Here is a 525,461-nt window from a genome sequence, read left to right as displayed (position 1 = left end):
AAGTGTTTGGTATACAGTAGGTGCTCAATATATGCCAACTGCTTTTGAATGTCTGCTATGTCGGTGCTTCCCAAACCTTTTGCGTTGAAGCATATATTGAAAATGATGATATTTCACTGGTACAGGGAATAAAGATGGAAGGAATCAATATCTCATAGCACACTAGTCTGCCTTGAGCACTGGTCAAGAGCAAAAGACTGAGTCAGTCCTTTCGTGGGTATCTCTGTATTGGCTTAAACCAGCCCTAACGTCTCAGAAACTCACATTTTATGGAGATGGTTGAAGTCCTGGGCTAAAAGAATAGATCAATATTGGAGAAAGATTTTTCAAAACAGGAAGAGCCTCCTTCCCTTCCCGGGCTGGAATTCCATGACTTTGCAGACACCTCTTTAGGGTATTGGCCCTGAAATGACCACTTTTTGGTTAAGGATTTGTCAGGAGAAAACTCTGTCAAAATGCAACAATAAGTGGAAAAAGTGACATAGCCATCAAGAACTCTCCATGTATGCCTTAGGATCATTTGGGATTTCACATATGTCAAAAGCAGAGGAAGTGTACAGTGAGAGCAACATGAGGATAATGAGGTTAGTCGAGAGTAGGTGAACAAAACTAGAAAAAAAATGCTACACAACAAAGGTAATATATGCCAAAGACAAATTTTGCCTGCTTGTATTTTCATATAGTTGGCTGTGACCAAGATAGCCATTTACTTCCTTGCCTGTGCCCAATGTGCTTCTGAAACTCTGTGTCAGCCTTGGAACTATCTGCATGTCCCGTCCCAGCCCAATGATTCTAGCATCCATGATAATGACTCACTTAGAACCCTGACCTCCCAGTTTCTCATCGTTCTCTTTTCCAATCATCTCTTTTTCATCTATATCAAAATCCACAGATGTAGTCACTCCTTGAATCCAGTCATCAGATGAAATTACAACACCTGCAAATTTTTCTATTGTAAGTTTCTCTCTACCCACTGCCACCTACTCTTGTATCCTCTTACTGGCTCACTGCTATTGAGTCTACAGTTTGTCCTCAGCATGACCTCCAGTCTTTGTTCTCAAAGTTTATCAGTTATTTCCTACCTTTGCTTATCTCCCTAAACTGTGGGAACCCTTTTATTGACTTTTTAAACCACACTCTCACTAGTATCCTCAGTTCCCTTGACTTTCAGCCACGTTTACCTTATCAATGCTATTTCCCATTTCCCTTGTCCTTGAACTACTAGCCCTAACCCAACATTATATTCTAGTACAGAATCTTGTTTCATTATTCCCTGGAAAAAAATCAGTACCATCCTCATTTGTGTGCAATCTTAACTTTTCTCCAATTTAGGAGGAAACTGTATACCCTTCTTTTCCCATTGCCTTACTCTTTTAAAGGTTTCCTCCTTCTGCATTCTTGGTCCTACTCTTACCAATTTCAGTCCCCTAGTTTTATATTTTTCTTTTTCTTTTTATTTTCTTTTATTTTTTTATATTTTTCATTATTAGCCTAAAATACCTTAAGAAAATTTTAAAAATTAAATATTTAATCAATGGTGAGTTGGGGACGGCTTTTCTGTATGTGTTAAAATCTTTGTAACCTAATAGCATCTAATTCACCAAGCAGAATGAAAAGTAATTCAAAATAAATTTCAAAATGAGGCAGTTTCAGCCACATTATAACCTGCTTAATAAGTTTGGGATGAAGTATGAACTTAAATCAAGTTGTACCTAATTTAAAAACTCAAAAACATGACAAATTCATTTCATAGCAACAAAACTAGGCAACAATGTGACTCTATTTCAAAAATTTTACATTATATCTGGGCATACTGTAAGAGCACAGCTTGAAAGTTTTTCACAAACTGAACAAAGCCATATAATCAGCATCTAGATCAAGAAAAAGAGCAACACCCCCCAAAGGCCCCTCTTGCTTCCTTCTAGTTATTGGAAAGCCACTGGTGACCCCTATTGTGACTTCTAATATCATAGTTTTATGGCTATCATTTTAAAAATGAGAATTTAGCAGAAACTTTTTCATGTTATTAGTATTTGCTTATTTTATTGCATTGTAATGGATAACTATAGTAGAGTGTTCTGCTCTATATAAAATGAATACTGCTCTATATAAAAATTAAACACAGATGCAAATTGACTTTGTTGAAGCAGAGGGCATCTAGCTTCTCGTTACTCTAGACCTCTGGGAAACCCTGTCAAATGGCCCTGGGCTTGTCAATGATCTTGAATTCCCTCATTCACAGGGAGCAGGAAAGGCCAGTGTAGAAGTGTGAGCAGCAATGAGGTGGCATCTTATTCCCAGACACATGCATAGGATAAGGAAGTCAGGTATTGGGACACTAACTTTGCAACAGCCTAGACTAGCTTCAGAATATCATCTTGATGATTTTTACCATAATTTGCTTTTGTTAACTCTGACACAACTCTTGAGAGAAGCAAAAGTTTTTCTTTTGTTGACCTTCATATGCAAGAATACTGTTTAGTTACAAAATAGATTCCTTGGCTCCAAGTCTGATACTTACCAGATAAATAAGAAAGTACCAACATGAATGTTTTAAAAAATATATTTTATATCTTGGCTTGTATGGCCAAGAATTCCCAGCCTTTTGCCTAGAATTTGGATAAAGATTTGGTACTAATTGTATTAAATACTGGCTTAGGCAAATGTGAGTCTATCTCCTCAAGGGAAGCTGGCGGTACCTACTGAAAAGGCAAACGTTAAGTGAAGATACTTCTTCAGACAGCTGAAATTTCTTGAAAATGGTCCTTTCTGATTTTTCTGTAGAATTTTAGGGTTTGATCATTTTCCAGGATCAACAAATAATAAAGGGAATTTAGTGTCAGAGTCAAATGAAACTCGGAATGAAGCTAATCTAGCTCATATTTCAAATTATGAGAATCATTATTTTGCTCTAAGTGGGCATGATAGACTTTTAGTGTAAATTCTTTGACCTCTTGCTTCTCCGTGTTCTTTGTGTGGTTTTCTCTTCATGATAGAAGAGATGCAGAGGACAATGTGATGAAAGATTACGGTGCCCATCTTGCTAGTGTCTGTTGTGGCTTTGAAAAATCAAATTGCCATGTTGTAGCCTCTAAGTTATATGCAATTGTAATGCTTGTCTGTTGAGGAGACTCTCTTCCTTGCTGGCTTTGATGCAGCAACCTGCCATACTGAGAGCTGGCATATGGAGAGATCTCTGGCTAACAGCTGGTTAGAAACTGAAGCCTTCAGTCTTACAACTCAAGGCACTGAATTCTGCCAACAAAAGCAGATCCTGCCCAAGTCAAGCCTCGGATTAGACAACATCCTCAGCCAACAAACTGACTGTAGTCCTGTGAGACCACAAAGCGGAGAACCCAGTCAACCTGTGCTCAGACTCTTGACCCACAGAAACTATGAGATAATAAATGTGTGTCATTTTAAGATGCTAAGTTTGTAGTAACTTGTTCTGCAGCAATAGAGAACTAACACAGCGGGCAAAAGTCAAAAGCTATTTACATATATGTTCATGCAGACTGTTATTTGTACACATTCAAATCCAGCATTTCTTAAGTCAATAAGAAGATCTAGATCTGGGAAAGGGAATTATATCAAATAGGAACCTGCTCTGGTGTTCCAAAGAACCAGGAATTAAGGGGACCCCAATTGTTCCAATTTATTCAGTTCATTTATTCCATAAACAATTACTGAACATCCACTATGTGTCAGGCCCTTAGATATGGATCTGAATTAGACATGTGTTGATCTTGAGAATCTCAGGGATGCCTGGGTGGCTCAGCGGTTGAGTGTCTGCCTTGGGATCAGGGTGTGATCCTGGGGTCCTGAGATCGAGTCCCACATCGGGCTCCCTGAAGGGAGCCTGCTTTTCCCTCTGCCTATGTCTCTGCTTCTCTCTCTCTGTCTCTTATGAATAAATAGAAAAAAATTTTTAAAAATCTTGAAAATCTCAAAGTGTAATGAGATAGCCAGACAAGTATGGCCATGTCATAGTGCCATGAGAAAGGTGTTAAGAGAACATTTGCAAGTGCTTGTGCAAGAATACTTAAGGAACTAGGGGTTATAAGAGTTCTGAACTTCTCTCTACCTCCAATCTCACATCCTCTCACTCTGTGGTGGGTTAAAGATGGCCACAAATTCTTTGATACTTCTCTGTGGAGGGGTGAGGTTTATTTCCCTTCCTGGTGAATTTAGCTAAGCTTGAGTATGGCACTGATCCATATGGTACAGAAAGTGACTCTATGTCTCACATTTAAGAGAAGTTTTCACCTTGGTCTCTGGAAGTCCTGAGCCACCATGAATAAGTCCAACACTCTTCTTAGACCATATGGAAAGGGTTGAGATGACACAGAGAGGAACAGTGACTCGGCTGCCCAGTTACCAGGCATGAGTGTAAAACCATCTTATAACATCCATACCAGATCAACTGGCAGATGAATACTACTGGGGTGCCAACCAGTGCACATAGAGCAGAAGAATCGCCTAGCTGAGCCCTGCGCAAATTCCTGACCTCAAAAACTGTAACATGTAAAAAAATGTTATTTGAAATCACTAAGTTTTGTTAGGAATAAACAACCAGAATTAAACCCTCAGATCCATCATGCACAATGTTGAAAATCCAACCCTTTCAATGCCTTTATGTCATGTAAGCCACTTTTGTGTGTCATGAAAGTCCTCCAAAAGTCCTGACCTCTACTTACCATATCTTCTCCAACCATATCTTCATCATAACCTCCAACTCCAGGCTGTCATATTACCAATTTGCTAATGGTTCCTGGGCTAGCTTCCAATATACTGTTTCCTACTTCCATGCCAAGAAAAGACGGCTTTACACTGTTCCCTTGGCCTATCATTGCCTCCTTCACTTTTTTCGCCTATCTTGATTACTGTCTTTCAATATTCATCTTAGGAGTCATTTCCTTCTCCCAGAAATATATCTGATTTCTCCCTGCTCTAGGCCATGAGAAACACACAACAAAAGAATGCAAATGATTCCAGATGACCACCTCTATTTTCTTTTCTCCAGAGAGCTAACTTCCGAGCGCAGTAAGAAAGGGCTTCATGTCCTCTTGACATGGCCTGGCATCTGCTGAGATGACCAACAGCCCACTGTGGTTCCTGGGTGTCACGGCTGTCACATTAGGTTACCTGTGGAGATGTTCCTGACCCACCTGGACTCGTGATGTGCACATTCCATGCCACTTCTCACTTTTATGACTCACTGTTATGACGATAAGACCACGTGGGATCTTTGTCAGCTAAATTCTGTGCCCTTCTTGGGGTCTAGGGGCCATTCAGCACTTCACCTGTGCCTCTCTGGGGCTGCTAGAGATTCAGAGGGGCTGTGTTAAGCTTTTCCTACTCACGGCACTCCATGTGGCCATCTTTAACTTACTACTTGTATGCCACATTACAGTTGTGTGCTAGGAAACACTGAGAGGCTATTGCTTCCCAAGATTTCACATGGTAACAGATCCCCAACATCATCATGAGCCTCCATCATCCTTCCCCACCGTAGAGCTAACCTCAAGGTAAAGGGCATGGTAGAGGATCCTTTCTTTTTTTTTTTTTTCTTCACTACTTCTACTTCTTTTGCTTACACTCATTTATCTACTTTTGCTCTCCCCAGCTTGGGAAGGCTTTCTCTGGCTTGGAGGTGGGTGTGGGTGGGAGGCTGATGTTTGCAGGAGGGGCAACAAAAACTGGCCAGCAAACACTCTTCCCAAGTCCTTCTTACACCTGACCCAGTCTTTTGAATTTGAAGGCCAAGAGTTTTATACCTTTATTCCTGACTCATGCTGTGATAATTTTTCTAAAGAAATGGGGGAAAGTTAGTAAAGGGGAAGTGCAAAGAGAAAAAACTTAATTTGGAATGAACTTCACTAAAATACTTGTCATACCAGAAGAAACTTTTTAGCTCTTCCAAACCTGTGCTCTCTCCTCTCACATCTGCCAAGACAGTCAGAGGTAAGAAGCCCCAAGTTAGAATAAAGAGTATCTTCTGTCCTAAATGTGATTTTTGCTACGGAGGGAATGAGAAGAGGGGAGAGGTCAACCCGATGAAAACTCACTTTCAAGTACCCGGGGCCAGAGTTTAAAACAAGGCTTTTTCCCAAGGGCTGACTGGCTTGGGAACTGAGCCTCAGAGGTCATGTAGAAAATTTCCAGGGACATTCAGGGCAGCTCACACTCTTGACTGTGGTAAATAAAGGGAACAACTAAAAAAGCTGTGTGGCACTGCACTTTTTGTGTCCAGCTCTGGTTCTGCTTGTGGATCTGTGCGAGAGAGGGTGGCCAATGTCCCAATGTGCCACCACACATCATACACTACCTTTTTCTGCATGCATGAAAGCAGAACAGGAAATGAAAGAATGGACAATTCCTCTCATGTGTTTACCTGTAACGGTAGGAGGTAGGGAGAAAGGAAACCCAGGATATCTTTACATCTCTAGCATCTAGCTACCAATGGACTAAATGATCCAACCTTATATACAGAAAACTGTTCTAAATAATGTAGGCTGTGTTTTTTATTTTAAAAAGAAGATAAAGTGATTTTTCTTGCAAGTAGGATTAAGTCATGCTGTTTTCTCTAACTGATCAGAGACAAACATCCAATGCCTAAATAACTAGTCATTAGGCCACCCTTCCTTGAGTGCCAGCTGTGTGACAAGATTGGGCACTCACTATATTAATCTTTGCAATGAACCAGTGTGGGAAGTGTTGTCATTCCCATTTTATATATGGGGAAGCCAAAGCTCTGAAAGTTTAAACAACCACTCAAGGTCACACAGCTGGAAATTTGTTTATGAGGACTGGGGCCTAAGTCTTTATCGTTCTCAAAAATCATGCTCTTTCACGATGCCACATTATCACTTCACCATGTTTCACAAATACCTTCTAATGATTTTCATTATTTTGAGCTTTGTCAAAAATGTAATGGGACAGAGAGAATTGGAAGAAAAATCTTTTCTATCCACAATGCTCTGTCACACTGCTGCCTCTGGGGATTACTGTGTGTAAATCAGGGTGATAACAAACACTAGTGTTTACCACAGGCTGGACACTTTTCTAAGTGTTTTATATCTTAATTATCAATTCTCACAACAATTCTGTACAATGAGTATTATTATCCTCCTTTTAAATGGGGGGAACGGAATCTCAGAGTGGTAAAGCTACTATCCCAAGGTCTCATTGCTACTAAATAGGGACTCTGGGATTTGAATCCTGAGACTGCTCTTAAATACTATGGGAAAAGCTACTCATAAATTACAGAGTAAAAAGTTACTTTCATAATTTAAAATACAGTCAGTATCAATTTCTGTATCAACCAGGGCTTCTTATACTGCAAGCAACAAAATAACCCAATACCACTTCTGAGAAGTCCAGAGGCTCCAGGCAAGCTTTGGTCCAAGGGCTCAACTGATGCCACCAAGAACCTGGCTTCTCTCTATCTCTTTACTCAGAGTTGACAATATGGCTGGAGCTTTGGGCTCTACTCAGTGGTCACCGGAGTCATTACCATGCTTTCACTCTGACAAAATGACTGCTGCAGTTTGAAACTTAGCATTACATGCCATTTCAATAGGAGAAGAGTGAAATCTGCCTTTCCTTCAAATTCTAGCAAACATTTCCTCATGTCTCATCGGCTCAAATTTGGCTAAATGTCCATGCACAGACCATGGTGGGAGGGATGAGATGACTAGCTTTAATCCACTGGGTCCCACCCCTGCAACTTACCCAAGACACTTGTCTGAGAAAAAGGGGAAGGTGGTTCAACAAGGCAAACATAGGGGATAATTTCCTGGAGGGAGAATGTATACTGGGCAGGATACAGCAGTAGTCCACAGTATTTCAAGCCTAGTAGTGTTAATATTTTGTGTATTTTCTTCAAATTTTATTGTCTAAGAATATTTTTTACTTACATATTCCTTTTGTTTTGTTTCTTCATTTACCATTATGGCTTAAGCAATTTCCCACATTGTTAAAACTCATTTTACTGAATACACTTATAAAGCTTTTATTAGCTCAATGAAATCTTCCAATAGATTCCACATATGTAGATCTTGGCAGTAGACATGGCCGGAGGGTGTGATTACTTCAAGTGAGCCTGGGTCTGGTCTTGGAAGGGGCAGATACCAGACTGCTCCTTGGTACTCTTGCCTCTCCTACAGCCATGCCTCAAGCCCCTCTTTGCAAGGCTTTTGGGGCTTGGCTTGTGAGGGAGAGGATGAGGGGAAGGAAGGCTCACATGTGCCAGAAGCATCTGGCCCAGTTTGCTCGAGCCCCACATTCTCCAACATAAAAACATTAGATACCAACACACACCCCCTCATGACCTGAGAAACTTGCTACCCTGGGTAAAAAGATCAAAGAATGGGAAAAAATTAATTAGAAGTATGGCAGATCATGGGTAGAAAGAGCTGCCATTGCATGACTCTGAAAACCCTCATCATGGCTCTGGCATCATCTCTAAAAACATATGGTATTACCTCTGTGCAAGGTGTTTTTCATTTTGGTTAGACTTTTCACTTTTAAGAGGGCCGATTTCTTTAGGATTTGGCCAGAAGACTTTAGATCCTGAATTTTTAAAAGATATTATTTATTTATTCATGAGAGACACACAGGAAGAAGTAGAGACATAGGTAGAGGGAGAAGCAGGCTCCCTGCGAGGAGTTCCATGCAGAACTTGATCCCAGGACCCCGGGATCGTGACTTGAGCCAAAGGCAGATGCTAAACCACTGAGCCACACAGCGGCCCGATCCTGAATTTGTGCATCTAAACTCATCTGTGCTTATTCTAAGTAGAACAGTCAGGTTGAACTTGTAGATCAACAATCAACATTGTGCCAAACAAAATATTTTCTTCTTTGAGGCAAGTAGTGAGTTCCAATATTTTTGAGCCTTTCTCACACAAGGAAATGGGTCACATCATTGAAGCTGCCCTAAAGGAAAATCTACAGTAGCATTTGTAAAGCTGTAACATTGTAGAAGAAAGGGGAAAACATCAATATAGAGAATTATTAATTGCTGTTTTGTGCCTTCCGATGACTTCACGTTTTGTGTTGGTCTCTCAGTAGAGATCCCGATCATCACATTACACGCAAGGGTGCAAGGCCCTGATCGTGGGGTGGGGTGGCTGCTGGTCTGCTTTCTGTTCTGTCAGGCTTTGGTGGAAGCAACCAGTCAGGCAGCTAGAGGCGGGCACAACCCCATGTACGTGCTGAACAGTTGGAAATGATTTGCTATTTAAGATGATGGGGTGGAGAGGAAGCACAGGGTGAGGAGACCGAAGGCCACATGGTTCTAGCATGTATTTGTTCTATAACTTTAGGGGAGTTAAATGTCTCATCTAAGCCTCCAGTTCTTATCTTAATATGGGAATACAATTTAGTTCAGCAAGTTATTATGAAATCAAAACATGTAAAGTTGCTTTTTGTGGAAAAATAATATAAATGGGAAGGTGTGTTATTATTGCTTTATGATTATTTTTAACTATTAAGCTCAATCATGAAAAGACCTATATACTGACTAGTGAACTGTGATGGCTTCGTAGGAGTCTGTAGTTTAAGGTCTCAAAATAAAACGAAAACATAAATGTCAGATCTTTACACACACACACAGAGCAATTTGTTTAGTTGGTGAGCTTGGTAAAGATGAGATAGGTTTTTAAAATTTTTTTTTTATTTTTCTAGTTCCTGCTACCTATTCACCAAGCAGTGAAGGCAGGATTCTTTCTAGATTCCAGAATCACAGCTTTAAGGAATTAATGGGTAGAGACTGTAGAAAATATACTCTATGTCCAAACTTCTTTGCCGATGAAGAAATTGGGACTTGTCAATTAGTTCCAATTAGTACTTGCATGAAACAAATAGTTAACGGCAGAAGTGGGATGACATCAGACTGATGACATCAAATAAATGTGCTACAGGAATGAATGACTTAGAACAGCCTAGATCTGATGTTAAACCCTAAAGTGATCTCGTCACATGGAGACACAGGATCTTACGTCTGCAAATAATTGAGGCTCCTGAGTAACTGGCTGCACCTGATGGAGGCCAGAGAGGGATTGAGGACAACCAATGGATTTTTGCCATTTTTCTGATTATCACTAAATTGTATTATCTGTAAAGATACTGTTTAGAAAACACTGCCATGGTATAATTCCTGTGAATTGCTTAAAATAAGAAGTCATACCTACCATTTATCAATCACCCAGTATGTGCCAGGTACTTCACTTAACTTGGATAACTTAATCCTCCCCGCCCCCCGCCCCCAGTCTGGAAGGTTGGTACCACTCTCCCATTTTACAGATGAAACTAAAGTTCAGAGAGGCTAGGGAAGTTACTTAAGGTCACAGAACTAGTAAACTTCAAGAGTAGGATTCTACATCAGGTCTGTAAGATCCTGAAGTCCAGGCTCTTTATGTCACTTACCGTGGTGGGTATGGATGGCTCAGAGACTAAGGCTGGTCGATCCATTCTTGGCCATGTTTTCAGTTCCTTGCCACTCTTACAACAAGACTTCTGCACCAGAATCAGCTGTCCCACACCGGAGTTTCTTGCTTAATGTGATTTACACTAAGATTCTCTGTTTCAGACAAGTGCTTAGAATCTTTCCCTTTGGGCAGTGATTTCACACTGTTTTGACCCTAGATCTCTAAATCTTTTCAACTGATTTTGTCCTCTTCTTGCAATTTCCATAAGCACTTCAGGTTCCTTCCTTGAATAAGAAGGGAAAGCAAAGAATCACAATAGATAGGCAAATATGGGAAACTTTTTTGCATTAACAAAAGTAGAGCTTTGGGTAAACACTCAAGTGAAATAGGATTTGGTTCCTGCTTGCTTAGGGTTCAGGCATGACAGTATATACTTTTTTTTTTTGAAGGTTTTATTTATTCATGAGAGACACAGAGAGGCAGAGACATAGACAGAGGGAGAAGCAGGCACCCTGTGGGGAGGCCATTGCAGGGCTCCATCCCAGGACCCTGGGATCATGCCCTGAGCCAAAGGGAGATGCTCAACCACTGAGCCACCCAGGCGTCCCTTATAGTAAATACTTTCTGCATAACAAATTGAAAGCAGACCTGTGGTCTCTTTTTCTTGGGAATCATATACATACTTGAACATTAAGCAAAGGATCCTGGAGAGAGAGGTGAAAAGTTTTTCACTATTTGATATTTGGCCGAATAATCTTACATGTAGAACATATGAATTATGCTTTTCTTTGGAAAACCTTATTCCATGTACAGAGCATATGGGTCATGAAGGGGGCGGGCAGATGACTAAGAGTCAGAATATCTCTGAGTCCTGGCTCTCTAACTTCCTGACTCTGCAGTCTTTGGCAAGTCACACAATTGCTCTGATTCCTAATGGGTAAAATGGGGCCAACAGGGGTGATCCCTGGCTATGGCACAAGGATGGTACGAGGGCCAAATGAGAGAAACGACGGGAAAGGGCTTTCTAAACTGTAAAGTGCTGGGTAAATGCAAAGAGTTAATATCAACCACAGAACATCCCTGCTTTGCCTGTGACTCCCTGTGAGGGTGGTGGCTCTTGAAGGTGGTGCGAGAAAGTGTTGTGCTGAGGAGGATATGGGTCAGTTTTATATTCAGATGCTAAACCACAGCTGCTGGGCAGGCAGAAAGCCAGGGCAAAGACTGCTCTCTCTAGCTGCATTGAGATTCCAGTTTCCTCCCTTTACTATTCACTCACTGCCCCGCCTACGAACAGGGAAGTGCCGTCCACCCCCCTCCTCCCACATCCACAGGGAGGAGGGAGGCCAGCACAGAGCCACAGAGAGGTTGGGTCACTAACAAGAACTAATATTTATTGAGTGCTTACTGTATACCAGGCATGATGCTAAGTGTCTTACATACATGATCTTATTTATTTCTCATGTCAGAAAATGAGGTATGATTAGTACCCCCATTTTACAGATGAGGAAACTGAGAGTCAGAAAAGTCAAATAACTTGCCTAAGATTATAGGTAGACAGCAGACTCTATGAAGAGTCAAATCCAGGTGGTCTGATTCTATTTTTAGTATATGTGCTGCTGAAGCGAGCACCAGGTGGTCTGATTCTGAAGCTCACATCCTCAAACAGCCTTCTTAGGAGCCAGAGTAATCTCTTCACTCTCAGCTTCCTGCCACCAGCACAACTCTGTTGGTGTATCCAGTTTCTGAAGAGAGCAAATGTCGAGAAGGGTGCTAATGATGGTCTGGCAACTCCATTTCCTACTCACTGCATAGACCTGCTTCAGTGCCATCAAGTCCTGTTCTGTACAGGTGGCCGAGCATTAACCTGGTAACCTATCTCTTTTTGCTCTTGGAGTTTCTGTCTCATAGATGTCATAAAGGTGTCTAATTTTAGGCCAAGGCAGAATTAGAGTTGTAATTAAGGCACGGTTTGATGTGGTGGTCATAGCCAAGGAACACCTGTGACCTGGGAATGGCAGTTGCTAACAGTGGCAGCAACTGGTGCCACACCGAATCCTTCATCTCCATGGACCAGTGGAATCACCATCTATATCAAATAGTTCCTGATATCCTGGTACATGGAACCCTGTGCCAGGTGCCATGTACTCGCACATGACAAGGCACTTAGGAGACAAAGCAGTAGGAGGTAGGATATGATGAAAACAGACCAGTGCTTCAGAAAGCAAGTGAAACTGAATTCTGAAGAAGAGACAAATTGGGGCAGAGCCTTTATGAGGGAGGCAGTGAACTAGACTTTGAAGGAGGGGTAGGATCTGACTAGGAGACAAGGAGTGGGGATAGAAGGGAGAAAAGAGAGGACAGCATTGTGGGAGAAGATAATGGTGTGAAGGCAGGTTCAAGACAAGTGGGAATGGGTGCTGGTATAGAAGGATGCCTTCAGTTGGTTGAAATAGAAATGGCTTCAACAAATAAATTCTTTCACATAGTCCAGAGGTTGGACAGATGTCTGGATTGCTTGATCCAATAGCCAAACAGTGCCAGTGTCTTTTCAAGTGTCTGCTCTAGAGTTCAGAGTCATTTGTCTTCAATCAGTAAGGCAATATATCTCCTTGTTCAACAAGAGGGAGATTGACTGATCTTTCCCAGAAATCCCCAGCTAGCCTCTTTTTATATTTCATTGGCTCAAACTGGCTTTAGGCTTTCCTGTTTTTAAACCCATCAGTGATGAAGGAAATGAATATTATGATTGGCTTACACCAGTAGATCTCAAACTTTAGCCTTCCTTGGAATCAACAGGAGGGCTTCTAAAACCCACATACTGCTGCCCTGCCTACCTCAGAGTTTCTGATTCCATTGGTCTGGGGGTCAGAAGTTACATTTCTAATAAGTTGCCATGTGATGCTGGTACTGCTGGTCTGGGACCAGACTTTGAGGACTACCATCCTCGAATATCATTTGGGGTGAAATGGAGGTTGGAGCATCAACTGTAATGTGACTGATGATATGGCCACCAAATATCCTGGTTTGCCTGGGACAGTTTCTGTTTATTCCTATTAAGCTAATATAATTATGTTCCCTTTCACTTTCAAAAGTGCCTTGGTCATCTTCACACATAAATTACATGATTACCTTACTATAGTAAACTATGAGTTCAAGTCAAAGACTCCTCTTTATAAGTCAGCACAGGCTTATAAATCCTAGTTCATACTAAGATTCATCAATAAAATATGTGGACCAACTTGAAGATCTCTTCTTTGTCCTGTGTTCAAGGACCTAAAAGAAAGGAAGAAAGAAAGAGAGAGAGAGAGAGAGAGAGAGAGAGAGAGAGCAAGCATCACTATGAACCATATTTTATGCTGTTGGATCTTGACTGTTGTCTTTTGGAAGCACTGCTCTTAATTTGTATGGAAACTATTCTCTACTAATCATAAATACAGCTTTTGATATTCTTTTTGCTAAGCATTTGTAAGAGTATAACTCATTTTACTAAATAGTAAGGCATCAACTGCAACTAACTCCTTTTGTCTTAGGCTCATTGACATAATTTTTAGGAAAATTCAAAGCATATTTTGTTTTTGCTAAACTATCATATTTTTAAAACTTTGACCATAATGCAACTCACAGTAAGAGAGAGTTCATAATTAATAAACAGTGTTGGTTGCCAAGCAGTTTTCGTTCATCCAGAACTAAAAGTTTTTATTGAATATTTACTACATCTGGCAGTCATGCTAGGAGGCCATGTAACTTCTAGAAGAAAAGTAGTGAAAAAATATTCCTATTTTTCTTTCTTAATCTAGTTTCTTTTTCTTGGCTTTTTCTACCTAAAGGTTACCAAACACTAGGTATGAAATGATCTTACATATTAGACACTTCCAATCTTGTTCATGGAATCCAGTCTGACCTCTCTGAATTTCTTAAGAAAGCAACTGAAAACTAGCAGTGTTTGGGATGCAGTTTAAGAATTTTCTTAAACCACTTCCTCCCAACCCCACACAATCATAACCCCGAGCAAATCCAGATGAGAATCATAGATATATCGTTGCTCTCTGCAAAACCAAGAATTGTGAAATTTTACTTAATCCAAAATTGTTTGAATTTTGTTGTTTTAAGCCTTTTACTGAACTTCTCTTCTTATGCCAAAATAACCACATATGGTTTCAATCCTTTGAGAGAAGGACAACTAGGGGTGTATCCAGTAAAATAGCATTTTAAAAGTTTAAATATGGTAGAATTTTTGAGCTGGAGAGACCCTAGTAATCTTCTGTTCTGAACTTCCATTCACAGTAGGAATCTCCTCTCCAACATCACTGAGAGATGGTTCTTTGAGCTGAATTATGACTTTCAGTGATAGGAAGACCGCAGTTTCAGAGGGTGGGCAATTGGCTTCATGGTTGAACAGCTTCAGATAGAAAGTTTTTTTACACTGGTTACAACATGCCTCCCAATATATTTATTTATTTATTTTTTAAAGATTTATTTTTATTTATTCATGATAGACACAGAGAGAGAGGGAGAGGCAGAGACACAGGCAGAGGGAGAAGCAGGCCCCATGCCGGGAGCCCGACGCAGGACTCGATCCCGGGACTCCAGGATCGCACCCTGGGCCAAAGGCAGGCGCGAAACCGCTGAGCCACCCAGGGATCCCCCTCCCAATATATTTACTTTAGAGGGCTACAGACTACTGTGGATTAAATTGTGTCCTCCCAAAATTTGTATGTTTGAGCCCTAACCCCCAATGTGACCGAATTTGGAGAGAGGGATTTTGGGAGGTTAATTAAGGTTAAATGAGGTTATACAGGTGGGGTCCTAATCTGATAGGGTTGATGTCCTTATAAGAAAAGGAAGAGAGGGAGCAAGGCCTGCAAGCACTGAGAAAAGGCCATGTGAGCACACAGTGAGCACTCTGCAAGCCAGGGAGAGAATGCTGCAGAAAGTGAATAGGTTGGCACCTTGATGTTGGACTTCTGGCCTCTGGAACTGTGAGAAATAAATTTCTGTTAATTAAGCCATCTAATCTATGGTATTTTGTTATAGAAACCTGAGCTAAGAATATGTGTACTGCCTTTTCTATACCAGAACTGTCAACTCGTATGAGCACTCTAACACTTAGTCTTTAAAATGAAAATTCACAGTGAGTTCCATTTTTCTTTATCTGATAAAATTTCCAGGTCACTGTCTAGCCCCCCCCCACCCATTTTTTAAAAAAGATTTTATTTACTCATGAGAGACAAAGAGAAAGAGGCAGAGACACAGGCAGATGGAGAAGCAGGTTCTTTGCAGGGAGCCCAAGACAGGACTCAATCCCAGGACCCCAGGATCATGACCTGAGCCGAAGACAGACACTCAACCACTGAGCCACCCATGTGCCCCTAGCCTGCCCATTTTGAGATCACTCCAGCGTGTGCCTGTCTCATCAAAATAACGTTGTCTAGAACAGAGCATAGAATATCCTAAGTTCATTCAGACCAATGCAGAATACATTGAGACATTATTTTCTGTGAGCTGGATTCTATATGTCCTTGTGCACCATATGGAATATAATATTGGCTTTGGTTTTTCAGAAACACATTGTATGCCAGTTAAACTTGAGGTCCTCTAAAATCTGCATTTTTTTCTTTTTAGATGAGCTTCTTTCCGGGTCCTGTAATCCAGAAGACTTTTAAGTTACCAAATATGAAATCATACGGAAAAATGTAAAATAATAAAGAAATAATGATATTTCACTATACAAATGTGAACTTGAAGCATTGGTTGGCTTACATAATATAAAGTCAGCTATATATATACTATATTGGCAGGTGCTAAACGCTATGAAAAACAAGAAAAAGTAAAGCAGGATAGGGGGTGCTGGGACTACATTCTTCTGGCCACAACATGGCAGGACTCACTGATCTCATTAACATGGTTGTTCCTTCTTTGATTTCTGCTGTCTCAACTCTAAGTACCTCATCCTGTTTTAGCCTAGCCATGAGTAAACTGATTAACTTGGAAATTTACTACATATTTTACATATTTAATATCTCTAATGTAGAATCATTGTAGACCATGGTGATTAATTCAGCTTAGGAAGTATTCATTGAGTTATTCATTTAGAATAACAGCTTGTGATTTTGTTAGTGGTACATCTGATTTTGAAAATGCCTTCATTTAATCAATTGATTCATCACCTGTCATTTAGTCAACAAATATTTATGAACTGCTCTCTGTGCAGAAGTCTGAATCATGTGTACATGTATTAAAGTATTGCTACAGAATTATGAACTCTAGAATTCCTCGGTGTTTATAAAGGTGGAATTAGATATCCAGAAATACCATGAAGTGAAAATGGCAGTATTTTCTAATCCAAAGAATACAGCATGAGCATTTTTCTTTTCTCTTCTTTCTTTTCTTTTTTGCTTTATGATTATATAAGAACATGTAGTTGGTGTGACAAGACTTCTCTATTAGATAACTTAGCATGTTTTCTAACTGTATACGTGGGGGAATTGAGATTCTGGGAAGATCAATGGCTTATCCTTAGTCACTGATGGAGTGTTAATACTAGAATGGAAACTTTTGGCTCCAGGTCTTCTTGTGAGCCAGGAGGCTTTCACTGTAACACCCACTCAGATCTCACCTGTTTCTGGGGTCCACATCCTTGATATCAAAAGGCCTCAGCTGTGAGTTCTCAGGGTGCTATCGGCTTGTCTTTGCTAGTGGGGTTCAGCCCTCCCTCTGGTTCAGGTATCAGCAGGTACAAAGGAGGGTATATGGGTAAAAGTGGGGGCAGGAGAAGAGGCCAAAGAAGGAATCAAACATGTTTATTTCAGCTTCTTTACCTTACTGTGGCTCTCAACTTGCTATGTGGCCATCTCCTATGTGATTATACGGAGGGGTGGGGGAAGGAAAATGATAATCACAAAAGAATTCTAGATATGTGACCCTGACCATTTCACTTTTAGGAATGCCATGTGGACATTTTGTCTGGAGATTTTCAACCTGGTTACAAAACAGGCAGAAGGAGTCTTACCCTATAGAAATGTATCAAAACTATGTGTGAGGAGGGTGTTAAACCATGAATCTCTGCCTAGACCATCACCCCACTGCCCCCGCCCCCACCAAAGGATCTCACCTGAGCAAAGGTTCTTAACCCTGACTACACATTAAAATTATCTGTGGAGGGGCACCTGGGTGGCTCAGTGGGCTAAGCATCTGCATTTGTCATGACACCAGCATCCTGGGACTAGCCCAGTGTTAGACCCTTTGCTCACTGGGAAGTCTACTTCTCCCTCTCCCTCTGCCCCTCCCCACTGTTAGTGCTCTTTCTCTCAAACAAACAAACAAACTAATAAATAAATCTTTTAAAAAATAATAAAATAAAATTACTTGTGGAATTTTTAGAAATTACCCAGGCCCGGGTCCCACCTCTAGGCATTCTTAATTTTTTGGTCTGAGTACAATCCTGATTGATATATATTTTTAAAAACCCCATGTGCTTTTATTTTTTTTTAATTTTCAATTTTTATTTTTTTAAAGATTTATTAATATATATATATATATATATATATATATATAGAGAGAGAGAGAGAGAGAGAGAGAGAGAGAGGCAGAGACACAGGCAGAGGGAGAAGCAGGCTCCATGCCAGGAGCCCGACGTGGGACTTGATCCTGGGACTCCAGGATCGCGCCCTGGGCCAAAGGCAGGTGCCAAACCGCTGAGCCACCCAGGGATCCCCCCGTGTGCTTTTAATATGCAGCTTGGATCACTGCCCTGGTGATCCCCTATTACTGACAGGACAGCATCCCACCATCCCCAGTGTCCTACCACCAGTAGTGTTAATGTGGCGAAGAAAGCATGAGAACCATCAGTCCAGTCATTCTCAAGGTGTTTCACACACCAGCAGCATCAGTATCACCTGGGAACTTATTAGAAATTCAAATTCTCTAATATTGTGAAAATGTCAATATTACCCAGGGCAATTTACACGTTTAATGCAATCCCTATCAAAATACCATGGACTTTCTTCAGAGAGAACAAATTATTTTAAGATTTGTGTGGAATCAGAAAAGACCCCGACTAGCCAGAGGAATTTTAAAAAAGAAAACCATATCTGGGGGCATCACAATGCCAGATTTCAGGTTGTACTACAAAGCTGTGGTCATCAAGACAGTGTGGTCCTGGCACAAAAACAGACACATAGATCAATGGAACAGAATAGAGAACCCAGAAGTGGGCCCTGAACTTTATGGTCAACTAATATTCGATAAAGGAGGAAAGACTATCCACTGGAAGAAAGACAGTCTCTTCAATAAATGGTGCTGGGAAAATTGGACATCCACATGCAGAAGAATGAAACTAGACCACTCTCTTGCACCATACACAAAGCTAAACTCAAAATGGATGAAAGATCTAAATGTGAGACAAGATTCCATCAAAATCCTAGAGGAGAACACAGGCAACCCCCTTTTTGAACTCAGCCACAGTAACTTCTTGCAAGATACATCCACGAAGGCAAAAGAAACAAAAGCAAAAATGAACTATTGGGACTTCATCAAGATAAGAAGCTTTTGCACAGCAAAGGATACAGTCAACAAAACTAAAAGACAACCTACAGAATGGGAGAAGATATTTGCAAATAACATATCAAATAAAGGGCTAGTTTCCAAAATCTATAAAGAACTTCTTAAACTCAACACCAAAGAAACAAACAATCCAATCATGAAATGGGCAAAAGACATGAAGAGAAATCTCACAGACGAAGACATAGACATGGCCAACATGCACATGAGAAAATGCTCTGCATCACTTGCCATCAGGGAAATATAGATCAAAACCACAATGAGATACCACCTCACACCAGTGAGAATGGGGAAAATTAACAAGGCAGGAAACCACAAATGTTGGAGAGGATGCAGAGAAAAGGGAACCCTCTTACACTGTTGGGAATGTGAACTGGTGCAGCCACTCTGGAAAACTGTGTGGAGGTTCCTCAAAGAGTTAAAAATAGACCTGCCCTACGACCCAGCAAGTGCACTGTTGGGGATTTACCCCAAAGATACAGATGCAATGAAACGCTGGGACACCTGCACCCCAATGTTTATAGCAGCAATGTCCACAATGGCCAAACTGTGGAAGGAGCCTCGGTGTCCATCGAAAGATGAATGGATAAAGAAGATGTGGTCTATGTATACAATGGAATATTCCTCAGCATTAGAAACGACAAATACCCACCATTTGCTTCGACGTTGGATGGAACTGGAGGGTATTATGCTGAGTGAAGTAAGTCAATCAGAGAAGGACAAACATTATATGTTCTCATTCATTTGGGGAATATAAATAATAGTGAAAGGGAATATAAGGGAAGGGAGAAGAAATGTGTGGGAAATATCAGAAAGGGAGACAGAACATAAAGACTCCTAACTCTGGGAAATGAACTAGGGGTGGTGGAAGGGGAGGAGGGTGGGGGGTGGGGGTGAATGGGTGATGGGCACTGAGGGGGGCACTTGACGGGATGAGCACTGGGAGTTATTCTGTATGTTGGTAAATTGAACACCAATAAAAAATAAATTTATTTTAAAAAAAAGAAATTCAAATTCTCAAAAAAAAAAAAAAATTCAAATTCTCAGGCCTAACTCTAGACATACTCTCAAGGGTATAGTCCACAAATCTGTTTTAAAAAGCCCTCCAGGGACAGCCTGGGTGGCTCAGCAGTTTAGCACCTGCCTTTGGCCCAAGGTGTGTTCCTGGAGTCTCGGGATTGAGTCCCAAGTCAGGTTCCCTGCAGGGAGCCTGCCTCTCCTTCTGCCTGTGTCTCTGCCTCTCTCTCCCTCTCTCTCTGTGTGTGTGTGTGCGTGTGTCTCATGAATAAATAAATAAAATATTTTTTAAAGCCCTCCAGGTGATTCTGATGCATAGTAAAATATGCAATCCTAACTTAATGTATAGCATTCTAAACTTGTAACTTGAATATAACTGAGTTAGATACTTGTCCTTTCTGATGAAGAGAACATTCTAGTTATAAACATGAGCATAGGGAGGGCTCCATTTAGCTTAAAATGTTAAGTGTGGCAACAGAAATGTCAGACATTAACTAGGGGGGACTCTAGGTGTGAGAGCAGAAGTTGTATTTTTTTTTTTTGAGATATAGGCTCCTTCTCAGGAAATCATATCTTATGGGCAGCCATATTTTCCCATTGAGCTAAAGCTCTTTTTGTATTGCCTAGGAGTTTATATTTTAACCTACTATAGGCAGGCTCTTCCCCATAATCAAATAATGTTCTCAAAGACAAAGAAGATTAATAAGGCCCTACACTAGACAAAGGGGCTGGAAAACATCCAAAGCCACCTGACCCAAGATGCCTGCTGGGAATCTGTTGGGTTCTCAATTACAACAATAACAGATGATGTCATGCCAGACCACTGTGGTCATGAGAGTTGGGGCAGAAGAGTAAGGTGTTGCTATCCATTTTGTTCCTCAATGACCCCTGTGGCTTTGAGAGAACCTTTAGATATGAGTCTACGAAGGAGGGATGACAATGTGGTTTTGGACATTCTTCATATCATCTTATTTCCAGCTTTCAAGCACATCAATGAGGATGTGAACAATGTCCCAAAGTAGAGCTGAGATGTCATAAGAAAAGCCTTGTAGTTTACAAACTCAAACATAGATTCAAAATTCTTCCTTGTGGAGAAAGCCAGTTTACTATCAGAAACCCAAAGGTGAGATTGCTTCAGAGCCCACCTCTTTCAAGTTGCTCATAAATTCCTAAGGAATAAATCACTGTTACTGGGACTAAAGACATGCTTAAAGTCAGAATGTGATGGTAATGATTCACTCTGAGATTTCATATCAAAGCCACAGGAACTAAAAATGCAAGTATATTTCCCAATGTGAAACATGACCTGCAATCTGAATCCATTTAACTTCTTCAAATGTCCTAATACTCAAAACACCCTATTTCTTTGTTGAGTAGAGATGGATTTCCTCTGTGGTAACTGTCACCATTTGACCCAGTGATGTGTCCAGGCTCACCACCTGTGTGTTCTCCTTCAAGGAAAGGTCATCAAGCAAGCAGAATGGGTCTAGTTAAGGGCATGTGCTTGGGACCAGAATACCCATGTTCAAGTCAACCAACATATCTTGTTAGAAGTATATATCTGGATGCATTTTTTTTTACCTTCCTAAAGTACAGTTTCTTTACCTATAAAATGGGGAAATAATAGTACCAACCTCAGAGTACTAGTAATAGTACAGGGTCTGGTCTACAGGGAGTGCTCACTAAATATTAGCTTTTATTTGAGGAGGCTATAGCATAATGGTTAGGAGCAGGATTTTAAGGCCAAACTGTCGGTTCAAATCTTTAGAGGCAAGTTTCCTAATCTTTCTGTGTTTCTATGTCTTTGTGTGTAAAATGAAGATAATAACATTGTTTTATAAGTTGTCAGATCAAGTGAGTTACTATATGTAAAGGGCTTAGAACAATAACTGGCACATGGCAAGTCTGGATTAAGTAAGTATTAGTTAATATTATGATGTAAGAATCCTAACAGAATTTCTGTCAGGAATAGTAGTGAGTCAAGAACCTGATCTCAGGTAGAATTAGACTAATATTACTCTCCTTAACTTCATTACCTGATTAACACTGGCTAATTCATCAGAGTTGGAGTTGAAAAGAGAGTCCAAAGAAACTGGGACAACCTGCCACCAGGTCTGCACTCACATTTGGAGGGTACTGGGAGAGAATGTAATAAATGTAGCCCACCTACCATATTTTAAATATTTAGAAGTTATATATCAAGTTAAAACCTGTTAAACGTTTTCTATCCTCCTATCTTGACAAATACACCTTCTCAACAACCTGGAAATTCAGGTTGGGATGCAGAATTCTCAGAGTTGCATGCCAGAAGAAGCTGGAGGGACAGAGAGAGCCAGTGTCTAGCCCCTGGTCTTCAGACCCTGGCCTCTACCCTCTTCCCTTCTTGCCTTCTTCTTCTTCCTGCCTCAGTGTCCAAGGTCAAGCCCAGAACTCCCACCCCATATACATCCCAGTGATGGCAATGTGCCATCTCGCTCAGGGAAGTCTCAGGCAGACATTGTGCAATGTGGCCTGAGCTCTTTGGGCAGAAAATTCCATTGTCTTGGGTACCATGAACTCATTCAGGAAGGGGAATGTTATACACTGAATATCCGTGTCCTCTGCCTCCAACTCCCAAATTCATTTATTGAAGTTCTAACTCCCAATATGGCTTATTTAGAAATGGGACCTCTAAGAAAATAAGTAAGGTTGAATAAGGTTAGTGGGCTGGGTCCCTGATCCGATGGGATTGGTGTCCTTATGAAAAGAGACAACAGAGAGCTTGCTCTCTCCCTGTCTTTGCACAGAGGAAAGGCCATGTGAAGACAGCAGGTGCCCATCTGCAAGCAAGAAATAGAGTTCTCACCAGAAATTGTCCATATTGGCACACTACTGATTGCAGAATTCTAGTCTCTAGAGCTGTGAAAAAATAAATTTCTGTTGTTTAAGCACCCCTGAGTCTGTAGCATTCTGTTACGATAGTCCAAGCTGATAGTCCAAGTCCCTTGGATAGTCCAAGTCCCTAATACAGGGAGTGTAGAGTGGGCTCCTGGTGGGCATCCCTTGGCCTGCTGACTCCTTGATCTGTGTGGAGCAAGGCATCCAGAGAAAAGCTAGAGTCCCTCTAAAGAGACATCCTTGGGGTGAGCTCCAAGGATGGTCACCTTTCCCCAAAGGAACTCAGGAAAAAGTGGAGAAATTGAAATTTTTTGTAGTACTGGTCCAGATAGAGAGATTTGGTGTGGGAATTTAGGTCCCTAAGGGTTACCTAACCCTCATTTTACAGTTGGAGAAACTGAGGTCTACAGACTTTCCACAGGTTGCATAAAACTTTGCTGAAACCTTGGCTGTCTAAAATCTTGGGCATATACCCTTTTATTAGTCAGGTTAATATGTCTCCCAATTTGTGGATTAATTGCTGGAGGCCTCCTGAATGTGCCAGGACAACTCTGGAGAATGCTTTAGGAATTCTTGCCTCAGTGCAATCTCGATCTTGCTCTGCCTGGCTTATAAGGCACAAACCTTTGGTTAAAAAACACACATAGCCACCTTGTAGGTATGTTTCTCTTCACACTTAGTAACTAAAGAAGAAGTGCACAATAACACTTGTAGGGTGAAGCTTTAGATATTTACAGGCTGTTATTCACCCCAATGAGACAAACATATTACTAACAGCAAATACAGTCCTCTGAGGCTCAAACACAATGTTTATTTGCCTTAAAAGTCTATTCAGGTCACATGAAGGAAGCACTTTGAAACTGGGCAAAAGTGACCAAACTGTGGCTCAGGAATGGAGCTCATATACTCTCATATCCCTGAGGGCCTACGGCTCCGGGAGAAGGGCTGGTGGGCTTCACAAGATCAGCCCACGGACGCGGTGTTGCTCTCTAGCACACCTGTACTTCCCTGCGGCTTCTGTGCGTCCTGGGACAATGGGCTAGCAGTTCCACAGTGATAGTCCTTCCAGGCACAGACCACGGTCTAATTATATCAGAATTTCCCTCTCTCTGGCTATTTTCAATTTCAAATGACTCCTACACATTGGAGCACATTTGAGTCGACTTGCCATGCACTTTTATTAATCCTATTTGAAAAGCGACCATATTAAGATTCAGAGAGCCTAATTAAACGCTTGGCCCAAAGTCATAAAGCTGATAAAAGAAGAGTTGAATTCATGTCTTCTGGCTCCAATTCCTCTGTAGAATGTGTTAAAAATAAAACAGCCAGAATATAAATCTATCTTACTTGGGCCTTGGCTGCACTAAGGAAGTAAAACTACTTTGTTTTCTCTCAAAAGGGCTCTAAGTGTGGACATCCCTTGCTCACGGTTTGGGCAGTTTAGGTGGTCCTCGGCTGTCTTTCTTTAATTTCCAGAAGGACAGAGGTGTGGTCCCTTTCTTAGGAATTCCAGAAGGTGTTTGGTTTCTGGTTGAGTCAACTGGGTACCTAATCAGATCCACTGGAAGTAATGTTAATCTTCTCCAAATAAATTTATCTCTTATTTCTATTTCATGGATACTGTCAGTTGCTGAAAATATGTGGAAGATGCCAAAGTCTAAAGCAATCTGTCCTTCCTTGTTCCCTCCGCTCTGACAACAACCAGAGCAGAGGCCAAGTGGAGGTAGGGAGTGGAGAGTGGAGAGAGATGATGCTTATCTAAGAACAGGTGAAGGAGGCCTCTGGGTAATGGTTTCTGTAGCTCTGAGTGCTGGCTCTGGCTGGGCTGTGGTCAATCGTCTGCAACGTTCCTTCTTTCCTTTTCCTCTGCCCGAGTCCTGCTCCTTTCCCTTCCTCCTCCCTCCTTGAGGACATGGCAGTGGCCAAAGCCTCTACACTGAGGAGAGAAGTTGCTAACATGCTTCTTGTTCCAGTAGGAACGTGTTGGTCTTTGGTCAAAAGATGGGACCTCGGATCACATGCAGAGGCCCTTAGTACATCTTGCCTGATGAATCTCCTCCCCCTTCTTCATCTTCTCTGCTCCCACCTTCCTCAGTGCTGCCAGCAATGCCCACTTTGATTCCTACCATAACTTTCAAAATGCCGCCCCCCCCCCCCGCCCCGCCAATCCGTTCTCACAGGCTACTTAATCTTCAGAAAATCCCTCTATGGTATTATAGTCTGAGTGTGAAACATTTGGGATGACTTAGTTCAAGTGGTATCAATATTTTACAGTGAGGTTGGTCATGTGGTAGTGACTAGCTCTCAAACCCCAAACACCTACTCAGCCTCAAAAACCTTATGATGACTCCTTCTTTTTATCGCTTGCAAGAGAATAAGAGTTAATCTTTTGATTTTCATCTTCTGAGCTTTATTCCCCAGCAAGTGAAACCAGCCATAGTGTTGTCAACCACTGAGACTTCTTTAAATATTCAGTGGCTAGCTGAGGGACAGTTTAATTCATTATTCTTCAAGGACTAAAAAGTGTGCACACTAAACAAAGCAAAAAAGTGTACACACTAATTGAACAAATTTGTAAAACTCTGGTACTGTGGGCTACATATAAGTGTATGTCCTTTAAGCATTAGCACCTTTTTCTAACTATTCCTAGAGAGCATCTCCGTCCAACAGAACTTTCTGAAATGATGAGAATGTCCTAGGTCTGCACTATCCAATAGAGTAGCCAACAGTACATGGGACTACCAAGCACTTAAAATGCAAGAAATTGCATTTTTTATTTCGTTTAGTTTTTTAAAAAGCTTATTTATTTATTCTTAGTAAGTTCTACATCCAATGTGGGGCTCAAACTCATGACCCTAAGATCAAGAGTCTCACGCTCTTATGACTGAGCCAGCCAAGCACCCCAATTTTCATTTAGTTTTAATGAATTCAAATTGCCATATCTTGCTAGTGGCTCCTGGTTTGCGGCAGTAAATGACATCTGGATACTGTACCAATGTTTAGAGTCATCAAAAGTTCACTTCTGTGCAGCGTCTCTGTGAACTTCACTAATTCAGTAAGTTATTCTGAGCTTGTTTATTGTACCCAAGGTGACAGGGATAATAGATCATTGCATTTTCTTCCCCTCTAAGCTTAGAAGTGGCTTTATAATCTTTCTCACTACTAGGCTCTAGAAAGTCACTGAGAGAAGTAAGCAGTATGCTAATATTTACTGTGGACTAACTATGTGCTGAACATCCAATCAAGTGTCACCTCAGAATTAAATGCTAGTCATTCTAACAACAGATCTGCATTTTCTTCTTTGTCTCAGGAACCAAGATATTCTTCTTCATTTTTTTCCTACCATTCTGAGAAAGAATAATTATCTCAGGTACATATTGTCAGAATGAAGGAATAAAGAAAATCAGTAGGTATTTGCCAAATCTGCCCCAATAAGCTTATAAGCAAATGATGAAAAAGAGGTAAGTATATATTCGACATAAATATGCACAAAATAATTAAAACCTCCTAAAAGGGTGTGAAGGTTGAAGTTTCGACTTTGCATTCCAGTGGCTGGGAGAGGGTGGGAAATGGTGAGGAAAAGCATAACTATGAGTTTAAGCTGTACTGTGTGAGGAAGAACTGCCAGAGGCATACAAAGTCATCAGGGGGGGAAAAAAGGATACCACTATGCTCTTTCAATATCTTGTTCTTAAAAAACAAAAGTAATCATTCCTGGAACTCTGATAAGAAAGGTTCCAGTAGGCAGGTCAGCTGAGGTTCAGCCAGGAAGGCTATTTACTTAACAGTGTGCTGCCGGGATTGAAGGGAAAGAGACACTCTTATTTTGAAACTCAACCGAAACTATAACCCATGCGAAAAGGATTCACACATTTTCTAGGGAGAAGCAGGTGTCATCAATAATAATAACAACCCTACATAGCTATTGCAGTTATAAGATTCACGGATGAGAACTCCTACCATATTCATATATGATAAATGCCATCTTTCTCTTTACATAAAGGTAATAATGCATTTTCAAATCATCAGATAGCTAAGAAATATATGATCTTTCAAACCTAAGTTAGGAGATGAATTCTCTGAGGCTAAAAGGTGCTCATGTGAGGCTCTCACAGGTACAGATTTCATTTTGTTGCAACAAATATGCATGAAGTGGGTGCCAGGCACTATGCCAGATGCCGGGTGTAAATTGGGGGATGAAAAAGACACAGTCCTTGTCCTCATTGAGCTTAGATTCTAGCAGGGGGGACACATCTAAAAAATAAATGCCATAATAAATATCTAATTAATGCCTTAAAGGGAAACCACAGCATGCTATGGGAGACAAAAAATGGGGAGAATGTAATTTAGGCTGGACAGCCAGGGGAAGTATAGATCTCCTAGTTTCTCTCTCACTGCCAGTTAAACAGATTCCATTCAGCTGTCTATCAGGGATTTCTCCAAGCAAAATAATTCTGTAAGCATCCAAGTCATTTAAGTATTATTTCAGGATTTTGTGGTCAGAAGCATTATTCAATTTCCATCCTTGACATGTGAGTCAAAAACTTTTTTCACTCCTAGCACCCTGTACCACAAAAAAATAACAATGCAATCCATGTCATTCCCTTCAGATCTTGATAAGGTTCCTGAAACCTCCCTTATTCCGTGCTCTGCAGAAGCCAAAGCCCATTCCAACACTTTGCAAATTCCCAAGGAGTTTATGGCCTCGTGGTCACCTCTGGCCTCAAACTCCTGCTTTTGCAGTCGGTTTAGATTATTGAATATATTACTCCCTGTAAATGTGGTTTCTGTTCCACGCCATGCGAACCCAGCTGTGGAATTCAGCCTCCTTTATGATTGCTACAGGACTCCACTCTTACAGGACATTTGTGTGTATTTTGAAGATCTGAGGGGGTAGGGGTGAAAAAGTTTGCATTTGTCAGCATAAGTCAACTGCTATAACAAGCCTCAACGGCAATAACTTAGCAATAGCAAAAGGATATTCTCTTACTCATATCATTGTCCCATGGAGGTGGCAAGGGGACAGACAGAGCCTTCGTGCATCTGGTGGCTCTAAGTTCAGCTGGGGTCATGGCGCCCTCCACTTGGTCTTCTTCGGCCAGCCTGCAGGAGAGGGAAGAGAGTGGAGGTTACAGGGGTAGCTGTGTAAGCCAGGCCTGGAGGGGGCGGCCCCACTCCTGCCGGATCCCATTGGCTAGAACTAGCCACGTGACTGTACCTAACTGCAAGGGACGCTGGGAAACGTAGTCCAGTTTCCAGCCCATGAAGAAAACGGGTTTGGCAGAGCACCTGATCTGTCCCTGTCACAGGACCTGCGCCGCGGAAACACAACTTCAAGTTTAATGCTACATCGCCTAAGTTTAGGAATTCCTTGGCCTTTTCACTACTGGGGAGTTTTTAATGTAACGTCGAGGCTCAGGCCGACATTCTTCTCTCTCCCTTCCTTCTACCCTTTTCTCTCATCCCCTAACCCAACACTAATTAATTAATTTTTTTTTTCTAAAAAAGTTTTATAACTCTTTCTCATCGCCTCGATCTGCCACAGATTCCTGAAGCTCTCACCAACCATTAAATGTCCTATCAGAGAACGAAGTGTTTCACTGGGGAACTCTCCATGGGCCATCGAATTCGAAGCATCTGAGATACCACATGTGTGTCTGCTTTTCAAACGGACTTAAATGTATTCTGGAGAATATGAAGCCTCAAGATAAAAATAATCTACTTCTGGCTCAGGACAATTCCCACAGGAGCCACCTCTGTGCTCTCCTTCTTCTTTTGGGGGAAGAGTTCCTTTGTACCCCATTTCTCCAATATGCTGCCTAAATCCTACAAATATGATTGGTGTGTGTGTGTGTGTACAAGCATGTTACATTCTTTCTTTTCTCTTTGCTGGTGAAACTGAACTGTGGGTCCCTAAATCCTGCCATGTCCTCCACTTGCAGACAGAAGCAGAAGCAAGAGGCAGAGAGGAAAAGTGAACTAGGGGTTTGGGGCCCCTCAGTCACTCTTTTCCTGGTCCTTCCTGGTTATATGAGCCAATAGGTGCCCTTCCCTCTCTGACCTAGTGCACATATATCTGTCACTTACAGACCATATGTGGCAATTTTCCTGAAGGTCATTGTTTGCTATCAAATTTGTACAACCAGGCAGCCCAGGTGGCTCAGTGGTTTAGCCCCTGCCTTCAGCCCAGGGCCTCATCCTGGAGACCTGGGATCAAGTCCCACATCAGGCTCCCTGCATGGAGCCTGCTTCTCCCTCTGCCTGTATCTCTGCCTCTCTCTCTCTCTCTCTGTATCTCTCATGAATAAATAAATAAAATCAAAAAAAAAAAAAGACAAATTTGTACAACCCCCCCAAACATTATTATTTTAAATCATATATATATATATAGATATATAGATATGTAACATATATAATATATATGTGTGTAAAATTGGATAGAACCCTGCCTAGGGATGCCTGGGTAGCTCAGTGGTTGAGTGTCGCCTTTGGCTCAGGGCATGATCCTGGGGTCCTGGGACTGAGTCCGCCATCGGGCTCCCAGCATGGAGCCTGCTTCTCCCTCTGCCTGTGTCTCTGCCTCTCTTTCTGTGTCACTGATGAATAAATAAATAAAATCTTGAAAAAAAAAAAAAGAACACCTGCCTATAGCTAGATGCCCAGTTCTGTACATACTCCTCCTCACTTAGAGGTGCTTAGATAGCAAAGATGAAGAACACACCCTATTCTCAGTTTGAGGAAGGGTCTAACTCCTTCATGGAAGAAGTCTTGCCTGGGGACCCATGACATAATGAGCCTTTAATGCGCTTTCTAGCTGGATGGACTTTTGGGGAGTGGGGCAATAGAAGCTGGGATATACAATGGAGTATACATCTGAAAAGTCTGCTGAGCCATGTGGCGTCAGGAAAACTGGTCCTGTTTGCTTCCTGGAGATTGTGATAAAATTAATAAATAATTTACAACACAAGGACTTCAAGAGAGGCTTATAGGAAAGAAAACTCAGTGCTATCTCAAACTGCTGGGAGCAAGCTGCTAGTCCTCAGCTACCTACCTCCCCCACTACAAGTGCCAGTCTTGAATGGAAAGGAAACACTTGTAGCTCCATTTCCTCCCTCTTGGGCACAAGCAGCTCTAAAAAAAGAAGCAATGTGAACAGAATGCCTGAGAGAGAGCTGTAGCTAGGGTTTGCAAACTGATGAGGATGCAATAGTGTTAGAAATAGTTTGAGATTAGGGCAAGCAAAGAGATTGGCAAATTAGAAAATATATTCTACAGGGACAGAAACATCAGATAGGATCTACCTCACTACATGTTTTGTTTTGTGATGTTTTTCCTTCCTTTGTCTCACAGTTGAAATTAGCATTATCTTTGCATCTAACCATTGCCTGCTTCTTGCTTTTTTTCTTCTTATACCTGGGAGTTTCTATTTGTATTTTAGCCACCTTGTTTAAGTAGATAGATGATCAGCCACAGCAGGATATGGGTGGTTTTTTTTTTTCAAGTGAGACTGAGCACAAGTCTAGCCCCATAACCAAGGGGGGCTGGTGTCCCACATAAACATCTGCCTATGATTTTCATTTGTTTTCCACAGATTTTCACAAATAAAGGGATCCAGGGCTCTGTGAGGAGGCTACTGTCAAATATGCCATTGTCTTATTTTCCTCTATGTGAAATTTGAAAATCAAATTTTAGGAAAATAACCAAAATGACTTACATTGGCGTTGGTTAGGATCATTGGGTTTATCATATAAAAACTTGTTTTAGGTTTCTGATTTGGGATTGATTTTAAAAATAAATTGTTAAACATGATGTTTCAGTTGTTACATGTGATGTTTTTGGAAATTCATAGGTTGTATTCTAATCTCCATCACTGTAAATGATTTCCATATTACTCTGATTGTAATTAATCTAAGAGAGAAAGTAGAACTCATATTTTTAAAGAAAGCTCTAAAGTCACCACATTTGCTGTGGTGGTTTTAGTTTGGCAAACACTGTTATAAAATCACTGCATAGCCCGTGTCCTGTGATCTGCTAATACTCAGATATATACCATACTCCTGGGCATGGCGACTTACTCCTGTACTTTTAGTCTGTGCAAAATCCAAATACTGTGATAATAACCAGAGAAATAGTAATGGTAAGTTGGCTGGTCCCAGGTGTCCAAAGTGCAACTCAACTGGGTTATAGAATAACTAGGTTGTCCAGCATTATCTATGTACTCATTTCCCAAACAGGCTACACATCATAAACACCTAGAGAGGTTTAAAATGTTTCCCAGAAAAAAAATAAAATAAAGTGTTTCCCAGTTTATTTTTAAATTTAAATGGAGTAAGGGGCACCTGGGTGGTTCTGTCGGTTAAGTGTACAACTTGTGATTTCAGCTCAGGTCATGATCTCAGAGTCATGGGATCCAGCTTCACATGGGATTCTGAGCTCTGCGGTGGAGACTGCTTGGGATTTTCTCTCTCCGACTGCCCTGTCCCTCCCCCTGCTCATGTGTATGCTTCTGCACAGAGTTCTCTCTCTCTCTCTCAAAAATAAATAAATAAATAAAAATCTTTAAGTAGAGTAAAAGTCACTTTTCAGTGTCAAGTTCTATGCATTGGGACAAAGGCTCGTTACTGTCATCACAGTCAAGATCCAAAACTGTTTCATCATGCCTCCCCAAATTCCCTTGTTCTATCCCCCCCTCTTTTTTTTAAAAGAAGATTTTATTTTTTAATTCATGAGAGACACAGAGACATAGGCAGAGGGAGAAGCAGGCTCCCTATGGGGAACCTGAATCGAGACTTGATCCCAAGACTCAGGGCTCATGCCCTGAGCCAACGGCAGACGCTCAATAACTAAGCCACTCCAGCACCCTATGCTATCTCTTTTTACCCAAAACTACCTACCCTCCGTCCTTACACTCCAAAAAACAATGAATCTGCATATTCCAGAATGTCATATAAGTGGGATACAGTATGGAAAGTGGATTCCTCCACTAAAGGTTCATCCTTGTTTTTTTTGTTTTTGTTTTTGAGAAAACATGTGTGAGCAGGGGGAAGGGCAGAGGGAGAGAGAGAAGCTTGAGCAAACCCCATGCTCAGCATGCAGCCCAACATGGGACTTGATCTCATGACTATGAGGTTCTGACATGAGCCGAAATCCAGAATTGGGCACTTAATGCCCTGAGCCACCCAGGAGCCCCTCATTCTCATTTTTGTTCAAAAACTTATACCATTTTAATTGCTGAGTACCATTCCATTATAGGGATTTATCACAGTTTGTTTTATATCTCCAACTGAGAGATACTTCAGTTATTCCCAAGTTTGGATGATTATGAGTAAAGCTGCTATAATCATTCATATATAGATCTCTGGTGGACACACATTATCATTTCTTCTGGGAACAGAATATCTAGGAATGGGATACCTGGAAACTTGTAGAAAACATTTCTATACTCACTGAATTACAATCACTTGGGTGTGAGGCCTTGGAATATGTACTTTTAAAATGCTCCGCAGGTATGAATTCTTAATGGGTGCAGAGTGTCCTTTCAGGGTGATGAAAAGGTCTTAGAAAAAGATATAGGTTATGGATACACAGCACTGTGAATGTATGAAATGCCACTGAACTGTACGCTTTAAAATGATTAATAGTTAATATTATAGTATATAATTTTTACCTCAACTAAAAACGATGCTTCCCAGGTGATTCTGATGTTGGGAAGTCCTGATCTTAGGAGGCTTTCATATTCAAGGTGTCTGTATTTGTTAGACGCTGGCCTCAGGATAACAGCCTCGGAAGTGGGCCCTATCTTCAAGTCATGGATCTGTAACAAACGGAATTTTCTTTAGAAAGTTTGGGGAGTCTTAATAACTTTTGGTGGTTAGAAGGTAAGCCTGTAGTTTAAGTGCTCTTGGAGGGTGCTCCTGGTTGGAACGGATCTAGAATTCTAGGTCACCACAATTCTGCTTTGGTGTAAGCAGAGCTCTAAGGAATTGGCATTAAGCCCGGGTCCAGCTTCTCCTAGAGCAGAGCTGTGTGGCTGGCATTCTTCTCACAGAAGGTTACCAGGGACATGCCAGCTCTAGAGTCTGTTGAGACATTTTACAGAATAACTGTGGATGCTTGCGATTGGCTGCCTATCAATGCCCATCCCTCTGGGGTTTTTACTTTTCATCAGCAGAGATAGAGCTGCTTACTGCAACAGTTGAATAGATCACACCTCATTACACTGGCACAAGATAACCTTACATTCATAGCCCTGACTGTGCCCGAGTATGTCTAGCACTGCAGATATGAGCCAAACCAGTCAGACAGGGTGTGAGATTAAAAAAAAAAAAAAAAAGCATAGGACAATGAAATGAGTGACCTTAGTCTTAGTTCTGAATTTTTCTTTTGCTGGAAAGACTGAAGTGGAGGGACAAAGAATAGATTCTCTGGGTCTCTTGGGTCCTCCATTTCCTATTCAAATCCAGAGTCTACAGACTCTGTTTCCCTCAAAATCCCTATATCCTTATGCTTTCTGTTTTTGTTTTTCTGTATCACTTGTGTTTCTAGCCACCTTTGAAACCAGAGGATCATCCTACATGAACACCTTCTTCTGGGATTTGTGTGTTCCCAGCTGCTTTGTCAATGAGGGGACAAGCAGAGAGAGAAGATAGTTGGGAACTGGATGGAGCTCAGAGTCGAACTCAGTCCCTCAGGGTTTCCCTAAGCCACTGCCCCCGTGAACTGTGGAAAGTCCTTCCGAAAGGCAGGCGTCATCCCAAGCTCCATGCATCTCTGGGAGGACTGAGTCTTAGAATCTGAAAAAGACACACTTTGGCCTTTTTCTTACTAGCTCCAAAGAACCCTGCCTAGTATGCCAGGGGAGTCTTTTCTCCACCTTTTCCTTTCTCCCTGGAATAGAAAGATAGATTGGATAGAATGGATAGATAGATTGGTCTCAATACTGCAGAATTTTTGACACTTGTCTTTTACTCGTCTGGCCATCATTGCCTTTTCCGTATTAGGTTTCATGAGCTGAAACATGAAGGGGAGAAAGGCAGATAAGACTGTACTTGAGATAAAGCAGAGGTGGAAGGATGGCCTGGAGAAAGGGTGCTTTGTATGATGTGGGGGAGGGAAAAAGAGAGATTGGGAGGGGGGTAGTATCACAAGGAGGTCACAGTTCAGTCTGGAACCAGTGAGGAAGAGATCACTGACTCAGCTTCCTGTCTACCTAGACTGCATCTGACCATGAGAAAAAAGGAATTTACAGCCCTCCCCACACACACACCTTGACTTTCCTGCCTGGGAGCGGTTACTACAGATTGGTCATGGGGATGAGGGACAATCAGGCAAACTTGTAGGCAAGACCATTTGTTTGGCTGACTTTTTATCTTCCTTCCTGGACTTCTTCCCCCAGAACTCAGTGTCTTTAGAGACTCCTAGGGTCGAGAGCTCTGGGGCTGTCTACCTCAGCAAGACTTTAGGTACTTGACCATTTCTGACCACTCTTCTTTCCTCAATCTTATTTTTCTTGTATCATCTCTTCCCTTTAAAACTGGTATGAAATTGGGCTGAAGGTGTGGCAAATGGCACAATCTTAAGATGTTCACTCTCTGTTTCCACGTGATATTTTTTTCTACCCTCACTATTACCTGAAGAAACGAGCAGGGCAGAAGTGTGAGGAAACATGGTAGTGATTTTGGTGGAGATATATTTTTGGATGCGGGAACATAATGTGTATTACATAGGAAACTGACTTGACTCTATCGACTTGTGTACATGAAAGGTCAAAATTCTGGAGTATTTATATGAAAGCATAAAGTTAACATGCTTATACATCCGTCTATGCATTCAATAAATATTTATGGAGCCTTCCTATGCACACACTATTGTTCTATATGATTACTATACCATATGCTGGAAAGGAGAGGAGGAAGAGACAAAAAGAAGGGAGATAAATAACTGCCTTAAGGTAGTTAACATCTGGGATTCATGTGAGAGAGATTGAACATCTTGTCTGGTGCACACAATGATGATCCCTAAGGAAAACAATACATGTGCTTCACTGCCTATAAGGGAGACCAAGAGAGTACATAATGACATCTTGGCAAATCATACCTCAAGGAACATTTCCCACAAGGTTGTGGTTATCTGGGTCCACCCCCCTCCCTTGGTTGTAACGGTGGTGAGCAGACCATGTTCTGTCATTAGTAAAAGCTCTTTTTGTGGGAACAGTGGTGTACTTGTGGACAGAAGTTCACGCTGAGTTCTATTTATAGCTTCTGATGACTCATTAATATGTTACCTTAGCAAAGGCTAGCTCCAGAGCCAGGCTTCTATTACCTCTGAGTCAAAAACATTCTCACTGGAATATTCTGATGACATAAAAAGCAAATTGTCTGTAAAAAGCCCCAAGCAATTTGCGCGTCAGCCTTTTTAAGTTGGTGTAATATTAGCCACACTTAACACTCAGTATTGTAAACTACAGTTGTCAAAGGCACCTGCGTCTCCCAGCGTTTACCAACATTTAGATTTTGTGTTAAAGAAAAAAGAAAAAAAGAATTCACTGGTAATCTTCTGAGGAGTTAAACCAGAAATAGATCTGGAAAATATGTTAACCAGTCTTCAAAAGTATTTCCGTTCCCGGAAGTCTTCACACCCTTTGTGACTATGCCTTTTGTGACATTTCCACACATGTGACCTTCACACTCACCACGTTGATTCCAACAGACAAGTCGTGGTCAGGGTTTTATAGAGATGGTAAGGTAAGACTTTGAAGCTGCTGTACATCATCAATTCAGTCTGAAAAACAATCTCTGTGGTTAAGCATGTTAAATCCCCTTGTGCTTTCACAGCAGCTTGGCTAAAGGTTATTACTCTGAAGGCTCAGAGGGGGAGACCGAGTGCTCTCGCTGAAGCGAATTCAAAGGAGTTACTCATCTTGTATGCATTTCCACAGAACCTAATCATCAGGTATCATTCTATGCTTTATTAAAAATATAGCATATAACAAAGGCTACCAATGCCAAGTGCTAGCAAGGACTTGAAGCAACTGGAACCTTCATACGTTGCTCTACATTCCTGGTACAGCTACTTTGGAAAACAACTGGGTGGTTTCTTACAAAGTTAAACACACACTTAGCATAGAAAATAACAATCTCACTCTTAGGTATTTACCTAAGGGAAATGAAAACACATACCCTTGGTGGGGAGTGGTACCTGTGGTGGAAACAGAGCATTCAGGCAGATGAAATGGCACCTTCAAGAGCATGATAGGTTGGAAGACTGAGGATGTGGAGCAGCGAGGGCAGGAGAAGGCAATGAGACGAGGCTAGAGGCATATTCAGTGCTGGGCTTTGTGGGCCATGGTAGGCATTTTACTCTTCTGAGACTGATGAGAGACTATTAAAATGTTTTATGCAGGAGAGGACCTTTAAAGAGAAGTCTGGCTGCAGGGTGGAGAAGGCACCAGAGGGAGGCATGTATGACTGTGGGAAGCCTGATGGATTGCCATGGGCTGGTCTGTAGGCTTGAAGATATTCTCTTTTCTTTTCTTTTTTTTTTTTTTTAAGATTTTATTTATTTATTCATGAGAGACACAAAAAGAGAGAGGCAGAGAGACATAGACAGAGGGAGAAACAGGCTCCCTGCAGGGGGCCTGATGCATGATTCTATCCCAGACCCAGGATCACGCCTGAGCCAAAGGCAGACACTCAACCACTGAGCCACCCAGGTGTCCTGAAGATATTCTCTTTTATCCCGAGATAGTTTGCACTGATGCCTTTTATATAACAATATTTCTAATAGAAACAAGAATGATGAATGGTTCCTCTTAAAATTTGTTGTTATAAAAATACTCAGTAGATAAAAAAGAATTCATGTAACATTAAGATAAATTATAGCACATAAGGAAAAATCCACAGGCATCTCCTTATTTCAGGACTAGAACATTATCATTATGAAAACCCTCTTTAAACAAGGACCACAACTCTAGTTAATTTAACAAAATAACTGTGTGCTCAATTTTAAAAGGGGATTCAAACTTTCCTTGGAATGCAGTGATATCAGAGCTTTTACACAATAGGAGAGGCTGCCTTGGGAGGCCATGGGAGGCCCGGGGAGGCCAAGGGGCAGCCTGTGTCAGGATGTGGGGGAAAGTGTCCAGGGAGGGGAGGAAAGCTGGTAGTGACTTGGCAACGGTGCCAATCCTAAAATATTCAAATTCTAAAAATCCTAAAAATGTCAATGCCAATGAATAGAATAAATATATTAGGAGCAAAGCTTTCAAGGGAGCATTTTAAAACCTTGGATGTGGCTTCTTAGAGTAAATGCAGAAGTACAGCTGCTTTTTGGATAATTCCTTGATATTTGAAATAAGATGGAATCATGTGCATACATAAATTCAAATACATAACAATTTATGTGGCTGAGGTATTTTGAGTTCTTGAGCCCTTGAAGTAGTGAGTTAGGAGCAGAATGAGGGGTTAGTGTTTTTGAATTCAAAGAAACAGTGGCAATAACTCCAATTCCTATTCTGTAGCATGGATTGGCACATGACTGCTTTTGGGCCAAATGATGATTGTTTTTGTTCCATGAGCTAAGGATGGCTTGTACATTTTGTGTTTTGTTTTGTTTTTTAAAAGATTTAATTTATTTATTCATGAGAGACACAGAGAGAGAGAGGCAGAGACACAGGCAGAGGGAGAAGCAAGCTCCAGGCAGGGAGCCCCATGCGGGACTCAATCCCAGGACTCCAAGATCATGCCCTGGGCCAAAGGCAGGCACCAAAATACTGAGCCACCCAGGGATCCCCTGGTGTGTACCTTTTGTCTGACTGACTCAACTTTTAAATTTGAGACAGTTGTAGATTTGCACACAGTTATAAGAATACAGAAAAAAGTTGATAAACTGGATTTATTTAAATTTAAAAATTTTGGGCATGAAAGGACTATCAAAAGTGTGAAAAGGCAACTCACAGAAATGGGGAAAATACTTGCAAATCATATACTTGATAAGTGATTAATATCTAAAATATACATTCTTACTCAACAACAAAAATCCCCAGACAATCCTATTAAAAACATGGGCAAAAGATGGGGCATCTGGGTGGCTTGGTCAGTTGAGTATTCAACTCTTGATTTCAGCTTAGGTTATGATTTCAGGGTAGGAAGATTGAACACCTCCCCCCATCCAGCTCCGTGCAGGGGGTTGAGCCTGCTTGGGATTCTACCCCTCTCCCACTCCTTCTCTCTAAAAAAGGCGGGGGGGGGGGCAAGGACTTCAATAAACATTTCTCCAAAGAGGATATAAAATGGCTAATAAGCACTTGAAAAGATGGCCAACATCAATAATCATTAGGGAAATGCAAATCAAAACCACACCAAGAAAAAAAAAAACAGCAAGAGACCACCTACAATCATTAGGATGGCTATGAGAAATCAGGGAAAAAAAACCTCAGAAGATAGCAAATGCTGGCAAGAATGTGGAGAAACTGAAACTCTTACACACTGCCGGTAACAATGTAGGATAGTGTAGCTGCCATGGAAAACATTATGGTGGCTGTTCTAAAAATTAAAAACAGGGACTCCTGGGTGGTTCAGCAATTAAGTGTCTGCCTTTGGCTAAGGGCATGATCCCAGGGTCTGGGATGGAGTCCCACAACAGGCTCCTGCAGAGAGCCTGCTTTTCTCCCTGCCTATGTCTCTGCCTCTCTCTCTCTCTCCGTCTCTCATGAATAAATAAAATCTTAAAAACAAACAAACAAAAAACCAGAGCTACCATATGATCCAGCAATTGCACTTTTAGTTATATATACAAAAGGATGAGAAGCAAGGACTTAACCATATATAAGTACACTTAGGATCACAGCAGTATTATTCACAATAGCCAAGAGAGCTCAAATGTCCATTAAATGGATAAAAAGATAAGCAAAATGGGATCCCTGGGTGGCGCAGTGGTTTGGCGCTTGCCTTTGGCCCAGGGCGCGATCCTGGAGACCCTGGATCGAATCCCACGTCGGGCTCCCTGTGCATGGAGCCTGCTTCTCCCTCTGCCTGTGTCTCTGCCTCTCTCTATCTCTCTGTGACTATCATAAATAAATAAAAATTAAAAAAAAAAGATAAGCAAAATGTGGTATATACATACCATGGACCATTATTCAGCTTTAAAAAGGAATGAAATTCTGGGAGTACCTGGGTAGCTCAATCGGTTAGGGATCGGACTCTTAGTTTCAGCTCAGGTCATGATCTCAGGGTCATGGGATCAAGCTCTGTGTTAGCTCTGTGTACAACACAGAGTATGCTTGGGTTTCTCTGCTTCTTCCTCTGCTCTGCTCCTTTCCCCACTTATGCACTCTCTCTTTCTCTCATAAATAAATAAATAAATAAATAAATAAATAAATAAATAAATAAATAAATAAAATCTTTTAAAGGGAATGAAATTCTCATACATGCTAAAACACAGATGAACCTAAAAAAAATATGCTAAGCAAAATTAACCAGACACTAAAGGACAAATACTGTGTGATACCACTTATTCTAAGGTATCTAGAATAGTCACATTCATAAAGACTGAAAGGGAGTTGCAGGAAAAGAAGAATGAGGAATTGTTTTTAAGTGGCTACTGTTTCATTTTGGAATGATAACGTTCTGGAGATGGGTAGTGGTGATAGCTATATAACTCTATAATGCCACTAAACGCCATTACATAATAAACTTAAAAATGGTTAAAATGATACATTTTATGATATGTGTATTTTACCAAGATTTGAAAAAAAGGAATACAAAGAGATCCCATGTATACTCCAGTTTCTTCTGGAGGTAACTGTGCTATTATCTTAAAAACTATACATAAAAAAAAAACTATACATCATATAACCAGGAAGTTGACATTGGTGTAATCCACTGATTTTGTTCAGATTTGCCCTGTTTTCCATGTACTCATTTGTGCAGTTTTTACGTTTTTTAAATGTTTGAAAACTATCAAAAGAATAATAATGTGTGACAAGTGAAAAGTATACATAATTCAAATTTCAGCATCCATAAATACAGTTTGATTGGAACACAGCCACACTCATGGATTTGCATAATGTCTATATCTACTTTTATAGCTATGGTGGCAGAGTTAAGGAGTTGGGACAGAGACATATGGCCCACAAAGCATAAAATATTTACTACCTGGCCCTTCACAGAAAAACTTACTGACTCCTGTTCTAGAGTGTAATTAGCTGCCCCCACCTCCAAAAAAGAAAAGCAGTGAGTATAAAATAACTTGGGAGAAAGCCACTGAATAATATGCATAACTTTAGGCAAATGAATCATAATGAAAATGATAAATTGTCAAGGTTGTATTTATAAAATGTAAGTTGGTGTTATTTGGCCTTGCTGGGAATCTTAATTGTTCCCAACATACATACTCTTAGCTCTTCTCACCAGGGTGAGTGTTGAGTACTGGTATTTTTTTTTTTATTGGTTTTTATATTTTTTGTCATTATACCAATGAATATGCTTTTGATTTAAGTAACAGAAAACAGAACTGAATGTAGTTTAAATAATAGGAAAATTGTATTACTTTTCATTAAAATGTGAGAAACACGGGGACTCCAGAGTTGACTAGTTCAAAGGCTTTAAGATGTAATCAAGGAGCCAGGTTCTTTCCACTTTTCTGTTCTGCCATCCTCAGTTTATTCTCAGGCACACCCCCTCATGTTCTCGACATGGCTGCAATAGCTCACTGTGTCCTAAGGTTGGAAGAGGGGAAGAGGCATGTCCCTTCCATGTGCCATTGTAAGGATGATGTAAACTCTTGCAGAAGTCCCCTGACAGACTCCCTTCCTCAGTTGCTTCATAATCCTACACTAGCTTTGGTAAGAAGAGAATACCATGACTAGCCTAGACTAATCAGAATTCATCCCTGGGATGGGGAAGAGTCCTGTGTTTCTGAAATGTGTGGTCATCTAATATGTGGACCAAAGGGGACTTCATCAGCAAAGGGAGTGTTGGAGTGTGGGAGTGTGAATACTGGGAGGTAACAGATATGTCTGTCATTTAGTTTGGGTGTCTACAACCTTCGTTGTGGAGTGGATGAACCAGGAAGTGGGATTTCACCAGACACCAAATCTGCCAACACCTTGATCTTGGACTTCCCAGTCTCCAGAACTATGAGAAATGAATTCCTGTTGTTTATAAGCCACTGCATCTATGGGACTTTGTTATAGCAGCCCAAAGTGACCAAGACATCATTCAACATTGCTCACCATCTCAGTCTTAGAGTACTTTTGAATGGTGACTTCCTTTCTTAGGTGACATAACTCAGTACTAGTCATCTCAATTTGTGGGTGGAAATAAAACACTTACATCATCCTGATTCATAAAGACTTTCAAATTTACCCACAGTCACAACCCACCCCCTTTTTAGGAATAGGAGGAAAAGTCTGAGAAAGGTATGTCTGATTGAAACAGAGGAAAGAGGTCAGCGTTATCAATGAGATGGGTGGGGGATGCTGCAGAAGGGGAATCTGAAAGCTGAATGTACAGTGGGTACATTTGGGGCAAAGGCCATCAGAACAGGAAATCTGGAGTAATGGTTATGCCTCTCCTTTAGATTCGGTGGACACTCTCAGCTGAATCTGAAATCCTGAGTGATTAGAAGTTTAAGATGGAAGCTATTGGGGGTGCCTGGGTGGCTCAGCTGGTTAAGCTTCCGACTCGTGATTTCGGTTCAGGTCATGATCTCAGGGTCATGAGCTCAAGATCCATGTTGGGCTCTGGGCTGGGTATGGAGCCTGCTGATACTCCTTCTGCCCCTCCCCACCTGCTCTCTCTTTCTCTCAAAAAAAAAAAATTAAAAAGAAAAAAAAGAAAAAGAAAAAGAAATAGAAAAGAAAAAGATGGAGACTACTAAATTCTTCAGACTGATCCAGAGGAAGACTGTCGTGGCCTGGGTTAACCCTAGCAGACTTAACTCCCATCCTTGTCGAGCAGCAGCTCTCTCCACCTTCAGGCCACCAGGGTGTATCAGTCTTTGCCTGCATCTTCCAGGAGGGCCAGCGTGTCTACAACAGTAGCTAAAGTCTTGCAGGGGGTTGCAGGAGGTTGGGCCTACCAGTCCCTCAGTCAGATCTCTTTCCTGTCTGGTTTATTTGTGATGTTCTTCCTAGAGCCAGAATGCCCTCACACACTTTTTCAGACTTTGGAGAACTTTCCCTGAAACTTCTTTTTTATCCATCTGCTCTGAGTGCATTTGATTGATATCGTGGGTACAATTTGGATCTTGGTAACTACTCTCAAAGCATCAAGGAGCTTCCAGGAATGGGATGGTGGGGGGGGGGCAGGAATAAATTCTGAGTGTGGCAAGGAGGAATCAGAAAAAGTGCCACCATTAGTGCCCCTGGATGTTCAATAACAGAACACTGGGATGATGCAAAAAGCACACCTGCCACTCTTGGTGAGCAAGCAGAAGTATGAATGAGCAGAGGTGGAAGTGGGAACAAACGAGAAGAATGCTTCATATCTCAACTACTTTCCCTTCGAAATCCTTGTATTTTCTGGTGTGGTTAGTAAAGAATTTTTGCTTCAAATTCATATACCTATACCAAAACTGTAACCAGAATGCTTTGGAGAGAATCTTTTATTAATTCATATCCCTATTCTCTAGAGAAAGGAGATAGAAAATCCAATTGTATAGCATGAATAATTATTGGAAATAAAGGGGGGAAAGACAACATGAAACAGAGACAAGAACATGATTATAAAAGCATGTCATAAGCACTAGGCATGATTCAGCTGCAAAGTGAACTCCAGGCTTCCCAGCAACCAACTCAAAGTGGAGAGTACTGCTGGTTATACATACAGTTCCTGTAGCTGATAAGATAAACAGGTCAGTGGCCCCAAACAAGTAAATCATTCTTGGTACTAAGACTAGATAAATGCTTTAGAGAGTCCCCTGTAACAGGACAGTGAAATGCTGAACACTGTGGTCAACCATATCTTTACAGGAGATCCAGTGATAAGTTCTTTCTAATAGCATCTTTCTTTATAGCAAATTCTACTGAGGGGAAGGGTGGGTGGTAGTGGTTGTTTCTTTGAAACGTCAGTGTGTGTTCATAACTTTAGAAAGCCAGAAACATATTGGTAAGTTAAGAAATTTCGATGTTTCAGTGAGAACAAACCCTAAGAGTCTACCTTCTAGAAGAAAAAGAAAGTCCTGTCTTCAGAAGCCCTCCTCTCACTGTTCCCCTCCTCCATCAACACACACACAAACACATACACACACACAGACTTCTCTAAATTCTCATTCCATGGCTTGGCTGGATGAAGGAAAGATAATACTATAATAACTCTTTTTAAAATTAAAAAGAAGCCACCAATTAAGGAAACCAGGCAATAAATTATAGTGAAAAGTGATTCACTCTTATATAATAGTAAATCAGATTTTGTGGGTCCTGGAGCTTATACAATGTCGGGGAGCTCTCTTTAAGGAAAATAATACAAAATTATGAATATAAAATTGTGTGAAAATAAATATACGTAAAATGAAAATAAATCACAACAAATTACTGGCGCCATGGAGATTTGAGCCCTTTTCTTCTGAGATTAGGTAATTTACCAGAAATGCTTACAAAGAAAAGCTTCCTGATTGCAAACTGCCCTCCCCTTCCCACCAGCAATGAACTCCCAGCACTTGCAGGGGTCTGGGCAAGTGAGGGGCCCTGCAGCTTAACCTTCATTAATTCATGGCTTTATAGAAAAGTCTTCTGAGTTCCCGTCACTATGTCTACCAGCTTTTCCTAGAAGAGGAAACTTCTCTCTTCCTCTGATAATGCAAACTGTGAACTGTTATTGACAAGACCCCAAAGAAATCAATGCCTTTATTTCTTTAAAAATGACTCCCTATCCGTCTGAAAGAAATAATAGCTCTAGTCTTGCTCTTTTTAAACTGATCATTTGCCCTTAATCACATGTCAGGCTCTAAATATGGGGTATCCTTGGCTCTCATGCAGCAGAATTTCCAGAGAAGTGTTTGGGGCCAAAGAGGAGGAATGTGAGATCTGTTCTCCTCTGTGAGGCACACAGCAGGAAGTTGGGAAAGTCTGATATTTCCAAGCTTATTTTCTGTACGTCTTGTCCTCTGTTCAAATCAATTTTACTTTTTTTCTTGGATGAAGAGCTATAATCAAGCTGCCACCGCAGAGCTGTGAGAATTTTGACTTTAGCTTTGTTCCTGATGAATTTTCTAAGTGGAAAAGCCAGATGGAAAAACAATCTCCAATCTAAAATGTAAAATCTACTTCAAGACAAATATTGCCTATGACTCAGAAAAATTAGAATTCAAAAATGAAACCTCAAGGACACAGGTTTTGCTGAGATTGTTTCCTCTTTGCTTCTTGTACTTTTAATCTGGAATTTAAGCACTGTTAGCATATTTGCTACACAATAGATTTCCGGTAGTAAGAGGAAAGAGTCATAGGTTGAGTTTAACTGAAGGAAGACACAGGCCCTCTAATGATTAACACAAAATGTAAAGTGGTCGGATTTTTAGAAAGTCAACAAATGGTTTAACACAGGAAGGTTCTCTTACATGCATGTGTGGCGCCTTTGAGTAACTGGGCTCCTGGCTGTTGCTGAATGTCAGTGATTCCCTACAGGTCCTCTGCAGGTGTGTGTGATGGGAAACCGGGTGAGTGTGAGTGCCCAGGGGGAGGCCGGGCTCTGAGCCAAGCCTGGAAAGCAAAGCCTGGGGTTCTCAGAGCTCATTAGTCAACCTCCTGGCCCAGGGGGCTTTGGAGAAATTAGGGAAGCCTTTTAGAATTGACGTCTTTGCTTAAAAGGCTGTAGAGCTGCCAAGGAGAACCTACCAAGCTGATCCACAGGATCACTGTGCACGGGGAAAAGAATGGGAAATGAGGCATAAGAAGGAAAAAGAGGCAGGAAAAGGAAGCAAATAGAAGTTCAAGCCAAAGCTGGAGAAGAAATACTGATGGACAGCTCTGGAGCATACAGTGAGCTCTCAGTAACTCAGAATAGTGCCGAAGAAGTCTGATGTGGATAAAAACATAAATTTTGTGCTAATTTTTAAAATAAACATAAAGTTATTATTTTAAGGCATATTCTTTAGGAGTTAAAGAGCTGAGGAAGCAAGTAGAAATCCTCCAGGGAGTGTTTATCTGCTGGGGGGGGGGGCGGGGAGTGCAATTGGGTCAATTAAGTGTTATAAAATAGATGTTAAAATCACTTTAAGTACTTGAGCACAGTTTGTTTCCTTCAGGAGGCTAAACATGATTTTAGCATTTGTTTTGCAAATCTTGCTTTTCAAAATATTGCTTTGATGGAGTCTATCTCTTGAGCTTTTTCTGCACTTTTTCTTTTTCGCAGGTGAGGAAGAATGTGGTTTTATCCCATGTGGAGTATGTTAGTATTGCAGCAGTAATCGCATAATGCTGGTTCCCGTTTTGTACTTACTATAGACCAGGCTCCTTATTGATGATCTCTTTTTGCATCTGCTTTTTGAGGTTTTCTTAAGAATTGGCAGTCTCCATCCACTAAAACACTGAACACTGAAAAGAAACTGGAGTGCACAGAGTGAGATGTCCATAAGGTAAGTCTTCCATTTGTGTTCCCGAAACATTCTGCCCAGAGTCATCGCAGCTCACCAGTCCCCAGTGTTTGTTTGCCTTCCAAGGTGGTGTGCTGAGCATTTAAAGAGCATCACCACAGTTAATCCTCACTACAACCTTACACGGCGACTACGATTACTCTCTTCGTTAATCGATGAGGAAGCTGTGGCACAGAGCGTACTTGCCCCAGATCACAAGAAAATAGGAGAACCGGGATGAGAACTCACATCCGTTTTATCACGGCTGTACTTCCTTCCCACTATCCTCACTGCAGATGGCCTCAAAGCCTGGACTTTCCACTCTCCCCCATCTGCTTGTCCAAATCCTAGCCATCCTTCAGGGCCCTGCTCAGGATAACCCTATAAGCATTTATTTAGTGCTTACTGTGTGCCAGGCTCTCACATACTCCATCTTCTCTAATCCTCATGAAAGTTCTACGAGGTATGCACTATCGTTGTCCTCGTTAACAGAAGTGAAACTGAGACTTCGAAAGTCACACAGCTAGTAAGTGGCAGAGGCAGCGCTCAGCCAGGACACCCTCATCTGAGGCCCTTGCCTCCCTGCTGGTACACACGCACACCGCAAAGCTCTCCTATATCCCCAGCTTGTAGTGATTTCATTCCTCTGGGGACGGCCTTAACACTTCTCATCATGAACCAAGAGGTATCTGCTTGCAAGTATTCTAGAATCTTCTCTTCCAATGTTGCTGTCACTGGCAGAGAGCAAAGCCGCTATTTTTAATGCTTGGTCATAATGCTTGGCAAACATTAAGTGTGCAATAAACAATTGGTTTATTATTTTTTTTAAAGATTTTATTTATTTATTCATGAGAGACACAGAGAGAGAGGCAGAGACACAGGCAGAGGGAGAAGCAGGCTCCATGCAGGGAGCCCGACGTGGGACTCGATCCCAGGTCTCCAGGATCACGCCCTGGGCTGAAGGCGGCGCTAAACCACTGAGCCACCAGAGCTGCCCACAATTGGTTTATTATTAAAAAAAAAAAAGTTTTAGCTCCATGCGAGTGGTTGTAGGGATCCTACAATCCTACAATTTCTTGTAGTAGAACAAGAAATTGGACTAATGCAAATCAAACTCTTTAAACCTCTGCCTGGAATTATGTCATCAGCATTTTTAACTTCTCAAAAATCAAATATTTGATTTGTGCACTAGAAAAAAGTGAGAGAGGAGAAGGGGTGACTGAACAGTGGGGTGATTCGGCCCACCACTGCTCTCCTGGCACCCTGGCCTCCATGTGGGCATGGAGGGTGTGCACCTTCCAATCAGGCAGGGAACCTGCATAGCTCCCTCTATAGCTGCCAGCACAGCCACATGAAGACCCAGAGTCCATAAAACATGCTGAGGACAGAGTCCTTGACCTTGGGGCTCTGAGTCTTCATTATGGGTAGCAGCACTCAGGGGCCACCATTTTTAAATGAAATTAAATTCTCTCCTCCTAACTTCCATGAACTCAATGTCCTCTCAAATCCATCCCTCGTTTCCTTTTTTTTTTTTTAAAGATTGTATTTATTTATTCACAAGAGACACAGAGAGAGAGGCAGAGACATAGACAGAGGGAGAAGTAGGCTCCATCAGGAACCTGATGTGGGACTCAATCCCAGTACCCCAGGATCACACCCTGAGCCAAAGGCAGACGCTCAACCACTGAGCCATCCAGGCACCCCCATCCCTGTTTCCTAAGTGATGTAAGGTCCAGCAGCACCCCCCCACACACACCCTCTTGCCTCAGACAGATGGTCTGTCTCCAGGCAGTAAATCATTCACACTGGCTGCTCCTGGCGGAAAAGAAAAACTAGAAGAAAAAAGACATTTCCATTGATTCAACTGAGAAATAGGAGGGGTTTTGTCCATAGTCTCCGCCATAATGTTTGCAGGGAATTGTCTTGGCTGAGACACTCCAGCAAATCATCCAGGAAGAACAGGATCTACTCCTCATTTCAGAGGAAGAAGAAGAGGTGGGCTGCTTGGGAGCAGGGAGAGAATTGAATTGGTGGGAAGTTTTGAGACGGCTGGGTGTTTAAGAGTCCCTGGGCCAAAGGCAGCCAGAGAACGTGAACATTTCAGGCTTTCAACAGAGAGGAATCCTAAGACTGTTGACCCCTCTTTAGGCAAAGAGGGAATTGGACAAGGAGTCATGAAAGCAGGGCGTGTGAGCTGGAAATCCTGAGGGGACAGTCTTCTCCACTCTGATATGAACATCTGTTGGCTTTGGCTCCATTTGTATTTTAGGGTTTTGGGCTTTGTTTTGTTTTTTTAACAAGGAAAAGTCTCTCCAACAGCTACATTTCTAGTGCTGCAGTAGGTCCCATTTCATTCTTCCCGAACATGGTTGATAGGCAACAAAGGGGAGAAAAGAGACGACTTTATACTTCCATCCAAAATTCTTAATGTAGGGGTCGGTTAAACCGTTTTATTATTTGGTTCTTCCTCTAAAGAATTCTGTTTCCTGTTTTCCCTGTTGGCAGTGGTGCTCTTCCTTTTGCCCTTCTGCTTCCCACTCCCCTCCACTCCCTTTCTCTACTTTCATTTCAGTGGCTGGCAAAATCAGAACGTTATTTGGTTTTGAAATCGTCACTGCGGAAATTTATGAAATCTCTTTATCCACAGATTTTAACCAAAGCGGGTGGGAGTCTCTCTTTTTTTTGGCAACAGTTTGTGGAGCCTATGTGTGTTGGGGGAGGGGTTGGTGCTGGAGACAGACCAGGGGACCTCTCAAGGACTCCCCTCCTTGTGGTAGAGAAAAAAACCTGATCCCCAGAGTAGGAGCAGAGCATGGACATGGGAAAAGCTCCTCTGCTTCCTCCTCAGGAGCCAGCAGGAGGCCTGGTCATTTTGGCAAATAATGGTGGCTCATCGCCACCACTTTATTATGTGGCTGATCTGGAAAGCAGATTGCAGAGAGTGTCAAAGGCAGGCAGAGCCTTGAAAACAGCTTTTAGCTGTCCTGACGACACTCTCGGATGGGGTCTCAGGCATCTGTGCCTGCAGGGGTACCTGGTCTTCTGGGATCAGCTGTGTGGTGTGGACAGTCCCCTTCCTGTGGAAAGCTGCACTGGTGGGGGGAGGGTGGGGGGGTGGATCTCAGGTGGCTCCGGCTTTCTGAGGCCATATTATGAAAGCAACTAAATGACATGAAATAATCACTTGAGCTGTACAGCAGATTGGCGCTTGATTGAAGCCACTAAGTGCAAAAAATGGTCTCAAGGATCCTAAAACGAACAGAAAGCTGAGGGAGGAGGAGGGAGAGAGAAAAGCAAGCGTGCATCTTCAAAATCTGGACGCACCGCACCGCTTGACTGTGCTGGTCTGAGAGTGGACTGCACCCCTGCTGGACTTCTACCACTAGGTTCTTTCTTCCTTCCCTTTAGCCTCTGCTTCCCGAGCTCCAGGACCTGAGGCGGCGCCAGGACTGGTCCCCGGGGCCCCAGGCGGGAGGCTGGCCCGGTCCTCCAGTGGGTGGCTGGGAGTTAAGACCCACCTTTTAAAGGAAGGAAAGAGGATGACTGGATGACAACGTCTGTTTTGTCATGTTTTCTACTTATAAGTGAAACCATGTTCGGAGAAAATTTGTGATCGTAAAGTTGGCATCTATCTATCTGGGTTTTTTTAGTCAGTGGCCTGTTGGGGGATTTTCTCTCTACTTTTTAAGAGAAAATAACAGCCATTGGAGAGAAACTCCCTCAGGTTCTTGCCACACACCTTTCTTCCGCCCATCCCTTCGTCTGCTCCCTCCACCGCAGCTGAAGAGATTGCTCATTGCCACGGTCAGTTTCCCTGGTAGCCTGATGGACTTGGCTCCATTCTAGTCCCTTCCCCTTCCTGCTGCCTCTTGCTACTGCTTCATTTCATCAGCATTTAAACCAGCTTAAGTTTCTCCCAGCCCCCAAACAATGCCCTCCTTTGTGGCCACATTCCTTTCCAGTGTATTAACTATATTTTTGTAATTCTGCATTTGTGATGCTCTAGGATCTGAGGCCTTGTTGACCAGGGGGCGGGGCCTTGCCTCTCTTCAGCTTAGCTAACTCCTAGAGACATAAAACAACTCACCTGAGAGTGTGTCTGTCCTGTGCAAACTAGCCAGTTAGGAACCCATACCCTAACCACCTCTTTTATGTAGCTCTCACAGAACCGTTGTACTTGGCCCACCTCTTCCTACCCTAACCATCCCAGGGCCAGGTATCAGACAACTACAGACAGCACCTCTGCCCAGAGCCTGCTGGAATCATTCCCACTAGCCAATCCTAAGCCTGTTCACCCCACCTTGCCTTTGGCCCACCTTGCCTTTGGTCCCTGTAAAATCCACAATAAAGTCTCTGTCCAGAGTTTTCCCCCCCCCCGCCCCCGCCCTGCCTCCTGGTGCTCCCCCCAAGTGGCCCTGTGTGGCCCGGTGTGCCCCTCCTCTTGGGAACTGTAACAAACTATGTTTTCCATGTTTCCATCTCCTGATCTGCTAACTCCCCATTACTGGAATAATAATGAAACCTCATTTTCGGGATCTCTGGGTGGCGCAGTGGTTTGGCGCCTGCCTTTGGCCCAGGGCGCGATCCTGGAGACCCAGGATCGAATCCCACGTCGGGCTCCCGGTGCATGGAGCCTGCTTCTCCCTCTGCCTATGTCTCTGCCTCTCTCTCTCTCTCTGTGACTATCAGAAATAAATAAAAAATTAAAAAAAAATTAAAAAAAAAAAGAAACCTCATTTTCTAATTTTAAAATATCAGCCTGCTTCCTTATCTGTTTATTTTTGGTTTCTGTCAAGTATATCGAAACAGGTGTCTATACTCACCTTCACCACCTCCTTACCCTCTGCTCTGAAAGTCTCCTGAAGTTTAGCTTCTCTTCCAGCATTCCTCTAATACTGCTCCTGTCAAGATCACGAATAATCGTGTTGCTAAAATGTAAGGTAACTTTTCTGGCATTGTTTGATTTAAGCTCTAAGCAGCATCTGATATGGGTAATCACTGTGCTCTTGAAACTGCTTTCCTTTGGCTTTAGCGATATTTATCTTTTTTACCACAGTTTCTTAGAATCTTTTGTGGGTTCCATTTCTGTTTATCTGTTTATTGCAGAATCCATAGAGAATTCAATAGTATACTTGTCATCTCCACATGGATATCTACTGCATTTTAGAATGGGGACATCCTAAACTGAGATCACAGCTCCACCCCACGCCCCCTCCCCACTGTACTCCCTTTCTCAGTGAAGGGCACTGTCCTCCCTGTTGTTGTTCCAGACAGAGTCTCGATGGTGTCCCTGGCTCCTCCCTCTGCCATATTCCCCACATCTAGTTAGTCACTGAGGCCTATCAGTTTTACTTCTTCAATTTTTCCAATCTATTTATTTCTGTCTATCTCCATGGTCTCTAATAGTTTCTCTGACTCCAGTTTTGTCCCTTTCTTCCATTTTTCACATTGCAGCCAGCGCTCTCTCTACACATGTGCATCAGAATACACAACCACTTTGTGGAGACTTTGTACCCCTTTGATTGTGCCTCATTACCCTTGGGATAAAGACCACATTTCTCCACATGACCGCCAAGGACTTTCTTCTTGAGTTCTTCTCAAGAGGAGTGCTTCTCTTGTCTCATTTCCTATCATCCCTGCTGTTACCCCATCATATGGAACTGTTGGCAGTGTCTTAAATGCCCTTTCTCATCTCTTAGCCTTTGTCTGTGCAGTTCCATGGATTCTCTTTCCTTCTCCTGTTCCTGGCCCACTCTAGCTCACTATCAGATCCCAGGTTAGAGATATGAATCCCACCTCTTAAAGTCTTTTCTGATTTTTAGGTGGCTCCAGAGCCAACAGAGTACCTCAAAGATCAAAAGTCTTACCACATTCCTGTCAGTGTCTGATAGTGGTAAGCACCTTGAGGGCAAGCCCATCTCTGGCTGACTGTACCATTTCTAACACCTTGCACAGTGCTGACAAAAATGCTTGCTTAATAAATGACTGTGATTCCAACCAATGCTTGTGGGCAAGAGTGGTTCAGTGAGATGGCCTGTCCTGAGAACACTAACATTATTGTCCTCATGCTCCTTTCGTCATCAAAAATAATATTCACTGAACACTAAATACGGGTCATGCTATTTTCCAAGGGCAGGGAAAAAAGCCAGACCACTTCCTTATTTATTCCATTGAAATGGTATTTAAATAAGGTCACTTTCATTTTTTATTTCAGTGGTGATTACAACTGAGATCATCCTTGTAGGGGCCAGTGTATGGAAGCCCAAAGAACTAATCACTGACCTTAAGCAACACTAACCTCAGGAGGATAGATTTCCCAGCTATCCATGATATTTTGACCATGTACATCTAACTATTTAGGAGAAGCTGAGAAATGCTAAGGCCAAATCATCACCTCTTAAAAATATACTTGTTTAGGGCTTGTTTTTCAACTGTTTGACCTGGACCACATGTTTCCCATCTCTCATTCTCATAAATAATTAATAAACGAAAGCCATCTTTTGGTTTGCTTGTAGAAATGCAGTTGCTAACATGATATGCTATTATTAATGGCTAATATGGGAAAAAGGAGGTCATTGTGAAGCACAATGAGGTCACTATTTATGAGTTAGTGGAATTTCTGATGATCTCCTAGAGCAAAGAGACATTCCTACATCTGAAGCTTTGAGCATATCTGGCAGAAACCATAAATAGTATTGTAACTTACACATCTGCTCCTGGCTGGCGATTGCCATCTCCAGAGTCTTCACCCACATTTGTTATAAAACAGTTGCAAAGCCCTAACAGGGAAAGCCAGGCCATTCCTGGATGAAATTATTCCATTTCATCTTCAGAGAGGAGAAATTGTTGTATATCATGCTTCCTTACACTACTATTCAGACTGGGAGGAGAGGTGTTGTCTTCACCAAATTGGGCTCCTATACCAAGTCCCAGAGACTGTTAGAAGAACAGAAATCTATTTCTTACACCTTTCTTGGTCTGAACAGACTAAGACAAATGGATCTTGCCCAAGGGAACTTCTTAGAGAGGGGACCCCAAAAGAAAGGTGGGCAGTTAGGATCTTTGCTCCCTCCTCTCTCCATAAGGTGACCCTGAGTGGTCCAATACATGGGCCAGGAGGTTGGAGAAGAGATAGATAAAGGAGGAGGGAAGAAGCTAATGGCATCTACTTCTCCACAGCAGGCCTCCAAACCTAAAGCCAACTTGCACTAGAACTTCAGATGAGGATTAGGTTGGAGTTAAGATGTTAAACTGCTCTGATCTTTGAACATGACAGACTGTTCTTAGGCCTGAAAACCTATGGGACCTGCCAGAGATTTTATCTAGAGCCTAGAAAAATGGTCTCTGTCTACTAGGGAGTGATGGGCAACATTAAAATTGATTTCATATTCACTGTTGGTTGAGACTTACTTTTTTTTTAAATTTTATTTCTTTGACAGAGAGAGAGAAAGTGAGAGAGCACAAGCAAGGGGCATGGCAGAGGGAGAGGGAGAAGCATCTGGACTTGATCCCAGGACCCTGGGAATCATGACCTGAGTTGAAGGCAGATGCTTAACTGACTGAGCCCACCCAGGCACCCTGAGACTTCTTAAAAGAAATGGGTCTCAAAGGCATTTGGGAATCTTTGCTAAAAAAAAAAAAATCAATTTGATACTTAATGGCTTCTTTTTATGTGGATGTGGGTATGTATGTATATACATATCATACATACATAATCATAGACTTCTACAGTTGGAAGCATATTTAAGGATGTTCTAGTCTAACATGCTCATTTCGTAAATCAGGAAAATTAAATTTCATTAAGATCTCTTTCAGTTCCAAGGTTCTGTGATTTTACAATATTGACAGCCACTTACAGAAGATATTGAAATAAACCAAACTTTTTTCTTATGGATATGGATAGACTATCTTAAAACAGAGTGAAGTAATCTCTGGTGTCGGAGAGGCACTCCAGACACCAGCTGCTTCACTGCTTCTGCAGGAGATGCAAGGATGCTTGCTTTTTCTTTTTCTTTTAATAGACTAGGGATCTGTCAGCCTATTAATAACTGCAATATCTGACCAACAGCCAAGCTTGGGCATCCAAAACAGAGTCCAAAATTGCCCTTGTTTTAGATAAGATCAGTTGACCCAAATATTCAGAGAGCATTTGGGTCCTGCCTGCTTAGAGATTTAGGCTTGCTGGCTTATAAGATGGCAGTCTTTCCACAGAATGTTGGTTCTGCATCCCTGAGGTTTTCTCCCCACTCCAATTGCAGAGGCAAAGGTGGAAAGATATTTCAAAGATCTTTAGGAAAACAGAAGAGCAGACAATGACCATAGTTTATTAACCTCACTCCTTCTGAGTTGTCCATTTAATATCACCAAATTCTCTCCTTTACCACTCATGAACCACCACTTACCATGTGTACTATGGTGATTGGCAGGATTGGGAAGATACGAGTACCTTCTTTTGTAGCTTGGCAAGCATTCTGTGGTTGACAAAGCACCAAAAATCCCAATCCCACTTTCCTTCTTAGGTCTGGAAGGTCTAGAAGTAGATGCAGTGATTGAGTGGTTAAAATATCAGAGGGAAGAGGCAATTGTTGGTAGCTGTATGTCAGGGCCTTGGATATTCAGAAAAATACTGAGGGCAATGAGGAATGTGTGATACTTTCTCTGAGAAACCCCTTGGGCAATGCACAGATAGAACCCAATGGTGTCTCAATGACCTGGCAGACTGAAAGAGGAGGAGGCCTGAACCGCAAGACTTCTCTTTTGGTCTTGGGGATCCTCTGGCAGCAGTTCAGGTAGACTCTCTTAAAAGATGCAGCTACCAGCTCTGGCTAACAAGCCTCCTTGGCCTCCCAGAGTGTACAGGTTTCCAGAGTATATTTGCCCGGGTTGTTGGTCACCAAGAATTCTGAAGTGTTAGCCCTACAAGCAAAGCCAACAGCCAGTCCGCTAGTTTGTTGAGATTCCCTATTCAAGATGACAAAGAGCTTTTCCGTGAAATAAAAGGAGTCTTCACAGCAAAAAGCCACTATTGTAGCAACTCCCAAATCTCAGTGATTTAAGACTAGACAAGTTATTTCTTGAAAACACTGAAGTCCCTCTGGGTCTTTGGCATTTGGACTCAGACCACTTCCAGGGAGTGGTTTCACCATCTTCTATGGCCTCAGAGTTCTCCACTGGGTCCTCCACATCTTAGTCTCAGCGAGAACATGAATGGACCCATGAGAGGTTTTAGGGAGTTTGAACACATCACAGCCACTCACTTTCAGAACTACCCCATGCCTCACCCTGCTGCAAGGGCACAGGACAGGTAGTTCTGCAGTTGACAACTGTAGGGCAGAGTAATGGTCCTTGTTTACTGGGATTGTTGGGAGGGTTACCCAAGAGGCTTCCCATGAGTTCTGGACTTAGGACAGTGGCTATACCATAGTAGGGACTGATGGGTAGTAGCTATTTATGAATGGGAAGCACTTAAACCAAGCCTAACAGAAGAACATGAGCTGTCATTGTTTCTCCTCTCTTATTGACAGCCTCAACTAAAAATGTTTTCTTTTTTTTCTTTCTGTTTTTAAAGTAGGTTCCATGCCCAGTATGGAGCCCACATGGGGCTTGAACTCACGACCCTGAGCAGAGATCAAGAATGAGGTGCTTAGCCCACTGAGCTACCTGGGCTCCCTTAAAAATATTCTTTTCTAATCTTTGAGATCCTTCACTGACCTCCATCTACTTCTCCTTTTCTTTCCTCTTTTCTTCTTTGCTGCTGCTTTGGATGGCTCTTTCTGTTCGGGATTCTTATCTCCTCCATCAGGCACCCTCCGGCTGCAAAAGCCCCCTTTGCTTCAACTCCATCCTCTGGCCTCCAGTTCCCTCCCCACTATCAAATACCTCCTGAAAACCTCCTCTTAATGGAACTTTGTCTTTATTGCCTGTTTAAAGAAATGTAACGTTTTAGAGAAAGAGAAGCTTTCTAAATTAAGTGGCGTAGTCCCCTCTGGTTTTCTACTTTTCTCCCTGTATATTTTGTCAATTTGCACAGGCAATATACCCCAGGAGGAACAGGGCTATTGGCAGCAGCTATGCCAGTATTTGGCAATCAGATTTGGTGGATTTCCTTGGACACTGATGGGACAAAGTCAGAAAACAGAACCTGAGATAATTAACAGTCTTTGTCACCGTCTTGCCCATATAAATGCAATCTGGGGAATTTTGTTTGGCATCCTTATTGACAATGAGCTTTACAAAAAGCAGCCATTTTGTTTTATTCACAACTGTAGCTTCCTCACCCTAGAATGATGTGCATAATGAGTGTGCACAACGTTTTTTGCTGAAATAATCAATCTTTGTCTGGAGAAGGGAGAGTTAGCAGCAGAAGGTAACTGGTAAATGAAAACAAGGAGGCATTTATAAAAGACTGCATAGTTTCTTCTGATATTCTCTGCCACAACTTTTTATGGAATTCTTAATTACAAGACCAAAGTCATTACTAAGAAGTATTCTTCTTTGTATCAAAAAATATATTAGTAGTGTTAGAAGGGCTAGCACATTTTATAAAAATGTATGTCTTAGGATCTAAATGGCCATTCTTCTTCATCACATTATTCATTTTCTCTTAAAAGCTGTCAAAAAGACACCTACTCCAGATTCACTTTAATTGAAAAAAGGCAATTACCCATATGTTCTTACCAGGAAGATTGTAAAGCAAAAAAAAAAAAAAACAAAAAAAAAACCCTCAGAGCAAAGCATTATGTTCTATTAAGTTAATCCTGATTTTAAAATGGTTTGTACAGTTAGCTTTCAAATGTTGATGATAAAACACACTTGAGAAGCTTCCTGACATTTTGTTCTAAGTTTCTTTTCTCAAAAGAACCAGCATCACATTGAAAACACAGAAGAGGCAGATGATTTTTAACTTTATGCTTGATGTCTATATGTGCACATACTTGGGTCTATGCTACTCAGAGCCAGTTCTCTATCATCGGGGGACTGCTTTGGACGTTGACAGGTCTTGCAGGCCTCTTTCCTTCCTTCTCTTTCCCATAGTTTATGAACGCACCCACAGAATGGCTAAGAGGTTAAGAGAAATGGGATCACAGAAATCAGTTGTTTGCCTCTTGCGAGAGCAGCTGTGTTAAAACAGTTTGCTTCAAGAGAGAGAAGATAATGGATAAACCATTAAATAAGTGGGCCTCAGGAGTATCAGAAACACCTCCCTACTGTTTGCTGGGGTAACTACCATTGCTTCTCCTATCCCTCACCTGGAGAATCTCTCATCTTGGCCCTTGGGTTAGGCTGGGCATGGCAGAGACTTGGGATGGTGAAAGCATTAGCTTCAAAGTCCACCCCCACCCCCTCCACCATCCTTTTCTCACTTCTACAGAGTCTCAGCAGTTGGCTATCCTTTCCTGAATAGATCTACTGATGAGGAAATGAGGTCAAATTAGCACGAAGTATCATTTTGAGAAAGAAATACTTGGCAATGCCAACACTTTTCAGAGTAGCACAGCTTTATCAAGTATGTCAAGTTTTTTTTCTTTCTTTTTTTTTTTTCCTAGCCAGTAAGGTTACCATTTTATAAGAACCGGTTCAGATTTCCTATACTCTGACCTTGTACCAACTTTACAAAAAGACTCTGGCTTTCATCTTTGGGATCTTGAAGAGGTACAGCATTAATACTCTGGATTATCATTTCATTAAATTGTTACTTTCCCACTGTGGGAATCTTTAACATGAAAATGTATTCTATGAACAGAAACATTTTCTTAAAAAAACTAAAATGCTATAGAGGAACCCAGCTGGCTCTGACAGTGGAGCATGCGACTCTTGATCTGGGAGCTGTGAGTTCGAGCCCCATGTTGGGTGTAGAGCTTACTTAATAATAAAATCTTTAAAATAAATGAATAGGGGATGCCTGGGTGGCTCAGCGGTTAAGCGTCTGCCTTCGGTTCAGGGCAGGATCGGGGGACTCCAGGATCAAGTCCTGCATCGGGCTGCCCACATGGAGCCTGCTTCTGTGTCTCTGCCTCTCTATCTCTGTGTCTCTCATGAATAAATAAATAAAATCTTTAAAAAAATAATAAATAGGTAGATAAATAAATAACATGCTATATATTAATTAAAAAATAAAAGTAGAAAAGCAATTTAAGAGATAACATTTGGTTTTACTTGTGAAAATGAATAAAGGACACCTCATTTAAACTGGAGTTGGGAAACCCTGAAGGGGGAGCTGTCACACACTACCACTTGCCCCTGTTTGCAGACCCCACTAGAAGCAAGCATGGCTGAAGCTTACTTTACCACCCTGTAGGAAGAAGGAAGTTTTCTCCTGGCCCAGAACAGTCCAGTCAGTGACAACTATAGCAATTTAGCCAATGAGAGGCTGCCCCAACTGGGAACTCTTGCTCTCTTCCAATGGACTTTTATTCCTGACAGGTCTTCCCAACACCCTACCCATTCCTACAAAAGAACACTCCTCTCCTTAGTTCCCTGGACTTGCCTATGGTTGCCATAGTTTTTATGTTCAGAACTGCAATTCTTCTATTCCCAAATAAACTCTTTTTACTGCTAAACTGGATAGTTTTTTTTTAAGGTTCACATATTAAGAGATAATGTATTGGCTCCAAAGTTTTAAAATGAGCAAAACAGAGAGTGCACAGTTTAAATGGCTTTTTTCTTCTAAGAAATGCAGGAAAATCCTCATAACTTAACCTCATATGAATCTGCTTTAGCCTTTATACTTTATACATTTTTTTTTCCTACAGCCTCTACCACAGGGCAAACAGTCCATAAATGCTCGCTGAGAGAATGAATGACAGCATAAACGCGTTACAAGCATCTGCTTCTGATCCAAAACAAGCTAAGGCAAGAACAGAGAATAAATAGGTGCTGGAAATGGAGATAATTTCCAGATCTTGATATTATAACTGAATACAGCCTCTGAGTGATGTCTGAGTTCTCAGGTCACATGGTTCAAACTAACCTTTCTCTTTACCAACAAAAGTGACGGGTTATGCAACCAGTATATCCATTTCTTCACAAAAGATGGATAATTTGCCTGGCGCACAAATATAAGGAGAACCTTGTTTATTCCCTTGATTCTAGGAGACGTGGCCTAAGGAAAGGCGCTGTCACATTCATTTCCTACCTGCCTTTCACCCCTTACCTCGGCTAGTATTGATCTCTGAGCTAGGAGGGCAGTTAAGGGGGAAAATATGCATTTCTTGAGGATTATAGGGTGTGGGGGTAACTATAAGAACAGACATGAAGTTATAGAGAGTTGCTGCCTACATTACCACAGGCTATGCACCTTGAACAGAAAAATGGACTAAATTGAGCTGTGAGCTTGTTAATAGGCTCACAAGGGAGGGCGGAGAAACAGCATTTGCCCATGAATACTCATAAAGGTGCGCTCGGGCTCAGGAGGAGCTCTCAGGGGAAATCCCATTTTGAGTGCAGTGTTGAGTCATGCATACACGTATTACACGGGTTTCATTAGCCCCTGGATTATATCCTATCCCATAAAATATTACAATTTAATACAGTAAACCTAGGCATGATTCCCGTGCCTCAGCATCAGTGTTTGCAAAGGGATATATTTTAAAAATATCGCAGTCTGCTGCACAGGTCCAGGTATGTCTCTCGCTTCAACAGTGTTTGGAAGGAACAGGCCCGAGGACGCCCCTTCCTCCGGCTTCCCACACCCTGCAACCTCCTTTCCCGTGGCAACCTTCTCGGGGTGCCCCGCCTCCCGGAGCACCACCCTGTGTCCCCAGCACTAACCCCGGGCGGGCGGCCCGCAGAGCCGGGCTCTCGTGGCCCGCGGTTACTCCCCCGGGGGCAGGCCGCGCCCCCCTCTCGCCCTGGGCCCCGGCCGCAGCCCCCGCCCTGCTGGCCCCTCTCCAGGCCCACCTGGCCCCGCGCCTCCCCCCCCAACAGCCGCCCAGCACCCCCCCCCACGCCCGGCCCACCTGGCCCTGGGGACCCATGCTCTGCCACCGGCCCCTCACCCCCCTCTGCCCCACCTGGCCCATCCCCTCTCCCCCCACTGCCACCTGCCCCCCCCCCCCCCCGCTCTCCACCTGGCCTCCCCCCCTGCCCTCCCCAGTCTCGCGGAGAAGCCCTGGGTCCCCGGCGCCCTTGAAGGTGCCCACCGAGCGGGCGGCCGTGCCAGGGGGAGCCCGAGGCAGGTCCCCCCTCCCCCACCCCCGGGGTGCAGGCCCGGCCCCCGCCCACACCGACCCCCCCGGGCGCCCGGAGCTCCCCTCGGCGCAGGTGCCGCGCGGAGGAGCCGGTGGCCTGGCGACCCCGCGGGCGGCCCGGGCTGGGCGGGACGGCGTCTCCTCGGCCCCCTCAGGCCCCTCGGGGCTCCGGCCTGAGCCCCTTCCCTGGCCTCCCCGGAGCCCCCTCCCAGGCCACAGGCCAAATGGAAACAGTGAAGCTTTTAGAGAAAGCAAAATTGAAGTGCTCTTAAATCTGGAAGATTACCCCCCAGAATGTTACACCCAGTGGTATGCTTGTAAACCAGATCTCAAATAAAAGCCCTGATTTGCAGTGTTTTCCAGTTTCCATGGTGGAAATGTTCCTACCAGGGCCAATATCAAGCCATCAACGGTTGAACAACCAGTTCACAGAATTCTTGAATTCTGGATTTAACAATCAACTCTTACAGGCTGGTAAGAGCTGGCTCCAGCATATCCAAGGAAGCAAAATCTTATTTATTACATAAGCCTTTGTTAGAACAGTACAAAGGGCTTTATGGAAATTTGACTCTTCATCCTTCACTGGTGCAGTGTGGCAGCTCCACTAATGGAGACTGAATGGCCTGCCTCTCAGAAACTCAGGAACTCAACATTCAGTGGAAGGGAGATTCTTTAAATCTTTTCCATTTTCTTTGCATTTCTATTTTTTCCTCCTCAAAGTCACTTATTCAGAGAACATGGGGGTAGATATCTTAGAGCGAGTTATTTTGACACAGGAGAACATTAACTTCTCTGGAATTCAAAGGCTTGCTTGGCTTTGTCATAGATACTTGAGAAAACTCCTCTGGTAGCCTCTGTTTCACTGTAAACCACAATGCTGATTATCTTCACCATCTGTTATTCTCTTACATACTTTCAAGAAACTTTTTCTTGTCTAGCTCTGCAGCTTGAATAAGTTATACTTTCAAACATGGTTAGTGTTTGGCTCAATAGTGATGCTCCTGAGCTTTTGATATTATTTCTTCATTGATTTTTCATATTTGGACTTTGGGGATTTCTTGGAGCTCAGCTGCCTAAAAGACCAAGATTGGATGGATTAAAATCGAGGTTGGAATGGGAAAGCATTTTCTTTGAAAAGAATAGTTTTGATGGAAACATTTGTTGACAGTCTTCACCTATCAGTATTAATATTTCTATGCCAATATCTAGGAAACATGTGAATCTGATAGAATTTCCTGATTTTATTTTATTTTTTTTAAAAAAGATTTTATTGATTTGAGAGAGAGCGCAGGCAAGTGTGCACTAAGGGAAGAGTAGAGGGAGAGAGACAAGCAGACTCCATGCTGAGTGTGGAGCCCAATGCGGGACTCAGTCCCAGGACCCTGAGATCATAACCTGAGCAGAAATCAAGTTGGTTGCTTATCCCAGCTGAGCCACCCAGGTGCCCCTAAGGAGAAAGATCATTTTCCCTGAAGGCAGTAAGAGAGGCTAACTACTACATGTGATAGCTGCTTTCATGTTTTTTATTTATTATTAATTTGATTTTTAACTTGAGTGTTGTATTTTATGGTAAGGTCAAATATGTTCCTTCTTAATTACCCCCATTTGAGCCCTGTGGTAGATTCCAAGGGGTTGTTTTCAAAAGACTACCTTTAAAATGCCAGGATGCCCTTGCTTAGAGACATGCGTTGGTAAACTTCAAAGAGTAGGGGCAAAAGCAAAATCACTAGTTATGTTTGTCTTTCTGGGAGGCACTGTTTCTAATCGGTCACTTGGTGAGGCTTTCTAAAATTTTGTATCAAGCTGTGATTTAATAGAGTTGGAAAAGATAATAAGCTAGAGCCACGGAAAGCTATTTATGTTGGCTGAATCTATGAAATAAGAACATTAGCGTTTAGTGTTTATGGAGAGAAAGAACACCTGTGTTACACCAGGTGATCACCAAAAGGAAGTAAGAAAAATGGGGGGGAAAACCCTACCTTCCAACAACTCTAATTGGTTAGCACAAATTACTGAACTGGTGGACTCTTGCCACAAATATTAATATTAGCTCCATTATGCCTCTACAGCTTTTAGGCTGAATGAATAAATTCAGAAAGTGACACTTAGCCAAAGGTGTATCACACCATTGAAACTTGTGGAACAGGAAAACAAGATATGGGAATTATGTATGTGGACTATGCAACTTGAAAGACTGCCATTAGCTGTGTGACTTCAGGCAAATTAGTTAACTTCTTTCTTTGCCTTGGATTCCTTGTCTGTACTTGGAGAATATAAGTTGATGTAATGGTCCCGATGAAATAATGAATGAAAAGTTATGATTCGTGTGTAAATAAATGATATGTCCTTAGCAGGGAAGGGGAATATAAGAGGTCAAATAAGAGAACTGTCATTTTAGAAGAAAAACTCGCTTGACATTTTTTTAAGTTGGGCACAAATCAGTGATTACCTAATATCTGATTTCATCAGTAAAATATTGGCTTGAAGATAAATCCACCCCAAACAAGCAACTTTTCTTGGTGGCAAAAGGGTAACTGCTCTAATTTTAAAAGGTGGTGATGGGTAGAAATTACTTCTTCATATCTAGCAAAAGATCCTTAAATCCACTTCAGGGGGAAGGCCTAACACTAGAAAACGCTATGTGTGGGGGCACCTGGGTGGCTTAGTTGGTTGAGTGTCCAACTCGGTTTCAGCTCAGGTCATGATCTTAGGGTCATGGGATTGAGCCCCACATCAGGCTCCCTGCTCAGCAGAGTCTGCTCATGATTTTTTTTTCTCTGTCTCTCTCCCCTCGTCCTCCTCCCTGTGCTCTCTCTCCCACTCTCTAAAATAAAATAAATAAATCTTAAAAAAAAAAAAAAAGGAAAGAAGTACAAGTGCTGGGGGATGGTGGTTTTTTTCCCTAGCTATATACAGATATGGTTTGCTTATTTGTCTTTTTAATTTCTTTGGCCTCTTAGCTATCTACTTGGTAAAGGGATCTTAAATGATCACTTAGGGACTGGACTTTGGTTAGTGTGGTAATCTTTTGGATAATTCATAAATATTCCAATTCTCCTCTTTCCTGCCCGTGGAAGGATTGCATTTGCTTACCTCATTTGGAGTTAGGCATGTCCATACGACTTGATTTGGCAAATGAAATGTGAAAGGTAGTGTGAGACTCACCTTGCACTTCCTCTGTTCTCGTCACCAAGGAGGTGGATGCTGAAGTAGAATCTACATCAGCCAACTCTGCCAACTGGTGTGGGACATGTATTGTGAATGAGAACTGTCAGCCGGTGAGATTTTTGGGGTTGTTTATTATTGAAGTAGAGGCTGTCCTATCCTGGTTAAGCCAAAGAGTAGATGGCCAGGTATCTCCTGCAGGTGAACAGAGATTCAGAAGTAACCAGGTGACATAGTAGAACCACCTAATTAATATGATTATGAATGATTCACCTAAATCATTCTCACAGGGAATGATTTTTCAAAGATGCAGTGCACAAACAAAAGAAAAGAGAACAAAACAAAACATAACAGAAAACCCCTCAGAATCTATGTCCTGAGAGCTCTCCCATTTGCACCAGGATTTGTCCTTCCTATCAGCTACTGTCTAGCTTGGATGACTGGCCATGGGCTTTCTCTTCTATAATCTCTAATTCAGACTACTATCATTGTCAAAATGAGACTGTGGACCTCTTTACTATCACTTCCTATGTCTCTCTACCTTGCCACCTTCCTCTCTACATCCCTACTTTCTTCCCTTCCTTCTTTCCTGGAAAAAAAAAAAAAGACTGAGTGCCTGTTATGTGCCAGGCACTGTACACATTTCTGGAAGTGCAAAGCCAAAGAACTATGATTTGACCTCAGAGGAGCTTCCATTTAGTTAATGGCACAGTCTGATCTCTCTCAACAAATAATGCTAATACAAAATGCTAAGTGTTGTACTTGAGATAATTACAGAATGACATATAGGCTTAGAAATAACACAGAATGACTATGATCTTATACATCTAGGCCTTGAAATTTAAATCAGTCCAAATAACACATAAACATCTTAGTAGATCTACAGTTAGTAGTAGTCTTTTGAACTTTACTACATCATAAGTTTGGGAATGTCTTGAGTAGGCAGAGACCATTATTTCAAACAGAAAAAAGAATGATTAAACACACAGAGTATTTGAGGAATGTATGAGAAATGCCTATCTCATTCTGTTAGGCCAGGATGTAGATGCTTCCAACTTACATGATCTTCTCACTATTAGAACAACCACATCTGGAAATGACAATAAGTGGAAATAATCAAATAACAAAGAAGATACATAAACATTGGCAAATAATTTGGGCTGTAGCCAGACTCAGAAGATGTTGGAAAATACTTTACAGAAGCTTATACATTTAAAAGCTATTAACTGTGACTGATTAAAGGAATTTGCTACTTTAATTTTAATTAAGTTTCATCAATCTAAGGTAGAATTATAATAAATGTGAAGAAAAAGTATGGAATATGCTTTTCTGTTGTTTTTTTATTCAGCAAAGCATACATTTTTAAGACAAAATCATTCAGGAAAAACAAAACAAAACAAAGACAAAAACCTCTGTTGATGTCACAACGCAAACCAAACATAGCAGAGTTTCCCTGCTGATAACAAATCCTGACTTTTTATTTTGGCATGGAGACGTTACAGAAACTCACAGACTTAAAATATATATACAATCAAAGATTCCAAGTGCTTATTTCAGAAATATCATTGGAATAAGGAGTTATAAAACCGTGAATGGCTTCTATAATGCAATTTACTAAATCAGTCTTGGTTCTCACAAACTAGAGTACTCTCATCCTTTGACAGTTGAAAATATATATAATCTATACTTTTACAGTCAGCGACCCACAGTTAATTTTCTTCATTGGTAAGATTGGCAAAGTTTTCACTGTCTTCAGCTGGCACGCTCTGCCCCCGTTGGCTTGGAATAGCAGGAAGCACTCGGTTTGTCCGCAGAGGTCCTCCAGATAGAACTGGGGAGAAAGAACAGAATGAAAGCCTTTCAAGGTTTGCTTCTCTCAGAGTCTCAGGAGGAATGGTGTTGTGAGAATGATGTTATCTCTAAAGGAGTGGAGGCATTTCTACGGAGCTTGTCTTGGTGAGAGCTCAGCTGCAGGAAAAAGTTGTGTCTGTATCTACTCAGGCTTATCACATGTCATCAGGATGTCAAATACGCACAAATACAAGACGGGGCCAAGTTTGATCAAAACATGATTGGACTATGCTTGCTGGCACAGCTCTCTTTTCCTGGGGTGGAGTAGCTGTTGATGGCCAAGTCAGCACAGTGCTCTAAATGAGCCCCAAGACATCTGTACTGCCCTTTTATGCAATCCTCAAAAGGCTCTTGAGTTTCTTTTAGGAAAAGCCCTGTGTACCTTCGCATTTCTTTTTCATAGAGCTAAAGTTGATCAAAGATCTTTATCTTCCCTTCTCTCCTTAAATTTAATTGTGAAGAGCAAAGCTCCTGGGCTCTGCCTATGAAAATCCCCTCTCTGGCTTCTCCAAACCCCACCAGGATTCAAGGCTGAGCAACTACTTAATTAGATAACTTTGTGAGTCATTTCTGCTTAAAGACGGGGTTGAGCTTGAATTTCATCCAGTGATTGAATTCACACCATCCCAAACTGTCACTTTATACAAATCAGTAAAAGCAAAGGAATGGATCTGTTAAGGAAGAGGTTTTGTTTTTTGCTACTAATTCCTTGTGTGAGTTTGGAAATAAATCTCCATCTCTCCCTTTCCTTATTTGCAAAATGACAGGGTTATACTAAGACCCTGTGATTCACTGTTTTTACCTAAGAAATCCTAGAACTCTTGATTGGTCCCTTCCACACTACAGCCTGGGGCTGAAAAGACATACTGGGTATTTATTCTGTGCAAACAGTTGCCAGTGTTTTCCATATATTACCTATATTGGATGTATAAATATATTTCCACATATTACCATGTAATCCTTCAAACAACCTTTTTAGGCTGGCACTTTTCTTATAGGCTAAGGGAGGAAACTGAAGGTTAAGAAACTTGTCTGAAACCAGGCAGCTCCTAAATCATTCAACCTCTGCAATTAAGAGGGTATGGAGAGAGAGAGAGAGAGAGAGAGAGAGAGAGAGAGAATGAGAGAGTATGTGCATGCTTGCATACATGTTATAAATGACAGGGCTGGGATAGAAAGAGAAGGAAGGAAGGAAATTAGAATCCAGTAAGAATTGCTTGTTTCCATGAGGCAGCTGACTCAGTGTCTTATAGTTTTGCTCCTGGCTCTGCTACTTACTACCCAAGTAATGCTGGGCAAATCATGCAACCTCTGTGAGATTAGTTTTCTCATCTGTACAATGGGAATAATAATAGAATCTGCCTCCTAGCACAGATATGAGGATATGCAAACTTGGAATTTCTGGGTGTGGAGCCCAGAAATCTACTTTATAACAATCACCCCAGGTAATACTTGAAGTACACTCAAACTTAAAGATCACTGACTAATAGAATATGTTTAATATTTTATGTTGTGAGAAATTTTTGTACAAAATATTATTTAATAAATCAATAATGTCAAAAGTAACATGGGTGAACAGCATCTACATGATTATTCCTTTCTGTTTAGGGATGCATAGCCTCTGAGTAGAGGGATGACACATATTTGTACCTGTTCATCATAGTCAGGAAACCAATGTCAAAAGACCAATCTTAAGAGAAAAAAAAATTTTTTTTTTGAGAAAAATTTTTAAAGCACTTTCTTACACACATTAAATAGAGCATAACAAAATAAACATTGGTTATTGTTTTTATAATCCAAACACAAAAATTCCTCAAGGGAGGGAGTATTTTTTTTTTTACCCTAAACAAGCATTACCAAGTTGGACAAAACTTTAAAGACTGTCTCTATTCTATTTTCCTGTAATTTACAAGTTTTGGCGCCTGATGTTCCCTTGAAAAATGAAAGTAAACTGAAATAACAGTTGTGTCTAGACATGTTAACACTTGCAAAGGAAGCTGAAGAAGATTCATAATACTTACATTTTTGGTCTGGTAGGGGAGCTAGGTTGTTCCGGGTGAAAGGAAGATCCCTGATCTGGGGTCTATTTGGGGAGACATGCTGAAAATTTTGTCCTAGGGACAAACAAAATTGTGTCAATTATCTGAGCATAACCAAGTGCAGATTATAAAATCCAGTGGATAAGAGAATCATAAAGTTGTTAGAGATTGCTCAGTTTAAGATGCTAACAACAACAAAAATCATAATAGCTACACTTCGTTGAGTTTCTATTATATACCAGTCACTGTTTTAATGAAATAAAAAGACATCGGAAGTCATTTCTTGAATAAATGAGTTGAAATAAAATTTTATAAACAAGCACAGTTGGCCACTCACTCTATAAAACTTAAAAGTTTGAGGGATGCCTGGGTGGCTCAGGGGTTGAGCATCTGCCTTCGGCTCAGGGCATGATCCCGGAGTTCGGAATCGAGTCCCACATCGGGCTCCCTGCAAGGAGCCTGCTTCTCCCTCTGCCTGTGTCTCTATCTTCTGTGTCTCTCATGAATAAATAAAATCTTTAAAAAAACTAACTTAAAAGTTTGAAAAAGTAAAATAGGGTATACAATACAATATATCAGTCAAATCTGTGGTGAATGACACATAAGTAGGATATATTCTTCTCGATCAGTGTTTTTCAATGCTGGTTGCACATAGGAATTGAATTATCTCAGGAGTTAAAAAAAAAACACTGTAGCCCAGTCAAACCCCAGATCAATTAAAAGAGAATCTCTGGGACTGGAATAGGGCATCAGATTTTTATCACTTCCCAAGGTATTCTAATGTGCTGTAGGATTGAGTATCATTGACCTAGAAGATGGGATCTGGGAGAAGTCACCTGGCATGTAGCTATTCTCTAATTTAGGCTATAAGCAGTGCTATGCTAGAGCCCTGTGTACTGGCTCTTGGGAACTGATGGTTAAAATTTCAGGAATTTAGTGAGCTGTTGACATCACAGTGGTGGCTTGGCGTCGGTCATAGAAGTATTTACACCATGGAAATCAGCAAGCACTGAGTCAGCTGTTAAATATTTATCAATATACCACCGATTACAAGAGATAGACCTAAATGTCTGAAAATAGAAAGGAATACCCAAGTTATTTAGGTCCTTTTAAATAGTTGACCATTTGGTCAACTCCTGGGACAGGAGTAGACTTGTCTGCCGGCTTGGGTAAGAGATGCTCCCTCTCTAAACCTCAATTTCCTGAAATACAAAGTGGTGAAAGTAATTGTATCTGTCCTTTTCACTTGTCATAAAGATTAAATAAGAGAACAAATGTAAAGCATTTAGCTTACAAGGTTAACACCTAATAAACATTAGTTATTATGACAGTTTTATTCTGTGGAGTGTTTAACACAATCTCCTGGAGAGTGGGGAAAGTATTCATTTGATCTTTTGCCTCATAATTTTGTAAGAATCAGAACAACTATAGGAACTGCGGATAGGCTTAATTCTTCTGCTTGGGCCAGACAGTCCTTAGAATAACGGAGAAAAAAAGATTAGCCAAGATCCACTGTCTATCTGCATAGGGGCATTATAAGGGCAGCCCTCTGAGCACTGCCATTTGATGAAAATTGAGCAAAATTTACAGTCTCTCTGGTGGATATTATGTTTTTATTCCTTTGTATTATAAAGGTCAAATAATCTCATAAGCTACTATTTAAAAAGAAAACATCCCTGAGTAGAATAATAGTAAGTAATTACAGTAAGTACCCATATCAACTCATATCTTATTTATCCATGAATATTTGAGCAGAAATTTGCAAAACCAAGAAATGAGATAATGATAATTATGGCTAAAGTTAACTGAGAACTTACTATTGTAGGGACTGGGCTGGATGCTATGGGCATAATTTCATTTAATCTTAACAATCACTTTTCCTTGTGACATAGACGCCATTATCATCCACATTATACAAATGAAGACACTGGCTTGGAAGAGTTCTCAAATGTGCTCAAGGTTACATAATGGAAAGTGACAGAGCTTGGGCTCCAACTTTGGCCTGTCTGACATAAAACTCATCCTGCCTCCGTAGCAGTCAAAGCAATTTTGACAAGATGAGAGATGGGCAGAAAGGGGGTGGGCGGTGATTTGGGACATGGGAGGAGAGCCCAACTTCATTCTGCACTGGCATTGGGCTCAGTTTTGAAGGACAAGGTGGATCTGAGCGCAGCCCAAAGCTCTGTTATGTGTGCTGCAGGCATCTCAGGGAGCGTCAGCCAATCAGGATAGGATAAAGGACCACTGTCCTAGATTCAAAGGTGGAAGGGTTTTCACAGTTGAACAATGGAATTCAGTCAAGCAATTAAATAAATTCAGCATTCATCTATTGTGTATCGCCGTATTCCTGAGCCTAGAGTGCAAAGAGGACAAGGCAAGGTGCTCAGGAAGGATAACAGTGTATGTTGGAGGAAATACAGGTTAACTTCTACTTTTGAAGCCTAAGAGCAGTGATGTGAGGGTATCACATAGGAAAGGGATGTGGAGAGGTGTGTCTTGAATCCCACAGCACTCACTTGAACTTCTGCTTCATCACTTCCTGCCTAGCTCTGTGACCTTAAGCAGGTGGTATAATCTCTCTATGCCTCAATTTCCTCATTTCCAGAATAGGGATTAAAAACTCCTCTCCAGGGATCCCCGGGTGGCACAGCGGTTTGGTGCCTGCCTTTGGCCCAGGGCGCGATCCTGGAGACCCGGGATCGAATCCCACGTCGGGCTCCTGGTGCATGGAGCCTGCTTCTCCCTGCCTATGTCTCTGCCTCTCTCTCTCTCTCTGTGTGACTATCATTAAAAAAAAAAAAAAAAACAAAAAACTCCTCTCCAGCAGTGCTGGCAAAGGGGAAGTACACACTTTGCTATCTGCCTCACAGGAGGCTCAGCAAGGTGGAGCCATTCTATGGTTCACAGTAAGAAAGAGCCTCAGCTCCTAGAGAAGTCAGGGGGACTTCCAGACAAGGTGGCCTTTGAGCTGGTTCTTAAAAAATTGTACAAATCTGCCAAGCACACAGTGGACAGAAGGTAAAAATAACATGGGCACTGACGCCATAGAGCGAAAGGTATGAGGTGTTGGGGCCCTGAGACATATTCAAGGAAGTGTTCAAGGGGATGGGGGAAAGGATTGGAGATGTAAGGCCCAGATGCTGAGAATGGAGCCCACCCATGCTGGGAGCATTTTGAGGCCCAGCCATGTGGGAGCATTTTGTTTATCAGCTCAGGAGTCTGGTCTTTGTCCTGGAAAAGATGTAGCACCTCTGATGAGTTTAATCAGAGGGGTCACAGGATCAGACCTACACAGGAAGGAGAGCACATTGCTGCTGGGATAGTCTAGTAAATTGGGGAGAAGGGAGTTCTCTCTTGAGGAAGAGGGGAAGCGAGCCCTTTCATACTTTTGTGATGGCTTGAAAATAACCAGGCTGGTTGCAAACACCACAGAGCTTTCTGTTCCATTTTCTCTGAAAGCTGCTCGCAATGAATTAAGCTGATGTGCTCCAAATTTCCTCATTAGGTTAAGTGCCTCATCCCGCATCTCTCTCCATCTAGCCCACTGACAGGTCTCAATGAATGTTAAGCAATAATCATTACGGCTAAATGTTCGGGGTTGCTGATGTAAGCACAGGATATTGGCTGCCAGGAATTCAAACAGTAGTACTGCTAGCCCTATTATTTCTACTAAACCCAGGGCAGGAAAAGAGAAAATCCACTGCTAAAGGGACTATCCAAGTTCAGACCAGCAGTGCTGTGGTATGATTTGCAGTATCTAATTGCTTTACCGTATTAGACTTCCATATCAAGCATGGGCGCTCAATCTAGAAATCTGCTAGACTAACAACTTAAACCACTTAAGTGAACCCTCCTAATTGTAGTCCAGAAGCCTCAGTAGTTCTAAAAACATTTCAAATTGGGTTAAAAATGTCCACAAAAATAAAATCTATAAGGCAGGGAAATCTTTTTGTTTTGGGAAGGACAATGTCATTTCTAAGAAAATTGCAGTGTGGGTAATTGGTAAGTATACTAACAAACTTGACTTTGAGATTTAAGGAGAGAAACACATTGCCACAGTGATACCTTGCTATTTAGGGGATGTGGGTTGGAGTGCTGAGAATGTCACTAATTAGTTGTAAGACTCTGAGTAAACCATTTTAACTATCCTAGGCCATGTGAATTATAACTGAAAAGGGCCTCATGAGACATAATGGCCCCAGCCTCTGCATGAGTAAGAAACTGGCTCAGAGAGACGACATGTCTTGCTTTATCAATCAGGGCTCATCCAAGAAAAAAAGAGACCTCTCTTGGTCTTTCAAACAGAGGGAATTCCCTACATATATTTGTGATAGAAAAGCTAAGAAGCCAAACTAAGAGAGAGTAGGACAATCCAGAGATTAGCTGTTGCAAAAAAAAAAAAAAAAAAAAAAGGCAACCACCCCTAGGCTGGAGAGATGAGAGGAAGAGATGGTGTTATGAAGGCCTACAAGCTAGTGGAAGCCAGAGCCACAGTGAGCAGCTGTGTGGAGAAGTGGGAGGAGGTAGAACCACTGTTGGGGCTTCCAGAAGAAGCAGAGGGACACAGTGTACAACTACACTGCTTTCCTTTGTTCTCCTACTCTCCCTCTTCTGCCAAGTGCCTCCTGGTACTTGGCCTAAAGTACCTGGAAGCAGCTGCAAGGGAGCCTAAGAAGTGTCATTTCCTTAGAGACAGAACGGAACTGGGGGGAAAAGACAAGATGTGAGAGCAAGCAAGCAGCTGACTAGCAACAGGTACTTAAATTTCGTCTTTAAAGCAAGGTCACTTCTAGTTTCTGTCTAAAGCATACAGCCTGGCACATGGTTCTTTAAAAAAACAAAACAAAACTTTTGTATGTGTATAACATTGTGTTCGAACCACTGTTCTAAGTACTCTGCATGTATCACCTCTTTAAATCTTAACGGCAACTCACGATCCTAAGAGTTAGATATTTCCTCTCAGTTTTTTTTTTTTTCAGGTGAAGAAACAAAAACCCAGAGAGATTAAGCAACAGCAAATAAGTGGGAGAGCCAAAATCTGAATTCTGGTGTCTTAACCGCTGGATGATTCTGTGTCTTGACAGATTCCAAACCCTCTAACCATTTAATGAATGACTGGATTGCTAAAATTCTCTCCATTTAAAGACCCTATAATCTTGTATCTAAACATGAGAAGAAAGTTGCTTTAAAGTCAGTTGCAGAATCATTCGAGCAAATCTATATCTTTAAAAAGTTCATTTATAGGCTGAAGATTCTTGGGAGATTTATCTTATCACAACTCAGTTGCCTAGGATGGCTCCTAGTTATTATCAGCGCTTAAAAACATTGGTTGGAAAAAGAAATGCTTTGATGTGCCACAGCTAATTGTTCAAGGTTTTCTTGGAGAATTTTGCTTCTTCTTTTCTGCTACCCCAGGACTGACTATTCAAATTATTTCACTGGCAAATGAAGCAAAATTTCAGATGAAGCAAGTTTATTGAGTTTCCTTTTATTGCCAGTAATATAGCAAGTTTAGATGGTTCCAGTGACAGAACGTACTAGTTCTTCATCCAATATCTACTCTCTTAGAAACAAAAATTCTTCTCTCTTAGAAACAAAAATTCAATTTTTGAGGGACAGCTATGTGCTGAGATTTAAAATACTACAATTCACAGTCTCCCTTGTAGTGAGGCATGACCATGTGACTAGAGTTCTGGCCAATGAGATGTAAGAGAGACATGGGTACTTAGTGGAGATGACATCTTAATGGGAGCTGACCCAGCTGGGGCATATCCATTTTTTTGGCCTCTCTGTGCTCCTTTCCTCCTTGTCTGTTAGCCATAATGCACTGTGAACTAAGCTGAACAATGTTATCATATGGTGAGCTGTGGAGCACACAAATGGAAGGAACCTAAGTCTTTGGTGATGCTGGAGCTACCAAGCACCTGGGAACTACCTACTTCAGACTTCTTTCATACAGCAGCACTGAATTTCAATGTTGTTTGAGTCATTGTTGCTTTGCTTTCTGTCATAGGCAGCTGAACCCAATCGTAACTGATGGAGAAGAGACAGACTAAGACTGTCTTGGGAAAAGAAAAAGAAGGAGATTTTCACAAACTTCAAAAGATTTCAGAAGAGAAGGTATTAGCCAGGACAGGACCAAATCCAAAAAGAAGACTGCTTTGAGGCCCTGGAGGCCACTGAAATGTAAAAAAAAAAAAAAAAAAAAAAAAGATTAATATCTTTCCTTCCTTTATCCTTCTGTTGAATAAAAGCAAAAACACTACCTATGCCACTGACCACACACTTTAGTGCTTTGCGGGGGAAGTAAATGTTGGGTGGAGTTATTCTCAGACACCGGGAAATAGCCTTCCTGTGCTTATCCATATTTATCCTGTGCTTAAATACACATAAATTTATACACGGGGAGCCATACTCACATGTTTCAGACACCAGGCGAACAGAAATGGGGGAAGAGAGCCAGATTCATGCTGCTTTAAACAGGAAGGAATACTCTACCTTTTCAAATACATATATTCCTCCTCCACTTCTTACCATACACATAGCTCTCTTGGTCTTTCATTCTTCTGTGTTTGACAGAAATAGGGGTTCAAGATACATCATTCCCCCCCCCTCTTAACCCTACCATAAGAAAAACAACAGAAACACATTGATCCCAAACAACTGACATGACACAGAGAGACACTGGAAAGTGTTGTGGATGGCGTTGACCTGGGGACCGTGATGTCCAACTGGCGTCAAGGGGGCTGTGGTTATTCCTAACCAGCCCATTATCAAGTAGAATTTCGGTTCAGTGCTGCCAGGCTTTTTAATTTCTCAAGAGAAGCTGAATCTTCCATTTTTATGTAAAACTTCATGATTTTTAAATATTAGCAATTAACTCGCTTGAAGACAAAACAAGATACTATGGTAATGAACTGATTCTGGAAGCTGTTTTATAACCTCTGCTTTAGAACAATAGTTCCCATTTTCTGGGGTGCATCAGAACTACCTGTGGGACATTTAAAAAATTAAAAAACAAGTTTTAGTGTGATACATTTATTTAAAAAGGGGGAATCAGATACATATATATTGCTTGTATGTGTATAAAAACAAATTTTTTTAGTGAGATACATTTATTTTAAATGGGGGATATTTGTTGGTGTATATATATTTCATGTGAGTATGTGTGTATATGTGTACATACATGTGTATAAAACATCACTGGAAGAATAAATAAAAAATAACATCAGTAGATTTTGATGAGCGGCGGCGCTGTGTATCTGGGAGAAGAGACAGGAGGGAGAAATGTAGTGTAAGCCTTTGGAATGTGTGGAAACTCGAACCATTAATGTGTGAATATATTTCCTTCCTACGCATATACATAGAAAGCATTGCCATTCTCCTGTCTCCCTCACTAAGATTTTGTTTCGGTACGTTTGGAGTAGGGATTGAACACCTGATTTTAAAAACAAGCCATCACATAAACAATTTGACCCTTTCTCATATTGCCACTTACCCCGGTTAAGAATCTTTGCTACTGGAAATACCAATGTTTCTGCTCTAATCTGCCAGTCACCGCACATATTTGCTAGGCAGATGAGAAGGCATATACTTTAACTTGATTGCTTTCAGGGTGGAAAAGTCGAATGTTTCCACAGGCTGGAGATCTTGAATCCACTGGATTCAAGGGAAATAATGGGCCTTAATCATCCATTTCGTTCTGGCCCTGCCCTCTGGGCTACTGCCACTCCAGTTCCTCATCCAGAACCCTATGAAACATTTCTCATACAGAGCCTGCCCAGAATGAGAGAAGGAAGCAAGGACAATACCTGATGAAGGATTGTGTAGATGAGGAAGATGGGGCAGCCCCAAGCCCTCCTGGTGCCCAGACCTGCTGGTGAGCAATCTGTCCAGCAGCTTATCAGAAGAAGACACAGTCCAAGCCTTGCAGAACACCTGGTTGGAATCACCTCTCCAGGGGTTATCTAGCAATACTTGGCAGCCAGTTCTGTTATGCAGTAAGTCCTGCTCACTTCGGCTTTTCTGAGATCGCTGGGCCATATGATGGGTACCGGAGCTCAGGCCGGCATGGGAAGTGGCCCCCTGGGAAGCCGTCAGGAAGTTATTGCCCAGGGTGATGGGTGGGAGGCTCTGCGTTCTGATTGGTGGAAGCCCCTTATGGGCCACAGGCTTCTTTTCTGGCAAGAGATATTTTGAATTGTCTGAGGTCCGCTTCTTAAAGTCAATCATAGCCACCTGGTGACCAGGCTCTTCTTGGCAGTTGGTATCCACGATGCTGTCAAAGGTGGTGATGATGTCATCGACTTCCGAGGTGCGCTCTCCTCTAGGTCGGTCCCTGCTGGGATCCTTGTGATAGGCCCCCTGCTCTTCCTTTTTGTTTTTGCAGAAGATTTGGTTGAGCATGCTGAATCGTCCCTCCTTCTTCTGGGGCCTGCTGCTATTCTGGGAAGGAAGGGGTCGAGTAGGCTCTGTCCTATGGGAATATAAAATAACAAGGATGCTATGAGAGGATAGGATATGGAGACGATCCCCAACCTCTCCCTCCCCTAAAAAAAGACTTCCTTGTGTTCTATCTGCTTGAGAAGGTTGTCTGAGGTCATCCAAAGACACCCCAAAGCTGTCTTAAGTCAAAGGATGTAGAGGAACTTCCAACACCCTTTGTGACTCCCTTCCTTGCCATGGTCAACTCTTTGTCCAGGTAGACTATTTCTTAGATCCCTCTTAGCCCCACAGGAGCTGTCCTTTCAAAATTTACCTCTAGATAATCTATTTTCACCAAGGGTTTAGTAAACTAAACTAAAATAGCTTAAAACACTGTTCTCACTTCTCAAGGACAGTCAGTAGGCCTGTAAGTTTTATTACGTCACAGAGATGAAGGCCAAGAGTGAGGTGAGGCTTCAACTAGAAGTAGGGTGGTGCTTGTAGAGGTGGGGGATGTGTGGTTTCAGGCTTTCTCTGAAAGAGATCCCAGCAGATCCCGGCAGAGCTCGGACATTATCTACGTCGGGAAGCCGGCCTATTTTTTGCTACTTGAATGTTCTTCACTTCCCTTTTAATTTTTACTAAATCTCCCATTGAAAAAAATGCTTTTAAAAAAAGTGTACTAAAGGAAACCAAGGGAAGAAGCTTCAGTCTGGGCTTCAGCTGCACAAGAGGAAGTGTGTATGCCAGAGATTGGGTGTGGCAGCGTAAGAAAAGCGAGCAGTGCCCAATGGGCAGGCAAATTCTAAAGAAATAAAGGTCAGCAGTTGTCCGGCTGGCTCCTCTTGTGTGGAGAGTTTCCCTGAGGCACCATTCTGTTTTTGTTCCTTGGAAAATTCTGTTATTCCCTTTTGAGGCCAAAATTGACTTTGCTTTCTGTGGTAACGAGTTAATGATGAAACCTGATGAAACCTGACCCATGTGCACGTCCTAAAAGCCAGATTGCAACATTCCTCTTCGGAGTGAGATATTGTCATCTGTAATTTGAAAAACATCACCACTTGACGGCCTATAATTAATGTTGTTCTTCACAGGCCACACAGTGTGTAACTAAATAAGATTCAGTGATGTATTTCCGTGATGTATTTTTATCTTCCTTCTTTCACCTTTCAATAGGCTTTCTGAACTATTGAACACAACTTCTGAATCCCTGATACTACCAGAGAGCCCCAGGGGAATCTCTAACATTCTTTCAAGTTGACCTGTATAGAATATGCCCTGGTGTGATTTAATCCTACTTGAGTACTTCTACAATCTCTCATCCTTCTGTTACACATTGTGATTTAGGCCAGTGGGTTCTCAGAGTGTGGCCCATTGAACCCTGCAGGTGGGGCCCCTAACTGTGTTCAGGGGTTCCATGAGGTTAAAACTATATTAATAACAATAATATCAAGATGTCTTTTTCACTGTGCTGCTTTTTGCTCTAAGGGTACAATAGAGATAGTGGGGTGAATGTGGGCCCCTTGGTACAAATCACGATAGCAGCATCAATGGACTTACATTTAAAAAATTGTCATCTGACTTATTAATGCCCAGTAAATGTTATTAATTTTATTAAATATTAACCTTTGGGTATACGTTTTTGACAAAACAGGAAATACTCATAAGCACTTCCACTATATAATGAGGGTTGACAGTTGTCTTCAGGCAAAACACTTGTGTAATTGTTTGAGTTGCCAGCTAACTCAGACATTTTTTTCCCCACAGAACACAATTTTTATGACTCACAGACAAACTATGGTAATTTGGTTAAAGTTAGATATTTGCAGAAATTTTCACAAAAATGAATAAAATAAACCTGTCATTTCAAGGTAAACAATTGACAGTAACTGCTGCCAATGACAAAAGTCCAGTTCTCAAGCAAAATTAAAATTTTGAAAAACCTGTATACCATAAGCTTGACTCCTTCCTGATACATAAAAGCTTTTCTGATAGGATCAGTGGTGATATTAACAAATGCAATTTTAAGAAATTGTATAATGAGATGTGTCATTTGGAAAATATTCATAACTGAATGAACCAGTATTTTCCGAATGATTATGCACGGGTATGAAACTCATTTAAAGTGCAATAGACTGGGATGCCTGGGTGGCTCAGTGGTTGAGTGTCTGCCTTTGACTCAGGGCATGATCCTGGAGTCCCAGGATCAAGTCCCACATCGGGCTCCATACATGGAGCCTGCTTCTCCCTCTGCCTATGTCTCTGCCTCCTTTCTGTGTCTCTCATGAATAAATAAATAAAATCTTAAAAGAAATAAAGTGCAATAGACCAATTGATTTTAATACAACAGGGTAAAAAAAGTTCATTGATATGCTGATAGTCCACATTGCAACTAACTTTTAGGAAATTAACACTTGTCAAGTTTTGGTGTAATATCAAAGGAAATGTGTTCATAATAATCTGAAAATGTTACTGAAATATTCCCTTCTCCAACTACATGTTTATGCAAAGCCAGATTTTTTTCAAACACTTCCATCAAAATAATGTATTGCAACAGACTGAATGCAAGAGCAGATGTGAGAATTCAGCTGTATTTATTGTAGTAGGTTCCTATGAAGATATCAAAGAGATTTGCAAAAACAATGTAGAGCTATGCTGTTCTTCTCATTACAACTTTTTTTGGTTTCAGAGAATAGGTTATTCTTAACTAAAACTATGGTACTTGTGTCAACATGTAAATGTCATGGGTTATTGTTGCTTTAAAGGAATAACTAAATAAATATTTTATTAAAATTTTGTTTTAACTTCTAATGCCATAAATATTGATAGGGGTAGCTCACATACACAGAAGCACTTTGGGTTTCGTGAGTTCTGAAAGTGTAAAACAGCACTGAGCATAAAAAGTTTGAGAATTATTGATTATGGAAAAAAGGAAAAAAGATTAAGAGAACATGGCATAAAGGGAAGAAGAAAAGAAGAAGAAAACAGAAAGCAGAAATGAAAGTCCAGTGGATGTTAGGCTGATGGATTTGGGCTCACTACTACCATTTTGCTCCACGAGGTAGAGAGAACATGTCCCGTTAGATACACTAGACAATGGCAAACACAATATTAAGTTAGTGCTGGCTTTGTGTATCAGTAAGTTAAAGAATGTCAACTGATTTTATAAATTCCCTGAGAGGAAGAAAACAATGAGTGCCTCCTGGTGCGCTCACCTGCTCTCTTGGGAGAGGAGTCTGACGCAGGCCGCGTGGCCGCAGTACAGGGCGTAGGCCAGGGGTGTGCTCTCCTTGGTGTCTCGCAGGTTGCTGTCTATGCCCAGCTCCAGCAGTGACTGCACACAGTCCGCCTTCCCTGCAGCTGCAGCCCAGTGCAGAGGGGTCCTGGGGCACCACAGGGGAACAACACAAGGGTCAGAGCACAGAAATGGCCCAGGTTGCTTAGCCAGTGACAGCTCCCTCTCAAAGTCTGGGCCTGGCCTGCAAAACACGTTGCTATTTACACTGTGAAGGTGGTAAGTATTAGACGGGGCTTTGGGGTGATGGTGGAGCCTCATTGGAGCCTGTCCTCTAAGCTCTAAGCATTCCTTGACCTTTTGCCTTCTCTGGACTTCCTGAGAATGTCCTAGAAGAGGAAGTAGTGGGGCAAAGGCTATGGATAATTTTAAGGCTCTTTATTCTTAGTGCCAAACTGTCTTCTAAGAACACTGACTCAATTTATCCACCTACCAGCTGTGTCCCTATTCCTTCCCTCAAATGAGTGTTATTATCACCTTTAAAAATCTCTGCCAATCTGGTAGGCAAAATGATACTCCAGTGTTGTTTTCTTTTGCATTTCTTTAATAGCAAGACTGAACTTTTGAAATATATTTTTGCCATTGGAGTCTCCTCACTGAAATGACTCTTAATGCCGTCTGGCTATTTTTCTTTTAGATTGTTAGTGTTTCTTACTAATTTATATAGGCTCTTTAGAAATTAAAGGTATCGATCTTTTTGCAAATATTTTCTCTAATTTGTTACTTGACTTTTAATGTTTTAGTGATTTTCCATAAAAGTTTTTAAAAAATTACCACATTTAATTATCTCTTCACTTTTCTTTCATAATTTTATGCGTAGAAAGTCCTTCATCAGCCAGAAGGTAGATACATATTCATCAGTACCTAACCCTTTATTAAATTGTAAAACCAGGATTTTCTCAGGGAAAGAAAGCAAGAGACTGGGAGAAAATACTGTAATTTGTAAATTGTCCTGAGAAAGGCTTGATCCTGAGGCAGGAAAGGAGGGCACGGAAAGCTCCTTCTTGGCTTTATGCTGGGGCCTCAACCTTGGGCAGAAAGAAGGGCAGCCAAGTAGTCTCTCAGGAGGCAGCTAAGGGGCTGCACAGATGAGGGCTCAGTTGGGGTTATCTGCCTTAATATTTGCAGAGTAGCCTTGTCCCCATTGTGGCCAGCACCCCGATGTATGGATTGTGTCTCTGGTCAATCAAGCATTCTTCTCCTCAGGTTACACTATGGGCAGCAATTTGAGAACACTTACTAGGACCATATCTTTTTTTTTCAATATAGTGATCAATCACGGTGCTTATTTGAATATGTGTCAGATGTGATTCATTCCACTCTCCTTGAGAGAGGTCTCCAGACAATATTTATTATGAAACAGGATGAAGCACCAGTCAGATTATGCCATCCTGTTGAGAGGATATATTGCCAATAAATTCAGTAGATGAAGGGCTGGACATCAATTTCGTCAGGTTTACTAACACATGACAACCCACTTTGGAGCAGTGTGAAATATTTCTTTACAACAATTGTGAAGACTGTTTTAATTCTTCTGACTACCAATGTGGAAAAAAGAGGTCTAGAAGAACAGGAGGGAAACTTAAATTGTTTTGCAGAGAAACAAGGGGAATATATGAGTAATTCCTAACTAGTATACATAGAGCCTTTGTGGACAATCTGTAGTATCCAATCTCAAGTTATCTTGGCTATAATTCCTTTCTTTATCTTTAAAAATAAAGAAACAGCAAACACAGCAGATTGGTTTCAGCTATCACAGTGCAGGGTTCAGGGGCAGGAGTTTATGATTCAAAGAAATTCATTAGAGATAGCTGAGGAGGTAGTCTCTGAATGGCAGAAAATGATGAGTATAAGCATGCGGTTGAGGTATCCATAGCTAAGAAATGATTTAGGGGACATGTAAACATTCCCTAGAGAATTCCCAGAACTATGTAGGGAGGAGAACTTGATAAAAGACTGTATTTCCTGAAGATGAATGGGTTGGATATTAAAGTCAAGTCTGACTTCACGAGCTGATGAAACTTGGGATATTTACACTACTTCTGGGTTTCGTGTGCTGTGCCATTGATCTTAGGCTAATTTACACCATGTTTTGAACATCATAGATCTACAAAGTACTTTAATACCTAGGAGGACTAGGGCCCCCACATTTTCCCTCTACTCCTCTCTCTCTCTCTTTTTTACCATTGCCTTATTTTTCTTCCCTTTGCTTTAAGTGCTTTCTCTCCACTAAGAAAGAAAAGATAGGAAATCAGTTACTACAAATTCTCAAAGCACTTACACCTATGAAAATTTTGAAGAATTCTACTACTAAGACAAGCTCACAGTTTCAGTGTAAAGGCACAGGTGCATGAAGCAGGAAACGTGAAACAAAACGGAGGACAGAATTTGTCAGTGCAGGCAACTGGTGAGCTGAGCTTTGGAGTAGGAACTAGATTCTTCTTGATTTACTTCACTTTGAACTCTCCTAGGACCTTATCTTCTGTATTTTTTTTTCTTTTTTTTTTGCTCCCCTTGATCTTACTTCCTTCCCTGAGACTTGTGGAACGGGATTTTCTTTGCTAAGTGTGTGATCATGCAGAATGGGAAACAGCCCATTCAGAGTTGGTTCTAAAAGTATTTTGAATTAGGCAAACTTTTCACCCGGCCTCCTTTTATAAAATGTGTTGCTTTTTTTTTTCTTCCTCTTTTTGGATCATTCACCTTTTCTCTTCATGCAACTTTAGTCTTGCTACTGTCTTACCTGCTAAGGATCAACATCTGCTGTTAGGAAGAGGTCTACTTTCAAGGATCTATACTTTAATTTTTTTTTTTTATTTATTTACGATGGTCATACAGAGAGAGAGAGGCAGAGACACAGGCAGAGGGAGAAGCAGGCTCCATGCACCGGGAGCCTGATGTGGGATTCGATCCTGGGTCTCCAGGATCGTGCCCTGGGCCAAAGGCAGGTGCCAAACCGCTGCGCCACCCAGGGATCCCCTATACTTTAATTTTAATTACAGTCATCAGGTTAACCATCTCCAGCTCCTGAGGCTAATGAGCAACACAAGATTCTCCCCCTGTGTTATTAGGATTTCAGGTATCAGGGAGTAGGAGGTGCTTCTTGGAGTTTATCTAAAGTTAGGAATTGGCTTTCCTAATGGCTTCCACCATTAGGTGGCTAATTTTGCACCTCAACAGAAGAGAGTTTTTAAAAAAAAAAAACATACGTAGTGTGTAAGCCTTTTACTTATTTTCAATAGTCTTGTTTGTTGTTATATTATTCTTGTATTTCCATTGAATCAATGCCTAACCTAAACTAAGATTAGATATACAGTATAATTGAAAACCTCCAATAGTTGATTATGGGTGAAAAGCAATTTAGATGAAAAGTTCTATGTTTGGAAGACAAGGGTACAAGTCTTCCTCTAATTGCTAACTACCTCTGAGATAACTCTCTTCCCCTTTCTGAATCCACCCTCCTTTTCTATGCTGATATATTTTTAATGATTGGGTAAAAAACCTTGATAAAGTCATATCTAGTTCTGAATACAAAACCTCTATTATACTCTTGTCTGGATAACAAGAAATTGTTGACTTTATGATATAATCCAGGAATGAAGAAAAAAATAAGACTTACTGTTAAGAATAAAAAGTGCGTATAGCAGGAAGTTGACATACAGAAAGCCTTCTGAGAATGTTTAGCAAAAAGTGGAAAATCTGACAATACTGTACAGTCACAGCGTGTCTCTCCATAACAATGATTTTTCCTGCCCTGACTAAAATAGAGTAGTTTTTATTGTCACAAGTACATGTGTAAACATTACTAGCAGTAAGGATATAGTCATATAGGATAACCCCTTAACCATGTTCTTTATCTTAAGACTAACTTTCGGAGAAGAGGTCTGGTAGTCCCCAAAGCTTTTAGAGTCGCCATGAGTACCTGTCATCCACATCCAGAGCCTGCAGGTTACATTCAGGCACTCTTGCTAACTCATTAATAATGTCACTGAAGCCCGCTGCTGCGGCGATGTGCACGCACGTCTTCCCACTCTCGTCATCATAGTTGATTATGGACGGACCCTGGTGGTGGCTCAGGATGATCGAACACAGAATTCTATTTCCACTCTGGAGAAGAGGGGTCAAAGGAAGCTCATTATGTACAGCCCAGGACTCCTCCCTGTCTATGCAGGTTGAGATAAAATACAAGGGGGAAAAAATCCAAAAAAGAAAAAGGAAGTAACCACATTTTATCAAACCCTCTGACAAATTCCCATTTGTCTCTTGTCACTGCAGGGATCTTTGTTTCCCAGAAGAGCTAAATTGTCTTCTATGATTAACCAGCTAAGGAGGACTTAAGTTAAATACAGGTATAGTTGATCAACATTGGAGCTGGCACACGCAGAGGTTACCTACACAGTAGCTTGCTGATCACATCTCTGTACTTTCCTTCCCTGACTGCTCCAGAGGCTGACCACTGAGAAGCTGAAGACTGAATTTTAATGTTAACAAAATGACCATGACAAGTACTCAGTGGTGGCATAATGATGAACAAGATGACCTGGTAATGGTCAGATGCCTATAAATTACATGAAATGTAATCTTCAAAAATCTTTGGTTACAGGAGATGGATCATAATTTAGTAGCTAATCAATTAAAAAAATCAACAAATATGTGAAAGAAAGAACTTCAGACAACCACGTAAACTGGGTCTCTCTGTGTAGATCTGTAACAAACTTTTCATCTTATCTTTGAAGGGAGGCTTTTCTATCTACACTCTGTTCCAGCCTTAAAAGCCACCAATTCTTCCCTGAATGTCCTGTATCTCTTCAACTTGCCCAAATAGGTGAGCAAAATCTGTATTACTGGTGTGGAATATCTTTTATTGACCTGAAGAAAAACCCAACAACCCCCCAAAACCATTGCATGAACATTTGCAATGTACGATGGCAATAAATCTTTAGGAGTAAAAGAAATTCTCATTTTATAACACACAACAGGTAGTCTTATCTTTCAGATTCTCCTGATATCTCTGGGAAGATCATAAAACAATCCAAATAATCCACTAACATTTTAATTTTCTCAGTGAATCCACAGAGAGACCCTGTAACTCTATGCACTAGGACTCATGGGTGGAATGGAGGTCCCTCAGAGCAAGTTAAGGAAATAGGAGAAGCAGGTTGTTGTTCTGGAAGCCGAGCATTGGGCCATGTGCTAGGGTCAGAGACCTGGGCAAGATAGTTGGATTTTTACAAAGCTGCAATTCTGACATGCTTCAAATGCTGTTCAACAGCTACCTCCTGATACATTTTTCCATGTAAAATTTCCTGTTGGTCTTCTTCCCACTGTGTTACCCTGTTTATGTGACCCCAGGGTTGTGTTCTAGGACTTGAGTCAGTTTTACACAATTCCATGGAACAGCACTCATGTATTTCACCTTTCTTCTTCCTTTCCCTCCCTTGCCTCTGTTTGTACCCTTGGCTCTCTGGCTCTCCGGATTTCCCATTACTCAGCTTGCTGCTGGCTTCACAATGAGCCATTGCACAGTGAACCCTGGGGTGTGCTTCCAGGGCATGAGGGGACAGCAGCTGACACCAGTTCTGAAACCTCTTGCAGGACCAAGGGCCAGGAGCCCTCACAGCTCTCAACTTTGAGGTGTAGGAAGACTGCCGAGTGGGTGTTAAACATTACAACCAGGGCCAGATATAAAATGTCTGAGGCTCAGGACAAAATGAAAATGTGAGGCCCTCTATTTTTTTTTTTACATTCTATTTATTCATGAGAGACACACAGAGAGAGGCAGAGACACAGGCAAAGGGAGAAGCAGGCTCCCTGTGGGGAGCCTGATGTGGAACTCGATCCCAGGACCCTGGGATCATGACCTAAGCCAAAGGCAGAAATACTCACCCACTTGGCCACCCAGGTGCCTCCGGAGCCCCCTATTTACATGCCAGGAAACAAGCTTATTCCCTTCCTTGTTTTTCTTGACACATCACGGTGATTTTTATTTGTTATTTAGTGCTGTGCTCCTTTGGGCCGGAGAGTCTCACCACTAGCGAAACCCTCACGGGTCCCTGGGGCCCCTCTTGCAACCAGGCACATGCTTGATGCTGGCCCTCGCCAGGTTTGTGCTCAGATCCCTTGCCGGTGGGCCAAGAATTTTCCTAAGGAGGCAGGGAGGCAGGACTGTGTGGGCCATGGTGCCATCGTCCTATCCGACTTTACTCACGAAATAAAAATTCAAAGATAAAATTAATGAGAATTTCCAGATGGCGACCACAGAGCATTATACCCCATGTACAGGTCTCCCTTTGGGCATGGGGCTCACTGGTCCCATACCCATTAAGTGGTTCCTACCCACAAGCTTCTCCCTTCTCTTCCACTCGCAGCCCCTCTTTCCACTTCCACCCTCCATCCTTCCTTTGCCTAATGACTTTTAAATCATTTGGATCAATTGGTGAAGTTCTTTGGCATGCCTTTTACCAGAAGTCTGCTACACTGAACACATCCAAGCTTTTGTGCTTGCTCTATCAACTTTTCTAAAATTCTTTCAGCTGCTGTTACCTAAACATTTCGAAGGAGTCTAAAGTACACTTGAAACAATCAAGAGCCGTCCACCTGCATCGCCAACACACACCTCTTAAAAAGCTACCAACCATATGAGAAGGAAAACAGAAGCAAAGAGTTGTCAGTTCAATGAATTTATTCTGTTTACAATTTCCTGGAAAAGCAAAGGAATTCGGGTTGCCAAGGTGATTCAAAGGGCAAAATGCCCTGTGACGATTCTCCCTTTGAGTGGAAGAGTGAGCATTAAGGACAGATAGAAGAAACAAAACCCATCTCCTCATTCCATGTCCTCTTCCCTCTAAGCCTGACCCTCGGAGCAGCCATGTGGAAGTGGCACACAGAAACCCGGGTGGCTTCCGGGGACCTCTGCACCTGCCAGGCCCGCTCAGCAGTTTCGCCTGGGGGCTGAAGTGTCACACACTCCAGAACTCCAGCCCCTTATCCTTTTCCTCCCAAATGCCCTCTGTATTGAGTTTTCCAGGCAACTTGTCTCCATACCCAGCTCTCACTTATACAACATTGTCACTGTATGTCTTTTTCTCTGATAAGAAGATACTCCAAGGAATAATGGGGACAGCTACCTTCCCTGAGTGAACATCGTGTGCCTGGCAATGTTCCAAGCATTTTCACTTACCAGTTCATTTAATCTTGACAACAACCCTGTGAGGTAGATACTCCTATGATCCCTATATTGTACAGCAGGATATGCAGGCACACAGGGGTTAAGTCACTTGTCCAGAAGTGACAGTGCAGGACAGACAGCTGTGTGCATAGCCCTTGCACTTCACCGCTATACCATTCTGCCTCTGATAAAAGGAACTGTCTGTTTATTTGATCCTTCATTGTTCCTACTGGGGAAACAAAAGTAAAAACTCCTGTTTAGGGTGCAACACCAGTAGCAATGGTGTGTGCCTGGCCAAATGAGACCTTTTTCAGAGTGAAACTCGAGGTCTTTAAAAGCCTCTGCTCCAAGGGTTGCCATGGTGCACTCTCAGAGGAATTTGAGGGGCCCGAGAGAACACGAGTCTGTGAGCTGGGGCCTTGGTTCAGTGGTTTTCCAGTAATAGCATTTCCTTCTTGGCAAGCTGGCTGTGTCAGGCAAAGGTAGGCTCCAGGCCTGGGAGGCCAGAAAAGGTCACAGAGACCAAGAAGCACCAGGTTAGAAGGAATGGGATGGTGTCCGGAAGAGCCCTCAGGAAGAGTGGAGAGTGAGTTTCCATTTGGGAGAAATGTCTTTAAACAGAGGAAGTAACAATATTCTACAGATCTTATTCTTATGAAGCTCTGGAATTCTGCACTGGATGACTAGATGAGGATTGTCGATTTGTTTCTTTGTCTTACGCCGTATTTATTTTGTTTCTGTCCATGGATAATTCATAGAGTTGCCTTCATGTACTTTGAAAACTTCTGGGAGCTACTGAGTGCTAGTCATTGTCACTTTACACCTCATGATGGAGGATTCACAAGTAGTCTTGTGTGATATAAGCATTTATAAGACATATATATACATACATATGTATATATATAGTCATTCAGAATACTGAAGATGCTTCAGAGCCATAAAGGTGAAAATCAGCGTCTTGTAATTAAAGAAGGTGACTTTTGGACCCCATCCAAGGGTGGGACTGGTTGCCAGGAGGACCAACCATATGATTAGAAGATTGGAGCTGTCAATATACCCACCCAAAACATCCAGGGAGAGGAGAGGGGCTAGAGGTTGAACCAGCCTTCGGCCCACGACTTAATTAATCATGACAATGTAGTGAAGCCTCCATAAAAGCCCAAGAGGGCAATTTTTCATCTTTTCTCAGAGAGCTTCCAAGTTTGGGGAACCAGAAGGTTTCCATGTGCTACCAAGCCAGCCCCCAAGATCCATGAGGACAGAAGCTCCTTTCTTTGGGACCTCACCCTATGTATCCCTTTAACTGGCTGTTGATTCCTATGCTTTGTCATATCCTCTCATAAAATATTAAGTGTTAGTGTTTCCCTGAGTTCTGTGGCTGCTCTAGCAAATTAATCAAGTTAAGGAGGAGGTCATGGGAACTTCTAATCTGGAGCTGGTCAGTCAGAAGCACAGGTAACAGCCTGGAGCTTGACACTGGTGTCTGAAGTGGGGAGTGTGTGTGATGCAGCCTTATAGGAATCTGATGCTATCTCCAGAGAGTGTCGGAATTGACTTGATTTCTCAAACACCCTTTAAAGACCTTGCCACAAAGAAATGTGAATTAATGTATGATAATTTTGCTGCAGGCAGACTGCTAAAAACCAAGATTCCAGAACTCTGATGCTTTTTATTCTAGGACACCTTCCAAAGGGTCTTGGTGGGAGATTTAGGCCTAGTTGATTATTTGTTAACATATGTCTGGGAAGTTAATGCTATGGTAGCTTCTCGGAGGGAAATCCAATCTCCTTCCTTCTCTTGGAAGCAGTGGCCTACTTACCTCACTTGTCCTGTGAATGTGACTAGATAAATGGGAGATTAGAGTTTTAGGCCATAAGCCAGAGCCAGATGCATCAGGCTGGGAATGAAGCTGCAGGAAACATGGAATAGTCTATAAAGATGAACATCTGGGAGTTGAGAGCCTAGGGCTAACAGGTAACAAAAGGTGCCTAACAGTCTAGCTTAAAGTCTGAACTGTCTTCGTGGTTAGCCCCTTTGGACACAAGCTTTACTGCTTCACCCAACCCCAGAGGCCTGCACCCCAAAGCCTGGGGCTGACAGCTTTGGAGAACTAGTGCAAAACTACGGGGAGGGGGGATGGGGAACGAGGCATGCTGACCCTCAGCTGCTGAGTTACTTCATTTCATAGGTTCTCTAATACTCTAGAAAAAAACAACTCTCCTTAGTTGCTGTGTTAGTGACAGAAAGGGGCTGAATTCTGCTTCTGGCTGTCTGATAAGATCAAGATCTCGGAGATGCCTCTATCTTGTCCTTGCCAAATGTCTGACTGGGAGTCTTTCTGCTGAAATGAAGCCTAGCAGAGAGCAACTCTCAATAAATATTTGCTGAACAATAAATAAATAAATGAGTAAAACAAGCCTTCTGAACTATGAGCAAAGCCAAACAGAATACCCATCCTTTTTAGCTTCTCTCTCTTTTCCTCATTATGTTCCCCCCTGTTACTCTTTTCACTTCATTTTAAAATTATATTCACTCCTAGGTGATCCTTGTTATTTTCTCCTTTTACTGCCCCTCTCCCTCTCAATAACCAACCTAGGGGAGCTGACCCATGTGGCCCTGAAACTTACGTTGCCCTTCAAGACTGCTGTGTCCTAAGTGGGTCCGGTCGGCCTTTGCTCCCAGGGTATGGATTTCGCAAACTCAGTTTTCTCTTTGTTCACTTTAGGCTCAGTGGTTTTGTACTCTTCCTCTTAGCAAGCACTGGGAGTCATGTGGCCTGGGTGCCTGCAGAGGCTCTGGGTGTACTTGATCAAATGATAACCCCCCGGTGCATTTGTTTCTTTACCTGTGAACTAGATGGTGGGACTAAATGGTTGAATATGGTCCCTTCCAGTCCTAAGATTCTTTCACCTTATGAACTGGACCCACTGGCCTATGAGATTTATCTGTTGTCATTCTGAATATATTCAGGGTAAAAATATATTTATAAGATTTTGACACAATCCAAAAGGTTGACCACAGATCTTCACTCTGGGAAGGAGGATTCCATAGTGGACCAAACCAGTCTCAAGCACTAACTAGAAGCTTTAAGGTTATATTAAAGAGTTCCAAAGATGTGTGTGTGTGTGTGTGCGTGCGCGCACGCATGAGTACACTCATGTTTAATTTCCTTAACCACATAACTACATACTGAATAAACAGACATGAAATAGTTGTTTTATATTAGTGCAGTTCTTTTCTTTCTATCCTCCCTTGAAAGATGCACTGAAAGAAAAGTGCTTCTGAGGAAGACTCCAAATAAACACATTGTCTAGTAAGCAGAGGAAGGAGTTACAGGTGAAATTTGAGGGGCAATAGATTCCTGTCCCCCTCACTGACCTGCCATAGTATCTATCCTAGAACTAGGATTTTCTATCATTAGAAACACTTCCCTGGTATTAAGGCATTACTCTCCTGCAAGTCTCAGTTAAGCTAAAAAATGGTGTTTTACAAAGAGAACCCAATAAGCCATTAATCTCATTGATCTGAGATGAGTAAATTTATTGGATTGACTTCAGTGAACATCTGTTTGAGGACCCAAGACTCACAAATACCCATTCTGGATCTTGAGAGACATCTACATGGATAAGGCACATAGCTCTTAAGCGCACAGTCTAGAAGGGAAGAATCAGGCATCCCATTGCTTGCAACACCAGTCCTGGACATAAGAAAGTACTGGATGGGCAACTCGGAACAATTCTGAATGGGAGCTCAACAAAGAAGGTGGCATTCGGTTGGGCCTTCAGAACTAAGAAATAATAAGCAGAAATTCTTCAGGTGAAAGGGATGATGTGGAGAGGGTGAGAAGGGTTTCACCAAAGAGAAAAACATGATTAAGGTGGACACAGAATGAATCTCTGTGATGTATTGGAGGGATCATTCATGTTTCGGTGTGATTAGAGTAAAGCCTATATGTGCTGAAGAGGAGAGATCAGGGAGCGGGTAGGGGGTAGGGAGTGGTTGTTTAAAACATGTTGTTACGTGTTAGCCCATGGAGTTTGTTCTGTACCAGAAAATGGAACTCACTAAAGGTTTTTAAACCAATGATCAAGAGTGACCATAACTGTTTTGGTGGAACAACAGTGGCGTTCATACATTCCTTTGGAATTTGGAGAAAGAACACTTGGTGGCAATGTGAGAAGAGAAAGGACAAGGAAAGGGCTGAGAGTAGGAATACAGATACTGAAACTGTTCAGGTGAGAGACAGAAGCTTAAGCTAAGGAAGTGATGGCAGGTGTGCCAAATTGTCTCCATTTGCTCTTCCAGGTTTACTCTCTCATCTTTTTCCATCCTGCTCTTCACGCGTTAGCCTGTATAAATTGCATCAAATGGGCTCCCTTGCTCTTTGGCTTCTGAGTGGCACTGACAGGAGATGGGTGTGGGAGGACAGAGATAAGAGAGTTCAGTCTTTTCCATGCTAGCTATGGTTTGGTCATTCCACCAAAGGCGACACCTACTGTCATGGGCCCTCTCCTACAGCTCCAGCTTTTGCTGTCTTCGTAACTCCCCCTTTCCATGCCCTCTTAGGCCCAGATGCCCTAGTGGCAACCTGCTATGGTGCGTTAATAGCCTCTTCATAAATCTCTGCCCAATTTATCACATCATGAATGGGCTATGTTTCCTGCTATGACCCTGACCTGTACGGTGGGGATAGAGAGGAGGTGACAGAGATGTGAAAGCTGAGCAGATAGAATTGAGGGATCTCAATAACCAACTAGACATGAAAGGTGATAAGGAAGGAGTGTTACCATGCAGAGGCTTTTGGCTTGGGCTATGAGGAGGACAGGAATGTGATGGGAAGGGAAGGCCATGGGCTGAGTTTGGACATGTCCGGTTTGAAGTGTCTGGGAAATGATGTGGAGATGCCCAGAAAGGCCAGAAATATGAGTCCAGAACTCCAGAGATCAGATCTGAGAATCTTCTCGATAGTGATAGTTGAAGTAATGGACTTTCTGAGGCAGAGAGGGAGAAAAAACCTGGGGACTGAACTTCTGCAGGGTCTCATGGACAGATGAAGGAGGTGAATGAGGGCAATGGGTCCACAGGAGGCTACCACCAGCTAGCTACCAAGGCACCTGAGAGATGGGGAGAAGCCGAGTTCCAAATCACTTCAAGAGCCAAATGTTTCCAATCTTTCCTGCCTTAGTTATCTGGGTCAAATACAGAGGCTTTATTATTTTAAAGTGCTATAGCTTTAAACATGGTCTCATGTGGTCCAAGAGAAAAGCAGGAAGTTTGGGAAAAGGAATAAATGACACCAGGAAATAGACTCATTCATGTGGAAAAACTGTAAAGGGAGCACAATGCTGGTGCTGTGCCATAAATGAACACGAAGGCTAAAGGCGGCAAGCATAATCATGGTTTCAGCTGACATTTGGAATTACCTAGTCTTCTTTGCAAAGTAAAGGGCAGGACACACCACTTCTGAAGTTTATTGCTAACCACAAGGACAGAGAGGGTGCACGGTTTTTCCATTTTTTAGAGGTTGTTACTGATCCTCACTGAGGAATTGAAGAAAGTCATGGATGACTTTTTCAGAAAAATGTATGCTAACATATTCACACACTCACACATAGCATATTTCATACAATTGTAGGGGTTTTAGAAGGGACCTGTCTTGTTAATCCTCTTTACCCCCAATGCCAGATACTCAAGAAATGTATATTAGGCAGTTGAGTACATAAATGAATGACATAGTAGGCTTATGCCAAATCATGGTCAAAATGCAAATATGCAAAATGCAAAATGCAAATATGTTAGGTAGGAGTAGATAAGGTTTTAGCACCCATTGATATGAATTCATTTATCATAGCAGTTTTCAACTCTTGCCGCACATTACAATCTCCTGGGGTGAAGGAAGCTTTAAAAAATATGGATGCCTGGGCTCTACCCCAGAATAGATGGCTGAAATCTAAGGGTGTGGGGCCTGCGTATCAGTACTATTTAAAAGCTCTTCAGATGATTTTAAAGTGCAGACAGGACTGAAATCAATGTCACAGGTTAAAAGCCCTATTTAGTGGAGAGAAAGAATAAGAAGATGTGGGTATGATAACTCAGCTGTTGTGGAGGAAATCAGGAACCATAATAAAAATGGTTATCTATGCTAATTACCTAGCACATGACATATTGCTGTCATATGCACACTTCATTCATCCGCCAAAGATACATTGGTAGTTAAGCCAAGAAGAGATTGGTGATTTTTCTCAGATCAAAACCAGGTCTGTCAATGCAAACAGATATTCTGAGTTGAGTACTGAGTGTTCTTTTCATTTTGCTAAATGACCTCTTGGAGGATAAGGGCAGGGGTTCCCACCCCTGAAGAGTCCAAACTGGTAGATCTGGAGCGGGCTCTGGGAACCTAGCACTTTATAAGCACTGTGGCCGATTTCATTGCAAAGTCAGGATTAGAGCAGCAGCTCAAAACTGGGGGTGGGGTGGAGGACATGTGAACAGAGACGTGAGCCCCATCCCAGATCTGTGCAAACAGAATGCAAGGGTGATGAGGGTGAAAACAAGAAATGCCTGATTTGGATTCCACTCCCACCTCCACTGAGCACCAGCACACATGATTGTCCAGCCAGAGGACTGGGCAGGGACTGGCATCAGGGAGGCAGAAGCAGAGATTAGATACTGAAAGTACATAGGAGGATGCTACAGGCAGGTGGGGAAGACAAAACAAGTTTTGCTCACTTCATGGTTTTGCTCAGGGCTAGTTCTGGTACAGAGTAACTGAAGTCAAAGAGGCACAAAACCAGAGCAGTTTCCAAATCACTTCTGTTTCAATTTTACCTCAGGCCTGAAAGTGCCAGGTGCCCGTCTCTGGCATACTCTGCACGTGAAACAAGTGGGTGAAACCGCCAGCAGGGCAGGCAGGAACCTCTTACAAGGATCCTGGCAGCAGTTCAGCAAGGATGCCTTTATTGGGGTGATAAAGATCAACAGTGGAGGTGACTGTGCTTGGCTCTCAAAAGACAGAATGGGCTAGCAAGCTTGATGCATAGTAGCACTCTCCTCTGAAGGATGTAGTAGATGACTCTTAATTAATCATTCCTCCCGAAAATAGAAAGCCTGTCAATCGACGTTAGCTATGGGCATTCTTTCACCTTGTTCTCACTTTCCTTCTCTTGGGGCTAGAGATTTCTTGGGCCTATTCTGACTTCTTTGGTCATGTATACAGACAGAGACTCCCGTCTGTGATCATGGGATAGTGCTATGAGGCATGATTTTCAGTGTTCAGCACAGAACTCATGGTTACCCAGAAGAACTCTGTTTTGCAGGATTTGGAAGAAGAGAAGTATGGTCCAAAGACTTTAAAGGGATTTTCATAGTAAAACTTTGAAGGTTTATCCTGGTGCACCATGAGCTACTTGGCAAGCATGGGGACAGAGAAAGAAAGAGAGCAATCGAGAGAAGTGTTATGTGTGTGTGCGCGCTCCCGGGTGCATGCACGTGTGCATGCGTGTATGACAGCCAAAGCAGGCTCTCTTCCCCCTCTGTATCTTGGCAGGGTTTCCTTCTCCACAACTGATGTACCCAAAACCTCCAAAGTGACAGATTTGCTGTTGCCCTTTGGATGTGAAGGGACCAGAGGAGGGCAGTGTGAATCTTATTTGCTCTAGCACACATAGTATCTCCATACCAGTGCAAGTGGCTACACCTTTGATAATTCCATCTTTCAGGTCTGATACACTCAGAGAACTTGTAACATTGCTTTATGCCATCTACACTTGAGACAAGTTTACTGACCAATTTCTCACCTGGACTGCCCAGTGGAGAGCTGTTTTAAAGTCTTTATCCACAAGGGTGGGGTCTGCTCCCTTCTTCAGCAGCATTTGAGTGTGTTGAGGCCGGTTGTGGAACGCTGCCCAGTGGAGTGGTGTCATTCCCTACAAAACCAGTAGGAAAGGGAAGAGGTGAACACAGGCTATCAGGAAGGAAAATGGAGCTCATTCTCCCCCAGACCCGAGGGTCATCACCAGATACGTTGGTCACTGCCTGTCAGTTCATTTATTCCTTAAGCCATTCAAATAACAGACATCCATTGAGGTTCTGCTTTGTGCCAGGAAAATAGGTATGGAGAATACTGTAGAGAATTAGATAAACAAGATCCTTGCCCTCATGAGAACTGCAGTGTGGTAGAGGAAGACAGATAACAAATGCAAATGAGCAAAAGGATTTTCCAGATTGTGCGATGCTATAAAGAATGCATTCAGGGTGCTGTGAAAGAGAAATTGTGGGTTTAATCACTGTTCTACATGGGCCTCACTGAGCCGGCTGGGGGAACAGGGCAGCAAGTGCCAAGCCACAGAGGCAACCACTTGTGACTGGGGTCACGCTAAGCTGCCATATCCCACCACGAGGGTCCCCAGTGTCCCCAGCGACTACAACAGAGACTAGATAAATAGCTGTTGAAAGAAAGAATGAATGCAGAGGGAGAGAGTGCCATGTGAGATGAGTCTGGAGAGGAAAGCAGGGCCGATCCTGAGAATGTGGGATGGAGGGATACAAACTCTGAATAAAGCATTTAGATTTTATTCTAAAGTCAATGGAAAGAGAGTGAAGGGTTTTAAGTAGATGTTGACATGATCTAAAGTGTGTGACCTTAAGCTCTGAAAGAAGTTGGGTTTCACCAGAAGGACTCATTCAAGCGGCCACAGCTTTAGGCATCATTCAATAATAAAATGAGCTTATGCTGGGAAACAGTAACCACGAAGACCCAGTATTATTTGGGAGTGTACTATGAAAAGGTGGCCTCTTCTCCTTGCTCACACCTCTCAATTACACAAAATATCTCTAAAATGACTCTAGATTAAGATGTTGGGTAAAGGGGGTAAAGAGTATGGGCAGCTTTAAAGTTGTTTTCATAGTCCTCTCTGCAGATAACATAAAGGTAAGAGTCTAATATTGATCAATCCAATGAGTTGAGTTATGAGTTGTTATGTAGATTATTTGACGGAATCCTCCAGTCTTCTGAACAAGGTACTGTGTTGAAGTCCACTATGAGTTCACCAAACTCTATTTCCTCTTCCTCTAGGGCATACAGGGTACATTTCCTAGCCTCCCAGCAGAGAGATGTGGTCAGAAGACTGACCACATTGTAGACATGAGGGGTGGAAGCCCCTTGCAGGCCTGCCTAGAAAACAAAACCCACATGGTCTTTCACACCTTCTCTCTTTTCCTCATCCAACAAATGAAAGCAGAGAACAAGACTGAAGAAGATGCTGGAACCATGTAATTATGAAGCCTGGGACTCTGACTGATCAAGATAAGGCTACTCCATCAACCAGTATTGGATTATGACTCTAGCAAGATATAAGCTTTTACTGTGTCAGGCCACTGAGATTTTGAATTGATTGCTATAACAGTTGGCCAATTCTGACAGGTGCTGCTGTCCTTCTTTTTATAGAAGAGGAAGCTGAGCTCTAGAGAAACTCCCAAGTCTGTGAGTGAGCACAGAACTGAATCTAGGGTTTGAGGTTTATGAGGCACTGGGATTAGAATGTTAATTCCTTTGACTAGTTCGAAAATTCTAAATCATTATATTATGGTCTGCTTTCAAGTTGGAAGTGTCATATAAGTGAGATATACTCTTGGGGATATTTTAAGAACTTGGTTCTATATGGAAAATAATGCTGATACAACATCTTATTCTGACAGCTGAATATTTACTGGGGATTCAGAATAACTCAATGTATTTCAATAAGTCCTCTTCATTACAAATTTGGCCCATTGGAACTAGAAATCTGGACTCAAGGGAATCAGATTCTTTTAATTATGTATAGATTTCCCCTTCCCAGTGCTGAGTCCCATTTGCTTCAGACTCACTGGCTTCATCATGAAGTGCTACCAGTATCCAGGGTTAAAGACATCAAAGAAAATCTGAAGTCACCGCCGTGTAAACTTCATGAAAGTAGGTTCTTGTTTGCTGTCTGAAGCCGTGGAGCTTAGAACAGTGCCAGGAACACTATAGGTGCTAAGTAAGTAGTTACTAAAAATGAATAACTTCTTAACTATCCTTGATTGAACTTTTTGCTTTTGTAAAATCTAGCTTCACTTTTTTAAAAACCACATAAATTTAAAAAAAGGCAAAACATGACTTCTCCTTTATAGAAAATCAATTTGTTAGATATGGTCATTGCTAGCAACTCTTCAACTGAAACCTGAAAGAAATTTTGATGAGTTCTCCAAATAGGTATATGGCAATACTATATGCCTAGGTATGATTTACTGATATGAGAACTCAGTGTGAAAATATGTTTATGAATTAAATTATGATTATGCACTGCTAATCCTTATCTCCTAAACACAACCACTAAGCTTCAAGAGCTATTTCCTTAAAACAACCCCACCCCCTGCCAAATACAACTTCTGTATGCTTTGGTGAAGTGGTGGGGTGGGGGAGGAGCACTATTATTTTTTGTATACCTACTTCCTGTCAATAAATTTATATACATATATATCATCTCATTGAATATTTATATACTTACACAATCCTAAGTGGCAGGCATTTTTAGGCCCATACAGATAGGGAAACTGAAACACAGGTTAAGTAATTTGCCTAAGGCCAAGGATACATGCCATAGTTGAGATTCAAGTCCAGGTCTCTCCAGCACTGGAGAATAACATTCTTCCCAGACATCATGCTGGTAGGCTTTCATTTTGGAAATGAGCTAAAATGCTGGAGAATTCTTTGTGATTTTAACTAGATTCAGGTCCTCTAACTCTCATGGAATGGTAGTTTTTATCAGTATAAGGGTTGCCATCTTATATTATTATTTGTTTTATTTGGCATTGCCTCTAGGCTTTCACTAAAAACACAGCTGGCAAGTATTTATTTTTGTAAGGCATTGAACTATATATTTCCTCCCACCCCGCACCCTAGAATTTGGGTGATCATGTGTTCCTAAATCAAGACTTGAATCATTCATTCTTTCTTGAAATAATAATTATAAACACACACACACATTATTTATATTACACTAGAGCAGGTTGCAAACCATCAGTCAAGTCAAGGGAACTTTAATGTTGCTGTTTTTTCAATTGGGCTAGTGAGAAATAAAAATAAATCCCCTTAGGGTTAGTAATATGAAAACCAAAACTTTCAAAATCAGCTTCAGTGCAGCCGCTGGTATTGCACAACATACTTTGTTTAGGAAAGTAGACTTTTTTTTTCAAGTGTCTCCTTCTCTTTCCTCCAGCTTCTGTGGAGCCAGAAGGCATCCTAGTTGTGTTATGTTAAGACCAGTGGCCATTTAAGGGGCTGACTTCGGGCTCTGAGACTGGTATCTGCACTGAGTGGTGGCAGGTGTTCAGCTGTGATGCACTTAATGGTAGACGCTGTGACTTATTTGACGTGGTATGTCCACAGCAGTGAGCGCACAGTAAGTGTTCAAGAAATACTCACAGGAAGAATTCGTGAATTACAGGTTATCAGGGCTCCCCTGGACTCATGGAGAGTATAAACTACCACAGTCTGTCCAATGCAGGGCAGCCCTCTGTGTCCAAACTGTGGAGATCTTTTCCACCAGCTTACTCCCTGAAATTTCATTTAGGACTCAATTGGGCCTTTGAAGCATCGAGGGGCTGAAACCCTAAGAGTCATTTGCAGACATGTTGCAACAAACACTCAGATGGCCCTGGTGACAGAACTCCACCTTTTTGGAAAACAAAAAATACTGGTTCAAGACTGAAAAGTAACCCACATTCAGTTAAGACCACAGCTCTCCAGAATGTTTTGAAGGGAAATGTTCAGTTTTAGCTGGCTTAGAATCCATCTCAAGATTGCTGATGGGACTAAGTGTATGTCATAACTGTTGGGTGCCTAGGAAACAGTGGTCTTATTCAGATGAGTAATTCTGTGCCTTGAGTCTGTGTCGCCGAAATTTTGTTTAAGGGCATACAAGTCCCATCAATGTCTCAGAACTCCCCGCCCCACCCCAGCCAAACCACTGTAACTTGTGTGTTCTATGAACCAGAAATCTGGTTAAGTGCTCAGAATGGGAACTTTAGATTGGCTCCAGCAGACGCTGAAAGGCAGAGAGAAATGTGTGATATGGCCAGGTGCTTGCTGCATCCCTCAATTTGGTGCCCTGGAGGATAAAATTATAGCAAGTGCTGAGATGTCAGCAAGAAAATCTTGATCTTCTAAAGGATTTATAATTTCAGAGAAGTCCAGCTTGACTCTCATTGACATTTTAGAATTCACATACTACTATTAATCTCCCAATCACATATGACTACTTCCACAAAAGTTGTCTCCTCTAGACAAAAAATAGGAATACACGATGTGCTTTAAAAGATTTTTTAAAAATAGATGGTTAGAAGTGCAGGAATGAAAGCTATTTTCTTTAATTTTTATTTTGGAAATATTTTACAATCATAGATCAAAAAGATTAACCAATTATTTCATTGTCTTTATTTTAGAGTTTTTCAATCCAGACAAGTTGTGCACATAGTAACAGCCAAAGATTATAACTGAAGACTAAAAATAATTAGATGTTGGATTTTAGGATGGTAAGAATGGCCACTAATGATGAAATACTTTAAAAATGCTCACTCTCTTCCTGTAATAAAGATAAAAACAATGTATCTAACAAAAACAAAAATCTTTAGGGTGGAGATTTTTATAATTTAAATGAGATACTAACACAAGAAAAGCAATATAGATTAACTTAGGCCATGGAAGTAGAAGAGCAAATTTTAACAAGAACAAACTTCTAAACAAAGCCTTTGGAATACAGACCTAAGTTGTATTTATTTTTCAACTAAACAGAACGTCTACATTCTGCATTAAATTGTGAACTATTTGAGCAGGAATCCAGCCTATATGAGACAAGGTAGGTACTTAAATATTTTTTAATGAATAAAATGACTATTTTCCCATTCCAAGTAGATCACCTTGGGAGACCTATAATTATTTCTTTTGTTGATGAAAAGGTTTTGGAAGAAGATCCTTTTTTCGAATTACCACTACAGCAGGGGTTCTAGCCACTGACAGAAAACAAGCTTTGTGTGAGCTTAGATCAGAGAAATAAATTACATCTTTACTGTCACTAACATCAAAGTGAAATTTAGCATCTTCTTTAAATATGAATTTAGGCAACAACACACAGTACTGTTAACAATACCTGTGACTTTGCCAATGATATAAATCATAGATATTCTTGTATTGCATTAATTAGTGCAGATACCTCAAAATATTGTTTGTATGTGTCACTAGTTACTGGTCCTACCACTAAATCTTATTTAATGCATTAGCAAGCAAGCTTGCATATTACCTTTACAAACTTGATCTTTATAATATTTTGGTAATTGTCAAAATACTGGTTTCTTTTGTAATCCTGCGTATTTTATTTTGTTTCAAACATTTTTCTGCAGAGGGATCCATTGGCTTCACCAGCACATCAGAGGTGTCCATGTCATAAAAATGAATGAGGGATCCTGGCCTAGAATCTAGAGTACATTTTTTGAAGATCCCAAATAATATAAAATCTTTTTTTTTTGAGAGATTTTGGCAATAATTAAAAGTCACCTGCAGAGCCAAGTCTGATAAATAAAATGGGTAACTGAGTTGGATCAACAAAACAAAGAGAAAGGGCCAATAATATATACACATATACACAAGTCTATATTTGGAGTGAGGCCTCTACTATGTGCAAGTTACTGAGCTAGAGTATAGGGATCCAAAGATAAAAAAGATATGGTCTGCCTCTAGACATTCATAGGGAAAGGGGAAAGTGAAGGTTCCCTAAGTAGCAGTGACTCTACTCCATTTTTTTAAGGTGTTAATTTTTAGGATAAAAATTCTAGAGCATTAAAAAATTTTTACTTCATAATTTTACCTTTTGCTAACTATAAGGTAAAATGATTTCTAGAGTCAGGCACTGTTTCTATTGATTTTGCCTTTACAGTGCACCGTCTTTACTTACGGTTATCTTAGGGATGCTGTAAGAGAATTTAGTGTTAAGAATTATATCCAAAGGTTCATATCTGTTTTCACAAGTTGGATTTATTTTCTCACAGTACTGTAATAATGAAAGTTTAGTTGTCAGGTCACTCACATAAATCTACTTATATCAGAATTTGCATTCAATATAGGATCAACAATATATCCTAAATACAATAAAAAAAACAGTGCTTCTCTGGGTAAATGTGTTCAAAGTTCTAACCCAGATGCCATTAGTTTATAGCCCCTTTTGATGGGACACTCTTTCTGTCAAAGCTAAAATGCCAGCAAGAGAGGTTAGATTCTAGGAGTTTAGCAACTTCTTAACTCCCTGTAATTGTAATAGACTGCTTCTCTCTATGTCAGTGATTCCTCTGAGGTCCGGAAGAACAAAGGCACAAAGGACAATCTGACCCATTTTGCCTTTCCCACAGTATTAAACTCAGTAGTGTGGATAGCTTGTAAATAAGTCACTTTACAATTAAGCTCTGTAGTCAATGAAACAGGAAAAATAAACAGATCGTTAGAACAGAACAATTAAAAGAAAACATAGCATAATGTAGTTATGTCTTGTGGGGTTAGGGAGGGCCTTCTTTAAAAAGACATCAAAGGCAAAAGCAGTAAGGAACAAGAATGATCACTTTGATTATATCATATTTTAAAATTTCTGTACTAGAAAAGACATCACAAGCAGATCTAAAATGAGCAATGGACTGTGAGAAACTATTTGTAACCCAACAGCAGACAAAGGATTAATGTTCAGAATGGAAAATAAGCTATGAATCCATACAAAAATGACAAAGTAAACCCATAGATGAATGGACAAAAGATCTATATAGGCAAGTCACAAAAGGAAGATATAAAAATGGCCATTATGCTTGTGAAATGGTGCTCAATCTCATTAGCTATCAGGGAAATGCAAATTAAAACAAGAAAACATGACCAGCACACTATTCAACTGCAGGTGAAGCTATAAATTGATATAGCCATCTTAGAGAAGCACCAGGCATGTGTATTAAAAATTAAAATGTACACCCTGGTGCCCAACATTGGTTTTCTAGAGAACTGATTGTATAAAATACTCAAGGAGGCTTGTGTAAGAACACTCTTTAGAGGAGTGTTTGTGATGATGAAAAACTGGAAACAACCTAAATATACATTCATAGGGGAACAGCAAACTAAAGGGAGGTATTTCCATTGTGTGAAACATCATGAACCCATTAAAAGAAATAAGCCAAATCTATATGTATCGACATGAATAGAGCTCTAAGACATACTGTTAGGTGAAAAAACAAAGTTGTAGAGCAACATATGGAGCGTGATACCTTCTACGGTACAGTCCACAGTGTCTGTGAATATATACAAGACATTGGGAAGGAGACGCATCAGTAATTAGCTGGGGGCTAAGGTGGGAGGGTGGAAGTAATTAAGGACTTACTATCATTACTTGTAATATTTACATTTTTTAAAAGCAAATGTGTTCACATATTACTCATACAAGTAAAAACTAATAATGTAAAAACATTGTTTTAAGTCCCTGAGCTCAGATCAGGACAGGTGCTAAAGTGATAATCACTTCCCTGATACAAAGTACTACATCATGTTTTATTTTACTTGAATAGTTATAGGAGACAGGCTTTCTTTCTTCTTTCTCTATTCTGTAGTTTCAATTATATAACCTATCTCTTAACAAAGTTAGATTTCTACTCATTGATCCTCTAATCTTTAATCAATATTGTGATAAGCTTGGGAGTCCTTCAGTTATTCTGGGAATATAATTTATTCAGACTATGTAGAGGTATGCCTTGCTCTTTCCTCTTGTATTAGAAAACCCTAATGCTTCACTAGCAGCATTAACTTACCTTTCCCTCATTTCTTTTGCCTTTGATCTTTTCTCTTTCCTGTTTTTAGCAGACACAGGGTGTGTGCCTATGCCTACACTTTGTTATTCCATCATACATAATGGAAACTGCATTGTGCCTGGAGCTTATTGGCAAAGTGATTGAGGAAGGGGGAGAGCAGGCCATCGCTTGCTCAGAACACTCAGAAGTCATAGGCAGGAAATCTACCAAGGTGGTGAATGAAAAAAACGCCTTGGCTGTGTTCTTTCCATGTCCGAATTATCCTTATTTCCCAGGGGTAAAGGGCTTCTAGCCCCTATACATTTATACTGATTGACTCATACTAGCAATGATATCTACATCATTGTTGTGTGTGTGTGTGTGTGTGTGTGTGTGTGTATTTTAAAAACACAGGCAAGTATTAGCAGTAGGCTTAGGTGGGTTTCAGACGAGCTGTGACATGTCCCCAAGAGGAAGCTGCAACATTGTATGTAAGTGTCCTATTTGAGGTCCTGCTCTCTGCACACAAAAGTCACTGGGCCACAACGCTGGTGTAAGAGTGGGAACAATCTCCTCTGAGAGGCTACTTTGCATGTGAAGGAACTGGAGAGATTTCTAATATTTAGTACATATTATCTGAAAAGTGTAACAATCAGCACTGTTAGATCTGGGTCTACTTTCACTGTCCCCAGCAGCCAGGGGCCTCCCAGGGTGAGGAAGAACAAGGAACTATCACTTTGGTGGAGCATATTCTTTCAGCTGAAGGCTGAACAGAGTTAGAGGTCTATAAGAGGAGTCAAGCTTTCGGGTATAAATGACTAAATTTGTGCCCTTTCTGGGTGAGGGTAGGAGTTGGAGGTGGATGAAGCAGTTGTCAACTTTGCCAAACTCTAAGGAGTTTGTGATCAGTTGACATAAACTGCACCACTAAAGCTCCTTTTTTTCACACTATGGGCAGAGTGGTCAGAGTGTGCGCTCTCATCACTGGTTCTCATTTTTAAAGCAGAAGTTTAAAACAGTGCAATTCTCTCTTTCCTCTCTTTGCTTTAAACCCCTGAAGACATGGAGAGTGAAAGCAGCGTGTGACCACTGAGTCAGGGTGGTGTCCAACCTCAGATTGAGGTTGTGAAGAAGGGGCTTTTTCAGTGTGGTCATTAATGCCAAGCCAGCTGGGAGGAACCAGAAAGCTCAAGAAACACAAGGGGCCCAGCCCTTGTTAGGGGACTTCCTCCCACACTGTTGTCTATGGCTACCTGGCTTCCTTGAAAACACTGTAATCTGGGATTTGGGTGCATATGCATTTTCAATGCTCTCACACTTTGTCAAAGTGACCAGACATTCTTAGAAAAGTGCAGCCAAACCAAGCACATAATTATATATTTAAAAAAAAAAAAAGCTAAAAAACCAGGTATTTAAATCAGTTTAAAGAAGCTTGCTAAAGAAAACAGGCTAGGTAATGAAAATCAGTCCTGCTTTTTAAAAGAGTTAAGTAGCTAGAATAAGATCCTAAGCTACTCTGGGGCAGCTCTGCCTGGTATCTGGTAACACTCCTGCAGGAATTTTGTTTGAGAGTGCTGTATTGTCTTCTTGGAGGCCTTATGTTGTCTCTGCAGCATGGAAGAAACAGCAATTGGGATCACTGGTGTTAATAATGTGGCCTCCGGAGCATGGAGCCTGGAATTATCACCTATCATCTTTCCCTCAAAAGGAGAGCAGTGGCAGTTAACAGCTTGCCCTTGAAGTTTCTGGGACTCAAGAAGACAGGAAAGATCAATAATTTGTTTCTCAATATCCAGAGGGAAATTACAAAATTTCAGTGGTATGATAGACACTTAAGTACTTAATGCAAGAAATTATTCCCTAGTTGAAGCTACCCATACCCAGGGTGGGGATAAATTTCTGCCTGAGGGTCAATAGTAAAGACACAGCTCCCCTGTCAGGATAGGAGCCCCAAAATGTGCTCCATCCCTTTCTGAACCTTTATGATAGGAAGCGCTGGTTGAGAAAAGCCCTTCCTCCTACCCTAACAGGTGCAATGGCCAACCATTCCTTGAAAGGGCAGGCTCACCTCATTGTCCTGGTGATTAATCTCGCTGAGGTTTGACTGTTGCACCAAGACTGTTAGAAGCCTGTGAAGAAAAATAGGAGAAGAGGCTCAAAGGAACAGAATCCGTATGAAAAAAATAACATTAGAAAGATAGTATCTTAAAAAAAAAAAAAGATAGTATCTTGAAGGCCTCCAAATGAAGATGGGCCCTTTCTGTTTATCTAGGGGAAAGAGTCATAGAAAAGAAGACAGTGTGATCCATGAGAAGTCACTTGTCAGGGTTGCTCTATCTCTTCTCCTTCCACCTCCTCTCCATCTCAGTGCCTCGAGTGGGGGTAAGCACAAAGGGAATGGAGAAAGTGTGTCTTTAGGCTCATCTGATTCACCAGATCTGTGTACCTATGCATGCACTTGAAGAACTGAAGTCCTCTAGTACTTATCCTTTATTCTTTCACATAAACGTATACGATGCTTTCGAATTGCTTCACCACTCAGTACACGTGTCACACTTTTTAAATGTATAGCTTATATTAGAAGACAGCATTTACAACTTGGCTTATTTTTTTTTTTGTAAAACATACAAATATCTAAGCATGAAATGACACTCATCAGTGTGAAGCAACTATCAATGATTCTCAAATTCAAGTTCTTTATCTCACTTGGGTCCCACACTTGGTTGACGGAAGTCAACACTGTGGGAGAGAAGTGGTTGAGTGTAGTGGTTAGGAAGCGAGACTGCATGGGTTCACATCCCAGCCTTGCGGCTAAGCAGCTTTGTGACGGAAGGCAAGTACCTTAATCTCTCTGTGCCTACATCTTCTCATCTGTAAAATGGGGGTAGTAAAAGTGCTCACATTATAGCTCAGTATGAGGATTAAAGCGTAACACAGCAAGTGTTATTTCTAGAACACTTAACCCTAGAAGTTTTAACCCTGGCTCCATCCCAGAATGTCCAGGGGAATTTTTTTTTTTAAAACCACAAATACCTGGATCCTATATTCAGTGTTTCTGACTCAGTAGGTCTGGAGAGAAGCTCAGCTTTCACAGTTTAAAAGGGCTGTTCAGGAAATTCTGGTAAACAGGTCTGAAAACCACTGAGATAGGTATTGAATAAATTAACTAGAGGATACTCATTGCTATGAACTAACTTGTGTCCACCCCCTCCAACCTCCAAATTCATATGACTCTGGTCTCCAGAGCTTTAGATTGTGACTATATTTGGAGACTGAGCCTTTAAAGAGGTAATTAAGTTAAAATGAGCCATTAGGGCGAGACCTAACCCAATTTGACTGATGTTCTCAGAAGAAATTAGGGCACACATGAACATACCACAGGCGCAGGCTTCCAGAGGAAAGACCATGTGAAAAGGCAGCAAGATGGTGACCATCTGCAAGACCAGGACTGAAGACTCAGAGGAAACCAATCCTACTGACACCTTGCTTGTGAACTTCTAGCCTCCAGAAATTTGAAAAAATAAATTGTTGTTGCTCAAGCCATCCATCCAGTCTGTGCTATTTTGTTATGGCAGCCCTCACAAACTAATATACTCATCAAGATGATAAAGGATTGTCTATGGGGCGACAGTGAAGGAAATGATTTTTGGGAAGAATTATTTGAAAAAAATGAAATGGCTTAGCCTTTCCCCCAGACAGATCATTGTCTCTCAGCTTAGATGACCTGTAGTCCTGAGTGTTAAACTGCTACCTACGATAGAAGAAAAGAAAGTGGGACAATAGAAGAAAAGAAAGTGGTCATGTGGCATTAGTGGTAATGTAACACAAAGAGAGCTTAACTAAGGAAGCACTTTGGTTATTTGCTGTGGAGGTGAAATAACCAGGAAGCCAAAGGTTTAAATCTAGTTTTATCACTGTCCTTTGGGGAGCCAGGATAATGCTCGGATTTCATTCTGCCCTCACTGCTGTGTGACCTCTCTGAGCTTCTGTATCCTCACATTTCTCATGGGTATAACAGCATGGGGTAACAGGTGGTAAGAACGGAATACCATAGCAGGCGTAAAGCTCCTAGCACACAGACTTGAAAAGAACAGTGGCTCTGAATGCAAGCTTTCTGAATTCTAAAATTCCTCCATCTAGAGGGAGGAGGCTATAAAAATAATTGCACTTTTGGATAACACTGTTTTTATCTTTGTAATTATATTTCACAACTGGATATATTTGCCCTTAGAGTTGTTTTATAAGGCTGGAGTGCAACTGGCAACTGACTTTCTTCTCTCTATCTCTTTACTGGCCACTGTTTAATCTCTAAGGCTCATTTGGTCTGAAATATGGAGGGAGAGTGGGAGGCAAAGGCAAGAGGTCAGCTGTGGTCCAATCTGGTTATCCTCGGCTAGTAGACTGAGATCATATGTAGCCAGACAGCATCTTCTGGGGGCTGCTCCAGGGCAGTGATCACATTGAGGGAAGTCGGGCTCTGACCAGATGGGAATGAGGGAGGAAGAGCAAGACCTCTTGTCACATCCTGGGGATGCCTTCAAATGGTCATGGGATGAATCCTGTATCTGGATATTTATTTTCTTCTCAAATCCATTCACTGCCCTGCAATGTTCTGCTTTGAGGTTGACCCACAATGTCTTTATCATGCAGGCTCCCTTGCCCTCTGATTTCTTTCGGGGTTTGGCCAGGAGGACTGGCAGGAGAAAGGAGGGAAGCCACTTCCTTTTCTGACTATGACTTTTTTCCTTTACCAAAGGCCATGGCTCCTGCAGGTGAATCCTCTTCTATAGCCAGAGCTCTCAACAAGTTCCAATAATAGCTCCCTTCCTTGCCCCTCCAGCCTAGGGGTGGAACGTTTTCCTGTTTTGTTTTTTCTTTTTAAGGGGGGGAGTGGATGTGGGAAATTATTTCACCATCTCTTGTTAATTTTCAATAGTCTTCCATTAATCTTTCTACAGTTATCTTCTATTATTCCATTAGTTCCCTGTTATTACCCTGATTGATATATGCCAATCGATACTCCTTGATTCCCTTTGATCCTTGTGTCTCAGATTTGTCAGTCTCCAAAGATAGACACAAATTTACAGATAAATATGATCTCTCTCTTTTTCTCTTTATTCTCTTTCTTCACGTCACCAAATGACGTGAACCACTATCTTGCTTGCAGGGCCATCATGTATTGCCTTGGTGGTGATCCAGACTGGACTAGAAAGCAGGTGTTTGGATTCTAGGCTGGGACTTCCATGCTGTTCCATGGTACATGACTAACCTGCCAGATGCTTGTTCCCCATCTGTCTTAATTACCAAGGGACTTGCAAACCTCTTAGTTTTGTTTTTTCACAGTCCTTGTTCTGTGCTGAGGTGGCTCAGTAGTATTTCTTCCACAACCTCCAGCTTAGTCTCTTTTTAGCATCAGCTCTGTCCTGTTCTCAGCTCTCTAGGAAGCAGCACAAAGCCTACCTTATCCCAAGTAGCAGGACAGCAGGCACAGATGCCCAGCAGGAGCATTCGCAGACAGGCAGCATGGTGAGTGGTAAGACAACAGATGCTGGGGCCCGACTACCTCCATTAGAATCCCTGCTTCATTACCAACCAGCCAGTAAGCTTAGGCAAGCTAGGAAACTCAGTGCCCCTATTTTCTTATCTTTGAAATAGAAATAATAATAGCAGCTATTTCTTAAAGATCTGTTGTGATTTTAAATGTGTTAATACATACAAAGCAATTAGAATGACATTTACATGTCACAGTAAGTTCTGTATGATTTGATAATTTTTCTTTTAGACAGAGAGCATGGGGGCAGAGGTTGGGAGGGGGAGGAGGAGACAGAAAATCTCAAGCAGGCTCCACACCCAATGCAAAGCCCAATACGGAGCTCAATCTCATGACCCTGAGACCAAAACCAAGAGTAGGATTCTTTTTTTTTAATTTTTAAGATTCTATTTATTTATTCATGAGAGACACAGAGACAGGCAGAGACATAGGCAGAGGGAGAGGCAGGCTCCCCGAGGGGAGCCTGATGTGAAACTTGATTCCAGGACCCTGGGATCCTGATCTGAGCCAAAGGCAGATGCTCAACTGCTGAGCCGCCCAGGTGCCCCAAGAGTCAGACTCTTAACCAACTGAGCTGCCCAGGCATCCCTAATTTAATATTTTTTTTAAAAAAAACTCTTACTCTTTATATTTGGAGATTCCCTGATCTCCATAAGGTGATTAGTAGGCCAGAGAGAGAGAGATCAGCTAGATGTGTGCTGGGGGGTAGGGTGGAGGGGAGTTTGTTTCTGTTGGCTTCTCAGTTTTGCTGGCTCCTTGGGCTCACAGCCTTGGATCTGGCCAGCACAGTGATGGTTGGGGAAAAGGGTCCCTAAGCTAGTTGTCTGCCCTTCTATTCCTGAAGCTGCTGATGTGAGAGTATCCTGTAATACTGTAATATAACATTCATACACAGGTTAGAATACATCACCTGGTAACTAGAGAGCAGAACCTCAAAGAAATAAAATTTCCTTCCCCACTCTGTCATTAAAAGCCATGAAAAGAGGCAGATCCACTGGCACTCTGGTAGGGGGGGAAAAAAAGAATCTGCCAGTAACTATGGAGATTATGAAAAAGATCTGCAGAGAGCCCGGTGGCTGCTTTCAGAGGAAATCGCTGCTTGCCTTCCAATGCTAGCATGTGAAGCATTGTACAAACACAACTTCTTTCTCTTTGGAGCTTCATCGTAATGATCATGTCCCCTCTTTCACACTGGTGCCCCCTGGATGTCCAAGCCAAGGAAGCAAGAAATGCCACGAGGAACTGAAAGGGAGACAACCTAGACCTGCTGAGAAGCTGAGGGTTCAAAGCAGAAAGGGAAACCTGTGCACTTTCCTTTTGTACATCCAACTTGCTTTCCTGTTCATAATAAGAAATCCTTTATTCTTGTATCAGCTTAAGTCCCCACTGAGCTGCAGCTTAGCTTAGGCTGTGTACTGGAACTGGCTAGTTTGTCTGTGAGTTGTTTCCATCACAGAATCTTGCTGGGTGCAAAGGGCTAATTGAGGTGTCCCCTTGGCTTGTTTTTAAGCAGCTACAGTTTGGGGCTTCACTCTTAAAACCCTCCAGTTGAGCCCTGAGTAGAAGGAGCATACTATTCAGAAATACAAGAGTTAGTAGATTTTAAAATGAGTATGAATACCCAAGTACAAGGATACAATGTGGCCTTATAATTAGGGGACAAGTAGAGATTTTTTTGCACTAGCAAGGTAGGGAAGGAAGTTTCAGGGGAACTGAACGTTCGAGTTTGATGTTCATTGGATTCTAAAGTCTAGCAACAGTCTTGTAGGGGCCAATGGCAGGCCACCCCAAGATGGGCTGCTTTGGTATGGAATTATTTTGAGTTAAAAGCAATCAAAACTTAGTAGATTCAGAAAAAGCTTTTTATCTCCCCCTCAACTGCCTGCCTCTACCAGGAAGAGAACTATTAACAGAGATTCCCTTTTACCTAAGAAACTTACCTGCCTAATAGGGTAATCTTTGTTTTCCAAACATCTCCTCTCACCTTCCTTCTAATGGCCTTCCTCCCCTTGGTATTCTCAGACCCCAACCCTTCTCCTTAGCCCAGATAAGCCTCATGTTGCCTTACTATGTCTGGAATTTCCACGTCTGTGTGGGTTCCCAGTACATATGCTACTAAATTTAATATTTTCCTGTGAATTGTCTCCTGTCTCATGTCAATTTGCTGCTTAGACCATCCAGAAGAATCTTGAAGCGTAGAGGAAACTCCTCCTCCCCAACACATCTGTATGGGTGACATATTTTTTCTAGACTTGTGTATGCTAAGGTGAGGAAAGCTGGGGTGAGAGTTGGTGCGGTGGTAGGAGCAGGGATTCATTCTTTAGCACTGATCTGTGGTATTTTTTTTTATTTCTATCTACCTTCCATCATAATCACTACTACTGCCATCATTATCACCAACATTTATTGAACACTGATGATTAGAGGGTTCCATGCTTTTCACATGTTTTCTCATTTACTTCTGCCTATTTATTCTGAGATAAATAACTGTATTATTCATACTTTGTAGAGAATGAAAGCTAGCTGAGCCTTGACAAGTTAATATGGTCATTAAGAGGAAGACCAGACTCAAATCCAGTTGGTCTGACTCCAGAGCTGGCACTCCTGGCCACCCTTTACCTCAATCCAAAAAGAAGTTTCATTAGTTTTCAGGTACATATAGTAAAACAAGGTTACAAGTGAAGAAACCAGGCAAAGAAAACAAGGGCAGGACAAAGAAGATGTGATTATGATCCTTCCTACATGTGTACCAAAGGTGGGACATAATTTGGGCTTTGAGTTTTATACAGAGAGAAAAACGTAATCCTAAGTCACAGTGTTCACACAGTACAAATAAATAATTATCAGGAGCAGCACAGCAATTCCTCCTTTAGGAGAAATATTTTTTTGCTGTTTCTCATTTTTTAGATGCTGTGACGAAGTATTTTCTGACAAGTCCTACTGAGACAGTAAGGAGTTTTGTAAAGGTAGGGCTTAATGACAGAATGTGGCCATTAAAGTACATCCTATAGGGTCCACAACAGTGGATCCTAGGAGCATATCAGGCCCACAGGGCAGGTTACTTATCCTCACACATGCACCAGGGCAATAAGTTATCTTTTTGGTACCTCAGCTTCCTTATCTGTAAAATGGGGATAGAAATACCTATCACATAAACATGTGGTCAAGATTAGATAATACATGGGAAAGCGCTCAGAACTCTGTGTAGAACATGGTAAATTATGTGCTGTGTGTTCTCCTTTTCCTCATCATTGCAAATGCTGCTTATATACTTTGTGGTTAGCCAAACCAGCCTAAAGTTGTATCCATTTAGGAAAATTAAGCAGACAAGTTTTCATGGCCTAATGGAAGGTCACTCCCTCTGCATTATGCCTATCAGGTTAAGAGTACCCACAAGCGAGACGCATATATATATTTATTTCATTTTATTTTATTTTATTTTATTTTATTTTATTTTATTTATTTTTTTAGAAAACTATTACAATTACAATTCCACAAACAAGTGGAATAAAGAAGGCCAACGTTTGTGCCAGAGAGCATGGCTTAACTACTTTCTGCTTAAAACACTGAATGCAGATGCTATCAAACACTGCCATGGCTATAACATTTCTCATAAAACAATGATAAAATATCTAATTTTAAGCAATGTAATTCCATAGGGAATTCTTTAAGGCAAGCTAGTTTCTAAACGTTCTCTAGGTAACAAAGCCAATTGCTTTGCTATATGGGTTGTTGAGGTTTAACACAATTCATTTCTGGAGAACATTTATCAGAAATGATGATTTTGATTTTGGAATACTTAACATTAACCTTTGGGTTTTCCTAGTTACCACAGTTAGTATTATCATAACTCAAGCAGAATATTATCTTCCAGAATCAGCTAAGTGTCCATTTAGGACAATAAAACTATATCATCAGCACATAGAAGGATGTTTATTTTTCTGGCTTCAGCTCTTCCGAAGGTGGTGGCTGGGTCACTAGGTATAATTTCAAGAGAAGGGGAAACTGCAACTCTGTGTTATCTCTGTTATAGTGATGTAATGTAGATCCTAGAGAGTCTAGGGTCACTGCTGGGCGTAATAAGCAATAGATTAATATGTCCACAAAAGAGGAAGTACAATTGGATTGGTTTTCAATTTATTACTGCAGTGATTAGAGATGATGAGCCTAATCAATTGACCAAATTGACCTTGAGTGTGATTTTGACTGACAAAGCTTAGTTTACCCGTCGGGTGCAATGGCATGACAGAGTCAGCTTTCCACCAAAATTCATTACCCCATTTCTTGTATTGGAGCCATTGCCAGGAGATGGATTCTATATTCCCAAGTGCTCCTTATACCCAGGTGTGGCATAGGACCAGTGTGGTAAATGACTAGTTGTTATTAAAAGAATATGATCTAAAGTGAATTATATCAAAGGCTGAGATTTTAAAGAAAAAAGGAGGGCTTCTCCACACTACTATTTCCACATTTCCAGGCTGAACAAAGAGGATTCTGTGATCCTAGAGGATGGTGGAGCCATAAGATGGAAGAAACTTAGATCCCTGAGTTACCATGTGGAGGGGAGCCACCCCCAAACCAGGAACACCTACATTGGACAAAGAATTTCTTGTGTTAAAATATGGAAGCTTTGGGTTTAATTTGTTACAAATGCTATAATCACCACAAGAAAGGCATTTATCTTCTAGAATCAGGCAAATTTTGAAATGACTGCTCAGTGAGGCAAATAAGACCAAATAGAGCCAATCAAGGCAGAACAGTCTTAAAGGTACATTTTAAATATATTTTTAAGAGATTATTCTTGGGAAAACAGTGTTATTTTGTGACTAACTATTTTTGTGGGTTGTCCAGAAAATTCATTCTTTCCTTTTCCCAGTTCATCAAAAGAGAGTCATCCCTTTATGATGTCTATTGATTGTTAGCTCTGAGCCTGCTATTTCTTCTCTAAATTTCCTTGTTTTGTTGGCTTTGAGTAAATCCTAGTTTTTTATTATTCCTGGATATAATCCAATGATAATAAGAGACAATGCTTAGTTGGGAATAGTTCTGGAATTTCCCAGAGCCTTTTAGTGTAAAACAGAGTGAAATGATGAAATCAAGTTACCTCTCAACCTTGGTCTCATGAACCCCCGCAGAGCCTTAGGTTTAGTTTTGGACACAGGGTCTAGAGGATGAGGCTCCCAGAATGCACCCCTGTGGGGCTGGCCTGCGCCTAGCTCTGGGGAATCCTAAATTCCTATCAGAGGCATGTTCTGTGCTACAGAGGTTAAGGAAGTGCCCAGAATGTTGCTGATGCCACAGTGGGAAATGCTGTTATTAGATGCTCCAAGGGGCTTTTGAAAGATGGTAGACTGAGGCCTTTTAGATACAGAATTGGGGAAGCTACACTTAGTCTGGACAAAACTTTTTCCTATATTGCTCAATTGTCTTACAAAAATGTGACCCTCTTGATCATCTAACTTACTTGAATATATTTCTTCATACAGCTCCCCGCAACTCACTGACCTGGTTTTCTTTCTAACTCACTCATTTCCCTGTATCACTCTACTTTGCTGGGTCCCTTGCCTCCTTCCAACCAACAAATATTGGCATGACTTTGGGGCATCTGGGTGCCTCAGTTGGTTAAGCATCCAACTCTTGATTTTGAGGTCATGATCTCAGGGTCCTGGCATAAGCCCTACATCAGGCTCCATACTCAGTGGAGAGTCTCCTTGGGGGTTCTCTCCTTCTCTCTCTGCCTCTTCCTCTGCTCACTCTCTCTAAAATAAATAAATGAATATTAAAAATGAATGTTGGCATGACTCTGACTTCAGAGTCCAGTCAGTGTTCTTCCACTCCCCTCCTCACTATTTGAAATTATCCTATTCATTTTGAGATTATCCTATTTATTTGTTTACTAGTGTGCCACTCAGCTCCTTCACTAGAATGTTAAGCTCTGTGAGGTCAGAGATGCTGTAATGCTTACTGGGAACCCCTAGGGCATACAATAGCAGTTGGTCCATGATAAGCACTCAACATTAATTGAATCAATAAATGCCTGATTAAATGAATGAATATAAGAATTCAGATGATGAAAAATAGGATTTCTTAAATCAGAGATTAGAAGAAAAGGGTTTTATTCAATAGGAGGGGAATGAGAGTAGAGCTTAAGAATCTTCCAGGGTATTTTGATTTACCGCGATGTGGTCCTGTCCACTACAATGTCAATAAAACTGGATGGGTTTTGTTTTTATTCACTGCAGAGGTTGATTAAGTGAGTTTTAATCCAAGTTAAGTCCCTCCCCATGTGAACATTGTGTGAACCTGACTACTTACCTCACATCAGGCTCAGCAGTGGCAGCGTGCAGTGGCAGACGGCCATTTTTATCTGGGATATTGTGCTTGGCACCATTTCTAAGCAGACTCACACAGCCTTCCAGCCAACCCTGAAATACAAGAGCAACTGTGTCATTATATAACACAGCTTGGTATAACATAGACCAACAAGCTTTCTGTAATTTTCTTTCTCTTTCTTCTTTGGTATGGCTAAAAACATATTTTATTTTATTTGAAGTGGCTCAGGATCACAACTCCAATTTAGGCACTTCAACAGAGGACTAATGGTCTTGAGGTGTGGATTCCTGAGTTTCCTAGATTCCCTTGTCTGTCTCCCATTCCCCATTTCTTACTTGCTGTTTTTCACTTTTATACTGAGTTGCTGGGGCTAAATGTGGCACATGGTACCTCTAGCCTTCTCATTCTATGGGCTTAGCTCCAAATCATGCTTGTCAATGGTCTGACACAGGTGCCATGATCCAATTCCAAAAATTGGGCTCCTATGTCATTCTTGAGTTCTAGCTTTTGCTCTGTGCCTCAGTTTATCTATATCTGATAAACAAGCTTTGGTCCACTTTTCCAAGTTCCCTTTCTATTAACCACAAGGATAATATTTTGCTTATTCTAGTATGTCTTTTCCCAATGTCTAGAATCCTAACCTGAGCCCTACTTCAATGGCTGGGACCATGCCATCTTGTTGACCAATTTTTCTGATGCTGAATATGGGGGTATCACCAGGATCCTTTAAGGGTTCCCTATTGCTGTGTGTCACTCACTATGAATTTCTCAAGAAACTTTATGTGAACTCTCTTCTGTCCACTAATTCTCCAGATTGAGAATAGTATTACTGCACCTCATGCTTGTCTCATTTCAAAGAGCAGATAAAATGGCAGGCTAGTTCTCACTCTCTTTCTTTTCTATACTACCTTAATGGACTCAACCCTACTGATAACCAACTTGGCCAAGAAGTATGCCTCCTACGTTCATCTAGAGCCATTGGAGTTACTTATTCAATTGTAAGTAGACATATTAAGTAGATGAGGCTATTATTATGAAGAATAATATATTATCTCTCTCTCCTGCCATTCTCCATTCCTATATAGTTAAACATCAAGACTACACAGTCAGATGAAAAAAATTACTGATTTTCCCTCACAATACCGGAAACAATGAAAGTGTTACTAAATTAATGGAGAAGAGAGATAATAAGAAAAGAAACTTATGGTTCTGGAAAGTCTGGAAAACAAATCTTTCAGTAAAAGCACATTCTCATAGGTTCTAATATTGAATATTGTTTTAAATTGGCTAATAATATCTAAGTCTTAAATAGAAGCAAATGTTTTTCAGCCTTGAGTTACAGTTCACTAATGTATTAAATCTGGTTTTAGTTTCTAAGGTCCAAGTCATCAAGATCTCTGATTAAAAGGAAAAAATATGACCCGGAGACCCACAAGAAAGGCATGCTGGACAAATTTGAGAGTTGCCTAAGTTTTACAGTTTTTGAAAAACAGATCTTCTGATGGGGGAGGGTTTGAAACATTTTAATCATTTTGCAACATTTCCTGGAACTATGTGTATGTGGTTTTCTTTTTTTCTTCAGAAATCAGAAAATCACTGAATACAATTGAAACCAATGGTCACTGTTCAGAACCAACAAGTACATTTTTTACTCACTGTGTGCTGGGTAGTTCCACATGTGTTTCTCTTTCTCTTGTGATAAATGTGGGATATTATTTTTACTACATTTTACAAATGAGGAAGGAGGTACAAAGAAGTGAAATGATTTGCCTAAGCTTACACATCCACGGTAAGTATATTTGTATACTAAGTTTGGAGCTGTGACAATTTCTAAGTGCCCTTTTTGCTAAGTTTCTCTTTAATACTTGAATTCAAATGCTGCTAGAAGGGAGTGGTGGGCTCCATGGTGCAATCCTCAGGACCAACCCTCACCCTTCCCAGGGAGCCACAGAAGAAACAGGGTGGGGTCCTTCCTTGGGTTACCACAAAGAAGAGGGGGCATCATTAAGAGAGTGATACTACATCCTGAAGTGCAGGCATACTTCCCTCAGGTAGCTCCTTAGAAAGAGTTGTCGGCAAAGGTGGCACCTCTCTCTTTAGGCTCACTACAGATCTAGGCAATCTACAGGATACCTCTTCTCAGTCCTGAAACTTCAGAATTTTGAATGAAGTGCAGCTTGGTTTCAGTCTATTCCCTACACAAGTAGCAGTCAGTTTTAGAAACCATCACTATTCTCTTCCTCCATGCTTGATCCAAAATTTGTCTTTCCTCAGCTCGGATACCAGGAAAACAACAAACAAATAAAATCCATAGCAGGAGCAGTTATTAGGGCATGCTGGGCTATTGGGAAAGGGGCTGAAAGGGCATTCCTGTGTCTCTCTGAGATATGAGACTCCATCTAATACTCATAGGCCAGTGGTTTTCAAACTTGATTGGGTATAAAAATACCCAGGGAGCTTTGTTTAACATGCAGACACCTCCTTCCCACCCTCTACCCATGTCTGCTCACGGTGTCTGACTCAGGAAGTCTAGGGTGTACTCCTGGAAAGTGTATTTGAAACAAGTATTGCAATACTTTGAAAAATTCTTCCCAGTTTCATGTCTAAGTCCTGGAGAAAGGGGACATGCAAATAGAAAAAGAAAAAGTAGTTTCTAAAGAAAGTCTCTGTAAGAATTAGGCAATGCCTCAATGTAATCTATGCTACATCATGGCAGGAAGGTGTGGCGTGTGGGGAAAGGACATGTGCCTACTTCAGCAGGGCAGCTGCAGGACACAGTGGGGCTTGCCCAGGGCAAACCCACCACTGTCAATGGGAAGCAATAGCAAATCCAAGAATCTGCTTTGGTAGCAACAATAGTTATGGCAAGGGTTTCGAGGAGCCTCACTGGAGGTGAAGGAGAATGATGATCCATGTGTGGTGCTAAGAACTTGCTTGCCCTAGATTTAATGTAGCCATGGAGTTCCCTAGAAGGATTGCATGGAGGATCTGAAAAGAGAGGGGCTTGAAGATTTCCAGCAAGGATTACCAAGCTTGCTCTAATGTTGGGAAATGCTGAACTGAAATCTCTTGATGAAGACACACTCTATACAATTTTCATAGTGAGTACTGATTGTAGATTGAGTCCTATGCTTGGTATTGCCCCTTAATAGTCTGATATTTCTCCCCTACTGCCACCCCTCACTTTTCCCAGCTCTCAATATCCCCATATTCTCCAGCTACCACTCAACTCATCTTACTCTGCAATGTTACTTCAGCTTCAAGGGCCACCACTCACTCTGCGTATTAGCAGACTGCATTTTTAGAAGTAGTACCAAGTATGTCCAGAAATGCCCCAAGGCAAATTCTGATGCAATCAAGATGGAAAATAATAATATATCTGTAATGGCAATGTCACCTCTATCTTGAAGGATTGTTAGGAAGATCCAAAATGACTGAGATCCACAAAACCAAATCTTTGTAGTGCTGTAATTGTCAGAAATGATTGGAGCAAAACTTCAACTTCTACTTCCGCTGGCTAGGTGCATAAATCCAAGAATACTTTTCTGCAAAGGGGGACCCCATAACAACACATTCTGCCCTCCCCACTCCTTGACCGCCACAGAAACATTGTGGGTACCAGATAGGTTGCCAGGCATAGACTCGTGCGACCATAAGCATCCTGCATGTTAATATTGGCACCCATCTTCAACAACAGCTTCACTGTGTCCACTTGACGTCCAGAAACTGCATGCATCAAGGGTGTACATCCTGGAATGAGATATTTCATCAGCTTTTAATATTTGATTTGTGAAATTTATGGGCAAACTTTATTTACCTGTTCACTTATTATGCTCTTTATAGATAAATGAGCTGTCCTCAACACAAACCCAGCTGTTGAGCTACAAGGGACTCAGGAGAAATGAAAATCATTGTTGCTACATTTATAAAAACTATGTATTTTTTTTTCTGGCTCTATTAAATCTTCCATAATTTTGCAGTAATTGGTTGATTAAAACATTTTGTACCAATGATTAAAAAAATTCCTCTTTACTACCTTGAGAATCAGCACAATTTGGGACATAACAGGCAGTTTTATCCTGGCTTGGCCTGAACAATGTAGAATCTGGAAGTGTCTAGAAAGCAACTCCAGCCAGGCAGACAGGTCCAACAGACTTTTATTAGAGGTGGTGGATGATAAAGGGCAGTGATGGCAGTCTAGCTTTGGCTTGTACACATTCTTGAGAAAAGGGTCTACCTTTGTTGAAATACTTCTGTTTTGGTTATTAATATAGGCCAAAGCATTTGGCTCCTCATGTGTTTTCTTTATGAATAAAAACGGAGCTGAAATTACACATTCTAAATTTATTTTTTTTATTTATTTATGATAGTCACAGAGAGAGAAAGAGAGAGAGGCAGAGATACAGGCAGAAGCAGGCTCCATGCACAGGGAGCCCGACGTGGGATTCGATCCCGGGTCTCCAGGATCGCGCCCTGGGCCAAAGGCAGGCGCCAGACCGCTGCGCCACCCAGGGATCCCTGAAATTACACATTCTGATTAACTCGTAGGCCTGCCTGAAGAGACAGGATCCAGGGGCTTCCCACTCCTTCAGGTGAAGAAACCAAATCTCACACACAGTCCCTTGCCAAGCTGAGACTTGTTTACGTGTCTTATCATTGGTGGTTCCACCTTCTTCCAGTGAACTGCAAGCTAGGACCCTAGGAGATCCCTGAAAATGGACAAATGGCAAGACTGCTGTTTTCCCCAAAAGACTGCGCTGGTAATCCAGTTTATCTGCAAATCACCCCCTTCTAATGCTCTTTGAGTAAAAGCAGCAGTGAAGCTTTTGTCTTAAAAAGTTGTGACAGTTCCTTCTTTATTTCTTCCTCTCTCCTTTTTCCCCCTTTCCTCCCTCTCTCCCAACCCATCTCCTTCCCTCTCTCTCTCTCTCTCTCTTTTTTTGGTTTGCCAGTGTTGAATTGCTCTAGCACCATTTGTTGAAGAGGCTTTCTTCCACTCTGAATTACATCTACACTGTTGTCAGTAATCAGTTGAGTATATTTGTATGAGTTTATTTCTGATTTTTTCTTCTTTTCCATTAATCTATGTGTGTATCCCTCAGCCATTACCACATAGTCTTGATTCCTTAGCTATACAATAAGTCTTGAAATTTGGCAGACTGATTTCTCCTGCTTTATTCTTTTTTTTTAAAAAACATGTTTATTTTAATTCCAGCTAGTTAAGATACGGTGTGATATTAGATGCAGATGTATAGTATAGTGATCCAACACTTCACTTGGTGCCCATCACAATCAGTGCATCCTTAATCATCATCACCTTTTTAACCCATCCCCCCACCCAGCTCTCCTCTGGTAACCATCAGTGTATTCTCTGTATTTAAGAGTCTGTTTCTTGATTTGTCTCTCTTTCCCCCCCTTTGCTCATTTCTTTTGTTTCTTAAATTCCACATATGAGTGAAATCATATGGTATTTGTCTTTCTCTAACTGACTTATTTCACTTAGCATTATATTCTCTAGCTCTGTCCATGTTGTTGCAAATGGCAAGATTTCATTCTTTTTTACAGCTGAATAATATTCATATATATATATACATATAATATATAGAGAGATGAATGGGTAGAGAAGATGTGATATATATATGTGTGTATATATATATATATATATATATATATATATAGTATTAGGCTGAGTGAAGTAAGTCAATTGGAGAAGGACAATCATCATATGGTTTCACTCATATGGGGAATATAAGTAATAGTGAAAGGGATTATAAGGGAAAGGAGGGAAAATGAGTGGGAAAAATTAGAGAGGCTGGCAAAACATGAGAGATTCCTAACTCTGGGAAATGAACAAAGGGTAGTGGAAGGGGAGGCGGGTAGGGGGATGGGGTAACCGGGTGACGGGCACTGAAGAGGGCACTTGATGGGATGAGCACTGGGTGTTATATGTTAGCAAATCAAAATTCAATAATAAAAAATATATTATGTATATATATATACATATATATGTGTACACACACACACACACATCTTCTCTATCCATTCATCTATTGATGGAAACTTGGGCTGCTTCCATATCTTGGCTACTGTAATAATGTTGCTATAAACATAGGGGCATGTATTCCTTTGAATTAGTGTTTTTGCATTTTTGCAGATCATAGGGTAGTTCTAATTTTAACTTTTTTGAGGGACAAATGAACCGAAAAAGGCCTAGAATGAACCAACCTCCATACTTTGCTTCATAGGGGCTGCATCACTTTGCATTTCTACCAACAGTACATGAGAGTCCTTTTTCTCCACATCCTCACCAATATCTGTTGTATCTTCTCTTGTTGATTTTAGCCATTCTGAAAGGTGTGAGGTGATATTGCATTGTAGTTTTGGTTTGTATTTCCCTGATGATAAGCGAAGATGAACAGCTTTTCATGTGTCAGTTGGCCATGTCTAAGTCTTCTTTGGAGAAATGTCTGTTCATGTCTTCTTCTCATTTTTAAATTGGATTATTTGTTTTTTAGGTGCTGAGTTTTATAAGTTCTTTATATATTTTGTATACTAACCCTTTATCAGATATGTCATTTGCAAATATCTTTCCCATTCATAGGCTTCCTTTCAGTTTTGTTGATTCACTCTGCAAAAGTTTTTATTTTGATATGGTCCTAATAGTTTATTTTTGCTTTTGTTTCCCTTGTCAAAGGAGACCTACCTAGGAAAAAGTTGCTACAGCCAATGTCAAAAAGGTTATTGCCTATCTTCAACAATTTACATTTTGGTTTTTAATCCATTTTGAATATATTTTTGTGTATGGTATAAGAAAGTGACCCAGCTTCTTTCTTTTGCGTGTTGCTATCTAGTGTTTCCAACACCATTTGGTTTTTTGTTTTTAAAAGAATTTATTTATTTATTCATGAGAGACACACAGAGAGAGGCAGAAACATAGGAAGAGAGAGGAGAAGCAGGCTCCATGCAGGAAACCTGATGTGGGACTATCCCGGGACCCCGGGATCATGCCCTGAGCCAAAGGCAGACGCTCAACTGCTGAGCCATCCAGGCATTCCTCCAATACCATTTGTTGAAGAGACTATCCCTTTCCCATTGGATATTCTTTCCTGCTTTGTCGAAGATTAACTGACCACATAGTTGTGGGTCCATTTCTGGATTTTCTATTCTGTTCTGTTGAGATATATGTCTATTTTTGTGCCAGTACCAGACTATTTTGATGACTATAGCTTTGTAATATAACTTGAAGTCAAGAATTATGATGCCTCCAGCTTTGTTTTTTCGTTTTCCAGATTGCTTTGGCTATTCAGGGTCTTTTGTGGTTCCATATAAATTTTAGAATTATTTGTTCTAGTTCTGTGAAAAATGCTGTTGCTATTTTGATAAGGATTGCATTAAATGTGTAGACTGTTTTGGGTAGTGTGAACATTTAAACAATATTTTTTCTTCCCATCCATGAGCATGGAATGGCTTTCCATTTCTATGTGTCATCTTCAATTTCTTTCATCAGTGTTTAATGGTTTTCAGACCACAGGTCTTTTACTTCTTTGGTTAGGTTTATTCCTAGGTATCTCATTGTTTTTGGTACAATTGTAAATGGGACTGCTACCTTAATTCCTCTTTCTGGGTGTTTCATTATTGGTGTAGAGAAATGCACCAGATTTCTGTCCATTGATTTTGTACTCTGCAACTTTACTGAATTCATGTAACAGTTTTAACAGTTTTTTTGGTGGAGTCTTTGGTAGAGCTTTCTATATATACTATGATGTCATCTGCAAATAGGGAACATTTTTACTTCTTCCTTACTGATTTGGATAACCTACATTCCTTTTTCTCATATGATTGCTGTAGCTGAGACTTTTAGTACTGTGTGCAAGAGAAGTGGCGAGAATGGACATACTTGTCTTATTTCTGACCTTAGAGGAAAAACTCAGCTTTTCCCCATTGAGGATGATGTTTAGGATTTCCCATAGATGGCCTTTATTATGTTGAGGTATGTTCCCTCTAAACCTACTTTTTTGAGGATTTTTATCATGAATGGGACTTTGTCAAATGCTTTTTTTGCATCTAATGAAATGATCATATGGTTCTTATACTTTCTTTTATTGACGTGAAGTATCACATTGATTGATTTATGAATATTGAACCACCCTTGCAACCCAGGAGTAAATCCACTTAATTGTGGATGATTTTTTAAAATATTGTTGAATTTGGTTTACTAGTATTTTTTTTTTTAAGATTTTACTTATCCATGAGAGACACAGAGTGAGAGGCAGAGACACAGGCAGAGGAAGGAACAGGCTCCCCACAGGGAGCCCATCTGGGACTCAATCCCAGGACTCCAGGATCACGCACTGAGCTGAAGGCAGAAACACTCAACCACTGAGCCACCCAGGTCCCCTTGGTTTACTAGTATTTTACTGAGGATTTTTTCATCTATGTTTATCAGGGATTTTGGCCTGTAGTTCTCTTTTTTAGTGGTGTCTTTATCAGGTTTTGGTATCAGGATAATGCTGGCTTCATAGAATGAATTTGGAAGTTTTCCTTCCTTTTCTAGTTTTTGGAATAGTTTGAGGAGAATAGGTATTTTTTATTTTATTTTGTTATAAATTTATTTTTTATTGGTGTTTAATTTGCCAACATATAGAATAATACTCAGTGTTCATCTCATCACGTGCCCCCCTCAGTGCCCGTCACCCAGTCACCCCACCCCTCACCCACCTCCCCTTCCACCACCCCTAGTTCGTTTCCTAGAGTTAGGAGTCTCTCGTTCTGTCTCCCTTTCTGATATTTCCCACTCATTTTTAGGAGAATAGGTATTAACTCTTGTTTAAATGTTTGGTAGAATTCACTTGTGAAGTCATCTGGTCCTGGATTTTTGTTTCTTGGGAATTTTTTGAATACTGATTCAATTTCTTTTCTGGTTTATTGGTCTGTTCAAATTTTCTATTTCTTCTTGTTTCAGTTTTTGCAGTTTATATGTTTCTAGGAATCTATCCACTTCTTCCAAGTTGTCCAATTTGTTGACATATAGTTTTTCATAATATTCTTTTATAGTTGTTTGTATTTCTGCGGTGTTGGCTGTTATTTCTCCTCTCTCATTTGTGATTTTATTTATTTGAGTCCTTTTTCTTTTTCTCTTGACAAGTCTGGCTAGAGGTTTATCAATTTTATTGATTTTTTCCCCCAAAGAACCAGCTCCTAGTTTCATTGATCTGTTCTGTTAGTTTTTTTTTTTTTTTAGTTTCTATATCATTTATTTCTGCTCTAATATTTATTATTTCCTTCTTTGTGCTGACTTTAGGTTTTGTTTTTTGTTCTTTTTCTAGCTCCTTCAGGCGTAAGGTTAGGTTGTTTATTTGAGATTTTTCTTGCTTATTGATGTAGGCCTACATTGCTCTAAGCTTCCCTCTTTGAGCCACTTTTGTTGCATCACAAAGGTTTCGGCCCATTGTGTTTTCATTTTTATTTGTTTCCATGTCCTTTTTAATTTTTCACTTATTTCCTGGTTGGCACATTTATTGTTTAATACTGTGTTACTTAACTTGCAATTATTTGTGGTCTTTCCAGATGTCTTCTTCTAGTTTCATGGCATTGTGGTCAGAAAAGATGCATAGTACAGAGAATGTTCCATGTGCACTTGAAGAAGAATGGGTATTCTGCTGTTTTAGGATGGAATGTTCTAAATATATCTGTTAAATCCTTCTGGTCCAGTATGTCATTCAAAGCCATTGTTGATTTTCTGTTTAAATAATCTAACCACTGATGTAAGTAGGGTGTTAAAGTCCCTTCCTATTATTATATTATTGATCATTTCCTTTCAGTTTGTTATTAATAGGTGCTTCTATGGTGGGTGCATAAATATTTATAACTGTTGAATCTTCTTGCTGGACTGTCCCCTTTATTATTATATAGTTTCCTTCTTTGTTGTTAACAGTCTTTGTTTCAAAGTCTCATTTGTCTGATATATATATATATATATATATATGCCTTTTTTGAAAAAGATTTTATTTATCTGAGAGAAAGGGAGAGCAAAGAAGGAGAGTGAGAGGGAGAAGCAGACTGCCTACTGAGCAGAGTCTGATGCAGGGCTCTATCCCAGGACCCTGAGATCATGACCTGAGCCAAAGGCAGATGCTTAACCAACTGAGGTACCCAGATGTTCCTCTGGCTTTCTTTTGATGTCAGTTTGCATGATAGATGTTTCTCCATCCCCTCACTTTCAAACTTCAGGTTTCTTTAGGTCTGAAATGAGTCTCTCAGAGGAAGCATATAGATGGGTCTTATTTTTTTTAAAAGATTTATTTATTTATTTATTTATTTATTTATTTATTTATTTATGAGAGAGAGAGAGAGAGAGAGAGAGAGAGAGAGAGAGAGGCAGAGACACAGGAGGAGGGAGAAGCAGGCTCCATGCTGGGAGCCTAACACAGGACTCGATCCTGGGACTCCAGGATCACACCCTGGGCCGAAGGCAGGTGCCAAACCACTGAGCCACCCAGGGATCCCCGGGTCTTATTTTTTTTATCCATTCTGTCACCTTATGTCTTTTGATTGGAGTGTTTAGTCCATTTACATTCAAAGTTATTATTGATAGATATGCATTTATTGCCATTTCATTACTTGTTTTGTGGTTGTTTCTGAAGATTTTCTCTGATCCTTTCTTGTCTTTCATGTTTTGCTGATTTTCTTTATACTATATTTGGATTTCTTTCTCTTTATTCTTTGCATGTTTATTAGTGGTTTTTGACCTATGGCTTGACATCTAGGTTTGTATATAACCTCTTCTGCATATAGCAGTATATATTAAGTTGACGGTCATTTCAGTTTGAACCTATTCCTTTCTCTTCTTCTCCCCACATTTTATGTTTTACATCTTTTTTTATGAGTTTGTTGACTGCTTTTTTTTTTACAGAAATATTCATTTTTACTGCTTTTGTGTTTCCTGTCATTATAGTGTCACGTTTGGTCTCTCCTTTTCATACAGAGTCCCCTTTAATATTTCTTTTTTTTTCCTTTAATATTTCTTACAGGGGAAAAATCTTTATCTCTCCTTCTATTCTGAATGATAACTTTGCTGGATAGAGCATTCTTGGCTGCAGATTTTTCGCATTCAATACTGAATATATCATGCCACTCCCTTCTGGAAGTTGCTGTTGAAAAATTTCCTGATAGCCTTATAGGCTTTCACTTGTAAGTTACTGGCTTCTTTTGTCTTACTGCTTTTAAGATTTTTTTCTTTATCACTCTATCTTGCATGTTTATTTACAATATGTTTAGGTGTGGGTCTGCTTTTGTTGATTTTGATGGGAGTTCTCTGTCTGTCCTGGATCTGGATATCTGTTCCTCAAATTAGAGAAGTTTTCGGCTATTATTTCTTCAAATAAAATTTCTGCCCCCTTTTCTCTCTCTTCTTCTGGGACTCCTGTAGTACAAATGTTACTGTGTTTAATGGAGTCACTGAGTTCCTATGCCTATTTATGTTTTGTTCAATTCTTTTTTCTCTCTTTTGTTCAGCTTGATTACTTTTAATTACTGTCTTCTAGGTCACTAATTACTTCCTCTGTTTTTTCCATTCTGCTATTCATTCCATTAAGAGCATTTCTCATTTCATTTAATGAGTCATTTATGTCTGTGATTTATTCCTTATCTTTGTTTTAAGGGTCTCATTCATGTCTTACACTCTTTTCTCAAGTTCAGTGAGTCTCCTTATGATCATTGCTTTAAACTATCAGGCATGTTACTTAAATTTGTTTCACTTAGATCTCTGGCCATAGCTTTTTCCTATTCTTTCAGTTAGGATAAATTTCTGTCTTTGTTTTGTCTGCCTCTCTGTGTCTGTCTCTCTGTGTTAAGAAAATCAGCTATGTTTTTTTTTTAATTTTTATTTATTTATGATAGTCACACACAGAGAGAGAGAGAGAGAGAGAGAGAGAGAGAGAGAGAGGCAGAGACACAGGCAGAGACACAGGCAGAGACAGAAGCAGGCTCCATGCACCGGGAGCCCGACGTGGGATTCGATCCAGGGTCTCCAGGATCGCGCCCTGGGCCAAAGGCAGGCGCCAAACCGCTGCGCCACCCAGGGATCCCTATGTTTTTTGTTTTTAAAAGTAGTTAACTTTGGGCAGCCCGGGTGACTCAGTGGTTTAGTGCCGCCTTCAGCCCAGGGCCTGATCCTGGAGACCAGGGATCGAATCCCACATTGGGTTCCCTGCTTCTCCCTCTGCCTCTATCTCTGCCTCTCTCTCTCTCTCTCTGTGTGTGTGTGTGTGTGTGTGTGTGTCTCATGAGTAAATAATAAAATAAAAAAATCTTAAAAAAAAAAGAAACTAGTAACTTTATGAAAAGGAGATCCTGGAGTGCCCTGCAGTGTAGTGTCCCCTGTTACCCCTATCCTGTGTGTGCTCTTCATACCTTGAGTATTGTGTCTGAGTTAATTTTCCTTTCAGTACCGTTGTCTGCAATGACTCTCTGTGGTATTAGTGGGACCCAGGCAGGGTAGCCCTGAGGGTGCATGCCCACTGGGGAATTTGGGAGTGGGGTGACAGTGTTAGCAAAATTTGTGTTGGGCCATTAGTCATATCTGGATGTCCTGAAGTGCTGTGGTGGCTGGAAACTGTGCCCTGGCACCAGGAGGCAAGTGGCTGGCTGGGTGTAGTGCTGTGGCTGGGTGGGGCATAGGGTGGCAGTTGTGTACCTGGCCACTGGGCAGGGCATGTGCACAACTTTAACAAAATTTGCCTTGAGTTCTGGGCCAAGGCTACAAGTGTCTATGTAGCCCCACCTCCCACAGGTGGCTCTGTGTTTATACTGAGGGGCGGGGCAGGGTGGGGTGGGGAATGGTACTGCCAGTTTTCTCATTTTCAGAAATCACTATGAACTGATCTTTCACTTGCCCCTGCTGTTATGTAAAGTGCCGTGTTTTTTTTTTTTTTTTTTTTTTTTTTTTTTTTATTGTTGTTGTTGCTTCTCCATATAATCTGCTGATTCTTTAAGGGTGGCAACCCAGCTATCACTCACCCTCCTGGCTCACCCAGAGCTGAGTCAGCTGACTTTTAAAGCTTTAGGCTCCAAGTCCCACTGGTTTTAAAAACTCACAGAATCCAGTCCCTCTGGTTTTTAAGGAAAAAATGTTATGGGGATCAGACTTCCATGAGTGGCTCCCCATGTAAGGGCCTGTTTCTCTGTCCTCTCCATGTGCAGCTCCCTCCCTCCTGCAGGTAGGCTCCATCTGCCTTTCTGACCTTTCTAACCTTTCAGATGCAGTTTCTCTATATTTAGTTGTGGAGTTTGTTATGCCAGCCTTTGGATCACTCTCCAGTTTATTGACTTGGATGTGGATGATATCTAGTTGTAAACATGCGATGCATGAACTAAGGTTCCTCTACTCTTCCATCTTCCTAAGTTCTCCTTTCCACTTTATTCTTTTTCAAAATTGATTTAACTCTACTAATTCTTTGGCCTTTCTGTATACATTTTAGATAATTTTGTGTATATCTACACAAAAATCTTGCTGGGGTTTGATAGAAATTGAATTAAACCTGTATATGAATTTGAAAAGCACTGAATATTTACTACCTTGAGCCTTCTAATCCATGAGCATGATATGTCTCTCCATTTATTTAGATTTCTTTTGATTTCTGTCATCAGCATTTTATAGTTTTTGGTATAAAATCTGGTACATATTTTGTTATATTCACACCTAAGTATTCTTTGGTTGAGCAATTTTAAATGGTATTGTAGTTTTTTTGTTTTGTTTTGGGAGGGGCAGAGGGAGAGAAAGAGAGAAACTTAAGTAGGCTCCACACTGAGTGTGAACCCAGATGCAGAGCTTGATCCTGTGACCCTAAGATAATGACCTAAGCTGAAATCAAGAATTGGACGCTTAAACAACTGAGCCACCCAGGCATCCCAAACGGTATTATAGTTTTAATTGTGATATCCATGTATTCACTTCTAGTGAATATAATTTGTTTTTCTGGATTGATCTTACACACTGTGACCTTGCTGAACTCATTGAGTTGTAGACATTTTTTTGGTAGCTTCTCAGGATTTTCTACGTGGAAAATCAAGCTGTGCAAAAGGGGAAAGTTTTGTTTTTTTCATTTTCAATAGATATGCTTTTTATTTCCTTTTCTTGCCTTCTTTTTGCACTGGCTAGAACTTCCATTATTATGCTGAATATAATTAAAAGTGGACATCTTTGCTTTGTTCCTGATTTTAGAGGCAAAGTATTCAGTCTTTTTTACCACTAAATAAAATGTTAATTCTAGGGGTTTTATTTCTTCTTTTGTAGATCAAATGGGTGAAGTGCCCCTTTATTCCCATTTTTCTGAGTTTTTGATCATCAATGTGTGTAAAATTTTTTCAAATGCTTTTCTGCATTCATTGATATGATCATATGATTTTTCTTCTTTAGCTAGTTAAACATTTTTTTTTAATTTTTATTTATTTATGATAGTCACAGAGAGAGAGAGAGAGAGAGAGAGAGGCAGAGACACAGGCAGAGGGAGAAGCAGGCTCCATGCACCGGGAGCCCGACGTGGGATTCGATCCCGGGTCTCCAGGATCGCGCCCTGGGCCAAAGGCAGGCGCCAAACCGCTGCGCCACCCAGGTATCCCAAATTTTTTTAAACATTTTTTTTAATTTTTATTTATTTATGATCTTCTTTAGCTAGTTAATATGATGGGTTACATCGATTGATTTTGAAATACCAAATCACACATTCATATAACAAATCCTGCTTGGTCATGATATATAATTCTAGTTCTAAATTACTGACTTAAATTTGCTAACATTTTGCTAAGGTTTTTTATATTTACATTCATGAGGAGTATTGGTCTTTAGGTTCATTTTTTTTATATCATCTTTTTATATCACCTGTTTTCAATGTCAGGGTAATAATTAGCTTCATAAATGTAACTGAGAAGAGTTTCCTTCTCATTTTTTCTGGAAGAGGTTATTTAGAATCAATATTAATTATTATTTAAAAGTTTGAAGTTTCCAGAGAAACCATCTAGGCCTAAAACTTTCTTTTTCTGGGAATTTAAAAATTATGAATATACTTTCCTTAATAGTTATAGGGACATTCAAATAGTCTATTTCCTACAGGATGAATTGTGGTTGTTTACCTTTTTTGAGGAATCGAGCCATTCATCTAAATAGTCAAATTTATGTGCGTAGAGTTTTTTTTTTTGTTGTTGTAGTTCCTTTTTATTGGTTAGATGTCCACAGGGTCTATAGTGATATCTTTGGTTTCACTCTTGATAGTGGTAGTTTGTGACTTCTTTCATTTTGTGTCAGTACTGCTAGAATTTTGTCAATTTTATTGATTTTTTCAAAGAATCAGTTCCTTGCTTCATTGATTTTCTTTGTTTTCTGTTTTTAATTCCATTGATTTCTATTCTTTCTTTATTCTTTCTTTCTTTGGGTTTATTTTGTTGTTTTTCTAAATTCTTGGGGTAAGAACTTAGATTATTGACTGATACTTTTCCTTTTTTCTAATGAATGTATTCAGTGCCATACACTGCTTTAGCTGTGCCCCACAAATTTTAAGATTTCATACATTCATTTCTACTCAAGGGCCGTACAAGCTAGGATTGAACACAAAGAGTCTGGATCTTGCATTATCATACAAGTGGTAACATTCATCTCTCTTCATTTTCCATTTCTAGCCCCAAAACATATGTACAAGTAAGTCTGATATAAAAACAAGCAAACAAATAAAACTACTATGGATAATTAGGGGCAACTACTCACTTTATAAAACATTTTATATACATTTATGAAACATTTTGCTGTCATGATAAGGGACTCCCAGCTCTTATTGGTACAAGTACACTGGTTAAAAATCGTTAATGACTTTCCACAAGTACTAGGACAGAAAAAACAATGAGAGAACTTTTGTTACAGTCCCACGGGTTCTTGATATTCTTTTTTTTTTTTTTAAAGCCCATTTTCTTTCAATTGTTCATTCAGACTGGCTGATTCCTGTCATTCTATTTTCAAGTTTCTTGATCCTTTCCTCTGCTTCCTCATTCTGCTGCTGAGCTTATCTATTGAATTTTTAATTATAATTATTGTATTTCTTAGTTTCAAAATACTCCAATTTGTTCTTCTTTATGTCTGTTATTTCTTTGTTGAGGATTCCTTTTTTTTCATTTGGTTCAAGCACATTTGTAATTGCTCATCGAAGCATTTCTTTTTTCATGGCCTCTTCAAAATCTTTCAGATAATTCTAACATCTGTTATTTCAGTATTGGTAGGTATTGTCTTTTTTCATTCATTCCTGTTTCTTTTTTTTTAATAATAAATTTATTTTTTATTGGTGTTCAATTTGCCAACATACAGAATAACACCCAGTGCTCCTTTATATGACAAATGATTTGCTATTGAAACCTGGACATTTGGGGGTATTGTGTGGAGTTGCCTAATCTTACTTAAACCTTCTATTTTATCTGACTTTCTCTGACACTGCTCCAAAGGGGAAGTAGGGGTGCATGTGTCACCTTATTATTGCTAGGTGGGATCAGAAGTTCAGGTGCCCTATTTGGCTACCATTGACATCTAAGGGAGAAGACTCTTCATTACTGGGTGGTGGTAAAAATACTAATTTGTAAAAAGGCTTCCTCTGACACCCCAACAGGTATGGGGATGGAGGCTCAGTAGTTGGAGTGGAGGTCCAAGATCTCTACTTGGTCTTTGTTGGAATGGTAGGGCTAGGGCCACAAGTTTTTATTTGCTTGTTTGTATTTGTGTGATGTTTGGTTGGAGTGGACTCATTATTGTCTAAAAGTTTTCGGTCTTGCTATGTGGTCCCATTCCTGGTTCTTTGGCTAGAGAGCAGGCTTTTGTTGGGGGCTTTGTGTGTGTGTGTGTGTGTGTGTGTGTGTGTGTGTGTGACTATTGGCCTTTCTGGGCTGTTAGATTCTTCAACTCCAAGTACGAGATATAAGAATAAAGAAAACCGAGGAAACTTACCAACATGTCATTCCTTAGGTCCCATGGTCCTAGCCAGTCTGTCATTTTCTTTCCACTTTACAGTGTGTTCTTATGTTTATATTATATACAACATCCAAGATTTTTAGTTATATTTAGCAGTAGGAACAGAAAAAAAGTACATCTACTCCATCTTCTGAGAAGCAAATCTTTGCTTTCTGGCTTTAATAGTAACACTTTCCCAACATCCAAAGCTACCAAAAATAGCCCTCTTTCCATACTTCTTTTTTTAACTACTTGGCCTATCTACTTTAGTCATTCATAGAAAGAAGTTGAAAGAAAACCAAACCAACTGGCTTCATTATACAGGTGATATAGAAGAATTAGAAGATTTGTGTCCAAGACCATCGTTTAAAAAACTACTAAGAGGGGATCCCTGCGTGGCTCAGTGGTTTAGCGCCTGCCTTTGGCCCAGGGTGTGATCCTGGAGTCCTGGGATCAAGTCCCACATCGGGCTCCCTGCACGGAGCCTGCTTCTCCCTTTGCCTGTGTCTCTGCTCCTCTCTCTCTCTCTCTCTGTCTCTCATGAATAAATAAATCTTAAAAAAAAAAAAAACTACTGGGGATCCCTGGGTGGCGCAGCGGTTTGGCGCCTGCCTTTGGCCCAGGGCGCGATCCTGGAGACCTGGGATCGAGTCCCACGTCGGGCTCCCAGTGCATGGAGCCTGCTTCTCCCTCTGCCTCTCTCTCTCTCTCTCTCTCTCTCTCTGTATGACTATCATAAATAAACAATAAAAAAAATTTAAAAAAAAAACTACTAAGGGACCTTCAGCCTCAGGCAGGATACTCCTTGGCCCTCTAGTATCAAAATGATTTGTCATATGCAATTTTATTAACATTGCTCACCTCTGAAGGCCATCTCTAAAAGAATAGAGCAGAACCTTCAGGAACCTGCAGGATTCAAAATGCATAAATAGCTCACCTTCACTGTCACAGCATTCCAGGATGGAAGGGTCTTCCCGAATTACTGAAGTCAGAGCATTGACATCTCCATTAGAAGCTGCTTGATAAACCATAGTCAGGTCAACTTCCTCAGATGAGTCACCTTCATGAATCAAACAGAGATACTCTTAGTGTGTGTACCAAATTCGCTGAAAGAATAACACCCATAACATCACCCATACAAGTGATTCATGATACTTCTCTGATGAATCTGGGCAGGAGGCTGAGTCATCCTCCTCACAAGCACCCTAAATGCTTCTTAAGAAAGGTGGACCCCTGTGGGCCATGTTGTAACATCACCATTTATTACGAAGAAATCGGAAGGACTAGATGTCCTCTGAGATTTTATGATTCTGTGTAGGCTTTCAGGCTACTCAAAATTGGTGAGACCAGAGAGGAAAATGGGACCCTTATGTTGGTTTTAGGTTTCCCTCTTTGGTCTGAAATATATTAAACTTTTCCTCTCAGTGACTCAGTTTACTTAACTCTGATAGAGATACTGCGTTATTTTCTGTTCTCCTGATGTATTCTCCACCCTATTCCCTCCTGATGTATACTAGTAGGAACTTTGGCTGCATTATTTGTTTAGTAAACAGACTGAAAGAGGTGATAGGCCTTTTCTGTTCTTAACTGGTCAGTGTCATGTTGAGGTCTATGGCCTGCAGATTTAATGGGCTCTCAGTGGCTGGAGAACACTCAGAGAGACCAGGATAGATCCCATTTGTGTCACCTGAGGAACAACTGAAGAAACAGATGTGTTAACTCCAGAGATTATTCTATGGGACCATGATAGCAGCAGCCTTCAGATATTTGAAGATCCTTTTTTTTTTTTAATTAAAAACTTGTAATGAAATGTATACAACATAAACTTTACCATTTCAACCCTTTTTAAGTATATAGTTCAGGGGTATTTTATACCATCACCTTGTTGTGCAATCATCACCATCAATCATTTCCAGAACTCTTTATCTTCCAGAGCTCAAACTCTGTACCTACTAGATAGTTAACTGTCCATTATTCCCTCCTACAGTCCCTAGAAATCACTTTACCACTTTCAGCCTCTATGAATTTGACTACTCTAAGGAATGTTATGTAAGTGGAATTAACAATGTGCTTTGGTCTTATTTTACTTAGCATAATGTCCTAAGTTCATTCATGTTGTGGCATGTGTCACAATTTCATTCCTTTTTAAGGTCGAATAATATCCTATTGTATGTTTAGACCACATGTGGTTTATCTATTCATCCAGTGATAGATACTTGGGCTGTTTCTACCTTTTGTCAATTTTGAATAATGCTGTCATGAACACGGTACTCAAAAACTGCTTTGAGCTTGGAGGAATGCCTGGATGGCTCAGTGATTGAGCATCTGCCTTTGGCCCAGGGTGTGATCCCGGGATCCTGGATTGAGTCCCACATCAGCCTCCTTGTAGGGAGCCTGCTTCTCCCTCAGCCTATGTCTCTGCCTCTCTCTCTCTTTCTGTCTCTCATGAATAAATAAATTAGAAAAAACTGCTTTGATACCCTGCTTTTAATTCTTTTTGCTATAAACTTAAAAGTGGAATTCCTGGATCATACAATAATTCTATTTTTAATTGTTTAAGAGCCACCAAAATGTTTCCCATAGCAGTTGCACCATTTTATATTCCTGCCAACAACACATGAGGGTTCCAATATTTCCATGTCCTCACAGATACTTGTTATTTCCTGTTATTGTTTCATGTGTTTGTTCTAATAATAGGTAGTTTAATAGATGTGAAGTGATATCTCATGGTTTTGATTCTCATGGCTCAATGATTAGGCATGTTAAGTGTCTTTTCATGTACTTACTGGCTAGTTATATATCATCTTAAGAGAAATATCTCCTTAAGTCCTTTAACCATTTTTAAACAGGTGGTTTGATTTTTGGTGTTAAGTTATAGAAATTCTTTATATACTCTGGATATTAGCCCTCTATTAGATAGATATATGATTTACCTATATTTTCTCCCATTCTGTGGGCTGCCTTTTCATTCTGCTGATCATGCCCTTTGATACACAAAAGATTTTAACTCTGATGTAGCTCAATTTGCCTATTTTTCCTTTTGTTGTCTGTCCTTTTGTCATCATGTCCAAGAAATCATTGTCAAATTTAATGTCACAAAGCTTCTCTCCTAGGTTTCTTCTAGGAGTTTTATAGTTTTAGGTCTTTGGCTTAGATCTTTGATCCATCTTGAGTTAATTTTTATATATGGTGTTAAGGTAAGGGTCTGATTTTTATTCTTTTGCACATGGCTATCTAATTGTTCCATCAGTATTCTTCCCCGTTGAATGGTCATAGCACTCTTGTTGAAAATCAGTTGATTTACATTTATGGAATGTAATGTATTATAGAAGGAATTCACACAGCACAGGGCAGAGCATAGTGGGACCGGAAGATGAGTGAGGCAGAACAAAATCTACTTCAGAGTTCCTACTAGTCCTTAGCTATTATACTAAACAATGGGGCCATTAAGATATAGGAAACAGAGGACTTTGTGGATCTTTCTTAGACTGTTTCTTGCAGTGGAACCGATTGCCTGTGAAGAGCTGAAGTTTAACGATTCATCCATTTACTCAACATCTACCGTATGCTAGTGAAATTGTGAGGGCAAAAGTTGCAGAGTCTCTGTCTTTAAGAAAGACATACCCTAGTGGGAAGACAAAATGTGTACTGACAATTGAAATATACCAGGGATATGGCAGGGCAGAGGAAGAATCACTTAAATGAATAGTTCCCTGGGTATTCTCTTAATTCTGATCTCTCTCTCCTCCTCCAGGATTATCCTAGGTGTCTCAGAGACAGTAGAGAAATTCCATTTCAGGGGTTGCTTGGAATGACCTCTCTATAAGGTAGTGAGGCCTTCTATTTTTAGGGAGGATACCAAGCCTACACTGTACCTTGATGGCACCATGTGACAATATTGCCACCCGCTGGTGATGAAGAGTCCCTGTGGGCCTTGACTTGGTCCCCAGACCAGGATGGTACCAGTTCTGCTGGTTAGGATTAAAAGCCAGTCTGGAAGTCTCTGGCAGTGCAGAAACAAGTTTAAGGTCATTGATACAGTTGGCTGGCATTGAAACAAAAGTCGTTTCATATGATCCATCATGTGACACATTGCATACATACTTGGAGGCAATGTAGAAAAATGCTAAGAGCATAGACGCAACCTCCAGCATTTGAATACTGGCACTGCCACTTACCTGGTAGCTGTGTGACCCTGGGTGAGTTATTTAACTTCTCTATTCCTTTTCATCACTTGTCAAATAGGATAAGAACAGTAACTACCTAGGGCTGTTTTGAGAGCTAAATGAGTTAATCCATGAAAAGTGCTTAGAGAAATGCCTGTACAGAGTAAGTATTCAAACCAAGCCAATTATTATGAATATTACTTCTTTGACATAGATAGGGCTCTCTGTCTTCTTTGTCCTTAATGAGACCCCCTTTGCATTGCTGAGCAGGCTACAGAGATCTTGTGAGCTGAAACATTTTGCTATTTCTCCTGTTTTCTCCTCCAGTCCCTCAGGGTATATTGGCCTAGGCTTTAAGAGTATTTTATAAAGTGTCAGTCATATGTGAGGAGGAAAAAGAGTTTCTTTCTAACATTTTAAAGAGAAAAATAGCTCCAAGCTTTCTGCATATACCAGCTGAGAGAACAAGTACTCAAAGGAACTTTCATGCCCTGGGAGTGGAAAAGGGGATTTCATTCTCTGGGGAAGAAGTCTTGCAACAATATTATCTCTGGGTAAATATCTGGCCACAATCAGACCTTTCTTAATAACTGGATTTGTGATGTAGCACATGTTGTATTTCTTTGAATCTCAGCATCACTGTGTTCCTCAGGGGGCTTCTTCTGATTTGTGAATGCCATTACACAGTTGGCATCTCTACTGGACATCAGGTGGTAGTGGGGTGGGGGGTGAGGGTGCTGGGAAATGGAATTTGCCATTTTAAGAAGCATGTCTGTGTTGAACTTCAGTAATGATGCCATTCTAGAATGTATTTTCATAAAATGAACTTCATTTTAATAATACTAATTCTTTTTTTAAGATTTTTTTTATTTCTTCATGTGAGACACACAGAGAGAGAGAGGCAGAGGCACAGGCAGAGGGAGAAGCAGGCTCCATGCAGGGAGCCTGATGTAGGACTCGATCCTGGGACCCAGGATCACGCCCTGGGCCGAAGGCAGGTGCTAAACCACTGAGCCACCCGGGGATCCCCGAGATCTCAATATTTAATGCATAGGGCTTTGAGTATATGTACAATGAATGGATTGATTGATTTAGCATGCATGTTCAATGGGCTTTCTCATCCACTGGAATCTTGTGGAAATCTCTTGATGTTAAAATACTGTGTCAATAAGTTCTTTGGCAATTAGGCAGGTATGAATTTTAAATGAATTTTATGAAGGCCTGTACTAGCCTAGTTGGTCTTTGGAAATTGCAAAGGAAGCCAAGTGTTGTTATTTCAACCACCCTTCTTCCAATCTTCCTAACTTTCTTCTAGATCAAATATATCACTCCACCTTCATCTTACACTTCCCAGAAATGACAGATTTCCACATCAAGTATTTGCTATTTTAACTGGGGACTCTAGAAGCTGAGGAACAGGTGAGGAGATAGGATTTGTTAGCTAGGAGAAGACATGAAGACTGTTTTCAAATACTGGAAAAACTGGAAGAGGGTTTGGACTTGTTTTCTGTAGATGCACAGGGAAAACTAGTCCTGATAGGTAGAAATTGAATTAATTAAGACTTTAAATGACTAGAGCTATTTAGAACTTGAAGAGATTATCTTGTGAGCTAAGTGTGCTTCTTATCACTGCTGATGTTTGATCCTGGATCCTGGATCCTCTATTGATCTGAATGGGTTCTGACCAAACATAGCTTGGGATGCTGTTGATTAAACAACTGTGTTGAGAAGAAGGTTCACCTCTAAGATTCCTTTCATGACTGATATTCTACGTGTCTTTCTCACATCTGTGGAGAACCAAATAACCTTTTGTTGATGAATAATGACTATTGGGCTAGAAGGGATCTGGAGAAGGGGATTTTCCTTGGGTCCTCTAAAAGGCATCCTTTGAATGGCCCTCTGCTGTGGCCACTTATAAAAATGCTCCTAGTGCCTTGATCCACTGAGAAAAGTTTAAGAAAACAAATATAGTTTGAGTGGCTGGTCCATTGTCAAAGATCAAACAAGTCAATCATTCCCTTTGCTATGTATTTCTCCTGAAGCTCTGCTGCAGACACATTCTGTCAGTTGGCCTACCACGGATGTTCTTGTCTTGATTCTGTTTTCTCCCCCTTTATCAATAATTCCCAGATTGGATGTGATTCCTTACTTCTTTAAATTTTCTTTAAAATTGCATTGTCCCAGGACGGCTGGGTGGCTCAGCGGTTTAGCACCTGCCTTCAGCCCAGGGCATGATCCTGGAACCCCAGGATCGAGTCCCACATCAGGCACCCTGCGTGGAGCCCGCTTCTCCCTCTGCCTGTGTCTCTGCCTCTCTCTCTCTGTGTGTCTCTCATGAATAAATAAATAAAATCTTTTTAAAAAATTGCACTGTCTCTGAAAATGTCCATACTTGCTTTCTGTCCACAGTCACAAATGGACAATAAGTTCCTCAATAGCTGCCTCATTTGTTTCTAAAGATATTTGAAGGAATGGAAATGGAATAGTGGCAGAGTTCCCGCCATAGTTTCATTACTATTTTATAAAAGGCAGAGAATAAGACCAAACCTAGTGAATAATCACTCTTCATGTGATTGCATTAGAATTTTGGCTGTATAGCTTTGTCTTCACTATAGGAAAAAGAATCTCTCACATTATATAGTAGAAGCTAGAGTAGCATTGGATATATTGTAGATACTTGATAAATACATGCTTACTGATTTAATCAGCATATTCCTTTCCAATTGGCAAATTGAAGAGAGTAGATATACAAACTGAAGTCTCATTTTTCATAATCCCTGGGAACAGAGTTAGGAAAAATGGTAGAAGAAGGAGTCTTCCACTCCTTTAAACAATTTTATAAGACATATCACTAAGATTTTAAGTAGAGTTGAGGTAAATGAACAGCTTCCATCAACTGTCATATATATATTTTTTAATTTTTATTTATTTATGATAGGCACACAGTGAGAGAGAGAGAGAGAGAGAGGCAGAGGCACAGACAGAGGGAGAAGCAGGCTCCATGCACCGGGAGCCCGAGGTGGGATTCGATCCCGGGTCTCCAGGATCGCGCCCTGGGCCAAAGGCAGGCGCTAAACCACTGCACCACCCAGGGATCCCTCAACTGTCATATATTATGGATATATGGTTAAAGTAAGAGTGTTTAAACTATATTATTAGAACTTTGCAGCATGTAATACTATGAGGTCTAAAAGACTGACAGCAGAAATGACTTCTCAGTAATTAAGAGATCTGACTTTTCAGTTAAATCTGAATCTCATAAAGAATCCTCTTTTTGAACAATGAGCATATTAGCCAAGTATGTTATGGTGAACCACTTTGGGTTCAGTTGTGTATTTTGTAAAATGAGAGGTTGACTATATCCCTGGATCTCAACACTGGCTATACATTAGAATCACCTTGGTTGCTTAAAACACACACACACACACACACACACACACACGGATGCCCAAATACTATCCCCAGATATTTTAAGTCATTGGATTTGTCATTTTATATGTTATTTTATTTATAATACTTTCTTGCTCTATAAAAATTACAAAAATAGAGATAAAAAGAGGAACATATATCCTCAAAGATAATCACTGTTAAGATGCTGGTGTGTTGTATGTACTTAACTTATGTGGCACCATGGGCTTCCTCCCCACCTGCTTCCTTCCTGGAACATCTGTTCCTCTACCTGCCTATGTAAAATAATAAGGGAGCATGGAAAAAATGCTAGCAGTTGAAACCTGGAAGCCTGAAGGATCTGGTTGCTTCAGAATGAGCAGTTGTGAACCTCTGCCCTTTTCACCTTATCCTTCAAAATCTGAACTGTCTCCTGCCCTCCATTCTGTACTCAAAATGGACGTGACTGAAAATGAGTGGTAACTCACAGGCTGTATAAATGAGAAGGCAAGTTTCTGAGGAGCAAGCAGAGGGGATAAAAGATCCAAAAAGCTGTGAGGAGGCAAAAATCAGTTCTGGAAGTTCTGGAAGTTCTGGAAGGTGCAACAGCACCCTGAGGTGCTGAGCCTCAGGGATAAGGCCAGTGGCTTTGTGCCTGGGGCTGCTGGTGCAGCAAGACTAGCTGACCAAGCTACTGATGCAAATCTTAAATCTCTCATACTGTGATTTTCCATGGATTAGAATACAATAATAGAACTTGAAAAAAATGACTAAACTTTTCGAAGATCCAGCATGAGTTTGGTTAATAGTAAGGGCATTTTGTTGCTTTTTACTAAGTGAATCTCTGTATCTCTCCCCACCCCAAAGTCCCCTTCCATGATAAGGGACCAGGTCAAGGGTGATATTAAGAAGATCTAACAACTGGTTTATCAGAGCTTCCATCAGTGGAGGCATGCCTCACAACTGGAGTGGTATCTGTAACTTTTCAGCTACTAAATTGTTCATAATATGGATGTGTTCCTGGGGAATGACTGATACAGGAGGATGGGTGGTCTCTATTGATCTGAAGATATAGAAATGTTTTAATATTGTAACAATAAATGATTAACAGTTCTGAGTATAGTGCTGGAATTATACATATCTATTTATTCTTTACAAAAATAAGATCATGTTGTGCATATAATTTTTATTTTTGCCCTTTTTCATTTAATATTTGATCATAAATGTCTTCCCAAGCCGTAGGTAAGATTTTTAAAATGTTATTTATAAAAGGTGGCATAAAATCCCATTGACTGAACTTAATAGCACAACTGATTTGATCATTTTCTTATTACCAGACATTTACATGTTTTCTCTCTTTTTTTTTTTTTGGAGAATCACAAGTTTTGTGGCTATTCCAAATAATGCTATAATATTGCAAATATTTTTCCACACTTTTGGCTGTTTCCTGTGGATGTATTCCTAGAAGTGAATATGGGAGTCAATGCATTTGACTCTTTGTCAAGTTGGCCTCCAGAAAGTTTAAACCATCATAATCTCCCCAAGCAGGCCTTGTGAGCATATACTTCAACTTTCTTAATGATACCATACATCATTTTTTTAAATTAATGTTGATGTGAAAGCAAGAAAATAGTATATACTTTTCAATGGCTATTTCTTTTATTCTTCCTAAAAGTTTTTTTCATCTGTTTATGGCCATTTTATGAATTACTTATTGGTCTCCTTATATCTTCTTATTTCAAGGCATTTATCTTTTTCTGATTGATTTGAAATACCTTTACATACAGTAAGTATACCAATTTTCCACCTGTTATCTATGTTTCAGTTATTTTGCCTGTTTGCCACTTAAGTTTTCAGGTATTTTGTTGGTTTTTGAAAACCACATCTTCAAAATTTATGGATATTGCTTTTACAAAATTTATTTCATTACTTTTATGATTAGAGAGGTCAGAATTTGTGGGACCTTTGGCTTATATATATTTAAATTATATTTAACACTTAAGTATAACTAATAAGAAATTTCTTTTTTTTTAAAGCATGGATTTTCATTTTTTTTAAAATTTAATTTAATTTATTTATTCATGAGAGACACAGAGAGAGAGAGAGGCAGAGACACAGACAGAGGGAGAAGCAGGCTCCATGCAGGGAGCCTGATGTGGGACTCGATTCCGGGTCTTCAGGATTACACCCCAGGCTGCAGGCAGCGCTACACCGCTGAGCCACCGGGGCTGCCCTAATAAGGAATTTCTAAACTTTATTTTTATATGCTACAGGTTTTCCCCCCAATAGCCAATTATAGAAAAATTTTCTCTTTCCTTGCTAATTTGTAATGGCAACCTTATCATACACTAAATCATTACTAACTCCCTACAGGAGGCTCTTCCTACCTCCTATTCACTGAAATGGTGGCTTGGAAAGCAGGAATCCAGAACTGCCCTCTCTGCAAGTGGTGTACACATGAACTTGGAGATATAGCCAAAGTGCACCTCAGGCACATTCCACAGAGTCTTGTGGTTAGTCCACAGTCAAAGTTCTGAGCTTTTTTGTGTTTCCAGCAGAGTTTTGAATTCTAGAATTTTTGAAGGAATTAAAAAACTTAGAGCAACCCTAGAGTTAGCAAAACCTATGCTACAATCACTTCTACAGGACAACAATGTCTCCCAGTCCCTGTGATAGTATCCACTGTCAATGTACTCTTCATGTCTCTGTCACTGTCTGAAGAACAATCATAATGATGGTTAATAACTATTAACCTATTAACTAATAACTAGTTACATCATTTTTATTATGTATCAGGCAATGTACTAAACCCTTTCTAGAAATCAATTAATTTAACTTTCACCTTATGAAGTAGGTACTACAAATTATCCCCATTTTATAGATGGGGAAACTGAGACATAGGACAGGAAAGTGATTTACCCAAAGTCATGCAAGTAGTAACTGGTGAAACTCAGAAAAGGCTGCAGGCTGTCAGGCCTCAGATTCCACTGTCTGACCCATGTGCACTATTGTATATAACTGCCCTTTGACTCAGAAGGCAAAGCTCTCACGTATTCCAGCGAACTTGTGACCTTTCTTTGGTGCTAGATGGTCATTCTATGTTTCCTCTAACAGAGCCTATGCCTGGCTCTCCACTCTGCTGCACAAGCTGCATGGCTCAGCATTCTAACAGACACCACTGTCCTGGAGTTTAAATTCATTTGTAGCAAAAATAAAATTCACACATTAACTGAAAATTGGAAATGTATCTAGTTGGTTGTACACCAGGGAGAGAACTAAAGTTTGTGGTAATAGCATAAAGATTCTAAAGTGATGTTGACTGAATTCTTTTATCATGTTAAGGTAAATATCAAATGATCAAGGAAAAATAATTCTTAAACTGAAACACAGAAAAAGCATGAAATTTTGCTAATTGCTTCTTTTTTAAAATATTTTATTTTTAAATAACCTCTACACCCAACATGGGACTTGAACTCACAACCCCAAGATCAAGAATTGGATGCTCTACCAATTGAGCCAGTCAGGCACTCCCTCTAATTTATTTTCTAATGCCAGCAAAACCAATAACACACACACACATACACACACAGAGGCACCTACAGAAGAATTCAATTTGTAATACAGAGTTCTAAGTTTTAAATTAAATTTTACCAGATCAACTTCAGTTGGATATTGAAAGAATAATGCATCATGATCAAATAGTTTATCATTTATAAAGATGTTTTGATTTCTTGACATCTATTAATAAAATATAGCACACCACTAGAACAAAGGAGAAATACATGATAATGTGAGTAAAGAATCTAAAAACATGCTTAACAGCTAAAGGTTTACATTCCAAGTATGGTTAAGCACTTTATTTCTAATCAATTCCAAATATCATATTTAATAGTAAAACAGTAGAGGATGAAAGAGGACAAACTTTACCTAATGCAATAAGTATGAAGCAAAAGACAGAGAGAGAGATAGAGATAATAATCACAAAGGGAGAGCAAAATTATCATAATTTTAATAATAGCTAACTTTTACAGATGATTCATGTTCCATGTACTGTCCTAACAGTATCATTTGAATTAGGCTATTTATTTGCCTCGACAATTTTATGAAGTCATATCTTTATTCCAATTTATAGAAGAGGAAATTGAAACATAGAGAAGTTTAATTATTTCCTCATAGTTGCACAGCTATTAAGTAGCAGAACAGGATTTGAAAACACTCCATCTGGTTTCATCCTGTGCACAACGATGGCATAAAAGAATTAATGACAAACTCATTAGAAGTAGTAAGATTTGATTAAGTTAGATTTTAAAAGAAATATAAAACTAGATAGTTCTCTGTAATAAATAATATAAACAGAAAATAACTCATTACAATGAAAATATAAAATGCTCAGGAATAAATATTTAAAATCTGAGGAAAACTACAGATATTTTTAAAGATTTTATTTATTTATTTATTAGAGAGAGAGAGAGAGAGAGAGAGAGACAGGCAGAGGGAGAAGCAGTCTCCATGCAGGGCGCCTGACATGGGACTCCATCCTGGGTCTCCAGGATCATGCCCTGGGCTGAAGATGGCGCTAAACTGTTGAGCTACCCGGGCTGCCCCCAGATTTTTGTTGGGCAATATAACAGAAGAGTTGAATTGATGGAGATATATGCCATAGTCCCAGAAAGAACAACTAAATAGAATACATTTTAATTATTACACAGATTCTTTTGTATGTTTAATGTGATTTTAATAAACATTTCAATAGTTTTCTGGGAGGTGGGATTTTTACAAATGATTCAACTTTTTATTTGTAAAAACAAATGGATAACTTTATACTTTAAAGAAGAAAAAAATATTAAACTATTTGCTTATCTATACATAGAATCTCTCTGGAAGAGTACATAAGAAACTGCTTACATTGTTTTGCTTCCAGGGAGGGGAATTGGATGGCTAGAGAGTATGGCAGGGTGGGAGATTATTTATTGGATATTGTTTTACATCTTGAACACGTATTAATGTATTGTCTTTCAAAAGCAAAAATTAAAAAAAAGGAAACAGAAAAATGACTAAGGAGATCCAATAAAATTGAAAAAAAAAGTACTGAGGCAATTTTCCTCTATCAAATAGCAAAATATGATAAAACTATTAAATTTTTAAAAATGAGATTCTGTCTCAAAACCAGATAGATTCCCAGAACCTTGTAGAGAGCCTAGAAGCCTGCCTGGCATCAGCATGGACACTGAAAGCTAAAAGGTAGACTGCGTTTTTGAGCAAAGGGAAGAGTTTTATCTGGAAGGCAAGTCTTAAAGGACAGACCACCAGAAACAGAGGACAGGCAAAGTAGAAGTACTCCAGGTTGTGTGAGCTTTCCTGGAGAATTCATTTCTTTCTGACGTGGTTTTCCTGCCCCTTCCAATTTCCACAAAAAAACAGTGGTGATATGCCATGTACTCATTACCAAGGAGGACCCAACTTAAAGGGTAGATGTTTTCTTGACCTGGGAAGACCAGTTGTCCATGTGACATTACATGAATCATGTTAAGAATCATCGGTATTCACTGAGTGATTACTCTGGGCCATGCATAGTTCCAACTGCTTTGTATGTATTACTTCATTAAATATTTATAATAATCCTTGTTATAACTATCTTTATAACAATCCTATAACCACAATTAGCACTCACTGAATTACTATGAGCCAGGCATGGTTGCAGGGGCTTTGTATGTAATCATTAATTCCATCTATATAAGCAATCCTTTAGAGTAGCTTCATCTTAGTTTACAAGGTAGGAAAGTAAGGTGTAGAGATGTTAAACAGCTGGGTCACACAGTAAGTGGTGGAAGTGGCATTGAACTCTTCAGTTTGGCTCCACTGGCCATTAAAGCATTACACTCTATCCCCATCAATACCTCTGTGTTTCAGTCTTCACATGTAAAAAGTGAGGGAATTGGATTACACACTCAGTGAGGTGCCTTCTAATTCCAAAATACTGCTATTCTAAGTCAAAACACTTGCAGGATCTATCCTGAAATTGTTTTCTGCTCTGACTACCTGAAATCAGAGGCTTGTGAACCTATCTTGACTCTTCCTTAGATCAGTGGTCATGTGTTGGCCAAGTTGTGGCCAAAGCTCTAGAACACTATTTTTAAATAGCACTAAGTAATCAGAAGGACAAAAGTGTCAATTGAGATGAATTTCAGGTGTCCCTCTCACAGTTCTTAAAAATAAGATTTGTTTGTTTTTTGTTTTTCTAAAAAAAAAAAACAAAACAGCAGACTGTGCTCTGATTTACTATGGTGAGTTACAGAACAGAGAAATGGTCTCAAGGTTACTCACAATCAAACCATAGGGTATCGATGTCAAAATAATTCTTTTTTTGTTTTTGTCAAATGCTGTTTATGAGTGGCCTTGTTTATTGGGCTGAGCTCCCTAAATGGTGTTTTGGAGAAAACATTCACAGGTTGCTGCACAGAACAAATGTGTTCAGTAGGAGTATAATAAAGAACCTGGCTTCGGAAGCTTCTGTGATGAAACCCAAGCCTGGACCTTGGAAATGAATACCCAGCTTCTATCATATCAGCTCCGCAGGTCATATTTCAATGTAACCCCAACCTGTTAGCCACTGACTCCTCTCCTAGGATCCTGGTGCCCTTCTCTGCTCCAAAGGCAGCCTGCATTTGAGACTGGATCCATCACTACCCAGGAAGAGGTCAGGCTGTCACCATGAGTAGACTCACTGGGCAGAGCTCATTGCAACTGAATGAGTGTGGGGTAACCACTTCAGGGTTATCAGTTCCTGCCAGTCCCACTTGAGGTGTCACTACCTCTCTTTTCCTTCTTGTGCTAGGATTCATGAGTGGTAGATGGGGTAGGCTATCAGAACCCACAAAGTATAACTGTGGGGAGGGAGAGTATGAGAAGGGCTTGGGTTTCAGAAGCTAGAGTTAAAATGGCGGCTGCTCTTGTCCTATGTGGCCCTGGGCAAGTCGTGTAACCTCCGACAACTAAAGATGCAACATATCTCATTGGCTCTGTTGAGGTTCAAGTGACATAACAGGAGTAAAAGTTTAACACAGCGCCATCACATAGGAGCTGCTTAATAAACCAGTTATTGCTCTTCTGATTAATGATACTGGTTAATACTCTTGACTTGATCTCCTTTATTTCCTTTTGGAAGCTACTTCTCAGACTCCACATGGAGAGTGATTTTATTATAAGTCCATCTTGGTGGCTGACAAGCTGAGGACAGGCTAGGCTCACAGACTGAAGAACAGGCCATTTGCTAGCTATACAACACTCATTTTGCTAGAATACAACAGTTTTATGCTGAAATCCTTTTTGTATTGCTTGACTATTTTGAAGAACGTGATATTAATTTTACAATAGGAAAAAATCACAATATATTTTAAAAAATTGTAAGAACTGGTTGATATGTAATAGTATAACACCTGTCACTTCAAATTACCATTTAAAAAGATTTAAATGATATTATGATAACCTGAGATGGAGACATCACCCTATGGTACTTTGGCTGGGAATGTATTGTCTAAATATAATCATGAGGGAGCATCAGACAAACTGAGAAAGAGGAACTCAGTATTAAAAGAGAGAGAGATAGAGAAAGACTGTAATTTCAAAATGTCAACATCATAAAAGACAAAGAAAGTGTGCAGAAATGTTCCAGAAGAAAGGAGACTAAAGACACATGACAACTAAATGTAATACCTAACTTAGACTGGATCAAGTACTAGAGGAAATGCTATGAAAGATGCTACTGACTCAGTAGACAAAATTGGAATGCAGACAGATTAGATAAAAATACACACACACACACACACACATATACATATACAGAGAGAGGCAGAGATAGGGAGACACGGGACAGAGAGAAACAGAGAAGAAAGCCAACAATAAAGTAAATGGGGCAAAAGGTTAACATTAGGTGAATCTGAGTAAAAAGACAGTCAAATGTTCTTTATACCATTTTTACAACATTTCATTAAATTTGAAATTATTTTCAAACAAAAAGTTTAAAAAGGATTAGAATGCTATTAAATAGTGTACACGTGTATTTTTAAATTCTGAGGAACATTTAGAAATAGAAATATTTCTATGTAAAAGGACAGTCTTCCCGTTTTTTCCTCCCCAACAGATCCGATAAAACAAGATCACTGATGAGCAAGTGACATTTTTAAGTTTTAAAAAGAGAAAACTGGGATCCCTGGGTGGCGCTGCAGTTTAGCGCCTGCCTTTGGCCTAGGGCGTGATCCTGGAGACCCGGGATGGAATCCCACATCGGGCTCCCAGTGCATGGAGCCTGCTTCTCCCTCTGCCTATGTCTCTGCCTCTCTCTCTCTCTCTCTCTCTCTCTCTCTCTCTCTGTGACTATCATACAAAAAAAATTTAAAAAGAGAAAACTAAGGGCCCTTACTAAACATACAATCTATTTATTAGTTGAAAGCTAATAAGTCTGAGGTAAAACCACTATGATTTTAAGAGATAAATCAGAAAAGCTAAGATGTAGGTCATTCTTGAGGTAAGTGGATTCTCAGAATCAGCTAACACTTTGCACTGACTGCTTGACGGGCTTCCTGATAGTTACAAGTACTAAATATGACTCCTGGTTGGATGTGGTCTTTCTGCAAGATGGTATATAACTATATACATCTTTTACACCAACCTTGCATGTATGTGCAGCTAGACCCTCATCTTCTCATCTTGTCTTCTCTGTCTTGGGGACAGGTGAAATGTTTGTTTCATATGAGTCTGGTAATAAACATAGCTACACAGGTGGTAATTTTTCTTTCAGATTCCATTAAAATATCCTTGCATCCAAATGGTTGGATCAAAGAGAAGATACATGAATATCAATTACTCAACACAGTTGCTTAATAATTGTTAAGGAAATGTGGAGTTAATCAATAGAGGTGGCAAGAAAAGCTCAGTGTGGTGACCCAGACGATTTCTGAATAAGGGGTTGAACAGAGGGTTTGCCTCCTGAAATTGATCTGGCTAAGTTGCGGAACATAACATCAGGGTTGACTCAGGAGACCTATGGGACCCTGTGTACCTCCATTCCCTCTGGCTACCACTCCTGGATACTCCTTGGAATATATACTAGGGCAAGAGGCCCCATTCCCAAGGGCAGTAGGGCTGTTCTATGGTGGAGAATAGTGATAATGACACCACTCTCCTAATCCCCAACCCACTGAATCACTTGCATTTTCATGGCTAAAACTGTGAATGGTAATTGGGTAAGATTAGTCGAGGGCTTCCCTCCAGCTAGGCTCACAAGAGGAGCCAGGAGTGGACTGCTTTGTCACAAACTTTCCCAGGAGTTTGGTTGATGGGAAGGACTTTCCTGTGCCAAAGAGACAACAAGGAAGCAAGTAAGGGTGAGGGGTAGGCTTCCAGAAAACTTGTTTGACTAAACTTGGTCTTGAGAGGGCACTGGAAAAAAAATTCTCTCATCTCTCATTTTCCCTCTGCTTCTCTTTCTTTACCAAAAGAGAGAGAAAGGCTAAGCATTTCTCAGAGGCAACAGATATTCTGCTTCTAAACCTGCAGATTGGTGATTTACCAGCTAATCTTCCTTTATCTGGACCATCAATCTGAGAACTAATTACAGTATTCTCCTCAGTGTTCCTGAGTTTCATTCTAGGTACCCCTTCAAGGTTTTTCAACCTAAAATCATCAAATGAGCCCAAATTATTCCCTCTCCAATTTGTCTCTCCTTTGCCTGACTTTTCTCTGTTCTCTTCCCAAACCTCTTCGAAAATTTGCTTATTCTTCCTTTGGAGGCATCTGGTTGTCACACAGAATTTTCACTTTTGCTTTTTCAGCAAAGTGCAAATATGCACATGCTTAATTCTTTTTGTTTCATGTTCCCATTTTAGATGAAAAGTTAGAAATTAAAACCATCACATCTGTGTGTATGACCTTTAAAAATTCACAACACAATAGAAGAACAGCTGGATTGTGAAAATACCACTTCATTAATTTGAATTTTCATTAATCTCTACTTCTTCATTAAAATATATAATTGATGAAGGAATAGTACTGTCTAGATCGAACATGGCTTTTGAAGTCGAGCAGATTTATACTTGAATCTCAGCATTGCCATTTTGTCTGTGGTAACCTTGAGTCAGTCATAACCTTTTAAAATTCCCTCATTGGTAAATGGAGGGAAAATAACAGTGGGGCAGTTGTGAGGATTAAATGAGCTAGTCTGGGGATCCCTGGGTGGCGCAGCGGTTTGGCGCCTGCCTTTGGCCCAGGGCGCGATCCTGGAAACCCGGGATCAAATCCCACATCAGGTTCCAGGTGCATGGAGCCTGCTTCTCCCTCTGCCTATGTCTCTGCCTCTCTCTCTCTCTGTGACTATCATAAATAAAATAAATTAAATAAATAAATAAATAAATAAATAAGCTAGTCTGTATCCAGTCCTGGGCACAGAGCCTGGCTCTGCTAAATGCTCAAAAAACATTTATTCCTATCAAATGTAATCTATGTAAAGTACCTGCAGAGTCTGTATCAAATAGATGTCCTTCCCATCTTTCCCTCCCAAAGACTAAATATCCCTCTACCTTAAATAAGAATGGATTTTACCCAAACCCCAGTCACTATACTTTCTGACAAGGGACTTGAGATTTGATACCTTTTCATGCCATGTAGCAGGCTGAATGGTGGCCCTGAAGATACATCCATGTCCTAATCTCTGGAACCTGTGAATTTTACTGTATATGGCCAAAAAGGTAGATATTGCCTTATACATCAAAAGATGTGATCAGGTTAAGGATGTTGAGAATAGAAGTTTGTTCCTAGATTATGTAGGTGGCCCTAGATGTGATATATGCATTGTTACCATGAGAGAGAGGCAGAGAGAATTCTAAGACAGATGCACACAAGAGAGACACAGGCAGAGGACAAGGCCATGTGAAGATGGGGCACAGACCAGAGCGGAGGCACAAGCAGCCAGAAGCTGGAATAACTAAGGAAAGATTTTTCCCCTAGAGAGTCCAGAATGAGCAGGTGCCAACATTTTGATTTCATACTTCTGCCCTCCAGAACTGTGAAACAATGCATTTCTGTGGTTTTAAGCCACCCAACCTATGGTACTTTGTTATGCAGCCCTATGACACTACTGCAGTGATTTAATCTGCACTGAAAGGCCCGGCCCTCCACTTACTGTCTCAGCAACTCTACCAGTAAAAAAGCCTGTGAGGTGGGCCCCAGCCCCCTCAGGTGCCCACAAACACACTGCTCATCAAACATGTTGCCTCCCAGACCCCAGGCAGGGCCAGATGTGGGTAACATCCTTGGGACCACTTGTCTAGCTCCCATTCTCTCTCTGAGGCCTTGGGTTCCTCCTTCAGGCACAGCAAAGCTTTTCTTCCCACAATCAGATACAAAGCTTAAAATGCAAATATCTTCAGTTACATAACATCTCCACTGCAGTAGGAACCTTTGTGTTCTGTAGTAAGTGAGTTTACTACAGGTCCCTTCCTGCATGTGGGCTTTGAGAGGGAAGACAGCCAGGAAGAGCACGTGGGACCAAAAGCAATGTTGCTATGGTGAAAGCAAAGAGCACAAAGCAGGAGTGGAGAGCTCTGCAGACCCAGGCTTCCTGCGTCACAATTTCACAAAGCAAGCCAGAAACACAGCTCTAATGCCTTTGGCCAGTCAGATAACCAGATCTTTAAGGCTCCCAGCAACCCTGCACATTTTACAGACAGAGATCAGTTTGCCCAGGTGCATACAAATGGCAAGAAAACTGAGACAGAATATGAGCAAATGCCATCCTTCCCTTTGCCCCTAGCATAAGGATGCCTCATAAAGAAAAATGCCAGTGGAGGGATTCAGACTTAGCACATCTACATCATTTGAGCCCTGATGGTTATTCTGTGTCATATTTTTCAAGTGCATAATGCTAACCATTCTCTGGGAACTCATAAACCAGAGTTGCTTGAGTCCTCGACCACTCCACTGTAGCTATGGAGGCCAGAGACCACCCATGAAAAGAAGTTTCTCATTGTTCTGTTGTCTAGATAGAGAACACTTGGGCCTCACTCCCCTCTATGACTTGTTAGCTGGGTGTATTAGTACAAACAGGGCCCATCTTTTAACCTCTCTGTGCTTTACTCTTCCCATCTGAGACGTTAAGGAGATAGGTTGGATGCGTGCTACTCAGTTTTTGTTGTACATGGGATCTTCCTGGGGAGATTCTGTTAGGCCACACCGCATACCAATTAAACTGGAGATCTAAGCATAAGCATTTTCAAAACCCGTCCATGTGATTCTCATGTTCAGCTAAGCTTGAGAACCAATGGGTTACATGACTTCTAAGATCCTTCCAGATATCATGTCTTTCCTAAACATCTGCATCTACTAGGATTTTGATTTTCTAAATATTCAGGATTCATGGAAAGCCTTCAAATAAAGCCCACATTTAACTTTTAGAGAGAAAGTCAGTTTGTCATGGTTTGCCCAACACCACCATATTGGTATTTAAAATCTATATAATGGTCTAAACCATTATGGCCTTTCATGCTTTTAAGAGGATGGAAGGGTTAATGTGATAATAGAACTATTCAGGTATCATTTAATTAATTACTATTCTAGGGGATGCTCTGAATGGTACACTAGAATTCTGAAAAAAAAAGTTTTCTAGTCAACTAGTATTAACTAAACTTTTTGTTCTGAGGACTGCTAAATTCAAGCTGGAGATAGAGAAGTGAAGAGCCTTTCACATTCGAAGAACTCATAGTTCCCATAGTAATAATTATAATAGCAATAATAGTAACAAAAGCAGCCACAATTTTGAAGTACTTATGGCATGTTAGGCAGTGTGACTGGTGCTTTTTGTATATTATTTTATATTCTCAAAGCAACCTTGCTAAGCCAGCATCATTTCCTCCATTTTATTGCTGAGGAAAGTAAGGCCCAGAGAGGTTAGGTAATGTTCTAAGGTCACTTAGCTAAGAAGTCAATCTGCCATTCCAATCTATGCTATTTCCACCATACCACAGCATCTCTTAAAGAGAGGATTGAGAACTAGAGATAGAGATGGTAGAGAGAAGGTTAACTTCGATGAGGGAGAGTTAGGACTGGGATGGAGGAAATGCTGTGAATTGTTCACATGAAAGGTGCTATAAGAAAATAAATATTACAAATTAATATGTTAACTAGTTAACTATGTTTTGGGCTCAGTCTTATTTTGCATAACTCAACAATGTCATTTTTTAGACAGTATTAGGTCTTGGATTTAGGCATATTTTCACTTTTGGATGGCGGTAGGCATAGCGTAACAATCACTTTCTCTACAGTGTTCATCTTCAAATGCAGTTTGAACCAACACATTCTGAAGGTGCACACACACACACACACACACACACATTTCAAAGTGAGTTAAGATGTGGAGATCAATCTACCTGTGTGTGTGTGTGTGTCCCTGTACATAGAGTTACTCAGAGATGTAAATGTAGATCTAATATTTGAGAAAGCACTGAACTAAAATAATTCACCCATGAAACCAAATGTAGCTTGAAGGATAGTAAACACAGTATAGCCTAGAGCAGGAAAAGGGAAAAAGAGAGAAGCAGTGAATTTTCTTAATGAGGCTTTCACAAATCACCATTTTCATGCTGTAGCCAAAACAAGTAAATGACCAAAGGACTTGGTCCTTCAAAGATCCTGAAGAATACTCACAGATGACAGAAAGTGGTTTAGATAGCAGGTATTTTAAAAAATATTCTAAAAAATATTTATGACATTTACAGAGTGGAAATTTCCTGTACATCCATAGAAAAGATGCACAGTTGCACAAAAGTATTATGAATATGTAAACACTTCACAGGCAAAATGTCTACATGTAAACTATCTGGCTGAATACATGCTTTTTATGAGGATGAGTTGATTTCACAGCAATCTTTTCACGTGGAAAGTGACCTCCACTCTGCAAATTATGAGTAGGAAATCTATATCCTGTCATTACAAATAATAACGTAGTGATAAATCATACAACCCCAGATGAGATAATAATCAACTAGAGCGTAAATCTAGGTAACATCTATTCTTAAAGGGAATCAAGAAGTATTTATAAAACTGTAGCAATGAGATATTGGGTTAATAGATTGAAAAGAGACATGTGATTTGTTCTTTTTATATTACTTACTATAACATTATTTTAGAAGATCTGAAAAAAATCAAATGAGAATAAAGATGATTGTATTTGAAATAGCTGGTGTGCTCGGAACCCAGTTCTTAAAATTTGTAGATTGAAATATTTTAACAAGACAAACAAACCATAAGCTTATTTTTCCCTTCCAAATGCTTATCAAATGAGAAGTGAACATTTAGAACAGGTTTGTTTTCTATGTGAAATTTTCTTTCCATATTACACACACACCCAAACACACACATCTCTCTTTTCCCTTAGAATTGCAAAATCTCTACTACTGAGATGAAGATGCGAAGAACCAAAGGATGAATTAAAGCAGCATTTTTACCTTTCTGCTGATCAAACACAGATGGAGTGCTGAAATCCATGGTTGCCTGTCTCATCATTTACCATCAGAATGGCAAAAAGCATCCAGGTTTCTAGAGAGGAAAAAAACACCATCTCACATGCTACAGTCAACACATCAGTCAGATACAGCATCACTTGCCAAGACCTCTGTTTGAGAAACATGCATGAGAGCTGCAGGTTGTTGTCAAGGCAAATGATGGCAATAGGTAAACGTTATTCCTATACCTGCCAGAAAGAGTTACTTCTTGTGGCTCCATTCATCAGCTATGCTTGTGGGTAATTATTATATACCTTCTGATCCCCAACAAATAAACAAAAAAGCTCAAATTCTAAAATAAACACCATTTGCAGGGGGCCACCTGCCTTGGATTTGAGCCAGGAAAACACTGGAGGTCACGGAGCTTCAGCAGCTGGAATGTTGCTTTAAACCTACAGAAATCTCAATGGGTGAGTGAGGATTCACAGGGCCAGACGGAGCATGTGCAAAGCTGCCAATGCAGTTGGATTCAGCTGTTCTTGGTGGAGTGAGAGCTGCATTTGGGTCATGTGAGCAGAGAGTGCCATCTCAATGGAATAGGATGTAAATAGTGTAGCAGGAAGCTGCTGGCCATGTGCTGTATGGAGTAATTATCGGCTCTCCTAGCTCATCTGCAGTCTCCCCCTTCAGCTTCATTCTCCAAATGACAGGGAGGATAAGGGGAAGCAAGTAGCATTTGAAAGGTTAGATTTCAAGGCTCAGATACCGAAGACAATGAAATTCAAACAGTGCAATCACAAGGGCGTTCAGTGCAGTATTATATGTGGTGGACGATAAAACCAGAAAAGAGCAGAATGTATATCATTTGAGGTACAGCTGAATAAAAGATAGTCCATTCATACTCAAGATTTTAAAAATGTGAGGTAAATCTCTATATTCACCTGGTGGGATGTCTCTCATCTATTGTTAAATGAAAAAATAGTTATATACTTCATTTGTTCACGTTTTTATAAAACCGAAAACCACCCACTCTATATGTAAATATGTTTATATATATTCTAAGGAACATCAAGGAAGATGTAGAAAGATACCCACTAAACTGTTAATATTGGTTACCTCAAGGGGTTAAAGTAGTAGATTTCTAACTCCATCCACCTTTGTAGTTTTAGTCTTATTATAACAAACGCCTGTTATTTTATTTTTGTCATTAAAAATCTGATGTAATAAATTCAAAGCAAACTAAGAGAACTCTATACTCAATCAGATTTTTGGGTAAGTCACACAGCCATATAGCAGATGCTCACATAAATGCTCTTAATAATGGTAGTATTTTCTTTTTAACCTTGTGTCTGCATCTGGAAATGAAAGCAGAAACCGTTTTCCTTCATATATATGACCATAATTTGTTTTGTTAATGGACTGATATAATTTAGGACATGTGTTCTTTGATAAGCAAGTTTCTTTCTTATTTTTTGCTTTGCATATTTTCTTACTGCCTTACCATTTATTTTCCAATAAATGTGTCATCTGGCCTCAATTCCCTGTGGCAATACTGCTACTCATTTACCTTCCCCACTTTAGTCCCTCTCCCCAAAATGTCCTGAATTCTTTCTATTTAAAACATGGGCAGAGGGATCCCTGGGTGGCGCAGCGGTTTAGCGCCTGCCTTTGGCCCAGGGCGCGATCCTGGAGACCCGGGATCGAATCCCACATCAGGCTCCCGGTGCATGGAGCCTGCTTCTCCCTCTGCCTGTGTCTCTGCCTCTCTCTCTCTATCTGTGTGACTGTCATAAATAAATAATAAATAAGTAAATAAATAAATAAATAAATAAATAAAAATAAAACATGGGCAGAACCTACTTCCTATAAATCGTTATGCAAAATGTGCTCCATAGGCAAATCTCTTATATTTCCTGATGCTATTTTGTTTTGTTTTGTTTTTGTTTTTTTTCTTTTGCATTAGCCATAAAAGCTGAAACGAGAAGGCTCAGTGGATTGGCAAATAAAGTGACTCATGCTAGCAAATACTCAGCTAGAGAAAGATGGCTCAAGCTTGCCCAAATGAGGCAAAAGGATTTAGATTAACTTCCTTCTCATTCATTTGCTCATTGATTCATCAATTGCTATGGAAGGATTACCACACTCCAGTCATTCCTATAGGCTCTGATGATGCAGGTATGAGCAAGGTCTCCACACTCATTGAACTTAACACTCTTGGGTGCAGCATCTGCTTCTGGCCATGCTGGAGTCATAGGAACTGAATTTACCTCCTATGTAAACAACTAGAAAACTGGGCAAAATATCTGAAACAATGGTTTTCAGATATAGGTTAAAGATCCCTGGTAGTCCACAAATAAGCAGAGTCTGGTAAGTCCCCAGCAGACTGCCTAGAGTTCTAAGGCTAAATGCAGGGAGGGTATAGTAGGCTCAATGGTGGGCCCCCAAAGACATATCCACATCTTACTCCTCAGAACCCATGAAAGTGACCTTATTTGGAAAAGGGGTTTCTGCATATGTAATTAAGTTAAGGATCTCAAGTAGAAATCATCCTACTGAGTGGGCCCTAAATTCAACAATAAGTGTCCTTAGTAGAGCCACACAAAGAGAAGTCATATGACTAGAGATTGGAATGATGCAGCCACAAACCAGGTATACTTGGAGCCGCTAGAAATTGCAAGAGGCAAGAAACAGATTGTCCCCTGGGACTTCAGAGGGAGTTCAGTACATTCACTGATGATTGATTTTGAACTTCAGGCCTCCAGAAGTGCGGGAGAATAATTTCTGTGTTTTCAGGTAAGTTTGTGCTAATTTGTCACAGCAGCTTCAAGAAATGAACACGGAGGAGGAACTCTCAAAATAAATGCAAAATCTCTATAATTGTTACATTCTTGCACCCATTTATAACATTACCAAAAACCAAATTCAAAAATAAACAATTTCATGTGGGTAAAAGGGCTATTTGGGGCTCATTTTGAAGAAGGGCAGTCAAATAGAGTGAAAGGATATGACTTTGAGCTTGCTTCTCCTGAGCTGTAATTTAAGCAAGTTATAGAACTTTCCGAGCCTCAGTGTCTTAATCTGTGGCAAGAAAACTCCACCCCCCAGCTTCTTATGAAACCTATTATAGTTAAGTCTGCTTCCCGGGCTTCAAATATAGAGAAAATTCTTGCTATCCAACTAAAGCCAAGTGTAAGATAACAGTTGGTTCTTTCTTCAAGTACATTTCGAATAAGGCCCTTATTCAGACTTATGGGGGTGCCTGTGTTTCATTAACTATTATCTATAATGTAGGAGGGGAAGAGAGAAGAGGTCTCTATGATTGCAAAACCTGGCTGCTGGCTTCCCCTGCAGCTCATCTCTCTCCACTTTTCTCAGTTCTCACATCCAGCCACACCGTTCTCCTTTCTGGTCCCTGAACATGCCAGGTCTTCCCCCAACCTTGCAAAACTGCCATTGTGCCCCTCCATTTGGAATGGATTTCTCTAGCTCAAATGTCACCATTTCAGAGAGACTTTGCCTGAACACATTATCTAAAATAGTCCTCTAGTCCTTCACCCTACCAGTTACTTCCTTCTCCAGAATGCTATTCGGTGGATTTATGATGAGAAATACCCCTGTTAGGGAGATTGGGCCACAGTGTTTCTCAGACTACCTGTGCCAAAGGGCCAAGTTTTTAAATTTCTAAAGCATCATGGGTTGATACATTAGTAAAATATGATAGTTAATAATAGAAAAATAAAAAGAAAAGTTTACAGAATGCCAGCCCAAATTTTTATTATTAGATTCAGCAGGTATAAGGTTATATGTCAATAAGAGATCATTGAAACAGGGACACCTGGGTGGCTCAGTCGGTTAAGTGTCTGCCTTTAGCTCAGGTCATGATCACAGGGTCCTGGGATCGAGCCCCACATTGGGCTCCCTGATCAGTGGGGAGTTTGCTCCTCCCTCTGCACCCTCCCTCACGCTCTCTCTCATTCTCTGTCAAATAAATATATAAATAAATAAATCTTTAAAAAATTAATCAAAACAAACATAGAATAAAAAAAGAATTATAAAAAGTGTACCCACTGTTCACTGAAAGTACATTTAGGTACTAATACACTGCACTGTCCATTAATTATGGTAGCCCCTAGCCATATGAGGCTACATAAATTTAATAACAATTAAAATGAAAAATCTATTTCCTCAATCACTATGGCCACTGTGATTGTATTTTGCCATAATTAAAAACTTCTGCTCTTTGAGAAATGCCTGTAAGAAAATGAAAAGACAAACCACAGAGAGGGAGAAAATACTTGTAAAATATACCTGATAAAGGACTTGTATCAAGAATACACAAAGAAGTCTCAAAACTTAGTAATAAAAGATAAACAATCCGATTTTAAAAAGGGCAAAAATTTGAAAAGGCATGTCACCAAAGAAGAGACACAGATGGCAAATAAATACACGGGAAGCTGCTCAACATTATCAATTATTAGAAAAGTGTAAATTAAAATCACAAAGAAATACCGCCACATTGGTATTTCCACATAATTGGAATAGCTTTAAGAAAGCTAACAATAGACAAGGGTGGGGAGTCTGGAGGACTGCAGATGGCCACCTTGGAAAACAGGTCACCCATTCCTTAGACAGTTCAACATAAATATGGCCCAGTGATCCAACTGCCTGGCATTCACTGAAGAAAAATGGAAACATCTGTTTTCATAATACGAAAGAATGTTTATGAATGTTTATAGCAGCCTCATTATCACTCAAAACTGGTAACAGTCTGCATGTTCATCAGCTGGTGAAGGAACAGACCATGGTGCACATGATGACGGAACACTACTCAGCAATACAAAGGAAAGACAGACATACTGCTGCCTGGAGCATGTGGATGAATCTTCATGGCATTAGGCGGAGGGAAAGAAGCCGGGCACAAAACCCTACACGCTGCATGGCTCCACTGATAAGGCATTCTTGCAAAAAATACAGAGATAGAAATCAAGGGAGTGCTTTCCAGGAGGCAGGGAATGGACTATCAAGGGAATGGAGATAACTTCCGTGGTGATAGAAATACTCTATATCTTGATCATAGTAATGGTTACCTGCTCTATATTCCCTTGTCAAATTCCTATAACCTAACACCTCAAAGGGCTGATTATGTATATCCTACCTCAATAAAACTGAAAGAGTTAACAATACAAATTTACCTCTATAGTTTAATAATGTCATCCTAAATTTTGAAACATATTTGTCAAAAATTAAACTGAAAATAGCAAGTTTTATAAATAAGTGTTTCTATTAGATATTTGTACACTTTTAGATTATAATTGATGGACTAACCTTAAAATGCCACATGTGTAACATTATCCAACGGTGCATAACTTTCCATGCAAGCTTGACAACGCCCAAACAAGTCTACACAATGTTCAATGAGACAAATCCATCATCTTAGGCTTAGAAGTTGTGGCAACATCGAACTGCTATATCCAATTCTAAATGGTTACATTTAAAAGTGCTCTCAATTTTTGTACTTACCTTGTCTCCAACTGATGACAAGCAGTTCCTGGACTGGCATTAGCCATGCCCCATATTTTGCCTAGGGCTGGTCTAATTTCTCTTCCCCCGACCCTTCCATAGCAGGCTTCTTCTTATCCTAAGGTCTTAGCTCAGAGGCCTTACTGACTTCCATATTTTACCTAAAGTAGCAGCCACATCCCTGCACCATCCCAGTTACAATTAATACAATGAGCTCATTTTCCCTTTTATAATTATCACTACCTGTAATTAACTTATACTTCAGTATGTCTTCATTATCTATCTCCCTGGAGCTGATCCTGTCAGTCCCCAGACTTTTCAATGTGCTTCAGTTTCAAATTTCAAATGCCCATTTCTGTATTTTTGGTCTGAGGGCATTTTCTGGGATTCAGAAGGCCGCCCTGCCAGCTCCCAGGGTAGGTCAGAAGTTCCAGGGCCTTAATCACGCCCTCCCCCAACCAATAGTGGCCCTTGACCAATGACTCTTGGGAGCTGGTGTACACCTACCAGCTGTGTTGCCTTTGGATATAGTGATCCTGAGGCCTGCTGTTTTATGCCATTTTCCTGAGTTTCCCTTTTAGGACTAAGCTCCGTTGCTTCCTGTGTTAATTGGTTTAACAACACACTTTTTATGGGCTCCCGGTTCCTCCCCATATGACTTCCTCATTTTCCTACTGGTATTTCCTATGCTTTTTAGTAAGCCACTTGCATTGGAATCATTGTCTTTGGGTCTGCTCCTAAGGAAACCCAAAATAAGACATTTCACCACTAGAGGGTAAACTTCATAAGGGCAGGGCCCTTGTCTGCTTTGTCCATTTTGTGTCCCTATAGTCTAACACAGAGCAGGACACAGAGGAGGTGCTCAATAAACATTTAGTGAACGAAGGACTTCACTGAATACACTTTGAGAATGAAGAACATCATCAAATGACTCTTCCTGCCAAAGCTGATAATGTTATAATAAAACCCAATTAACCATCACTCATTGGGGGAAATTCCATAATAAGTACTTTCTGTTAAGAACTAATGATGAAAATTTCCCATATAAATGAGAAATCACGTATTTGAGAACTTCAGATTTTAATGATTTCTGATTGTGTTGTAAACCAAAGGTGAACTCTCAGAAAAATATTAGATAGTTCTACATCTTATCCAGGCAAAACCAGAGCTTCCCCTGCAACGTGCTCAGGTTTGGGAAGTGAGAGCTGTAACAGTAGCAGCACAGGCAGGCTTTAGGGCCTTGGGCGTCAGCCAGCCTCAAGTTTAGGTCGCCAGCCTCGAGTTTAGGTCCCAGTTCAAGCACATTTCTAGCTCATTTGTGATACTGAGCAAATCATTTAACCAATGAGGATTAAAAAAATACCCAGTGTTGTAAGAATTAGGACCCAATAATGTATGTAAAATAGTATTATGGGAAATAGAAATCATGCACTGGTTGTAAAGAAATTTGTTGAAGTCACTTACCTATATTACTAAAAAATGCCTTTAGGTTTGTTTCTGATTTTAGAAGAATACACATAATCTTTTTTTCCTGGTTGGGTTAATTAAAACTAGGCCAAAGAAATCCATTAGTAGGTTAATTATTCCTAAGTCTGATGAAAAATTAACCTCTCAAAATGAACATGGTTTTAACTTTAAATGAGCAATTACAGTTCTCCACCATAAACTTGCTAAATCCTGCAGTTTCTTGTAACAAATAAAATGTTATGAAGTCAACAATCCTTGGATCTTTTAAATAAAACTTTCAGTAATGTATCTCTTTCTCCCCTTAGTAAGCAAATTCAACTTTATAATGCCAATATGACACCTAAGTGTAGATTAAACTTAAATTTTATGAAAATTGGCACATAATTTTTTTGACCTTGTTATTTTAAAATCTACTTAGAGGTAAAAACTAACTAGCACTTGCATTCATTTTTTTTTAAGATTTTATTTATTTATTCATGAGAGACACAGAAGAGAGAGGCAGAGACACAGGCAGAGGGAGAAGCAGGCTCCATGCAGGGAGCCCAATGTGGGACTCGACCCTGGGACTCCAGGATCACGCCCTGGGCTGAAGGCAGATGCCCAACCACTAAGCCACCCAGGCGTCTCATGGCACTTGCATTCTTAAAGTACTCAGGTCAACAACTTCTTTAAAACTTTCCATTAAGACTCATGGTGTGTAGTTTCAATTATAATTTTAATTAATACTGACTTAAATAATTCAAATTTCTTTCATAATTTTTTCCACAGTACTCATTGTAGATGAATGTGGGTTTTTTTTCCCCAAATTCATGTGTTGAAATCTAGTCCCCAGTATGATGGCATTTGGAGGTAGGGGGCTTTTGGGACATGATTAGGTCATGAGAGTGGAGGTGTCAGGAGTAGGACTAGTGTTCTTATAAGGACTTTTTTTTTTTGAGATTTTAATGGATCCTTATAAGCAAACATTTCAGAGCTTCTAGAGCTTCAGTGTCCAATACAGTAGCTATCAGCTAATACATCTGGCTATTTAGCATTTGAAATATGGCTAGTCCAAAGTGATATGTATTGGAAGTCTACAGTTTTGAAGCCTTATCTGAAAAAGATAATCTAAAATGTCTCCTTAATAATTTTGTAAAAGATTTTATTTATTTATTTGACAGAGAGAGAGAGAGAGAGAGAGAGAATGCACAAGCAGGCAGTGTGGCAGGCAGAGGGAGAGGGAGAAGGAAGCTCCCTACCTAACAGAGAGTCTGATGTGGGACTGGATCCCAGGACCTCGGGATCATGACCTAAGCCAAAGGCAGACACTTAACCAACTGAGCCACCCAGGTGAGCCAATAATTTTTATAAAAATTTACATTATGATAATATTTTAGACACACTGGATTAGACATAGTATATCATTAACTTAATTTCAACTGTTTCTGTTTACTTATATTTGAATATGCCAACCAGAAAATTAATATTACACATGTGGCTTGCATTTTATTTCTACCAGACATTGCTATTTTATAGGGCTCCATATAATCTTAAGGAAAAGCTGTTTAACCAACTGGCTCAGCTATATCACTGATTTCCAGCAGGACTGAAGGGGCACAGTTTGGAAGAGGGTAGAGGAGAAGAAGAAATAGAACTACACTGAAGAACACGGAGCACTGAAGAGCCCCAAGAAGCCATCATCATTTTCTTTAGTACCATTATAGTTATATAACATGAGCATTACCTTCCTATGGTATCAGTCTACAGGCTGCTTTAGTTTATGTCCCTGTGGAATTGGGGTTGCTTCTTGGTGTTTCTCTTTACCACTCCCAGATGCTCCCTTCCCACCCCCACCACTCCCATCCTGCACCACTTCTCTCCCTGATATCACTCCCCTGCTGGATCCTTGATTAGATGCTTCTGTGAACCAGCACAGTTGGGGATGAAGAAGCAGTGGCTGCTCAAGAATATTATCAGCTGTGGAAAAGAACTGTGGACCATAAGACAAAAGAGTCTTTGCTGCTATCCCTGGAGTCAAGGGGTTTCTTACACTACTTCTGAAATCAGTAGATACTGTCTTGGTATCTAGAAGCTTATCTAACCTTTCCTAAGGATAACCATACACTTAAGAGTTCCCAGTGTTTTACTCAGAACTATATTCTTGTCTGAAATCCTGGAAGAACTGAAAATCGATGCTTTCTATCACTTTGGATCTCCAACTATTTATTTATACTCTACCTACTCATTTCATGAAGCTGTAATATGAACTTTGTCCTTATAAAATATGCAGTATACTTTATATATATATATACTTTATATATATATATACATTATTCTTAAAACAATTTTCATGTTACTTTGATCTTATAACTTGTACCTTTTATTTATTTTTTTAATTTTTTTAATTTTTATTTATTTATGATAGTCACACAGAGAGAGAGGCAGAGACATAGGCAGAGGGAGAAGCAGGCTCCATGCACTGGGAGCCCGACGTAGGATTCGATCCCGGGTCTCCAGGATCACGCCCTGGGCCAAAGGCAGGCACCAAACCACTGCGCCACCCAGGGATCCCTAACTCATACCTTTTAACACTCATCTACTTATTCATCCATACAAATAAACATTTAGCACTTACTAAGTGCCTGGAACTCTTAGAGCTTAAATTATATCTCCCTTGCAAAGACTTCTTTGATCATTTAACATTCATTACCCTAACTTGCACTTAATCATAAAAGACTGATATTTTGCACTGCATTAGAAAATTTGTTATATAATCATACTAGACTTACTTTCACAACTAAATTCTAAGTTCCCAGAAGGTCTGAGCTGAGTGATAGGTCTTTCGTCTCTCACCGTGCCCAAAGAGTGCTACGCTCATAGTAGCCAGTAATAGATTCTGGTTTGTTAAATGCCAAATGCTAAATGCCCAAATGGACAAATCCAACTTTGGGCAAAGTGATGAGTTAGGTGATGGAGCCTTCTGACCCCACAGTGAGTGCCCCTCTTCTCCCTTCCCAGTCTGTACAATCGCATTACGACTTAGTGCAGACATCCCAATTTCTGACTTTGCCTGTGTTTTCCTTTTATCTTTAGTTTCCAGGCTACCATAAACTTTTTTCAAAAAAGATTTTTATTTATTCATTTGAGAGAGAGACAGAGAAAGCACAAGCAGGGGTAGAAGCAGACTCCCTGCTGAGCCTGAGCAAGGGGCAGGGGGGTGGCTAATGGCAGGCTTGATCCCAGGACCCTGAGATCATGACCTGAACTGAAATCAAGCATCGGATGCTTAACCAACTGAGTCACCCAGGTGTTCCAGGTTACCTAACATTTTACCTTCATACATATCATGATGGGAAGTTGCTGAGTATTTACCTGTCATTTCTAGCATTACCTGGAGGTTAATCTGGAGAAACAGCTTTATTCATTCACCCATCATTTGATAAATATTTAATGAACACTAATTATGTGCCAGGCAATGGTGCAGGTGCCAGGGGCATGGTGGTGACCAAAATAGGCATGTGGTTCCCATTCATAAAAAGCTTTCAGTTTAGGGATGATTTAGGAGGCTACCTTTCATGGCTTCCTGGCACCTCAGAGTCCATGGATGCTATTCTTGGTCACTAGAAGCCTGAAGAAATATCTCTGAATGACCACCTTCTGAAAAACACAGTAACCCTCCCCACAGCAGACAGAATGCTTTTCCTTCTATCCCTCTGTTGAATAATGCCGCTCCTCTGGCCTCTAGAAAGCATGTTTGCTACTGTTCTTTGGCCAGATGAAAAATGCTAAAGGATTTTTCACCTTACTATTCCAGTTGGATATATTTAGCCTAGTACTCGATGACAAGCACTCATATTACCACGGATGTCCACAGATTAGAATAATCTTGGCCTTTATTTTAAAATCCCAAATAGATGTTTTTAATTTTTTTTCCCTCTGAACTGCATTTGTTTCATTTAGATTTCCATCTCAACTGGAAACCGTGGGGATTTACCTTCAATTACATCTGGGTTGTGACCATTTCCTCAGCAACTTGATGGTTTGGGAAAATACAGAAAACAAAACATAACAGGAACCCAAACCATGATGCTTTTTAAATGTCTGTGCAGATGGTGAATTTACTGAACATCTCAAAAATGTTTTTAAAAGTTCTAACTTTGGCCACATATCCTTCCCTTCTATTTTCAACTCATGAATGATTGGCCAAGTTCAAATGAAGTCCTGTGGTTTGAATTAAGTTAGCATGTCAAAGAGGTCTGGCTCCAGCAAGCTCATTCCTCCCCACCACTTCCTGACAAACTCTCAAGTGTTTAGAAGTTATTTTTCTTTGCATTAATTTTTCTGAGAGGAAATCCTTGTGAGGAATCTAGTTGAACTTGGCTCTCCAAAGTTTCTTGTAGAATTAGAAAAACAAAATTTGAGGTTACTAAGCAGGTTAATGGAAGAGAACCCTGTCGCTGTTTGCTCAGAATAGTTGCTAATGGGACAAGTCTCACTCTGTAGAGTCACTCTGTTTTGTGACCACAGACTTTACCCTTAACAACCACAAACGGGATGGGATATGACAGAGTGTGTTATATCAGTGCCAGTCACTGCCAACTGCAAAAACAACATATAACGTGACATATTCTTGGTACATGAAAGCCCCTATATCATCGTTGTAGGCTAAGGCAAAGCTTCTTGAATTTTAATGAGCATATATATCACCTGGGGATCATCTTATGGAGCAGATTCTGACTTAGTAGATCTGGGCAAAAAAAAAAAAGAATCTAGATTTCTACCAAGTTCCCAGATGGTGCTGCTAGCTGGTCCATTCCTTATGTGGCAAGGGGCCAGAACATATTTCAAAGACTAAGTAAAATATACACTTAGTGGACTTTTACACCAAGGTTCTGGACAGTAAAGACCTAGAAACAGTAACTAAGACCCAAGGGGCAGCAGAAAAATGCATTTGTAAAAGAAGCCAGCCAGAGGCAGGGATTGGATGTATAAAAAATACATTTTGATGTATCAGAAATGAGCCAGAGGTAGGGAATGGTTACCACCTTGAATATCTGTGGCTGTTTTTTAGGTTAAAGATGTATACAGGCCTATAGCTAGATGTTATTAGGGTCATATAGGGTCATGTTATTAGGGCCTCAGATTCCTTCAGAGTTCTGTCCCCATTCTAGTTCTGTGCTCTTAGGCAAATTATATTTCTCCTAATATGTACACTGGAGATAATAGTGGTCCTCACCTTAAAAGGCTGTTGGATGAAATGGGGTAACCAAACACAGTGGTGTGCTGAAGTCAGCACATACTGGCTCTCTAGAGCTAACCATTAGGTACTAAGGAATTTTGTGAGGTGCTTGAAATTAGCAATGGTGGGAATATTTACCCCATGGAAACTGGCACATGCTACTAGTAGAGGCTATTTTTTGTTTTTTTGAGAGCTGCTTTACTAACATATCACTTTGTGTAAATTACCTAGTGCCTAAAGAGCTTGATAAATATGAATACTATCTTAGCTACCTTATCTGAATTCTAGCACTTGTGGTTTGAAACACATCATTTAGCACTGGATATTTTATAACAGTTTCCTTTTCCAGCAAACTCTATAATTGGGTTCTTCTAAGACTGGGTCTTTTGAAACTGGAGGCTTCAGAGTTCAGAGGTATGACCATACTCTGCCATATGCCATGATTGGTCAATGCCTTGCCTTTTGACTTCTCCAAGGAAACTACTGAGCATAAGTTCAGAATTTTTGGAGTTCATTACTCCAACAGCTTTGATTCCTTTCACAGGAAAAATTGGAGTCCAAGCTGTATGGTGTCAGGATAGATCCCAAGAATATTAATGTTTCTTCAAAGTTCGTCCAACAATAATTGATGTGAAAGTTAAAACAGGGAGAAACAGAGTGCTATAAAATAGGTCTGTGTCCCAGTCACAAGTTTTCACACATTTGTTAAGATAATCATAGCTGGTAGACTAATTGGGAAATGGAACCTGCCACAGTAAACAGAGAGGTAATGTCCCTCTGTGTATTTGTGCCAACAACATAGATCTGAACGTAAGAGGTCTTAAGAATCAGCCGAGTTATCTAATGTGAAAGCCCTCAGCTATCCTCTCTTATTCCTCCAAATTTCTCTATTCCTCCCTCTAGCCTCTTGTCAATTCCTTCTGCTATAAAGAAAGAAGTGTCTTTTCTCTGTGAGAATGTGAGGCCACCCTTAGTGTATCTCATCCTATGTAAAAACCTTCCCTCGAGAGGCAGATGTGCACAATCATTAAGAGCTTGACTGGAGCCCCCGCTGAGCCCGGCAGCAGGCAGGGGCAGAGCAGCTCCCCCAAGTGCTAACACCTGAAAATCAGTACAGCAGGCCCCTCCCCCAGAAGACCAGCTGGACGGACCAGTGATACTCCCCCGTGTTCCAATACAACTTGTTTTTGGCCACTCTGCACTGAGCAAAATGACTAGAAGGAAAACCTCACCTCAAAAGAAAGAATCAGAAACAGCCCTCTCTCCCACAGAGTTACAAAATCTGGATTACACTTCAATGTCAGAAAGCCAATTCAGAAGCACCATTATACAGCTACTGGTGGCTCTAGAAAAAAGCATTAAGGACTCACGAGACTTCATGACTGCAGAATTTAGATCCAATCAGGCAGAAATTAAAAATCAATTGAATGAGATGCAATCCAAACTAGAAGTCCTAACGACGAGGCTTAACGAGGTGGAAGAACGAGTGAGTGACATAGAAGACAAGTTAATGGCAAAGAGGGAAACTGAGGAAAAAAGAGACAATCAATTAAGGGACCATGAAGACAGATTAAGGGAAATAAATGACAGTCTAAGGAAGAAAAACCTACGTTTAATTGGGGTTCCCGAGGGCGCCGAAAGGGACAGAGGGCCAGAATATGTATTTGAACAAATCCTAGCTGAAAACTTTCCCAATCTGGGAAGGGAAACAGGCATTCAGATCCAGGAAATAGAGAGATCCCCCCTAAAATCAATAAAAACCGTTCAACACCTCGACATTTAATAGTGAAGCTTGCAAATTCCAAAGATAAAGAGAAGATCCTTAAAGCAGCAAGAGACAAGAAGTCCCTGACTTTCATGGGGAGGAATATTAGGGTAACAGCAGACCTCTCCACAGAGACGTGGCAGGCCAGAAAGGGCTGGCAGGATATATTCAGGGTCCTAAATGAGAAGAACATGCAACCAAGAATACTTTATCCAGCAAGGCTCTCATTCAAAATGGAAGGAGAGATAAAGAGCTTCCAAGACAGGCAGGAACTGAAAGAATATGTGACCTCCAAACCAGCTCTGCAAGAAATTTTAAGGGGGACTCTTAAAACTCCCCTTTAAGAAGAAGTTCAGTGGAACAATCCACAAAAACAAGGACTAAATAGATATCATGATGACACTAAACTCAGATCTGTCAATAGTAACTCTGAACGTGAATGGGCTTAATGACCCCATCAAAAGGCGCAGGGTTTCAGACTGGATAAAAAAGCAGGACCCATCTATTTGCTGTCTACAAGAGACTCATTTTAGACAGAAGGACACCTACAACCTGAAAATAAAAGGTTGGAGAACCATTTACCATTCAAATGGTTCTCAAAATATACCCTAAAAACTATAGAACACTTCTGAAAGAAATTGAGGAAGACACAAAGAGATGGAAAAATATTCCATGCTCATGGATTGGCAGAATTAATATTGTGAAAATGTCAATGTTACCCAGGGCAATTTACACGTATAATGCAATCCCTATCAAAATACCATGGACTTTCTTCAGAGACTTAGAACAAATTATTTTAAGATTTGTGTGGAATCAGAAAAGACCCCAAACAGCCAGGGGAATTTTAAAAAAAGAAAACCATATCTGGGGGCATCACAATGCCAGATTTCAGGTTGTACTACAAAGCTGTGTTCATCAAGACAGTGTGGTACTGGCACAAAAACAGACATATAGATCAATGGAACAGAACAGAGTACCCAGAAGTGGACCCTGAACTTTATGGTCAACTAATATACGATAAAGGAGGAAAGACGATCCACTGGAAGAAAGACAGTCTCTTCAATAAATGGTGCTGGGAAAATTGGACATCCACATGCAGAAGAATGAAACTGGACCACTCTCTTGCACCATACACAAAGATAAACTCAAAATAGATGAAAGATCTAAATGTGAGACAAGATTCCATCAAAATCCCAGAGGAGAACTCAGGCAACACCCTTTTTGAACTTGGCCACAGTAACTGGAGAAGGACAAACAGTGTATGTTCTCATTCATTTGGGGAATATGAATAATAGTGAAAGGGAATATAAGGGAAGGGAGAAGAAATGTGTGAGAAATATCAGAAAGGGAGACAGAACATAAAGACTTCTAACTCTGGGAAATGAACTAGGGGTGGTGGAGGGGGAGGAGGGCGGGGGGTGGGGGTGAATGGGTGACGGGCACTGAGGGGGACACTTGACGGGATGAGCACTGGGTGTTATTCTGTATGTTGGTAAATTGAACACCAATAAAAATTAATTTATTAAAAAAAAAAAAAGAGCTTGACTGGAGCCTGACTAGCTGGGTTCAAGTCTTGCAACATGATGCTTTTAAGCTATGCCTTATTTTCCTCACCTACAAAGTCAGAATCATAATAGTTCCTTCCCATAAGGTTTCTGAGTGAATTAAAATAACTTAAATATGCAATTCTTATAATGTATATTAGTTATATACATTATAAATGTATATAAGCAATTCTTATATACATTTACTATTATTTCCATCTATTATTCCATCCCTTTTGCAACTTCATCCTTTTCCCTCAAGATCCTTTTCCTTAGCCTTACATGTAGGTTCACATCTTTCCATCCTTAAAAAACAAACTGCAACAATATGAAACAGAACTGTGATGCTTCTTCCAACAGGTTTACTTTTTCTTTCCCACTGTACCTTGGGGGGGGGGGGAATAAAGCCTATATTTGCTTTTTCTTTCCTGACCACCCAATCTTTCCTTGGTCTGTTTAAATTTCAGTTCCATAGCTGCTCAGCATAGGCCTTAATGTGCAGGTACTCTGTTGACTGGATACGGGTTCTGATGGAACTGTGAGGATTCGCTTTACCTAGGGCTGCACCTATGACTGGTGGAGGTGATCGGTAATGCCTGCTATGAAAAACAGGCTTAAATAATATTTTCCACACATCTCTAGGCTTCTACCACTTAAGTATCCAGGATTATTTTGGGGGTAGAGGCAGGCTCTTGGCATTTTAGCCTAGGCAATGTGGTATGGTGGAAAGAAGGATGAACTTTGTTATCACAAGACTTGGGCTCAAGTTCTCATTCTGTTCTACACATTGTAAATCATTATAGCTGCTGCAGTGAATTATTTCCCAGCGAATCACTCAGGACTCTTGCCTTCCTATTTTTATGCTAATGTATCAGTTATCCAGGTTGGGTCTGACTCTGACAGAGCCTGAACGGAGGCTGTGTGTCTGAGCCTATAAGTCAGGCTTCTATGCGCAAGAGTGAATAAACCCAGGGGCTTTGAAAGGATTTTCTCTCTGAAGGAAGATTAAGGCAGGAAGATGAAATTGGTCACAGGACCCAGATCTGACCCTTTAAATAAAGAAATGGGGCTCGGATGAAATCCTCTCCTGCTTGAAGCCAGTCTGGTCTTTCTCTGGTATATCATCTCTAATGTACCTTCTCTCTTTCTACCTCTGCCTCTAATCTCTTTTTTCCTCTCAGGAGAATCTTAACCCTAGAATTCCTCCTGTCACATGTCTTGAAAAAAATTGTGAATGTTCAGAGAATCAGAAAACACAGTAGAGCAAAAAGTTATCTTAACCGTCCTCATTTTACAAACAGACTCAGAGAATTGATAACTAAACCAATAATCATCGAGAAAATAATTTTCTTGTATTTGTAGGAAGAAAAATAAGGAAGTTTGGGTTATTGCTCAGCCAGTTGAGGCGACACTCCCATTGCATGAATACAGCATCAACAATTTAATGACATCAAGGATTTGGGGGTTTGCTTTACACATAGTCCAAAAGAATGTTTTCACATGAGCTTGTGCCAGATAACAGTTTTGAAATGCTGAGCTGATATCCAGCAATCCTTTTTTTGATTTCACAATATTTTTGTAAGACACATCTGTTTTCTTCTCCACTGAAAGTGGCATTGGAGCAAATAGATTTATATTAAGCTTATAAAGCAGAAAATTAAAACTTTAGCCAAACCATCATGTATTTTATTTGGTCTAAATTATGCTAAGTAACTAGTCTGATAGGCTTTGAGTCCCTAAAGTAACCATCTTTTTGGTATTGTACAGATCTAGGCTGCATGTTTCTGCTTGAAACAATGCCTGAGTCCTTCTTTGGCCTTTTTGTCCTATTTGTCAGTGAGAGACGTGCTGTTGAAGTTATACAGGCAGCAATATATCAGCCTTTAGGCAACTTTTGCTTGGTGGAACATTTCATCTGCTTGCAATATTTAAGCTTCCAGAGCTTATATTCTGACATTTCCCCTTCCTTCCCTCAGGGAAAGAAATTCTATTGAAATCCAAATAGAGAAATAGGAGGAAAAAAAGATCTTAATTTGCAGCATGGGATTTTAGGCACGATCAGGTTTAAGGAAGCAAAACAATAATTTTTAAGAGCTAAACCTGAATTAATCTCTGAATCTCTAATCAGACAACAGGCTTAACCTTTCTTTCATCCAGTTAAGCAAACAAACTGAAATTCTACGGGCATAGGAATACAATTGTCATTTGATTATATACTCTCTTTGTTATAACTTAAGATACAAAGAACATATAGGGAGAGACTCTAGCTTTCTGCTTGATAGACTGAGATGTGAGAAAAGTGATTTTCATTATCAGGCAACTAATAATTGATGGGAATAAGAGGTGGCTATGATGATCTCTGAATCCTCCTCTGGCAATGATGGGCTCCACAAAAGGAAATCAGCCTGTTTAAGTGCTAATTCATGTAATTTTCTGTTTGCATGGAAACATACTTCTGGGTGTTAAATGCTATGCTTACTATGCACAAATAGAGATCCAAATCAGAATTCTTAAGTTTTTTTGAGTTAAAAACCAAACAGCTGAATTAGAATGATGTACTAGAAAAAATCATTCATTGACTACTGATCAAGAAGTATGTATTGGATACTCACTGAGTGCCTGGCCTGATGTTTGGTGCCATTACTATCTCAACATACTTCATCAATGAGCTGCCTATTCTCAGACCTACTACACCCCTAAACTCCTAACAATCAAAATAAATAAATAAATAAACTCCTAACAATCAGAAAGAAGTATTTTTAAGTCCAATTTTCTCGGCATGGATAGGTATAAACTAAGTATACATTTTGTCCCTTCTGCTGGCTCATGAGTCTCACATTATGACCCCTTTAGACCACTTTCCAGAGCAAGTCCTGTGTGTTCAAAACCTCTCTTGCCCCTTGGTTGGTTATACTTACTCTTCAAGGCCAGCCTCTGTGAGTCAGGTGCCAGGATTCTAAGACCCAGCTCTATGGTTACAATACATTCACCCTCCCAAATAAACAGATTCTTTCAGATAGCCTGACACCAGGAAGACATCCAGTCCAACATCCTGATTTTACAAAAGAGAAAACCAAGGCCACAGAGCTGTGTTGACCCAGGCCAGCACTTTCTCCACTGCTCCATGCTGCCTCTTGCTTTGTGAAATCAACATTGATTTACTATCACAGGTGGCTTCTGGGGATGATCTCCTAGCCAAGGACTTGCAACTTGAATGGGATGTGAGGGACAAGGATAATTTATCATACTTTTCAACACAAAGATAGGTCACTACTAGGTCTGGGTCAGCCCTGGAGATCCGTGCCATGGATGAGATCCAGCCTGACCTGCAGGAGCTGATGGAGACCATGCACCGCATGAGCCACCTGCCTCCTGACTTCGAGGGCCGCCAGACGGTCAGCCAGTGGCTGCAGACCCTGAGCGGCATGTCGGCCTCTGACGAGCTCGACGACTCGCAGGTGTGCCAGATGCTCTTTGACCTGGAGTCGGCTTCCTGCACGCCTGAGGCTGTGCGCTGGGCCCTGGGCCCCGGGGGCGGGGAGGGCCACCCACTCTGCATGTGACTCCTGCCCGTGTGTCAGCCCTGGAACCCCCGCCCTCCTCGCAATAAAGGCACTGTCTGACCTCCAAAAAAAAAAAAAATTTTTTTTTTTTTGCTCAGAAATTATCAATTTTATTGGCTTTTTGCTTGTCTCTTTTCATAATACTTGCCTTTTGGCACGTTCACTTCTTGATAGCACTTCCACCAAACAGTTTTTGAGACACAGTGAACTGTGTCTCAGGGGGAATATTTTTCATGATGTTTCTTTAAAAAATATTTTTGTAGAATTGTATATAATGTTACCCTAAACATGAAACAGAATACCAAAAAAGTCCACATTTATAACTTTAAATAAGAAATAACAAAACTAGAGAGACATATAACCCAAACAAACCCAAGATAGTGTTCCTCGATTTGGTCAGAAATCTCCATATGAAGCTGAAATGTGCCAACACAGAAATACTGAAAGTAAAGTTCCTAGGACAATAATATACAGTTGAGTTTTAAGTCTTCATAGACTTATTACACTTTTATCCCCCCAAAATTTTGGAATTAGGATTGTTAAATTTTTTTCATACTCAGCTAAAAATCTGAAATCTTATTAAAATTCTTTTTCTAACACTTTTAAATATACCTAAAAGTAATGGATTGATAAAAATTTATATTCCCACTCCAATTTTTAAAACCTGTAATTGTTCTGTCTGCTTTTAATTTACAACTCAGCAGTCTCATACAGTTGTCACCCTTTTACCTCTGGATAACTCACACTAAAAAATACTTAAATATTTAACATGTAACTAATTCTTTAGAGAATTTCATGATCATTTATCATTTACATTGTTCTTAGTTGACTCTCTTATACAATTCTTTTTTTAAAAAGTTGGAATTAATCATTTTAATAAAGTTAATTCCCTTTTAAGGTAAATGACTAGGCTTCCATATTTAACACAACAGGAAAAATACTCCTTTAAGTGTAATCAAGTTTCTTAGAATATTAGTTATAAATATAAAAATTTAGGCGGCTTATCTTATTTAGCATTAGAGACATTTTCTTGGAAATGACAGCACTAACCAAATCCATGAACAGCCTGACAGTCAGTATAGCATAATCCTTATTGGGCCCCTAAGTCTGAATTTTCCCTGAAGGAGCTAAACTGACCCTTTGACTCTCCCACCACCTTTTCAATTCCCTTTAACTCCCATGATCCCTAGTTGCTATCTGGCCACAGTGTTTCACTCAAAACTTTCATGGATATTAATATGTTCACAATTAACAGATAATCGGCATTAACAGTTCATTATGGGGCAGATGCTATGGCAAGCTCTTTTTTTAAATTTTTTTAATTTTTATTTATTTATGATAGTCAAAGAGAGAGAGAGAGAGAGAGAGGCAGAGACATAGGCAGAGGGAGAAGCAGGCTCCATGCACCGGGAGCCTGATGTGGGATTCGATCCCGGGTCTCCAGGATCGCGCCCTGGGCCAAAGGCAGGCGCCAAACCGCTGCGCCACCCAGGGATCCCTATGGCAAGCTCTTTATGTGTATTTTCTTCTTTTAATTCTCACAGGAGCCCAATGAGGTAGGTAGTATTGATAGCTTCACTTGCAGATGAGAAAATTCAGGTTCGGAGAGGTTAAGTCACTTGCCCAAAGTCGAAGAGCTAGATTTTGAATAGAGGTAGTCTAACTTCAGGCCTAAGCACTGACTCATACTATTAATAAACCAACTCCATACTTTGAACATTGACTATATGCAAACCATTCAGCAAGGGTCTATGAAGGATGAGGCTTCTAGCCTAGATGAGGTGGTCTGGACATATGAAAACATGTTTAGCAACATATTATGTTATAATACATAGTAAGTAATAAGCCAATAATAAGCTAGGATTGGAGCTTAATCTTTGTTTTCAGTGTGTGTGTGCCAGGGACCTCTTTGGCAGTCTGGTAAAACCTATGGACTCCTTATCAGGAGAAATGCATAAAATAAAAAGGACAAATTGCAAAGGACACCAGTTACGTAACAACATAGCACAGAAAGTATTAAAATGTTGTCATGTAATGGTATATAAATTTCTATACTAACACATCATAAACATCATCATTTTGAGAACCACTGACATGGAGGGGCCAGAGCTAGAGGAAACCAAGTGGATGTGGGTCCAAACTGCTTCTCATATCTCTAACAGCTCACCTAACCCTATGCTTCATTCCCAGAGTTTGTAAACTGTATGTATTTTCATTTTGCTATGCATTTCCATGTGTTTTTCTCACCAGTCTATAACAGATTTTCTCACAGCTCACTAAGTAGACACATTCTTTCCCTGTTATCACATCTATTGATGCTAAAGTCCCACAACTCAGAGAGGGATTTTAAAAGATGGTGTAGCTAGGTTTCTCCAATGTTTTCTTCGTCAAAAAGCAATTTTAAAACCACAGTTTTAAATATCAAGAAATGAACTTGGAAAGATGTCAGTAATTGCAAACAGCCACATTTAATTCCAAGAGTGAGGTTTCTGTTACAGGTTTTCACTTTTTGTACTAGGCTGGCATAAGTTTATGTAATTACAATGGGGAATTAAAATTCATTTCACTGCAACATGAAAACCTTTTAGAGAAACCTCACTCTTTGAATTAAACTAGGCTGTTTATAACTGTTAACGCTTATTCTAATTCACTTTCTGGTATTTAGAGCGATGGTTTTGCAAATGTTTTTTCAAGGAGAAATACTGGTGTTTCTGGACTATGAGCAACATATGGTTTCAAGATGTGGTTTTAATTTGCATTTCCCTCGTGAGTCATGATGCCGAGCACCTTTTCATTTGCTATTTGACCAATTTGATACCCTCTTTTGCATAGTGCCTGGTCAGGATTCTTGTCCAATTTTTAAAACTGTGCTATTGTTTTCTTATGGATTTATAGAATGTTTAAAAAGATATTTATTTTTTAAGGTTTTATTTATTTATTTGAGATAGAGAGAATGAGAAAGAAAGAGCACAAGCAGGGGGAGCTGCAGCAGGAGAGGGAGAAGCAGGCTCTCCACTTGAGCAGGGAGCCCGATGCAGGGCTTGATTCCAGGACCCTGGGATCATAAACTGAGCCAAAGGCAGACGCTTAACTGACTAAACCACCCAGGCACCCCTAACAAGATATTCTTGATATAAATCCTTTGTTAGATGTATGTGAGTGTGTGTGTGTGTGTGTGTGTGTGTGTGTGTGTACACACCAATCTAAGGTTTCATTTTCCATTTTCTTAACAGCATCATTTATTGAATGGGATTTCTTAATTTAATTAAATCAAATTTATCAGCATTGCCTATGTCCTATTTAAGAAGCTGTGGCCTCCCCTGAGGTCCTGAAACTCTTTTTTATGTTTTCTTTTACAAGTTTTGTTGTTCTACTTTTCACCTTTAGGATGAACCATCTTGTATTAATTTTTGTGTATGGTTTGAGATAAGGGCCAAGCTTCTTTTTTTTTTCCACTTGAGCCAGCACTGTTTATTGAAAAGACCATCCATCTTTCTTCCACTGAATTGCTGTGGTGGTGTCATAAATGAAATGACTAATCATATGGGTGTGGATCTATTAAACTCTATTCTATTCTACTGTCTACAGTCTATTCTTATATTAATACCACACTTTTAATCACTCTAACTCTAACTTTGATATCTGGTTTTGTTTTTCTCCTTCAAGATTGCCTCAGTTCTTCTAGATCCTTTGTATTTCCAAATACAGATTACAAGTAGCTTGTCAATGTTCACCAATTTAAAAAAGCTGCTAAGGTTTTTACTGGATTGCACTGACTCCAGAGATGAATATGAGAAAGAATATCTTAACAATGTTACATCCTTGAGTCGTATGTTAATGTTATAATCCTTCATCGATTTAGGTTTTCTTTTACTTATCTTTTTTTCTTTTACTTTTCTCAGTACTTTTTTTGTAGTTTTAAGTGTAGAAGTATTGTATATCTTTCATTAGAGCTATTCTATAATTGATGTTTCTGGTGCTTTAAAAATTTTATTGTCTAATTGTTTGCTTCTATTTATTTGTTTATATATTTTAAAAAGATTTTATTTATTTATTCATGAGAGACACAGAGAGAGAGGTAGAGACATAGGCAGAGGCAGAAGCAGGCTCCCTGTGAAGAGCCTATGTGGGACTCAATCCCAGACCCTGGGATCATGCCCTCAGTCAACGGCAGACGCTCAAGCACTGAGCCACCAGGCATGCCTGTTTGCTTTATTTATTTATTTATTTATTTATTTATTTATTTATAAAAGATTTATTTATTTATTTATTTTATGATAGACATAGTGAGAGAGATTGAGGCAGAGACACAGGAAGAGGGAGAAGCAGGTTCCATGCTGGGAGCCCGAGGTGGGATTCAATCCCCGGACTCCAGGATAGCGCCCTGGGCCAAAGGCAGGTGCCAAACCGCTGAGCCACCCAGGGATCTTTTGCTTCTTTTTAAAAATAGATTTATTTCTCTGTTGAAATTTTCCAATTTCTCTTCTGGCTGCCATTTCCTACATTTTCTTGAATATATTAATAATCATGATTATTTTAAACTACCTGCGGGCTAATGTCAATATCTGAATCACCTACAATTCTTTTCCTATTATCTATATTTTTTACTTGGTTTCAGTAGTTTGATCCCTTTTATTTCTTATATTTTCACGAGCATAATAATTTTTGGTTAAATGTCAGATGTCATCAATGAAAAATCATAAAGACTTGAGATGATTATCAAGTTATCCTCTTCCAAAGTTAAGTTTTCTTCTGGCAGTAGATAGTTAAGATCTTGAGAAAACTTGATTTTATGCTTTTTGGGGCTAGTAGACTAGATTTCAGGGTTTTTTTTTTTTCCTACTTATGGATTGGTCCTTATTCCTATAAGTATGGCTCTTATTCTTAGGACATGACTTTTCTAGGGTATTAGTTCAAAGCCTGGGATTTGTACCAAGCTATCTCCATCTTCATAGGCTTTAATTATGACTTTTGGCTCCCTAGTTGTACTGAAATCTCTGATCAGCTCTTTAGGTCCCCAGCTTAGGGTAATGTGTATGCAGAATTTCAGTGTCCTTCTCTACTGATCTCCTTCCTCCAGACTTTGCTCCCTAAGTAACAAAATCCAAGCTACTTCAGACTCTGACATCTGCCTCTTCAGTCCAATGAGACAACTGTTGTATGCCCTTGTTCTGCAATTTGTAAATGTCTTTAGAAAAATACCTGGGAGGAATGTGGACCTCACAGCATGGGCTTTCCTTCAAGTCTGGTCTGTATTTGTTGTATCCAGTGCCTTCAGACAATTGCTTTAAATATTTTGTGCAATATTTAAGTTGATTTTGAAGACCTTATTAGTATGATGCCAGCTATTTTTGCAGGAAAACAAAACAAAACTTGTGCTAATTCCCTTTCTCAGATGGTACCAACTCATCTAAGATTGGAGGTCGGGTGGGATGTAGGGAGAAATAAGAAAGATCAATTGTTATTCATTCAGGATGAACTGTGCTGGAAAATGGAGATTAGATAATGCATAAATAGCTTCCTAACCTTTGAAAACATGTCGTAAATTATATTTAAAGGATTAACCCTGATGACTTTAATGAATCAAAACTCATGCTTCTTCATACTTGTTTTCAAAGGAAAAAATGATGAGGCCATATATGGCTCCAGAACTTTCCTCTGAAAATTGTTTTTAGAAATAAGTTGTCATGTTTTTATTTCTTAGTTGGGTATATCCACAGTGTTCAGCGTTGGTCAAAAGTAAAAGCATTTATAACCATAATTGTCTTAGAATTTTGTGATAAAAGTAATTCACAACAGTCAACTCTTAAGAATTCATGGCAAGATGGTTTTATAAGCAATGCAGGGAGGGTGAATCAGAGAGGAAAAAAGCAGATAAGAAATTCTTTTAAAAATTATTTTAAAGACTTTATTTCTTTATTTGAGAAAGAGCATGAGCAAATGAGAGCATGAGCAGTGGAGAAGGGCAGAGGGAGAGTAGAGAGCACGATGAGGGGCTCTGTGGAGCTCGATCCCAGGACCCCAAGATCATGACCTGAGCTGAAGGCAGATACTTAACCAACTGAGCCACCCCCAGGTACCCCAAGAGTAGATAGAAAATTCTTAAGGAGTGGGCTTCTCAGATCTGGAAGAGCACTGGTATAAGGAATAGGCATGGCTACAAGAGTTATCCCAGGAATGATCCAGTTCAGTCTCCTCCTCTTCTAGTCAGTGACTCTTCAGAGGTATCAGGGTCCTGATGTCGCCCAGGGTTCCCACTCCTGTGTCCCCAGGCCTGTCCAGAAGACCTGAACTGGGGATGAGGATGGGGTAGGAGGTGGGGAAATTAAGAGGTAGATCTGCTATTTGCTGGATGTGTGAAGTTCAGCAAGTTATTTAATCAATCTGTTAAGAAGCTTTTTACTGCAAACAATAGGAATCTAAGCCTCAAGGGCTTAGAAAGAAGAGTAACTCGCTATCTCATATATTAAGAAGTCTGGGATAGAACTCCTTTAGGATTGGTTGATTTAATAGCTTGAAAATGTCAGGAAGAACCCAGGTTCTGTCCATCTTTCTACTCAGCCATCTTATTATGTATTGGTATTGCTTTTAGCTATTTGGTTTCCTGAGTTACATCCAGGCACAATAACTGAAGGAAAAAAATGGTAAATTTCCTTCCTGTGAATCTCTTTTTATTAGCTAGTGATCATTTCCCAGGATCCCCCCGGCAGACATCATTTCATGATTTATTGAACATAACTAGGTCTCTTGTTCCTGCCTAAGCCAATCTCCAGAAGAAGAATGTGATTCCTGTGACTGGCCTCCAGAATCTGTACACAAGCCAAAGCCACCTGGGGAGAGATCGGCATTTGAATAAAAGTGAACTCTACCCACAAGGAAGGAGGGTATTAGGTAGATAACCACTGGTGTCCACTATACTTGAATTTGCTGAGCCTTATTTACTTTATCTGCAACATGAAGAGATAATAGTATTTGGCTTTTAGGACTGTTATAAAGATTAAATGTAAGAACCTGGGCAGCCCGAGTGGCTCAGCAGTTTAGCCTTCGGCCCAGGGCGTGATCCTGGAGTCCCGAGATCAAGTCCCGTGTCGGGCTCCCTGCATGCAGCCTGCTTCTCCCTCTGCCTGCCTTCTCCCTCTGTCTCTGCCTCTCTCTCTCTCTCTCTGTCATGAATAAATGAATAAAATAATAAAATAAATAAGTAAGTAAGTAAATATAAGAACCCATGGGTTATTGCTCCAAAAATTCCCACTAGACTTGTGGGAATATAGTATATATATCCTATATAACTTCTGAAACCATGCCCCATAGAGTTTTAAGGAGGTCGAGACTAACAAAATTTAAGGCTTGTTTTTCAGAGATTTGTTTCTTCTTAATCAGCTACTGTTTCTTTTCAGATCCCACTAACAAATCCACTAGCTGTCTCCACAGAGGCCTGGTCTGCCACAAATGAAGGTCACTGATACACTTCTAGCCTATGAACAAGCTAGGCTCTGCATTCCTTCCCAGAAATAAGGAGCCCTAGGTCCCATCCAGTTTATACTAACTTGTGGAGGCATATACACAGCCCTCTCCTTGTCTTGCAGATCACCTCCTGATGTCAGGAGCCAAATTTTGCCTCATTTCAATGTTAAATCTCTACCTCAAAGTGAACATGGGAGGTATGTTTTCTTTTCTTTCCTCACGAATAGTATTAAATTTCCCTCACCCTTTTCTTTAATATGTATATAATCTCAACCCTTATGATTGTAAAACTTGTTCTAGTCTCAGTCAGGGGAGGATTTGAGGCTTGCCCTTCCATCTTCTCATCTGGCTTGTCTCTCGAGATAACCCTTGCCTTGCTGCATACTTGATGTCTCAGCGATTAGCTTTGCTGCATGTCAGGCATATTAACTTGGGTTTGGTTACAATTCTGCTCTATCCGTAATATTTCCTAGCTACCATTAATTCTTGTCTTGGTGTCAGATGCTACACTAGGTACTTTATATATATTTTTTCTAATCCAACCACCAAATATGTATTCATGCATTCTCTTTATTCATTCATTCAACACATATGTGATTGCCAAAAATCTCATCTTACAAACAATGCAACCGGTTTAGAGAAGCTGACTAGTATCTTTAAAAATGACACAACAAGTGGCCAAGTTAGATACGTGTTAGGTCTGTCTGACTCCACAGTTCGAAAAACCTCTATGACTTCCTTTCCCATAAGCCTCCTCAGAGTCTCATGTCACCAAGCTTAACCTATTAACGAGGGGTGGCTGGGATCAACTATGGCGTGTCAACTCACACTCTAAGGTCCAAAGAAGAGAACAATCTTGTTAAGACTGCCCACTCCAGCTGCTTCCCTGGAACTTCAGGTTAGTTCTGCTTGGCTCCAGCAGGTGGCGGGGTGGTATCAGCACTTGCCTCCTCCACTTGGAAGAGACTGAAGCGGTGAGAATGACTTTCTTGGCGAACTGTACAAATCAGACTCATCACTTTTTGATCCTACTCTGTAGGAAGGGCAGCTGGCCTTTTTCAGCTATTTCCAGGCATGAAGTGAGAGATTAAATAAACTGCATGTGAATGCACTTTTTTTACTTTTAAAAAGTGCTCTCATTTTTATATACACATTCTTGCCAATTATGAATGTTGAGATGCTTAGAACAGACTTTCTCACTATCATTATCAATTGTATTGCTTTATTTACTTAAATGCTTTGAGGTCCCTAATGTGGTGGACAGAGTGACTTTTCTCTGGACAACCTACATGAGGCACACGGTGTCCTGTGACTACTCAGTCAATATTTGCAGTGTGTGTTCGTGACTGTCCTGGAGTGGGGTGATCTGGGTTTGAGCTTTGTCTTGGTTATTTCCTATTTGGGAGATTCTCAATCATGTGCTCTCTGAGCCTCATTTCCCCCATCAGTAACATGGTGGTGATGATGAGGAGGAGGAGGACGACGACGATGAGATGATGATGATGATGATGATAATTCCTAAGCTCATTTGTTTGACAGTGACAGGTATATGAAAAAGACCTAATAAAGTACCTGTCAGAGATACTTTAGTTTTTTAGGTGAATGTGCCAAGCTTGTAAAATATACTAGTGGTTGATACTTCCTGATAGGATTAGAATATAAAGTGCCTGGGCCAGAATTTAGCCAGGTCCCACCGGGGACGTCTCATCTCTGATTGTCATTTCCTGCCCACAGCTCAAGAACTTACCTTCATAACCTCACATGGAGAATCACTGAAGTTATCTACTTATTGTCTGTCTTGGCTCCAATTCTACCTTTTTCAACCCGTTTCTAAAAGTGTTATTCAAAGAAGTCCTTCCATTACCTGCCTTCAATCTGTTTTTCCCAAGGGACCATTTGCCACTCATGTACTTGCACAAAGCATCTATAGCAGGTGGCAGGTTTACTCCTGGAAACCCGACCTGCCTTGAGCATCTTCAGTTCTCTGCCTGTGTATACTCTCACTCCCTCTCCTTCTCCACCATGTTCTCCCGAACCACACTCGTCACTCTTGCTGACCCTTCCTCCAAAAAGCCTCCTCTCGCCCATACTGATCTCCTACCTTAGAACTCCCATTGCTCTCATGAGGCAGTATAGATCGCTGGATAGCTAAAGGCATGGTATTGGGTGTCAGACAGGCTGGAATCAAATCTTGGCAAGTTACTTAAACTTTGTGTGCCTCAGTTACTTTATCCTTAAAATGAAAATAATAATAATACCTACCTCATAAAGATGTTTTGAGGATTTAATTAGAAAACATATAAAGCATTTAGCAAAATGATTGGAAGAATAAGCACTCAATATACAGTGGTTAGTATTACTGCCATCATTATCATTAGATTATTTGATACTTCTTTGTTGGTTTTTGCCTCTTCCAAGTAGCCTGTTGTGTTCAAGGACTGTATTTTGTGTTTATTTATAGCCCTTGCCATTGCCTTGTGCACTCCCTGAACATGGTATGTATATTACAGCTTTGTATTGCTCAGTCTTACCCAGTATTAAGAACCAAAACTGACCCACAAGTTAATTTTTAGCAAAGCTACATAAGACACTGGTGGAAGACACCACTGCAACATGCCAGGAAACTTTATAGTTTTCTGATCATTGGATGCTGGCCATTCAAAACTCACAGAGTAGTTTGCATGACTATAATACACATTTTATTAAGTTGAAGAGAATACTTTTATACAATTTGGGGATTATCTACAGGATAGGAAGAAACAGAACAGTGAAAAATGTGACAGGTGACAAAATAACATCCATAGAAAGTTTATCAACCACCATGAGCTTGAGTTGGTCCCTGATCTCCTGAATATCTCTGCTCCCCACACCCCAGCCCTGAATTTTGTGATGATGATGATGATGATAAATAATGGCCCAGGTCCAGGGTTCTGCTGTTTTCTCTTTTCATTTTATGATTCTCAAAAGAAGCACTAACCTGCTTTCTCTCACCTTGCCAGGGGTGGATATGGTTGCAAAGCTCTTCTCGGCCCCAAATCAAGAATATTTTATCCATGGTCCCAGGAGATGCGGCTCTATTTCTCAAGCCTTTTGTTGTATGCTGGGAAACCCTCTGGTGAAATGTCAATTCTCTGGAGAGGTAAGGGATCTTTCACCACTTCAGAGTAGCCTAATCTCATACACTTACCCTGGGGCCCTCTGCTGGCCAGCCATGAGAAACAAGACAGAAAGCAGTTCTTAGGATAAGAAGCCATTAATTTTGTCTTTGAGAGTAATACACACAGAGACCAGAATATTGCTGTTCAGCAGGAATAGTCACACTTGGATTGTGATATAAAACAGTGAGAGAAGACTAAGCTAGAAATAGCAGTAAAAACCTCCTTCTAGAAAGAGGATTAACAACCAGATTCAGGTGTCAATTCAAAAATAAAAATTAATTTAATACAGAGCAATAAAAAATATCCTATTGGGGATACATGTAATGTACGATTGTTTTGTTTTTAGTGCAGAGTCAGCAATCAGTAGAGTTTGCTAAATTGGTTTGAGTAAATCCACTGGAAAGTATGCTCCTTACCCACCAACACTCTGCCTTTCCCTGGGCTTGCTTTAACGCATGCATTAGATTACCAAGGTATCACGGTGACAGATGCCATAGAAATACCAAAATGAATAGATGGAATCAGACACTCAAATGTGCTCAGTAGGTGAGGCACCCTGATTACAGACTGGGCTCTGTGGCCCTCTGACCCCAGCTTTTGTTAACCACACTTGCCCTGGCTCTCTACAGAGATTTAGCGAGTGTTTTGTGTCTGTGCCCAGTGCTTTCACTCTCCCACAGGGAGCACAAGAGAGCAATGGGCTCAGGGCTGACCCAGCCAAAGGGCTTCTCACAAAGAAGCAATACCTGGTGTCTGTCACCCAAAGGACCAAAACAAGAAAACCCAAAACCAAATGTAACAACCTCAAACCTTCTCTTGGCTCATTTTATGATCATGTGGAATGAAATCTATATACAATATAATGATAGCAGACATTATCTACCACTCCAGAGGAGATACAGATGAAGAGTTTAAAAAATTTAAAGAAAACCGATGAGAAAAAGATAGCACCATGTAAGAAATACTGACAATAGAGCCAAAAATAAATCAGTTTGGCAACATGAGGAGAACTCATGCTAGTGCTCCTGCATCTGCATGTGTAGTTAGGGAACCAGCAGTATTCTCAAGAGACCTGGCCATCCCCAAGATGCAACACTTGCCAGCAGCCAGTGGGGGTCAGAGGTGCTCTATGTCTGAGACAGAGTCCAGGCTGAGTCTACAGTGTGGCACCTTTAACCTCAAGACCTACAAATCCTGCTAACAGGAACCTGGCTGGAACTCCCTCTGAGTTCACACTTGTCTTCAGGAGGAACAGAACCATGAAAGGAGGCAGCTGATTTCAGATGCTTCACCATACAGATTAATTTTGACCTCAAAGCAATTTGCTTAGTTTGGTTTTTTTGCATTTGTTCTCTTCCGACCCTGCTTCTTCTAGCAACAACCCTTCTGCTGGACATGGACAAAGGGCGGTCATCTCTCAGAGTCAAGCATGTAAACACACTGAAGCATTGCCTCTAGTCTACATCCCTAACCCGTATCTTTTCAGAGCACAGAACTTTCCTTCTAAGAACTTTTCCTTCCACAGCACTTTGAAGACTGCTTAAGTGGATGGGTAGATCTAACTGGTTTATAGGTTACACAGACACCAGACTGGAGGTGCTTACTCACGAAAGCCAACTGTGTACATCTCTTCCTACCACTTACTTAATGATGTCATGTTGGTAGCTTCATAGTGGCCATGGTGAGAGTATTTATACCAGAGAAAAGAGCAAATACTGCAAATCAGGGCTCTTTCTCCTGGAAGGCTGACTTTGTTAAACATGTAAGCACATCAATGATTCCAGGGCAGGTTTAAGAGTAAATCATTTAGCACTATCTAATCTATCATGCTCAGACCAGAATGCATGTAGTAAAGAGAAAAAGGAACAATATCTGATTAGCTAGACGATCTTCCAGTATGAGCCATTCCTGAAACTACAGTCAACAATTCTACTGAAGATATCTTTCCTATCAAGGGCTAGCAAGAAATTAAATAACATATTCCTAAATAGTTTTTAACTATTGAATTGCAATGCCAAGAGGTGAACCCATGACCCCATGTATGCTTTTTTCCCTTTCTAACTTTGGGCCTTGGGGAAAATGTGAGCCTCATTAGAAAGTCAATAATATCCAAATTTGTTTCTACAAACTGAAAATCTGGAAGAAAACTGTTTCTCTTTTGTGGCACACCAGGAGCCACTGAACCATGGGTCATATTATACATTCGCTGTACAAATCACAGATTTATTTTTAAAAATTTTTTGAAGATTTTATTTATTTATTCATGAGAGACACAGGCAGAGGGAGAAGCAGGCTCCATGCAGGGAGTCCAATGTGGAACTTGATCTGGAACCCCGGGATCACGCCCTGAGCCGAAGGCAGATGCTCATCCGCGGAGCCACCCAGGCATTCCACAACTCACAGATTTAAACCCACAAAGTAGGGACGCCTGAGTGACTCAGTGGTTGGGTGCCTGCCTTCAGCCAGGTGTGATCCTGGGATCCAGGATCGGGTCCCGCATCAGGCTCCCTGCATGGAGCCCGCTTCTCCCTCTGCCTGTGTCTCTGCCTCTCTCTCTCTCTGTGTCTGTCATGAATAAATAAATAAAATCTTAAAAAAAAAAAACCCACAAAGTAGTCAGCTTTTCTTAGAGAAAACACTTTTCAGAGCCACAAGGCTTTCACCTTAGCCCATCAATCAAAATTAAGGTCAGCATGCACAGACAGGATGTGGCCACTAGTCTCAGTTGACAAGCAGAATGACAACAGGGTAAAAAGAGAAAATAGGCCAATGTGAACAGAGAAACCTTTAAGACAATCAGTATAAAACAAAACCAGCAAATGGGAGAAGAGATGCATAGGGCTTCTGGAAAGAATGGTAAGGTTGGATATGGCATCGAAGACATTTATATTTCAGGGAGTTTCCAAATCTTCCATGTAGATTCTGAGCAGTTATTGTAGGACCAGGGTGTGCTGTTGAAGGCCTGAGGGGCCCAGGGTTAAAGAAAGCATCCTGCTAACACAAGGAGCAACTGGCTCCCGTGACAGAACTTTTAACAAGCCTTTTCTCATATCTGTTGACTTAACGCAGACCAGGGAATTCTTTGAAAGGCAACATGGCTATAAATCAGCAAGTCCCGTAACGTGCATTCCAGGGTCTTGAAGGAAAAGGCGCACACAAAGGCACCTCTTCTAAGTCTTTAGGAATGCTGTGGTGAGTGGCCCTGGGAGTCTTGGGGTTAGACTGGGGCTGGGAATGGAAAACATCCAGAAGAGAGGAGCAGGGAAGCACCAGTGACAGTAACACCACAGCATGTTTTTACTAAAACATTGGGCACCCAAGCACCTAGCTCAGGGCCTAATACTAGTGGATAATTAGCACTCAAGGAATTTCTGTTGAATGACACTAAATCATAGTCAGTTGTCTTGTTTCTGGCTCTGGTTCTGTCATTCACTGGCTGTATGACCTTGAGGAACTCCCTTCTCTGAACTTTGGTCATCCTGTGAATAAAACGTTGGGTTTGAATACAAATGGAATCTTTGGGAGTGAATGGCCCGTCAGTTCCTGAGTTTTAAAGAGCCCTGAAAGAGGTTTGTGAAGCTGTGAAAAGGAGAAAAATACAAAAAACCTACATGTCAGAGAACACTGCAGCTTCCTGAGCTAGCTTGACCACCTGAGATGGTCAGAACCTGCTAAAGGAAGTAAACAATTCCTGCCAGGGCTGCTTCTCTCACCCCCACCCCCACCCCCACCCACTCCAGGGGAATCTGCAGGGGCAGCAGGAGACTGCAGCGTTCACCACTCCAGGAGAAGTGCCTCTTCCACAGCTCGCTCAAACACAACAGATCTCTCGAAACACACACAAAAAATCCCCTTTGGAGCAGTCTGATGCCAGGTCAAGGGGTAAGAGCAAATGCTTTCTGATGCCCACTGGAACCTCCATTATATCTGGGCAGACCATCTCCTAAAGGCCCCAAGGCAGGCAGATTCAATTTTAGTCAATTGCCTGCTTACTTCCATCAGTAGCCTGATGTGGTGGGAAGGACAACAGGCTCCCACTAAGAATACAGGAGTTCAAATTCTAGCTTTCCTGACACTTACAAACTTGACAAGTGACTTGATTTCTCTGGATCTGTAAAATCGGAATGATTAAATAGTTGATTTATTAAATCAGCATATTTATTTCCCCTCCTTCCTTCTCTCCTTCCCTTCTGTGCAAGTCAGCCTAGTTAGAGCAGAGTACAAAACAAGGCCAAGGGCATAATAAGTGTGATGCTTATATAGGGCCACATTCCTGCTCCTTGTCTTTGCCTTGTCAGTTCTAAAGAGTCAACTTGCTAATTGTGTGCTTATACCTTCTCATCACAGAGCAAAGGCAGTTTGCCACTGACCAGTATCACTGTGGACAAATACTATTTACTCAGCAAGGATGCCAAGCATTTTTAATCCCTGACTCATCAGGAAGAGGAATTTGGCAAAAGCAGGATTGGGGTGGGGAATGAATGAGATGAAACTGAGTGAGGCCAGAATGTAATTATGAGGGTCAGATTCCACCATTCTGGAGCACAGAGGAAGAGGGGAGGAGATGGTCCTTTCCCTTAGAAGAGCTGAAGTGACCCCAGTTCTCCCTTTGGAAAACTAAGGAAGAGATGACTATAAAAGATGTGTGGGGTTCTTCTTCTCTCTTTTAGAGTTGGACCTTATGCTGAACCAGGGCCTCTGAATCCTTGGGCAGGCTGCTGACATCATTGAAAGGGGCCCTCAAAATCTACATTTCTACTCAGCAGTATTTGTGTACTATGGAACTTTAAGTTCAAGTGCTTTCAAAGAGGAGGCACCCTTTTGACTTACTATCTGGGTCCTTGTATTCAAATCAGTTGGATTCAGACCCACTGCAGCCAGGCCTAATCACTGAGTCTCCATTTCTCCAGACATCTCTCTCCATCTCTCCATCTCTGGAGAGATGCCCCATCTCTCTCCACACTTGGGATTCAGCAGCCTAGCTGTGGGAACAAACCACAGAGCAGCTTCCTCCCCTCTGCCTGGGGCCTACCAGCAGTAGGCAGATATGGCCTGCCTGGGCCTTCCCCCTCAATGTTAATCCTCTTGGAGCTGAATCTGAAGCGGTACTTGGCTTCTCTGGGTATCAAGTGACACTGACTCACAGTGACAGTCCATTTGCTTACTCCACTTTGACTGATGGTCTTGCTAGACCTACTCCTTTTATTCTTTCTAGCCCTTTCTTCCCGTTACTTGACTCTTCATCATCTCTTCTTCCCCCTTTTAAGATCCTAAAGACAGCCTTGTTGTCCCTTTGCACCTATCCTCCTTTCCCAAGATCCTTGCCTTCTCTTCTAAGTCTTTCCTCTGTAGGTAAACCATGAGGATTTCCTCCTCTGTGGTGCCATAGGATGCTCTGAATACCAGATTGTATTTCGGTGGGCACAGCAAATCACCCCAGGTGAGTGGATATCGAGAAAAACTGAACAAGTCTCAAGAAAGAAAGAATGGCATCAATTGAGCCCTGACTGCAGGCCAGCGAATTTATATGCAATGTATATGTAGTCCTCACAGTACTCTTATGAGATCCTTTTACTCCTATTGTACTGGTGAGCAAATTATGGCTCAGAGAACTTAAGTACCTAAGCTAAAGTCTCAGTTAGCAAATGACAGTCATAACCTTCCCCACATTTGTCTGAATCTGGAGCTCACTCTTGTTTCCACACTTTGGCATCTTACTGACTCCACAGTAATCTTCACATCCACCTCTGGCTGATGCAATGTCATCTTGATGCTCAGGGAAATCTGATGTGTCAGGTTCAAATTTAATCACAACATCCTATAAATTATAGTTAGAGAAGCAGAAATAAATGTGTCAAGATGATTTATAGGATGAGACATAAGCTCTGATAATTTGACCTGAGTTGAAAGTTGTTAAGTCTGTGTGAGTGTATGAGAGAGAGAAATAAACAAGCTCAGCACATTAATAAAAGCATCACTGTAGGGCGAGTGGTCCCAAATGCTGGAGCACAGTGAGAGAGCAGCTCAGGGAATGATTTTAATAAACAGAGACTCTGGCCTCAAAGGAATACCCAGAATCAGGAAAGCCCTAAACTTTTCTCATTTCATGTTTTATTGTAAAGAAATACTGTATAGAATTTATTATTAGTAAGAATTATTGAATAAGGGGTCTTTAAACAAAACACACATAAAACAAGACTATGTATTGATCAGTTGACAAAAATGTGAACAGAGGCTTGTAGGAATCTGACCCTGAATTTCCTCTAGGAGCCATAGCTTAATACTTGCTGATTCAGTGTTTGTAGTGACTTTATAGAACATAATGACCATGAATCATGAGAACTGACTGTATGGGTTTTTTGTTTTTTTGTTTTTGCCTATTTATATTGTCCCTCTCACTGGACAGTATACTCCATGAAGGTAGGCATCATGTTTTCCTCACTTCTTGATTCTTGCAATCCCCTTGATTAATCCCACTATGGCATGTACCAAATAAATGTTTTTTTGGAATGAATACATGGATCAGTGAAAGTTAGGAAAAGAATCATGGAAGTTTAGAATCACAGAAGTCAAGAGAGTTTTGAGGAGTGAGTAATCATCCATGTAGCCAAAGCAGAGGGATTGGTTGGGTAGGGAGAAGCAAGTATCCACTGGGTTGGCAGGCAGGAGGTCACTGATGGCCTGGGAGATCTGTTTAAGTTGTGGAAGAAAGACAGAAGGCATATTGCAGTGGGCTAAGGAACTGGGAGTGAAGAAAGAGGTAGGCTACATTTTTTAGAAGTTTAGGTAATAAGGGGAAGAAATAGATTCAACAGAAGCTAGAGGAGCCCCTGCTCAAGGAGTGGGTCTTTCAGGATTGGAGAAGTGTTTTCACAGTCAGAAGCTGAGGGGAAGTAGCCCAGAGAGAGGGAGAGGTTAAGGGTATAGCAGAGAGAGGTGGGAAGAATAGTATGTCATTCATGGCAGAAGTCAAACTTTGAACAAGAAGAGGGAGATCTCAGCCTTACAAGTTAGAGAAAAGGAAAAAAGGGTGAATGCAGATACTAATATATTGATAGTGAAGGGGGCAGGAAGTTGAAGGAGATCATTCCTGATTACCTTGATTTCTCTCTGTCCAGTAGGAGGCCAGTTAGGACATAAGGGAAAGAGAAAGAAGACATCTGTAGACTGAGCTGGGGCTTAGAGATTGTGAAGGAGCATAGTCCCAGATAAATCCAAGGACTGATGGGTAAAGGAGCACTGGAAACCATGATGCTGCAGTGGCATTAGCAGTCAGGGTAAAAAGAGCCCCCAAGGCAGGCTGTTGTGTTTCTGGTCAGCTCTTGGGTTTTGCTAGGCAAGTGCAATGGAAATACTACAGAGCCAGGGAGCTGAGGAGTCTATGAGAGAAGATTTCAGACTGGAACAGACTGATGGATGTGAAAAAAAGGGCAGAAGATGAAGGATTTATGGTCCCCATGAAGTGGAAGAACAGGTATGTCAGGATAAGGATGGGAGTGGTCAAGATCAGAGGTTCATGAGGGAAGTTCTAGGTAATGACTGAGCCTAAAGTACTGCCATGTGAGTGGGCAGCTGAGGATCACTAGAGTTCTGGCTTTAAGGAGATCCAGGGGTTGCAAGATCAATGATTCAACTAGTCTTGTATTAATTTAGCAAGTTGTTTCCTGAATAAGCTTCTTCAAGTAAGCTTTTGCTTCAAGCAGCTTTTCGGCCTTAGCAAGGTGACAGTGAAGCAAAATATGATGAGCATAGCATAAATGAGTAAAATGGAAATATTAATCTCATAAAGTTAGACAAATCAAATCCTCCCTTCCTCTACACATATCACAAAACCTAATGGATTATTTATTTGAAAGAAAGTTGAAAAAGGTTTTACTGATATGGAAATAGTATGGTAAGAAAGAAAAAACTCTGGGCCCCAAATTAAGGTAATCATATATTTCTTGATTCTAGATTCTCCATTACCAAATGGATCACTAAACGGTGATTGAGTGGACTTATTAACTGTTCTTAATCTTCTTGACTTTGGGAAGAATGGCATCTGGCACTGTGGGCCATCCCCTCCCCAGATTTTGCCTTCAGCAACACCACTTTTGAGATTGCCCTACTTCTCCTCTCTATGTCCTTCTCTGGATCCCCTACCATAAGGATCTACACTTAGCGGCCTCCCCTTCCTCTTTCCACACTTCATCTCTTGGCATTCTCTTTTCTTTGCATAGTTTCAATCAGGGGATTTAGTTCTTTATCTTTAGCTTTGACTTTTGTCCCTTGCTTTAGCCTAACTTTCCAAATACCTGTGGACATACCTACCAACATATCAAGTTCACATCAAAATGGAATGCTAACATGGAGAAGACTGAAATTGTACCACTTCCTTACAGCATACACACAAATTAATTCAAAATGGATAAAAGACCTAATGTGAGACAGGAAACCATCAATCCTAGAAGAAAACACAGGCAGAAACCTCTTTGACCTCAGCTATTAGCAACTTCTTACTAGACATGTCTCTGGAGGCAAGGGAAACAAAAGCAAAGATGAACTACTGGGACTTCATCAAGATAAAAAGCTCTGCACAGTAAAGGAAACAATCAACAAAACTAAAAGGCAGGACATAGAATGAAAGAAGATATTTGCAAATGACATATCTGATAAAGGGTTGGTATGTGGAATCTGAAAAGAACTCATCAAACTCAACACCTAAAAAGCAACATTCAAGATAAGAAATGGGCAGACAACACAATAGGCATTTTTCCAAAAAAGACATCCAGATGGCCAACCCACACATGAAAAGATGCTCAACATCACTCATCATCAGGGAAATACAAATCAAAACCAGGATAAGATGCCACCTCACACCTGTCAGAATGTCTGAAACTAATAACATAGGAAACAACAGATGTTGGCGAGGATGTGGAGAAAGGGGAACCATTTACACTGTTGGTAGGAATGCAAACTGGTGCAGTCACTCTGGAAAACAGTATGAAGGCTCCTCAAAAAGTTAAAAATCAAAATATCTTATAACCCAGAAATTGCCCTACTAGGTATTTACCCAAAAGATACAAAAATACTGATTCAAAGGGGGCACATGCACCCAATGCTTATAGCAGTAATTATCAACAATAGGCAAATTATGGAAAGGGCCCAAATGTCCATGACTAATGAATGGATAAAGAAAGAATACTACTCAGCCATCAAAAAGAATGAAATCTTGCCATTTGCAATGATATGGATGGAGCTAGAGAGTATTATGCTAAGTGAAACAAGTCAGTCAAAAAAAGAGAAATACCACATGATTTCACTCATATGTGGAATTTTGGAAACAAAACAGATAGGGCCACTTGGATGGCTCAGCGTTTAAGCGTGTGCCTTCAGCTCAGGGCATGATCCTGGAGTTCCAGGACTGAATCCCACATCAGGCTCCCTGCATGGAGCCTGCTTCTCCCTCTGCCTGTGTCTTTCACGAATAAATAAATAAAATCTTAAATAAAAAAAAAAAAAACAGATAAACACAGGGGAAGAAAAAAAGAGAGGGACGCAAATCATAAGAGACTCTTAGCTATTGGAAACAAACTGAGGGCTGATGGAGGGGGAGGGAGGTGGGCAGGGGGTGGGCTAAATGGGTGATGGGTATTAAGGAGGGTACTCGTGTTGAGCATTGGTTATATGTAAGTTATGAACAAAACTAAAAGGCAGCACATGGAATGAAAGAGGATATTTGCAAATGACATATCTGATAAAGGGTTGGTATGTGGAATCTAAAAAGAACTCATCAAACTCGAGGCTAAATTTGACTCCTAAAACCAATATTACACTGAGTGTTAACTAACTAGAATTTAAATAAATATTTGAAAAACCAAACAAAACAGAACACAGAATTTTCCTTTTTATGCCATCGTGTTCTGTATTTCTGTCCACTGGACCACTAGACTCTCTCCTGCTAAATGAATTTTCTCTTCTTTTAAGTAACAGTTACTCTAAAAGAATCATAGGACCTTGGGCATTTGACTGGGAAAGGATCCAGAGGTGCAATCTCATAGTGGGAGGCACTGTGGCTAAGAGCAGGTATGGTCTTTGGACTGGAATGGATCTGTATTTGAATACTGGCTTAGTCTTTTGCTTGCTGAGTGACCTTTGGGGAGTTACTTAACTCCTCTTTGCCTTGGTTACCTTTAAAAGTTATTGTTAGCATCACTTAAATGATGGGTGTAATGTTCTTAGTCAAGGACTTAGCACTTATTAAATGCTCAGTGAATGGTAATTATTATCAAGAATTCCACCTCTTTATTTTTCAGATGGTGAAACTAAGGACCAGAAAGGTAAAAGTGATTAAATAATACTTGAAAGAGTTGGAACTAGGAACCAGTCTGATAACTTTAAGACTTGTGTGTCTTCATGAATCTTAAGGCTCTTTATAAATAAGCTAAGGGAGTAATAGAAACAGTAAGAAAACTGTCTTTGGAGAAGCCTATTTTTACATCATTACTGGGGGAAGGCACTATGTCTCTGTTGCTTGCTGTCAAATCTTAATTATGTATGCTAGTTGGGACCAAGGAAACTTGGTTAAATGGAAGGAACTCATAGTGTCCAAAGACCATTTAAATAACAGCTTTAGCGTTTTCCTCAATTACTGTCTATCAATTCATTGGAGGTACTACATTAAATGTGGAAACAGAACATGAAAACCAGCTTGAATCACGGGTTTCTGAGTTTCAAAATAGAGGCATAGAATCACATAAATAACTTCATCTCCAAAGAAATCTTGAAGGAAATTTTGAAAAACAGAAATGGAATGAGGGCATTGTGGTAAATAAAAATAGACAAATTAAATTTCTTATCTATTGTTATCAATGTCTGCAAGAGCTTCATGCTTGGGAGGAAATTATTCCCTGCTTCCTAATGCTGTTTTTCATTTTACTTATCTTGTTAACTTTATTAAACCCAACAGGAAATAATTTTAGCATAACAGCTAATTTGTTTTGATGTGTCTCAAGAGACCTATTTTTTTCTTTTAAATAATGCCTGCTGCTTTGTATCAAACCATGCCCCAACTGAAGGGGCATCTGTTATTGGAATGTCTTTTCAAAAATAACAGTGGAGTCTGAACGTCTGGAAGGTTTACAATAAAATCTTCTATTTGGAGCCCACATTTGTGATGGGATGCCTGAGTACATTTTATTTTATTTTTTAAGTCTTTCCAGACTTTTAAGAAAGTAATCATGTATAATCATGTTTCTTCAGCTGAACTCCATCGATTAAATCTGACTCAATGAGGGTGGGATGGGGCATTAACACAAGGCATTAACAGCATATTCTGGATGGATCTAAAACCTACAGGCTGGGATGTAAGTTGAGATCCATGATTTTTAAGGAAATATCCTCACTTATAGTCAATTTCCAATGGCACCTATTTTGAACAGACATAAACCAGTTTGATCATCAGCAAATTATCTAATGTTCTTTTGATATACATTCATGTTATTATAGCATCCAGTGTAAGACACAAGTATAGGGAGAAGTATATAATCCCTTACTGACAACCCCACTACCAGAGTATGGTATGTTAAAATGATAGTGAGTCTTGAACCAATTCTGGGAGATACATTACTATTTAATTCACAAGTCTGAAAAACAAATGCAGAGATATTTCAAAGGCAGAATGGGCCAGCCTTGTAAGAGGGTCATGCTCTTTATGAAGTTAAAAGATGCATCTTAAATCTTTTTGATTTGAGATGTGACACTGGGATGTCAGACTCTTACTCCTAACTGATCCGCTATCTTTTAATGCTAAGTAAGAAACCCACTGGGGTAGATTAAGACCAATTATATGAACTGCTAAGTAATAGTTCTGAAAGGTATTGATTCCCAGCTGGGGTCCTCAAATGTTTTAACTACCTCTAAAGGGTATAATGCTCATTAGTTACTTGAATGTTAACCAGATGCTGCTAAATTGCTAAACTTAAATATATATACATCACACTATTCGCAGCCAAATACAGCATCGCTATTCTCCCCACCTCCCAACCTAGACACCACAGAGGCATGCGTGTCATGCCCAACTGCCTTGCCCATCAACAGATTCTGACAAGCCTAACTGATTAATCATCTCTCCAATTTGCCTTCTTCTGTTATCTGCAGAGGCACTGGCTTAGTTTCAGTCCTTATCGGGAACTCTCCTTGAACGACTTTAACAGCCGTCCAACGACTCATTTTAAGCTTTTTCTCTCCCTATGGTTCATCCTTTCTTACCCTAAAAACAAGTCTGACCTTGTCACTCCCCAGCATAAAACCTTCTGAGGACCCATACAGCTTATTGTGTAATATCCAACCTACCTAGAAGACCTCAAGCCACTACCCACATGGACCCCTGTGGTCCAGCTTTCATAAACTTTTCACAATTTCCCATGCATTTGACCTGACTTATTCTTTAAGCCACTGGTAGATGCAGATCCTCCCTGGTTTTGTTACCTGGCGAATGTTTTTCCTTATTTGAAGGTCTCCTTTATGTCACCTCCTCTATAAACGGTTTAGATGTTTGTTCAGGCCTTTGGGCTTCCACAGCCCTTCCTGCTTACATTCATTGACAGCAGCTATTGTGTTGTGGATGCTGGAGCTATCAAATACAAGACAGGACGCCCAGTTACATTTGACTTTCAGATAAATAATGAAGAATTCATAGGTCCCATACAATATTCCATAACAATTGTTACTTACTGAATTTCAAATTGAACTCTGCATCTTGATGTTTGTTTGCTGAGTCTGGAAAGCCTAGCTGTGCTGTAATTCAACTGTGTACAAGTTTCTTTCCTTATTCTGCCCCGTGAGCTCCTTTGAGGCATTTGTATCTAAGTGAGAAGCTAGACTCCAGGCCTGGCACCAAGCTCCTATTCAATAAATGTTTCTTGAATAAAGAAGAAAAAGAAAGGTCAAAAAAGAAATGTCACTGCTTGTCTTTTCCCACTTGGGAAAATTAAAAACAACAACTACCACCACCACCACCTTTGGGCGACTTGATTAGTACAGATCATAGGGCTCCTTGTACTTAGCGGTGTTTCAGAAGTCAAAAACTGTTCCAAAATGAGGCATGAAAAAAATAGGGACAGGGTGGATAGATATTTTCTAGCGTGGAAGCCAGAAGTTATGCCTAATGTACAGAAGTAAAAATAATAATGATGACTAAATAATGTTAGTTATATGGAACACATGCCAATATACTTCCTGGGCATCCCCAATGAATTCTCACAGATCCTATGAGGCAGGTGGTCACCGTGAGGGGCTGGACCCTTTTGCTCTCAAGTTTAGTGCCCCGTTAGCTCTGGCACCAAACACTGTTTCACTTCCTTCCTAAAGACACCCAGGGGAATTGATTCAGTAGGAGAAGTGTTCAAAGCCCCACCTTATAAACGGAAAATAATGCATGAAGTTGCCAGGTTTCTGTGAGGGATTTGGACTCAGTCCCATTTCTTCTTTGGGAAGCTTTCTTTGCCTATAAAGGATTCTCAGACTTCCACTTTTGTTTCAGTCTTGTGGTCATAAAACTGCCTTGACGAAAAGTTTGTTTTAAGGGCTTATGACTTGAGGACATAAAGAAATGTTTGAAGAAGGAAAAGGGATAACAGCATGTGAGTTTCTTTATGGAATGGATGATATGGAGCCCCCTCCACTTCCTTTCGTTGAGCCCATGGTGGGAGAATATTCAAAAAGCCAACAAACTTGGGTAACAGCCCTTAAATCGACATTGTTTGAGTATGAATGGATCCAATTGGCTTCAAATGTTTTGTTCCTCACATAATTCCTATTTTAGGCAGATTGGTTACTATAGAGACTAGAGCCACCTTAATTATGGATGGTCAAGAGAGGACATGTTGACTAATGGTTAGAGCAGAGGTCTAAGGTCCAAGGTCCTAATCTTAGCCCAACTACACACTCACTGTGAGCCTGTCTCACTTAGGCTCTGTGCTACAATCTTGCCAAACTAAGCAGGAGTGAAAAATATCTTTGCTGGAACTCTCTGAGGACTGATATATATATATATATATATATATATATATATATATATATATATATATTTTTTTTTTTTTTTTTAAGATTTTATTTATTTATTCATGAGAGACACACACAGAGAGAGGCAGAGATACAGGCAGAGGGAGAAGCAGTCTCCATGTAGGGAGCCCAATGTGGGATTTGATCCCAGGTCTCCAGGATCTCGACCTGGACTGAAGGAGGAGCTAAACCGCTGAGCCACCTGGGCTGCCCTATATATTTTGTTTTTAGAGGAGTGGGTGAGATAGAAGATTTGGGAATGAGAGAGAGAGAGAGATTCTGACATAAAGTAGATTTAAGAAAATATTGAACTTGGAAGTCTTTGTTGACCTGCTAAGTAATCCACTGACAAATGGGAAGTGACTACTTATCACAGTATCACCTCTGGGCATGAAATGTGGGCAACAGTGTCTTGGGTATTTAAAAAAAGTATGTGTATGTGCACGTGTGTGTACATGTAACCCTTCAATTTCTTAAAACTAAGACATAAAAGCTACAATTTACAAATCTACATAAATGATGATTTGTCCCTTTAGAATTATTTTATTTTCAAGCACCCCTTTGTATGTATTTTAATTTTTAAAAATAACTTCTTATTATGAAGATTTTGAGACACAAAGCGGAGATGCTACTAATGTAAAGAATACCCACATATATATTATCCAGCTTTGACTCTTATCCACATTCTGTCAGGGTTCTTTCATCTCACTTAGCTCTATTTTTTTTTTTCCCTTTTCTGGATTATGTTAGAGAAAATCCCAGACAACATATCATTTCACTTGTAAAAGATGAAGGTTTACTTTCTTCAACAGAAAAAGGCTTTTTGTCCCCTATAACCATACTGCAGCATTATCTCCAACAGAATTAACAATTCCTTAACATTATCTAATACCCAATCCATTTTCAATGGTCCAGATTATCTTTAAAATATTCTTTTTTATAGCTGGTTTGTTCCAATTAAGATTAAGACACTGCACAGACATTACATTTATGTCTCTTAAGCATGTTTTAATCTATAACAATTTCCTTGTCATCTCCCTCCTTATTTTATTTGGAAATGAAACAGAAAAGTTGTGAAACAAAAAGCAATGAACATTCATTCACCTTTATGTTTAATATATTTGCTTAATTCTCTCTTTCTTTTATGTGTATGTCTTAGGTTTTTTGTTTGTTTGTTTTTTGTGCTGAACCATTACTGAGTTAGGTGCAGACACCATGACACTTTACCTTTAAATATTTCAATGCATTTCCCATAATAATAAAGGCATTCTCCTACAAAGTTACATTATAAATGTCACGTGGAAGAAATTTGACACTAACACAGTATTATCTATTATTCATTCTATATTCAGATTTCTCCACTTGTCCTAGTACTGTGCTAATAGTGTCCTAATAATAATGTAGCTTCTTGGGGCATCTTCTCGTGGCTCAGTCAGTTAAGCATCTGCCTTCAACTCAGGTCATGATCCTGTGGTCTTGGGATTGAGCCCCATGTCGGGCTCCCTGCTCAGCAGGTTCCCTGCTTCTCCCTCTCCTTCTACTCACCACCCCCTGCTCATTCTCTCACTTTCTCTCTCTCTCAAATAAATAAAATCTTTTTAAAAAATACTGTAGCTCCGGGCAACCCCCGTGGCCCAGCAGTTTAGCACCGCCTTCGGCCAAGGGCATGATCCTGGAGACCCAGGATCGAGTTCCGCATCAGGCTCCCTGCATGGGGCCTGCTTCTCCCTCTGCCTGTGTCTCTGCCTCTCTCTCTCTGTGTCTCTCATGAATAAATAAATAAAATCTAAAAAAAATACTGTAGCTTCTTCTTTTTTTAATCCAGGAGCAAGTACAGAACCAAGTATGGCATTTAGTCATCATGTTCTTTGGTTCCTCTAATCTAGGATACTCTTCAGCTGTCTTTCATGACACTGAAATTTTTTAAGTGTTTTGGCTAATTGTTGGGCAAAATGACTCTCAGTTTGATTTGCCCAATTATTTTTATTTTCTGTGCATTCCCTACTCATTATTTTACTTTGGAAATGTCTGTCCTCAGACGGGCATTTATGTCTTATAATTTTTATCTCCCTAAATAGATTAAGACTAAAGTTTATCTTCAGGGGCTTCTGTGGGGTTCTAAGGATGCATCTGAAGCATTATTCTTTGTCTTGTTCTTGAGACTCCTTTTTTTTCAATTCAGAGAACAGCAGATATGTGTTCAACTGCAGTATGGAAAAGACAGGAGGTAGGCACCAGACATTAAATTCCTTGAAACAAAGCCTAGCCTCTCCCACCTGGAAATTTGGAGCTTTCCATACTTCCCACAATGTGGGAACAGAAGGCACAGGATCCTGTTCCAGCCAGCAGCGCTGTGTCTGCATGTGTCCTTTGGTCTTTGGTGTAAACTCTGTCCTAGCCAAGGTAACTGGCTTGTCTTGGTCCTGGTAGCTACATATGGCTTGTGTGAGTGAACCATGGAGGAGCTGTGTATTTTCTGGCCAGATGTTCTAGAGCTGCTTTTTGATATTAAATTCAGAGTCCCTAAAAGTGGCTGGCAGTGGGGCACACCCTGGTAAGGTCTGACACCTCCACAAGATCCTCTGTGTCTGTGCCAGCAGCCTCTCTCCTTTCTTTGCCATGGGTGTGGATTCTGTGGGACCCTCTCTCCCCATCACCAAGGAGACTGCTAGTGCTGGGCTGGAAAAGTGTAGAGGGTGCTTTAAGATCAGTTCCTAGTCCAAGTCCCTTTGTTTCTTGACCACAGAACTGTACCTCACCTTTCAGGCCATTTAGTGGAACGATATGGGAAGGAGGAGGTTGGGACAGGCAAAAATGCTTTCTGATAGCATTACCAGTGAACAGTTTTGAATCCCTAGGAGATCCCTCCTTCCCATCCACTCTTGATCAAGTATCTCCTGTACCAGACTTAGACAGCTATGCAGATATTGCTTTGCTCTCTCAAAGGTAAACTGGGTACCTACCATGGGACCCAAAGGCAAAGCTGCCTTGTTTCTGTTTTTGAAAGCTTTATCGGGGTTATGTCCACATAGAGTCAGAAGATGGAATTGAAAGGGAGGTAACATAAGAAAGGAGAAGGATGGTCCCAAGTATGTGAGAGGCAGCTAGAGGACAAAGGCCTGTCAGTTCCCAGTTTTGTAACTCCCAGCCCAGTAGAGCTCCAGCTTTTGGCCTTTATGCAGGAGGAAGGACCCTGAAGCTGGGCCAGAGGTCTGGCCAGATTAGAGACTGCATCTCTCAAATGCTAAGGAAAAGGGATTTTTAGAGTTTCAAGCCTGGGAAGTTGATTTAGATGGACTTTAGCATAACATAGCTCCATGGCTATCTTCATTCATCTTAGTCCTATGTGTTCCTGGATATTATATTCCTATGCTCTAATCTTTGTGGCCAAAGGATTGAAATGCTATGTCTTGGCTTTCTACAGCATGTTTGGGCAGTGGTTTTATCCCAGTGACCATCATCTATGTGTTATTGCTGGGGAGACACAGACAATTTGAAATCTGTAGCAGAAATAGCAGGATGGAGTCTCTCTTTTTCATGCCTTTTCTAAAAGTGTCCTCTGTGGCCAAAACATCAAATTGTTATGGCAAGAGGCTCAGGACTCAGAGAGATTATTCAAATCCCCTATTTTCCATTTACAATTTGTCCTTGGCCAAATTTCACAGCCTCTGTGAGCCTCAACATCCTTATCTTGTAAAATGTGAAAAATAATGCCTCCTTCCCAGGCTTGTGAGGCTGAAATGATAGAATGAGTGCCAAAATGCCTCGGTTTGTTCCTAGCAGTGTGAGAGTTGGTTTCCTTCCCCTTCTCTGTCCTCTGCATACTCATTCCTTCTTTTTCCCTTTTGTTATAGTTCAAATTAGCACTGTGGAAAAAAAAAAAACCAACAAAGAAACAAAAGGCATTATCTGCTTTTTATTTCTCCTGAAAAGGCTGTGTAAATTTAGCATCTCAAGTTGATGATGCTTAGGAGATAAATGCTTATGAGAACCATACCAAGGAATAGGACAGCCTCTTCCTATCCAAACACTTGTTTACCAGAAAAGGAGATAGACAGCTTGGCCCAGTGAAATGCAGGCCAAGGAAGACAAAAGACACTAGCAGAAGCCTCAGGATTTCCTCACCAGGTAGAACCAAGAGGTCCCAAGTTAAAAGAGCAGGACGTTTCCTAGACATCTGTTTCTCTTGGGGCCACAGCGCTGATCTTTGCTTCAAGGATCTGAATGCCTCATTGCTGGAGGCAACTCAAAAGAAATTCAGTCAGTAGAGGCAGAAACAAATCAGTAGACAAGCTGGCTCAACGGAAATGCCCTCCACTAGAATTCTCTAGTTGCCTGAGTTGGATTTCCATCAGAACAGATATTTAGTAAGATAGTGGAAAGCTTTTTATATCTGGACTGAATAGAAATCCAGTGCAGGAAAATTACTAGAAAATCAAGGAAGGCAAATAAAATGCTGAAATTTTAATGTAGTCCTCGAGTGAATATTTTTGTTTCTGTTCCAAAATTCTGTGTTTCCTTCAATAAATCTGTAATGATTTTGTAACAGAAAGACAAGAACAATGACTGGTGGAGCAGAGACAGAGGCAGAGAGAAGTAAGATGTGTTCTGAGTTAGAGCTGTATATTTAATACCGTAGATTTGGAACTTCATAGTTTTGAGATATAATTACATGAAAGTAATACAGTTTTTTCTCTGTGTGTGTTGGTACATGTGGCAGGGGTATAAAAGCTTTTGCAGCAAAGCAGAGCCTTTAAATAAGATGATAAAACCACTCTGGGTGAGACCCTCACGTGAATGTCTAAGCTGTGGTGAGAGGGTTCAGAGCTTTGGAATCAGCCCCTTGGAATCCCAAATCTTCCAATGACAAACTATGTGGATTTAGGCAAGATTCTTAGTTTCTCTCAGTTCTGATCTTTAAAATGTGGAAAATAATCCTTACTTCACAGGATTGTTTTGAGATGTAAATAAAATAATGTTTTTATTAGAAGTTTTGTTTCATTCAAAGAACTAGACCCATTTCTTCTGAGCATCTTTTTCCAGGTCTCTCTCAACACCTCAAATTATTCTTCTACCATTTCCTTTTTGACCAACCAGCAAATATTGACTAAGAACCCATGATACATTCTGTAGCCCCCCAGCCTTCCTGAACTCAAGGTAAACAAACCAATGTTTCTGGAGTCGGGGGGAGATATCAGGGGGTGGGTGCTAGGACTGTACTTGGCTCAAAGCGATGTACAACTGGAAATGGTCTTTGGCATTCTGCTGTCTCCCTTATAAATATGAGCTTCTTTCTTCCCAGGGAAGGTATTCATAGTCTATTCAGTGCCATTCACTCCACATTTCACTACCTGATTTTTGTAGTAGGTGAATTTGCTTTGTTATTATGAAGGGTAGGCCTCCTCTAACCTCAGAAGAATGAGTCATGGTTACTCTAAACATAGGGTAACCTTATTCCCCTCTGTCAGTGATTGGCTTAAGGGAAGGGAAATTATCCAGTTCTGACAATAAGATGCAAGGAGAGGTCTTTTTTGCAGCTTCTGCTAAGAATTTCACTTTCCTAGTAAAAGGCACAGATAAGGCTTGTGAATCTCATTCATTTTCCCTCCATTTTCAAAGTGGGAATGATGCCTGAAATTGCAGCAGCCAGCTTGGGGCCATGAGGCAATAAGCACAAGAATAAAAAGCCAATAACCAAAGATGGAGATTGCAGGGATAGGACAGAAAGAAGACAGAAAGAATCTGGGTTCTCCATGATATTATAGAGCTGTGAACTGCTAAACTTCTTATTAGGAAAGATGAATAAATATTTTTATTGCTTAAATCACTTTAATTGAGTTTTCTGCTGCTTGCAACTAGAAGCATTCTTATTTAATATTCCTTTCTTTTGAACAGCATTCCTTTCTGAAGGGTCATACTGCAACCCTCCTTATAGCCCAACTGCCATTTTTGTTTCTAAATGGCTTCTAAGGAACCCTGCTACTTCCTGAAGATCATGGTATTAGCTGGGCATGGCATGATTTCATCAAAGATATTTGCATTTTAACAAAGAATTCCTGGGATGAGAAAAATTTCCCGAAAAAAAGCATAAAACCATGATGGTAGAATGACAGGCTGTGGGACTGATACTTTGCAAAGGACGGGGAGCCCTGATTTCTGCCCCTTTAAGCCCAGGGTATAAGTGGTCACCTGGTCTACTTAGGCATGTTTCCCAGAGCTTTTAACTCAAAATGTGGCCTACCAGCAGGACTAGTAGCACTTGTGGACTTGGAAAAATGCAAAAATCTCATGCCCTGGCCTATATCTACTCAATCAGAACCTTTATCTTAACAAAGATCTCCAAGTGATTCATAAGCACATTCAGGTTTGAGAAGCACGGCTCCAGAGGACACGGAATTGCTAGAGTTAGAAAAAAAGCTCAATTTTCTCCTATTAGATGACAAAGCAAGGCATAATGTTACAAGAAAAACTTCTCATATTGTCATTTTATCTGACAGAGATTTGGAGTAGACTAGATTTATTGAATAAATAAATATAATTCTTTCAGAGTCATCTGAAAACAGAGACCAGAACTATTCAGCACAACTCACTTCACATGTTTCAAGATTATACTATTTTTTCTTTTTTAGTAAACTTTACACCCTATGTGAGGCTCAAACTCATGACCCTGAGATCAAGAGTCACATGCCCTAGGGACTGAGCCAGCCAGACGTCCTAAGACTATAGCTTCTATATCTTATTTCTATAAGAGGCATGAGTTATACAGAGATAGTGGTATGGTCTAAGGAAGGGTCCACTGCAGTTAGATACCTCCTCACATTACAGGCCTTCAAATAGATCACTTCATGCGAGGGTCCATCCATTTCCCTGAAGACTCAGAATCATTATTGGCAGTGCCTGGTAATCAAGCTTTAAGAGTTATCCATACCAGGAGCACTTGGGTGGCTCAGTCAGTCAAGTGTTTGCCTTTAGCTCAGGTTATGATCCCAGGGTCCTGGGATAGAGACCCACATCAGGCTCCTTGCTTATCAGGGAGCCTGCTTCTCCCTTGCCCTCTGCCTGCTGCTCCCCCTGCTTGTGCTCTCTTTCTCTGTCAAATAAGTAAAATCTTTAAAAAAATTTTAAAAGCGTTATCCATGCCAGTAAAAATAAACATTAGTTTGCATGAGACTCAAGGATGTCAAAAAATTTATTTACATGAAATAATGTATAGATATCAAATGGACAAGAAAGCTCTCATTGGCATGGTCCAGAGAAATTCTTCCTTGTAAGAAGCTTCCTGGGAACCCAAGTCATAATCAGAAGTCATCTCACTGGTTTATCAGGAGACCTCCCTATTTCAGGAACCAAAACACTTGAAAGTCCCTAAAATAAGTTCATTTTGTCCCCTAAAAAACATGGCAGACACAATTAAAATGAGAAGGATGCTTAGAAGATTTAGATAAATGTATACTAACAGCATCAGGCTGAAATAGCTGGGCATATCCATCTCACTACTGGCAGAGTCCTGATAAAGGGAGGAATGGAAGGCTAAAAACAAAGTCCTTCCATCCCTAACTAGTCTTTGCTGATATCCATTCCACCATTTTTCAGATTTCTTTGCTGATGATTATTTCTTTATATCTCCTGTTCTTAGTCAAGTTATAATCAACAATGTACCTGGGCAACATGCAATTTTTACAAATGATTGTATATCCTTCTTCTGGCCTAATACGAATTTATCTTAACATTTAATGTGCAGAAGGCAATATCATTTCACGTATTTCTCAATTCTTAGCAGGCATCTCATGGTCATCTGTTAAGTACTAGCATGGTATAGACAACAAGGTATAGTTGCAGTTCTACCTACTGCCATTAATGGGTGTAGTGGGATACAGCATCACACTCCTCAACTTGTGTGTCTACACAGAAATGAGTTACATGTGTGCCCAAGTAATTGACTGTCAAAACTCTTGGGAATACAGGCATGTCCTGGGTGCCTGGAGCCATTGGGTTGTTCCCTTCCCATAGCACTGTATTATAAACTATTATAATTTTCATATGTGTCAAAATATCAAAAAGGCTGGGAACCCATAGTGCAGTATAATGGTCCTGAAATCAGGGCACCACTAGCCGTGTGAGTAGCCCCAGGCAGGTCACTACCCACTACTTCCTAATCTCTCTCAGTAGCCTAATATCTGACTAAAAATTTACTTGATGCTAAACTAACAAGGTTACTTACACTCACTTGGTGTCTTAGTCTGTTCAGGCTATTGTAACAAAAATACCATAAACTGAGTGACTTCTGAACATCAGAAGCTTGTTTCTCACAGTTTTTGAAGCTGGGAAGTCCAAGATCGAGGTTGCTGATAGATCTAGGTTCCGGTTCTTGGTTTATACACAGTCATCTTTTCACTATAACTTCACAAAGGAGAAGGGAATTAAGGTGATCTGTAGGGTCTTTTTATAAAAGCACTAATTCCAGGGATGCCTGGGTGGCTCAGCGGTTGAGCACCTGCCCCTGGCAGTCCCCAGTCTCAGGATTGAGTCCCACTTCGGGCTCCCTGCATGGGGCCTGCTTCTCCCTCTGCCTATGTCTCTGCCCTTCTCTCTCTGTGTCTTTCATGAACAAAATCTTAAAAAAAAAAAAAAAAGCACCAATTCCATTCATGAAGGCTCTACCCTCCAAAGACTCCACCTCCTAATAACATCACATTGGGCATTAGGTTTCGACATAAGGATTTGTTGGAGACTAGGAGACTACAAGAATTCAGACCAGAGCACCTGAGCCCGAAATAGGCTTCACGCTTGAGTGAGGGCAGTGCTGAGCCTGTAGGTCGAAGCTAAGTGGTTCCAGCTCTGGGCCTGCTGACTACAGAGGCAGAAGCCAAGGCCTGTGGGATTACAATGTGGGTGGCTTCCTCAGTACTATCCTGTATTTCTGTCAAAAACTTTCTAGAAAGTTTTATTTTAATATAACTATATTGGTTTGCTAGAGCTGCCACAATAATGTATCATAGACTGGGTGGCTTAAGCAACAGAGATTTATTTACTTTCTCATAATTATGGAGGCTAGATATCTGTGACCAAGGTGTTGACAAGGGTTGGTTTCTTCTGAGGCCTGTGTCCTTGGCTTGCAGATGACCATCTTCTCATTGGGTCCATACATGCTCTTGCCCCAGTCTATGTATGTTTCCTAATCTCCTCTCCTTCTCTAAGGAAACCCGTCATAGTGGATTGAGGCCCACCCATATGGCCTCATTTTATCTTAAGCACATCTTTAAAGGCTTTACCTCTAAATATAGTCATATCCAGAGGTATTGGGGGTTAGGGCCTCCACATATGAATTTGGGAGTAGGGGGACACATGTCAGCCCATAACAGTCACCAATACAACTAAGATGAATCTGTGGCTGGCTCAGTGCTGTAGGGCTAAAAAAAGAAAAAAAGGATGTAGGTGACAAGATTTAATTACACAAATAGCACACAGTATTTTAGAATAGAACAGGTCCTTTGGAAGTTCATGTTATGCTATCATTTGACAGATAAAGAAACTGAGGCCCAAGTTGTGATATGACATCCCCAAATCTGTATAATTATGAAACAACATAATAAATAACCCAAGGGTGAGGCATATAGTCAGAAGTTTGTCAGAACTGACTTTGCATACATATTCTTATTTATAAAATCAGAATAAAACACACTGTCTGCCTTGTGGCCAGAAAATACACTCATGGAAGAAGGCCTACTTATGGTCCTGCCAATTGGTCATTCACCTCTGGTGACTTCTTTCCTTGAATCCTGGAGTGTCCATCTGATATATTCATTTCTAACACTGATGTGGCTGTCTTTTGAGATGCTCTCTGCTTGCTCCAGGGCCAGCAGCAATTTCCCGATCTTGGCTTCCAGGTTGACAGCCACACTGCTTCTTAAGACTTAAGAGAGCTGGTGACAAAATCACAGAATGCTGAATCCAGTGCCTCAACTATTCTGACACATCCCCAGAACCTGCTTCCCAACAGGATTAGCAGCAGGGAGATAGCTTCTCTCTCACCTCTGTGGTTCAGATTTTGTCCACATGTGTCCAGCTGGTGAAAACTAGTTTGCATCTAGAACCCTAGATGCAAGAGTCTGGAAAATATAGCTTTTAGTGTTCCAACTATCCAGTACAGGAAGGCACATAGAAAGAGGTGGAATCAATTCAAAGTGCCAATAAACCATATCTAGCACCATTACGCCTTGGGTTTTATGGATCTTAACCAGGAGAATGAATCAGCTGAAGACCACTGGAAACTCTGAGCAGAGAAGATTGTCATGTTTCTTTAGTATGGAGCTGAACTCAGGCCAAGGGGAGGCTATTTTTTAAAAAAGGGTAAATGGGTCACCTTTTCCAACACACATAACTTTTGCAACAAGAGTAGGCATGCAATACACATCAACACATAAATCAAAGATAACTATTTTCAAGACTTGCCTGGGCACAAAAAGTATTTGTGTCAGAGACTGACACCCTACCCCCTTCCCATCCATCCTTTTTTTCCTTCTTTTTAATAATAGGAACACCTATCGTTAAACATAAATACATAAACAGACACATGGCCATCCAGCTAGTGAAGGAGTTGGCAAATGATAGCCAATGGGCCAAACCAGACACTGCCTCATTATGTAAATGCAGTTCTATTGCAACATAGCCACTCTCACTTATTTCCATATTGTCTAGGGCCACTTTCACACTCCACTGACAGGTAATTGCGCCAGAAACTATGCAGTTCTCAAAGCTGAAAAGATTTCCTACTTGGCTCTTTATAGAAAAATCTTGCAGACTCCTGAGTGGAAGATGGTATTTTCTGGCCTCCCTTGTAGCTAGGTAAGATCATGTCATCCGCGGAGCTATGAGTGAAAGTGACACATACCACTGTTATGCTTGGCTTTAAAATATCAACTGTGTATTCTTCCAATACTCTTTCCTCTTCCTGTCAGCTTAACAAACTTTTTCAGTGAAGAGCCAGAGTGTAAATACTTTAGAATTTGTGGGCCATCAAGTCTCTGTTACCACTACTCAGCTCTGCTCTTGAAGCACAAAAGCAGCGGTAGACAACACATAAAGAAGTGAGCATGGCTGTATTCCAATAAGACTCTGTTTACTAAAGTAGGTGGCAGGACAGGGTTGACCTAAGGGCTGTAAGTTGCTGACCTCTGCCTTAGGAGATGGCTAAGTAACACAGAAAAGGAACTTGAATGACCACATGGGGAAAAACCACAACCTGGACTGTTTACCTCAAGCCTGGTTTATGAGGAAAACAAACAGTGTGACTTACTTAAGCCACTGTATATTTGAGTACCTTTGTTATGCAGTTTAGTCTTATATAGTGCTTCTTGGGCTTGTGAATGACATACAAACTAGGGAGATACTTTCTAGTATTTGCTCAACATCTTGCTCTTAACGTTTACAATTCAATATTATCTGAGTGCCTGCTGTAAGCTTGCACATGTGCAAAGCATAACAGGGGATGGAACAATGAGGAAGACACATTCCCTCCCCTCACAAAGTACAATCCTTGTGTTAGGATTTGGTGGTGGGTTGTAATCAGTTATGAAGTCATCACTAGCAATTGATAACTTCAAAATTAAAGTTCTGAAGCATGTGAATGATGTGTTGTGTGAGGGGTCCCCAAGATTACTCCAAGGCTTCATGAAGTCTGTTAGGACTCACAAAGCTCAGAAACTGTTATGCTCACAGTTATGGTTTATTAAAGTGAAAGGACACAGATTAAAATCAGCAAAGGGAAAGAAGCATAGAGTAAAGGCAAGGCAAAACCAGGTACAAGCTGCCAGACGTCCCCTCCCAGTGGAGTCACATGGACGTGTGCTTCATTTTCTAGCAATGATGTGTGAGAACACAAAGTGCTGCCAGCAGGGAAGCTCCCCAAGCCTTGGTATCTAGGTATGAATGGTGTTTGAAGTAGGATCTCCAGCAACCAAGCTGATATGAGACAAAAATTAGTGAGAGCCTAAACTATGGTTGTGGATGTGGAAAGAAGAGACTTACTAGAAACAATTCAGACAAAGAATCTATAAGAATGAACTCTAAGAATTTGGTAAATAGTGACACACCACAGAGAGGAATGGAAAAGAGGTTAGGAGTCACATTCCAGGATTTAGAAACAAGGTGGTCGGGATGATTCTGGGGTTACTGTAGGAAATGGGAAAATGGAAAATTAGCACTGGAGTTTATTTGAAGAGGAGCTGGAGACAAGATATATAGTCTATTAGATTTGGAAATGGCGAATGAATACCAATAAAAAGTCCAAATGATGTCCATCAGGGCATTTAAGAAATGTGTTTATAGCCTGGGAGAGGGCTGTGGGCTTTAGAGCCCTTGGCATCAAATTCTGTGGAAATAAATGACATTGTCAGGGAAGACAATACAAAAGGAAAAAAGCATCTGATTGGAGAACGGAGTTTGAGGATGCCAATAATTAAATTACAGGCAAGGAAGAGGCATGTGAGAAAATTAGAGGAGCACAGAGGTGAATCAGGTTGGAAGGCAAGGCAGCACAGAGAATCCAGCAGTCTGACAAGCTCTTGAGAAGCTGAGCAGAATACATGAGAGACAGACTGCTGAGGCTGGCTGGCAGCAAAGAAAGGTAATGTTCCATGACCTTGAGGGGGGCATTGGCCCAATTTCAGAGATTAGGGAATAAGTGAGTACTGGTAAAGTAGAAGAGAGAATCTCACTTCCCCATGCCTCTGGCAGAAGCAGGAGCTCCTGTGGATGGGAAGAGAAGGGCCTGGATAGGACACAGGGGTAGGCAACTAAAAGCAAAATGCTGACTGAGTGAGCACCCCAAAGCTTTGAAGCAGGCTTGAAAAGCAAGTGTCCCAAAGGCCACAGATGATGATAAGCTGTTTTTTCTCTTGAAGTTGGAGCAGCTACGTTGATAAGGCCCCTTTAAATGCTAGTGGTACTGTGAATGTCCCTCAGAGACCACAGGGAAAATGGCCCCACAATCAATTATCATCTGGGTGCTCTGCAGTAGTCAGGGAAATTGGCGGGTATTTGGGTGTTGTTTTCCAGCTCAGGATCTCTACTCTTCAGATTAAAGAGTCATAAGTCTGTTTATTTTAGAAAAGATTAATGGCTCCCCCTCCTCACTTCTCAAGAACAGACTTTCGTCTGTCTAGAGTGAGTCATTAAATATATCAGCTCAACTGCTCTGCCTGCAAGATTACAGATATAAAATCATCTGATTTTGACAAAAAACAGCCACAGCTTTTCTTATTCAGTCTACAATCATTTGTGGATAGAGATAGATAGGAAATGTTCCATAATAGTAAGAGTGATACAAGCCCTCCATCCTATCAGCAATCTTCCCAAGACCCTCTAACTTGTCACCTTCACCAAGATGTCTCTCCATTAATTCATGTCAAGTCAATTTAACTCAACTCTACCAACTCTCACGAGCTACACCCATGAATAATGTGGATTACAAAAGATGAACAAGAAAATATTTATGCTCAGGAATTTTATAGTCTATATGGTGAGCTAAACAAAAACCTCCAAGAACTAAGACTGGTTGTGGTTAAGTGTTGTGGTAGAGGTGTTTGAAGAAAGAAAGTCTAGAAAGGCAAGCTCAGCCCTCAAGCAAGCTTTTCTGGAGGACGTGGTGTTGGAGGTGATGTTGCAGGACCTTGACTTGTATGTTTGCGTGTGCATGTGTGCATGTACACACAGGTTTACAGGGGTAAACTAGAAGGAAAGTGAAACATTCCAGGAAAAGATATGTTAAAACACATGGAGACACAGAATTGCAGTGCATGGGGAATGTGTGGGAAAATCAGAGTTGGAGGGAGTTTTAGGTCCAGATGTTCACAAACTTTGATGTGTGTTGGATCCACCTGGGCAGCCTGTGAACAATTCATCAGTTTAGGCCTCACCCCTGGATTTTACAAGCCAGGCTCCCAGGGCTTGGAGATGTTAATGATTAACCAGGGTCACACTGCTCATTAATTTTAGCAGTTGAACCAGCTGGAGAACCTGTTTTCAGGGAAGAACAAGCATTTTTTACCCCCCAAGGGACCTGAAGGTGTAAGATTTGTGAAGGGAGTTATGAAAGAGAGGATTTGAAAAGTAGGTTGCACTTAGATTATGGATACATTATAGATTATGGATGAACAGTTAGATTCCTTTCAGCACACAAAACCATCGAAAGCTTCAGAGGGAGAAGTGACATGGTCAAACTAATCAGACATGTGATCTAAGAACAAAAACGTAAGGTTGAGCCCATTGACTGGAAGTGGAATTACAACTAGCTTACAGGTTCTGAACTTCCCAGCCAGTTAGGCCCTCTCACTTTCATCTGAAGCACATTCCTTTCAAGCCCTTAAAAACAAGGTTATGCCTTCTGCTTACATAAATGGCAAAATATCCATGAAGAAGTATCAGTTCATCAAACATCCTCCAAAGCAGCTCATCAAACCAACAGATGCAGAGTCAGTGAGACGAATGCAAATACTCATCTAGCTCCTGGCCCAAGGATGACACATGCCAATTCTCCTCTCCCTGCTCTTGTGTTCTGCCCCCAAGTCGCCAAGTGAAGAAAAAGGGAGAGTACAGATGGGTCACCATGGCCAGAGCAGCACATTAGGAGCCTGCTCTACAGATGTTGGAACTCCCAGAGAACCTATCACCTTGGAACAAAGATTATGGTAAAATAATCCAGAATAAGGAAAACCTTTTTTAAAGAATTATCTCCGCCATGTATACATCCATCTGTATTTTGTGTGAAAGGCAGATCAGAGGTAACATAGCTTTGCTTATGCTGTGCTCAAAAAACAGTGTTTCTCCATAGGGCTGCTACTGCTAATGTGACAGTCCTGTGTTATGCAGAATGTCCCCACACTGCAGGAAGGCCAGCATTCCTAAATGCCAACAGCACTGCTCAGTTGTGTCAAGTTAAAAATGTCCTGAGAACCACCGCTCTAATATTTCAGAGTGCATTGCAAAATCATTTTCTTGGATCAGTATAAAGATGTAAAATATTAATTAGCACCATCTTCACTCTTTAGATGATGAACTGACAGTCCAAATGGATTGCTGGCTTTTTCATGTGACTAGTGAGGGGAGCTACTGGCTCGAAACCCCAACGGGCTGACTCTAAATTCAGCTTCTTTTCTAAAATATCATGCTGCCTTTTTTTGTTTTTTGTTTTTGTTTTTTTTTTTCATGCTGCCTTTTAATGAAGGCAGAGACTCAGCCTTGATTTCAATCAACTAATAGATACATGCAACTGATTTCTGTTGTAATTCATATTTCTAGCTATTTTCTCAGGAGCATGGATCTCATTATATAGAGGACACTTAGTTCTGTAAGGTCACTGATAGAAGGGTACAGGTAGGAGTCAAGGGAACTGTGTTCATTTGCTTAACAGAGGGAAAGGATCATGGAGCTCCCAAGGACAATAAGGGAGGCTGGGGAACAGCATAGAGAGGCAATAGGACCTTGTGCGTCCTTGTTATGTGTTAAGACCCATCCAAATACTCTGACCCTTGGGTTGCAAGCCTTCAGTACAATGTATTATTCATGAAACACAGAGTGATTTGTGTGTGTGTTTGCAACTGGATTGACAATTGCAATTGCAACTGGATTGACAGAGGCTGATGCAGGGATAGCAAACATGGTCCCAGAAGTCAGAGATTGGAAGGTCCATGAGAGTGTAAGCTCCTTCAAGAATCAGCAGAAATCTAGGGCCAGGTGTAGGTTTTTCACAGATGTAGAACTGGTGAATTTACACAGACAACTGATACCATGGGAGCGCCAGTTCACATCTGAAATATTGGCAGCTCAAGTGAGAGCAGAAACATTGCTAGGTTCTAGAATAGTTTTCAGGTACTGCAGGGAGGAGAACCAGTTTGTCAGAAATAACCTAACTCGAAGCTTTATCAAAGGCAATCTAAAGATTCATCTTCTTATTTAAAATTCACACACTATTTTAAGTGACTGATGATTTATTTCTCAGTCTAGTCAGGACCGCAACAGTCATTCTTTGAATACAGTTAAAACTGGTCAGTGTGGGATGTGACAGAGATCCAGAAATAAATGCCTTATAGCTATATTCAGCTAGTGGCCCTAGAACTGTCACTTCCATAAGCAGGGAGAAGCCAACCATTCCAGGTCATGATCTGTAATAAAAACAAGATGGTTATAGAACTCCAGATGACGTGAAAGTAATAAAATCACAGAGAATTACTGAATCCCCATATGAAATGAGGACCAAATGTTAAGCATAATTATCTAGTTATGATTATTATACCTTAGGATTCTCATATAAACATCCAGTTTGTTCTCAATAAAAATTTGGTGAAACCTGGCTTGTATTCCTTTGGACGCACCAGTCTGTTCTTGTTTCATGCTGATGTGCTCTGGCTCACTGCTCTCTTGTATTCAAGACAAAAATATTATTACTGCTTGGAAAATGTTCCTTATCTTTTTTGCCTGTGCACTTTCCGTGAGAGGCAGGACAGAGTGGCCCCTGGATGCTTGCCCAGGGTTGCAGCTGGGAGTCTCACTAAGATCTATACTGAGTGCTGCCCCCCAGGGGCTCCCTGCTGCATAGCCCTGCAGCCCTCTGGAGTGTGCTGACCCACTCTAGGCCAACCGGTTGCCTCCATGGCTCCCAGGGGTTCAAATAGTTCAGAGAGCAGAATAAAAGAAAATCCATTACTCATACCAAATTTTGCTATCTTTTTCTACCCTGATGCTTCCATGGTGGTGGTGGTGGGTGTGTGTGTGTCTCTCAATTCCCCCTCATGGTCCCAATCATCTTGTCTAACCTCTTCCATTAAGACAGGCTCTGGCCTGACATGTTCCAGACACAATTAGTCAGTGGTTGACTCTCATTCAAATAATATTTTTAAAAAAATCAGATGGGCATTGTGTTCTTTGAAGGTGAACTTGATAGGCATTAAATCTCAAAGGAAATCCTGCAGGCATGAAGCCTAGGGTCCTCAGTGGGTCTCTCCCTGATTGCTGGGCAGTGCTTGCCTATCACAGCCAGCACAGGATGAAGGAACATTCTACCAAGCTCGTACCCTTTCCTTAGTGGCTTTGGATTTGCAACCTGTTCAGGATCCAGTGTTTTATAAGGAAATGCCACAGAAAAGGAGCATAATTACTGCTCAAGAAGCAAACTGGCAGGGCCCCAGAATTTAAAGGAGTTCAGAAAGTATCCCAGAAATCACAGAAACATAGTGATTAGCAACAAGTATAAAGGCCCCCAAGCAGTTCTAACAATTGAGAAAGGGATATTACGGAATACAATCAGAGTCCCAAAATTCCAAGGGAAAAATACAACCTTACGCTAAACATCTTTATCTAAATAAACCTTTCATATCTTTAAGTGAGTCTTTTCTGGACTTTGGAATATAGATTTGAAATTTGCATGCCACAGCAAATCACCGAAGCCAAACTGGCTTTCTGGGAAATATAAAGTTTTTCTAGTTATTGTCAATAGCCTCTAGCCATTTAGAAGGGTGGAAGACTGGGGAGCTTATATGTTCTTTTCCCCACAGTCATGCTACCAGGAGTTGTAATTTAATGAAAACAAGTTTTAGACATTATTCTGACAACACCTAAATGGGCTCAAAAATACTCTGAAGCCTGCTGTGTAGCTGAGAAGTCCCACCCTTTACCCTCGGGCCCTCTCTTACCTGGGCCTTCTATTTAGCCCTTCCCATAAAAAGGCTTAACTGAATTTGAGGCAAGCATATTCTTATGGCAGGTTTGGCCAGCTTTGTGCTGTGTCAGGCACAAAATGCTCCGGGAAGGGGAGTAATGCAGGGCCAATTCAGAGGTCTAGACCTCATGTCTGAACCATTTGTATTCATTCACGTATGGGCGGTGGTTACTTCATGATGCTACTATCCAACACCCTTTTTGAATACTACTGTTTTCACCAATTAAAAACTATTTTAAACATCCCTTATGCTAATTGGTCAGCCTTTGAGCATAGGTTTGCCTAATTATATTTACAATGCTAAGTGACCATCTTAGAAGATGTGCGTTTTAGCTAGGGTACTTCGTCTGTTGGTTAACCACTTCCACAGGGTAGCTCCCTGATAGGTTCTATAAAGGCTGGCTAACTGCACTTGGAGGATAGGCTAGAGTTAACCTGTAAGTACGACTACCTCACTATGTTCATATTGCAATATTTTATTTATTTATTTATTTATTTATTTATTTATTTATTTATTTATTTATTTTTTTAAAAAGATTGTATTTATTTATTCATGAGAGAGAGAGAGAGAGAGAGAGAGAGAGAGGCAGAGACACAGGCAGAGGGAGAAGCAGGCTCCATGCAGGGAGCCCGACTTGGGACTCAATCCCAGGTCTCCAGGATCACGCCCTGGGCTGAAGGCCGCGCTAAACCACTGAGCCACCTGGGCTGCCCTGAATATTTTAAAATAAAATGCCACACAGACAGTATAACACGTGAGAATAGTAACAGGGCAATGGACAGTAGGCTAGAATTGGAAGCAAGAGAAACATTCTTGACTAGCTGACTCTCTCCTTTGTTTTTAAGAGCATGAATCTGTTTCAGTAGATGATGAGTCTCATGTAAGCACAGGGTTTTCTTTGCTGAAGTTTGATTTATTTGATAAGAAATAGACCTTAATTGGCCTGAATTTTTTTATTTTGAAGATGAGAATTCCACTGGCCCAGCACTATTCAGAATAAATCAGATAACTATATTTAGAGCTTTCAGAATTTTAGAAAGAGAATGTGAGACAAAGGTCACGGAAATGAGTCTGTTCTAACCAATTGGGCATCACTACTCTCCCCTGTTGCTTCTGAAAAGCAATTTTTAAAAACTCTAGAAGAAAGACATCTCAAGATGAAGTAGGAAGTTTCAGCTGTGTTATCAAAATTCCACTGATAAATAGAAAAATGTTACTAGTGAATCCTGGCTGAAAGGTAACACTTTGCCAGTATTTTAAGACATTTACCTTAATCTGTAAAACTAGTGTTCTTGCTGCCTCAAATCCTTTGTATGGTAATTCAAATCCTTATGGAACATGGAATATAAATGAAAAACACACATGGTCACATGCACACACACATTCTTGTAACTGTCACTGATATGCTATTTTAATATAAGGTCTAAGATGAAAATCAGGCAATGAAAGTTCTACAATAATTTCACATTAAACCATGATAGTTTTGAAATTATGTACCATCAAGTGCCAAGTACCTGAAATTTGAGATGAAATCTCTTCTACCAGAACACAATTCAATGAATCTTTCCCAATTTGAGTCCTTTTTGGAACAAAGTGGGGTGAAAATAGATACTATGAAAACTATAAAATAATAGTAAATAGATCAATGCCTCAGGCTTAGGAAATAGCTCAGCCAACCTACAAATACTTTGTCTTGCTCGGCTTTCTTTCAGCAGCTTTGATCTCCTAGATGCTGTATGGCTTCTGAAAAGTGGCGGAAATAAATGAAAATGCAATACAAAAGGTACCAAAGACAAGAACAGTGATTGTGTTTTTGATTTCACTGAATTAAGACACTAGTATGCTCTGGCATTAATCTACCTGCTGGTGCTGGGATAACCTTTTCAAGCATCAGAGTTTCTAATTTTTAAATTTTTTTCTTAAGATTTATTTATTCATTTGAGAGAGAGGAAGAGTGCAGCACACACAAGCAGGAGGGACAGAATGAGAGAAAGAAGCCTAAGCAGACTCTGTGCTGATTTCAGAGTCCAATGTGGGGCTTGATCCCACACCCTGAGATCATAGCCTGATCCAAAACCAAGAGTTGGATGCTCAACTGCCTAAGCCACCCAGACACCCCTTGCATCACAGTTTTTAAAGAAACAAAACCTCTGTAACCAGAGGGGCAAGATATGCACAGATCATGTGCAGGGCCTGCCTACATGGAGGTCTGTGTGGAGTAAACTTTATTGCCTGAATGATATGATTTCTATCATATCAGCCCCCAGAAAACCCCTGTCTTCAGAATATCTTCCTCTGTTATGGTTGCTTGAGCTTCTACCGTGAAAGATTTTATTTGTTGGATTTAAAATAGTGATTTTATAACCCCTTTACATTGTCAACCCTCTTCCTTTCCATAAAATTGTATTCAGAGGGCTCATAAATAAAACATAAAAGCAGAGATGCTGTAGTTGAAGTAGAAGACCTTTTGAATCATGCCTACTCACCTTTCTGAGACACATCTGCAGACTGCTACAGCTCACTGAAGCTCATTTGCAAAAGCGCTGGGTTAAGACAAAGTTTCCAACTGATGTGCACAGAAGGATTCTACAAGTCGAGAAATATTGATCCCTTTGAGCCCTCTGTGGCCTATTGCCTCTCTCTTTCATGTATTACAGTGTATGGAAAACTTTGCTCTATGTGCCAGACATGAAAATAGGTTGGGGAAAACTAGGCTAGAACAGTGTGCTCTGGTGGAGGTTGTCATACTAAATACTACTGGTTATTAATCCTTTAAGTGCGAACTCCTCCCCCCCCCCCCATTCTCAAAGTAAAGGAAATCTTGGTAGGGAAAATGAGGGAAATATGGGTCATAAGCCACACTCCTAGGAAGGAAAGAATTGAGTGGGAGGCCATAGGAGACCAGAAACAAGAATCCGGATGGCCTGAAAGCCAAAGGTATGACATAAAGACATGAGAAAAGGACACTCTGAGGAATGAAGAGGGCTCTGAATGAAAGCCCTGCTCTCCCTCCTGTCAAGGATCTGCTCTGCTCCCGGCCTGTGGGATCATGTACACACACACATATTTTACTTCTAAGAGAGATTTTTCACATTGGAAGCACTCATTTGGGAGACCCGTAGAAGTGACTTATTCACCTGGAGGAAGGCAGACTTGAGTTTCGAAAGGGTCGATGAGTAATTTCCAGTGGAGACCCATCACAGAAGAAGACAGGCCCTGACAACCTCCAACTGACGAAACAAAGCTGCTTCCCACCTCCTCCCTCCCCAGCATCCTGTCCTCTTCCTCTGTTTCTCAACCTCTTTTCCCATCGTTGTGACTCACAAGTGTCAGCCACTGGAGTGGCTCCCCATTTCCCAGCCCTCAGAGATCTCATTGTGAGCCGTTTCTTCTCACCCCCATCCACTTAATGTTGGGCAGTGATCCAGACACGATCCCCTTTTCCAAAGGCACCCCCTGAGGTGCAGCTTCCTGGCAGGCACCTTCCACAGGCAAAAATGATTTGCCTCTGAGGACTGATGCGCCAGACGGACAATCTGAGGTTTATGGTTTTCCAGCAAGGGGTTTCACAAAGCCTTGCCAATTCCCCTTTTGCCATTGGCCAGTTCCCTTTCACTGGCTCGCCCTGCCTGTCATCTGCTTTGTCAGCCAAATCCCTTTTCATTTTTCTCAGCTTCATCTTGGACTCAGGCCTAGGAAGGCCTGTCAAGAAGATTCCTGACGTATGAAGTTTTATGACTCTTCCACCACCGTCCTAAGAGGCACCATTTGTTCATCACCTCCAAATGTTTCAGGGGAGTGCATTCTCACGTCCTCCGTAGAGCATGTTTAACCAAAACACCAAATGAATAATAGCACACGTATTATTTTCAAACAAGAGTTGAAATCCAAACATGTAACAAAACGATGGAAGTAGAATCCTCGAGAGATTTGGGGAAGGGAGAAACAAGTGGAGGAAATACTAAAATAGAGAACGTCCTTGTAAAAAACTGAAAATCTTTAGGGAGAAAAAAAATTATACCAGAAATGCCGCAGTTGTTTTCGATTCAGGATGCCTTGATTCTTGTCTGAGTCCACTCATCATCCAAGCCCTTCTTCTGCCTGCTCTGGGCCTGTCCCAAACTAACTTGCCCTTTTCTTACCAAATTGCTCATGATTTCTCAGCACAATCTCTCCGTCTTAGCAAAGTATACTGCTCGCCGTTGTTCACACACAACTTGCTATATCCATCCGAGATGCTTGCCAAATGCAGTTCTCTTCCCATGGAATGGGCCTGGGGCCTATTTGGTCTTTGTTTAATTGAACATTTATTGAGGTTTATAGGTGCCAAGCATGTTACATGCGTTATCTCATTTAATTTTCATAACAACTCTAGGAGATAGGCATCATTAGTGTCCCCGTTTGAAAATAAGAATACACGGGAAATGAGCTGAGGAAATTTAAGCCAAAGGCTTGAGGACTGAGTGACAGAAGCAGCCCTCTAACTCAGGTGTGTGTGACCTCAGAGCCCCAGCTCAGAGCTATGGCATTCTCACCATCTCCTCCTTTGCTGATTGAGTTTAATGTTTAATGAGTTTAAGTTTAAACTATTTTGCAATTTGGGGACAGAAATGATCGCCACCCAGTTTGCCTTGGAAAATACAACTCTCAAGCCCACTGCCATTCGGATCAGCAGGAAAACCAATCTCTTTTCTTAGCCGAGCCCCTCATGCAGAACAAACACCTTTCCAGCTGCTTCTATGGAAGCTGGAGGCAGCTGAATGAAGCCCAATGAGCTGTGGGTCTGCAGAGTCTCCCCTGAACACAGCCAAGAGTGCTTCCTGGTGGTGGCGTGGCTGGGCTCTGCTTCCCATCCCCCATAATTCAATGCAGTCTTCTTCAGAGATCACCTGCAACAGTTCTTCAGGAGGAAAAGAAGATAATTCCTTATCCCCACCCTTTGGTGCTACTCTCGGTCAAGAGGTTTCCACACCAACCCTGGCCTGACTTGAAGTTTGAAACTGGCTCAGATTCACTCCCAGTCATGTCCTGAGGCTCCAGTCTGCCCCATGGAGAACAGGTTCCTCCGCTGCTCTCCTTTCAACCAGCTGGCTCATGGCAGGACCCAGCCCCTCCCTCTCATCTCATTCTTCCCTCAAAGTAGTTTTATTTCAGGGATTTCCTTTCCTTTCTTGTTCCCAAGTGGTGGCCATGCTCACCCACTGACCCTTAGTTCACCTCAAGAGATTTCAGTCACTTTGAATCACATGGAAGAGGGGTTGGGGCTTTAGTTTCTTCCCCCACAGAAGATCCCTGGACTTCTCAGGCAAATTTGCTCCCACCACTCTCACTTCACAACGGTCTTTTTTAAAAAATCAAACTTCACCTCACCCTGCTACAATCAAAACTCGATTCTCAGGGGGAACTACTTCACTGTTCCTTCACTTCTGCCACTTAGCTCTTAGACTAATTTTGGCCCCACAAACAACTTGAAGTTTGTGAGGCCCTCCACGGCTGTTAGTACTCCTCAGAGCCCAATAAACTGGTGTTCACTGACTAGGGCCCTGGAACAGTCGTTCTGTTCCTTTTGTCCCTTTTCCTTTTCTTAGCAATGTTGGGAGCAAGGATGAGTTTATTATTGGCAAGGCTGTTTGGACTCTTCAAAGAAGATATGTCAAAGGCAGATCCTGTGGGGGTAATTATTTTATTCTCAACCATCCTTTCATATGTAATATTATAATGTAGCTGAGTCATATTTCTAACAATTTTATCTTCGTCTGCATCCCCAAGGAGTATAGGGAGCACAGACTAAAGACTCAGGATGAGCCTGGGAAGGTTCAGGGGCTTTAAAAGATGCTGATTAGCATAGCATTTGGGAGAGATTCTCTTCCCCTCTTTGCTTTTCTTTTCATCTGATCCCAGTTGGCCTCAGAAGGCCAGCCAGCTCCCAGCCTCCTGGCCCAGCTGTTGCCCCCATTTGGATAAGTAGGGGTATTGTATAGGGGAGGGGTATATACTATTTCTCTCTTACCTCTGCATCCATCCTGCCTGATTACCATATCCACTGGTGGTAGGCTTTGCATTGCCAAGGCTAGAATGTATCCAGATGTACTTTCCCCTTTGGTTATACTATGTTTTGAAAACAATGAACTGTCAGGAGAAAGCACAGGTAATAAAAATTCTTATTTCTTAACTAACTTCTGTTGCCAGGCACTTTACATACAGGGTCTTATTTAATCCTTATAAAAACACTGCAAAGGAGATTTTATTCAATTTCTCTAGGAAATTAAGGATAAGCAAGGATGTCTAGCATAGGCTGCAGCAAATTTTTCTAGATATGTATCCTGAAGCAAGGGAAATGAAACCAAAAATACTGAGACCACATCAAAATGAAAAGCTTCTGCAGAGTGAAGGAAACAATCAACAAAACTGAAAGGCAACCTACTGAATGGAAGAAGATAGTTGTAAATGGCATAACAAATAAAGGGTTAGTATCTAAAATATATAAAGAATTGATACAACTCAACATTCAAATAATCCAATTAAAAATGAGCAGAAGACATGAACAGACATTTCTCCAAAGAAGACATACAAATGACAAACAGACACATGAAAGATGCTTAACATCATTCATCATCAGGGAAATGCAAATCAAAATCACAATGAGATATCACCTCATACCTTTCAGAATGGCTAAAATAAAAAACCACAGAAACAGCAAGTGTTGGCGAGGATGTGGAGAAAAAGGAACCTTTGTACACCAGTTGGTGGGAATGCAAACTGGTACAGCCACTCTGGAAAACAGCATGGAGATTCCTCAAAAAGTTAAAATAGAACTACCTTACAATCCAGTAACTGCACTTATGGATAGTTACCCAAAGAATACAAAAACATGAATTCAAAGGGATACATGCACCCCTATGTGTATAGCAGTATTATTTACAATAGCCAAATTATGGAAACAGCCCCAGTGTCCAAAGATAGATGAATGGATAAAGAAGATGTGGCACATATACAATGGAATATTATTCAGCCATAAAAAGAATGAAATCTTGCCATTTCCAACGGCATGGATGGAGCTAGAGAGTAAAATGCTAAGTGAAACAAGCCAGAGAAAGACAAATACCACGTGATTTCACTCATATGTAGAATTTAAGAAATAAAACAGCAAAGGAAAATAAAAAGAGACAAGCAGACTTTTAAAACTCTTTCTTAAGATACAGACTCTTAACTACAGAGAACCATGTGACAGTCACCAGAGGGGAGATGGGTGGGGAGATAGGGGAAATAGGTGATGGGAATGAAAGAGGGCACTAGTCATGATAACCCTGGGTGATGTATGAAATTGTTGAATCACTATACTGTACACCTAAAACTAATGTAACACTGTAGGTTAACTATACTGGAATTAAAATAAAAACAAAAAAATTTTTTAATAAATTTTTTTTTAAAGATAAATAAGGAGCACCTAGTAAAGACCTTAGTTAGCTAGCTAGCAAATAGTGTAGCAGGAATTAGAATCTGAAGTCCCACAGTCTTCCCACTGCTTGACTCTCCCTAGTAGGTGGGAGCCTCTTATCTGAGCTATGGCCTTCCCTTGGGGGAGTTCACTGAGTCAAAATCAGGCTAGACTTCTCTAGTGGACTGTTTTTCAATCATAAAATATAAAAGAGAGTAAACCTAAGTATTATATAATATTACAATGTCACTTCAGTGGATGACTAATTTTAAAACAAAATGAAACATTTCCCAGTGTCATTAATTCAACTCAATTTCTCTAAGTTGGATAATGTCTCACAGTTTAATAGCTTCTGAATTTCCCACTCACTCGCAGATTTTCAATTTGGAATCTCCTCCAGTTTCTCTTCATCACTAGAATGTTCTGTAGCTTTGGTATCACCATCACACTGTCAGCATCTCTACAGTTCTTTTAAGGTGGTTAATCTCCTAAGTGGAATATTTTCAGGATTAAATAAGTAACTAGATTCAAAGTATTTAGATTGAAAGATCTCAGTTAATTGTAAGTATTATTATTAATAATGTTTTCAGCTGTCCTAGAAAAAGAGATGCATCTATGACTCCCTTCTAGGACTGCTGTTCAGTTGGCAGAAGACAATCCACATAGCCCCTTGAGCTATCCACTCAAGGGGTCATGTGGAACTGACGACAGTTGCACAGTCCCGTTTTGGGGCAGAAGACAGAATTAGTGTGGACAACTGGGTACTCCTTGTCACTATAATGAGATAGGATTCAAAGGAGAAGGAGACTCTTTTGATCCATCCCTATCTTTATAATACAAGTTATCACCTTGTTATAATAAAAAAAGGATCAAAATACTGTCTTTCTAGAGAGGAGGAGCATTTTTAATTTCAGTAGCATGGTTCCAACCGTGGAAAGAAAACTGTATCTTATATTGAAAGAAAATAAATAAAAATATTAGTAGTATTTATCTCTGGATCGTAAAACTACTGCAAATAGTTTTATTTAGTTTTGGGGGGCACTTCTCTACAGTTTCCAAAATTTGTGATGAATATACTTGCACAATGAGGTTTTAAAAAATAAATTTATGGGAATTGTATAAATTGATACCCAAGGTTCCTTCCAGCTTGTCTATTCTCTGTGAACATTTATTTTTATGACAGTGCTTAGGTTCCCCCATCATTTTCTTTTGGATATACTAATGAGATGCCAAACTTAATGCTTGTCTTGGTAAGCCTAGTTTCAGGAGCAAAATATCATTCTTTACTTCTCTTCTGACATTATGCCTCTGGCTGAGACTAAAGTAGGAGAAACTGGGCAAATTCTAGGAAAAACAATAGAATTTATTATAAATAAAAGCCAAAAGAAGCACAATAGTACTCAGCTCTAGTCCAGGAAACCTAACATTATTTGTTTGGGTTGAAGCTATACAAGTGAGTCAATCTAACATCATCCCAATTTGTAACATTTTGCTCAAACATTTAATCCTTCCTAAAAACAAACTGCATTCTATTAAATGTCTCTATCTAATATTTTAAGGACATGTCAGCCTGCAGAACTCTTCCAAATCCTAGTAAGACAAACTGAAGTTTTTGATTGAATAATGAGCTCAAAAGACATCAGAACCTTCAGGATCAAATGAGAAGCTAATGTAAGACTTTAAAACAATGATCCCAGGATGCCTGGGTGGCTCAGCAGTTGAGCATCTGCCTTTGGCTCAGGTATGATCCTGGTTCCACAACTGAGTGCCACATCAGGCTCCCTGCTTCTCCTTCTGCCTGTGTCTCTGCCTCTCTGTGTCTCTCATGAATAAATAAATAAAATCTTAAATACATACATACATACATACATACATACATACAACAATGATCCCTTCTCATTGCATTTAGGTTTTTTTTTCTACACTTAATCTAGAATGTTCCTGTTTAGAAAACATACCCAGAAATGCTCAGAATCAGTGACTGATTAAAAAATGCTTCTCTAGAGGAGCAAGTTCATTATTTACCCAAATCATTACTAAATGATAAACAGGTGAGGTGAGAGTAGTTACCATGAGTCATAGTGCCACCTCAGGAATAATTATAGGTAACATTTCTGTAGTGTAGACACTAGTCTAAGCACTTTACACATAATTAAATCATCTGGTCTTTGCAACAACCTTGTGAGAAAAGACTTTGTTGCCTTCCTGTTACAGGGGAAGAAAAGGAGACCCAGAGAGATTGAGGAAGCTGTTCAATGTCACAAAATCATCAAGTGGTAGAACCAGGATTTGAACCTTAGGCAGGCTGGCTCTAGAGTCTGTGTTCTTAACTACTAGGTTATGTTGCCTCGACTTGATTGTCAAAGATGGAAAAGGGGATATCTGGACTACTGGACAGTGCCAGGGCTCTGACACATCCCCAGCAGCTACCACCACCGCCACCACCAGCAACAGTCCTAAATACTGTATACATATCCATGTCCTAATTGCTGAACTATGAATGTTACTCTGTTTGGAAAAAAAGGTCTTTGCAAATGGAATTAAATGAGGGATCTTGAGATGAGGAGAGCACCCTGGATTAGAGAGTAGAGTCTAAATTCAATAACAAGTATCCTTCTAAGAGAAAGGCAGAGGAAGATTTGAGACAAGGAGAACACAAAGAGACCTGAAAGAGGGAACACAGCCACGCAGGTAGAGGTTGGAGCAAAGTGGCCTCAAGTAAAGAAATGGTGACAACCACCAGAAGCTGAAAGCAGCAAAGAACAGATTTCCCCTAAAGCTCCCCAGGGGAGGAGAGGTCCTGCTGGATTTCAGACTTCTAGCCTTCAGAGCTGTGAGAGAAGAAGTTTGTTATTTTAAACCACTCATTTTGTGGTAATTTATTACTGTGGCCTCCAGAAATGAATACAAATATATAGTGCTTTCCAGCTTTCAGAGTGCTTTGGTATATGTGATCTCATTTAATCCACATGCCCCTACACTTCATAATGGTTGAGTTTGGTGAGCCAGCTTCACCAGCAAATGACTGTAGGAACTCGTGCAAGTCACCAGCCTCTGTCCTCTATCCCTTTATTTGTAAAATGGGGCTAATAACAATGCCTACCCTGTGCCTTTCACAAGGTGTTACAAGGATCAAAAGGAAAGAACTCATGTGATTGTACTTTCTATACTGAGACGTTCTCTTTGACTCGGAGCTATTTTTACTTAAGAAGTCTTCATGTGACAGCTCAATCACTGCCTGGATAAGGATGTGGGCACTGTGAACATATACCTGCTGGGCATGGGCATGTTACTGCCACTTCGTTCTCCAGGACCATCAGCAGTTTGAATCCTCTCAAGGCAGGGAGAGGAGAGAATGGAAATCATGGGGAAACTAGGACAGGGCCAGAAATGCAGCAAGACAGAGCCTTGCCGTGAATTCAGTCATTGCGTGAGCTGAAGATTAGTGTCATAAGGCTGGCTGGCTTCTCAAGAGACATTTGCTGTAAGAGCAGAAAGGCTCTGTTCCCCCAAAGCCCATGCTCTCTGCATGATCAGAAGCCAGGGGCCACCACAGAAGGTGTGAGTGGAGGTTCATTTTCCTGCTGACCTTTCATTTCTGAGCCTTTGGGTGATGATGGCTCTGAAAGGTGGTAATTAGTACCAATCGAGGTGGTGTTTTTGTGAAGCTGACACCTCTCCATTAGGAAATGGGCTACAGCCAGGGGACCAGCCACTCAAGCAGGGCACAAAAAGCTAAATGATCAATGTGTGGCCAAACCCTGCACAATTAAGTGTCTTCCCCCAACCATGCTCTACTGCACAATGGAAACCCTTGCAAGGATGGAAAATGGGAGCTACAAGGTGGAATGGCACCCTAAGCCTTGGAATAGAAATATAAACAATGACAAGGAAGAAGAAACACAATAGGGGAGAGAATAGGGATGGGGGCAGGGCAACTCGGTGTGCTTGTATGGGAACAGAATAAGCCCAGATGGGAGAGAAGAGCATGTAAATCAAAGGCACTACTCTAAATTCAGTACAAAGCAAATTCATGATTTTTAATAAATTCTGTCACTTGCATTATGTCAAACTTCTTGCCTCTGTTTCTTCCACTCTTTATCAGTCTCTGCAGGTACCTAGAATTCTACTTAAACTTGGCATCATTAAGGGACAAAAGCTTCACTCAGGTTATTACGGTATCTTCTAACTTTCTCCTCTTTTCTCTTCAGCTCCAACCAAACCTTCCTCCATACCTCCATACTTCCATACCTTTTTTAAAAGACAAATTTCAATGCGTAACTTTCCTGCCTAAAATCATAGCTGGCTTGCTATTGCTATTGCATACTTAAATAAAATCTAAGATCCTCAGTACAACCTACCATATGTTCCAGTCGCTGCTGACCGCCCCAAGGCCAACCTTGTGCAGCATTCCCTGTCACTTTGTCCTGTCCTTTGCACTTTTCTTTTCTGGCTCAGGGTCTTCAAATAGGTTATTTTTTTGTACATATAGGAATATGTCTGTGTGTCTATGTATATTTATGCATATGTAATGGAAACAGACAACCAAGTGTAATATGTATCTAACCAAGTGAGATATATTCTCTTTGCCTAGGGAGCTCTTTCCCTTGCCCTGCGCATGACCAACACCCACTTCCTGTTCTTCTGACACACAGTAAGATCTTCCCAGACCCCTCCTCCTTTATTTTAATCATGTTCTCTCTGTTACTCTGTCTTGAAATAACATTATTCTTTCTCCTTTTCACTTACCACAAGTGTGATATATATGTATATATGAAATATAAGTGTTCCATATACATTTTTTATATATAAATGCATATGACTTCTGTTTGCCTTTTTGCTCTCCCACTAAATTGTTAGCTCAAAGAGGTAGGGACATATATACTTTGTTCCCAGCAATAAAGCCAGATACTTTACCCCAACTGCTGATATTCTGAGATTCAGTTAGTCAGGAATTAGGGCAGAGACAGGGTTGGGACTGGCAGTTTTTCAAAGTTCATCAGGTAATTCTAGTGTGCAGCTAAGGTGGGGACTGTTTACCCGTCCTTTTAAGAAGGAAGGAACTGAAGCCTAGAGAGGTCATGTGACTTGTCCAAGGTCTTTTGGCTGCTATTAGCAGTGGAACTGAGGACTCAGTGGAGTGCTTTGTCTCTCTCTCTCTCTCTTTTTTAAGATTTTATTTATTTATTCATGAGAGACACAGAACGAGAGAGAGAAAGGCAGAGACACAGGCAGAGGGAGAAGCAGGCTCCATGCAGGGAGCCTGATGTGGGACTCGATCCGGGGTCTCCAGGATCACGCCCTGGGCGGAAGGCAGTGCTAAACTGCAGAGCTACCTGGGCTGCCTGCTTTGTCTCTTTATACACTATAATGTTCCTTCACCTAACTTGGAGAAGCTTTCTGAAAGAGAAGAGAAAGATTCATTCTTTTTCTTTCTTTCTTTCTTTCTTTCTTTCTTTCTTTCTTTCTTTCTTTCTTTCTTTCTTTCTTTCTTTCTTTCCTTCCTTCCTTCCTTCCTTCCTTCTTTCTTTCTTTCTTTCTTTCTTTCGTTTCTTCTTCTTCCTTCTTCTTCTTCTTCTTCTTCTTCTTCTTCTTCTTCTTCTTCTTCTTCTTCCTTTCTTCTTCTTCCATTCTTGTAAAGTAACTTTTGTACCTTTTGCCTTGAATTTCTCTGGTTTTAGCACTTAAAAAAAGGAGAAATCATGCTTCACGCACCATTGTGAAGGTTAAATAAGCTAGTATTTGTAAAGCACTGAGCACAAAGCCTGGTGAGATTTAAGAGATCAATTACTGTTAGCTTTAAAGTGTTATAGGAATCTTTGGGAAAAGGCATGCAAGGTAGAAATACCTTTTCTTCCTTCCTTCTTCTTTGCTTTGTTCTTTTTTCTTAATACAGGTGTAAACAATAGAGATGTTTCAGGAGGTCTACCAATTGCTAGAGCAATAAAATACATTTTTTTTTAACCAGCACTCATTACTGCCTGTTAGCTTTAAATGCACCCCAGACATCTCTAGGTAGTATAATTTCACCCTGCCAAGTGAAAGCATTTCAAGGTGCTCAATCATTAAACAGCTACTTAAAACAACTCTTTCAGGGCTTCTCCTTCCCTTGGGCATCCATGCTTGTTACTCTGTCAAAGTGCCTATTTCCTGGAATTAGGCTTCAGCTGACTGCCTAGATGTTGGTATGCCAGACTAATTATTTTTCCAAGACAGCACTGGAATCCTTGGGATACCAATTGAATTTGCTCCATATGGTAGCCCTGAGAATCACAAAATGATGATTATGTGGAACTTAGTCTCCTGCTATTTACTTACTAGTTTGTTTGTTGTTTATTTTCTGCATGGGCCAACCAAAAGATGAATGTGGGGGGCAACTCCAAACATGGTAACTGGAGTGTTCACTTAGTCTTATCTCACCAACACTGGCTTTGTGTCCTTAGCAAATCCATATTAGAAATGATGGTTCATTTGTAGGATCATGTACTAAGGCAGAAATGTAGCAAAATTAGAGAATTTTTCAGAATGGGACTTTTGAGGATTACCTCATCCAACCCCTTTGAGAATATTATTCATTTAATATTACATTAATGCAACATTTTGCAATCTACCAAGAAATCCCTCTACAATTATCATTGCCCATCAAACGGTGACAAGAAGATTTCGGAAAGCTGCAGATTTTGATATGGTAGGGCAGTGGGTAGGTGAGGGAAAGGGGGATAAATCTTGTGTGGTGACAATCCAGGGAGCCAATCAGCAAGGAAGGGACAGTCTAGGATAACTGGCAATCAATAAAACTTTATATCTACAAAGCTATAAAAAAGAACTACTTTTATATATAATAGGGATGAATATCAAAATAATTATATAGAGACAAAGAAGTCACGCAAAAAGACTACATACTATATTCCATTTACATACAGTTCTCCATATCTAAGAGTAAAAATTAAAAGTAAAAATTAATCTTTTGTGATAGGAAGAAGATCAGAAGTTGTTTGTGACTGGAGGACCACCATTCATCTGTTTCCTCTAGTAAGTGACTTGGCATCATCCTTGAACCCCAAGCAATCAACTCAGTTACAGGTCCCATAGATTCCACCTTTTTTTTTTCTTTAAGATTTTATGTATTTATTTGAGAGAGAGAGAGAGAGAGAGAGAGAGAGAGAGAGAGAGAGAGAATGAGTAGGGGGGAAGGCAGAGGGAAAAGGAGAAGCAGGCTCCCCAGTGAGCAGAAAGCCTGACATGGGGTTTGATCCCAGGACCCTGGGATCATGACCTGAGCTGAAGGCAGACATTTAATGGACTGAGCCACCTAGGCGCCCCCAGATTCCACCTTTTAGAGTTATTCATAATCACTCTTTCCTTGCTATTCTCGTGGTCCCTCTCTTAGGCTAAATCTTCAAACATCTTATCTATTTTTAGTAGTCTCCAACTGATCTCTTTATCTCTGTTTCCTGCCTGTTCTAATCTATCCTCTGTACTTTTAGCAGAGTAACTATTAAATGTTTTCTCTTTTTATATTGAAAACATAAAATATGAGACATTTAAAAAATGATTTTAACACATGAAATTATAAATACCTATGAGTCTATCACTCAGAATTAAGAACTGTTCACATTTTGGACTTTCTACTTGGTATATTTTTTAAAAAGAAAACTTACTATGAAATCATGTTTGTTTTTCCCCCTATCTTCTACCCCACTGATGCTTTCCCGTTTTTAACACTGTCATATATCTGTATGGATCTATTTAGTCATGCTTTTATATTCTTACTAAATATCTGTATTCTTATGTTAAAAATTAAATAAATGGTACCCGCAATTTGCTTTATTACAAGTCTTTGAGATCTATGTGTTTTGATATAAAGAGGAAATGGACCATATATTGTTATATAATATCCTATCATATTAACAAATCACACTTTATCCATTATCTTATTGGTAGGGCATTTACGTTTCTTCCTTTTTTTTTTTTTTTTTTTTTTTTTTTTTTGCTATTAACAGCAATTCCTAATAAACATCATTGTCTATGTCCCTGTAGTGGGATGAATGATATTCCCAAATATTTGTTCATGTCCTAATCCCTTGAATCTGTGAACATTACATTATATGGCAAAATATGTGTTTAAATTAATGACTTGAGAGGAAGCTCTTATCCTGGATTATCCAGGTGGGCTCTAAATTCAATTACATGTATCCTTGTAACAGAGAGGCAGAGGGAAATTCAACAGCACACATAGAGGTGAGGGTGATGTAAAGACGGAGCAGAAAGAGACATAAACACACACAGCCACAAGCCAAGGAAGAGCAACAGCCACCAGAACCTGGAAGAGGCAAGGAAGAAATTCTCCCTGGGGCCTCTGAAGGGAGCACAATGCTGCCTCCACCTTGATTTCCAAATTCTGGCCTCCAGAACTGTGAGAGAACAAATTTCGGTCATTTTAAGTCATCAAGTTTGTGGTAATTTGTTATAGCTGCTATGGGAAACTAATAACGTACTATGTATAATCATTTTCTAGCATTTACACTTAGGAGTCATAGAATATGTATATTTTATACCTTATTTAGGAGTTTGGAGAGGATTCTAATATATATTCTCCACAGCAATACATAATATTTTCCATTTCCCACATCCTTGCCAGTTGCTGATATTGTTGGAGTTCAAAATCTTGGTTAGTCCAAAAGCTATAAAAGAGTATTTCATTATTATTTCATTTGCACCTCCCTGATTACTTGTGAGGTTGAGAAAATGTTTGTATGATTCTTGGTCACTTGAATTTCCACCTCAGTGAGTTTCCTATTCATAATCTTCATACACGTTCATTGGTTTGTTTATATTTTTCTTATTATTTCAGTAGTCCTTTACATTTCTGAATACTAATCCTCAGTCTGTTACCTATGGTTCAAATATTTTCCATAAGTCCTTGTATCTCTTAACAATGATATATTCTGAAGGAGAGGAGCTTTACAATTTAAAGATTTAGCAGATTTGTTCTTTATGAGTCATATTTTTTGTGTCTTGCCTAAGAAATCTTTCTCTACTTTCAAGTCAAAGGCTTTCCTATCCATTTTTTTTTTTACATTTGTCTTAAAGTTTAGTTTTCCACATTTGATGTTCAACCTAATAGGAACCCATTTTTAAGAATAGTTTAAGCAGTAATATAATTTCATTTTTTTCCTTTATAAAAGTCACTTGCACCATTTTCCCACTGGTTTGAAATACCACCTTGATCACATAAAAATCACATAACCTGTCATTTCTGGGTCTCTAGTGTCCCAACCTGCAGATCTATATGCCTATATCAATGCCAGTGTCACTGTTGGATTCCTAAGGGCTGAGGAAGGAGCTGCATATGACTTCCAGAATAGAGATACATCTGCCTGAGTCAAGAGAACACAGGAAGGATATAAGCTCTAAAGGAACTCATGATAAGTTCCCATGGAGAGAGATCCATTTTGAGCATCTACTGAACCCAAAAGTGCAATGTTACCTGGTAAACTAAGAATTGACTTCTTCTTTTACTTCTCTCTCACACATCCTTTTCAATCCTGGCTGGGTCAGAAAGAAGAGCTAGTAAATGGGGGAGCAAGTGGGGACACAGAGAGAACTGAATCAATCACACCCATATTGCCAGAGGCAGGCAACCATTAACTAGGTCTTAGCACAGTGAGTGGGGAGAAGTCCTACCTCTCAATGAATCTGAAAGCCCCTGTACCGGACTGGACATTCTAGAAATACGCAGGCAATGAAATCATGATTTCAGACCTTTTGTCCTTTGTAGGCAGGTGAAAATTATCCCATTAAATAAATTGGAAGGGTCATTGGTAGGGAAAAATAAAGTTGTATCCAATCACCTCTCCTAAGTCATGCAGTCAACCCCTTAGTTACATGTTATTCTCATTTCCATCCACTCCTTAAACCTCTCTTCATTCAGTTGTTGAGTCACTACAATTCCTCAAATCAACCCACTGGTTGATGCCTCCAGAATTTTGCACATGCTGGTCTCCCAGCCTATAATGTCTTCTGTCCCTCCTCCTTCTTCTCTACCTGGGTAATTCCTAATTATCTTTCACAACATTGTCTCTCCAACATCACCTTCTCTGAGATACATTCCTCTAACCTCCTCTTTCCCAGCCATATTTAGATGCATAATCCTATATAAAACCTCATCACATTATAGTTGTTGAAATTATGATATATTTTTGATTTCATGTGTGCCTCCCCCACCCCCAAATATATCTTATAATATCCTTTATGCTTAGTATAATGCCTCCAACATAGTAGGCATTCAGTAAACAACTGCCAATGGCACGTGGTAAGAGTAAAAAATAGATTAAGAGCCCACACCCAAGATTCTTTTGGGAAATCCCCAAGTTTTTGGAGAAGAGTAAAAGACCTCTGGAAGGTATACAGCAGCCAGGAATTAGGAGAAATTAAACTGGTAGCAGAAAACAGGAGAAGGTAGATCTATTCATAGACAACATGGGCATAGCATGCTTAGAAGGATCATCCTTGAAACCTGACGGATTTTTCCTGCCGTGTGGACCTTGAAATTACCCGCCCCCCCTTTTTTTCAAGTTCCATGGAAGTTTGAGTTGGAGAGGGAAGTATGGAAAAAGCTAGCATTCATAGGCATTATCAAGATTTTTGTTTAGTTGAACTTGAGTATTGTGAGATGAAACGATGTGGATACCAAAAAGATATTTTTCCAAGATTCCTAGAGAGACACTCAAGTGAACATAATTAAATGAAAGGAAATTGAAATAAATGTGTAGGATGTGTCTGGCACTGTTCTTGGCATACTACTTCACTCAAGAAAGAACTCTGAGGATCCTGAAGAGAACAACAAACATTTCTTTTTTTTTTTTAAGATTTTATTTATTTATTCATGAGAGACATACGCACACAGAGAGAGAGGCGGAGATACAGGCAGAGGGAGAAGTAGGCTCTACGCAGGGAACCTGACATTGGACTCGATCCCGGGTCTCCAGGATCTGGGCTGGAGGGCGGCACTAAACCGCTGAGCCACCTGGGCTGCCCAATAACAAACATTTCTGATAGAAATTCTACATGAGGAAATCCCTTAGCCTAGAACATGGAAAGGCTGACAAAAAGAGATATGAAAATCTGCATACATACACACACACACATTTGTATCAGCATTTCATCACTGCCTCTCATGAGTAAGTGCTACTTTCTTGACTCTTTTCCCTGTAAATGATCCTGCTCATGATGTTTATAATAAAATGCAGCAGTAATAAAATATGATGAAAGATGAATGGATGTATTTAAAAAGTAGTTATACAAAAGACTGTTTATGTTGCGTGGCAGACCATTTTTCATACTAAAAGTGGCTAAATTTATCTACATAAATCATGATCATATTCACTGCTTTTTCCTGTAAAGACTTACTGAAAATGGACTGACTTCTCTAAACTCTTCCAGATTTAACCTCTAGTCTTTGTATGTTGAGCACTGGATATCAACAGTTAGCTTATTGTTGGTCTTACCTGAAGGTGAACCACTTCTCTCTGGGGAAATCCTAATTCCTGAGAAGCCCACTAGCTGCATTTTTTTTTAAACTCTTAGTATTCATTTTCAGCTTTGACATAAAACAGAATAGTGGATTTGGGAGCCAAAAGACCAGAAGTGAAGACTCTTAAGAGACTCTGTTTCTTCCTATTGTTATGGAATAAAAAGAGTGTCAGGAATGGCCTTTGCTCCTTTCTAGGCCTTCCTTTCTCAGGTTGAAGTCCAGTGAGGAAGAATTACTGTTTGTTTGCTTCTATACCATCAATCTCTCTCATCTTTTCACATCCCCACCCCTCTCCATCTGACTACTGAAATCTGAAGACATTTATCAGAGATTTTTCTTGCTTGTATTAAGGTTTTTGGTGGGGGAAATCAGAACAAATTTGTCATATATGTAAGTTTTATAATAATTGTCATCATCATCATCATCATAATGGATTCCAACATCTTCATAAATAAGAACATTATAATAGTCTCTATCTCTTATTGATCATTTACTACATTCTTGGAAATGTCTAAGAATGTTTCACACATTATCTCATACAATATTCACCACTACTTCATGGAGTAGGTAATGATATTATTTTCATTTTATAAATGAGAAAGTTCGAACTCAGAATTTTTAAATGACTTGCCCAATGTCTCAGAGAGTGAAAGTAGCAGAGCCAGGACTGAAATCAGGGCTCTCTGATTCCAAACTTATGTTCTTTACCACTGTACCATATGTATGCACACAGCACAAAGTACTCTTCATTGTTTATGGCTTTTTACTTTGGGAATTTTTTGTGGCAACATCTTAATCCCAGTCCTAACTTTATAGCCACCCAAAAGCATATACATATCCTACAAACTCATCTTAAGGTTGTTCTAAGCAAAATATAATTACAAATTATATTGTGGTAAGTAATTTTTTTAAAGTAGCTATTCAAAATAAAATATGCAGCAGTTCTCATGCTCTCTAAGGGTGACTTGTGGAAAGTTGATTCTTTATAATTTTAATCCTATATTTTCTGTTCCTCAGTTCCTTTTCTAAAAAGTCTTTTTAAGAAGGACTAAATCAGAGGGAAAAATTAATGTGATTTTAAGGGCAGATTGGTTTATGCTGATTTTTAATTTTATTCCATTTCCATATTTGAACATCACTTAGTAAGCAAAATAGTAGTAATATTTTTCTTGACAAGGCATAAATTATAAATTCCCATATTCCCTAAAAGAGACTTTACAGAAATAAATTTCACTGATATGAAGTTAATTTGAATCCATTTACAAAAAAATTCATGAGGTTTGCATATATTTGACAAAAATGTACAGAACTTGTACACTGAAAACAATAACGCATTGCTGAATTAAAATACAGAAGATCTAATTCAGTAGGAGAGATATACTATGTCTACGGATTAGAAAACTTAACATTGTTCAATGTCAACTGATCTATAGTGAAGAAAGAGGTTCAGAGTATGCCACTCCAAAATATGCCACTCTGGAATAAAGATTATTTTGAGCTAAATGCAATTAAGAAAAAGTAGACATGGGATGAGCTCTCTGCCCCCTTCCTATTGTGTGAAAGCAAAACATAAATTCCCATTGTGGAGGTGTCCTCCTCTCACTTCCTTACCAGGATGGGAGAACAACCTTATATTTTGAGATGAGATGCCACTAGAAGTCTACAACAAACAAAACTTACTAACTAGCCCTCATCATCCATTAGCTTCTCTCTATATTTACCTTCCCACAGTATGTCACCCCTAAATGCCTAAACTTCTTTTCCTGTCTTGTCACTTCTCTACAAATTTATTTTCTTTTGTTAAAATTCTATCTAAATCCCATGGTCTAACCACTCCTTCCATATATTCATCACTAAGTTTCTCCCACATGTATATGCACTACTTGTTTGTTTTTCTGTTGTTAGTCTATCTTAGTCTTATCAGTTACTTTTCATGGTCACAGATGTAGAACCCAGAAGAGTAGAAGGAAAATTTTTTTTCTCTGCTATAAGGTCAAAAACCTATGGTCCATGGGCCAAAGCTGCCTGCTTTTGTAAGCAGTTTTATTGGAACATGGCCATGCCTATTCATTTATCTATTGTATGGCTGTTTTTGCCCTCCCACCTTGCCAAATTTAAAATATTTCCCATCTAACCCTTTAGAGAAAAAGTTTGCCAACTCCTGAATTGTAGATTTAGCATAATCTCAACTAAAATCCATCAGACATTTTTGGTATGTAAAAGCTGAAAAGCTAATTCTAAAATTTGCATGGAAATGCAAAAGACCTAAATTGACAATCTTGAAAAATGACAATATTAGAAGACTGACAGCAACTGATTTTAAAGTCAATTTGGACTGCTTAGGGCTCTGCCACCTGGTTGGCATTTTTCCTAAACTTTGGACCTCCTCTTTCTTGATTCTGACTTTTAAGGAAGTCTCTTCTTGAAAGGACCCATTTCCTTGATGGGTTTGTACAGGGAAAGAGATGATCTTCATTCCACTGCTTGTGTGACATATGCAGTTCTGATGAAAGGCTGAGTGTGTATGAAGGTAAAAGAAAACTTCACCTACTAAACTCAATGCGCTTCACGGCTGGTACACATGAGTGCCACTCCAAGGGAAAAGTCTTTCATGGAATGATTTCTGAGTCAAGCAGTCCCTTGACTTGAGTGTCTCCCACTCCGTGGGATTCTACTTTGACCTTTTCTGCTATAACCACTATTTTTTTTTTAAGATTTTGTTTATTTATTTATGAGAGACACAGAGACAGAGACAGAGACAGAAACACAGGCAGAGGTAGGAGCAGGCTCCATGCAGAGAGCCTGATGTGGGACTCAATCCCGAGTCTCCAGGATCAGGCCCTGGGCTGAAGGCGGCGCTAAACCGCTGAGCCACCCGGGCTGCCCTGAATCCACTATTTCTCCCTCTAGAGTTCAAGTGTGGGCAAAACCAAAATCCTCTTCTTTTTCTTATTCCTTTTACCTCATGCATCATCTAGGGTCCTCTACCCCTTAGCCTCAAAACAAGCCAGTTAAATGATGTTCTTATTTTTAATTGGCAAAAGACTTCTAAAAGCTATGAAAACCAAAAGCAGAATAATCAAGAAAATAATGAATCCCACAACTGTCCGATTAATAAAGCTTGGCTTGTCAGTCTGATAGGACTAAAATTATGTTTAGGATACTCAATTTTGGTTTGGTTTCATGCTTTGTCTCAGATTTTTGTCATCCTCAGGTCATTTCCTAATATTCAGAAACTGATCTAGATCTTCTTGGACAATCCTTCATATTTTGCTCAGTCTATAGACTGGCAACCAATGCCTTAAAACAATTTTTTTCATGTTTCTGCCACCTGTATTTCCTAGGGGTCTCTAATTCAACATCTGCTTGGAGATATGAGCCTAGTTCAAAAGTGACTTAAAATGCGGTGGTGGTTGATGCTTTCCATTCCCAATAATTATGTAGCATTGTCAATATGGTCTCATAGTTAAGACAAAATGATTTTAAAATCACACTGTCTGGTTTTAACTCCTATTTCCACTTTTGCTAGATCTATAACTTCGGGCAGTCCACTTAACCTCTCCATGCTTCCATTTCCTCATCAGTAAAGTGAGGATGATAGTGCTTACCTAGAAGCCCTATTTTGTAAGGTTATGTTGGGTATACATTGGGATGATAAACAAAATAGACTAAGGAATCACAACTATTTGTCTCTACTTTATCACTAATTTTCTCCAGGCCTCAGGTATCAGTTTTGCTCACCTCTGAGTTAACACTGAATAGGTGAGGAGGCAACTCATTTTTCATGATGCCCATAGATATAGGGAGGGTGCATATCCCTAAAAGAAATAGACAATAATCTAAATTAGGTGGTAGACAGTGTGATGAGCAGAGCAGTAGAGTGATATTAGTAGAGATATACTCTTCAGATGTTAGCAAGAATGCTACAGGAATGCCCCCCTAGCACTGGCCAGCCCACTGTCTAACTCAAGTTTCCAAAAAGTGAAAATTAAGCTAATTTCTTTCTTTCTTTCTTTTTAAAATTCTTATTGGGGGATACCTGGGTGGCTCAGTCAGTTAAGTGTACAACTCTTGATCTCAGCTCAGGATTTGATCTCAGGGTTGTGAGATCAAGCTCTCCATTGGGCTTACAGTAGGAATGGAGCCTACTTAAAATTTTAAAAATATTTTTAATTTGAGTATAGTTGACACACAATGTTACATTGGTTTCAGGCATACAATATAGTGTTTCTCTTCTCCATATGTTATACTATGCTTACCAAAAGGATAGCTACTATCTGTCATCATACAACATCATTGACTATATTCCCTATGCTGTGCCTTTTATATCAATGACTTATTGATTCCATAACCAAAAGCTTGGATCTCCCACTCCACTTCACCTATTTTGCTAATCCTTTAATCCCCTTTCCCTCTGACAGTCATCAATTTGTTCTCTGTATTTATAGGTCTGATTCTGATGTTTTTGTTTTGTTTTTTAAAGATTTTATTTATTTATTCATGAGAGACACAGAGAGAGAGGCAGAGACACAGGCAGAGGGAGGAGCAGGCTCCATGCAGGGAGCCTGATGTGGGACTTGATCCCCAGCCTGGGATTATGCCCTGAGTCAAAGGCAGCCTCTCAACCACTGAGTCACCCAAGCATCCCTGATCCTGACTTTTTATTGTCTGCTTATTCATTTCTTCTTCTTTTTAAATTCCACATATAAGTGAAATCATATTGTATTTGTCTTTCTCTGATTTATTTCACTTGGTATAATACCCACTAAGTCCATCCATATTGTTACAAATAACAAGATCTCATCCTTTTTTTATGGCACATGGTGTGTGTGTGTGTGTGTGTGTGTGTGTGTGTGTGTGTGTACCACAATTTATCCATTTTTTTGGTCTTTTTTATTTTTATTTTTTATTTCTTCTTTATTGGAGTTCAATTTGCCAACATATAGCATAACACCCAGTGCTCTATTCATTTGTTTATTAATGGATACTTAGGTTGCTTCCATATTTTAGCTACCATAAATAATACTGTAATAAACATAGCGGTGCATGTATCTTTTCAATTTAGTGTTTTTGTTTTTTGAGGGGTAAATACCCCATAGTGAAATTATTGGATCATATGGTATTTTTTCTTTCTTTCTTTCTTTCTTTCTTTCTTTCTTTCTTTCTTCTTTTCTTTTCTTTTCTTTTTTTTTTTTTTACCTCCGTACTGTTTTCCATAGTGGCTGTATCAATTTACATTTCCCACCAACAGCATATGATGGTTCTTTTATCTACATCCTCACCAACACTTATAATTTCTAGTCTTTTTGATTTTAGCCATTCTGATGGGTGTGAGGTGACATCTCATTGTGGTTTTGATTTGCATTTCTCTGATGATTAGTGATGGTAAGCATCTTTTCTGATGCCTATTGGCTATCTGTGTATCTCCTGGTGTCCATTTTTTTCTTGTATGTTTTTCCCTTTCCAAAGAAAGGAAGCAAAGCCCTTCATACAGGTGGAAACTGGCTTAAGTTTTATTTCTTCAGGTAGATCTTGTTATAATTCTCTTAATCAGATTTGTAGGTCTCCTCTAAACTTTCACCAAGTACTGCATTTTCTTCTGCACTATGAACCACAACTGGATATGACATTCTACCAAGGTCTGACTTATGGTGATTATAAAAAGATTAGCACTGCTCTATGGTGCTCTCTTACTACCCCATTTGGTGCCCAATGTAATCACAAGACTACATCACTACTTTCTGAGTCTACAAGTATTTTATTTAGATATAATATGTACATGCCCAGTATACTAATTCATTTGAAAATGTCTATCATTGGGATGCCTGGGTGACTCAGTTGGTTGAGTCTCTGACTCTTGATTTTGGTTCAAGTCATGACCTCAGAGCCCTGAAACTGAATCCCACATTGGGCTCTGCACTCAGCAGGGAAGCTGCATGAGATCCTCTCTCTCGCTCTCATTCCCTCTACCCCTCCTCTTGGTTGTGAACACACACCACACACAGTATTAAATAAATGTCTTTAAAAAAAAGAAAATGTCTATCATTATTACAAAGGTTACTTTGCTGTTTTTTTTTTCTCCCACTATGTTCCAGTGGATAATGGAATTCTTCATTCTGACAATGAAGCAGAGAGGGGTCATAAAACTTCATTCTGCAATATTTTCCCTATTTGCTATGTGTGCATTCCTTACTGATTTAGAAATTACTCAAGTTTCCAAAAGAAGGAATGATTTTAAATAGGAATCGTTAAAACATTCTGATGCATTAGTATTTCTCTCTGGGATGAATGTTAAAAATAAGAGTTATGTAGGTGGAGACAGAAAAACCAAATGTAGGAGGGAGAGGGAGGAAGGACTATAATTTCTACTTGACACATGGTTATTCAGGCTATTCAAGAAGTGATGAGATTTTAGGTCAGCCAAAAATGCAAAAGATAACCTGAAGAAGAAAAGGGCTTACGGATATGGTTGTAGAATGCAGTCATCTCTAACTCACCCTGTCTTTGCTCCAGAGCATTTTATACAGAGAGAAGGCTTATTATATCTACCAGTGAAGCTTCTTAATGAAAGCAGTTTGGTTATGAGGACATACTCCCATTTGTGATCTCAAAAAACACCAAAGTAGACTTAAAATATTAGCATTATTTCTTCATGTACTATGTCAGCACACACAAAAAATATTTCATTACTTTTGAGGTTTTACTGCTTAAAGAACAAATTGGGCTAACAGTGTCCCCTTATTGACACATAATGGAGAAATTCTTAAACTATATTTATCGAAATCAGCTAAATGTTGTAAAACCCCCAATATTTCAAGGGCTTTTAAAAAGGTTTATTTCTTCCTCTCACAGTCCAATGCAAGGTTCTTTGAAGTGGAGGAATGGAGCAGAAAAGTCTCCTCCATGTGGGTGTTTGGGTACTTACATCTGGAAGTTATGCCATCTTCTGGGACCCTGGGGTCACCCTGGATCCTCAGGCATGGGCTGGCAGAGAAGAGAGGGAGGGAGTGGAGGACAAAGCCTAATAGTAATAGCCATTGCTTCCACCCACATTCTTTTGGGCAGACTATAAGGGAGACTGAGAAATATAATTTAGCTGTGTGCTCAGAAAGGAGAAGAAACAAGTTTGGTCAGCATTCAGCAAGTGTCTGCGATATAAATTTAAATTAAAGATCACATATTAACAGCACGGAAGCTGAATGTTGCCCCCAGTTCTGAAGTTCCTTCAGGCTTGTAGCCAATCCTTTAAAAAATCGAATGAGTTTAAAGATTTGAATATGAGTAGAGTTCACACTTAAAAAAAAACTATTATTTTGGGGTTCTCTTGAAAAATCAAAAGATTGAACAGACTTCTGAACCTACATTTCTACTTGACATGAAATGGCTGGAATGAAGTAGCAGCTGCCCCCTTAGCCAGAGGCCAGCTCTCCAGTTTATCCTTCAGCCTGCTTCACTCACTCAGCTGCCTGGCCTCCTTGCTTTCTCTGGTCTGCATAATGATTTCATCTTGTTGATATTTTATATCTTGTCATTAATACATTAATAACAACAATTTACTTCAATAGATTGATTTGGGTGAGCAATTGTTAGACTGTGTTCTATTTTTTTTTAAGATTTTATTTATTTATTCATGAGAGACACAGAGAAAGAGAGAGGCAGAGACACAGGCAGAGGGAGAAGCAGGCTCCATGCAGGGAGCCTGATGTGGGACTCTATCCCTGGTCTCCAGGATCAGGCCCTAGGGTGAAGGCAGTGCTAAACCACTGAGCTACCTGGGCTGCCCTAGATTGTGCTTTAATTGTGGTGAAAACTACTAGTCAACTCTATCTGAAACCCCCTTTCTCCACAGAAGTAATGGTCCAATTAAGAAAGAATTGAGATACATATTTTATTTTTAGCTTAATCATTTGTTTAGTCATAATTCATATTCTGAATAGGATGATAATCTATCACAAACACAGTTTGTTGAATGTGAACACTTTGCTTTCCTATTTCTTCTGGATCAATGCTTGCTGGGCTTGTGATTTCCAATTCCTTTTTATGGATTAAGAGCACTTTATAGACACACAGGTCTCAGGCAACACAACAAGCCTTGGGTTGATAGCAGAACAGTTTACAGAAATATAACCTACTTTACGGTTGTTGATCATTTGCTATTTGGGGGAGAGGAGTGAAGTAAGGTAGATTTGGTGTGTAGCTATGAAAAAAGAAAACAATAAACCTACCTTAAATAGAAGATTGATCCCCATATAGCTCCTTTGTGCTTCTTTTAAGATGAACATAAAATTGTTCCACAATTGATGTTTGGAATATTAACTACTTTGAAGGAGGAGATTGTTGGGTGAATTTTAAATGACAATTATAAATGAATTGTTTCTTTGGAGAACTCTGCACAAATATCTAAGGGTTGACTGTCAGAAGTCTGTATATCATTCTAAAAAGAAGGATATAAGTTATCAAACTTAAAATGGATCAAACTGTCTACAAGAAATTATCTCTTAACACCCTGAACAGGTGAAAAAAATAAATATAAACATACCTAAGGCCAATTAACACTCACAAAATGAAAGCACGTTATATTGAGAGCTTTATCTTTTTTGTTTGCTTTTTTCTTAATGGAGCAGAGATGAAAGTATTATTTTTTAGAGTCACCTGAAGGTTTTAATGTTCCTGGGAAATTTACTTATGTATGTAATGGCAGCCTTTCTATTGCTTTTCAGTTTACATGTCTGCATTTATATAGAATTTACATAAATTCTGTGCAAGAGAAGTTTTAAGTGGATTTATAAAAACACCAACAGAAGTACTGACATCATTTTTAATTTTTATTATTGATTTGGATGAGAGGAATAAGCTATAAGCTACTTGCTCAATTTTAGGCTTAAGTCAGCTCTTGGTATCAGGAAATAAACAGTAGCATAATTACAAATCCTAGTGAAGACAGAAAAAAATCTCTCTCCTGAGATAAAATATGAGAGGAATTTTTTTTTAATCACCTTGAAGGACTATCAAGGGAAGCTGTCCCTGGAGAAAAATAAGTTATTGAATGATGTGGGCTGCAAGAAGCCCACTGGAGAGGATCAGCATTGTCCTCACTCACCCAGCTACAAATTCCCACCCAATGCTAGGAAATGGGAATTATCCTCTTGTCCCAGATCAGGAAACTAAGGCTCAAACAGGTTGATCGACTTGCCCAAAGTCCATAAGCTAAATAATTAGGGCTGTAGGAATTCAAGTTCAAGGTCTCCAAACACCAAAATCTGAATTGAGAAAAGCAGACATGAATATAGAGAATAGCACACCAAGAGAGAGACTCAGATTGCACAAAAATGGACAGCAGCTTAGGTTTTAAATGTGGTTTGCCGACTAGATGACTAAAAGGAAGAAGTTTCAAAAGACCTGAGGCTAAGTGGGCTGAGGGATATAGTAATTCTCTCTCCAACTCCCAGAGACCGAAGACCGAAGCCTTAACCAGGGTTCTTTGGTACCAGAAGGATACATGCTGGACAAATTCCAATAGAGCAATAAAAACAATAATGGGAACAGAGATTTATCTGTTGGAAAAATACACAAATCTAAGTGCCTCAAGCTTGCTCAAAAGGGCAGGAGGGTACTATGGACGGCAACCCTTTGAAGTGTGCATAGTACTAAGGAGAGAGTGTTCTGCTGTGGGGGTGTACTTGGGGGTTGGAAGAGATGAAACATGGACAAGAAACCTCTAAGCTGATAGCAGTAAATGTTTTTTGGAAAAGTTACAGGGTAACTCCTTCAGGCTCTGATGTTTAACTTTCCCTGACTCACTCCTTTTCTGAGATTCCAATGTCTCCTGAAGAAACTCCTGTCCTATGCAGCCCCCGCTGCTGCATGAGGAGTGCTGGTTGGATTGGCCCTCAGGGATGCTGCTCCCAGGGGCATGGCCACGGGAAGATCCACATGGGCTGGGCAAGGTGACTCATTTGCTTTTCCTTCCATGGTCATTTCTATGAGTCACATACTTTTATCCAGTCCAAAATACAGGAAAGTAACATCAAAAAGCCTAACATGTTGTTATCAAACGTTTAATGAAAAAGAAAAATCCCCTCTCATATGATCCTTAAAGAAATGTTTATTTAGTCTTTCCATGTTGTTGCTATTTCTTTGATGTATCAGCATCCAGGAGGCAGGGTGAGGAGAAGGGAAGTTCTAAGACAGAGAAAGATTAAGGTAACACTGCACTGCTGCTCTGAGGCAGTGACCAAGCTGCTGACCCTTGAAAAGAAAGGTCCAGCTCTTTTTCAATAAAAAAGGATTCCTTTTCTGAGCAAGATAGGAGTTCTAGTCAACTGAGTATTCTTCAGCTCTGTGTTTGTAAGAGCACGATGCCCACATCTGGTTAGCTGGAGACGGGGTAAGGTGATAGGCATGTAGAGCATGGACATGGACATCAGATGGATCTGGATTTGAATCTTGGATCTGTCATTTACTAGCTATGTGATCTCAGACATGATCCTTGACTACTCTGAGACTTACTTAGCTTTCAGATCTATAACATAACCATTATACTAAAAACAATAGTAATGATAACACTAACATGTCTATCACTGATGGAACTTGTATTGAGCAGGTATTCTTCTACAGACTTTACATATATTATCTCATGTAATTTTTACAACAACCTTACAGAAAGGTATTAATATTATCCCCATTTTCCAAATGTGGAAACTGAAGCAAAACCAGTTTAAAGAACTTGCCCAAGGTCATGAGAATAGAAAGTGGCAAAGGCAACATATCTGCCTCCTCAGGTTGTTGTGAGGCTTACTAGAGGTAAAGCAGCTAAAGGTGTTAGTTCTAACTAAACAACAACAATATACATGCTTTTTAAAAACCAAAAACAGGGATGCCTGGGTGGCTCAGAGGTTGAGTGTCTGCCTTCGGCTCAGGGGTGTGATCCTGGGGTCCTGGGATCGAGTCCCATATTGGGCTCCCTGCATGGAGCCTGCTTCTCCCTCTGCCTCTCTCTCTCTTCCTGTGTCTCTCATGAATAAATAAATAAAATCTTAAAAAAAAACTAAAAACAAGAAAAGGAGAACTCCCTTTCTAAATGCCCCAATTGTTACCACTTTCTTTTTAAAATAAATGAATGAGCCTCTTTACTATCAATCCTATGTAAGAGTAACCCACAGTATTCCTTATATTTGAACCCAAATTACCTATAAGTTGATGTAGATTATTTGCAAAAAAAAAAAAAAAAAAGCTGTGAGCAACATTTGATACTAGGCTAGTACTTACTTCCCAGCTTTATTCAAGAAACCTCTGTGTTCTTCCAATCAAAATAAACATGCAGAAAACACCGGAAATTTACTCTTAGTAAACATGTTTACAAATCGAGGAGCATACTTCAGAGCAAAATAAAATGTCTTCTCTACACACACACACACACACACACACACACACACACACACCCCTCTAATATGGTGTTCAAGACCGTCTTTGAAGATGAAGCTGAATAAAACTTTCTTATCCTGCATGTTAATCGGTGTATTAGTCTGGCTGCCATAAAACACCACAGGCTGGATTGGCTTGAGGAACATAAATTTACTTACTCACAGTTCTAGAGGCTGGAAAGTTCAAGATCAAGGTTCTAGCAGGGTTTGGTTTCTGGTGAAGGCTTTCTTCCTGGCTTGTAGATGGCTGCCTTCTCACCATGTTCTCACAGGGCCTTTCCTTGACACATGTGGAAGAGATGAAGAGAGCCTTATAAGGCTATATAAATCTTATCAGATTAGGACCCCTATCCTTATGGCCTCATTTAACCTTAATCACCTCCTAAAAGCCCTATCTCCAATTACAGTCACATTGGGAGTTAGGATTTCCACATAGGAATTTGATGGGGGACATAATTTAGCCCGTGGCAGTTGGTTAGTCTAATCTGAATTTTGTGTAGGCCTACATATTTCAGAGACTCATTCATGACTCATTAAAATTTTCTATAGATTGTGGTCACCACTAGACCAGTAATGGTCAAAGGGCTGTGAATCAGGTGTTTGTGTAGTACATGGACAGATTAAACGTAATAGATAAGATCTCTTAGTAAAGCAGAGTGAAAAGAGTCTCAGAATATAGGGTGGTGGTGTTCTTTCTAAAAATAGGTCTTGATGGCTATTGTGCTCCTAACAGTGAGGGTTTTTTGGAACATAAACAAGTTACCTAAAAGCAAAAGTTAGATCTGGAAAGGAAAGGGCCCATTCTGCAGAAGGAACATGTTCTTTCCAAATGGTTTGCATAATTTCCTATGTAGCTTTCATGTTACAGAAAACAAACAGGTGTTTTGGATGATTATATAGACCAAGTTTCCATGTCTCTGAAATCTCACTGGGGCCAGTTTAGTTTAAGAAGTCTTGTTAACTTTCCTTTCACATGTCATTTTAAACTCCAGAAGATATAAATGGGCTATTTTCTTGCTTTTAGACTTATTTTCTCCTTTTGATCAGGCATGCTCAAAAGTGGTGGTATCTTTGTGCACGGGTCTCAGTGGGGTAGTGGGGAAATGGGAGGGGTTGGATAAAAAAAAAACCCAGACTTTTCCAATTATGAAAATCCAGATAATGGCTTCTGGTACTCAAAACAGAACCTATTCTTTTTTTTTTTTTTTTAACAGAACCTATTCTTAAGACTATTGTCTTGAGAGTAGATTTTCTTTTTTTTTTAATTTTTATTTATTTATGATAGTCACAGAGAGAGAGAGAGAGAGAGAGAGAGAGAGGCAGAGACACAGGCAGTGGGAGAAGCAGGCTCCATGCACCGGGAGCCCGATGTGGGATTCCATCCCGGGTCTCCAGGATCGCGCCCTGGGCCAAAGGCAGGCACCAAACCGCTGCGCCACCCAGGGATCCTGAGAGTAGATTTTCAAGAATAAAAATTTATATTTCTCCCTTTAAAAGCCAAGATTTGGAGACTTGTCTTCCCATGGGATAGAAAAGAATCATTCTTCCAGGACATCGAGGCCATGAATTTGCTGTTTTATGGTGGAGGAGTGATAGGATGCAGAGGGCATATGTGAGAGTCCTGTTCCGTATAGGGGGTGGGGCCCAGGGAAGAGTCAGATAAAAAGACATCTGTAGCCTTGGTGGTATTTGAATAGGTACAGGGAGCAATGATGGCAAAGAAAGCTAGCTTTCACTTTCTTAGGATCCCAGAAAGAAACTAAATTTCCATCTGCCACGAAACCAGGCTATAGCATAAAGGATCAGACAGTGGAGGCCCTGAGGTTTTGTGCCTCGGTTTCTGTGTGGAAAGACTGTGAGCCTCCTGGGGCCCTCTCTGATGCCATGAAGGTGATGAAGCAGAGGCTGGGTTTGGATGGAAGGTGCTAAAGAGGCTCAGAGGGCTCTGGGGTGGCAGGCAGTGCCTGCTGAAGAGAGTCTGGGCCAGCTTTGGAGCACACCAGGCCCTGATCAACTTGAAAGAGAGACCAGATCACCAGATCACCTGCTCCTTAGACCAGAGCAGCCAAGTGACCCCCACCACTAAGCTCTGTCTCTTCTTTTCCACCTTACCCAAATTTTGTTTAGGCTGTTGTAAAGACATGTTACGTTCAGCAGTGCTTGTTGCCTAGAACACTGGTCTGCTCTCCGCTCACTCTTTTAATCATTCATTAAATCCCAGAAATGTGTCCACTCTCTGTGAATTTTCCTAGACCTCTTTGACTCCCATTCATTCTTCTCTCTTGGGGACCCCACAACACCCACTGAGTGAGCAACTAGTTTTGGCATTTAATCGTGTGCCACCTGGACTACTATTTCCACGTTTGGACCTTTTTTCTTTTCAGCAAGATACCCATTTCTGGCATGAAAGTACTTTTGTTTTCTCACATATAAGACTTCAAAGGAAGCAGATATTTAATAAATTCATATTGAACAAATGAAGGCACTTGACTGCCTCAAAGGGATGGCCCCAGAGTTAATTTGATTCAAAAGAAAAGTACAGGTCAAAGGAATGCTTCTTGTTTTGCCATTTTCTTGGAGTGGAAAGTCCCAGCCAGTTATCAATTAATAGTGAGTATCAACACAATTAATCTAGTGTTTAACAGAGGGTGACTTCTGAAGATAACTCCACAGACAGAGCCTATTGTGAAACAGGCTAAATTCTGCCACAATTTATTCCCCTCTCCGGTGATTAGTCTGAGGACTAATCACTTAACTCCTGTAATGCCACACATGGAAAATGTACTCTGTCCTCAGTCTCATATGAATTAACAAGCCTGTGTTCCACCTTCCAGAAACAGAGCAGGTTGATACAGGGCTCCTGGCTTTGTGAGTTTATGTGCTGAAGGATTTTTGGGTGAAAAGCAATGGTACAAACACAAAGGAACCATTATTAGGGTCATCATATTGATGTTCTCGTATTGTATCAGGTCAGGGGAGGATGAAACAAGGGCAGGACTTGGGCAAGTGACAAGACAGACTAGCAGTGGGAGCAACAGTGCTAGGTAAACAGTTGTAAATCCCCAAGGCTGGACCTTGTTAACATTTTACAGAATGCTTTGCCTCTTTTAAGCAAACTACAAAGCAAGAATAAATTCACACAACTTCTTTGGAGGTCAGTGAGATTTCTCTGTTTCTGTGGGAGATCACTAATTAATGACAAACTAATTTGTAGCTTGAGATTCACCAAGTTGGATTTAGAAACCACACACCATTTTGCTTAGTAGCTTGGAGGAGACAGCTTAAGTAGAGGTGGCACACACATAAAAATGGTTTGCCCAGTGCCTGAAAGGCAACCCCACAGTTGGGTCAAGAGAAGCTACCCATCTCTCTTTCTGGTGCCCTTTTGGTGATTTGTTTTTGTTCTCCCTATTTGGTACCTTGGCACCAAGATTTCCAAAGTTCTGAAGAGCAGCATATCATGGGTCATTTCTCCATGGGGGTAACTGAGGAAGGAAGGAAGCTTATTCTCAAAGTACATGCAGCAAGGGTGTGATTTGGGAAAGAATAAAAAATATTACTATTTTGGGATCCCTGGGTGGCACAGCGGTTTGGCGCCTGCCTTTGGCCCAGGGCGCGATCCTGGAGACCCGGGATCGAATCCCACGTTGGGCTCCCGGTGCATAGAGCCTGCTTCTCCCTCCGCCTGTGTCTATGCCTCTCTCTCTCTCCCTCTGTGACTATCATAAATAAATAAAAAAAATTTAAAAAAAAATATTACTATTTTGTTGAACATAAATGGTCAAGGAGCTAATTTCAGTAAGAAATTCCAGGCAGAAGTTTCAAACTGTCATGGCTGCCAAGTATTACGGGGCAAGATGTCACTAATTATCAGTGGACCAAAAACACTGCTAATTTTTCTTAGGAACATTTCAACTTTGGAAAGGGTATCAATTTAAAAATACGAATTAAAATGCTGTTTTTGAGATGAAATGAAGCCATAAGGAATTAAACAATTGTTCAATAAGTGGGATTTTTCTCAAATAATTGTTGAACTGTCTGTTCTAGAAAGGACTACGTGTACAGCAGAGAGGGAAAAGGATAAGGAGGACAGCAGTTGAGGAGGAGGATACGTCTGAGGAATGTGGCCTCAGGACATTCAGGAAAATTGCTACAAAGGAAAAATCTGACAGAAACTGAAGAAGTGAACTTTAATCTCTTGAGGTGTCTGGGCCAAAACACATTTTATGACTTTGATGATAAAAAAAATCTATATATTTTGAATGTTAAGATAATGAAGATCAAAGCTACAGAATTTGGATGAAAAGAGGATTGATTACTGTCATGTTTCACATTTTGGAAAAGAAATGATAGGGTAACCTTTGGATCAGAGTGGCTGAAAAGTGGATATTTGGTGCCTGAAAAAAAAAATCTTGCAAACATTCACATAGAAAATTCATCATAAGAATGTTGAAAAACACATGAATTCATGCTCCATGGAATGAAGCTTAAAGCAGGAGTCTGCCATTAATGAAATACCTACTATAAGTAGGATTATTTATCCATTGTTTATAAATCCATAAGATTATTAGATTTAAAAAAATCCCACCTTAAATAATAAGACTCTTTCCCATCTAGTTACTTAAGGAACTACTTTAATATTTATTGTCTAATTAGATTCACATCAATCCTGAGAAATGGGTTAGAGCAGGTTTTATCTCCATTTTATAGTTGGGAAGTCAGGGCACAGGGAGATTATGTAGCTTCATAAGGTCAAGTATAGTTGATAGCATTTCCCAGACCTTGGTCTCTGGACCCCTTAACTGGGACTCTCCACCAGACTATAAGTTGCCCCCAAACCAATTCCTTTGAAATTCTCAAACCTACTGATGCATGAATATCAAAACAAAACTTGAAAGGGCCTCAAGTACAAAGGTCACCAAGAAATACTAACTACAGCCACGTTCAAGTCTTCTCCAGGCTTTCTTTAGGATGTTCGAATGAATTTCTATGAATGGAGAGGAATTTCTATGAACTACCTGGGGTCTGAGACAGGTAACTCATTGATTCACTGTCTGCTGGGATGTCTTTTTGAGAAGTCATTCGACTTCAGAAAGCAGGGCCTTTAGGGTATAGGATGAAAGCTTTGGGGAACCATGGGTAAGACACCTCCAACATGTCAGACTACTGAGACCAAGCAACTGAGTGAGATTCTAGAGAGCTCATGGGCTCCTGAGGTAGTGCTTAGAGTTTGGTACAGAGAAGCACCTCAAAATGGGGATGGGCACAGAAAGAGGCAGTTAGAGAAACCCTGAAGAGGGTTTTTGTTTGTTTTGACTTCTGCCAGTCCTTGGGAACAATGGGACTGTAATAGCATAGGTCTTGAGGACAATCCATGCTGGGATTTGGAAGACCTGTGTGATTCTAGACAAGGCATATGATCTTCCTGGGCATTCACATCTTCATTATAAAAAGAAGAAATTGGACTCAATGATGTCTTTTCCACTTTAATGTGTTAAGTCTTAATTTAGCACTTAGAAAGATCTTCGGCTCACACAAAGTAACCCCATCCAGAAGGAAATTGCCTTTACAGTCTGTTTCAGGACTTGTGGAGGGATTTACAACAGTTAGTGATGGCCTTTGTTGGCTGCCAAATGTCTGGAGAATCCTAGAGCACATGCTGGCATTGTCCTAAGTTGGACAAGTCAGGAAAGAGCTGCAGAGGCAAAGGAGGGACACTGTGGGAGAAAAGTGATTCAGAAATGAGACTGTTCTCTCCATCCAACTCTCAGTCCCCAAACTGGGCTCCTATTGTGGAAATTAGACCTTTGAGCAGTGTTCCATGTGTTTATTCTACTTGTATCAAAGAGGCTTTCATCTCCCTAGAGCAAATTATTAACACATTCCACCAAAGATGTGAGGGTGGAGGCCTGGCCTTGGAAAAAAAAAAAAATCACATCATAATAAAAAGCTGCCCGAAACATGAACTTAAGAAAAACTAACATAAAAGCCCCACTTTTAATGACAGTGGTTGGCTAGATGCCAAGGTCCTTGTGCCCAGAGGAGCATGGCTGGCTGATTCCTTGTCTGTAGGCTGACCCTTCTGTGCCCAGGAATTTTCCATGCCACGGCCAGTGGTATGGGAGGTGGGGCCTTTGCAGGTTCAACAGGTTGAGGCACTCACAGTCAGTTGCCTTCAATGTTAGCTGGAGACCAGATTTTGTTGGCTGAATGAACAGTGACTCTCAGTTCCAGGCAGTAAATCTTTGCTTTTTGAGATTATCTGGCTGGGGGGTGGGGAGAGAAAAATAAAGAGTCAAACAAAAAACACACAAAAAGACCAACAACTTTCAGGTATATCCAAGAGGAGAAACGGACTTAAAATAAGAGCAATGCCAGTTTCACTAATGATTATTCCCCAAGGCAAAAGGCTGTGGGGAATAGTTTCTAGATAGAGATTATGCCATTTTCTACAGCAAGTTCCTTGATTTACAGGAGCCACTTGGTCCTGAGGCACATCCTTTGAGATATAGCTCAACTATATGTGGAAAAGGGCCTTGTGTGAAAGAGAATAGAGAGAATTATTTACTGCTGTTGAAAACCAGGACCCAGGGTCTGACTTTGTTTTTGTTTGCCTTTTTAAAAATGTTTCCTAGTAACACCAAGATATATGATATCACAAATCTCTTGTTCAGCAACTATGACAACCAAGATTATGAACAGCCGCAGACATGTTGTCTGACATTAGCGTTAGCTTCCCCTATTGGGGATAGAGGAGGAGCAGAAAGAATTGAGAAGCTGAGAATACAAGAGGGATCTGAAATACTACATCTAGTTCAACAGCCAGAGCAACCTTGGGTAAAAGTAGTCTAGGATTTGGAGCTTGGCTTCACCATCTGAAATTAAGCATTTGTGTGTGAGGTGAGGAAGACCTGCCGACCCTAGTGAAGATGGATGAATATCCTTTGTTAATGATCCAAACCACTTCTATAACAAGAAAGGCTCTAAAAAATCCCACAATTTCACCTATAATACACAAGGACTTTTTAACTTGGCTAATCATAAGAAACACCATTTGCTCAGCACTTGACTGCTTCAGAATGCCTCTTAAAACAATATCTGTTACTGCAATTAATATATTCAGAAACTGAATATAATTTTCTCAAGTGTCCCCCTCCATCATTACTCTATAACCTGAGGTTCTCAATGAGGGACCCTTCTCCACCACCTTCCCTGCCCTGGGGCTAGGGGAGAGCTTTGGTGATATCTGGAGACATCCTTTTTTGTTGATGAAGGGAAAAAGAGCCATTGGCATCTAGTGGGTGGAGGCCAGGGATATTGCTCAACATCCTAGAATGTACAGGCTAGCCCCCCCGAATTATAAAGAATTAGCCACCCCAAAATTTTAATAGCACCAAAACTGAGAAAACCCGCTCTACGTATTCTCATCTTATAGTTCCTTTTTTGACTTCAATGACCATTTCTGTACTGACAACTGTCAAATTCATTATTTTTATTATTTTTCAAGCTTAATATTCCTATTATTTTTAAGATTTTATTCATTCATTTATGAGAGAGAGAGAGAGAGAGAGAGAGGGAGAGGGAGAGAGAGAGAGAGGCAGAGGGAGAAGCAGGCTTCATGCAGGGAGCCCAACGCAGAACTCGATCCTGGGTCCCCAGGATCACACCCTGGGCAGAAGGCAGGCACTGAACCACCAAGCCACCCAGGGATCCCTATTACTTATTTTCTAATTGAGAAACTTTACCTGGTTATTATGTGGGAACCTCAAACACAACATGTCAAAAACAGATCTCCACCTTCTATATTCTGATCTCAATCACAGGCCCTACCATCTAGGGTTTCTCAAGTTAAAAACATGATTGCCATTCTTGACCTTTTCCTTCCTGTTCTATTCTTCACTCACTCCATTCCAATCATTTGGTAAGCCTTTTAAATACACCTGAGAAACATCTCTTGCAATTGGCCTTTCCTTCCCATTGACATCATTTTAACATTAGTCCTTACCATCTCAGGATAAACTGTTGCCTTAATTTGCAAATCATGCCAGGCACTATTCTCAGCATCTATGAGATATTGTTATCATCTTCATTTTGCAGATGAGGGGAAAAGGTAGAGAGTAAAGCTACCTGGTTAAGAGACCAGGGGTTGATCTCAGACAGACTCTTTGCTGTCAACTACTACACTCTGCTGCCTTCTGATTCATCATCTTAGACTTGTCTTCCATCTTTTCCTACATGAATCAAGTGTTCCAATTACCCTGAAGATCTCCTTCCTCTTGGAACTTTCTAGAGCTTTTCATATTTCTGTGTCATTGAATATATTTCCCCCACCTGGCCTACCTTTTCTTCTTTCCTACTGGCTAGCTCCTGCCCATGCTCCAAGGGCCAGCTCAGGTAAAAGATCTTCAAAGCCATATATCATGACTTATACATATCTTCAATATCTAGCACTGTATCTGTTTCATAATAGGTACCCAAATATTTGCAAAATAAAATTACTTTTTCTTTCTACTACTTCCAAAGCAAAGTTACCTTGAAAATGTTGTCTAGTGAAAACAACTCCATCAGTATCCCATCCCCCCTCAAGGCAACTTAGAAGTTAATGCTTACATATAGGTATATACAAAGGTGAGCTTCTTTAAAATATATTCACTCTATGAGTTGGATATATATATATATTTTATTGACTATATGAGTTTAAAGAGATGGCATCAAATGTTCTGAAAGGCACTAAACACTTGTAAGTTTTGTTTATGACCCCAAACTTCTGCTCCAGTTTGAAAATAAATCTCTTGTCTTTGACCTGATAAAACAAAAAATTTGTTATAACAGAGTGCTGTGTTTCAAATAATTCATTTCAGAGTAAAGAAATTCAAAAGATATTTACATTGGAAAGTCTACCCCAAGTTCACGTTATTTTAACAACTTTCCTCTCCCTCTCCCCTGTCCCCCGATACCATGAAAGCTTGAAGTAAAGACACAATATGGTGCAAGGATTTGAGGTCATTCTAATTTCTGTTTCTCTCATGACTAGCATAAGGCATATGGGAAGACAAATATTTCCTGCAAGCACCATTTTTTGTCATCAGCAGAAGAGGGAATTATATAGTGTAGAAAAAAATTCTTTAGCAAGACCATAAAGCCTTTATGCTTAGAAACAAAACCTGTTTATCCCTTGGGCCATTAATTCTCCCAAACCATTAGCAATTGGAAGACAAGGACAAAACGGAAAATAAACAAAAAATGTTTAGAACTAGGGGAGTGGAGATTTGCACACCAATCAAATTAGGCCCCAGACATGATTATAGTATGAACAAAACTTTCTTCAGAGGCTGTGAGGGTTAAAATGATTACTGAGATATGGCCTTCAGAAGATAGGGGGAAATGTAATAAAGGTCATTTTTTTCCTGTAGCTTTTAGTAATATTAGAGTCAAATCCTGCATTTTTTTTGTTAGCATGACATTTTTACCTCTTTTCTCACCAAATAGGGTAACAATTCAGGATGAGCACCTTTTTATGGATAGTTTCAGTATCCTCTCCATAGCATCTTTGTCTCTGAAAACTCATAGTCAAGGTGGAATTATATTCATTAGTACCCCTTTTGAGGGCTCCTGAGGTATCAATCCCAAACACAGTAGTTACATGTGCAAGAATCGCAAATTAAATCTGTATATACTTAGGGAAGTGAAAGGTTGTTATGAACATACCCAATCAGTCACAGGGCAGTACCAGCTTTGTATGAAGGTGTGTTTTCTTTAGGTCATTTCCTATACGGCTTTGTGGGAAATTAGGAATGTTCTTCTTTTGGGCATAACTCCTTCACTCTAAAGAACAACTAAAATGGTTGTAGAGGCTGCTCTTAGCTTTCTAAAACCAGGATTTCCATATTAACTTGTTTTTCATGGCTATTCTCATTGCCCAGAATGTTCCCTCACATCCTTCTGTTTTTCACTTCATCTAGTTCATTATCACTTCAATCTCAACTTAAAATCACTGCATTTTGTTGGCCTAAAAGATAAACTAGGTTACAGTTTTTGTTTAGACCATTCATTGTTAACCTCGGCTACACATAAAAACAACCTGGGGGAGCTTCTAAAAACTACTTATTACCAGGCCCACCCTGGATCAATTAAATTTGATTATCTAGGAGGGGCATGGATAGCAGTACTTTAAAAAATAGCCCTTGTGGTATTATGTAGCTCATGCTGAGAACTTCTGTCTTAGAGCATAACTCTCTTCGTATCTCCATAGGAGTTCTGAACTATTTGCAAATATTGGTTCACTGTCTTTGTCACTATATCATATAATAAAGTGGGGAATTTTGCTCACCAGGAAATCCCAATGTGAGAGAAAGAACTCATTTTCCAGGTGTGTGGTTCCCTCTCTAGGAGCAGGAGGGGGAAACTAGGTGGTGAGATGCTTTCATGGATCTTCTGGGTCTTCTCTAATCAAACCACAAGAGACTATTAACTCTAGGAAACAAACTGAAGTTGCTGGAGAGGAGGATGGTGGGAGGATGGGGTAACTGAGTGATCAGCATTAAGAAGGGCACTTGATGAAAAAAAAAACAAAAAAAAAAAAAAAGAAGGGCACTTGACGGAATGAGCACTGGGTACTATATGCAACTGATGAATCATTAAATTCTACCTCTGAAACTATACACTATATGTTAATCAAACTGAATTTTTTTTAAAAAAGCAAAGATCATTTTTAAGTTTAGTTTGAGTTGCTAACTGTGTTTGTTTGAACGTTACTCCATGAAGAGACTGTATAACACGGATATTGAGTCAATAAATGAGTGAATAAGTGAGGGAGGCGGGAGTAATTGAGAAAGAAATACTTTTTACATCTGATTCAACCTCAAGTTTCCACATATAGGCTCTCATCATTAATACATTTTTTAAAAGATTTTATTTATTTATTTGAGAGAGAGAGGGAGAGAGCAAGAGTGAAGGGGAGGGGCAGAGCAAAAAGCAAATTCACCACTAAGCAGGGAGCCTGATGCAGGACTTGATCCCAGGACCCTGAGATCATCACCTGAGCCGAAGGCAGATGCTTAACCAACTGAGCCACCCAGGCGGCCCTCCTTAAGACTCTTTTAACAGACCTTTTTTTTTTCATTCCTCACAGACATTGGCACATGTATCTAACTGCATATTGAACCTCTCCACTTGGAAGTTTAAAAGATGTTTTAGACTTGAAGTTCAAAACTAAGGAGGATTGGAAGCTCAGTTTTAGATGGATTTATTTGGGTATTTGTTATGGACTTTCAAAATACTGAATCCCAAATCTCAATTTTAGCTTCTCAAATAGGCAAGTTCTAACATGAGCTAAGAATGGCAGACAGACAAATAAGCTTAAGACACAGAAGAGTGGATTTGCCACTAGAGAAATGTAGTGTTATGTAATATGAGGTATACTTCTAATCCAAGGACTACCCTTGCAGACTGCCACTGGAATGTGGTCCCTCCTTCTGCCACTTCCAAGAAATATCAGGTATAAGAAATAAGTAGCAAATGTAAGCTAAGAAGGGAATGAGACTGAGGAATGAGGGAAGGAAAGCATATACTGCTCTATACCTCTGTACTTCCTGCAAGAAAGAACTTGCTATTCCTTGTTTCATTAATCCAGTTAAATAGTTCTCAGGGCCTTCCAAATGTCAGACTATGTTCTAAGCATTGGGGACATCGTAGCAAAAAAAAACAAACAAAATTCCTTACCTTATTCTCATTGATCAAACATTCTAATTGGGGCAGGAGGAAAACAAATGCAGCACATGGTGTGATGGAAGAATTATGGAGGATGTACAGCAGGGACAAGGGATAGAGAATGTAGGTGGCACTGCCATTTCAAGTTGGGTTGCCAGGATAGGCCCAAATGAGAAGGTGACAGTAGAGTAAATTCCCAGGGAGGTAAGGAAGTAAGTTATGTGGACATTTGGCATAAAATGTAGGAGCAGAGAAAACAGCCAAGTGCAAAGGTCTTGAGGTAGGAATCTTAAAAGCTCTAGAAGGTAGGTGTTTGGTTTCTACTCTGAGTGAAATAGGGGGCTTTGGTGGGTGAGTGATGTGATCTGACTCACACTTTATTGGGATCGCTCTGACTGCAAAGTTGAGAACTGAGTGATGGGGATAGGAGTAAAAAGACCAAATGGCGAGGCTGGTACAATATTGCAGGTGAGAGATGAAGATTAGGGGGATGAAGGTGGTCAGAAGTGTTTAGATATGGGATACACTTTAAAGGTGGAGCTGACAGCATCAGCAGCTGGATTAGACAAAGGGTGTGTGTGTGTTGGGGGTGTGTGTGTGTGAGAGAGAGTGAGAGAGAGAGGGATCAAGGATGGCTTCAATGTCTGTGGCCTGAGCAGCTAAAGTGGGGAAAGCTCTGGTAGGAGCTGGTACTAGATCCGAAGCTGAGTAATTTCTGAATGTCATGGGACACATGATGTGCAAAGAACTTCTCAGCCAATTTAGGCCAACCTCTTCACTGAGGGAACTGAGGTCCTAAATAGCAGGAGGTAGCTGGGTAGCATGATAGGCACTGAAATCAAATGTCTTGTGAGTTTTGCTCAGGGACAGTTGGTCTAGAGTAGAGACAACATGCCCCCTTAGGTGAATACAGGGTTAGCAGATGCTATTGTGGTGGGACCACAGAAGCCTGGCAGGCAAACCACTTCAGGGAAAGCAGAAACCACATATTTTAGGGGGCTCTGAGTAAGTCTTCTCCAAGTGAAGCTGTCAGCATGTCCTGGGCTACAGTTCCCTTCCTTAAGGCTGAGAATAAGAATGAGTGCATGATGGTGAGATTCTGGGTAGGGGGAAGAGGTTGAAGACCTTTAGGTGAAACAATGGATTGGGTGGAATCTTCCTGAAAGTCAGAACTGCTTGTTGTTCCTGTTCCTGTTGCAGTTGTTCTAGACAACGTTACTAAAGAGCTGAGTGTGGGTGTGTTCTTTCTTGATATTGACAATGAAAATGGCCCTCTTTTTAAATGTTTTGGACTGCTTCATCATTCCTTGCACATAAGCATTTGAATCTTCTGTTTTTGGTGACCTCTAGCCAACCTAAGCCCTCCCATTTTTGCACAGTTGCTTCCTGGCTTGGAATCCAACATAGCAGAGGCAGGGAAGAGACTTGCTTCACAAGGCTAATCTGTCCTTGAAGCTCCCTTCAGTCCTCCCTCATGGTCTTGCCTCTCTGCCACTCCAGCTTCCTGGTTAGGCACACTGCTTTGTCTGGGGTTCTTTGCTGACACAGGACAAACAGTAAGGACACTGAGGCCTTATGGATGAGGGAAGGTGAATGCTTTATTAAGAAAGTGTCCCCTGTGTCCATGCCTCCTCGTGTCACCATTCTCTTTTGCAGCTCAATGACTTTCAAGGTCCAAAGCCATCAAGAGGCTTCTCCAGGAAGCCAAAGCAAGCCTGTGCAAGCTCAGGATGAGCACACACAGATTGGCATTCTTGGGATGTTCTTCAGTAAAACAACAGGATCTGAGCTGGATTTGATACCTCATCCCATAGTATTCTTATCTTCAAGGGTCTCAAATGAAGGCAACACAGCAACAAAGAAGAAATGCTGGTAGTGGGCTTCAGAACCATATATTACCATCTTCTTTTTGGATTGATTGTGGCAGATTCCAAGGGAAACTCAAAGGGACTGAAAAAATGAAAGGCTAGGTTTATTGTTTTGTTCTGTTTTTAAAGATTTATGTATTTGAGAGAGAGTGCATGCGTGTGTGGGGAGGGGCAGAGGGAGAAAATCTCAAGCAGAATCCCTGCTGAGTGCAGAGCCCAACTCTGGGCTTGATCTCATGAGCCATGACATCACAACCTGAGCCAAAATCAAGAGCTGGACATTAACTGACTGAGCCATCCAGGTGCCCTTGAAAGGCTGGGTTTTTAATGAAGTATGTAAGTAACTAAGATAAATAATGTCAAATGAAAAAGATGTAAGTCTGTTTTTAGTATTTTTTAAATTCATTAAAGGGATTACCCAGAGTTTAAGAACAAAGTAAAAAGAGAATGGCTTGTATTAGTAAAATGAACAACTATGAAAGGGTATGTTTAGTATTTATAGAAGTTTCTAGGAAAGACTTCTGGATTTATATCTTTAGTGATATACTGATACATAGATTTAATGCAATCCCAACTATCTTGAAAAATAACAAAGTTAGAGGATTCACATTTCCCAATTTTAAAACTTACTACAAAGCTACAGTAATCAAGGCCATGTGGTACCAGCATAAGGACAGACATATAAACCAATAGAATAGAACTGAGAGCCCAGAAACTGTTATGTTTATAGCACAATTTGTGCATCCATCCATTTGTTCATGATACTTGGGTGGTTTCTGGCATCTGGATGTTACAAACAAGGCTGCTATGAACATTTTTATATAAGTCTTTGTATGGACAAGTCCTGTCATTTCTCATGAGTAAATACCTAGGAGTGGAATGACTATATCACATAGTAAGTATGTTTAATTTTTTCTTCATTTTTATGGTTAAGAATACACAACATAAAATTTGCCATCTTAACCACTTTTGAGTGCAGAGTTTAGCAGTGTTAAGTATAGTCACACATTGTGAAACAGATCTCCAGAACTTTATCTCGCAAATCTCAAATTCTGTATTCACTAGACAACTCCCTTTTCCCCCTTGCCTCAATCCCTGGTAACCACCATTCCACTTTCTGTTTCTATGAATTTGACTATTTTTAGATAAGCAAAATCTTAAGTATTTGTCCTTGTGTGACTAGCTTATCTCACTCAGCACAATATCCTCAAGTTTCTTTCATGTTGTAGCATGTGACAGGATTCCCTTCCTTTTTAAGGTTGAGTAATATTCCATTGTGTGCATAGACTGGACTTTGTTTATCTATTTACCTGCCGAGGACATGTGTGTTGCTACCACTTTGGCTACTGTGAATAGTGTTATGAACATGGGTATGAAAATATCTCCCAGTATTTTTTAGCTTTTTAAGTAACTGCCAAAGTATTTCCTAGAATGATTGTCCCAAATTACATCCCAAGGAACAGTGCATGACAGTTTCCATTCTTCTACATTCTCATCAACATTTGTTATGGTCAGTCTTATTAATTTTAGCCATTCTTATAGATATGTAGTGGTATTTCACTGTAGTTTTAATTTGCATTTTCTTAATGACTAATGATGTTGGATATTTTTCCATGTGCTTATTTCTATCTTTGTATCTTCTTTGGAAAGGTTGAGAACCTAGGTAAAACAATGGATTGGGTGGAAACTCTCCCCAAATCAGAGCTGCTCGTCATTACTATTCCTGCTGCAGCTGTTCTAGACAATAGTACTAAAGGGCTGAGTGTGGGCGTGTTTTCTCTTGACACTGATTGTGATAATGGTCTTCTTTTTAAATGTTTTGGACTTCATCTATTCAAATCTTCTGTGCATTTTGCAATTATTTATTTTCTTATTATTGAGTCTAAGTGTTCTTGACATGTTTCTAATGCAAATCCTTTAAGAGAAATGTATTTTAAACATTTTCTCCCAATTTGTATCTGATCTGATCATTCTGTTAATGATATCTTTAAAGAGCATAGGCTTTAATTTTTACGAAGTTTAACTTGGCAGTGTTTTCTTTTATTGATCAAAATTTTTGCCTAACCTAAGATCACAAACATTTTCTCCTGTTTTTTACTCTAGATGTTTTGTACTCTTGTAGGTTTAAACTTTAAGTCTATGATCCATTTGAGTTAATTTTTGCATATTGTGCAAAATGTGGATCAAGATTCATATTTTTGCATCTGGATATCCAATTATTCCAGCAGTCTTTACTATCTACTGAACTAGCTTTGTAACTTTGTTGAAAGTCAGCTGCCCATATGTGAGTAGGTTTATTTCAAGGTTCTCTATTCTATTCTACTGATCTATCTTTATACCACTGCCACAATATCTTCATATAGTAGCTTTCTAAGTCTTGAAATAAGGTAGCATTAGCCCTCCAACTTCTCCAACTTTCTTCTTCTTTTTCAAAGTTGCTCGGTTATTTTAGGTCTTTGCATTTTAGGATCAATGCATTAACTTCTCCAAAGATATCTGCTGGTATTTTGATTAGGACTGCTCTGAGTCTATAGATCATTTTACAGAGAATTGGTATGTTTACAAATTGAATCATCTGATTCATGAATATGATGTATGTTTCCACTTATTCTGGTCTTCTTTAATATCTCTCAGTTTTTAATTTTACTTAGCTTTTTTTTGTTTTTGCACAGATCTTACACATCTTTTGCTAGACTTATCCCCATTTTTTCATATTTTTGGATAGTATTTTTTAAAAATTTCACTTTCCAATTATTCATTGTTAAGCTGGTCTGGTTTTTACCTTTAACATTTATCTTATCAGATTCTCCAGTCTCTTTTCTCATTGCTGAATGGGTGAGCAGCTCAAAGTTGCTTGTGTATTTTGAGAGATTTGTTGACCAAATCTTACTTGCACAGGTCTGAGAAAGGAACGATTTGCCCTGAGCTGCTTCTCATTACCTTTGTATAGTCAGAATCCTTATTCTGTATCTTTGGATGAGGAGAAAACTTCTCTGTAGTTCTTTTCTGGAACTTCCTGATTCTCTGTCACAGTGAACAAAACCCACAGAGACCAAGGTCCTGGCACAAATGCTACCAGTTTTCTAATCACTTGGCATTGGCCACTGAAGGTCACAGAGCTTCCTGGCAGGAAGTGGGGCACAGACGGCAGGTGGCCCTGCCAGAGCAGCTGAAAAAAAAGCTCTATTCATGGCAGATTGTATATCACCAACTCGCTGTGACAGCACCACATACCTGCCAGCCCCAGAGCAGGCTGATTAGGGTAATTTAGGTTTTGTCTTCAAGCATAATCATTAGAGCTGTCAACAGCCTCTGTGATACTAAAAGGAAGAATCATGTCCACAGACTGACAGAGAAGATGCAATGGGTGCGCAAGCAGGCATGGAAGGCTAAGAGGCTACAGATTCATTTCAACCTCAGGACAATACGGTTTGGGAATAAGAAAATGCAACCATGTTCAGTGGAGTTCATGGTGCTCTGAAGATATATAAGGAAGAACACTCAGAGGTGATCTTAGGAGTCCTGCAGGCGAGACTCAAGGAAAGGGTCTATTTTCTAAAAGCATCTAACTGTTTAAGAACAGAACACATTGAGGCTTAATTACTAATGTGCTGGGCACAGTGGCTGCCCACAGAAGCCCCCAGGCTTAGCAGAGAGTTTCACAGAGGGCATAATTGGCTTTGTAAAACCTCAGACCTAGGACTAGAATCCTTATTTTAGGTAAAACTGCAGTTGTTAACTTAGTGTAATTTCAGGAGCAACGCTGACATTTCATGAATTCCTTTGCTTTCTTTTCAACTACTGAGATGCTAACACCTTTGGTGGGAGAGTAAGTCATTAGGCCTAATTAGTCATTTACATTGGGGTGTAAGCTCTTTCTTTTTTTCTGGTCCTCAGAAAGTATAGATAAGAGAAAGGAAGACAATAGAAGAGAGTGAAGAAAAATGAAAAGGGGCAAGACAGAAGAGAGAAACACTGATTGACTAAAGATATTCCTTCAAATTTCACATGGGGCAACTTTGTAAAACTTTAAAACTCACACAGATGTATCAAAGGACACTGTCCATAAAGTGAAAAGACAACACACAGAAAGGGAGAAAACGTTTGCAAATCATGTATCTGATAAGGGCCTAGTATCTGGAATATATAAAGAACATTTACAACTCAACAACAGAAGAACAAAAACTCCATCTAAAAATGGGTAAAGGGGATCCCTGGGTGGCTCAGCAGTTTGGCACCAGCCTTTCTTTGGCCCAGGGCACAATCCTGGAGTCCCGGGATTGAGTCCCTCCTCAGGCTTCCGGCATGGAGCCTGCTTCTCCCTCCTCCTGTGTCTCTGCCTCTCCTCTCTCTCTCTCTCTCTCTCTCTCTCTCTATATATATATATATATATATATATATATATATATATATATATATATATCACAAATAAATAAATAAATAAATCTTTAAAAATAAATAAAAATAAAAATGGGTAAAAAAAATGGACATTTGGCCTGGGTGCATTTAAAAATATGATAAAAGTGGGCGCACCTAGGTGACTCAGTCACTTAAGTGTCTGCATTCAGCTCAGGTCATGATCCCAGGGTTCTGGGAGGAATCCCAGGAGCCTGCTTCTCCCTCTCCCTCTGCAGCTCTCCCTGCTTGTGCATGCTCACTCTCTGTCAAATAAGTAAATAAAATCTTAAAAAAAAATTAAAATGGGTAAAAGGGCTTGAAGAGACATTTCTCCAAGAAGATACACACAAAGTCAATAAGCACATGAAAAAAAATTAACATTGTTAATCTTAAGAAATGCAAGTCAAAAGCACAATAAAATACTTTATATCCACTAGGATGTCTATAATAAAAAAATTGGAAATTAACAAAGTTTTGGTAAGCATACAGAGAAAATGGCACCCTCATACATTGCTAGTAGGACTGTAAAATAGTGCACCTGCTGCTGAAACAAGTTTGGAGGTTCCTCAGAGAGTTAAACAGAATTACCATATGACACAACAATTCTACTCCTAGGTATAGACACAAAAGAAATGAAAACAGATGTTCAAACAAAAGCTGGCGTGTGAATATTCACAGCAGCACCACAGTATTCAAAAGAGCTAAACAGCCCAAATGTCCCTCAACTAATGAACAGATAAACAAGACTAGTATATCCATATAATGCAATATAATACAGCCATGAAAAGGAATGAAGTACCACTATATGTTACAATATGAATTCACCTTGAAAACATTATGGCAAGTGAAAAAAGCCAGACAAAAGGCCACATTTTATGTAATTGCATTTATCTGAAATATCTAGAATAGGTAAGTCCATAAAAACAGAAAGGAGATTAGTGGTTGCTAGGGGTTAGGGGAAGGGGAAGTTACAGCCTAAGAGGCTTGGAGTTTCCTTATGGAGTGATGAAAATATTCTAGAACTAGACAGTGGTGATGATTGCACAATATAGTGAATGTACTAAAAACCACTGAATTGCACACTTTCAGATGGTTAACATTCAGATGGTGAATTTTATGAATATGAATTTTACCCAAATAAAAAAATAAATAAGCTACATAGAAACTCCATAAACCTTTTGGCTAATTCTAGGCAGACTCAATCTTTGCAAGTGACCATTCACAGCGAGACAATCCTGTGTTATGAGTGATGTCTAGAGAACACCCCACCAGCCCAGCTTCTGCAAAGCCTAGTTAAGCAGCAGCGCTTCAAAAGTGTAACTCTTTTTATTCTATCTTCTGTACTGTCAAGCTGCAACATAGGAATTAGAACCAGATTGAAGTGGAAGGGGAGGTGGTCGGGGGAATGGGGTGACTGGGTGATGGGCACTGAGGGGGGCACTTGATGGTATGAGCACTGGGTGTTATACAATATGTTGGCAAATGGAACTCCAATAAAATATATATATATAATAAATTTAAAAAAAGAACGAGATTGAGGGAAGATGGGCAAGGGAAACAGATTTCCAACACAAGAAACGTGAAAGTTCTGAAGTAAAATCAAAGCCTGAGCCATCAGAATTTGTCATAGTTGAGGTTAAGTGCCAGGAACAGACCTCAATACAGGATAACCAGAGAAAGCATTGTTGACCATCCTTGAAACAAATGCTTTCTTTTCTGTCATCACCTCCTCCAAGTTCTCAGGCATTAATGTATACACACACACTACTTCCACAGAATTCAACTATATATAGGAGTATATATAGTTATAACCCGAAAAGATGAGGTTTGTCCAGATACTGGAAAGGTTCAGTGGTTGATTTCCCCCTCTCTTTCCTTTTCTAGTCATGGTTGAGACATTTTGTTTAATTGGGAAAAACAAAATAAAATTCAGTACTGCTGAATCAGAAAGAAAGTTCATTGCAAATGCTTTGACTAAATTTGGTAATGCAGCTAGTGGTTCCATAATTTAATCTCTACCGATAAACCACAGTTAAAGGCACTGCATAAAAAAGTTGTGTTTTTTTTTTTTTACATGAAAACTGATTGGCTGGATCATGATGAATCAGTCAAGAAAGGTCAGGTCAGGTGGCTGTATGGATCACTCTTTTCTCTCTTTCATGGCCTCAGACTGCCATCTTGAAAACAATACCACATCGGTTTACCATTGAGGCTAGAAGAAAGAAAGCTTTAGATCTTGATGACAGACTAATAACTGTCATCTTTATATGTTAAGAAAGCATGAATTTCCAGGCAGCAAATGTTACGTTCTCAACATATTTGTGAGATGAATGATTCAGGCTGTGAAGACAGGATGAAGGATGTTGGAAGAGGATGCTGCAAATTCTCCATTTGAGATAAAATTATTTTTTCCCCCAAATCAGCCCAGTACTTTAGTCCACTTCTGCCATAAAGACATTTTGAATAGCAGCAGGATCAATTTAAAGTTGAGAGTACAAGCTTAATTTGATGGAAGTTGAAAAAAATGGTGTGCAAATATTGGTTTAAATGTTTAACTATGTTGGGAAAACTTCCCCCTCAAGTCAATTGAGATATCTTAGAGTGCACCATGTCTTCCTGGAAAAGAAGGGTCTCAGAGGGATAACTGAGGTGCGAGATGTGAAAAAGAGCGGGAGCATGGAGACTTGGAGCCCAAAGTTAGTAACAAAAGGAGATGCTCCGGGACTTTCCACAGAGTTCTCTGTGTTTTTAAGTGTCAGATGGAACTGGGGGTCCTTTGGCCATAAATTGTGCTTGTTTGATGAAATTATAAATTGGTCTGGCTCCCTTCAGGGTACAATTTGTTAGCTACCAGAAGTGTCTCTGACTGTGTGCATCCCCTTCCCCCCTTCCCTGGGTTGTCTTTAATCCACAAAAAGTTGCACCCAAGCTTGTTTGACGTCTATCCTCTCAAGTGTTCATGATGCTGGGTCTCAAGGGAGGTGTAGGTTTTGTGGCCAAGCTCTATAGCCTGCCCTGGTCCTGCTCTGTTGAATTTCCTTTCTGACTGGACAATTCATGATGGGGATGCAGGCATCCATTTCATCAACACTTGAGAAGGCAGACGGGAGTGGTAAAGCTTTTGTGGAACTTGAATCAGAAGAGATGATGTAAAAATGGCCCTTAAGAAAGACAAGGAAAGCATGGGATACCAGTACATTGAGGTATTCAAGTTCCACAGAACCAAGATGGATTGGTGTTGAAGCACAGTGTTCCAAATAGTGTCTACACAGCTAATGTTGGCTTTGTGTGGCTTTGAGGACTCCCATTTGGATGCATCAAGAAAGAAATTCTTCAGTTTTTCCTGAGGTTGGAAATTGTGCCAAGCAGGATCACACTGCCTGTGGACCCCAAGGGCAAGATTACAGGGAAAGTCTTTGTGCAGTTTGCCTCACAGGAATTACGTGAGAAGGCCCTACGGAAGCAGAAGGGAAGAAAAGGGCACAGGTATACTGAAGTGTTCAAAAGCAGTCAGGAAGAAGTTAGGCCATACTCAGATCCTCTGAAGTTCATGTCTGTATAGTGACTAGGCTTTATTACCACCCTGGTACAGCCAGGAGGTATATTGGTACTGTCAAGCAAGTGGGCCTAGAAAGGAGGAGGTAGGGTGTTTATAGTACAGGGTATGGGGGCTACGAGGAGTACAGCAGCCACCACTCATCTGTTGGGAAAGACTTCAGTTACTGTCTCTCGAACATGTATGATCACAGAATATGGAGAAAGAGACTTTACTGTCCAGAGTACCACTAGATACTATGTCCAAATAAGAGAGCTGCCACAAAAAGCCACCGAAAACAACACTTAGAACTTCTCTCCACTCAACCCCGTGACAGTCTATCTTGAGTGAGATTAGCCCTGATGGAAGAGTGACAGGCGAAGCCAATATTGAGTTTGCCATTCATAAAGAAGTTGTGCCAGCTATAACCAAAGACCTAGCCAACAAGCAACACAGATACATAGAACTTTTCCTGAATTCCACAAATGGGGCCAGAAGCAGGGAATACGCAGCCAGATGATGCAAGGCATGGGGGTGTCAGCCCAGTCCACTTACAGTGGCCTGGAAAGCCAGTTTGTGAGTCACTGTTACAGGGCTGGCTATGGTGGTCAGAACAGCATGGGTGGATATGACTAGTTTTGTAGAGTTATTGCAATAAAATTTCCACAGGCAGCCAACAAGCAATGAAAAACAATTATTACTCTAGAGGAAGCTGTGGGACCCATTTGCACCATGAGTTTGTGAAATCTGTATTTAAAAATTACATCTTCAGTGTTTTCTCATGCAAACATTCTTCTAACATATGATATTGAGTAAACTAAAACCATTTTCAGCTTTTCTCAATTAATATTTTGGTAGTGTACTTCAGAGAGATGTTATCTGAGTCAAGGTAGTTTTAAATACATTAAATGGATCTTTTACACCACATCACCATAATACATTGGGGAGATGTGTGTGTGTGGTTTTTTTTTTTTTTTAAACTCAAGGTCCTAGATCCCTAGATCCCTAATTCAAAGAGGATCATTTCTTATGTTTGTTCATTCTAGTTTATTTTCATTTAAAATCTTTCAGGTTAGGATGCCTGGGCAGCACAGTGGTTGAGTGTCTGCTTCCAGCTAATGGTGTGATCCTGGTCCAGGGATCTGCATCGGGCTCCCTGCGAGGAGCCTGCTTCGTCCCCTATGTCTCTGCCTCTCTGTGTGTCTCTCATGAATAAATAAATAAAATCTTAAGAAAAAAATCTTTCAGGTTAAGTTTAAGCTTTTAAAAATAAGTTCATTTTGAAAATTGAGACACATTACTAATGCTATAGGAATTAGTGAGGCCTGTATTAAAACTTTCTTTGTTGAAGACATTGTTCTCAATAAATGGTACTGGGAAAATTGGACAGTCACATGCAGAAGAAGGAAACTGGACCACTTTCTTATACCACACACAAAAATAAACTTAAAATGGATGAAAGACATAAATATGAGACAGGAATCCATCACAATCCTAGAGAAGAACACAGGCACCAATCTCTTTGACCTCAGCTGCAGCAATTTCTTTCTAGACATATCTTCAAATGCAGGCAAAACAAAAGCAAAAATGAACCAGTGAGACTTCATCAAGATGAAAAGCTTCTGCACAGCAAAAGAAACAATCAACAAAAATAAAAGGCAACCTACTGAATGGGAGAAAATATTTGTAAATACCTTATCAGATAAAGGGCTAGTATCCAAAATCTATAAAGAACTTATCAACTCAACACCCAAAAAAACAAAAAATCCAGGCAAGAACTGAGCTGAAGACACGAACAGACATTTTTCCAAAGAAGACATACAAATGGCAAATAAACATATGAAAAGACTACATCACTTGGCATCAGGGAAATATAAATCAAAACCACAAAGAGATATAACCTCACGCCTGTCCAAATGGCTAAAATTAGTAACTCAGGAACAACAAATGCTGGCAAGGATGCAGAGAAAGGGAAACTCTTTGTTACCATTTGCATCAACATGGATGGAACTAGTGGTATTATGCTGAGAAAAATAAATCAGAGAAAGACAATTATCATATGGTCACTCCTTTGTGGGATATAAGAAACAGCACAGAGGGGAAGGGGGGAATACTTAATGGGAAATAATCAGAGAGGAAGACAAACCATGAGAGACTCTTAACTATGGGAAACAGACTAAGAGTCACTGAAGGGGAGGTAGGTGGGGGGATGGGTAATTGGGTGATGTGCATTAAGGAGGTCATATGGTATTATACACAACTGAGGAATTATTGAGCTTTGCATCTGAAACTAATGGTGTACTACTGTATGTTGGTTAACTGAATTTAAATTTTAAAAAAAGTTAGAAATAGAGCTACCCTACAACCCAGCAATTGCACTACTAGGTATTTATCCAAAGGATACAAACATAGTGATTTGAAGGGGCACATGCACCCCTTTCTGTTAAAGTTGTGGCAACTTTTTTTAGTTCTGGGCCCAGTACATGATTCTGGCTCTACAATTACCTGAATTCTAGTTTTCTCATCAATGAAACAGGCTTCAAATTTATTCTTCCTTCTCAATTCTGTGACTTTTGACATTTACAAAAATAAAAAATACAGGATAGTTGTGAATTATTTCCAAAAACGGGAATTGCACTTGTCAAATGAGTTCTAAACCAGGAAACCTAGCAAGAACACTCCTAGGTGTCCCCTGTATCCAGCCTACGTAACATCACACACAAATAATCCAAAGCTATAGCTTCCTCCCAGAGAAGGCTATGTCCAGCCAAAAGGCAAGCAAATTCTTCATGTCTTTACAAAACTTTTTCACAGACAATACATACAGGACAACTCATTGTGAAGTTACATTAGTGTAAATTAATCTTGACTCTCAATGAAATCTCAAAATACCTTCCTTAGAATCACATTTATTTGCTTATTGTTGATTTGATGGTCAATAAGAAAGTTCAAGAGATCCTAGGAAAACCTTTGCATTTTTCTTTGCATTTAGCCACAAAAAGTCTAATTTAAAACTATGTACTTTGAAAGCAAAACAAATAAAGCTAAATAAAACATTTAAAGGGTTATATATGATGATTTCAGAGAGGACTAGATATGGAATCCATAAAGACAGTGATACATTGCTAACGACTTTGTCTTTCCTAGTCTTCCCATGCCATTTGTTGAATGAATGGCAATGTCTGGCAGTACAGAACTCCTTAGGTACTGAGTGATGCTAAGGAAACCTACAGAGTTTCTTAGGTGAGAAAACTGCTGCGATTTGGGAAGATTTGAGAATATGAGGGTCTAAACAATGTAAACACAGCCCCAGAGACTTTTCAGAGTTAACTTTTTAAAGGGGAGGAGGGGCAAGACGGCGGAAGAGTAGGGTCCCCAAGTCACCTGTCCCCACCAAATTACCTAGATAACCTTCAAATCATCCTGAAATTCTACGAATTCGGCCTGAGATTTAAAGAGAGAACAGCTGAAACGCTACAGTGAGAAGAGTTCGCGCTTCTATCAAGGTAGGAAGACGGGGAAAAGAAATAAAGAAACAAAAGGCCTCCGAGGAGGAGGGGCCCCGCGAGGAGCCGGGCTGAGGCCGGGGCGAGTGTCCCCAGGACAGGAGAGCCCTGTCCCGGAGAAGCAGGAGCTGCACCAACCTTCCCGGGTGGAAAGGGGCCTGCAGGGAGTTAGAGCAGGACCCAGGAGGGCGGGGATGCCCTCAGGCTCCCTGGGACACTAACAGACACCTGCGCCCCGGGGAGAGCGCGCTGTGCTCCCTAAGGGCTGCAGTGCGCATGGCTGGACCCGGAGCAGCTCGGAGGAGCTCGGGCAGAGGAAGAGGCTCCGTGCGGAGGGGGCTGCGGAGCGGGAGCAGCTCGGAGGGGCTCGGGCGGGAGCGCGAATCCAACAGCGCAGGCCCCGGAGCACAGGGCGCCGGGACACAGCCCAGGATCCCCCCGGGACAGGCAGAGGCCGGGAGGGCCCAGGACAGCAAGGACGCTCCTGCCCGGAGCTGAGCAGATCAGCGGCCCCGCCCCGGAGCCTCCAGACCCTGCAGACCGAGAGCTCCGGAGTTACTGCGGGAGCTGAATCCAGGTTTCCAGAGCTGCCATAGCCACTGGGGTTGTTCCTCCTGGGGCCTCAAGGGGTAAACAACCCCCACTGAGCCCTGCACGAGGCAGGGGGCAGAGCAGCTCCCCCAAGTGCTCACACCTGAAAATCAGCACAACAGGCCCCTCCCCCAGAAGACCAGCTAGACGGACCAGTTCCAGGGGAAGTCAAGGGACTTAAAGTCTACAGAATCAGAAGATACTCCCCCGTGGTTTTTGTTTTTGTTTTTCTTTTTGATTTCTGATTGCTTCCCCACCCCTTTTTTTCACCTTTCTTTCTTTTTCTTTATCTCTTTCTTTTTCCTTTTTTCCTTTTTTTTCTTCCTTTTTTCTTTTTTCTTTTTCTCTTTTCTTTCCTTCTCTCTCTCTCTTTTTCTCCTTTTCCCAATACAACTTGTTTTTGGCCACTCTGCACTGAGCAAAATGACTAGAAGGAAAACCTCACCCCAAAAGAAAGAATCAGAAACAGTCCTCTCTCCCACAGTTACAAAATCTGGATTACAATTCAATGTCCGAAAGCCAATTCAGAAGCACTATTATACAGCTACTGGTGGCTCTAGAAAAAAGCATAAAGGACTCAAGAGACTTCATGACTGCAGAATTTAGATCCAACAGGCAGAAATTAAAAATCAATTGAATGAGATGCAATCCAAACTAGAAGTCCTAACAACGAAGGTTAACGAGGTGGAAGAACAAGTGAGTGACATAGAAGACAAGTTGATGGCAAAGAGGGAAACTGAGGAAAAAAGAGACAGACAATTAAAAGACCATGAAGACAGATTAAGGGAAATAAACGACAGCCTGAGGAAGAAAAACCTACGTTTAATTGGGGTTCCCGAGGGCGCCGAAAGGGACAGAGGGCCAGAATATGTATTTGAACAAATCCTAGCTGAAAACTTTCCTAATCTGGGAAGGGAAACAGGCATTCAGATCCAGGAAATAGAGAGATCCCCCCCAAAATCAATAAAAACCGTTCAACACCTCGACATTTAATAGTGAAGCTTGCAAATTCCAAAGATAAAGAGAAGATCCTTAAAGCAGCAAGAGACAAGAAATCCCTGACTTTTATGGGGAGGAGTATTAGGGTAACAGCAGACCTCTCCACAGAGACCTGGCAGGCCAGAAAGGGCTGGCAGGATATATTCAGGGTCCTAAATGAGAAGAACGTGCAACCAAGAATACTTTATCCAGCAAGGCTCTCATTCAAAATGGAAGGAGAGATAAAGAGCTTCCAAGACAGGCAGGAACTGAAAGAATATGTGACCTCCAAACCAGCTCTGCAAGAAATTTTAAGGGGGACTCTTAAAATTCCCCTTTAAGAAGAAGTCCAGTGGAACAATCCACAAAAGAAGGACTGAATAGATATCATGGTGACACTAAACTCATATCTTTCAATAGTAACTCTGAACGTGAACGGGCTTAATGACCCCATCAAAAGGCGCAGGGTTTCAGACTGGATAAAAAAAGCAGGACCCATCTATTTGCTGTCTACAAGAGACTCATTTTAGACAGAAGGACACCCACAGCCTGAAAATAAAAGGTTGGAGAACCATTTACCATTCAAATGGTCCTCAAAAGAAAGCAGGGGTAGCCATCCTTATATCAGATAAACTAAAATTTACCCCGAAGACTGTAGTGAGAGATGAAGAGGGACACTATATCATACTTAAAGGATCTATCCAACAAGAGGACTTAACAATCCTCAATATATATGCCCCGAATGTGGGAGCTACTAAATATTTAAACCAATTAATAACCAAAATAAAGAAATACTTAGATAATAATACACTTATACTTGGTGACCTCAATCTAGCTCTTTCTACCCTCGATAGGTCTTCTAAGCACAACATCTCCAAAGAAACGAGAGCTTTAAATGATACACTGGACCAGATGGATTTCACAGATATCTACAGAACTTTACGTCCAAATGCAACTTAAACACATTCTTCTTAAGTGCACATGGAACTTTCTCCAGAATAGACCACATACTGGGTCGCAAATCGGGTCTGAACTGATACCAAAAGATTGGGATCATCCCTTGCATATTCTCAGACCATAATGCCTTGAAATTAGAACTAAATCACAACAAGAAGTTTGGAAGGACCTCAAACACGTGGAGGTTAAGGACCATCCCGCTAAAAGATGAAAGGGTCAACCAGGAAATTAAGGAAGAATTGAAAAGATTCATGGAAACTAATGAGAATGAAGATACAACCCTTCAAAATCTTTGGGATGCAGCAAAAGCAGTCCTAAGGGGGAAATACATCGCAATACAAGCATCCATTCAAAAACTGGAAAGAACTCAAATACAAAAGCTAACCTTACACATAAAGGAGCTAGAGAAAAAACAGCAGATGGACCCTACACCCAGCAGAAGAAGAGAGCTAATTAAAATTCGAGCAGAACTCAATGAAATCGAGACCAGAAGAACTGTGGAACAGATCAACAGAACCAGGAGTTGGTTCTTTGAAAGAATTAATAAGATAGATAAACCATTAGCCAACCTTATTAAAAAGAAGAGAGAGAAGACTCAAATTAATAAAATCATGGATGAGAAAGGAGAGATCACTACCAACACCAAGGAAATACAAACGATTTTAAAAACATATTATGAACAGCTATACGCCAATAAATGAGGCAATCTAGAAGAAATGGATGCATTCCTGGAAAGCCACAAACTATTAAAACTGGAACAGGAAGAAATAGAAAACCTGAACAGGCCAATAACCAGGGAGGAAATTGAAGCAGTCATCAAAAACCTCCCATGACACAAGAGTCCAGGGCCAGATGGCTTCCCAGGGGAATTCTATCAAACGTTTAAAGAAGAAATCATACCTATTCTACTAAAGCTGTTTGGAAAGATAGAAAGAGATGGAGTACTTCCAAATTCGTTCTATGAGGCCAGCATCACCTTAATTCCAAAAACAGACAAAGACCCCACCAAAAAGGAGAATTACAGACCAATATCCCTGATGAACATGGATACAAAAATTCTCAACAAGATACTAGCCAATAGGATCCAACAGTACATTAAGAAAATTATTCACCATGACCAAGTAGGATTTATCCCTGGGACACAAGGCTGGTGCAACACTCGTAAAACAATCAATGTGATTCATCATATCAGCAAGAGAAAAACCAAGAACCATATGATCCTCTCATTAGATGCAGAGAAAGCATTTGACAAAATACAGCATCCATTCCTGATCAAAACTCTTCAGAGTGTAGGGATAGAGGGAACTTTCCTCGACATCTTAAAAGCCATCTACGAAAAGCCCACAGCAAATATCATTCTCAATGGGGAAGCACTGGGAACCTTTCCCCTAAGATCAGGAACAAGACAGGGATGTCCACTCTCACCACTGCTATTCAACATAGTATTGGAAGTCCTAGCCTCAGCAATCAGACAACAAAAAGACATTAAAGGCATTCAAATTGGCAAAGAAGAAGTCAAACTCTCCCTCTTCACCGATGACATGATACTCTACATAGAAAACCCAAAAGCCTCCACCCCAAGATTGCTAGAACTCATACAGCAATTTGGTAGCGTGGCAGGATACAAAATCAATGCCCAGAAATCAATGGCATTTCTATACACTAACAATGAGACTGAAGAAAGAGAAATTAAGGAGTCAATCCCATTTACAATTGCACCCAAAAGCATAAGATACCTAGGAATAAACCTAACCAAAGAGGTAAAGGATCTATACCCTAAAACAACACTTGTGAAAGAAATTGAGGAAGACACAAAGAGATGGAAAAATATTCCATGCTCATGGATTGGTAGAATTAATATTGTGAAAATGTCAATGTTACCCAGGGCAATTTACACGTTTAATGCAATCCCTATCAAAATACCATGGACTTTCTTCAGAGAGTTAGAACAAATTATTTTAAGATTTGCGTGGAATCAGAAAAGACCCCGAATAGCCAGGGGAATTTTAAAAAAGAAAACCATATCTGGGGGCATCACAATGCCAGATTTCAGGTTGTACTACAAAGCTGTGGTCATCAAGACAGTGTGGTACTGGCACAAAATCAGACACATAGATCAATGGAACAGAATAGAGAACCCAGAAGTGGACCCTGAACTTTATGGTCAACTAATATTCGATAAAGGAGGAAAGACTATCCATTGGAAGAAAGACAGTATCTTCAATAAATGGTGCTGGGAAAATTGGACATCCACATGCAGAAGAATGAAACTAGACCACCCTCTTGCACCATACACAAAGATAAACTCAAAATGGATGAAAGATCTAAATGTGAGACAAGATTCCATCAAAATCCTAGAGGAGAACACAGGCAACACCCTTTTTGAACTTGGCCACAGTAACTTCTTGCAAGATACATCCACAAAGGCAAAAGAAACAAAAGCAAAAATGAACTATTGGGACTTCATCAAGATAAGAAGCTTTTGCACAGCAAAGGATACAGTCAACAAAACTAAAAGACAACCTACAGAATGGGAGAAGATATTTGCAAATGACGTATCAGATAAAGGGCTAGTTTCCAAGATCTATAAAGAACTTCTTAAACTCAACACCAAAGAAACAAACAATCCAATCATGAAATGGGCAAAAGACATGAAGAGAAATCTCACAGAGGAAGACATAGACATGGCCAACATGCACATGAGAAAATGCTCTGCATCACTTGCCATCAGGGAAATACAAATCAAAACCACAATGAGATACCACCTCACACCAGTGAGAATGGGGAAAATTAACAAGGCAGGAAACAACAAATGTTGGAGAAGATGCGGAGAAAAGGGAACCCTCTTGCACTGTTGGTGGGAATGTGAACTGGTGCAGCCATTCTGGAAAACTGTGTGGAGGTTCCTCAAAGAGTTAAAAATAGACCTGCCCTACGACCCAGCAATTGCACTGTTGGGGATTTACCCCAAAGATTCAGATGCAATGAAACGCCGGGACACCTGCACCCCGATGTTTCTAGCAGCAATGTCCACAATAGCCAAACTGTGGAAGGAGCCTCGGTGTCCATCGAAAGATGAATGGATAAAGAAGATGTGGTCTATGTATACAATGGAATATTACTCAGCCATTAGAAACGACAAATACCCACCATTTGCTTCAACGTGGATGGAACTGGAGGGTATTATGCTGAGTGAAGTAAGTCAATCGGAGAAGGACAAACAGTGTATGTTCTCATTCATTTGGGGAATATAAATAATAGTGAAAGGGAATATAAGAGAAGGGAGAAGAAATGTGTGGGAAATATCAGAAAGGGAGACAGAACATAAAGACTCCTAACTCTGGGAAACGAACTAGGGGTGGTGGAAGGGGAGGAGGGCGGGGGGGTGGGGCTGAATGGGTGACGGGCACTGAGGGGGACACTTGACGGGATGAGCACTGGGTGTTATTCTGTATGTTGGTAAATTGGACACCAATAAAAAATTAATTATTAAAAAAACTTTTTAAATTGAAGAAAAAGGGTATTTATAAGAAGCTCTGTTGGAGAAAACACTAGGAGTTAGGAAAAATGGTCTTGGATGTTCTCATCACCCGCTGGGAGTTCCTCAGCATTTATTGTTCTGAAGATTACTCTAATCTTTCCTGTCAAAGTCTAATTTCAGAAAAAGATTTGACAACTTCATTTTCCCTGAGTTTCAGTAACTGAGTTTACTGTGAAACATTAATCTATTTTTAACATACTGTAATAGTTCTTTACTTTCTATAGAGATTAATGCCTTAACCCAATATATTTCTTTTTTTTAACTCAATATATTTCTAATGTAGAATTAAAGACATCAGTTTGATGGAAAGAGGTAATTTTATAAATGAAAAATACTTTCTAGCAGAATTAGACTGCTTACTTCACTGCTTTTTACTTAAGGCCCAGTAATTAATCATTTAGTAGTACTGCAGTCATGTTACATATCAAGAATACCTATCACTAAGCAAGGAGATAGATGCCTGTCATCGAAATAGACAATCCCTAATGTACCAACGAATTTCACCTGGCAAATCTTATAACACCTTGCGGAGAACTTAAGCTAAGCCAGTTATGCCAATACCAACTAACATACAATTATGTTAGTTTCAGGTTAACAATATAATGATACAACATTTCTACTGGTACTTTTTAGAATACTGTTTATAGTATTATGGATACATTTTCAATGTTCCATGTTTATGGATACATTTCCTATCTCTTCAAATTGCTTGTATCTAAGCAACTTAATGCCCCGTCAATGTATGTTTCATTTCAAAGTATGTCCAGAAATGTGTGTGTTAGAAGCAGACTGGTCCTTTGAATACTGTAAACGGGCCCCATTTCTGCAAATCTTTCCTTGCAGTGCCTTGTGCATAAACTGTGTTACATACTCACAAACTGCCTGCCATATATAAGCCTGATCTCCTCATTTTGTTTTAGATTCAAAATTCCCAACAGGAAAGTAACCATTACAGTAACCAACCTCAGAGGCTTGTTTGCTTTGCTTTATAAATTCCTAACCTTTCCCTGATGTAGCAGAAAAGTATGCAAGGCTCAGGTTAGGTCAACAACAGAGTCAAGGTTAACTGTGGGAGACTGACATGGGAAAGAACCAACCAGTCAAACGTTAAAATATCAACAGGCATCTTAGACCAACATTAAACTTAGCCATCACCTCAGTACATGTGCACTTAGTATATTTTGTAAATAGATTCTAAAACTCTTAATGTCTGTTTTTTCCTTTTGCTACAGAGAGGGGATTTCATTGCTCTTAAAGTGCTATGGCTTCTGATGGGGACAATTCTGTTCTTGGCCTCTGGAATAGTTCATAAATTATATCTTCAGAATTATAGAGTACAATAGTTAACACAATGACTTCCTATTCCCATAGGCAACCCAGTTAGGAATAGCTACTTACAGGAGTGACTAAGTGTAAAACTTGCTGTAGGCACAGGGCAGCAGTGGACTCATGACTCATGACCTTTTTTGTTTACATTTGGAGTTTTGTTTATTTTGGCTCTATGAATTCATACATCTGAGAAAAATGCAGCCCCAAGCTTATGTCACCAAGGTTCACTGTAGAAAAGAGAGATGGGGGCAAGCTTAGGGATCACAGTCTCTCTTGGCCATATGTCCATCTGACAGAGCTACTGTGCTATTCCAACCCTACTCTTGTACTTAAAGGAAGAATACCTTCATATGTGGGATAGAATCATAAGAACACACTTGGCTTCACTCTCACACAGATTTCCGGCTCAATGTTTGTCAGGTTAACTTAACCTCAGAGGATTCCAGTGTGTTCAAGGTAGGAAAAAATGTTTATAATCAAATAATTTGGGGAACCACTGGACTGAACAAGATGGCAAATAATTTTCTTTATTGAAGAGCCACTAATAAATACGCTAGTATCCACTGTGACTCTTCAAGAGTAGATGATTATCTTCTAAAAATATTTAACCTTGGAAGACTTTTCTTTATTTAGATATCTCTCAAGGAATCAAGCCAGTCAAATTTTAATAGAAATCTCGTTTCAGTCACACATACTCACTCTAGCACAAATCAGAACTTTGCTTTTGGTTAGTTGGTTGAATTCCATGACTGATGACAATACAGACCAGATTCATAGCTAGTTCTAGTATCCTATTACACACAAGGCTGTCATCAGGCTAGGAGATAAGGTGCACACATGAGCTTGTTAAAATCTAAAGCTCATAAAAAACCTCGGAAAACTTGTTATTTGATTACTAAAAGCTTCAAGCCGCAGCAAAACTGAAGATTCATGGGAGAAAGAGGAGTCTATGGGAAAGCAAAGCAGTTATCATAGTGACAAATTCCTTGAAATATTAAGAATGGAATTCTTATTTCCTGGCTTCCCTAAAGAGCCCCTTATGAATATGTCACCCAGGCATTTACCTAAGTTTTTATACCACATCTCAAGGATACTACAGCGTTAATACTATAATGGTAAAAAAATTATGTTGATTATTTGAATGAAAATGATATTATTAATCTTGAAGAGATACCAAATTATTGTGGTTAATGTTTTCTGGGATAAAGAAGTTCAAATTAGAAGAGAATAATGGATCAGGATGCCTCCTGATAGACTCCAGGAGGCAAGACTTAGAGGCTGCTTCCTCTTCTGCACTCACAGGGCTGGAAGAGAAAAAAAAGTAATAGAAAGGTGGGACAACTCACCAGTCTAACCAGGTCAGGCCAATTCTAGCCACAGGTTAGCTGAATTAGAACTGGCAACTTAAAGGACAATGGCGTGCATACTTTGGTCAATTTTATCAACTCAGTTATCCTCCTTTAAGAGAATCGAGAGCTACCTATATCTGACATTTAGAACTGGAAGATATTTAGAGGTAATTTAGTGCAAACTCCCATATTAGAAACTAGGAGACGGTGACCTAGAAAGTTTGTGAGATGTCCTAAGGGTAGCTTCTGGACTAAAGTACAGTATCTTTGAAAAGTAGACATTCCATGTGTTTTTCCACTATAACAATAAACATGTTTCCTAAAATTAATTAATTAATTAATTAACTAATTTATTTATTTATTTATTTATGTATTTATTTATTTGAAAGAGAGAGCAAGAGTAGGGGGGCAGAGCAAGAGGGAGAGAGAGAATCCCAAACAGACTCCCTGCTATGTGGGGAGCCCAATGCAGACTGGGTCTCATGACCTAGAGATCACGACCTGACCCAAAACCATGAGTCAGAGGGTTAACCAGCTGAGTCACCCAGGCACCCCCATGATAGCAGAACACAGATCTACAGATTTCCTATGGGTTTTTATAGCTAAGACAAACCTATGTATTTACTACAAATCATCTTACTTTAAGAGTCAGAGAATGGCTAGATGAAGGAAAAATGTGAAAAGATATAAGGAGTAGCTTTGGCCAGAGATGCAAACAATACAAGAAAAAGCTGACAGTAGTACTATGATTTGTACACAGACTCAATAGCTTCTTGCTAAAAGTAGGTGGTCTTCCCAAACGAGTGTCTCTCAAACACTTGGGTTAATAACAATCTCCTTTGAGATTTCTGCTTCTGGTCAGGATGTAGAAGGACGCTAAAGAGTATCCCTCCTTTAGTAACAACAAACAAGTCCCAGAAAAAATAAAAATTATACTTTTCTATGGGGCAGGGGAGGGAGGATGCATTCAATGAAGGCTTGATGAAGTTAATTCCAAGGGAAATAAGCTTTTCATAGGTAAGTAGAAAGCTGTGATAGCTTCTATATCTACGGATACCTGGTCTAAGTATAGACAGAAACTGGGTACAGATGGAGAGATCTTCCAGGGATGGAGGGAAATTGGCCAAGCATCATAAAACAATGTGTTCTGGCTAGAGGGTCTGGAATCTGAAGAATCCCAAAGGCAAGAACAGAACACTGGATCAAAAATTCTTCTTCCGATACCACCACAATCCACCATAAGGTTTGCTGGGAAAAATAGCAATTGGGGGAGTGACTGTTAAGCAGAGAGAAATTGTACAACTCTGCACATTCTGGAGCCCTGCCAAAGTTTCGTCCAAAGTTAAACAAACTAAAAATATCTGAAACTTCAGCCAATCCTCACCCACCTTAACTACCAACAATATCAAATAGCAGTTTGGGAAGAGGAAGGTGGAGTTAAATACAGGTGAACTTGATACAGTTAAAGCTGTGAGCCAGCATAAGAACATTCATATACGGTGTCCCAAAATCAGAATTATATTCATGCAAGAAAGCAAAACAAAATAAAAAAAAAACCAAACTACATTTAAGAAAAAACAGCCATTAGAAACAGATTTGCAATGACAGTTATTGGAATAGGCAGAGAAGGACTTTAAAACAACTATTATAAATATATTAAATCATTAACTTAAAGGTGATTATGTTGAATAAAAAATGGATAAAAATACTTTTAAAATACAAAAAAAAGGATTAAAATTAAAATTCTAAAAAAAGAATCAAGTGGAATTCTAGAGCCAAAAATCTAGAATCTTTAAAGGTTAAAAATCACTGGGTAAAATTAACACTAAATGGGAAACTGCCCAAGAAAGGATCAGTAAACTTAAAAACTGGTCAAAAGAAATTATTCAAAGTAAAAATGAAAGAGGAAAATTTTAAGGAAAAAAAGAGAATGTCAATAATTTGTGGGATAACACCAAGAGATCTATAAGCAATTAGAGTCCTTGCAAGAGTGGAGAAAAAGAATTAAGCAGAAAAAAATATTTGAGGAAATATGGCTGAAAACTTTTAAATTTTTGAAAATTATCAACCCACAGATTTAAGAATGTGGTCCAAGAAACTCAAAAAGTCTCTAAAGGAATGATGCAAAGGAAACTATATCTAGGTATATTATAGTCAAACTTCTGAAAACCACAGAGAAAATTTAGAAAGCATTAAGAAAAGAAAAAAAAGACACATTACATACAGGGTAATAGCAACATAAATGACAGTTAATGTCTCATTATAAATAATGCAATTTAGAATACAATGCAAAGAAATAACATCTTTAAAGTATTGAAAAGAAAAAAATAAAACAAAACCTGTCAACCTAGCATTTTATATCCAGGAATATATCATTTTAAGATGATGGTGAAATTGAAGGTATTTTTGGATACATGAAACCTGATATAACTTGTCACATTATACCTGCACTATAATATATATATATATATTAGAGAAAGGTCTTTAGGCCAAAGGGAAATGATACCAAATAAAAATTCAGATCTACAGAAAGGAATGGAAAATGACAAAAATGATGATTACATGAGTAAATATAAATGATGTCAGTTTTCTCTTAGTTTATTTGAAAGACAACGATCTTTGAAAACAAAATTTTTTTTAATAAATTAATTTTTATTGGTGTTCGATTTACCAACATACAGAATAACACCCAGTGCTCATCCCGTCAAGTGTCCCCCTCAGTGCCCGTCACCCATTCACCCCCACCCCCCGCCCTCCACCCCCTCCACCACCCCTAGTTCATTTCCCAGAGTTAGAAGTCTTTATGTCTGTCTCCCTTTCTGATATTTCCCACACATTTCTTCTCCCTTCCCTTATATTCCCTTTCACTATTATTCATATTCCCCAAATGAATGAGAACATACACTGTTTGTCCTTCTCCGATTGACTTACTTCACTCAGCATAATACCCTCCAGTTCCATCCACGTTGAAGCAAATGGTGGGTATTTGTCGTTTCTAATGGCTGAGTAATATTCCATTGTATACATAAACCACATCTTCTTTATCCATTCATCTTTCGATGGGCACCGAGGCTCCTTCCACAGTTTGGCTATTGTGGACAAAAATTTTTTAAATGCATCATAGGGTTTATAAAATAGGCAGAAGTTAAGTGACAAGAGCAATAAAAAATTGGAAGAAATAAGTCAAGTATACTGTTGTAAATTTTTATATGCAAAGTAACATTATAGTAATTCAAGGCAGACTGGCAGATGTTATTTTTTTCCATTTCATATATAAGAAAGCTGAACCTCAAAGATGATCTCTTACTTGACCAAGGTAATAGAGATAGTGGCCAAGTGTAGCCTAAGAACGAGGTTTGCAGACTCTAGTCTATTGCTCTTAAAGCCAAGTTGGGATTAAGCTTGGATGCCTGGTAGTTAATCCAAGGCTTTACATAACTAATGGAATCTTATTTCTTAGTTCCCAAGATTTTTCTCTGTAATGGCTCATTTTATTTATCTAAGATTCCCCTTCTTTCTCTATACCTGGCATATTACTTATGAAGTGTATAAATAAAAGGAAAATATGCATAGTTCTGTTTCCTTTCCAGTTTCCCTTCTCTGCTTAGTCTCTCTCCAAAGCAATTTAACTCCCCCCACTAAGTCCAGTTATCACTTCCCATGTCAATCAAGAACAAATGAAGAAAAGTAATGTAGGCATAGAAGAAATCAAGCATAGGGCCTTTAGAGGTGTATTCACACAGATGCTGCAAAAAGTAATGTAAGTTTTAGAGTAAGAAAAGAAAGTTTTAGAGTAAGAAAACTGCTCCTTCATGTTTCATTGTAATAATGTGTTTTCGCCTCTGGGTTTGCATCTAGTGTATCTTGACTTTGATAGCTGATTATAACATCCCATCTCATCAAGTCAGAGTTTAGCATAGAATAGGATGACTTTTGGTAACCAATGGCAAAGTATGAATAATAGTGACGTTTATTCCATCCTTGCTGCTATTCCAGATGCTCTCTGCCTGTCCATTAGCAAAAAGCACTCCAGCTGATAGCCCATTTCCAAAGCAAAGAACATGGCAGAGCCATCCTTACTAGTTCTCAGCTCTGCATGAGCCAAGAGGAATCCTTTGAAACCTAGGCTGCAAGAAGAGCCTATTCTGATCTCTAATCCACCCATATCAAATTGCACCTTTGACATAACCAGGGCTTCCAGGGCAGAAAAACTGTAAATAGCTCCTCCACAAATTTGAGGGAAAGCAGCTCCATTTTTGTCTTAGCATAGAGTGCACATTCTTTGTGGGTCATTTACAGGCAGGGCAGCCTGGCAGACAGATCAGTCCTTCCAGCTGGGCTGATAGAAGAATTTAGAAGGCATGAGGAGTTTAGTGGCAGGGATATTTCAAATGTGTTAATGAACTGCATCTAAGAACTGGGGTTCAAGTGATTCCTATGTCCATATAAGATAATAGGAAAGGACCACAGAGAGTTCCTGGTTCACCTTGATTTAAGAATCAGAGCAGCATTCAAAAAGAACTATGGTAGAATAGCCAAATTCATAGAGACAGGAAGTAGAATCGTGGGTGCCAAGGCCTCAGAGAAAAGGAAATGAGGAGCTATTATTTAATGGGGATGAACTTTTAGTTTGGGAAGATGAGAAAAGTTCTGGAGATGGATGAGGGTGGTAGATGTACAACAATGCAAATATACCTAAACTTTATATTATGTAGGTTTTACTATAATTTTTTTAGAATGAAAAAAAAACAAAACCATGATGAGTGAGTTAATTAGTTGTTGGCCCAAATTTGTTTGGAGAAATTTATAGGTCAATATTGGTTGTAGCATCTGGTAAACCTCATACACTTCCCTAGGGCATCACCCAGATTCTCTCAGCCACTATAAATATAAAGGATCTACATCTGTTTGAGGGGGGAGAAGGGAAGATTGGGAGATCAAAAGATCAGTAAAACTAAATATGAAATTAGTATTAATATTCTGTGCCAGGCCTCATACTACCATTTTATTTATGCAGATACCTACTAGTCTGATTTTAAGAAGAATTCACATATAATACCTGAAACCCTTGCAATCAACTTGATTAACATGCTTCAGGAGTAGCCGATATGTGTTGGTGAGACTTTGGGTCAGCTGGTTGTGAAAAAGGTAATTAAAAGTGTAGGTCACGGGATCCCTGGGTGGCGCAGTGGTTTAGCGCCTGCCTTTGGCCCAGGGCGCTATCCCGGATCAAATCCCACGTCGGGCTCCCGGTGCATGGAGCCTGCTTCTCCCTCTGCCTATGTCTCTGCCTCTCTCTCTCTCTCTCTCTCTCTCTCTCTCTCTCTGTGTGTGTGTGACTATCATAAATAAATAAAAAAATTAAAAAAAAGTGTAGGTCACTTTCTCAAATTTTGAAGTGTAAAGGATTTTTTTTAAAGAATAAAATTTTTCTCCTACCCCTGAGAATAAATCCCTAGTTTGATGAACACTAATTTAAACAACTGAAGCATTCTTTCATAAAACTGCTGTGCAATTGCAAATTACCACTGCAGAAAGGATGTTTCGTCTGATAAAGATAAAATTTTAAATTACCATTGTAATGAAAATACAAAATTTAATTAAAAAAATTTATAATTCATGGACAACCCACTCCAACTCTGCTCAAGAACATGTTTAGGGACCTACCACTGTTTAAGAGATACTTCTAAAAAGTTTTGGGAGTATCTGACAGCCATGATTGATGGGGGGAAAAAGCAGAGAAAATAATTAAAGGTTTTGGTAGTGATGATGATTCTCAACCAAAACACATTATTTTTAAAATGAATTTATGTCCTGAAATGGGAGGTAGGGTGAGGAAATAGATATGTGTATATATAGAGGGTGAAATAATTTTTAAGTGGTTATTTTATTTTCAGTAGATAGTAGGTGGCTTGATTTAGCACATTCAGCTATTTTACAAAAATGGTACCACTGAAAATATTCTTTAGCAACAAAACTTGGGGTGTCTCCATCTCAGCACCTCCATTCTTCTCAAAAAATTTGATTTGTGGCGACTTGTTTTGGAAATTTAGAGAAAACTGCCTTGTAAGTATTTATATGAGCAGATTTTGTTTTCCCCTTGGGCTGTACAGCTGCCAGCCATTTATTATTGCCTCCTGGTCCATGGGCAGGTTTTTTTTTTCTTTCCCTTTCCCTTCTTGTGGTTCCTACAATAGAAATAATCATTTTTTAAAATGGAAAGGAACCCACTCCCTTTTCATAATCTCAGCTACAGATCTGCTTTTGATTTTGCATGCTTCATTTTGTTCCCTGAAGGATAATTTGGAGGTTTGAGTAATTAACCCAAGACTCATAGGAGGCCGTCTTTCGAAGGAGGGCAATTTTGCTGTGGTGGAGTCGGCTGCTGTCAAGCATTAACTTCTTAATAATAAAGCCTTTCAGACCCTCGACTATCCGCACAAAGATGCACTTGAAGCTAGTGGCTTGGCAGAGTGTAAGCGGACTACTTCTATTCTTTCTTTGGACAAAATAGTCCTCTTGATCTCTGGGTTGGAGCTATTTTTATTTTACTTTGGTTCTTGTCTGCTTTTTAACTTGGTGGGCAAGTCTTTCACTTATATTTTGATCCACTGCTTAATCTGTTGCCTTTTTTTCAAAAAGACCTGCAAAAAGACACCCTTTCTGATATCCAGTGACTAGCTCCCTCTTTCAGTATATTTAGAATCCTCCCTTTTTAGAAGAGCAGTGACTCAACTCCTGAACCAAATAAGAGTTTGCTTCTCTGATCACAGTACACTTCCTGCTATTAACATGAAATGGCTCTGGTGCAGCACTGGGGACCATCACACCTGCAATTAACAACCAAATTAGGATGTATCTTTTCTTGGCAAACGGATCCACCAGAAATTTGAGGACAGCAGCTGCTCTCCCTCCCATTCCTACTCTCCTTTTAGTGCCCTCTCTCAAGCTCTTAGCAGAGAAGTGAACCAGAAATTTTTGTATTCTATTTGATAAATCAGTGTATTTTAACTGATTTGGCAAATACCTACTGAGTGCTTACTATGTAACACTGTGGCAGGCAGTGATCTTTTATTCACTTGTCCTCAGGGGTACTGTGCCTGGGACTTCTGAGCTTTGCAAAAGATTATGAAAATACTAAACCTAGAATATTTATATTATAATGTATATAGCAATTACTTATATACATATATATAACAAAATTAATAAAACAGTTAATTAAATGTCCACCAGTAACATCAACCTAAAACATTAAAAAATCCCATTACATTCAAAAGCAGTTTATAGGTAGATTTCAGTTTATAGATATTTTTTCTCACTTTTCTTTTTTTAAGATTTTATTTATTTGAGAGAGAGAGAGAGAAAGAGAGAGAGGGAAGGAGGGAGCTCGAGCAGGGGGAGGAACAGAGGGAGAGGGACAAGCAGACTCTGCACTGAGCTCAGAGCCCTATGTTGGGATTTGATTTTATGACCCTGAGATCAGGACCTGAGCCACAATCAAGAGTTGTACACTTAACTGACTGAGCCACCCAGGCACTCCTAGATTTTTCTCACTCTTCAAAGATTCCCAAATATTCTACTTGTAAAGAAAATTAATTTTTCATGGCCAAATAATTTTATAAGCATATTTATTTTTAAAACTATTTCCAAAAAATTGTTTAAATTATAGTTACTGTGAGATGTATAGGTATCAAAATGCTCAATTTGGTAAAAGTTGCTAAAGGCTTTAAAGAAGCCCAGTGAGAGCCCAGGCAAGCTTCAGGGGTGTCAAAATAGGAAGCCTCTGCCACTCAGACGTTTTTAATCCCAGGTGGACAGACATGGCTAGTGCACTAGTAAAGGGAAATACAAAAGATGTATTCTACTTGAGGTCCTAGTATTGTCTGTACAACTTGATATCCTTTGGAATATTTGAAGACAACTGTCATGCCAACCCAAAAGGCCTTTCTTTTTCCTTCTTTCTGTTCCTTATATAATATCATTCTGGTTACTTCCTCTTGATCATACCCCAGCTTGTATCTCATATAATTCAGTGCCCAAAAAGGAAAACCACACTCCAGATGTGGTAAAAACAAGTACAAAGTATGTGGGAGTCTTGCCACCTCACTCAAGTTTTATTCTTACATTAATTCAGCCACAGGGTGTTTTGCATGAATACTGGGTTTGTCGGCAACTGAAACACAACAGCTCCCAGGTCCTTTTCACATCAGTGGTGCCAGGCAGATTATACTCAACAGGTATTTGTGAAGGTGGCTTTCTAAAGGTTTTTGCATTTATACTTGCTAATTCCCCCTCCCCTCAAAAAAACAAACCTTGATTTTGTTATCTGGCATAGTTATTCTCCCTTTCAACTTTGTGCCAGCTTAAATCTGGTAAGCTTGCCTTCTGTACTGGAGAAGACAGAGATGATTGAGTATAGAATAAGGGACTATACCTTAGGGATCACCCAAAAATTATGTCAGTCCCTGTGGTTAGCTTGTACTGTCAGCTACAAAATTGAACAATGGTACAATTCTCTATTTTGGCAATGGAGATACCAAAAATTATTTCTTTAATGCTTGACTGAAATAACAACATTCTGACTTTCAAAAACTATCCAAGCAGGAATATTGCTTCTGTAGTTTTTATCTGCAGTTTAGTGTTCTACATCACATATAATTTTAACATTACATGATCCAGAACTCATAGGTACTGACTCATTATTACATTTCCTTATAGAGACAAAATGTCTGAGTCTAGGATGATGAATTAAAATTTATGTGATGCCAAAGAATGGATCAGTATAGATAATGGCACTACACCACTCATGGTATAGAGCTGGATGGGACTTAAACAGGTCATTTCATCATCCCTGTGCCCCTGATTAAGTCAAACCCCAAGTATGTCTTCATCTCCCTTAGGTATTTATTTTTCTATCTCCTTCAAAATTCTGTGTAAATGACACCATTTTCAGAGTGGTCACAGACATCCTAATTTTTAAAGTTTTAAGAATAGTGTCCAATTCAATACTCCTTGTCTGGCTTTGCCTTTTGACCTGGATCTAAAGTAATTGGATCTCTGATAAATACTTAATGGCTTTGGGGACATGCAAAGAAGTGTGGGTCCTGCTCTGGATTAAAGGGCTCAGGAATCCAGGGAAGGCGCCACATTCCCTGGCTGTGTTAATTAGCCATGCCTGTTGCTAATAAGTGTCTGGGGATATTTTACAGGATCACAGAAGCAATTTATGATGCCCCAAGTGGGAGGGAGAAACATCCTGGCTTTATGAATCTCATAGAAAAGAACTTTGCCTTCTCTACAGAATCATTCTTCTTATAATTTAGATTTTTTTTAAACCAGAACAGCAGAATACAGAAATCAAACCTCTGTAATTCAGAATGAATTATGGAAATGTATTTCTCTTTCCCCAGTTGTGTAATTCAATTTAGTGTCCTTATCCTTCAACAAAACCCTGACTATTATTAGCTGAAAGCATGAGTTTATAATCATTTTTTAAAATTCTGTGGACCTCATCCATGGAATTTATTTGCTCTTCAATACTATCTTTCCCTTGAGGGACTCATTACTCATTTACACATCTAGAAAACAAATAATGTGCCATTAACTGGGGGAAAAATGTGGCCTCCAATTCAAGGCACCAGGATATGCCTTTTTTCCTTCTCTTTCTTCCACACCCCCCCCCCCGCTTTTTTTTTAACAAGACAAGCATTTGGAAACAGAATACTTTAAAAGGAAAAGATCAGAACTTGTTTTTCAATGAGTTGGGAACAACAGGCACCATTGTAGCCCAAAGCAAGGGTCCCATATTCAATTCGGGGGGGGGGGGGAATCCATAACGAACTATTATGTGTAAGCTTCAAGATTTAGATTAAATATTCTTAGGTTCCAGATGGATTCCAATTTCTTTCTTCAGGGTATATCTATTTCCAAATTTAATCATGACTTTTTTTTTTTAAGACGTTGGAATTCTGATAAATTAAAAACATTGGTAGTAATCATTTAAGGAGAAATAAGGGCATACATCCACAACAGCTATTCGTCTGTGGCCCAATTGGCACCATAGGGAACATTCTTCCCAGCATTCTCTGGGTTGGGGAGAACAGGACTTAATCTGCTTTCATCAAAGGATCAGGATCTAGCTTATCATAAACTACAGCATGAATTCTGTCTGTGTATGGCCTCTATATCAAAGGACAGGCATTCCCAGACATATAATCATTAATCTTGTAGGCATCTCAGGAGTGCAAATGATTGATTCCATCTGTGTTGATTGAAGTGGCTACCCTGGGCCTCCCTGGAGACAAGGGTAGAACTACTGAAGCTGTCAAGTTTTGTTCTCATAGAAGACCAGGGATGATGTTAAAAATAATAATATCTAACATTTAGGGAAAATTTATTTCATGCCAGGCACTGCTTTCAACACTTTATGGGGAAAAAAAACACTTTATGGATATGAACACACTTATTCCTAACAATGTGTTAGGAGGCACATGAATATTCCTATTTTATGGACAAGGGAACGGAGACACAAAGAAGTTAGACTACTTCCCAAAAGCAAGAGATTAGCGAGAGCCCAGGTGGTCTGACTTTAGAGCAGTATTATTCAAAAGGTACATGTGAGGTACATATGTCATTTTAAATGATCTTGGGCACATTAAAAAAGTAAACTGACATCGATGAAATTAATTTTAATAATATGTTTTCTTTAGTTCTGGGTATCCCAAATATTATCATTTCAACATGTAACAACAGAAAAATTATTAATGAGATATTTTATATTTTTAAACTAATTCCTTGAAGCCCCCTGTGTATTTTACACTTACAGCACATCTCAGTTTGAACTAGCCATGTTTCAAGTGCTTGATGCCACATGTGACTGGCGTCCACGGATCTTGAGTCAACTTTCTAAATATCCGCATTTTACTGCAAGTAATGTATGTTGCCCTGCAGTATTACCCTTCTCTTTAGTTGGAGGCAGCTTCTAAATGTGTGGTTTCTGGGAGAACTGGAAGAATCAGACCCCTTCTATCTATTTGGAGTCTCTATGGATGTTAGAAGAAGGCCTGGCTCTAGGATGACAAAGCCCCTCTGGTTGATAGAAGCAGTTTCCACTCACCCCTCAGGCCACAAATTCCACACCCACACATGATGGCCCTGCATTTCCTTCTCAAACTCTCTGTGGGCTCCCTGGGAACATAGGGCACACAGGAGAGACTGCCCCTACACGCAGTTCTTGGTTGTGTGCACTTGGCAAGGTCAGGTGGGCTCAGCCTGGGTGTTTCTGTCAGAAGGAAAGTGAGAACAGGACCTTCAGGAGGTGTGTCCTGGGTGGTCCTGTGCCAGCCGGAGACTGTTCTGGACAGAGAATGATGTTCCATGTGCTCATCACTGCTAGCATAAAAAAGGCAGAGAGGCAGTCTCTAGCCCTTAGTTCCCTGGGTGGTATGAGTTATATTTTTCTCTCTGTTTCTCCTCTTTTTCTGAAGATAGTCTTCTCTGGGACTCATTGGTTTGCCTTCAGTGGTAGTCTCTATAACTGGATGTCTTACTCCTGGAAGGAGAGGGCTGCAGGGAAGTGAGTGCTCTGATGGACCAGGTGGGCTTTTGAGGACAGGACAAGGCAGTGGTCAGGGGACCAGGGTAGTCTCCCGAAGTGTCCTAGGTGGCTGACGGTTAACTAGTAGGGGAGGGTCAAAGAAGTGTCAAGAGGGTTCCTTCCAGTCAGAGAGAGCAGAACCTGTTACTGGATCGCCAGCTCTTTTACACCTAACAGGTGCACACTCGTTCTGTTATGCTCTGAAGCTGTTTCAGAAACTGTGGTTTCTGCCCCTACCCTGACCTTCTCAGCCCTGCTCACAGCTCTACATGGAGGATACAACAGGAAGGAAAAGATGATCGGGGTAGGTACATGTATTATTTCTGTATTTGTATCTGGAAAAGTATTTTCAAACTTCTTTGACTATAATTCACTGTAAGCAACATTTAAATTGGTACAACAATTTTGAAGAAACTGTTAGTGTCTATTAATGCTGAAGCTTCACAAATCCAATGACCCAGCAATTTCATTCCTCACTAGATCCCCTGGCTAACAGAGACATAGACATATGTCTACCAAAAGACACATCGTAGTAAGTTCATAGTAGTACTCTGTAATAGTAAAAAAAAAAAAGTGGACACGACCCAAAGATCACCCACAAGAAACTGGTTTGAACAATTATGTGTGGTCATACACTATGCAATATGTATATTGTATACAATTCACTACTGAGAATGAGCAAATCACAGCTATGTTATATATTATATGATTATATATCTCAAAAATAGTGTTGAGCAAAAGAAGGTAGACACCAAAGACACAACAGAACACATATGACATCATTTCATTTACACAAAGTTCAAAAGAGGCAACTACTCTGTCACATATCAGGCTACAATACTGCAATCAACAAGTAACATATATAAATGAATTGAAAGGATAAAGAATTCCTATTCCTACTTTATGTAGTATACGCTGATTTTTTTTTCAAAAACCTAGTTGCTACCCACTCAATGGATTTTATAATCTTTAATGGACTGTCACTTGTAGTTTAGAAAACACTGTTATTAATGTAGGTTAGGGTCTCAGACTAGCCCAGAGGCTACCTAATTTCTCTATGCTTCGATTTCCTCCTCTATAAAACGAGGATAATAATGGTACCCTCTCATGGGGTAGCTGTGAGGATTGGATGAGTTAATGCACATTAAGAGCTTAGCACAATGCCTGGCACATGTTTACACACATGCTTTTATTAGTGGTTTTATTTCTAATACTTTCAGGTCTTTCCTCAGGCAAGTAAACTTTTTAAATCCCTGCTCCATACTGATAATGTAAACTAAACTAACTTCCAGCAGAGACTTAGATACGACTCTTTGCTCCAAGGAAGCCAGGTTCCCAGTGATTAGGCCTTCTAGGATTTCCATCTAGAAGTCGGCTTCTTTAAAAAATTGTTTCTGTGTTCCCACATCACTTTCCACTGGGCTACTTTCTTGTCTGCTCTGATCTTTTAGGCAGGGCCTGAGATCATTTGGGCATGTACAGTGCAACTGTATTTGCACAACTCTTGTTTTTTAAGAAGTCATCTTAGCTTGGGAAGTGTTGGCGACAGCTAAGAGCAAACCTCCTATTTGGCCAGGGGATCTGACCAGCCCCCATCGCTTCCTTCAACAACAAGCGCTTTATGCTTCATGCAAAAAGACCAGCTGTCAGTTTAAATTTCCCTAATCCAGCCAGATCCCAACTCGGCCAATCAACAGTCGCTATCTGGGGGAAGCCCATCTGTGAAATGCAGCAGTGCCCTTACTGGAATGACATGTCATAAAAATTAGTTTGGGCACTAATCTAAGGAAGCTTTGTGCTGAGTGGAGGGACTGCAAGGTCCCGGCTGGTGTCCTTCCCTTTGCCAAAAAGCTGGACCCAGATGAGGAGTGCAGAGCTTGAAAATAAAGCAAGCGCCTTCACCTCCTGCCCCATCCCATTTGATGTCCTCAGCGATAAAGGAGAAACCTTAACCACTCCTTCAAGTGTTCTCTCCCAGGCAGCCCATACTCTGTCATGCAAGGGGGCTGGCTAAAAGGATGAGTGGATGGAAATGTATCAGCATTGCTAGGTTTCATTTTTTGGGGGGTGGAGGGGTGTTGTTGTGGCTGTCCGTTGTTTTCTAGCTGCATGGTTACACATGCCAACACATGTTGGCCCAATTTGTTTAAAAAGGACACACAATTTCATCCTAAGAAAGATTCTTCTGGTGTGACTTTCCCTTCTCACCTCTGGAAGAACAGTTGTTCCCAAAATATGTTTTCTCAACTATTGAAAAAAATAAAGACTTTCATTTTGCTATGTCTTAATGGTCCAGGTAACTTTTTCCTCCTGAGACCACCTCTCCTAACCTGTTTGCTTTCTCTCAATTTATACCACACCCTGCCTTTACTACTTTCCCTTTTTAAAAAATTTCCTGGACTCTCTCCTCCTTTCAGCCTCCATCACACAACCATGGAGAGACTTTGGGGATGGGTGGCCAATGGCTTGGCAGGGGGCAGAACCAAACTTGATATGCCAGGTTTACCAGTTCTGGTCCAGGCATGCTGGGCATGGCCAGAAATGAGAGGAGCCCCACTTCAAAGATCCTGCAAAAGGGGGTGGCGGTGAAGACTGAGGAGATAGGAAATGGTTTGCACATGTGAAATGCTGCTATTCATGGCAGAGTATGAATGCATATACATAGAGGGCACCAGCATTGCAAAGGCATGGAATTGGCATACAATTCCACATGCAGTGTTTGGGAATCTTCTTTCTACTACTTCTCCATGTTTGAATCACATGTATTCAGTTTTCCCAAGATGTTTATCGAGAGTGTCCTACATTGTCTGCATTGTTCCAGGTGTCTAGGGATACGTTTCGTCAAAGACAATTCATCAGTTAGGCTGCCTGGAAGTGTGCACAAGGCTGACTCTGACCAATTAAAACGTAAACTTTATAGAAAGGAGCTCAAAGGATCTGGAGCAGGCCTCTTTACATCCTTAATTGACTGAATAATGTGCTTCATCTGTGCCATTTTAAAAAATCACCACGCCATGAATCACAAATTTTGAATTGTATTTTCAGACAATCACATGAGCATTTTCACACTTGCCCATTTTTATGTAGTTTAACTCCCACTTTAAGAGATTTGGGGACCTTTCCTGAAAGTACAGATCTTGTCCAAGAAGTTTAGATATATGAGTTTTAGAGTAAAACTAGAAAAAAAAATAAAAAGTTTATCACATTCTTACATTAAAAATAAAAACTAACAGATTTTCTTAGACATCTCTTCCTCATAATATTCAGAACATTTTCTAACTTATTTTTTTATTTTAAATTAAGCTTTGGAATAAAGAGAACTAAACAATGTGTTGGCCGTGTCTTTTCTCTAAGGCAACGTAATTAATCAGATTGCCATTTTAGGTCAGCCAACTCTGGGCAGCCAGCTTTATAGTTTGAGGGATCCAGAGAGTATTTTCTCAGAACTCTGTACACACATTACATATTAGACCAAAAGACAAGCAATCAGTCTGTGAGTTAAAACCATATGCTAATGCAATTTTATATGGTGAAATTTGTTTATTATGCTAAACTAAAACTTTCATGACATTTTAGAAATAGATTATAACATCATCTAAAGCAAGACTGAAATGAATTAAAGCCAACGGGTGGGAGGAGCAGGGGAGAAGGGAGAAAGAGAGGCGATAGACACAATGTTTAATCTCAGGGTGGAAATCTAGTGAGCTTGGGGGAAGACTAGATTAAAAAAAATTTTTACTCATTCATTCATTCATTCATTCACTCACTCATTTGCTTCTTCACTAAACACCACTAAGGCCTCATTAACACAGTACCAGGCAGTGTATGCTCAAGTTAAGCCTAATATTTCTCCTAATTTCATGTGATCCCTTTCAAGCTACCCTTCCATCCCTTCCACTACAGCTGACTCTCTCTCTCCTTGGATGCGGTCCTTTTCTCAACACTCCACTCAGTTGCTCCTAACCTCCTCTATGTACTCTACCTCTCTGCCTTTGCTTCATTATTTTCAGTTCATTTTTCCAGACTTCACACTTCTTTTCCCAGCCCTAGACTCAAATAAATAATTTGTATTGAGCTCCTAATCTTATACCTAAGAGTAGGAATCTTGAGGAATGCAGAGCTCCCTCTAGCTTATATGTGGTAACCCACATGAAGTTCACTGGTTTCCTTGCAGGAAGGGTGTTCCCTCCCCAAATGTAAAACAGAATATCAGAAACAAAGTACAATCTCTGGAGTGTTGGTTTTGGAAATAAAAGATAGGTTTGTTTTTTAATTTGTTTAGTGTTGGTTTCATTTATTTTTATACAGTAATGTATTTCTAATAATATACTGGCCTTTAATGGAGAATTTGATTACAATAAACTTTGCTTCTTAGATATTTTTACAGCAAGGCTTACAGTCATCCAACAAGAGATACATATATCCATTCACTCATGCACATCCTACTTTCAAACTAATCTTCTCCAATGTATTTTTCAAATGCTTGAATTGTGTTTCTTTCTATTCAGGAACTTAAGTGATGTCTAGTGTATAAGAAGAAGTATAAGATGCAACCAGGAGCTATGACTCATGGAGGGAATTTAGACAACATATCACAGTGCACAGTGCATAGTACCAGTTGGCTGACCCATGCAATGAAAGCTACAGGAGTTTGTGGGATGAAAAACCACTGGAAGTTTTTTTTAAGGAACTGAGATTTAAGTCTTGAGACCAAGACTCAGGTGGTTATAAAAGAGAGGAGAGACAGTCTGGATGAATGTAAAAAGCTACCCTCCCCAGGAAAGCCCGCCCCAGTGGTTGTTGATTACTTGTAGTTCTGTGAGTACGTCCTGGGCTTAAACAGTCTCTATGTCGGCGACTTGAATGCATGTTCTTTAGCACAGGCTTATAAAAACAAAGATGAGCCAAGGTATGTTTTCAACTTTTTGAAACTGATTGACAACTCTTAGAAGTCTGACTTGGTATTACAGGTTTAATGTACTCATTAACAAACACGTGGGTAGTGATTTATCTCTGGTAATATTAAGAACTCCTAAATCTTGTAATAATCATCAATAATTTTACATAGGGTATTTTATCTATCTTGATACACAGTAACCTTGGAAAAGATAACCAGAAAGAAGTGACATTTGTAAACCATTGAATTTTGAATAGGGTTAGCAACAGAAACAAATAATTTTCTAATTTGCAAGAAATGTTGTTCCACTATTCTGCAGAACTAGTCTTTCTTACACCCATGGGATTGTGAAATTCTTGCAAGCCGTCAAGTCAGGAAGCATTTCAAATAGAAAGAGGAACTTAAAAAAAATGTATCCCTGGGGAAAGTTTTTTTCCCTCCCCCTGCTCCGAAAGGATACATAATTCATTTCAGCTGCTCTGTACTTTCATGCCATCATCAAATAAAAAAATAAAGAAAAACTGAGATCTTAGGGAAAGGCATCAACTGTAGAACCAATTTTCCTTTGGTGAGGTCTAATGAACCTTCAGTGTAAGATAAACAAGATTTTATTAGTCACCAATATTTTGTGGGAATCTTGAAACATCTGAATTAATTTTTTTCTTAAAATTAACCTGAAGTTAGCCAATGAACTGATTACTTTAAAAGATCTTTGACAATATTGAATTAAGTCTTCCAAACTTTTCCTATATCCAATTAGCCTTTCTTTATAGAATATGGCACATGTTTTATGGTTTGAAATCACTACATAAAGCAATTTTGAATTTGTCACACCTACGAAAAAAGATTATTGAGTTCCCACCATATACAAGAGTCCTGATAAAAAGACTACCCAAAAGGAATTAACAATTTAGTTGGAGAGGAAATAACCAAATAAAATCCCTGTATAAAGGACATAAGGGTACATTTTTGGTGTGGTTAGAATATAGTTTCTGTTTTAGCAGATCTTGATCATCTTTGGGCTATAGCCAGATAAAATATGGTATGGCTTCTCTTACCTAGGATAAGGCATAGCTTCTGAGTGTTTGGGGGCGCGAGGTTAGGATTCCTACGCTAGTTGATTTTTCATAGGGACCATTTGAAAGACAGACTGAAAAACGGCCAAAGGGAATAGGCTGAGATTGGTACATATCTCACTTGTTCATTCATTTAGTAACCATATTCCACGAGCTGATGGGTCTTATAAAAGAGGCAGAGCACCAAGTGCCTAGTACATAACAGGTATTCAATAAAAATTCACTAAATTGAGTTAAAGATTCATTTTTTGAGTTTCATCCAAAAATGAGCCTTACCTTCAGAGAGTTTATAATCTATGAGAGAGGCTGCATTTAGCCAAATAATTGTAATACAAAGAAGAAAGTGGATTCCATGAAAGAGATACAGATAGAGAACTTGGTGGATACTGGGAGAGCCGATGTTGCTTCTAGTTGGTACATCAGGTTACACTTTGGGGACAAAGAGATATGTGAGTTGGACACGGAAGGAGGGGTTGGATGTTGATATACAGTGACGAAGGGAGGGACTCTGTAGGTAGAAGAAGAACATGAGCCAAGGCTCAGAGGTAAAACAATGAGGGACTTGAATAAGGAAGCTCACTTTGGGTATTAAAAGAATGGAAAAAAAAAAGCTGGAAAATGTATAGTAAGTTCAAATACTGATAGCTCCTAATACCATACAAAGAGTTTGAACCCAGAACTGAAGACAAAGAAACATTACTCAAGATCATTTTCTATCTCTATGTAATAGCTTTCTATTTCTAACAGAGAAAAAGTTTGTATTGTATATTGAGTTTCTTTAAGCATCCCTATAAGAAATCTCAGTATGTTGGTTGTATTAGGTTTTTTGGGAAAAATCTTGTCTTAGAATCCTGTGGTTTCTGTGTTCCCTTAGAATCACCTTTGGCCCTAAGGAGTTCCAGCTTTAGCCTACTCTGCTCACAAGGGATCTACCATTCACTCTTCTAAGAAAATTGCTGCTAATGTTTTGACTATAAAAGATATGGGTGTCAATCATCATTCAATGTCTCTAGCAGATGAGAGACTTCACTTCTAGTGTAAGTCTTTATACTAGGTTCCCTGACCAGAAGTGGTTCTTCAGTAATGAAGGTGAATTGCCTTTTGCTCATGGTTGGTCACTGTGGACCTTTGTCTGCAGTGCTATTGGAGAACCTCTGATGCTCTTCAGTCACAGCACCACTCTGATATATTCTCCTGCTTTTAAAGCTGACTCTCCTCAACCTGATAGTAATTATATGTTGATTACCTGTATATTATTGAATTGTGGCAGCAGCTACATCAATATTCAATAACTACTGTTTACTAAGCACTCACTGTATCCTAGGTTGCTGACAGGGCATAATCACCCAACAAGACAGAGACAAGACTATAACCATTATCCACATTTATCAAGGACAAAAGCAAGGTTCTAAGACTGATGAAATGTGCCCATAGTCCTACAGAAGGAAGCAGCAATTAGGCCATGGCATTCTGATGGGAAAATCTGGGCAAACTACCTCTCTGTAGACAGAGAGATCTTCCAACTGCTATCTCTAACCTTCCCACCTCCAATTCACTTCTACAGAGAAGTAGATTGTGCAACTAGAACACTGGCCTAGGCCTTTGGTCCCACTTCTTATCTGACAGCCAGTTATCATCTACTTCTCAGGAATGTCTTTCTACACCACTGCTTTCAACATTTCACAACCAGAAAGCAATGGAGTTTCTGTGATGCCTACTCCTGGGACCTAGAGACCACAAATCAAGGCTGAACTTTGCCTGATTGTCACTGTCAATTCACTATTTTCTTTATAATCTACTAGCTTTGGAGGACTTTAAAATCTTAAGATATATCTTAACCCTTTTTCCAGAGCATTTAATTTTTTCAGACCTTTAAAATAGTTTTGTTCTTTCTTTGTCCTTGATTATCTAAACTTGTACAACTAGAAATGTTTTTCCATCCTCAATCCTTATCCTTCCTAGGACTTCATTGCTTTAGTGGTTATTTTCTGAAATCACCTAACCTTTCTATATATCTCTACAATTTGGAGGACTGATACCCAGTAATGACTATAACTATTCTAGTGGAGATTCCAGCAACTGTGTCCAAAAAGGGATCTCTGTCTTCATATCTAACTTCCTCATATATGGCTATCACTTGGCAAATCCAACATTTCTTGAGGCTTTTCTTTGTATCGTCATCCCTAAGTATCACTGTCATTCTCATCTTTCTTCTTTTGCCAAAATAAGATGATATTCCTCTAGATTTATTTATTGAACTAATCAAATATCTCTATGCACAGTGAGTGGAAAACACATTGAATTAGATACCTAAGACACAAAAACAACAAGAAGAAATAAAATATCAGAAGTATTTCCCCAAAAAGAAGATCAGATGAAAAAGTTGTCTTTTATCAGTTCTTTTTTTTTTCTTCTTTTATCAGTTCTGAAGGTAATTTACCATAAAGTCTCTGCTTGATACATAAAACATTTGGAGTAATCATAATGGAGCTTCACTTCTTCTCATCAGATTATGGGCCCAAGAGAGCAGGAAAAGCTCTGCCATGCATATTTACACTCAACAAAACTCCATGGCCATTTCTGCCTTCCTTTAATCCATCCCATCTGTTTCTTACTCAATCATGCCTTCTTTTAGTCATTCAACAAAAAATACATGTGTATTATGATCCAGAAACTATATGCTAGTCTGTGGTATTACTCTAATAATGCAAGATGGCCATCCTTCCACTGGGTAGAATCACACAGGATCTTAGGAATCTGAAACCTCTTTTAAAAGGATTAAGGGGGAAGGGGATTAAGGATAAAAGACCACAAAATAACCTTTTGATTAATAAAGAGATTTTTAAAAGTGTTTCATGGTTATTTTCCATTCATTCTGGAATTTAAAATGCCTTAATATGTGCCTAGCATTTTTATAGGCTTCAAAGGACTTTCATTAAGCACTCTATAGTTAAAGATCTACTTACAGAGTTTGGGTAAGTTTATAAAGGTCTTCCTCACTATGAGAAGGTCTTCCTCATAATGAACTCCTTGAGTGGAGACAGTTTTTTTTTTTGGAGACAGTTTTATTATTAGTTTTATTAATATATTAATTAGATATATTAATATCTCTAGAATCTGGCTCAGGGCTAGGTATGGCATTGGCAATCAGTAAGTGATTTTTGAATGAATGTCTTCACATTACATGTATTAAATTATTTCCCCTACTGGTCTGTAATTGGAGGCTGTTTCTACTATTCCCTTTTCATGTGCCCAGAACTGTTCTCATCAGACAAGGCACTTGGCTGAATCTCACCAATGAAAAAAAGTCAGGATGGATTAAAGCATGAACTGGGACAATGCCATGTTATGTAGCCACATCATTATTCCTTGAAGCCATAACCCAGGAGGCTTCCTGCTAGGTGGGGCAAATTGGAGAACTAAGTTTCATGTTGGGGGTGGCAGTTTCATAATGACTATGATGAGGGTTTCAGAAATATTAAAGCATATTTAAACAGAAACCCTAAGATGGCACCTACAGCAAGCACTTAGTCAACATGCCTTCTTGGACTGTGCCCTTTCATAGGGGACTTAGGAATTATTTTCTCATCTACATGCCAAATGAATGGCTGCTGGTTAAAAACACTAATCCATCTAATGAGCATAACGTAAGATACAACAGGAATAACTATCTAGCATTTTGGTTTCTGGAAGAAAGCAAGATAACAAGGCTGTAAGTTACCCATATTAGAAGCAAAGGACAGATATGAATTTCAAGAGTGTTAAGGTCTTAGTTCTGACCTTGTGGTAAGTTAATTTCTTGCTATTTCCATCTTTCCCCATCAGAGATCTTAAATAGCTTGATTTTTAAAGGCCCTATATATGAAAACAAAACATTAATAGGAGATAACCCAAGACTAAGAGGTTGAAAATGTCGTAGTACTTGGGTGGCTCAGTTGGTTGGTGGAGAGTTTGACTCATGATTTCAGCTCAGGTAATGATCTCAGGGTGTGAGACTGAGCCCTGAGTTGGCTCCCTGGTGAACATAAAGCCTGACTGGGATTCTCTCTCTCTGCCCTTCTCCTCCCTATGCTCATGTGCTTACTTTCTCTCTCTTAAAAAAAAAAAAGTATATTTTGTCAATAAGATGAATATTGGCAAAAAAAATGTTGAGATAATTTTAAATACCTAAAACTTAGATATTTTCCTACTGATCTTGGAAAAGTCACCTAACCTCTCTAAACCTAAGTTTTCAAACTTTGATAGAAATATTTTAAAATTGTTATATGAATGTTGTAGGAATAGAGCTAATATAGATAAAAGACTTGCAAAAATTAAGAGACCTATTCAAATGTCTACCATTTTATTTAAATGGTTTATTTTTCCTTTTTTGGTCCAAAGTCAGCTCTAAGTAGAAAAAGTGGCCATTAAGAAAAGACCGAGGGGCACCTGGGTGGCTTAGCGGTTGAGGATCTGCCTTTGGCTCAGGTCATGATCCTGGTGTCTAGGGATCAAGTCCCACATTAGGCTCAAGACAGGAATCCTGCTTCTCCCTCTGCCTAAGTCTCTGCCTCTCTCTGTGTCTGTTATGAATAAATGAATAAAATTTTTTTAAAAAAGGTAAAATAAAAAGAAGAAAAGGAAAGAAAAAAGACAAGACTGAACGAGTCAAATCTAGAAAAGTTAGCTCCAAATCTAAGAGAAGTCTGAGTCTGTCATCAGTCAGGCAGTAAGTTTAAAACAAATTAACCACATAACCTCAGCTTCCTATTCCCTTTTCTGTTTGATTTTGATGAGTATCTATGTGGATGGGGTAAACTTATGTGTCTTCCTTGGTAATAATATTGTGAAAATATGTAAAGAATGAGTTGCTTTAGTAAATGTGAACTGAGTTTTTCAGTCTTGGCAGAGGCCAGTAATTCTTGAAACTTCAGTGTTTCTTTTACATACATGCACACACATGCACATTTTAAATACAATGTGTATATATATGTTGAACTCCCACGATGTTCCAGATAACTCTCAAAACAATCAGATTATGCTGTTGGATGAGAAATACATATTTACTGCTTTCAGAATGCTTACATTCTAGTGTAAGAAATAATATAATGAAGTAGCAGGAACCAGATAATATGTAGTTTTTTACTCTCTGAACTCAGGGTTTATTCCCTGGGGTAATAAGAAACACTTAGTGGATTTTGAAATACTCTTTTATTTGTGGGTCAATGTCTTTCAGCAACTTCAGACAATTTTTAGCCATTATATCTATAAGTGTTTCTTCTGCCCCTCTTTCCAATCCTTCTGTGACACAATTTGGTAGTGTCTCACATATCTAGAACATTCTAGTCAGTGGTGGCATTATTTTTTTCATTTTTTTTCTTTGTGGTTCAGTTTGGATCATTCTATTGGCCTGTCTTCAAATTCAATGATTCTTTCTTCATCTGTGTCCAGTCATATAGTTAAACACATTGAACTCCTTCTTCATTTCTGATACTGTAGTTTATAGCTCTATAATTTCTACTTGATTCTTTCATAGAGTTTTTATTTCTATGCCAAAGTTCCCCATCTTGCAAAAAGTAGTTTTCTAAAAAATGTTTGCTATGTGAATGAACTGGTTTTGTTCACTCTGTCAATAAGAAAAGTATTTGGGGATCCCTGGGTGGCTCAGTGGTTTGGCGCCTGCCTTTGGCCCAGGGTGCGATCCTCGAGTCCCAGGATCGAGTCCTGCATCGGGCTCCCGGCATGGAGCCTGCTTCTCCCTCTGCCTCTCTCTCTCTCTCTCTCTCTCTCTCTCTGTCTATCATAAATAAATAAATAAATAAATAAATAAATAAATAAATAAATAAATAAATCTTTAAAAAAAATAAGAAAAGTATTTTTGGGATACCTGGATGGCTTAGTGGTTGAGTGTCTGCCTTTGGCTCAGGGCATGATCCTGGAGTCCCAGGATCAAGTCCTGCATTGGGCTCCCTGCATGGAGCTTGCTTCTCCCTCTGCCTATGTCTCTGCCTCTCTCTTTTTGTATCTTTCATGAATAAATAAAGAAAATCTTAAAAAAGTAAAAGAATTTTTAAAATATAGGGAAAATCATATTTAGAACACTCATTTTATCACAAATTAGCTGTCTTCCATAACCAGGTGATAGCCATCCTCACTGGCATACTTTGCAAATTTAACCTTACTTTAGGGACAGCTAATGTTATAATGCACTTTCATATTTAGTTTCCTTTGGAAGCTCATGGGTCTACACCCACAAGCATATGAACACTAAAGCACTTTGCTCAATAGTGCAGAACTATAGCAACTATAATAAATGTCTCCCTTTTGCAAATTCTTTGAATAAAGCCAGAATGTCTTAGTTTGTTTTTCCTGTAGAAAAAAAGACAAGTCATTCTACTAGCATGATATAGAATATGCCCCTTGGAACAGATTGCACATGACTTAAATTCCTTCTGTCCAGAGAACAGCTTTGGCAAATCTCTCTATGTGCAAAGGTGAAAGGAAGATAGGCTTTTCACCTGGAGAAGAAAACCCTGGAAGTCTGTCCTGCAAAGAACAGACAACTAGAATTGCAGGAAACCCAGAATTTAACAGTTATGATTTTTTTAAGTGAAAATGAAAAGAGGAAGTTTCCAGTAGTCCATTAAATATTTCTGGACCAGACAAAACAAAATAATAAGGCAAGGCTGTGGAACTCTACAGTAAGAAAAACAGGAATGTATATTTTTCAGAAAGCACTGGACTCCCACATAAGCTTGAAGAGACTGATGCCTTTGGCAGGAGATTATGCATAAGTTAAAATCGTTGTTTTATTAGTGCTTATTGTTATTGTGGCCTAACACAATGCTACCTGCTGCCCTGAGCATGTTTCAAGGGTAGGCAAAAATCCAGATTTCCTTAATGAGGTGCATACTGATCTATATTACAACTTTATTACAGTGTTCATACATGCACATGTATACATACACATGTGCACACACACATACACACACACACTCAAAGCAGCCCCATAATCTCTCGGTAGAAATTTAGACTCTTTCATATTCACTTGTACTTTCTAGACATTATGCAGAGAGACAGATATCTGAATTTGGCCGGTGGGAGAGTTGCCCAGTGATTAATTAGATCAGTGCATAGGCTGGATATGCTGACCTTTTCTGTCCCTGCTAAGCCTAAGGCCTCTGTTTCTGATTGCTTCCCTCTCTACAAACTGTAACAGCAGTGTTCCTTTCCACATGCTTCACAGACTTTACTTCCCATTGCCCCAAGGAGAGGCCATTATTAGTCTCTTCGCTTTGCTGACTGGAGTGAACTGACCTGCTTAGGGTCCAGTGGGAATTAGTATCTAAACTGGAATTACAACTTTGGTGCCTTTAGACCAATCCCATGCATTGACTACCTAGGACAAGTCTGTTGCGCCTATTTTCTCCCCTTGCCCTATCTCTGTGGAGGTAACCTACACTAAGGGCTCATTCTAATCTGTGAATTTTGGTTTTGTCATATATATGGTATTTTTGATGTTGTGAAGTTTATATGTGCTATTTATGATGCTGACAAAGGTTTATTGGTGATTAAAACTAAGGAACTGGTCTGTATCAGTATCTATACATCTTAGGACTTGAAAAAAACCAGACAGATGGGTAATGCTGGATATTAGTGAATGGGTTATGGAGACTTAAAAAAAATCCTCATGAATAGCTGATGAGAGAGATATTTTTCTACTCACCTCTCACAGACCAAACTTAATCCCATGGCCATTTAACTGCAAGGGGGCTTTTGAATGTCATCTTTATTTCAGATAGCCACATGTTCTATAATAATGCTATAATAAAGGGCACTTTTACTATAGACGAAGAAATAAATCATACTAGAAGAGAGCTAAAGTGCTGTCTCCCATGTTAGAATTTTTTCAAATTATTACTAATAAGCAAATAACTAAGGAGAGGGAGCATTTAATAAATTTGTCATCAAATATTTACCTTTTCTGTACTCCTTAAAGTGAATATTTGAGATCTTTCATTGGTTATTTTTATTATATTTTTTAATTTTACACACTTGTATTGGATATTAGATATGGAGGGCTGGTTGAATCAGCCTCATTTCATGACATATTAATCCCATTACTCATGCCACGTTCCACTCTTGTTTCATTTTAAAATGCATTCTAGGTAGTCCTTAACTACCTCAATCCCCATTCCTACATTAAACTATACCTTCAATGGGTTTGACACCTAACTTTGAAATTTTTTCCATGTAAATTGTCCAGTATTTTTTGCATGTGTGCATTTTTGCTTTAGTTAAATTATATAAATAAAACTTTGTTCTTTTTTTATTTTTGCAACCTTCATTATGTTTTCATCATTTATTTGTGTCTCTAGTTTGTTGCTTCTAAATACATAATGTATTCCATAATTTACTACTCTTTTATCATTTCCCTGTCATGTTACAGAATCCTAATTTGCCCCTCAACTTCCCATGCCCCAATGTTATCTATATGCTTAAGGACTTGTGTGAGAATTTTTCAAGAGCAAAGAGTAAGATACATACTACACATTAACTGACTAAGCAAAGCCACATTCTTCTCCAAATGTCTGAACTGGGCTATATTCCCACCAGCAGTATACAAAAGTTCGTGTCACCATATTCTACTTTCCCCTACAATATCAAATTTCTAATTTATGATTTATGATTTGATGGAAATACAGTAGTATATCATGGCTGCTTTAATATGTATTACCCTGATTACTATTCATTTAATCATGTCTTCACATATGTGCTAGCCATTTGAGTTTCTTCTTATATGACATACCTTTTTATACCTTGCCTATTTTTCTATTGAATTTTTTGTCTTCTTATTGACTTGCAGGAACCTTTGTATACTCTCCATATAAACCCATTGTTGATTAAGTCATTATAAATATTTTGTTGATGATGGTAATCCTTCCCCCGATCTGCTATCCATATCTACCCATTGTGGTTGAAGGTTTGGGGTCTTTTTAGAACCCCTTCATTCTGAGCCACAAAAATATTCTATGGTTTATTTTACTAGCTGTATAGTTTTTGCATCCATATTTAGATATTTGATCCAGCTGAAGTCTTCTTTTATATTGACATGAAGTATTGATCATGTTTTATTTTTTAATGTAGTGACCTAGATTTCCTAACACCATCACTAAACAATCTGTCCTTTTTATTGATTTGGATTAGCACGACTTTCATAGGTCAAGTTCCCCAATATAGGGTCTGTAATCTCTCCGACGTCTCCATTCCATTCCATTTGTCTATTTACCTTAGAATCTTGAATCAGTTCCATATTTTAAACAGTATATAAAGTATGTCTACTCTCTCTCTCTCTCTCTCTACTGTATATTTATAATGAAGCATTATCCTAAAAGCTGATTTAACTGGACCAAGCTGGAAAGTGTGGGATTTGAGAAGCAACTCTGTATGCCACATAAATGGCAAGAAAATGGGAAACCAAAAATAAACCAGGATTCCTGTATCTATCTTTGACCCCAAGGGTGATGTCTATGGTGTCTATATCCAGCTTGCATTCAGAAAGGGGCTTGCTTCTCTGCTCTAGATTTCTTCTTACTCCTTGTCCACAAATGTATTTTCTTTTCTCCTATTTCATTCAATCTCAACAAAACATTGGGAATGTCTTATATAAATGCAATTAACCAAGCAAAATATAGTATTACTAAAAGAGGTAAGAAAAAGAAGCCAAGAGAAAAACAAAAATTGTGACTGATTTCATTTGAAGCCCAAGCTAGTTTAATAGCAATGTCAGCTCACCCTGATCTTTTATCCATTTGTAGTTTCTCTCTTTCTAGGTTTCACAACGCTGTTCAATCTTTTGGTTTTATCATTATGTTATTCGGAAGAGGGAATGAAAACCTCCAAAGCTCCACATTTTAAAAGGGTCCTGGAAGAAAGAAGTCTATGTACACAGGGATTTCCTAGACCCTGTACAGTTACCTGATAAGGGTAAAAAGAGTCTGAAATAAAGAGCAGAGACTCTGATCTAGGGGACCAGGGCTCTTGTTTCTGTTTTGCCAGTGACTGACTGTGACTTCAACTCAAACACAAATCCTTCTTAAGTTTATAGTCCTCAGCTGCCAGAGGAGATGGCTGCCCTCCATGGTCTCAAGGTTCCATCCAGGACCAGCTCTGATTCTGCATGGCAGCTTTTACCTCTGGGGACATCAATCAGTGGCTGTCCCTGAACACATTTTACAACTAATAGCTATAACTCTTGTAACTAAGAGAGGTCACTCTTAGAAGGTTAATTAGCCTCCTCTTCTGGCTCAGAATAATTACTCCACAACATTCACATCATTTTCTTACACCAGGAACTCCTTTCCATGAACATACCTTAAAAAAATATTTTATTTATTTATTCCTGAGAGACATAGAGAGAGAGGCAAAGACATAGGCAGAGAGAGAAGCAGGCTCCCTGTGAGGAGCTCCATGTGGGACTCGATCCTGGAATCCCGGGATCATGCCCTGAGCCGAAGGCAGGTGCTCAACAACTGGGCCACCCAGGCCTCCAGATATATATCTTATGCTTAAAAGAGAAGGAAGGTCAAATGTATACCACTGCCCTGCCAAGAGGAAATAACTCCTATAAACTGTATATTTCAGCAAATACCAAAAACAGTCAGTCACAGAATCAAAGAAACTAAACTATTGTCATTCAACTCTCTTTTGGTCTTCTGGCCTTCTTTTATGACCTCTTTTTTTCAATAACCAAATGAACCAATTCTGGCCCCCATTCTACACTGACTGGTGGAATTCAGTCACCTCCCATTTATATCTGAGATCCACTGGGAAAGAGATTCTGATAATTACCTGACATTTCTGCAGCTCCTTGTCTGGATACTTGGGTCATCCCAGTCATTTCATAACTTGTTGTCCGTTTCAACTCTGGCCTTACTCAAGGTAACCTTATATGTTGTAGTTAATAACACAGCCTTACTCACTTGGACATCCCAAGGGAAATTCATGCCCAGCACATAGGAAACAATTCAAAATTGGATTTTAGGCCTAGAACCACCCTGAGAATCCACTGACCAAATATTTTAATATGGATTCCTTTATTGGCTATTATGGACTGACTTGTATACCACCACCTCAAATTCACATGTTGAAGCCCTAACCCCAAATATGACTATATTTGGAGATAGGGCATATAAGGAGGTAATTAAATTTAAATGAGATCATATGGGTGGAGTCCTGATCTGATAGGATTAGTGTCCTTAAAAGAAGAGACACCAGAAAGTACTCCACATGATCTGATCCCTGCAGCCTCATCCTCTACTTACTTCTCTCTTCTCAGTCCAACACTACAGACACCCAGGCTTTAGGTAATCCCTGAAGAAGCACTCTGCCCTCTCCTACCACAGGACTTTCACACATGCTGTTCATTCTGTCAGCAATGCCTCTTTCCTCCCCACTCTATCCATTGCTTGTTCAACTTCCTTACTTCTTTAGATCTCACCTCAGGTATCACTTCTGAAGGAAGCCTTCCGGTCCTCAGTGTCTAGGTCAGATTCCATTGTTACACACATGCACAGAACCATGTTCCTTTCCTTCCACAACTTTAGTAACACATAGAGGTAATAGAGACTATGGTTTTCTCAAAGGCCTCATAGGTCTCTAGTTAAATTCTAAAGATTTTATTTATGTATTCATGAGAGATGCAGAGACATAGGCAGAGGGAGAAGCAGACTCCCCACGGGGAGCCCATGTGGGACTCAGTCCCAGAACTCTGGGATCATGCCCTGAGCCAAAGGCAGAGACTCAACTACTGAGCCACCCAGCATGCCTCAAGTTAAATTCTAAATCAGGCTTTGAAACTTGGATTCCTTTGCTTCCCCCTCCCAACCCAACCAAACCAAAATAGTGAATGTTTTTCCCATTCATACCCACCTATCAAATTTAGAATGGGATAAAAAAATTACACTGTAAAAAACAATAAGCTCAAATATTAAAGGTCTGTTATCAGTCAAAATGTCAAGGATTGCCATGCAAATAGATTAAGTATAGTTCCTGGTAAAGTTTGTGATGCTTCTCTTTTAAGAGGAAAAGTAAATTTGAGTGGGATATTTAACCTTATGAAAACATTTTATACAATTTCCCTTAAAATTGCTTTGTGGCAAGATAGTTCAAGTCTTCCTGTAAATTCTATAAAGGTATTGATTAAAAATAATAATACAGTCTTGGGTCTCTTAAAGTCTCCTTCTTCTCTATTAACTGGCTATCTACCTTGAGAGGTAGCCAATTTGGATTTCTATCTGCAGAAAAAAGCCTGAGACGAATATTGCTATGATTGAGTCTGGGCTGACACTTTTGGTTGTTTAACCATGAAAGCATTCCCCCTCTGTCCACTGGGCTCAGGTACTGGGGTCAAAGTGGTCAGGGAAGAGCAACTGCTCCCCTGGGCCAAAAACATTGAGAATGTTGGGAGCCCCTGAAGGGGATGTCTAGAGTCGCTTCCATTCAATTTACTAAGCACCTATGTGCCAGGCTGTATGCTAGGTACTGGGAACTTGAACATGAAAAAGAAATAGTTTCTTATCTACAATTCCTGTGTAGTAAAATTTAAGTGAAAGGCCTGAAACTTCAGAAGTTATTGTATTTTGTTGGAGAAATAGGATTGCTCTGCCCCAAACTGCTAGATTTAATGTGCTAGGGTTGGGAAGGATGCTTGAGAAGCCATAAATAATAAAGATCCCATAACAATACCTATAAGGAAGGATTGGCCGTAAAATAAGCTGACTGGCAGGCATCTAAATGGCATTACTTTGGAAGCTCTAAAAATTTTTTTACACCAGAAAAATCCCCCCTGATACCTAAACCCTACTTCTTGAGGATCATTCCTATGGCTTATGGATTTGTCCCTTGCTAAATTCCAAGTACCGCTGAAAAGCAATACATTATTTTTTTCCCCATCAGTTAAGAGGAAAATTAGTGCTATCATGAAGGTTCTGAGGACCTGAAGAAAGGTGGGTAGAAATGGAAGAAGAACTGGGGACCCATAGGAGTTTGGGGGGATACTGAGGTGATTCACATTTTAGCTTAGGGTCAGTAGTCCCTAAAAGGGCACGTGATCTGTAATTTTTCTGACTATTCCTTTTGTGGCTTGGCTTTTCTTGGGTTTTTGCTAAATTAAGACTTCATCCCAAAGAGTATAGATGTTTTCAGATTAAGATTGAATTGGCCACTCTGGTGTGGAAATCAAGTAGAGGAAGGTCAGGGGAGAGAAGCCTATCCTGTTATTCATAGCTCTTCCAAATAAACCCCCAGGGAAACAATAGGGAGAAGAGAAGCCCTTGGCATTCCAGCCCCTTAACTGGAAATACAAAAGTATGCAATAAACGTAAACAAAAAATTACTCAACTGAGAGGGAGGCCAGAGAGTGGTTTTACTGTGGCTTGAAGGTTCATGTTAGACATTTCTAACTGTCTCAAGACTCCACTTGCAGAGCATTACAATACTATCCCCCTATCTACACTTCCTCACCCTGACCTTTCTCCCCTTGTCTGCAACCCTAACATCCTTGCATTTCCCTATGTTTCCCAATGAATCTCTGCCCAGTGTCTGTATGGTGGTTTCCTCCTAGATGGTCTGGTCTATAAAGGGATTCAGCTTCTGATCTAATCATTGCAGTCAAACTGAAGCATAGAGTAGAAAAAATGTCATGTGCAGATACGAACAGTACTGACTTGTCTAGGTTAAATGCAAGTTTTCCCTGAATTTTCTAAATAAGGCATTTTCCTTCTTCTGTTAGTCAAGATGCACTGATTCTTCATTATTCATTTCCTTCTCTAAGCATTTTTTGGGCTCCCTACTATGAGTTAGGGAGCAAGGTAGGCGTGCAGGTAAGCTCTGTAGGCAGTCTCCTCTCTTGAGAAGTTTTCACTCTCCAGAGAAGCCCCTGAAAAAAGTGTAATAAGTGTTAGAAATTAGGATTCTTGGAATGTATATCAGGGAAACCATACAGAATGGAGTTGCATAGTTTTCTCAAAGGAGCAGCAGGTGATGTCATCAGGAGAGGAGGGAAAGAGACAACAGACAAATAAAACAGCAGCCAGTAGCTGTTTACCTTAATCAGGGTCTCAGATATATGCATGGACTGACTTAGCTAAGAGAGCATCCAGTGGGGAAAATGAGCTGGGAAGCAGGTTGGAGCCAAGGCAAGGCTTGGCTGGGCCAGAGGCAAAGAAGAGATGGGGTGCTCATTCCAGGCAGGAGAGAGAGGCCTGAAGGAAGGCAGAGAGAGAGAAGAACAAGCACACTGCAGCAATGGATAGCAATGGGGCCTGCCCAAGAGAACCCCGGGGCCAACAAGAGGGAGCAGTGGGAAAGAAAGTGGCGTGGGCAAGTGCAACCTGTAAAAAAGTGTTTCTAATTCAATTACCTATAAAAAGTCTATCTTTCTTCTAACCACAATGTCTCAAATGTCAGATATAGGGGCATTAGCTTTTTACTTATAATGACTACAGGTACCTATGGATGATTTCATCCCCAAATGCCATGTGTACCTCTTCACTAGGTGAATAGGTAAATAATCTCCCACTTCTCCTTACTCATCTGGACAGTAGAGGGAAAGGGAGATGGAGGATCCCAGGAATAAAAGACCAATTCCTCACCTCTTGCATGGAGTCCTGCAGCCACTCCCTCCAGCCTACTCTCTGCTTTAATTAGCAAAAACCTGTCTTTAATTAGCGAAACCGTCTTTCAGGGATATGCCTCTTAAAGGAACACAAGAAAACGCTACTGAAGCGTTAATGCATTTTTAAAGAGCTGAAAACACATAAAATCTGCAAAATTTACAAAAACTGAGAAAAACATGATGAGAACCAGAACTTCCAGTAAGAAAATCTGCTCAAACCCAGTGCTAGGCTGCCTTTCTAAGAATTCCTAGCTTTGAGGGGCAAGATGGCGGAAGAGCAGGGTCCCCAAATCACCTGTCCCCACCAAATTACCTAGATAACCTTCAAACCATCCTGAAAATTTACGAATTCGGCCTGAGATGTAAAGAGAGACCAGCTGGAATGCTGCAGTGAGAAGAGTTCGTGCTTCTATCAAGGTAGGAAGACGGGGAAAAAGAAATAAAGAAACAAAAGGCCTCCGAGGGGGAGGGGCCCCGCGAGGAGCCGGGCTGAGGCCGGGGCGAGTGTCCCCAGGACAGGAGAGCCCCGTCCCGTCCCGTCCCGGAGGAGCAGGAGCTGCACCAACCTTCCCGGGCGGGCGGAAAGGGGCTCGCAGGGAGTTGGAGCAGGACCCAGGAGGGCGGGGATGCCCTCGGGCTCCCGGGGACACTAACAGACACCTGCGCCCCGGGAGAGTGCCCCGAGCTCCCTAAGGGCTGCAGCGCGCACGGCGGGGCCGGAGCAGCTCGGAGGGGCTCGGGCGGCGGCTCCGCGGAGGGGGCTGCGGGGCGGGAGCGTGAATCCACCAGCGCAGGCCCCGGAGCACAGGGCGCCGGGACACAGCCCAGGATCCGGCCTCCCCCGGGACAGGCAGAGGCCGGGAGGGCCCAGGACAGCGAGGACGCTCCTGCCCCGAGCTGAGCAGATCAGCGGCCCCGCCCCGGAGCCTCCAGGCCCTGCGGACGGAGAACCGAGAGCCCCGAGCCCCGTAGTTCCTGCGGAGGCTAAATCCAGGCTTCCAGAGTTGCCATAGCAACTGCGGCTGTTCCTCCTGGGGCCCCACGGGGTAAACAACCCCCGCTGAGCCCTGCAGCAGGCAGGGGCAGAGCAGCATCCCCAAGTGCTAACACCTGAAAATCAGCACAGCAGGCCCCTCCCCCAGAAGACCAGCTGGACGGACCAGTGATACTCCCCCGTGTTCCAATACAGCTTGTTTTTGGCCACTCTGCACTGAGCAAAATGACTAGAAGGAAAACCTCACTTCAAAAGAAAGAATCAGAAACAGCCCTCTCTCCCACAGAGTTACAAAATCTGGATTACACTTCAATGTCAGAAAGCCAATTCAGAAGCACCATTATACAGCTACTGGTGGCTCTAGAAAAAAGCATTAAGGCCTCACGAGACTTCATGACTGCAGAATTTAGATCCAATCAGGCAGAAATTAAAAATCAATTGAATGAGATGCAATCCAAACTAGAAGTCCTAACGACGAGGGTTAACGAGGTGGAAGAACGAGTGAGTGACATAGAAGACAAGTTAATGGCAAAGAGGGAAACTGAGGAAAAAAGAGACAAACAATTAAGGGACCATGAAGACAGATTAAGGCAAATAAATGACAGTCTAAGGAAGAAAAACCTACGTTTAATTGGGGTTCCCGAGGGCGCCGAAAGGGACAGAGGGCCAGAATATGTATTTGAACAAATCCTAGCTGAAAACTTTCCCAATCTGGGAAGGGAAACAGGCATTCAGATCCAGGAAATAGAGAGATCCCCCCCTAAAATCAATAAAAACCGTTCAACACCTCGACATCTAATAGTGAAGCTTGCAAATTCCAAAGATAAAGAGAAGATCCTTAAAGCAGCAAGAGACAAGAAGTCCCTGACTTTCATGGGGAGGAATATTAGGGTAACAGCAGACCTCTCCACAGAGACCTGGCAGGCCAGAAAGGGCTGGCAGGATATATTCAGGGTCCTAAATGAGAAGAACATGCAACCAAGAATACTTTATCCAGCAAGGCTCTCATTCAAAATGGAAGGAGAGATAAAGAGCTTCCAAGACAGGCAGGAACTGAAAGAATATGTGACCTCCAAACCAGCTCTGCAAGAAATTTTAAGGGGGACTCTTAAAACTCCCCTTTAAGAAGAAGTTCAAGTAACTCTGAACGTGAATGGGCTTAATGACCCCATCAAAAGGCACAGGGTTTCAGACTGGATAAAAAAACAGGACCCATCTATTTGCTGTCTACAAGAGACTCATTTTAGACAGAAGGACACCTACAACCTGAAAATAAAAGGTTGGAGAACCATTTACCATTCAAATGGTTCTCAAAATATACCCTAAAAACTACAGAACACTTCTGAAAGAAATTGAGGAAGACACAAAGAGATGGAAAAATATTCCATGCTCATGGATTGGCAGAATTAATATTGTGAAAATGTCAATGTTACCCAGGGCAATTTACACGTATAATGCAATCCCTATCAAAATACCATGGACTTTCTTCAGAGACTTAGAACAAATTATTTTAAGATTTGTGTGGAATCAGAAAAGACCCCAAACAGCCAGGGGAATTTTAAAAAAAAGAAAACCATATCTGGGGGCATCACAATGCCAGATTTCAGGTTGTACTACAAAGCTGTGTTCATCAAGACAGTGTGGTACTGGCACAAAAACAGACATATAGATCAATGGAACAGAACAGAGAACCCAGAAGTGGACCCTGAACTTTATGCTCAACTAATATACGATAAAGGAGGAAAGACGATCCACTAGAAGAAAGACAGTCTCTTCAATAAATGGTGCTGGGAAAATTGGACATCCACATGCAGAAGAATGAAACTGGACCACTCTCATGCCCCATACACAAAGATAAACTCAAAATGGATGAAAGATCTAAATGTGAGACAAGATTCCATCAAAATCCCAGAGAAGAACTCAGGCAACACCCTTTTTGAACTTGGCCACAGTAACCGGAGAAGGACAAACAGTGTATGTTCTCATTCATTTGGGGAATATGAATAATAGCGAAAGGGAATATAAGGGAAGGGAGAAGAAATGTGTGAGAAATATCAGAAAGGGAGACAGAACATAAAGACTCCTAACTCTGGGAAATGAACTAGGGGTGGTGGAGGGGGAGGAGGGTGGGGGGTGGGGGTGAATGGGTGACGGGCACTGAGGGGTACACTTGACGGGATGTGCACTGGGTGTTATTCTGTATGTTGGTAAATTGAACACCAATAAAAATTAATTTATTAAAAAAAAAAAAAAAAAAAAAAAAAAAAAAAAAGAATTCCTAGCTTTGCCAGTGGAAAAGTTTGTGAAGTCCATGTGCATTTTCCTGCCATACACTTCAGGTCCGTTTCACCTGCAGCTGTTCGTGAGTTGACATGCCTGAGAGGTACCAAGCAAGAGGGGGAATCTGGCTCTTTAAAAAAAGGAATACCCCCTCCCAATGTTCTAGTCGCAAAGAGAATTTTATGATTAAATTACACAGAGATGTAAGTTCACCACCTGGAGTACTAGGTTGGCTGGCACTTGGTTTTGTCCCTGCCCATGACTTCTTTGTGGACCAGGGATTTTCTAGACCTCTTGGTATTGGGGTTTAGAGTCAGTGGTATTCTTAATGAGATGGAAGTGGCTTGGGGCACTGCAAGGGGGTGAGGTGGGAGGATATGAGGATCTGACAGGGAGGACAGGAATCTGCCATTCTCCTGAAGGATTTCTCCCAGTTCCCAGATACTCTCTTTCTGGACACGAGGACAAGGCATCCAGCACAAGACTGAGTCTGCAGCTAGTTTGGAAGCTGGCTCTTCCAGTGACTAGTTTAGCAAGTCATTTTTCCTATCTGGGCCTTACTTTCTCATTTTCAAAATTATTCCTCTGACCAAAGAATGCAGCTCTAACATACTCTGATATCATGACTTGGAGGCAAATTCTAGAGCTACTGGTACAAAGGAACAGTTAATATCATTCCACCTAGAGTGTGTTCACAGGGCTCAGAGCATGTGGCATTTATGATGGAAAGGCACTTGGAGGCAGCAAGAGCTGATAAGGCGATGAAGGATTTGTAAAGTATTACCATATAGGGAAGGCTTAAGAGGGCACATTACTCTCCTCCCTTAGAATGCCCACCAGGTGTTCTTTTGCACTAAGGCCTGTGCATATCCAGTGTCCAAAGCAGCTACCCTTGATGAAGTGATCATCAAAGGTGCTGTACATAGCACTGGGGCTCCTTTAGTATCTTGAAAACATGCCGCTGTTTTCTATCAGCCTGAAGAGCCTGACTTGACAAATGCTTTCTTTTCAAAAGCACATGAACATCTACCTCTCTGCCCAAGTCTGACATTATTCTAATAACAAGCCTCTCTTTTCCTAATTATCTCCTCTTGTCCTCTCTGAAAACCAAGGAAACACTGAAAGCCTAGGTCTGAAAGGGTAGCTGTCACTCCAAAATCTCAACCCAGTTTAATTTAGACTGGAATAGGGCAATCATTTTCATCAGTCACCAGGCTGAGTCTCACCACACCCCAAACCAGTTGCTAAAGAAGCAGTACAAGTAGATAAATTAAATCATAAATCCTGGTCAACCTTCATTATAAACCCACCTCACTCATTATTTCCTTATTCAACTTTTAAATCTGCTTAGCTTAGGGCCGGGTCTCAATGTTTGGGGTACAGAAGGTGTTTGCCTTACTCTTGGGACTGTGAGTTTGTTCCCTGAATGTGAAACCTCCTGAAAAATCTCCAGCAAGCCACATAGGCCAAAGATATATTCATTCAAAGGTATACATATGCACAAGTTTGGGAATGGTGGAATAAATAGTTTCCGTTTGGTCATTTCTCAAAATCACTGGGGGAAGTTATTTTCTACGTGCCTATTATGATTGGTCTTATAAAGGGGCAAATCAATTGCAGCCTAGTAATGGGTGGATGCCTTCCAGTGGGGAAAAGGACACTGCTTTTAAAAATATTTCCCACTGTCTCCAACATTGCTCAGTTAGGTGAATCTCCTCCTTTTAAATTTTTGTTCCTATTACACATGGTTACACTCAGGGCAGCAATGAACAAATTTTTGTACAAGGGCCAATTCAAGAAAAATAAGATGCTTAGGAGTTAATTACTTTAAAAACCTATAATAGGAATGAAAGTTGTGTTTTTTTTTTAATCAGGGAAATTCAATAGCTGCAAATGTACTTAAGCATTTTAGAGTTTCATCTTATAGTTAAAAGCTCAAGAACCATATGATTAGTCTGCACTGCAGAATCTGACTTCAATGTACTTTTGAATAAATTTTATGCTGAGTAAGACCATTTGGAGTGGATTTATCTTGCCTTTCTAGAGTGAGTTCATAAGTTACTTAGTTCTTTTCTTTTACCTCTAAATTTTGTCATCTTTAGTTGTTAAATGCAAAGGACTACATAGCAGTGCCTTCATTTCCAAAGAAGTTTTTCTCATGCCCATTTATTCTGAAACACATCATTTTAATTAGTTGCCTTTCTCTTCTTGTTGGCAGGCATAGCAGGTACTTAAAAAGTTATTCAGAAAAGCAATCCTCTCCACTTGTCTCAAAGATATTTATCTTTAAAAAAATAAAACCAAAAACTTCTCAGATTAAGTCAGTTGGTCAGTTGGTATTCACCAATTACCTCCCTTCTGCAGATAGGTGAAAGAGATGGTATGTACATCTTCAGCTTTATTAGATACTACCAGATTTCTCTCCACAATGGATTTCTCTCCAATGTATGCCCCACCCACATGCATAAGTCTTTCTGTTTCCTGATATCTTTGCCAATTTTTGTTGTTTGCAACTTCATGATTACTTGTGAAGTGGAGCATCTTTTCACATGTTTATCAACCACTTATATTGCCTCCTATGTGAACTGTTAATATCTTTTCTAATTGTATTGACTATCATTTTCTTTAAGTTATGAGATTCCTTTTTATATAGGGTGCAAGTATCCTCCTCAGGCTATTTTTTTTTTCTTCCTTTGTTGTTTGTGGTATTTTTTTTCCACAGAATTTTTTTCATTTTAATAAAGCTTGAATTTATCCATCTTTCTTCTATGGTTTTTTTATTTTTGTGTCCTTTACTTCAAAATCTACCCCCATGGTGAAAATCCCCCTATGTTTTCTTCTAAAAGTTTTAAAGTTTGCTTTTCACACTTAAATCCCAATATATCTGGAATTTATTTTATATACAGAGTGAGGTAGGGATCTAATTTTGTCTTTTCCATTCTGCTCACTCTTTCTTTTTGTAAGTGTCATTTCTTTTCTAATAGTTTGGGGTTTTTTCTTTGTCAGTCCTTAATCACAAAATGATTCAGGTTAATCCAGTTATTAATCAAATTATTAGGTTATATGAAGTTTTTATTTTCTAATCCTACTGTATGTTTTGTGCCTAATTCTATCCCTTGGAGGACTGTCGCCTGACAACTTGTAATTTTAGAATGTGAACTCATCCTCAGAAGGACTTTGAAGGTATATCTTGTTTTATTGTGCTTCATTTTACTATACTTTACAGATAATTGTGTTTCCTTATAAATTGAAGGCTTACAGTAATCCTATGTTTAACAAATCTTATTGGCACCAATTTTTTTTCAATAGCATTTGCTCACTTTGTGTCTCTGTGTCACATTTTGGTAATTCTAATATTTCAAACTTTTTCATTAGTATTACATTTATTATGGTGATCTGTGATCACTGACCTTCGATGTTACTATTGTAACCTTTTTTTTTTTGCAGTGCCACTTTTTTTTTTGCAGTGCCAAACTTAATAAATATTGTGTATGTTCTGATATCTCCACTGACCAACAATTCCTCTCCTCAGGGGCTCTCTATGCCCTGAGACACCACAATATCGAAATCAGGCCAATTAATAACCCTACAATGGCCTCTAAGTGTTTGAGTGAAAGGAAAAGTTGCATGTTTCTCACTCTAAGTCAAAAGCTAGAAATGATTATGCTTAGTGAGGAAGGCATGACAAAAGCCAAGAAAAGCTGAAAGCTAGACCTCTTGCTCCAGTTAGCCAAAGTGTGAATGCAAAAAGTTCTTGAAGATAATTAAAAGTGCTACTCCAGTACATATATAAATGATAAGAAACCAAAACAGCCCTATTGCTGAGATGAATAAAGTTTTAGTGGTCTGGATAGAAAATCAAGGCAGGCACAACTTTCCCTTAAACCAAAGTCTAATCCAGAGAAGGATCTGATTCTTTATAATTCTATGAAGGCTAAGAGAAGTGAGGAAGCTGCAGAACAAAACTTTGAAGCTAGCAGAGATTGGTTCATGAAGTTTAAAGAAAGAAGCCATCTCTACAACAAAAAAAGTACAAGGTGAAGCAGTAAGTACTCATGTAGAAACTGCAGCAAGTTATCTAGAAGATCTGGCTGAGATAATCCATGAAAGTGATTACACTAAACAGCAGATTTTCAGTGTAAATGAAACAGCTTTCTAGAGGAGGGGCAAGATGGCGGAAGAGCAGGGTCCCCAAATCACCTGTCCCCACCAAATTACCTAGATAACCTTCAAATCATCCTGAAAATCTACGAATTCGGCCTGAGATGTAAAGAGAGACCAGCTGGAATGCTACAGTGAGAAGAGTTCGCGCTTCTATCAAGGTAGGAAGACGGGGAAAAAGAAATAAAGAAACAAAAGGCCTCCGAGGGGGAGGGGCCCCGCGAGGAGCCGGGCTGAGGCCGGGGCGAGTGTCCCCAGGACAGGAGAGCCCCGTCCCGGAGAAGCAGGAGCTGCACCAACCTTACCGGGCGGAAAGGGGCTCGCAGGGAGTTAGAGCAGGACCCAGGAGGGTGGGGATGCCCTCGGGCTCCCTGGGACACTAACAGACACCTGCGAGCGCAGGAGAGTGCGCCGAGCTCCCTAAGGGCTGCAGCGCGCACGGCGGGGCCCGGAGCAGCTCGGAGGGGCTCGGGCGGCGGCTCCGCGGAGGGGGCTGCGGGGCGGGAGCGCAAATCCAACAGCGCAGGCCCCGGAGCACTGGGCGCCGGGACACAGCCCAGGATCCGGCCTCCCCCGGGACAGGCAAAGCCCGGGAGGGCCCAGGACAGCAAGGACGCTCCTGCCCCGAGCTGAGCAGATCAGCGGCCCCGCCCCGGAGCCTCCAGGCCCTGCAGATGGAGAGCCCCGAAGTTCCTGCGGAGGCTGAATCCAGGCTTCCAGAGTTGCCATAGCAACTGTGGCTGTTCCTCCTGGGGCCTCATGGGGTAAACAACCCCCGCTGAGCCCTGCAGCAGGCAGGGGCAGAGCAGCTCCCCCAAGTGCTAACACCTGAAAATCAGCACAGCAGGCCCCTCCCCCAGAAGACCAGCTAGACGGACCAGTGATACTCCCCCGTGTTCCAATACAACTTGTTTTTGGCCACTCTGCACTGAGCAAAATGACTAGAAGGAAAACCTCACCTCAAAAGAAAGAATCAGAAACAGCCCTCTCTCCCACAGAGTTACAAAATCTGGATTACACTTTAATGTCAGAAAGCCAATTCAGAAGCACTATTATACAGCTACTGGTGGCTCTAGAAAAAAGCACTAAGGACTCACGAGACTTCATGACTGCAGAATTTAGATCCAATCAGGCAGAAATTAAAAATCAATTGAATGAGATGCAATCCAAACTAGAAGTCCTAACGACGAGGGTTAACGAGGTGGAAGAACGAGTGAGTGACATAGAAGACAAGTTAATGGCAAAGAGGGAAACTGAGGAAAAAAGAGACAATCAATTAAGGGACCATGAAGACAGATTAAGGGAAATAAATGACAGCCTAAGGAAGAAAAACCTACGTTTAATTGGGGTTCCCGAGGGCGCCGAAAGGGACAGAGGGCCAGAATATGTATTTGAACAAATCCTAGCTGAAAACTTTCCCAATCTGGGAAGGGAAACAGGCATTCAGATCCAGGAAATAGAGAGATCCCCCCCTAAAATCAATAAAAACCGTTCAACACCTCGACATTTAATAGCGAAGCTTGCAAATTCCAAAGATAAAGAGAAGATCCTTAAAGCAGCAAGAGACAAGAAGTCCCTGACTTTCATGGGGAGGAATATTAGGGTAACAGCAGACCTCTCCACAGAGACCTGGCAGGCCAGAAAGGGCTGGCAGGATATATTCAGGGTCCTAAATGAGAAGAACATGCAACCAAGAATACTTTATCCAGCAAGGCTCTCATTCAAAATGGAAGGAGAGATAAAGAGCTTCCAAGACAGGCAGGAACTGAAAGAATATGTGACCTCCAAACCAGCTCTGCAAGAAATTTTAAGGGGGACTCTTAAAATTCCCCTTTAAGAAGAAGTCCAGTGGAACAATCCACAAAAACAAGGACTAAATAGATATCATGATGTCACTAAACTCATATCTGTCAATAGTAACTCTGAACGTGAATGGGCTTAATGACCCCATCAAAAGGCGCAGGGTTTCAGACTGGATAAAAAAGCAGGACCCATCTATTTGCTGTCTACAAGAGACTCATTTTAGACAGAAGGACACCTACAACCTGAAAATAAAAGGTTGGAGAACCATTTACCATTCAAATGGTTCTCAAAATATACCCTAAAAACTACAGAACACTTCTGAAAGAAATTGAGGAAGACACAAAGAGATGGAAAAATATTCCATGCTCATGGATTGGCAGAATTAATATTGTGAAAATGTCAATGTTACCCAGGGCAATTTACACGTATAATGCAATCCCTATCAAAATACCATGGACTTTCTTCAGAGACTTAGAACAAATTATTTTAAGATTTGTGTGGAATCAGAAAAGACCCCGAACAGCCAGGGGAATTTTAAAAAAGAAAACCATATCTGGGGGCATCACAATGCCAGATTTCAGGTTGTACTACAAAGCTGTGGTCATCAAGACAGTGTGGTACTGGCACAAAAACAGACATATAGATCAATGGAACAGAACAGAGAACCCAGAAGTGGACCCTGAACTTTATGGTCAACTAATATACGATAAAGGAGGAAAGACGATCCACTGGAAGAAAGACAGTATCTTCAATAAATGGTGCTGGGAAAATTGGACATCCACATGCAGAAGAATGAAACTGGACCACTCTCTTGCACCATACACAAAGATAAACTCAAAATAGATGAAAGATCTAAATGTGAGACAAGATTCCATCAAAATCCCAGAGGAGCACTCAGGCAACACCCTTTTTGAACTTGGCCACAGTAACCGGAGAAGGACAAACAGTGTATGTTCTCATTCATTTGGGGAATATGAATAATAGTGAAAGGGAATATAAGGGAAGGGAGAAGAAATGTGTGAGAAATATCAGAAAGGGAGACAGAACATAAAGACTTCTAACTCTGGGAAATGAACTAGGGGTGGTGGAACTTCTGAAAGTTGTGACGGGTGACGGGCACTGAGGGGGACACTTGTCGGGATGAGCACTGGGTGTTATTCTGTATGTTGGTAAATTGAACACCAATAAAAATTAATTTATAAAATTAAAAAAAAAAGAAACAGCTTTCTATTGGAAGAAGATGCCATCTAGAACTTCCATACCTAGAGAAGAAAGGTCAATGCCTGGCTTCAAAGCTTGAAAGAACAGGCTGACTCTCTTAGGGCCTAATGTGGCTGATAACTTTTAAGTTAAAACCAGTGCTCATTTATCATTCTGAAAATTCGAAGGCCCTTAAGGAACTATGTTAAGTCTACTCTGCATTCTATAAGTGGGACAACAAAACCTGGATGGCACTACATCTGTTTAAAACAACTTACTGAATATTTTAAGGCCATTGTGAAGACCTACTGCTCAGAAAAAAAATCCCTTTAAAATATTATTGCTCATTGATAATACGCCTTGTTACCTAAGACATCTGATGAAGATGCGCAATGAGATGAATATTGTTTCCATGTGTGCTCACATAAGATTTATTCTGAAGCTTGCAGATCAAGGAGTAATTTCTGCTTTCAAGAATTATTATTATATAAATACATTCCACAATTATATTTTCCACAAGTACATTTGATTATCTGTGCAAAGTAAATTAAACACCTCTGGAAAGGATTCATCATTCTAGATACCATTAAGGAACATTTCCAGTTCATGGGAAGAGGTGAAAATAACTTTAACAGACTTTGGAAGAAGGTGATTCCAGCTTTCATGGATGACTTCGAGAGGTTTAGGACTTTAGTTGAGGAAGTAATTGCAGATGTAATAAGAAACCCCCAGAGAACGAGAATTAGAAGCAGAGCTTGAAAATGTGATTGAATTGCTGCAATGTTATGATAAAACTTGAATAGATGAGGAGTTGTTTCTTATGGATAAACAAAAGAAAGTGGTTTCTTGAGATAGAATTTACTTCCAGTGAAGATGCTGTGAAGATTGTTGAAATGGTTACAAAGGATTTAGAATCTTATATAAACTTAGTTGATAAAGCAGTGGCAGTGTTTGAGAGGACTGACTCCAATTTTGAAAGAAGTCCTACTGTGGGTAAAATGCTAACAAGCAGCATTTTATGCTAGAGAAATCAATCATGAAAAGAGTCCACTGATGCAACAAACTTTATTGTTCTCTTATTTTAAGAAATTACCTCAGCCACCCTACCTTCAGCAGCCACCACCCTGATCAGTCCTTCCACCAGCAAAGACCTTGCACAGCAAAAAAAGATTACGACTTGCTGAAAACTCAGGTGATGGTTAGCCTTTTTTTTTTTTAGCATTAAAGTATTTTTAAATTAGGATATGTATATTGTTTTTTAAAGACATAATGCTATTGCACACTTAATCAACTATAATACAGTAAACATAACTTTTACTTGCCCTGGGAAACCAAAAAATTCATTTGACTTGCTTTATTGTGCTTTATTGTAGTGGTCTGAACCAAACTCTCAATATCTCCAAAGTATGCCTGTACCTCTGTAAGGTAACATCAGTGTACCATAGACCCAAGACCAATATTTAACATAATCTTTCACTTAGAGTTTCTCAGACTATAGGATATAAAAATAGTTAACCTCAAAGGGTGGAGGTTTGTGAATGTAAATTATCAGGAAAACTTTTGTTTCTACATATACCTCTGGCAGACACAGAGAAGCTTCCCTGTGCTGGTCAGTGCGATTTTTTTTCCTGGTTCATTTTTTCACAAGCCCTTTGGAGTTCAGACTACACACCACTGAGGATATTTACAGGAAAAAGACAACCACTTGGTAAAAAGATGGGTATGTAATTAAAGTTACTCAAGGGCAACCTTACTTTATGAGCAATGAGCTAAACAAAGATTTTCTGTCTCATAAATTAAAAACCAGTAATTGTATTGTCAAGTGCCACATCCCATGGCTTGCTGCTAAATTCAGAAGATCCTTGTCTGTTGGTTTAAAAAAGATACCAAAACTCACTTTATTATTGAAGAATATTTTATGGTCCAAGAGAATCTTTTTCACTCCCTTTGCCATCCTCCAAGAACCTTCCACACACCTAACCTTACCATTATGCAACTGCTATGGGAAACACTTAGCAAGAGGTTGCTTAGGAGAAACCTGTGTGAGAATACGTCCCCTTGTTTAGGTATAAGAATGTCTACAAGTAGGTACACCCATCTAACAATCTCTTCTAGAGATGTACTCCCTGTTTTTTTAGGAGCATATTAATCACTTTTACTCTCTCCTGACTCCTAATCACAGGCGTTTTCAGTGTTGTCAAAACAGTGCCTGCCTACTTCTGTTTTCTACTATTGGCATGGGTTCCAGGAAGTGTTTATGAAAGAGGAACAGAACAAAAGATTGACAGCCTTGCGTTGACATTTTGGGGCTGTTTGGAAATGAGAATAATCCAGGTTTGATGTTGTAATTCCTCCTTTTAAGGGCAAAAGTAATGTCTCAGCATGAATGAGCATAACTAAATACACTGGGACACACCCCAGACACAGTATGCACTCCCGGAACACTCACTGTGCTTTTTTGGTGTTGCTGTTGTATGACAAAAGGCAGCAGACAATTTTTGCTTCCCCACTTCCAAATCTCCTACTCCAATGAAATGAATAAAACATCAGACTTAAAGGGAAAAAATTCCCTGATTCATGTGTATCTCTTTTTTCTCTCTTTTCCAAGCTACACAATCCTAGTCACCACTCATCATAAAAATGAATTTTTAATTACATAATAGATTCTCATTGATAAAATTAAAACAATACAGGCAAAACAAAACTTCTCTGTGCCTACTCACCTACATTGTTCCTCAATTGTGTATACTTATCATCCATTCACTGTGTATCCTTTTAGAATTTTTCTAACCACATTCACATATATATTAAAAGATGAGAAAGCATATAGTTTGTTTGGTAAGAATTTCTGTTTAGTGCTTAAATTGTGCCATATTCTGTACGGTATACTACAACTAGTTTTTCTTAAGTTGGACATATTTTTATATTAGTACACATTTATTGGTCTCATTCTTTTTAATGGAAGCATAGTCTTCTACAGAACTGATATATAGTAGTTTACTTGATTATTTCTAAAAAATGGAAATGTAGATTATTTAAAATTTTTTCAGTATTACAAATAATGCTATGATGAATCCTCTTTGTAATACTTTTTTGACCACCTGTGCTAATGTTTTGTCCAGCATAGGTCTGTGAAGTGAAATTTGGAGGCTTAAGGGTAATAGTTGCTCCTTTAAAGCAATAATCAAATCTATCTATCTATCTATCTATCTATCTATCTATCTATCTATCTATCATAACAAATACTATACTGAGTACTATACTATACTATACAGCAGACATTTATTTCTCACAGTTCTGGGGGCTGGAAACTCCAAAATCAAGGTGCTGATAAGATTCAATTCCTGCTGAGAGTCCTCTTTCTGGCTTGCTGATTGTCACCTTCTCACTGTGTCCTTACATAATAGAGAGAGAGTAAGCTCTGGACTCTCCTCCTTTTTTTACAAGGACATTAATTCCACCATGGAGGCTCTACTCTCATGACTCATCCAACCTAATTACCTCCCCAAAGATGCCACCTCCAAATACCAAAATATTGGGGGTTAAATCTTCAACATATGAATGGGCAGGGCACAAGTATTCATTCTATTATCTATCAATCTACCTACCTACCTATATCTATCTATCTAAATAGGTAATAAGGCCTATGGTTAAAAAAAAAATCAAAGCCAGGATAAAGTGGCATCATAAACCCAAAAGCAGACACGAAAAAAAAATATGATGGATTTTTAATTCAATCATATCAATAATCACATTGTAGGTGAATGCTCTAAACATACCAATTAAAAAAGTGTCAGTTTGGATTAAAAGAACAAAGCAAGATTCAACTATATGCTACCTAGAAGAAATCCACTTTAAGTTTAAAGAGACAGGTAAATTAAAAGTAGAGAGAAATAAACACTAATCAAACAATAAAAAGAAAGCCAAAGTGCCTATATTAATATCAAAATAAACTTAAGAACAAATAATTATTACCAATGATGAATGGACATTACATTATGATAAAGAGGTAGATTCATAAAAAAGACATAATAATCCCAGATGTATATGCAATTAACAAGACAGCTTCAAAATACATGAAGCAAAAATTGACAACTGAAAGGACAAAGAGGCAAATCCACAATTACAGTTAGAGTCTTTAGTATTTTTTTCTCAGTGACATTGGTCACTGAACAAATAGAGAATTAGTAAGGATGTAGGTGACCTAAACAGCACTATCAACCAACTTAACCTAATTGACATTTATAGAACACTTGGCCCAACAACAGTATCTCAAAAATGTTAAGATTTCTGTTCATAATAATATTAAAGAAGAAATCAATAATAAAATATCTTTAAGATCCTCAAATATTTGACAATTAAGCAATATTTTTTAAATAACTCATGAGTCAAAGAGGGAGTTACACAGAAAATTGGAAAGTATCTTGAATGGAAAGAAAATGAAAAAAACAATAGACCAAAATTCGTAAATATAGCTAAAGCAGTGCTTAGGGGGAAATGTATAGCATTAAATGCTTATATTAGAAAGGTTACTGGGAAACCCAGAAATAGAAAGGAAGACTGAAGAAACAGAATCATGACATGCAAAAACAAAGGATGAAGCTTGTAACTAGGCCCAGAGCCAATGTCACATCTCCCTCTTGTCCTTCAAGAGTGCCACTGCATCAGCTGAAGGCCACATCCCATGCTGCCCAAAAGTGTCTAAAGGCTCTGGAAATTGGCTCTTATCATTCCAGCTGCTGCCACCCATAACAAAGAATGTTTCTTAATCTTTTTTGTTTGTTTGTTTCTTAATCTTTTTTCTTACTTTCTAGTATCACTAACTCCCTTTTCAAAGCCCATGGCTTATGAATCTGATTGGCAGGACCATATATCTCTATCCTAGCTGCAAAAGTAATTGGGACAGTAACTGGCTTAAGTGTTCAGTTTCTATGATAAAAAAGTAGGCTATTTCTCCCATAAAAAATTTGGATCTGGAAATCATTAGGAAAATGAGCTAAGCTTTTCCTGATACCATACCTCTGGTCAAAAAAAATCCAGACTTGAGAACAAAGGGTCCTCTGCATTTAAGGAAGATTTCTAGATACCTCTCTTGGGATTTTTCAAGAGGCTAAAATACTGGATCTTCTGCTGCAACCATCATCCTAGCTCCACTCTTCCCAGTCTATACAAAACAGCTGGTGAGGAAAGAAAATGAAAGAAATTAGAGTTCTACTTCTGCTGAGAGGGGACAAATGGATGCTCTATGTCTCGCCTTTTTAAATAACAGTTCTAAATCAAAATCTTTGCAGGTATATCTTACTTATGGACACTATATTCTATGACCTCTCACTTGGGATATGGAAATTGCAATACAGTACTGTTTATTATTCTACATGGAAAACATTTAAATTGTGAGAAAATATTAAAATGTAAAAAAAATTTTAATAGATATAGAGCAATGCAAATGAGAGTATCTACCACTATAGCTATTATTGGAAAAAATGATTTTATATTAATTCACATGGAGCTGAGACTGTAAAAAAACTGGTTAAAGGAATATATAACATTGATCTAAATCTTGATTTTCTCACTTAAAATACACCTATATCAATTACACATAAATCTGTTTCATTTTGTTAATGGCTATATTATATTCCACTGTATGGATGGACTCTAAAATATACAGTTCTCTAATGACAGAAATTGAGATTGTTTCCTAAATTTTTCTGTTATTTTTTAAAAGCTACAGTGCAGAACCTGGAAGATGGGTAACAATCCTTCATGATCAGGTCCCTTCCAAATGACAAACTGGCATTTCTTTGCTTTATTGTTGTTGTTTTCCTAAATTAAATAGAAGAGGATTTTTCCCCTTTCAAGTGAATGTACTATTTACTCTAAAATCAATTTTTGAATAAAGTTACAGCCATATAAACAGATTCATGGGAGAGGTAACTTTCACACCAGCTATCTTTGTGACCTCCAGCAAGCGACAAACTCTTTTGGGATTAATTTCATTATTTGTGAACTTCAAGGGTTAAACAATGTGATCTCTTAGGCGCGGCTATTAAACTCTGTAGTCCTGAGTAGTGTCATTGAGATATCTTATGTTGCTTTAACCTTTTAGACAAAAACTATTTGAAAGACCTAGAGAAATGAGACCCATGACTGTTTTTTTTCTCGTGTCTCCATCCTTCTCATCCTCCCAGCAACAAAAGCAGCACTCCAAATACAGTAGATACTTACTAAATTAATTACAGAGTAATAGGGCACTACCATTAAATGAAGTGCTCATGACAGATGTGAAATAATCATTTTTATGCCTTGATCACATTTAACTTCTTGAATGTTCATGTCCTAAGAAGCTCAGTACTTCTTATGGTTAAGGAACTGACATACCCCTTCCTGATTCCATTCTCTGTGAAGGAACTATGAGGTTTTTATTAATAAACTGGATTATTTTGTATTGTAAAGTATTTTTTATGAGATAAGTAATATGCTCCTGGGCAGCCCTGGTGGCTCAGTGGTTTAGCGCCGCCTTCATCTCAAGGTGTGATCCTGGAGACCCGGGATGGAGTCCCATGTCAGGCTCCCTGCATGGAGCCTGCTTCTTCCTCTCCGTGTGTCTCTGCCTCTCACTTTCTCTCTCTGTCTCTCATGAATAAATAAATAAAATCTTAAAAAAATAAGTAATATGATCCTTAAATTTGTTTTGTCAATATATACTTTTTAGTCCTTTGGAAACTTTGGAACCCTAAGGGACTCAATTTCCTTCATGGAAATCAGGTAAAACATGTTTGGAAGAATTTGTCTTTAGTGTATATGAAAGTATTTTATAAATGTCATACTTTTTTCTGCTCTATGACTGTGGACAAAATGCAGAACCCTGGAATATGACTGGACAATGGGTTATAAAGAAGTGGATTACCTTGCAACACGTCAAAAACAGCATATAGGCTTTGTCAGTGGTCCAGGATGTAAATTGGCTCAGCCTCACTGGCTATGTAGCCTTAGGGTAGTCATTTGACCTCTCTGGGCCTCAAGTTAGTTATACTTTCTTTGCAGTGCTATTACAAAATTTAAAAGAGTATATGTAATATGTTTGCCATATGCTAATTCCCAACTACGGCCATTGTTAGTATTATTACCTATGCAGTGATGTTGAGAATATAAAAGACATTCAAATGGTGTACTGAACACAAAGCCACATGGAAGGAGGTAAGCACAGCCTGGACTAGATATTAGGGCTACCCTCTGGTTTCCACAAAGCTAGTGACATGGAATCACCTGCTAAGCAGACATAATCTCCAAAGGCTTATATCAAAACCAGTCATACTTTAATATAGTCCATAAAAATACCAGTTACTGTCTCTTGGTGTAATCTCTATGCCAAAAACATTACCTGGCTATTCATGCAGAGGTACGTGCAGTATGTTGGTCATTCTGGATTGTCTCCTTATCTTTTACCCCATACAAACTACCAGCTCTGCATTCCTTCCTCTCTATGCCAACCCTACCTTGGCTCCGGCTATACTGCTTGTTTGCTGGATTCCTGCACTTGCCTATTCTACAGTCTCACTCCCTTAAAACACTTGTTAATCCTGCTGCCAGAGTGATAGCTCCACTGCCTCCCTATTCTCTAAAGGATAAATCATATTCCTCCATAGCCCATACAAAGTCCTGCATCATCTCTCCCATCCACCTCCAGCCTAATCTTCCATCACTTCTTGCCATCATGTCCCCCATGCCAAACTCTAGTCCCCCAAGAATACTGATCTATTTAGAGGTTTCAAACACTCCATGTTCTATATTGCACATGAGGTTGGTTCTTTCTGGCTGTAATGCCCTCCACTAACTTGATAACGTGGGAAACACTTGCCGAGCTTTCGTGAAGCCTTCTCTTCACTTGGCTAAGGTGCCCTCCTATCTACCCTATGTTCACCCCACCTTCCACAAAAATTTTGCTAAAGAAATTGCCTTATTGCATTATAACATTTGCCAATTAGTTCTCCCAGAATTGGAGTATAAGGACCTTACCAGACTTTTTGATAATAAGAACTACAAATATTTTCATATTTGTGCCCCTAGGACCTAGTACAACATCTGACACATAGTAGGTATTCACAAACTATGGTAATTGTCTGTATCAGTTAGAAACAAGTTTGGCTGCAAGTGATAGAATAGTTGACTAGAAGTAGCTTGAAAAAATAATGAATCATTTTCCATAGATAACAAGACTTCTGGAAGCAGGCAATTACCAGTGTTGGCTTAGTGTTCACAGATGCCCGTGGAGACCTTGACTCTATCTTTCTTCTTTCAATCTATCCTCAACACAATAGCCAGAGTGATCTTCTTAAAATATGTCAGACCATATTACATCTCTATTCACAACCCTACAATGATTTGCTCAGAGGAATATCAAAGCCCTTATGTAAGCAGCTGAGGCCCCACCCAGTGTATGTCTGCTTTTCTGTTCTCTATAGCACTTATCACTATGTGACATACTATATCTTTCACTTATTATATAGTAAATATTATCTTTCTCTCCTATCACCACTAAAATGCAAACTTCAAGGAAGCAAAAGATTTTGTATGCTTTGTTCACTTTTATATCTCTAGCAACTAAAACAGTTCCTGATACACAGCAGACACTTAATAAATATTACCTAAATAAATGAATGGATCCTCAAGTAAAACCACAAATGACAAAGGAGAAATAACAACCAACACCACAGAAATACAAACAATTATAAGAAAGTATTATGTTGATGGGATGAGCACTGGGTGATATGATAGATGTTGGCAAATTGAACCCCAATTTAAATAAATAAATAAATAAAAATAAATAAATAAATAAATGTTTAAAAAAGAAAGTATTATGAAAAACTATATGCCAACAAACTGGACAATGTAGAAGAAATGGATAAATTCCTAGAAACATAATCTTCCAGAACTCAAACAGGAAGAAACAGAAAATTTGAACAGACTGATAACCAGCAAAGATATTGAATCAGTAATCAAAAAACTCCCAACAAACAAAAGTCCAGGACCAAAGGCTTCGCAGGCAAATTCTACCAAATATTCGAAGAGTTAATATCTATTTTTATCAAACTACTCCAAAAAACAAAAAATGAAGGAAAACTTCCAAACTCATTCTATGAGGCCAGCCTTTCCCTGATACTGAAACCAAATAAAAACACCACAAAAAAAGGAGAACCATAGGCCAGTATTTCTGAACATAGATGCAAAAATCCTCAGCAAAATCCAACAATGCATTAAAAAAAAATTCACCAGGATCAAGTGGGATTTATTTCTGGGGTGCAAAGATGGTTCGATATTTTCAAATCAATCAATGTGATACTTCACATCAATAAGAGAAAGAATAAGAACCATATGGTCATCAATAGATGCAGAAAAAGCATTTGACAAAGTACAACACCAGTTCATGATAAAAAGTCCTCAACAAAGTAGGTTTAGAGGGAACATACTCCCACATAATAAAGGCCAACAATGAAAAACCAACAGCTAATACTATTCTTAATGGGAAAAAACTGAGAGCTTTTCTCCTACAGTCAGGAAAAAGACTGGGATGTCCACTATCATCATTTTTACTCAAATAGCAGAAAAATAAAAGTACTGGAAGTCTTAGCCACAACGATTAGACAACAAAAAGAAATAAAAATTGATGCACGAATTCAGGAAAAGTCACAGGATACAATCAATATACAGAAATCTGTGCCCTTTTTCTCTTTCTTCTTTCTCTTTCTTTCTTTCTTTCTTTCTTTCTTTCTTTCTTTCCTTCTTTCCTTCCTTCCTTCCTTCCTTCCTTCCTTCCTTTCTTTCTTCTTTCTTTCCTTCCTTCCTTCTTTCTTTCTGTTCCATTTCTATACATTAACAGTGAGGCACAGGAAGAGAAATTAAGGAATCAATCCCAATTACAATTGCACCAAAAATAATAAGATATCTAGGAATAAACCTAACAAAACAGGTGAAAGACCTATACTCTGAAAACTGTAAAACACTGATGAAAGAAATTGAAGAAGACACACAGAAATGGAAAGATATTCATGCTTATGGATTGGAAGAAACCCAAAGTAATCTACATATTTAATGCAATCCCTATCAAAATACCAAAATACCAACAGCATTTTTCACAGAGCTAGAATGAACAATCCTAAAATTTGTATAGAACCACAAAAGACCCCAAATAGCCAAGGCAACCTTGAAAAAGAAAAGAAAAGCTAGAGGCATCACAATTCCAGATTTCAAATGATATTATAAAGCTGTTATAATCAAAACAGTATGGTACTGGCAAAAAAAAAAAAAAAAGACATAGAGCTCAACAGAACAGAATAAAAACCCAGAAATAAACCCACAATGATGTGGCCAATTAAACAAGAAAGAATATCCAATGGGAAAAAGATAGTCTCTTCAACAAATGGTGCTGGGAACTGGACAGCCACATACAAAAGAATGAAACTGTACTACTTTCTTAAAACATACACAAAAATAAATTCAAAGTGGATTACAGACATAAATATGAGACATGAAATCATAAGAATCTCAGAAGAGAACACAGGCAGTAACTTCTCTGACATTGACTGTAGCAACTTTTTTCTAGATAGGTCTCCTGAGGCAAGGAAAACAAAGATAAAAATAAACTATTGGGACTACATCAAAATACAAGGCTTTGGCAGAGTAAAGGAGATAATCAACAAAACTGAAAGGCAACGTATGGAATGGGAGAAGATATTTGCAAATGATATATCCCGTCAAGGGTTAGTATCCAAAGTATACAAAGAACTGGTACAACCGGGATCCCTGGGTGGCGCAGCGGTTTGGCGCCTGCCTTTGGCTCAGGGAACAATCCTGGAGACCCGGGATCGAATCCCACGTCGGGCTCCCGGTGCATGGAGCCTGCTTCTCCCTCTGCCTATGTCTCTGCCTCTCTCTCTCTCTCTCTCTCTCTCTCTCTCTGTGTGTGTGTGTGTGTGTGTGACTATTGTAAATAAATAAAAATTAAAAAAAAAAAGAACTGGTACAACCTAGCACCCAAAAAACAATCCAATAAAAAATGAATAGAAGACACGAACAGATATATCTCCAAAGAAGACATCCACATGGCCCACAGACATATGAAAAGATGCACAACATAACTCATTGTCAGAGAAATGCAAAGCAAAACTACAGTGAGATATCACCTCACACCTGTTAGAAAAGCTAAAATCAACAACGCAGGAAACAAGTGTTGGTGAGGATGTGGAGGAAAAGGAACCCTTGCATACTGTTGATGGGAATGCAAACTTATGCGGGCAATGTGGAAAACAGTATGGAGATTCCTTACAAAGTTAGAAATAGAACAACCCTATGATCCAGCAATAGCACTGCTGAGTATTTACCCAAAGAATACAAAAACACAAATTCAAAGGAATACATTCACCCCAATGTTTATAGCAGCATTATCTACAATAGCCAAGATATAGAAGCAGCCTATGTGTCCACTGATAGATGAATAAGGAAGATGTGGTATATGTGTACAATGGAATATTATTCAGCCATAAAGAAGAATGAACTCTTGCCATTTGCAATGACATGGATGGAGCTAGGTATAATAATGCTGAGTAAAATAAGTCAACCTGAGAAAGACAAATACCATATGATTTCACACATGTGGAATTTAAGAAACAAAAATGCAAAGGGAAAAAGAGAGACAAACCAAGAAACAGACTCTTAATTATAGAGAACAAGTAGATGGTTACCAGAGGGGAGGTAGGTGGGAGACAGGTGGGGGGGGGTAGTTGAAATAGGTGATTCCCATTTCGCCATTAAGGAGGGCACTTGTGATGAACACTGGGCGATGTATGAATTGTTGAATTGCTATATTATACACCTGAAACTAATATGCTGTATATTAACTAACTGGAATTAAAATTTTTTAAAAAAAATATATAAGTACACACATAAATGGATCTTCCTGTTCACTTTGCTTAGAGTCTTGTCTTTGTCTTCATCTTTGTTGCCTCTTGGCTACATAATGGCTGTTGCTTTCCTGACATCATGCTCATGTCTAAGGCAGAAAGAAGAGGAGATGGGAAGAGTGATGCCAAACACACGGGTCCCTTCTTAGCAGGAAAACAAAGCCTTTTCAAAAGTTCCAGTCTCACTTCAGCTTATATCTTACTGGCTCAGGTAACATCATAAGCTTCTTCCAGCAGTGAGAGAGGCTAGAAAAGCAAGGCAATAAGTGGGCATATTGCTTCTCTGAAGAAACCTGGGAAGAGTGGAGGGTTGAGTATAGAATAAGTAATTAATAGAGTCTGCCATGAAACTGCTGAAGGAAGACCCCAAGCCTTAGTATCAGAGTGGAAACACACCACCTTCTCCTTGAATCATCTCTGTGTCTCATCCGTTTTTTTCCCAGATGGTCTGGCCTCAGGCCACTGGATTAACATGAAAGGGGCAGGCAGTCTGTGGTCAGGGGCCCATGGAGTTCACCGGAGATACTAGTGTCTGCTTCCTCAAAGCTTACCAGAAAGCCAGCATATTATAGTGTTCAAATAATTATGTCTCTCAGGCTCATAAGCACGCTTGGCCTTGTGCAGGCAAATAGCACCTTCAGAGCCTCTGAACTTGGTCACCAATGGTCAGCACTGTCCAGCCTCTGGGTCCCCATACTGCACATTGATGAAGAAATTCTGGCAAAAATTAAAGTGCCTAAGATGGGTCTAGTCAAATATTAGTAGAAATATTAATGCAATGTTCTCCAAGCCTGCTGTGTGGTTTTTCTAGAAATAAGTGACTTTCTCTGACCAGCCTACCTGTGTTGCTCTACATCCTCCAGGAGGTGACTGAAACTCATCTGAACTAGGAGAGAACCGTGTAATGCAATTTTGGGCCATGGTTCTCACGATATGTGTAGCAAAAGGCATTCCAGAAAGAAAAGTCAAGTCAACAGAGGTGCCAGGACCTTGAATGTTTAGGCCTGCAGCAGGGCATCATGACGAATTCCCTTCGATGATTCCAGGTCTCACCTGGATTCTGTCAACACTCATCACTTTGTTCTTCACTAGGTTAGGGGCTCCATAAGGACAGTGACTGTGCCTGGTATTTCTTTGTACCTCTAGCACTGTTGAGTACATGGTGGGTGCTCTACAAATGGGCACTGATGAATGGATGACAGATTGTCTAGAAACAGGATGTGCCTGGAGGGGAGGAAGAAGGGGTTCAAGGGAACCTCAAATACATGTACGCTATGGGCTGCACAGCATTCCTCCACAGCCTCTGCTTAAAACCAAAAGATTATACCCAACTTCAAACTTAGATACTTAGATTTTCTTTTCTACTTTTGCTGACCTAAGCTCATTAACTTCAAGATTTTTTGTTCATGGTTGCCATTGAAAAGAAAGGAAAAAGATGTCAGATTGTCCATGGAATTTGAGAAGTTATCAAATAGTTTTATATCAAGGTAGATCATTCACAGTTCAAAAATTCCATTATTCTGTGATTCCTCCTAAGCTTTTTATTTTTTTAAAAAATTTTTAAAAGATTTTATTTATTTAGTCATAGAGAAACAGAGAGAGAGAGGCAGAGACACAGGTAGATGGACAAGCAGGCTCCATGCAGGGAGCCCAATGCAGGACTTGATCCCCAGACTCCAGGATCACATCCTGGGCCAAAGGCAGGTGCTCAACCACTGAGCCACCCAGGTGTCCCCTTCCTAAGCTTTTTAATGTGAGAATATTTACCATTCAGGGGAAGAACCTTGATGGGAGAGAACTTGTTAGTATAATTTCCAAATATCTCTAATTAAACATGATTTCTTTTAAAAAGTAATTGTAGTATCTTCAGTAGCTAATCTTCCTTTTACTTAAAATATCTGTCATTTTCTTAAATGTGACATCTGAGCCTAGAGCCCCAAGCCTTGCTAAAAGGGGTGCCCAGGTGGCACAGTCAGCTGAATGTCTGGCTCTCGATTTTGGCTAAAGTCACGATCTCAGTGTTGTGAGATCAAGTCTGCCTTAGGCTCGATGCTCAGCAAGGAGTCTGCTTGAGATTCTCTCGCCCTCCCTCTGCCCTCCCCCACCAAAATACATAAATAAATCGAAAGAAAGAGAAAGAAAGAAAGAAAGAAAGAAAGAAAGAAAGAAAGAAAGAAAGAAAGAAAGGCATTTTCCCTGTATCATGGCATCATGTCCTGGAATATTTCTAGGGCTTATAATGGTAGAAAGAAGATCCTTCCCTGTCTACTATGTCAGCCAGGGGCATTCTGTCCAGACTGTTCCTACACACTCCCACTCAAATGGACTGTATTTAAAGAGAATAGGTTCTTAACCTGAACACTCCATTTGATTTATAACTTTCTTTCCTGGCCCCAAATTAAGTGAGCAAGCAAGAAAGCAAACAAATAAAAGAAAAGCTATGATTATAATCCTTCACAATCATGACCATCCTTAGCCTTGAGAAGTTTTTTTAGTGTGGTAGAAGAAGAGAATTGCTTTTCAATTGCTGCCATGTTAGATATCCAGGTGGCCACTGTCTCTGCCAGCTTTCTGCTGGAAGAGGTGCGGGAAGGAAAAGGTGCATGCAAAGTCACCAGCTACACAGGACTGTCCTATGTGATGCAATGCCATGATCTGGCTGCCTCTTACAGTACAGCTTTTCATTCCAGGATAGCCCATTGTGCTGGCTGTTTTGGATGCAGCTTGGCATGAGCACAGAAAGTCCATACAGCCACCCACAACTTGATCTACTAGTTGTGAACGGAAACTTTTGAACACGTTCCACCAGCTGCACAATGGTACCATTTATTACTTTATTCTCAGGGGAAAACATTTGCTGTGTGAATAATGCCAGAGACTTATGTAAGCCTCTTCATTTTCAGGGAGCTTTATGGGTGTCAGCAAATTCACACAACACCGTGGTAAGGTAGCAAGGTATTGTTATGCCTTCTTTACAGAGAGAGAAACCAGATCACAGCATCAGATTTTCCCAAGACCACATGGACAATAAAGGGCATGGACTCCTTTCCAGAGAGACCCAAACTCTTCTGCTAGAGAGCAAAACTTCCCACTTACAGAAAGACTCCTCAGGGTTCTATTCTGGATCTAACACTTGAGGATAACTACTCCGACTTTTGATACTTCTAATGTTGCCTCATTCTTTGGTTTTGTCCAGATGTACAAAAAGGGAAAGACAAGATGGGGCACCCATATAGGATAGTGTGGAGGTTTGTCATCTCTCATATACCTTAGCATTGAGGAATTGTCCAATGTATAATCACAGGATCATGGTGGGGCAGGTGTGGACTATTCATAAAGCTCCCTGAGGAAAGAAAAGGAACTTTTCTACAATATAGGATGGATTTATTGATTTTAATTGCTACCTTTGAGATTGAGAAAGAGTCTTCCTTATCAGCTCTGGGAACATGTTAAATACCTCTGGACTAGATTGAATTGTGACTTCCAAAAAAGTACATACAAGTCCTAACCCTTATACCTGTGATTGTGACCTTATTTGGCAAATGGATCATTGCAGGTATAATTAAGTTAAGGATCTCAAGATGAGATCATCCTGGATTTGGGGTAGGCCTAAATCCAATGACAGGTGTCCTCATAAGATAAAAGCAGAGAGAGATCTGAGATACAAACACACAGAAGAGAAGGCAATGTGAATACAGAGGCATAAACTGGAGTTATTCAGTTAAAAGCCAAGGGAATATTGAGAGTTGCCAGCAGCTACCAGAAGCTAGGAGAAAGGCATGGAATGGATTCTCCCTTTGAACCTACAGAAAAATCAACTCTGCCAATACCTTGATTTCAGGCTCTAGCCTCCAAAACTGTAAGAATAAATTTCTGTCTTTAAGCCACTTAGTTTGTGATAATTTGTAACAGCAGCCAGCCCTAGGACACTAACTAATACATCCTCTTCAGCTTCTTCTTCCAATCCTCAGAATCATGTGAGTTTTAATTCAATTCAAAGCTAAAAGGTAGGGGTGCCTGGGTGGCTTAGTCAGTTAAGCATCTAACTCTTGATTTCAGCTCAGGTCATGATCCTAGAGATTGAGCCCCATGTTGGGCTCTGTGCTGGGCATGGAGCCTATTTAAGATTCTCTTTCTCTCTCTGCCCCATGCACATGGTTGCTCCCTCTCTCTAAAAAAAAAAAAAAAAAAAAAAAACAAAAAAAAAACAAAAACAAAAACAAAAACAAAAACAAACACACATACACACACAAAAAAGAAAAAACAAAACAAAAAAAAAAACCAATACATACGACAAATCTTTTAATGTGGGTGCACCAGTGTTAGAGGGTATTAAAATTTTTAAATGGTTGAAAATTAGTCTCCTAGATAACCAATATTAGTAGATGAAGAATGAATTATCTTCATTTGCTCCACTGTGAATGTAAAAGGGACATCATGAAGAAACGAAAAATCAAGAACCAATGGAGTGAATTCAATTTCTGATCACCAAGTAATAGTTTTCGTCCCTTATCTTCTCTAGGTCACTTGCCCCAAGGAACACAAAGCAAAGCATGGTGCAGCCTTTAAAAATAATAAGGTTATAATTATTATTAATTTAATAAAAACGTATTACACAAATTCAACTATTACAGAAATTCATAATGTAGAAAATGACAATCTCCAATATGGTCCAACTTCCTCTAACTTTTTTCTCTCTAAATACATGAACAGTCTCTGTCTCTCTCTCCAGCCTTTTAAAAACTGGAATGGAGAATGTGTCTGCAGGATAGCCTCATGTTTACTAGATTTGGGGCCTAATTAAGTCAGATGAAAGGAAGGCTTGCTAAGTGGTCCTGAATGTAAGTCCTATTTCTTGCCAACCTTGGGTCAGGCACAAAACTCTGAGTAAACATATCTGATGTGAAATTATATTTTTGATTAGAACACAGGTTGATAAACTTTTCCAATAAAGGGCTAGATTGTAAATATTTTAGGTTTTGTGGGTCATATGGTCTCTGTTGCAACTAAAGACTGCTAATACAGTAGAAAAGCAGTTATAAATAATATGCATGTGAATGATCATGGCTGTTTTATTACTGTTTTATTGCTGCATAGCAAAGGACCACAAACTTAGTGACATAAAACATTTATTTATTATTTCTAGTTCTAAACGTCAGAAGGCTAGGTGGGCTTGGCTGAGTGCTCTACTTAGGGTCTGACAAGCCTGACAGGAAGGTGTTGGCCAGAAGGGCTCTCATCTGTAAGCTCTGGGGACGAATTTGCTTCTAAGCTCACTCAGAGTATTGGGAAAATCCTGGCCCTTGAGGTTTTAAAATCATTATCCCAGCTTCCTTGCTTCATGTCGGGGAGAGGGGGTCATTCTCAGTTTTTAGAAGTCTTTCTCAGGTCTCTCATAGGCTGTTCATAGTATGAATGTTTGCTCTCTTCCAGACCAGCTGGAGGACATCTCTCAAACTTCCTCTTTTACTCCCCGTCATGAAGAACTCTTTACTTTGAAAGTGCTCATGTGATTAGCTTAGGCCCATCTGAGTAACTTCCCAAAGACTAATCCAAAGTCAATTGATTAGTAACCTTAATTACAACTGCAAAAATCCCTCTTATCATATGTAACATAATTACCAGAGTGAAACCTCATTGTATTCACAGGTTCTGCTTGCACTTAATGGGAGGAGATCCTACAAGGAGGAATGTCATTGGGGGTCATTTTGGAGTCTGCCTACCACAGCTGTGTTCTCCAGCTTTATCTATAGACACTGAAGTCTGAATCGAGTAAAATGTTCACATCTCTCAAATATTACACCTTTAAATTCTTTTCCAACCATTTAAAGATGTAGAAACTATTCTTAACTTGTAAGGTTGCATAAAAACAGGCAGAGGGCTGCATGTGGTACAGGACCTATGGTTTGCTGACCCCTGGGTTAGAGGGTCAGATAAACAAACCTTATAGGAACACTAAAAGATTAATTTTCATAATATTCCACAAAGTGCCTTCTTCACAGTAAGTATTCAATGAGGGCATGAATGAACAAATACTGGGTTCTAGAAAAGACTGAGGAAATAAAGTGCACCCCCAAAATTCTGGTATGGAGTCCACTGCTGTGAGTAGAGTAAAAACAGTTATGCTTTTGATTATGAGACTAGGCATGGCCTAGGGGAGGCCTAGGTGGCCCAGAGCTCAGACCAGAGCACCATATCCCTTGGGCTCCAAAGTGAAACCCTGTAATTACAAGGGTTATGTAACAGTTAAAGTCTATCCAGCACATTTTATCTGATCGCTGGACTAAAAAGCCAAGCAAAACTCAGCAGTCTCTCTCTGAAATGCTGGGCTTTGTATCAAGGTTTGGGTCTCCTTAATGACTGGTTGGCTTATCTGGCTAAGCAACAGTGCCATAGTCCAACTGAATGTCATTGCATTTCTTGGTAAATGAATAAGGTGGGAATGGCTTGGACCATGCTGAGAGTCAAATGCATTGAAAACACAGGGCGGAGGAGAAAACTTGGCACTGCTCGGTGAGATCTCTTACCCGATACTAAAGGATCCATCCCCGGTATTTTCTAAGTTCCCTGGGATGATGGGAAGAGTCAGAGTATTGGCTGAGGCCATATCAGAGGAATAGTATTCATTCTGGAAAATCTGGGAGAGTGTTCTAGTCTGTAAACTACCCAGAATCCCAGATTCACAGAATGTCATGATGAGAAGGGATCCAAGCGACCACTTGCTTCAACTCTCATGTGCAGGAAGAAACCAAGTCCTGAGACATTAAATTACTTTCCCAAATGTCCCAAGCCAGTTAGTAAGAACTTAGGAGAAGCCTATTTATTGTGATTCTCAATAGAATACTATTTGTGTTCCATTTTCTCTTCTTCATTTGTCCCAGGCTCTTGCATATTTGTGCTGGTTATAGCATTTTGGCCAGAATTATGCCAGAGATTATTGTTCTTTCCTGCTCCTCCCACTGTCACAACACCACCCTGGGATGTTGTCACTTTTTACCTTGTATTTTAGAACACTGAAGAATGTGCTCCCTGCCTAGATTTTCATAGGTCCTTCTTGCCTGGTTGGTATTTTACATAACATATCCAGGTTGCTGGTAAAGAATCAGAGCCTTAGAAGCAGCCTGTTTTGGTTTATAGGCAGTCTACAAACTGGTCAGAGCAATCCTTGCATTAAATATCAACATCCAAGGAAGGCGGGAAGAGGTTTCTAAAGTATTTATTTGTATTTATAATTTGTGGCTCAGTTTTCCTTAAAAGGGAGAAGTCTGACTGCCCTGTGCCAACTTAGCAATACCCTAAGTCTTTGGAGAATATGCTTCTTGTTGGATCCCCTGGCAGTGAACATCTTTCCTTGCAGAAATTGTCCCCCATGTCTTAGGAACCCCCATCCCCATGGTTTCTCCCCTATTCCATGTACTTAGCCCCATCACCAGGTCTCTTGTACATCAGCTTTTGAGACCATAATCTAGGAGTCTTAAGAACTGAGCTCCCACCAGAGACCTATCTGGACTGCAATTCTCCAAAATCCTTTTTCTCTCTTGCAAGTCCTCAGGATGGCTCAGGCATGTTCTCTAATGGTTTCTGTGCCAGTGGTGCCCATCCTTTTTTTCTGCCTCTTGGTATTCCTTGGTCTTGCTTGGTATCCCTCTATAGCATGACAGGAGGTCATATCCTCTCATCAACAAAGGGTCCTTCCAGCTCCTCACCAAAATTGTGTTCAGTTGTCTCACCTTTCCTATCATCAGTTATGAAGATGTGGACATTTTTGTCACATCTGGCACTGCTCACTGGGCTTTCTCTTCCTTTTTTTAAATATTTTATTTATTTATTAATGAAAGACACACACACACACACACAGAGAGAGAGAGAGAGAGGCAGAGGGAGAAGCAGGCTCCATGCAGGGAGCCTGACACGGGACTCGATCCCGGGACTCCAGGATTGCACCCTGGGCCAGAGGCAGGCGCCAAACTGCTGAGCCACCCAGGGATCCCCCTCTCTTCCTTTTAATGTTAAAACTCACTTCTTAGATCTGCCTAGGGCAGCCTGGGTGGCTCAGAGGTTTAGCGCCACCTTTGGCCCAGAGCCTGATTCTGGAGACCCAGGATGGAGTCCCATGTCGGGCTCCCTGCATGGAGCCCGCCTCTCCTCTGCCTGTGCCTCTGCCTCTCTCTCTCTCTCTCTCTCTCTCTCTCTCTCTCTCTCCCTCTCTCTCTCTGTCTCATGAATAAATAAATAAATAAAATCTTTAAAAAAAAATCTGCCTTGCTGTGATTCTGATATAGTCTCCTATGTCCCCACTCTTATCCAACTCACTCTTTTTGTTCCCTAGAGCCACTGCTCATGAAAACTGTGGGACTAGCATGCTTGGATAGGTTCAGAAGGCTCTGTACAATTGATACCATAAAGTCACCTACAGAGAGCACTCTCTCTGCTAAGAGTTCCAGGAATGAACTCAGGTGGGGCCTCTGCCCCCATCATCTATGCAGGACACCATCAATGGAGATTAGGAAGCAGTCTCTGTCCCCCACCCCTTCCCACATGCATCACAGATGTTTCTTGAGGAAAACTACTGCAGCTTCATAGCTACCAGCTCTGAAGATCCTAGGACCCCCATTCTGAGGCTCCTTGCTGGACTCCCTGACCTCAGTCCTCCTTCTCTTTACATTTTCCAAGGACAACCGCATTCATGCAATTGAAAGCAATGCCTGTATTGTTGAAACCATGGCTATCTTCATACAACACTTACCTTTCTCTTCCAGATTCTATATCATGGGTCCTGAATATACCTTAGCAAGGGGACTCCTGTCTCAGTTCATCCTACAGGAGAAATAAGGCATTTCCTGTTATTATTTTTGCCCAGAGCCTTTAAAAAAGGCTTTGGTTTTTAAAGGTTGAGGCTTTAAAAAAAATCCTTTTACTCTGTTATATACAAAAACGATATGCTCAACCACCCAGAAAAATCTTGACATGACCTTCCTAGGAAGACGAGACCCTGCCCCAATCAGGCACACCCTTTGAAGGCTCACTCACTGATGCAGATTCTCTCCGGCTGAATTTGTCAAACTTTACTTTGTTCACTTATATTACAGGTATAGTAGATTTATCCTGTTTACCAAGTTATGAAATTCTACTATAACATGAAACACCTTTTTTTCCCAAAGTATACATACATGTCCTTCTAGAAATGCTGATACACATCCATAGGAACCTTACCCATTTGAAAATCAACACTATAAAATGTCAGGGAACAAAGAAAAGGTGTGAGGGTCACACAAAGAACAACTCTGTGGGACCTAAAGAGAAAAAGAAGAGTCTCATCATGAAACTACCTTCAGAATGCTTTCTGGCCAGAGTGTTCTCAAAAATGGGTATATGTTCTGTCTTAACATGCACATCATACTCATTAGGTGATACAGCCCAAATGAAAATAGTTTTTGCCCCAACTCCAAAAAAGTCCTGCTTTATAAATTTCTTGTTTCTCATGCAATGTGTTCTCTCCTATACCAGCTCATCAGTTTTGTGATTTGCCATTAATAGATCCTTGAAAAGCAATGCAAAAACCTCTAATCCATACAGCCCAGCTACAGGCATATGTATGAACTCAGAGCCCCCAGCTAGGAACAAGGAAGGGCTATATGTGTGTATTCTGGATGTAGGGAGTGTAATCCAAGAGATCACGGGTTTCAGGACTCTCTTTGAACATGATCATTTTTAAACTTTGCCTCTCCCTGAGCAATAATGAGGTCCAAGATGCAACATAATCCCAGGATATGACTAGGCATGAGAGTTCAATTGCTCCAACTAGCGGAGGCAAGAAAAGAATACCAACAGGACAACTCCATAGACATAAGGTATAAGGGATCATTACACAAGCTGGTCAACTCTGTATGGTCTTATCTGCCTTAGCCCCATAAAGCACCAGTGTGTGATTTAACATAGCTGGACCCACTCTTCAGAAACACATTGCAGTGGCTAAAGTTGTGCTGAATTGAAAGAAAAGAAAAATAGATGGTATTAATGGCTCCCTTTCATATCAACAGGATTTAATGAAAAAGGAGGCTTACTCATTTTTTAATGCCCCCAAATCTTAGTATGTGTCCAGGATATTTTGGGTTCTATTTAATATTTGACGTGAGTTTTAATTATTTTAGCAGTAGACAAAGTAAAAGCTGAGTAAATCATCACATGCAAGAAAATCCTGAAAACCTTACCAAACCTAAAGATAAGAATCAATAACTTTTAGCTTACATTTTTCATGAGGAAAAACAAATGTTTCAAGGAAGTGTCCCAAATTCTTAGACAAATCAGAGATAAGAAGCTCCCACTAGCAACTTCAGTGTTACTGGCCCAATTTAGCAGTTTGGGCCTTGGCAGCAGTCCCACTGACAGGACAGAGGACTCTTTGGGAAGACAGGCGATTTAAAATGCAAGTGTTATTTATAAATTATCTCCAGATGGTCCAGTTCCTACAATTCCTAAATTGCTCAGATTTTCAGAGTGGAAATTTTAATCACAGACATTTAAGGTTGATTTGGTCTAAGCTGGGGACAATTTGGAGAACTCAAATGACAAAAAGAAGGCAAAAGAATCTCTCCTGGGATTGCTCAGGAGACTTGCCCTTGCTTGTGATGTCTTAGTTAATCACCATTTGCATTCTGTTTTACAGTTCACAAAGCCCTTTTCTAACACTCTCAGAGAGGGCTTGCCTTTTGCACCTGGGAGGAACTGCTGAAAACATCTTCTAGGGAAGGAACCAAACTGAATAGTCAGTTGACTGTTAGAGCATATCCTTCTCTCTCTCTAGTACAGGATAGGTATTAGAGTTCCAATGCTACCTGTTCCTCTTAAGTACTTCCTCATAGCAGGAGCTAGGTCTGATCTATACTTGGCCATTTCTACTGCTTTATTCCCACACCTCCCTCACTCTCCTTCCTCCTTTCATTCCTCCCTCTTTTAGTCCCTTCTCCTTCCCTTTTCTCCCTTCCTTTCTCCTTTCTATCCTTCCACTGTTCTTTCCATTATTTTTTTCACTTATCCAGTAATTGTTTATTAAGCCCTTACTATGTGCCAGGCATGGGGTTGGGTGCTGATCAGAGGTCAAAACACACATTCTTCAGATGCCAGGACAAAAAATAGGACCTGAGTCCACTCTCACCATAAAGCTTTGTAGGATCACATAAATTCCAGCACGAGAGTCCATGGATGCAAAGAAAAAAAAAAATCTTACCATTTCTACTTCTACCAATGATGAATTCAAGACTCTGAGGAAAGCTGATCTTCCCAAGAGAATAAAATTACAAGTGAAGATGGTGGGGGTGGGGAGCAGTTCTCTTAGGCCTCCACACTGGCTGTGACTATTCTGTGTATGTTTTTGGTTTAGCTGAGGAAGAAAGAAGAAACAGAGGGATGGTGATGTGTTACCAGGCCTATTCAATGGACCACAGCTGAAGGAATAGCTTTGAATCACAGACAATGCTGGGCACAAAGCAGGCATTTGATGACTTTAGAATAAGTGATCCAGAGGATCATTAAGAAGGAATGTCATTATTGCCCAGGTTCATTGACTTGTATGGATAAAATACATAAAAACCAGATAAGAACAGTTTACCTAAAGAAAAAAATGGCTGATATAGCAAGGACATCATAAGAATATAGATATGTTATTTGTTGGAAGGCATCATACACACCTGTATAATTGATTTACAAATTAATTCTCTAGGAAGAATAATACAGTGGTTATTTTAGCAATGATGGTCGCCAAGAATGCAATAATGAAGAAAGTAGGACAAAGAGTGGTAGCCCAGGGGCTTTCAAACTCTAGTACACATCAAAATTACCAAGAAGGATTGTTAAGACATGCATCACTAAATAGGCTCACCTCCAGAGTGTCTGAATCAGGAGGTGTGGGGTGGGTCCTGGGAATTTGTGCTTCTACTTAGTTCCTAGGTGAAACTGATGCTGCCCCTCTGTGGGAGTACAGTGAGAATCCTGAGTTAGACAACAGCTTGGGGAAGAGCATGAAAAGGCATGGCATAGGCAAAGATGGGTGCAAGAGGCCCATGGTTGAATGTAGTGGACATCCTGTGTCAGGGACTTGGAAAAAGGATGATGTGGATGACATAGAGAACTCTGAGCCAAGGAAGGAAGAGAGGAAGGAAGGAAGGAAGGAAGGAAGGAAGGAAGGAAGGAAGGAAGGAAGGAAGGAAGGAAAAACTTTCTAAAGCAAGAGAGAGACATTAAACGTTTTGATGAGAAGCATAGTGGATGTCACAACCTGTGTTTCAGAAAGGTAACTAATGACAAGGTGAGAGGTTTGGGTCACTATGAAAGCAAAAAAATTTGTCTGGGCAGGATCTGTGGCTATTCTGTATAATTTCATGATAGAGTAAATTGAGAGAGAAATTTAGTGAAATGATACAAAATAAATGGAAATAATTTTTTAACTCTAGGATTATAATCTAACAATATAATGCTATTGATTTATTTTTAAAATATATTTTAATTTAAGCAATATATATATATACTTTTTATTAAGATTTTAGAAATAACAAAAAAGAAGAGGAAAAAATCAGTCATCCATATTCCTATTACCTCCACACGTCTAGTAATTTTTTTAAATTTTATTTCTTTTTAAGTTTTTTTTTTTTTTTAGCAATCTTTACACTCAAAGTGGGGCTGAACTCATGACCCCAAGATGAAGAGTCACATGCTCTTTCAACTGAGCGAGCAAGGAACCTCAACCCATAGTAATTTTTTAGTGTATTGTTTCTATTGTCTCTTCATCATTTTTATGTACAAGAGTATTTTGCTGTATTGTGACCATACTATAGATAAAAGTTTTCTCCTACCTTGTTTTATACAAATTATTTTCCGAAGTCATTGTAAGCTTTTGCGAAACACAAGAATTGCCAAACACATATGCCATAGCACATACTGCTGTTTGCCTATCTAATAATCAGTCCTATTCCAGATGTACCCAACTGGTTAAATCCAGGATTTTTTTGGTTCAAACCTCCCCTATTTGATGTAAGTAAATCTTCATTAATATAAAACAATCAAAGTAGTTTTCTCTTACCAATAATTAACTTAATGGGTTTCTTTCCGAAAGTATCAAAGATTTTTACTTTGACAAAGTTTTCTATGACTATAGTAAGTTGAACAGTGGACTTAGGGCTATGTGGTCCTAATCCCTGAACCTGTAAATGTCACCTTATTTTAAAAACGGGTCTTTCCACGAATGATTAAGTTATGGATCTTGCTGGATTATCTGGGTGGCCCTAACCACCATGATCAGTATCCTTGTAAGAGAGAGGCTTCCACAGCACACATACTAAAAATGGAATACTGTAGAGAAGACAGCATGGTCCCATAAAAAAATGATAAGCAAATTTGTGAAAAGTTCCACATTTAAAAGAGAGAGAGAGAGAGAGGCAAAGGGAGATTTCACATAGGCACACAAAGAAGAAGGCGATATGAAAATGGAGGAGAGACATTTGAAGACTGGACTGAGGTGGCCAATGCCAAGGAACATCAACAGCCCCCAGAAGGTAGAAGAGACAAGGAATGAGTTCTCTCCTAGAATTTCCAGAGGGAGCACAGCCATATTAATGCCCTAATTTTAGCCCAGTGACACTGATTTTGGACTTGAGGACTCCAGAACTGTGACAGAACAAACTTCCATTGTTTTATATCACCAAGTTTGATGTCTTAGGAGCTTCGGACAACTAACACAGAGACCCACGTCCAAACACTTCTTGAAATGCTCTGTCCCAGTTCTGGTCAATAAGACATTGTCTATGGGGACGCCTGGGTGGCTCAGTGGTTAAGCATCCACCCTAGGCTCCTAGGCTCAGGGTGTGATCCTGGAGTCCTGGAATTGAGACCCACAACCGACTACCTGCATGGAGCCTGCTTCTGCCTATGTCTCTGCCTCTCTCTCTCTCTCTCTCTGTCTCTCTCTGTCTCTCATGAATAAATAAATAATATCTAAAAAAAAAAAAAAGAAGAAGAAGACCTGGTCTAGAAATGGAAGGCTCTTCTTGGAAAGGTTTTCTTGCTCTAAGAAAAAGAGATGTGGGGGATGGGTCTAATTTTTCTACTGCATGTTGTTGCATCTACCTATAACATTAAAACTGTGGCAGCCACCTTGTGACTATGAGTTAGGTCAACCTGAGAATAAGCCAATGTGCCAAAGGTGGGAGAGCAGAAAGATGGAAAAAAACCTTAAGCCTTTGATGATATCATCAAACTGCTTTAACTAACCAGCCTTGGGACTTTCCTATCATGAGATGTCTTGTTATGCAATATAATCTTCTTACGTGAGGTTAATGTGATTTTTAGGCTATCTTTAGTTGGGTTTTTCCTTACTTTTGGCTGAAAGCAACATACCAGATGTGTGCATCAAATAGATTAGACCATAATTAAGAAATTTGCATACTACGGGCCTGAAGCCTACTGCCTGGCTTTGTAAATAAAGTTTTATTGAAACACAGTTGCATAGACTACTGTTGTCTTTTGTACTACATGAATAAAATTGAGTCATTTGATGGAGACTGAAGACCTACAAGCTTAAAATTATGCTGCCTGGTTCTATCAAAAAAAGTTTGGAAACTTTTGCCATTCTTGAATATGTCCATTCCTTTATTGTTGCATATTGTTTTTCTAGTTTCTCTGAAAACTGTCTTTACATAAAAATTTTAAAACCTGTCATTTGACCATACACAACAAGTGTTATATATAAAGGGTTCAATAAGAAAGTAAATAACACATTCACGGAAACGATTTATAATCATCTCCCACTTCATTTGTGATCTTACCAGAGTCTGCCAAAGGTTAGGATCAACACATGAGACTGCATTTTCTGCATAGGTGATTACAACAACTAATACAAAACTGAAGCCTAATCTAGAAGAAAAACAAGGAAAAAAGCTTTTCTCTCCCTTTTTTAAGTTTAAATCAGCCAAACTAAACTTCCTCCAGGGCTGAATGAGGTTGGTGGGATGCACATCACAGTGAATGTTATTACAGCTGGAAGAGAAGAGCCTAAGCAGTCTGCTGTAGGCCAGCCTGAAGCATCCCACTTTATGGTTCCATCCCATGCAGGGAGAAAGCTCTTATTCAGTGACTAAGGCAAGACTCAAAGCTTGTCATATAAATGCAGCCAATTGTATATTTAATTGATGTTTTGACTCCATGCCATACTCTCTCCCTCTCTCTTTAAGAAGAAAAAAAAAATCACTTCTTTTTAGAAAGTTCCCTACAAAGCACTGCACTCTGAAGGCACCTTCCTTTAAATGATCTGGGTGGCAGGCAGTCCTGCTGTTAAAATTGTGGCTGCATACAAGCGGGTTGCAGGAGGGAGTCAGTGACCAAATAACCTTTTGAACTTTGTGGGGAGGTCAAGCTGTAGCTGCCCCAGCCATTTCTACTTGCTTCCTTAGAAGCTGCTCAGGAGGCTCTCCTTGGGCACTGAAAGAGCAAAATGTTCACATCTCCTAAATTCTTCTGGGGGCTTGCAGGATGCCCCCTGGGGCAAAACGCAAATAAACTGGCAAGGTGCATAATCTGAATAATCTTTGAGGATGAGCCAAGCCTTGTCCTTTTGTCATGAGGAATCATCTAGAAGGCGTCTGGCATCCTGGAGGGAGTCCAGAGTAAACAGCCCCTGAAGGCAATGCTCTATAAATGCCCAGGATCTGGCTGCGCTCTAACATACACACACACACACACAACACTCACTCACTCACTCACTCACTCACTCACTCACTCACTCACACAATGCAACGTGCAGCAAAAACGCCACCACCAAATCCTCAGGAAAACAACCAGAAAACCATTGGCTGCAGTGTGCCAGACACAGAGAATAGACAATCAGAGGCAGAAAGTTTCAAGTCCATGAATATTCAACAAGAATCACTGTAGTGCTTTTGGAAAGCTCCTCATTGGCACTTTCAGCCTATTCCACAGTTACCTTCTTTCCAAAACATCTGATAGGGAAGCCTTCTACTTCCTTTCCCAAAGAATGCTGGATGTGTGCTACATTTTCCATATCAACTGTGCAAAACAGTGAACCCCCCTTCCAACCCTGCTTCTTAACTGAGACAGATATTAAAATCAATGACTGAGAAAGCACTCCTTTTATTGAAAGACGTTAGCTTTTATAAGATTTAAAATAATAATGATAGTTAATAAATAACTAAAGAAAATAAAAATTTTTATTTAAGAAGTGAGGATAAGAGCACATAAAACTTGAGCATTTTTGCTTTTATAACTTCAAAAAGTTTGATACATGTCTGCTATTGCACATAAATTTCAATATAGAGCCCTATAAAGTGAGAGGGATGGGGTTATTTATTCAATTGCAATGGAAGCTCAGAGTGAGTAAAAGACTTAGAAAGTTTGCATTGTTTTCTTTTAACCAGGTTTATGATCATTATTAAAATCATCTATGCTTCTTCTTCTTCTTCTTTTTTTAAAGATTTTATGAGACACAGAGAGAGGCAGAGACAAAAGCAGAAAGAGAAGCAGGCTCCATGCAGGGAGCCCGATGTGGGACTTGATCCCAGTACACTGGGATCATGTCCTCAGTCAAAAGCAGACACTCAACCACTGAGCCACCCAGATGTCCCTAATCATCTATGCTTCTAAGTAAACATTAAAACTTAGAAAAATTTAGAAAATTGCTCTCATCATTAAATAACAAAACAGAACTTCCAACCAAGGAAAAGAGACTGTTTGGCAGGAAAGTACTATCAGGCAGATGTACATAACTAGCTGGGGCTTTGGAAAAGCCACCTGGCTCTCTCAGTCTCATTTCATCATCTGTAAAATAGGCATAACAATACCTGCCATGCAGGATTGTTATGAGAATTAGAGATAAAATATTCAAAGCCCTTGAAATATGGTGGAGCCATAATAAATTATAATTATTCATATTTGGAGTATTTTCTTTCAATAGTAGCATTAATGCATCAGTCATTTGGATTTTATATGTAATTAAAAGTATTTTTTACATATAATGTCCTATAACATCTACAGACATATACTCTTTATACACAAACTCTTTATAGACGTACACTGCATAATAGAAAGTGCATATATCTTCTTCCACCTAAACAATTCCCACTGTCAGACATATATACATAGTCTACCACTTCCACTCCTACAAATAACATGGTGATTAAAATTTTCATGCTAAAGTTTCATCTGCATTGAAGTCTCAGGATCAATTTTCAGAAGTAGAATTACTAAGTCAAAGGCCAATGATCCTTGTGTTCTAATTGCTTTCTAAAGGGATTATAGCAATGCTCACAATGAAGAGCACTGGAAAAGAGGGTCTGCTCACCTCACTCTTACTAGTTTCTGCCTCCATTACTATGGAAATCTGTGAAAATGTGATCATAGAGAACAACTTTCTGGTTCTGATTTATAGTTCCTTGATTATTAGTGAGGTTGAATTTTTCCAAATATTTCTTAACTTCATTTGCAAATTATTCTTTTCTTTCTCCATTTTTAATTTTTTTTAAAATTTATTTATGATAATCACACACACAGAGAGAGAGGCAGAGACATAGGAGAGGGAGAAACAGGCTCCATGCACTGGGATCCTGACGTGGGATTCGATCCCGGGTCTCCAGGATCGCGCCCTGGGCCAAAGGCAGGCGCTAAACTGCTGCGCCACCCAGGGATCCCCTTTTTCTCCATTTTTAAAGTCTTACTGTTTTCCCTACAGATTTGTAGGAGTTCCTTACTTATATGAAAAATGTTAACCCTGTCGAGTGCCACCTCAACCAAATGGGCAGGGACAAACAAAGCAGAAATGACTGTAAAAGAAAGACCATATTATAGGTCAATGACAAACCTACTAGGTTCTCAGTAGAACTGGTCACATGATTTCTTCAACTCTCTGAGACTGTACAGCATCCAGAAAGTAAGAAAATAGGAAGACAAGTCACTAACATGTTTTGAATACTAACTGTGACTCTTCAATCTTTTATGCACCAAATATTTACTGAGCAACTACTCCATGTCAGGCTTTGCACTAAATTCCAGGGGTACTATAATAAAGAAAAGAGACAGGGTCTCCACTTTCACAGAGCTTCCTTATTGAACGGTTTCTAAATGTCAAGTATATTTCTAGAGGCCTTCTCATCTCTGGCCTCAAGAACTCTATGCAGTAAATACAATTATTTTGTTTTTCAAATAAGCACACTAAATCTCAGATAGGTTGGTGTATTTGACCAGCAGTGGACAGAAAGCAGTTCAGTGTTAGTTTAAGGATGGCAACCCCAGCACACAGGATCTGAAGCCCAGGTGGTTTTCATGTTCCTAACAAGTTAAAACCTCAAGTGCACAGTCCTTGCACTGTAGTGCAGTACTGTAAAAATGACGTGCAAGCTGAAATTGTAAAATGATCTTAATAATCGCTGGGGAGGGATCCCCGGGTGGCGCAGCGGTTTGGTGCCTGCCTTTGGCCCAGGGCGCGATCCTGGAGACCCGGGATCGAATCCCACATCGGGCTCCCGGTGCATGGAGCCTGCTTCTCCCTCTGCCTATGTCTCTGCCTCTCTCTCTCTCACTGTGTGCCTATCATAAATAAATAAATAAAAAATTTTAAAAAAAATAATCGCTGGGGAAAATTACAATTGGTCCATGACTTTCAAAAATTTTTCTCAAAATAGTTAAAGCTGTCGATTATAAATGTATAGGGAAATGAAGAAAACAGTAAAACAAATATTTATTTAACACACCGTAATTTACCTGGTTTGAAATACTGAGAATTAAAGTGTTTTTATTTCCTGGTAAAAACTTATCTAGAGTTATTAGAGTAGTGCCTGCCTTCTTGTCATATGACTTACCATACAGAGCAAGTACCTTTTCCATGCTTCGGTAAATTGTCAGTCTTCTTCCTAAATTTGGGTTAGCTTCACCATTTTATGCTTTTTATTTTCAATGCTGTGAATCTATGTGTCCCTTTAATGTGATTTTTTTTTTTTCTGGCATCAGGTCCTCTGGGACATCTTCATTTTTTGGCAATTTTCCTCATTTCTAGTGGTAAGTTCACAAAGTTCCTTTTGTTGCTTATCTCGAATCTTTAAAATGGCTCTGATGTCAACCTTTGCAGGCTCAGTTATATTTCCTACACCCTATTTACATTCAATTTGAATTTTACTTCCTACATTATCACTTTCCATTTCTTTTTTCTCTTCCATTTTTGTTGGCCAGTTCATTCCACTGATTACCTGTAAACTATCACATGGGTTATCACTAAAGACAAGGAGGCAACACAACTATGTAATTTGCTGTCTATGGGTGGATAAACTGAATAACAGATGATCAGTGACCAATCACCAATTGAGTTTGAAAGAAGTGACATGATTGATAAATAACTAATCATGATGACATATTTAAGAAGTGATTTGTATACTGACAAGTTAGCAGCAAAGCTCATACTCTATGCCAGTACTTTCTCACAGTTCACATGCCATGATAACTGAAATTTTAACTGTGTTGTTGAAGGAAGCTGCTTTTGTTTCACTACACTAACTATACTGTATGACTGAAATTCACACATATTGGAATCCTGCAAAATAAGTATTACCTGTATTATCTTTTTGACCTCTTGGAACTGGGTCCTGCATAAATTTAACAGTGAAATGATAGCACATTTTTAAAAAGGCAACATTGATTTTATCTTGCCAGGTAGTCTCCCCAACACCTTGTGTAAAATAGCAGGATATGGCCAGAGAGAGCACTGTTGTTTAATCATTCAGTTGAAAATCCAGCCCACATATCTTCTCTCCCTGCTCCAATGGGCCTGCTTTTTAGGATTATTCCATCTAGTTCACAAAGCATAGTAAAGATATTTCCTGTCTTCATGAAAAACATTTCCATCCTCTCCTTGCCCTAGGGAGGAAATGGGAAGAGAATGCTTATCCATCACAACAGGATGTAGAGCTGTGTACCTGGGTCCACCCCCATATCTCAGATTTAATGTGCAATCATAACCCAGGCACAGATCTAAGCAGTATGCCATATGTGCAGAACCCAAGAGAAATCAGAACAAGCTGAAGGAAGTTAGGCAGGGCAGATAGTCCCAAAGACACTGAATATTTTTTACCACAACATTCCATTTCCTTTGTGGCCTGGTTTTTTGGGACTCTATATATGTCAGTGTGGGGCAAGGGGAGGACAGCAGTTGATGGGCAGAGGAGTCTTCCTTTGTGTCATTCTAGTACAGATGTAATTGTTAAAGTGAGAAGAGGGAAACCACAGATGGAGGTGCATGAAAATGGAAGGGTTAGGGCTGCCAGGATCAGAGTTCATCCTAAGACCACTGCAGTTGGACAAAAGTATGTAGTAATGGCAAAATGTCTTAGGTGGTGTTTCCCAGAGGCCAATCTGAATATAGGTAGTTAATTTGGGTGGTAATGCCAGGAAAGTCAGGAGAGTGGGAAAATGAACCAGGGAAAACAAGAAAGCAATACAGAATATGCCAATGAGCAGGTAGCTAATGTGAGGAGTCACGACTCAGTTGTCCTGGGACCTCTATTGGGTGACAGCCTCAGAGCTGTCTCGCCCAAGGAACAAGAAAGCCATTGAGGATTGTTCAACCTCCTGACTGAGGGCTACTTGCTATCTTGTAACAGATACAACAGATCTTACCCAACAGATACAGGTAAGGCATCAACAGTATTTGCTATTGGGTTATAATTATGGTTGAAGTGTTGTTCTAAGCACTTTGCATGTCTTAACTCATTCATACATGTAAGCCTACAACAAGAAAAAAAGGTAGGTACTATCATCATCTTTTTACAAATTAGGCACAGAGAGGTTAAGTAACCTGCCCAAGCTCACAGGCTAGCAGGCACCAGAGGAAAAATTGTAAAGGCTCCATGTAACCTCTATATCATACTTCCAACTCCCACTGTGATACATGCTTGATCTTCTCTACTTCCTTTGTTTTTCCATAAACTCAGACATTTAAGACCTACTGTATGGCTGTGGAACAGGTTCATTTTTTAAATAGGTCAACTGAAGAACATTTGGAGGATCAAGGCACTTTACATGAGCAGGGTCCCCAATATAATAAGGCACCAGCCAACTCTGGACAGGACACCTGAGCTTCCATGTAAGAAAGGAACACTCTTATGTAGGCCACTGTGTTTGGGAATCTTGTCATTACAATGGCCCAATCTATATCCTCATTAATATATAGGATAATGTTGGAGCTTTAGTGACAGCTCCCAGACACCAAACACAAAAGATATGTGTAACCAGCCCCACCACAACACTAAGACGTTATACAGGAGGTGCTGAGTTAGCATCCATATACCTGCATTCCCGCCCCAGTCATGCATGTTTCTTCTCTTGTTTCAACTAAAAGAAGGGCTCAGCCCCTTCTAGAATTTCCTTTCCTTGTACAGGGAGCTGGTACAAGAGATGACATGACTGAGTCCTTTGGCTCCTTCACGAGTCACTGCTTGATTCTGAGTCTGTCTCGCCGAACCAGTCCTGAGGTCTCAGGGCCCAGAGCTGTCAGCAAACCTCCCACTCTCTGTTTGTGTTGGCCTGTGTCACTGTGACACGCTGGTGGTGCCGGCTAAAGCTGTTTACTGGCTTAATTGAAAAACACCTTGAGGTGTTCTTAAAATTCTGCTTTACACAGCAATATGGACAGGAATGGCAATGAAGCAAAAAAAAAAAAAAAAGAATAATAAATAGAATGTGACAGAATTGTGTTGAAATGACATGGAATAGCATGAAGGAACTTTTGAAAAAGTGATAGGTTATTTAGATACAATCTCTCTCACACTCACAGGTGTATATGTACATACACACATATATGTACATGTACACACATATATAATTTCAGAAGATCTTATCATTTGTATGGAACTCAGCCATTCATACCACACACCATGTCTCACTCAGGCTACGTGCCACTCCATAGCATATTCCTCTAGGTTAAGAAAACAACCAAAAAACAGACTCAAAATATGAGTTTGATGTGCTTGAAAAACAATAGTATCTAAAATCATATTCCTGTTGCAAAAGCCACCACATAAGCTTCCCTGCTGACTTTTGTAGGGTTCAAGGACCATCAGAGAGTGAGATGTGGGCAGAACCAGACCATACAAAGTGAAGAGCTAAAAACCTGCTGATGGAGAATACCAACTGCCCAAGTAAGAAAACTGTCCAATCTCCGGGGAACAGGCTCAAAAAGATCACACACTAGCCAGCAGCAGAATCAGGGCCCAGATCTCCCCTCTTCAACATTCCACAATGCTTTCTGGTCTCCCTATTCTCACTCTTACTTTACGACGGTGCACTGCAATACCACATGAGGGTAAACTCCTGAGACACAATCCCTCTCTCTCTACCACTGTTTTAAAATTTCCTAGTCATGCTGCCCTGCCACCTGCCTTACCCAACTCTGACCCACGGAGCCTGGTCACATGTCCTGGTCCTTGCAGGTTGAGATTAGTAAGAAGAAGTTAAAAGGGATGTCAGGAGAGGAGTGGGGTGTGCTCTTCTTTGCAAGTGGGGAGGCTGAAGCAACAGTGACTGGGGCACTGCTGCCCTTCCACAGCCCAAGAGCAACAACATCCAGGTGTCCACATCTCAACCTCCCTCTCACGTGCTGACATAGGGTCTCTTTGTCTTGGATTGAAGCTCTCAGCACTAAAACCCATCATCTATGTCATCTTTTCCCCACAAATTGAAAGAATCTAGGAAGTGTTTCTAAGAGTCACCTGAAGAGAGACTTATGACCCAAACAGAGGAATGCTTTCTGGGTTTTGTTCTTTCTCCAGAGTGACTCCAGGAGAGGAACTTGCTGGAACCAAGGCACTGACATTCTCCAGTGCCTAGGTTGGCACAAATTGTCTAATCAGAGTGACCCCCACAATGCCAGTATTGATGAGACAAGAGTTCTTTCTACTTGGAAAAGAAGGGCTTTACCCCCAATAAGCTAGAAAGGGACTGACAAATTTGGAAGATATAAAATGGATACTATATCTGTGCAAGTCTGAATTTAATTCATTCACTATTAAAAGGGGAAGATTAAAGAAATAAAGTATATTGGGTTATTACTATGTGCCAAGCACAGTATAACTTATTTGATAATCACAACAATCTCATGTGCTAGGTGCTATTATTAATCCCATTTTGCAAACTGGAATGACTAGCCAGGTTTGGTACTGGCTTGAGGTCACTTAAGTACTTACGTGGCAGAGTCAAGAAGTGACTCAAGAAAGTCTGACTCTGGACTGTAAGCTCTGAACTAGTATGTGATATTGCCTCTCAATGTCTAAAATATTCTTAAACATAGCATTTTTGAAATGTGTTCATTCATATATATTTAGTGATGGCGTGTCTGTGCCAAGCATTTCACGCCAGTTGCTGAGGATACAAACAGTTGAAAATGACCAAGTTTCTGCCCCTTGGAGTCTACATTCTAAATATATAGAATCAGGATTTCATAAAACAAAGAATAATTGTAGAAATAAATAAAATTAATATAAGTTGTTATAAATGCTGCAGAAATAAAATGAAGACCCTAAGATATTAAATAATGTAGATGACTCTTGTCACCTAAGTTCTCCTTGGGAAGCTTGGCCAAGGATTGCATGCAGGTAATTTATTCTGGGAAATGACCCCAGGGAAAAGAATTGGGGACTAGGGAAAGGAAAAGAAGGAAAACTGAAACCAGGATAGAGTTTCAAGTTGGTCACCGCTGCAGTCCACAGAGTTGATCCTGCTGGGACACTATGAAACTGTAGAAAACTCCTCAGAACTGTCCATGTGAGGGACAGAAAAGAGAAGCCTTGGCCCATCAGCTTCTATTGCTCAGAGGTTATCAATTCCCTCCTATTCCCAGGCTGCATATGTGAAGTTCCTACTGCAGCATCAGAAAAACCCTGGAGTCTCTGGAACCCTGGAGCAGACTGAAAGAAGCTGAGTATAGCTGAGGCTATCAGGTGACACCTGAACAAGGCTGTTGCCACCACAATGGCTAGAGTAAGAGGTGGGTTGAGGGGGTCTGAGGTACGCACAGAGATGATCTGCTAGGTGGGTGAGTCAGAGTAGGCCTCTCGGGGGAAGAGGCTTCAAGCCTGAAATCTTAGGAACAGAGGAGCTGGGAGGAGAGCAAATCTAGGCACAGGAAACAGCATGTAAAAAGGCCCTGAGAAAGAGCTCGTGTCTTTCAGCAACTAAAAAACCAAGGTAGTTACGGTAAGAGGATGAAGCAGCCCAAGATGTGATAGTAAAAAGGTCACAGACTAGATCATGCAGAACCTTGGAGGGCATGATAAGGATTTTATTCCAAAATCACTTATATTTTATTCTAAGTGAATATGAACTCAATAAAAGGTCATAAAAATGTACCCTCCTAATCTCCAAGAACCACAGATATGAAGCTGAGAAGGACAAACTGGTTGATAGTACGACTGACCAAAGATCCATACTAGGGCCAAAAGTGAGGGTATGGGTGACAGTTTGTCTTGGGCTATACTGCCAAACTCAACAACACATTGTCCATGAGAACAACTTAGAACCAAAGCTGAGATAGGACCAGGAGCAGGATGGACAAATACTGTTTGGAGAACTCTTAGGAGTCAGGGTGTCTTAATTTCCTTTGTCTGGTGTAAGTATTGATCATGATTTTAGAAAAAAGTCTTAAATTCCCAAGACCTAGAGGAACAAGAATTCTGAAAGGAACTCTGAGGAACCTGGGGGGCTTGGTCAGTTAAGCATCCAACTCTCGATTTTGGCTTAGGTCATGAACTCAAGGTTGTGGGACTAAGCCCTGTGTGGGGCTTCTCGCTCAGCAGGTAGTCTGCTGGAGATTCTCTCTCCTCTTCTTCTGCCCCTCCCCCAAACTAAAATAAATAAATAAATAAATAAATAAATAAATAAATAAATAAATAAATAAATCTTTTTAAAAAAAGAGAAAGAGAGAGAAATAAAAGAAGGAATTCTGTACTGGGAGCTCCTGACTCTCTCCCTTTGAGGTACATTTTCATCCTCCCTTGACAAGTCTTTCTAATTTCTGTTGCAACTGCTGTGCTCGGCCCAAAAGGAGGCATTAACATTCTGATCCAAGCCTCAGAGACAAAACCTCTTTCCCTTGAGATATTTGTTGAACAGGAATTGCTTGTCTATGTTTATTTAAACACATTTGCCACATGATTAATGAGTAACATGAAATGCTTACACCTGGGAATCATTAAACATTTCATTTCCATTTACCTTGCCTGTCTGACCTTTCCTTTGCTTACAGGTACAGCACTACATATCCTATCCTGTCTCTGCAATACCTTTTATGGTTGTGTTACTCAGAGTAGGCTAATTGCTAAAAAGAGTAAAATTCCAGTGGCTTAACCAACACAGTCCCAGGCAAGATTGCAATAAGTTCCATGCAGTCATTTAGGGATCCAGGCTCATTTCTTCTTACAATTCCACCTTTCTCTAAGTCTTTGGAATCATCTCCATTTGGCCAGTAGAGAAGCAAGGACAGCTTGTGGAAAAGCTGCTTGGTCTTCAGTGAGGCACATTAACTCTAGTCTCATCTCCCAGCCCTGCTTTTGCCCTGATGCATAGGGATTAAGAAGCATCATGAATGGGAAATCTAAGAAGAAGGGACCTTGGATACGACTTGGCACCAGCAGCCTCCACCATAGTGATAAAGGAAAACAAAGCACCTTCTAACTTCTGTGACAAATATGGAAACTGTAAATGTGCTTTATCATATAATAAAGGGCAGGAACAAAGAAATATGGTTGGCTTCATAAAATGCATATAGCAACAATACAGAATACTCAAGTACATTTAAGTATCTTTTTTTTTCCTCCATGACACTATAGTTGTGAAAGTTCTGAGCCTACAGTTTTTTTTAATTAACTTTTATTTTTAATTGTGGTAAAATACACATAACACAAAATTTACCATCTTAGTCATTAATTGTACAGTTCAAAAACTACTAATCTCAAAAATTCTTCCATAACTTCAGGGTAATAAATTAACATTCAAGAAAACTAATAAGGTCTATGCTTGTGATTCCCCACATAGACTGTAAACATTTTTTAAGAGTTCTGTGACAATACTGTTATTTTAAGATCAATTTATAGTATACTGATAATTAGAGTATTACTTAATCTTTTGGGTCTTTTTAAGATTTTATTTTATTTATTTGACACACACACACACACACACACAGAGCATGCACACAAAGCAGGGGGAGAGGCAGGGAGAGGAAAAGGGAGAAGCAGCCCCCCTGCTCAGCTGGGAGCCCAATGCAAGGCTCTATCCCAGGACCCCAATATCATGACCTGAGCAGAAGGGAGACATGTAACGGAGCCATCCAGGTGCTCCTTGTTTGTTTTTTAATTGTGATAAAATATATGACTCAAGAACCAGCCTCAGGTGAGGCCAGAGGACCTGCATAGACTGGAGAGGATGTAGAAAGCTCCATAACTGAATCGATCTCTGTTATGCCACCTGAATAAATTCTTCCCTGACTTTTCCATAGTTCTTGTTTCATAGCATGATAAACTATTTGAATTGAAAGGGACCTTAACTCATCCAGCTTCTGCAAAGACTACCGTAGGTTTCTCTCATACTGCCTTGAATTCATGTCTGTACATAATCCTTTACTGGGCTGCACAAGCCTGTGGGTACAATGGAACTACCACCCACTGCAATCATCTGAATTTACTCGCTCTTTGTCCCCAGCTTACCTCCAAGTGTCACCTTACAGGGAGTAAGCAAGCAGTCCCTCAGGCAGGCTCCCCATTCTCCTGCTCTAGACCTTAGGTAGGCTCCTCTGGAGCCTCTCCAGTGACTCCACTGCTGCTACCTGGACCCGCAGACAATACTAAGATCCATGTCCTGGAGGGCCATCACCTAGGATATGCTCCCCAGGCTGTGACTCTTCCTAGCCAACAGGCTGTTCTTCCCTGGAATCAAAGCCTGACCATGATCTGCCATAACTGCAGAGCGAGGCTCCTTTCCATATCTCCTAGAAGCTAGAGAGCCTTCTCCCCATACGACTAATTTCCACCCCATGTGGGAAGCCTGGAGAACAGCCACTGGCTTGATCTCTTTATCCTTCCTTCACCCCCAGCAACTCCCAAGTACTGAACACAAACCACACCCTTGTTTGCTCTCTTCCCCCAAAGCAAAGAAGCTCAGGCAGAGAGTTCCCTATGCTTCCAGCCCCATCAGTCCTTCATGCAGCCTCTGACATTTCTGAGTCTTAAGTTCATGTGCTTTTTGATCTTTTCTGGACATCATAAGTTCTCTGAGGACAGATGAGATTGTGTCTTCTGTGTGCACAGCACAGAAAGCACCACAGCTATTAACTGCCTGACAATGAATGAATAAAGGAACAAAGATGCACACTACAGTTTCCTTGGTGACCTAATCATTCCACAAGTAGTAGGAAGGTGTCATATTTGTTTCTAAAGCAATCGTTTTTATACATATAGGGGTTTTATTTATACGACTTTTTATGTTTCTGATCTCTCCAAATCTGACATATTCCACTTAACAACTAACTAGGTTAATATTTACCAGCACTAGGATGAAAAACATTATCAGATTTCACCAGAATGATTATGTTTTCTACTATAATAATAATAATAATAATAATAATAATATTCTTTTTTAAAAAGTTCAACCAAGATTGCTCCTTCTATGTACTGTGGCCCAAGCAACAATTGAGAGCCTAGTAATCAGACACCTTGAGCTCTTCACAATGTAGCAGTGAATGATTCTTTTCTTTCTCTGTTTGCTGGTCTTTTCTAGTCTTGCTTTCCATTTCACAGCTTTGTTAAACATTCAGGTCAAGGTCAGAGCAAGGAACTATTTCAGGGTGGGAGGAACTGAATTTGGCTATCGGGGCCTCTCCTCATTGAAAACACTTAGCACCCAGCCAAGGAGTCTGTCTCTAGATTCCAGCAGAGAAAAAACAAAAACAAAAAACAAAAACAAAAACAAAAACAAAAAAATCTCCCCCAAGAAGATGTCAATTTTGCTTTGTTTTGCCCCAAGCTAATCCTGTTTCAGGTTACAAAGCTGCAGTTCCTTGCAGAGGGGAAAGTACTAAACCTGAATTCTATTTCTAGCACTCCAATGCTCTGTGACCTTATCCTGGCCACTCCATCAGCTTTGCCCCGCCCTCTGCCCCATCCCGGCTCCAAACTGCCACCCTCAGGCATTCTCTCCTTACTGTAATGTTGTGTGTGAGTGGGTAAGACTCAGGAAGACTCTCTAAAACTTCAAACCCAAGTGGTCTTTATTATAAGGAGCCACTCTACCAACCAGCCTAGAGGGGTCTCTGGGAATGAGCCTCAAAAGTGTGGCTTTCAGCACTTGTGGCATTAAAAGTCTAAAACTGACTGGTGAGTAGTGTGGACATGGGAATACATAGTCTTCCATGGAGGTAGAACTCACCCCTTACCTGGGAGGGAGGAAATTACCCACAAAATCTCCTACAGGAACCATGCAACCACTCTGTACCCAGCCCACATTTTTGAGGGATTTCCTCTGGTCTTATGGAAGCCATTTGTATCAATAGGTTGTTGAAACAAATAAGTCTGCTCCTACTATTAAGGATAGGGAAAAAAAATTCTCTTTTGAAGAGGTTGTTGAAACAAATAAGTTTGATCCTACTAGCATCAATAGGTTGTTGAAACAAATAAGTCTGATCTTACTAGTGAGGATAGGGAAAAAAATTCCCCTTTGGAGATGCCAGTCCCAGTGTATTTTATGAAAAGAAAAGCAATCATGAGAAATAGTAGAGGCCATTTTTCCAATACTTTGCACCAACCATGATTACATATGGTGTCACAGCCACGTTGTTGGAGGCAGTGCAGGCTTCCTTGAGAAAGTATACTTTCGAGAACAGCTGAATCAAATAGCTACTTTACCTCTTAGGCACTGTAGGACCTTGAGCACACATATCATGTCTTGGCCTCAGTTACTCCTATACAATGGAGTTTCTACATGGACCTAACTGATCATATTTTGGGACAAATGAGAAAATACCTATACAATGTTTTTACTCTGTGTCTGAACATACCAATTACTTTATGAATGTTTGCTATTAACAATAATAATACTAAGGCTCATGAAGAAAACTGTCATACCCAGGGAACTCATGAATGATGAGCAGAAGAACTGACCCTATTAACTCCTTTTGTCCCTAAAACATCCTAATAGATACTTCTAACTTAGCACCTATAATATGTCACTGTATACTTTGTTTACTTGTTTATATCCCCACTATTCTGAAAGAACCTCCTCTCTTTCATCATCTTATCACAATATCTAAGTACATGTCCTATAGAATCTTTGTTGAATGGAAAATCAAGTCATAAATTAATGACTGAAGGAGTAAACAAATGAAAGAATATTCTTTGGAAGGGAAAAATTTGTCTCATTAAGCCAAAACAATTGTTTCTTACACATACTATTTCTAGAAAAATAGCATATTTTGTTTACTTATTGTGAACTGTTTTCCCTTTTCCTTCTCTGTCTATCAGGAACACCAAGTCCCAGATTCAGAGCAATTTCCCAAGAGTTGTTTAGGTGCTAAAAGTGTTAAACACAGTATCTAAATCCATGAAAAGTTTTTGATGAGATGAGTCCATTTTCAACCCTGTTGTGTGGCCGGCAGATGTGGAAGCTAGGTATTTGAAAGTGGATAAAAGAAAGAGAGGCAGTGACTCCACAAATGAGCATCTTACTATGGAAATATCTGGGTCTTTAAGGGGTGAACATCCTCAGCTTTCTAAATGAAGGACTATTAGCAAGCAGAGAAAAACAAGTCCTGCCTGGATGCTTGCTCCTGTTCTGGCAGTGGGCTGTTGAAGCTCACTACAGATGTGATGCCAGGGGGTACAGTTTAGTTTGTAGAACACTGTCTAATCCATCAGAACAATTGCAGTGCATATATTGAAAAGTAAGAGAATCAACTTTAGCGGTTTATCAACTAACGGCAGACCATTATCTCAAATTGGAACTTAAGAACTTATTCAAACCTTTATTCAAGCCTATTCAAACAAAAGTGAGCTACTACACTACCAGGACTAGCTATGTAATTTGCAAATCCAAATGCAAAATGAAAATGCAGAATTCTTCAAAACTTATTAATAAGCCTTGTCAGCAGAATAGTAGCCCAAGCATTGGTCCCCCTCTGAGTAAGGGATCTGTGCAATTGCACAGGTCAGAGGCTCTAAAACCAGCCTTGCCTGCTAATGACTACTTAATAAAGTCAAGCACCAGCTATGTACAACTCCTCCCCAGTAGGCCAGCTGCTGCAGGAGAAAAGCAAAAAACTGACACCATTAACACCTCAGTTGGCATCCCTCTCTAAAACTACCACACTGCCCCAGAGCCTCCATCAGATGCCAGTTTCCAGTAGTGTTTCCCCTTGCAAGACTTCAGTGTTCATACAGCAATTAAAAAATATCAAACACACACACACACACACACACACACACACACACTGGATCTAGAGCCCTATAGAATTACCTCCCCAATATTTGCAGTTGGTGTTGAATGATGCACTGAAGTGGGAGTGTCAAATAGAATCATCACACATCAAAGCCAAAGAGGCTAAATTCAAGGTTGCAAATCCAAATCCCAAGGAAACACTGTTAGGAGACACGGGCCCCGCCCCCCCAAGTCGGTCTCACACAGTAGGCTGCACAAGTAAACTGCTTTCTGAATATTCCCTTCAAAACTGGGGAGGGGGGAGTGTATGTGGGGGGATAAACCCTGAAATGGCTGTAATTGCAGAGAGTGAAAAGAGAAGCTGAGATAACAGGCAGCGGGGGCGGAACTGCATTCTCGCTGGTGGATAATTTGATAAGAAACCTGGATTCTGAGCGGCCGCACAATGGCCCATTTATCCGGCTCTCACGCACCGCCCGCAGCCCGGGCTGGGAATCACGGGGGTGGCAGCCGTCCCCGGAAAACGGCGGCGCTCCGGCACAGGAAAGCCAGCTGATAAACTGATCTGCAGACAACGCTTCTTCCTTCCTGGGAAGCAGCCACAAAGGCAGCCAGCTGACCTCGGCTGAAAGCGGTTCCTGGGCAGCGGAGGGCGGGAGGTGGGAGGAGGGAGAGCGGCGGGGGGGGGGGGGGTGCAGGGAAGCGCCGACCGCCCCCGGCTGCCCAAAGTTTCCCTTGGCAGGAGCATCGCTCGGCGTGACTCCGGCAGGGCCCGCGCCAGCCCAGCTCGGCCCGAGCCTCTCGGACCCGGACCGGCGGGCGGGCGGCGGCCGCGTCCCCACCCCCACCCCCACCCCCCTGCCCGGCCCCTCCGCGTGGGCTGCGGCCCTCAGGCCCTTCCGGCGGGCTGGCTCGGGCTGGCTTGGCCCCGGCTGGGAACGAGTTTGGTGCAGGGAACGGGAACCAATTGGCAAGGCCCTCCCCGACAGTTCCCTGGGGTGGCCCCTCCCTACAGCCCTTGGTCAAAAGCAAAAAGAAACACAGACATTTGTGTCACCCTATTAAGCACACAGGGCTTTGAGTGGTGCACCAGGCGCAAAGAGTTCTCATCCTCTCCTTGGCAGGGTGGCTGGGTAAATACAATAAAAAAGCAGGCAGAAAGTTCCTAAAATTTCCCCCTGAACTTCCCTGGAGACAGAGAACCTTAATAGTTAATTTCTTTCCTTTTCTTCTTCTTTCTTTCTTTTTTTTTTTTTTTTTCAAGTGAAAACATCTTATTTTCATGCTATTTTTTAAAAGACAATTAGAAACATGGGCAGGAGGTCAGATGGAGGATTTTGAGATGCTCCAGGCACTCCCCAGGAAGCTCTGTTTTGGGGAGAGTTGACCCAGCAGCTGGTCCCTGCTGCTCTAAGATGTGTCCTTTCACTTTTTCACTCCCCAAACAATTTGGTTTGGAGTCTTGAGAGCCTTGGAAAGAGCTGCCTACAGAGGAAAAGGTCTGGAAAGGGCAGTCCCCCAGAGAGCAGAAACCCAGGGGAAGAGGAACTAGCTCTGTGAACTTGGGACCTCTGCCTGCTGGCTTGGGATGGGGGGTCTTCAGGCCTCCAGACCTTCAGGCTGCAAGTGGGGTGGTCAGCTGGGAGCCAGGATGCCCTTGATCTACTTTCCAAATTGTACATAACTCCCACAGGGGAATTAAGGCATGGAGGGCATCAGATCTTTAGCTGTTTGCCCTGCAGCAGGAGGCACTATTTATTATCAGTTCACTGAAGCCCTACTCCAGAGGACTCCAAGGAGTCCACATCTCTTCCCTCCAGGAAGGATCCTGGACCCCACATTCCATCTCCTAAACTTCTCTTACTCAGTAGACTACCATCTGGGCTTGAGCTCTGGAAGGAATTTCCTTCAATTTAGTGCCTGCAAGGAAGTGCTTTGGAGAGCAGGATAAGGTATCCCACACCTAAGAGCACAAGGTCTCTGAGCTGACTCTTCTGTGAACATTGCTCTTTTCGAAGGGACAGAGTTATCTCTTCACCTAGAGAAACAAATAAGTTACAGTAAAGACCCCTGACGTTCTATGATGTTTAGGAGACCTAAATTCATTAGCCCTACTAAGTAAGGCTTTCATTACCTACCACGAACTGCCTTCCAGTGAGCCTGAAGGTCCTGGGACCCTTCCAGATCCCCCACACAATTTCCCACATCTTGGGGTGTGGTAGAGCTTGTAGCAGAGAAAGATGTGAGAGCAGCAAGCAGTGGTCACTTTGGGCCTAAAATGAACTTCTTGGGGTTTTTATATCCATCTATCCACAATGGGGTATCACACTTCAGGAAAATATGGAAAAGGAAGTATGCTATCATACTTCAGGAAAATGAGAAGTACCTCTTTCCAGAATAAACTGAGAACCCTGTTCAAGATCTAGTTACTCATATTATAGTTTTGGACAATAGAGAAAAGAATATGAACTATGGTGACTATTTTCAGATGAAGGAGACTCTGCATTTGCAGGTCATGAGTTTTATGATTTATTCTTGGTATCAATATCTTTGCAAAGACATCTGGGTAAAAAAAATCATTCCCTGAACACTTGTTTAGTAAGCTCTCACGGGAACCTGTTGAGAAAGTCTGTTCTATGCCTCCCAGGCTCTACCTTTGACTGCGGGAGTATGTCCTCACACCCCCAATGGGACAATCTCTTAAGAAGAACGAGCTCTAAGCATTCCAACTCCATCCATAGCCAGTGCCTACATCCAGTACCCTTGTCTTTGCCTTTATTGGATTGCAGACCTGACCCCTGACTCCCAATATGTCTCCTGCTCCCACTCTGCCCTTAACCCTCAGTTCTAATGGCAGACATGCAACTTCCCTGGCTTTGTCTCTCCACAGTCTCCCTCAAGTCCTGCTCTTCTTAGTAACTCCCATGCTATACCATTGGCCTCTATGGTAGGTGCACCTAGAAGGCCTGATATGCTTCTGCCCCGCATCAGGGGGTTCTGACACATGCTGCCCTTCAAGCTGCTTATAATACAACATCAGACAGCAAATCCTAAGAGACTTCAAGGTTGAGGTCAATTACTACTATGAATAAATTATACAAGAATACCACACTTCTCTTACAATAAAGTGATTAAAACCATCTGCAAGGGATCCCTGGTGGCTCAGTGGTTTAGTGCCTGCCTTTGGCCCAGGGTGTGATCCTGGAGACCTGGGATCAAGTCCTGCATCGGGCTCCCTGCATGAAGCCTGCTTCTCTCACTGTCTGTGTCTCTGTCTCTGTCTCTCTCTCTCTCATGAATAAATAAAAAATCTTTAAAGAATGCATATGATATCTCTATAGAATGGCCTCTTGTTTAGACTTGGTCATCTTCAGTCTTCTATACAGTCATCTACTCTTTCCCCTCCCATTTCCCCAAATTTAGTACAGCGAGCTTTTGCAAAGGGCAGAGTTAGTGCCTTCTTACAACCAAGGTTTCAAAAGGCAGCAGAAGGACACTTGGGTGGCTCAGTGGTTGAGCCTCTGCCTTCAGCTCAGGGTGTGATCCTAGGGTCCTATGATCAAGTCCTCATCGGGCTCCTACCTATGTTTCTGTCTCTGTCTCTGTCTCTCTGTGTGTGTCTCTCATGAGTAAATATATAGTATCTTAATTTTTTTTTTTTAAAAAAGGCAGCAGAGAGGTCCAGTTCTCAACCTATTGTCCCTCCAACCCACTGGTCAGTCTCTTCACCCAACTGGCCAATCTGCATCAGAAAAAGTAGAATTCCAGCCACCAGGAGTATTTTTCGACATCAAAGTCCTCCTACTGAATATAAAGTAGTGTAGCAGCATGGAAAACATTCTGATAACTTCTCAGGTATTCAAATGCAATGTTCATATCAGTGCTATTCACAGTAGCCAAAAGGTTCAAACAACCATAATGTCCATCAATGGATGAATGGATAAACAAAATGTAGAGTATTATTCAGCCTTAAAAGGGAATGAAATACATGCTAACAACATGGAAAAAATTCCAAAATATGCTAAGTGAAAGAAGACAGAAACAAAAAGATTATATTACATGATCCCATTTATATGAAAGGTCCACTTCAGTCCAAAGAGACAGAAAGTAGATTAATGGCTGTCAGGGGCTGAGGGAATGGGGAGTGATTGCTTAATGAATATGGAGTCACTCTGGAGGTGGTGAAAATGTTTTGGAACTAGATAGAAGTGATAGTTGCACAACATCTGAATGTAGTAAATGGTACTGCATCAATCACTTTAAAATGGTTAATTTTGTGTTATGTGAATTTTATCTCCATTAAAAAAAATCCTCCACTTTTGAAGGATCAGTTTATTCACATCCTTCCCATCCTAACGGGCACTCTTTGGGTAATGGAAGACGGAATGGGGAGAAGTTAGGAGGAAGAAAATGACAGATGTCCACTTTTATCATTTGATCATTGTCATGATGATGACAATGATTGTAATGGTAATTTATGATGAAAATGAAGAAAGGAGGCTTAAAAGGGGTCCCACAAGTGTGGGCAATATAGTATCCACAGCTTGCCTGGAGCAGGGCCATACTCCTAAGCATTCCTAAACCTTGAGCCACTGTGCTTCCATTGTTTCTGCAGCCTTGCCCAGAGTCAGGACTGGTAACCAGGATCCGCATCTGTGTCTGTCCAGTAACAGAGCCAAAACTACTTTGACTATACTACTTGCAACTCCCTAAAGTGGTGGGAGATAATTGTAACAATAGCTCTGGGATTATTAGAAGACCTTCTCCCTAGACCACCGTAGCCCTCTGAGCTAGGCACTATCAGTATCTCCATTTCATAGATGAAGAAACTGAGGAGCAGAGAGATTACAATCATGCCCCAGATCCCATAACTATCAGGCAGTAGTGTCTGGACTGATGCTCAAAGAAAAGGCTGTTGACTACGTGGCCTCTATAAGAGCTTGCTGTATGGGCACCTGAATGATTACTCCTGGCTCTTCTTCTCCCTAGTGGAATTCCAACATAGTTTTCCTTTGTTCTTTTCAGGAGGATCATGTCCTCTAACATCTGGCTATGCTGCCTTTGGCACCAAATCTATATACATACCCTGGAGCAGAGACTTACTGAGTTTCCTTAACAATATTTTCATGCTGTTTCCTACCTTTGGGATATAAATATAAATGTTTCCTACATTTGTCTTTCGTTTGCCTTTGCTATTGTTTGTGTGATGAGCTCTCAGTGAAACGGCATTGAGACAGTAAACAAATAGCTTTGGCTCCGAAATTAAAGGTTTTTCTTTGCTGCTGCAGGAATCTCTCTATTAAAAAGATTCATTCTTTTTCTTGGGGACTGGATGCAGGAGTCTGATTAATGATTTTGTTTTATTAGTGAGTTCATAAAGGCCTGGGAAACTCATTTTAGTGTGCCATTTTGCTTTTCTCTTCCTCCCCTTCACTATCCCCCCAAAAGCAGTAATACTGTGCCATGGAGCCATGAATCTCCCAGTGAATTCAGGGTATTGAGAATCTATTTGGGGAAAGAGACTAGGAGCAAGATGTGGCCTCAGTAATATCTGCTCTGATACTCCCCTTCACAGTTGATAGATAAGGAACTTGAGCCACAAATAACAAAAGAGATGGTCACATTACTAGTTCCTGGGGCAGGGCCACAGAACTTAAACACTGGCCAACCTTCTAGTTCCATATCCAAAGTTCTTCCCTGCTTTGCCACCTTTCTCTTGAAGCTGCCCCTGAAAGCAGCAGAGCACTGTTAAAGGAGTCCATGGATGCCAGGTTTGCAACCTGGCAGAGGTTAGGTTAGCAGCAGATATCAGAGGTGTTAGAAGTCTCAGGAGGGCCAGGAGCAAGGTTCAAGGCAGAGATAATAAAGCAAAGTGTCTGGTCTTCACTCCAGTGGGTCACCGCTTTCAGGGCCAAGTGGTCCCAAATTCTTGATGGTTTCCTAAAAGAATAATTGCTCTGGATATCATATGAGATAGCTGAAGGTACAAAGTATGATGCTCTCTCACTGAGTACCCAGAGTATTCCTTGGACTGGACAGGGAGCTTTCTGTGTATCATCTTATTTAATTCCCCAAAGAATAGTAAGATGTATGTTTTATTAATCTTCTTCTTCTCTCACAGATGAGTAAACTAAGGCTCAGAGAGGTTACACAGCCCCCAAATATCATATACCCACAGAGTTTGACCCTAAGGCTAGGAGACTTTCCACTAAGCCTCAGAGCCACCCCAAAATGAGCCTGGGAGTTCTTATCTCAGAATCCTGAACTTCTGTAGTGGGCTCTGTCTTCCAAAAGGAACTTATAAATTGTTATTGGCATAGTATCCACTTTATTAGATTTAGTCCCAATAGGACCAATCGGAAATCCCTATGGGAGGGCATGGCTCTTCCTCTGACCTCATTTAAGACACTCTGGAGCCATGTCTATGTTCTTAAGGCACTTAGCAGACCATTTGGAGGGCAAAGTGGTGGGCTTGTCCTCTCTTTCACTGAATGGATCATCCAAAAGAGACACTCTGGTAGAGAGGCTAGGAGCAGGAACTCTGGCATCACACTACCTGAGATTAATATTAGCTATTATTTACCAGATATGGATTCTTGGACAGAACACTTAACCTTTCTATGCCTCATTTCCCTTATCTGTAAAGTGGGTTAGTAATATCACCTGCAATATCATAGGATCATTGAGAGAACTAAATTACTTAATATATACAAAGGGCACAGAGGATTTCCTGGTGCACCATATATGAGTATTAACTACTAATATGCTTTGGGGAGTCATTTCCTCTAAGTCTTGGGTAGGCCTGAATAACAATCAGAATCCTGGAATCAGCTACCACTTTTGAGAACCTAGTATCTTCACTAGGCATGCTTTTTATATACTCTAACTCTTACAGAAACCTTATTAGATAAGCATTATTATATTCATTCCACAAATGAAGAAACCATGACTGTGGATTATTATATCCATTCTTATATCCATTCTACAAATGAGGAAACCATATCAACTGATTTGTACCAGAAAAGTGGCCTGGCTGGTGTCTAAATATATGTCAGTTAGACTACTGGGTCTTTCCACCAGCTCAGCGGTTTCCCTAAGATTGGGTTGGTGGTCTCAAGCAAAAGCCATCTTTAAACATAGTGTCTTTTATTATTTTTCATTTTATTTTGAATTTTTGGTGATAAGGAGAGTTAGATTAGTGAAAATTCAACAGAGTATGAGCAAATGTACCCTAACAAGCCTCTTTGAAAACAAAATTAAGGAAAGAAAACATTATCATTTACCAGCTGCTGAGGCCAAAGAGTAGCCATGCTGGACTGTACACCCTCTTGTTGTGAGTTTATCCTTGACTGACCTAACCTCAACCCACATCTATGGTAATTAAGTGGTATGAGATCCTTGACCAAGTAAATATATTTTCATGGATTCAGGACCCACCCCCTCAGAGAAGAGGTTCAAAATGATCTTTACCCAAACCTCTTTGTTCTAAATGTTCTGGTATAGGGAGCTGGCAATAACAACAACAACAACAAATGGTTACTAGAGCTTGTGAAGTTCTGGGCACAGTGCTAAGTACTTTAAATATATTATCCCATCGAATCCTCACAACTGTCTTTGATAGCCCTCTTTCATGGAGGAGGAAATCAAGAGTTGAATATGCAAAATCCCACCCTCCCCCCAAAATAAAAGAAAGAAAAGAAAAACCTGTAGTTCAAGATCACATAGTAAGACATGGAATCAGGATTCAATTTCTGCCTGACTCCTGTTCTAAAATCCTAATAGGCCATATGACCACTGTGCTCTTTGGAAGGGCATGACTACTGCAGGGCCTATTTACCAGAGGCTAGGTGTGAGAGAGGTCTCTCATCTAGATTAAAAGGGACAAGCAAGACTCTAGTTCTTCCAAAAGGAAGATGAAGCTATTTATTACCTCAAATTCTACCCTGAACTTTTTTTTTTTAAGATTTATTTACTTATTTGAGAGAGGAAGAGCAGAAGCAGGAGAGGAATGAGATTCTCATTCCCTCTGCAGATTCCCCACTAAGCACAGAGCCCAATGTGGGGCTTGATCTTACAACCCTGACAGACCTGAGTTGAAATCAAGAGTCCAACACTCAACCATCTGTACCACCCAGGTGCCCCTCTGCCCTGAATTCCTGAACTATGGTGGAGATGGCAGGTTCTACCTGAATCTCCCAAGTCCTTTAGAGTGGAAGAACTAAGACTTCAAGTACTAGGGTGCCTGGCTAGCTCAGTCAGTGAAGCATGTGATTCTTGATCTCAGGATCGTGAGTTTGAGCCCCACATTGGGCATAGACAAATATTAATCAGATGACAAACATTTATGGACCTAGTATTTTCCTAGTACTGTGCTAGGGGATGCTGAGAAGGAAGAGAGAAAAATAAATGACAGTCCTGTCCTCAAGTTGCTTGCAAATTTGCACGTACTGGCATAGATCTGATTCTGCCAAATCCAAAGAAAAAACCCTTCCTCTAGATCCCAAAACTAAGATCAGAAGAAATGCAGTGGCATGATTTTATTATTTGTAGAGCTTTCAGGGTATGAAAAACAGGAAGAGCAATCGCCACAACTGTAGGGTTCTGTTAAGGCATGAATCATAAACCAGATCAACAGGTACAGCGAAGGGCTTGTCAGCTGAACAGTTGTCTCTACAAAAAGACAACTGGTTGGTCAGAAAGAAATGTGAATGATCTCCCCCCATCTCAACCTTCTTCCACATGAAGCCTAACCTCTCTAGGCATCCCTAAAAGGGTTCTCCAGTTTGTTTGGATTCCCGGTCCCTCCCTCCCTAGCTCACCCTTGCAGGGAGAATGAAGCCTGCCATTTTGCCTTTTCTACTGTTTATTTTGTTAAGACTCTTAAACCTGTCAGCGAAGCGGTTTCTAGCCTAGTCTGTGTGGTAATAATCTCCCTTTCTAAGAGATAAGCACCCTGAGTAAGGCATATTGGAAGACAAACTAACACACCAAAATTGCTGAGTACACACAGCTCTTTGAAGATGCCTCACCACTCAGGCTTTATTAACTTCAGAGAAAAAGAAAAAAAAAATCTGGCTTGAAGGTTTCAGAAACTCATTTAGAAATTACTAGAAACTGCTTGGAGAAAAATGCCAATACATGTTAGTGTGCCCAAGTCAAACGTACACTTCTTGCTGCAGAGGAGCAGATGGAAAAAGACAAGAAGGGAGAGCCTACTGGAGACTTACAGAGGAAAGGAACTTTCTGGCAAGGCTAAAGTTTACTCAGATGTCCCAATTTCTAACATGTATACCAAACTTCTACCTTTCGGACAGGAAGATATGAATTTTACTGCCCGAAAATTAAACAAAACACTCAGATGAAAATGTCACGTTTTTATTTTCTAAAGTCAAATTAACTCCTATGCTCCAGGATAGGTCATTTAATCTTATCGTTCAGAAGGAACTCCCTATCAAAGATAATGCGCAAGATCTCTGTGATAGGGATCTTGTCATCAGTCCATGGCCTGTTCAGCAGCCATATATATCATGCTTCCTCTTTGTTGACAGAACCCAAATTTTATACCAGGGTTGGACAATAATATACTCAAGGAAGTGGACCCTTCCCCAAACCCAGGTGAATGGAAAGTAATTAGTTTAAGTCTATCCCAGCAGAACTACTCCCCCTCCCTATTTATATAGTGTGGGATGGGCAGGTGACAGTGAATTCTATGATCTTCAGGGGAACAGTTTCCACCTAAATCAAAATAAAGGCATGTAAAGCAAAGCTCCATTCTGTCTTCCCTTTGAACCTGTCCACGTGAAGCATGGTGTGTGGATCTACAGCAGTCATCTTATTCTCCTGAGAGAGGAGCAAGAGCATCACCAAGCCAGTTGGTCCTCAGAATTACCATGTCATTGATTCTGCCTACCTCGAAAACTCTTGACATATGCAATAATAAAACTCTTTTCCAAAACTGGATTCTGTTCCCAATTCATTCACTCAGAGAGAAACCAGGGCCTTAGGCAGTGAAGAGGACAGGCTTTAAAATGATACCTGAAATTCAAAGTAATGTCTAAAGGATTCAGTTCACCTCTCCAGTGCCTGTACCAACTCTACTCCTTTCAGGATCTACACAAAACTGTTACTGATGCATCTGCAGTGCTCCCTTGTTCTAGCACAAAACATCTGCCCTCCAAGGACTTGTTGAGTGGCCCAGAACTTTTTGTAGAAAATTGAATAAATTGCCTATTTATCTTGAAAAACTAGCCAGTGAGTGAACTGAAGGGAGGCCAAAAGACCTGTACAGGTGGATCATAGGGTGAAGATTCTATCCCTCCAGAAGTTTTCTCACGCTACAGCTTGGTTGTACACAGCCCAAGGACCTTTCTAGTTCTTCAAAATGCTGTTTTTAGAAGTGGAGTTTTCAAATGTCAATAAGTATAACATTCACAATAGCCAAACTGTGGAAGGAGCCTCGGTGTGTCCATCGAAAGATGAATGGATAAAGAAGATGTGGTTTATGTATACAATGGAATATTACTCAGCCATTAGAAATGACAAATACCCACCATTTGCTTCAACGTGGATGGAACTGGAGGGTATTATGCTGAGTGAAGTAAGTCAATCGGAGAAGGACAAACAGTGTATGTTGTCATTCATTTGGGGAATATAAATAATAGTGAAAGGGAATATAAGGGAAGGGAGAAGAAATGTGTGGGAAATATCAGAAAGGGAGACAGAACATAAAGACTCCTAACTCTGGGAAACGAACTAGGGGTGATAGAAGGGGAGGAGGGCGGGGGGTGGGGGTGAATGGGTGACGGGCACTGATGGGGGCACTTGACGGGATGAGCACTGGCTGTTATTCTCTATGTTGGTAAGTTGAACACCAATAAAAAATAAATTTATTATTTAAAAAAATAATAAAAAATAAAGGGTTTAAAAAAATAAGCATAACATTCTCCCAAATTGTGTGTGTGTTTGTGTGTGTGTATGTGTGTGTGTGTGGTTGTATTGTTTTGTTTATTTGTTTTTAGCATATTTCTGGAGCCAAACTTCTTGCAGTTCCAATTTCTCAGGCCTGGGCAACCTCCTTTGGACTAAGCCCAGGTGATTCCGACATAGAGAGTTCACAGTTCACATAGAGAGATGCACTGCTGTGGACTCAGAGCTGGGCACTTCATCTCTCGAAAAGCAGCTTCCATCTTCTTCTAAGTAGTCTGGTCTAGTGTTCTCTAGATGTTTTTGGCTGCTTTATAAACCTTGTCTCACATTTCACAGTTCTCCCAGCCTGGCAGGGAATGACCTAGGGGAGCGCCTCTATGCAAATGAATAGCTTGCCTTATCCGGTCCTCAGAAGTTCCCTTTTCAATGACAACCACTCTAAAGTTGGTTACAGACCAGGGTCTGCATTAGAGGCCCAGCTGGGCAAGTACCTCTAAGTAAACAGAATGGGTCACATGATTTATTGGGTGATGAGTGTTTGCTGGAAGGCATGCGGTGTGAGGTTACTGCCCAGTCAGAGGAAGAGGAGAGGGGGAATAAAAACCAGAAAACTCCTACTTGCTTTTGTTTTTAAGGGAAATTCCCCTCCCGTGTGTATACTCCCTAGGAGATTCTTTCTGAACCAGTGCCTGCAGGCCAAGAGTGGCCTGCAAGCCAAGAGTGTTTGATGTGGTGGCTGAGCTAAACTAGACAGGGTACTCTGGTAACCCACTGGTCAGGTAGTCATCCATGAGTGGCAGCTCCCTGGTCAGTGGGGAGTCTGCTTCCCCCTCTCCCTCTGCTCCTTCACCTACTCATGCTTTCTCTCTCTCTCTTTCTCTCTTAAATAAATAAATGCAATCTTAAAAAAAATAAAATAAAAAGATGGTCACTTTTCATTTATAATGAGAGAAAAACAGAGAAGCAAAAATTGCACAAACTGGAAGGAAGTATAAAGGGGGCTTCTGGGCTATAGATTCTGTGTGTTTCTTGAAATGGGTGTTCATTATAGAGTGTGTTTAATTTGTGAAGATTTATTGAGCTGGACACTTTCATTAAATATATTTTTATTAGTATATGATAAATTAATTAAAAATTTTTAAAATTACATAGGGATTCTATTTTTTACCTAATAAAGATAAAAATGTTTGATAACACATGTTGACAAGATACAGAGAAACAGACATGTTCACATATTGTTAACAGAAATATAAAATGATAAGTGTCTCTGGAGGGCAAATAGGCAATATCCATCAAATATGCAAATTCAACTTGTAAAATTTATCCTACTCACCCTGCACATAATGATATGGATACAACGTCATTCTCTATAATAATGTTTATAATAGCAAAGGATTAGTAACAACCTAGATGTCCACTTTAGGAAACATGTTAAATAAATCAGTGTACACCTATAAAATAGAATATTATCAATTATAAAGGACGGATTAGAAATCTTAATGTACTACAACCGAATACTCTCCAAAGTATACTGTTGCATCAAAGGAAAAGTATGTGCAGTAATTCTATCATTTGAATAAATAAGGGGGTAATTAACTACATTCATGCTGACATATAAATAAACCATCTTTGTAAAAATATGAAAGAAAATGGTAACATGACTTCCAGGTAGGAGAACTGGGCAGATGGGAGACAGAAAGAGACTTTTGATGTATTCTTTTTGTACCGTTTGAATTGTGAATTATATGAAGGTATGAGCTAGAAAAAATAAATAACATTAAAAATTCCAAGCATGTATTTTCTGCTGTATGTAATATACTGATTTAAATTGTTACTTGGACTCCACTTCCATAGTTTCTTTCTCTTTCACCTTTTCAGTTTTAAGCTAACCTATCAAATCAATTACTTCTCCTTGGGGAACAGGGAAAATTCAACTACATCAGATCTACACACTGATTATTAGAAGACCCATTTTGACTTCAGAAATGTTCAGATGGGAAAAGCACATACCATCCAGGAATGAGGAAGCTGATTAAACTGCTTTGCTAAATACTCACTTACCAGGCCCTAGACTATGAACTATGATCAAAAGGCAATCATTGACATTTTTTTCATGTTCAAAAGTGCAGCCATTCCCAAAAACATTAGGAAATACCTAATGAGAATGAGTTCTAGCAAGGGAAATTTATCTGGAGATGATGCTAAATCACCAAGGAAGAGTGAGAGTTGACTCCAGAGGGAAGGAACTGCCAGAAAGCTAAATGCAGAGGGGACCTCAAATGTCCCACTTTGGCTGAAGGCCAGCCCTAAGGAAGCCACTCCCAAAAATAGGACTAAAGGAACCATTCTAGGGCCTTGATGGTTTAGAGGAGTTCCTTTCCTCTCAGTTTAGAGTTAACCCTGCAGAAGCATTTCAAAGAACAACTTCCACCAATGAACTCCACCCTTGGCTGTACATTATTTTCTAATCAGTGGCTGATGAAAGGCACAGCACTTTACTCATGTTGAAATCGCTGCAGAGTAGGATATATACAAGCCACTCCTGATTGGATGTATTCCAGTCCAGCATGTAGAATAGTGCTTGCACCATCTTTCAGGAGGTCAGAAGAATCTTACCTGGGGAATAATAAAACCTTGGCTGCTCTCAGGTCCCTCCTGGTGCTGGCAGCAATATAGGCTGGTTACGGCACCTCCTTTGCTGGCCAGTTGAACTCCAAGGCTCAGCTGCGAGTCAGAAGGACCACAGATACTGGCCTTACCCTATACAAGGAAGGTTCTTGTGAGTAAGACATGACCATGTCTTGCAAAGTAAAAACACAGCACCACTCAAATTTAGAGCCTTGTTTTGTGGGATTTCTCTTTGTTCTGTGAAAGGATTTCAATCTAAAATGGAACCAGAGGATATGAAACGGAGAATCTCATGTATGTGCCCTTAGAAGAATAGAATGTAAGATCTAAGAAACTGATTTCACATAAATGCCTGCTTTACAGAAGACAGAGACTAACTTCTGACCAATGAGACATTATCTGCCGAGAATGTCTCCCTATCTCAAGCCAATGAACTTACTGCTTGAACTCTGACTAGACTTCTCCCTTTTTGCACTCCTTGGCCATAAATACAGCTTGCCTCAAGCTCTCTGCAGATTTACCTGCAGTTTTCTACAGAATATTTTCCAAAGTGCGCTTCTACTGCTATTCCCAAATAAATTCAATTTCTGGTCATTTGAGCTTGCCTCAGTTTACCTTAAGTTGACATACCATCTCCTGTTTGTTACAGGGACACTAAATCAACACTTTTGGATTTGGATTTTGTTTCCCTTCTGTTAGGGGCTGGTCATTGGGAAAGTCTCCTTCAAAAGATGACAATAGGGATCCCTGGGTGGCGCAGCGGTTTGGCGCCTGCCTTTGGCCCAGGGCGCGATCCTGGAGACCTGGGATCGAATCCCACGTCGGGCTCCCGGTGCATGGAGCCTGCTTCTCCCTCTGCCTATGTCTGTGCCTTGTCTCTGCCTCTCTCTCTCTGTATGACTATCATAAAGAAATAATTTTAAAAAAATTTAAAAAAAAGAAACAAAAAGATGACAATAAAATATTTTTACTTTCTTAGATGACTAGAAGAAACCTCAAACATGACTCCTGGTCTATCTCTTAACCCTCAAAGAGATGGGCTCTACTTGAACTTTAAAAACCTCTAAGGATGCAGTTTCCAAAATTTCATAAATTCCACTAGAAGTTTATTTAATAAATAATTAATCACCCTTATGTTAATCAAGAAGGTTTTCATGTTCTAGAACTTTCTGGATTGTGAAGATAGAGAGTCACTGAACATTTTCCTAGAACTATCTCGCTAAATTCTGGAACTGGGGGCTAAGATCTGACCAGTCATCTTAATCTGAACTATTCATTTTATGAGCAAGCAAAGTGAGGCTCAGAGCAGAAGGACAAAGACGACCCAGGTCTAGAACCTGGGTTTCCTGAGTCCCACTCAGTCCAGCACTTTTAGTTACAACTATGCTAGGGTGTTTCTTACACATAAAAAGCTGTTAAGTCCCTACTCTCTTCTCCAGGCTAAAAACTTTTATTCCCTAAACTCTTGTAATACTTTTTTTCTCATCAGTATCACTTTGTAAGTAGCAGTTACATATAGCTATCCCACTAGCTTTTGGTCTACTATGACTATCATTTTCTGCTATTCTCCCTTGCTTCCTGAATAGGCTCTTACTTCCTTATTTCTGGGTAGTATGTTTATTCTCTCCTCCATTGTACTATCTCCTGTGTCTCACTAATGAGCCTCATCCTGTTTTTGACAGACCATTCTGTTTTGACAAGGTATAAAATTGATCAGTGAATTAAACACATGTGGAACATCTTTAAATACAAACTCACAGCAGGGGAAGATTTGAATGCTGTCCATTTCCTTGTAGATAATAACTTGGAAGGCGATTTTCATAGCCAGATGAATTCTGAATGGAGAGCTCTGTTTAAACTTTGTGTTCCATAAATAGAAACAAAGTGCAGACATCCTGCCTCTTGACTTCTTCAGTCATTTAAAGCTTTCAGAAGTACGTTTTTGTTTTCTTGATTCTTTTCGTCTGCACATTAGACTGTAGCCAAGGAATGTCCACACCATACCGAGGGCTGGAATAATCTCTTACCTCCCTCCTGCATGCAGATCCCCTAATGATACTGAAGTCAACCTTTCACTGCCTTTTGAAGCTGAGCCAGGTGAACCTTTCATTCCTGTCACCCACATAATCACAGATTTTATAGCTTAACCCCAAAGTGAAATATTCTATTCATCCAAATGGACATTCTGTATGAGCCAGGGTAGGAATTCAGGTGATTCAAGATTCTGAAATTGTATTATTAAGTTCGACTCATAAATTTTCAGAAAGGCTTTAATATTTTCAAATTTGGGATTGATGGTTAGGGATCCTTAGAAAGCTCCAGCATCCATGGGTAGATTCAGGGACTGTATTAATCAGGATGGGCTAAATAATGCTATGGTAACAAACAATTCCAAATACCTCAATGGCTGAAAACAACAAAGGCTTATTTTTTTCTCATGTCACACAATAATCCAAGGTAGGCTGCAGACTTAACTGCTGTACCACTGTCATCCTCATTCCTGGACCTGGTGAAGAAGCCACTATAAAGAACATTGCTGGCTTTAGTGCAGAAAGAAAAGAAAGCACTGCTCTTAAATCCTTAACCCAGAAATGCCACTCAGAACTTCTTCTCACATTTGATTAGCCCATGCCTGATTTAAATGGGTGAAGAAGTGTAATCCTCCTGCAAGGAAAACTGTATTAGAGAACTGTTTACTGAAGGGTCCATGAATCTTTGAAATTATATGCAAAATTACATGTGAATAGGCATAGATGCTTATTTCTGGAGAGTAGCTCTACAGTTTTCATCCTATTCTGACAAGGAGACTTTGACCACCAGCCCTCACCAGCGCCTACCCCCACCCCACGCCATCACCACCAAAGTTAAGAACAAGTGTCGTAGTCCAAACTTCTCGTTTTACAGATGGAAGAACTTGAAAGCTTATCTTTCAACAACTTGCCAAAAAACCAAAACAACTTCCTTGAACTTGCCAAAATAACATTTAATTGGGAGCACAACCAGCCCCTAAGACTGCATTAGGGAGAGGCCACAATTCCAGGCACAGCAAAAGGCTCCAGCTTCTGCTTAACCAGCTTTTTGCATCCAAAGTTAATTTAGGGAGGAAGAAAGAGGTCATGGGAAGGGGCTTCATTTCCTGTAGGTTTCAAATCCCAAATGGAAGTTGGAAACTGGTAGAGGATCCTCCTTGGAAACTTCTGAAAAATAACTCAGTTGAAAATATTTCAATGCCAAGAAAAACGTGACCCCTGGTCCTTCTCCCACACTGTTTGTCTTTCCCTTTAGCCCTCTTTCCTCTTGTCAGGTAACCTGGGCACCCATCGTATCCTTCCAGCTTCCTCAAATGAGTTTCCCACTAGGGCCCAACAAAAGGCATTATCCTGGAAGAACTGGTTTTCTCATCTCTTTTCATAACTCCATTTCCTTTTCGGAAGACCATGTGTTTTCCTTAATTCATTTCAACTCACCATCCTGTTACCTCCCTTTTTACTTTACCCCACTTCATCTCAGGATGGAACATCACTTAGCTTCCCAACCAGCATGGCAATGTTTTATTTCAGCTGTTAAAAGAAACTTATTGGGGATCTCCTCTGAATCTCTAGGCATAAAGACCATTACTAAGATGTATGAGATAACTTGGCAATTTAACTATCTTTTCAATCTTTTTTTCTCTTCCTCTTCACATAATTTAATATTTTCTCATTTTCCCCATTTCCCCCTTTCTGGGGTTCAGTTTGTGTCAGGTTGTGGTAAGGGAGCAGGAAAATCAGCTTTTGTATGAAACCTAGAAATTACTGAATATCAGGATGGGAGGAAAATTTTAAATGAGATTAAGAATTATGTGAGAGGTAATTTCAGGAGGACTAAAATCCAGGGGTACCTGCCCAGGTTTTGCAGAGCCTGAAGAATATGGAGGCTTCCAATAAGAAAAATAATTTTGAATTGCAGCTAGTTTTCTAAGTAAATGTTTATTTAGAAGTGAATTCAATTACAAGTGAATATTTATTTAGAACTCCCCAACCTCACCCCCACCTCAACCTCTACAAAAAGACAGTTATAAGAGAGGGGATATTAGAGTTAGAAACAGAAGCTATATCAGCCAATTAAAGTAGAAACATCTCACATTAAGATATCTTGCAAAACATACAAACATGGGAGCACATTAGTAGGGCAACCTCCCAAAGCTTTGGAAGGGGCCTCAGGAAAGGTACATTGCCTCTGAGAATCAAAATTCCTTAGAGACCCACTCAGCCAGAATATCTGAAATGTGAGTCAAATCAAGGAACCAGTAATCAGGCAGCCTGGGTGGCTCAGTGGTTTAGCGCTGCCTTCAGCCCAGGGCCTGATCCTGGAGATCCGGGATCGAGTCCCACGTTGGGCTCCCTGCATGGAGCCTGCTTCTCCCTCTGCCTATATCTCTTCTCTGCCTCTCTCTCTCATTCTCTCTCTCTCTGTGTGTGTGTATCTCTCATGAGTAAATAAAATCTTAAAAAAAAAGGAACAGTAATCAGTAGCTCAAGTCTGAAGGAAGGTCTATACATATACATTTTAAGAAAGGCCCTACGAATTTTTCTAGACCTCAACCTCTAAAAAAAAGTTTACTGTTTATGGTTTAATACTCTGGACTTCTAAGGATTTACTTTTTGACAAGAGATAACCCAGCTGAATAGAATCCTCTCCAAAGAGGTGATTTTAGGTATCACCAATATTGAAGGAGTCTTTTTCAGAGTTCTTCCAGTCACACTATGGCACCCTGGAGATAGGATGAGGAGGGTTAATGAGGCTCTGAGTACAGAGTCTTGGATAGCCATTAGATAAATTAAGAGCATGGAACCCTCTGTTGGGGGTGGGGAGGAAAAAAGGACAAATTCCATTCTTTGCCTGCTGGTTGATGAATGGCCCTGAAAACATTTTACAGATGCTTCCTTCTCATTCCGTATTTTGATCTATTCTACTCTGAATCATTACGTGGATCTTCCCATTCATAAGGTTAGACAAAGGGATGTCCTCTCCTTTCTCTAAAAGAATGGGTGAGAGTAGGAAGGATCTTAGAAGAATCTAATTCAGTGAAAATGGTATAAAGAAGGAAAAAATAATAACTCCTTTAAGCCAGCAAGGAGAAATATTAAAAATATTTGGGTTAGACATCCATTAGAATCCATGATTCTTTCTAATTTGTAGATTTTTTTTTCTAAACCTGATATCAGACTTTGATTCTTATCTAGAACAGATAATTCTTTAGTACCTGCTCTTTAAAATTATGTTAGAGCTGTTACACTATGTTTATTTTATTTATTTTTTTAAAGATTTATTTATTTATTTATGAGAGAGAGAGAGAGAGAGGCAGAGACACAGGCAGAGGGAGAAGCAGGCTCCATGCAGGGAGCCCGATGTGGGACTTGATCCCGGGTCTTCAGGACCACAACCTGGGCCGAAGCCGGTGCTAAACCCCTGAGTCACCCGGGCTGCCCTACGCTATGTTTAAAACACTCTTCCTGACTAAAATGGACCAGCATTCTTATTAGCACACAACAATGGTGCTTGCTACCACCTACAAGCACCCAAGCTCCCCTCCTGTCCTACCTCTATAGCCTGCTCTAATATATAAGAGTGTATGTAAGCATCCATATGCCTGTAATCTGACCATCAAAGTCATGGTTATTCCACCAGCTAACAACTTCTACACTTCATAAGCTTTTAGCACCTATTCCTTCACAGCAAGAAGACATCAACTACATTTGGTATTCCCCTGTAAGAGATTCATTAACTCACTTAAAAACAGTCTCGTTGCTAGGCAATGGAAAGAGGTTTCCCCCTCCAATCTAAATATAGACACAAATGAGAAATGAAACTATGGACTGATAACAATACTGTGGTTAATTCTTTTAAAGTGGCTATCAGCAGTAAGAACCAATGGGAGTGTCTAGTGGAGTGAGAGTGAGAGAGGGAGAGTGTCAGAGAATGAAGGAAGTAGCTAGGTCTCAAAGCCAGAGGCATTTTTTAACATTAATCCTGTTCTGGAAACTGACTGACTTCTAAATAAGATCCATTTTTATTCTGGAACAAAATTACTCTTGTTCCTTTGGGAAAATATTTTTTATAAGTTAGTTAAATAGATTATCTGAATAATCTATTTAATTATATTAATTAAAATTAATTAATTAATTAAAATAATTAATTATTAATTATTTTATTATAATCATAAATATATAACATTATATAATTATAAATATAAATTATATATTTATTATAATTATTAAAATAATCAATTATTGATTATTAATTAATTAAAATAATAATAATTATTATTAATGATAATAATCCGTTTCTGAATAATCCTTAAATTTGAAATGCAATGGTAGTTTATGAAAACACACAGGTGGAGAGTATATTAAAAATAGATCTAATCCTAGGCTAAAAGTCACTCAGGACTCTGCCAGTGGATGAGGAAGGATATCTCCTTTTCCTCACACCAACTCATTCCTTACATCTTAAGCCAACCTTTTATGTCTGGCTGAGCCCTATTCATTGCAAAGACTGCCAGATGAGGGGCCTTTATAGTATCCTGGGACTGGGAACAAAGTCAGGGAAGAGGGAATTAAACTATTTCCTGTATTAATAACAGAAGCCAAGACCATAAAGTAGACCTACTTTCCACTATTTGTCCTGGGGTATCTCTGAACAAATTTGCTAGTTCATGCTGTTCAATATCCCTACAAACACAGGACCTGAGGCAACCAGATGAGCAGACCTGGATATAACCTGGGGGTAAAGAGGGGCTGGCTGACCTGCCAAAGTAGAAGCCCAGACAGGGCCCTAGGGTGAGTGTCAGGGGATTGTAGTTTAGATACAAACTCTGTCACTCATTAGCTGTGACACCTGAGACAACCAATGCCTCGTTCTAGACCTGTTTCTCACTTTGAGGGTAGCACCAACAAGCTAGATAATGTTGGAAGGATGCTCCAGCTCTAAGGTTTTGACTTTGATCAGAAAGGTCCAGATGGAAGGACATTTAATGCTGAGATGTTTGTTTAGACCGTAAGACCAGTGGACTGTGAGATGTTATAGAAAAGGATTAAATAATAGATCATGAATTAGGAGCTATTGTTATTGTGATTACGGCCATTCTAAATCCTTCCTGAGTCCTCAGGGTATGTATATATATATTCACAAGTACAGATAAAACTCCAGTAAGTGTTAGAGGCGATGAACTGAATGGATGGATGGCCTTGTCTAACCATCCATCAGGACCATTTCCCATGGTTCCAGGATTCTCCCCCAAGAAAATGTAAACAAGGTAAGGTTAAGGATCTTCAAGAAAAGGGTATTTTTGTTTCTCTTTCTTTTTTTTTCCCTCTTCATTTTAAAAATTTAGATTCTCTGGGGAATTTGTACAGTCCTATTGGATTAGGGCCCTACCCATAGGAACTCATTTAACCTAATTACCTTCTTGAGGCCCTATCTCAAAATACAGTCACATTGGAAGTTAGGGCTTCAATATATAGATTTAGGTGGGGGGACACAATTCAGTCCATTAGACACTAATTCCCAGTCTAAAGTTACTTCCATAACAACACACTGCATGCTACCCGCAAGAAAAATGCAAGAATGATGTGAGTGTAGGGAAAAGTAATTTTGTTATCAAGTTGTGAAAAATGGTTCATCAGTGTTTTTGAAGAGATTTCAAATAATTATGACAGTCTTGAGGATTCAGAAGCATTCAATAAAAGGTAATAAGTGAATAGATAAAATGTTTTCCCTTGCTGTGATTTTAAGCCCATTTTAAGGATGGCTCAAGGACCCATTTTTTGGCAATTTACAGAATTAACAGATTTCAATATTTCTACAAGTTACTTTAGCCTAGAAGAGGGGAGGTTGAGATAGAAAATATTAGATATTTGAAGGACTGTCATGAGAAAATCAGAAATGGATTACATATCACAAATATTTGGCCTGTGACATTATTTCTCCTTTTTCTACCCTTGGCAGACATTACTTACCAATCATGGCACTCACTAAACAAAGCCTCACAATATATTCAGTACAGTGCTCCAAAAAAGCACTTAAAAATAATTTGTATATAAGATGAAATAATAAAAATAAAATTGTCAATAGCTAACATTCATTGAGTGCCTACCAAATACCAGACATTGCTCTAAATTTTTTCACACACAAACTCATTTCTTCCTGTTGACCACCTTATGAGGTAGGCACTAATAGAATTCACATTTTTCAGGTAAGGACATTGAAACACAGGCCCTCAGTGAAGATGGTAAGAAACTTGGATTTGAACTAAGGCCATGTGGCTACAGAGCCATGATCATCATTACTCTCCTATGGTGTTCACCCATCCTGGGTTGGATTTATTGTATATAACTAAAGAGGCAGAATAAGAGCCAGTGGGGGAGATGTTGCAGTCAAGTTGCATCAACATAAAAAAATAAATTGTTAAAAATTAAATTATTCTAATAATGATATCATAGTCACCTGCAATATTGAGTACCATATCACTGGAGACATCTAAGCAGAGTTACATAGCTACCTATTAGAATTGCTGTGCAATAGATTGCATGAATGAGAGGGTGGGTCGGATGAAAGCATCTCAACTTCCCATCTAGTTCTAAAACTCAAGGATTCCTTGACTTAAGCAGTGCCAACAAAACTAGAAGGAATCCACAAGTGACATCCTTCCTCATTCTTTCTTTTTTGCCATCTCCTTTAACGTCCAACATTGTCAAGCACAAAGAATGTCCAGGATTTGAATAAATCACACTGAATTTTAAAAATAGACACTCAATAGATGGCATATAAAGCCCACACAGCCCCAAGATATAAACAGTAGTCTTGAAAAGACTACTGAATTCTATAAAACCATTGTTTTTTAATGGTCTTAGCAGGCTTATTCCACTTCTTATCATCACTTTCTGGGAAGGGAAACAAAGTTACAGCAACAGTGAAAGATATGTAAGTTTGTTAGCTGTTAATGAAGTTGACAACATCTTCAAACATTAACTCTCTCTCTATCTCTGCCCAGGAATGGTATGCCTTGCAAGGCAAATATCCTTTTCTGGAATGTGACCTTGGCCATTCCTAGCAGCAGCAGAGAAAAATGCCATCCCTATGAGGTTACCATTTACTGATGGGAAAGAGAATTAATGGCAGGTGCCAAATCATTTCACATGAAAATTCACATAGGTCAAATACTAAGAAGTCCTCTAATTTATTATGTGTCATTCCTTCCAAGCTTTTTACCTGAAAGACTCTTCTATGCTTCTGCAAGTCTGTGCCATTACACTCTAAGCCAGGTATGAATGGCCTATGTTATTTTTGCACAGGTCTCAAGACCTCCTGTTTTAAGACAAAGCATGACCTTCCCCTTGGACTAGCCTCAATACAGACTACAGATTTACCTCCTGAAACTTAAAAAAAACAAAACTCAAAGAAGAAGTCTCTTCTTACTGACTCTCCAGTGTACTTCAGTGGATTGGCTACCAGAATCAGCTTTAGTCCAAACTCTACTACTGAACCAAAATGTATAATTTGGACAAATCACTTATGACTTCACCATCTTTGTCTCTTAGTTTTTGATATCTGAAGTGGAACTAGTGATCTTTGATCCTGGCTAAATCACCAAAAATGCAGATAAAAGAAAACTCATTAATGCATAAAGGCTGATTAGCAATATAGCCATTACATATACTCAAGGGCAACAGAGCATTCTTTCAAACGTGTCTCTGGTAAGTCCACAGTAGATGTAGTTATAACCAATAGCTGCTATTATTTACACAGGAATGGTCAAGACCTATCCTCTGGATTTAAATATACCACAGTATTTAGACAATATCCAGGTTTGGGTGACTATGAGAAAGAGATGTAGAGTTCCATTTAGGGGAAAAGGTTTATGCTTTCTTCTAATATTTTTCCAAACATATACTCTGAGAAAGATTTGACAAATGAGTATAGAAGGAGCTAGCAATCTTCTACTTAATATGTAAACCTAAACCATTTAAAAAATAGTATCATTCTAAAAAAAAATAGTATCATTCTGAATGTTGGAGTTTGGATCTTAAGAGAATTTGGAGGGATAGTAAGAAAGATGTTAGAGAAATGTGTCTCCTGACACATTATGAGTTAATACATAATAATAAGAAGAATGACAGCTAACATTTCTGAGTACTTGTGCGTGCCTTTTTAAAGCCCTTTACACTTATTCAGTCACTTATTTCTCATAGTAACCTTCTAAGGAGGTCACATCATCATCACTATTTTATAATAAGTGAAGGCCACAATCATTCTTGTCCTGCTCTTGTCAACCATTATCCCTCACACTTAAGATAAGCCTGTGAGATATACATTATACATTCTCTAGGTAGTTGGTTAAGGAAATTGAGGTTCAGCAAAGTTAGTTACAGATTGGCAGTATCATAACATGATTCTAATCTTCTAACTTGGAGAACTCTCTCTCCTGCCTTGGGATACCTCACATTTAAGTCACAACAACATCATGAAAACCCTTCTCTAAAGCCTTGCTGAAATGCAATTTGCTGTAATGCATCACTTAGTGCCTTGGTTCTACACTCATCTTGTCAAGTCAGTCACATCTGGAAGTGGCCAATCCTAAGCCCAACTCTAAGCAAAATGTTAGGGTAAAGACATGGCACAGGGCCAGGATTAGGTCTCCTTGATATTCCCTGTCATTTTCCCCCTTTCTTTTCAAGTATCCAGGTACTATTGAGCCCTGAACTGTCCAGATTACTGTCCTATTATTCTTGAGGATAACTTGAGCTATCCAAAATAAATTTCAAAGAAGCAACTAGATAAAACGGCTTATTGGCAAATTGCTACCATGAGTAATGTATTTTCTTTCTTTCTTTCTTTCTTTCTTTCTTTCTTTCTTTCTTTCTTTCTTTCTTCCCTCTCTCTCTTTCATTTTTACAGATTTTTTTTTAACTGAGGAAATGCTGACACCCTTCTCTGGTTCTCTGATCCAATATATTCATGCTCTCAGGTTTTCTATTAGACTAACAAGAAAATAAGGTATGCCCACAGATTTGATAACTTAGATAAAACTGAACAATTTTTTGAAAAATATGACTTACTAAAACTCACATAAGAAATAGACAATCCAGGGCAGCCTAGGTAGCTTAGTGGTTTAGCACTGCCTTCAGCCCAGGGCCTGATCCTGGAGACCCAGGATCAAGTCCTATGTCAGGGTCCCTGCATGGAGCCTGCTTCTCCCTCTGCCTGTGTCTCTGCCTCTCTCTCCTCTGTGTCTCTCATGAATAAATAAATAAAATCTTAAGAAAAAAAAAGAAATAGAAATCCATATAGACCTATATCTATTAAAAAATTGAATCAATAATTAATAACCTCCCAAAACAGAAAGTACCAGGCCACAATGGATTCGCTGGTAATTTCTGCCAAACATTAAGGAAGAGGCCAGAATTACCTTAATACCAGAACCAGACAATGACATTACAAGAAAAGAAAATTACAGAACAATCTCTCTCATGAATAAAGCTATAAAAATCCTAAACAAATTATTATTAAATAAAATTTTAAAAAAATATAAAGGGATTGTATACCACAACCAAGTGGGACTTATCCCAGGTATATAACACTGATTCAACATTAGAAAATAAATTAACACAATCCATTACATTAGTATACTAAGAAGAAAAATCATGTAATACTATCAGTAGATGCAGAAAAAGCACTTGACAAAATCTAACACTATTCATGATAAAAACTCTCAGTAAACTAGGAATAGTAAGTACTTTCTCAACTTGATAAAGTTACCAAAAAACCTGCAAGTAATATCATACCTAACAGTGAGGAACTCCCAAGTTTTCTCACTAAGATCAGGAACAAGGTAAGTATATCCTCTTTCACCACTGCTTTTCAACATTGTACTAGAAGTCTTAGGTAATGCAATAACACAAGAAAAAATATATATATATATACAGCTTGGAAAGGAAGGGAAAAACACAGGTGCCATGATAATCTATCTAAAAAATCTAAAAGAACTGACCAAAACAAAACAAAACAAAACACCTGCTGGAACTAATAAGTAAGTTCATTTACAGTAAGTAATAGCAAGGTTGCAGGTTACAAGGTTAACATACAAAGATGAGTTGCTTTCTTATATATCAGCAATGAAAAACTAGATATTAAAAGCATGATACATTTACATTAGGATCCCCAAAAATTAAATACTTAGGTATAAACCTAATAAAAAAATGTGTAAGATCTATATAAGGAAAACTACAAACCTCTAATGAATGAAATCAAAGAATTAAATAAATTAAGATATATTCCATGTTCATGGATAGGAAGATTCATTATTGACAAGATATCATTTATTCCTAACTTCATCTTTAAATCCAGTACAACCCCAATCAAAGTCCCAGAAAATTATTTTACAGATATTAACAAACTTATTCTAAGGTTTATATGGAGAGGCAAATGACCCATAATAGACAACACAATATTGAAAAAGAAGAACAAAACTGGAAGATTGGCACTACCTGACTTTAAGCAACAGCAATTGAGATATTGTGGTATTGGCAAAAGACTAGACAAATATATCAGTGGATTATAAGAGCCTAGAAATATACCCACATAAATATAGTCAACTAATCTTTGACAAAGGAGTAAAGGAAGTCTTTTTCCATAGATGATGCTGGCACAACTAAAAATCCAAGTGTAAAAAAAATATGTAGGGATAGAATGTATACTTTCACAAAAAAAAAAAAAGGATCACAAGAGCAACTGGGTGGCTCAGTTGGTTAAATGTCTGATTCTTGGTTTCAGCTCAGGTCATTATCTCAGGGTCATGGGATTGAGCCTCCTGTCAAGCTCCTTGGAGTAAGCTTAAGAGGGTCTCTTTCTCCCTGTCCCTCCCCCTTGGCCCTAACCCCTGCTTGTGCTTTCTCACACTCTCTCTCTCTGTAAAATATATAAATAAGATCTTTTTTTTAAAAAAGGATCACAGACCTAAATGTAAAACACAAAAATATAAAACTCCTAGAGGATAGGAGAGAAAATCTTGATGACCCTATCCATAGTAATGACTTTTAGATACAATACCAAAGGCCTGATCCATGTAAGAAATATTTGGTGAAGGATGAAGTGGACTTCATTAAAATTGAAAACCTCTGTAAAACATAATATCAAGAGAATGAAGACAAGCCACAGAGCAAGAAAATATTTGCAAAAGACACTTCTGAGAAGGACTGTTATCCAAAATATACAAGGAAGTTTTAATTATAAACAAACAACCTGATTTTAAAAATGGGCCAAAGACTTTCTCAGATACCTCACCAAAGAAAACCTAGATGGCAAATAACCATATGAAAAGATGCTACACATCATATGTCATCAGGGAAATACAAATTAAAACAATAATGAGGGACTACTATGTACCTATTGGAGTGGCCAAAGTCAAGAATACTGACCACCGAATGCTGACAAGGATGTGGAACAAGAGGGAATCTCATTAATTGTTGGTGGGAATGCTAAACGATACAGTTACTTTGGAAAACAGTTTGCCAACAAAACTAAACATACACTTACCATACAATTCAACAATTGCACTCCTTGGTATTTACCTAAGGGAGTTGAAAACTTATGTTCCCCCAAAAATCTTCACATGAATGTTTACAGTAGCTTTATTCATGACTGTCAAAAGAAGCAACCAAGATGTCCTTCAGAATGGAAATGGATAAATAAACTGTGGTATATCAAGAAAATGAAGTATTAGGATAAAATGAATGATCTATCAAACCAAGAAGACATGGTGAAAACTGAAGTGCATATCACTAAGTAGAAACCAATTAAAGGGCAAATATATGATTCCAGCTATATGACATTCTGGAAAAGGCAAAACTATGGAGATAGTAAAGAGATGAATGGTTATCAGGGTTTGGGAGTGAGAGGAGAGAAAAACAGACAGAGCATAGAGAATGTTTACTGCAGTGGTAATATTCTATACGATACTATAATGATGGATACATGCCATTAAGCATCCAACCCCACAGAATGTAAATGGCAAGAAGGAACCATAATATAAACTATGGACTTGGTTGATTATGATATAACAATGTAGGTTCATCAATTGTAACAAATATACTGCTCTGTCAAAGGATGTTGATAATGGGGGAGATTATGAATATACGGAAACAGGGATACATGGGAATCTCTGTATCTTCCTCTCAATTTTGCTGTGAACCTAAAAACTATCCAAAAAAATTAAATCTTTAAAAAATATATAATTAATACTCAAACACTTCCCCTGAGATAGTCACTGTGATAGTATGTCAACCTTGAAGTCATAAAGCGTTTGGGAACAGGGCAGCCCGGGTGGCTCAGCAGTTTAGCGCTGCCTTCAGCCCAGGGCCTGATCCTGGGGAACCGGGATCGAGTCCCACGTCGGGCTCCCTCCATGGAGCCTGCTTCTCCCTTGGCCTGTGTCTCTGCCTCTCTCTCTCTCTCTCTCCCTGTTGCTCATGAATAAATAAATAAAATCTTTTAAAAAATAACTTTAAAGCATTTAGGAACACTTTAAGCAAAAGAGGAACTCAGGCCAGGATGTGGCCGCAAGAAGCAGCAATAATCAGGACTTAAAGTTTTATCCATTCAGCTTAATTGTTCTTCATCTGGATTTATAAAAAGTTCATTCAAATAAGTGATTTGATTGAAAATAGAAACCAAGCCTCTTTCCCTTCAACATTTTTAGTTGGGTCAAATTTATATTCAATTAAGTTTGAGAAGCGCTGCTTACTGAATACTCCCTCTTTGAAATTCATACTGTTAAGAGACTAAAGAAATTTTTTGAATTTCAATTGATCCACTTACCAAATACATGACTACAGATCCTTTATTCTTTGTTAATATTCTATATATTCAGGTTCTATACATCATATTTTGAGAATATTATGCTAAAGGCACTCTTAAGTTAAAAAAGCTACTATTTCAATTTCTCACACAAACCCCAAACCTGGAGTCTAATCCCAAACTCTTTAGTCTGGCTTTTTAAGGTCCTTCACAACATTTTCTCAATCTAGTTTTGCAGCCTCATTTCCCATTATTCTTCTCATGAATTTTCTGCTCTAAGAAAACTCTCTTATTCTTTGTTCCCTAAATAGTCTGTGTCCAATTCTGCCTCCCTATTTATATACATATTCTTCAGGAGGGTCTTGAATTTCATTAGAACTGGAGGAGATGTCAGAAGTTCTTAATTAGTCATTTAACAAATATTTATTGAGTGTTTGCTTTAACATTGTATCTCTTGGGATGCTCTGTTGCAAGCAACAGAAATAGGCTCTAGCTAATTTAAGAAGAAGAGGAATTTATTGAAAGGACATTCGGTAACTCAAAGAATTTCTGGGGGTCTACAGAAATCAATGGCATTTCTATACACTAACAATGAGACTGAAGAAAGAGAAATTAAGGAGTCAATCCCATTTACAATTGCACCCAAAAGCATAAGATACCTAGGAATAAACCTAACCAAAGAGGTAAAGGATCTATACCCTAAAAACTATAGAACACTTCTGAAAGAAATTGAGAAAGACACAAAGAGATGGAAAATATTCGATGCTCATGGATTGGCAGAATTAATATTGTGAAAATGTCAATGTTACCCAGGGCAATTTACACGTTTAATGCAATCCCTATCAAAATACCATGGACTTTCTTCAGAGAGTTAGAACAAATTATTTTAAGATTTGTGTGGGGGGATCCCTGGGTGGCGCAGCGGTTTGGAGCCTGCCTTTGGTCCAGGGTGCGATCCTGGAGACCCGGGATCGAATCCCACGTCGGGCTCCTGGTGCATGGAGCCTGCTTCTCCCTCTGCCTGTGTCTCTGCCTCTCTCTCTCTCTCTCTCTCTCTCTCTCTCTCTCTCTCTCACTATCATAAATAAATTAAAAAAAATTTAAGATTTGTGTGGAATCAGAAAAGACCCCGAATAGCCAGGGGAATTTTAAAAAAGAAAACCATATCTGGGTGCATCACAATGCCAGATTTCAGGTTGTACTACAAAGCTGTGGTCATCAAGACAGTGTGGTCCTAGCACAAAAACAGACACATAGATCAATGGAACAGAATAGAGAACCCAGAAGTGGACCCTGAACTTTATGGTCAACTAATATTCAATAAAGGAGGAAAGACTATCCATTGGAAGAAAGACAGTCTCTTCAATAAATGGTGCTGGGAAAATTGGACATCCACATGCAGAAGAATGAAACTAGACCACTCTCTTGCACCATACACAAAGATAAACTCAAAATGGATGAAAGATCTAAATGTGAGACAAGATTCCATCAAAATCCTAGAGGAGAACACAGGAAACACCCTTTTTGAACTTGGCCACAGTAACTTCTTGCAAGATACATCCACAAAGGCAAAAGAAACAAAAGCAAAAATGAACTATTGGGACTTCATCAAGATAAGAAGCTTTTGCACAGCAAAGGATACAGTCAACAAAACTAAAAGACAACCTACAGAATGGGAGAAGATATTTGCAAATGACATATCAGATAAAGGGCTAGTTTCCAAGATCTATAAAGAACTTCTTAAACTCAACACCAAAGAAACAAACAATCCAATCATGAAATGGGCAAAAGACATGAAGAGAAATCTCACAGAGGAAGACATAGACATGGCCAACATGCACATGAGAAAATGCTCTGCAACACTTGCCATCAGGGAAATACAAATCAAAACCACAATGAGATACCACCTCACACCAGTGAGAATGGGGAAAATTAACAAGGCAGGAAACAACAAATGTTGGAGAGGATGCGGAGAAAAGGGAACCCTCTTGCACTGTTGGTGGGAATGTGAACTGGTGCAGCCACTCTGGAAAACTGTGTGGAGGTTCCTCAAAGAGTTAAAAATAGACCTGCCCTACGACCCAGCAATTGCACTGCTGGGGATTTACCCCAAAGATTCAGATGCAATGAAACGCCGGGACACCTGCACCCCGATGTTTCTAGCAGCCATGTCCACAATAGCCAAATTGTGGAAGGAGCCTCGGTGTCCATCGAAAGATGAATGGATAAAGAAGATGTGGTTTATGTATACAATGGAATATTACTCAGCCATTAGAAATGACAAATACCCACCATTTGCTTCAACGTGGATGGAACTGGAGGGTATTATGCTGAGTGAAGTAAGTCAATCGGAGAAGGACAAACAGTGTATGTTGTCATTCATTTGGGGAATATAAATAATAGTGAAAGGGAATATAAGGGAAGGGAGAAGAAATGTGTGGGAAATATCAGAAAGGGAGACAGAACATAAAGACTCCTAACTCTAGGAAACGAACTAGGGGTGGTAGAAGGGGAGGAGGGCGGGGGGTGGGGGTGAGTGGGTGACGGGCACTGAGGGGGACACTTGACGGGATGAGCACTGGGTGTTATTCTGTATGTTGGTAAATTGAACACCAATAAAAAATTAATTTATTTAAAAAAAGAATTTTGGGGGGTCTAGAGAATAAGGCTTGAAGACTGTGCAGCCAGAAACACTACAGTAAGTCCACTGCACTATACATCCAGGGAAGATAGCATACTTGCTATCCTGTGTCCAAAAACTATACCTTGCACTACCAGTACCAGCAACGCTGGTCCCTGCTACCTCTGGAAACTGAAGTAGTTGCCTCTGTGTCAAACACTCATTGCCAGTATGGGTTCTGTATATTCTCTTCTTTCTACCAATAGCAGATTCAAGGACTGTCTGATGGGTGGAACTTGGACATTTGTCCATGTCCTAACTTTAAGGAAGACTGGGAAATCTGGCATCTGGCATTTTCATCTTCAATAGAAGGACCTGAGCTCTGCCTTCTAAGATAAAGGATTCCCCAAAGCAAGGAAGAAACTGTAGATGATGAGTGGTCAAAAAAAAATGATAATTGTTAGCTATGGCTATAAGATAGATTACTGGGAAACACAAGAGTCTTTTCTATAACCTCCAAAAAGTTTACCTAAGTGCACAAGAAAACAGATGAGATGATCAGAAAATAAGATAATTTAATAGTGATTAAGATGGCGGAAGAGCAGGGTCCCCAAATCGCCTGTCCCCACCAAATTACCTAGATAACCTTCAAACCATCCTGAAAATCTACGAATTCAGCCTGAGATGTAAAGAGAGACCAGCTGGAACGCTACAGTGAGAAGAGTCCGCGCTTCTATCAAGGTAGGAAGACGGGGAAAAAGAAATAAAGGAACAAAAGGCCTCCGAGGGGGAGGGGCCCCGCGAGGAGCCGGGCTGAGGCCGGGGCGAGTGTCCCCAGGACAGGAGAGCCCCGTCCCGGAGGAGCAGGAGCTGCACCAACCTTCCCGGGCGGGCGGAAAGGGGCTCGCAGGGAGTTAGAGCAGGACCCAGGAGAGCGGGGATGCCCTCAGGCTCCCGGGGACACTAACAGACACCTGCGAGCGCAGGAGAGTGCTCCGAGCTCCCTAAGGGCTGCAGCGCGCACGGCGGGACCGACCGGAGCAGCTCGGAGGGGCTCGGGAGCGGCTCCGCGGAGGGGGCTGCGGGGCGGGAGCGCGAATCCCACAGCGCAGGCCCCGGAGCACAGGGCGCCGGGACACAGCCCAGGATCCGGCCTCCCCCGGGACAGGCAGAGGCCGGGAGGGCCCGAGACAGCGAGGACGCTCCTGCCCCGAGCTGAGCAGATCAGCGGCCCCGCCCCGGAGCCTCCAGGCCCTGCGGACGAGAGCCGAGAGCCCCGAGCCCCGTAGTTCCTGCGGAGGCTGAATCCAGGCTTCCAGAGTTGCCATAGCAACTGCGACTGTTCCTCCTGGGGCCTGGCGGGGTAAACAACCCCCGCTGAGCCCTGCAGCAGGCAGGGGCAGAGCAGCTCCCCCAAGTGCTAACACCTGAAAGTCAACGCAACAGGCCCCTCCCCCAGAAGACCAGCTAGAGGGACCAGTGATACTCCCCCGTGTTCCAATACAACTTGTTTCTGGCCACTCTGCACTGAGCAAAATGACTAGAAGGAAAACCTCAACTCAAAAGAAAGAATCAGAAACAGCCCTCTCTCCCACAGAGTTACAAAATCTGGATTACACTTCAATGTCAGAAAGCCAATTCAGAAGCACCATTATACAGCTACTGGTGGCTCTAGAAAAAAGCATTAAGGCCTCACGAGACTTCATGACTGCAGAATTTAGATCCAATCAGGCAGAAATTAAAAATCAATTGAATGAGATGCAATCCAAACTAGAAGTCCTAACGACGAGGGTTAACGAGGTGGAAGAACGAGTGAGTGACATAGAAGACAAGTTAATGGCAAAGAGGGAAACTGAGGAAAAAACAGACAATCAATTAAGGGACCATGAAGACAGATTAAGGCAAATAAATGACACTCTAAGGAAGAAAAACCTACGTTTAATTGGGGTTCCCGAGGGCGCCGAAAGGGCCAGAGGGCCAGAATATGTATTTGAACAAATCCTAGCTGAAAACTTTCCCAATCTGGGAAGGGAAACAGGCATTCAGATCCAGGAAATAGAGAGATCCCCCCCTAAAATCAATAAAAACCGTTCAACACCTCGACATCTAATAGTGAAGCTTGCAAATTCCAAAGATAAAGAGAAGATCCTTAAAGCAGCAAGAGACAAGAAGTCCCTGACTTTCATGGGGAGGAATATTAGGGTAACAGCAGACCTCTCCACGGAGACCTGGCAGGCCAGAAAGGGCTGGCAGGATATATTCAGGGTCCTAAATGAGAAGAACATGCAACCAAGAATACTTTATCCAGCAAGGCTCTCATTCAAAATGGAAGGAGAGTTAAAGAGCTTCCAAGACAGGCAGGAACTGAAAGAATATGTGACCTCCAAACCAGCTCTGCAAGAAATTTTAAGGGGGACTCTTAAAACTCCCCTTTAAGAAGAAGTTCAAGTAACTCTGAACGTGAATGGGCTTAATGACCCCATCAAAAGGCGCAGAGTTTCAGACTGGATAAAAAAACAGGACCCATCTATTTGCTGTCTACAAGAGACTCATTTTAGACAGAAGGACACCTACAACCTGAAAATAAAAGGTCGGAGAACCATTTACCATTCAAATGGTTCTCAAAATATACCCTAAAAACTACAGAACACTTCTGAAAGAAATTGAGGAAGACACAAAGAGATGGAAAAATATTCCATGTTCATGGATTGGCAGAATTAATATTGTGAAAATGTCAATGTTACCCAGGGCAATTTACACGTATAATGCAATCCCTATCAAAATACCATGGACTTTCTTCAGAGACTTAGAACAAATTATTTTAAGATTTGTGTGGAATCAGAAAAGACCCCAAACAGCCAGGGGAATTTTAAAAAAAGAAAACCATATCTGGGGGCATCACAATGCCAGATTTCAGGTTGTACTACAAAGCTGTGTTCATCAAGGCAGTGTGGTACTGGCACAAAAACAGACATATAGATCAATGGAACAGAACAGAGAACCCAGAAGTGGACCCTGAACTTTATGCTCAACTAATATACGATAAAGGAGGAAAGACGATCCACTGGAAGAAAGACAGTCTCTTCAATAAATGGTGCTGGGAAAATTGGACATCCACATGCAGAAGAATGAAACTGGACCACTCTCTTGCACCATACACAAAGATAAACTCAAAATAGATGAAAGATCTAAATGTGAGACAAGATTCCATCAAAATCCCAGAGAAGAACTCAGGCAACACCCTTTTTGAACTTGGCCACAGTAACCGGAGAAGGACAAACGGTGTATGTTCTCATTCATTTGGGGAATATGAATAATAGCGAAAGGGAATATAAGGGAAGGGAGAAGAAATGTGTGAGAAATATCAGAAAGGGAGACAGAACATAAAGACTTCTAACTCTGGGAAATGAACTAGGGGTGGTGGAGGGGGAGGAGGGTGGGGGGTGGGGGTGAATGGGTGACGGGCACTGAGGGGTACACTTGACGGGATGAGCACTGGGTGTTATTCTGTATGTTGGTAAATTGAACACCAATAAAAATTAATTTATAAAAAAAAAAGAAAATAAGATAATTTAAAATAACATAATAAATTAGACTGCTTAATTAAAAAATACTAAAATTATTTGAATATAACCAATTGTTAGAGACAAGTGTATTTGTACTTTATAGCTCCAAACCCTTTCTTTCTCAAGAGATTTGTTTCTAGAGCAAAATTTATGTAAATAAGCTCTGTTTCTCCCTGGAATCTTTCCACACATCCTCACAGCTCCATTTTCCAAGTTTATCTGCTCAAAGACAAGCTCCTTGGTCACCAACAGGAATGATGCCCAGAACCAAACCCTTTATATATATATATATAATACATATATATATATATATATATGATATATTTGATTAAGCAGAAATACCAACTCTATTTCTCTCCTCTGGGAAGACAGACAGACCTTAAGGGTAAAGAACCAGAAAATAGTGGCAGAAACTTAGGAATGGTTTTAAGTTCTTGACCTGGAGTCAGACAGGAAGAAAATGTGCCTGGAGTCCTGGGAAATGCAACAGCACCCTCTGCATTGTGTTTTTACCTCCTTTCCTAAGGAAGGGCAGTGCTAGGCTGCACTGGGGAAAATCCATGCAGAGCCAAGAGTTGAGTGCTTCTCCAGTGCTATGTCAAGGTCATTGCTATAAAGTGCGTTTGGAGCTCTGCTCTAGCAGTCAGCCAATGGCTACTCAGACTTAACAATGGAAGCCATGTGGGCAGAACTGGGGAAAAAATGGGTCATTTGACTGCTTAAGGGACATCCAAAGTCAGTTTTCAGGGCCTCCACCCTCAGCAGCCACCCAGTCCCCAGGCCTTGCTGCATCTCCATTTTCTTTTGGATGCCATACAGTCTTCTTATTCTTCACCATCCTAGGAGTCCATTAGGCACCCAGAAAGAGGGGGAAAGTGAAAATAAAAACAGACAGAAATAATTAAGTGACAGCCTCACTCCTTCAAGGAAGGAAGGCTTGTACAATATGACAGAAAATTGACTTAAAAAAAAAAAACTAACTTAACAGATTTTTCCATTTACTAGCTGGGTGACATTTGGTAAGTCACTCTTCTTCCCTAACAACATCAGTAAAATGGGGTAATGTGAGACAACTAGTACAAAATTACAAATTGAAAACACCAGTGATCCCTCTACCTACAACTAGGTTAGTTCAAATACTATTTACGTTCTCTGTTCCAGATGATACTTGGGAGTGCTTGCAGTTAAAGCTGCAGGTGATGAACAGTCAAAGGCCTTTTGCTCTGGCTCTTGTCTTTGTTTGCACCCATGAAGGTTCTTGAAGAAAAGTTCTTCTTTCCTCATGTTAGAGGGTATGGTGGAGCAAAAGGAGCTGTCCTGTAGTCTGGGCTTCTACTTCACCTGCTTGGATTCCCTCCTTTCCACATCTCACACACATACACACACACTCTCTCTTCCATCCACTCATCCCTGAGAAAATATGATGATAGAGTAATAACTAATATTCTAACAAGTGCAATATAAGAGTATGCTCAGAATAGAGACCCTGAATGTAGATTCCCAGATGTGGAAATCCTTATTCTGCAATGTGCTTGCCCTATGACCTTAGACACATTATTTTACCTTTCATTACCCCAGTTTCCACATCTATAAAATAGGATAATCATAAACCTAACATAAAGGGTTGCTGTGAGGGTTAAATAAATTAATATACATAAAGCACTTAGAACAGGATCCAGCATAGAGCTGTTATTTTACATCATTAGCTAATATTACTATTATGTTCACACACCAAAATGAATGTGGTTATATACAAAGTATCAAAAAAAAGAGGAAAAGTTATTGTGTATATGTGTGCATGTGTACATAAACATGGTTTTGTTGAGTCCTTACCTTAACTTTCAATCTCAGCACTATTACTGACTGATGGTCAGACAGGTTAGGTAAGATATCCAAGCACTAAGAAGTGGAGAGTTGAGATTCAAACCCAGGTCTTCTGGCCCCCAAACCCCTACAATGCATATTTTCCCTCCCCTGGTAAACCATCACCATTACTCAAAATATTCAGAATTCCTCTTTGAGACTTTCTTTAAGAGATCAATGAACTTGTTTTGAATTTCCTCAGCACTGGGAAAGCTTCTTTTGAAAAAGATTATCAGAAGGTTATCAGAAATTTTCAAAAGTCATTTATTGCTAAGGTGAATAGCCCAAATAGGTCATAATGTTTTGGGGTTTTTTTTTTTTTTAGATTTTATTTATTTATTCATGACAGACATGGAGGGTGGGGGCAGGGCAGAGACACAGGCAGAGGGAGAAGCAGGCTCCATGCTGGGAGCCTGATGTGGGACTCGATCCCGGTACTCCAGGATCACGCCCTGGGCCAAAGTCAGGCGCTGAACCGCTGAGCCACCCAGGGATCCCCAGGTCATAATGTTTTGAGCTAAAAATAAGGTAAAATTAATGTCGTTAGGTGTCTGGTAAATTGACTCTAGAGACTATCCCCAGAGAAAAGTTCTAAAATGATTCTGAAAAATTCAGTATTATAGGAAAACTGCATTTCCCAACCCTCATGTGGTTACTTTGGTTCTGATATGCTTCTGTAGATGGGGTTTTTAACAGCTTGGTTGTAAGTTCTTGTATGCAAAAGAACATAGAGTAAGACAATCTTACAGACTGTAAGATCTGAGGTCTGTGTTTCCATAGTGATGACTTCCTCTGTGGTCCCTGAAATATTCTTATGTCTCCAAGGTTCTACAAGGCCCAGGATCATTGTGGAGGTCAGAGTGATAGTGGAAGAGGTACAACATTAAGATTGGCTCTTCTGGGCAGCCCTGGTGGCTCAGCGGTTTAGCGCCTGCCTTCAGCCCAGGGCCTGATCCTGGAGACCTGGGATCGAGTCCCACGTCAGACCCCCGCATGGGGCCTGCTTCTTCCTCTGCCTGTGTCTCAGACTCTCTCTCTCTCTCTCTCTCTCTCTCTCTTTCTCTCTCTCTCTGTCTCTCATGAATAAATAAATAAAATCTTAAAAAAAAAAAAAAGATTGGCACTTCCTCAAACAACATTTGAGTGAAGTGTTATCCCACTTAATCCTTACACCAGCTTGTTTCACTGAGAAGAAACCTGAGGCCCAAAATGGGTCCACAACCTACTGCATGTCCCACAGCTAGATGCATGGCCCTTGTGTCCAGATTCCCCTTCTTCCCTATCTGTGGCTGAAGCAATGTTCCAAAAGCTCAGCCACAAATGCCTCTGTACTGGGTTCTTCAAAGCAGACTAGATTCATGGGCAGAGCAGTATAAGCAGGGGTATAATTAAGTAATTACTGAAGCTGTTCAAGGCAGAGCCAGGCCTCCTCACCCACTTGTTCCTGGCTCCAGCACCCTGTAAGATACCGAGAGATCATCCCCTTTCTGGAAGTGGTTTACTCAGAGGCCTGCACTCCAATGAGATGGAGCCCTTTGCCACCTCCTCCAGCCTCCAGGGCTTACGCTTCAGAGACTCTATCCCCACTTCTCCAGAAGTAGGCTGCCATGGAGAAGCTGCTGGCTGTGTTTATGCCCTTGATAAAATACACATTAATTTCAAGCTCAGCCAAATGGGCAAATTAAAAAGGGAACCATCCTCTTCTCAGATTCCATTTTATTTTATATCTTATTTACCACAGATGAACTTATACAGAGAAATGAGGAAAGAGAGGTGTGGGGGAGAAAGAGAAAAAGGGTAGCCAAGTTTGTACTTTAAAAATCACAATTATTCCAAGGAAAAAAATATTTGTAGATAAGAGCACATGTTCAAAAACTAGTTTGTTCCAAACCACATTAACTATTAAATTTGTTATCTGTCCACCTAACCTCTAGATTCTTGACTTATTTCATTCCGCAGACTCTTTCCACCTTATAACTAGTATAATTCACCTGTTAAAAGAAGAGCTTTGAAGTCCTGTTAATATGTGACTCTAGGAAAACCTAAGGTAGAGAGAAAACTTCAAGTCCTCAACCACTCTGGGGAACTTGGCTCTCTAAGGAGACATTGTTTTAAAACCAAGAACAAGCCAGAGATCACCAAGATTAAGTTTCACCCTTTGATTTCCAAATCCTGATCCGTAATCCATTAGAGCTAATTTTCCATACTCTTTTTTCTATATATACTGGGGCATGAGGTGGGTTTCTCTTAGATGGAAGAAGAATCAGGGCATTGGTCATGAGGAAGGAAAAAGAGACCCATTTCATGAAGCTGCCAAAAAAAAGGTCATGCCAGTAATAGCAAGTATGATACAAACATGCTCCTGCATGCAGAATCATCATCTGTATGGGAAGTTGCTTATAAAGATGATGACATTTAATGTTTGGCATCTCAGCAGTTTTTACTTTTGATTTTGGAAAATTGCCCAAAGTAAATAAGTCATTCACAATCTGGCTTGCTTGCCATTTTAATTATTGGGGGGTGGGGCAGGGGGAGCACTTTGCCTCCTATGTACGTGGTACCAGAGGCCTACTTAATGATCTAAAACTAACAAAATTGGTAGAACCCCAAAAATCTGTGATTAAACAATAACAGTCCACAGTGACCTTTTTTAAACTCCATATACAAGCCGGCAGCATACTCAGTGTGACAAATTTTAAACCTCTTAAAATGAAGTCTGAAACAGAAATTCAATAGGCTCTTAATTACATTTGCCCCGAAGGCAAAATGAACATTGTTCTGTTCCTCACACAGCTCCAGTTAAAGCTGGATTCTCACTATGCTGAGCCATTCTGACTTGAAGTGGCGGCTGGCAGCAGCTCAGGTTTCTCTCACCTCCACTCAGGGGCTCTGAAGGTGAGCTGAGGGGAGAAGGAAAGCGGCTGGAGTTCTAGAACAGCAGTTCCAGGGGGTAAATAGGGCCCTTTTGTTCTGGGTAATTGAGTGGGTGATAGGAGGCAGAGGACAGAAGCCCAGGTAGCTGGGTGGGATAAGTGGAGACAAGGAAGTTAGGAGGACTTGGAGAAGATACTATGAGGACAACTAAATGTTTCCTCTGCTCTTCCTTTCCTTCTGAAAAGGAAGTAATGCACATTGCTCCTTTTTGCACATTCAGGCTTAGGCAGTAACACTGTCACTGAGAAGAGCAGCTCAATCTAGATGCAGAGTTTGACCTATGGCTCCAACAACCATGACACCTAGTGAAAGATGATAGATCAAATCACCTCTCTTGCTGATACAAAAATAAGATTTTAACTTTTTGATGAAACTTCAAAAAAATTTAAGTTGTTGGACAATCTTGAAACCAAAAGCATGAAAAATATAGCTTTAGTTTTCCCCCATCTCCCAGGGAATCATGCATCTAATAATAGCTGGATATCGAGCATAAAAGCCTACTCCCCTTTGCTTTGACTCTGGAAAACTCTGAAGCAGCTGCCTGGCTTTAGAGTGCCCCATGAGCTCAGCTGAGGCCTTCAGTGCTGGTGCATGACAGGCAACTTCTCCCTCCACCCCTACCTCCTTCCTCCCCTTCCTTACATAGGTACCAGTTCCAAGAGCATTGCCTAATAAACCTCTAGTCTGTCTACTTCCCAGGAAACCCCATCTGCACAGGGACTTCTTTCACTGAGTTCCCCTCTGTTTCTCACATCTTTGAACTTCCATTCTCATTTCTCTTTCCTCCTCAGCATATTTCTATGCTCTCCCATGTTTAAAAGAAACTCAGCCAAAAAGCATATTAAGCATTCCTAAATTCTGTGTCATCCTCAAGTTAGGGCTGTTTTTTTTCCTACGTCCAAATTTCTTGTAGAACTAAATTGACATTGCCTCCACTTTGCTTTCTAAGTATAACACAGTGTGCCTTCATCCATCATTTCTTCTCTAAAATATATTTTTACTGAGGTCATCAGTGACATCCTATTTTTTAAAACCCCATGGTCACTCTTTAGCCTTCCCATACTTGACTTGGCTGTTGGCAGTGTGACTTTCTCCATCCTCCTTTGAAACTGTTGCCTGGCTACAATAGCATTCATGATTCTTTTTGCCCTGGACTTCCATGTCTCTCTTTGGCTATTCCTTTTCAGTCTTCTTCATGGACCTTTGTCAGTGAGTGAAGCCTCTTCTCAGTCTACACTCTTAGGGCAAGTTGGCCATATCTACAGTTCCATCTACCACCTATGTGCTGATGACTCCCAAATCCATATTCCCAAACTCTACTTCTGTCTTGGGCTCTAAATCCTATATTTCTAACTATTGAGTGTTTCCCCATTTATTTATTGCCTTATCTAACACTGATTCCCTCTCACAGAAGTTCCTTCTTTCTGAGCTGATACCACAACATCATTCTTCCCACCAACAGAGCCTATGATGATCCTCTACTCTTCTTTCTAACCCATACCACCCACTGCTCATCAGTGGTTTCTTTTTTGTAAATAGTGAATTCTTAAAAATATCCCTACTTTTCCTATTTTACTATTTTATTTCATACTTTTACTATCTCATATATTTCACAGAATGATGAATAGTACCTACCTGGAAGCTGAATCACCTAGACTACACACTTCAAAGGCCTCTGCTTTGTCCTTTCTCTGGTCACATCCCTAATCCCATGTCTAGAAGTACCCAGGGCCAAGGAGACATTGCTGCCATGGGCCCACACACCCTAATTCTAGGCCAAGTTTCTGTACCCAGGCCTGTAGATTCCCTATCCAAATGACCCAAGCCTACTTATGAAGGATTATTCCATAGATCTACCCTCCCAAGAGTATACTGCATCACTGGAGTACACATCTTAAAGCTTGAAGATGGCCAAGATATACCTGCCTCTAGTGGAGTAGGGAAATAGGTGGAGGTTGTCTGCAGGGGATGGATTATCCACATACACATATGTGAAAAATTCCTGTGGTTCTAGGCTGAGGGAGCTATGAGCCTGAGGACTCCGATTATACTTTCTCCCCCAGTTCTATAAATGTTGGGAGGAGGATGCTGGTTATGAATGATGTTTTATATGTATCAAGCAAAATGATGGGAACCAAAGATGAACTAGACATAATAACCACCTTCAAGAAGCTCAGAAACAAGGTGCCTTGGTGACTCTTTCAGTTAAACATCTGATTTTAGCTCAGGTCATGATCCCAGAGTCCTGGAATGGACCCCTGCTTGGGCTCTCCCATTCAGCAGAGAGTCTGCTTATCCCTCCCTGTCTGCCCCACCCCCATTCATGCTCAATCTCTCTTTCATATAAAAAAATAAAATCTTTAAAAAAGAGAGAGAGAGTTCAGAAACATACAAGAGGGGAACATTATAAAACTAGATGAAGTCCATTTTACCAAATGTTTAATGGTTTAAGAAGTGGTGTAAGGAGGGAAAATCAAGCTCTGCAAGGTAAAATGGGAAGACTTCCCATTTGGGATCACATATGAACTAGAAATTAAAGCTTGAGAATAAGTTTTTCAAGCTTGAGGAAGCCACTATAGCAAAGAAAACAGCAAATATTCAAGAAATAATGTGAACTGAGTGAGCTGGAAGCATGGAGTGGGGAGATGGCTGGAAAGGTAGCAAGGACAATCATGAAAAGTATTTCTCAAAGAGCTTCTTACTCATTCCAGAAGGTAGTAGGGAATCTAATGACTTAAGGCAGGGGACTGATATGCTCCTGCCCTTACATTTTGAAAGACTTATTTTCTAGACTAGCCTCTTAAGGGGTCTCCTGTTCCCCCCCACTTCTATTACTCCTTGAGAATCCAGCCACTATGCTGCTGCCAAAATGATCCTCCTAAAAATACATTTTGGGTGCTATCACTCTTCTACTTCTTCCCATTGCCTACCGGTTAGAGTCCAAACTCTTTAATGCAGTTTCCAAGGCCCTTAATGTCCTACCTCTGCTTGCCCTTCCAGTCTAATCTCATAGCACTCTCCCACATGCTTCTTCTATCATAGACATATCTAATGACTTGCGCCATCCAAAAGACACCTTGATCTCTGGTTACTTTGTAGCTATGCCCTTCCCCAACTTACTGGCCTGAACAACTGCTTACCTTCTGAGCAGCAAGGTATAGAGAAAAGAACACAGACTTTGATGTAGATTGATCAGGACTATATCCTGGCTCTACCACTTCCTGGCTCTACAATCTTGGGTAGATCATTTAAATTCTGAGCCTTGGCTGCCTTGCCTCTTTTATGGATGTAAAACCCATTTCCTAAGACTACTGTGAATATTAAATGAGTAACATAGGTAACTACCTGACATGAACACTGCAGCCTCCCCTTGGACTAAGCCCTCTGGATGCCCATGTCCATTAAACTACAGTCTTTTCCTACAAGTTATGCTTGCCTATTTTACATACTTGAAGTGTGCCTTGGTCCTTTGCTCTGACCCCAGCCTCATTCCTGTCAATATTCTTCATTCCAAAGGAGATCCTTTTCCCTCAAGCCCCAGCCACTGGCTAATGTCCTGCTCCAAACTCAGGGGATCCCCTGAAAGCACAATTCTGCCATTTGCCCAATGACCAGCTGGATCCCCCTGCTGAGGATCCACCATCTCCACTATCACACCGGCCCCTGCTTGGAGGCATACGATAACACCATTATAAAGGAACTTATTTGGGTATGATTTTGATTTGGTTACTATTCACCTAATAAGTTGTCTTACCTCCTAGTCCCAAATTCTGCCTACTTTCACCTTATTTCTATCCCCCCACCAACCAGCAAAAGATAAACTCCATGCTTTATGTCCATAAATAAGGTATAATTTATCTTTCAAATCACTATGATTGTGAGACTAAAAAGGCACAGAAGGGGTTAATTAGATGTGTATTCACCAATACATAAACCAAATAGCATCAGTCCTTTTTTGGGGGAGATGCAACAGAGACCAGGAGAGAAATTTCCTTCTTTATCCTATTTCCTCCATGGACTGTGGTTATATTGCCTTCAGCTGTAAAGATGTCTATCCTAATTTTAGTTTGTTTTACTCAGCTCCGTCTGTTGTTGTGGTTCACCCAGAGGAGCATCCAGTCACTAAAAGAGAGAAAGAAAAACAGTGTTCTGCTGCCTGAAGTGCCCAAGGCAAAGAGCAGCTTCTGGCTGCTTCTGCCAAGGAGCTCTGCTGTGACATGGTACCAATGCTAGATGTGGGTGGAAGGTGAGGCAGCTGCATTTTGTGGTGCTTGTCATTCTTATTTGACAACTGTTTGGGTTTTAGAAACTCCTGGCATTGGGTTACAACACCCCACCCACTCTGTGTTGGTAACTACCACTTGTCCTCCCTATAAGAGGTCATGCCAACTCTGAGATGAGGCAAGGCCATGCTCAGCAGCCCTGGATGGCTCCTGCTCTGGCATGTGAAGGGCTTTCTCTTGCATCTGGCCAATTCCACAGCTTCCTGTGGTCCTCAGAATCAAGTGCTTATGAGGGGGTTCAGGGGTCAGAATGCTGACTCTTCAGAGCCTGGCAACAGGAACAAAAACTTCCTTCTGCTTTTAACAAGTATATTGAATGTTAAAATGATCCTAAGTCATGTGCATTGCTGTGAGAGTCTATGTGTGTGCACTAGAGAGTGTGAACATATTTCTTCTGGCATTTGATAATGCATCACCATTTAAAGGAAATTCCCTTCAGCCTTTTTATTTCGCCATCATATAAGGCCTTCAGCCAGCTCACCGCATGAATCTCTCATGAGTAGGGTGAAATAGAAAAAAGGAACCAGGCCCACTTTCCCCTAGAAACATGACAATAATCAGAGAGAAAGGGTACAAAAATGCTCTGAGGGGCTCAAATATACTCACTAATATGTCTCCTCATGTTTTGCCTTAACCTCAACTTTGAGAATTATCCCTATTATCTGCTTAACATCTAAAAAAATTAGTAATCACGAAGAGCTGCTGTGTGCCAACAGTTTCTAATGTACACAGTCACCCTCTAAGCCGGCACTACCATCCTAACTTTCCAGATGGGGACACTAATGCCCAGAGACGACTAAGTAGTGAGAGGCAGGACTCAAAGCTTGGTCTTTCAGCTTTGTGCCTTGTACACCATACAGCATTCCTCTCAATTTTATGCTATAGACCGCTGGCACAACAGAGAGATTCAGCCCTTTATAGTTCCTCCATTATAATGACTGGTATTATAGGTAGAACAGGCAAGGACAAAATCTCTACCTCCTACCTTTAAAAAAAATACATAATTGTCTGTCCTGCGAGGTGAAATGGAGGAGAGAGTGGGAGTGTTCAAATGAAATTATGAGGATGTGACAGACTAAGGAAAAGAAATCCCAGGGGATCCCTGGGTGGCACAGCGGTTTGGCGCCTGCCTTTGGCCCAGGGCACGGTCCTGGAGACCCGGGATCAAATCCCACGTTGGGCTTCCGGTGCATGGAGCCTGCTTCTCCCTCTGCCTGTGTCTCTGCCTCTCTCTCTCTCTCTCTGTGTGTGACTATCATAAATAAATAAAAATTTAAAAAAATTAAAAAAAAAGAAGAAATGACAAATACCCTCCATAAAAAAAAAAAAAAAAAGAAATCCCAAATCTTTGGATGTTTGCTATTGACATTATTATTGAATTGTGGGACCCCAAAACATGCTTAGAGTTAATCCCAAAAAACTTGCATTAAGGAAAATGGCATTTGAATGCAATGAATGAAATGAAAAATTCTAACTCATTATTAAAAATTCTCCACCTGTTTCAAAGATATATTTTAAGCCAATTTGATATATAGGTGTTTAAGATTACGGAATTCATAAAACAAGGCATTAAGTATGGAATCTAAACTTTTCCCAATAAAATATACTTGCATTGGACAATTATACCCACATTTAGGTGTAATATTGCAGTCCTTGCTCTAGTATAAATGAAATCATAGGAATCAGTGCCAAGAGCTACTATCATCAGAGACCCTTACAAATTTGATGAAAGGCAATGGAAAAGGAAAGAGAAGGAAAGGGGGCTCACCTTACAATACAGATTCCAAGGTCAAGAGAGGACTGTGTAACTTTCTGAGCTATGCCCTCTCCAGGCCAGGTCTCGACAGTTCTTGCCAAATGTTTTCAACCCAATGAATCAAGAACTGGCCTTTTCCGTTCCAGCCTGTGGGAATGTGCTTCTGATTTTATAACAGAAGTCAGTAGAACAATGGGATTTGCTTCTTGAAAATTTGCTTTTTGGACACCAGTCATGCAAAAACACCTATTTCTACTGGCTCCCCCAGTGGAGCTCCAAAAATTCTTATTTTTAAAAAAACACTAGGTCCTTGGTAGATAAACATACCTAACCTCTCCATAATCAGAACCAAGGCCGCCTCCACATTTGGAACTCAAAGCCCTGGCTGAAGACTGCTGTTATGATTCATACATGAGTAAAGGCCACATAGAAAGCATAGAGGCAAGGAAAAAGACAAACAGAAACCATGGAAGGCAAGTTCGTCTTTGGGTGCTTGGTCCAGACCAGATAACACAGTGCCTAAAAGCCTGGGCTGTGGAGGGAAACAAGTCTGGGTTCAAATTCCAAATTGAACACATAAATTACTTGAACTCTTCAAACTTCATTGTCCTCATCTGTAAAATGGGGGTGTCAATTGCACTACTATTTTATTTGTGGTGAGGATTAAATGAAAAAAAAATGCACAGAAAGTACCAGCCACAGGGAATGTGGCATACAATATACACACAATATGGTTATATTGTATACACACATAGCAATGCTAAAACAGAGAACTCTTGTGTCTATGGAATGAATGTGGTGAATGAATGTGGTACTGTGTGAGGCCAACTCCAAAGGGTTCACTCTGATAGGCTTTGTTGCTGCCTCTCAGAAGAACAGTCATGTGTCTGAGAAAGCTGGCTCCAGGAGGGCCTCTAGACATAACTGACCAGGAAGCTAGAAAGTGATCCTTGTACATTCTCTAGACTCAGGTTTGAGGCAGGTCTGGTAATACACTCTGGCCTTGATTAGGGCAGATCAAGCTGACCAAGCTCCAGCCAGTGAATGTCACCTCCTCAGAAGAATTTGCAGTCTTTTTCTAAATAATTGGCTAATTAAATTATAAGTCCATCAATCTTTTTCTTAAAACATATAGATTTTTATTACTATTTTATCCCGGATGTGTAAATACAATTATTTATAGCCTTGTAAAAAACACGTGCCAGATGAATAGAAAAGACTGCTGGTATAGTTTGTTTTACTCTCACTCTGGTACCTCATGTGGTTTAGAGCTATTGCTTTCTGCCTGTTGTTAGCAACTAAGTGTTTTCCAAATAACCAATTATTAGAATTGAGCCTCTTTGGTTTAATACACATGCAAAGAGAGTTGTGTATACAAATATAATTTAAAAGTCCCTCCATGGGTAAACAGGAGGGGCCATCACAGTCGAAGTATTTGTTTCAATGCTTAAGTTATAGTTATGTGATCTTAGGCAGAAAATTTAGCTTTTCTGGATATCAGGTTTCTGAAATATAAATAAGTAGACTGACTTAGGTTCACAGATATGTTTTATTTGGCCAACATTATTTTAGAAATGTGAGTGACTTTTCTAAGTATGCACTTTCCAGTTCCCACAGCTTAACCACCCCTAACATGGTCCAGCTGACTGCCTTTTCACATTTGCTTCACTTGCCCGGCTCTTGAAAGCATTTGGACTGCAGACCCTGGATGAGATGATCCAGAGGGCTTCCTCTAGCTACGAGACTCTGCTCTGCTGATTCTATCAAGTTGCTGAATTATTTAATTTCTTTGTCTGAAGAGTAAATAAAATCCTCATTCTTTTACAGTTAGGCTTGTGGACTTATTGGGAACAATTGGAGCATGGCTCAGACAAAAAGAAAAATCATTAGTTTCTGATAGGAAATTGAAGTTAAATCTCTTTGCAAATCTTTTGGAAGATCCCTGCTCTTTAAGTCTAGATTGTTATCTGCAAGATATCGTATATTTCAGCCAAGCAACAACTATCTCTCTTTTTAAAGATTTGTACCTAAGACTCTCCCAAAAGTTTGTCTTTCTTCCTTTGTCTTTGGCTCTCTTATTAAGGATACTGGACAGATATCCCTGACATTTTAAGCTCTGAATGTGACAAGCAGAGATTTAATTTGTGTGATTAAGCATCATGATTCCACAAAAGGATAACCTGAGCTTCTAGTTGCTTTGGGCTTATAGCCAACAGAAATTGAGCCTCCTTTCAAATAAAGGCTTGAGAACCCAAAGCTAGAACTGAGAAGGGCAAAAAGGTCTTCGCTAGTATTTTTTCTCAAAGAATGAAATACGCTTCCTGCCAAACAAAGCTTAATGGCTCTGCCATACAAAAGCCATACATTTTATTGATCCAACTGGAATCCTACTGTGAGAGCACAATCTGGCCCACTTTAATTTCAAGAATAATACTCTTGAGGCAGTGATTTCAATTTTGGTTCCATTACCAAACTGCTGGAAGTTGGGGGCAGTTACCTCAACTTCCTTCACTTGAATCTCATTCATCATTAATAGCAGAGCCACTGCTCTAAAACTGACAATAGCCTGGAACAATGCACATAATCACCTAGAGATTGTATTGAAATATTGATTCTTATTCATTGGGTCTGGAAGGGAACTTGAGATTCTGCATTATGACTACTCACAGCTGATGCCCAGTTTCCTGGTCTACAACAACATTTAGAGTAGCAAGGACCTAGAGAGCTTTGTTCATTTAAATTAGATGTTTATTTGCTTCTTAATGCCAAATTCTGTTCTATGCCCTGGAAATACAAAGATGCATGTGACACAATCACTTTTCTCAAAGAATTCACCATTTAGTGGAGGAAGCAGACACATAAATATCTAGCTATTATATACACAGTATTGTTGCAACAGGAATAAAATACTCCAGAAGTCAAAGAGAATGAGAAATAAAATTATAACTACAATCAATGCACAAATACTCTTATCTCTAATGGATCTCCTTTTCTTCTTTGCCTGTGCATGCTCCAATAGGAAAAACAGACCTGTAACATAAAACCCCAGATAAAACCCCTTCTTCAACTGATATTCCCAAGAGGTCAAGCTTTGCACAAACTGCACATAAACAGACACTTTCAAAACAGTAATTTTCAAAAAGGCAAAATCATGAGTCTCAGGCAAATACAAAATTAATGTGTGTCAAATATTTCAGCAAATTAAGATCACTCAAAGAACATTTGAGAAGCTATGTATTTATAAGTAATGTTAGGATAAGATTGCTGGATAGATTAAAAAAAACTGGTCAATGTCCAACAGAGCCATTAACTGTAAGATTTTAGGTTATTTGTTCTATTAGAAGTTATTTGTATCTCTAGCAGATAAAAGCCTACTAGTTAGCATCTCCTTCTCTAAAGTTGTAAAACAGCCCAAATAATAGAAAGCCAAGCCCAACTCTGAAAGAATCCCTGGTATTCTCTTTCACTTGTTTTCAAGTTTCAGATAAAATTTCTGATTGTATACGCAGCCTTTCGAAAATTAACATGAAAGAAAGATCTCCCTTCACCTCAACCACTTCAAAAATTGCTCCAGGATCTAAATCTTCCTCTAGTTTATCTTACTGGATCTCATTCCCAGATAAAATTATCTACATTAATAATAATATCTACAACTTACTGGGGTAACAGGTTATGTGTTTTAGGTACATTATCTCTATTTTCACACCAGCACTTGAAGTAAGTAGAACTATTCCTACTTGAAGAAATAGTCTCAGGGAGGTTAGATGATTTACACAATGATATTCAACTTATGGTAGAACTAGGGTTCAAATACAATAATACAACTACAAAAACAGTAAGTATTTAGAAAACAAATGTGAAGCTATCTTGTTAGATAAGAGAAAGCTGCATTTGGGAACAATGTGATTTGAAAGATTTTTTTCCACGATGCACAACATTATCAGCATTAAAGCTAACCTTTTCAGGTAAAGGTGCTGCCCTCAGAATTCATATCAAAAATAAAATAATACTTGATAGAAAATGAGTGGATACACATGGAGAGAGTAATGCTTAGGGGACAGATACTGGGGCATACTGCCACAAAGGGAACTGGTATATCAGACTCGAGAAGCCTTAACAGAGCTGAGTAAGGCAGGGTCTGCTCATATAATCTCCATCTCCAGCTGCCTCCTTGCTTCTGGCTGCATAACCGGTTCAGGTCTTCTGGCACCACTACACCTATTTCTAAGGACCTGAGATGAATAATCTAATTGACAATGATCCTACTTTCTGGAGGAGTACTTCCTGTCTGCTACCCAGCCACCTTCTCTGGATAAGGTTCCCAAGGGCCTTTAATATAGTTTTTCTTCTTAGGGTAAGTAAAGGAACTCTTAAAACAACAAAGAAACGCTGGATAGGGCAGAGGGAAAAGGTAGTCTCTATCACACAAGAGCTACATGGGTCCCGGCAGAAAAGGGGATGCCACTTTGGTGGCAAAATGGTCACTCCTATTATTAGAGTTCTCTTAGACACTCGTTAAAATGCATTCTCCTGATCCCCATTCATACTTACTAATCAGAAACTCTAGGATGGAGTTCAGGAATCTTCAATTTTTAATAGCCTCTCCTGGTCATTCAATCTGAAAACATTTTTGTCTTCAATCACTAGTTGTTACCTGGCTTCACATGAAAATCACCTCGGCACTTCCCAAAACAGCATGCCCTCGCTTGAGATCTGCAGTTTTTAAGTTCCCTAGGAGATTCTAAAGTAAACCAGGATGGAAAAACCATTGTTTTAAAATTTGACACATCTCAAACTTCAATGTGCATTCAAATCATCTGGGAATCTTGGTAAAATGCAAATTTTGTTGCAGCAGGTCTCGGGTGGTTGTGAAAGCCTACATTTCCAAAAAAATTCCCTGGTGATGCAGATGTTGCTGGTCCTCAACAAACTTTGAGCACCAATGTACTACTCCATCACTGATTCTTCACTTTGGCTGATTAGTACATCACTTACAGAGACTATATTAGCTTCCCATGACTGCTGCAACAAACTACCACAAACTTGCTGGCTGACAACAACACAAATTTATTCTTTTACAATCTAAAAAGTCAGATCCAAAATCACTTTCACTGGGTCAAATGAACATGTCTGTTTGGCTGGAAAGGAAAAAATCTGCCTCCTTGCCTTATTCCAACCTCAAGAGGCTGCCTATATGTTCTTTGGCTTGTGGCCCTTTCTACCATTTTCAGTCTCTGTTTTTATGTCATTCTCTCTGCTTCTGACGCTTCCTCTTTTAAGGAATTTTGTAATTATATCAAATAATCCAGGATAATCTCATCTCAAGATTCCCAATCACATGTGCAAAGTCTCTTTTGCCATATAAAATAACATTCACATACATACCTACTCCTCTCAAACTATTCCAAAAACAGGAAAGGAAAGAAAACTTCTGAACTTATCCTGAGGCCAGCTTTACCCTGATATCAAAACTAAATGAAGACTCCACTAAATAAAGAGAACTATCGGCCAATATCCCTGATGGACATGGATGCAAAAATTCACAATAAGATATTAGCAAATTGGATCCAACAGTACGTTAAAAAAAAATCATTCAGCATGATCAGATGGGATTTATTCCTGGGCTACAAGGGGGTTCAAAATTCACAAATCAATCAATGTGATATACCACATTAATAAAAGAAAGGAGAATCACCACACGATCATGTCAATAGATGCAGAAAAAGCACTGACAAAGTGCAACATCTATTCATGATAAAAACTCTCATATGTGGAATATAAGAAATAGTGAAAGGGACTATAAGGGAAAGGAGGGAAACTGAGTGGGGAAAAATTCGAGAGGAAGACAAACCATGAGAGACTCCTAACTCTGGGAAACAAACAAAGGGTTGCAGAAGGGGAGGAAAGTGGGGTGGGGGGCTGGGGTAACTAGGTGATGGGCACTAAGGAGGGCCTTGGTGGGATGAGCACTGGGTGTTATACTATATGTTAGCAAACTAAATTTAAATAAAATATTACAAGAGAAACTCTCAACAAAGTAGAGATAAAAAGAACACACCTACAAGAATAAAGGCTATACATGAAAAAACTACAGCTAATAGCATCTTCAATGGGGGAAAACTGAGAGCTTTTCCTCCACATTCAGGAACAAACTTGAGATGTCCACACTCACCACTGTTATTTAACATAGTACTGGAAGTCCTAACCTCAGCAATTAGACAACAAAAATAAATAAAAGGCATCGAAGTTGGCAAGGAAAAGTAAAACTTCCATTTTTTGTAAATGACATGATACTGTATATAAAAATCTCCAAAAGACTCCACCAAGAAATTGCTAGACCTAATACATGAATTCAGTAAAGCTGCAGGATATAAAAGCAATATATAGGACTCTGTTGCATTTCTGTACACCAGTAGGGAAGCACAAAAAGAGAAGCTGAGGAATCAATTCCATTTATAATTGCACCAAAAATAATAAGATACTTAGTAATAAACCTAACCAAAGAGGTGAAAGATCTATCTGTACTCTGAAAACTATAAAATAATGGTGAAAGAATTTGAAGATGACACATAGAAATGGAAAGACATTCCATGCTCATGGATTTAAAGAATAAATATCGTTAAAATGTCTATACTGTTCAAAGCCATCTACACACTTAATGCAATCCCTATCAAAATACCAACAGCATTTTTCAAACAATCCTAAAATTTGTATGGAACTACAAAAGACCCCTGAATAGTCAAAAGCAACTTTGAAAAAGAAAAGCAAAGCTGGAGGCCTCACATTTCCAGACTTCAAGTTACATTACAAAGCTGTAGTGACCAAAACAATATGGTCCTGACACCAAGTTCAATAGAACAGAATAGAAAACCCAGAAATGAACCCATAGCTATATGATCAATTAATCTTCAACAAAGCAGTAAAGAATATTCAATGGGAAAAAGTCTCTTTGCCAAATGATGTTAGGAAAACCAGACAGCTACATACAAAAGAACATAGAAAAGAAATGGGACCACTTTCTTATACCACACACAACAATAAATTAAAAATGGATGAAAGACCACCTAAAATGTGAGCACGAAACCACAAAAATCCTAGAGGAGTACACAGGTGTAACCACTATGACAATGGCCATAGCAATTTCTTTCTACATATGTCTCCTGAGGCAAAGGAAACAAAAGCAAAAATAAACTATTGGGATTTCATCAAAATAAAAAGTTTATGCATAGTGAGGGAAATAATCAACAAACTAAAAGGCAGCCTACAGAATGGGAGAAGATATCTGCAAATGACATATCCAGTAAAGGGCTAGTATCCGAAATACAAAGAACTTAGAAAACCCAATACCCAAAAAACGAATAATCCAACTAAAAAATGGGCAGAAGACACAGACATTTCTCCAAAGAAGACATACAAATGGCCACCAGACACATGAAAAGATGCTCAGCATCATTCACCATCAGGGAAATACAAATCAAAACTACAATGAGATACACCTCACACCTGTCAGGCTAAAATCAACAATACAAGAAACAACAGGTGTTGGCAAGGATGTTGAGAAAGGGGAACCCTCTTACACTGTTGGTGGGAATGCAAACTGGTGCAACTACTGGAAACGTACAGAGGTTCCTCAAATAGTTAAAAACAGAGCTACCCTACAATCCAGCAATTACACTAAGTATTCACCAAGAGCATACTAAAACACTACTTCAAAGGGACATATGAATCCCAAATGTTTATAGCAGCAGTGTCTACAATAGCCAAATTACAGAAATAGCCCAAGTGTCCATCGACCAATGAATGCATCAAGAAGATATGGTACATATATACAATGGAATATTACTCAGCAGTAAAAAAATGGAATCTTGCTATTTGCAACAGCACTGATGAAGCTAGAGAGTATTATGCTATGTGAAATAAATCAGAGAAAGACAAATCCCATATTATTTCACTCATATATGGAATTTAAGAAACAAAACAAATGAGCAAATGGGAAAAAAGAGAAAGAGGCAAACCAAGAAACAGATTCTTAACTGTAGAGAACAGAGTTACCAGAACGAGGGTGGGTAGGAAATGGGTTAATTAAGGAGGGCACCTTTGTGATGAGCACCAGGTGTTTTATGAAGTATTGTATCACTACATTATGCACTGGAAATTAATATTATGCTGGATTTAACTAACTGGAATTTAAATAAAAAATAAAATAATAAAATTACATTCACAGGCTCCAGGGATTAATATGTAGATATCTTTTAGGGGTTGGCAGGCATTATTCAGGCTACCATAGAAGATTTTTTTGTTTTTAATTCTGAAGCCTGGACCTTACAGTAAAGATTCTCATGTGTTTGGTTTAGGAATGAGGCCAAGGCATAGGCTATTAAAAGGTGAAGATGGTGATGCAGAGGAGTTTTGACAAACACCGTTCCAGGTGGGCCAGCATGTGCTGCTGCTGGGCCTTCCATTTCTCTTTGCCACTGATTACTCCTTGGATTTCCTCTCAAAGACCATGACACATAAACCTAGGCCTTGAAGGAAAGGCAAGGAAGGCAAATTTTAGTTATTCCTCCTCCTCAGGAGGCCTTTGCAACTAGAAGTCAGATTCCTGCCCTTTGTCCCAGGAAATAAAGATATGGGGTTGACTCAATGCTTCTTCCTGAACAGGTCTTGCATGTTGGTGAGTTTCTTTTTAATTTGGCATTTATGGTATTCCCAGCCACTTCTCAACCCTTCTAATTATAACCCAGATCTCACTCCATTTTTTCAGCTAGGGTTTAAAAGCTAAGAATTCTCTTGAAGCAGCCAACTATTAAAATTTCATAGCCTTTTACAAAATATCAGTTGACAGAGGTTATTATGAAATACTGCCTAGTATAATTAAAATGACACTGCAATTGTCAACACCCATGAGTCAAGCACACTGTGTGAAGTGATAGTTAGGATCTCACAGTCTGTTCCCTAGCTGGCTAACCAGGCCTGGGACTTTCCTAATCTATCTCTAAAACCTGAGGGCCTTGCCATCAGCTACAAGGTGCAAAGGCCAGCCACTCCACCAGAAATTGAGCTGGTCCCGCTTGTGACTTATGCTCTAGTGTTCACATCCAACAGTAATGCTAGCTGTCTACTATACCTTCCTGGTGGACTTCAGGAACAGCTTTGAACAGGGGCCAGGTGTTCCATTTCTCCTTTATGACTTCTGCTACAGTGATGAAAACAAGCCTTTGTTTGTGACTCTCAGCATGACTATGTGTTTGGGATGAGCATGGTCTTGACTGTCATCCTTGAGAATATCCTATCTTTAGCCTCCTATTACCACCAATGTTCTCCAAGAAGGGTGTCTGGATATTTCAAATCCCCCAATACTGTAGACTAACTTAAGCTGCCATCCTCACCTCTATTCCCTTGAAGATCACCAATCCTATCCTTTTGGCTGACTCCCATTATCTATTTTCTATCCATACTCTCTTTAAGCTCTGTTTTCAGTTTCATGCTGTTGACCTTTGCAAAATGAAATCCAAATTTCATTTTGAGAGCCTACAGCAGCATCTGGGCCCTGCCTACACTTCTAGTTTTATCTCACATGCTTTTCCTCCTCAGTCTCTAGTCTTCAGTCTCCCTGGCTACGCCAGCACTTCCAGCCTTTCGGGCTCTTCTTCCCTCTGCCAGGAGGCTTACTCCACCCTTTTCATACAGCCAAGTTCTTCTTGCTGCTCATAATCAGCTGAAATGACACCTGGTAAAAGAGGTCTTCCCTAATCCCTCTAAAAGGACAAGTCATGGACTCTTAATATCCTCTATCACAGCATCCACCTTATCTTCTTCATCAATGGTATTATTTGAAGTTACTGATTAGTTTATTTATTCACTTGCTCCATTTGTTTTTTCCAGGAGATGGTGAATTCCATGAGGGTAAGGAACATATCTTTCTTGTTTATCAAATAAGATCTAGCAACAGAAGCTGAATATATAGACTTATTGACTAGCCCACTCTGTATCACTTCTCCTCCCTTGGCTCTGAGGTGTTTTATTCTTCTGTTCTTCCCTTGAAATTCCTTCCCTTGAAATTCCTTCCCTTCATCTGTCTCTTTTGCCATTTCTTAAGATTTACCCTCAGCCCCCACTCTTCTCAGGAACTTGGTTCATTCATGAACAACTTCCTCTTCAGCTCTGAGAGACACATCTCTATCCCACTACTCCCTAGTGGCTGACATCCAGCTCTCAGTGTCTCCATTTTGTTGTGCTGGACATTTCTATCAGGGTGGTCAGCTTTTCCCCTAAATTACCTTTTCTCCTGACTTCCTTATTTCTCCTCATGCCGTCTCCACCTCTTGGGTCATTTAGGCCAGAAAGCTCAGCATCATTTCTAATTTCCATACTCTACCTCCATCCAATTAGATAAAGGGCAGCACAATAGCTACCTATTTACCTCTGCCACCGCTCCTGTTCAGATCCACATCACCTATCCCCCATACTATAGAAATCACCACTGAACTGATTCCCAGCAACAGCTTCTCCACATCATGATTCATCATTCTGTAACTGGATTAATCAACATGAACTCACCTTCACTGTATGACTCCAAATCTCAAAAACTTTCAGTGGCTCCCCACTGACTGCGATGAAGTCCAAACTCTTTAGCCTGACAATCAGGCCCCGGGTTCCCTTTCTCACTGGCTATTACTACCCTATCTGCAGTTTCCTTGTTCTTATTAGACAGTGTAGCTTCCCATTTCTATTTCTCATTCCCTCTCCAAATTCTCCCACCTCTAATTCTTTGCTTTTCTCATTTTCTTCATCTAAAATGCCCTCCTCCATCTTCTCCTGACAGACTATTTCAAGAGGCACTTCTAAGCCTACCTTGTCAATAACAATTATTTTTCCTGATTCTGTACAGCAAAGGTGATTACCTCCACCTCCTGACTGGCACGGCTACCTTCTATGCCACATTTCGTGTGAATACTAGTTATTTGAATACCTGTGTCTCTTTGGGACTATATTTACATTTTTGAGCATTAAAAAAAGCAATGACTTAAATATCATCACTCCTCTAATACACATGTGCATACACACACACACACACACACACAGAGGCATGTTGAGAGTCCTTAATAAGAACTGTAAACAATAACCATCCTCAAAATAGTCTATAGAGAACTTATTGTCACACAAGAAAGGATGGAACAAGTTTACATTATACGGATGTCAGAGTAATGCTGTGGCTTATTCTCTATAGAGCTTGGACTTCTAATCCTAAACTAAACTAAACCCTAAACCCTAAAAAGCCCATGTGATCATTTCTCCAACCATGATTTTACTACTAAATTCATCCTGAGATGAATTTATGGAAATAAGCCAGTCTAGATCTAGAAGAAAATACACTGTTTACCTAAGAGGTTAGACACAAAGCCTGAGTGAGCACAGCCTTCATCAGTACTGACCCAGTGAAGTTATATAGGCAGCATGACATGGAGTGTTTGCCAGAGGAAGCTGGGGACTTTCATCAGCAACAAATGTTTCTCTCACCTCTGAACTCATGTGGCACTTTTCATCATTCATCTTTAGGAAACTTAAACAGAGGACATGTCAAATAATCAGTGTTGTCCCCACTGGCTAGTGCTCACCTGATACATAATGGACGCTCAATATTTCCTTGAAGAAAGAAAGAATGAATGAACTTCTCTAACCCTTCCCACCTGGCAAAGTCCATATATCCTAATAATATAAGATACATCTTTTCTTCCCACTAGTGACATCCCACCTGCAGCCACTACTGCTCACTTGGAAGTTCTACCCAGGGACCTGGCATTATAAGGCTCTTGCTCCACATAAAAAGTTTCTCTCGACCTAAAGTTCTGTATGGGGAGTAATGAAAAAAGAAAAGAATTTAAAATCAAAGTGACCTAATGCTACGTCCCAGTTCTGTGACCTTAGATCTATGTTGTCCAAAATGGTAGTCACTGGCCACATTGACTATTTAGATCTAAATTAATTAAAATTAGATAAAATTAAAAATTTACTTCCTCAGTAGCATGAGCCACATTTAGGTGCTCAATAGCCACATGAGGTTAGTGTTTTCCATAATGGACAGAGTAAAGAGAATATTTCTTACGTTGCTAAAAGTTCTATTGGATAGAACTCCCACTGACAAGTCACTTAACTTCTTTGGAGACTCAATTTGCTTATTTTTGAGCAGCAATTTAGTGGGACTAGATGGCACCTCACACTCTTTATTCCTCTAAAAATTTTGGAAAGTCTAGATTCTAGGACTGTTTCTTTGGAAGCTCTAGAATACAGCTGGTTTAGAATGGAATGGAATGGAATGGAATGGAATGGAATGGAATGGAATGGAATGGAATGGAATAGAAAGAATAGAATAGAATAGAATAGAATAGAATAGAATAGAATAGAATAGAAAAAATGGCCTGAGAATAGGGGCAAAAGGAGTTCAACCAACAAGCTCAGGGCAAGCCTTGGGGAAAGTGGAGAAGTTGGCTTTGGTGAAGTTCCTTGCAGCTTGCACCTCTCTCAAACCTATTCTCAGCTTCAAAAATTAGATTCAGCTCTTTGGACCTGCTCTCTGCTAGGAGACAGCTGGCTAATCTGATCAACTAAATACCACTGCATTTTAGCATTGATGCCTATAGGGTCCAAAGTCACTGCTCATATGCTGCAGGGCATGAGCAAAAGGCAGATTTAGCAGAGCTCAGAGCTAGCCCTTAATCAGTTACTGCCCATCTATGTAACTTTTGATGAATCGCATGATAGGGCACAATTTACTTATGTATGACATTATGCAAGTCTATGGACTCCAAGGACATCCCCAAATCCAAGATTCCAGATTGTAGCATTAGATTTTCCAAACAAACAATAGGCCCATAGGGAAGTTGCATTTTGAAGGTAGAAGGAAAAATTTGTACTGGCTTTAGGAGAGATTAGCTAGGTTGTCCATGGAGAAATGGGGTGAGGAAAAAAGGGGTATTCTCCTTTCTGAAGCCTTAGGCTAGGTACTACAAAACAATCTGTCTTTGTTTCTGGTTGAGCTCCCTCCTGGTGATGAGTCATATGGCGGAAAAGGTGTGTTGGGTGCCTGCCTGCCATGTCTGGTTAATGCAACTCCTTATATGGTATTTGTTTTTCTGACAGATGACATGTTCCTGGACATGGAGCTTACTTTAAGGCAGTTCTTCAGGTGACACTCAGAGAATGTCTGTCTTCTTTTATTTAGTTTCACAAATAGCGTTTTCACTGGAAGTTTCCTTCTGGACATGTCCAGCTGCCAGAGCTCTTAGCACCACAAAAGTAGCTCAGATTTAGGGACCAAAGCTAGGGTCCCTTCCTCTCCCATAAACAGGCTCATGTTCTCTGAGAAGAAAGCATTATGAAGGTGGGAGTGTTTTCTATTTCATGTGTAAGGGCCAGTTATGGTGATGACCATGTTATGTTTCTTGCCACGCTGTCTCTAAGCCTTACAACTGACCTGCAAGGTAGGCATTATTACCTTACCTACTTTACAGTTGAGGGGAGTGAAGGTAAATAACTGACCTAAGGCTACTCAAGCAGACATGGCTGACCCAAGACTAGAACCAGTTCTAGCAGGCTTCATTACCCATGATCAGGCTCCCAAAATACTGGAAACCTAATAGATGAGTGTAAGGTCTAGCCATTGGAAAGTTTGAGGAAAAGCCTATCAAAGGAATATATTAATTTCTTATGGATGCTGTAACAAATTAAACAAATTTAATGACTTAACAATACCAATTTATTCCCTTAGAGTTTTAGAAGCGAGAAGTCTGAAATCAGTTTCACTGAGTTAAAGTGTGGATAGAGTCGGTTTCTTCTGGAGGTTGGAGAATGAGAATCCATTTTTCTGCCTTTTCCAGCTGCATTCCTTCTGTACCTCACTTTAACCTCCTGCTTCAGTCCACAACATCTCCTGCTTGCTCCTCTGACCTTCTTGCTGCCCTCTCATAAGTGCCGTTATGGTTACATTTAGGGGTTATTCAGATAATCTCTTCCTCGCCAGGCCCTTAATTTAATCATATCTCCAAAGTCTCTTTTGCCAGATAAGGGAACACATTCACAAGTTGTAGGGATGAAGACATGGACATCTTTGTGGGGGGCATTTATTCACTACCACAGAGAATTTTTCATTTACCTTCACAACTAGGAATAGTTGCTGGAAGTACTTTTCGGTTTTGTCCTTCAACTCTGTTCAGTCTTTTTTGTCTCCCCTTGGATGGGAAGCAAGTCAAAACAGGTCCCAGGGGTCAGAGGGGGAAGGAGAAAAGACCCTGGTATAGAGGTTGTGAGTAGATGCACTCAGGTCTCTTCTTGCTCTTGTGTACCACATTCTCCCTGGGGAGGAAGTAGCAGTAAAGTAGGAGGTCAGTATCATCAAGCAGCTGAGGGTAGATATATTATCTTTGTCCACCTGGAAAGACTTCTCACATGGAAGAGGCCCCATTTCCTCCAAACTCTCCCCTATCTCACACTCTGACCTGGAAAAAGATCTATTTGCTTTATCTACCTAGTGTCCCACTGCACTTGGACAATGTCCAGTTTCCTTCTGTGAGCTACACAAAGTCCCACAAGATGAAACTCCTGCCCACATTTCCCACCTCAATTCATTATCTATTCCCCTCCCATCCACTGTGTTCCAATTACATTGGCATGGTTGACAAACAGGAATGTTCATGATTTCAGCAGAACCAACCACTGTTTTTTCTAGTATTGCTTGATGATAGGACATGTCTGCAGTGGTTCAATTAGTCAACTTACATTAGAGTTGTGGTTTCTATAATGTATAGGCTTTCCTTGAAAACAGAAATCTTATCTTAGCAACCAGCCCCCGAACAGAATTAAAAAAATATATATTAATGTAAACTAATACCTTTAGGCCACTCAAGTAGTAGCTAGAGAATATTTGAAAGTCTTCTTCCTTCAGAAACTAATGTATATCTTGCTAAACAATTTTTGCATCATTATCCAATACAGTGTGTGGTCAGAGGGTGGATAATATTATTATCTTCACTTTATAGATGGGAAGACAATCTAAAAAAAAGAAAGTCAAACCATTTTTAAATGACAGTCCTAAGAACCCATTCTTTCTGATTCAGAGTAGACTACTTTTCCCCTCATGTGCTGGGGCTCAAAGGCTTGAAGATAAATTTATATGGTACACTATAAAGGACAAAAGCAAATAGAAAGGTCCATAAAATGATAAGCAACACAAATTGGCTGTTAATTGGATGTTACTTAAACACAACTAAAAAAATATATATCACTGTAGGGTTTGGCTTGGCTGAGAGAGGTAGAAGTCAGAGGATGAGAACTTCCCATAGAATCCCAGCCTACTTGACCTACTGTTTTCTGCCCATATGTGCCCTGCACCCTTCATCCGCTTCCTGACAGTTTACTTACTTCCTTTCCAACTCCTCACTCTGACTTTGAGGTGAGGAGGCAGCAGCTGAGGCCACTAGGAAATGGGATGGGCAGAAGGGTTCCTAAAACTGTCTTCTCTCCATGCTCTACCCAGTCCTGACAGCCTTCTAAAAGCCATTGATTAATCTTGGCCAGGTAGTCCCTGGAATGCCAAAAGCTAGCTGGCAAGAACAGAGGCTCTTCTTCCAGGGTTTTCAATGGGACAAGCCTTCCTAAAATATTTTCAGGGGTGCCTGAATGTAAATTTTAAAACCAGGACCAGTAGGCAAATGCTATGTTTTCTGTTTCTAATGCCTAGATCATATAGGAGAACATGAACTCTGCTTTCTGACCAACAGGCTCCAAGCCCTACACCATCTTAGGCAGGTCAAAACTTTCTAAGCATTATTTTTTTAAATCTGTGTAACTAGAAGAATAGTAAAGATGAGTTAAGCTAAATGTAGATTTCAGAGCAGTTTTCTCAGTAAGCTAGAGTTATAGGATTCATCATGTCCACCATCTTGAATATAGTAATGTTCACTAGATATCTGTTCAATAATTGAATAAATGATACATAAAATCAGGATAAATCATGTCATCAACATTGCACACATGAACTCAAGTCCTGGCATTCTATTCTTCCTTCTCAGGAATAACTTTAATTTTCAGGACCCAGGTAAATGCTCACTGTGGGGATGATGTGTATTAGCAGTCAGACTCACTAACCTTGCAGGAGGATCCAGCAGCCCTTTTTCTAACCAGGCTACAATCATTAATAGATATCAACCAGTATGTAAAAAAATAGTTTTGAATAAAAGAATACCAGTAGTAAAAATATTACTTCACTAAAACTTTGTTTTCAGGGTGCCCGGGGGGCTCAGTCAGTTAAGCATCTGCCTTTTAGCTCAGGTCATGATCCTGGCATCCTGGGATCAAGCCCCACATCAGGCTCCCTGTCTCATGGGGAGTCTGCTTCTCCCTCTCCCTCTGCCCCTCCACCTTGCTCATGTGCTCGCTCTCTCAAATAAATAAAATCTTTTTTAAAATTCTCTTTCATTTTAATTTTTTTATATATATATTCACATACGTATGTGAGTATAGCATACTGAATTTAATGCTATATAGTTCCTACTGTGGATTGTAATCCAAAAACTTTAAGAGACACTATTTTTGAATGGGCACAGCTTTTTCCCAATTTTCAAAGAGCAATAGTTACTAATGATTGTCTATTTTCCTGACTTTTTGGTTGTGTACTTTGACAAGAGGAAACAGCAACAGTGAGTGTGAATATAAGAACTCAGGGTTTGGGGAAGATTCATGTGCTCAAGCTGCCTTACCTAGGTTAGTAACCACATCCCTTCTTTAGGGAGCAGTGTTAATGGTACATTTAAACTAGTAGAACCACTGAGTGACTGATGCTTAGGCAATTAATGTCAGTGGGGATATGGTCAATGAATGCTTACTGGCACTGCCACTGTCCATGTGTATGGCATAGGTTGGACTTCAGAGAAAGATCACAGAACACAATGTTCTCTTACATTCCTTGTCTGGCAAACTACATCTCCAATTCAGCTCCTGACATTTCCTGAGCTGTGTAGGTGTGCTTACTATGCACAAGGAAAGGCTCAAAGCAGCAAGAAAAAAACCTGTGGTGGAGCTAGAAAGCAGGCAAGCATTGGGTGATTACCTATCCTTTGCAGGAAATTAATGACCTTTCCTGGTAATGCCCATAATTATTCCATGCAGTACCCTATTTCACAGATAAGTATTTGTGCTGGTTTGCATTAGATAGACCTAAGATTATAATAATAACACCCATCTTTCTGGGATTATAAAGAAGGCTAATTAAGTTAATATGAAGTTCAAGGTAGTTTGATGATGACAAAAGATGAGCAGCTTTCTTAGGGTAAAGCAGTAGGGCTCAGGAGAAAGAGCAATGGCCCAGGAGTCAGAAGGCCTACCATGAAATCCCACTAACCAAATTGTCTCTATGACATACCATAACCTCTCTGAGTTTCAGTGTCCTCATCTGTGAAATGAAAGAATTAGTACAGGTCATGGGCCAAAGCTAGGAGAGGGTGCATTATTTAAATCAAATTAAGGGGGCACCTGGGTAGCTCAGTTGGTTGGGCCTCTGACTCTCAATCTGAGCTCAGGTCATGATCACAGGGTGGTGGAATCAAGGGCTTCTTTGGGCTCTGCCCTCAGCAGGGAGTCTGCTTCTCTCCTCCCTGTCTGCCCTCCTCCCCCATGCACATGCTCTTTCTCTCTCAAAAATAAGTAAATATTTTAAAAATAACTAAATAAAATTAAATTAATTGTTTATTTGCTGAAAAAATTTGTATGAAGGTACAAAATTGAAAACCCATCAAAATGAGGCAACTCTGACTGAAGCAAAATGGAGTCTAACCCCACCTACATTACTTCTATGGTACACAAAATTCTAAGATGGTCCCCAAGATTCTCAGACCTAGTGTACATACACTTTCTCCTAGTTATTCAGTCAAACATGAACCTGAGTATTGTGTAAAGGAATTCTGAGAATATATTTAAGATTCCAAATCCATCAAACTCAAGGGAAATAATTTGAATGGGCCTGACCTAATGATATGAAACCTTCAAGAGTGAGTTTGTTCTGGTTGATGGCCAAAGAGGAAGATAGAGACCTGAAGCACAAGAAAGAGTCAACACATCATGGATGGCTTGAAGACAGGGAGGTCGTATGACAAGGAATACTGGTAGCCTCTATGAGCTGAGATCAGCCCCCCTGATAGTCAGCAAGGAAATGGGAGCTCAGTCCTAAGACTGTAAACAGAGTGAATTTGAAAATGGACTTTTTTCCAGAGCCCCCAGGGATCTCAGCCCAGTCAACACACTCATTTAGCCTGTGACACCCTAAACAGAGAACTCACTCATGCCATGCCAGACTTCTGACCTACAGAACCTTGAGCTACTAAAATGGACATTGTTTTAAGCTGCTAAATATATGGTAATTTGTCACATGACAACAGAATTCTAATACACTCCCCTCATCCTATGGTGGTTGACAAAGGCCTTCATAGAAGGCCATCTACTTAGGAGCCCTTTGGAGACCTCTGAACTGGATTGTCCCTACCATCTCTCCTAGCTCCAAGTTCCTATAATTCCCCCATACTACTGCATTCTGAGAGCATCTTTACAGAAATCATATTTGAAGCTGTGAGCTATAGGAAATCTTCACATTTTTTGGTTTAGTGATTAGGAACCATTGGAAAGAAGAGTGAATTGCTAAGCAGTAACTAACTGCATAAACATAGAGCAGGGAAATAAACATTTTTCAGGATTTGTATAGCTGATGATAATGAAAACATTGGTTTTCCATAGAAGCAACTTACATATTACACCTGGGTAGGCAGCTGACTACAGGAGTAAATTTACCTTCTACCTAAATCTGTAATCTGAAAGTGCCAGAGGAGTTTATCCTTTGTTATCCTGGTCATCTCATGAAGGTATTACATTGAGAGAGAGGAGTTGGCCCAACTAGGCCACTCACACACAGCAAGAATAAGAAGAACTTGGCCTAGGAAGCTGGTGGAGTCCATCTGTATCCGTTGGGTTGTTCCCTTTGAATGTTTTCTGATGCAAAGGAGGAAATTCATGAGTGACTTTAAATCTCACCAGTGTTCCAATGAAAACAGGAATATTGCCTGTGGAAACACTTCCTGACTTGGAAAAATAGTTATGACCTCTAAGACCCTAGTTATCCTCATCACGTCTGAATACTCCTTTTGGTGGAACTCCCCTTTATCAATATGGAGAGACAGCATAATAGTAAGGGACAGAAACTTGGGTTTCAGTCTTAGCTCTGCATTTAACTAGCTGCATGTCTTAGATAAGTTACATGTTTTTGAGCTTCAGTTTCCTCATCCACAAGGAATGAAGAAGAGTGCCTAAGTAACAGCATTTAATTTATACAGTTCTATTGAAAATTACACAATATAACATACACAAAGGATCTCATACAGTAATCAATAAATATCAATATGGTAGGAGTAGTTATATTTTTATTATAATTCTTCCTTGAACACTTTCCATATGCAAGCTCTACTGGAATCACTTCTTCCTTTTTGGGAAAAATTATCATCCTGCCCCTGGCCTTGTACTCATTCCTGCAGAATTTATAGAATGCCTATAATATAGCTAGGACTCTCCTAATAGCCAACATCAATGACCTATAAGAAATAATCATTATTCTCTAGCAATAATTTCCGGTATGTTAAGAACTGAAAGGTTCTGTTGTAGCACTAAAGTTGAGAAGTTTCTGTAGGTAAAGAGAGACTGCTTTAGAAAGCCTTGACCATTACAGTTGAGTGACAAGAACTTAGCAGTTAAAATAGCTAACAGAAAGCCACTTATATTGTTTAAGAAATAGAGCATGGTAGGTGGAGAGTGTTCTTTGATGACTAATCTCAGGACTCTGCAGCAGCATGCTAGGTGCTCTACTGGGAAGAGTGAAGGCAAGGAGGCAGGGGGAGGTTGCTCTCAAATGCCTTCCAACAAAGGTGAAGGCCTTTTCTACGGCAGAGCTTCTCAAACTGCAATGTGCACTAAAACCCCCTGGGAATTTTGTAAAAATGAATATCTTGATTGAATGTCTGCATGGAATATCTCCCAAGTGATGCTGATGCAATTGGTCAGGGACTACACTTTGAGTAAACAGGACTTAGATTCCAAGAATCACAGTAGAGGGGATCCCTGGGTGGCGCAGCAGTTTGGCGCCTGCCTTTGGCCCAGGGCGCGATCCTGGAGACCCAGGATCAAATCCCACGTCGGGCTCCCGGTGCATGAAGCCTGCTTCTCCCTCTGCCTGTGTCTCTGCCTCTCTCTCTCTCTCTCTCTGTGTGTGACTATCATAAATAAATAAAAAATAAAAAAAAAAGAATCACAGTAGAAATGGAGAGAAAGAGGTGTACACATCAAAGGAAGATTTGATAGAAGTTAGCATTTGATGAAATACCAATACATGCTACAACATGGATGAACTTCCAAAGCATTGTGTTCAGAAAGAAGCCAGACACAAAAGAATACACATTATATGATTCCATTTACATGAAATGTCCAGTAAAAGCAAATGTATAAAGACAGAGAGTAAATTAGTAGTTGTCTAGGCCAAAGAGAAGAAGAGATGGCATGAGGCTTTTTAGGAGCTGATAGAAATGTTCCAAAATTAGATAGCAGTGACAGTTGTACAACTTTGCACATGCACTAAAAATAATGGAATTGTGTCTTAAAATAGGTGAATTTTATGGTATGAAAATAAAGCTATTAATTTAAAATTATTTAATAGACAAGTTTGTGTTTGAAGCACAGAAAATAACAGAAAGGATACAATATAAGAAAAAACTAATATGTTAAACCTATGCCACAGATAGGCTAGTCCCTGCTCTCTCTTGTAGCAAGTGTGGAGGGGGCTCAGACCTGAGCTCAAAGGTAACTAGGTATTTTAGACACAAAGCTAAGAAAATCCTTTTAATGGCCCCAAGTCATATCTTGGTTAGAACTACCTTCACTGCAGGGTAATAATCTGGAACGTATCAAGGAAAAAGACAGAAATCATTGGATAATTAATGTAATAATATAAATCAATAGCTTATCCATTAATTTTTAAATACTTATTCTATATCCAGATCCCAGTAATATCTGTCAGATTGGAAAACCATGTATCTTGAGGTTTCCAAGCAGAAAATTGTACACAGAAATTGCATTGCTTTTATCACAATCTGTATATTCTAAAACTTAAGATTCTAGATCAGTATGGTCCTGGGACCAGCAGCATCAATATCACCTGAGAATTTGTTAGAAATACAAATTCTTGGTCTCCTTTCTAGACTTGGAGAATGAGAAAGCAAGGGTGGGGCCTAGCAATGTGTTTTAATAAGCCTTCCAGGTGATTGTTTACCTGTTAATGTTTGAGAACCACTGTCCTAATAAGTACATTTATCAGCTGCACTTGGGAGATATATCAATTCAAAGACTAAAGCTACAGTGCTATAAATGCAGAAGTTATGGCAAATATGAAGCATGAGGGAAACATTTCTATCTTTCCCCATGTATGCCAGTCACCACTGATCAATCCTTGGACAATGAGCAAGGGCAGCAGAAGCCCTGAAATAGTCTTCCTGTTTAAAAGAATGGGAGGAGACAGTTCCACCAGATGCCCTGTACTAACATGAGATTGGGTGAGGGAGGCTAAAGTAGAAGGTAAGAACCTGATATGGTGTCACTGATTCCCCCAGTCTTAGGTGGCATTTAGGAGATTCAGAATGTCCTATTGCCCAAAGGGTGGACATGTACTAAAAAACTGGTGGAACAAACAAAGCCTGGAGTTCAAAGAAATAAATTCACAAATTTCCAGTACCTCAAAACCAGAATGAATGGCAAAGTGTCAGATGTTAACATGAGGTCTCAAAAGTCCAGTGGAATCACCCATGTCTGTTAGAAACCAGTGTAGGTTGCCAGGTGGCCAGAAAGGATAAGGCATATCTCAGGAGAGGTCAGAAAGGACCTAGAGGACTGCTCAAACCAAGGACCCATCTCCCAATGGCCATGTTCAAGAAGAGTAAGCTTCTTTCTACCAAAAGTCATGTAGAGGAAGGAAAGCTAGAAGTGGATTTCCTTGAGAAGAGAGAGAGGGTCCAGATAAGGAATTTGAACTCTGACACACCCCAGGATTTACCCAAAACAGACAGATATAAACTGGAAGAGATTGGGTTATCTGTGAGACTGTAAGCTAGATAGCAATTTTAGATCAGTTACAGGAAATAAAATTCTTTGGCAAGAATCTGATTTACAGCTGTTCATAAAGCTACCTATTGAAAGGTATGGATTCAAAAACTTTTATTCTTGGATAAGTGCCCCCTGGTCCAGCTAAAACAAATAGGGGTGGGAGGCAGAAGCAAAGGTTGGCCCAGGCCTTGGAGAGTTAACCAGCTCCAGGTTTCAACACGAGGTGCCCTTGTCCCATTTCAGAATGCTTTCCCTTCAGCCTAAAACGTTTCAACAGTTAGTGCCATTTGGTCCAGTCACACACTCACAGCTGGTAACTGGAGAAGTGAACATGTGCTTCCAACATTCACTTTTCATAGAATCATTAGGTCAAAGATCATCTGGCCAAATGCTCTCATTTTACAGATGAGGAAACCAAGGTCAAAGAAGCTAAACTAAGTGTAGAAAGGCTGTAGACAAGGCCAGACCTAGAATCCAAATTGCTCTGACTCCAAATCTACTTCTCTTCCTACCACATCGAACTGTTTACAAACCAGAGGTGATCAAATCCACACACTGTAGCTATATATCAAAACCCAAAGATTCAAGATAATATCTTTCTTTCAAGTACCTATTTATGTTTACTTCCTTTCTTCCTGCATTTGTTTTGAGAGATGTTAAGAGTCTTCTGATGAGGGATCCCTGGGTGGCGCAGCGGTTTGGCGCCTGCCTTTGGCCCAGGGCGCGATTCTGGAGACCCGGGATCGAATCCCACGTCAGGCTCCCGGTGCATGGAGCCTGCTTCTCCCTCTGCCTATGTCTCTGCCTCTCTCTCTCACTCTCTCTCTCTGACTATCATAAGTAAAAAAAAAAAAAAAAAAAAAAAAAAAAGAGTCTTCTGATGAAAAGCTATTCTGAGAGAAACTAAGACAAAGTGTCCATGATCTATGGCTGCCAAAGTTAGCTCCTTCACAGCTGTACCAGCACACTGGAGGCTGTGAGGCAGCCAAGCTGTCTTTGGTGCTGTATTAAGAGGTGTGAGTGCCTGGAATTCTGCAATTCAAAAGGGTCTTCTGGGTGGCAGCTGCCTTCTCAGAGTCTTTGAAGGACCACCCTGGTTTGACTGAAGAAGACTTTGCATGTGTCATGGGGCATGACTTTCAAAGAGGGCCAGAATCCGGAGTTTTGACTAGTCTATGGGGATGTGGACAAATCTTACACAGGACTGGGTGACAATGTGGTGGATATCTTATTTCTTCCATCACCTATAGAATTTTGTCTTTAATTTGTATGGGGAAGAAAAATGGAAATCAAAGCACTACCTGGATAACTTAATCCGAAATTCTGGAATGACTGTTCAAGACTCAATTCAGTTACTGTGAAATGAATGTCATGGGAACGTGCCTGGCTCAGAGCGCCAGTTTGGAAGCCTCCTTGCAATTCTCATCCAAAGTAACCAGAATCTTCCCAGTTGCCCAGAGCAAAGGATCCCCAAACCCCTTCTTTGTCAGAGACAATGAGAGAACCATCTCCTTAAATTACATTTTCAATATTGGTTTTATTGTTGGCTGCTACCATTTGTATGTTTTTAAAATTTTTGTCTCCACACACAGGTTTTGTTCCTCCACAATAACTGGCAGAGTGAACAAACATGGATGATTTTTTTTCTTTCTTTCTAAAGTACGCCTCTGACTTCTATTGGTTCTAACAGGAGGGAGGCAAATAAATTAAATATAGTTTACACTAAGTCTTGCTTGTTATCTGCTATTAACTTTAATTTTATGATTACTTTTGGCATTGAGGCCATGTGTATCTAGCTCTGCAATTAATGGCAATTCTGAAAACATCTCTACTATCAATTAACATGCTTCAGATTTTCCACATTTTAAGATGAGAAGATGAACAGTATTATCTTTGTCTAATGGTAAAGTCTGTAGATATTTCAATATCAAAATTTCCTCAGCAAATGCGAATATTGCCTGGTTAATACCCAGAATTTCAATTTAAAATTCTTACATTGGTCTGAACAAAACTGTGAAGTCTTTCTCTCCTCTTATGTAAATATTCTTTCTTCCTTGTTGTCTAGAAATGAAAGAAAAAAAAAAACACCCCACACATGCACATATCTCAACCCTCTTCCTTTTTCTCTCCTACTGCCTAGGCCCATTACTCTATCCTGTAACACTAGGTGGGCAAGTTGTCCTTAATTTCATCTTACTCCAAGTCCCTAGAAGGAAGTTTGGGAAGGTTGATCTGAGCTGGAAGTCTTAGGGAAAGCAAGCAGTATACATTTGCTCAAGAGGGCAGATTTCCTAGACACAAGTACCTTTATCTGCTCACTTGGGCTGTACTTCTCTATACAGTGTGGAAACCAATGTTTCTGGAGGGTATTGTGGAGCAGCTGACAGCTCATAGCCGCCAGCAGATGGGCTTCCAGGCATATTCGTGCCTCAAGAGCTGAATCCTTGGAATAGATAGTACCATGATAAAGAGCAGAGGAAAAAAAAAAAAAACCCACCCCAGGATATCAGGGCCAAATCCCCAGTGGTAAAGGGTTACATACCATCATCTGCACTGGTGGCAAATAAGCAGGTGCATTTTACAGAAAGAGTAACATTTGTTTCTAAAAATTCTACTGTTTTTTTCCATAGATAATATTATTTGTACAAGTGAAGCTTTTTTACAAAAAAATCTCTACTCTAAATAACTTTCATGTGAGAACCATATACTTAAAGAAATTAGAGCTAGATAAGATGTTAGCTCTCATCTAGCTGAGCACTCTCATTTTAACAAAAAGGGAAACTAGGTCTAAAAGCTTAAATGGTCTTCCCAAGTTCCCAGACTAGAAGAGCTATGGTTATAACTAACTATACCTAACTTAGAGGTACAATTTTTAAAATAATTTTAATTATCAATAAAGCAATACATTTTGAGAGAGAGGTAACAAATGATAGCATACAAAAAGGCAAAATATCATAGCAGTGTTAAAAACAATACAACAGGCCCAAAATGGAGCCCCTTATACTAAATCACTTATGTTTATGCTAAGCATCATGCTGAGACTTATAGTTTCCACTCTCCCAGATGTGGACTCTTAAACCAGTCAGTCACTCACTCACAAATCTTCAGATCAGTACTAGTTAGGTAATCTGACTGACAGACTCCTGCCATCCTCCAGATGAAAATAACTTTGCAATAACTAATACATTTTGCACCTAAAATAACTTCCTTGTTCCTGCTCCCTCCTACCAATGAAAGTTTTCCATTTTGTTTAGCTTTTCAGAGCCCCTTTCTACCTGCTAGAGTGGACACTGCCCAATTCATGAATCACTGAATAAAGCCAGTAAGATCCTCACAATTTACTCACTGAATTTTGGTTTTTAACAGTGGTTAAAGCATAGACAGGTTTTGTGTGGTAAGGAGATCTAATTTTAAGACTCAGTTCTACTACATATTAATCATGTGTCCTTGACGGAATTTACCAGACCTCTTTTACCATGTCTCCTCATTTGTAAATATCTGGACAATAGTAGTATAGCAGACAATCAGTAATCTAATCCATTCCTTCCTTATTTGTAACATAACTCTGATCCTGGTGATGAAAGTAAGGGGACAATTCCCAACCTATGGTCCTTGAGGAGGCCTGGGGCAACTTCAATATGTACCAATGCAAATTCCTTAAGAATACACTCAGTCAATTGCCCGGTCTGGGTATGGGTTTGAAAATGCTTTTCCTCTGGCTCAAAACTGCTCTCTTAACACTAAGTGATTTTTTTTTTCCAGTTTTCTACCTTCTTCCTCCATATGCTTCAGGGAAACAATGAAGCTTAATTGGCCTGGAAGCCAACCATGGTGGTCCTTTTCTCCTTGCAATGGATGGCTGGTTTAGGCATGGGCATATAAAGCAATTATGTGTACTATCTTGAGAAGTGGGGGCTTCTGGAGAAGATTTATAATAAAAGACTCATTGGGGAAGAAACTGGTTGTTGCCACGTGTGGATGTGATGCAACAGCCATCTCAGGAACATGATGGGAGCTTGCTTGAGGACCACCTGCCATGTTAACAATGGCAGAGCAAAAAGACAGAAACATCAGATCCTAGTATCTCTGAATTTATCACCCCTGCAGCTACTCTACTATGGGATTTTTAGCAACGTAAAGTAATAAATTTCTTTGTTGTTTAAGGCAGTCTTCTGTTACTTACAGTTGAATCCATCCACACTGACACAGCAGTTACTTATCATTAGCACTTATCATATAGGGTTACTATTAATAGTAAATAAGAAATGCAGTAGGAGAAATAGTATACATAAACAAGCACCAAAAAAGTAATACGCACTACTTTCATTGTTGTTGCAGTTATTATTATTATTATTCTTAAAGAATACAAAGTTAAAATAAATATCTCCCACATTTACTCATCCTTTTATCTAGTAATAAAAACTTGGTAATAATTTCTTGAGTATCATTATGTCTATTTTTAAAAAACAAAAATAAACTACTATACATTTTTTTCAATTCCAAGAGATTTCCTAATAGATAAGTTAATACCCATAGTAATTTGCCAACTTAGATAAAAATTACCTCTAATCTGAAAGAGTGTGCTTCACTTAATCTTCCAAAGATTTGGAAATACTGCCTTATAGCTAAAAACATTTGGTTTTTCAAAATCCTCCTTTTAAATGCAGAAGAAAAAAAATGGACATGTCAAAGGACATAAATAACCCGCATAGCCCTCATGCACATTAAGAGCCAGATGCTAAGAGCCTGACCACCCTGACAGGTGATTTCTGTTAGAACTGAGTTTTATAAGCAACTGAGTGGCAGTTATTATATGGGACTCAACTGAATGTCTGGATAGCAATGTCTAGATCTGTTTCCAAAGGAATGTCACACTAAGACAAATGATCATCAGGACACAAGTTGAAGCTCTTATCCTCTAAAGGCCATGCACTATTTCTTATGGTAACCAAGTGGGGCACAGAAATTCAACCAAAGTTCAGGAGACCCAAGAGGAAATCACCAAGCAGGGTGGGTGAGAGGAAGCTGACCATCACCCATCATTTCCTCCAGAAATGATGGGCAGTCAGAAACAATTTCTGACTGATTGAGATTCAGAAAAGTGAGGGTCTAAGAGGATCTTTTCAGATTTCTCTTCCCTTAGACTTTGTAATAACAAACATTTCCTCTGAGCTTGATAGACCATAGAAACATAAAAATGCTTGTCCACTGAAAGGAGTAAGAGAAGTGATTAAAAATTTCCTGTCCGAAAACTTTCTGTTTTTAAAATGTGGGTTGGGAAGCATTTTCTGATACCTCAATGAGAGAAAATCTACTATTTGGGTAGAAACGTGGTGTAATACGACTTTGGAGTTAAGCCAAAAGTTCTTACCCAGCTGTTCATACAAGAAGTTTTTGCCTAAAATGCTGACACCAGGACCCTAAACAAGCTAACAATTAAATCAGAATCTCTGGGATTGGGATTATGCATATCAAAGAATGTAGTTATTTATGTATGCATATATGAGTTTTCTAAGCTTTTCTAAATCCCGGAGTGAGAATTCACTGAAGTAGGCCCAGAGTTAAATCCTGAATTCCCAAATCTAAATTGTGTGACCATGGACACATTATTTCCTCTCTAGGCCTCAGTCTCCTTTTCTGTAAAGCAGGGATTACAAGAGTATAATAGAGTAAATGATGCATGTGAAGAATTTAGCCTAAAACTCAGTAGGTCATGTCAGGTCCATCCTCCCTATATGGGATTGTCACTGCATTCCTCTGCAGAATGAGGTTAGCACTGGCAGAAAGAACCAGCAGAGTGCTGGGGAAGTTCAATGGGAAGAGAAAGTGCCACTTTCTCTTATCTTGCCCATCAACTGAGTTTGTGAATTCCTGGAAGAAAGCAAGTGTCCTGAAATAGCCACTTGAAATGAATGCATTTGAAAGAATTACACATTGAGGCAAAAAAATTCTTTCCTTCTCTTCTCCCTATTGGCAGTCGCACAAGATGATGAAAGGGCTACCATGCCCTGCTCTGGACCTTGGCCAGCCTGTCACAAATGTCTACAAGCAGTAAACAACCATCAAAGTGACCCCTGACATGAAAGATACAGAAAAGCAAGAAAGACCAGTGTTTACCTGGCATCAAACATGACTAGTGAGGTGCCACTGACAACAGGCCAGTATTTCCATGAGATTTAATGTTGTCTGTCTATCTTTACCATTTTACTTAGGGTCTCTGAGAACCAGGGATGATACTTTTTTTTTTTTTAACAATAGCCCTTTCTGAAAGCCTTCCAAGTACCAGGCATATACATACATGTATATTCTAATTTATTGCATTTAATGTTCGCAACATTTAAGGGAGGCATTGCTGTCCCCCACTGTAAAGAGGAGAAATCTAAGGCTTAAGAAGGTGAGTAATTTGCCTAAATTAACATAAGTCTTGAAAATAGCCAACTTTGAATCTAGGTCTTTGGCTCTAAAGATTTTATATCTCAAGCTTAAAAAAGTGCTGGACATATGGTATACCCTAATGTTTGATGAATGAAGGAAGTTGTTTCCTCTGTAAGAAAAGCAGAAGAGCTGGAAGTCAGCATCCATATCACCCTTACAATCCCCACTAGCCCCTACTGATGTCTTCTGAACCGTGATAAGGAATAAATCCACCGAGGGAGGAGCAAGGTTGCTATGGATTTTTGTTTGTTTGTTTTTAGTCAACCTGAAAATATCAGACTTAGTGACTCATAATTTTTTTTGTTAAAGATTTATTTATTTATTCACGAGAGACACACAGAGAGAATCAGATACAGGCAGAGGGAGGAGCAGGGTCTCCATAGAGAGCCCGATGTGGGACCTGATCCTGGGATCCAGGATCATGCCCTGAGCTGAAGGCAGATGTTCAAACACTGAGCCACCCAGGCATCCCAGTGATTCATAATTTTATTTGAAACATGAAGGTAAAACTAACACATATGTATTTGTCTTATCTCCCCAAATTGATTGCACACCCCTGAAAATAGAGTTATGCATAATACAGTTTGCATTAATCCACAACTGAGACATATGTGCCATTTTTGAAAAGAGTTCAAGGGCTGGCTAAAATTCTGCTGTGAAACTTGACCTTTTCTCAATGTTTTTTAGCCATGTGGAATCAAATTAAAATGAGCATTAAGAACAGCCTAGAAGGGGAGAAGTCACAATTAGTAGCATGAGGCATGGATGTAAAAGGGCAGAGTAGCCCTGCCAAACTCTGAGCTGTGTGATGGTGGAGATTTTAATCAATTTCACATCTGAGTGTCCAGTATCTCTAGCACACCTCACTGGCTACACACCTTCTCTTTTGCTGCCTCCAAAATCCCATCTTTAAAGTTAAGTCAGTTCTACAATAGGGAGAGGGGTAGGAAGAAGAAGCAAGTTACAGTCCATGAACATAGACAAATTTGGAAGCATTAAATCAGAGGAATTTTGCACTTAAAGTTCCTTAGAAAGTACAGAGTCAGGCCTGGTTTCACAGACAAGTGAACTAAGACTTCAAGTCAAGAACTAATATGCTCATGGTCATATAATCAAACTAGCACCAGGGCTGGAACTTGAGGCCTGGCTCCTGGCTCCTCTGCTCTTTTGACTCCCCTAGGCTACCTCTTTGCAAAGTCAGTAAGAAAACAGCCTACAGACTGGCTGGGTACAGACAAGAGGCTGCCCAGGGGCAGAGTGGCAAGGGCAGTGTGGACAAGGAAGCCAAGTGCAGGCTTGCCTAAGATGCTCCACAAGACAGTACAGTCTGGCCCTTCTGGGATCATGATTTCCCCTGCACACAAAAGTTAGGTCAAGGTCCATTCTCACTGAGATTTCAGGAAGGAGTGGTTCCTGACCATGTGAACTTGGCTTCATTAACTATTATATGGATAAAGTAAGTTGATCAACTACAGTCAAGAAAACCCCTAAATCCAAGTTTTTAGAAATTGGAGCCCTCCTATTTCCATATAATCAAATCTAGAGAGAAAAAAATGTTTTTCAAATTCTGGACTTCACAAACTAATCAGGAAAAGACATTTGTGATGCCAACACACGCATATATAATTATATCTTCTTTACTGTCTACTACCAACAAAAGAAAAAAGAGAACAAAATTACTCATGTGTAGATGTGAAATCAATAGCTTCATAAGTCTGAAAAAGTAAGAGCTACACAGAGTATCCAGAAGAAAAGAAGCTTTCTTTCCTTAAGCCTCAAATACTTAAATCTTTTCTTCATGAAATTCTGTCCAATTTAAACCTTTCTTCCGTTGTCCCGGAATACCTTTCTTGGTAATCTGTGTAACCTTGTATGTGTCTTACTTTAACAAATTTCCTACTATTAGCAAACATATTTCTCACTCTAGTTCACTGCCAATGCTTCTCTCTTATCAAAGAGCATATCGCGAATAGGCCTCACTGTCTTCACTGGCATCTCTTTCTCATGGCTGTGCTGCCTTGCTGATGAGCCATCAGCCTTCTGATGAGTTAGGCCTGAAAGGTACCAGAAAACCAAGCACATGACCAAAGTTGGCTGGCTCAATCTGCTGCTGTGATTGCATCTCACTGCTGCTATTTTGGAGAGACATGAACATCCAAGTTGAAGCCACTGTCAGTACCTGCCTGATCTTGAAAGATCTTGGCCAGTCACATGTTCTCCTGTTTTTTCTTGCAATACCAACTTTCATAAATGATCTTGTAGTTTTGTTTATCTTCTGGCGCCACAGCTGTCAAGCTTTGTAGCATAAATTCATTCCTATTACAAGATCCACATACCCAGTGAAGTTGGCACTGACCACTAAACCAAGCCATCACATGTAAACTGTATGCTTGGCCTCCAGTTATAGCACACTCACACGAATCAAATCTTTGAAAGGTCCACTTGTGCAGTGGGCCACAAAGACACTAAAATGGCCCCGCTCCCAACCCACTCAAATAATTTCTATTGGAGTAGGAAGGTGGGGATTTTCCCTCAAATCATGTTCACAGAGATGTTCTCTGGGAGTTAAGGCAGTACCACATCAGGAAGCTAATGGAATTTTCATAACCTCAAGAGAAGGCGAATAATTTTGGATCTGAGACCAAACTCTTTAAATATCAGATTTTAAGTTCTTATAGATACTTTTATTTATCTATGTTGTGTTTTGAGTTTAAGCCATGATTAATGCTCCACCTTGTGTTTTCCTTCTCCAGATTACATCAATATTAGACACTTTCTATGTGTGAGGCCTTTTGCTTAGAGGTTTAAAAGCTAATATTTATGTTTTGGGATCAGACTCTAACTTTCTAAGCAAGTGCTCTGCCTCTAATGGTTCCACCAAAGGGACACAAAAAGTGTGGGTAGAGAAGAGTGGGACTGAGGAAAGGGATGTGCAGGGATGACCTTAGAGATACCATCCTCAGAAAAAAGAACTGGAAACTCATAGTTTCATTTCTCCTTAGAGTACCCAATGTTTTTATTGTCCTATTTTGAACCTAATAATTTTGTCCTGTCACATCATAACAATTGGGGTATTCATACATGAAAAAACACTTTTTTTTAATTGTCCAGAGTTTATTCTCTTACAAGCTTCAAGAGAATACTTTGATGAAATTGTCTGTGTACACACTATTCTAACCTGTCAGATGATACAGACAATTCTTTCACCATATATCCCAGGAATATACTCTTTTCTGCAACTTCATTTTAAGTATGAAAGGCTAATTTTTATTTAAAGGTCTTGATGATGCCATTGACACTGCGCTCCTACATGTGCCTTCATCTGCCTCTTTGCTGTGTATAGAAGTAAATGTTGTAGATTTTGCAGTCCTATTCAAAACAACACTGACCACATGATGCCTTGTATTGTCATTTATCTTTTGCATGGATATCCTCTATCTTCAACCAGATTGGAAAGATAAAGCTATCTTCCCAACTTTAGAGAAAATGGTTCTGTTCTTCTACCTCTTTGAATACTTGGTCCCTTCCTCAGAGCCCAGATGCTACCGTTCTTGATGGTCACGATGCTAGTTTAAACCAAGTATTTTCCAGATTTTAATTGCAATATCCTCTCTCAGATGTCATTATGTCTAAATCTCAAATCTGAAACCTCTCAAAATATCTCCTTCAGAAAAATGATCAAAGAACTAGAATATTATTACATTGGGAGGAACCTAAATATCCACCGGGTCTATCAATTTCATCTTAGAGTTGATGACAGTGAAGTCTTCCTGAAAGGAACTTGAATAAAATCTCCTGTGACAATGCTTGGAATTGGCTATTCATCTTTGATGGAGTTAACTACCTTAGCAAAAAAATGTGGAGATGAAAAAAATTCTAGGCCTTTTCTCGCCCTAAGGGAAAGTTTCTACACCTCACTGGATCACAACAAGAATAAATAAAAACCATTATCTATAATGAATGGATGTTCTTCCAAGGATCTCAGAGTGGAATGTTATTAGGGAAGAATTTTTTTTCTAGCCTTTTAATTTGGGGGCTAACAGCATCTCTATAATGATTATAGAGGAAGAAGCAAATATGCCTGCAATGTGCCTAGCACTGTACAGTATACTAAACAGCTTCACTAAAAGAGTACCTTTCTTATAAACCTCAAATATTTGATAAAGCTTTAAACAATATGGGAAATAGAAATAAATAAATAAAATAAATAAATAAAATAGAAATTCCTCTATTTTAAATTCAATACAATGAATGAAAAAAATTAGATGGATTAATTATATACTAAATAGCTAACTAATAGGCTCCAGGACCAGATCCTTATTTGAAGGATTCAGGACAGAGTTCCTAGATATGAAACTGTACTCTATAATCCCGTAATGAAAGTCCAGTGTGATTTTTTAAAATTTCTAAGCATTATGGTAGTTTTAGAATACAATCTGGTTAGCAGCAACATAAATGGGTACAAATATTCTGAAAAACATTTGGAAATATGTATCAAGAGTCCTAAAAATATTCACATAACATGACTCAGCAATTCTACTTCTGAGAAACCACCCTTAGGAAATTACGCAAAAACTAAAATTTTAAGCAACAAAGGTTTTCAAGACAGCGTTATTTATATTAGCCAAACATTAGAAACAATCTAATGTACACTAATAGGGAATGTACACTAATAGGGAAATGTACACTAACACACTAATAGGGAAATGCCAGTAAATTATGGTATGAACACTCAATGCGCAGCACCTGGGTGGTTCAGTCAGGTGTCTGCCTTCAGCTCAGGTCATGATCTTGGGGTCCTGGAATCCAGCCTTCCAGCAGGCTCTCTGCTCAGCAGAGAACCTGCTTCTCCCTCTCTCTGCCCCTCCCCCCTTTCCAGCTCATAGTCTCTTTCACCCTCTCTCTCAAATAAATAAGCTAAAAAAACTTTTAAAAAATTTTTAAACAATTATGGTATGAACACTCACTGGTTTTCAGTAAACATGATGTTTGTATGATTTTTAATGACATGTAAAAATGTTTATGATAAAACTTTAAAAACAGCAGAACACAAAAAATATATATTGTACCTGCATATCAAGAGACTTGAAGACAACACAACAAAGAAAATACAAACAAGCAAAAATATTTACAGCCAGGATTCCTTTAATCTTTATTTTCTTTATACATTTCTATGTTTTTAAAATATTCTACCATTAGTTACATTCCTATGAATAAAAAATAATTTCAAGTTTAAAAATCAAAGAAAAGAGTAAACTCAAATGAGTGATAAAGTATACAAAGATGAGTTACAGCTATTTCTTCTTCTTGATTCTACACTTATTTTATTGAATACAATGATAAATGTATGAGTGAAGGGAACATCTGTGCTCTGGGATGAGCATGGCTGGAACAGCAAATCTGATTGTTGGGCATCAGGAGCAGACCATGCTCTCCACTTGAGCTATCCAGCCATAGTATTAACAGAGAAGTTACTGCTTTAGTTGTATAAACAAGCATCTACTGTAAATACATTGGATGGGCAAGTAGCTATGAAACTATAGGAGTAAGTAGACATGATTCTAGCCCTCAGTATTATGTGGGTGAGATAAACCTACTTGGGTGATCATAGTTCAACACAGGTGTGCTAATGGCTCTGGTGGAGGTAACTGGGAAAATGATGTGGGAATGCAGAAAAGTAAGAAATGAATTCAGACACACTTAGATGGCAGTATTTTTTGTCCATGCCTAGATATCTGTATAAAAGCAATCCGTTTATTCAGGGAAACATTTTTGTCTAGTACACGGAAACTGTAATAGTCTTTTTTTGGGTGGGTGGGGACTATAATATTCTGTAGCCATAAGAATATTTTGCTTTTACAGTGTTCGTGATATTTTTAGAGCATCTTTTAAGGTTCTAAAAGGACTTACTTTACCCAGACATTCACAAAAATCTCAATAGGCTCTTCTTACTAGGGTAGGACCTGCCCATCATCACCAACAAGGAGACAACGACAAGGAGGTTTCTGTTGAGTCATCTTTCTCCTAACTGCTGTATACTTATCTGGAAAGTAGAGTTAGGAACTCAGTCTCTGAGCCAGAACGAAAGCCCAAGTTTGTTCCAACACTTTCCATTCACACAATTTTTCTGCTGAGGCAATTAATCTCCAAATCTATAGAGCAACTTCTGAGTCTTGATTTAAAAAATAATAATAAAGCCAAAGTTGGGGTCAGTGGGGTAGGATTCAGAAGACTATCCTAACCAATCTGTATCCCAATCTTGAAACTCTAACTCCCTCCATTCCCTGATAGTTTCCAACCTTGGAAAGAATGGAAGGAGAAGGATCATGGGGAAGTTGATCTCTATCTGTCCAGGAAGAAGAGCAATAAAATCTATCAAAAACCTGGAACATCAGACTCAGCTGCTGCCTTCTTTTCCCACTGTACCCACCTTCTTCATTGCGATAACTTTTGGTATAGGGGCCCCTGGGTGGCTGTTACTTAAATGTCATCCAACTCTTGATTTTGGCTCAGGTTATGATCTCACCATTGTGAGATAGAGCCCTGTCTTGGACTCCATACTGGACATGGAACCTGCTTGGAGTGCCTGGGTGTCTCAGATTGGTTAAGCACCTGCATTTGGTTCAGGTCATGATCTGGGGTCCTAGGATTCAGCCCCATGTCAAGTACCCTGATCAGCTGGGACTCTGCTTCTGTCTCTTTCTCTGCCACTCCCACCCTCCCTCTCCTAAAAAAAATAAAACATTTTTTTAAAAATTGGCATAGAAAAAAGAAAGGACTTCAATGCCTTAAGGAGAGACATTCTAATAAGATAAATCTCAGGCTGTGCAATTATGCCTTATAAACCTATAGCCACAAGTACAACAGGACGCAGCTGTCTGAGACACCCACGTATTTACTATGGATACAGCTAATGAGAGTCCACAGAGGCTTTTAAAAAGGTGGAAAGGTCTGGGTTTGAGCAGAGGCAAAACATCATGTTTATATTAAGTGGAAGTTAAAAATGTCTTATTCAACTTTGATTCAAAATCAAAGATTCTGAAGGTCTAGCCTTGGTTTCAAGCTAAGCCAAGTTCTGTTATTTTAATGATGCACTTTAGAAAATAAGGGGAAAATGGAGTAAAAAGAGAGGCCTCTGGTCAATTTAAACACAAGTAAGATTGTGATGCTTTAACATGGTTCACTATGTCAAAATCTGCTCCAAATATTTTAATTCTGTGTGTCCTTGAGTGTCTGGGTGGTCTGAGCTCGTAAAGTAGCTCAGTGAAGACACAGTCCCTCTTCCGTTTCTCAGGACTCAGCAGTTGCTTACCAGCCATACTGTTTGAATGACATAATGGCCAGATGGACCTTAGTGATACTGCAGAGTAATTACTTTAAAACAGTCCAATTAGCTTTAGTCTCATGTTTAGTTAAAATCATGCCCTTGGAAAGGTCATGTGAAAGACTCAGAAGAAATTAGTGGAGTATTTGATGAAGCCCAAGTTCTCAAAAAGCCATCAAGTCAAAGGAGCTGAAACCACTCTCTCAAAATCGTGGGTGGACCTTCATTCACCAAAGTATTTTTAACTGCTACCTGGTCATTCCAGTATAAAACAGCATTGTGGAAAGGGTTTAAATGAACAAAAAACCCAGTGAATAAGCATCACGCCTTGTATTGTGCCTTAAAAAAAAGTCACCATTGAGTAACATGCAAAATCAGAGAGGGAAAAGGATTTTCACATCCTGCCATGGCACCAGCATCAGCATCAGCATCAGCTCTTAAACTGTTTTACATCTAGGCTTCATTTCCAGCCCAGGAGTCCATCCAGTGCCTTCTTCACCTACATCTCTGCTGCTTTTCCTCATTATACCCTCCATCTGGGCAAAGAAAGCATATCCGTTTCTCCTCCAGCCCTATTTGATCTTTTCCCTCCAGTTTCTTCCATTCTTACTCCAATTAAGACTGCTCTTCTCTGTAATGAATCATCTTTGCAAGCCTGGAGGCTTATTTTCCATTCTCTTGAGAAAGATAGGTGCTTTCCTTGTGGTTCTCTCCTCTAGAAGAATTCCATTATCCCAGTCAAAGACTGGAAGGTAAAACATGAATTTCTAACAGTCCCTATGGGTTACCCTTTAGTCTTAGTAATATAAAAGTTAAGGTGATAAGCAAGTAGAAGCATACACTTTGCTAAACAATATGGCTGCTAAGAAACTAACAGCAGAGGGCTAGAATCATCTGTAGAGATGAGTTTTCAAATTTTTAATTATATTTGTTTAATTATATTTGTTTTGTTTGGTTTTAAAGAGAGAAAGAGCACAGAGTATAAAGGCAGAAGAAGAGAGTGAGAGAGAATCTTAAGCAGGTTCCATGCCCAGCATAGAGCATGGCTCAGGGCTGGTTCCCATGACCTTGAGATCATGACCTGAGCCAACATCAAGAGTCAGATGTTTAACTGACTGGGCTACCAGGTGCCCCTAATTTTTAATTATAGTTTTAAACGGTAAGTCCTAAAGTGAGTTTTGCAGATTTTCTATGCCCTCAACAAAATTATTAGAACCCTAAGACAACCAAAGCAAAGAACAATTAAATAAAATAATAAAGAACTTTGTTCCTACTTGTATTAAAAAAGTTAATCACTGACTTAAATTATACTTTTTTACAGAAGTCAGTAGAGAAAAAGCATTATTTGAGCGCTGGCCCTCAGTATGAAGTTATCATCTGCAAAACCTCAGCTAACTCATCTCCTATTCAGAGAACTGTGTTAAAAGCTAAAAGGTAGGGGCGCCTGGGTCACTCAGTTGGTTGAGCGACTGACTCTTGGTTTCTGCTACAGTCATTATCTCAGGATCCTGGCATTGAGCACCCCGCCAAGCACTGAGCAGAGGATACACTTGCACCATCTCTCTGAAATAAATAATTAAAATCTTGAAGGAAAAGCTAAAATGTAAAATTCAAATGTAGGTAGAAATTCACATCCTACTATTTACTTGAGAAACTAACGATTTTGATAAAGCTTGATTATCTAATGTTTAACGTTAACTAGAGAAATATAAATGAGAATGATCTGTCAGTTTGCTAGTGGTTAAAGTGCAGCATTTGATCAGAAGAAGATACTGAGGGCAGCCCAGGTGGCTCAAGCAGTTTAGCACTGCCTTTGGCCCAGGGCCTGATCCTGGAGACATAGGATCGAGTCCCACGTCAGGCTCCTTGCATGGTGCCTGCTTCTTCCTCTGCCTGTGTCTCTGCTTCTCTCTCTCCTCTCTGTGTATTCTCAGAAATAAATAAAAAAAATCTTTAAAAAAAAAGAAGAAGAAGAAGAAGAAGATACTGAACACATATTGGTGCCTCTCCTTTCTCAAGTGAGGAGGCTAAGAAGAAGGGAATGTCCTTGGGCTGAATTCCTTCTGGCCTTGATTTGATGCTCTCTCTAAAGGTCCTGCTGGCTCTCTTATCTCTCTGGGGATTTATCTATGGGATTTAACTCTGGCCTTTTCAAGACCCTTGGGCAGATTTTCTTTCTAGAAGAATTTCTCCATTATTGGAGAAATTGGCTTCCCAATATATTAATCCAAACCTTATCAAAGGTGAAGGACCAAACTTTGGTTCCTTTATCTCTTTTCCTGTCCTCTATTTCCTTCTCTGGAAACAGTGACTCTTGTACTCTATGTTCTTGAGATTCTGTCTCTGAACATCAAGAGGACTGAACACTACATTTACTCCCACCATCATGTTCTCTATGGCCTAAATCCAAAAGCAGTAGACACAATTTCAAACCATCAGCCCATTAGAGACATTCCAACCAGCACACCCTAAATGGCAGCCTCACATGGGTCCTTGAGGTCAATGTGCTAGTTCACACTGCTCAGTCTTTCTTACATAGAGCATCCCCCACAAAGGGCATTCCAACTTAGTCACTTCATTTATCACCTTACTTCCAAATCATTTGCCTTGACCCAGTTTTAGTACTCCATTTCCTTGTCTCTGGATTCTTACAACCACCATCCTTTCTATGCACACTCTTATTTGTATCCTTGATCTATCCTTTAGAATTAATGCACAACATCATCTTCCTAACTACAACATTGGCTCAGTCCAACAATTAGGTTGGTTCTTCCTCAGCCACACTGCTTGGGTAATGCCTGTTTTGATTCTCCTGGAAGCCACTTTCTAGGTACAACATATTTTCTCCCTAATACAGCAAATGAAACAGAGTAAGAAAATTAAAGGATTACCAAGTTATAAAGGAACAACTAAGGCTCTTTTATTTAGCACAATCAGGATCAAGTAATAGGTCAATCAATTAAAACTCAGAGGGAGCAGAAGTACTGAGCTTTTGACTGCTAGAAGGTAAGAGTACCCTGTACAGAGGGAATAATGAGTGTCAGGTAAGCTAGTGAGCAGGTTGAGTGGACGTCAGTAGATAAAGCCTCTCCACTCCAATCCTCAATTTACTTGATTTCTTTATAACACCCACCAAAATTTACCTCCTAGGCTAAAAAGAAAAGAAAAAGAAAAAAAAGGAAGCATAATTAATGTTAAACAATCAATTTAATCTTGTTATATGACATTCCCTGGATCTGCAGTTCCAGGGAAGTGGCTTTTTTAAAAGCTCTGTTCCATTCACCTGTGACTCAGAATGCCTTCTAAAAATTATCAGTAAACTTGACTGGGAATTTCTGCCAAATGCAGAAGACATTAAGCACAAAAAAACTCAAATTCAAATCTCAAAGCAGATGGAATATGAATAATAAAAATCATGTTTGATTAGTAACTCAATAGCATCATATGATTGGACCAATTCACAGTGGTAATTGCAGCTTGGTACGTTATTCGTTCATTTATTTGAAATTTTGGAAGAGACTGTGCAGCACAGTTAGGAGGCTTTGAGAGGCTGGAGCCTTTTCTGTTGTCTCAATAGTGCCAGCCACAGCATGTTTAAACACTGCTGTTGCTAGCTGGGTGCCAATGTAGTTTCACTAGCAAGTATGGGCAAAGATGTTTTTTTAGAAACTGAAAATAATTTCTGCCAAATCATGAAATCAATTTCTATGTCTATCAATTCCTAAAACAAACAAACACTTTTATTCATATTTAGAGATTCTGTGTAAAAACCATTCTTGTCACAAACACTTAATTCAAGGGCCTTACTGAGGAATCTCTTGGTGCGGAGCTTAGAATTATAATCAAAACAAAGTGATCTCTCCACTCTCTTTCATTCACCTACAGCCATGGCAAGCCAACAAGATGGATTCTCTGGAGTATATTCAGATGAAGCTGAGACACTGAGAGGAGATCTAAGTAAAAGTGGACTCCTGGGAAACAGTTGTCAACTGTTTGAAGGGCATTTATCACTAAAGATGTTTGCTTTGGAGGTTTTTGTTCATAAAAAGAGAAGAAAGAGAATAAGTTTAGAGATGCATAAAGCCAAATCCATAGTATTTGCATGATTATAAATACTAAAATGTGTACATAAATCAAGTACATTGATATGCTACTCTTCCTCCACTCCCAGCCCATAACTAAATTATTGATTTCTCAAGAGCTAGAACATTGCCTTCTCATTCCTTGCCATCATGCTTAGTTTTCCCTGAGACTTTATTGATATATATACTCCACACAGGACAGCTGCTCAGTAAGTGTAATACAGTGTAGTAGGCAAGAACAAGCCAGATTGCCCGAGGTTCAAATCTCAAGCCTAATACTTGCCAGCTATGACCCTGGGCATATAACCTCTCTGTGTCTTACATTCCTTAACTAAATGTAAAGCACTTAGAGGAAACAATTGGTATTAGTAAGTGCTCAATAAATACTAGCGATTATCATAACTACAACATGTTAACCTTTGTGTGCAAGTGACTCACTGCTTCCTAGAAGAAGAGACTCTAGAATGGAAATGCAACTTTCAATTACTAATAAAGAAATAGTCTTTCTTCAAACTCAAGGACATGGTATCAGAACATGGATAATCTGGAGTCATCAAAGTTGTATCCTCAGAAATAAATGATAGATATGTTATGTCTCCTGCAAACTAACAACCAGAGAGGATGCCCTGTGGGTCCACAGGTCTTAGTGACCAAATGGAAAATAAGTTAATGTACAAATTTGAAGAAATTCAAATTGTAGTATACTTCTGTCCTTAACTATCTGTGTGACTTTGGTATAATCATGTTACCTCTCTGGATTTCAATGTTTTCATACATATAATAAGAAATTTGATCTAGCAGTGCTATTCAGTAGAACTTTCTGCTATGAAAATGTTCTGTATCTGCACGGTCAGGTATAGTAGCAACTAGTCCCACATGTGGCTATTGAGCACTTAGAGGGTAGTCAATGCAACTGAGGAAATGCATTTTTAATTTTCATTTTATTCATTTATAATTAATTTACATTTAGTTTTATGCAGCCACAGATGGGTAGTGGCTACATATTAGATAGCACAGATACGGTATTTTCTAAGATCTTTTCTGGTTCTAGAATTCTGTGATTCATAGAAGTTCTCTAGGTAAAAAATGTGGAAAACAAGTGTTATTATAGTGGATCATTAAACTTAATCTCTAGGGTCTGTATACTTTGGGAGGTGGTTAAAACAAAATATATAAAAAGGGACCTTTAAGGGGGGCACTTGGAGGGATGAGCACTGGGTGTTATGCTATATGTTGGCAAATTGAACATAAATAAATAAATAAATAAATAAATAAATAAATAAATAAATAAATAAATAAATAAGACTTTTAAGAACATAGGTCTTAAGAAAGTAAGAGCACTTCTGCCTGGAGAGAGTGGAGTACTCTAATGGCCTCCCTTCTCATTTTTTCCAAGTCCTTGACTGTATCTGACTTGAAAGTCTCACTTTCTGAAAAACATCCATCAATATTAATTGACATTTATTATTTATTATAGTGTAACTCATTTAATTCACAATAATCCTGTGATATAGATACATTATTATTATTATTGACTTACAGATGAAGAAAGTAAGGCAAAGAAATGTTAAGTAACTTGTCCCAGGCTATCCAGCTAGGAATGAATGAGTGTACCAAGATATGAGCCCAGACAATTAACTCCAGAGTTTGTCTTTGTAAAAGTGAAAACAAACTTCTTAATGAATAATAACACACATATAGAACAGTGCTCAAGTCAAAAGTATACACTTGATAAATTTTCACAAAGTGAAAATACCCAGATCATTGCTAGAACATTTTCAGCATCATGATCCCATTCAGTCACTGTTCACCCCACCTCAACTAAAGGATACCAACTATGCTACTTTCTAACACTATAGTTCAGTAGAACATATACTTTAACTACTACATTGTTTATCCCTGAAGACAGTATTAGATGATCACATCTTTGTAACTAAGAGAAAAAAACAAACACACACATACAGCAAGAGTAATAGCTATTTGGTGATCTCAAACCCAACAGTAGTAAAATGGACAATCCTTAGAGAGGAAAGCTACTCACTCCATCAATATGTATTTTTTGAGCACTTATTATAAGGCAAGTACTGCACTAGTCAGCACTATTCAACACTGATCAAAACAGACAAGGTTTCTGTCTCATACAGCATTTAGTCCTTGGTCCAGTTCATCAACCAATGGTCAGTTTAGAGTGCTCAGTTTGACAGGCTCAGTGGCAGTGCCAATGGGGCTGCCAGCAGCTCAGAGAAGAGTTTCCCTGGCTTTGGTCCCTAGAATTTAAGCAGAATGCCCTTCGAGCCTCCTGGAATTTTGGAAAGGTGACAGTTGGAGCTCATTGCATGGCTTCACACTAAAAATAACTTTATAAACAATTTCTAAATACTGTCTTTATAAGCAAAAACTTGAGAAAAGTCTGCAGGCTTAATGTAACCAAGAGATTACAACATGAGATGGGAAATGTGGGAATATTGTGTGGACAGAAAAAAAAAAAAGGCCACCAGGGAATTCCACTCCAGCTGATGAGGAATGATTGCTCTACAATGACAAGCAACTGAGAAACTCTCACTAATATTTTCCAGAGCAAGAAAGGGGCTGATGCAAGACAGTGAAGAGGGATACTTCCAACAAACATATTCTAGGATATCCACAAGCAAAGGGACCAGTGATAGTAAAAAAAAAAAAAAAAAAAAAAAAGTTCTCATGCATTACTGAATGTTGAGCTGTGACCTAGGCATGCGTAGTATGCCTGGGGACACTTCAGTCACTGTCCTCCTCTGGCTCAGGGAGAATGTACATGAAGTCAACTCTTAAATGCACCCGTCTTACTTTTTCCAAAGTCAATTTGATCTCCCTCTAGAAATGCATATGCTAATATGACTTTGGGGAATTGTGCAAACCTACCAACACACCACAAGTTCAGCTGTTTAGACACTGTTGGGTTTTCTTAATGCTGAGAAAATAGCATGGGAGCCCTGCAGGAACTGTGCCATCACTGTGTTTTTCTTATCCAGGCTCAGTTCTCACACTAGCTGGAGCTCTTGCATCTACTGTACAATGAAAACATACTGTGGGAACAACTGAAATTGCATCTCGGGGGAGGAGATGGGGTGCATTATCTCCTGTTACCCAACTCCACGCTATCCAACCAGTGTTACCCATCCTTGCGTCAAATCCACATAGCTAATGGAGCATGACTGACCCTGAGGGCCCCAGTCTATTTATTATAAACAGTGAATGGGAGTGAGCAGTAAACAGGACTTCCCACCACGAAAAGCTGATTGGGGCTGTGCAGAGGGCTTGTAGGGAAGCCCAAGTCCAGAGAGAGCAGCTAGCGTGCAGTGAACTGAAAGAGTGGCTCCAGGTTCTTTCCTGTAAATGAGCAATAGGCAAATTCCCAGGAGCTTTGCAGTGCCAATGAGGAGCAGCCAGGATTAAGCAAGGAATTCCGCATGGCTCAGGAAGTTCTGCCTCAAAGAAACGTCTGAGCAACAGAAGTCACACTTTCAAAAAGAAAATGTTAGGACATCTAAATCCACAGTTCATAATCTCTCCTTGCATTGATCTCAGCTTGAATACAATGTGACCTGGCAATCTTCCCACTTGTGTCTTGTGCCTTGACAAACCAGAGTACAAAAACTAATGCTTTATCTTTAGACTATGTGGAGCACACCCAAGGCTACTTTGTAAAGGTCTATGCACTGACCTGCTCCCTAGAACCCATCCAATACTGGTTAGGAAGTTCCCAGAGCCTGCAAATGGTAATTTCTGCCTCTGGCTGACAGTCAGTGCTCTAAAGGACGGTCCTCTTGGTTTTCCCTTCCTATGGCCAAAATCTCTTTACTCTGCATCCTGTTCTTTTCTTCAAGGAACTGGGGACTAGACTCTTCTATTCATTAATTCAATCCTCAAATATTTACTGAGCATCTACTATGTGTTAGGTGCCTTTCTATGTGCTGAGGATACAGTACACTCAAGACAGACAAAGTTGCTTATTAGATTAGATTAGATTCTAATGAGGGAAAAGATGAAAGACAAGTAAGTAAATGCATCATTTAATATTAAGCAGTGATAACCAGCATGCAGAATAAAGAAAGCAAGCTAAAGAGACACAGAGTTATAGATAGGTCAGAGAATTTGAGGAGAAACCTAATGATGTAAGCAAGCCATGTGGATACCAGGGAGAAACATGGCCTAGGAATAGCATAGTAGTAGGAATAAAAAGTACAAGGACTAGAAGGTGGAACCATGCTCAGCATGTAGGAGGAACAGCAAAGAGACAGGTATGGCTAGAATACAAGAAGCAAGAGGGGAATAAAAAAGATGGTATCAGTATCAGAAGAGGAAGGCAAGTGCCTAATCAGGTAAGATTCAGGTAAGGATTTTGCATTTCATTCTAGGGGAAAGGGAAGTCATTTGAGCATGGCTACGGTATGATCTTTATTTCTAAACTTCGTGACTCTCAGTGGCCCCACTCAATCAGAGTGGCCCCACAGTAAGACTGAGAACCAAAGTTCTAGCTGGAGAATACACAGTGAAGGAAAGAAAGACATAATGCCACAACAATTCCAATGGCTCAAAGTTCAGATGTGACAGTAAGACCATGAGTATTCTTCAATACAACCTCCTGTCCTCTGCTCTTCTCTTTAAAATGACCCAGTTGCTACTCTTGGGATCTGGAGACATTCTGGGTCCAACATGTCTGTACCCTGACTAGCCACAGGTCCCTCCCTGGCATGCACATGTGCCTATGCTCAGCTTTCCACTTCCATTGCCTGCTATTCCCATATGCAGCCAAATTTCCTGTCATAGTGAATTATGCATCTTCCTCGACTCTGTTATGCCTCTATGCCTGGAATGTGCCCATTCTGCCACTTCTCTGTCTAGTATATCTGAGGAAACACCCACTCATCCTTTAAGAGTCAGCTTAAATAGTATCTCTTCTGTAAAAGACACACTGTGTTTCTGTTAACATGAATCACACTGTACTGAAGTACAGACAGATGACCATAGATAAGATAAATTATCCAGACTTGGGAGGAAAAGTACCTATTTCAAAAGATGCTATTTCTGCTTGTTGGGGTGGAGGATGTACAATACCACTGGGGTAGAAGAGGTAGACCACTCTAAGGGAAGATATGCTGCTATCGTCCTTCATCAGAGAGGAGGTCACTTCTGGGGTAGGAAGAAGCAAACCAGAAAGGGAAAAGATTTCTTAGGGATTGAGGAAATTTGGTTAGATGCTCATTCGTGGAAACTCTGAACTTTTATCACTAGATGAGGCTGAGCTGATCCTGGCCACTGGGGTTAAGCATGGAGCTGGCCCAATGTGCTTCTGGGTTTATGTGCAATTTCTATCCTGCACATAAATTCACCACTGAATAGATTAAAAGAACAAAGCTTCCGCTCCCTTAGGTGAGAACTATGAGGAGGGCTGCTCCTCTATCAATGAGGACAACAGAGAAAGAATTGGATGGCTATCTGTTCTAGTTTTTTTTCCCCTCTACAGCAGTAATAAAGCACAGAAAGTAGCCTGTTTCTTGGGTATGAAACTTCCAATCTGACATCCACAGATATTTTTTGTATGTAGGGAAACTAAGTACTGGATTTATTAGAAAGACTTAATAGTATCTAGTACTATCTAACCCTTTTGAAATAATAAATTCCTCAAGATTCTTGGACATCTTCAGGGCAAGAAAACTGGGGAAGGTTTGAATTCTCATTCTGAGGGACAAATAAAGGGTTAGGATTGTTGAACTTTAGGCCACCAACATCAACAGACCCAATACCTACAAGACTGGACTCACAGGTTATGTCATTTTTGGCTTCTCTGCCCCATTCCTCCAGACCAGAGAAGGCATGTTATCCATCTCTTTTCTCCTGCAATAATCAAGATGCTTGGCATTTAATAGATGCTAAATAGATATGCAATGAAAACTCACATGAGTGGGTAAATAAGGCAAAGGAAAGGAGATGAAGGAGAAAGCCAGGCAAAACTGGTCATATGGGAAGGTATATATATATTCAGACCAAAGACCTGTGTGCTTTCCAACACTTTCCTGAGTCCATAAAGGCAACTGCTTCACCTGTAAAACCATATACCACCTTTGATATATGCCATAAGAGGTCTTTCTATATCATTTATAGAAGAAATGCTTGCCAACCTATCTACTACTATAGAACCAGCTCCACAATTTACCAGTAGATAAAGAATTTGTATTCCATCAAATGAGATGTTAAATAAAGTAGCTGTCCTGCATTGTGGACAGTCTTAATTCAGGAAGAAAACAGCAATCATAGCCTATCAAATGGTAATCCATTGGTTCTCATGACTAAATTGAGATTAAATCCCAAGTAGATCCTTGTATAAGACCAAACTTGCTGAAATTCCAGAAAGGCAACTAAATTCTGAACTTCCCATTGACTCTGCTCATCAACTAAAAAGATTATAATTATTATTTTAATAACTGGGAGGAACAATGGGTTTTGTATAAAGGACATGAGTTTGAGTTCTGACTGCCTCCATTCAACTGTGAGACATTGGCCAAATCATTTAAGCACTCTGAAATTTAGAATCCTCAACAGTAAAGGGAAGATAGTTACAGTTAATTTGCAGTGTTGCTGTGAAAACTAAACAAAACGGTGCATGTGAAATAATTGTGAAGGACTGAACACAATATGAACATAAGTCATTTTGGATACAGTTCTGTTATTAGAATAACAATGGAATGAACCAATATATTTACAACCTATTTCCTTTATTGTTCTAATTTAAAAATATAGTCAAGGAGGGACGTCTGGGTGGCTCAGCAGTTGAGCGTCTGCCTTTGGCTCAGAGCATGATCCCAGGATCTGGGATTGAGTCCCACATCAGGCTCCTTGCAGGGAGCCTACTTCTACCTCTGCCTATGTCTCTGCCTCTCTCTGTGTGTGTCTGTCATGAATAAATAAATAAAACCTTTAAAAAAAAGACTATAGCCAAGAAATAACATTAAATTTTACACAGGAATCTGTATTCTAATCAACATATATGAAAATTCTTGAGATGTTTTCTTCAGTATCATTAATCAGAGTTACAGCAAATGAAAGAGCCCCTGGGAGAAACATAAAGTCTCTAAGAGTATTTTTATAATTTATTGCCTTTCATGTTTTTCTTTCCAAATCTGCCTCAAAATATTGGTTCCTTATAGCCATTCATACTTTGTAAATTTTTAACTGGCCAGAAAAAATTTATCTGGCCAGGCATAGCAAGGTCAGAAAGTATAAATACAAAGATGGACAGAAATGACAAAAAAATTCTAAATGTCAACAGAGCAAGAAACCAAATAAATTAAAGCACAATTGAAAGATTACAAAGTGGGGTAAAATGTAGCATGCAGAAAATAGGTTAAATTCCTGCATTTGTAAGTTTTTAATAAAAAAATTATAACCAATACAATGGCAAAAATGGTCAAATGGCATAGAAAGATAATTCATATGAGAAAAACACAAATGGCCAATAAGAAGAATGTCTGAAGGGCGCCTGTGCAGCTCAGTCAGTTAAGCATCTGCCTTTGGCTTAGATCATGATCCCAGGATCCCATGTCAGGCTCTCTGCTCAGCAGGGAGTCTGCTTCTCTCTCTCCCCCTGCCTGCTGCTCTGCCTGCTTGTGCATGTGCTCTTTCTCTCTCTAATAAATAAAATCTTTAAAAAGAAAAAAAAAAAAGAAGAATGCCTCATCTCCCTAGGAATTTTTTTTTAAGATTTTTATTTGTTTATTTGAGAGAGAAGCAGTGGGGAGAGTCAAAGGGGAAGAAGGGAGAAGCAGACTCCCTGCTGAGCAGAGAGCCTAACAGAGGGCTTGGAGTTGGATTTCAGGACCCTGAGACCATGACCTGAGCTAAGGTAGACACTTAACCCACTGAGTCACCCAGGCACCCCTGATCTCCCTAGAAATTAAAAGAGTGTAAAGTAAAACAACAAGAAGCTATTTTTCACTTATCAGATGGGCAAAGGTTTAAAAGAATGCTAATACCCTTTATTGGTGAGGGTGTAGGAAGTGGGCCTCTCATTAAATGTTGGAGGGATTAATCTTGCTACAACCTTACTGAAGGGCAATTTGGCAAGACCCATAAAAATCTAAAATATGCAAACTCTTTGACCCAACTCTTCCACATCTAGATATTAATTCTAAAGAAATCCTGAGACAGATGCACAAGAAGTCTGTACAAAGTTATCTCTTGTGGAGTTATTACAGAAAACTCTGAAAGCAACTTAAATATCCAGAGGATTATTTTGAATAAATGATGAAATATACACACCGTGGAAAACTACAAACAGTGATGTCGATCTACTTACTGATGTGGAAAAGCAATTTGTAATTAAGAGACAAAACAGTAAAAAAAAATGAATCTGGTTATTGTCATTGGGTGAAATAGGGTTGATATCCACTCTATAATGCTCTCAAATGTTCCATTGATGTTTTTATTATACCAAGCATGTAATAACAACCACTGTTATAAGAGATAAAAGCTATTTCCAAAATGGTTTTTGGTCAAAGCAATATAGTTATTTTCACAATAACTATTTTACATCACACAATATGGTAAGTACTTCCTTTTTTCTTGGAGTTCACAACTGAAAAATATTTGAGACCATTCCAACACAATATTCTCTCTAGGAGAGCATAATTTGTCTTCAGCCTCACAATTTGATATGCTGACGTAAAATCTAAAATAATGAATTAGCCTCTTTCTCCCCAACCCCCACCAGGAATTGTTGCCTCCTTTCCTACTTTTCTATTGCTAGGACAAACCTCAACTCCAAATCAAAGAACCCAACTGCATGGAATAACCTTTTCACACAAGGCTGTTATCACTTCTCTCATTTTTGCTTGCCCATCTCTGAGGTGACCAAGGGCTTGGGCCTGGGGTTACTTTATTTAAGAAGAGCAGTGTAATTCCATTTAAAAAAGCAGTCAGTTTAATGAAAAAAAAATGTATTCAGGACCAGAGCTTAGTTGATATAGCACAGCAAATGGAACATACTGTGGTTCTAGAATAAGGCTGCACAGATTTAGATTTTACTTACTATCTGTGTGACTTTGACAAATTCCACTAAGCCTCAGATCCCCCACCTACACAATATGTTCATGAATATCTTCTTCATAGGATGATTATGAAGATGAAAAGAGAAATCACATATACAACACTTAGCACAGTACTGACAAGTAGTTAACACTCATGGATGCTGATCATTAATATCATCATTTGCTTTAATTATCTGTTGTTATATAATTATTCCAGTTTCTGTGGATCAGGAATCTGAGGAAGGCTTGGCTGGGTCTCCTGGCTCTGTATCTTGCACAAGGCTACAGTCAAGGTGTCAGCTGGAGCTGCAGTGATCTCACTATAAAGGGGGGAAAGATCCACTTCCAATGGAGTCAAGGTACTGAATTGGCAAGATTTAGCTCCTCGTGGGCTGCTGGACTAAGGTCCTATTTCTCAGTGAAGTGGCCCTCAGTTCCTTGCCATCTAAGCCTCTCAACAGGCCAGCTGAGAACAGGGCAGGCAGCTTGCTTCATTAGACAGAGTGAGTAAAAGGGCAAGAGGGAGTGCCAGCAAGAGGGAAAGTGCAAGCAAGATGGAATTCATAGACTTTGATAACCTAATATTGGATATAACAGCTGATCACTTTTGTCATTTTCTATCACTTAGCAGCAAGCCACTAGTCCCAGCCTACAAATGAGGGGAAGGAATTATACAAGGGAGTAAATACAAGAGGTAGGGATCATTGATAGTCTTTAAAAACAAAAAAACAAACAAAAAACCTACCACATCATTTTTCAATCTTTTTCAAGAAAATGCTAACATCTGAGAAGTATATTGTATGACTTTAGTAGACTTATACAAACCCAAACAAATTTCAAAGTGTCTAATTAGAGTTAACAGATCATTCTGTATGAACTATTATCTATTTTAACATGGCAATTGGGTAGTTCACAGAGACCTCCTAACTAATGGATAGAGTTGGTGGTACAGAGGTCTTCTCTGTTATTGATATTACAAAAACAAAAAGGTTTTTTTTCCTATTTGTTTTCCAAATATAATCCAACTCTCTGCCCTTTAAGATACTCCTTAACTAAATAAAATCTTTTTTTAAGATTTTATTTATTCATTCGTGAGAGACACAGAAAGAGAGAGAGGCAGAGACACAGGCAGAGGGAGAAGCAGGCTCCATGCAGGGAGCCTGATGTGGGACTCGATCCCGGGTCTCCAGGATCACACCCTGGGCCAAAGGCAGGTGCCAAACTGCTGAGCCACCCGGGCTGCCCTTTAACTAACTTTTAAAGGGATTAGACACCACCTCTGCTCTTGGGGTCACTTTCCTACTAGAGTAAAGAAAGGTGGGCCCACACTTTGAATCCATCTAAGTCACAGTCTACCTCTTACTGTCTTTTGATTCCTAATGGCCTTGGGGCTGTTGTTGATCTTCACAATTCATCCTAGTTTGTAAGTACCCCACTTTCTTTACTCCTCAAAACCCCAGAGAGACTTTATCACTTGATTTCAAAGAGCAATTCAGTTCTTCTTGGGTCTTTCAATTCTCTTTCCAGATCATACCTTGTACTACAAAAACAAAAACAAAGTAATTTTCTCCCTAATTGGAATTTTATTCTCTGAGAAGCACAGCTACCTGTCAAAGTTGTGTTTTCTTTTTCATCACACAAATTATACTTTAATATTAAATATTTTCTTCCTTTTACAATGACCTAAATAAATCTATCTATATATATGTGTGTGTGTAGGTGTGTGTCTATAAATCCATATATATGTGTGTGTGTATATGTGTATATACACACATATAATATTTATGGAGTAGGAAAAATTCATTTCTCTTTCAACCGATTTATTAGATTCAATGCAATGTCAATCAAAAACTTAGTAAGCTCTTCTAAAAGAGAAACTGACAAGATAATTATAAATATAGGGCACCTGAGTGGCATAGTCAGTTAAGCATCAAGCTTGAGGTTTTGGCTCAAGTTGTGGTCTCAAGGTCATGAGATGTAGCCCTGGATCTGGCTCTGTGCTCAGCTAAGAGTCTGCTTCAGATTATTTCTCCTCTCCCTCTGCCCCTCCTGTTCATGCTCTCTCTCTCTCTAAAATAATAAATCTTTAGAAAAAGATCATTCTAAATATATATATATATATAAACAAAAATGAGAATAACCAAGATAATCTTTAAAGAAGAAACAAAAAGCTGGAGAACTTGAATATCCAGACTTCAGGACTTACTATAAGTTAATAAATAGTGATTAAGATGAGGTAGTGTTGTCACTAAGACAAACTAAAGAATTTGTGGGAAAGAATAAAGAGACCAGAAATAGAACCACATATATACAGATGTTTGATTTTCAATGAAGACATCAATCAAGATCAGTACAGAAAGGAAGGATCTTATAAATGATGTGGAAACAATTGCATATCAAATGAAAAACTATAAATCTTGATCTCTACCTCACACAACACCAAAAATTAATTTGAGATGGACATTCACATGTAAGCTTAAAAATGATAAATGATAAAGCTTCTAAATAAAAACATGAAAAAACAGGGCACCTGGGTGGCTCAGTGGGTTAAGTGTCTATCTTCAGCTCAGGTCATGATCTCAGGGTCCTGGGATCCAGCCCTGAGCCCTGTGTTGGGCTCCCTGCTCAGTGAGGAGTTTGCTTCTCCCTCTCCCTCTGCCCCTTCTCCCACTTCCCCTATGGTCTCTCTCTCTCTTAAATAAATAAAATCTTTTAAAAAAAACAAATACTTGAAAATATCTTCAATAACTTGAAAAAGGCAAAAAGTTCTTAGATGCCAAAAGCATTCATTATGAAAGAAAAATTGATAAATAGTTATTTTATACAAATTAGTAATTTCTACTTATCAAAAGATACTGTTAGGTGACAAGATATGACAAGTCATAGTCTAAGAAAATATGTACAATATAATATCTAACAAAAGATTCATATCTAGAATATATTTTAAAAATCAGTAATAAAAATCAGACAACCCAACTTAAAAATGGGCAAAATACCTGAACAAGCACAGCATTTCACCAAAAAAATAGCACCTAAATGACCAATAAGCATAAGAAAACATTCTCAAAATCATTATTCATGTATGAAATACAAATTAAAATCACAATAATATATCACAATATACCCATCAGAATGATGAGAGGGTAGAAAAGACAATTCCAAGTGCTGTCAAAGATGTAGAGTAACTGGAAATCTCACACACTGCTAGTGGAAATGAAAATGTTATAACTACTTTAGAAAAACAGCAATTTCTAATCAAGAAAAACATCATTTACCCCATGACAATTCTATTAAGTTTATACAGATGAGAAATGAATACATACATTCACAAAAGAATGCTCATTGAGGTACAAAAACTATAAATAACAGAAATGTCTATTAAGACAAGAATGGATAAATAAATTGTAATATTACAATGGGACTACCTTCCATGTGTGGAAGAGCACACAGAAGTGAAAAGAAACTCATTGGACTGCAACAACATGGATATATTTTCAAAAAAATTATGTTGAGTAAAAGAAGACAGCCACTAAAAAGTACAACTTTAGAATTTTACATGACTTTCAAGAATAGACAAAACTAGTCCATGGAGGTAGAAGTAAGAATAAATGTTACCCTCAGAGGGGAGGTGGGATACTACTGAGTGGAGAGGGGACATGAGGTAACTTTCTGGAGAGATGGAAATGTTTTAGATCTTAATCTAGGTGATGACATTAGTATATAAATATGTAAAAAAAAAAGTCTTTGACCTGTACACTTGAGATGTCGGCATTTTGTAATGTGGAAATCACACCTCAATAAACACTGAAAAAATTAAAATATTGAAAAAGCTTTTTTCTCATTAGGCAGAACCTCCTACTCCACTATCACAGAACCAGAAAAACTTCAATATCCTACCATGTCCTGTTTGGAGAAGTATTATCCTCCCATATTTCCCTATTGGGAACTACCAAGTAATTCATTAATTCGATTGCTATTTATGCAGCATTCACTATGTCCTCTTAGAGCAGAATTGGATTTGTTCTTCTGTGGGAAGAACTAACTACTTCATCCCTAGAGTACACTTGCCCCAGTGATTGGCTCAGGGCAGACAGTCTGGGCTCCTGAGTGGCCCCGGATGAGAGCCAACTCCTAATTATACACACAAACTTCTGGTTCAACTGGAAATTCAGGGGCAGGCGCCTCACATACCAACCGGTGAGTGAGTGCAGACATGGGAGCTCCTTGCCTCCATTTAATCCCTTGTCCTTTGTCTCATGAGCATGCTAGACAAAACATGTGATGGGGGATTAAAAGAGGGGGCTAATCTTGACAAACAGAAGGTTGCCAAACCACCTTCAAAGGACTTGAGATAACTCAACAAGAATTTTTTCTTCCCTGAGGAGTACCAAGGAACTGATGGCATCTAGGGTGGTTGTCTAGTTGAGGGTGGAGTCAGAGCCAGTATTGTAGATAAAGAGAGGGAGGTTAGTAAGACAGGTTTTCCAACCACATGGGAATATGAGGTGGAGAAGTGGCTTGGTTTCTTTCCAGAGTCAGTGCCAGCTGAATGTATTTAGTACCAAGGTCTTCAGGGAAATTCTCCTAAATATCTTCCAAGTTTCTATTCTTTGAAACAGAATTAGACCAGGATTTGTTGCTAAAGGCACAATTAGCATTTCACTGGTGTTCATCAAGAATTGTACTCATTTTTTTTTCTAAATGAGCCAACAACCAAGGTTTTTTTGAAGAAGTACAAGCTTCAATGTAGAAAACCAATGTTATGTATAAAACATGAGTGACTCCCATACTATTGTTCTTTGTTCACTGCCTCATTATCCTCAACTTCTAAGGATGCAGATATCTTCTCTTACCTTAAATATTTATAGCCTTACACCAGAAATACCAATGACTTTTAAAACATTATGTATTTGTGGCATTTTTATAATAACGCACTTTGCTGTTTAAGGCTTCTAGGAGCAAACACTCATACACACAATTGTTTTTGGTCAGCTTATAATACAAACTGTTAAAAGTATGCACATAGAATACCCTAGAGTTAGTAAAAATATGAGATTAAATAAATACATATCAATTTTAAATTAACATTGATTCCTTTAAAATAATATCTAGGAATATACTTATTCCAACAAAAACTGCCCATCCCTCCTCTCTCTAAAATAAATAAATAAATATATTTTTTTAAGTCTGGTAAGCAATGGCAGCATTATAGAAATATGTGACAAATATCCCAGGTTATTCTTTAAGGGAGACAATAGTCTTTTTTTTTTTTACAATAGTCATTTTTGATAAGACCTTTTGTGAAATTTTTTAAAAAGGAGAGAAACCCACCCAATCTCATTCCAGTGCTATCATTCCTCTACTGATGAGGACATAATACATTTAAACTATGTATCTCACCATCACTATATGAATGAAACTTTTTAGATTTTTAAAATAAAATTTAAAAAACTTTCCTGTTAATAAATTAATCAAAGAGTTCACAGAAACACAGAAGAGTATAAAGAAAATATAATCACCTATTATCCCACCACTGAGAGATTAATAATTTTAAAGGTGAGTTTTATATATTACCTTAAAAGGGATTAGGATGAAGCTGAGATGGACCAGTTGTTTAGAAATAACATTAAGGAAAATTTGTGTTTATCTTATAAAAACTAAACAGTAGGAGAGAAAAATCAAGTTATAACATTGTCTCTAAAGTCAGTCCTCAAGTAATCAATGCCAAATATATAAGAGCCTTTGGTGTTAGAGATTCTTAGCCTATCATCTGAAAAAGTAGTGCCTTTTCCACTCAGAAAGCTGTGTCTCACAGAATCGAACAAGCCAAGGGGTATTTATCTTTCCAAGCAAATTTGGCTCAGTAAGATGGAACAGGAGGTACTATTAGCTTTTTCAATACAATTGGAGCCACTGAAATCTTTTATCCATTAGCTATGGTCAAATCCAAACAATCCTGTCAATATCTGGACTCCAGAAACAAAGGGCTGTATTCTTCCCAAGGGCCTGAACTTTACGTATGAGGACCAAGGTAAGGAAAAAGGCATTCTTGACAAAGTCCTAAAGTATAAACATAAGTTTACTACCAATTATTGTAATTGTGAGCCAACAAAGATATATGGCACCTGAATTCCTCCATTTACATTTCTAGATTCCATATAAAACCACTTGAATGAGCATTTCCTCTTTCCCATCTTCCTGTATTTCTTTGGTCAGGCTGATGTCCCTCATCTGTGTCTCAGCCACTAAGCTGAGTGTTGACTCCATGAATCTGGAGCAAAGTGGGAACTAGTCTGGGCTGGAGAGGCAGACCACAGTGAAGGCTGAAGTAATAGGACTAAATCACATCTCCAAAGAAGAGTATGTAAAGTAAGAAAAAGGAAAGACCACAACAGAGACCTGAGGAATCCTTAAAGTTTGGCAAGACATGGTGACTGACAAAAAGTAGGGGACAAGGAACAGGGGCATGTACAATGGTATCTGTATTTTTTTTTTAATGAAAATAAGCTTTATTACATCAAGTAATAAATACATACAAAAATGCAAACAGTTTTAGTCATTTTCTTCCAGATGTTTGGATCAAGTTACAGGAAAAGCAGAACTGAAATACACACAGTCTTAGTAGGAAAATTTTGGTGGGGGAGGAGGAGTTCTTGTTAGGTTAAGTTTGGTAGGTTGCTCTTTCTTCTGTATTTATAACTTGTGCATTTTTTAAATTGACCTCAAAGCACTAATAGTCATGCAAGCAAATGCTTAATTAAGCTCAAAATAAGTTACATTAAGCAGAATCCACACCACGTGGCAAACGTATGCACTCAAAACCCTCAGAGTTGTATTAGCTTATGAAAGATAATGTAAAACAATCTGAGTAACTTAAGTGTACTCCAAAAAGAGGATGAAAGGAGCTGGGATATCTGCTGTGAGATAGGGATCTTTTACGTGCATCTTTTAAATCAATGCTTAAAAAAAAGAAAACAAAAAAAATAAATAAAAATGCTTAAAAAAATAAAAATAAAAATAAAAACAAAAAACCCTGGGTAATTCCTATTTAAAATGTAAATCCTAGTCAACTGCAAAGTATTTCTCAATCTCAGAGCCTCATGAACCACGGGAGGGACACGGGAAGGAGAAACCAAACTGTTACCATTTTGAAAGCAAGAGTTTCATCTGAACATGGGAGATGAGCTATAACTTCTGGTCTTGGAAGAAGATGGAAAACCTTCCACGCTGATAGGCAGCGAGGACCTGGCATTCCGTTCCGTCTCACCCAAGCACTCTCGAACCAGTCCTCTGGCGTGAATGATGCCTCGTTTTAGTCTCTCCATGGCGCTCTTGCTCCCTGCATAGGTGGGTCTAATCTCTTTCCCCAGCTCTTCAATGATGGCCAGCAGCTCAGCATATTTGCTTTGGGGTACCTGGCTGTTCCCAGTTCCCTGGGTATAACGTAGAGATGGTGGCCCGCAGTCACCCAGCAGCTGGCGGTACTGGGAGGATGTGGCCATACTGGTGGAGGGCGGGTGGACGCTCCCAGCGGCGCTGAGGGAGGCGGCGGGCATGTGCGCGGCCAAGTTCGGTTTGTAAGACATCCCCGCGAGCGGCGGGGCGCGCAGGGGCGCCGGGGCCAGGCCCGCGGGGGGCGGCGGCGAGGCGGCCCCGGCGTCCGTGCGCCCGTCCGTGCGCCCGTCCGTGCTCCCGCGCACTTTTTGTTGTTGACGGCTCCGGCCGCACCGGCAAATATGGCCGTCCCTCACCCTGACACCCGCTGCAGTATATCACCCATACATCGGGCGGGCGGGCGCAGGGGCCGGTATCTGTATTTTGAATGCATACTATATCATTATCTGTTATAAAGATCTCCTTTATATTGAATATCTCAACAGCAAGAACTTTGTCTTATTTATCTTTGAATCTTCTTTAGCATCCAGCAGATGCTTAACTCATGTCTACAGAAGAGAGAATAGGGGGAGGAAAGGGTAGAAGTAGAAAAGAAGGAAAAAATGGAAGAGATGTAGTGAAACTAGGAAGATAGGAAGGAGAAAACCAGCCAAAGAGATAATATTTCCACAAAGATTCCCTGTCTATCCTGCTGTTATAAACTTAGAATTGTGGTGACCAAGTCAGGCTCCGAACCAAAAGAAATAGAGCAAGAAGCTTAGATATAGACCATTTCAATGCATATACAGCAGAATTTACTGCTGAGGAAACTCTAGGCTAACTCTAGGGAATCAGCCTCCAGAACACAGATGAGGATCCCTGCTCCCGCTCAGAGTACACAGTGCTTTTACACGTACACAGAAAAATAATGGTAACTTTAGTAAAGTCAAGGCCTCTGAAGTGAAGGTATCTTCACTGGTTCTTAAGTATGCTGAAAGAAGAAGCAGTAGAATATATATCTTGGGAACCCAGTTGGCTCAATACTAAAAAGAAGGCACAAAGAACTTAATAGCAGCCAGATAAATATGTGTTTATAATTTTTCATTTACAGTGACTTGCAGGAGGTCACAAGACTATGAGGTGGCAAAGGGAGGGCAGAATGGTGGCTGGTTCAGAAGGCATTCATACTACCCTGCTGATGGATTCCCCACAAGGACAGCAAATGATAGTTCCTCAAATGGCTATAGTCTGCATCATCTAAAAACTCCTACTTATTTTCTTCCAACCAAAGTTAATCTCCATTTGACTTTGTAGGTCCTTGAAGCTAATAAATTATAGAACTACTTGCCCAGAAAAATATTTTTTATGGAAAGAATCTATTGTAATCTAGAGGAAACACTCATTGTCTGAATTCCAACAAACCTGTTCATGATATGTTTGAGTTCTCACACTCTGCTCAAAACCAAGAGACATGCCATGAATAAAAACAGTTTATGGCCCATGATCCAAGACACACACTGTACTGCAAATTCAGTACTCTAACTGGAAGGTGGGGTGAGGACAGGAAAGTTCACAAAAATCTTTTTATCTGGCCATACTTGAAACTCTTTGTTTAGTCTGAAGAAATCCAAATGATACAGTTCTTAAGATTCTGTATTTTTTCACTTTGGCTTTGTTTGTGTATGCTGCATGCACCAAAAAATTATCAAAGTACAGAACTCATTTCTAGAGCAACTTAAAGTTAGCCCACACCAAACAATGAATTAAAAGAATGTGTTGGTTTTCTATAGTTTCTTCTGAGTACAACATTAATCTCCTGGGCACTTATAGGAATTTCCTTAGCAATTCAGTCAGGTAACACTTGCCCCCATTTTCCAAATGAAAAACTATTTTGAAAAATGGCATAACATAGCCTGTTCGTTTTTATGGAGTTCTCATTGCCTATCCAATTTTCCCCTCCACTTATCTTCCTGTCACTCCTCTCCAAGAGAGGCATGCAACACCAACCATTTATTTACAGCATTCATACATATACATACACACAAGCATAGATACCCACTGTGTTACTACACTTTCTTATTTTCTATATTCTTAATACTCTGGCATTTGAGGTATTGATCTTAGAAAGACTACCCCTCCCAGGGCTAATTCCTGGAGATGACACTTTACTTCCCTGGGAGTGAGCCTTTAACAAAACCAACCAATCTAGAACCCATAACTCCCAACCATCTCCTTTATCAAATTCTCAAATATCAAGCCAATAATCCCTTTGCCTTTAATTACCCCAGGGCCAGGTACCAGCCAACTAGGAACCACCCCTATAACCCTGAGCTCACCAAATTATACAAATTATTCAATCCTAAACTTAGTGTACCTTCTCTGTCTCACCCATTTCTTCCCACAAAAATCCCAGTAAAGTCTCTGAGCCATACTCTGCCCTCCACCTCTCTGCCTCCTGATTAATCCTGTTGTTTCCCTATATTGCCCTGCATGGCCTGATATGCTATGCCTTGTGTTCCTAGGGATCTGTGAGTATAAAATTCTTCCTCTATAACAATCATTTCTGGGTCTGTGTGTCTTACCACATCTGATAAAGAACAAATTGGGGGTACATTTTTAACTTATCCACCTTCTGAGAAAACTCAATAACCTAAGTGCTTTAAAATTCACTCACTTTTACTAGGTCACCTAAAAATAGAGGGACAAGGATGAGAAATTCTAGTTCAAGCCTCTAATAGGTAGGGAAGAAAGCATCCTCTAATCTCATTCTATCTAACTGCAAATGAGAGTCCTTACTTTAAGTGCTAAGCCTATGAACACAATCGTATGTTTATGAATCTGTTTATTAATGTGTATATACATATGTGCTGTGAGCTTCCCAAGGCCAAACATAATAAGTCACACTTTTTTGCTTCTCCTAGCACAGGGAAGGATCACATTGTGTAAATAGTATTTTTTAGTGATTAATACATGGCCACTGAAGTTACAGTATGGATCAAATTGTGGATCTGTCACTTATTACCTTAAGTAAGAAGTTAACCTCATGGCTTAATTTCCTTAACTATAAAATGGATAAAATGATATGGTATACGTCATACAATTAAATGAATAATATATGTAATAAACTTAGCAAAATTCCTAGAATATAGAAAGCCTTTGATAGAGACACCTGAGTGGCTCAGTCAGTTAAGCATCTGACTCCCGATTTTGGCTCAGGTAGTGAGATCGAGGCCTTTGTCAGGGTCTGTGCTGGGTGTGGAGCTTAAGATTCCCACTCTCGGGGATCCCTGGGTGGCTCAGCGGTTTGGCACCTGCCTTTGGCCCAGGGCGAGATCCTGGAGTTCCGGGATCGAGTCCCACGTCGGGCTCCCAACATGGAGCCTGCTTCTCCCTCCTCCTGTGTCTCTGCCTCTCTCTCTCTCTCTCTCTCTCTCTCTCTCTCTCTATGTCTATAATAAAGAAAGAAAGAAAGAAAGAAAGAAAGAAAGAAAGAAAGAAAGAAAGAAAAGAAAGAAAGATTCCCACTCTCCCTAGTCCTCTGCCCCTCCCCCACTGCTTGCACATGCAAGCTCTAACAAAACCATAAAAATTAAAAAATAAACAAAGAAATCCTTTGATATATATTTTCTAATATAATTATTGTGGTCCTTTAGAGTCACAAGTTACACAGCATTTAAGACAAAGTCAAATCTTACTATAGTAAGATACTATATAATGTTTATACCTACTCATCAGTTTAATTAGGAAAAATAAAATAAGAAGAGTATTCATTAAGCATCTTCTGTAAGCCCAACACTGACCTAGACTCTTTGCTTTATTTATTTCATCTAATCCTCACACAAACACTACGAAGTAACATCGTATCTGCTTTACAAATGAGGTGACTAAAGCTCAGAGAGACCAATCTCTTCATGATAACCCAATTTTTAAGTAGCAGAGTCTGGATTTGAATAAAAACCTATCTAATGGGATCCCTGGGCAAGGCAGGGGAGGGTTAGTCCAGGTTAGTCCTGGAGTCCCGGGATTGAGTCCCTTGTCAGGCTCCCTGCATGGAGCCTGCTTCTCTCTCTGCCTGTGTCTCTGCCTCTCTCTGTGTGTGTCTCTCATGAATAAATAAATGAAATCTTTAAAAAAAAAAAAAAAACTAACTCCCAAGCCCACTGGTCCTTGTTGCCTTCCAAGTAGAACTGTAATCCAACATCCTGGGAAAGTTCAATTATTATAGGAGTTCCTGGGAATTGGCAGAGAGCAGAGATAATATAGTGATGTGCTTCTTAGCAGAGAAAATATCCAGGGTTGCCCCTGTAAACAAAAAACATGGAGTAGAGATACAAGCACTGAGAGGAAATATGAAAAGACAGAAGCAGATGAAGTAAGAATTGGAAGAATTTAGAAAAGAAGTGGAAAAAACATATAACGTCACAAAAATGAAGTTTACATTAAATTCAGCATAAGGAGAGTAAACACTGACACAGATACAGTAAATCACATGAAGGATGTGGTTAGAAAAGTGAGGGGGGAAAATGGAAGTAAAGAAATGGTTTAAGAAGATGAAAAATATGGAAGAAACTAAGTAAGAAAACACGAGTGAAAGTGACATCCCTGAAGAAGAAAACCCAAATAATGGAATAGTAAAATATTTCAAGATACAATTCAAACTAACATCTATGCACTATCTCAGGTAGCATCCTCCCAGGACAGGTTAATTCTTGCAGGGGAGCTCTGCCATTGTCTATAGAGTTAGATCAAATCAAGCTCTTCTTCAAATTCAGCTCTATCAGCCAATCCCAGGAGTGCAACGTTTTGAATAATAAAATTGAGTCCTCATGTATAAAAGCTATACATTTTTTTCCAAAAAGAAAGAAAGATTGATCTACAAATTAAAATGAAAAGATAGGGCAGCCTGGGTGGCTCAGTGGTTTAGCGCCACCTTCGGCCCAGGGCCTGATCCCGGCTGGGATCAAGTCCCACATCGGGCTCCCTGCATGGGGCCTGCTTCTCCCTCTGCCTGTGTCTCTGCCTCTCTCTGTGTGTGTCTCTCATGAATAAATAAATAAAATCTTTAAATAAATAAATAAAGAAATAAATAAATAATAAAATTAAAAGATATGTCTCATCTCTAGGAAAAAATATCAGAACAATTGCTCAACTTCAAAGATGAAAAAGAATCCTTTTAGTAGTCCCCTCCCCCCGCCAAAAAAATATCAAGTAACTTCTAGAGGATGAAAAAAAAAATCAGTGCTAGAAAACACTAAAGCAATGCCAACAAAGTCCTCAAGAAAATAAAGTATGATCCAAGAATTTTATTATCCACCAAGAGAAGTGTAAAAACTATAGTTAAATACTTCTGAAAATGCAAGAGTTCACTGGCTAGTTTTTCACTTTGGAAACTACTAGTAACAAAGTATTACATAACCAAAAGAACTGAAAGGCTTCATTAAAAGAACTGTTAGTTATATTGTGTATTTCATCCAGTTAACCAAAGGAGAATAACTAGAACAAATATGGGTATTTATTTACACACAAAAAATGGTAAATGCAAAGATAAATCCTGGGAATGTATATATGATATAATTTATAACATTTTTAAGGTAAAAAAGAAGGAAGATGTGTGGTGACTTCAGTACAACTGTGTTTGGTCCTTGTACAGTCAGAATTAAAGACCCCAAATATGAATTCAAGAGGAGGACCCTGGAAGCCAGAACACAAGGGGAAAGTTGTACATAACTTTCTCAGAAGGCTCAGTGATAACAAGAAAACTGTGGTTGGAGGGTCTCAATGAGGGAATTCTATGGAATTTTCAATAATGTCCCAGGGAAGTGTCAGTATTTGGACATCTGCTGTCTTAGGTTGGGTTACTGAGAAGCAGACCTTAAAATGAGGGTCCATGTGCAAGTAAGTGATTTATTAAGGAAGTATCCTCAGAGAATCTAGTAAGAGGGTGAGGGGGATAGGATAAGGAAAGAGAAGAAGCCAAGGGAGAATGAGAATTTCAGCATCATTTCAGCCTCATGCTGATCTTGAAGGGAACTGTGGAGCATAAATCGTATCTCAAGAGTTTGTCCTCTTTTGTGGCAAGGGAGTCAGGCTTTTGTTCTCCTGTTGCAGTCACTGGCTATGAGGGAAAGAAGGAAGACATAAACTTCCAGACTACCAGGCACACTTAGATCTCTACACTTATAGGTAAAGAGCCTGCAGTAGCCCAAGGACTCCCTCTAAAGAAAGTAGCAGAGGCAACCCCCCCAGCCTGCCAATCCTGGAAGAGCCAGAGAAATATGGTGAGTGTAGAGGAGCAGCTGAAGAGCAAGGCTGGGAAAATGTGGGAAGGCAGGCTATGCCCCAAAGCACATGTGAGCCAGAGCCACGTCCCAGCTAGCTAAGAGAAGATATTTCCAATGGGAGGGAAGAATGATATTTTAATTCTATATTAATTCATACTTTTTAAATGAAAGTGAGACTATTAATACTTGGAAATGACAAGAAAAACTAAGGGATATACTAGAGAATTCCTCCATGGATAAGCAAGAAAACAACAGAGTAAATTTCAAGAGTTGGTGATGAGCAGAAATAAAGTTACTTGTTCATACCCTCCAATTTCAACTCATTCGACCAACTGCTTACACATATGTACTATGTACTTCATAAATTTGCTTATATTCACATAGATTAGATCTAGAAAAACACACAACAAATCAGTAACAGCAGTTGCCCCTGGGGAAGCAAACCAGGTGACTTTGAGGCAGTCAATAATTTATTTAAAAAATAAAACCATCTGGGGATCTCTGGGTGCTCAGCGGTTTAGCATCTGCCTTCGGCCCGGGGTGTGATCCTGGAGACCTAGGGTTGAGTCCCGCGTTGGGCTCCCTGCATGGAGCCTGCTCCTCTCACTGCCTGTGTCTCTGCCTCTCTCTATCTCTGTGTTTCTAATGAATGAATAAAATCTTAAATAAATAAATAAATAAATAAATAAATAAATAAATAAAACCATTTAAATTCAAAATCTTTTAAATAATAAGGAAAATAAAGTAAACAAAATCAAATAGGAAAGTAAGCTGGAGCCAGGTATGTTAGGTTGCAAAATGAATAGCACAGAGTCTCATCAACTTGCTATGAGGGCAAATTTGGCTCTAAGTTCTTGGCTAGCAGTATGAAGAAAGGAATATCACGATTCCTGGCATCCATCAGAGGAAAAAAAAAAACATTTATTTGGAAAAACATTGTTTTCAATCAAGATTAGAATTAAATTTCTCCTATGGGTCCTCTCTTTCGGTTCCTATAAAGGAGTCAACATTTTCACTCACCTCATTATTATAAACAGGGGCAAACATCACAGAGTCCCAATCTTATGATGTTAGTTATCTTTAGTAATAAGAACTAAAGGTGATATGAGCCAGGGATCATTACTGGCTTCATAGGTGAAATAATGAAATCACAGCAATTATTAGGCTTTAGTAAGAGAGATGGAAAGAAAATTAAGGGGTCTTCAGCACTGAATCATTAGGCTGCTGCTTGAAATTCACTTAATCTTCTGAGTCAGATGCAATCAAATATGTACCAAGGATTACATTTCTCAAGTGTTCATCTCCAGAAAATATTTGAGCTTTGAGTCCTATGCACTACACAATAAAAGAATAGTATTCTTGCACAGAACATTGACGTAAATATCCTCACTACAACCCAAAGTAAATGGGAATTGACTACCACTACACATCTATGGATAAAATTACAAAAACTGACCATACCAAGTGTTGGCAAGGGTGTGGAAGAACTGGAACTCTCAAACACTGCTGGTGAGATTATAAGATGATGCAATCACTTCAGAAAACAGTTTGACAGTTTCTTTAAAAAATTATACATTCACCTACCATATGATCTAGCCATTCTATTCCTAAGTATTTACCCAAGAGAAAAGGGAAACTATGTCCATACAAGACTTACACAAAAATAGTAGCAGCTTTATTCATAATAACCAAAAAATAGGAGCAACCCAAACATCAAATCAACAGTTGAATGGATAAATAATGGAAGAGCCATACCATGGAGTACTAATCAACAATAAAAAGAAAGGAACAATTAATACATGTAATATCGATGGTTGAGTGGGTCTTATGGGCTGGGCGCTTTACACTGTTTCATTTTCACCTCATAAGCTAAGCACTACTCAGGACCTCATAAGCTAAGCACTACTCTATAGAGTTGAGAAAACTGAAGCTTAGGGAAGTAAGCAACTTGTCTGGCCTAATACAGCTGGACACAGACCAAGTCAGTCTGACACAGAGTACTTCACACACATTTTACTCAGCAAAGAGTGCTTTGAGTTCCTTCAACCCATCAACCTCTTCAAGGTGAAGCTGTACCATCCAGGAGATGACCTCCAAAAATGAGAAGGGGTTCAGAGTTTGTGAGGAGAGGGTAACTGTGAAGGAGGAAGAGACTTTTTCTCTTTACAGATAATGCCCCAGAGGACTCACCCTTTCTTATCACTGAGCTCCGAATCCTCAGGTCTTAATCTTGATGTATCAGATCTGGGGACCCATTGGAGTCCTCCCCAGAGAGGCTGCCCTTCTGTCTCAAGACACAGGTCCATACAAGCAGCAGCTCCACCTGGGCACCTATTACTGAAGCAAGCTGCAATTTGATATTCTTTTACTGTTTATTTATGCCTTAATTACAGGGTGGGGGAAAGAGCACCTAAAGTTTGCCAAAAACTTCGGTGATTTTTTTTTTTTTAAGTTCCTTCCTTTCTTTCCAGTTGTTCAACTCTGTTGGGAAAGGCAAAAGGAATGCTTTCAGAACTGAGCTTGCTGCTGAGTTGCCAGGTTTAGAGATCTCTGTAAAGATCATTGTTTTCTGTAAAGGTCATTGTCTTTTCATGAAAACCCCGGCAAAGCATGCCAATGCAGGAAAACTACCAGCTTGCCAAATGTCCAGTGTCCCAGTCACCTGCTCTTCCTGCCGTAGGAAGGATGTGGATGATCTCTGGAGTAAAGACATCGGGTTGGTTTTGTTCCTTTCTTGCTCTTAAATCAGCTGCAGAATGCATGAACAAAGCACACACAGTACAATTCTCAGAGCCCTGTGCAGCCTCCTCGTTAAACACCAGCAGCTGCTGGGTGTTGCATAGACCAAGATAAGCAATATGACATTTGTGGCCATTCTACACTGCATCCTGAGTGTAGATCATTGTGCTCTCAATGGGATTTCTGGGGTTTCAAGCCTTGAAGAATACCCCACCAGTGAAAATGCAGAGCCAGGGTAAGCTCTGAGCAGGGGGTCCTGGGTGGGGTGGGGGTGTACAGCAGGAGTGGCAGGCAGAATCAAGAAACCCAATCACGAGTTACTTGCTCTTTGGAAAAGCAGCTCTGTTAACAAGAGAATTAGGGCAGGATGATTTTGGCAAGCTTCATGTTATGTTAGCTGCACAAAGTTTTCCTTTCCTCTCATGCAGCCTCTTAATAATTGGGTGGGAGCTTCTTTTCACATTTGACAAAGAGGCGATTCCAGTCAGATGTTTTTCAGAGGGGTTCCACCTTAGGTTTGCCAAACACACACAATTCCAGATGCAACTCGGAGTCTATTGAGTTTGAGAAGATTCAAGTTTGCAGCTTCCTTGCCATTGGCAGGGTTTTTCACTCTTCTCACAGTTTTTTCACATTACTTCAAGGGGATCTTACCCTTATCTCCATACCAGGTCTTCATGAAAAATATAAGGGAGTGGAGAAAAGACTCAGAGAGTTACCAGAGGCAGTGGGCATCTAGCTGGAAGCTGGCACACCATATAAGAGTCTCCTAATTGGAGACATTCCCCACATTGGGTGACTCTAATTTACCTCTCTATAGGCAGATATTAATTTTCATACCCATGGTGGGGCTTGATAGAGGAAATTACTTCAACTACTTCCCTTCCATCTTCCTGCCTATTCCAATAGCCTCTTTGTCTCCTTCCCTTCCTCCTACAGCCCCGCCTCAACTACCCATCAGCAACAAATATAAATATAGCTCTCAGTGGTGTTCCTGCATCTAAAAGACAGGTCTCCATAAACAGTCTTCACAGACCCCATTCCAACCCCTGCACCCAGGCCACTACCCTGAGAAAGTTCTCATCACCATCTGAGGGCGAGGGCCAAGATGGGTACCTTTAAATATTATAGGGCTATTGTGGAGAAGATGCTCCCATACTGATCATGTAAAAAAAAGAACAAGAAAAAAAAATGAAAAAAAAATCTTCTCCAAAGGAAATATCTCAAGAGAAAGTTTGTTTAAAAGGTGACTAAACATATAAAAACTTCCATTTACTACAGATTATTTAAATATATGTATACATATCCTTTCCTCCATCCCATTCATTCATTCATTTAATTTATACCCATTTAGAGCATATTACATGCCAATTTTAGGCACTGGAGATTCAGCAGAAAAGAAACTAAATTCCCTGCCCTGGGATATGAATAAAAAGTAAGTAAGGAGGGGGACAGAAAGTGATGGAGACTGGGAATGATGTTTTGGATAGGCAGTCAGGCAGGCCCTCACTGAGAAGGTGACAGCTGAGCAGAGACCTCAAGGAAGTGAGACATGAGCCATAAAAATATCTGAGAAAACACTCTAGGCAGAGGGGAAAGCAAGTGCAAATTCCTGGGGTGGGAGTAAGCTTGGTACATTCAAGGAACAGCAAGGAAGTCATTGTGGCTGGAGTAGAAGAAAAAAGAAGAGAGGAATAGGAAACAAAATCAGAGATGAGGGAACCATGAGTAGGCTCAGAATCAAAGGTAGGCTCAGAATGAGATGGGCAAAGTCTGGCAAGTTCTGAGCAGGGGAGAGATGCCATCTAAATAATAGTCTAAAAAGATCTGTTTGGCTGCTGAGTGGTAAGAGATTGGGTGGGCAGGGACAGAAACAGGGAGCTCAGTTCAGAGGTAACTGCAGTAATCCATGCAACAGGTGATGGTGCTGGGCCAAGGTGGTTACAGTGGAGATAGGAGGAGAGGAGAGTTTTTGGATATAATGAGAAGACAACGCTACAGGAATTGCTGATGCTCTTGGTACTGAAACATTAGAAATGGGAGCCTCTTGAATTCTGGTGCTTAGGCAAGGGGCAAAGGCTTCATTTACTGAGCACCTGCTATGTGCCAGGTGTATCCTTAGGTACTCTCACAGAAACTTCCTCCTTAGAAGTCTACAGTAGATTTAATTATTTCCATTTCACAGATGAGTAAAGGGATAGAAATATGAGCCGTGTCTGCCAGAACCCAGAGCCCATCACCCTGAGTCCCTTATAGAGGGAGAGCCCCTGGGGGTATGCAGAGCCGAAGGCTTGGTCAGTGTCCATGAGCTCAGCAGCACTGGACACCAGAGTTAAGGAGAACTGACATCCTCCCTGGCTGTTGCAGCTTCTCATCAGAACTCCAGGGTGCAGCTGCAAGTCCAGAGTCTGACCCAGCCTTGAGCTTCCCAAAGGAGAGCCAGGATGCAATTGCTAGGGCTGCAGTTGCCAGAGGAAGGAAGGCCTACTGGGTAAAGGCAGGGGATCTTCCAAGCTCAAGACTAACCTTCCTGTGCAGACAGGGAGGGCACTACTGGCTGCTGGCAGCAGTCCCTGTAGGCAAAGCTGCCTGAAATTCAGACTTTCCACATTTCAGTTTCCACACCCCAAAACTTCAGCTAGCCATCCTGGGAGGAGCCCAGAGGTTGCTGTCTGAAAGCCAGCAAGGGCTGTTTAGAGGAAATGGGCCCACTCAACCCGAATGCACCTGCACTGGGCGTAGTGTATTTCTCCTCTGGTTGCCAGAGCGACAAAAACAACAGTGACTACTGAAACCCCCTTAACACCACAACTCAGGCTGACCCTGATCAACGGAAGCCAACTCTGCATCCTGGTCTCTTCCCTCTTCTCCCACCCACCTACATGTATCTGCTCTGATATCAAGAACTTACTCAATCCTTGCACTGAGCTGAAACTGTTCTCAAAGCTTGATCAGCTGTGCTCTTCCTGACATGCTTGGGTTTCTCTGATCCCCAGACCCCAGAGAGAGGGTGGAAGCCTGGATCCAGAACACAGATCAGAATGTCTGTCTGAGGGAGGACTCCCTGAAAGCTCCTCTTTGGAATTGCTGCACAGGCTACTTTATTCCAAACCCAAACAGAATGTGCAATCTCCCTAGGTGTGGCCATGACTGTAGACTCCAAAGCCTGTGGCCCTACACATGGCTAGGTCCAGCCATTTTCGAGGGAATTAGTATCCTCATCCCATACAAGGAAGTTCTTACTTTCAGAAGACATGTTATTTATGGTAATTTATGATACCAACCTATTGCTAATGAAAGTGCCTGGGGAATGGACAAGTTGCCCTGCCTGTTAATTCACAAATGGGCATCAAGAGCCACAGACATACATCTGAAGCAAAGTATACAGCCCAGGGTCAAAACCATAGTTACAGTGTGCTTAACTGGTTCACGTTTCCTCTCTCAGGCTGCAACAGAGCATCTCACGCTGCACCACGAGAGTGGATATCAGGGTCCTTCCCTCCATTCTGTTAGGATCCACCACAGGAATTATCCTGAGGGTAAGGGAAAGGGATCTCTATGCTATTTCTTTAATTGTCTCTGAAATTCCACAAGTTAGATATAGTGTTTCCTGTACATTACAAAAGAAAAAAAAATCAAAGTTCAGAGAGATTAAGTGACTTGCCTCAGATCACAAACCAAGCAAACAGCAGGACCAAGACTTAAATTCAGATTTCTTCTTAAAAAAAAAAAAAAAAAGAAAAAGAAAAAAGGGGATCCCTGGGTGGCGCAGCAGTTTAGCGCCTGTCTTTGGCCCAGGGCACGATCCTGGAGACCAGGGATCAAGTCCCACATCGGGATCCCTGCATGGAGCCTGCTTCTCCCTCTGCCTATGTCTCTGCTTCTCTCTCTCTCTCTCTATCATGAATAAATAAATAAAATCTTAAAAAAAATAAAAAATAAATTCAGATTTCCTATTCCACACTATACTCCAGTGGTTTATTGACGGGCTAAAATAAGGAGCTCCATTTCTTGATCATCCTACACAATAAACCACAGCATATATGCCAAGCCGTACCTTTTAAATTCCCTTTTTCAGCTCTTTATATAATGTCCTCTGTCCTTTAAAAGGCACTTCAATGAGTGACAAAATGAAAGAGGGCTCTTACTGAAAATCAGCTTTCAGTTTCCATTCTTGCAAATTTTTGCAGACCATCTCTTACGTACAGAACACTTTGGCATTACAATGCCATGATTCATAGCTCCTCTACTCATCAAACTTGGAATGGGGCTGGGAAGATAAGACATGAACCCAAATAACTACCATTCCAAGCAGATTTGGTTTGGACCCCAAGAGAATGATGCCCTGTAGGGTGCTGAGAGGTCCAAGGGATGAGACATCACTTCTGTTTAACATAATCAAGAAAGGATTCCTGGAGGGGTGACTTTGAAGCTGAGCTTTAACTGTCACATGGAATTTTCATAGAGATTGAGGATTTTGACTTTTTTAAACATCCAATTGCACATTATATTCAAATTTTTGCCCGCTACCCCCAAAATTTTGATATAAATAATAATAATAGTATTTACAATATCATTCTGCAACATGTCCCTTGACAAGGAACATCTCTCAAGAGAGAAAAAGTACCAGTACCCAGAGAAATAGAACCCAGCAGCCCAGTTCATATGACTCCATTCTAAGCCCGTGCAAAAATAAGTGTCAGGCTTCCCCGCACATTGTACCATCCTCTCTTCCCTTCTCACTGTCTGGTGCCTGCCTGCCTCTAGCAGCCAGTAAAAAGCTTGGGACTGCTGTGGAGGGCTTTGAATTCAGCAGGGTGCTCATTTCTTAAGACAGAACAAGACAGGTCTTGTACAGACAGTTGATTCCAGGACCGTTTTCCCCAAAAAGCAAGGTTTTTTCTCCCGTCTTCTACTATGACTTTGCAACGCTGATACTTTCTCTTTCATTGATCTCCAGTATCTCTCTTGTACTTTTTTTTTTAAGTTTTTATTTAGCTAACCCCTACATCATATATGAGGCTCAAATTCATGACCCTGAGATCAAGAGTCATACACTCCACTAAATGAACCAGTGAGGTGCCCCTCCTGTATCTATCTTTAATGAAGCAGATGACCATTTAATCTAGAAAAACAGTTTGTTACCCTGGGAAAACAAGGTACCAACCAAGTATCTGGCTGTGTTCTCCTAAGAAAACCCTGTTCTTTTCTCTATTCATATAATAATATAATATATATATATTCTCTATATAATAATCTAATTATTTCCTACCTAGTCACTGAACTCTAGCTCAAAGGGTACCCTTGCAGGGAAACCATTTCCCCTCCACACACCTATATCTATGTCAGGTTTCCATGTTACAGAGTCTCATTTTAGCTCTCTTTCCTACTTTGTAATTTTCTGTGAGTGTATATCTTCTACACTAAATCTTAATCTCCACCAAGGCAGGTATCGCCTAGGATTATCATCATGTCAGACCCACAGAAGCTACTCTACAAATGACTGTGGACCAAACCACTGAGTGATAGCCTGACACAGTGATAAATGGAGTCAGACAGACCTTGGTTGGAATGTCAGCTTCAACACTTACTAGTCAATTAATTATATCATACATGTCTCAGCTTCCCCTTCTGCAAAATGAGGATTACAACATATATTTCACACAATTATTATGAGAAAAATATATATGAGTATCTAGTTAGAACTTTGTAAGTGTTCACTCAGTAATATTAATTTCTTCACCTGCTTTATGAACTGAACTGGATTGCCATGGCTCCCAGGTTACCGCTGACCTCGACCCTTAGGCCACAGACCTTTCTTCATAAACTCCAAAGCCTACCCTAGAATTAAAGATTAAAAAATGTTCTCTGGGGCCATGTGAAGCTGAGTCAAGAGGTTCAATTCATCCTCTGTGTCTTTCAGGATTCTAAGCTGACATTTAGAAACCAACTCTTGTTCATTTAAGCAAAAAAGTAAGTTATGAAAAGCATGGAAGCTCAGAGTTCCTAGGATAGTGAGAAACTAGGCTCAGAGGCTGTCCACAAGAACAATGCCCCAAATTGGGCCACAAGGCTAGTCTAGTGAGGCACTGCTGTCATCACCACTTGCATGGACCCCATAACAGGTATTATGTGCATTGCTGGCACTGGACACTGGATGCTGGCTATAGAACTACAGTCCCTGTTGCCTCCAGAAACTAAATATAGTGTCACTGCTCTAGACACCAGAGCACCAGAATGAGATCCACTGGGTGCCTGTTTTTACTCTGAGTCAAAGTCTAGGAAAGATACTTTCTGACTGGTGGAACCTGGATCAACACACCAGAACCTAGCTGCAAAGTAGGCTGAGAAAACATGAGTCTGTTGTGTTCAGCTTCTCTGTCAGAGAAAGCTCTGCCTTACTGGGTAGGGAATTTCCCTCTAAAGGAGATAAACTCAGTCACTGTGATCCAAAAGGAATGATAATTGCCTAGAATTTGCCCAGGCAAATTCCTGTCTCCTGAGTTTCTCCATGCCATACCCTTGCCATCCTCGTGGACTAAGGCCCCTAAAAAACCAGTCCCCACATACAAGGATTTTCTAGGTGACTCCTTCCTGTTCCATATTCCTGTTGATTGAAAATATTTCTAAAATACTATATAAATTTGAAATTGTTTTCATTCTCTAAGTTATGTTTACATAGTATTTTAGGGAAGTGTTCTTTATCTCAAGTGGTCACCTATGTCAAAGTCTGAAACAGCCAGTTTTGTTGAACATTATGGCCTTAATGTGGTCCTCAAAAAAAGTGACTTTGGCTCAGATCACGATCATGAGGTTCTGGGATGGAGCCCCTGGTGGCAGGCTCCCCACTCAGTTGGGAGTGTGCTTGTACCTGTCCCTCTGTCCCAGCCCCTGCCACCCTGGCTCATGCTCGCTTTCTCTCTCTGTCTCTCAAATAAATAAATAAAATCCTTTTTTAAAAAAGTATTCTTTGGGGATCCCTGGGTGGCTCAGCGGTTTGGCGCCTGCCTTTGGCCCAGGGCGCGATCTGGAGACTCTGGATCGAATCCCACGTCAGGCTCCCGGTGCATGGAGCCTGCTTCTCCCTCTGCCTATGTCTCTGCCTCTCTCTCTCTCTCTCTCTCTCTCTCTGTGTGTGTGTGTGTGTGTGTGACTATCATAAAATAAATAAAAATTTAAAAAAAAGTATTCTTTGGTCAGACCAATTTGAGAAAAAATGTCCCTATGAGAGGCACGACGCACATTAGCCAATCAAAGGCTCTGAGAAATCAATTAAATAAAGCAACTTGAATTTTTCAACTCAACAACCCTGAAGCTTATTTGACTACAAACCACATTTTTATGATTGTCCTTATAACACCAACATCATTTCACAACTAAATATGCTAAAAATAGAGATTCCATAAAATCTACTCACAAGATTTTTCATACCCCCCTCTTCTTGTCTGTCCTACATCCCTAAGTAAAATTATCCCAAAGCAAATGAATCTTGACTGGGCTTAGAAAAGGGGAAGAAAGACAATGTGGGGAGGCATAGCATAAGATTCTTGCTATTCAAAGGGTGCTCTATCCCCAGAAGGCTTGGAAAATAGAGAATTTCAATCCCCACCCCAGGTTTTCTGGTTTTCAGAAAACCAAAATCTATATTCTACCAAGATCCCCAGATGATTCCTATACACAATAAAGTTTGACCCACACTGGCATAGATCATTTCTATGCCTACAAACTATAATTCCCTGTAATGAACACTAAGGAATTAAATTCATATCCGAATTCTCTTTACCAGATAAATGTGTCTATACTCCTGATTTGGTCCCTTTCCCCTTAGGATTTTACAGAGCTCAGCATTCTTTCACAGGGAGGGGCTGTGGGATTCTGGAACTTTAAGGAAACCTTAGCATTTTGTGGTTTGGCCACAAAGAAGCTGAACCTACTTCTATGATCTTCTTTAAAACATCCTGTGGGAGCCCCTGACCCCCTGCACTGAAGGATGTGCTGTCCACACCACGGTCTCCTTGTACACCCAAGAGATACTATTAAAACTGGTTAGCCAGGATGCAACTGGGGAAGTTATTCAAGTCAGAGGGCTAAAAGCTATCAGTAAAAGGAAAGTAGGGGAAGAGTCAAAAGTGGGGAAGAAATGTGCTTGGTTTTGCAGAACCAACACTTTCAGCCAAGAAGACACCCACCTCAGTTTTTCAGTTGATAGCCCCTTATCTGAGCCAGTTCAAGCCACACTAGAGCTGAGAACCTGTCCAGAAGCCCCCCATGAGTTGTCCTGAGGTTACCTTTAGCTCACTATAATACTAAGATCTCCTATATGGTTTTTCCACCATTTTTTTGAACATACGATCTATGCACTAGCATGTTGACACATTAGGAATGCATAACTGAACCTTAGAGTGCTGAAGAAATAGATGATGTAGAAATTCCTTAACATATATGCAAGCTCCCTGCCTCCTGCCCTCAACACACTAAATAAATGCTTCCTGTACTAACACCACAGAGAGACAGTGCTTTGAGGGCTATCTCCCCATCTCCTTACTTTTCACAAGTAATTAAAAAGCTTTTTGCTCTCAATACTTCCTTGGGTTATGTTCAGTTTAATGTACTCTAGCAGTGAACCCCTTGAGTTTGGTTACATAACTACCTGCAGGTTTGGTAGCATTTAGAAATCCAATTCTGCAGAGTACAAAAGGAATTCTAAAGAGGCACTCAGTTTTCTGCAAAAACTAGAATCACTCAACCACCAATATGAGTGTTAAGTTATGGAGGAGTTTTTTGGGGGAAAAGAAAGATATGATAGAGTCTTTAAAAATGTTAACTTAGACCTAGACCTCAATCTGCCTCCCATCTCATTCACCTGCCTTAGGTTACAAAAGGTCTTACTAGTTCCCATAATGCCCAGCTCTGCATGGTAAGCTTTCAAGGGATTTGGAGTTAGAAAGACCTAGGTTCAAATACTGGCTCTGCTACTTACCAATTTCAGTAGCATCAAACATTTTACTTTACCTCTTTTAGCTGTGGATTCTTCCACATAAAATGGAATATGAGAATTCAGCACTTCACAGAGCTGTTATAATGAGGACTCCATCAGGTAGGTGTGAGGAGCACCAGCACAGTGGTTCACTAGTATTAAAAACTCCAACCACATCAGACCCTCACATGCCCCCAAGGCCACTCCAAGCATCGGCTCAGAACTTCCCACCTGCAGGCCTCCAGGCTGAGGTGACCACCCTCCCAGTCCTGTGAGATATGGAAATGACTACCTACATCGTCCCTCACACCTCTAACACCTCACCTTTACCCTGCCACTTAATGACAGACCACAAGCTCCACAGACTGCCTTGAATTTAGCAATTTTCTTTTCGATCTCCTCAGCAGCCTTGAAGGTCTCTTCTAACCTTGGAAAGGTTTGGGGAGGAGGCAAAGGAAGGGAGTAGGGGAGGAAATGGGAAAGGAAGCACTGGGGGTGTCCCTCCTCCAGAGACCTACAATCTGGGGTTCATCCCCTCCCCCCCCACGTCTGAGAAATAAAGCAGAAAAGGAAAAATTCAGCATGCTTTTCTCTTAAGCAAAAGGAATAAAGTAAATAATGAACCTGATTTCTTCTACTTAAACCTAGAGCTAAGAGAAGTCGATTCTATTAACCAATTCTCACACATGGATACATGGATACAGATTCAATCTTTGTGGGGTATGATATTGTGACTTACAATAAGAAAAATACATTTGTTCTTCTTCCACTATTACTGGCTCAGAGCTTCTAAAACTCTTAGAATTTTCTATGTGGCTAAAGCCTCAAGAGTATTTTTTGTTATGTTAACTGTGACTTTGTAGGAAGGATGGGGGCTGGTTGCTAGGAGAACCAAACATGTGACTATAAGATTAGTTGTTTCAGTTCCTCCCCACCTCCCAACCCTCCAGGGCTCCAGGGAGTGCATGGGGGCTGGAAGGCCAATGATTTAATCAATCATGCCTCTTTATGGAAGCCTCCATAAAAACCCAAAAAGACGTTTTTGAGAGTTTCTGGGTTGGGCAACAGGTGGAGATATGGGAAGAGTGGCACTCAAAGAACGCACAGAAATCCTGTGTCTTTACCACATTGACCTACATATACATCTAGCTGTTTCTCTGAGTTCTCTGAGCCACTCTAGCAAATTAACTAAACCCAAGGCAGGGTCACTGGAATCTCCAGTCAATAGCCCATTAGAAGCACAGGTGATAACCTGGGAATGTGACTGGCATCTGAAGTGGGGAGTGAAGGGCAGCCTTGCAGGACTGAGCCCTTAATCTAAGGGATGTGATGCTATCACCAAGTAAACAGTGTTAGAATTGAGCTGAATGGTAGAACACCCATTTGGTGTCTAAGAATTGCTTGGTGGTATGGGAACCCAACACACACACACATACACACACACACACACACACACACAAAACAGAAATTGGAATTACTCTAGGGAGGAAAAGGGAAAATTATTTGTAAGTCAACTATCCCTTACAGATAAGAGACAGAGATATGACCATCAGATAATCAGACTCTGACATGCATGCTGAGGTCAAAAAAGACCACAGTCCACTGACTGATGCTTGTTCCAGATCCAAATGTGGGCTCACTCACCAAAGGACCATTATTGTTAATCATCACAGATATGAGTGTTTCCCAGATGAGATAATTTGTTCTGGGGGCAGAGAGCACACACATTAGCAATACTAACAAGCTGAAATAATTGGCATTTCTAAATAGCAAGCCATATGCTTAAATGCATTGACGGGCAAAAATGTACAATAAGATCATCTTCTGAAATATGCTCTAAAAATCACTATAAATAGACAGAAAATTATTTTTAAAATTCAGTAACAATTCTCAGTTTCCTAAAGTACTTGAAGGAAGCCCAATTTCTATATCCAGGTCTAAGGATGGGCCACTAAAGGATTTAATGTAGGTCCCACAAAGAGGACGAATCCACAGCTGCATCTCATAGAGCTACTCAAAATGTGGTCCATGGACCAGAAAGTCTGACATCACTGGGCGCTTGTTATAAATGTAGAGTCTCAGGCCCCACCTCAGAGCTACAGAATCAGAATCTGCATTTTAACCCAATTTGCAGGGGATCCAGGTGCTCATTACAGTTTGAGAAGGGTTATTTTAAAATACCAGAAATAAAAAGGGTTATTGTATCAGGTTATTCCCTGGGGGGGGGGGTAGTCAGGAGAAGACAGATTCATTCTGTCACAGCCATGAAACAACTATTAAGGGACAGTGCTTTGGCGAGGCATTACTCACCAAAGCAGGAGAATGACACCTTTGTTCAGAGATCCCCTAACACACTCCTACTTGGGTAAAGCAATGGTCCCAATTCAGTGATGGACTGTGAGGCAAGAATAATCAATTCATATGTCAATATACCCAAGGATCCACACAGCCCCTACAAGAAATCTACAATTGTGCTCAAGGACTCACAAGTCCTGGAAGGTACGCTTTTCTTATTGTTCTTGTTATCTATGGCCACACTCATTAACTTTCAGCCATCTACCATATCATCACATGGATGTGCTGGAAAATGCAATAGTAACAGATTATTAGCATGGAATGAAGCATGGGATAAAGGATAAGGAGGGAGTAGAAGGGGGTATTTCACAACTTCTTAAGAATCATGCCATGACCAGTATGATGTGTAGAGTTTCAGGCTTGGGATGGGGATAGAGAAAAGTAGAGAGGGGTTAACAACAAAAACTGGTTTTTGATTTTTATTTAATAAATTCAAGTGTGTTCATAAGGCCCTTTGATTTTCTGAAAATTTCTCACAATTTGTGATTAGAATGTTTGGTGAAATACTTTAAACCAAGTAAAAAAATGTCTATACCAGAACACTGTTGTCATATTTTTTAAAAGATTTTATTTATCTGTTTATTGAGAGAGAGAAAGAGAGACAGAGCATCAGTAGCAGGGAGGAGGCAGAGGAGAGGGAGAAGCAGACTCCCCACTGAGCAGGGAGCCTGACATGGGACTCAATCCTAGGACCCTAGGATCATGACCTGAACTGAAAGCAGACGCTTAACTGACTGAGCCACCCAGGTGCCCCCACTTTTATCATATTTTTAAATGCACCCAAAGTTTGTGTATAACATATAAAAGTAGTCATAGTTATCTATGTGACAGCATACTAACTCAAAGTATGTCATCAACAGCCCACCTCCAGCAGTACTTCTTGGTCCCCATTTTGTCCTGCCTCTGAAAATAGCCAAAAAATTTATAATAGTCAAATGCATTAACACCATTCTACTTCCAACCCTACAATAAGAAATAAAACTAAACTTCCCAGAAAACTGAGAAAGAACTGAAAATTCCCTTTTAGAAAGGCTGATGGTGGTTTCTTACTCTTTTGAAGAGTCTGTTTACATGGGGAAAAGGACTTTAAGTTTTAAGATTGCCAGTTGGTGGTACTTACCCAGATTTTATCTTCCGTATGTACTCACATATCTTTGACTTCAAAGTCCTGTCCCAAAATTTCCAGAAAAAATTTAATTCTCCAATTTTGCTTCATCCCCAAAGGAAAAATCAGGCTCCTAGGGCAGCAGCCCTGAAAGGCCCCTGATTTGATAAAAGGAACTGAACAATGTATAATAACATACACAATTTGCATGGCCTTTCCCCTTTATAAAGCTCTTTTAAAATCCATCATCTCAATATTCTGAAGAGGTATGAATTGCGTTTAATTAAAGCCTGGGTGATAGAAGTGGAAAGAAAGTTATTTTGAGGTTGTTCACATATCTTCAGCCCCTCTTATCAAGCTTTCAGAGCTCTATTCTAAAAGGTTAGGGGGTGGCAATTATGTCTCTTCTCTAACAGCTGCCAGAGATTACTGCCATCAGAGTAATTATCACCAAATAATTGTCCCCTTTCTTCCCTGCTGACAGAGCAGAAAGGGAATAGAGACTCATCTGAAATAGATTTTGTACTTGGCTGAATACAAGTTGGATAGCTCAGGTCAATGGGCACCCACTGAAGGATTTCAGCATGATGCCTGTTGACCTTGGAGAAAAATTAAAACTCATCTTATACAAAAGGGAAAATCATCAAATGCCTGCTTGAGGTTAACCAGATTTCTTGAAGTTGAGCAACCATGGTTTCAGACTAAAATAAGTGCTTATTTTAGCCTAAAATAAACTCTCCTCTGCTAAGGAGGTTTTCAGAAGATGGAAACAAGAGGAGTATTTTCTGGATCCCTGAACTTTGACACAAGTACTTGGTTTATCTCTGTAGTGGTAGTTGTGAAAAAGACAGCACTAACAACTCCTATTCCCTTCTTCTCTGCCTTTATGATATTCACAGATTAGTTATTAAAATCACATACATGGCTGGTCTCTGGAGCAGTCACAAAGTCCAAATTCTCCAAGGGATTCCTCAACGTTGTCACAGGACTGAAGATAAGACACTGTATAATATGAATGAAGGGTGCCACAAATTCAGGTCAGTTAAGTTTCTGCCTTTAGCTCAGGTCATGATTTCCGGGTCCCTGGATCAAGCATGGAGTTGGGCTCCCTGCTCAGCAGGGAGTCTGCTTCTCCCTCTGCTAGTGCTGTCTCTCTCTCTCAAATGAATAAATAAAATCTTTAAAAAAAAAAAAAAAGAATGCTACAAGTTCAGTAGTGTCACTTTCAGGCTACTGTCTACCCAGGAATGCCCTAGACTACTAAGAAATGAAATGTTCCATACAAATATTTATGGGCCATTCTATGCAGGTTAGTGGGCAAGAACAAAATAGAATGGATGATCAGAATCTGTAAAGATCTGTTAATGTGAAGGTGGGAAGGTGGACATTTCTTTATCTTCTCACATTGAAAGCCTTTAGTTTCATTGAATAAACCTGCATTATTGCTTAATGTGTACTAGATATTGTGCTAGGGGCTGTGTGGGCAGGGAGGCACCTGAAGTAACCAAGACAAACTCTCCACCCTCAATGAGAGAGCTCAAGCAGAGCAGAGGGGTAGAAGGAGAGGGATAAGCAATTGACTTTTTCATGCCTCAGCTTCTTCTCCTATAAATGAAAGGTAATGATACTCGAACAACCTACCTCACAGGATTGTTGTGAAGACCAAATGAAACTGCGCATGCAAAATCTCTTATAAATTTCAAAGAATTATGCACATATGAGCATTATTATAATTGTGGGTCACAGTGAAAGAGCTGTTAGAGTCCTAAAAACAATGGCACCTACTATATAAACAATAACCCTACCACGCAATTCTCATTTTCTAAATCTCCCAAAAAATCAGCACATGAGAAAGGCAAGCATGCTTTCCTTCAAAGGCAAAAGGGTATTATAGACATTTGTGTGGCCCTAGTGCAAAGGGCACAGCAGATACTCAAAAAAGGTTGAAAAAACAGAACTGCTATTGCTATGGGACTCCACAGTCAGATCAAAGAAAAGGAAACCAAAGAGCCATCCATGGCTGCTGCTAATAGGAAAACTGGGTTCAAGAACCATACATCTTCATGGTCCCAACTAATCAACTTCTCTTTTTATTTAATCATGCAAATATGTCAGTTGTAATAGTTTACCACAGACCAGTCATAAGAGATTCCTCCCCTCCTCCCTCACCACCACAAGATTCTTGCTAGGAGCCTACATTGCTGCTTAAGTTTTGCCTAGACCACAAAATCTTAGTAGGTAGCTTAGAGACAATGTTTGAGAAAACTATGGAACCAGGAATTCTTAAATAATTGGAAGTCAATTTCAAAGGTATGAAGCATTAAGTAGGAAGAGGATTTAGTGTCAAAGTCTAGGTATGTAGGAGCCAGCAAAATGCTTGAGACATATCAAATGGTGGGGCACTGATTTTTGAAAAAGATAATGCTAAGTGGAGTTGCAGTGAACATGGTTCCACTTTTGATCCTTTGACAAATAGCTTAAATCTTTTCATCTACATTTTCCAAATCTGTAAAATGTATATACCACCTTTTTCAATATACTATAAACACAACAACAAACATCCTTCGAGACCATTAAAAAGGCGGGGGTGGGGGGGCGGGGAGAGTAAGAGGCTAGAAAAGATCATTTAGGTTGAGACTGAAACTGACCAGGAGGAAGGGCGTGTTGCTGACTTGGAGAAACAGTACAAGAACCTAAATGGGGGTAGTAGGAAGCTCGTCCACAATGAAATGCCCTGTGTGTAACTGTGAAACATATACCTGTAATTAGGGGATTGAGCTCAGGATAGACCAAAGTGCTTCTCATAATAAATGTTCCCACACTACTACCACCAATAGAGAGACCCAGTTACATGTGTGAAAGGATCAACCAAGAACCCCTTTTCCTTGGCCCTGCCATCTAAGCATTAAAAGTGATGACAGAGACGCCTGGATGGCTCAGTGGTTAAGCTCTGCTTTTGGCGCAGGGCATGATCCTGGAGTTCAGGGATCGAGTCCCACATCAGGCTCCCTGCATGGATCCTGCTTCTCCCTCTATGTCTTTGCCTCTCTGTGTGTGTGTGTGTGTCTCTCATGAATAAATAAATAAAATCTTTAAAAAAATAAAATAAATAAAATAAAATTGATGACAATGTCTGAGTGGAACTCTCAAAGTGCAGAAACCTGGGGCATCAGAGTGGGTCAGGTAAAACACTTGGCCCACATAGTCCCCTTACTCTCCTTACTCAAGCACAGCTTTTACTTTTCCCCTCTGCCATTCTCCACAGGATAGAATATTGGGAAGTTGCTTTAAAAGGGAAAATTATTTTTAAAAAGGGGGAGGGATTACCTTGAAACCAAATATATTCATTTAGACTTGAACAAAGGTGGTCATTTTGGAGGAATACAGGAAAAGAAACAGCTTGGGAGAAGGGAAAGGAAAACAGAAATAAAGTCCAACTCCAAACAGTTTTGATCAAAAGAATTTACAGAAGGTTACAGAATTTACATCCTCATCCCTATGGAGGCAAAGACAACCAAATGTGTTGTATCGAAGCTCTGCCCTACAGAATATATAGGCATGGCCCTCTTGGCCAGCTCCTGAATCCAGCCTCTCCAAACCTAATCATCTCACCTTACATGATAGAATTCCAGGAGCTATTTGAAATGGCTTGGCACAGACCTTGTTTTACAGGTGAGGAAAGAGGTGAATGGTGAAATGATCTGCCCAAGTTATCAGCACTGGTGAGTTAAACCTGAGGTCTTGCAATACTTTCCACCAACTCCTACAGGCAAAAATCGGTGGACAAGGTTATGTTTTATTTTATTTTTGTCTTCTGGGGGAGCTGGCTTCATTTTCAAAAGAAATTTCTCCAAACTGTTAAACCCAGTAAAGGGATTTGCCATTATTTTTCAAATCTGTACACCAACAGTGCCTCTGTTACAGCACCTAACAGAGTACCTTAAAGCTATTTTTTTTATTTTTATTTATTTATGATAGTCACAGAGAGAGAGAGAGAGAGAGGCAGAGACACAGAGACACAGGCAGAGGGAGAAGCAGGCTCCATGCACCGGGAGCCCGATGTGGGATTCGATCCCGGGTCTCCAGGATCGAGCCCTGGGCCAAAGGCAGGCGCCAAACCGCTGCACCACCCAGGGATCCCCAGCACCTAACAGAGTACCTTAAACAGATCCCAGAAATGGATCTCATCATCAAACAAAACCATTCAGAAAGGGACAGGTGCATGTAGCAGATCCTCTCCACCTGCCTTCTCCCCTTTCTTTATCATAGGCCCCCAGGCTCTGGGAGACTACCACACCCAGTCATAAGAGGGTGTGCTTAGAATTTGTGTTGACAAATTAGAAAAGCACTAGTTTCATCTAGTGTTTCGCACTGTTTCAGTTGTGGCAGGTAACACACACACACATACACACACACACACATACTCTTCAAATAAATGAATGTAAAGCAGCTAACACCAGACAAGTTCTAAATCACTGAGGCTTGAGACTCAAATCTAAGATTGTATTCATAATTGGCTACATTGGCATGGGGTCCCAAGCTCCTCTCCTACTCTCTGCCCCCCACCTCTCTTAGATCCTGCCCAGATATGGTTCAAGTGCCCCATCAATCCAGGCTTTAGACACTTCTGTCCCAGGTTATCAATACCTCTTCCTCATCCCTCTCCTGAAGTTTTCTGTGGCTTTGAATCTGGAAGCCCTTTCTTCCACTATCACATTCCCCCTCTGGTCATTTGTTCTGTCTGAAACATGGGCTCTTTCTAGTCCTCAATCAGTTCCTTCACCTACAGGTCTAAACTTACATTTCTACTTCTCTACTTTGAGCCTCTCTACAAGGCATCAGCTCCATTTCCTAGCCAGAAGTACAGTTTCATTCTCCCCCCAATTCAAAAGCTTCACAAAGCATCAGGTTCACCCACAGAATCCTGTTTCATTTTTACACACCTCTCCAGAATATTCATTTGAAGAGCAGAGGGAACAGGTTTTGTTTATTGATTCTCATTCTCCTTGATGACCTACTTATCCTCTTCTATACTTTTTCATGTTTCAGAGTTTTTGTGTTCCCCTGTAGCACTTCTCTAAGGGAAGGGTTTAGCTGTTGGTCCCAAGAAAGTATAGAAAGGGAATGTAAAACACGGAAGAGAGGAAAACCACTAAAGAGTGTGCTAAGAAAGTATAGATACAAAAAAAAAAAAGAAAGAAAAGAAACTATAGTTACTCAAAAAAAAAAAAAAAAGCTAAGCTGAAAGAATCATGCCCCCCAATTTTAAACTATATTAGAAAGCTACAGTAATTAAAAAGGTATGGTACTGACACAAAAACAGATACACCGATCAATGGAACAGAATAGAGAGCCCAGAAAAAAAAGAACACATGTATTTGGTCAACTTATGACAAAGTAGCCAAGAATACACAATGAGGAAAGGTATCTCTTCAATAAATGGTGCTGGGAAAACTGGACAGTAATATGCAAAAGAATGAAACTGTACATACACCATACACATAAATTAACTCAAAAGTAGATTAAATACTTGAACATAAGACTGAAACCATAAAACTCTTGGAAGAAAATACAGGCAATAAGCCCCCTTACATCCTAGCAATGATTTTTTTTGGATCTGATACCAAAAGCACAAGCAATGAAAGTAAAAAGAAACAAGTGGGACTATATCAAACTAAAATGCTTCTACATAGCAAAGGAAACCACCAACAAAATACAAAGGCAGCTTACTGAATGGGAGAAAATATTTACATATCACCTTTCTGATAAGGAGTTAATATCTAAAATATATAAAAAAAACTCACATAACTCAATAGCAAAAAAAATTGATACAAAAAGTGGGCAGAGTATACAAATAGACATTTTTTCAAAGAAGACATGCAGATGGCCAACAAGGTACACGAAATGGTCAACATCACCAATCAACAAGGAAATGCAACTCAAAACCACAATGAGACACCACTTCACCCCTGTTAGAATGGTTGTTCTCAAAAATGTAAGACATGAATGGCAAGAATGTGGGGAAAAAAAAGAGAACCTCCAGTGCACTGTTGGTAGGAATGTAAATTGGTACAGCCATAATGGAAAACATTACAGAGTTTCCTTTAAAAAATTAAAAATTGAACTACTATACAATCCAGCAATTCTACTTCTAGATATTAATTCCAAAAAAATTAAAATACCAATTCAAAAAAGTATATGCACCTCTGTATTCACTGAAGCACTATTTATAATACCCAAGAAATGGAAACAATTTCAGTGTCCATAGATGGATGGATGGATCAAGAAACTGCAGTATATATATATACAGTGAAATATTGTTTGGCCCTAAAAAAAGAATGAAATCTTGCCATTTGCATCTACATGGATGGCCCTTAATTAAGGGTACTATGCTAAGTCAATCAGACAGAGAAAAACAAAAAACATATGATCTCACTTATATGTGTGATCTAAAACCAAAACAAAAATCCAAGCTCATACATACAGAGAAGAGATTGGTGGCTGTCAAAGCCAGGAGGTCAGTGGGTAGGCAAGATGAGTAAAGAGAGCCAAATACAAACTTCCAATTATAAATTAAGTTATGGGGGTATAATGTACAGCATGGCAACTATAGTTAATAATACTGTATTGCATATTTGAAAATTGCTAAGAGAATAAATCTTAAAAGTTCTAATCATAAGAAAAAAGAAACTCTGTAACTCTGTATGGTGACAGATGTTAACTAGACTTACTGTGGTGATCATTTCACAGCATGTACAAAATATCACATCACTATATTGTTTACCTAAAATGAATATAATGTTGTATGTCCATTACATATCAATTAAAAGGAAAAAAAAAGAAACTGTTGGTAAGTAGAACTTATTGCAGTAGGAATCCTCTAAGAGACTGTGTAGAACATTCCTCAAAGTGAGGGCAAGGATGCTGAGTTATTTGTCCAGCCAGACCTCTACCTCCTTGGCTAAAGGTTACTCCTCAGGTAATAACTCCTTGCCACTCAAAGCTTAACCTGGGTGCCTCCAAGCTCATGTATATGACCAGAGAATGCCCTCAGACACAGAGAAGCAGGAGGTTGTCAGTTTGTACCCACAGTTGAAGCCTGTGGCATGTTTTACAAAGACGGTTGCTGTTATCACTCAGAGCCCCCCTTTGCGTGAATTCAATCTAATTTAATATATATTGAATGATTACCATATATAATGTGCTACACTAAACTCAGGTAAATAGAAACACACATAAGACATAGGTCTTCCCCCTCTGTGGAATTTTAGATCTGATGTAGGAGATAACCAGAAATAAAAGTCACAATAGAATAAAGTAGACTATGGTAAGTGCTCTATTAGAGCCACACGATATGAAAGCTGGAGGAAGATGAGATTAATTTTAACTAGAGGGAAAAGGCTATCAGAGCAGTTTTCCTCAGCCAAAATATTTTAAACATATGCTAAATCGACAAATATCCAATTCCCACCAAAAGCTAGCGAAGAAACATTCTTTCACAAAGCCTCAAAGCCAGAAAACAGCAAGAAAATTAGGACCATTTTATCTCAACTCATAGAAGGAAATGAGTCACATATTTCATATCACCCAGTCTTCTAGACGTAACATTTAAAATCAAATCACAAGAGCAAGTACTCCTGCTCCATTTAACCATGCATTTTAAGTCTGTTCTCAGATTTTTTCTTTTGAGTTTCTTTTTAAAAATTGTTTCTCTTTTTAATTATTTAAATTCAACTTAATTAACATATAGTGTATTACTAGTTTCAGGAGTAGAATTTAGTGATTCATCATTGCATATAACACTCAGTGTTCATTACATCAAGTGCCCTCCTTAATGCCCATCACCCAATTATCCCATGCCCCCACCTGCCTCTCCTCAAGGAACCCTCAGTTTGTTTCTTAGAGTTCAGACCTCTTATGGTTTGCCTCCCTCTCCATTTTCATCTTATTTTATTTCTCTTCCCCTTCCCCTATGTTCATCTGTTTTGTTTCTTAAATTCCACATGTGAGTGAAATCATCTGGTATTTGTCTTTCTCTGACTGACTTATTTCACTTAGCATAATACCCTCTAGTTCCAACCACATAGTTGCAAATGTAAGACTTTTTTATGATGGGCTGAGTAATACTCCATTGTGTGTGTGTGTGTGTGTGTGTGTGTGTGTAAATATATATACACCACATCTTTATCCATTCATCTGTCGAAAGGACATCTGGGCACTTTCCCTAGTTTGGCTACTGTGGACATTGCTGCTATAAACATTGGGGTGCATGTGCCTCTTCATATCACTATGTTTGTATCCTTTGGATAAATACCTAGTAGTGCAATTGCTGGGTCATCAGGTAGCTCTATTTTAGCTTTTTGAGGAACCTCCATACTGTTTTCCAAAGTGGCTGCTCAAATGAATTATTAACAGTCTTTGTGAGGCTCTCAAACTCAACCAGTATGCCCTTCTCTTGTTTCACCTGCAATAGGCAGTTACTTTCCATGTTCCTGCTTTTGGTGGACAACTTGATAATGAGGCTTAATTAGATCTCAGCAGTTTTCCAAATCCAGGTGAAGAAAGTAGACAACTTCAGCATAAAAGACAAAGGCTCAGGAGAAAGGGCAGTGGTGGGGAGTAGAAGAAAATTGGATGTGTCTGCCTCCATTCATGGAAAGATGAGATTTTATTAGGAGAATCTCAAGCTTTTGTTTTGTGGTTTTGGGGAGCTGAATTCCCAAGTTCTAGTTAAACGTATAAATTGTCATCATGAAGGTATTTCACAATTCCTTAGATCTGGAAGAGGTTCTATGAATAACTTTTAAATGGGAGGAAGAAGGGGAGAAGTGTGGAGAAGGAATAGGAAGAGAGGTGAACATCTTGGGCCTCAGGAAGCTGGCAGCTATCCAGCTGCCAGGGATTCCACCCCCCAGTTCCAAAACTGGAGTACTACAGATAGGAGTGAAAATGGAAGGGTAGGGTGGGACCTTTTTTCCTTTTTGTCTAGGTCTTGCCTTCCTGACGCTTCCAGCCACTCAGCTCTAAACTAAAAACTTGGATATGCAGCTGTGGTTTGGGGACAGAGCTAGAAGCAGCAACTATATCTCCAAAGAACATCTCAAGTTCTAAATGGCCATGCCCCTGCCACTATCTCAGAAAGGAAATGCCAGTGGACAACCACAGGGAAGGCAAGAGTTGTGTGGGTCTATGGGAAAATGGCAGATTTAACCTACCATCTTTTGCTGTTACTTCTTCAGCTGTCAGCTGGGAATATTCAGGGAGATACTCTAGGCTCTTCTCCTTTGATCCCCTACAGAGTGACTCAGGAGCATTATCATGTCCAAACCAGCTACAACCCAAACACTCTACTGCCAAAAGGAGATTTTGCCAAATACCATCATGTATTGTCCAGGGGTGCTGAGGTCATGGGAAGGAATGTATGTATTCTGGAGTGAAAAAGAATGCCATATATGGGATATGGGATATCCAAGTTAGAAAGAAATTTGGGGTATTGAGCACTTCTCAATGTTGTTCTGTGACTTAGCTGCCCACTGTTGCTTAACAATCACAACAGAATCATCCCTAAAAGAGACAAGCTAATCATTGGAGCTTGATTACCAATACAGAAAAGTTCTAGGTTACTGGAATTTAAGATCCAAGCCTGGCCTGTCTCCTTTTCTGCATTCATAAAACATTTTACAGTAAAGAGTAATAATGAAAACGATTAATACATATGATATTTGAAGACATCTAATATGCCAACTTCTCCAAAGTCACTACTCTGGATCACAATAAACTCTGAAAGGTAAATACTATCATCCTCTATCTTACAGGTGGGCTCTAAAGATCAAGAATAAGGAAGCTGCCCCAAACTACACAGCCACTAAATGGTAGAGCCAGCTCTGAAGCAAACTCAAGACTGACTGCAAAGCCTGTGCTGCTTCTTACTCCAACACACCACCTCTTCACTGCCTTTAGTAGCACACACTACTAAATATTTGGACATTTACGTCTGAGAAGCAGAGGCGAGGCTGGTTGTCAGGCAGCCTAGCATCTCTTTCCACAGTCTGTTATGGGAATTTTGCTAAAGTATTTTGCTCCTCAGACCTCGGTTTTCTCATCTGTCAATAGGAAAGAATATATTACTACTTATGTCATAAGGGTGTTAAAAGGTCTAAATGATATGTTGTTTGTAAAACACTTAGCATGACACAAAAGCATGTAGTCATACTTAATGTGTTTTTCTCAAGATACTTCATAAATGTTAATGATTATTGTTTTTATTGTGTGTACTCATAAGTCCCCCAAGAGGACTTTTATTTATTTTTTACCTTGGATGTGTAAAATCAAATGAATTATAATCTTTGGTTTATCATTAATCAATGCACAGCCCACTTCATTAAATATTTATTTTATACTAAATACCCAGGAAACTACTATTCAACATGAAAACTATACAATTCACAATAACTTATACATTGTATAAGAGATTTCATAGTTAAACAATATGTATCTTTATGTATACCCCATACCATATTTAACAGCATTTTAAAAGTACTTGATGTTCACTAAACAGATGAAAGAATCAATATATGCAGTATTTCTTCACATATCTTTTGAATAGTATAACCAAGTATTAAGGCAGAAATCTTTTAGTTTCATTTGGGCTGAGCAATCCCTGGGTGGCTCAGCGGTTTAGCGCCTGCCTTTGGCCCAGGGCGTGATCCTAGAGTCCCGGGATCGAGTTCCACATCGGGCTCCCGGCATGGAGCCTGCTTCTCCCTCCTCTTCTGTCTCTGCCTCTCTCTCTCTCTATGTCTATCATAAATGGATAAATCTTTTTTAAAAAAACCGTATCATTTGGGCTGAGGGACCAGACAGTTGACACCGCACTCCAAAAGAGGTATGAGAGCACAAATCACTTTTTAAAAAGCATTAGCCACCCTCCCCGCCCCCCCCAAAAAAAATAAAAGCATTAGCCCTTTACCACATTAAGAGTATACTCTACTAAATTAAAAGGTGAATGGGCACTTCAGAGAGGAGGGTTTTTGGAGACAGCCTTGGGGGTGCCATGAGTCCCAGTCCTTCCCCAAGGGGGAGAGGTTGTAGGTGCTTCTCCTTTAACTGAAGTCAAGGGAAGGGGGCATAAATAGTCCACTTTGAGAGAATGATACACGTGGCCTGAATATAGAAGCCACAGCAGACTCCTATCTCTTGTGGCTAAGACATGTAAAAGGCAAGTACTAAGGAGGTTACTGTCACATGGAATAAAAGAGGGATGACTGCACCGTGACTGGATGGCACTTGCCGACAGATTAGAAGAAGCCTGAGTGTCTCCTGGGGATCAGATAGTAGCCATGCAGGACATCTGACCTGAGATTATCTTAGAGCCTAAACAAGAGGACTGTCTGGTAGGACAAAGTGATGCCATAGGAAGGTGGGTCACCAGAGTCCCAAGGGGAGAAAATCTAAGCTACCAGCAAGAGAACTGCATGAGCCATCATCAGCATGTGGAGACTATTTCTGCAGAACTCATAAGGATCCTCCCAGAAGAGCTGGCTTTAACCACCCACAGGTTCTGATAAATCTGGCAGTGTTAAGCAAGAACATCCTACTTCGTTCCCTCTTCACCTTCCCCTTGCTTCGAAACAGAAGGAGCCAGAGGCAGCCTAGAGAGTGTATGGGAAGGGATGAGAAACACAAAGGCAGCACCATGAAGAAGTCAAGTGTCCCCCTTCTTCACTGCAGGTCTGAGTTTGGGGTGGGGTGGCAGTGACAGGGAAAAACTTAAACTTACTACACTGAACTAGGCATAATTATTATTATTTTTTAAATGTTTTATTTATTCATTTATTTGAGAGAGAGAGAGAGAGCACAAGCAGAGGGGAGGAGCAGAGGGAGACAGAGAAGCAGACTTCCTACTGAGCAGGGAGCCCGATGTGGGACTCAATCTCAGGACCCCAAGATCATGACCCGACCTGAAGGCAAAGGCTTCACCAGCTCAGCCACCCAGGTGCCCCATAATAATTATTAAACTCAGACTGAGTTTCTGATTAGGAGTGACCATAGCACTTTTATGAGAGCGTCCAGCCTCCAGAAAGGACTTGAAACAGAGGAGGAAATGAAATTAGCTATGTTCTGTGTAAACTCTGTGAGTCTCACTTGCTAAGAGTAATAGTTATAATTGAAGGGGTTCAACTGAAATTGTCTAAGACATACCCTAAGCTCATCAAAAATTCTCAGATCCAGAATGAAACCAGGAGCCCTATTTTGGATCTTTTCCTCTCCATCTATAGTCTCCACCCAGGGCATCCAGAGCAATCAGGGTTTGATTTGTTTCTAAAAAATGCTGGAAGACCTTCTAAATTTTCCTCAATGTGGTCAGCTCTGAGATGCTCATTAGCCACTGAAAACCACTGGCTATCCTGCTTCCATGCCAAGGCTGGGAGCCTTGATGAAAACAAGTAGCCAGTTCCCTTAGAGGTCTTACTACCTCTCTGAGCTGCCAGGAATCACCAGAACATTGATTCTCCTACTTTGGAGATGCTCCTCAAATTCTGTTGACTCTGTGGTTTGGGGAAATCTTCATCTACTTTAATGCTTCCAAGCACACTTGCCTATTCCTCCCCTTCCAGAACTCTCTCACTGATATCCTCTCCATGAGCATTAGGTTCTCCAGAACCTGTACTTGGAGGAATAAGGTGTGCAGCAAATTCTGCTCTGCTCTACCCAGATCTATGTGCTCATCCTCAGCTCTTCATGCTTTTACTCCTAAATGCCCTCATTTGCAGTCTTCTCAAGAGACCTACCTGAGTTGTCAGTGTCACTTAACCTGGAAGCAGCCAGAGCCAGAAGTGGCGGGGGAGGGGGGATTTACATTCCCACCATCCAGGGACACATGGTGAATGACTGCCTGGTACAAGAGGGTGAAGGCCCAGCTCTCTTGCCTTCAACTAGGACAAATTCTGCAGTATAATTGAGACTTGAAGGCTCCTCTGGGGATCAGGCTAAGGATGGGACCTAACCCAAAGTCACAAACTTGCTTGGGTTTTTTTCCTTTTAGCTGTCCTGCTTCCTGCATTCCTTTCCTGACTTCCTCTCAGAACATTTTAATACTAAACCATTTACACTTCAATCCACTTCTTTGGGTCTACTTCCACAACTGACCTAAAGCACTACACTCATTCAGATTAATCAGACTGACACAATTACTAACTTTATACTGCAAACTGATCCCCAAATAGCACCGGAAGAGGACAAAAAAGGTAGGAGGAAGCTAGGAGAAGCTTGGTGAGCTAGAGTACCATTTTACCTTGAAAGCACCCTCAATCTCAAACAGCAAACCTCCTAAGAAGTCAGAATGACTTCTTTACAGTGCCTAAATTCAAAGACATTAGTCACAAACAAATATTTATTCAAATTTGTTTTGACTCTCCCTCTTTGTTTTTAAATCTATTTTGACTGCCAATCTTTCCTTTGGACCTGAGGAGACTGAATAAACATTCCACTTAAAAAGCATGCATTTTAATGCTGAATACCTATTCAAAGTTAAGAGACCATACAGATAAGGGTCAAGATAAGCCTAAAATGGAACTCTCAGTGAAATTCAATACACATTTCTTTCTATGGAATGGTGCAAACCTAAGTTGATTGAACTGGATTACAGAGCAATCATCAACAGAAAAATCAATAGAGGAACATTGTGCACCCACTTACAGGACATTAACCCATAAAAAGACCTATATAGCAAAGTTCATAGTCCTAAAACAAATAAGGAAAGGGCAGTTTCTTAGAAATCTTCAAGTGGAGGGCTCTAATTCCTGGATGGGCCTCACCAATTTGGATGCACCTGCCACTTCCTGATGCCCCACTTAAAGAACACTGATGAGTCACAAAGACCTCGACAGGCCCCTCTTTGACCATTTGGGACAGATCAGCCCTCTGACTGTGCACAAGAATAGTATGACCCTCAACCACTCCAAGCAACTTTATAGGAAGAAGAGAGTCAATTAGGAAAAATGATGATCACAACCCATAGCTCCCCATTTAACCTTGGCCTTTTTCTCCCGGGTTGCTCACACTATCAGCAAATACCTAATTTTTTTTTCACCTCCTCTCTCTACCATCTGAGTTAAAAGTAGTATTGGGGCAAGTGTTGATGAAGACTTCAGATATGGGTAGAAACTACAAGAAAGTATTTTTTTAAATATATTTTCATCTATTGGGAAAAGCATCGATGAAAGAACATTCAGTGAGAGGCAAAACAGCTCAGTTAAAAGATTAGGTGCTGGAGGCAGACAGCCAGTCAAGTCCAACACCAATGCATACCAGCTGTGCATCCCTGAGCAAAGATCTTCAACTATATGTGCCTATTTCCTCACTTGTCAGATTAGGAGAATGACAGTAAGAGTACCTATTTCTTTGTGTGAGCATTCAAGGAGTTCATTCTTGAGCATTAAAGTAGTTAATTCCTGAAAATTACTTGGACAAATACCTAACACATGGTAAACACTCACCAAATGTACCCTGTTAACATTGCAACTGCTGCTGTTATTTATAGCATCACCATCTTGTCATTGCCATCAGCCAACCCTTTCCTGACAAAGTTACAAACTTAAAGCAATGTCTATCAAATTGAAAATAAACAACATCTACCCTACCCTCTACTTCTCCAATATGTGAATAAATCTCACAGATTTTTCTCTACATGTGTCTCGGTCTAAAAGTCTATTTTATAAAATTCTGAAGTCAAATATACTTACATATACATACTATGCAACTCCTCTGATGCCTCAGAAATTCAAGAGATTCAGAATAAGATTATTTACACACAGTAAGAATAGCATCAGTCCAATATATCATTTCAGTGCAGACTTGCTCCTACTGCTTCTTAGCTTTAAACAAAGTCAAATATTGAATACTTTTAACTGTTTTTCCCTACTGTTTTTCCACCAAGCTAAGGTTATTTTATGTCAAATGACATAAGAAAAATGTGTCTCTCTTCTTTCATCCCTTGCTTTCTTCAGTTGATCCAACATGCAGCCTCAAGTATATCAATGACCTGAGTCATCTAAACCCCCATCTTTTCAAAGTTCTGCTCAATGCAGTTCAGATGGAGCATGGCAAGGACACAAGGGGATACTCTTTCTGTTTATGTCAGGATAGCAGAGGTTGAGGTAAGACAAGGATATAGCAGAGGCATGGAATGTGCTTATGGCTGAAGCTTTCAGGTCCTATCTCAATGGACTCCCACCCCAGTATTTTCCCTATTTATTTGCACTCCCACTGCCCAGAAGATCTAGCTCTGGTGTGTAGAGCTCTGAACAGGTAGGTGAATTGTGACTATGGCTATTTTGTTTTTACAGGCTTATCTGCCTTTGCTCCATTTCTCCACCATTGAAATCTCAAGATGTAAGGAAGAAAGATTAAGCTTAGAGTTAGAGTCAATTTTAAAACCTAATCTTAGGGATCCCTGGGTGGCGCAGCGGTTTGGCGCCTGCCTTTGGCCCAGAGCGCGATCCTGGAGACCCTGGATCGAATCCCACATCGGGCTCCCCGTGCATGGAGCCTGCTTCTCCCTCTGCCTGTGTCTCTGCCTCTCTCTCTTTCTCTCTCTGTGACTATCATAAATAAATAAAAATTAAAAAAAAAATAAAGATTTAAAAAAAAAAAAAAAAAACAAAAAATAAAACCTAATCTTGGCTCTCACCGCTGCGTGACCCAGAGCAATCACTTCTACAAGCTTCAATCTCCTCACCAAAAAATGGGATAATGAATACCTGCCCTAACTACCTCACACGATTATAGCAAGTCTCAAATAAGATACAGTATATAAAATCCTTGAAGACAGACCTGTGCCACATTCACTCTTCTTCTTTCTTATCTCTCTAAACATAGTACATGGTAAACATTCAAAAAATGTTCAATGAATGAAGAAAAACCAATAATCACTATAACATCAACATGTCTAAATCCTGAGGGCAAAGCCTGCATCCATTTTCTATTCTAGTATCAAAATGTTACAAAGTACCTTCCAAAGAGTATAAGACTTTTCCATTATTTTTTTTTAGACTTTTCCATTATTAACACAAATAATGATTCCTCTTTTCTTCCTTTGGGTTTCAGAATTATAATATGAGTACACAGGCACTTTAAAATTCTTTCCCATTTCCACTCTAATTACACAGTATCATGAGCCAAAAGATAGACCATGAGATCCTGATGTTGCTACAACTTGCAAGTGACGCAAATTATCATTAGCAAACTGCATCTGAAACTGAGAGCACTTCACCCAAAAAGATCCCAGGAGAAGCCGCCCACTCTAATGACAGTAAAGGCTGAGTTCACAGCTTAAGGAACACATCATGACCAACCTGTAGATGTTTTAAAAGCACTCATTACTGCTACAGCAGATCATAGGGAGACTAAACCAACTGCACTTATCTGTTATGATTAAAAAAAAAAATGCAACCAACTAACTTCACAAGTGCTGCAAACTCCAGGCTAAATTGGTTGCAAGACATAAGCCATCAGGGCCTTCAAAGAAATAGTCTCTGCAATTATCACTAATTAACCAGCCCTAACAACTGGGAGCCAGTTGGAGAGGTTTACGCTAAAATGTAAATGAGGGAGGATGAAACTGTTGGAAAGAAATGGTTATATTTGTTTTGTTTTGACTTCTTTCCAGACATATTCCAGTTTACATAAATATTTGAAGGTTGGATCAGACAGGTTTACAGCACAATGGTAAAAGGAATGTCTCTATAAAAACTTTTATATGGTCTAAATTAGGTTTCAAGAAGGAGGGGCAGCCATTAGTGTCTTTTTCAATACTTAACTTAATGCCCCGACCAGCACCTCATATCACTTCATAAATCACAGGTACCTCTGTCTTAGAACAAGTGTTTCCATGGCTTCAGTTTTAGGTATAGATTTTAGAAGGACTGGACACTGCTTGAAGAGAGAGCTTGCCAATCTTCTTGCTTAAGTACTTCATGTGTGACCTTTGATTGACCTTGGGTTCTGGTATTTGAGGGTTAAAGTTGTCTTTTGGCATTTGAGCCTGATTTTTTTTTTCTCTGAAAGTCTTTAGAGAAATAAAAGATGGCAAGCTGTTTCCTGTAGAAGTAAGTTAGTGGCTACCTCAGTTATTGCCCCATGAAAAACACTTCTTCAGGAGAGTACTTCTTTCTCAAGAGATCTGTTTTTCTCTTTTAGCATCTAAATTGCAAAGAACTTGTGTAAAATTAGCACATTCTTCTGCATAAAGGCAGATGAAACAAAGGCAATGCATGAAATGCTAAATTCTACATGTTTTCAAGGTGAAAGTCAGACTTGAAACAGGAACCTGACAGGTTGAACCTTCATTTGGTTCATTTCATTTTCATTTAAGCCCTCCCTCCCTGGAACATGAATTGTCTTAGCACATTTTCATTTAAGCCCTCCCTCCCTGGAACATGAATTGTCTTAGCACAAATTCTTCCCTCCTAAAGGCAGATGGTTGAGAGACAGGTGGGAACCTTAAGCTACATAATCATCTCTTCAATAAACACATTGTTACTGAGCCTGTTGTTTGATTAGGGGTATACAATGAAATATATTAGCCTATTTCTGAGTGAAGCAAGAAAGCTTTCATAGACAGGTTTTATTGTTTACATTCAATGAAAGGAAGAGTCTGACTTGAAGTACTGAGATTTAATCTCTCTCTGAATTAAAATGGTTCTATTGTACTATAGTTGCTAGTGTTGTTAGGAAAGGTGAATCCAGGATTTTTGCCCAGCCATAGAATCCCTTTCTACAAGAGAGCTATACATGTGGTCACAAATAAACAAACATGTCTGTTTCTTTGGCAGTTGTGCTCAGTGCAAGAAGAGTTTATTTTCCTTTAGGAATCCACAGTTGAATAATGTTCTGGTGCCTTGGCTGTTTCATAACTCTCCATGTAATTAAGTAGTTGGCATGACCTTCTGTAGCAAGATAATAATAGGAGTTAAGCAAAGGTAGGGCTTGTACACAAGGACACTTTGGACTGCTCAAGCTCACAAGTAAAAGCTTTCAAATAAATGAGAAACTGTTTTTCAAATTCAAGGAGTTTTCCCACCACAGTGACAACCCCCACATACACACACACATCCTGCAAGTGATCATGGCAAAACTTCCGGTACCTAAAGAACTGCAAGGTATAATTCAAAAGGGGGTTGGGGCGGAGGCTGGGGGTGGGGGTACAGGTACTGGCTATCATTTCTCACATACTGCCTCCACTATCCAGATAAGTTTAAGGATGAATACCAAAACTAGTCACTTTAGACTAGTTTGCAGGGATCCCTGGGTGGCGCAGCGGTTTGGCGCCTGCCTTTGGCCCAGGGCGCGATCCTGGAGACCCGGGATCGAATCCCACGTCGGGCTCCCGGTGCATGGAGCTTGCTTCTCCCTCTGCCTGTGTCTCTGCCTCTCTCTCTCTCTCACTGTGTGCCTATCATAAATAAATAAAAATTAAAAAAAAAAAAGACTAGTTTGCAAAAGGTAAATCAGTATAGTATGCCAAAAGTTAAGGTGATTTTAAAAAAAGAAACTACGATTAAAAAAAAACTGATTAGAAACACAAATTACATGGACACTGAATATCAAGTAGTTTAAAACCAAGATCCAGTAGAACATATGTGCACCTTTCAGTATGAAATCTGAGGCCTGCTGTCCCTCTGAAAAGGTCAGTAAACAGGCACAAATAGGTACTCTCCAAAAGCCTTCCCCTTCTACACACACATGCTGCTTCTCCCATCAAGATGTGAAGTCTAATTCCATCTTTGAATCTGAGCTAAGCTTAGTGACCAGCTGAACAATAAATATGGCAGACATAAAGCTTCATGACTTTTGCTAGTTCGTTAGAGCCTTGCAGCAACCCCTAGGTATTTTGGGACCTTGTTAGTGGGATGTTTCCTCTTGAATGCAGCCTTCATACTAGGAAAAGCCCAAACATCATGAGAAGCCATATGTGGGCACTCTGGTGAAAAGATCCAGCTGGACTGCCAACCAATAGTCAGTAGCATCTGCTGGCATGAGTGAGCCATCTTGGATGTGCAGTAGCAATCAACAACTGGCTACGACTGTATGAAGGACCCTAAGTAAAAACTGTCCAGCTGAGCCCAGTTAACCTACAGAGCAGTGAGAGAGAACAATAAATTGTGTGTGTGTCTATGTGTACCAAGTGTGAAACTCCTTTGTTCACCTTTTGCTTAGCAATTTATAAGAAATTTTGTAAATTAGAGATATTAACTCAGGATATTGTCTGACATTTCAATACCATACATTTTCCCCCTTTTGCTATTTGCCTTTCATCTGCAGCACAGTTTATTTTTTTATTTTGACATAGTCAAATATTTCAATTATATGCTTTTATGACTTCTGCTTCCACATGCTATTTCATAGGCCTCCCCACACCCAAACCATACGATTTGGCCGTATATGTATTAATTTAATGAATATTCACTGAGTACGTAGGTTGTGCCAGGCACACTGTGTGTTGTTAGGTATAAAATATGAATAAAATAGAACTGAACCATGCCATTATCAAGCTAAGAGTCTCCTAAGGGATGGGGAGAAGAATTTGAACACAGAACTGCTATAAAGGATGTTATCTGTAGTGATGGAGAAAGTATCAGATGCTATGGAAGACACTAACACTTACGGGTTTCCAGGGAGTTCAAGGAAAGCTTCCTGGATAAGTAAGGTTTAAGCCAACTCCTGAGAGTTGGCTCTATCTCTTTCTTCCCTGAGAGACAGATAAACTTTACATCTAATTATTTGATCTATCAGTAGTTAATTCAAGCTCAAGTAAAAATGTACATAGGCAATATGACATAAATGTAAGCTATTGTTTTTACATACTTGAGTCTGTTTCTAGGCTCTGTATCCTGTTTTAAAAATCTGCCTCTTTTTGTCTCATAGATATTCTCCTCATAATTGGTCTTTTAATTTCATATTGGGATGATATAAAATCATCTTTTTTCTATTGATGCTTTTACTCAATTATTTTTCTTGATATGCACTTGTCTTATTGTCATTCTATTATAAAAACACTATAATCACATTTCATAGTTTTTAGTTTAACTTTTTAAAATATTTATTACTTAAAAAGAATTTATACTAAAAGTGTACATAGTATATAGACTCCACAGAATGAGGAATAATAAAATGATAAGATAAATAAATAAATAAATAAATAAATAAATAAATAAATAAATAAATAAATAAAATGGTAAGCACACACCACTAAGCTGTGGGTGTGCTCGTTCCTGGACTATCCTTCTTCCACATCCTTGAGCTAATCCTGTCCTGAATTAGCATATTAGCATTAAGCATTCTTTTACTTTTTTTTATTTTTTTAAAGATTTTATTTATTTATTCATGAGAGACACACAGAGAGAGGCAAAGACATAGGCAAAGCCTATGAGCCAAAGGCAAAGCCTATGACGCTGAGCCACCCAGGTGTCCCTCTTTTACTTCTCTTTATAGTTTTACTACCTGTGTATTCCCTTAGTCTTTATTAGTCACATTCCCCTAGTCTTTGAGAGTTCCTAGTACTCCACATCCTGGCCAACACTTGATATTAAGTATCTTTTTATTTTTTGTTATTCTGGTAGATATGAAAAGAATGCCATTATGTTTTTTATTTACATTGTCTTGACACATAATGAAATTAGTATTTTCACATATTTATTGGCTATTTGTGTCTCCTCTTCCAAAGTAACTGTTTATGAAGAGAATTCATCTGTAGTGATGATTCCTAAGGACTATCCCATCCTTAGGAATAGATAGTATTTCAGATATGAAATAATTCCACAAATTCTAATTTCAATTATTACATCCTATTTATGAAAGGGGAAGCTAACGTGCAGGAGAGGGAGCTCTCTAAAAATAGCTATACAACTAGTTCTCTTTGTATTCTGGATACTAGTCTTTTGGTTAGTGCCAAATGGTTATACAAGCAAATGTCTTCCCTTTCTTTATGAATTTTATTTTTTTTCTTTATAGCATCTTCTAATGTGCTGAAATTATTTAATTAATTAATTTATTTCAGAGAGAGAGTGTGTAAGAGAGAGCATAAGCAGCGTGAGGGGCAGAGGGAGAACAGACTGCCCACTTAGCAGTGAGCCTAATGAGGGGCTCCATCCCAGGACCCTGAGATCATACCTGAGCCAAAGGCAGACACTTCACTGACCGAGCCACCCAGGCACTCCAGGAACTGAAATTATTGATTTTAATGTAATCAAATATACTAATCTTTTCCTTTATCATTAGTTTCTTTTAGTATCTCATGTACTAAATCTTTCCCTACCCCTTTTTCTTTTTCTCATCTATTGATTGTTCTTTCCTATGTCTTAGATCTTCAATGGCTATTCTTTGTATTGGTAATTTCCTTCCTAATCTCTTGCAAGTCAGTACTTTTCCTTAGTTGTTTTTATGATTTTTCTCAGTCCTATCCTTCATTTCACTGATTTTGGTGCTTCACAATATCAATATTGTCCTTTTACTGCTTCTAATGTAACTTAAATTTCTGTAACAAAATGGCAGTGCTAGTCAGGCTGCAGTCATGAATACTCTACAGCATTTTGGATTTTAAATGCCTTAAAATCTTACAATTTTTTTTAAACTTCTTTGAGGAGTTTAACTCAAGAAAAAGTATAACTTGCTTTATTGTAAAGGGGGAAAAAGTATAAGTGTAAAAGGATAAATTGGCATGTGTAATGTCTTTACATGCTCTCATTTTGTTTCTTTTCTCCAAATGCACATTCCATTTTAAGAAAGAATTTAGGTAAATAGCCAAACATGAGTAAGTTTGGCCACACCCAGACTGAGCTGACAAATTCCCTTTCCATTCTACAATTCTATACCATATACTGTTCAGATTGTTAAAAATTGAGATTGTTAAAAAATTTCATCAGCTCCTCTGACATATCAAGGATATTTGTATTTTTTTTCTTTTTTAATGAAATAACCACTGTTTTCTATCAAAGTCAAGGCTGCCCCTCCCAATTGAATTCTGTCCAAAATATCAAAAGAAAGATATGGCAGTCATAGTGTTGTCTACCTTCAGGGTCTAAATGAAACACAAAGAAATCCCAGAAAATAAGTACCTTATACACAGGCTGAAAGAATCAGACCAGATCACTTATCCCATCCTTAGGAATAGAATAGTATTTCAGATATGAAATAATTTTACAAATTCTAATTTCAATTATTACATCCTATTTGTGAAACAGGAAGCTAAAGTGCATGGAAGGAGCTCTCTAAAAATAGCTAGCAAAGTGAGATTTGAATAAACACTAGACCCCCTCACTTATCGATATATTTTTTAAAGTGCATATGAAAATATATGTGCAAGGATACTCCTACCCCTTAAGAGTAGGTGGAACTACTATTGCAACATTGTCATTTTCAAGGGAAAATTGCGTGGGCAGCTTCCTTTATGCCTGGACAAATTAGAGCTGTGCAGGAATTTGCTAATTAGTATGTGGTGATGGCTCTACTGGGTAGTCCTGGCACAGGGCTCCAATGGGGATAACACAAGAATTTTTTAAAGTCATTTCTCCAAGTACATATTTAAAAAAAAAAAAGAATTAGAATTCTTTAGCTTAATAAGGAAGAATTATTTAGCTTAAGAAGAGAGAATGCCAAGGACTAAATTTGTATTTTCAAGTACCTCAGAAGTACAATTCTTTGTGGCCTTTAAACAGGAAAACTAGATAACTGTGGCAAAAAGGGTTGAATTACATCAAAAAACAAAAAGTCTCCAATTACAATGACTAGAGAAAAAAAATCACCAAAGAAATGACAAAATAATAATAACAATAATAAAACTTACCATTTATTTAGTATAATATATGTTGATTTCTATTTTAAACATTTCATAAATGCTATCTTATTTAATCCTCATAATAATGTTCTATGATAAGTATTGTTACCTTCGTTGAACAGTTATTTATTTATTTAACAATTATTTTTTTAGAGGGCCTACTCTGTACCTCTAGGGCACTATTCTTAGGCTATAGGATTAAAGGTTTGTAACACAAGCCAAAGTTCCTTGATTTATGAACCTTTTATTCTAGCGGAGAGGAGGCTTACAATAAACAAAGAAATAAACCAGAAAAGTAACTTAGGGTGAAAAGTATTATGAAGAGAATTAAAACTAAAGGGATAAGATACTCACTGGGTAAATTAGGCAATCAAAGAAGGTATCTCTGAAAAGGTAAGATCTGATTGACAAGAAGGAGCCAGCTAGGAAAACAGAAGTGGCAAGAACACTAGTGACAGAGAGAGCAAGTAGAGACAAGGACCAAAGCCAGGAACAAATTATATGCTTGTGGAAGACAGAAGACCACTGTGACTTAAGTATAGCAGATACAGAAAAATGGCACAGGAAGACAACCAAGGCGAGGTCAGAAAACAGGTCATGGGGCTTTCTGAGATGTCCTGGGAGAGTTAAATAGGGGAGTGAAATAACCAGATATATCTTTTTTAAACATCACTTTGGCTTCTGTGTAGAGAATGGTATATAGGAAGGCAAGAATGGAAGCAGGGAAAAGCTTCTTGTGGGAAAATAGATGCAGAAGGGGACCTGGTCATTTATCTGTTCTATAATTTGGTCATAGGGATTAAATTCTCCCACTCCACAGTAGTTAGACAGTGTCCATGAGAGCACCGATCTGCTAAACAACATTCCAGCTGACAAATACAGTCTTCCTTCTTTTTTAACTTTTAAGTCTTTGCAGCAGTTAACTTACCTGCCAACACACATCCCAATTCCTTCCCACCCCCCAAAAGGGCAAACAAAGCGAAAAAATTTCCATTTCTGTACTGTCTTTAGTCATGTGGAAATGTCCTAAAATGTGTCTTCCATGGAATTATCTGACTGGGAACAACTGTTACCTATAATACAAGGCTGACTCTATCCAAAAAATCTTTTGTGTGTCTTTCTAATATATGGCCCAGAAGAATTAATGTAAAGGAGGTCTTAAGGGACTGACTCCTCTACACTGAGGAAACTCACCCTGCCAAAGTTTAAAGAAAAAAAAGTTTTGATTAGGTTATCCCTCAAATTTCATCACATAAGGGGAAATAAATAATGTGACATACACATTTCAGTCCACTGATGAAGGGAAAAAAATCAAAGGAATCATGAACATTGATGTATCCATCATGAAATCCTCTATATACATCTCTCATTCTCCTACAACTGCTCGTCAAATGAATGATACCCACTGTCTATATCCAACATATGAACCAATAATGGAAAAACAAATCCTAATTCAAGATGGCAATATAGGAGGATCTTGGGCTTACTTCCTGCTATAGAAATACTGAATCTACGGCTAAATATGGAAGAATGTTCTCGGAATAAAACCTAGAAACTGAGCAAACAAGACAAGGCCCACAATGAAACAGGTAGGAGAAACTGGGACAGTCTTGCCATAAACCCCACCTTTAGTGTGGTAGCCAACAGTCAAGAGGGAACTCAAAACCTGGAGCTTCTCCCTAAGGAGTAAAGGATTTGAACCCCACATCAGGGGTTCAACTTTTAAGACAAGCACGAGATAAGCTCAAAACATCTAGCTTTGTAAACCAATGGGTCTCATGTCCACCAGACCCACAAGTCTACACTGATCTGAGGACCTGACCATCTAAAGGGCTCACACTGGAACTCACCTGTCCCACGGCCCAGAACAGAAACAGCTAAGAGAGCCATCCAGACTTTAAGTAAAATAGGCTCATTTTCTAATCTTAAAGTGCTAGCCCAAGGGCAGGCATCTAATTTAGCATACAGCTAGGTGGTGGGCACCACTTCATGCTTTCCCTCTGCCTTGCTTTAGCCAGGAGGCACCACTTTTTTTTTTTAATGCAAGGTTTTCTTTTTCCTTTTATTTTTTTTATCCTGCAGGTACCATTTATATGCTGTCCTTCTCCCTCAGTTGAGAGTAGAGTGGCGTTTTTACACGTATTTGATGCCCCAGTTTTTGTGGCTACTACCCAGGAGATGCCTCTTGATTGCCTGGCTGGGTGCTGGGGCAGGGTGTGGGGGTTGGGAGGGCAATGCTTGCATTCTTGGGTCACACAGAATTTTAACAACTGGGGAGACTGTTCGTGGCAGTCTAACACACCCAGAGAACTACAGAGCAGGCAGAAATACATCCTATCTTTCTGTGAAAGAGGCTCATCCACTTGTCCTGGAGCTTTAGCTTGAGGGGCAAACTTCGGGTTTGGCACACACTGAGGTGCATGTGGAGATGCTCCCAGGGAATACAGGTCAAAAGATCCATCTATGCATTCTCCCTTACCTCACTGCAGTTCACCAGTTATCTTCTAGGAGGGAGTTTATACACTTGTCTGGAGCCCCGATTTTTGAGAATGCTGCCCAGGGACACCTCCAGATCAGCTGGCTCTGGTGGCGAGTGGGGCTTATCCTTGTGAGGCTTGTACTTGTGGCCCCACAGGACTGTATATATTTGTATACACTAAAAGCTGTTGCCTGAAGGTCAAGCTTCCAATCAGCCTGCATCCATGTGCTGACCAAGATCCTCCCCTCAGGGAAAATGACACGTCTTGACACATCCTCAACTATTGGGAGCTATTAAAAATAAAATGGGCTGTACAGACAATCACAAAAGTTTGAGAGACAACAAAGAGCGAGGGAAGGATTGAACAATAAGGTTTATCTCCTACCAGAGGTCACACCTTCAAGACTGGGAGAGGTAGCTGTTTTATCTAATGCAAAGAAACCCAACACAGAGAGTCAAGCAAAAGGAAGAAACAGAGGAATATATTGCAAAAGATAGAACAAGATAAAATCTCAGGGGAGTAAAAATAAAAAACAAAACAAAACAGAAAACCTTAATGAAATGGAGATAAGTAAGGAAAAACACAAGTAAATAAAATCTTAAACGTCAATGATTTAAAGAAACAGTAAAATAGAAATATTTGATCTGTTTCTTGCAACAAACAGGCTACTACTCACATCCTGTCTACTATAGGACATCGTTATGATCTGCAGACACAATGATTTGGTAGTAATAAAAAATAAAAATACCAACAATAATAACAATATTTGCTGAGAGCATCCTGCAGGTCAGACACTGTGTCAATTGCTTCTAGATCTTTTCCTAAGGATGATGCTTCTTATCTATTGGTGACATGTGTTGTCAGAATTGAATGAAATCTCTGCAATATTCTTTGGAACTCACTAGAAACATTTTCCCATTAGGGTAACTTGTTAAACAAAAATGATGCTTGATTATCTGCTTCTCTACCCAACAAAGAGTTGAAAGGATTTAGTCTGGATAGAAAGAAGAGCTTCCTAATGCTAAAAATATTAAAAAATTAAACACATGTATCATTTAAGTCACAAAGATTTCGTCTCCAAACAAAAAGAGAAGAGAAAAACATATATTAATAGAGAAAGCATTTAATTCCTTCTATTTTTATGTAAATGGTATAAATGGTGCATTTTGAACATAACAAGAATTGATGAATCATGTGCCTAAAGTCATTATCTAAGAAATCTATGAATACATTCAAAGAAACAATAGTATGCTTTCCCTCAGTACTTAAAAATTAAGGGCTTTGGGCAGCCCGGGTGGCTCAGCGGTTTGGCGCCGCCTTCAGCCCAGGGTCTGATTCTGGAGACCAGGGATCGAGTCCCATGTCGGGCTCCCTGCATGGAGCCTGCTTCTCCCTCTGCCTGTGTCTCTGCCTCTCTCTCTGTGTCTCTCATGAATAAATAAAATCTTTTTTTAAAAAAAAATTAAGGGCTTTCACATGAAGGTAATCACTACAAAAAAAAAATGCCACTTGTTCTAGTCCTTAGTAATGGTTAAATGTCACATTTATATTATTATCATTCCACTTTTTCTGATTTTAAATGTAGAATTTGTTCATTAAAGAAAATCTGGGAAATTAAGAAGATTAGGAAAATGAAAAGAGAAATCCCCCATTATCCCAGTATCCAGAATTAATGACCTTAATTTTTTTTGTAGATTCCATTCCAGCTTTTTTCTTGAACAAACTTTATATCTTTACACAGTTAAGAAACAACTATATGTAAACTTCTTTAAACTTGCTTTTTTCATTTAGCATTGTACTATAAGCACTTTCCCATGTCATTAAAAAAATCTTCATAAATATTAATAGTTACAAAATACTACATTTCTAACTCTCTATTTTTGAATATTTAGTCTGCTTCCAATGTTTTCTTATTATAAAAAAAAACACTGAAAAATGTAATATTAATGATATCACAACACAGCTTTAAAAAGAGTAAAATAGCTCCCATGCCATGAATAAGCAAGCAGAAGTGGTATTCTTCCCCTACGCTTTCATCCTCCAATCTGGGTCATAAAGCAACTGAAAGAAGGACAGACCAGAAAAAACTCCCTAGGTACAGCATATTGATTAACAGGGCAGGGCAGCCCTGGTGGCTCAGCGATTTACCGCCGCCTTCAGCCTGGGCCATGATCCTGGAGACCCGGGATTGAATCCCACATCGGGCTCCCTGTATGGAGCCTGCTTCTCCCTCTGCCTATGTCTCTGCCTCTCTCTCTCTGTCTCTCAGGAATAAATAAATAAGATCTTAAAAAAATAATAATAATAGGGCAGAAGACCTCACCAGCAATATGAAAGTTGTTCAGTACTTCTTTTGACCCATCTATCAGCCACCATTTTCCATCTCTCTAAGAAAATTCAAAGTCTCCTGGCCAGAGAGGTCTGTTGAATATCCAGAAACATCTCTGTGCACTAGAACCCCCAACCAACCTCCCAGAAGTCCCAGCATAGACCTAGAATGTACCTTTTCCCAGGACTACTGGGTTGCACAACCCCAGAGGTACCACTTGTATGATTTTCTATGTAAAGTTCTCCCCTGGAGTTTTTCAGCTTGCCCCAGAGCATTTTTTCATATTAATACATGAGCAAAATGAAAAACAGAAGGACAGAAGCATTCTCTGGCTTTTTTTTTTTATTTTTTTTTATAAATTAATTTTTATTGGTGTTCAATTTACCAACATACAGAATAACACCCAGTGCTCATCCCGTCAAGTGTCCCCCTCCGTGCCCGTCACCCATTCACCCCCACCCCCCGCCCTCCTCCCCTTCCACCACCCCTAGTTCATTTCCCAGAGTTAGAAGTCTTTATGTTCTGTGTCCCTTTCTGATATCTCCCACACATTTCTTCTCCCTTCCCTTATATTCCCCTTCACTATTATTCATATTCCCCAAATGAATGAGAACATACACTGTTTGTCCTTCTCCGATTGACTTACTTCACTTAGCATAATACCCTCCAGTTCCATCCACGTTGAAGCAAATGGTGGGTATTTGTCGTTTCTAATGGCTGAGTAATATTCCATTGTATACATAAACCACATCTTCTTTATCCATTCATCTTTCGATGGGCATCGAGGCTCCTTCCACAGTTTGGCTATTGTGGACATGGCTGCTAGAAACATCGGGGTGCAGGTGCCCCGGCGTTTCATTGCATCTGAATCTTTGGGGTAAATCCCTAACAGTGCAATTGCTGGGTCGTAGGGCAGGTCTATTTTTAATTCTTTGAGGAACCTCCACACAGTTTTCCAGAGTGGCTGCACCAGTTCACATTCCCACCAACAGTGTAAGAGGGTTCCCTTTTCTCCGCATCCTCTCCAACATTTGTTGTTTCCTGCCTTATTAATTTTCCCCATTCTCACTGGTGTGAGGTGGTATCTCATTGTGGTTTTGATTTGTATTTCCCTGATGGCAAGTGATGCAGAGCATTTTCTCATGTGCATGTTGGCCATGTCTATGTCTTCCTCTGTGAGATTTCTCTTCATGTCTTTTGCCCATTTCATGATTGGATTGTTTGGCTTTTTAAAAAAGTCTTTTTGTTGATCTTACCCCAGTGCTAATGTTGGAGTATCCTTTGGTTTTAGTGCCCAAGGCTTCACATTTCAATTAGTTTGAACATATTTTTCACACACAAAAAGGCTTGTTCAAAGGCTCCCAGGGATGTAAGGATACAGGGCCTATCTATGACAAAAACTGAACCGGGACAACAGAGAAATCCCCTGTTCCCACCACCACCACAGGGCAGCATGCACCAAGTAAAACAAGAAACGGGAATCTGCTGTTGGTTGTAGGTCAGGAGCACAGAAAGAAACCTTCCCTGTGGCACAGGAGCACAAGAATGGTTTGAAGTTGAAAATGGAGCAAAAACATTGAACCCCCCCCGCCCAGTAATTCAGCCACCTCTCTATACACAAGATATATTAGAAGAATCCAAAGCCAGTGATATACTGAAGGTAACTATAGCAACAATAAAAAAAAAACCACAGTTCTATATTTGATTAGACTAGCTCAACACTACCACCCTCTTGCCCCACTAATGGCCTAAGAGAAGGAACATGTACTTTTCTAGGCACAAAGATTATTTATCTCAGTCTCTACTATTCCACACATAGATTAAAGCACTCAGCCAAAAATAGAAGATATATAAAATGTCAAGGAAAAACAATTCATTTTCAAAAGACAAAGCAACCAACAAAAAAACTCAGAGATAAAATAGATATTGTAACTATTGGAGAACTTTTAAAATAACTGATTAGCTGCCTTAAGAGAAAATGGTGGAGTAAGAAGACCCTGGCCTCACCTCATTCTACAGATACAACTAGATAACACCCACAATAGTGTAAATAATCCAGAAAACGACTCCAAGACTAGCAGAACAGATTCTTCACAGCTAAAGGCAGGAAAGAGGTCACATTGAAGAGGGTAGGAAGGATAGAAATGCAGTCAGGAAATAAAAGGATCTGCAGAACAGTCTATGAAGGAGGGATGCTGCAGGTGTGGAGAGGGGAAAGCATATCCTCATACCAAGCAAGCACCCCTAGCACAAGGAACCCCCCACACACACACACACACAAGAAAAACAGAGGGCCATAATTTTATAGTTCTTACAATCCACAGAGTTTAACACCTGGAACTTTCAAGGTCACCAGGCTAGCAGGGAGGGCAATAAGAAACCTAGCCCCTGCTCTTAGAGAGACAGCTAAACCAACAGCCCTGAGGAGAGAGAAAAAAACAAAAACAAAAACAAAAACACAGAAGCAGCAGTTTGAGAAATGCCTGGAGTATGCAGGAGGGAGATTTGTTTATTAATCGCAGGGCATATGCTGGAGGAGCAGAGATTGTAGGGAAACTTCTCCAGAAACAAAGGAATTGATGGCTGCCATTTCCCTCCACTGTCTTCCTGCCTAGATACATAGATGCTTACCAGAACCAGCATCATGCCAACACTCCCTATATAACTTGCCAACAGCCTGCCTCACCCCAGGTTCTCCTATGGACTTTCCCCTGCCACCCCCACCCAGCCAGGCCTCAGCCCCAGGTTCCCTCCCACAGCAGACCTGGCAAACCTCACTAAAACTATGAGCTCCCTCCCAGCAGTACCCCCTACCAATTCTCCAGAAGATCTGTCCCCTCCAATACATCCATGGCTGGAGTCCATCCAAAGCAGTGCCACAAGCCTGGCAGAGTGTGAGCAGTCACCAACCAGGGACCAGCACCACTCCAAAATGACTCGGACTCCATAGAGTAATGAAGAAAACCACATACACCAATCCAACTGCAGCGCCTGTAGTGGGCTGGGGGCAGACATCTAATCTGACTTCAGGCCCCACCTATGAAAGAAAGCTTCTAAGGGAAAAAACACAAGGAAAGCACCCAGAGCTACCACATCTCTAACAACCCCTTGGTCTGATTCAACTCAAGCCAAAGGCAGCCTGAGACTGACCCACTAATACTACAGACACCAACTGCTGTCCACAACAGGCAAAGAGAACCACTGCAGATGACTGGAATGGCAAACACAGCTCATCCACAACAATAGGAAATATGCAACACACACAGGAGACACCCAGGAAGCACCAGGTTTTAGTGAACAGAGGACATTGCACTGCAGGGCACTACCAGACCTCTTCTTTCAAGAGCAAAAGACATACCTGTCTTTCTTAATACATAGAAACAGATGCAGAGAGTTAGACAAAATGAGGAGACAGAGGAGTATGTCTCAAACAAAAAAGCACAGGACAAAATCTCAGCAAGAGAGCTAAATGAAACAGAGGTAAGAAGTATGTCAGATAGATAATTAAAAGTAATGATCATAAACACACTCAGTGGACTTGAGAAAAGAATTGAGAATCTCAGTGAGACTGTTAACAAAGAGATAAAAAAAAACATAAAAAAGAACCAGTCAGAGATGAAGAACTTAGTTACTTAAATTAAAAATACACTAGATGGAATAAATAGTGGACTACAGGAAGCAAAAAACAGAACAGTGATCTGGAAAACAGAGAAATAGGAATCAACCAAGCCAAACAGGGGAGAGAAAAAAATAGTAATAAACCTAAGAGAACTCAGTAACACCATCAAGCATAATAACATTTGCACTATAGGGATCCCAGTAGGAGAAGCGAGAGGAAAGGGGACAGAAATTTTACTTGAAGAAATAATAGTTAGAAACTTCCCAAATCTGGAGAAGGAAACAGAAATCCAGATCCAAAAGGCACAGAGACTCCCCAACAAAATCAACAAATCAACTCAAGGAGGTCCACACTAAGACACACAGTAATTAATATGGCAAAAAGTAGTGATAATTTTAAAAGCAGTAAGAGAAAAGAAAATAGTTATATACAAGGGAAAACCCATAAAATTATCAGTTGATTTCCCAGCAGAAACTTGGCAGGCCAGGAAAGAGTGGCATAATATATTCAAAATGCTGGATGAGGATGGAGCACAAGCTGACACCCTGCAACCTCCCCACCCCCAAACTCCTGGGTGGAATATGTGTGACATTTCTCCAGGAAACATCCAACTATCTTGATGTTGATGCCCTGCTGGAGGGGAAAACAACCTTGACTTGACAATGGCAGGGCCTCTAGTATCTTGAAGGTCCTCTTTGGCATATGAAAGTTCTTTTGAAAACCTCCCACTTCCTTATCTCTCCCAACTCCTGAGAGTATGATCAGCCACATCTAACAACCTCGGGTAGGAGCTCTTTCTGCCCACAGGTCCTATACCTGTGCTTTAGTGAAGTCACCATTTTATATCAAAAAAAAAAAAAAAAAAAAGGGCGGGGAGGTGATGCTGGGGGAAAAATCCTTACAGCCAAGAATATTCTATCCAGCAAAGCTATCACTCAGAACAGAAGGAGAGATGGAGTTTTCCAAATAGAAATTAAAAGGAATTCATCACCACTAAACCTTATCTGAAATGTTAAAGGGGACTCTCTGGAAAGGAAAAATCACACGAGTAAGAAAAACAGGAATCACAAAAGCAGTAAAATTAAGTATACCTATAAAAATCATTCAAGGGATTCGCAAAATAAATGGATGTAAAGAATGACACCATATATCTAAAACATGGGGGTGAAGGGGAGAAGAGTAAAGAATGGGTTCAAACTTCATTGATCATCAACTTCATATAAACTGTTCTATGCATAAGATATTATATATAAACCTAACGGTAACCACAAATCAAAAACAAGTAATAAATATGCAAAAATTAAAGAGAAAGTATATCACTAAAGAGTGCCAACAAATCATGAGAGAAAAAAGATGAATAGAGAACTACAAAAACGACCATAAAGCAAGTAACAAAATATCAATAAGTATATACCTATCAATAATTACTTTAAATATAAATAGAGTAAACAATCCATTCAAAAGACATAGGGTGATAGAATGGAGAAAAAAAGGAACACCCATCTATATGCTACCTACAAGGGACTCATTTCAGACTTAAAGACACATGCATATTTAAAGTGAAGGGATTACAAAGCATTTATCATGCAAGAGGAAGTGAAAGAAAGCTAGGACAGCAATACTTACATCACACAAAATATACTTTAAAACAAAGACAGAAAAGTACAGACTATAACAAGAGACAGAGAAAACTATATAGCCAAAAAAAAAAAAAAAAAAAGAAAAGAAAAGAAAAGAAAACTATATAGCCATAAAGGGAACAATCCCACAAGAAGATGTAACAGTTGTAAATATTTATGCACCCAACATGGGAGAACCCAAGTACATAAAACCAATAATTACAAAAAAAAAGAAATAATTAATAGTAATATAATAATAGTAGGGAATTTAACACCCCACCTACATCAATGGATAAACCATCCAAACAGAAAATCAACAAAGAAACAGTGGCTTTGAATGACACACTGAACCAGATAGCTCTAACAAACACATTCAAAACATTCCATCCTTAAAACAGAAGAATATTCATTATTTTCAAATGCAAATGGAACATTCCCCAGAATAAACCATGTATCAGACCATGAAACAAGTCTCAACAAATTCAAAAGATGGAAGTCATACCATAATCTATTCTAATCTCAATGCTATAAAACTAGAAATCAACCACAGGAAAAAATCTGTAAAGAACACAAATACAATGAATGAGTCAACTAAGAAATCAAACAGGAAATAAAAAAAATACACAGAGAAAAATTAAATGAAAACACAACAGTCCAAAATCTTTGAGATGTAACAAAAGCTTTTCCAAGAGGTAAGCTTTTTTTTCTTGCTTATTGAGGCCTACCTTAATAAGCAAGAAAAATCTCAAACAAATAACCTTGCCTTATACCTAAAAGAGTTAGAAAAGAACAAACTCTCAAACCAGTAGAAGGAAGGAAATAATAAAGATGAGAGCAGAAATAAATAAAATAGAAACTAAAAAAACAACAACACATCAATGAAACTCTGAGCTGGTTCTTTGAAAAGATCAAGAAAACTGATAAACCTTTAGCCAGAATCATCAAGAGAGAGAGAGAAAGACTCAAAATAACAAAATCAGAAGTAGAAGAGAAATAACAGACACCATGGAAATACAACAGATCATAAGAGAATATTATGAAAAATTATATGCCAACAAATTGAACAACCTGGAAGTAATGTATAAATTCCTACAAATATAAAACATCCCAAAACTGAATGAGAAAGAAACAGAAAATTTGGACAGATGATTACCAGCAATGAAATTGAATTGGTAATCAAAGAACTCCCAACAAACAACAAAAATTCAGGACCAAATGGCTTTACAGGTGAATTCAAATAAACATTTAAAGAGTTAATACCTATTTTTCTCAAACTTTGACAAAAAACAGAAGAGGAAGGACAACTTCCAAATTCATTATATGAGGCCAATATTACCCTGAAAAACTGAGACCTTTTCCCCTAATATCAGGAGTAAGACAAAGAGTTCACTCTCACCACTTTTATTCAATATAATACTGGGAAGTCTTAGCTGCAATCAGATAACAAATAGAAATAAAAGGCATCCAGATTGGTAAGGAAGAAGTAAAACTTTCATTATTTTTTTAAAGATTTTATTTATTTATTTATGAGAGACAGAGAGAGAGAAAGAGAGAGAGAGAGAGGCAGAGACACAGGTAGAGGGAGAAGCAGGCTCCATGCAGGGAGCCTGACGTGGGAGTTGATCCCAGGTCTCCAGGATCAGGCCCTGGGGTGAAGGTGGCACTAAACCACTAAGCCACCCAGGCTGCCCAAAACTTTCATTATTTGTAAATGACATGATACTATATATATAAAACCTGAGAAACTCCACCAAAAAACTACTACAACTGATAAATGAATTCAGTATGGTTGCAGTATGCAAAATCAATATTTAGAAATCCATTGCATTCCTATACACTAATAATGAAATACTACAAAGAGAAATTAAGAAAACAATCCCATTTACAACTGCACCAAAAATAATGAAATACCTAGGATTATTCCTTAACCAAGATGGTGAAAAACCCATACTCTAAAAACTATAAAACACTGATGAAAGAAACTGAAGATGACATAAACAAATAAAAAGATATTCCATGTTCATGAACTAAAAGAACAAATACTGCTAAAATGTCCATTTCTACTGAAAGCAATCTATAGATTTAATAGAATTCCTATCAAAATACCAACAGTGGGGATCACCGGGTGGCTCAGTGGTTTAGCACCTGCCTTTGGCCCAGGGCGCGATCCTGGAGTCTCAGGATCGAGTCCCGCGTCGGGTTCCCAGCATGGAGCCTGCTTCTCCCTCTGCCTGTGTCTCTGCCTCTCTCTTTCTGTCTATCATGAATGAATTAATAAAATCTTTAAAAAGAAAATACCAACAGCATTTTTCACAGAGCTTGAACAAACAATCCTAAAATTTGATTGGAACCACAAAAGAGGCCAAATCGCCAAAATGATCTTGAACAAAAACAAAACTGAAGGTATCATAATCCCACGTTTCAAGACACACTACAAAGCTGTGGTAATTAAAACAGTATGATACCGGCACAAAACCTGACACAAAGGTTCACAGAACAAAAATGAGAGCCCAGAAATAAACCCACTAGTACAGGGGCAATTAACTTTCAACAAAGGAGGCAAGAATATGCAATGGGGAAAAGGCAGTCTCTTCAGCAAATAGTATTAGAAAAACTGGGACAGCTACATGCAAAATAATGAAGCTGGACCACCTTCTTACACCATAAACAAAAATAAACTCAAAATGGATTAGGGACTTAAATTTGAGACCTGAAACCATAAAAATCCTAGAAGAGAGCACAAACAATAATTTCTCTGACATTGACCATAACAATAGTTTTCTAGATGTTTCCTGAGGCAAGAGATATAAAAGCAAAAATAAGCTACTGGGACTACATCAAAATAAAAAGCTTCTGCATGGCAAAGGAAAAAATCAACAAAACCAAAAGCTTACTGAATGGGAGAAGATATTTGCAAATGACATACCTGATAAAGGGTTAGAATCCAAAATATATAAAGACCTTACACAGTTGAATAGCAAAAAACAAACAAAAAAAACAAAAACAGTGCAATTAAAAAATGGGTAGAAGACATGAACAGATATCTCTCTAAAGAAGACATACAGAGGGCCAATCGATACATGAAAAGATGCTCAGTATCACTCATCATCAGAGAAATGCAAATCAAAATCACAATGAGATATCACCTCACACCTGTCAGAATGGCTAAAATCAAAAACACAAGAAACAACAGGCATTGTTGAGGATGTGGAGAAAAAGGAACCCTCATGCACTGTTGGGTCAGAATGGATGCAAAGCCACTGTGGAAAAAAGAATGGAGATTCCTCAAAAAGTTAAAAATAGAACGACACTATGATCTAGCAATCACACTACTGGGTATTTACCCAAAGAATAAGAAAACACTAATCCAAAAGAACATCTGCACCCCTATATTTAATGCAACATTATTTACAAGAGCCAAACTATGGAAGCAGCCCAAATGTCCATCAATAGACATTGTGTGTGTATATGTATATGCACACAATGGAATATTATTCATCTATAAAAAAGAATGAAATCGGCCATTTGCAACAACATGGATAGATCTAGAGAGTACAATGCTAAGTGAAATAAGTCAAAGAAAGACAAATACTATATGATTTCACTCAAATGTGCAATTTAAGAAACAAAAGAAACAAAGAAAAAAACAAAAAACAGATTCTTAACTATAGAGAACAAACCGATGGTTACCAGAGGGGAGGTGGGTCGGGGATGGATGAAATAGGTGAAGAGGATTAAGAGTACACTTATCATAATGAGCACTGAATAACGTATAGAATTATTGAATCATTGTATGTATATCTGAAATTAATATAACACTATGTTAACTCTACTAGAATTAAAGTTTTAAAAATTATTTTCATAAAATGACAAACTAAAAGATAAAGTAAATAGATAAAATAACTGATTAATATCTTAAAGACTCTAGTGGAAAAGGTGAACAGCATGCAAAACAGGATAGAACATTTCAGCAGAGCAATAAATACTAGAGAGGAAAAAAATGATATAGATTTTTAAAAATCCTAACAAGGGATGCCTGGGTTGCTCAGTGGTTGAGCATCTGTCTTTGGCTCAGGGCATGACCCTGGGGTCCCAGATCGAGTCCCACATTGGGCTTCCCGTAGGGAGGCTGCTTCTCCCTCTGCCTGTGTTTCTGCCTCTCTCTCTGTGTCTCTCATGAATAAATAAATAAAATCTTTAAAAAAAAAATCCTAACAACTAAAGAATGCCTTCAATAGCCTGATCAGGAGACTCAAACAAGCCAATGGGAAAAAAATAAGTGAGAAAAAAAACAGTGCACTTGGAAACAGGTCACTAGAAATTGTGCAAACTGAAACACAAAGAGAAAAACAAATGAAAAGAAGCAAAAGCTAAACAGAGCCATTAGAACTGTGGGTATAACATATGTATAGGGTAGAATAAATATTTGAAGAGATAAAAGTTGAGAATTTCCCCCCATAAAATAATGATAGATATTAAGTCACAGGTCCAAAAATCTTAGAGGATTCCCAAACAGGTAACAAAATAAAGGACAATAGAGAGAAACAAAACCCACACCACAAACATATATCTAGACCTCAAATACCTTAAAACTAAGAGAAAATCTTGAACATAATCAAACAAAAAAGAAATATTACATACAGAAGAACAAAACAAATGACTGTAGGCTTTTCATATGAAACCATAAAAATCAGAAGACAGAAGAATGATACTTTCAAAATGATGTGGGGGGAGCGGAACTATTAACCCAGAATTAATGCCCAGTGAAAACATATTTCAAAAATGAAAGAGAAGACTTTTGCAAATAAATAAAACTTGAGAGAATTTGTTACTAGCAGACTTACACTACAAAAAAAAAAAAAAAAGTGTTAGGAGAAGCTCCACAGGTAGAAGCAAGATGATACTAGATCAAAACTTGGAATACAAACCAGAGACCCAGAAATGGTTAAAATACAGATTTTCCTAGCTTTGGGTGAGTGAAATTCTTAATATAAAAAACTCAATCTAGTAGACTCTGTTGATGCCCTACCCAGACCCGCTTTATTCTCCCAGTTGCCCCAGCAAAAACGAGGGTGAAAAGGGCTGCTATCAGCTCAAAGCTGCATCCCACTGCCTAAGAATTGCCTTTGGCAAGTGACAGGCCCTGTCCCTAAGGGGGGGCTGCATCCCGTTACTAACAGATATGGGGTACCATGAAGACTTGCCGCCTTACCTCAATGGAGAGTAACTCTGTAGTACTATTCATATTTTGGAGTTCCCTGAATCCACATCTCTGCCTTACATTTTCTCCTGTCCTAGCATGCTTTCTTTCCTTTCTTACAGATTTCACCTGAGAGCTCTCCTTTAAGAGTCCCTTTCTGAGTCCCTGTTTTTGAGGACACTCAACATTTCACCACAAATGAGATCTCAGCTATAGGTTTCTCTAAATGCTGTTTATCAAACTAAGGAATTCCTTCTATTCTTTGTTTCCTAAAGAGTTTACATCAAGAATGGATGCTACTTTTTGTAAAAATTTTCCCCCTCATTTATTTATATGATCACATGATTTTTCTCCTTTATTTTGTTAATGTAGTAACTTTTGTACAGTAACTTAGAATTCTTTAAAAAATGGAACTTGATAATTTTTAAAAGAATTCCTTAATCTATTAACTTAAAACAGTTCAAACTGTAAAAAACAAGATTTTCTTATTTTTTTTCTTTTTTACAAGAGTTCTTCCATAAAGATTAAAAGGAGAAAAACTCATTGAGACTAAGCAGGAGCAGAAGGTGAAAAACCAAATACATTTAAACCTTCCAAAGCTGCTAAGGGCAAGAGGAATATTGGCACATTTCTTATTCAATGAGTTTGCACCAGGTCTGCAAAAGGAATAGTCCTGCCTGCAGGCAAGGGTGGAATGAGAGGGTCTGTGGGTACCCATCAATCTTCTGGCTTCTAAAACCAGCTTTTGCTTGAAAAGCCAATAAAACTCCTTGCTTCAGCTTTGGGCAGAGCAGAGCCTTTCTGAGGATCAAAACGCATGGCTCATCAATCCCACAGGATTATGGGAGTAGGGAATATAAAAGGAAACCACAAACTATCATAGAACCTTTCACAGGATAGATTTTCGATAAATACTGGCAGATTCATAGATTTCTATCACCTACGTGTCATAGAACACCTTCCTCATCTTTACTTTGTTCCTTTAAAAGCTGGAGGTACTTGAACCCAATTGTCAATCATTTCATCACTAAATATTT

General features: G+C 40.0%; 2 protein-coding genes and 1 pseudogene across 2 annotated transcripts; 1 reads left to right on the top strand and 2 right to left on the bottom strand.

The window, feature by feature from the left end:
- Nucleotides 1–64,224: 64,224 nt before the first annotated feature.
- ANKRD55 (ankyrin repeat domain 55) lies at nt 64,225–473,466 on the bottom strand. Its single transcript, XM_055332857.1, has 22 exons — nt 473,358–473,466; nt 423,315–423,475; nt 422,580–422,779; nt 376,559–376,702; nt 343,782–343,934; nt 341,301–341,371; nt 280,866–281,023; nt 250,337–250,439; nt 244,333–244,453; nt 194,734–194,920; nt 194,488–194,632; nt 152,324–152,414; nt 131,213–131,335; nt 116,914–117,044; nt 113,277–113,386; nt 103,479–103,539; nt 93,382–93,510; nt 82,340–82,524; nt 78,338–78,505; nt 74,510–75,174; nt 66,681–66,773; nt 64,225–64,639 (listed from the first exon to the last, which is right to left on the bottom strand). The coding sequence occupies exons 12-22, from the start codon at nt 152,379–152,381 to the stop codon at nt 64,518–64,520; spliced, it is 1,845 nt and encodes a 614-aa protein (XP_055188832.1). The 5' UTR covers nt 152,382–152,414; nt 194,488–194,632; nt 194,734–194,920; nt 244,333–244,453; nt 250,337–250,439; nt 280,866–281,023; nt 341,301–341,371; nt 343,782–343,934; nt 376,559–376,702; nt 422,580–422,779; nt 423,315–423,475; nt 473,358–473,466; the 3' UTR covers nt 64,225–64,517.
- On the top strand, nt 265,108–266,319 carry LOC129514239 (heterogeneous nuclear ribonucleoprotein F-like; annotated as a pseudogene).
- LOC129514240 (cyclin-dependent kinase 2-associated protein 1-like) lies at nt 464,376–465,142 on the bottom strand. The gene has a single exon (XM_055332858.1). It carries the CDS (start codon nt 465,096–465,098, stop codon nt 464,676–464,678), a length of 423 nt encoding a protein of 140 aa, XP_055188833.1. The 5' UTR covers nt 465,099–465,142; the 3' UTR covers nt 464,376–464,675.
- Nucleotides 473,467–525,461: the final 51,995 nt, after the last annotated feature.

This window comes from Nyctereutes procyonoides, unplaced genomic scaffold (genome assembly GCF_905146905.1).
Source record: "Nyctereutes procyonoides isolate TBG_1078 unplaced genomic scaffold, NYPRO_anot_genome, whole genome shotgun sequence".
NCBI classification, from domain to species: domain Eukaryota; kingdom Metazoa; phylum Chordata; class Mammalia; order Carnivora; family Canidae; genus Nyctereutes; species Nyctereutes procyonoides.
This window is presented reverse-complemented; position numbering and strand designations above follow the sequence as displayed.

What these genes read in the sequence shown, in the direction of transcription:
- ANKRD55 (XM_055332857.1), bottom strand. Translation starts at nt 152,381, where the DNA reads ATGATGAGACAGGCAACCATGGATTTCAGCACTCCATCTGTGTTTGAT. An exon ending in ACTGCTGAGCCTGATGTGAG is followed by an intron (nt 103,540 to 113,276) that starts GTAAGTAGTCAG and finishes TTTTCTTCACAG; the next exon opens with GCTTCTAACAGTCTTGGTGC. An exon ending in GCTCTGGATGTGGATGACAG is followed by an intron (nt 78,506 to 82,339) that starts GTACTCATGGCG and finishes GTGGTGCCCCAG; the next exon opens with GACCCCTCTGCACTGGGCTG.
- LOC129514240 (XM_055332858.1), bottom strand. Translation starts at nt 465,098, where the DNA reads ATGTCTTACAAACCGAACTTGGCCGCGCACATGCCCGCCGCCTCCCTC.